This window comes from Phyllostomus hastatus, unplaced genomic scaffold (genome assembly GCF_019186645.2).
Source record: "Phyllostomus hastatus isolate PE091 unplaced genomic scaffold, TTU_PhHast_1.1 phas_scaffold_46, whole genome shotgun sequence".
NCBI classification, from domain to species: Eukaryota; Metazoa; Chordata; class Mammalia; order Chiroptera; family Phyllostomidae; genus Phyllostomus; species Phyllostomus hastatus.
The window spans coordinates 4,632,029-5,043,158 of NW_025334032.1; the positions used below are offsets into that span (position 1 = coordinate 4,632,029).

General features: G+C 38.4%; 1 protein-coding gene across 23 annotated transcripts; it reads right to left on the reverse strand.

The window, feature by feature from the left end:
- Nucleotides 1-4,077: 4,077 nt before the first annotated feature.
- Nucleotides 4,078-341,739, reverse strand: DOCK9 (dedicator of cytokinesis 9). 23 transcript variants are annotated; one of them, XM_045821854.1, is made up of 57 exons: nucleotides 269,279-269,455; nucleotides 207,336-207,452; nucleotides 184,850-184,939; nucleotides 180,913-180,995; nucleotides 179,142-179,211; nucleotides 177,011-177,106; nucleotides 175,941-176,075; nucleotides 170,426-170,600; nucleotides 169,144-169,211; nucleotides 148,957-149,031; nucleotides 147,644-147,784; nucleotides 147,118-147,321; nucleotides 146,344-146,466; nucleotides 142,829-142,911; nucleotides 142,122-142,244; nucleotides 134,243-134,322; nucleotides 133,977-134,164; nucleotides 133,777-133,842; nucleotides 132,506-132,598; nucleotides 130,674-130,797; nucleotides 130,194-130,315; nucleotides 128,772-128,858; nucleotides 128,292-128,381; nucleotides 126,836-126,951; nucleotides 126,500-126,569; nucleotides 125,467-125,592; nucleotides 124,808-124,879; nucleotides 111,558-111,704; nucleotides 111,261-111,344; nucleotides 108,759-108,870; nucleotides 108,381-108,422; nucleotides 102,142-102,320; nucleotides 101,787-101,900; nucleotides 99,687-99,807; nucleotides 88,640-88,773; nucleotides 86,573-86,687; nucleotides 83,063-83,129; nucleotides 81,631-81,678; nucleotides 78,986-79,122; nucleotides 72,586-72,701; nucleotides 66,402-66,539; nucleotides 66,104-66,286; nucleotides 64,424-64,537; nucleotides 64,090-64,305; nucleotides 59,862-59,919; nucleotides 57,314-57,420; nucleotides 25,127-25,249; nucleotides 24,314-24,427; nucleotides 24,107-24,112; nucleotides 23,625-23,660; nucleotides 22,625-22,771; nucleotides 19,180-19,390; nucleotides 11,089-11,279; nucleotides 7,596-7,696; nucleotides 7,328-7,466; nucleotides 6,420-6,427; nucleotides 5,229-5,366 (listed from the first exon to the last, which is right to left on the reverse strand). In XM_045821854.1, coding segments are annotated over exons 1-57 (6,288 nt in total). In that variant the 5' UTR covers nucleotides 269,441-269,455; the 3' UTR covers nucleotides 5,229-5,365. The 23 variants fall into 23 exon arrangements, with proteins under 23 accessions (XP_045677799.1, XP_045677795.1, XP_045677808.1 ...); XM_045821843.1 differs by lacking the exons at nucleotides 6,420-6,427; nucleotides 269,279-269,455 and adding an exon at nucleotides 341,289-341,739 and having other exon boundaries at nucleotides 4,078-5,366; XM_045821839.1 differs by lacking the exon at nucleotides 6,420-6,427 and having other exon boundaries at nucleotides 4,078-5,366; nucleotides 147,644-147,781.
- Between the last annotated feature and the right edge of the window lie 69,391 nt (nucleotides 341,740-411,130).

Genomic DNA, 411,130 nt, shown 5'->3' on the forward strand with positions numbered 1-411,130 from the left:
TCACCACCACCCATCCCTAAATTTTTAACTTACCCAACTGAAACTGTGTACCAGTTAAACACTAACTCCCCAGTTTTCCTCTTTGAAGATCCTGGCAACCACCTTGCTACTGTCTATGAATTTGACTGCTTTAGGTACCTCATATGAGTAGGATCATCCTTTTGTGTCTGGCTTATTTCACTAAGCATAATGTCCTCAAGGTTCATTAGTATTGTAGTGTGCTAGAATTTCCTTCTTTTAAGGCAGAATAATATTGTTGTATTTATTATATGCCACATTTTTCTTATCTTTTCATCCATCAATGAACATTAGGTTGTTTTCATCTTTTGGCTGCTGTGAATAATGCTTCTATGAATATGGGTGTACAATATGATTCACTTCTCACTTTCATTGCTTTTGGGCATAGCACCAAAAGTGGAATTGCTAGATCATATGGTAATTCTATGGGTAATTTTTTAAAAATCATACCATTTTCCACAGGAGCTACACAATCTCATTCCCACAGCAATGCACAGGGGTTCTAATTTCCTCGCTACTTTGTTTTTTTTAGATTCTTAAAATTTATTTTTAGAGGGGAAGGGAGGGGGAAAGAGAAGGAGAGAAACATCAATGTGTGGTTGCCTCTCACATGCCCCCAACTGGGGACCTGGTGGGCAACCAAGGCATGTGCCCTGACGGGGAATCAAATCAGCAACCCTTTGGTTCGTTCTCAGGCTGGCACTTAGTCCACTGAGCCACACCAGCCAGGGCATGTTTCCTTTCCCTTTCCTCCCCTCTCCCTTCCCTCTGCTTTCCTTTTAAGAATAGCCATCATACTGGGTGTGAAGTAGTATTGATCTTTTGGGTCTGTGCCTGTAGGCATTTTCTTGTTGCTGGCTTCTTCAGCTCCAAGTATGGGATATATGAGGCAATAAGAAAAACAGGAACTTCCCCCTGTATCATTCTTTGGATCCCAAGGTCCCTATTTGGTCTACTTTCTTCACTCTGTCAGAATCTTCTTTTTAAATGTATAATGGCCAGGGTTTAAATTGTATTTAGTAAAAGGGATAGGGAAAAGTATATCTGCTTTATGTAGTATATAGATAAGCCATATCAAGAGAATCTTTAATCTTTTATAATGAGGCACATGATGTCTTAGTCTTTCTTGGTAATACTAACTCCTTCATAGTTACCAGTTTTCTTTTTCTGGTAATATCATGAACTCGAGAATTTAATATAATTTCTATCTATTGCTATTATTATTCTTGTTGATCTGCATCCTATGTCTATCTAAAAGGAACTTCTTTAAATTCTTTTGACAGGGTCCCAGGTGTGTTTGCCAGTCCCCTGGATACCTGGTAAAAAAAAGACGCTCCAGGCTAATTTTGGACATGTTTTGCCCTGAATTTAGAATCAGCCTTTCCCCAGGGAGCCCTGGATCCTTTCGGTAGAAAAGGCATTTAGACAACAGGCTTTTGGCATTTAGGGCTGATTACTAGCTACTGGCTTGGTCATTGTTTTTAGGCCTTGTTAGTGAACCAACTTAAGAAATAAGCATGTATGTGCTTAAGAAAAATCTATCATAAGTTCAAATTGGTATTTCCATATCAAATTCAGAACTAACAAGTTTTCATTTAACTTCTTTGGTCTTATAGATGCACCTTTTTTCTTCCATGACAAAAGCTTTATTCCCAATGATTTCAACATTTATTCACTTTCTCTAGCAATAAAGTCTCAGAAAAGCAATACAATCTCATAAAAAATAATACACTGCTTCCACAAGTAAAACAATTACTAAAAATGGTTTTTATTACTAATCATTTATTTATTGCCACTAGTTTTGTTAAGTATATCCCAGTGAAATTTCTATAGTCATTTAAAATAATTCCTGTGTATTTATCACCAACCTGCTATTTCTTTGTTTATTTCATTTGCCTTCAACTTTTAGAAATTAAAAAAATCATTTAAATAATTATATAAATACTCACATGATTCTAAAGCCAAATATATAAAGCAATTTATATTTGCATAGGTTTATTTTCTAATCCCATTCCCTATATATTATTCTCTCTCCCCCTATAGGTAGTAACTTAAAACATTGTTTTTGGTTTCCATATAAAAAAACAAATATGTGTTTATATATTCCTCTTTTCTTAAATAATTGGTACTATACTATTCACACTTTTCTCTATCTTAGGTTTTTCACTTACAGTATCCTGAAGATCATGCTATATGCATGATAGTTTATGTAACACATCCCCTGTTGATGGGAAACAAGTATTTTTTGAATGGAATTTCTATATAGAGTAACTCTGTAACATGGTTAAACAAGTACTCATGGTTATTTCTAAGTTACCTTTCAATTTTCCATCCTTAGTCTCAGTAGCTTTTTCCATGCAAGGGACTGGCCCTGTTTATGTATACTACCTAGAGTTAGTTAGGTCCCAGGTAGCAAATATGCCTGAGAAAGTATTAACTGGAGTTTTAATTTCTAGGTTACTTCAAAAACAATTTTCCCAAAGGGGGAATATGCAATTAATTGGTTAATAAGTACAGAGTTTCTGTTTGGAATATGAAAAAGTTTTGTGTATGGATGATGATGGGTGCACAACAATGAAAATATACTTAATGCCACCAAATTGTATAATCAAAAATAGTTAAAATGGTAAAGTTTGTTATATACTTATTTCAAAAAATAAGATTTATGGGAAACACTAAAAAAATTTACTGAAAAACTATAATAAAGATTCTTTAATGTTAAAAATTTATCCAATAAATTGCTACTTTAATATATAACTTCATATTGAAATTACATTTAGATACAAAAAACTAAATGAGGTTTTTAATTGATATGCATTGTGTCATTGCAGGGTCAATAGCAGCTGTCCTCAACTTAGAGATGGCTCCTTTCTCCACTGTTGTAATAAATGAAGGTGGTCACCTTCCAAGCTGAATCTTATCTGACATTGGCATTGGTACAGGTTACTCTCCAAGTTTAAAGACAAGATAGCAGGTTAGCTCTTTCTAGACTTGTATTTATATTTCTACATGGTGACTTGAATTTTATGGCTTGTAAATGAGACATTTATAAGTAAGAAATCCAGCTCAGTAGCAAAAGAGACAATGCCCATTCCTGCTGATGAGAGTGAAGGGCTGGGGATATCAGACCCTCACCAAACTTACATAGGAAAATTTCTCAAGCCTTAAATCTGGATCCACTAATGAATGGGCTGTGGACTCTGGTAAGTTTCCATAACACTTCACCATCTCTTCATGACCTTGTCTCCCTCTGTAAAAAGATAGCCTTACCACTGATATGGAACATTTCAAAGACATCAAAAGATCCTTGGCATCTGGGTGCTCAAGATGTACACACTATCACATTTTCTTTCCTCAACTGGTTATGTAAAAGGACAACCTTTAAAACCCTTCAGGTAGAAAACCAGCCATTTTATTTCTTGTGGGAAAAGTTCTTCCACCACTGGAACTATATGGGGCTGAGTGACAATGAACGGACACACCTTCTGGGTCACTGGGCACACTAAAGGCAGGACTGGCACCTACAGTTTGAACCATCACTTGACTTGGGTTCAGTGTTTGTGATACCATAGAGCACAGGGAGTGTGTACACACATGGCTACCAATGCATTGCTGGAATAAATAATGACTTTGTCCCAGAGTATTCATCTCAAAGCAAGTAAGAGTGATGAAAAAGTGGAAGCCTTGATACAGTTGAAAAGCAAAAGTGGGAGGTAATACAGTGTCTGCATATACTTGGGGAACAATAGTAGAATTCAGAGCCAGACCATGGTGCAGCAAAGCGTTTATCCAATTTCTCTGGAAGATCTGATCCCTACACCTGCCTGTTGACATTTGTATCATGGAAACTTACAAAAGACAGAAAAACTGATATAACGCTTCCCTTGTACCCTGCTTTAGCTTTAAGAATTACCAACATTTGTCAATCTTGTTTCATCTACCTACCTCTTTTTTTTCAAGTATTTTATATTAAATTTCATATATCATGTTTTTTCATTCTTAAGTATTTCAATATCCTGTCCCTCTCAGGACAATTAAACAATAAATACTCAATATTCATCACCAGAAAATCAGCATATTTTTAATACGGATGTGGTACAGAATATTTAATTACAGCAGGGCAGAGGATCTAGTTAAATAAAATTAAAAACCTTTATTTTCCCCAATATAAAATTGCTAAATTAATGTCTCCAAAGAATATAACATGATGAAAGCTTTAAATCACACCATTTTCACCACAGGATTTATGTTTTACCAGTTACATACTCTACCACTTTGGCAAAAGGATGAACTTTTTAGAAGTTTATAAACCTAACATAGCAAAGATTGTGTACATCTCCATATTGCACTTTTCATTTACAAGAATAAAACAGTAAAGTCAAATGTCTTGCATATGCTAGGAACAGCACAAATTTGTCACAATAAAACTTAATGCAGAAGCTGATGTGAGGAGTATTAAAAATGTAAAAATGTAACACATATATGTACAGAATGCTGAGACTGTATTAACAAACTTTATGTACACAACAATATACTGTATTACTTTAAACTTTCTAACAGTTATGTTATAAAGGCCTATTAACATAGGCCTTTGGTTCTAAACTGCTTGACTAGTTTTAAGCTCACATAGTTTCTTAAGCCTTCCTGTTTTTTAGATAAAGTAAATATGTATAAAAGCACTAAACCTCCTTGATCACTAGTACAAAAATTATGATGGTCAGTTCCCTTAGGTCATCAAAAACTAGTCACAAAAATAGTTCTTGTATTCAACCTGAATGTGCCACAGGAAAAAAAATATTTTCAAGATTTTCCAGCTTAGCCCAGAGGCAAAGGGTTACCCCAGCCTCAGTTTCAGTGCTACTGTCCCTGCTATGTTTATTTCAGAACACTTGTTTTCTCTAGGCCATTTATTTTAATACTACTCTGTATGGAAAATAAAATCTAACTTCAGTTTATTAGTATCCACCACACACACTTCTGTTAAGACAGAATGAAAACTTTGAATATTGACAGTGAGATTTAAAAAAAAAAATGTGTCCTCTTATGACTCCTCTAAAAAAATCTGCTATGACATAACACAGTTCTACATTACTTTTCTCTCCTATTCCCCTGATTTCTCCTTGTGCTTGGTTTCCCAGTGTCTTGCACGAGCCCTGTGATTAGCTCTGAAAATCATCCTGAGTTTGCAAATGACAAAGCAAATCCCCACACGCGGTTCATGAGACGAATCACAGAACTGAGGACGAGCTGGTCATTCCGTGAACCATTGTGCCTGTTGGAGTCCCACTGATGGCATTGAAGATATGAAGGGAATTCGGTAAAACGCTTGTCTTCTCCAGAGGGCAAATCTTGAGGCACAGAAACACAACATTACCCAAGTGTAATGCCCTGAGTAACATTTCTCAAAATGATATGTTTCATTAAACACACACGATTTACCATCCAATGGTAATTGTTACTGCAAATGATGGTCTGCTCAGATAGATAGTTTGGCTTTGGGGACTTGCAGAAGGATTGTGTTGGCTTATCTAGTAAGTGCCATTTTTCAGATCAGGATTATAAGGAGAAAGTCCAGAACATGTTTTGTTTCCTTTACAAACCAGTGAGTAGACTAGCCTTCTAGACTTACCAGATTATAAGTTGTCTTCAAGTCTATGCTACACATACTTTATGGGGACATGACCTAGCTTTGTCCCTTAGAAAACTCTTAAAATGAACCTGGAGCATCTATGTTTCTCTACTGGCTCCTTTCTCAGGGTCTTACAGATTTCCATCCTGGGACAGAGACAGTGGCTGCCCCTTTGACCCTGAACAAGTCTCTTTTTGCATTCAGTAATGCCAGAAAGTATTCTAAGGTAGAAATGGAGAACATACACACTCAGAGGCTCCCCTGGAAAAGCCAAAAGCAAGTCTACTCCAGGTTATGACTCTTTTTCCTTAAGGGTGCAAAGGAATTTAATCTTCATAGTTGCTGAGATAACAGAAAGTTCAAGTTTAGAGCACAGCACTGTACCAAATGTCCATATAATCTGGGAGTTTATTTTAATATTTTCAGTCCATAATTCTTTTTCTTTCACCTTTTCTAGTGCCAAATGCTGGCACCCACTGATCACACACACTCTCCATTCTACAGGAATCTGAAGGTCCTATGGAAAAGACCTTTAGTGTTCTCCAAACACTTGCCCTCCATGAGACTCTCATGTTCTGGTTAAGTATTCACACATTAGTATCTTTAGTTATTTCATTTTTTTTCTACTTCTCTAAGTGCCCAGAAGAGGGATGCATTCTTTTGGACATGCATTTGTCATTATGCCAATGTCTGAAGTTGCCCAAACTCAGGAATAACTTTATGAGTCAGATTATCAAATTTCAGAAAAAATAAAATTAAAAAATGACATTACCATCCCATCTGAATGTGTCAGCATGAAAAAGAAAAAAAGTACGCAAATTAAAGCTTAGGCATTTACTTTCCTACAACAGAAATTTCCTAACTAAATCATCACATGATAGTTAATTGACACAAATGGTCCTGGCTTCCATTTTGCAAGACTGAAAGGCAATATTGTAGGGAACAGAAAAACTAGTTCTGTGTTATCAAGGTACTAACACTAATTATTAAGACTGGCACTATGACTTGGAAGGAGTGACTATGGTTGATGGAGAACAGACCTCTCTGAAATTATGTGGAAGCTGCTATCTGACATTTATTGGGTTCCTTGGGTATCTGTCCCCTCTGATAACTACTGAGCTCACATACGTGATTCCACTGAAAGGAATTCTTACAGGTGATAGCAGCAGTATAATCAGACAACATCCCATAATGACAAGGAATACAGAAGTAGCCAAGAAGAATACACTGGGGTACTCAGGTCAGCTGTAAATAATAAAAAATTGAATAACCCTATTTTTGTAAATAGCAAAAGAAATTTAATAAAACAGATAACTCCTTAAACAGGCTGCTAAACCTGTTCTTTCAAAGGAGTGGGTGAATAAAGAAAATTCTGGGAACAGTATGGGTATTTCTTTTTTATGTTTTCTTTTTAAACTAGATTGGAGTGGGAAGGGGCCACTTCTAAGAGTGTTGAAGAGGAGGTGGAAGCTGCTCTCCTCTGATCAGATTGGATAAACATAGCCAGGCATTTGTTAGTTGTTTTCCAGGTAACCTGTGGTTAGATGGTAGCAGCAGTATAGTGGGCTATATTATTCTCAAAATTCTGGAAGGATGTCAGAAGGTATAGGCTATTATAGAGTATACCTAAGACCCCAACATGCTCCCTAAAAATGGGTAGAACTCCACTGTGGCACTTACCTGCTCATGCATGATTTCAGAAAGCTCTTTTGCCATTTCCCTGTAGTTGGCCTTCATTTCTTCCTGGTACTCTAACTGGTCTTCTTTAATGAGACGTTCATTTACTGCTAAGGCTTGACCACAAGCTTCCACAAATTGCCTGAAATGGTATGGGGGAGGGAAATAAAGGCATGTTGAGAACAAAGAATGAGTCCAAGTGTATCTTCCTTGAGTGAGCACAGAAATTGTTAATACTTGAAGAGAAAAAGACACTTCCCATGTACTTTACCTGAAAACTTCTTTAAGCAACTTCACTTTATTGTCAGGATATCTTTTTGTGTTTGTGTCATCCAAGAAAGCTCGGGCATATGCTAGTGGACCAGCATTGACCTAGAAAAAACACAAAGATTTAAAATTATGTTATTAAGAAAATGATCTTAGCAGTGATTTAGTTTCAGTTGGCAGGTGCTAAAAATGATGTTTGAGTTAGTCACGAACCCTGTCCTCCAGGAACTTACAACCCTAAAGAGGAAACCATGATGAAAGCTTCTACTGTTACATGTCATTTGATTTTACTATTTCAGCCATCCTCAGGGCACTTCTGATGATGGGTTATTTTATGTAGGAAGAACCAAAGCTTGGAAAATGTAAGGACTATTCAAAGTCAAACATCCAATAAGTGAAACACCTTAGATCAAAGCCCAAGTCTTCCAATTGATATTTGTGCCACATTATATTCAACCTGGTGAGTTCAGGGAAAAACTGAAAATAATATAGTATGTATGCCAATTTTTAAAAAACCAACTGTTCATCTCATTGAATTATGTAGACAGCCATGGCAAACTGATCTGTTATCTTCGGATGAAGTAACCATCTGAGGTGTGCGGGAAGGCCAAAGAGCCACAGGGTATGTGAATCAGAACCTTGAATGTCTCAATTAACCAAGAAAAGTTATCTGAAGTTGGTTGGGTAAGTCAGGTAATGTGTGAATAGAGATAAAGAGAAAGTTAGACACACTGAATGGGATGGAGAAAATTCCAGACATCTGAGACAGCCTGGGAAAGGACTTTACCCCATGATCACTGCATATTTTTCCTGGAAGGTCTGGTGGGCTTGGAAGGTAAGTAAGTAGGGAGAGCCATCTGTCTTTTTTTGTTGCTGTTTACTGCTGTGGGCTGTGTTTCTGATCCATGGTGTGCACGACTTACACAGCAATGGCAGGAAATCTGAGGTATGGGAATTCATACCGGAGGAGGGCCCTTGAGACAGGAACTACTAGCTAACTTATTATGATGATTGAATGTGCTAACCTTCCAAACTGGATGTGTGTGTGTGAAACTATGTTAAAAACTATGTTAAGCCCTGGCTGGTGCAGCTCAGTGAATTGAGTGCGGGCTGCGAACCAAAGGGTGGCCAGTTAGATTCTCAGTCAGAGCACATGCGGGCCAGGTCCCGAGTTGGGTGAGTGTAAGAGGCAACCATCATTGATGTTTCTCTCCCTCTCTTTCTCCCTTCCTTCCCCTCTCTCTAAATAAATAAATAAAATCTTTAAAAACAATAATACCAATGTTTAAAAAACAAACAAACAACAAAAAAAACTATGTTAAAAGATGAGCCAAATGACCAATTCTCCTAAATGATACATATGCAGTTGGCTCTGTATCTGAAAGTTCTGCATCTGCAGATTTAACTAACCATGGGCCAAAAATATTTTTTTAAAAAAGTTACATTGTTGCTGACATGTACTATGTAGTTAGACCTAAGATGGGTATTTCTGTTCTGAACATGTGCAGACTTTTTTCTTGCTATTTTATCCTAAATAATACATATAACACCTACTTATACAGTATTAGGCATTATAAGCAGTCTACAGATGATTTAAAGTATGCTGGAGGATGTATGTAGGTTATATGCAAATACTATGTCATTTTATGAAAGGGGCTTGAGTGTCCATGGATTTTGGTATCCCCAGGGGTTCCTGGAGCCAATTCTGCACAGATACCAAGGGATAACTATATTCAATTTTAAGAATATCAAAGGGGAAAGTTGATGAAACTTCATAAATTCTAATATAACAAGATATTGGAGCACAGTCCCATGAAGCCACCCTGATAGTTCTGTCCTATACAATAGCAACCCCAGTGAGGCTCTTGGTGAAAGAACTACAGAAATCACAAATAAAGTGATAAAGCTAATTTCCTCTGGCTGTAACTTTGTGTTGACCTTGGTGGGTACAGACATATAAAATTAATCTAACTTCATTATGCAATTCTTTGCTTTTTAAGGTACTGCATATTTGTAAAAGTCTAAGGTCACAGTCCAATGGCAGGGCACATTTTGCCCTTTAGAAAGCTCAACCTGCCCAGCCCCACATTTTACTGCCACCCACACCCTTCTGCAGGCCTTTTGATAGAGGCTGGATGTTCCTGGGTCATGTTACTGAGTGGTTTTGTTTTTAGTTGAAGAAAATTGTGGCCCCTGGACTGACCTTGCTGAAATAATTATCACATTCACTTGATAACTCATTTAGATACCTAAGTCTCTGGGCCATAAGAAAAGAGGCTGAAAACATCTATAAATACTTTTTCTGGTGAATGACATTTAGAAAAAGGTTATGCAGCAACTCAGCAACATTTAGAAAAAGGTTATGCAGCAACTCAGCATGAATCTGATAAAAAGTTGACAAAAACTGATTTCAGAAAATGAACCAAGGAAACCCTAAAATCTATGTATTACAATCTACATGTAACTTTCATAAACATCCTTCTTGAAAGAGAAAAAAAGTGGAGATACATATAAACACACACAAACATGTGCTAGAATTACTTATAAACATTTAAAAATACAAATAAAGTAAGGCATTCTGGTCACTGGAAGGAGGTGATTTAACATTTACCAATTTCTTAGGAAACCACACAAGAAACCTTTTAAAAATGTATTTTTGAAGTGTAATGTACAAACAGAAAAGTGCACATAATGTACATGCATAGCTGAACTTTCATAAACAGAACATATTTATACAATCATTACCTAGATCAATGGTGACCCTTTCCATAAATGGTACACATCACTTGGATGGCTATATGCAAAAAAATGTGGCTATCTACTACCACATGCAAAAATCAATTCTAGATGGGACTGCAATCTACATAGGAATGTTAAACAAAGAAGGAAAACATACATATGTCTCAAAGATATTCTCTTAAGAACAGACTTTTTTAAAGTGGACTAGAAAAATGTTACCAGCAAAGAAAAAAATTCATCTATTGAGCTATATTAAAAATAAAGAATTATGTTAATCAAAATATACCCTTAAGAGAGTAAAACTTAACGTTCTTTTTCAGATAACAATTTTTTGAGAAACCATAAAACAACAGTTTTATAAAAGAACCTTTTATAAAAGATTCTTTTATATAAAAGAACCACACTTCTTTACATTTAGAAGGGTCTTAATGCACCCAGCTAGGCACCCCAAATCCCCCAAATTACCAACAAAAAAAAAGTCAGGTTAGCATGGAGAGCTGTCTCCTGCCTCTGGCAAACAGTTTAGTGAGAATGACATTTTTGCAGGTGGTGGGGAAGAAGGAGTCCCTAAGGCTACTGCCACTCTGGTATCAGGAGAAACTGCATAGACACTGGGGGTAGGTAAGGGGATCACTGTTAAAGCAAGAGATCTACACCAGATCTTGCTGGTGTGAATGGCCTGAATTTTTCCAACAACTTAAATCAGGAGTCTTTCCCTTCATTGTGCTGTGGTTTGCTTTGATTGGTGCTTGGCTTACCTGAACACTCACGCTGCCCTGGAGTTTCAGCTGTAGTTTGATCATGTCCACTTCAGCTGAGGAGCACAGCTGCCGAAGCTCAGCCACCTTCTTACTCATCTCATCAATGGCCACTTCAATGGGGTTCAGGTCTGTGTGGTGTTGGTACATGACAGGGATCCGCTTCTTCACATAAGGGAAGCAGTGTATTGCTATGGAGGAATGGGTCCCAGAATTATTCCACAGTCTGCATGATCTTTACTCTTATTGAGGTAAAAGTAATTATTATTAACATTTTACAGATAAGGAACCAAAGACATGGGCCAGTATTTCATGGATGCATAATACTGTCTTTTTTTTTAATTTTTATTTTAATTGTTGTTCAAATAGTTTTATGTCTTTTACTTCCATCCCAGCCCAACCCCCCAGCCCTCCCCACTTCCCTCCCATTTCTACTCCCCCCTACTTTTTGTCCATGTGTCCTTTATACTTGTTCCTGCAAACCTTTCCCCTGAAATTCCCTCCCCTCTCCCCTGTGGTCACTGTCAGCCTGTTCTCTATTTCAGTGTCTTTGGTTATATTTTGCTTGTTTCTTTGTTTTGTTGTTTAGGTTCCGGTTAAAGGTGAGATCATATGGTATCATCTTTTTTAATCATTGTGTATGTTTAATAACAGTTTCCTTGTTAACATTTAATGTGAGAAGTGTATCTTTGAAGACATCACTTTATGGTTCCCTCCTAAATTTTCTCATCCATGACTGCTTTGCCTTCCTTTGAGCCTTTGAGATTTGAATGAGCTAGTAGATACAAGATGGCTTTGTAAATGCAAAACAAGTCTAAATAGTTTTAAGGTATCATGTACATATTAAGCCCAGAAAAAATATGAAAAAATCAATTTTATCCACAGAATAACTTTGAATTACATGCTAATGTCTGCACAAATCAGAAAAATTAATGAAAAGAAGTGAGAGTATAATTCCAAGCAAAGTATTCTGTGAACCAGAAATGCCCCACTGTTGAAATCACAATAGAGATATTTTGAAACAAATAATGTAATGAAAAATATTCACTTTTTCTTATAAATTTTTAATTATATTTTATTGATTATGGTATTACAGTTGTCCCAGTTCTTCCCTCTTTGTTCCTCTGTCCACCCAGTAATCCGACCACCTCAGGCAATTCCCACACCATTGTTTATGTCCATGGGTCATGCATGTAAGTTCTTTGGCTACTCCACTTCCTATACTGTACATTCCCATGGCTATTCTGTAACTACTTATTTGTATATCTTATTCCCTCACCTCTTTACCCATTGTCCCTATGCACACCTCCCATCTAGCAACCATCAAAACGTTTCCCATATTCATGATTCTGTCTCTGATCTGGTTTCTTTAATTTGCTTTTTAAGATTCAATTGTTGATAGATTTGTATTTATTGCCATTTTATTGTTCCTACTTTTGATCTTCTTCTTTTTCTTAGATAAGGCCCTTTAACATTTCATGTAATAATGATTTGGTGATGATGAATTCCTTTAGTTTTTCCTTGTCTTTGAAGCTCTTTATCTGCCTTTCAATTCTAAATGGTAGCTTTGCTGGGTATAGCAATCTTGGCTATAGGTCTCTGCTTTTCATCACTTTGAATATTTCTTGGCAATCCCTTCTACCCCTCAAAGTTTCTTTTGAGAAATCAGCCGACAGTCTTATGGGAACTCCCCTGTAGGTAACTAACTTCTTTTCTCTCATTGCTTTTCAGATTCTCTCTTTAGCTTTAATCTTTGGCATTTTAATTATGATGTATCTCGGTGTGGGCCTCTTTGCATCCATCTTGTTTGGGACTCTCTCTACTTCCTGGACTTGCATGTCTATTTCCTTCACCAAATTAGGAAAGTTTTCTTTCATTATTTTTTCAAATAGAGTTCCAATTTCTTGCTTTTTCTCTTCTCCTTATGACACCGCTATGATGTGAATATTGGACCTCTTGAAGTTGTCCTAGAATCTCCTTAAACTATCAATGTTTTGGAGGGAGTGGGGGTTGGATTCCTTTTTCTTCTTGTTGTTCTGATTGGTTGTTTTTTGCTTCCTTATGTTCTGAATCATTGATTTGATTCTTGGCTTCAATCACTGTACTGTTGTTTCCTCATAAATTGTCCTTTATTTCAATTAGTATATTCTTTGTTTCTGACTGAATCTTTTTAATGGTGTTAAGGTACTCACTAATAAGTTCCTTCAGTGTCCTTATAAACAGTGTGCTAAACTCTGCATCTGAGAGATTTCTTATCTCCATTTTGTTTAGCTCTTTTTATGGAGTTTTAATCTGTTCTTTTATTTGGGCCCTGTTTCTGTGTGTTCTTGTTCTGGCAGCCTCCCTGTGTTTGTTTCTATGTATTAGGTAGAACTGCTATGACTTCCTGTCTTGGTAGTGTGGCATAATGTAGTAGGTGTCCTGTAGGGTTCAGTGGCACAGCCTTGACTATTACCCAAGCTGGGTACTCAAGGTGCGCCCTTTGTGTTGGCTGAGTGTACTTTGTAGTTGAGCATTGGCTGCTGTTGGCAGGTCAATGGGAGGGATTTACCATGGCCAGTCAGCTGCAAGGATTGTCTGTGACCACTTATCACCAACCTCTGCCCTCCATGGAGGATTAGCTATACAAGGGCGGGGTGGTGGTGCTCTGACATGGTCTGTAGCTGTCAACTGGGTGCACAGGCCCTGGGGTTTCCTGGGTGGTGCAGGCCAAGGTTGACCACCATTTGTATTCTGCCTGAGCTATAAAGCAATCTAAGATAGCTGCTACTTGTGCTGGGCTTGAAGATTCCCAAAGCCAAGCTGTGAATCTAGGCTGGCTGCTGCTAGTGCTGTGCCTGGGGCCACTTAGCAAGAGGTACAGGGGCTGGGAGTTCACCGAGGCTGGCTCTTGCTTGTTTGAAAGGATTTAGGAAGTTGTGAAGCATGAGCCAAGACCAGCCATTCATATGGAAAATCCACTGTTGTTATAACAGCCATAAGTTGGGTGGGATGGAAACACAGGGGATCTCCAGGGTAGGGCAAATAGTGTTAGCCAGGTTGATGGAGTCTCAGATATAGCACCAACCTGCTGGCTCTATGAGAGAAGGGTTCAGAAAAGAAACAATGGCCTCTGCCCACCTTTCTGTCTGGGAGAAAGTTGTCCACCAGTTTGCACCTTGATGTCAGACATTTCAGTTTCTCCCTGTATGCCACTGGTGCCTTCCAAGCTGCTACTCCAGTGCTGGAGCTCTGAGGGAGTGAATCTGAGGAAGTTCATGTGTGAGTCCTTTAAAGGGATCTGCTTTGTACTCCAGTAGGTTTTTCCACTGACTCAACCCTGCTGGGTTTTGTAGCTAGGAGTTATGGGGACATATCTTCCTGACAATGGAACCCTGGGCTGGGGGACCTGGTGTAGGAATATCTCACTCCTGAGATATTCCTCCTGAATTTGACCCAACACATGTAGATGTGGGACCAGCCCATTCTGCACCTCTGCCCCTCCTACCAGTCTGGATGGACATGGTTTCTTTGAATTCCATAGTTGTCAGACTTCCATTCAACTTGATTTATGATGGTTCTGAGTGATGACTGTTCTATAATTTACTTGTAATTTTTATGTAGTTGTGTAAGAGGCAAGCCATGTTTACCTATGCCGCCATCTTGGCCACAAGTCTCTTATATGTTTTTTACCCCTCCCCCAAAATCAGTATTATTTTATCATAATAAGACACCTTAACATATCAACACCAAAGAGTTAAGTTTAAAAATGAACAGAGAAACAGTTGGTTCTAATTTGGGTCTGTTTCACATTTCTACTTTGTTGCTTTATAGAGTATATAAATACCTGTATTATTTTTATTTAATATCTATTTACTAATTGACTTTTAGGTATATGCTTAAAAGCTATTCTTTAACAAGCAAAAATAAGATGAGAGTGTGAGTTTGAATTTGTTACTACTTAGTAAGTGGCTGGGGTGGGGTGTTACTCAGAAAAGACTTATCACAAGATGAGAAAACAGGCCAGACCCATAGAACAGAGTTCCAACTGGCCACCCAAAGTCTGGACAAAGCTGGAGGAATGTTCAACCTGATGCAGTGTCGTTTGTCATACACTCACTGGCCTGTCTTAGTCTCTAAAAATTTTATCAATGTAAAGTCAGGCTCTGTGTCTCATGTTTCTTTTGTATTCCTTGTGGAATTTTTAAGTGACAACACTGGGATTGATGAATCTTAGTCTCCCTTGAAAATGTAGTAAGACCTGGGCACTGCTGCTTACTAGCCAAGGAAATGGGGAAAGGACCTACAGACCAGAAGGGTACCTGGATGGGAAAGACTGACATGCTTTATGGAGAAAGTACGGGCAGCTTATGGAGACAGCTTATGGAGAAGTATGACAGCTTTTCCATTTATAATAAAAAAGCACCTGTGGAAATGTTCCATGAGGTTGACAGCCAAGTTAAAACACATACAATTAGTTTTATCATAGTATTGAGTGCTATGGTGCAGTCCCACTTCTATTTTGGAGAGAAAAACCAACTCCAAGATGTTTATGAGATGTCCATGGATTATACTGATTTCACTTGGCAAAGAAGTCCTGAGTTATTGCTTCTTGTGATGATAACTGGTGATTTAAAGAGGCAGGGGGGACAGAAGTAGGTTTACAGTTGCAAATATGTGAAATACAGAGTTTATTCTTATACAGCTCCTTCTCCCTCTACATATTTTCCCAACCTACTCCCTCTTTCAAGTCTGAACTCAAATGTCACCTCTTCAATGAGGTCTACCCTAGTCACCCTACTTAGACTACAACCCTCACATTTAACTCCACATTTCCAATCTCCTCTTGCTTTTGTTTAGAATATATATTATCTTCCAACATAGGTATATTTATGCATTATATTTACTGTTTATCATTTATCTCCTCCTTCTAGTATTGAAGGTGCACAAACCAGAGAGTTTTGTTTTGTTAGTATGTTAAGTTGGAACACTGCCTGTGCTCCAGAAATTTTGCTGAATTAATAAATATATTACTGCCCAAATGGCTAAATGAAGAAGCAAAGTGGCTTGGAAGGTGAAAAATTAGGTGATAGACTCAGTGAGCTATCTTATCACCTTATTCATAAATGGCCTGCACTAGTGATCTGCAGCTCTTTAAGGAGGTTGGGGAAGGGATGCCTGAGGAGTGATTATATGGTCTGATTAGACTGAATACAAAGTGAAGGGAAGAGAGTATTTCCAAACTGAGTGGGAGTCTGGGCATGATTTGGAAGACTTTGGGAAAGTGACTAGGAAGAAACTCCAGGCCAGAGGTTCTACATGAAAGAAGAAATGGAGGAAATCATGTTGGGAGGTAGGGTCAGAACTGTCTTGTACACCAAAGTGGTCAGGAGGGTAATTATTAGGTTTTTAAATGATTACAAATTGAAACTGACGGAACTATCCAGAATAGTGAGCACTTGCTAGATTCAGAGGGCTCAGGCTCCCCCACATCTTGGATAGCCAAAGGTCAGGTTTGAAGCAATTCAATGAAAGAAGAACCTGAGATATTAATAACATGAGGAAACTCTCAAGTTCAAAGTTTGTAGAATATCCTGGTCTGTGTATCTTTAACCATAAACGTTGATAATAGTTTTTCGTAGCATTTTTATAACTCCCTCTCTAAATCTTTACACTGCCCAGTAACTTATCCTTTCGATATACACCCTTGTTTTTGTGTTGTACTATAATCTCCTTTTGATTATCATCAACCTCAGGGGCAAGGTGCTCTATGGTAGGTGAGATTTAGCAAAATGATGTATATTCTTTCCCCTCCTGGGTATGATTCACAAAGTTCTTTAATAGGAGATGGAACATAAAACTCTTTTAGATATAAGGAAATTAAGGCACAGTGAGGTTAAGTGACCTGTCTAAGATCACAAAGTGAGTGTGACCCAGGTCTGCAAGACCCAGGCCCAAGCTTTGCACTGCCCACACTTTCTCAGCCTCCCAGCTGTGTAAGGTGGTTATTTTCCAAGCCAACAACACATGTCTATTTTACCTCTCCTGGAGTGGAGTTACTCTTGGTCCTCTATGTTCTTGCAAGTACAGAGCTTTGCTCATGTTGTTTATCTAATCTAAAATATTTCTGTGAGAACATGGTAAACAGTAACCCTGAAGGAAACATGCCTAGGGAAAATACCCTATGGCGGCAATAACAGTTCATGAATCAGTATGGTACCTGAGTAAAATAATCGTAATAAAAAATCCTGGCCCTGACTCATCAGTGAGTGGAGTTTATTTAAAGCAGCAGTTTTCCAACTTGAGTGGCATCAGAATCACTTGAAGGGTGTGTGAACAACTCACTGCCCCTCCTACCCCTAGACTCTGATTCATAGGTCTGGGTTGGGCTGGAGAATTTGCATTTCTAACAAGTTTCCAGATGCTGATGCTGCAGATCCAGGAACAACCTTGGATAAGCACTGACTTAAGGTCATTACTACTATAGTGATGAACACTGTAAGATGACAGTTCTCATTAAATGAACCCATTTGGAAATGTAGCTATCTTGTCTCATTAAAGAAGAATGTGTTACTGTGTCCATTAGAAAAACAATTCATGACATATAGGGGAGAGACAATACTGTTTGTGCTTTACATGTTATTTTATTATTTTAAGAGCAGGAGTAGGAACCATTTCTTTAAGAATTTAAGTTTTTGCCCTGGCCAGGTGGCTCAACTAGTTGGAGCATCATCCAATACACCACAAGGTTGCAGGTTTGATTCCCAGTCAGGGCACATACCTAGGTAGTAGATTTGATCTCAGGTCGGGGTGTGTATGGGAAGCAACTGATTGATGTTTTTCTCTCACAGCAATGTTTCTCTCTCTCTTCCTCTCTCTCTAAAGTCAATGAACATACCTTCAGGTGAGGATTAAAAAAAAGAATGTAGGTTTTTTTAAATACAATTTTTACCTTTTATCCCAGTTCCCTCATGAAAGGGTAAAAATTCTCTGTAATATGCTGTTCTGAGCTATTTTATAATGAGCCATACTTTCTTTGTTAACAGCTTTATTGAGATATAAATTATATCCCACAAAATTCACCCCTTTGAAGTATACAATTGTGAGAGCAGAGCCACACCTGAAATGCTATACCATAGCAGTGCTCTTTTATTTATCATTATAATGTGTCATGTGATCACCCCAATGGAACACCGACAACACTGACTCCTAGACTAGTACTGGTTACCACCTGGTTTAATCGAACTATCGCCACTCTTAGAAAAATGTGTCTAGGTTGTGCATATAGACACACCAGGCCTTCTGAATAGGCTTCTCCACTGATTTTTTTTAAGTCAAAGTGTTTTATTTTAGGTTACCCTTGCCATGTTGCTGACATCCCAAAGAAGGTAAAAATCACTCCTAATGTGGTTGTGCACTTATCAGGAACTGGAAAATAGTATAAAACATATTTTTGACAATGGTTGATTGATGGCTAAACAGTACCAAAAAATAATTAAAACCTTATAACAGCTGTATACGTGGCCTCTGAATGCAGTGAGCTTCCTGGTACTGGATGTATTCAAGCTGAGATTGACCAACCGCTCTCAGAGACCAGGTAGAAGGGATCCAGTATCATGTTCTATTTATTCACTCAGCTTAACATCTCTGAGCATGTTCATGATGGAACCTGAGATCATAAAGGGTCTCTTTCTGTGAGGAAGATACAGTGCTGTGTACCGGGGTTCTTGACCTGATGGCCATGGGTTTAAGAGGGGTCCATGTGGGTTTCAGAAGGAGTCTGTAAATCACCTGAAATTGTGTGCAGAAGCATTATGAGGAGGTAAATGCCGCTGTTTTCATCAGATTTTAAGAACAGTACGTGACCTGACATTGAATATGAACTTCTGGTCTGGTAGAAGAAATGCAAACATAGAACTAGAAAAATGTCATGACTATTCCAAAGCAAGCATTTGATAAATGTTAAACTGAAATGGATTTGTGAGGAAAGTTAACTAAACCTGTAGGAAACTTCCAATTCTAGAAGCTTCTGGATCCCTTCTAGAAAGCTCTATGGTGTCCAGGCTGCCATCTAGATGTGATTCTTAAAGGGAGGAGCCAGGGAAACCATACCTGTCAATATCGTGCGCCGTTTGCACTGCTCCTCGACCCCACCTTGCCTCTTCCCAGTCTGAGTGAAAGGCATCTCAAACATGAAGCGGCGAATGTTGTGAGATCTTTCAAACTCCGTTTTCCTTTCTTGCAATTCTTTTTCATCAAAGAATGGGATAACGTGAGTCACCTGGATATATGCATACTTGGAATCCAGGTCCTTAGGGTTGATCTTTAAATAAATAAATAAATAAATAAATAAGATAGAAGATTGGTGCTAGCTGAAGTACTCCTTCAACATATGCCTAAACTGTGTTTTTCTACTTTTTATTAGCAAAAGTTTTGGACAAATTCAGATAAGTTGAAAAAAAGTACAAAGAACATACCTACCACGTAAAACAATTGCTAATATTTTGCTATATTTGTTTCAAATACATACACACACGAAGTATTTTTAGCTGAACAATTTCAAAGTAAGCAGTATATATCATGACACTTCAGCCAACATCTCCTAAATATGAGGACATTCTTTTCCATAACCAAAATACATTATCATACCTATGAAAATTAACACTGTTTCCCTAATATACCCCAATACCCAGTCTGTATTAAAATTTCTCAAATGTCCCCAGAATGTTATTTATAGCTCTTTGTGTTTGAACCAAAAACTATCAATGATCACATTTTATATTTACTTGTAGTATTCTTAGTCTTGTTTAATCTAGAATTTTAATTCCCCGCTATGTTTTCATAACATTGAAATGTTTATTTCAGTAAAAATGTTCAAAACCAAGGTTCCCAAATTATAATTAATCTATAGGCAGATTAGATGTAAACAGATGTAGATGAATTAATTAAATACAGGTACAACCTAATAATCTAAAACTAATCTAACCATAAATTTAGTTCCTGATTAACTCAGCATATTATGCTTTTAAAAGAACATTTCTGGAATTACTGGTGCTTTAACTTCTGGGACATACTAGAAAATTAAACATAGGCATTTTTCATACAAAACCCAAAGCTAATTTATTAGGGAGATAAATCAATCTTGCACATATGAATTATATTCAAGCTTCTAGAACAATAAAAGGGGACATGAAAGAAATTCAGACAGCTTGGAGAGTAGATTGGCATCAGTGCAGGCAAACAAACATAGCCAAGACAGTTTTACTGGTCTCAAGTTACCATGCACCATTGTTCTCTTAGAGACATTTGTTAAGAAAAATGGAAACAGATGTGAAAATGCCTTAACTTTTTGAAGTTAAGAAAATACATATTCATGAGTTATTTCTATTTTAGAAAGGGCCATCTGGCCAATCACTGTAATTGTATTCAAACCTATTAAACTTAACTTTCTTTAGCAGAAACAATTTAAAGCAGTGGAAATGAACATTCTTCTCTATTATATTAGTGGTATTTCCCTAGTCTTCATTTTCAAAGTTGTACATGTGTCTCAGTAGAAGGGAGGGAGAACTGGTAATTTGGGGAAGAGAAGGTCTAGGAAGTCTTTCAGCTGCTACATCAAGGACTACATATGAAAAGGGGAAGAAGAATACATGAGAGTCTTGAGAATAGGCTATAATTTCCAAGCCACAACTTGACCTAGACAGAGGTTTCAGTTTCAGAGAGAAAGGCAAATTGGACCTGAGTAATTTATCTAGGAAGAAAGCAGGCCTTAATACAGTTGTATTGAGGTTCCTGGTTAAACACAGATGGACGACATGTGTTTATCCCTTTTACTTTCTGTGAATCTGTTAAAATGGTAATATAGAATTTATGTGCAAGGACCAAGAAATGAGGACAGAAGGCAGCTATGGATGAGAGACTTTAATGAATTTCTGAAAGACAGGTGAACGGAGGTGTGTTATTTAATTTGGCAGAGAGAAGAAGTTCTAATCCAAGTTCTGATAGAGAGGGATAACAAGTGAGTCAGAGCATCCCTGAGAAGCCTGCTGCTATAGACTGAATGCCTATGTTCCCCCCAAATTCACAGGTTGAAACATTAACCTCCAATGTGGTAGTATTAGAAGGTGTGAGGTGATTAGGTCATGAGGGTAGAACCCTTAGGATGGAATTAGTACCCTTCAAAAGAGACACCAAAGAGCTCCCTTAGCCCTTCCACCATGTGAGGATACAGAAAGAAGACAGCTACCTATGAATCAGGAAGAAGGACCTCACCACATACTGAATTTTCTAGCACCTTGATCTTGGACTTCCCATCCTCTGAAACTGTAAGAAATAAATCTCCGTTGTTTATAAACCAGCCAGTCTATGGTGTTTGTTAGAGTAGCCTGAATGGACTGTTATCTCTAGACAACCAGCACTAGGATTAGGTTGACCAGGGAGAGGCATGGGGTGGAAACCAGGGCAAATGGCCAAAAGTCTATCTGAAGCAGAACCCCAGGTTCCCTTCCCTAGTCCTTGCCCCATAAAAGAATAGAATGTTCATTGGAGAAACTGGTCTGGAGAAAGTCAAAGTGCGGTCACCAGTGCCAGCGGAAAATAGGAATGAGGTACAGAGTGAAACATAAGGCGAGTAGGTAAAAGGCTGCAGACCAAACATGAGATCTTCAGCCCCTGCCTATCTCCTACATCCAGAATCCAGAATCACTCCTTTCTTTGTCTCTTCCCTACCACTTGGGAAGAAGACTAGAAGATTCTTCTCTAGAGGAAATGAAGGGCTCCAAGGAGCCAGATTTCAGACACTGGGGACTCCAAAGCAGGGCTCACGACAAAAGTGAACCTCTTGAGAGCCTCCTAAAGGGTGGACTTTGAAAGAGGGAGAGGTTATCATTGCTGGAAACTGAGCAGGGGAAGCATTTTTAATGCAAAGAACAGGAGCTCCATTTTGGCCTGAGTTTCAGGAAGCAAAGGGATATCCAACTTTCTGGAGATATCCTAAAGACAGTGGGATGGACACACACTCGTAAATGTACAGGAAAAACAAGGCAGGTTTAGAAATGGTCTTCATGAGAGCAATACACTCTCTCTATATGGAAGGTAGATCTCATTTCTACAAATGTGTGCTGGTTAGATTACTTCCTGATGTGTCCATCTGCTGGTCCATCTGTCCATATATCCAACAATTAGTCAGAGTGTCAGGTAAATATGCCTGTGCTAAGAGCAAGGGAGAAGTGCTGTGAGAAACAGAACCTTGGACACTCTTCTTACAGAGTTTCTAAATATCTGGACCAAAAAAGGTATATTCTTTTAGACATTAATTTGTAAATGAATGCCTTTTTTAAATTATAAAATAAAAATCTGTTTAGTGAAGGACATCTGGAAAGCACAGAAAGAAAAGGTATTAAGAAGAAAAATACACACTTGCCACTCAAGGTCAACCATTCTGATTTTTTTCCTGGGTCTTTGCTTTTTCTATGCATATTTATGAATATATGTGGTCAATCATGAATAATCAAAATGGTATTATATTGCCATAATATGTTTCCAAACATAGTCATACCTTGCCAGAATCTTGTATCATTTTGACATTTTCAGAACCAAATTTATCTGAGTAAAGTTTAAGGAGTCTCTGAGAAATTTCTGACAGAGGTGTGAGCTTGGGTTCTTTGTAAATATACTCCTTTCCATCTTCATCTTCAAAGAATCCCTGTGACATAGAGCACAATTAGAGAACTATCACCAAATACAAGCCCAACGCTACCACCCAGGAAGGGTATTATAAAGGTTAAAAAATGAGAAATGACTCTAACATAAAATCCTAACTAAACAGGCTTTTGAAATAGGAAGGAAAATGATAATAACATGAAATCTGGGTACAAAGATAAAGGAAAAACGCACAATTGCAAACTCACTCAAAAATGCTGTCATTAAGTGTTGAGTGAAATGAAAGACTGGAGATTTAAGACTGTATTCTCTCGGTGAAGTCTGATGATGGGATTCAAGCCTGTTTCACATTCCCAAGAAACAGAACTCGGAAGCCTGCTCACACAGGCCTCAGAAATACACACACATCCCTTCTCCTGAATGTTCCCACTTATGGAGGATTTTATGGCATAAATAGGTCTGGAATAGGTTCAGCAAAAGCTATGTAAAGTTTGTATAAATTCTATTTTGCTATACTGATGAGAAAAATATTCAAGGGCTGTAGCATATCAGAAAATATTTTCATTATTACTAGTCATATCTGGTATCATATCACCAACATTTTCATTATCATCATGCTTTAGTACCAATCATGTCTGAATAAAAACAAGGCTTAGAACTGCATGGGAAGTGAAAAAGGTTGAAAATTTGTAAGTGCAGATTGGGGTTAATATTTGAAATAAATTAAAACAAAACATTTCTCATCTAAAATGAAAGAGGAAAAAGGGTGCCAAAACTACAGTATGTGTTTTAAAAAAGCAGGCTAATATTAAACCAAAAAAACCCACATCAAAATAGGAGTTTAGATGCAGTAATTTCACTACATTATTTGCTTATTAAGCATTTACTGTAATTACCTCCACATCTGTTTCACTGTCTGTAAACTGGTATTGCTATGAAGTTATAAAAGACAATAACAGGATAAATTTAAGGTTACATAATGCTCACAGAAAACCACACATTCTAAATAAATGGATTATAATTTATATCATTTAGTTATGTTAGAGAGTTGGAGGTTAAATGTTCAGTTAAATTTAAATTAACCCATTCATATAGGGTTTCTGAAATATTACAATGGTAAATATACTTGTGGAGATATTATATTACAATTCATAGAAATGCACAGGGATAAAAGAAACAGTCTTAATTTTGGTTTAAAACATGCAGTATAGATGTATGAGCACACAGATGATTTATTTCTATAAATGAAATAAACTGTTAATTATTTTGAAGTCTGTAATGACTGGACAGATATACATACAGACTTGGAAAAGAAACTTGCAAACCACATGAAGTATCAAAGATGCTGCTAAGAAAGTCTTATGGAGGGAGAACTTACCGCTGCCTTAAGAAAGTAATAAAGAAAAGACAGGAAGAAAAACAAGCAGAAAGTTTACTACTGAGGAAGATAAGAGTCATACTAAATATGACAAATTCATCAAATTAGCATTTATTAAGCAGAAGAAAATTTACAAAATACAATTTTATGTAGTTAAAAAAATAAAAAAGGACTTGGGACAGCCTACAGAGCAGAGAGGAGGCTCACCTGTCCAAAGAAGGCCACTCGGAAGTAGGTCCCCAGGAGCCTGCGGCCTGAGTGCATGACCTCAGTTACTTTGCTGTAGGCCTGGTGTAGAGTGTCATACAGATGGGCTAGCCTCTGGAAAGCAGAACAAAACCTGTATCTTACTACTTGTAACTAATAAAATCAATTTAAAAATAACAAATGAGATCATGTGGGTGAAAAATCCTTAAACTTGAGTTTTTTAAAAAATCAAGAATATATTTTGATTGCACAAATGTTAGTGATCATCTCTGAGTTGTAATGTTTCCTATTGAAAGGGCCAGCTTGCATATAAGGACCCATCAAATTTCCACAATGTGGTAAGCAAATTCTGCTTTCAAGTTAACATGAAATGTCAGAGATGATAAAGTCTTACCATGATGTTCTTAGTCCTTTATTTTCCCACTGCATTTAATATGCTAAGAGAAACTGGAATATCTCCCAGCCCAGGAAGACTGGAAGGGACACTATTTTCCCATGCAGGTAGAGCAACAAAGCGTTACAAGAAAAAAAGGCACCTGGTGATTATAAAATTTTTCCTGGCAACCTTTCAAAAGTGGAGTGCCAAAACTACCAATCTTTGTTGTTGGAGATTTTGGGTCTGTGTAGAGGTGGGGCCTGTGTGTACAATGCCTGATTGGCTCTGAGGTTGGTACCGCCATCACCAAGTGGATGGTCAGAGACCACTTGCTTATCTCTGACAGTAGTCTGTCTGCTCTCTTGCACGTAAGAAAGTCTGGGGATATATGTCACTCCACTGTCCTATAAACTGGAAAAAACAAACCACTCAGATACCTCAAAATCTCTTCGCTTCTCATAAATGGGGATGATGAGTTTATAGATGTCAGCAATCAGCTCATAGCGTTCAGCTTTCCAGAGTCCATCTGCACACTGTTCTAGGAGCTCCATGAGCACATCCTGATCAAAGAAGAAGGCCATAAGCCAGAAAAGAGTATTATATAAGGAACATGACATTGTATTACTTGCAGAATGAATAACTAAGATGGCTAGGAGGAAAATTTCAAAATATGAAGTATTTTTTTAAATTAATTTCCACACTTGTTAACAACTCATCACTATGTTCTTTTATTTACATTTAATTTTAATTTTTTATTTTTAGAGATAGGGGAAGGGAGAAAGAGGAGAGAAGCATCAATGTGAGAGAAACATCGATTGACTGCCTTCCTTACGTGCCCCAGTTAGGGACTGAGCCTGCAACCTAAGCATGTGTCCTGGCAAGGAATAGAACTAGCTACATTTTGCTTTGTAGGATGACACCCAACCAACTAAGCCATACCAGCCAGGGCACTATGTTCTTTTTAATGAGCCATTTTCCAAACATGTTTGCAAGCAGAAATGAAGGGTCACATTGTACAAGTCTGTAGTAGTTAACTGCAAGGAAAAAACTGACACTGATAGCCTCATGTAGGCTCTCAATATTTGATCTTAGTTCTCTTTTTATAAATATAATTAAAAAAATTTTTTTTCCTTTCTGAGGACTGATTGCAATGCTGAGACATGGAGAGTTACTAAGCATGGCTAATGCAAATTATAAATCCCAGAATAATTCAGCGATGGTGTGTGGGAGGCATTAGGCCTGCCTCACCAAAATCCTTTTCACCTTCCCTTGGAGATTTCTATTTACTGAAGTTTGGGTAGTCAGCCTGCCTCTATTAAAATCTTTAAACTAGATCTGGCCAAGATGGAGGTGTAGGTAGATAATGCTCCACATCCTTGCACAGCTAAAAGAAAGACAACAACAAATTAAAAAACAAAAAAGAACGAGAACTGCCAGAAAATCAAACTGTATGGAAGTCCGACAACCAAGGAATTAAAGAAGAAATATTCATCCATACTGGTAGAAGAGGTGGAGACAGGCAGCTGGGGTGGAGAGGATGATCAGCAAGAGGTGCTGGTGGACCAGGCAGGCAAGCTGGCAGCTGATGGACTGGGAGGTTCCATATTTTTGTGCAGATAAACTGGGAGGAACCACTGGGAAGAGAGGCAGACTGCACAACCCAGAGTTCCAGCATGGTCAAAATAAAGTCCCAGAACCTCTGGCTGTAGAAACCTGGAGGGTTGTGGTAGTAGAAGAAGCTGCTAGTCTCTTGAAAGCAGGGCAGGAGCCAAGCAAGCAGTCTTGTTCCCTCTATGACCCCACCTCACATACAGTATCACAACCCAGTGATGTGGGTTGCCCCGCTCTGGTGAATACCTAGGTGTCTCCCCTTACAACATAACAGGTGAGCTGAGAGAAAGAAAAATGGCCCAAATGAGAGAACACATCAAAACTCCAGAAAAGAATCTAAGTGACGAGGAGACAACCTATCAGATGCAGAGTTCAAAATAATGGTAATCAGGATGCTCACAGAAATGATTGAGTATAGTTCCAAAAAAAAAAAAAAAGTAGAAGTGAAGGCTATACAAAGTGAAATAAAGGAAAATATGCAGGTAACCAACAGTGAAGGGAAGGAAACCAGGACTCAAATCAACAATTTGGAACAAAAGGAAGAAATAAACATTCAACTGGAACAGAATGAAGAAACCAGAATTCCAAAAAATGAGGAGAGGCTTAGGAACCTCCAGGACAACTTCAAACATTATAACATCTGAATCACAGAGGTGCCAGAAGAAGAAGAATAGCAAGAAATTAAAAACTTATTTGAAAAAATGATGAAAGAAAACCTCCGCAATCTGGCAAAGGAAACTGACATATAAGTCCAGGAAGCTCAGAGAGTCCCAAAGAAGCTGGATCCAAACAGGACCACATAAAGACACATCATAATTAAATTCCCCAAGATTGAAGATAAGGGCAGAATCTTTTTTTTTTTTTTAAGATTTTATTCATCCATTTTTAGGGAGGGAAAGGAGGGGAGAGAGAGAGAGAGAGAGAGAGAGAGAGAGAGAGAGAGAGAGAGAAACATCAGTGTGCGGTTGCTGGGGGTTATGGGGGTTATGGCCTGCAATCCAGGAATGTACCCTGGTGGGGAATCGAACCTGGGACACTTTAGTTCCCAGCCCACACTGAGCTACGCCAGCCAGGGCAGGACAGAATATTAAATGCAGCAAGAGACAAGGAGACAGTTACCTATAAAGGAGTTCACATAAGTCTATCAGTTGATTTCTTTCTCATAAGAAACCTTATAGGCAAGAAGGGCTGGAAAGAAGTATTCAAAGTCATGAAAAGCAAGAACCTAGATTAATCCAAGATTAATCTATCCAGCAAAGTTATCATTTAGAATGGAAGGGCAGATAAAGTGTTTTCCAGACAATGTAAAGTTAAAAGAGTTCATCTTTCCATACACTTCCATACAGTTCCATCACCAAGTCCTTATTATATGAAATGTTAAAGGAACTTATCTAAGAAAAAGAAGATCAAAGCTATGAACAGTAAAATGACAGCAAACTCACAACTATCAACAACTGAACCTAAACCCCCCCAAAACAACCACAAAAACAAACCAAGGGAAAAACTAGAATAGAATAACAGAAATGGAGATCACATGGTGGGTTGTTAGTGGGGAAGGGGAAGGGAGAAAATGGGGGGGAAGTTACAGGGAATAAGATGCATACTTGGTAGGTACAAAATAGACAGAAGGAGGTTACAAATAGTACAGGAGTCCTGGCTGGTGTGGCTCCGTGGATTGAGTGCCAGCCTGTGAACCAAAAAGTCACTGCTTCAATTCCCAGTCAGGGCACATGCCTGGGTTGTGGGCCAGGTCCCCCAGTGCGGGGCATGTGAGAGGTAACCACACATTGATGTTTCTCTCCTTCTCTTTCTCCCTCCCTTCCCCTCTCTCTAAAAATAAATAAATAAAATCTTTTAGTTAAAAGAATAGTACAGGAAGTGGAGAAGCCAAAGAACTTAAATGTATGACCTATGGATATGAACCAAGGTGGGTGAGGAGGATGCAAGGAGCAGGGGGATAAAGGGGAGAAAAATAATGGGACAACTGCCATAGCATAATCAATAAAATATACTTAAAAATAAATAAAATCCGTAAACTTTGGAGGAAAGCTAACATTATCTATGACTCCAGGGTTGGGGCATATGGCTCAGGTTTAAAGTAATCAGCATAAATCTATTTACTGGCCACTGGCATTGTTACATCATGGGCAGACACATGAGCTAAATAGGCCACTCAGGGTAATTTTTGGACCTCAGCTTGGAATTCAGAGACAGAAGTGCTGTTGCTAGATTGGACATAAGAGAGGCAGAATGTAGCTTGACTGGAGCTGGCATCCATCTTATTAATAGCCAGGGCTTGTCTGCCCTTCCTCCCAAAGCAACTGTATCATTAAACGTTTGGACTGACCATTGTCAATCTCTCTGGAATTTTCTAATGAAAACTAACTTATTTGACCTTTCTATTTAAGCCCTTTTGAATGGGGCTTCACTAATGATGCTGAGTCAATTTTCATGTGACTACCTGCCATACGTATAGCTCTGGTGAAGTGTCTATTCAAATCTTTTGCTCACTTCTCTATTGGGTAGTTGATTTTCTTATTATTGGGTTTTGAGAGTTCTTTATATATTTTATATAAAAGTTCTTTACCAGACATGTGAGTTGTAATTTTCTTCCAACTTGTAGCTTGCCTCTGGAGTTTAACATTATTTTTTGAAGAGAGAAGTTTTTGATTTTGATGAAGTTCAATATATCAAGTTTTTATGTTCTGGATTGTGCTTTATAAATTATATCTAAGAAATCTTTATTTAATCCAAGCTCACAGACTTTTTCCTATGTCCTATTCCTTGTCCTTTTTCCTATGTCAGAAATTTTCTGAAATTTCTTCCAGAAATTTCATAGTTTCACATTTTACATTTAAGTCTATAGTTCATTACTTTTAAATATACTATAAAGTATAGGTCAACATCTACTTTTTCCATAGGTATGCCCAATTTTTCCATCAACATTTGATGAAAGACTCTCCTTTTTTCATGGCATTGTCTTTGAATTGTATTAAAAAATCAACTCACCGTATGTGTGCAGGTCTATTTCTGGCTTCTCTATTTTTTCCATCAACATACACCTCGATCCTTGTGCCAATACCACACTGTCTTCATTACTACTGTACATTTATAGAAGGGTTTCTCTGCAGTGATATTTCTAATCTGTTGGGCCAAATAACTCTTTGCTTTGGGAGGCTGTCCTGTGCATTACAGAATGTCTAGCAGCATCCTTGGCCTCCACCAAGTAGATGCCAGTAGCAGGAGCATCCCCAACCCCCCAAATTGTGACAATAAAAATCATTTCCAGATGTTGCAAAATGTTCCCTGGGTGGGAAAATTATCCTCAGTGAGGACAACTGCTTTATAGTAATCTTGTAATCAGGTAGTGTGAGTCTTCCAACTTTTTCAAAATTACTTTGGCTAGTCTAGTTCCTTTGCTTTTCTATTTAGAGTCAGTTTGTCCATTTCTACCAAAAGTCCAGATGGGAGTTTGATTGGGCCTGCTTTGAATCTATAAGTCAATCTAGATAATGGACATCTTAACAATATTGAATCTCTACTCCCTATATTTAGTTCTTTGATTACTTTCATCAGTGTCTTGTATTTTTTACCATAGAGATCTATGCAGATTCATACCTAAGTTTTGCATTTTTTGATGTTATTATGAATAGTATTTATAAATTCTGATAAATTATTTTTTCAAGGAAGTAAGTTTGGGATAACACTGAATGTCATCAAGTGTATTTGTTTGCAAAAATTATACAAAATAAACAAGAATATAATGAAGTTATAGTACAAGGGTCTCTAAAAAGAAAGTTGATTGGTTTTATATATTGATCTTATATCCTGTGATCTTGCCAAACTCACTTATTAGTTTTAGTGGTTTCTTCTGTAAATTCCTCGAGACTTTCGGTCACAAAAGACAACTGCATCTGGTGTTAATACAAACAGTATTATTTCTTTTTCTTGCCTTATAGCATTTGCTGGACCTTCTAGCACACTGTTGAATAGGAATGGTGAAAGCAGATATTCCTGTATTATTCCCAATTTTAGGGTGGAAGTATTCAGTCTTTCACCATTAAGTGTAATATTAGCTGTAGATTTTTTGTATATAATCTTTCTCAGGTTGAGGGAGTTCCTTTCTATTCTTAGTTTTTCAACATGAATAGATGTTGAATTTTTTCAAATGACTTTTCTGCATGTATTGAAATGGTCATATGTTTTTTCTTATTTATTCTGTTAATATGTTGAATTATATTCGTTGGTTTTCCAATGTTGAACCAACAGTACAGTTCCAGGGAAAACCCTACTTGGTCATGCTGCATTTCTCTTTTTCATATACTGTTAGATTCAATTTGCTAATATATTTTTAAGGCTTTTTATAGTTGCCTTTAAACATGTTTGATCCTCTGTCATACTGTAAATGAAGAGTAGGGCCTGTCATAAAGGTAAATACTCTGAATTAAGAGCAGCAAAGATTTATTTATTTAACAGTAGTCAGTGGATCTCTGGGTGAGTGCTGGGAAGGCCAGTGATCAAGTGAAAAAAGCACTTCCTGCTCTCATAGAGCTGAGATTGTGGAGACAGATCCATAAGGGGATTATAAAAGATGGTGGTAAGTGTGATGATGAAGAAATGTACAGGGTATCAGGGATGCAAAGGAGTGGCATCCATCAGTGATGAGGAAAGGTGGGGGGCATAGAAGGCTGAAGAAGGTGATGACTGACTGAGCCTTAAAAATGATCAGGATTTAGGAGGCAAAGGTAAAAGGTAGAAATGGATGCAGAAAGGATGAAAGGGGAGACATTCCAGGGAGGGAGAACAGCATAGGCAGACCTGGGGAAGATGGCAGCATGCTGTGGAGGGGATTTGCAAGTAGTTTGAGGGAATGGATTATAAAATTTGAATCAAAGAGTGGCTAGAGATGAGGTTGGAGATGTGAAAAAGATTAAAAAAGTACTACATCATCCCACTCAAAGTGTTCTATGTGTCAAACATAAATTAGTAATTAAATGTTGATAATTTTATGAGGCATGAAAATGCATAAAGACATACAACTATCACAACAATGAAGTAATATATAATGTAGATGTTAGTTGATTTTAAAATAATGTTCTGAGACTTCCAGTCAAGATGACAGTGTAGGTAGACATGGCTTACCTCTTTGTACAAACATATCAAAATTACAACTAAAATATAGAACAACCATCACTCAGAACTGTCAGAAATCAAGTTGAATGGAAGTCTGACAACTATGAAATAAAGGAAACCATATTCATCCAGACTGGTAGGAAGGATGCAGACATGGAACAGGCTGGTCCCACACTCATGTGTGGTGGATAAAAATTCAGGAAAGATATCTTCAGAGCAAGGGGTCCCAGCCCCACCAGTGTCCCACCAGTATTCCAGTATCAGAAAGATAAGTCCCCACAAAAACCAGCAGAGATTGAGTCGGTAGAAGAAACTGCGGGAACCCTAAGCAATTCCTCTTAAAGAACCCACACATAGACTCACCTACTCAGGCTCCCTCTGAGCTGCAGCAATGGGTTGACAGCTTGAAGTGCACCAGTGGCATACTGGGAGAGACTGAAGTCAGCCTGGCATTGGGGCAAGCAGAGACTAGTGTCCCTTTTCTGAGCCCTCCCTCCACAGAGCCACAGCGCTACAGTGCTGGCAAGCTGGTGCCATATCTGACACTCCATCAACCTGGCTAATACTGTGCGTCCCTCTTTGGAGATCCCAACAGACTCTGCCGCACCCAACTTATGGGCCAGACTCTGACTCACCTGAGCTGCTTTTCTATATGAACAGTTGGTCTTGGCTCATGCTTCACAACTTCCTAAATCCTATCAAATAAACAACAGCTGGCCTCAGTGAGGCCCAGGACCAGCACTAATAGCAACTAGATTAGTTTCACAGCTTGGCTTTACCTGGATATCTCCAAGCCCAGCACAAGTAGCAGCCATCTCAGATTGTTTTATAGCTCAGGCAGGGTGGCCCAGGGCAAAACACAGGTGGGGGTTGACTTTGGCCTACACCACCCAGGAAATCCTAGGGCCAGCAAACCCAGTGGATAGCCACAGACTGTGCAGAGCACCACGACCTGCCCCTGTACAGCTGACAGAAGGCAGAGGTTGGTGGTAAGTGGTCACAGCCAGTCCTTGCAGATAACTGGCTGGGGTAAATCCCTCCCATTGACCTGCCAACAGTAACTACAGCTCAACTACAAGAGGAAGGTATACTCAGCCCACACAAAGGGCACACCTCGAGTACCCAGCTTGGGTGATAAGGGATGCTGTGGCACTGGACCCCTCAGGACACCTACATTAGGCCACACTACCAAGAAATGGACTCAAAGCGGCTCTACCTAATACATAGAAACAAACACAGGGAGGCTGCCAAAACAAGAACACAAAGAAACATGGCCCAAATAAAAGAACAGATTAAAACTCCAGGAAAAGAACTAAAGGAAATGGACAGAGTTTCTAGCAGATGCAGAGTTCAAAACACTGGTTATAAGGATGCTCAAGGAACTTATTAGTGAGAACCTCAACAGCATAAAAAAGATCAGAAACAAAGAATACACTAATTGAAATAAAGAACAATTTATGAGGAAACAACAGTACAGTGATTGAAGCCAAGAATCAAATCAATGATTCAGAACATAAGGAAGCAAAAAACAACCAATCAGAACAACAAGAAGAAAAAAGAATCCAACCCTCACTCCCTCCAAAACATTGATAGTTTAAGGAGATTCTAGGACAACTTCAAGAGGTCCAATATTCACATCATAGCGGTGTCATAAGGAGAAGAGAAAAAGAAATTGGAACTCTATTTGAAAAAATAATGAAAGAAAACTTTCCTAATTTGGTGAAGGAAATAGATATGTAAGTCCAGGAAGTAGAGAGAGTCCCAAACAAGATGGATGCACAGAGGCCCACACCAAGACACATCATAATTAAAATGCCAAAGATTAAAGCTAAAGAGAGAATCTGAAAAGCAATGAGAGAAAAGAAGTTAGTTACCTACAGGGGAGTTCCCATAAGACTGTCGGGTGATTTCTCAAAAGAAACTTTGAGGGGTAGAAGGGATTGCCAAGAAATATTCAAAGTGATGAAAAGCAGAGACCTATAGCCAAGATTGCTCTACCAAGCAAAGCTATCATTTAGAATGGGAGAGCAGCCCTGGCTAGTGTAGCTCAGTGGATTAAGTGTGGGCTGTGAACCAAAGGGTCACCAGTTTGATTCCCAGTCAGGGCACATGCCTGGGTTGCGGGTCAGGTCCCAGTAGGGGCCAAATGGCAGGCAACCACACATTGATGTCTCTCTCTCTCTCGCTCCTTTCCCCTCTCTCTAAAAATAAATAAATAAAACCTTAAAAAAAGAAAGAATTGAACAGCAGATAAAGCGTTTCCCAAACAAGAAAATACTAAAGGAGTTCATCACCACCAAATCATTATTATATGCACTGTTAAAAGAACTTATTTATGAAAAAAAGATAAAAACTATGAACAATAAAATGGCAAAAATAAATATCTATCAACAATTGAATCTAAAAAATAAACTAAGCAAACAAGAAGAACAGAGACAGAATTATGGATACAGAGAGCATTTTGATATTTGCCCGATGGAAGGGGTTGTGGAAAAATAGGTGAAGAGGTGAGAGGATTAGCAAGTACAAATAGGTAGTTACAGAGTAGCCATGGGAATATAAAGTACAGTATAGGACATGGAGTAGCCAAAGAATTTATACACATGACCCATGGTCATGAACACTGGTGGGGGGAATGGTTGCCTGAGGGAGCTGGTGGTGCTGGATGGAGGAGGCAAAGGGGGAAAAATCAAGAAAACTTAATAGCATAATCAATAAAATATAAAAAAAAAGATGTTCTGTCTATCCATGTAAGGCATTTGTATATAGCAGCCTTTCAGGTAAATTTTTAAATGGTCCTGGATTTTACTCACTTAATGAATATATATAAAATAGAGTTTATGAGTAATTTCCTGGGCCAAATGCTCATAAATGGGAGACTAAAATTTGAATATTATTTTTACTCTTGCTTAGTCAAACCAAAACCACATGGAAAGTTAATAAAGTGAAGCCTGAATTCAAGTAGCATGTCAATACTATAGATAATTGAGGTCATGAAAAAAATCTGTTGTATTTGGTACAAAATGATGGACTTCAACCAGAATGGTTGGAAAATGGGAAAATTTGATGAACTGAACTGATTTTTATAAATAATTATGCAATAAATATTATAATTTGGGAGAAGAGAAGATGGCGGCGAGATAGGTGGGAGCAGAGTTCACTTCCCCTGTGCACAGGTGGAGCACCTAGCCGATCTTCTGAGGAACAGTGTGAACAGCCAATGATATCCGAGCATATATGAAGACTGGAGGCCAAAACTGCAGAGGACATCGAAAAATCAGACAGTAAGGAGAGTGCTTTGGGACAAATAAGGTCCCCAGGACCAGTGCAGGGACCAGGGCAGCTGCAGCCACAGGCCTGGCGCCAACTGTGTCTGTTGCAGGATTCTAGGAAAAGTGCCAGGTCAATGGCTCCCTCCCCTGCCAAATAAGGTTTGAGCAGCACCAGGAGGGACCTGGATGCTTGAAGTCACAGCAGGGGAATAAGGATGAAGTGGCAAACACACAGGGGAGATATGCACCCACTGAGACTGTGGATGCTGACTGGGAAGAACTGTGCAGTGACAGACCCTGGACCTGGTCAGTCCCCGGTCTGGTTGGACAATTGGGCTGAGAGGCCAGGCCCTTGTTTAGAGTGGCAGGCTTAAATAGGAGGATTTTTTTCAAAAAGAAAAAGAGAAAAAAAGGCACTCTGCAGCTGTTTGGGGAATTCTCCACAGCAGCCACCCTGTCTCCTATGCCCCCACTCCCTACCCCGTCGTCCGGGCTTACACTTACACCTGAAACCCTACCCGATCCCGAAGCCCAGCAGTTACCCATCCTGTCCCAGCAGCAGAGGCTGAGCACTGACACCTGAAGCCCTGGAAACTGCAAGCACTTGACCCCTCTGCCCAGCGGCACCTCCCACCCTGCCCCTGTGCCAGGGACTTGCAGGGCTGACTGGCTCTCTAAGAGGAAGGTGGAGATGCTCCCGCAGAGGAGAGCTGCAGGGCTCCGGGAGTTAGCAATTCCCAGAAAGACTTAACTCAGTAGGAGGGCTGAACTACCCTGAAGGGACTCTCAGAGTCCCTAGCATCTAGCACAGCAAAGAACAAGGTGGTGTGTGAGCTGCCCCTAACTGTACACCTCAAGGACAGCACAACTGGTGGGCTGAAGGCGTAAGCCGGGTGCAGAAGGGGACTGGGGGCTTGGCAGCGAACTGAGGGACTGGGCTGGAGTCTGGGTAACCGCTAAGAGTGTGGCTCAGGAAGGAAGAAAAGCAAAACCAATCCCTCTTCAGCCTGCTGCAGCCAGGAATACCAGCAGAATTGGCTTGGCCAGTTTAAGGCCAGTAGGCAGCGTTTTGTTTTTTTTTAATAACTTTTAATTCCCTCTTCCTTTCCTTCCTTCTTTCTTTTTTTATTCCTTCTTCCTTCCATTCTTCCTTTCTTTTTTTATTCCTTCTTCCTTTCATCCCTTTTTTAAAATTCCCACAAGTGAATTAAATAATTATTGACAATAAAACATAGAGCTGTGAAAAGAACAGAGTTAGACAAAAGAGGGATCATCCCAACAACTGAGACAGTCAGACAAATTTCACTTTGCTACTCCAGAGAAATTGCAAGTTATTGTATATCTGTATTACTATTTTTTCATTATTCTTACATCTTTTATTTTATTAGTATTTTTTATTTCTCTTCTTTTTCAGTTTAGTCTTCCTCGCTTCATTTGTTAAATTACATGGTTTGACTGGTTTTCCCTGTTCTCTCTTTCACAGTGAATTTTAATTTTAAATTAAAATTTTAATTTTAATTACTTTATTACTGTGGTGCTTAACTCTATTCTCTTGCAAACTACACCTATTTTGTATCCTTTACTCTCACTTTACCTCATAATCTGACCTCCACAAGCTCACTGCTTTCTAGATCCAACTCACAATCATTCCCCACCCCTAATAAGATCTTATCTTTTTTCTGCCCTTTCTAAAAAGTGGCTAGTTGGGTGAAATATCATGGTTAAAACTATACATGTCCAAAGGTCTCCTATCTCTTTGCTATGGGTTGGTATATTAAATACCATAGAATACATTCCCACTGTGTTAAGCCATTTTGCCTTCCCCCTCGAATTGATCACAAAAAAGAATAGGTGGGAGCTATGAACACCAGTATACCTGCTGGAAGAGGAAACCCACCAACAAAGGAACCACCAACAGGTATCAACACAAGAAGATGAAGGAGGGAGTGGAAGCCACACTAACCTCAACCCAGGACCAACTCAGAAACACAACTAAATGGTGGAGAAATTACCCAGAACAAACAACTAAACAACAGTGAGAGAGAAACCTCAAACTACGTACAGAGAGAAGAACCAGCTTCAACAAAACCTGTCCACACCTGCACAATAGAATACAAGATGTGGTGGACAGAGTGACCCTCAGTTAACCAGATGGAAGGGATGACCCACCAAAGAAAGACCCAACAACAATCAAAACACAAAGACATACACAGAGCCAACACAAATAACAGCCCAAGACCTGCAAGCTCAGGAGATCAAGGAGACTGCACCAATGGATCTCACAGGTATTCTACCACAGAAGGTCACACCACAAACCCAGGGAGCCAGAACAGATCAATTTAAGAAGCTGAGGCTAACAAGAAGAGTCTCACAAACGATGGGAAGACAAAGAACCAATCCCCAAATTAAAGGAAAGGAGGAAACTCAGAAAGAATGCTAAATGAAACAGAGGCAGGTCAACTATCAAATATTGAATTCAAAGCAATGGTTATCAGGAAGCTCAGTGATCTCAGAAGATTACCAAAAACTACAGGGAAACTACAATGAAATTACTGCAAACTATATCAACGTGAAAAAGGAAATAGAAACTATAAACAAGGCCAAGAAGAAATGAAGAATACAGTTTCTGAACTGAAGAACACAGCAGAAGGAATCAGAAGCAGGCTTGATGAAGCAGAGGATCATATCAGGAGGCTGGAGGACAAGGCAGGAAAAAAAACACCCAGATAAGGCAAGAAAAGGAAAAGAGGCTCAGAAACAATGAAGAGGAGTTAAAGGAAATGCAGAATAACAGGAAACAAAATAATATCTGTATAACAGGGATACCAGAAGGAGAAGAAGAACAAAGATAGAAAACCTGTATGAAAAGGTAATGATAGAAAATTTCCTTAATTTTATGAGAGAAAAAGTCACAGTAATCCAGGAAACACAGAGAATCCCAATCAAAAGGAACCCAAAGAAGCCCATTTCAAGACACATCAAAATTAAAATGGCAAAATTCCAAGACAAAGAGAGAATCTTAAAGGCAGCAAAGGAGAAACAGGAAGTAACATACAAGGGAGACCTGATAAGGCTAGCAGCTAAATTCTCAAGGGAAATGCTCCAAGCCAGAAGTGAATGGCAAGAGATATTTTTAAGTAATGAGAACAGAGGCCTGCAACCATGGCTACTTTAGCCAGCAAGGCTCTCAATTAAGATGCAAGTCCAAATAAGGAGCTTTCCAGACACAAGAAGTCTAAAAGAATACATCCCCACCAAATCAGCTCTGCAAGAGATGCTAAAGGGACTGCTTTAAGGAAAGGAGGGAAAAGAGTGAGAGGGAGAGGAACATAGGTATGAAAAAATCACAATGAATAAACACCTGTCAATAATAACCTTTAATGTAAACAGTTTAAATGCTCAAATCAAAGACATAGGGTAGCTGAATAGATACGAAAGCATGACCCACACATATGCTGCCTACAAGAGACCCACCTCAGGACAAAAGACCTACACAGAGTAAAAGTGAAGGGCTGCAAACAAATTTTGCAAGCAAACAGACAGGACAAAAAAAAAAGCTGGGGTAGAAATACTCATATCAGACAAAATAGACTTCAAAAAAAAGGGCCATAAAGAGAGACCCAGAAGGTCACTTCATAATATCATAATACTCAAGGGAAGAATCCATCAAGAAGACATAGACATTGTAAATATATATGCACCCAATATAGGAGCACCCAAATACACAAAGAAAATCTTGGAGGGCTTAAAGAAAGATATTAACAGCAAAAGAATTATAGTATGGGATTTTAACACCCCACTGTCAAAAATGGAGAGATCCTCCAAACAAAATATCAACAGTGATACTGTGGCATTGAACAATGCCCTAGATGAAATGCATTTAACTGGTATATATAGAGCCCTTCATCCCAAAGAAGCAAAAATACACATTCTTTTCAAATGTGCATGGAACAATTTCAAAGATAGACCACATGATAGGACACAAAACAAACCAACACATTCAAAAAAATTTAAATCATATCAAACATTTTCTCTGACCACAAAGGTCTAAAACTAAAAACCAACCACAAGTTAAAAACCCCCAAACACTCAAACTCATGGAGATTGAATAGCATGCTATTTAACAATGAATGGGTTAAGAATGAGATTAGGGAAGAAATAAAAGAGTTTCTGGAAACAAATGAAAATGAACTCACAACAACCCAAAACTTATGGGACACAGCCAAGGCAGTCCTGAGAGGGAAGTTCCTAGTGATACAGGACTACCTAAAAAAATAGAAACATTTCAAATAAACAACCTAACACTACGCCTACAAGAACTCGAAGAACAACAACAAAGACAGCCTAGAGTAAGTAGAAGGAAGGAAATAACCAAGATCAAAGCAGAAGTAAATGACATAGAGACTAAAAGCACAATTCTAAGGACCAGTAAATTGAGGAGCTTGTTATTTGAAAGGATAAACAAAATCGACAACCCTTTAAGCAGACTCATCAAGAAAAAAAGAGAGGACCCAAATAAACACAATCAGAAGTGAAAGAGGAGAGATTACAACTGATACCACAGAAATACAAAGGATTGTAAGAAATTACTACAAAGAACTGAATGCCACGGAATCTGAAAACCTATGTGAAATGGGCAGATTTCTGGAAAAATATAATCTCCCAAAATTGAATGAAGAAGCAGAAAGCCTGAACAGACCAATAATGGCTGACAAAACTGAATCAGTAATCAAAAAGCTTCCAACAACCAAAAGCCCTGGACCAGATGGTTTCACATGAAAATCTTCCAAAGCATTTAAAGTAGAGCTAATCCCTATCCTTTACAGATTATTCCAAAAAATCCAAGAAGATGGAAGACTCCCAAACTCTTTTTATGAAGCGAGCATCATCCTAATCCCCAAACCAGATAAAGACATAAGAAAGAAAGAAAACTTTAGGCCAATATTGCTGATGAACATAGATGCTAAAATCCTCAACAAAATATTGGCAAACTGCATCCAACAATACATTAAAAGATCATACAGCATGACCAAGTGGGATTCATCCCAGGGATGCAAGAATGGTACAATACTTGCAAATCAATAAATGTAATACATCACATAAACAAAAGCAAATACAAAAACCAAATGATCATATCAATAGATGTGGAAAAAGCATTTGATAAGGTATAGCACCCATTTATGATCAAAACACTCAGTGAAGTGGGAATAGAGGAAGCATTCCTTAACATAATGAAGGCCATGTATGAGAGACCTACAGCCAATATCAAACTCAATGGACAGAAACTTAGGACTTTCCCACTAAGATCAGGAAGACAAGGATGTCCACTTTCAGCACTCCTACTCAACATAGTATTAGAAGTCCTAGCCACAGCAATCAGACAAGGAAGAGAAATAAAAGGAATCCAAATTGGGAAGGAGAAAGCAAAACTGTAATTATTTGCAGATGACTGAGAGTATACATAGAAAATCCTATAGACTCCAACAAAAAACTGGTCAACCTAATAAGTGAATTTGGCAAAACAGCTGGATACAAAGTCAATATTCAGAAATTAATGGCATTTGTGTATACCAATAATGAAACATCAGAAATAGAAATCAGTGGAAAAAATCTCATTTGATATAGCAACAAGAAAAATAAAATACCTAGAAATTAACCTAACATTGGAGGTAAAGGACCTGTACTCAGAAAACTATACAACCCTGAAGAAAGAAATTAAGGAAGACTGAAACAAGTGGAAACATATACTGTGTTCATGGATTGGATGAATTAACATCATCAAAATATCCGTACTACCAAAAGCAATTTATAGATTCAAAGCAATACCTATTCAAGTACCAAATGCATATTTCAGATATAGAATAAATACTTCAAAAATTTATATGGGCAATCCTAAATAGCTGCAGCAATTTTGAGAAAGAAGAAGAAAGTAGGAGGTATCACAGTACCTGACATCAAATTGTATTACAGGGCCACTGTAATCAAAACAGCCTGGTACTGGCATAAGAACAGACACATGGGTCAATGGAACAGAACAGAGAACCCAGAAATAAACCCAAGTCTCTATGGTCAATTAATATTTGACAAAGGGGGCAGCAACATAAAATGGAGTAAAAATAGCCTTTTCAACAAATGGTGTTGGGAGATCTGGACAGCTACATGCAAAAAGGTGAAACTCGAGCACCAATTTACACCATACACAAAAATTCAAGATGGATAAAAGATTTAAATATAAGTCGTGATACCATTAAAGTCCTAGAGAAGAACATTGGCAGAAAAATCTCAGACATTCCACAGAGCAACATCTTCACTGATATGTCCTCTAAAGCAAGGGACATAAAGGAAAGGATAAGCAAATGGGACCTCATCGAATTAAAAAGCTTCTGCATGGCTAAAGAAAACAGCAATAAAATGAAAAGAGAACCGACTATATGGGAAAACATATTTAGCAATAATACCTTGGACAAGGGTTTGAACTCCAAAATATATGAAGAACTCATATGACTCCACTCTAAGAACACAAAAAAAAACAAGAAAAAATGAGCAAAAGACTTGAATAGATACTTCTCCAAGGAGGACACACGGAGGGCCCAGAGACATATGAAAAGATGCTCAGCATCACTAGCCATCAGAGAGATGCAAATTAAAACCGCAGTGAGATACCACCTCACACCCGTCAGAATGGCCATCATAAACAAAGAAATAAACAAGTGTTGGAGAGGATGTGGAGAAAAAGTAACCCTAGTTCACTGTTGGTGGGGATGCAGACTGGTGCAGCCACTGTGGAAAACAGTATGGAAGTTCCTCAGAAAACTAGAAATGGAACTGCCTTTTGACCCTGCAGTTTCACTGCTAGGATTATACCCTAAGAACCCTGAAACATCAACCCAAAAGCACCTATGCACCCCAATGTTCATAGTAGCAGAATTTATAATAGCCAAGTGCTAGAATGAACCTAAGTGCCCATCAATAAATGAACAGATCAAAAAACTATGGTACATTTACACAATGGAGTAGTATGTAGCAGAGAGAAAGAAGGAGCTTCTACCCTTTGCAACAGCATGGATGGAACTGGAAAACATTATGCTAAGTGAAATAAGCCAGGCAGTGAGGGACAAATACCATATGATCTCACCTTTAACTGGAACCTAGTCAACAAAAGAAAAAAGGAAGCATACTATAACCAGAGAAATTGAAATTAAGAACAATCTGACAGTAGCCAGAGGGGAATGGGGAGGGGATAATGAGGGGAAGGGTTTTCAGGAACCCTAAAAACAGGACACATGGACAAAACCAAGGGGGAGGGTGGAAGCAAGGGAGGGAGGTTGGTTTGGCTGGGGTTGGGGGGACTAGAGGGGGGAAATGTAATTGAACAACAATAAAGTGTTTAAAAGAAAAGAAAAATAAGTAAATATTATAATTTGATCGTAATAAAAACTTAGTAAATAACACATCATCAACTTTTATACTCTACTGGACTTTATCTTTTTTCTAATTCAGGAAACATTTATAGAATCTATAGTTTATCAGTCTAAAATCACTTTTTCATAAAGAAATGGCAATATAATATGAACAGAAGAGTCCATGCAGATTTTAACACACTAAAAATGGCTTTCATGAAAGGTAAATTCTTTTCTCAGAAAAATAGAGTATAGATTACTAAACATCTGAGCTAAATCTGCAAAGGTAAATTATTCAAGATAATGTCAACTCCATACCTAGACCTTTACAGCTGGTACATCAAATAATGATTCTTTGAAAAGAAAAAAACAAAAGCAAAAAACAAAAAGCAAAAAAAAAAAATGGTGACTATTGGTAGTTAAGTTTGAGAGAATATATGTAAAAAACACAAAATTATCTGGTGTCATGAAAACTAAGACATCATAGTAACTAAATATTGGAGCATATAAATCAGTAGAAACTCCATGTATTAATTGACTTAGAATTCCCAGGAAGCATTTCATATCAAAACCAAAACTAATCCAGACAATGGTCAGATAGTAGTGACTTTGAAAGGCAACCATACAGAAAACCTCATGGTTTTACCACTCTGTTTAAAATTTAAATGCCAAGATATCTTTTTCTAAATTGCTGATATACACAAGGAATTGTAAGTAATTACTGGTTGGGGGAAAAACCCTCAGTGAAATGTATGCATCTGAAAAATACACATTTTATGAGTAGTCTTAAAAAGACCTCAGTGCACTAGGCTCATAATCATTGAGGAAGCTGTTTAAATGTAATTAGCCAGTGCTAGTTTTAAGTGTGCCACACTGATACAACGAGGGTACTTCGCAGCTGTCTGTGGAAATAGCACACTGATGCTGTGCTATGCAGGATATTTAAAATGTTTTCATTTAAATGCCATTTGCTCCATTTCAGGATTAGTTTAATTTCACCTTTATAGTATAAAGCTAGATATTGTCTCTATTATCTGCCATTTGGGAATAACTGTGAATGTGCAACGTGGCTTGGGCAAATGCTATACTTCATGGCATAATCCAAATTACCACCAGTGTTTCTCAAGACACATCTGAGAATCCCTGGCATTAAAATAAGCACCTGGGATGCTTGTTAAAATTCAGAATCTTAGGTGCCACACCCACCCAAATGAATCTGGGGATGTGTGTGTTTGTGTGTGTGTGTTGGGGGAGAATGGGCATCTATACTTGTAGTAAGAATACAAGTAATTTCTAAGCACACTGAAGTTTGAGGACTACTGCGCTAAGTGAAACTTTCTGAGGCAGGCACCTCATTTATACATCCCTAAGTTAGCACATGACACACAGCTAGTTCACAGAATGCATCAACTTATATTAATACAGAAATGTCCAGGCCACAAAGAGCTCAGACAACTTGGAATTCATATTCAAAGAGAGAGTGGCTTATGTGTTTCTCCTTGAAAGAAAGAAAGAATCAAAAGCAGTATAGCTTGGTAGGACAGTGACAACATCTTGCACATCCTCGTATTTCTAGCACCTAGCTGAGGGCCAAAGAAGCTTAGCAAATATTTGCAAACTGAAGCAGGGGTATGTCCTGATTTGAGCCAAGGTGGAGCATTACACAAGTTCCATGCATCAAGCTCACTACTCACTACTGCTCTTGTTTTGGGGAATCATTCTAATAGTGAGAATACACTACACAACTCTCAGTCAAGGAAAAGTGGATGGTTAGACAACTTTACTGATTTTATTGATACAAAACTTTATTGATTACAGAGGAATCATCCAATATATTCTGCTACTACATCTATCTCTTGAGATGTTCTGCAGATGTAAACATTTTATGTTTGTTACTGGCAGCTGTTTCTAAATAGAAACGATTTGGCTAATATAAGCGAGACTTGCCTGGTTAACTTCATATGTTTGCTATATGCAATGGTGATAGTTGCTACTCTGCGAAACACCAGCTGAGTGTGTTTGACACAGTTGATTCTCAATCTCATGCTTCATGGTAGTTACATTGTATAAAGACACCATGAACAATAAATTGGTGAATACTGAACCACTCCTTGGGGAAACAGAGGGTAGGTTCCTGAGAGCCTCCTGTTACAAAATTATGGCGGACCAAAGTACATAACTTTGTTTTACATGTGTTTCTGTTAAAAGAAACTTAATTTAGTATATACTGTTGATTCACTAACACTGAACCCATGGCCAAAAGCACTCATGACTAAACAAAGCTTATCTAACACAAGTATTTTCTCTGTAAGGTACATCACAGAGTTCCTGTGCTTAGAAACACTAGATAACACTATACTTGGGGGCCATTTGAAACAGCAAAATCACTAGCTTAAAAGTGCAATGATGTGAAAAACATGGCAGTAAATAGAAAAGGACACCTGTTTACAGCATGAGAGCTGTACCAAGAAAGCAGAATGTTACCCTGTTCCACCTCAGTTAGGAATAGGTGAGCTCATGTTTTTTTGCCATTCTGCGTATGTCCCCAATGACCACAAAAGTACCTTGATGAGTACTGATTTGGGGGGTTACAAAGAAATTTTAGCAAGTAGCCAGATAATGAGGACGGACTGCATTTTCGAATTTCCCCTCTACAGTCCCTCTCAGCCCTCTCAGCCCTGTCGTCCCTCACTCTGTGCTTCAGGAGGTGGATGCTCAGTACTAGTGGCCTGCTCCCTGTCCTCTAGATCCTGGCTGAGTTGGCCAATGGAAGGCCCAGGGGGAGTCTGGGGATCAGGAGGAGAGTGAGGGTAGGATGGTTTCTTGATGGCTCCCTCCCTACAAGGGTTCTAGGATTGCACTCTCCCCTAAACAAAGCCCACAGGTCCTATCAGGCTGTGCCTCTGTGTACTCTCTCTCTCCCCAACCTGAGTCCAGAGGTTGAAGGGTGGTAACCCAGCTGCTGTTAACCTCAAGGAAATTGCAGTATTTCTTGTTGGTTTTCCCAAGCCCTGTCCAAACTTTTAAAAGTAGTCTCTTCTTAGGGATTTGTCACTTTCCCAAGCATGACACCTATTTCCTCCTAGAACCCTGACTGGCATAATGAGGGAGGGATCTCAAACCACTTGGACTGTGTAGAATTTTTATACCACAGCAGACTCAGAGTTGTTCTGTCTGCACAGGATCCAACTTGTGAATTATAAACGAAATTACAAACAGAAATGGAATGTTCCTTTTTTTTTTTTTAAATCCTCACTCTGGGGCTAAGATGGTGTTGGAGTAGGAAGGAGCAGATTCGGCTTCCCTCTGCTCCGGAGAGAAAATCCTGACCGATCTATGGAGTACAGAAGCAAGCAACCAACATACTTCAGCATATGTGAAAATAGGGGACCAAGGATTGTGGCAGAACTGAAAAACCGGACCCTAGGAAGAGTGCTGCAAAAAGGTAGGGTCCCAGGGACCAGTGTGTGGTCCGGGGGCTGCTGCCCCAGGCCCAGTGCTCACTGCTGGGTTTGCCACAGAGTCCTTGGGAGAGAGCCAGGACAACTGCTCCCTCCCCAGCCAAACAAGGTCTGAGCAGCACTGGGAGGAATCCAGGTGCTAGCAAACACACAAGGGCTGTAAGCACCTGTGGAGGCTGTGGACACTGGAGGGGCTAGGTCACGCAGCAGGCCCTGATCCCCACAGTCACTGGTCTGGCTGAAGAGTTGGGCTGTTGGAGAAGCCAGGCCACTGTGTGGAGCAGCAGGCTTGAACAGGAGGAATTTCTCAAGAGGAAGGAGTGAATAGACAGACACTGTTTGGGGAATTCTCCTAAAGTGATCAATCGCTCCAGCCTCCCTGCTACCCAGCCAAGGGCACGCGTGCAGGGAGAGCATACCCGCACCCCAGTCCACAGGAGTAACCCTGGGGAAAGACCTGATTCCCACAACCAGGGCAAAAGGCTGAGGAGCCACATTAGCTTCCCAGACAGTGCGGGAGCCAGTGCGAGCACTGCTGACCAAGGAAGAAAAGCCATACACAATCACCCCTCAGCCTGCCGCAGCCAGCAAGAGCAGAAGAACCAGTTTGGCCACTTTGACACCAAGAGACTTTTTAATTTGATTCTATTTTTTTAACAATTCTTAAATTTTAAATTTTTATTGTTTTTATTTTGATTTTTTCCTTTATTTCATGATTTCTTGTTTTATTCCTTCCTCCTTCCTTTCCTCCAATTTTATCTCTTCTTCCTTCCTGTGTCTGCCTTTTCTATTTTTACTTTTTAAAATTTTTTCTAAATACCTACAAGTGAGAACCTGCAAGTTATTGCAAATTGTATTAGTATTATTTTTCCAGTATCCTTACATCTTTTTTTAATAGTATTTTTGTATCCCTCTTCTTTTTGTATAGTCTGCTTTGCTAGGCTGGATATATTGTATGACCTGAGAGCTTTCCCCTGATATCTCTCTCCATAGTGTATTGCTAATCTACTGTCCTTTGACTCACCTGTATCCCATTAGCACACTACTCGAGGTTCTGTACTCCCTATTCTTGTTACGTAGATCTCATAGATTCTGTTATATGATTGTTGCCCTAATATTATTGTAAATAATTGCTGTTCCATGCAATTGTAATTACTTCACAACACCCCTCCCAGATCTTAGCCCATTTCAAAGTTTCCTGAACTCTATTACTGTAGTGGTTAACTCTATTCTCTCACACACTACACCTATTTACTATCCTTTACTCTCACCTTACCTCAGAATCTGACCTCCCACAACGTCCCTGCTTTATAGATCCAACTCACAATCCTTCCTTGCCCAACAAGAGTCTTATCTTCTTTCCATCCTTTCTAAAAATCAGCTAGCTTGGTGGAAGATCATGGTTAACACTATACATAGTCAAAGGATCTCCTATCTCTTCTCTACTTGCTGCTACTGTAAATATCATAGAATACTCTGTTGTTGTCTTAAACCATTTTGCCTTCCACCTCCAACTGATGACAAAAAAGAATAGGTGGAGGCAGTGAACACCACGATACCCACTAGAAGAGGGAACCCAACAACAAAGGAACCACTAAAGATAACAACAGAAGAAGGTGAAGGAGGGAGTGGTAACCACACAAACCTCAATCCAGGACCTATCTGGAAATACAACTAAACAGTAGAGACAGTACCCAATACGAACAACTGAACAAGAGCAAGAGAGAATTCTTTAAACCTTATACACACTTAAGAAGCAGCTTCAACACAACCTTCCCTCACCAGCACAACAAAATACAAGAGGTGGTGGACAGAGTGACCCTCATTTAACCAGCTGGTGGGAAGGAACCAGCAAAGAAAGACCCAACAACAATCAAAACCTAAAGGGAAACACAAACCCAACTTAAATTACAGCCCAAGACCAGTGAGCTTGGGAGATCAAGGAAACTGCACCACTGAAACTCACTGGTATTCTACTAAAGAAGCTCACACCACAAACCCAGGGAGCCAGAACAGATCAATTTAAGAAGCTGAGGCTAACAAGAAGAGTCTCACAAACAATGGGAAGACAAAGGACCAATCCCCAAATGAAAGGAAAGGAGGAAGCCTCAGAAAGAATGCTAAAGGAAATAGAGGCAATTCAACGATCAGATATTGAGTTCAAAGCAATAATTGTCAGGAAGCTCAATGAGTTCACAATGAGCTACCAGAAACTACAGGGAAGCTACAAGGAACTCACTGAAAACTACATCAACATGAAAAAGGAAATAGAAACTATCACCAAGGGCCAAGAGGAAATGAAGAATACAATTTCTGAACTGAAGAACACAGTAGAAGGAATGAAAAGTTGGATCGATGAAGGAGAAGATCGGATCAGCGAGCTAGAGGACAAAGTACAAGAAAACACCCAGAAAGTGCAAGAAAAAGAAAAGAGGCTCAGAAACAATGAAGAGGGATTAAGAGAAATGCAAAACAATATGAAATGTAATAATATCCGTATAATAGGGCTACAAGAAGGAGAAGAAGAAGAGCAAGGGATAGAAAACCTGTTTGAAAAAATAATGATGGAAAACTTCCCTAATTTGATGAGAGAAAAAGTCACACAAATCCAGGAAACACACAGAGTCCCAATCAAGAGGAACCCAAAGAGGCACACCTCAAGACACATGATAGTTAAAATGGCAAAATTTCAAGACAAAGAGAGAATATTAAAGGCAGCAAGGGGAAAACAGGAAGTAACATACAAGGGAGCCCCAATAAGGCTAACAGCTGACTTCTCAATGGAAACACTTCAAGCCAGAAGAGAATGGCAAGACATATTCCAGGTAATGAGAACCAGAGGTCTGCAACCAAGGCTACTTTATCCAGCAAGGCTCCCATCAAGATAGAAGGCCAAATAAGAAGCTTCCCAGACAAAAGAAGTCTAAAAGAATACACCTCCACCAAACCAACTCTGCAAGAGATGCTAAAGGGACTGCTTTAAGGAAGGGAGAGAAAAGAGAGAGAGAGAGAGAGGAACACACGTACATAAAAGACAATGAATAAGTACCTATCAATAATAACCTTAAACGTAAATGGATTAAATGCTCCCATCAAAAGACATAGAATAGCTGAATGGATAAAAGAAATGACCCACATATCTGCTGTCTACAAGAGACCCACCTCAGGATAAAAGACCTACACAGGCTGAAAGTGAAAGGCTGGAAACAAATCTTCCAAGCAAATGGACAGGAAAAAAAAGCTGGGGGAGCAATACTCTTATCAGACAAAACAGACTTCCAAAAAAGGTCCATAAAGAGAGACCCAGAAGGTCACTTGATAATACTCAAGGGAGGAATCCAGCAAGAAGACATAAAAATTGTAAATATACATACACCCAACATAGGAGCACCCAAATACATAAAGAAAATCTTAGAGGACTTCAAGAAAGATATGGACAGCCACACAATTATAGTGGGAGATTTTAACACTCCACTATCAAAAATGGACAGATCGTCCAAACAAAATATCAACAAAGATATTGTGGCATTGAACAATACCGTAGATGAAATGGACTTTACTGATATATACAGAGCCCTCCATCCAAAAGAAGCTAAATACACATTCTTTTCAAATGTACATGGAACATTTTCAAAGATTCACCACATGATAGGACACAAAACAAGCCTCCAGAGTTTCAAGAAAATTGAAATCATACCATGCATTTTCTTGGACCACAAGGGACTGAAACTAGAAACCAACTCCAAGGAAAAAAAACCCCAAAACACTCAAAATCATGGAGATTAAATAATGAATGGGTCAAAAATGATATTACAGAAGAAATCAAAAGGTTTCTGGAAACAAATGAAAATGAACTCACAACAACCCAAAATTTATGGGACACAGCCAAGGCAATCCTGAGAGGGAAGTTCATAGTGATACAGGCCCACCTAAAAAAGTTAGAAACATTCCAAACAAACAACCTAACCCTACTCTACGAGAACTCGAGGAACAACAACAAAGACAGCCCAGAGCAAGCAGAAGGAAGGAAATAACCAAAATCAGAGCAGAATTAAATGACATAGAGACTAAAAGCACAATTCTAAGGATCAATGAATCCAAGAGCTGTTTCCTTGAAAAGATAAACAAAACTGACAAGCCTTTAAGCAGACTCATCAAGTAAAAAAGAGAGAAAACCCAAATAAACACAATCAGAAATGAAAGAGGAGAGATTACAACAGATACCACAGAAATACAAAGGATTGTAAGAAATTACTACAAAGAACTGTATGCCAAGAAATGTGAAAACCTAGGTGAAATGGACAAATTTCTAGAAAAATATAATCTTCCAAAACTCAATGAAAAAGAAGCAGAAAGCCTGAACAGACCAATAACAGCAAAAGAACTTGAAGCAGCAATCAAAAAACTCCCAACACACAAAAGCCCTGGACCAGATGGTTTCACAGGAGAATTCTACCAAGCATTTAAGGAAGAGATAACCCCTATCCTTCACAGACTATTCCAAAAAATCCAAGAAGATGGAAGACTCCCAAACTCTTTTTATGAGGCCAACATCATCCTAATTCCAAAACCAGATAAAGACACAACAAATAAAGAAAAATTCAGGCCAATATCGCCGATGAACATTGACGCTAAAATCCTCAACAAAATACTGGCAAACTGCATCCAACAGTACATTAAAAAGATCATACAGCATGACCAAGTGGGATTCATTCCAGGGATGCAAGGATGGTACAATATTTACAAATCAGTAAATGTAATACATCACATAAATAAAAGCAAAGACAAAAACCAAATGATCATATCAATAGATGCAGGAAAAGCATTTGATAAGGTACAGCATCCATTTATGATAAAAAACACTCAGGAAAGTGTGAATAGAGGGAGCACTCCTCAACATAATAAAGGCCATAATGAGAGACCTATAGCCCACATCATTTTCAATGGGAAAAACTAAAATCTTTTCCACTAAGATCAGGAACAAGACAAGGCTGTCCACTTTCACCACGTCTATTCATATAGTACTGGAAGTTTTAGCCACAGCGATCAGACAGGAAAAAGAAATAAAAGGCATCCAAATCAGAAAGGAGGAAACAAAACTGTCACTGTTTGCAGACGACATGATAGTATACATGGAAAATCCTATAGACTCCACCAAAAAAACTGCTTGACCTAATAAATGAATTTGGCAAAACAGCAAGATACAAAGTCAATATCCAGAAATCAAGGACATTTCTGTACACCAACAATGAAACAGCAGAAGCAGAAATCAAGAAAAAAAAATCCCATTTGAAATAGCAAAAAGAAAAATAAAATACCAAGGAATAAGCCTAACCAAGTAGGTAAAAGACCAGTATTCAGAAAACTACGTAACACTGAGGAAAAAAAACTAAGGAAGACACAAACAAATGGAAACATATACCGTGTCCATAGATTGGAAGAATTAACATTACCAAAAGGTCCATACTACCCAAAGCAATTTACACATTCAATGCAATACCTATTAAAGTACCAATGACTTAGTTCACAGACATAGAACAAACACTTCAAAAATTTATATGGAACCATAAATGACCCCGAATAGCTGCTGCAATTTTGAGAAAGAAGAGTAAAGTAGGAGGGATCACAGTACCTGACACTAAACTATACTACAAGGCAATTGTAATCAAAACAGCCTGGTACTGGCATGAAAACAGGCACATGGACCAATGGAACAGAACAGAGAGCCCAGAAAGAAACCCAAGTTTCTACAGTCAATTAATATTTGACAATTAATATTTGACAATTAATAATTGGACAAAGGAACATAAAATGGAATAAAAATAGCCTCTTCAAGAAATGGTGTTGGAAGAACTGGACAGCTACGTGCAAAAAAATGAAACTCAAGCACCAACTTACACCATATACAAAAATAAATTCAAGGTGGATAAAAGACTTAAATATAAACCGTGACACCATTAAAGTCATAGAAGAAAATGTAGATAGGGAAACTTCAGATATTTCCCGCAGAAACTTTTTTATTGACATGTCCCCCAGAGCAAGGGACATAAAGAAAAGAATAAACAAATGGGACCTCATCAAAATTAAAAGCTTTTGCACAGCTAAAGAAAATAGTATCAAAATAAAAAGAGAACCAACTCTATGGGAAAACATATTTGCCAATGATACCACAGACAAGGGTTTAATCTCCAAAATATATAAAGAACTTACACAATTCCACTCTAAGAAGACAAGCAACCCAATTAAAAAATGGGCAAAGGACTTGAACAGACACTTCTCCAAGGAGGACATATAGAAAATCCAAAGACACATGAAACGATGTTCAATATCGCTAGCTATCAGGGAGATGCAAATTAAAACCATAATGAGATTCCACTTCATACCAGTCAGCATGGCCATCATAAACAAAGCAACAAACAACAAGTGTTGGAGAGGTTGTGGAGAAAAGAGGACCCTAGTGCACTGTTGGTGGGACTGCAGACTCGTACAACCACTATGGAAAGCAGTATGGAACTTCCTTAGAAAACTAAAAATGGAACTGCCTTTTGACCCAGCAATTCCACTGCTGGGAGTATATCCTAAGAACCATGAAACACCAATCCAAAAGAACCTATGCACCCCAATGTTCATAGCAGCACAATTTACAATAGCTAGGTTCTGGAAGCAACCTAGACGCCCATCAGTAAATGAATGGATCAAAAAACTATGGTACATTTACACAATGGAATTCTATGCAGCAGAAAGAAAGAAGGAGCTCCTACCCTTTGCAACAGCTTGGATGGAGCTGGAAAGCATTATGCTAAGCAAAATAACCCAGGCAGTGAAAGGCAAATACCATATGATCTCACCTTTAATAGGAACCTAAACAACAAAACAAAGAAACAAGCAAAATACAACCAAAGACACTGAAATAGAGGACAGACTGAGAGTCACCAGAGGGGAAGGAAGAGGGAATTTTAGGGGAGAATGGGAAGGGTTTATAGGAACAAATTTAAAGGACACATGGACAAAAACTAGGGGGAGGGTGGTAATGGGAGGGAAGTGGGGAGGTTTGGGTAGGTGGGCTGGAATGGGAGTAAAAGGGAGAAAACTGTACTTGAACAATGATTAAAATAAAAAAAATTAGAAAAAAAAATAAAATCCTCACCATAGTATGTTTTTTAACTGATTCTGGAGGGAGAAGGAGGGAGAAAGAGACAAAAAGAGAGACAGAATGAAACATCAATCAGTTGCCTCCCATATGCACCCTGACCCCAAATCAAACACGCAACCTAGGTACATGCCCTGACTGGGAATTGAACTGAAACCTTTTGGTATATGGGATGATGCTGCAGCCAACTGAGCCACCTGGCCAGGGAGGGATGTTCCTTTTCATCTAATCAAAAGTAGTTGGAGGGAGTCTGTCCTTCAGATTAGAGTTAGGAAAGATAAACTGCAACCAATATGAACTCACTGAAGCCTGCTGAGAGAAGAATTCTGTATTTTTGGGTAGCTTCTCTAAAATCATTTAGGGGAATATTAAAAGCATTTAAATATATCTAATAATCCAAATTAAATGGATAATGATTTTTATTAATATTTGTGTATTCCCTTCTCTGGCAGAGATTTTCAACTTTCTCTTTTTCTTAAGATATCCTGATAGCTAAAGCAAAAACGTACATGACAATTTCTGTTTTCCTGGCTTTTAGAACATGTGTTATTGTTTTCATTCCTGGCTGGTTTCAATCTTGATGTGCAGGGCTTGCTCAGGAGTTTATAACCCTGCTGTGGAACATCCTAATCATTATAGATTGTTATGTACTATGGACCTTGTTAAAGATTTTCCAACTTTATGCTTCAAGGTCAGGGTGGAAAATCCATATTCTGAAAATAACTGATAAAGTTAATCTCTATCACATGTTTAGCTATTGCTCAGAGTGGGTGCCATTCACCAATTTCCCAATAAAATTAGCCTGTGATTTCACAGGCTAAATCTCTAGGCTGTAGTAATTATTCCAGGCTATTATTTAATCAGATGAGCAAACTTGAGCTTCATTTTATGATCCCTGTGGGACAGGTTTCTGAGAACTGTTTACTTTCAAATCTTTAATTCTTAACATCACTGATTTTTTTTCCTTACTGAATTCTAAACAAAGTGCTGTACTCCAAAGGTCTGACTTGGCATGGAGGTCAAAGATGGTTTCTGCAAGAAGATCCATCAAGCCTCTTCTCAAGAAAAAAACCAGTTGCAATTGGCCTTGAAGTGAGGGGTTTAAAGCCAAGAGCACATGTGCTCTGTTGCTTTACCTCAGTGGCAGGTTTCACATTTCACAGTAAAAAATTAAAAAATTACCACCTGTCCAGGTGTTTCAAGGTAAAAATACTTACTTATTAATTTAATTAAAATAACAATAGTAAACTTAATGCATGTTAAGAAAATAACATTTAAAAATTTCATTTCCAAAAAAATTTAGAGAAGAATGGCATTGTTTTATGTTTTTGTGATTCTCTTTAATGTCTGACTTTATCATGGGAGAAACCTGGATTCTCATAGCTGCTTTCTCCATTCAATCTGTTCTATGTGCTGTTTTGAATGACATGTACATACAAAAAAAATCCAGACTCACACAGACACTCAGTTGAAAAAGTAAGGACCTCAAAGACTTCCTTAGCCCAGGGCAGGATGTCTGTGCATAGGCGCTACGTACCTATTGGCAAGAACGTGATTAAAAGTTTTCATATTAATTGTAGGACTCCACACCATAAAAAGAAGTATAACAATAGATAATAACTCCTTTCTCTGTTCTTTCTTACAACATGAAGAAAAAAACAATTTCATTTTCTCTAAAAGAAGGGCAGGACTGAAAAGCTTTCCCGTGGACTTCTGGCCAAGATGGAGGCATAAGTAGACACACTGTGCCTCCTCGCACAACCAAGACAGGGACAACAACAATTTAGAAATAGAATACAACCAGAACTGACAGAAAATTGAACTGTATGGAAGTTGGACAACCAATGAGTTAAAATAGACCTGTTCATCCAGACTGTTAGGAGGGGTGGAGTCAGACAGCTGGGTGGCAGTGTTGGGACTGGGCACGTTGAGCATCCTGGGTGCGCAAGACTACAGCGGGCAGACGCCGACCAAGGGGTGGTGACTGGCAGTCCCAGAGAGGTGGCGATTGTAAAGCAAGACGCTGTACGCAACCGAGGATCCCAGCGCTGGAAATAAGAGCCTTGGGGCACTGATTGAAAACACCTGTGGAGGTTGAGGCACAGGGAGAGACTCCCAGCCTCACCGGAGAGGGCACTGGAAAGACCCATGGAGTGTACAAGCCCACCCACACGGGAATTAGCACCAGCAAGGTCCAGTTTGCTTGGGGAAAGCAGCAGAAGGGACTGAAGTCTGATGGAGATTGGAGCAAACACCATCGTTCCCTCTCAGACCCTGCCCCCACATACAGCGCCACAATCCAGCCACTGGGTTGCCCCACCCTGGTGAACACCTAAGGCTCCACCCCTCATACGTAACAGGCGCACCAGACAAGACAAAAAAAAAAAAAGATGACTCAAATAGAAGAACAAATGAAAGCTCCAGAACCAATAAGTTTAAGTGACCGAGAGATAGCCAACCTATCAGATGCACAATTAAAAACACTGGTGATCAGGAAGCTCACAGAATTGGTTGATTTTGGTTGTGAATTAGATGAAAAAATGAAGGCTACAATAAGTGAAATGAAGAAAATGTGCAGGGAACCAATAGTGATGGAAAGAAAGCTGGGTCTCACATCAATGCAGTGGACCAGAAGGAAGAAAAGAACATACAATCAGAAAAGAATGAACAAATAAGAATTCAAAAAAATGAGAAGAGGCTTAAGAACCTCCAGGGCATCTTTAAACATTCCAAAATCCTAATTACAGGGGCACCTGAAGGAGAAGAAGAAGAGCAACAAGTGGAAAACTTATTTGAACAAATAATAAAGAACTTCCTCAATCTGGCAAAGGAAATAGACTTTCAGGAAGTCCAGGAAGCTCAGAGAATCCCAAAGAAGTTGGACCCAGGGAGGAACATACCAAGGCACATCATAATTACATTAGGCAAGGTAAAAATGAAGGAGAGAATCCTAGAAGCAGCAAGAGATAAGGAGACAGTAATCTACAACGGAGTTCCCATCAGACTGTCAGCTGGTTTCTCAAAAGAGACCTTGCAGGCAAGAAGGGGCTGGAAAAAAGTATTCGAAGTCATGAAAGGCAAGGATCTACATCCCAGATTGCTCTATCCAGCAAAGCTTTCATTTAGAATGGAAGGGCAGATACAGTGCTTCTCACATAAGGTCAAGTTAAAGGAGTTCATCATCACCAAGCCCTTATTATATGAAATGTTAAAGGGACTTATCTAAGAAAAAGATAGAAAACATGTATAGTAAAAAGACAGCAAACTCACAATTATTAACAACCACACCTAAAACAAAAACAAAAACAAAAACAAACTAAGCAAACAACTAGAACAGGAACAGAACCACAGAAATGGAGATCACATGGAGGGTTAGCAACAGGGGAGTGGGAGGAAGAGAGAGGGGGAAAAGATACGGAGAATAAGTAGCACAGATAGTAGGTAGAAAATAGACAGGGGAGGGCAAGAATAGTATGGGAAATGTAGAAGCTAAAGAACTTATGACACATGGACATGAACTAAAGAGGGGGAATGTGGGTGGGAGAGGATATGCAGGGTCAAGGGGAATGAAGGGGGGGTAATGGGACAGCTGTAATAGCATAATCAATAAAATATATTTATAAAAAAAAAAAGAGAAAAAGAAAAGCTTTCCCGTGACTGTCCCATTCTGCCCTGAGTTGAGGAGAGGCAGGCTCACATGAAAAACCCTACTGGCATATATTCAAGGAAGAGGAAATTCAGGGAACATAAGCAGATAACTGGCATTTATTCAAATTTCTAGCTTTATTTCAAAACTCTCTCGTTATAGATAAGTAACTGCAAGGTGGCCTTGTAGTGAGGGGTTCAAAGCCAAGAGCACATGTGCTCTGTTGCTTTACCTCAGTGGCAGGCTTCACATTTCACAGTAAAATATTAAAAAATTACCACCTGTCCAGGTGTTTCAAGGTAAAAATACTTATTTATTAATTTAATTAAAATAACAATAGTAAACAATGCATATTTCTGTTTTGGCAAAACACAGAAATTGCTTCAAAGATCTAATGTCAAACTTTTTGTTCTCTACTGGGGGTGGGACAGGGTGATCTTATTTCTTAGTGTTGCCAGAACCTGGGCTACAGAGCACAAGTGGAGGCACGAACCAGAACCCGATGGGCTGTCCTGTTCCAAGCCGTCTGGCCACCCATGTGTTTGACTGTTTGGGGACACTGGGAATACATCTACTGTCAGACACACTGATTTAAAAGTCAGGTGAAAATAGCAACAAAACCCAAGAACTGGAGAAATAAATTGCTGGAAATCATGAGAAACTTTATGGCCAAAATACTAGGCCTTTCACCACAAGAGTCTGAACCTTCAGCCTCACTTCACTACTAAGTAGCTCCTCAAACTCTCAGAGTATAGGAGGGATTCCTAGAAAGGGAGAAGGGCAGTATCTTTGGCTGCTCTGTTTCAGTTGTCTGGAGCATTATTTTAATTAGAGAAAGTATGTCAACAGCAGATGCAGAGAGAAAAGCCTTTGTTTGATACACTGACAGGGTAAACAGTGGATTCTGAGATATTCAAGTAACTGAAAACCTATAGGGGCTGGAGCACTCACCTCGTTGAAATGGACATCCTGCATTCCGACATCTTCCATCATGGAAGCCTCCTCATCTATGTTTGGGGTAATCATCCTGAAGGCTGTGCATCCTTGTCTAAACATGCCTAGAATCAAAAGAAAAAGGAGGGAGTTATTAACCTGTAAGTGGATCAATCTTGAGGGTTCCTCGTGCCCTGTATGCTTTTGTATTACATGAAATAACTGATTTTGAAATACCCTATTTCTCAGACCAGAATTCCCATGGGAGCCTGGGGCCCACTGTGTGCTTTCATTCATTTGCTTCCTCATATTTAACCTTTGCTTCCTTCAATTTGTTTCTTTTTCTCACCCCTTTTCATTCACCCACCTTTATTAAAATGTATGTAATCTTTACACTGTAAATGAAGTGAAATGGGTACTGAATCAAATTAATTATAAAATAACCAATAAACAATAATTTGATTTGGTCAGATGACATTTGCTCAGACACAAAGAAAAATAAAGAAGCAAAAGCCAATCAAAGCAAAATATAGGACTCAAAAATAACTGTTTCCTTCAAGGTGTCATCTCACCCAGTCTGGTTGTGGTTAATCCAGAACTCAGATTAGAACTTGCCCTTTTCCTTCATGAAGCAGTCTACAAAACCAAGATGTACTCAACAGCCACTGCGATGAACTGAGAGGGCACCTTAGCTGGTTCCAATGGGCTGTCTAAGGTAAAGAGAGACTTCTGTCCTCCCCACAGCTGTTGAGCTGGAGCATAGAAAGCATGAATAGTTTAGGGGCACAAACACTCAGTTCTCTGGGGGGGGAATGGTGTAAGGTTGGAACTGAGACAAATACCTGGGATAAGATGATGACAATAATGGCCAATTTGGGGCCTCTACACATCTTGGAGACAATGGGAAAAGTTTTATGTTAGCTGGATAATTTCAGCTGGGAAAAAATAATCAAATGAAGGACTTGAAATATCTTGTTACTTTATTTTGTGATCATTATTTACAATAATACAAAACAGACATCAAAATTTGAATTGAGACCTCCCACATTTTGGGGAAAAAGGAACACAGTGAATTTTAATACCAGGTCTTAAAGGAGTAGGTCCTAAAGTCAGAGATTTTCCTACTGAATATTGGTCAAGGTTTCCAAGCCTATCATGGGTTGTCTAATGTCTCTGCCACTATCCTAGTTTAGCCTTGTTTTATTTTATGTAGACAAATAAAAAGCATTAATTTAGGAGCTTGACATTAATGAACACAAAGCAAGATTATAAAATCCAACCACTAATTTTAGGCTACAGAGTACATTTAAATATGCAGCTTAACTCTAGTGGAACAACTGCAAGGGTGGCCAAAGTGCTTTTCTCTCATTGCCCATTGAACCAGAGGGACAAGGAAATGAAGGGAGGAAGAAGAGCCAAGGCAAAGGCCAAGGCCAAGGCCATCCATGCAGAGCTGAAAAAGAAAATCCCCACATCTCTGAGTGTCACGTGGATGGGGCAGCCGGGGCCCTTGGGACCAGGTGCCTCCCTGGTGCCTCCTCTGGCAGGTGCTGTGGCTGTAGGGGATGCCTCCTCTGGCAGGTGCTGTGGCTGTAGGGGAAGAGGGCTGGCTCCCTTTGAGGGGCTTTGTCTGCTTCTAAATATGAGGAAATGTATTACCTGATAATATAGGTCTTAATAGGAAATTGTGGTGGTAATGAGAGATTATGGAGCCCTTTCTGAATTTCTTCCTCTTTAAGGCTCTTATGTATGACAAGCCTAGATTCCCTTAAATTTCATTCCAAATAGCCAGCTGTACCAGAATATAGAAATTCCTTGGCCTGGGCACCTGTGACTTTCTATCATTTCTCACTTTGTAAATGTGCTCCTCATTAGCCAGATCTGGTGCTGCCGTGCTCCAGTCCACATGTGCACATGGGCCAGCTTTTCTAAGAACTCCATGTTCCAAAAAGAAAAGCTCTTTTAGCCTGCACTGATTTTAAAATGGAAATGAGCAACTAGTGTCTAACTAAAGGTTCCTGTGAAGAGTTCATGGCCTGCTAATTTGTGAAATGCAAACAGGCACCATTTACTTCCTGCCCTCTCCTTCCACTGAAAGGCAAGGTTTCCAGCCAGCGAGGCTGCCTTCTAACAAAATAAAGCCAGCTGGGCTGCATTCCAGGAAATGCTGTCTGATGATCTGTTACAACTGTCTTTTGATTGATAAACAGTTTTTGTGGGAGCTATCATAAGGGAAAAGTAAAATCTTTTCATCTTAAGATTGGCTGGTCAGAGATACCCAGATGCAAAGCTCATTAACTAATTCTTAGGAGAGGGAGCCATCAGTAAGAGGTTATATGACAACATGTCATCCATTTTTCTTTTTGATATTGACATTTCTGCTGTGCCTACCAAGTCAAGCTAATGTCATGCCAGTGAACAAAACAATGACTACAGTACACAAGTATTTTTGTACACACACACACAAAATCCCCCACCTCCAAATCTTTCTGAATGGCTCTTGCTTGTGTTTGCTGCTTTATACAGTTTTATATTCATTTTTCAAAACACAGGAATCATTCCTCACCTTTACGTGTGAGATATTCTGCCACCAGGGCTGTGACATGGACATAGCACATTGCTGCCTGTAATAAAAGACACATGCCTCAGAATCACCATTTATAAAGCTTGTCAAAACATGACTGAAATCTACTGGTTGTATGTACTTACATTAGATCAAGGAACCAACTAGCATTTCTAATAGCTGACATCATACCTTTTGGAAAAAAGTGGAACAATTCACATAAACTGAAATTTTTAAATAAGCTGTAGACATCTGGTCAAGATGGCAGTGCAGGTAAACATGGCTCATCTCCTTGTACAACCACATCAAAATTACAACTAAACTATAGAATAACCATCATTCAAAACTGTCAGAAATCAAGCTGAACAGAAGTCCAACAACTACAGAATTAAAAAAGAAACCACACTGAGACCGGTAGGAGGGGTGGACATGCAGAATGGGCTAGATCAATACCCACATGTGGCAGATAAAAATCAGGAGAGATATACATGAATGAGAGGTTCCAGCCATACACTAGGCTTTCTAGGCCCAGGGTTCAAGCCAAGAAGAGAAGTCCCTACAACTTTTGGCTATAAAAACCAGCGGGAATTGAGGCTGTGGAAGACAAACTGCTAGAGTCCCAGGCACTTCCTCTTAAAGGGACCATACACAGACTTATTCAGACTCACTCACTCTGAGCTCCAGCACAGGGTCAGTAGACTGAAAGACATCAGAGACATAGGGATGAAAATTGAATTGTCCAGCATCAGGGCAAGAGCTAGGGGACAGCTTTCTTCCAGAAAGAAGCACTGGAAGAGGTCATTCTTCTTTTTCTGAGTCCTCCCCCAACAGAGCCAAAGAACTAGCAGACAGGAACCATATCTGACACTCCAGCCTAGCTCACACTGTTTGCCCCACACCTTGGTTTCCCTGAGGCCCTGCTCACCAAACTTACAGGTGCACCCAAGGTGTTTCCAGTGGCTTTTCCATACAAATGGTCTGTCTTAACCCATGATTCACATTTTTCTAAATTCTCTCAAACAAGCAGCATCTGGTTTCAGTGAGCCCTGTACCTCTCACTAAGAACCCCAAGGCCTGGCACTAGTAGCAACTGGCCTTAGTTCATAGCATGTACTCACCTGGGCACCTCTAAGCCCAGCACAAGTAGCAGCCATTTGCAGATTGCTTTGTAGCTTAGGCTGTGTGATCACAGACAGAACATAGGCAATGCTGACCTTGGATGTGCCAAGAGCAATCAAGGCCCAACTACAACACAGCCTACATGGTGGGTGCACCTTGAGTACCCAGTTTGACTAATAGGGGAGACTGTGCATGGGAGATGTAGTAGCTCTACACAGAAATATACACAAGGAAACTGCCAAAATGAGGAGACAAACAAACATGGTCCAAATGAAAGAACACAATAAAACTCCAGAAAAAGAACTAAATAAAATGGAGACAAGCAATTTATTAGATGCAGAGTTCAAAACACTGGTTATAAGGATGCTCAAGGAACTTAGTGAGGACCTCCAGAGCATAAAAATAATCCAATCAGAAATAAAGGACATGCTTATTGAAATAAGAACAATTTACAGGGAATCAACAGTAGAATGGATGAAGCTGAGAATCAAATCAGTGATTTGAGTGGATGAAGCTGAGAATCAGATCAGTGATTTGGAGTACAGGAAGCAAAAACAACCAATCAGAACAGCAAGAAGAAAAAGGAATCCAAAAAAATGAGGATAGTGTAAGGAGCCTCTGAACAACCACAAGCATACCAACATTTGTATCATGGGGATGTGAGGAGAGAAACAGTGCAAGGAATTAGAAACCTATTTGAAAAACATAATGACAGATAAATTCCCTAACTTGGTGAAGGAAATAGACATAAAAGTCCAAGAAGTACAGAGTCCCAAACAAGATAAACCCAAAAAAGGCCAACACCAAGACACATCATAATTAAAATGCCAAAGGTTAAATACAAAGAGAGAACCTTAAAAGCAGCAGGAGAAAAGGATTTGGCTACCTACAAGGGAGTTCTCATAAAACAGCTGATTTCTCAAAAGAAACTGCAGGCTAGAAGAGATTGGCAAGAAATACTCAAAGTTATGAAAAGCAAGGACCTACAACCAAGATTACTCTACTGAGCAAAGCAATCATTTAGAATTGAAGGACAGATAAAGAGTTTCCCAAACAAGAAAAAGCTAAAGGAGTTCATCAACACCAAACTAGTATTATATAAAATGTTAAAGGGTCTTCTTTAAGAATAAGAATCAGGGGTGGGAGGTGGGGATGGCTGGGGGGCCGGGGAGGTAAGGGAACTGGAGACAACTGCTTAAACAACAATAAAATTTTTTCTTCTTAAAAGAAAAAAATACGAATAATAAAAAGGCAGCACATACATGATATCTATCAACAATTGATTCTAAAAAACAAAATAAACAGAAAGCAGAACAGAATAGGAATCTTAGATAGATAACATTTTGATGGTTGCCAGGTAGGAGGGGGTCAGGGGAATGGGTAAAAAAAGGTGAAGAATTAAGTACAAGTTGGTAGTTACAGAACAGCCATGGGGCTGTAAAGTATAGCACAGGGAATAGAGTAGCCAAAGAACATATACCCATGACCCATGGATATGGACAAGAGTGTGGGAATTGCCTGAGGGATTGGGGAGGGGGCACTGGGTAGAAGGGGGCAAAAGACTGGTACAACTATAATACCATAAAGAATAAAATATAATTTAAAAAAGAAAGAAACTGCACATTGAGACAAATGGCAATAAATTTGCTAAGGCTCATTTCTATTTAGAGTTATTAAATTTTGATGTAAAAGAAAAAAAACATTTTTCTTACTCTTAGATTTCCACATCATAAAGTGGAAAGAAAACCATTTAAAGAAAAGGCATGTACCTTTCTAGATTCTGAGAGAACAACTCAAATTTCAGGGACTAACACAGTTTTCTCTGCATTTAAAAATGAAGTTTTAACTTTTTCCAAACATAAAATTATAAACCAAAATTATAATTCATTTTGAAAGGATAACATTATGAACACCTTAAAATGAAAGAAAAAATAAAGTCACCACAGTCTTATAAAATTCAGATAGCTGTTGGCAATGAACCTACTATAAGTTCTAATGCATGAGTCTCTGGTTCTTGTCAGAATTAGAGAAAAATTACATCTACTAATAATATGTAGTTGATTTTTTTAAAATAGTTTCTTTTTTTTTAAAGATTTTATTTATTTATTTTTTAGAGAGGGAAGGGAGGGAGGAAGAGAGAGAGAGAGAAACATCAATGTGCAGTTGCTGGGGGCCGTGGCCTGCAACCCAGGCATGTGCCCTGACTGGGAATCGAACCTGCGATGCTTTGGTTTGCAGCCTGTGCTCAATTCACTGAGCTATGCCAGCCAGGGCTGTAGTTGATTTCTTATTACAGCTAATTTACAGTGAAAGTTATGGTCAAACAGAATGGACTCCATGAATAATAAATATGTAAAAATAGTTATATAAATTTTTCAATGTAGAGTATAATTTTACTAATTTAAGCAATTATAGAAGTTTAAAAGTAAAAGCATGCCTTTTTGGTAACACTGTTGATCATTCCTAAATGCCTTAGGCACAGACCCTGGAGAGAGTTTTCATGGGAACCCAGAATTGCCTTACAGGCTGCTGTTTCCCTTATTTCCCCCATTTTACAGATAAAAACTAGCTCAGTATCACAAAATTAATAAATGTTGGATCTGGGATTCAGTACATCTCTGGAGCCCACACACCCAACTCTCCTACACTGCCACCTCCTGAAACATGGCAGCTCGGTACACAAATGGCACTCTGACATCTACCACGTTCACAGATGGAGATGGATGACATCAAAAGGAAAAAGCTAGGCCCTATCATTACTTTAATGACAGAAAAATCTAATTGTATCATAAGTAGAGGAATTTTAGAACCAGAGAGGATTTTTGTTGCAGAAACTGAGTGCACCTCAATTAGCAGGCATTTATATGAACATGAATGTTTTCTAAGAGCTTTCAAACAGTGCTCTTAGAAAATATAAATATCCCCTTATAGTTTGATAAATTATTAAAATGATTTGCTGACTATGAAGAAACTCTGAGCCTAACACTGTTTAAAGTATTATATATTTTTAATTGGCTTCTTTTAATAACTGGGAAATTCTTCTCAAAACTGACTTCTAGTGAATGGGGTGTGGTTTTCTCAAAAACCTTGCTGACTAGGCTAGCAGGACTACCTCTGAGAGATCCCCATTTTTGACGTGGATCCTGGCCATGCTGTCCAGCCACGTCTTCCTGAGCTCAGGGGTGCTGGCATAGGACTTGGCCAGACTGTACTGCAGGTCCACCAGCATCTCTGGGTCATTCTCGTGCTCCTTCATCTGGGCGGTGGCCATCAGAACAGTGCGTATCCTTTTGGTCAAGTCCTTCACATCCGAGGAGAATGTGGTGTGCTAAAACAAAGGTGGAAGAAGGACACATTGCTTTCAGCTGTGTTCTGTCTGTCCACAACATAGTAGATATGAGGCAGAGTCTCAGGGATAAAAAAGAAAGTGGGGCTAGGCCACCCACCTTGATGAGCCTGTCACTGTTGGCACAGTTGTTGATGATAGACAAAGACTGCTGGAATCTGGTTCCCCCGATTCCCACAACATCTGCTATCAGCTGGCTGACAGAAATAATGACCTTGGGGAAACACAAATGTGAGCAAATCAGTTAACTTTCAAATGACTTCTCTGGCTCAGCTCCTACCTTCAGTTAGGATGTGCACGAAGGCAAAGGGGAAGTTTTGAGCAGGGATCACTCCAGTATTTGGAAACAACGTACAAGTCATTTTTCTTCCCTTCAAGAACTATTGCACAAGGTAATTACGCTATCTTTTAAGTGTTTTATTCACATAGGAAAATGGTCATCGGAAAGTGTAGAAGAATGAAAATCAGAGTAAGCCGGTGTCACTTGGATTGTTATTTATTGCTTTCTCTAACAAAAAGAGAGACCTTATTATTTACCTCCTCTGTTTTTGGTTTGAACTTTCAATAAGTGGACTGTCCTTTGCATTTTTTGCTAAGATGCATACACATTAACTCTGCAGTGAGGGGACTCTTTCTTTTTAGGGGTCAGTGAACAGCACTGTCTTTACCCAGTTACTCAAGCTAAAATGTATGGATGTTATTCTATTCCCTCTTTTTCCTTCACCAAATCCAAGTGCAACCAGTCACAAAGTACTGTCAACTCAACCTCTTCCTCCTTCTAATCTTACCATGACTGGTCTAGAATGCCATCCTCTCTGGCCTAGATTTGACTGTGGTTTCCCCAAGGTCTCCCTAGATAAGGTCTCGACTCCTCCAATCTATTCTCAGCACTGGAATCTAGGCAATCCCTCCAAATAGGCACTGATGCTTCCTCAACTTGTTTTCACTCATGTTCTCAACTCCATTATAAGTATCTTCTCTGGTTCCCTGGATGGGCCCTTTCCTATGGGTTGCTAAGCCCCATTCAACTGTCACATCCTCTGAGAGGCCTCCTTGGCCCCTCAGCCAGATGCCCCTCCTTGATGCAAAAAAGTTCCTTTATTACAGCCCTGGGCACACTGTGTCACAAGAGCTACAGAGTTTATCTCTTCTCCAGTTGGATACAAACTCCATGGGGGCCAAGAGAAAGTACTGTTTTGTTCATGGTTGGATCCATGGATCCTAGTATGTAGTTTGCAAAAAAAAAAAAAAATACATACTTGTTAAAAAATTACTGGGATGAAAAGGGCACTCTTATACATATTTGCAGAAGAGTCTATAAAAATACATATGACTTTTCAGTATCTTGCATGGTTCCCAGAGCAGAGAGCTTGGGACATTTTAACTCTGGAGAGACAGGTGTGTACCAGTAGATGGAAGAAGGAAAAGAACCACTTTGGACTTTTTGTGTCTCACCTATGATATTTACGATGAAGCAGCCTTACACAGATTCGAATATATCTTGAATCAATGGAATTTTAGTCAGTCCCATATTAAATCAATATGTAAATGTTAATTTACCAACAGAAACATATCCTGAGCCTAAATCTTACAAGGTGGAGGATGAAAAAAACCAAACTAGTCTATGTGACTTTTGAATTTTCCACCTTGATGCCAGATCTTGTAGTACTCACACAGAGGTGAATCAATAGATGTAACACTTAAAGTTTTCCTGAGAGCATTAAACATTTGAGAGCATAATTTCTATGAAATTATGTTTGGAAAGCTGAACTACACTCACTTGCAAATGTGTCCGGACAAAGGACTTTTTTCCAGTGTAGTCGAAGTTGTTCCTCATCAGGAAATAGAGCAGCTGGGAGGCCTCACTTCTGATGGAGCTCAGTTTGGAGTTACAGAACTTCAGAATCTCATAGCACAGTGCAGCGCACATGTCAGCTCTCCCTTCATAGAACGTTGAGGGAAACTAAATAAAACACAAGAAAGGAAATAACCAAATAAAGGTCAGTGCTCCCTTCAATTCCAGGTATAAAGAGGAAACATGACAATCAATGATGACTTTCCCTGATGAAACAACTTACCTTATAAATTAATGACCTTAAGGCAGTGAAGACATTTTTTAAAGCTGTTTCAGACTGATGTTTTTGAAGAAAACAAAGGTAGACGTCAAAAACTTTTTTCATGAGAGGATTATGTCCATGGTCAGTCAGGAGTTGGTTCTTAAAACACACAAGGATGGCTTGATTAGTGAGACACACTGGAGATCTACAATACGTTTCACACAATTTTGAAGCTCAAAAGTTAAATTTCCAGGTACTAAATAAGACAACTTATAACTTAAACAAATTCTGCCATGAATCCTCTAGGAAAGCAACAGAATCCTCTTATATTACAAATAAGCCTAATAATAAATTTTTGATTTGGAGAAAGTACTTTTTCCTATAAAAAGAAGGACTAATTATAAAATCTCCTGGCAAACTGTAAGATGGTTTAAAAGGGCACTGTTCCCTATTACTGATTTGGCTTCTATTTATTTCCTTATTTTTACTGTATACCAGCAACTAATACAAAGGTAATGTTTGTGACACCTTAATTCCAACAAAGGAGTGTCATTACAGGTGTTGGCTAATTTAAGGGCTGGAAAAAACACTGACGTGATGTATATGAAACTCGTCTTCCAAAAGCGAGGTTCCCCCACCCCCACGCTTCTCAGGCACTCTGTTAAGCTATGAATAATCAGTTTGGTAAGGTGGAAAACGTACAGGCTTTGCTCAGGCACCATTTATCATTTGTATGGATTTGGCAAGTAAACCGAGTCTGACCATTCTCACCTGTAAAACAGATGGCCCTAAAAATTGACCTTGCACAGCTGCTGTGAAGACCTGAGGTCAAGTATAGGCAACATCTGACACATACTTTGGTCTAGCTCAGTAAATGGTTGCTAGAAGGATTTTAACATGCCAGGGATTTTTACTTGATAAAAAAATAAAAATAAGAGGATCACAATTAATTATTTCTCTTCATTCTTCAAGACTTCCTCACACCAGCAGCAAATTCACACTTATTAAACACATTGTAAATCTGGTTGGCTAAAATGCCCATTGACTGCTGTTCATACACAGTAGACAGAGGTGTAGTCCAGCTGGAGGCCAGCATACAGCCATCACATTTAAACATGTGTGGCAATAAAGACCTGCATCTTCAAATACAGACAAACCTCTCTGAACAAAGGTGTGTTTGGGAAAGAGAAATTGGTACAAGTAGGCAAAAATGACTATAATAAAAAAATGTCAGGAGGCCAGTATCTCAAACCAATCTTACAATTTAGCCAAATGAACAAAGATAACATATATACAAATAATTTTGTTACACAGCAAGGTACGGCTGGAGTAATAGTAATAAGAGTTACTGCATCTTATTGTTGGGAAAAAATTTACTCAAGGAGTAAGTTTTGTTTTTTTAGTGATTCACAGATGTGTTCACAGCTGGTCAGACACCTGGAATACACAGTAACCTTTATATCATGAAACACTGAGGTACAGTATTGAATTCCACCATGGGTAAGAGAAGGAATTTAATGAGCAGAAAATATGATTAAAATAACTGAATAATTCTCAACCACGAGCAGCTGTTCAGCAACCAAAAAAAAGGGAGGGAGCTGTTTCCAATGTTTTGGGAACTGCCAACATGTTTTATTGTCTGTGAAAATCACTTTCCCAGAAAACACAGTCCTTCCTAATTATGAATGGATTAAGGTTTGGGTGAATCTGGATGTAAGCTTTTATTTTTCTTAGAGCTCTTTGCTGGTGAGATCCAGAAGACACGGTTCACAAAATTTTGAACCCCTCGTCCTGCTATCTGAATTGACCTGTCTCTTAAGTTCTTCCCTCTGGAATTGAATTCTTTTTCCTTCCACCTCTCTGGCAAGGTTTTGCTTCTCATTTTCAGGACTTAGCCTCTTAGGCTCCGATCCCAAAATCTGCTTGCAAGAATGGAGTTAGCACTCACTTACACTGAGATATAAATAAGCTCTCATTTAAAGGGGTAAAGGACCTTTAATACTGGGCGCATCCTAATTTACCAACTGATTTCCTTAATTTTCTAATCAATTTGCTCTCTCCCTGTGTCTGTGTGTGTGTGTGTGTCTCTCTCTCTCTCATTAATTAGAAAGTCATAGACACTAAACATAAAAAAACTTTTAAACATTCACTAAGGCTCACAGGGGGAAAAAAGAAAAACAAAAATCACCCTTCACTTTTGCACTCAGAAATAACCACAGGTAACAATGGAGTGTTCATTATTTCCACTTTTTTTCTTTATAGACTTTTTTTGAAAGGAAGGGATACTTTTTAATTTTTTTATTTATCTTTAGAGAGAGGGGAAAAGAAGAAGACATGGAGAGAAACATCAATGTGAGATATATACATACATCAATTAGTTGCCTCTTGCACTCCCCCAACTGGGGACCTGGCTGACAACCCAGGCACATGCCCTGACTGGGAATTGAACCGGCGACCTTTCAGTTCACAGGCTGGCACTCAACCCTCTGAATCACACCAGCCAGGGCTCTTTATAGACTTTTACTGAGTATGGAAGAATTTCATTCAGGAAATTAAGACAGAATAATATTAAAGGTATGATATTTCAACCAATAAGATAGAGAACAGGTTACATATAACTCTCAGGAATTGTCTGATGTGGATTCAGTTTTGACTGCTGAACATGGCCTCCTCAGGAAATGGGTCTTTCAGAGAAAAGCACACATTATAAGTAATTTTTAAAGATCCAAGAACAAAAGAAAAACTTAAATCTTGGGTGCCAAAGTAAGATATCTGGAACTACACTATTCAAGACAGGTACATGTTTCTTAGGCATATGGCATTTATTTTTATTTAGGCACTAATTTAAAAATAACGCTACAAGTCTAGTTTAAGAAGAGCTCTTTCAGTTGTAGATGCTCACCCATTGCTAAGATGACCCAAACCTCATGTGTCTTTGCAGACAAGGCTCATGGTTGTATAAATCAGATCCCAAGCTCCTTAGGAAGACCCCAAGTATCCGAGTGCTCCTCACTCTGGTCATTCCTAGCTCTTTATCATCATGTCCTGGTTCTCACCACACAGCTCAAATCAAGAAAAGGCACTGCATGGTATTTCTAAAAATACATTTTCAGGTTAAATTTGTGGACACATTAAAAATATTATCAGCTATTTAAAGGCCAGCATTGTTTTGGGGTGATGTTGATAGGCATTAGAAAACAGCCAGAGAAGAACTGTATTTTTCTGAATGTTACTATCTTGGTTAACAAACACAACCTTAATTTATTAAATGAGGTAACATATGTGAAAATGCCTAGCCTGGTACCAGCATCTGCTGAGTACTTGGTAATTTTCTTTTTTTTCTCCTATGAGAGACTGTTCAACTACCTTCACACACACACACACACAAACACACACACACACACACACACACCCTCCTTAACGGAGAACAAGGGCTTTGATAGGCCAGTTATATAGTGATCTTGGGCAAATTTTGTAACCTGTCCCAGTCTCTATCTTCTCGTCGACAACATGAGAGGTAAGGATATCTACTAGGCCAGACTGTCATGAAGATGCATGCTTGAGCCTTGGAAGGTGCTCAATAAATAGTAGGAAGTTACTATAATAATAACAGTCAGAATTCAGGGATTAAGTTTTTTCAAATGTTTTCACTCATTAAGAATGCAATTTCTGATTGCCTTTGGTAACTTCTTATATGTTAAGAAACATATAAGAAAATTAACATATAAAAATTAAGAAACTCAGAAATGATGGGGCAATATCTGTGGAAGATGATTTTTCTGCAAACAATTATGTCAGCTAAATCAATGTTATAATTTAATTTTTCTGATATGCTCCAACTGATGCCTCAGCTGACTAAAAATTTGCAAAGATCCCAGTGGCTGCTGTGCCAGTAAGTGTCATGAACCTGTGAATCCGGGATAGGTGAGCCCACAGCTTTGTGTGACTTCCGTTGATGCCATAACATTTGCCCATCTTCCACTTTTTAATGGGGTAGGGGTGTTAAACTTGAAACAATTTTTGCACACAGGCATATAAACTTTGACACAGAATCAATCCATGACACAGCAGGCATAATTGCCATGTTCTACATAAGGAAATCAGGGCTTAGAGATGTCAGGTTGACCTGCCCAAGGCTTAAAATCTGGCTAATGGTGGAGTTCGAACTTAAACCTATGGTATATCTGTATACATGGCTGTCTCCCATGTGTATTATAGCTGGTGGTAGGCCCTTTCAAGGGTCATTTCACTTAAATGTGAGGCAGATACTATTCTTCCAATCTTACAAATGAGAAATCTTAGGTCTGGAGACATGAAGGAAGTAATCTTCCTAAAGATATTCAGCTAATAAATGTTACAACCAGTTTATCAGATGTTTCTCTCTCAAAAGTCAGAACCTATTTGCTGGCCAGTCATTTGAATATCTAGGAACTCTGACCATTACTCTTCTTTACTATGAAGCAAACAATTTAAAGGGGGGTGGATAAGAACTAGAGGCTGTTTAGTAAGGAAACTATCACTATTCTCATGGTACTGCCAAACCATGCCTGTGCTGCATGTGCCCTTCCCCCATCTGTCAGGCCAGGTCTGCAACTGCCTTGTAGCTCCAGGGCTTCCTGCTCAGTTACACAGTGAGGCCCGCCAGAGAGTAGAGGAAAAGTGTTGTGACTACTGTCCTGAACTTAAGGATTCATGGTTAGCAGTGATGCAGGTGCAACTACTCACATGAAAAACTTGACTGCGAGCCCTGGCTGGCGTAGCTCAGTGGATTGAGCACGGGCTGGGAACCAAAGTGTCCCAGGTTCGATTCCCAGCCAGGGTACATTCCTGGGTTGCAGGCCATAACCCCCAGGAACTGCACATTAATGTTTCTCTCTCTCTCTCTCCCTCCCTTCCCTCCCCAAAAATAAATAAATAAAATCTTAAAAAAAAAAAAAAGAAAGAAAAAAAGAAAAACTTGATTGCCAGGTGGGCTGGAATGGGGGTAAAGAGCAGAAAACTGTACTTGAACAACAATTAAAAACAAACAAACAAACCAAAAACTTGACTGCCTATTTACATAAGCATTTTTAACTAAAAATATCCAAAAGAACACAGAAAGGCGTTCCAAACGCGGTTCCAGTAGAGCAACAGTATTCAGACCTCATCCTGAGTTTGATTTAGTCCGTCTGGGGTAGGTCCTGAGAACTGGTGTTTATAACAAGTTCCCAGGGTCTGCAGTTCTGGGAGCCTGGGAACCACACTCAGTTTCACCAGAACAGTGACTCTTTGCAGTAGGACACTGCTGCCCTCACACTCACTGTATTAGGATCTGTATTTCCTTGTCTCTCAGCAGGTTCCTAGTAATAATAGTTCAGGGCACATGAGTATAGCTTGGCTTCTATGAAGAATAAAGGTATATTATAATAAAGTGACATGAGACCAGGGTAAATATTTTTAGTCTAATAAAGAGATGTGCTTTATTAGTGGAGATTAGTGCTTTATTAGCAGAGAGTGACTTAGGTTATGTTTACTGTTTCAATATTCATAGCATATTAATATTCATTCAATTTCTCTTTCTATGCTAGAAATGGAGGAAATCATTTATCAAGAATAGGAAGTATTAGGTTCCTAAAAACAAGGGAGTGCCTAAAAAGGCCATCTCTACCTACTTGAATATCTCCTAAAAGCTAAATTAGACCAAAACAACTTTTATTTTCTATCCCTAAAATGCTTCTACCATTTAATTTAATAACAGATTTTTAAAAATTTAAGAAGGTGAATGTGTTTGTACTTAATGCTTCTCTATGGATAAATATATATATTTCAATTGCTACCACATTTAGACATGTTTAAAGAGAGTAGAGGCAGAAATACCTGATTATATTTTCATATTTGTCACCCTTGAGGGCATAACAAAGCCTTTTTTTTCCAGTTAAATACTGTCTTCTAGCCAAGAGTTAACCGCCCTGAGAAACTGTTTTCACCACTTACATGCCTGTGGCTCACCCTGACCTGTTAAGCTTTCTTATATTTCAGGGAATGTAAGTTGGTAACTGTTAGGTAATTTCATTAAGGAAATTTAAGGAATAATGGTTTCCTTATGGGGGCAAAAACAATTGCCATAGTAAAAAGAAAACACGAAAAGTTCTTGCTGGCTCAGCTGAAAAAGCAGGATGAATTCAAAAGGTAAAGCTCTAACCATGAACAGATGTTCAATACTAACCTTAAATGCCAATGTAAATAGAGAGAGAGTATCCAGAACCGTGAGGCACACCTCAGTAGCAATGTTGGCTTCAAGTAATGACTGGTGAAGAACATCTGCATCCGAGTGGCCATAGCCTGCATGAATTATAACACCAGGTTACTGCCAAGTGGCTGCAGACAGAGAGGCTGGCAGCGTAGTAGAGTCACAGTCAACTTTTGATTATTAATAGAAGGCTTACTTTTATTGGGGGGGAGGGGTTGGTAGTTAATAAGGTTTCCATTCATATTATGATTATTTTTTAACCTTAGAAGGAAAGTAATTGCAGCAAACATTTATTGTGTGCTAGCTATGTGCCAGCCATAATTCTAAGAACTTTACATGTTTTACTTCATTTAAACCCTCAACAGCCCTATGAAATATGTACATTATTAGACCCTCTTCACAGATGAGGAAATAGAGGCACAGAAAGACTAAACAACTTATCTTAAGTCACACAGTTAGTAAACAGGGAGCTAGGAGGCACCTGGACAGGAGTCACTCAATCTAGCCACTTGGCCAAGCTGTTAGGATGGTGAGAGTGGTGAAGCAGGTTGAGATTTCCAAAGCTTCCCACACAGAAAGAGGCAGCAGCACAGCACAGGGGTTAAGAAGACGAGCCAAGGGTCGCACTGCTGGTCATTGAATCCAGCCTGGCCACCTACTAGCTGTGTGACCGAGGGCAAGTCATTTGACCTCTTTATACCTCAGTTTCCTCATCTGGAGAAAGGGAATAATAATAGTATCTATCTCAGAGGCTGTATTGAGTATTAAATCACTAATATTTGTGAAGCTCCTAAAACAGTGCCTTGTACATGATGCTACATGCCAGGTAAGTCTTAAGTCAATAATGTAGAGCTGTAATATCACCTACAATAATGAATGATAATCAAGAGTTGACTGTACTGCTAATAATATTCTACTTGCTTTAATAAAAGCACAAAAGCCAGTATGTCAAAAGAAATATTTAAGAAAAGGAAAGAACCTGAAGTATCATAATTTAAGTACAAACTGGTATCTTCTTATGTGGCTGTAAAATCAACTTAGTACTAAGAAAAATGTAGCTTGACATACAATTTGAAATGTGAAGTTATGAAACAGTATGCATTAGCAAAATATATATAGGGATGCAAAGATGTTACAGTATTGATCTAGATTACAAAGAAAGATGGCATTATAATAAAACATCATGTAATGTCTTTCTCCAAGGAGCAAAAACAAATCAACACTTACTATGCAGGTAATTTTCATAATACTCCAGAGAGGAGGACATTTTGTACACAGATCATGAAAATGAAGTACAGAAAACACAGAAAATTTTCTTGAGGCCAGAAGTGGGAAAAAAAAGAAACTACGCTCCAAATTTCTTATTTGGGTCACTGCATCATACTACCTATTATTAGGACAAAAGAAAGTAATTAGTATGAATCTGTCTATTTTGACTAATAAATGTCAATTACAGGAGGATTTTTAAAAGGCTACAAAAAAGCTGTTTTTGTCAGTTGCTTTTTAAAATATGATAAGAACCCTATCATGTGTTTTCATATAATTTTGTTTGGCTTTTAAAAGGTGGTTCTGAAGCTCTGTGTTTGTGGACTGTGAGTTTTCAGATTGTGACAGAGTCCATGTACATAGTCCATGTGCATGTGGCAGAGTCCTTGTGACCAAGGGTACATAATGAATGCTACATATTTTAGTGATGCACATAACACATTTGGCATCATGCTAGTTCTACTTCTTTTTATTTCAGCTTTTTTGGTAAAAAAAATCTCTTAGAGGAAAGAAAGATGGATATTTTTGGTACTAATATTCATTGTACTGCCTTTGTAAGTCAAGGCATTTCCTCATTCAGTGAGATTTGTTTGGTAAGATACAGAGACAACGAAAGAGGAAAACAGATTTATGATTATTGTTACAGTGAACACAAAATGGAGCAAAGGGCAAAAAACCATACTTTTTATTAGACCAACGAAAACTATCACACAGGCGGGAGGACCCTTTACTGAGGGTGGCCATTTACACCAAATTTAAAGTTTTAGAGTCTGGGTTAAATTATAACAATGAACTTGCTTTGGTGATTCTTTTAATTTTTTCTCTGCGTGAAATTGCCCTTTCTTTCTCTTTTCTTTAAAGGTGGAGATATAATATTCAAATGATATGTTAATATTTACATTTAGAGTTAAATTCTACAGAAAGTAGTAATCACACTAAAGATAAGTGGCACGTTGTCTCATTGATGTATTCCCCCAAATGCACTAAGTTACAATTATTTTGTAAAAGTTATCATTTTAAATTTAATTTTTATTAACTTTATTGGTGCCCTTTCTATTTCTAGATAACTTACTGGCAAAGTGTACCCAGGTGATTATTATAGATAAGGTGGCTTATACACTGAAAGTCCCCACATAATTTACCTGATTTTGGAAATACTGGCGAATGTGCAAAAGTATTATTTCTAAACAAGGAAACATGTCTGAGAATCAAGGAAACGTGGCTTTACAGCATTTTTAATTACTATTTGAGTACAGACATTTAAAGCTACAAGCCTACTTCACCTATTTTAAAATATATATTGTGCATGCTTAAACTTTTGAAAAATATTAATTTTACTTCAGAGAATACATGCATTCTCTACATTTTTCATATTAATTCAGTAGTATGTACAATAAGGAATTTAATTATCACCTATATTAACTTTCTTACTCTTGATTCATAGTCATGAAAGAATTTCAGAGTGAGATGGGATTGTACAAGCCATCTCTTCCAACTCCTTATACCATGTGTCAGCGAACCAGATAATAGCCCCACTGGGTCCTTGCCCAGTCTCTGTTTTCACAACTCTAGCTGCACGTGCCTTCACTATCTAATGGGCATTTCAGGTAGAAAATGACTCCCCGAGTTGACCTGAAATCTAATTCTCTGCAACTTAATCCAGTGATCTTAAACTCTTATACTGAATTATATGAAATACAGGTTTTCTTCAAGCATATTTACCTCTTGGCTGGTTTTTCTCACACCAGTGGGAAATATGAATTACTATACAAATTAATTTAATATATTCCTAGATAATGCATAACATCAAAATAATACAAAGTGTTATGTTATATTTTTTGGGAATGTATCACTTATTTGCAAACATGTTTCACATAGTTTCCCCCTCATAACTTGGTTTATATAAAATATTCTGCATGTAGCTATTTCTCAATGTGTCACTTGGCACAGATCTCTTCTAATGATACACAGTGAGTGCACTTTACAGTAAATAAGTCATTGTCTTAATGTTTTAAACATTTACTTTTCATATAATTTCTGGGTAATGACCCAAACAACAAGCCTCTACCATGTGAGTGTTTTTGAAATGGATAAAAACTATTGGCCATGGGGAGAATTGTCATTTTCATTATTTCCTATTAAAATCTGAGAGTATAGATAAGTCCCTGCTAGAGTACCCTGTGTAGTGTATATGATGTCTTTTCCCATGTTCTGTTAAAGGGTGATGGAGATGATACAGTTTAGCACATATTGGATTAAGTTCCTTACAGTCCTCTGCTGCTCCCTGCTGGTCAAGATGAGGTCTGACAAAGCCTTTCCTACTGGGACAGAAGAGAAAATAAAAAATGTAGGGGACTCTTCCTATTTTGAGTCTTCTCAAAAATAAATTCATTTTAGAGTCTGGCATCCCAGCAAATATCTCATATATTGGATCTATGTCATATTGGTTTGACCTAACAGAAGGTATTGTATTCATAGTTAAATAGGAATTTTTTTAAAAGAGACATATATGGCTATAAGTCTCCCATAAATGCCTACATACAGATGTAAACAATCATGTGTGTACAAATACATATATATGATCATACACATACATGCATACACACAGTATACACTCCTTTCCCTGTGGTTTTTGGCTGAGTTGACGATTTGAAGCCCAAATGCTAACAAAGGGAAGGGCCGAAGCCACCCAAATACACATAATGAGAATTAGAGCTGTATAATTAGAGCTGTAAGTTCTAGGGGAAGATGCAAGGACTACAAGACATCAAGACCAATGTGGAATGGTCAGGAATTGTAGCAACACAGGAGAAGGCTAAAAGAAACAGCTATGTACTGTTTACAGGGAAGGCAGAAGGAGAAACTTTGATTGAGGATAGTGCCACAGAAAACTTACTAAAGAAAAAAAAAACCTCCAGGATGAAGGAGGAGAAAGGCAAGAAGGATGGGTTCTCTGTGTAGGTAGCAAGAATACAGAATGGAAATCAACCATGTAAACAATATGGTTTTTGGCAGTGGAACACAGCCAGCTGCTTCTCTCTTCCAATTTAAACCACCACCACAAAAATCTATTTGCAGTGGGAGGGGCTGCTGCATATCTTAGTGGATTACAGTTATTAATTTGGCTGTTGATCATTTATTTTATTTTTCTTTGTTTTCTGTGTTTCCTAAATAATTATCTTTGGAGGTGTGGCCTCAGTCTACTTATTTTTTTTAAGTTCTTTAAGTATTTGTGTCAATTGACAGTGAGACAGTTCCTGTGTTACAAATTATCTGGGCTAAGGCAATGTAGCAGGTCCTGCAGCTTAGTGGGACTTTAATTTCTGTTTGTTAATCAGGGAATGAAAACTAAAAATAACAAAACTCCTTGTTTTGTTTGTTTCAACCCCTTGTCTGCAGAACTAGAAAAAGCCCTAATAGAGAAGATGTTGAAAAATCAAGTATATTAGCCTTAGATGTGTCACTAATATACACTTTACAGCTAAGTATACAGCTCAGAACTAGCATTTGCAAGTTACCAATTCAGTATGTGGCAGACATCATACTGATTTAAATTAATCCTGGATTTTATAAAGAGAGACTATGCCCATTACATTTACTGTTGTTGGGGTGGAAGAATGAGCAGCTGTTGTGTTTTGATTCCTCAGCTTTCTTATCCTGAACTACAGGTGACCCTTGAATAATATGGGTTTGAAATGTGTGGGTTCACTTATAGGCAGATTTTTTTTCAATAAGTACTGTAAATGTATTTTTCTTTGCTTATGATTTTAATATGGATAACATTTCCTTTTTCTAGATAACCTACTGCAAGAATACAGTATATAATACACATAACATACAAAAACATTCATTAATCAACTGTTTGTGTTACTGATAAGGCTTCCAGTCAACCATGGGCTATTAGTAGTTAAATTTTGGGGTCAGAAGTTACATGTGAATTTCTTACTGCAAGGGTGGTTGGCGGTCCTAGTGCCTGTGTTGTTCAAGTGTCAACTGTATTACTAACTTAATGTGATGGGAATATTGTCTTTACTCTTGGCCTACATTAAGAAAGAGGTATAGAAATCACAGTGAATGGAGTCCTTATGATTAGAAATGATGAGGAGATATTAATAATCATGTAGTAAAGACATTACTTACAATGAAAACGACTAATTGTCTAGACAAAACAATAACTACTATGTCATGCTTGGAGAAAAGGTGGAACAATTAGAGAACACACCACCAACAGAAATGGTATTTATCATATATGATCACATTAGTTTTCAAAGTGCTGCATGGTTGATATCTTTTAGCTTTTCTGCTTTGAGAAACCCTTAAGAAGATGAAACACTTAGATTTTAGGAACAGCACATGATGCCACATCCCCTCTGGTGACTGAAAAAAGTCTATTAAAAATATGCACCCACATTTTGGCAGAATCTCTACTGTGAAGTTAGAAAGCACCAAAGTTAGGAAGGCAAGATGAACAAAAGGTCTCGATTTGCAAGTGAAGCAGCCTCATAAAGCAGACTTCAACCTGATTAAATCTTACCATTGTCTACAGAAATTCCAAGCACACTTGATATCTTTCTCACACTGAAAACACAGAAAAAGTCACTTTGTTATTGGCTTTTCCACACCCTCACAAATTAATTCATGGGCTTTACGTTTTCACAACAGTTTAACATACATTCTAAGCTTGAATGTCAGAATATGGACTATGGTCAATTACATGCACGGGATCAGGGCGAAGAAGTCTGTCCCAGATGTTCTCAGAAGTAGCAAGGGAAAAATCAATGAGAATTTTGGCACCAGGCAATGAATCCAAATATTACATTAAAAATATCAGAGACTGATTGAACTTGCCAAATTTTGTTTTAAAAATACCAAGCAGAGAAGTTGGGACAAAAGGTCTAACACTTTAGGTCTGGTATTGTAGTTGACTATGGTCCACATTATGTCATTCTCCTCCAAGGAAGGGGAACTGCGCCACGAGCTCTTCATCCTACTTGATGTAAGCTGGAAGAAAAGTCAAGTTGGTGAAGTGGTGTGGTGTGGCTTGGGGCTCTCCCCTCTGAGATGTCACATGAGATGGCTGGCTGTTACGATGGTATGTCATGGGACTTACTGTGGTTAAAAGTGAGAGAGTTATCCAGGCTGCCCAGCTGCTGCAATCTGGCATGCATCATTCCTGTTCTGATATGGGAAACAGGCAATGTCTGAGACTTTCGATCATGAACTATGGGTCCCAACCCTTCCTGGTTCCTGCAACATGAGTGAAATGGAATAGAAGCAAAAGTTAGACTTGTTACACTGCAGAGAAACAGGAAGCATTAGTAAGGAGAGGACAGAGCAGAGAGGAGACTGGCCACATGAGGACCCAGCATAGAAGCCTGTCTGTGAGCCAGAGACATACAGGCAGCAAAGCACTGGCAATGACACAGAAGCAAAGATGAAGCCAAAGCAGAGAACTTTTCAGGTTTAGAAAATACTTTAGAGATGCCACTTAAAAAAGAATTTGAGCATCAGTCCAATGTGGTGCTTAAGTTAGCATTTTGACAACTGCCAAAACACCACACATCTTTTTGAATTATATGTTATTAAAGAGCAAAAAAAAATTTTAATTAAAATAATGCTTTGGAAGAAACAAAACAAACATGCAATGGAAGGGATTATATGAAGTGGTTTTAGCACCTTTATTCTTACCCAAGCAGGAAGGAGAAGAGCCATACACTTTGTTAAACTTGTCAGCAGTCAAGTAAAGAAAATAGAAAAGTGATCTGGGTTAGCAATCAAACAGCTAACTTCCTATCTGTACCACCACCAGAGCAGAGGAAAAACGAGGCCAGTGCTGGAAAAACACCTGTCCCCATCCCTTGGCCAACCACCTCCTCCTTGAGTTATTTATTGTGTGGAGTAGAATAGGGCATGCATGAAATATCATCCGGTAACATGCTGCTGGCTGTTTTTAAAGTGACACAATGAGAAGGCGCAGTATTCATAAAACTGAACCATTATAAATGGTAAACTCTGACAATGTTTGAATTATCATTCAGAATCTTTTTCACATGCAGCAGAGACCATGACAATTTTCTATAAAGTATGGTGTGACTTTCCATAGCGCACATAACAAAGAAACATCACTCTCTACTCCCACTTTCCTATACTCATCTATTTTTAAGATGGTCAAAGGTTGTATAGTTTTGTGTGCAAATACATATAAGGTACTTATAAAGATGGAAGATTTTCTTTAAAAAAATTAAATATGTAGTCATTAAAAAATGAGTTAAGTTTCACAAAACCCAATTTTAAAATATTTTGTTGGAGCAGAGAATTTCAGCCTCCCACATATACCATGTTCAGCTCTGTGGCATTTTATTCTACTTTGCACATTTTCCAAATGCCATCTTGTGATGTAGGTGACAATTACTGTAAGAAGGGTATAAAGTTGCCCAGTTCAGTGTGTTTCTATTACAAACACACTGTTTGCCCATCTTCACAAGACAAAGTCAAAGCAAATATATCCTATAAGGATACCTTGTGTATAGTTGTATTTGGCACTCAAAATCTCAAATGTAAAAATTACTGATGAAAATAAAAAAAATTAAGATCAGAGAACTTTAAGTGCTACCACATTTCAATTAAAAATAGAAAATATTAATAGGAGGAAAGCATAAAACAGTCTTTCTAAATTTGCTCTTTTTAAAAGAAAACATATACTTTTATTTAACATAAAATATAATTCTGACAATTTCTCAAATAGCCCAAGAAAAGAACGATATTAACATAAAAAGCAAAATCTTCACATTCAAACAGAAAGTGTATTAAAAATCTTTCGTATTTCATTACTATAAAACAAAATTATAGAGAAAAATCTCAATTACAACTAAAGTTTTTCTTAAAACCAATGTTTACTTATAATTACACTATTAAAAACAATAGCATTAGAAAAATATATCTAGACCAGGACCCCATAAATACATTATCACGGAATACACAACATGGAAAAAAACAAATACAGACACACTACATGGCTACAGAGCAGGAGTAGGTATGTGGTGAGGACAAGATATGCTCTGGGGAAATACCTCCAAAGAAGGAGCTGCTTGGGTGCCCGTCAGCAATGAGTTTTTAACTCTCCTCAAACTTAATGCAGATGATCAAGAGTATATTGTGGGACAGGGCAGTGTGGATTTATGATACTCCACAAAGAGTTCTGGTTAGATAAAAACAAAGGGCATGGATAGATTACTTAGAAGTGAAGGAGAAAAAGCTAAATTTTAAGAGGTTTTGTGTAAGTCCAAACTTGAGATGGACTAAAAACATCCTTTCATTAAGGAAGAAGAAAAATGGTTAGATAAGAAATTAGTATCTCTGTAGCTGGGAGGTAAAATGGGTAAAAATGAACTTTCAAAGTAAAATAGGGAAAGATAAATAATTGGGAAAGGAGAAAAGAGCCAGAAGACACATCAAGAGGAAAAGAAGAGAAAGAGAAGACAGAAGGAACAGATCATGAGGGAGAATTTAGAAGCAAGGGTAGAAGGGTAGCGAGAGGAAGATCTTTCAACAGATATGCATGAGACAAAAAAGACAGGATTGTAGGCAAAAGATGCTAACAGATTTTATGGTAGCAATCCAAAGACCTGCCAACTGTCTTCATGGCTGTTTATGAGAATTCCAACTGCCAATCACCACAGATGACAATTCCCCCACATTTAGATCCAAGTAATACAGAAAATGACACAACACTTTAAGATAAAATCCCCACAGTACCTGGCTATATAGCGCTTTCCCATGTACTGGAACTGGTGCAAGCAGACTCTGCAGACAGGATGAAGGGTTATTAGAGAAACATGAAGATAAAATTATTTTCAATGTATTATTTTATATAAACCCATGAATAATAAAATGAAACATTCAATAAATTCTTACTAGCCTTTTCTGGTTTTCTGAAATTCTCTGGAAGGCCCCTCTACACCAAGAGAAAATTACTTATGTGCAAAGGAGGCCCCATATTATGTGCTTGTCAGTACTGTGGTGGGCAGTTAAAGCCACACAGAAGAAAGGCCTAGGAACCATAGGACTGTCCATCCACTCAGGGTTTAGACATTGACTCTAGGCAGTTTGCCTTGGAAACCACGATGGAAACCATATGCACTGCTGCATTATTCTGAGTTGCTTATTCAACTTCATTCAAATCTATTTAATAAGGAACTCTCTCTTTTGGCTTAAGTAAAAAGACTGGTCCCAAGTATGTAGTTTTCTGTTTTGTTTTAGAGTATCCATAACATTGATTTCTTTTTTTGGTAAAAAAACAAACAAACCCAGCATATATTTAATAAGAGGCAGTTAAAATAATGTCCAGTAAGTTCTTCTGATGCTGAATCTCACCTTACCGTGTGACAACTCCCACCTTAACTCAGCAGAGAGAACAGTCATGAGACTATGAACTGAACGCACAAAGCTCAGAACACCACAGGTTTTCACCTGAGTTTGTGCAAATACATTTGCAGCAAATGATGACCCCACTAACAAACATAAAGCTACTTATAGTTATGACTTACCCAATGACTGTGAATAATCATAGTACTCCAGAAATAATTTTTTTACTGCAGAAACAATAATGTGTTTGACTATGGGGTGTTGCCTGAGAACCTGCTGGGGTCTTATGGAGTTTACTTAATATGTATATTTTTCAAAAATCCAAAAAATTCTGAATTTGGAAAATCATCTGGCCCCAGCAGTTTTGGGTAATAAATTGTGGATTCCAAAACCAATGAGCTTAAAGGAAATAAGAAAGTTAAACTGAAGGGATAAAATAAGATAATATAGGTAACAGGTAAAATTTTACTTATTATAGCAATTTTTCCATCTCAGTTTCTGCATCTACTTGAGTTAAGTTAGATTTAACTTAGGAATGCAGGATCCACCCAATTCAGCTAATACATTTTCTGTTATTTTATTAAAATGGCTTATATACATAAGTAGTTACCTCTTATAACAACCATATATCTAACAATTTAAGGTTGGTCACTGACTGCTAAGTCACAAGCTCCTGAGAGCAGGTGCTGGCCCAGGAAAAACAACTTAAGAGTAGGTATGGATCTGAATATGCTACCTTCCTGGTTCAACCACATAGTATTCTTCATATCTCTTGACTAGCCAAGAAAAATCAAGAGGCAATTAGCAAAACAAAACTACTCACTCAGATATTGTAAAAAAATCCATAAGTTCAGATGTTGAAGCCTTGTTCCAATATGTAAACAAAGCATCTAGAAAGTAAACATTTATCTGGTTAGAACCATGATGTGTCTTCTGTACATTATAACATGAGATCTTACAGTGTAGTCCTCCAAACCCTGCTCCCTCTTATAGCTAATGAAAGGACAAACTACAGTGACCAATCTACAGTGGATAACAAATACAATGGTCTTATTCAATTTAAAGAAGCTACATTTGAACACTTGAACTTTAATTTTATCATACAATATCTAATGCTATATAATACGTATTTAACATATATAATGTGCTCTTAAGTGGACTAGAATATTCCAAGAATAAAAGTGGGCATAAAATTTAAAGTCAGGTTCTCTCTTTACCTACTACAGAATCCCTCACCAGTAGGAAATCTGTTGAAAAGTCTTGCATGTGCATAATTACTCCCTTCCTGACACACACGCACACACACATGCACATACTCCAAAATGGAAGCATGCATACTATACACACTGTTTTGCACTCTGAGTTTTAATTCAACAATGCAGCTTAGCTCTCTCTCAATCTTTTTCAAGCTACATAATATTCCACTCCATGAAACAAACCATGGATGCACTATTATTTACCGGTAGTCAGTCCCTTACTGATAGATATTTCCTTGTTTTACCCCTAATCTTTTGCTATTATGAATTATGCTTTGATGAACATCCTTTTACATGGGTCTTTGCACACCTATCCAACTACATCTAGAGGATAAATTCTTGAAGTGAAATAGTTGTGTCAAATGGTATGTACATTTAAAATTTTCACAGATAAGGTCAAATAGCTCTCCATATAAGGAGTGTGGGACTGCCTGTTTCCCCACATGATGAAAAATTCACGCTTGCTCTTCATCAAGAGGACATGGCATATTTGTAGTTAAAGCAAATCCTACAAATTTATTTATAGGAAGAATGTTCTGTGTATGACCCTTTACCATTTAGCACACTGCACAACTCTGTTATCACTTCATAAACATTTTTGTATTCATATAATATTTTACATTGAGGTTGAGAAACAGGCAAAGAGATTTCTATCAGAGAAAAAGTCATTGACTTTGGGGGCCTGAGGCTGAGTGAGAAGGTGGCTGCAGAGGTGCTTCTGGCTTGTGAAGATACACAGCTAGAAACTTTTACTCTATGCTGTCAAGAATGGTGACATACGGGGAAGCCAAGGGGTATATAACAAGAATCTGCTATGTGTGGGCACTGTACTAGGTGGTCTCATGATGTCACATACAGCATGCCATTGAATTCTCACCAAAATCAGTAGCAGAGAGTTTCAATTTACAGAGAAGCTACTCAAGGCTCAGGGAAGTTAAGTAATTCTCCAAGTTAACAACCTAAAGAATCATGGTGGAATGGTGATTTAAATGAAGTACACCTGATTTTTAAAGCCACATTTAGCCTAGTAGGCCACTAAAAAGGGTGGTTCAGGGAACTTTCCATTTTTTAGGGACTCAGAGTTTAGATTCCAAATGGACAAACTAGGGTTACTTGAGGCTGGTCATCCAGGTGTGCTGAGATCCCAGGGAGCAAATGAATGCTGGTGGGCCTCTCTGGGTCAATTACAGATGACATCTGTGGTCACCCCAGCCCAGGCCAGATAGATCCAGCCAGCCAGCAGCCATCTGAGAGGCACCAAGTTGGCCTTTCCTTACTTGGAGTTCAGGCTACTTGGCTGTGACAAGGGGAAAAACAGAGCTATTCTCTATGAAGAAGTGAGGCACAGAGGGTAAAGGCCTAGTGTATAGAAAGTGCTCATTAAATATGGGATAAAGGAAAAGGTAGCCACAGAGTTACACAATCAAGTCTGGCATCTGCCCAGTAAACTAGGCTGAAGGCAACTTCTCCGCCCCATTCCATGCACAAAAATCCATTCTAGGTATATAGTAGGATTTAAATGTGAAAATGTAAATAACATAACCTTTAAAGAAAATATAGGAAAATATCTTCATGATCTTGGGGATAGGCAAAGATTTCTTAAACATGACAAACAAAAAATTCTAATTACGAAGGAAAGAAATTAATAAGTTCAGGTAATTTTTTAAAAGTTACAAAACTCTTTTGAAGAGGTTGCTGTAGTCTTAAAATATGGGCACAACCTTCTGAAGGGCTGACTTTAAAGGATAACTTTCACCTGGATGTAAAATTCCTGATATTTGTCTTTAAAAAGCAATTATGTTCTAGTTATAAATCATATTTATTATTAGAAACTTAAAATACTAAAAAAATATTTCAATAAAGTAAACAGGATCATAATGCTGGCTTTAAGTAACTACCATAATGTAGACTTTAGAACTTCTGACTTAATGGAAAGAATTTCAATTTTATAAACCAAATATCAGAAAAAGTGTCCAGTCCTTATGTATTTGGTCATCATCATTCAAAGAAAATCCTGTTTGTTGGTTCGTTTTTGTAAATAAGTATTTTAAAGTAACAGATCGACAGAAGACTAAAATAACCTGGTCCTGAAGCACTTTCAGGATAGGTATGCTGCTCCTAACATCTGAGTCATAAGGTTGGGCTGTTTTGCTGCTAAAATGGAAACTCAATATAAAAGAAACACTATTTGCAGCCAGAAATACCTTCGAGAGTGCTCAATGACCACACCTACTGCCTCCAGACACAGGCAGCACAAGAGGTCTTCAGGTTCTCAAAAAATGGCATTTTGTTTTCAAAGGTGAGTTCATCTTCACTCATTTGACCTTAACAAAGCTCACAGTACACATTCTAATTTTTTGCAGGGAAAATAAGACAAGATTTTTGACCAAAATAGGAAATGAGACAATTGTACCATGGCATAATTTCACATGACTGGTTATATCACAAAACCAGAGTTGGAAGTATCCTGTTATGGATGTTTACAAGCTTTATGTGGTACTGATAAAGCACTAATGATTGTGGTCCTTTCTATTAAAAAATGTGGTTGTCAAACCCTTAATCAGAAACTTGATCTACTATGGTACTACCATTTCCATTAGAAAATAAAAAAAACATTTTGCTTCCAGTTAAAGCCAGGGACGTCACATACTCTACATGCAAGAGATGCTGATGTTCTTCAACACTGTATTTTCTAATTCAAGAGATAGACTAATAAAGTTATGCAAGTTATCAGTAAGTTTGTTTAGAGAAATGAAATTTAAAACAAAATCAAAAGCTACTTTATTTATCTGTGTCTGCCTCCTTTAGTTAACATGGTAGGTCTCAGTTTAATATAAATTTAGAAAATAGGCCCATTCACATTTTAGAACTCATTTTCTAGATTATAGTAATTAATAAAGATACTTTTCCAAATTAAAATTTTTATTTCTACTTCATTTAGAAAATTAACATGTTTTTAAAACAAGGGAGAAAAGCCCCTTTAAATCCTTTTGCCTTTCAACCAATTGCAATTTGAAAACAATAAACCAAATACTGAAATGAGGAAAAGTAAAACAGATATCTTTACTTTTACCTACCATCAGACATGCTTTTTAAGATGTAGAGGAAACACATCAGCAGGCTCTTAATCTCAGATTGGTCAAGTTTGTCACAACGGACCACAGAGTTTCCCAAAGTGCCACTTTGTTGGTGCTAAAAAAGGAAATAGAGGTGGATTTTTCTCCTTCAATAACAGGTAAAAGAAAATTAGTTTCACTTTCTCCCTTGGAAGAAAAACATTCTTAGAATTGAGTCTGGTCATTCAAATTGGAAAGTATAAATAATTTGTAGATAAACTATAAGTACACCTTCACCAAATATACACAAGCTGTTCCACAGAAGCTCTGGCTTGTCTCCTGTGCATACTTTCCTAAGGGACAAGCCAGAAGGCACAAACCTTTCAAACTGGATAACCATTGTTTTAGTTACCAGCTTAGTTCTGAAATGTCAAATAATACCTCATGCAGAAAAGTATGTGTGCTGGGATCAAACACAGAAATGATGATTCAGAAGCACAGCAGAACCAACCATATCCTCAGGAAAACATCACTGGCTGAAACAGCAAATGAAATCTATGGTACTTCTGAGTACCAGTCACAAAAACCTGGAGCTAAATCACTGTTATTCAGTTACATCGTAGGGTGAAAACAATGGGCAGGTGCCCTATAGAGACAACTAGGGACACCTCAGCACAGCATTGCCAAAGACCCTAACTGATGAGATCATTCCATCATCAGCTTAGCTCAACACAGCAAACATCAGAAAGCTCAGGGTGCAGGGTGAGGGCAGTTTTGCCACTACAAAGTAGGTTCACATATTCAAAAGGTTAACTTAAAAAAAACAACAACAACGAGAATCTTATCTCATGATAAAAACACAAAAGATTTAAAAATCTAAAGTTATATTTTCAATTGAGATCAGGGAAAAATTATCTTTCCTTCAAGGTATTAGAGGCCAATTGAAAAAAATATATAATAAACAGGTTTAGTAACATCTGTGAATATTTGTATTTGAGGAACAAATACAGGAGCAATTAGTGGCAAAACTGGTGCAGATGCATCACCGGGCTCACGCACTTCATCAGAGCCACTAGGAGAACTCAGCACTTCCCGCAGCAGGAGGGAAGGTGCAGCATGCAATGTTTCCTCTGGCAAAGTTGGAATTGTTAGAAGGGAAAAATCCACGGTGACCCGGTTTTTCGTGGCTGACTGGCAGCTCTCCTCCTCGTCAGCACTGCGTATGACACAAGCGGAGTGCCTTCTGAGCAGCTTCTCCCTCTATACACGAAGGCATGTCAGGGTCAAGGGAAAAGTTCAACATGTCATGACACACACCCACACTGGGATACATGCAACTCAAAAGAACTGGCAGTTAAGGATAATCATGTCAATGCCAGCCATGGAAAAGCATGATAAGATGACAAACCTGGTACCGAGGAAGAACGTTTTCCATATTTCTGAGTACTAGGAATATATCCCTAAATGGTTCACCTGTTTATTCGTACATGTGCTTGCCTATACCTTGAAATAAATTAGGACAACAGTGGCCAAGGTGAGACCAGCACGTCATGGTTCCAGGTTTAAATCCAAGCCTTATCCATTCCCACAAAGTGCCAAATAATCTGAGCCTTAGTTATTTTAAGACAGAAGGTTAAATATGAGGATTTGTTGGAGTAGGGTTGGAGGCACAGTGAGAACAGAATGATTTCAAATAAAGCTTTATCCCTGAATCATCTGTGTGCTCAATTAATCTTTTCTGGAACTGGCTTTGGACCCTATGCCCATTTGTATGGATAGCTATGTTATAAATGGTGTTTTCCAGCAGACAGAACACAGGGATTTTAAATGAGTGGCATTTTTATTTCCCTAGCTGTTCAACCTGCCACTCAAACTGTAAACCCTGCCCTGATCTGGAATTCTGGAAACAAGAATCAGGGGGTTTCAGGGAATGGGCTCCACCCTTAGTTAATACCCTGACTATCTACCCCAGGTTAGCTGAATTTTTATTTTTAAGGTCACACAATGAACACTAGAACATGAAGCACACTTACTTTTGGCTAAATCTATTCATTAAAAGAAACACAAGTTATGTAAAAAAAAATTTACCTTATCCAGGGAATTGCTTTTCTCACTATTCCTTTCTGGAAGGCTGTTCCCTGAATCTGTGCTTATGAGGGATCCTCTTGAATCAGCATTTCTCACACTGTTGATATTTGGAGTTGAAGTTGTATATGGAGAAGCTACAGGGAAATTAAGCCAAGACCAAAGATTAGGTGAGAGAACAAAATAAAGATAAGCACTGGGCTTAAAAAAAATTACTTTCATGGCACTTATTTTTTCTGTTAGGAATTTGGTTCAAGAGTTGCATTTAATAACCTATAACATAGTTAAAAATAAACTTTAATAAAAAACATTCAGATGTAGCTACCGATTAACTTATAAGAAACCACTCTGCTGAAATTGAAGGAGCACACACTATTTCAGAAAGGGATAGAATGAAGACTTAAAATTACTTTTAAAGATAAAACCACCTACAACTATTAAATAAAAAAATTAAACCATGCAACAAATCTGCAGTATTCAAACTGTATGCTGAGGTGCCCTATAAAACTCAAGAGGGGTATCATGGGATATTTTACATTTTCAAGGAAAACACAATGATGCTTGACATCTGTCAGAAACTGTAGTTTCAATATTAGATTGTGCTACATGCCTTTTGATGGTGTTGTATCTTTGTAAAACTGGGCATTTGATAGTTGCTATGATATAAAGTTGGGCAAAAATCAAAGTGGAACAAAATGAAAAGGGCTTTGAGCAACCTGATTCCAAATTGGAAAAGCCAATACGCACACACATTCTATTACTGAGAGTTATGGTTATTAAAAAATAAAATACAAATGTTTTTCTTTAAATTAACATATTTTTCAATTGCTAGTTGTTAGAATATAAGTACTTAAGTTATTTGGCCCTAAGTACCTAATAAACAGAGCTGATAGGTGTTACTTTTGGCCTGGGGACTCAATGAAAAAACTGCTGGAACAATAATGAGTGATGTGAACCGAGTTTGGGAAGAGCTGCAATAAGCAGTTAAAAGCAGAAAGGAAATCCAACAAAGACAAAATTTGTGACATCTGTGAATAAACAGCATTTGAAGGCAGAAATCAGTACCTACCCTGGTACTGTGGAATTTTTCGATGTAACAGATTTACTTCCTGCTTACATAAGATGTACGTAAATCACATGATTAAAATGACTCTCAGACTCGTACATTTTGTGTTGAACCAAAACACATGCCTCCAATACAAAGGCCTGGCTGGTTGTGCAGATGGCACAGGATGACTTTGGCATGTGCTCTAACAAGCTGTAAGCACAGCCCCCCATGCCTAAGCTGAAGGTGCCTTTACCTGGCACCTCACAACAGAACAGGCTAGCCGTTTTCAGGTTTCAGCATGCAAATCAGCTGCCATGGGCCTAGATACTTCTAAATTAATCCCTCCCCCTACCTAATATTCAGGTTTATGCACCACTATCCCTGAAACCAATTCAGTCTATTAAAACCAAGAAAACAAGAGCCAGAGGAATTTGAAAATATAAGTAAAGGATGGAACATGTAAACTATTGGCCACATGCTGCATTCCCCAGAACAGAAAGTATGTGATAGACTGTCACAAGGACCAGGTGTAAACCCTATGAAAAAACTATGAGCTTTATTCTATACTCAGAAAAGAACATATTATAAGCAAATTATAACTATCTAATTATCTATAATTATCTCTTAATAATCATGGACTTCATATTTAATGTAGAACACAGAGCTCAAGAAAAAGAGGTCTTTTAGTAAAATTTGATCTTAAATTCTCAGGGTTGTAGGCTCAATTCCAAAACTATGGGCCCAATCCAAGGTAAACAGATGGACATGCAATAAATCAAAATCAACACACTTAGTAGAATTATGTTCCTATATATGGTGTGTGTTTATATTTAATATCCTGGCCTACTGTATACCCTTAAAAATATTATACAAGATGTAAGTAAAATATGAAGAAGCATAGTTCACTTCTTTTCCTCTCGTTGGGATGTGTTAGACATCCCAACACAATATACTGTGTAGATGATAAAAGGAACTCTGAGCCTAAGAATGTATGACTTAAAATGAATGTAATCTGTATCCAGCAATAAATCAGTTTCACAAATTTTCATGTGCCCTGTTCCAAAGACACTTAAAATAAACCTGCTCAGGGCACATTCTCAATATGCAGAGAAACAGGATTTCTTCTAAATGGAGACATAAGGAGAAAGTCTGCTCTTAAAAGATAAGCACTGGGACTAAAGTTAACTGAAAACTCCTTGCTGAATAAAACAAGAGTTGCTACCAGAAAACTACTAATAAACTCACTTCCAGGTGGAGCTTCCCTGAAACGCATTCCTAAAAGGGAACAAGGATCTAAGTCTTTAAAGATGAGGGGAAACACAGATAAGCCTGGGTATAAATGTCTGTTGTGGTGAATTCCTATGAAAAGTGTATTCAGGTCTGGAAATGCAAGCAAGTGAAAAGACACTAAGTCAGTCTTAAGCACTTTTCATGACTTCACCATGAACATGGAGTATTGAAGGTCATGCCGTTCAAGTCATGCTGAATGGTTCATCTTTATATTCTTAGTGCATTCCAAACACTAACAAGGTAAAAGGGGAATTGGAGAATAAAGGCAAAACCAAAACATCACCTCATTCTATTGGGTTGACCAAAAAGTTCATTTGGTTTTTTTCCATTAGAATGCTCTAGTAGTACTTAGTTGTGTTTAACTTCATTCAAATAAATTGTTAAATTGTATTGTGACAGCTGTCATATCAGTGTACATTAAAAAAACTTGGTGAATATTCATGTAGCCATTTTAATATTGAAGATGGAAGAAAATAAGCATCATTTCCAACATACTATGTTTTATTATTTCGAGAAAGGTAAAAACGCAACTGAAACGCAAAAAAAAAGATTTCTAGTGTATGGAAAAGGTGCTGTGATTGATGAAACATGTCAAAAGTGGTTTGCGAAGTTTCATCCGGGAAATTTCTTCTGCGACAATGATTCACAGTTGGCTAGACCACTTAAAGTTGATGGCAATCAAATCAAGACATTGGGAACAATCAACATTATACCATATGGGGAATAGCTGATATACTCAAAATATCCAAATCAATAGTTACTCATGAAAATGAAAAATTACTAGCAGAAATAAAAGTTTGTCTTTTATTTTATGGGGAAAAAAAGGACTTTTTATCCAACAGGGTGATCATTTCCACAGTTACTTTTTTTTTATTGTTCAAGTAAAGATTTCTGCCTTTTCCCTTCATCTCTCCCCCTCGCCCCAGCCATCTGCCCTCCCTCCCCTGATCCCACCCTCCCTTGGTTTTGTCTATGCATCCTTTATACTTGTTCCTGAAAACTGTTCCCCTTCTCCTAATTGTCCCCTGGCACCTACCCTCTGGTTACTGTCACATTGTTCTTAATTTCAATGTCTCTGGTTACATTTTGCTTGCTTTTTTTGTTTTGTTGATTAGGTTCCAGTTGAAGGTGAGATCATATGGTATTTGTCCCTCACAGCCTGGCTTCTTTAACTTAGTATAATGCTCTCCAGTTCCATCCATGATGTCATAAAGGGTAGGAGCTTTTTTCACTCCACTGTGTAGTATTCCATTGTGTAAATGTACCATAGTTTCTTGATTCATTCATTTACTGATGGGAACTTAGGTTCATTCTAGCACCTGGCTATTGTAAATTGTGCTGCTATGAACATTGGGGTGCATAGGTTCTTTTGGACTGGTGTTTCAGTGTTCTTCGGGTATAATACTAGCAGTGAAATTGCAGGGTCAAAAGGCAGTTCCATTTTTGGTTTTCTGAGGAAATTCCATACTTTTTTCCATAGTGGCTGCACCAGTCTGTATTCCCACCAACAAAGCACTAGGGTTCCCTTTTCACCATAACCTCTCCAACACGTGTTTGTTGCTTTGTTTATGATGGCCATCCTGACTGGTGTGAAGTGGCATCTCATTGTGGTTTAAATTTGCATCTCTCTGATGGCTAGTGATGCTCAGCATCTTTTCGTATGTCTCGGCCCACTGCACGTCCTCCTTGGAGAAGTGTCTGTTCAAATCCTTTGCCCATTTTTTAATTGGGTTGTTTGTCTTCCTGGAATGGTGTTGTGTGAGTTATTTATATATTTTGGAGATCAAACCATTGTCTGAGGTATCATTGGCAAATATGTTTTCCCATACAGTTGGTTCTCTTTTCATTTTAATGCTGTTTCCTTTAGCCATGCAGAAGATTTTTATTTTGATGGAATCCCATTTCTTTATTCTTTCCTTTACGTCCCTTGCTCTAGGGGACATATCAGTGAAAATGTTGCTATGTGGAATATCTGAGATTTTCCTGCCTATGTTCTTCTCTAGGACTTTAATGGTGTCAGGACTTCATTAAGTCTTATATACACCTTGAATTTATTTTTGAGTATGGTGTAAGTTGGTGATCGAGTTTCATTTTTTTGCATGTAGCTGTCCAGTTCTCCCAACACCATTTGTTGAAGAGGCTAGATTTATTCCATTTTATGTTGCTGCCCTCTTTGTCAAATATTAATTGACCATAGACACTTGGGTTTATTTCTGGGCTCTCTGTTCTGTTCCATTGGTCCATATGTCTGTTCTTATAACAGTATTGGGCAGTTTTGATTATAATGACCTTGTAATACAGTTTGGTATCAGGTATTGTGATCCCTCCTGCTTTGTTCTTCTTTCTCAAAATTGCTGCAGCTATTTGGGGTTGTTTATGGTTCCATAAAAATCTTTGACATGTTTATTCTATATCTGTGAAATATGCCATTGGTACTTGAAAAGTTTTGCACTGAATCTATAAATTGCATTGGGTAATACAGACCTTTTGATGATAATTCTTCCACTCTGTGAACAAAGTACATGCTTCCATTTGTTTGTGTCTTCCTTAGTTTGTTTCTTCAGTGTTGTTTAGTTCTCCAAGCACAGGTCTTATATTTTACCTCCTTGGTTAGGTTTATTCCTAGGTACTTTATTTTTCTTTTTGCTATAACAAATGAAATTTTTTCTTGATTTCTGTTTCTCATATGTCATTGTTAGTATACAAGAATGCCTTTGACTTCTAGATATTGACATTGTATCCTGCTGTTCTGACAAATTCATTTATTAGGTTGACCAGATTTTTGGTGGAGCCTATAGGATTTTCTACATGCACTATCATGTCTGCAACCACTGACAGTTTTGTTTCCTCTTCTCCAATTGGAATGTCTTTCATTTCCTTTCCTTGTCTGATTGCTGTGGCTAAAACTTCCAATACTGTGTTGAACAGAAGTGGTAAAAGTGGATAACCTTGTCTTGTTCCGGATCTTAGTGGGAAAGCTGAAAGTCTTTGCCCATTAAGTATGATGTTGGCTGTAGGTCTCTCATATATGGCCTTTATTCTGTTGAGGAACACTCCCTCTATTCCCAACTTTGCTGAATATTTTGATCATAAATGGGTGCTGTAACTCATCAAATGTTTTTTTCCCACATGTATTGATATGATCATGTGATTTTTGTATTTGCTTTTGTTTATGTGATGTATTATGTTCATTGATTTGTGAATATTGCACCATTCTTGCATCCCTGGGATTAATCCCACTTGATCATGGTTTATGATCTTTTCAGTATGTTGCTGGATGCAGTTTGCTAATATTTTGTTGGAGGATTTAGCATCTATGTTCATCAGCGATACTGGCCTGAAGTTTTCTGTCTTTTTTTGTGTCTTTATCTGGTTTTGAGATTAGGATGGTGCTGCCTTCATAAAAAGAGTTTGGGAGAATTCCGTCTTCTTGAATTTTTTGGAATAATCTGTGAAGAATGGGGGTTAGCTATTCTTTAAATGCTTTGGAAAATTCTCCTGTGAAACTGGTGCAGGGCTTTTGGTTGTCGGAGGTTTTTTGATTACTGCTTCAATTTTGTCAGCTATTATCAGTCTGTTCGAACTTTCTGCTTTTTCTTCATTGAGTTTTGGAAGATTATATTTTTCTAGAAATCTGTCCATTTCACATAGGTTTTCAAATTTTGTGGCATATAGTTCTTCATAGTAATTTCTTACAATCCTTTGTATTTCTGTGGTACCTGTTGTAGTCTCTCCTCTTTCATTTCTGATTGTGTTTATTTGGGTCCTCTCTCTTTTTTTCTTGATAAGCCTGCTTAAAGGCTTGTCGATTTTGTTTATCTTTTCAAAGAACCAGCTCCTGGGTTTACTGGTCCTTAGAATTGTGCTTTTAGTCTCTGTGTCATTTAATTCTGCTGTGGTCTTGGTTATTTCCTTCCTTCTACTTGCTCTGGGCTGTCTTTGTTGTTGTTCCTCAAGTTCTTGTAGGTGTAGGGTTAGGCTGTTTATTTGAAATGTTTCTATCTTTTTTAGGTAGGCCTGTATCACTAGGAACTTCCCTCTCAGGACTGCCTTCACTGTGTCCCTTCAGGTTTGGTTGGACTGTTCTGAGTTCATGTTCATTTGTTTATAAAAACTTTTTGATTTCTTCCTTCATCTCATTCTTGACCCATTCATTGGTTAATAGCATGCTATTCCATCTCCATGACTTTGAGCATTTTGGGTTTTTTCCTTGAGGATAGTTTCTAGTTTCAGATCCTTGTGGTCAGAGAAAATGTTTGATATGATTTTAATTTTCTTGAATTTGTTGAGGCTTGTTTTGTGTCCTATCATGTAGTCTATCTTTAAAAATATCCCATGTGCATTTGAAAAGACTGTGTATTTTGCTTCTTTGGGAAGAAAGGCTCTCTATATGTATCAGTTAAGCTGATTTGATCTAGGGCATTGTTCAATGTCACAATATCTTTGTTGATATTTTGTTTGGAAGATCTATCCATTTTTGACAGTGGGGTGTTAAACACTTCTACTATAATTGTGTTGCTGTCAATATATTTCTTGAAGTCCCCGAAGATTTTCTTTATGTATTTGGGTGTTCCTATGTTGGGTGCATATATATTTAAAATATTTATGTCTTCTTGGTGGATTCTTCCCTTGAGTATTATGAAGTGACCTTCTGGGTCTATTTTTATGGCCCGTTTTTTGAAGTTTGTTTTGCTTGGTATGAGTATTGCTACCATGGCTTTTTTCCCCTGTCCATTTGCTTGGAATATATTATCCAACATTTCACTTCCATTCTGTGTATGGAATGGTGACCCACACATCATGCTGCCTATAAGAGACCCACCTTTTATTCTGAGGTGGGTCTCTTATAGGCAGCATATGTGTGGGTCATGATTTCTTATCCATTCAGCTATTCTATGTCTTTTGATTAGAGCATTTAATCTATTTACGTTAAAGGTTATTATTGATAGGTACTTATGCACTGCCATTGTTTTGTACTCGTGTGCCCCTCTCTCTCACTTTTTCTTTTCCTTTTCTTAAAGCAGACCCTTTAGCATCTGTTGCAGAGGTGGTTTAGAGGAGGTATATTCTTTGAGGCTTCTTTTGTCTGGGAAACTCATCTCACCTTCCATTTTAATTGAGAGCCTTGCTGGTTGGAGTAGTCTCAGTTTCAGGCCCCTGTTTTCATTACTTGGAATATCCCTTGGCATTCTCTTCTGGCTGGGAGTGTTTCCATTGAGAAGTCAGCTGCCAGTCTTATAGGGGCTCCCTTGTATGCCACTTCCTGTTTCTCTCTTGGTGCCCTTAAGATTCTCTCTTTGTCATGGAATTTTGCCATTTCAATTTTGATATGTCTTGAAGTGGGTCTCTCTTAGTTCCTCCTGACTGGGACTCTTTGTGTTTCCTGGATTTGTGTGACTTTTTCTCTCATCAAATTAGGGAAGTTTTCCATCGTTACTTTTTCAAACAGGTATTCTATCCCTTGCTCTTCTTCTTCTCCTTCTGGTATCCCTATTACATGGATATTATTAGGTTTCATGTTGTTCTGCAGTTCTCTTAACACCTCTTTGCTCTTTCTGAGACTCTTTTCCTTTTCTTGCTCTTTTTGGGTGTTTTTTTCTACTTTGTCCTGCAGCTTGCTGATTCGATCCTGTGTTTCATCCAGCCTGCTTCTAATTCCTTCTACTGTGTTCTTCAATTCAGAAATTGTGTTCTTCATTTCTTCCTGGTTTTTGTTTATAGTTTCTATTTCCTTTTTCATACTGTTGTAGTTCTCAGTTCCTTGTAGTTGTCTGTGAGTTCCTTGAGAATCTTTATAACCATTAATTTGAATTCTGTATCTGATAGTTTGCTTACCTCCATTTCATTTAGCTCTTTCAGTCGGGAGTCTTCCCTTCCTTTTGAATGCATGTTCTTTTTTTGTCTCCCCATTTTAGATGAGTCTTTCTGTGTGTTTCTGCACTTCCTGATGTTTTGCTTTGCTAGCTCTCTTTGTAGTGTGAACTTCTATGATAGGAATTTTGTGGGGTTCAGTGGTATGGTCTCTTTGATATCCTTGTCTGAACACTCTAGGTTTGACCTTTCTTCTGTTTGTGTGAGTTCTTTTGATGTACTCGGGTTTTTACCTTTTGGTTATTTCTTTGTTGGTGGATTCTCTCCTCCAGTGGGCATATTGATGTTCACAGCTCCCACCTAATCTTATATGTGATCGGTGGCAGGGGGTAAGGCAAAATGGATTAAGACAGAGGGAAAATATTTTATAGCATTTAAAGTACCAACAGATAAAGAAGAGATAGGAGATCTTTTGGATAAGTATAGCATTAACTGTGTTATTTCACCCAACTAGCCACTTTTTATGGAAAGTGAAAGAAAGAGAAGACTCTTGTTAGAGGGGAGGAAGTCTGTGAGCTGAATCCAGAAAACAGAGAGCTTGTGCAAGGTCAGATGATGACATATAGTGAGAGTTAAGGATAGAAAGTAGGCGTAATGTGCAAAAGAACAGAGTTAACTGCAACAATAATAAAGCTCAGGAATGAAGTGAAGTCGGCTAAGATCAGGGAGGGTTGTTGTCTGGTATGTACAATTGTATGGAAGAACAATTATTTACAATAACACTGGAACAACAATAATATGACAAGAAATATATGATTTGGATAATCAGAATAAAAAGTACATGATCAAGAGTAGTGTATTACGGCCCTGGCTGGTATAGCTCAGTGGATTGAGTGTGGGCTGCGAACCAAAGCGTCGCAGGTTTGATTCCCAGTCAGGGCACATGCCTGGGTTGCAGGCCATGACCCCCAGCAACCACACATTGATGTTTCTCTCCCACATTCTCTCTCTCTCTCTCTCTCTCTCTCTCTCTCTCTCTCTCTCTCTCTCTCTCCCCCCTCTCTAAAAATAAATAAATAAAATCTTAAAAAAAAAGAGTAGTGTATTACTAGAACATGAGTGAAGTGAAAGAAGAAATATTAAAATACAATACAGAGAGAATAAGGAAAACCAGTCAAACAATGCAATTAAATAGAGAAATAAAATGAAGAAAACTAAACATAAGAGAAATAAGAAAAATACTAATAAAATAAAAGCGGTAAAATAATGAAAAAAATAATAATACACATAAAGAATAAAATGCCAGCGCTATGGGACAGCAAAGTGACATTTGTCTCAGTTTCTCAGTTTTTATGGTTAGCCTTGTGCTCTCCCTTTGGATCTGTTTCTAGATCTCTCATAACTCCATGTCCTATTGTCTCACTTGGGCATTTCCACAGTGTTGAATCCTACAGATAACTTGGTCAGGGAGTTAATATTTCAACACATTCCTACGCTCTTGGACTTGTTTAATTGGCAACTGAGAGTATACTACAAACATGAATAATGTTAATTATGCTTTTTATAATACCAGTCAAATATTAACACTGAGTATTTACCAAGCCAAGGACTGCACACATCATATTAGCTCTTTGTCTGTCACTGTGACTTATTTTTGGCAATGCGGACACAGGTTGAAGAGGAGAGAAATTCTGCTTATGCTAGTTAGTAAATGGTGGAGTCTGGTTCTAAAGCCGTAATCTGTCTGACTTAAAACCACTGCTGTGAACCATTACAGACCAGATCCTAGAAGACAGCCCCTCCTCTAATCCCACAGCAGTGGCGGGACACATGGGCAGAGCAAGACAAAGAAGACAGAGCAAATATCCCAGGAGAATGGCTAATGCAAACACTGTATGAGCACTGTGTATGAATTAACTCATTTAGTCTTTATGACACAAAATTCAGTAGGTGTAACTTTGAAAAATATGTATGAACTAAATAAGATTAAGGATTGCTATTGGTATGGTAGGATAAATTCAGGTATTAAAATATGAGATTTCCAGTTTTATATTCTTCCCAGTTTCATCACTTACATGAAATAGCATGTTAACAACAAGAACACAAAAATTAAGGACATAAACTTAGCATGAATAACAGTTCTGTAAACTAATCAGCTAAGAGGGCTGCCCTTTATTCTGTCCTGATTTCATTTATTCCAAGTGTTGTTTAAGAGAAAGGGATAAAGACAGAACAAAAATATTTCTGTGACAATTCTGTGAAAACATTTTTTGTATCATTTTCTTTATGAAGGAGTTGGCACAGGGGCTCAATTACACAGGAAACTAATAAGCATATTTCTCAGGCATTTCATTTTGAAAACCACTCCATTTGGATCTTGATTTATGCCATCTGTTTTCCTCCTCATGGGGGCTGCTCTTGCTTTATTTCAGATACAAAAAAATATTCCAGGAAAGAAGATTTTAGAAAATCAATTTTAGGATTGCATTCTAGCCATAAACCACTACCCCCTTCAGGAATTACTTTGTCACATTTCATCTAAATTGCTAACACTACAAATATATCCTACCATACTCCTTCCATATACCTGCAAAGATATGTATTTTCTAAAAGCATAAGCACTCCAATTTATAGATTTAAAATGATAAATTAACTTATGCATTAACAAAAAGCCAACAGTACAAATATGGGATTAAGCGTGCTATATTCAGAATTCAAGAGAACCTAGGAGTCTTTATTTCAGTGAAGAGCTGAGGGATTTTGGTTGTTAACTATCAAAACCAGGAAAGAAATAGTCCAAGCAGAAACTGAGACTTCAAAATATGAAAGCTACAAACTATCAGATTCAAGACCCTTTCAGAATTAAACTACAGACAAGCAGATAAGGTCCCAAAGCCTTACCAATGCCAGAAATAGCACCAAAGAGATCTTTGTGCAGATTGTTATCCAGCGTGTTTCCAGACTTCTGTGGTGTCACCAATGGATTTACAGCTGGTAAAATAAGTGATTCCTCCTTCACAGTCTGCCAAAGGGGAGAAAAAGAAGAAACAAAGATGATTAAAAAGGCATCAACTGATTTTGGAAGTGTCAAACGTTAGAACAAGACAGAACAGCCTGACAAGTTAAATGTGCCTGAGTAGGAGAAGCAGGCACAGGATATGAGAGAGAGGAAGATGGCAGGTAAATCAGAGGAAGAGTAAAGAGAAGTGAGCATAGATATTTAAAGTAGGGATAGGGTGGGCAGAGAAATCTTGGCCATAAAGTCATTTCTTTCCCCAGAAGATCTGGCACCTCTCCCTTTCCAGAGCTCTAACGTCCAACATTGCTTTAAATTATTTTGGTATGTTTCTTTTCCTTTAGAAAAAGCCTCATGTGTTCTTTCTAACCAGGACACTAGTTTTTCTCTCACATCAGAAACCCTCCTACATGAGCAACAGTGGTTTATAAGAGCAGCAGTGAAAAATCTCTGCAAATTTGGAGCTTCATAAAGAACTCCCAATCAGTGAAGAAACCATGTTAATTTTGAAGTGATATCACAAAAGAGATTTAACTTGGTGTAAGCCAAGGAAAGAACTTTGTTCCTTTTTCTCAGGACTGAAGCAGTACAGAGAGGTTACATTATGCCCTGAATTACCTGTTCTGATTAAAAAAGGTTTAGAGAATACACATGGGAAACACAGTGTTGTACAGGGTGAGATTAGTGTGGCAATTCATTTAAGGGCAGTGAAAGTTTATGCCCTTTGGAACTGAAAAAAAAAACATTCAATAAATATGGCTCATCTCAGTGTATTACTATTTAGACATATTCGGAGGTGGAGAGTAAAAAAAATGGAATAATGCATCTTAATTTCTGGAAAAGGGACAGAAAGATCAAAAGAAACTCCCCAAATGTACGCTAGATGACAAAGTGGCAAGATTAATAGCTGAGCTGGTTCATGGATCCAAAATGAAAGGGAAAAGGAAATTGCTGAGCTGGTAACATCTACCCAAATTAATGGCAGGTGGTTCCTAATTTTAAAGTTTTGAGGATCAAATTTCTGGGAAAATTTTAAATTTCTGGGATCATCCTTTAGTCAACTTAATTTCCAAAATATTTTTAAATGACTGCATGAAGATAATATAAATTAAGGTGCTCAGTTCTTGAAGGTGGGACCTATGTCACTCACCTTGGCTCTCTGACATCCAGCTTGATTTTCTACTTTTAGAGAGAGACTTTAGCCCAAAGAGGTGGTTTTTCCAAGACTGTTGTATGTTACAACCAGAACTGGGTCTAAAGATTTGTAGACGACATAAAGAAGATCCTGATGTTTTACAAGATATTGGGGCATTAGAAAAGCATGATTTTATAATGATTTTTAACAAGAGTTGAAGGTTTACCGATTGACCTCATCTTAGCCAGAAATACAGTTTACTAGTACTGTGCAATATTATTGTTTTAGTGGCAACGCGCACACACACACGTGCGCACGTGCGCGGAGGGAGTAGGGGAGAGAGAGACAGAGAGAGACAGAGACAGAACAGGTATGTACTGTGTTAAATAGTGTCCCCCTCCCCACCGCCCAATTCATATCCATCTAGAACCTCAGAATGTGATCTTTGGAAATAGGGTCTTTGCAGATACAAAGACGTAAGGTGAGATGAGGTCACCCTGGATCCTAAATCCAATCAATTACTGGTGTCTTTATAAGAAAAGGAAGAGTACAACAGACACACAAGGGAGAGAAGGTCATGTGAAGACAAAGGACAAGATCAGAATGATGCAGCCACAAGCCAAAGAATGTGAGGATTTTAGGCAACCACCAGAAGCTAGGATAGAGGCAGGGAATAGACCCAGAGCCTCCAGAAGGAACCAACCCTGTTGACACTTTCATTTTGGAGGTACAACCTCCTGCCTATGAGAGAAGAAATTTCTGTTGTTTTGGCCACCTAGTTTGTGGTACTTTGTTAGGGCAGCCCCAGGAAACAAATACAGGCTGTATATATGTGAATACGCTTACGTACACTGCCAGCATTCACGGGGAAGGGTGATACATCTCTCACATTGATCCGCTGGACATTTTCAATCAGCAGACCAAACAGAGGCAGGTAGAGAGTGGCTATCCTTGCTTGATGGCTCTGAAACAAAGGCACACATTATAAGTTTATCCCAGGCTCTGAGAATTTAATGACAGACTGAGCCAGTATTAGCCATCTCCTGTATTCAGATACTTCCTATAAAGACTATTAGATTTTATTGCATAAACAAAGAAAAGTCTTAGTGCTGTCACCACTAATTTTCTAACTGTTAGTTTCTTTATATTACTTGAAATAAAGGACATTTGTCAAACCCTATTTCCGTGCATTAGGGACCACTCACTCTTGAAGCATATCTGTCATCAAAAGAATGTTTTATCAGCAGATTCTTGAGCATGCTGATGGCGATCAGTCGAACCTCCCTGAACTCCTGGAGGGCAGTTCCCACCTCCCTCAGTAACAGTCCTACCAAGAAGTGGTTTCTGCAGAACTCATCTGTTAATGAGTAGTCAAGCTGGAGATCTGAAATGAGGATAAAAACTACTTTAGTTAAAGAGAATATACCACTCTTTGAATAAAATAAAAACCAAACCCACCCTGGGTGTATCAACAGATGACAAGACTTGGCTTCCAACTGGAAAAGTTTGACTATCTAAAAGAGCTCTGCTTAACACATGGAGCTCTTAATGAAAACAAAATTTAAATACAAATAACTGCAGTGGATTTTAAAGCATATTACGTCCTATATAATTAAGTTAGTGAATAGTTTTAGAACCAATTTTTAGAATATAGAACATATATTACATTACAAATATAATTTTGCTATTGAAATGAAATTTAGACAGTTATCATGCTAATTGATAGTATTATAGAGAGAAGTGGTCTATGGATAACAAACATGTAATAAAAGAAAGAATAAAAATACATGGTCTAGTGAAATGTTCTTTACTAAATGAGTTCATTACCTGGTCATTAATACTTATATATGTCCATTAAAAACAATATGTTTAAAATTAACAAGTTAGCATATAACCTATTTACTTCATTATCGCTGAATAAAAAAACTTAATGTAGATTTTTAAAAAATATAATCTTAATACTTCTGCACCTCTAAAAGCAAATAAAAAAACTAATATAAACTAAAATGAACATGAACAAAACACCAACTCAAACTGGTAAATCATCATCAAACTAAATGACAAAATTAAAGCTCTTCTGGAGAAGATATACTAGTAAATGCAAAATCTACTTAGAGAAGGCAAATAAAAACGTAAAAACATCACTCTGAAGCTGAAATACACATTTTCAGTAAGCTGTAACAAGGATTTTAATTCAAATTAAAAATTTTTTAATATTCTTGGTGGCTGTGAGATTTCAAAACAATTTATTTTTTAAAATGTATTTTATTTATTATGCTATTACATTTGTCCCATTTTTTCCTCCCCTTTATTCCTCTCCGCCCTGTACTCCACCTGCCACCAGCATTCTCCCCCTTTAGTTCATGTCCATGGGTTGTACATATAAGTTCTTTGGCTTCTCCATTTCCTAGTATTATATTTCCTACACTATTTCCTAGTATCTCCATTTCCTATACTATTTTTAACCTCCCACTGTCTATTTTGTACCTACCATTTATGCTTCTTAACCCTGTACCTTTTCCCCCATTCTTCCCCCTCCCCCACCCAATAACCCTCCATGTGATCTCCATTTCTGTGATTCTGTTCCTGTTCTAGTTGTTTGCTTAGTTGTTTTTCGGGGTTTTGTTTTTTTTTTTTTTTTTTTTAGGTTCAGTTGTTGACACTTGTGAGTTTGTTGTCATTTTGCTGCTCATATATTTTATCATCTTCTTTTTCTTAGATAAGTCCCTTTAACATTTCATTTAATAAGGGCTTGGTGATGATGAACTTCTTGAACTTGACCTTATCTGGGAAGCACTTTAGCTGCCCTTCCATTCTAAATGACAGCTTTACTGGATAGAGTCATCTTGGATGTAGGCCCTTGCCTTTCATGATTTTGACTACTTCTCTCCACCCCCTTCTTGCCTACAAGATTTCTTTTCAGAAATCAGTGGATAGTCTTATGGGAACTCCTTTGTAGGTAATCGTCTCCTTTTCTCTTGCTGCTTTTCAGATTCTCTCATATTCAATCTTGGGTAACTTAATTATGTTCCTTGGTGTGTGCTTCCTTGGGTCCAAAGTGGGTCCAACTTCTTTGGGACTCTGAGCTTCCTGGACTTCCTGGAAGTCTATTTTGCTTGCAATGCCTGATTGGGGAAATACTCCCTTATTTTTTCAAATAAGTTTTCAATCTCTTGTTCTTCCTGTTCTCCTTCTGACACTCCTGTGATTTGGATCTTGGAACATTTCAAGTTGTCCCAGAGGTTCCTAAGCCTTTCATCATTGTTTTGAATTCTCGTTTCTTTATTCTGTTCTGGTTGAATGTTTATTTCTTCCTTCTATTCCAAATCATTGTTTTGAGTCCCAGCTTCCTTCCCTTCACTGTTGTTTCCCTGTATGTTTTTCTTCATATCCTTCACTTTTCCCTCTATTTTGCGACCATACTGTCTTTGTCTTAGCACAACTGTTATGGAGTAAGGGTTGGAGCCTTAGGTATTCACCAAGGCAGGGCAAACCACATCCCTGGTTGTGGCACTGTATGTGTGGGAGGGGTCCACAAGGGAACAATGCCACTTGCTGGGTTCTCAGCTGGCTTTTAGTCACTTTCCCCACTACCCACAAGCAAATTGGGCCATTCTGGTCCTGATTCTGGGCGGGTGGGTGAGTTTGTGTATGTACATTTTAGGACCCTGTGGTTCTCTCCTGTGAGGCTGGGTGTTTCTCCCATCGCCACAACCCCCACAGGTTTTTACAGCCAGAGGTTTTGAGGTTCTTTTCCTGCACTGGAACCCTGGGCTGCATGGTGTGTCTCACTCCCCAATTGTTCCTCCTGGTTTATCCACAGGAAAATGTGGGATTACCAGATCCACCAGCCACCACCTTGCTGTGCGTCCTCTCTGTCTGGCTGCCTGTCTCCACTGCTCCTACAAGTCTGAATGAATGTTCCTTTAACTCCTTGGTTGTTGGATTTCTATACAGTTTGAATTTCTGGTAGTTCTGGTTATTTTTTTGTTTCTAAATTTGTTGTTGTCCTTGTTTTGGTTGAGCAAGGAGGCAAAGTATATCTACCTATGTCTCCATCTTGGCCAGAAGTTCAAGGATTTTAATTCTTATACTGAATGCATTATTAGAGGAAAATGTATATGCCCCTCATTTGAGTTTAATCTCCTATTATTACTCCTAAACTTATCGAAAACACTGACTCAAATCTCATGATACTGTTACCGTATTTAGCAAATTATTGATGGGAAAGGAGGAACAAAGGTACTTGGACATTGAGGTTAATAAAATGGGAAACATAAACCTGCTTGCTTATCGACAAAGCTACAGCTTTACACCCAAGGGGATTATACCATTACTCTCCCAAGGAGATTAACACTCCTCCCTTTCCTTGTCTGGAAGTGGATTGTTAAGGGGTCCAGGGGGAGGTGCTTGACTATAGAAGCCTGTCAGTCTAACTGGGGGGCATGGACCTAACCCTGGGGTCCAGCGTGGGGGACGTGCTAAACCCTGGGAAATTGGTCATTTGGTAAAAAGCACCAGGTCAGTCCCAAGCCCAAACTAATATAATTCCAGGGAGACAAAGAAACACCCGCTCTCGCTCTCTCTCTGTCTCACTCTCTGTCTCTCTCTCTCTCTGTTACTTGTGACTCACACTCACCCCATGTACTTGCATGTCCTTTCTCCATAGCCATGTGGCCTTGGCAGCTACATGGCCTATGGCCATGCAGGCTACACACACAGGCTCCAGGAGAGAGCCTGAATACCACAGCCAAGCAATAGACTGCAGCTAGAAACACATGGTAAGCTAGCCAGATGTTGGAGTGGACTGCACACTGATATGGAACAGAAATTCTGGCACTGACTTTCATCGTGGCCCTGCTGAAGACAAGACTGGAACTTTTCATGGCAAGATGGATAGAGATGGAACACTGGAAGCAGGAGGGAAACCCAGTTAATTTTTCATCATTGGTAAAGTTTACCACAGAGCCACATTCTCCTATGTAGTCTTAGGAAATTCTTTTCCATGTGATACCACAAGAACTCATTTTCCATTGATAACAAAACCCTTTAGCAGCAGCAAGAGAAAGATTATTTCCAGAATAATAGTGTCCACTCTTTACATTAAGCCCAGTTTACCCAAACAACAGCTCATAGCTTGAATTCAGATAAACCACTTAGAAGAAAACTGTTGATAGGTTTAACCATGCGTGTGTGCATGTGCAAATGCAGGGCAAAGGAGGGACAGTGAAATGGAGAGAGGAAAAAAATGATTAAAATATTTAAATTATCACTAAGTGACAGACACCCATCTGCCTGGGGCAGTCCCTCTTGTCACCAAATACCTAGCATTCTACTAAGAGTTTGTGTCAGTCTCCTGGACACCTGAAGGATTTCTACTTTGCTCAATAAGCAATTGGGCCTTGCTGGGTCAGAGCGGAAGATGGGCATTAGCACACGTTCACTGCTCAACAAGTAGGTATAAAGAGCTATCCTCAGTACCCTGACAGGTGAAAGGAAAAGACAGTCACAGTTACCAAGTACAAGGGACCTGGTAAGACTGTGAGGTGAGGGTGTGACAAGGTTTTAAGTGCAGGGTGGAGAGCAATTAATTTCAGTTGGGGTACTGGGAGAGGGTGAGGAGGAGACCTGGCAGGGTCCACATAGGAGGTGCTGAGGGTTTGGCTGGGGAGGAAGATGAGAACAACCCAGGAGAGTTTGAGGTTGAGGTGTGTCAGGGGTACGCATGTCATGTTTGAGGAGCTGGGAGTAGCAGGTGTTTCTGAAATGTGCGGGATAGGGGGTAGTGAGACCAGATAGCTGGGCCAGGGTTGGACCAGGGAATGCTGAATAAATGACTATTACCTTGGCCCAGAATGTTCCCCCCCCATGAGTGTTCATGGCTCAATACCTCGCTTTCTTCAGATTACCAATTTCTGGTCACCCTATCTCAAACATCACCTCATTTCATATCTCCTTTCCTTGCTTTGTTTTTCTGTCCTTAGCAATTATCACTCTCTAACATTCTAAAGATTTCCCTTAGGTAAAACAGCCAAGGATTATCATCCTCGTGTGGATGAAAAGGGGTTCTATGGAAAGTAACCTCACAGGTGATCTGATCATAAATTCCTAATTGGGCAGGTCATGGTGGGTAATGATGCCCTATGCCTATAAATTTTTTTGAAGATTTTATTTACTTATTTATTTTTAGAGAGGAAGGCAGAAAGAGGGAGAGAAACATTAATGTGTGGTTGCCTCTCACATGTCCCCTACTGGGCACCTGGCCACAACCCAGGCATGTGCCCTGACTGGGAATTGAACCGGGAACCCTTTGCATCGCAGTACAGAACTCAATCCATCGAGCCACACCAGCCAGAGCCTTATAACTTTCTTTAGTAAAAGATTTTTCTTTGCCTTAAGCAACATCTATCCATTGTTTTTGTGTATCTAGGTTACATTCCTTCAAAGGTTACACTCCTTCTAAATAAGGGTAAATATCCTTAAGAAAGCATATATTCTTGTTAATTATCCTGTAATCTCATCTCTACCTTGCTTTCTTCCACCTTCATGTAATCATAAACGAAGATGCTGACTGCCATTCTAAGAAGTATTTGAGATCTTGCTTTCCTCACAATTGTTATCAGTTTGGCTCAAATAAAATTTTACAAAAATTCTTAACAGGATTGGACATTTTTTATGTGGACACTTGTCCACGACTGTATCCTGTGGCTAAACACAGTTGGTACTGGGTAAATATTTGTTGAATGCATGAATACCCATTCCAGGACACAGTCCCTCTTCTATTCCTTAAAAATCAGTCTGAGTCATATTTTTATGTCTCTGAATGAAGGCCTTTGTATATTTCTCTCTGAACTTCAGAATCAGTTGATTTAGGTGTTATTAATAGTTTGGTGGCATCCTTTCACTTTTTCTCTCCTTTAGCTAAAACAATTCTGAGCACATACAAGGCACTAAAACTAGTAAAGACCACTCAACAGACCTAGCATCCTACCTTGACTGACTCAGTAAAGATAAAGAAATCACTATGAGCTGAATTAAAGAGGATAAAGGAAAGTTAAAAAAGACTCAACATGCAAACATAAAAAGCATGTGAAAAGCCGTGTTGCTAGTGATTTAGGTTACTGCCACCACTATAGACAAGGGCTATGAAAATGGTGGAATAATACATTTTTAGAGTAAGGCAGGAATTTTGTTTGTTTTACTTCTAAAGAAATATCCTAGAGAACCCATGAGCAAAAAGCAAGATGCCTCCCTGAGATGTTAATGCAATCTCTTAGCTACAGAAAGAACACATTCGCTGGTTTATCATGAGTTTAAAAACTGACCAAAGTATATGGGAAATGCCTAGATAAATAGCATACAAAAGCATTTCAGCAATCACTTGCATTCTTTTTCTTTTAAAGGAGGAAAATGCAAGAAAGCAAGCATCATACCCCACACCTACCTATAGGAGTTTCATTTGACTCCACAGTTGGTGAAAGAAAAGCTAATTCATGAGAAAAAAGAAAAAGTGAAACAAATAAAAATAAACCACAGGAAGTAAAATGGATTTCTATTGTTTAAGCAAAGGAATGTTTCAATGAAGAAGAGTCACACTAACATGAAATGTAGTCTGGTAAGTTTGCTGAAAAGTAAGTTCCCATAGAGCATTTAATCAATATTTTTAACATGGAAATTTAACTAGAAAAAAATTAACCCATCTATGAAAAAAACAAACAAAAAAATCTCATGTCATGTTGGAATCAATTCTCTCATCTTATTAAAAGTAAATGACTCTCTTTGTGAAGAGACTAAGTATATATATATATAAAGTTAAGATTACCTTGATATCTTTGAATCCTGCCTTTTCCAAATGGCATTGGTAAATTCAATGGAATATAATGTTCATGATTGCACACCACACGGAGAAATTCAAACTTGTATTCAAAGAGGGTCTGCAGGAAAAAAATGTTTAGTCTTAAGTTAAATACCACACTGGATATTTTATACAGCATCCTAAAAGTGTGTAAGAAATAAGAGACCCAGCCTTTAGCTTCTTGACCTTCTTAGAACTACATGCTCTGGGGAGAGCTACCAGCAGATTGTCCTTGGGCTCAACTAGCAAGATCAGCCCTTTCCTGGGTCTCCAGCCTCCTGCCTGGCCCACCTCTTTTGGACTTGCCAACCTCTAAAAATTTGGTCCTCAGAGGACTACCTGGAATGGTGCGCAGCTGGCACCTTTTGGTAACCTTCAATAGGCCAATTTTCTTTATTTCTTAAAAACATACATGGCATTACCCAGAAGTACTTTCAACTGAGGTTTTAAAAATGGCTGCGGCAGGAGAGCAGACCACGTGCACAGGGCTGCCTGAACGGGAAACTGAGATTCACAATGGACTGTGGACTATTGCAGTTGCCAAGGTGGGAAAAACTCCCAGTCTCACATGAGAGTTAATTGGAAAGGGGGGCTAGAGACGAGTGTGTGAGCTGCACTGTTCCCTCTCTGGCCCCTCCCCCACAGGCAGCACTGTAGTGCAACAAGAAGAGTTGCCCTGCCCTGGGGAATACCTAAGGCCCTGCCCCCTAGCAACGTAATTAATGTGCCAAGATAAAGAAATATGGCCCAAATGAAAGAACAGAGTAAAGCTTCAGAAAGAGCTAAACGATGAGATAGCCAACCTATCTGATGGAGAATTTAAAGCCCTGGTAATCAAAATGATCACAGAACTGATTGAGCTTGGTTGAAAAATGAAAGAGCAAATGAAAGATACCCAAAATAAAATAAAGCAAAATATTCAGGGAACCAACAGTGACAGGAAGGAAACCAGGACTCAAAACAATAATTTGGGACAAAATGAAGAAATAAACATCCAACCAGAACAGAATGAAGAAACAAGAATCCAAAAAAATGAAGAGAGGCTGAGGAATCTCTGAGACAACCCGAAACGTTCCAATATCCAAATTATAGGGGTGCCAGAAGGAGAACAGCAGCAAGAAATTGAAAACTTATTTGAAAAAATAATGAAAGAAAACTAACTTCCCAATCTGGCAAAGGAAATAGGCTTACAGGAAGTCCAAGAAGCTCAGAGACTCCCAAAGAAGGAAGACCCAAGGAAGCACACACCAAGGCACATCATAATTACATCAGCCAAGATTAAAGAGAAGGAGAGAATCTTAAAAGCAGCAAGAGAGAAGGAGTCAGTTACCTACAAAGGAGTGCCCGTTAGACTATTAGCTGATTCCTCAAAAGAAACCTTGCAGTCAAGAAGGGGCTGGAAAGAAGTATTTGAAGTCATGAAAGGCAAAGACCTACATCCAAGATGACTCTATCCAGCAAAGCTATTATTTAGAATGGAAGGGCAGCTAAAGTGCTTTCCAGATAAGGTCAAATTCAAGGAGTTCATCATCAGCAAGCCCTTATTAAATGAAATGTTAAAGGGACTTAGCTAAGAAAAAGACGATGATAAAATATATGAACAGCAAAATGACAACAAAGTCACAACTATCAACAAATGAACCTAAAAGAAAAGACAAACAACGAAACAAAAACTAAGCAAAATACTAGGGCAGGAACAGAATCAGAGAAATGGATATCACATGGAGAGATTTCACTGGGGAGGGGGAAGGGAGGAATAGGGGGGAAAAGGTAGAGGGAAGAAGAAGCATAATTGGTAGGCATAAAATAGTTGGGGAGAGGTAAAAAATGGTATGGGAAACAGAGAACTCAAAGGACTTATTTGTATAATCCATGGACATGAACTAAGGGGGGAATGCTGCAGCGCAGGGGACGGGGGGCAGACAAAGGGGGAGAAATTGAGAAGAAAAAAAAGAAATGCATGTTCTGTGGTATTTTAGATTTTAAAATGGCTGCAGGGATTTGTTTGAAAATTGAGAACACATTTCATTAAACAATATTCTCCACTAACTTTCAGAGCTTTTATTATTTATGCTCCTCTTACTGCAATAAAGGACTTCAGGCAGTTTATAATTATGGACACAGACTGAATACAATAGAAAAATGAGTAAGAGGAAGGGCACAGTTACTTCTATTACCTTGCTAAATAAACTATGACTCCCAACACATATACTTTTAGTTTTGCAGTTGAGAAGTCATTTCAGGTGTTTATAAGAAAATCAAGTAAATGTTTCTTTTACATCCGGGATTCTAGCTTCCCTAACATCGCACATGTTAACACAAGTAAGTACTAGTTAGTATCTTCACGAAAGGGGAGTAAGTAGTGCCTCTGAGACTGAAAGAAAGCTCTGATGTGAACAAAGAGAACTGGGTGGGTTGCTGGTCATGTATCAGTGAGGGAAAAAAAACAGCGTGTAACATACACACTACCTTCGGATCTCCAGGAGCAAAGCAGCTGATGTAGTTGTTGATCTGCTTAAAGACGAAGCCCCGGTCCATGAAGGTGAAACATCTCTGTGGACAACCAGAACCCACAAAGGTAAGTATTTAGGCCCAAACTTTTTAGAAAGTTGGGTTCTAAACAGTCTTTATTGTTAATAAGTTTATCTTTTAGCATACAAACATGTCGTTGACACTGAGCAACTAACTATAAACTACTATATACTACTCTGCTAGAAAGGACACTTCAGTAACTTAGCCAGCACTCTCTGGCCTGGAGATCCTCACCTTGATGAAGACAGCAAGGCTATGATTTGCATTCTTAGATGCCTCTGGGTTATCTCGAAACTTCTGAGTGATGTGTGGCATCAGCATATTCACAACAGTTTCCACTGCATGATGATAGGATGCAGGGAATCTCTGGTTTCTCAATACCTAAAAAAGAATTTAGAGCCAACATTCATTACTTTTTTAAGTTGCATCTTTTTGGGGGAAAATATCTCATCTCTGAATTCATTTTAAAAACTCAACATTCTAAGCTTATTTATCTGAAATCAGAAAAGATAAATGAATTCCATCTCTCAAAGTACATTACAAGTAATCTAATACTTAAATGAGTGCTAAGGATTAGACCTGAAATTTCAAACTTCAGCATGATAAAGGTCACCCTGGAGACGTTTATAAAAGTGTAGACATGAGCCTGTAGTCACAGAGATGCTGACCAAGAGCTGCATTTTTACCGAGTATGTTTGGTGATTCTAGTGCCTGTGCCTATCAGAGATCTCTTTAGAAAACACCACCTTAGGTTTAAGCTTCAAGTATTCAAACTAAAAACATATAGATTGGTGATTGTACATTACCAGTTGAAACTCCTTAGAGCAGTTCTCTTTAAATTAATTTTATATAGTAATTTTTCCTCAATAGGAATACTTAAGAAATTATACTCAGGCCACTAAAAAATTAGCTGGGTTCCACTTACTGTATATATATCTTTTACATGTCAGGAACTGCATGAGATATGTTTATGTGCTTTTTCATTGAATTATTATAAGATATCTTATGAGTTTAACCCTCACTTCACTGAGGGTCAGAGAGCTTAAGCAAATGTGTCCTCAGCCACACCACTATCAACTAACAAAGATTCAAGTCCAGATCTACCATCAGTTCAAGGCCCCTGCTATTTCTATTTTGTGACACCTGTTGCCCCTCCCTGCCTGAAATAAATGGAACCATTTAATAAGGCCTTAAATGTGGTGGAGTCTGAATAAAATGCTCCATGCATTTATCCACTCATGCATGTGATTCTAACAGCCACAACAGGGAGGTATTTTCATTTCCATTTTACAGACAAGGAAACAAGTGTAGAGAGATCCAGTAACCAAGTACTAACTGACCTTTAATATTCCTACTTTCCTTCTCCTTTTTAGCTGTGAAACCCTCAGGTTTTACAGAAGCTCACAGCTGTCCAGCTAAAGACTACATTTCACAGCCTAATTTGTTGCTAGATAAGGGCCATATGACTGAGTTCTGGCCAATGGGTCATAAAAGGGAAGAGACACATGCCTCTTCCAGCCATTCCCATAAAACGAGTGGCTTGTTTTCTGAATTCTCTTCTTTACCATTGCCTGGAATGTGTGGTGGTAGTGAGTCAGTTTCTTAATCATGTGGATAAAGATAACACCTGGGCTGGATAATTGGCTATAAGGAGCCCAAGTCCCTGAATGCCCTTGGGGGACAAGTTCCCCCACTCTCCCAACTGCCTACTGGCTCATAAATTTCCAAAAGTAAGAGATGAACCCTTCATCTTATTTAAGGCACTATTATTTTGGCCTGCTTTGGAGCAACCAAACCAGTATTCCAATATGAAACAAATAGTATTTTGTAAAATGAGAACTGGAACCCAATTGTTTCTGACAGGAAAGCATGCTTTATGTTTATGCATTAAATACCAGAATTTATTTTAAAATTTAGAAACACTAGCTTTATAATAATCTTAATTATCAAACCAGTAACAAAAAAATCTTTGTAAATTTATATAAACTTGGGAGTTCAGTGAGGTAGGGATCAAGTGATAAGAATTTCAAGTTCACCTACTTTCAAAAACAATACAGTAAAATCTGAAAGTACAAAGGGATTTTGTTCAATACATACAACCAATAACTCAATACTCAGGTAAGGCCAACTCTGACCACCAGACATGACAGCCAGCTGCCCAAGATAAAAAATAGGTCTCCCAAGAAATGCTTGTGGCCTTTAGCATGTGTCCAAGTCAATGAATGCTAAAACCATGAAAAGTGGATGGGGAACCCTATAATGAATGGAAGGGGTAGAACACCACATAAATCTATTAGTCCAGCGGCTTTCAAAATTTTCATGTCATAAACTAATACTAAAGTTCAGCAGCACAAAAAAATTTGCATTTTTGACGATCTGACAAAAAATAGGTGTAATTTTGATTCACTCACAATGGAAGGCTATTGTGTTGGCTCTTGTAATTTTTTAATTTAACAATCTGAGGTAAAGAGATCAGTGCCCCTGACCAGTAGTCAGATATTGTACATTTTATTTTTCTTTTTAAAAATATATTTTATTGATTATGCTATTACAGTTGTCCCATTTTTTCCTCCCCTTTGTTTCCCTCCACTCTGTAGCATTCCTCCCACTTAGGTCATGTTTATGGGTCGTACATCTAAGTGCTTTGGCTTCTCCATTTCCTATACTATTCTTAACCTCCCACTGTCTATTTTGTACCTACCAATTATGCTTCTTATTCTCTGCACCCTTTCCCCCATTCTACCTGCTCCTGCTCTCCACTGATAACCCTCCATGTGATCTTCTTTTCTCTGGTTCTGTTCCTGTTCTAGTTATTTGCTTAAGTTTTTTTGTTTTGTTTTGTTTTTTTAGGTTCACTTTTTGATAGTTGTGAGTTTGTTGTCATTTTACTATTTGTATTTTTGGTCATCTTCTTATTCTTAGGTAAGTCCCTTTAACATTACATATAATAAGGGCTTGGTGATGATGAACTCCTTGAACTTGACCTTATCTGGAAAGCACTTTAGCTGTCCTTCCATTCTAAATAATAGTTTTGCTGGATAGAGTCATCTTGGATGTAGGTCCTTGCCTTTCATGACTTCAAATACTTCTTTCCAGCCCCTTCTTGCCTGCAAGGTTTCTTTTGAGAAATCAGCTGATAGTCTAATGGGCACTCCTTTGTAGGTAACTGACTCCTTCTCTCTTGCTGCTTTTAAGATTCTCTCCTCTTTAATCTTGGCTGATGTAATTATGATGTGCCTTGGTGTGTGCTTCCTTGGGTCTGCCTTCTTTGGGACCCTCCGAGTTTCCTGGACTTTCTGGAAGTCTATATCCTTTGACAGATCAGGAAAGTGCTCCTACATTATTTTTTCAAGTAATTTTTCTATTTCTTGCTCTTCCTCTTCTCCTTCTGGGACCCCCATAATTCGAATATTGGAATGTTAAAAGTTGTCCCAGAGGTTCCTAAGCCTCTCCTCATTGTTTTGAATTCTTGTTTCTTCATTCTGTTCTGGTTGAATGTTTATTTCTTCCCTCTGCTCCAGATTGTTGATTTGAGTCCCAGTTTCTTCCTTTCACTGATTCCCTGTACATTTTTCTTTATTTCACCTTGCATAGCCTTCACTTTTTCCTCTACTTTGTGACCATACTCTACCATTTCTGTATGCATCCTGATTACCAGTAATTTGAACTCGGCATCTGATAGGTTGGCTATGTCCTCATTGCTTAGTTCTGTTTTTGGAGCTTTGATCTGCTCTTTCATTTGGACTATATTTTTTGTCTTGGTATGCCTGTTTATATAATGAGGGGAGGAGCCTTAGGTATTTTCCAGCGAGGGCAACACATGTTGCTGCATTATGGCACTGTTTGTAGGGGAGGGGTATAAGAGGGAACAATGCTGCTTGCTTGGATATTGGCCAGCTTTCAGTCATTTCCCTCACTACCCACAAGCAAATTGGGCCATTCTGGTGCCGATTCCTGGGTGGGTGGGCTTGTGGATGTTCTAGGACCCTGTGGGTCTCTGCAGTGAAAACTCATGTGAGGCTGGGAGTTTCTCCCACTGCCACAGCACCTGTAGGTTTTCACAGCCAGAGATTTTGAGTCTTATTTTCCCACACAGGAACCCTGAGTTTCTTGGTCCATCTCATTCCTCAGTTGTTCCTCCTGGTTTATCCGCACGCAAATGTGGGACCACCTGGGCTGGTCTGCCAGCCGCTGCTTTGCCATGTGTCCTCTCCACCCCTGCTGCCCTTCTCCATCCCTACTAACAGTCTGAATAAATGTTTCTTCTGTAATTCCTTGGCTGTTGGACTTCCATACAGTTTGGTTTTCTGGCAGTTCTGTTTGTTTTTTTTTAATTTTTAATTGTTCAATACAGTTTTCTGCCTTTTACTCCTATCCCAGCCCACCCCCCAGCCCTCCTCACCTCCCTCCCATTTCCACCCCCCTTGTTTTTGTCCATGTGCTTTTTATACTTGTTCCTGCAAATGCTTCCTCTTTTCCCCTGAAAGTCCCTCCCCTCTCCCCTCTGAACTCTGTCAGCCTATTCTCTATTTCAGTGTCTTTGGTTATATTTTGCTTGTTTGTTTGTTTTGTTGATTAGGTTCCTGTTAAAGGTGAGATCATATGCTGTTTGTCTTTCACCACCTGGCTTATTTCTCTTAACATAATGCTTTCCAGTTGCACCCATGCTGTTGCAAAGGGTAGAAGCTCCTTCTTTCTTTCTGCTGCATAAAATTCCATTGTGTAAATGTGCCATAGTTTTTTGATCCATTCATTTACTGATGGGCACCTAGGTTGCTTCCAGCACTTGGCTATTGTAAATTGTGCTGCTGTGAACATTGGGGTGCATAGGTTCTTTTGCATTGGTGTTTCAGGGTTCTTAGGATATAATCCTAAGCAGTGGAACTGCTGGGTCAAAAGGCAGATCCATTTTTAGTTTTCTGAGAAAATTCCATAATGTTTTCCATAGTGGTTGTACCAGTCTGCAATCCCATCAACTGTACACCAGAGTCCCCTTTTCTACACAACCTCTCCAACACTGCTGTTTGTTGCTTTGTTTCTGATGGCCATTGTGACTGGTGTGAAGTGGTATCTCATTGTGGTTTTAATTTGCATCGCTCTGATAGCTAGCAGATATTGAGCATCTTTTCATGTGTCTCTGGATCGTCTGTATGTCCACCTTGGAGAAGTGTCTGTTCAAGTCCTTTGCCCATTTTTAAATTGGGTTGCTTGTCTTCTTAGAGTGGAGTTGTGTAAGTTCTTTATGTATTTTGGAGATTAAACCCTCGTCTGGGGTATCACTGACAAATATGTTTTCCCATACAGTTAGTTCTCTTTTTATTTTAATACTATTTTCTTTAGGTACACAGAAGCTTTTTATTTTGATAACATGCTATTTGTTTATTCTTTCCTTTATGTTCCTTGCTCTAGGGTACATATCTGAAAATGTTGCTGAGTGAAATATCTGAGATCTTCCTGCCTATGTTTTCCTCTAGGACTTTAATGGTGTCACGACTTATATTTAAATCTTTTATTCACCTTGAATTTATTTTTGTGTATGGTGTAAATTGGTGCTCAAGTTTCACTTTTTTGCATGTAGCTGTCTAGCTCTCCCAACACCATTTGTTGAAGAGGCTATTTTACTCCATTTTATGTTGCTGCCCTCTTTATCAAATATTAATTGACCGCGGAGATTTAGGTTTATTTCTGAGCTCTCTGTTCTGTTCCACTGGTCTATGTGCCTGTTTTTATGGCAGTAAGTTCTGGTTATTTTTTTGTTTTTAAATTTGTTGTCTTTCTTTTGGTTGTGTGAAGAGGCAAAATTTATCTACCCATGCCTCCATCTTAACCAGAAGTCCTGGAGTGATATTTTACATTTTAAATATTACTGTGGCACACCAGTTGAAAATCACTGTATTAGTCCATATCATCATAACAAAAAATAAGATAACCAGACATTGTATGCCTCCTGATGTGATGCAGTAGTGTTGGATACAAAGCATCCTTTACCAAAAACAAATCAAACCTGAAAGAACTTGAGTTTCTAGATATCGGTATAAGTTTATAGGAAAGACATGGGACACAGAGCCATGTCTGAGAAAACTGTGAAGTTATGACCAGTCAAATCTAGAATGTGGGAAATTCTAAGAGGCAAATGCCCCACTTTCTTCAACAAATACACTGTGTCAAAAAAACCCAAACAAATGGAGAGGGGATTGTTTGAGAATTTTAGAACCTTTGGGAACACATCAACAAAAGACTATGTTACATCCTGATTCAAACAAGCCAATAGTAAAATGACATTTTTGAGACACCTAGGGGAGAAATAGAACACAGACTGGGTGTTAGATGATAATAAAGAAATACTGCTAACTTTGATGAGTGCAACAGTAGTGTAGTAGGTACTTATCTTTATTTTAAAGGCTTTGTCTATTAAAGATGATACACTAAAGTGCTTACCAATGAAATGATAAAACATCTGGGAGTTGCTTTTAAATACTCTAGTAAAAAAATTGTGTGAAGTTGGATATATAAAGTAAGAATGGCAGCATGCTGGTTCACTGTTGACGTTGGGTAAGGACAACAGGACATTGTTAAACTATTCCCTTTCTTTTTATTTTTATTTAAAAATTTCTGTAATAGCCATGGCTGGTGTGGCTTAGTGGCATGAATGCTGGCCTGTGAACAGGAAGGTCACCAGTTTGATTCCTGGTCAGGGCACATTTCTGGGTTGTGGGCTAGCTCCTTGGTTGGGGTATGCAACAGGCAGTCAATTGATGTTTCTCAGTCCATTGATGTTTCTCTCACACATCAATGTTTCTCTCATACATCGATGTTTTTCTCCCTTTCTTTCTCTCTCCCTCCCCCGCTAAAAATACATAATCTTATAAAATACATAAAAACGCTGTGGCCAAAAATATGGCTTTGCATACAAAACTACAAAACTTTCCAGCAGTCTTCAAATGTTCATCTTTTGTTCCATACTGTGTTCTACGCTCTTGTAAGGTTTACTGCTCAGTGATATATAAGAAAGAAGTTCATTAACTAACAAACTTCATTTTTTCTGGCTTAGCAAGCACAAAAGTAATGGTGTAGACAAGAAATTTTCCAGTGACATTTTCCAGAAGTCTGAAGCTACTCCCTATTATTGGAATTCCTAAATTATTTTTTCTGTTTCTTTTTTTCTAAAACATCTTTTCTTTCTCCAAGCTCTTCATTATTTTCATTCACAAAATCAGTCTCTCTACCCTGCTGGTGCCATGAAAATGGTCACTCAGATCTCCAACTGCAGGGAGCATAAGTAACCCATGGCCCAGGTGCTGTGCTCTGAATTCTGCTACTGCATTTACACCATGGCCACATCTTGCATGGGCTGCTCCCTGCCACTGACCAAGGGTGGCAGGAATACCAAGGGAGGTTTGTTCCTGGGGAACACCAGAGTCCTCTGATGGTCAACCTGAGCTCAAGGACTTTCCAGTGGCCTCGCTCAATGCTCTTAGAATTGCACTGCAGTCTTAAGATTTTTCCTTCCTTCTCTCTCTCCTTCTGCCATCTGATGGTTTTCCCACTCTCTCCTGGGCTTCTTTCCCATTTTTTCTCACAGTCATTGCTCCTAATAAATCTTATATAGATAAACTTATCTGATGACTCCACACTAACACGGTGCTTTTCCCAGTGAAAAGCTTAGATGATTTTAGCAGACTGGGGCTCACAGATCTATTTCTCCAGCTGTGTCTATTTTCTTCCTTGCCTACGCCTGAATCCTTCCTTGGGCTGTGCCACTGAACCTTGTGGCAACAACTGCTGGTTGCTTCCCAATATCTGTTCTCTCTTCTCTTTCATGGTAATAGAACCTCAACATTTTAACTGAGGGCATGAACACTCAGAATAAAGACTACATTTACCAGAATCCCTTGCAGGTATGTGACTAACTAGTATGTGACCAAAATTGGTCATTGAGGCAGCAACAGGTCCCATCCAGGAAAATATTTATCTTCTTCCTGCTGGCTCTACATGGGCATGGTGGTGAACCCAGTCAGATCAGAACTATGAGCAGCACTCTAGGTATACAAAGCAGTGAGATGGAAAAAGTCTTGGTCTCAGATAAACTTTGTCGAATAGAACTCCCATACTAGCTTGTACTTTCATGTGAGAAGAAATAACATTTTTTTCTTTAGTTACTGTTATTTTAGATCTCTGTGACAGGAGCTGAACCCATGGCCCTGAAGCTTAAGAGGTATATCTCAAACAAAACTCATCACGTCCTGTCTTGCCTGGTAAACTACATCCTAATTATCTCTCCCAAATGCTCTACTCTTCTATGCTCTCAAACGTAATATCTAACTGGCCTTTTCATCCCCACTAAAAACTAACTTTATTACATTCTGTTTGTTAAGTCAGGTTTATTGATATTTGTTACATATAGCAAAATTCACCCTTTTAAGGCATACAGTTTGGTAAGTCTTGACAATGAATACAGTTGTGTAACCACCACGACAACCACAATATAGTACATTTCTTTCACCATAAAAGTTCCCTCATGTCCCTTTGAATTTCTTCTCCCACCCCCTAGCCTCTGGAGACCACTGCTCTGTTTTCTATCCCTAGAATACTTTCTTTTCCTAGAATGCCATAAAATGAATTCACAGAATATAAAGTCTGCATGGCCACAGTGACTTCCCCCACTTAACACAATGCTTTTGAGGTTTACCCATGTTGTTGAACAAATTAGTAGTTTTTTCCTTTTTATTACTGTATAGTATTCCATTGTATGGAGTTACCACATTTGTCCATTTGTTAGTGGACATTTGGTTGTTTCCAGTTTGGGGCTATTACGAGTAAAGCTGCTATGAACATTCACATGCAAATCTCTCTGTGAATATGTTTTCATTTCTATTCAGTAAATACTTAGAATTGCTGGGTCAAATAATTAGTCGACTTAATATTTTCTCTTATTCATTCATGCTTTCCATTCTCATCCCCAACCCCACCTCTTTCACCCAGTGAGAGAGCTAAAAAACAAACAAACAAACAAACAAATCCAGACATATAAAAAATGACAGGTATGTTAATCTGTTCCACAGGTTAAACTCCAGGGGGAAGATAGATCCATTGATATAAAGTTCGCAAGCCACTCTGCTAACATTTATATGCTCTTCCATCTTGTCATTCCTGCTGAAGAACCTACTCTACCTCTCTATGGTCTTTATCAAATCATAGGCTGCTTGGCCTCAAAGCTCCCAATTATCTCGTTGTTATTTCTATGTTGATCTTGTTTTCTGTTTTTTAAATCTCATGCATTTTTAAAAAGATTTTATTTATTTATTTTTAGAGAGAGGGGAAGGGAGGTATAAAAGAGAGGGAGAGAAACATCACTTGGCTGCCTTTCTCGCATGCCCCCAACTGCGGACCTAGACTGCAACCCAGGCATGTGTCCTGAATGGGAATCAAATCTGTGAGCCTTTGGTTGACAAGCTGGCACTCAGTCCACTGAGCCACACTAGCCAGGGCTGTCGATCTTATTTTTCACTCTTTCCCTCTACTCTCAGCCTGAGGCCCACCACAGAAGCCTTACCTGTGCATGAGTTCTCTCCCGTTCCCAATGCTTCTTCTTTTCTCTCTAAATTTGGCATCTTTCTAGGCCCAGGTAAAGTTCCATCTCTATCTCCTCATTAATCTCCTATCATTTTAGAGCTCACATATACACCTTCCTGCACTATTCTCCAACTGTTGCAAGCTGAATGTCTTCTTTCTCCAAGGACTCTGTCAATTTCAAGGTTGAGGATACATCCTCTACTCCACATGCATTTCTCCTCAATGTTCTGTACATAGCAAACAACTGTTCAAAGCACTTATCCATGGATGAAAGTAAGGATATAAACCTTCTGCCATGACCTATGTACATGGTTTACAAATATAATTTAGGAGAAGTCCAAACAGTCCACTTGGAACATGAATCATATCATCTTCCTTCCACTTTTCAAATAAAAACTTTCTTTGCTCAGTTAAGCCAGAAAATGGTTGTAGGTTAAATAAGTGACTCTTAAGGGTATATATTCATCTTATCTATTCATCTTATGCTATGCCAGGTTTTCCAACTTCCTTGAAGTACACCTGTTTAATGCCAGCAATTTGCTTGATTCAGTGTGGGAGGGCAGGATATTCAAAATAAGTCTGCTGAAATTATAGCTGCTAAATATAAATGATACAGAAGAAACACCTACAATATATTACTTATTGAGGCAGATTGGGGTTGAGGGTTACAAACTTAGCAGGCCTCCATGAGGTCTACTCAAAAACCACTTACTTTAAATTCCAAGCACATGTCACTTATGAAACACTCAAGCCTAGGAAGGAAATGCTTATTTTAGATGTTAGTTCCAAGAGAGGCTCTGATGCACAGCCTTTCTCAGCAAATGTTATACAGTGTAGTTTGACTTGACTGGCTGGGGATAGGAAGGTGGATACATGTGGCCACCTCCATTTTCAGAAGAGTGTAACATCAGAAACAAGCAGAACAGCACGCAAATTTATCCCTTCACATAAATATGCACCAGATGGAATGGCCCCACTAACACAGGGAGTGTGCATGGAAGGCCTCAGCTCAACATACACAATGTCCCCAAATTCTGATCAATGCCAGGAATGTGTTTTGGGAAAAACACATTCAGCAACACCAAAAGCATTATCTGGTCTGATATGAATCCAGGCATGTGCCTGGTCATGACATTTGAAGAAAAACCAGTGAGGAAGGAAATCAGGTCACAATTATAAACACAATGGATAATATTAATAATCTTCAGTCAAAAAATATTAAAACTCTAACAGGATTTGATCATGATTCTGGAAATCACTGATGGTATAGCAATGGTAAACATGAATTTGTTCCTTAAATTCAAAACATCCTTAAGATTTAAGTATAAGATGAACATAAAAATAACTAATTCAAACACAGAAAACTCATTACTCCTAAGATATAAGGCAAACTAAATGAAGGCTTCAAAAAATGTAGGAGAAGTTCCTAGACCAGTAATATGTGATTTAGGGAAACAGTGGCGTGGTTTCTGGCATTACATGGAAATGTGCAGTTCTCCCAGGTGCTAAGTAGGTATTTTGAATGTCTTTTTATAGTAAATTACGTTACAGTTGAGTTTTCTCCTTTTGGATGTCAGTGTTTATTTTTAAACTGGATAACAATTTTAAAATAAGCTACTTCTAAAAACGTGCTGAATATTGTTTTAGGACCAAGACACAATTAATTTCCAGAAAAAGTTGTACACGGTAGCACTTGAATAGTTTTTTTTCCGGAGTTCCAAAAGCAATTCCCAGAGGCTGTAAGAAAATTAGGTTATAAGACTGGAAATGGCAGAGCATCTGAGAGGCTGGTTCTGACTCTAGCAGGAGTTCTTGGCTCTGCTCAGTTGTTTGACCCTGGGCAGGTTACTTCACGGGTCCATAGTTCCATCTCAACCTCTGTGACATAAGAGAAGAGCTGTACCAGAAAGTATCTTTCAGGTCTCTATCATCCCTAAAGGTTTATGGTTTAATTTGGCCTCTGGAGAAAAGAATGCTTGCAATTGAGTTCCTTTATTAATCTTCTATCACAGGTCTCAGAAAGATGTCATTGATCCTTGATTTTATATATACTTCTTGTGGGTGTTTCAGCACTTCCTTCACCTTTGTTTCCATGGTCTAATTGTATACTTTCCCACCTAAATTCCCTGAGGGCAAAAACCACACTACAGTTAACTTTGTAACCCTTGAGCCTGCAATATAATAAGGGCTAATCGAATTCTGTATAAACAAATCAGTTACATTTTAGAATATAAGGGAGTCATTAATCTCTCTGAAGTGATTATATTTATTTAGAACCAAAAATAATTTTAAAAATCCAGTGGGAACTTGTTATGGACTGAATTGGGTCCCCTCAAAATTCTTATGTTAATGTCTTATACCTCAGAATACGATGGTGTTTGGAGACAGAGTCTTTAAAGATGTAATTAAGTTAAAACAAGGTCATTAAATGGGCCTTAATCCAACAGGGCTGGGTGTCCTTACGAGATAAGAGATTAGGACACAGACATGCAAAGAAGGAAGACAATATAATGACACAAGAAGAAGATAGCCATCCACAAGCCAAGGAGAGGCAAATCAACCCTACAAACATCTTGATTTTGAACTTTCAGTCTCCAGAATTGTGAGAAAATAAATTTCTGTTTTCAAGCCATCTAGTTGTTATGGCAGCCTTAACAAACTAATATAGGCCTCAAGTCTAGCCTGCATATGACAACATTCTTAACAGAAATATAATATATCCAAAGAACCTGCATATGTGCGTGTCCGTGCCCTTTGTATGCACACACACACACACGTGTATGCTCATACACTAGCTGCACTGACAGGTAGGAAGTCTGCTATACTTTTTCCTTGGCAGGCTATTCTGGCATGATTTAGATGGTGTATTACTCTGTGAAAGGCAGGGCCCGCCTCCATCTGGCATCTCTGTGTGCTAAAACTGGATTGAAAAGAGAGAAAAAACGGAAACCATCTGGCCAGGCACCAGTGCCCACTCTACTAGAGAAACTATGGCTTTAGGTTCTGAACCACCACCCTTCTGCTTGACAGAATCCATCGGCCTTTCCCAAGCCTTCCTCCCAGAGCCAGATGGCCAACATGCTGAGCCTCCCTGCCTGTGACTCTGCCCTTCTTCCCACATTCACTGAGAGAGGCTGCCAGGCACCACGACTGCTCCCTGCACCAGTGCCTCCAGCTCTCACCCAGGCTCTTTAAGCTCCCACTTCTGTACAACTATAATGTAGTGAGAATTCAGAGTCATAATGGCAACTCCAAGACTGCATTTCAGAAGGAGCTCTGTGATACATCTACCTGTGTTCACTGCCTTGGAATTTTAAAAAAAAATTAAGCTCAGACAGCCAGTAACAACCAGTCATACCTCAATAGGCATCAATCCAGAAATGAGCATGGCACATACCCAGGCACCTCAGAGAGGAGACTAAGTTATCTCAGAGTCAATTCATTGGTTACACAGGACATGATAGCACCAGAAACCCATCTAAGTCCTAGAGAAATGTCTAAGATGTACAAGACACTTAAAAAACACCAGGTAAATGCAATTTAAATGAATGCTTAAACTATTATCCCCATTTCAACAAACTTGAAGATTTCTAAGCTAGTCAAAGGAAAAGACACATTTTTCTTAGCCAGAGGGGTCTCAAAACCTGGCTCCCTCCACTCACTAGCAGCATGGCCTTAGGCAAATAACTCAAGCATCCTGACTTCAGTTTCTTCATCTATAAAATGAGGAGTAAGACTAATACTTCCCCTATAGAGTTGTCATAAAGCTAAAATGCTTTACTGCTGGAAAGCACTTAAAACAATACTTGTAAGTGGAACACAGAAAGTGTTAATAAATGTTAGCTACAAACACAATGAATTATGTTTTCCCCTAAAAACTATCATACAAGCCCTGATATAAGGTGACATACCTTAACTTTGGAGTTCTCTATCAAATGCTGAGCCATGGATTTTATCAAAACATCAAAGAAAAACCATGAATACTGAAAGAAAAAAAAAGATTCCAGTAAGAAAAACAATCAGTTAGATGAGATGTTTATTCTCTTAGGCTGGCAATGTTACTGACATAAGACAGATGTGACCAAAAAACATGGCTGCACCTCTTGGTGAATGATCAGACTGGAGGTATATGGCAGGTGCTCTCATGCTTTCAGGTGTCTGACCGTACATGACTTCATACCTCTAGGATATAGGGCGCATAAGCTCAGCATGGCACAACCCACACAAGTGGCGCTACTCGATTAGATACACAATCTTTCCTCTTGGGTAAGTCTTGCCTGATGACACTTGCTTGTATAATCTGTAACTCACAATCCCCCAGTGATTTAAATATAATGACTTATTAATAGCTGCATGCCACAAAACTTTGAGTATAATAATAATCTGCAGCTTCTGTAGAGTCACTAGTACAAGTAGCAAAATTGGTATTTAAGAACTGACTCTGTTACCACTTTTTAGGAGTTGGTGATTGTCTCCAAAACCACACAAGGTAAACTGATCAAGCTGAGAAGTATGAATTTTTTTAAATCAATTTAAATACTGCAGAGTCACACCAGCTCTCCCAACATACCTTAAGTAATTTGTTGCTGGTGAGAAAGTCAGCAGAAGGCTTGAGAATTGTGGTCATGGATTTGGTCAGTTCTTCATGCACTGTCTTATATTCGGAGGCAATATATGGCTCAGCCTTATAAGCATACTTTGAAGAAAAGGGAAAGATGATTTAATGCACTGGTTCTCCAAGATGAGCTGAATGCTGAAAAGGCTCCAAAGGATAAGATCGGGGACTGAGATACAATTGCATGGGTGGGAGAGGAAGGTGTGGAAACAGAAGGTGAGAAGGGTCGTTGTCATGTGACAGAAAGAGGCAGTTCAGTATGTTTTTGAGGAACTTTATTGAAATATTGTGAATCACCTGACTCAGGTCAATGGTTGTGTAGCCCATAGATCCTCCTCCTAAGGACTTCATTAAATATCTCACACAACACTGGGTAACTGATATTCTAAACAACCGAACTTTATTTTTTAAATGAACACATAGCTATAATTCAGAGTATCAAAGACTAAATGGAATGTGTGTGTGTAACTGTTTAGAACAGTGACTGGCATTATGTTTACTAAATATTGTATAAAAATGGAGAACTTGTTGATATTTGTCCCAACAACATCTCTTGCTGTCCCATGTAGTCATCTACTTAGATGGTGGCCAGAGCTAACCTTACTGTCTTGGGAGAAGCAGTTTTCCTGGGAATTTTGGATGGAGAAAAGAAAAATGAAGACAACAAGCTATACCAGAGGCCTAGCTAAGAGTGAGATAATAGCTTTCTTTAAACTTCCACATCATTTGGGTCACATTATTTGCAAAACCCATTAAAACAAGAAATGCAGTTGACAAATGATATTAAGTAAATAGATGAATAATTGCCCCTCTTTGGACTTCCTCTCGTGTAAGTGCAAGCACTGGCTATGTGATATAGAAGAAAAAGCACAGGTATTAAGTTTTATCCCAACATATATCCAAAAATAACTAGATTAAAAAAAAAAGTTCTAGAAGGAAAATTGGAGAGCCACAGATATAAATGATTGGGACAATTTATTTTACATACCTTAACATATGACCTCAAGTGGCTCTCCAATCCTTCCTCATGGCACTGGGCAACCACATGAATAATGACCCTACACACCATAGGAATGAATAAAGCAATGAATAGTAATGTGAAAATGGAAACATTTCATTATCATCACAGTACTAGAACAATGATGATCCTATTGGCACCACAGGAAATAAGGCATTAGATGGGATCTCTACATATGGGATCAAAAGAAATATCTTAAATATAATGTTCAACACATACTAGCATCCCAGAAATGTATGACTGTGCTGCACATATGGACAGACTGAAGGGAAGAAGAGTATCCACCTTTCCATTCCATGTTCTCACCGTGTCACGTTGACGGCGACTTCCTCATGAGTTGCTCTGGTGAGGACACGAAATAGCTGGTTTAGGATGGTGGGCAAGAAGGCAATCATCACATGGCCTTCCATTGCATGTAGGCTCTACAGACATGGAATACCAAAGTTCAAGTTATCCTTTTTTAAGTAAACCAAGCCTATGCAACTTCCACTCAATTTCAAAGAAGGATGGAAGAAGTCCATCTAAAACAAATGGAAGGCAGTGGCAAGCAAAAAAAGGGACTGAGATGTTCATGTTTTAATCCGCAGAATCTGTGAATATGTTACACAGCAAAGGGAAATTAAGGAAGCTAACCAGGTGGCCTTAAGATGGGGGATGCTCCTGGATTTACCCAGGTGGGCCTGATGTGATCACAGGGTCCTTAAAAGGGGAAGAGGGAGGCAAAAGAGAAGAGTCGGGGGGCACGTGTCTAAGGAAAAATGGCCCGAGGTGAAAATCTGTTGGCTTTGAGATGGACAAAGTGGCTACAAGCCAAGGAAGGAAGGCAGTGTTTAGAAGATGAAAAGAGTAAGAAAAGAGATTCACCCCTAGTTTCCAGAAAGGAAACTTCCTATTAATAACACCTTGATTTTAGCTCAGTGAAGCTCATGCCAGACTTCGGACCTACAGAAGCGTAAGATAATAAATGTGTGTTGTTTTGAGCCACCGAGGCTGTGGTAATTTCTTACAGGAGCAATAGAAAACTAATAGAAGGACTGTTTTTCAAGTCAACATATATAAAAGCTCTTCTTCAAGTCATACAGCTGAAAGGGGATTTGGCACAGCAATAATTCAGGATCCCCATTCCACTTTCCTTGCTTAAATCAAACAAACTTCTATTCCATTTCTCACATTTCTTATATTTTGTCCCCATGCCTAGAATGTCCTTTTAACTACTCTCCTTTTAAAAAGTGTCCCCCTTGAATCGTGTTCTAGGTGAAATTCCCTTAGACAAACCCTCCTTGCTCCCATTGTTCAATGACTCTAAAAGTCTCCCTAACCCTGCACAAAGCTGGGATGGTGAAATATATTATTTGGTGTATTTTTTTAACCCACCTAGTATGTGCTCATGAAGCTTATGTTTTCTCCTACAATGAACTAGAAGTTCCTAAATTGTGGGACTAAAGTCACTGCTCCTGTTGTTTCTGTTCCTGTGCTCTGTGCCTGTGAGAACTCCACATGAGGAGCCTCTGTAAGTGAGTGGTTTTCTGTGCAGGAAACAGTATGTTTTGGGTCTGGCATGAGAAAAGTATACATGGGATGAGGACGAAGCTAGGAGAAGCACTATTTCTGAGTCTCCTTCTTGACACTATCTAAAACCATATAGAAGCTGTTGGTGTGAGAGCTTCTACCAAAAAGCATTCTTACAACACTCACCACCAACAGAAAACCCAATCAACTCCAAACTCCTTAAAAAGGGGTTATTAAGAAAGCCTTCTGATACCTTAAGATATTTTACAAGTTCATTCCCTAAGGCTTGGGCTCCAGATTCAGTTTTCTGACAGTACTGGAAAAAATTATGCAAATGCTGATCCTGGGGGAAGGAATAAAGAAAAGAAAATGAAAGCTCATTAACATATTGGCTGTGAAAATAGTAGCATCCGTTTCTTGCGGTAGGCATGTTTTATTTAGACTATGAAACTAATTCCATAAAAAATGAAAACATCAAAGAGATAAAAATAAATTTTAAAAAAGGTTTCAAAAGATCTTCCAACAAAAGAGGAAGACTGTTAAGAAATGTTACTTGTTACTCTTCATTTATTTCAGTACATGAGTACCTTGTATGTACTTCTTTTCTTCACAAGAGACTTACGGAGTAAAAATATATCCATATAACATATCAATTAGACTTTTGTTTCGCCCAAAACTCATACAAACTCATTCACAGAGCAACCACTGCTAATTTTAATAGAAGAGCGTGTACCTGAGTATACACTGTGGAAACCAGATGAGTTGAAACTTTCAGCAGTGGCTTGCTTCCATCTACCCATTTAATTTCAGGACCACAATGCTGAAAAACATGGAGGGAAGAAACATCCCGACACATGAGTGATCCTGGTTTCAATCCTCATCTTGAATGAGGGCATTGATGAGGTACGGAAGACCCAAACAGCTCTGGGGCCTGACAGTCATGGCTATGCCTGGCTCACAGCAGAAATGCAACAAACCCTAATTTCTGCCCACTTTCTGTCTCCAAGTACAATGCTCTTCTTTTTTTTTTTTAAAGACTTTTTTTTTTTAAGATTTATTTATTTATTTTTAGAGAGGGAAGGGAGGAAGAAAGAGACAGAGAGAAACATGAATGTGCGGTTGCTGGGGACTGTGGCCTGCATCCCTGGCATGTGCCCTGGCTGGGAATTGAACCTGCGGCACTCTGGTTCGCAGCCTGTGCTCAATCCACTGAGCTATGCCAGCCAGGCTACAATGCTCTTCTTATTGGATCTTCTAAGTTATCTTTTCTGTTTAGTTGCAGCTATGAGAATTACTATCCATTTGAGAGGGAAAAAAATCCTATTTCACCAGCAACTTAACCAAACTTGAGTCTGAGATTCTGAAAGTGATGGCACAAGGTGCCAGGTAGAGCCAATAAGACAGTTAGTTTTCCTGACACAAAGGGTCAACATCTGTCTGTACTTAATTTAGTTTCAAAAACTTCCATTTTTCTCATGTTCAGATGAGGAATTATAACTGAATGTTATTTGATTTACCCTTATTTTGGAATATTTTAACTATTTGTCCATAACATGGGTCCACATTTGGCACTATTTAAAATGTAGAGAAACACTAAAAGCCATTTGAAATGAAATGGCTTATCTAAGCATGTCTATAAAATCTAAGATAATTAAAAAGAATGTAAAACCCACAAACCAACTGGAGAAATCTGAGACAATCCAGGCTTTAATGAATCAGAAAGGTATCAGAATGAGATAGCACGTGGATAAGAGATTTGCTTACTTGACTTATTATGTTAAGTTGGAAGACAATTCCTAATCATTTGCATGACACTAAGAACACACCTTTATTTGAGCATGGCTAGTTTACAGAGATTTTCTAGCTGATCCAGCATCTCCAAATTTCTACCGCATCTATTATCTCCAAGTCTCCACCTCTCCGTTGAGGCACTGTTACTTCTGGACTTATACTAAAATTATAACTGTAATTCTAGATCATGATATTGTTAATAGCACTGCCTTCCAATGGTCTAAGTTTACTTGAAAATGAATAGTTAAAACCAAAATGTTGGAACTGGCAAAAAATACTATGTGCTTTTCTGTGTTATTGCTGCTTTAATTGGTCTTTAATGTTTTCTGAAGGAATTGGGATTAACAATCTTAAAGTCTTATACCCTGCCCATCCCAAGCTCCTGGTAGCCAAGGTAGCCAGATGGGAGATTAGCTGAGACAGGAATGTGCTGCTCATTAGTCACCACCCTTCCATCTTTCAGGAGAGGAAGCCAGGAATATCCAACTGTTGAAACAAAGCACAAAAAAATTCACTGTAAATGTACAAAAACTTATGAAAGAAAGCCAATATTACTAAATTGCCTGATCTTTAAAAACTGTCACTATCAACCAGGGTTAAGAAACTGAAAAGACCCTGAATATAGTCTCTGCAGAACACTGTCTACAATGTACTCTGAATGTTTTGGGATTAGAATTCTAAAATTATCTTTTATGGAAATTTACATATACAAGCCAGGCATGCTACCTTCACAAAGGTCATGTAAAAACTCCTTTGCAAAAAGGATGTAAATTCAGATCAAAATAAAATTTAAGAACCTAACATGTAAGTTATAAACAATCAAAGGAATGATGAAATTTCAGACCTTGTGTTTCAACAACATCCTTCTTCTTTGTGCTTCCTTTACTTGAATTATCGCAGCTGACATGGAAAAATGTGAACAACAAGTGGTGCTTTTCATGTAGCTGGGTGGGTAATTCTATTTTAATCTATAAGGAAGGGAGACAACAATTTTTCAAATATTCCAAAACAACAAAATTTCTTTTTTTAAAAGATATTTTCATTTATCTTTAGAAAGATGGGAAGGGAGGAAGATAGGGAGAGAAACATCGATTAGTAGACTTTAGTACACGCCCCAACAACCAGGGACTGAACCTGCCACGCAAGCATGTGCCCTAACTAGGAATCAAACTGACAACCTTCTGGTTTGTGGAATGACTCTCATCCAACTGACCCATACCGGCTAGGGCAAAAAGCAACAAAATTTCTTGGTGAAAGCAGACACACAATGTATCACCCAATGCATACGTGTACATTTGGTCTCTGGTCAAAAGAAATCTGAGATTGTAAATTGTGATAAGGAAGAAAGGGATTCTTTTTTTTTCTTTAAAGATTTTATTTATTTATTTTTAGAGAGGGAAGAGGGGGGAGAGAGAAACATCAGTACATCAATGTGCAGTTGTTGGGGGCCATGGCTTGCAACCTAGGCATGTGCCCTGACTGGGAATCGAACCTGTGATGTGTGGTTCGCAGCCCACGCTCAATCCACTGAGCTACACCAGCCAGGGCTGGAAGAAAGGGATTCTTAATACAATATTATACTATTTTGGTCTGAATGTTTGTGTTTCCCCCTGCAAATTCACCCCCGAGAATTTGTGTTCAAATTCACATGTTGAAATTCTAACATCGAAGGTGATGGTTATTAGGGGCCTTTGGAGGTGATTAGGTTATGAGAGTGGAACCCTCATAAATGGGATTAGTGCTCTTACATAAAAGAGATGCTACAGAGCTCCCTCGCCCTCTCCACCACGTGAAAATACAACTGAGAACTTGCGACCTGAGAGATGGCCCTTGCATGACCATGCTGCCAATCTCATTTCAGACTTCCAGCCTCCAGAACTACAAGAAATAAGTATTTGCTGTTTATAGCCACTCAGTCTGTGGTATTGTGTTATAGCATCATGAACAGACTAAGACATTACTAACCAAAAATAAGAGAGTTGATATTCCAATTCTAGAAGGAACTGGAAAACACATGAGAGACACTACTACATTAACTTAACACAGCCAAGCCATGACAAAAAAACAGGGTAAAACACTTCTAAGTAGAATTCATTTAGTAGTTTTAAAGAACTACATATAATTTTACATAAGGAAACCTAGTAAGAAAGGTCTAATGGCCCTGGCTGACATAGCTCAGTGGATTGAGCGTGGGCTGCAAACCAAAGTGTTGCAAGTTCAATTCCCAGTCAGGGTATGTGCCTGGATTGCAGACCATGACCCCCAGCAACCGCACATTGATGTTTCTCTCTCTCTCTTTCTCCTTCCCTTCCCTCTCTAAAAATAAAAAATAAATGAAATCTTTATAAAAAAAGAAAGGTCTAACAAACATAACTATATAAAATATGAATTTGAAAAAAAAAGTCAAAATTATTAACTGTGGTTGTGATAGAAGAGGGAGTTTAACTTTTTATTTTCTATATTATCTGCATTTTCCAAGTTTTTATTTTTTACAATAAATACATTACTTCTATAATTTAAAAAAATATGTAAAATAAATAATTCAACATTTAGTTCTATCATTGTGTTCTCAGTATAGTATGCAGTTTCTCTTGAATTTTGCTATACTAAGCAAAGAACTTAAGAGTTTTCCTTAAAACTGGTTAAACTGGGTTTAGCCTTGAAAACCTTACTTACTTCATCATAAAATTCTGGGTTTTGGTGATGGTGTAAAACTGCAGCAAGGGCGCTTCTTGTGAACACCGGCCCACCAGGTCTGCCATAAATGCACTAAAGTAAGAATTAGCAATGGGAAACACCAGCATTCAATTATTAGAGTAAGAAATTAAACTCAGAAGTGATGTAAAGAACACTCCTACAGCATAAACTTAACTATCCCTGATGGCTTTCTTCTGCCTGTGAGACTACAGACCTGCAAACCCCCTTACTCCTGGGCCCAACTTACCTTCCAGCTCACCTCTCTGTTCCTCCCACCACTCTCCCTCCCACCCCTCCAAGTTGTCGCTCCGAATCAGACCCTGCTCACTGTGCCCTTTCACACTTCCACGTCTATGCTATGCAAGCCCTCTGTCCCAATGAACTTCCTTTCTATGTGCCCCAAGCAAATTCTCATGCACCCTTCAAGAAAGGATTAATTTCTCCCTCTGTGTCCCTTCAGTATTTTTCCGTTCTAATTTTCCAGTTTTGTAAGTAAACCATTTCAGTACCTTTTGTATGCTCAAAGCTTTTTTCTCCCATAACTGTCTTTCCCAGAAAGCTAATAAATTTCTTGAGGGCAAAAACTACACTGCATTGTTCTTTGCCATTTTGTCTCCTTCCTTCTTGCAAAGTCATTTTCACATAGTTTATCAGTAAAGGATTTGAGCTCTGGAGCCAGACTGCTTGGATTTGAACATCAGTTCCTCTAATGTATGACCCTAATCAATTTATTTAAATTTGGTGCATTAACCTAATCTAAAAAATGCAGGAAAATAATAGTACTTAACTCAAAAGACTGTTATGAAAATTAAAGGAGTTTAATAATTCCTATGAGGCTCTAAAAGCAGAGCCTGGAATATCAACAATCTACTACTACTATTATTGCCATACTATAATAAACATTTGATAGATGCCAATCCATTATTATTATTATTTCTATTATTAATGTTGGTAATATAATTCTTAGCAACCATTCAATGCCTGGCTTACAGTAGATCCATGATTAAGTTTACTGAATAGAACATGCATAAGAAATCTTCATCCCTAAAAAGTATAACAAAACAAACAGTCAATTAGGAGTAAGAGCTCAATTATTCCATATTCTGTAAAGTTCACCATATGTGGTTACATAATATATTACATATTTTTGTGTCTGTGTCAATTAAAATGTGCTAAATTACTTTAGTTGTGTAATATCATGCAATTACATTATTAAAATGGGAAAATGTAAATACATTTAAAAAACAAACCTTCAAAGGCTGAGAGTCTTCCTCATCTGAATCTTTGAATTCAATACAAATAGCAATATTTCTGGCCTGCAACAATATTTAAAGAAAAAAAAAGAAAAGAAAACAAACAGCCAAAATATTTGATATTTATAAAAGAACATGACAAGCCAAAACCTAAATGAGTTTGATACTAAAAATGAAACCTCAATCTTTACACTCACCTTGGCAAAAGACTTTTGACTGTCATATTTCAAGTACTTAGGATAAACATAGAGGTGATTGTTGTAGATGGTGTAAGGCTGAGTGTGTTTTGGTATGCACGGCACAAATTCCTCTACTTCAAATGTGATTGGAGTTTTAGTACAGGTTTCAAATTGCTTTACGGGAATGTATGATGAATTGATATAATCTGAAAAATTAAAAACAAACAAATTGAAGTAAAAACCAAACAAAATTTTGTCCGTTTTTATACAGAACTTACACTTACTAGGAAAGTCTGAGGAAACATTATCAATGGTAATGTCTAGATTGCCCAAAATCACTGGGAGCTTAGCCATCTTCTCAGGTCTACAAAGAGAAAAATCAAACATTTGTAAGTTAGGTTAACTCTAAAATCTAAATTCTAGAGAGCACTTCTCAGAGAAATATAATGCATGACACAAAAGTAGTTTTAAAGTAACAGGTAAAATTAGTTTGAAAAATACATTTATTTAACCCAGTATATGCAAAATATTGTTTTTTCAATATGTGATCAATATAAAAAGTTCATTCTAATCATTCAAAACAAGCTGTATCTTTTACACTCACAGCTCATTTCAGTTGGGACTTGCTATATTTCAGGTGCTAAACAGCTACATGTGGCTAGTGCCTAATGAGTTGGACAGCAACCTCAACATATATTCTTGGCTCACTTAGAACTATGAAAATTCAGAACTAGAAGTCATCTTAGTTTCTAGTGTCTAGCAAAATGCTGGGCACAAAGTAAATACTGAAGTATCTGAGGTTTGTATTTGGTCTGACTCAATCCAATACAGAAATCTCTTCTGTAATATGCCTGACAAACACTACTTACTTAGTGACAAGAAAACTTTCAACATAGCCATTTCAACGCAGCAAGGTAAAATTCACCTCTCTGAAACTTCCACTCCTCAAGGGGCTTAGTTATTATGTTTCCCAATGTAACACCTTTCAATCATCTATAAACAGCTTTCTGAAGTCTTCCATTTTCAGTCCTTTTGCATCTTCCTCCAATGCCATTTTACTCCTAGAAGAACATCCCATTTATATGTGGCACCTAGAACTGCACAAATCAGGCCCAGTATGGCCTGACCAGATGAAGATAGAATATGTGTGTGTGTGTGTGTGTGTGTGTGTGTGTGTGTGTGTGTGTGTTTTAAATTGGTGGGGTGGGGGGAGAAAAAGAGAGTGCAAGATGTTGTTTCACTTATTTATGTGTTCATTGGTTGATTCTTGTATGTGCTCTGACTGGGGATCGAACCCGCAATCTTGTCATATCCTGACAATGCTCTAACCACCCAAGGCCACAGCTGTCTGGTTTTGAACAATACACCCATCAATTAATGCTATTACTTTTAGGTAGCCACAGCTAGTGATGTACATGAAATTTACAACTACCTAAAATCCTTAAATCTTTTTTCATATGCTTTACTCTCATGCTACATTTCTCTAGTCTATATTTTATATAATTATGTTTTTGGAAATCAGAAAAGAATTTGATTTTTATCTTTATGAAATGCCATCTTTGTATACTTGAGCCTTTTCTAGTTGATCAAAACCCTCTTAAATCCAGGTTATAACATCTAATGTATTAAGGTATTCCTAATAGCTTTATGTTGTGAAGACATTTCACCAGCATGTTATATTCTCTTATAAAAGTCATTGATGAAGATAGTGCACAGAATATTGGCATGAACAGGTTTCTTCTCAAATCTCTAGATGCCCATAGCCAGAATGATACTAGCCCATTTATCACCCTCCCTGGTATCTGGTTACTCCAGCAGCTGAACAACTTGTCTACTCAAGTGTACTACACTTCTCTGGCTTGTTCACAGGCCATCTTGGAATATACACTTGTCAAAGGCATGCCTCTGTCATACAAATTTAGCAATCCAATTGAAAAGAGAGAAGCAGAAATGTGATTAGGATGACTAGTTTGACATGACATGACTTACTCTTAAAAAACGGGACAGTCTCATGTTTCTTTGTAAGTCACCAGTTTACTAATGATGTCTTTCAGACACTGCCAAGAATATCAAAGCACACTGGCCTCACTGGCCAATAGATTCAGCATTTGGTTTTGTTCCAATTTTTGAAAAGTTCCTAAATTCTGTTTTTAAGATTCCTCTGATGTTACTGTTATCTATTAAGCAGAGTCACACATAACTTGTCAGCATACCCTGGGGTACTGTTAATCTGAATCAGATTTCCCTAATAGTTCTAAATTCTTGCCTAATAATGACTACAGAGTACCCTGAGCATATTCATCTGTGCCCACCAGCAGCTCCAACCTGCAGAATCACTTTCTCTCAGGGTTCCTTCTCATTTCCACATCTGCATTTAAATGAACAACAATTTGAAATCCTAAGATATAACTGTCCGGAAGGCAAGTCAACAATTTTCACATATTCTACCTTCAGTTAAACGATTTATAGCCCAAAGATTTCCAGGCATGGTACAGCATTACCCCTACATTTTGTGCCCATTCTGTGATTTGCTCACAAACTCAATATCCTTTTCTACTACCAGAAACTTGTGCCTTGAACAATCATTTGCAGAGAGCTACCAATGGCTACTCAAGCACTGTATGCTCCAACCATGATGCACTATTGGAGCTTCTCTCAGCTTTAACAAAGCTCTTTAGGGGCATCAACCCTGTGACCCATGGGTTTCTACACAGGTATAAATTTTCTTGACGTAATGCCTTGCCCCACCTCTTCATTTGAACAATTTAACCCTGCAACATACTACAAAACACTGCATTCCACAAAATCTTATAGACACCTATGAAACTGCATCTGCTCCCCTGAGTCAGAAATACTCTGCTTACTACAAATAATAGTTTTACATGTAACTACCCAAGAGTATAATATTTCACTCCTTCCTAATTATTTTCACCTGTGAATAAATATGTACTTTCTTCACCACTTTTTCAATCACACTGAGATTATCCACCTATAAACTTTTGAGAGTTGGATTTCTAAGCAACAAATTTTAAACATTCTTCACTAGAACTCTTTGTACAAAGTATTATATACTTCTATTTCTAACTTGTTTCTTATACTTGTTTCTTATTCAGGTTCCTCCTTCTGCTGGGAACTTTTACTTCTAGTTGCTACTTCCATAGAGGCATTATAATGTCCAAGTACAACATTTCCAAGCAAGCACAGATCTGATTTTAATTCCATACCACATAGCACCTTGGTTTTGTGGAAGGTATTTCTACCAATTTAAATTATTTTTAAAAATGTAATCTTAAACCTATTATAAAAGTTCAAGGTTTTTTATTGAACCTGGCTTTTTAGACAGCAAAACCTCACACAACAAAAATTCCACTCCCTTTTTTTTATTTGCAAAGAGATGGTGATGATGACAATGACAACATGTTATATAAAATGAATTCTCTCATGACAGGGATTGTTTTTTTAATGCTACAAAGTGCATATGTTCTATGCAAAACTTACAATAGTTGAGAAGGAAAACCCATCCTAAAAATGCATTGATTAAACAAATGTATAATGTAGAAACACATAAAGTGACTGGAATTTGGGCAAAGCTTATGTCTGTGTATAAACCTAAGAATGAGGCTCAAACTCTCTCTCTCTCTCTCAGGAAAGGGAAAGGTGTTCTTTCCCCACTGCCCATACATTCCTACTGACTCAACAATTCCCACAGAGGGAAGAGGGATGGTATCGCAAACTAGTAGTCATCTGATGCCAACAGGTTTGGTGTCCCTACATCTGTGTTTTTGTACCCAGTCCTCTTGATTCTACCTCCTGTGCTGACACATCAATGTGATTAACTAGCAGTGTAGGCATGCTTGGATCTGTTGTTGGTGGTGAGTCTAATCTTCTAAATGCATTTTGTAAAGGGAAATGGTCCCTATTGTAAAGAGAAATATTTCCTATTTTTTGGTGTCACTTAAACAATTTATATGCCATTGAAAGAAATATGAGATATTTTTGTTTAAATAAAATCACTGAATGTATGCGTTAGAGAAATTTCAATTTGCATTTATTAAGTGCGCATGATGTGATACAACATCACATTAAGCACCATGGATAGAAGACAAACAAGGTATGATTCCTAGCCTCAAGAAGCCAAAAATTCAGTAGACACATGATAACTACTCCAAAGAGTCTGCATAAACCTCTACCAGAAGGCAGATGTGTAAGGTACTGAGAGAGAACAGGGGATGAAACTACCATTCACAGTTTGAGAAAATCACCCTTATAATATATTCATTCATATTTATAAATGAATATATTCATTTATTCCCTCCACAGTTCTAGGAGGCAGAGCCATTACAATCCCCCTTAAAAAGAAGAGGAGACTCAAGCAGAGAAGCCAAGTGACCTGGCCCAGGTATCCCAACGTGGAAGTGAGATATGGATGGGGTTTTGAATGATGAGTAAGTTTGCCTTGGAGAGACAAAAAGTAGAAGGGGAATGTGTATGCTGTATGTATTTGTCACTTGTGTGCTACTGCTTGAGGGGGCAGAAAGTGACACAATTCAGGCAGAAGGCAAAACATGATGGAGTGAAAGTTCACAGTGGGTTCACAGAAAGGCAAGTAGCCCCACCTGGCTTGTGTTCAGTGTTAACTAGAGAGAAATTTCAAACTTGGAGACAAAGAACATAAAGGTATAAACACATATATCAGTCTCATGCAAGAGCCCTGACAGTGTTACCCAATGTGGTAGCATTAAAAAGGTCTACATGTAAAGGAAATACTCTATTTTTATTCTTTGCCTTCATGCCTTCAGATTTCTTACAGAAGTGAGAAAAGATATCACCACGAGCAAATCAAAGTGTAAAATACATACCAAGTCTCTTTTCCTAGATAAATACTTGTTAAAGCATATATGCCAGCAATACCATCTGACAGAATTATTTTCTCTCTAAATCTCGGACAGTATCCTCTGGTAATGATTACAAGGGATGGAGGGGGAAGTGGCTTCTGAGCTTTAGCAGCTGTTTTCTAAAGCTGGGGCAGCTTGAGAAAACTTTTCTCATCCATTATTAAATGACATTTTGAGACAATCATGGGAACAGAAACAGTTCCTCTGGATTCCAGCTGGTGCCTAAACCACTGACATGAGATTCTTCTTTGTGAAAAAAACAAAGAGGAGAGAAAAGGTACAATGATAAGGTTTAAAAAAAATGAAAAGGAAACCTTCACTTCGCTAACTCCACTGTGAAGAACACAGGCAGCAGACACTGGCAGTTCTCTGGATTCTTGTTGAGCAGGACCATTGCTCCCCCAGTGCCTTCATACCTTCTGATGCCAGTAGCACTGGATCCTTATTATCATGCTTGTGCATCTCCCACGGCCATCTGGAGCACACTCTACCCACAAAGTCCCTCCTACCGAAGACCTGGTGTGCATGCTGGGGCTGGGGGGACCTGTCCCATGCTCTGAACCAGTGAAGGTCTGTGCTGTTCGCTGCCTGGCTGCAGGCTCTCAGCTCAGATCACTTGTTAACTAAAGGCCCTGTAAAGTCCCACCCTTTGTCCTCCACTGAGGAAGCCAGATCCAAGAGCTACGGCTACTCTCGAAGAGCTGCCACTGCAGGGGAAGCTTTAAGCTCTCAGCTAGGAGGCAACTTCTGAGACATGGCTTCCAGCCTCCATCACATATTAAAAAAACTTCCGTGCTTGCTTTGTAGGAATATAAAAGTAAATGTTAGTTATAAAAACTGTCCACATAAAATCATGAAAATTGCCCTGCCTGGTGTGGCTTGGTAGGGCATTGTTCCGCAAAGCAAAAAGGTTGCTAGTTTGATTCCGGGTCAGGGCATGTACCTGGCCTGCAGGTTCAGTCCCTGTTTGCAGCACACACGAGGGGCAAACAATCAATATATTTCACATTGCTGTTTCTCTCCCTCTCTTTCTCCCTCCCTTCCCCTCTCTATAAAAATAAATAAATATTCTTAAAAGATTGTGAAAAGCTATGAAGTAGAAAGTCATTCATAAACCTATCTCTCAGAGATGACCATGACTCACATTTTGGTGTCCAGCCTATATAACTATTTTTATGCCAGTCTATCTTTCCATCTAACTGGCTATCCATTTCTTTATTTATATATGAAAGTATATATAAAATGTTTTCTTTAAAAACATGAGGTCATACAGATATACTTCTCCTCCTTAACAACATAGTGTGTACACCCTCCTAAGTGAGTACATTCAGACCTACATGATGATTACTGAGAATTGCATGGCAGTACAGTGAGGGAAAACTGGGATCTATTCAACTAAGGGTGAGTGGAGTTTCCAAAGAAACAACTTTTTTTCTACAAAAAAGGCTAAAAGTTTCCTGGAACTCAAATAAAAACATGACACTAATTACTGTGTAACACATTATCTATGATAGTATAGTTCTTGCTATAACTAAGTAAAGGTTTTTAAGAGATGTTAATTAAAGCTGTATTTAGAATTCTGAGAAATCAGAAGAGAGGGAAGCAAGAAAATGGTGCAAATGAAGCAAAAGAAAGCTAACCAGCCATTCTTAAGTTCTAGGCAAACTAATAATTACTTTGATATATATCCCCCCCATCCCCCCGCCAAAATTCCAAAACTGAAAGGTCCCTATGGCTCTTGGCCATTCTTTCATTTCATTGTCTTTTAATACCCTCAATTCTTTCTCACTGTGGGAATTCTCCCAGAAAAATTCTAAAACCTATATCCCTAGGAAAGAAAATCAGTTTTTATAAGTTTAGAAATCAATTCCTTATGATAGAGTGGATAAGAGCAGATTCTCAGCCAGAATGACTTCCACCACTCCTCAGCCTCTTTACCATATTGTATGGGTTGAGTTGTATTCCCAAAAAGATATGTTTAAGTCCTAAGCCTAGTACCTATAAATGTGACCTTATTGGAAATAGGATCTTTGTATGAGTTGACCAAAAAGTTTGTTGGGTTTTTTTTCCTCATAAGATAGCTCTAGTAGTACTTAGCTGTCTTTAACTTCATTTCAAACAATTTTGTTAGATTGTATTGCGACACCTCCACAGTTGCATAGACCAGCTGAAATTGATAGTGATCAAATTGAGACATTAATTGAGAACAATCAACATTATACCATACAGGAGATAGCTGACATACTCAAAATATCTAAGTCAATAAAGTAATAGGTGAAAATGAAAAATGAGTCTTTTTTTATGGGAAAAAACATACTTACTTTTTCACCAACACAATAGATGTAATCAAGGAAACAAGGTTACTAGGGTTGGCCCTAATCCAACATAACGTGTTTTATAAGGAGGAAATGTAGACAGACACAGAGGAAAACAGCCATGTGACGGCAGAGGCAGAGTTTGGGGTTATGCTTCCACAGGCCAAGGAATGCCTAGGGCTACTGGGAGCTGGTAGCTCCCAGAGGCAAGGAAGGATCCTCCCCTAGAAATCTTGGGAGGCAGTGGGCCCTGGCAACACCTTGATTTTGGGCTCTAGCCTCCAGAAATATGAGAAAACAAATTTTCATTGTTTCACACCACCCAGTTTGTGGTCCTTTGTCACGGCAGCCCTAGGAAACTACTATAGTCATTAATATAAATATGTAAAGTATTTAGAACTATGCTTATAAATAGTACTATATAAGTTATCTTCACCATGCCCCCATCACCCATTCAGTTAATAGTACCATAAGTCACTCCACTGTGTAAATCAGAAACCTGGGATTTATTTATCTAACTAAGACTATCACCCATTTCTCTCTCCTCCCACCCTAATACCCAGTCAGGAAACCAGGACCCAGTAACTGAGCCTCTCTGACATAACTTGAATTAGTTTTGTTCTTCCTATTTCCACTTGCAGTGGCTTTGCTGAGTCCCTTTCCACCTCCTGCAAAAGTTTTTCAACTGTCTCCTTCTTCCACAGGTTCTAACTCCAATCCACCCTTCACTGAACCAGCAAAAACATCCTTTATAGAATTCAAATTAACCAGGTTACTCTTCCAATTACAAATACTCTCTTCCTTCCCAAGGACTTGAGGTTAAGCCCCATGCCCATCCAATATGCCCCATGATGTTAAAATGAGCAATTTGAAAGACTGCGCCCACTTCTTCCCTCCCTACCAAACAACTTCTATTTTTCAGATGGGAAAATAAATAAGGCCTTGAGACTCACTTCCGAAAGTCTGCAAGTAACTTGAGCATATCATCATTGGAGAGCTTATTGCTGTCTTGCTTGTAGAGAGCAGAGAATCTGGCATTTCTGTCAAGGTTTCCAGATGTATCCTTAAACAATGTCCTGAAATAGCAAAACAGCACTTCTAAATTGAGTTTCCAACAGACCAAAATAAATCCTCAACTTGAAGACTATTTATTATTCCACTTACTGTAGTCAACAAAAATCTCACCTAAAAACATGGAAAATATTTATGAGGATGAACACAACTAAATCAATTTACATAGAAAACATTTCTAGCAAATGGCCTGTGCTTCAGAAACAACATACACAATCAAATGCTTAAGAAGTAGAGATCACAAAACAAATAAGATCTGCAGACCTTATTGGGCTATCACCCCACTTCAAGCTGAAGATGTGGCTGGAACCTGGAATATCAGCTCTACAGCCAACATTCCTGTTCACCCTGCCAATGCCACACAGCTACCCTCCAACCAGCATCTTTCCTTTCTATGACTCTAATAAATGATTATTCAAATATGGGGCTTATTTATTTTCCAGCTTTACACATTTAAATCCTCTTTGTCTCTGGGCGATAAAGCAGAATAGGTTTGTAGGTTTATAAGTCAGTCTGTCTGTCTCCTCCCTGCTGCCCCCCACATACGTGTCTATATCCATATCAAAGGTATTAAGGATATTCCCCTTACCTTGCTGCCCAAGCAAATGGCATCCTGTACTGTCCTAGTCTTTGGCATGCCTGCTTGGCATTCTTTAGCACCTTCTGAGCAACCTTGAAGACATTAGAACAAAGCCATAAAAGGCTGCTTCCCACTGACAGAAGAATATCATCCTACTGTAGTATTAGATGCAAAAAGCACACTATGTTATAATAAATATGGTTGGATTTATACTCAGCACAGAGTATTCTGTTTAACAAATTCTCTAGCAGCAATTTTCAACAAAATAGAATGAGGACTGTCTTTTCTTACCTAAAATGTTGCTTTTGCAGGTCAACAACCATGCTATATCACAGGCTTTCACAGTTTTTTATGACTAAGGGCTACATATTATAAGTTCACTGGGTTAATAATAATTAGTAATACTTGGTATTCATACCAAGCATTAACAGAGTTTAAGTGAGAACACTAATGAAAATACTAAACTCTAATATGCCTCTAATATGTACTAGTTTATGCAGAATCCCACAATTTGGGGGTAAATTTTCATTATTAGGACATTATAGGTGTTGACTTGTTAGGGCAAGGCTTTCAATTGCTTTATTTTTGCTTTCTAAGTATAAACTCTGCTATTTTCACTTCCAAATGACCATTTTTAACTTTTTGTGGGTTGACCGATTAACCCTATAGTGCACAGTGAAGCATATCTGCTTTGGATTAAGATGTATGCATGGCAGGTCTATTAATCAAGTATGCTCTTATTGCTAAAGCAGATGACATTTATTATCCCAAATTTGCTTGTACTGGGATTTTGCTTTGTTACCAATGCAAAGCTTGATTCAGTCAGAGAGATGGGTTTGAAAGGTCTTTTACATTACTTAAGTACATCAAAGACAAACCAATTTTGGGAAGTAATCTAGCTCCTATGAACCAGTATGTGCTCTGAAGAGCTGCAGTATTAGCAACACCTGGAATCTGTAAGGAATGCAGAGTCTCAGGCCCCACTCCAGAGCTCCTGGGTCTGAACCTGTATCTGACCAGATCCCTGGTGACCTGAGTGCACTGGGTTTGAGACATGTCCATCTAGAAGGCTCAGAAGTAAAATAATAGAATCTCCTTTCTTTAAGTCAAATTGAAATCAGCTGTGTGAACCGATAGGCCATTATAACTCTCTAGGTTCCACTTTCCATACCTTAAAAGCATAGGGTTTGGTTTATATATTTCATTACAAAACATTATGATTCTACCTAATCATGCTGTGGGAATTGCTGCCTTCATGAGTGAATTGGAAAACACATCTTGTTCAAAACATATGTCAGGAGCTCATGTAGTCCCTCCCTTTCTTCTAAGTGGGATCCATTCATGTGGGGACTTGGGGATACACAGGCATAGGGTAAAATGGACTACTTTCCTAGACTGGCAATTTTGGTAGCAACTATTATTTAAAAGTTTAACAATAATGACTATGTTGTTGAGTAAAATGCAATATTTGCATAAAATTTAAAGCTAAAACACAAGGCTTCAAATAAGTTTCACTCTTCGCTGCAGTGAACAAGGAGTGAGCTCTCGAACTTCCCAAGGGTGCAAATGGAACATAATGTATGTGAGAGTCAGGGTGAAAAACTTGTATTTGCCCTTTGGGTTTGTTTATTGCTTTTCTTTCTTTAAAAAAAATCTGTTCATGGTGGTCATCCACAGAGACTTCACAAAAATTTGGTCCAAAACAAAAATTTACTCTAAAAGATGTTCTACACCATCTTGGAAAACATGAAGAGACAATTTTTATATACAGAAAAAAAATAATCTGTCTGTTATACCTCTGTCAAAAATCCCGATGTAAGAGGGCTGAATCTTAATATCTGCTTTAACTTACTATGGTAGAGATGGGAATTAATAGAGCAATGAGCACATGGTTGAGCTTTCCATCACATAAGTGACGAAAAAAGAGCAGACGTCAGCAGATGCTCAATGGGCACTGGGAGGGTGGAGTGTAACGTCTATCGTACAGTGATACATGATTTTTGCACCAACAGAAGCTGCCACGTTTCAAAGCATGCATGTAGCAGGCAGGCAGAAGTAGCAAAGGTGGTACATTGGAAACATGTTGGCATACACAGTCAGAGGAGTAGATCTTATCTTGGGCCTTCACTGATTATCAAAGAAAACATCAAAGAGCTAAAAGAGCTCTCATCCATGGTTTTACAGACTTGATTTAAAAAATAAAACAGCTCTCCAGAGACCAAACTTTACTCAGCTTTTATCAACCAGAAAGGAATACTGTTTGAAACAATGTGCCTAGGTAAATGGGTTTTTACTTGACTGGGGCTGTAATACATGATAACGATGTCCTACATGTGTCAGTGATTTGTGGAGTCTATATCAGCTTGTCTTGTACATTATCTGTTTGATCCTAGCATTGTCCCTGAGAGGAAGGTAGGGGCAGATAGCAATACTATCCTTCAACTACAGATGAAACGTCTGGGCCCAGAGAGTTGACATAATTTATGTAAAGTACTGAGGCTAGTTAGGTGCTCAGCAATATGTGTCTGACTCCTAGAACCTGTTCTTTAAGGAATATCCTGTGTCTTAATGGACACATGATGTATGGGTGGTCACAGAAAGGAAGACAGGAAACTGAGTCAGCTCAGCAAACCTCACTTTAGAGCCTCTGGGCGACCCCTCCTACTGTTGACCAGTCCTTGGCAATGTATTGGGGCAACCTTCAAATTATCACTTATAAATTTCTTTTAAATAAAAGTACTGCAAAACTGGCAGGGACAGCACTGAACAGCTTACTCTAACCAGATAGCTCAATGTGCTAGCAAATGATAGTCAAGCGTACTTTGGCCACTCCATCTGTGGGACACTAAGCAGGTAACTAGACTTTTGTAAACCTCAGTTTCCTGAGTGGAAAGAAGGTGTTAGACTAAATGACTTCTAATATTCAATAATTCTATGTTATGTCCACATCTAGATATGTCCCAGGTAATAAACAGTAAATTGCACATAAACCAAACACACATCTTGTGTATTTTCCTTCCCTCTTCTACCTAAGGTCACACTACCTCTGCCACCATAATCCTGCCCCATCTGACAAAACACAAGTAGACCTGAACCACCAATCCTACTGGCCATACCATCTGAGCTGGATCATCTCCTAGTCTGTCTCATATTTAAGTGTAAATGGACCCAAATATATTTCCAGAACCTGAGAGATATCAACAAGTGAAAAGAACTCTATTTGAATATAATGTATGAACTTTATAATGACAAAAGGTTTACTATTAAGCTGATAATTCCTCTGCAAATTATTTCAAGATATCAGGACACTGCAACTAAATGAAGCATTATATTTACACAAAGGACTACTTTTCATTGAAAATGGGATACATAAGGTTAAATATAAGAGTAAGTCTATGTACAGTAGTCTACATCTGTTGAAATATAAATATGATTTACTTTGATTTCTTTAAGCATTTCTACTTCAACAGGGATCCCTTTCTCCCAATTGCTATTACCATCACAAAGCACAGAAGTCATCTTACCTTAGAAGAGTCTGAACTTTTCATGTATGGCTCAGCACCATGTGTGATGCTCCCCTGAAGGACTTTTTCAATTCTAGCCACAAGAAATATATCTGGATGAGGACATGTGACTGAAAATATTCCCTAAGGAACAAATGATTTTCTTCAGTATGTATAACACACATTCAGTAAGTAGAGCCACATTAAACAATTCCCATGAATATTAAAGGTTCTAAAGCAGCAAAGAGTGGTGAACCTGTTTAGCTATTAAGAAGCACACAGTGCTGTCCTGACTGGTGTGGCTCAGTTAGTTGGGCATCATCCAGCAAAGCAAAAGGTTGCCTGTTTGATTCCTAGTCAGGGCACGTGCCTGGGTTGCAGGTTTGGTCCCAGATAGGGATGTGTATACGAGACAACAGACTGATGTTTCCCCCTCCTTCTTTCTCCCTCCCTTCCCCTCACTCTAAAAATAAATAAATAAAATCTTAAAAAAATATAAAAATAAAAAAGTACCTAGTGCCAAACTGGTTAACTGCTCAGTAGTTTATCATCTACTCAAATAAGCTATTTGATGGGGAAGGGATGGGAAATGGATTTCTCATTTCTTTTTTTAGAAAAAAGAAATGAGAAATCCATACCCACTTCTTCCCTCAGCTTGCTTTTACTGTCTAATTAAATAAGCTGTCAATATAATCAATATCTCACCTCCATTATGCATGACAAAGTTTCTATGTACATACATAGCATGTGTAAGATAAGTCTCAGTAGTATGAGTACTGGGCTCAGGCCCCCCACCTGCTTTGGATATTGTATGGCGGCTTCATGAAGGATGTCCTGAAGGGCAGGTGAGCTCTGCCCGCTGCCATTCAACAAAGCTGGGGACATGGTGGCCAGCATCTGCCTCACTGAGAAATGGTTCAGGTCCACGTGGAAATCAGCAGAAATCTTTCGGTTGCACTTTATGTCAAACAGGGATAGAGTAACGAAGAAAGGCTCTACCTAAACAAAACAAAACAATCCAGACCATTGCTATGGCTCAGACTCTTGGGGAAAAGTAGAATGCTGCTATCAAAGAAGAAATTATTGGACTTATTTATGATTGCTGCTATAAATTACTGCTAAAGAGAAATAAACTTGATCCTTATCCTTTGTCACAAACATCCTGTTCCTACTGGCTAAACAACCCCCCCACATCCTGATCTAAACATTGTACCTTGTTGATACCAGGATTAGAATTTCATGTCCAGACTGCATTGCAATAGGCACATGTGAAATCTCTATTTTTTAAAAAACTTTTTTAAAAACTTTTTTTAAAAATTACATTTGTAGTAGGTCCTTCTTCATTTTCAGCAACACAGCATTGCAAATTGAAAGATAAGTCATTGCACTTGACAAGAATTCTTTTTCCAAACTTCTCTTCAAATGGTTTCGCTTCTGGCTCACCTGATGAGAAGTCAGACTTCTTAAAAAAAAAAGTAAACATATAAGTACATTACGCTAACATTTAAAAAAATCCCATTATCAATGTACAGTATCCTAAGGAAACTGCCATATGGAGAAGCCATATAACACTCATTACTCACAATAGTGTTAGTATTTTATAAATTTATATAGTTTATAAAAATGATCAAAAATGATGATATATCTACTTAATGTGTTATCATACAGAACTTAAAAATTATGCTTATGAGTAACTCAGTATCTATGAACAGATGAATGAATAAACTAAATATGATATATATATATATATGTACACACACACACACACACACACACACACACACACACACAATGGAATATTATTCAGCCACAGTAAAATAAAATTCTTACACACACTAGAACATGGAAGGACTTCAAAAGCATTATAATACGTGGAACAAGCCTAACCCATAAGACAAATATTATATGATTTCACATTATATGAAGTTCCTAAAATAGGCAGATTCACAAAGATAATCAATAAAATATACTTTAAAATGCAAAAAATAAAAAAAGAAAGTAGAATGGAGGCCTCTAGGTTGAGGGGAAAGAAGAATGGGGAAATTACTGTCTAGTAGATAACGAGTTTCTGTTTGGGATGATGAAAAATTCTAGAAATGAATACTGGTGATGGATGCACAACATTGTAAATGTTCTTAACCACTAAATTGCGCACTTAAAAAGGATTAAAATGTAAATTTCATGTTACACACACTTTATCTCAACTAAAACATTGTCAAAAAGCAAAAAGTATATATGGCTATGAATTCTGTGAAGAAACAAAAAACGTTAAGTGGGGGGAAAAGTCAGAACTGCTAGTCAGAAAATAGCACTGTCTGTTGGGCATCTGCAATGCTGCTTGTTATTTTCTGACTATTATTTCATGGGTAAATTGTATGTTCTCTGTGCTCTTGACTATGTCTCTAGATAAATCTGTCTCAATTTTCAACAATCTACTGAAAATTAAATATTCACAATGGTTGTACTATGGGGATAAAATTATAGGCTTTTATTTTTCCTACTCCCCCTGAATTTCCCATCTTGTTGCTATATTGCTTGTAAATCCAAAATAAACAAACAAAGAAACAAATAACCTGTCAAAGGTTTTCTTTCCCAAACTTAGTTTTAAATTTTAAACATTAACATAGTTCCTACCTGGGCATCTGGATCCAAGTAAAAAAGTTTAACTCTGCTTTCACTTTTCAGTTTGATTTCTGCTTCTCGGGTACTCTGATAACAAGATAAACAAAAAATACAAATTATATTAAAGCATGACCCCTTTTCTTACAGGCATGTCTAAGTATGTCTGAAAGCTGCCCAATCCTGAAAAGCCAGGTTGCTAAATGACTCTGCCCTCAGCTTGGGGAGTCAGCTTCATGTCAATGAATAAGGACAGACTGTCAAGTATGGCACACAGTGACACTGCTCGGGGAAGAAACAGAGTTTAGTGATACCTCATACCTGGCCAATGATGTTGACAATCAACTGGAGAGTCAATACCAATACAAAGAAAGTAAAAGAGAAGAATTATTCCTCTCAACAAAGACTTCATAATTAATGGAATAGGGACCAGGCTTGGAAAGAAATGGTGGAATTTAGACAGCAAAAAGGAGGAAAACAAACATTTTATGTTGAATGAATAAGATGCATACCCATAGCATGAACAGATAGACACTGAATATGAATATGAGCCCAGACAGTAGAAAAATTTAGGGTCCACTTAAGACTGAGGGTACAAGTCACAGAAGAGAAAGGAATATGTTTTGAATGTCAGGAGAGAGAAAACCATGGCAGACACTGAAGGACAGCCATAGGTGTCTGGGGCACGGAGCGGGCATTGCTGATTCATTAAATAAACATTTACTGAGCACCTATTATGTGCTGGGCACTAGGGACACAAACATGAATGATATGAAGTTCCTGCTCCCAAGGAACACTGGTTGGGAAGACAATATAAACAGGCAATAACAATGGCAAAAGAAAACATAAGATACAGTGAGTGCTAACCTGGATCAAGAGGGGCAGTCAGGAAAAAGCTCTCAGAGGAAGGCCTACATTGAAGTACCAGAACATTTGGCCAAAAAAGGAGAGAAGGACATTCTAGGAGGAGGTACTGCCGACACAAAGGTGAAAATTACATCTGAGAAATTACTAAATCATTTGCTATGACTGAATGTTTGGGCATAGTGGAAAAAGTAAAGGAAAATGAGTTTGGGATATATGTGAAGGACTAGAACTTCATTTGAAATCCATCCCCTCACCCCCTGCCACCCCCTGCCACCCCCCAAAAAATCCTGCAGTATTTTAAGCAAAAGAATAAAATAACAAGTTATGCACTTGAGAAGCATCACTTGGATAGGGCTGAAGAAATGGATTGGAAGAAAGACTAGGAGGCCCATGGTTTCTCCTGGGTTATCAAAACTGCCTCTCCATTTCATAGCAAGGCCCATAATACATTCCGCATTCCTAGCTTGAGTAGCCTGCTGACTGGTCAATCCATTAACTGAGACAGGTAATTAAGGAGAAGAACAAGTCTATACAGTAGGTGATACATTACAGTCTGGAGATGCCTGTGGGATTTCCAACTAGAAACATCTGGTATACAGCTAGAGAAACAACTTGAGCACAAGGTAGGGATGAAGGCTGGAATCACAGACTTGGAGAAGAGAAGCCTTTGAAGGAAAGAGATATATGGTGGCAAGCAGGAGAATGGAGAAGTGGGATTTGGGAACAGAAAGAAGCAGCTTCTAAGACAGGGGTATCAAACTCATTTTCACCAAGGGCCACATCAACCTTGCAGTTATGTTCAAAGGGACAAAATAATTTTAGGACTGTATAAATGTAACTACTACTTAATTGTTAAGGAGTTGAAATTACACTTGGCCCTTTGAAGGCAACCACGAGGCTGATGTGGCACCCGGTGAAAATGAGTTTGACACCCTTGTTCTAAGATATTCACAAGACAGATGTCATCTCCAACTGCATTATTTCTCACCCCTGGTGCCCCTAATCTATATGCTGTTCTTGTTACTCGCACTCTCAGTGGTTAAATTTATAGAGTCAGAATAGAATGTCCTCTCTCACATGCTTTCTGCAAAGACCACAAGTCACATCTGTCACATCTCAGCATGTGATGGGTCAGCAGAGGGTATTTTGACCTCTCTGCTGGTGGCTGACCTAGGCCTAATATTACAGTTCCAATCATGGCTAATGAGAAACTGAGCGTTGTCTTAATTTTCTCAGGCATGCAGTTATTATAACAAGTTCTTAGCAATGGACCAAATTCTATCATAACTATTTTACCAACTGTCTACAGGTCTAGCAAAATGAAATGACCACCAGGATACTAACAAACTGGATTCTAGTTGTAGTTCAGTCATTGACTAGTGGTGTGAACTTGATCAAGCCACTCTGCCTCCCTGGACTCCATTTTCATTTGAGTAAAAATAGTGAACAAGATGATAGCTCAAGTCTCTTGCCACAACAAAGTTTATCTTGATGCTATCTACGAGATCTTTCAGGCTTCTGGAGGTTAAGGAAGATTCCTACAAATCATCTGTTCATGCTTACAAGGAACATACCCCTATGGCTGAAGCAGGTTCCTATCATCTTTCCTATTTTTTTCACATCAAAATAGCCAGAACAGTCCTGGCCACTATGGCTGAGTTGGTTGGAGCATCATCCTATAACTGAAGAAATTGTGGGTTCAATTCCCTGTGAGGGCACATGTCTAGGCAGCAGTCTAATCCCCTGTCCAGGTACAAATGAACCCCAGCCTGGGCATGTACAGGAGGCAACTAATCGATGTTTCTCTCTCACATTGCTGTTTCTCTCTTTCTTTCTCCCTTCTTCTCTCTCTAAAAGAAATGAAAAAAAAAAATCCCTGGGTGACAATAAAAAAGTAAATAAAAAAGAGCCAGGACATGTGTACATAGAATCTACTTTATTGAAATCAAGGAATTTGTTTTACTTTGTACAGAGCCATAATGTTTCCTGACAAAAACATCAGTATGAAGTGTTGTGAGCCACTACCAACAGTAATGCATTCTACTCATGAATTCTGTTGAGTCCTTCAACAAAGGTGAATACTATGGTCTCAGACACTGAAGCAGAGCAATAGGTTCTTAATGTAGAGGCAATTCCTTGTGCCTTTCTGAAAAATGCTTGTTGTCTCAAGCTGACTGTGCTAGGAGATGAGAAATGAATAAGCAAAAATGACTGCTATGATCTCCCTACAGACAGAAAACAAACAGGGATGCAGACACATAAAAAGAAAAAAAATTCAACAACTAGCCAAAAGAGACTCATCCTGATGTTGCTACTAATATCCACTAATATCCAAGAGATACTGTCTTCCCTGGACAAGCCATTTAAGGGGAAAGAAGGGACAACTTTAGGCTAAAAATAATGGAAACACTTACAATACACCTTACATACACTGACAGCTCTGCTATGAAATAAAAAGCAAGCTCAGCTTCTTAATGTTCCTCCCATCTCTCCAAAAAGCGTAGGCTACATTAAACATAGGGTATGCTCAATAAATAGTGTTTGAAGAAATAACCAAGTAAATCTAAAGTGTAAGAAAATGAGGCTCAGGACCAGCTCCCAGAGCCAGGGAATAATAAACATCTGAAAGCATCATAATGATAAAAATGAATATTGATAACAACCAATATCTCTATTATGCTGGGTATCATTCTAAATGCACATTTACATTTTGTATGAACTTAGGAGGCAAATACTATTATTATCCTTGTTTAGAAGAGAAAACACTGAGGCATGAGTGGTAAACACTTTGGCTAGGAACTCATAACATTAAACAGGAGCCTGGCATCTAAGGCTGTCTGTCTTTAAAACCCAGATTCTTATTAGATAATGAACAGGCCAACCAGAGAGGAAGAAACTCAAATGGCAAATAAATATATAAAAACATGAAAAATATTACTGTTAAGCAGTGAAATATAAATTAAGGCAGTGAAATACCATTTTTCACTTCTCTGGTGAGGATGCAGAAAAATGATAATGTGAACTGTTATAACCTACTGGGAGAGTAACCTGTCACTATTTGAAATATTTTAAAAAAAACAATAACTTCTGACTTAGAAATCCCACTTTGGGGAATTTCTCCTATTGAAATAAAAGCACATGTATTCAAGCTTACAAACATCTTACTATGTTTAGTGTATACTGTTTGAAAGTAACCTAAATGCTCATAAATAGGGAGATGGTGAAATAAAGTCTGCAATACCCACATCTGGAATATTATATAGCTATGAAAATGAGTAAACTAATCCAGGGTCAGCTATGAAATATTTTAACTAACAGAAATGTTGTAGAGGTTGAAGATGGTGGCCGAGCAGGTAGAAGCTGAGTCCACTTGATCTTGCCCCCAACTCAGATGTTTGGCTGATCTTCCAACAGTTAACCCCAACAATAAATGGAATCTTAGCTGACAGGAAGTTTTGAAGCCAAGGAATACAGAAGACACTTCATACTGTTCAATATGGGGATGTCAAAAATTGAAAGGGAAATACCCTATGCATGGTGCCTGGCAGCAGCAGAAAGGCCAGACAGAAATCATAGCTTTGGAGCTCCCTCCTGTCTCAGAGCAGGGGGGCTTAGTCCTGCACACAGATCCCAACCCTAACTGGGAGAGACTCAGGAAGATATATGGGAGACCCAGGCCACACACATACACACACCGTCAGACTGCAGCCAGCTGTGACCATGAGAGACATTTTGCTTTTTGAGGAGGGGATCTGTGCAGAGAACTAGACAGTAACACAGAACTGTGGTATGGGTAGCACATAGAGTCTTTTTAAAAAGGAGCTGAAAAGTGGCTAGGCAAAGACCATGCACACAGCTGTTCTGCCAGCAAAGAGACTAGACTGAGAGCACAGTTTGTTCCCACTGAATACAGCTGGGCAGGGAGCTCAGAAAGTTGCACAACAAGGGGTTTGCTGGGTCCCACCCAGCTCAGCTAGCATTCCAGGGGTTGCAGAGAACAGTTCTGGATTGTGTCTCCTGTGAAGACATTAGCCTGGGAGTTAGACAAGCAAGAGCTGAGCACCAGAGATGCTTTGCAGCCAAGCAGAACCCATCCACCCCCACAGAGTAAAAAAATCTAGGAAGGAAAGGCATGGCTATCCCCCTCCTGCAAAGTAGTGCAGCCAAGCTTAGGAGCCCCCTGCTAGGCACATATCTGCAGGGAAAAGAAAGGGAGACATCAAGGGGGCCCCTTCAGAAATGTTCTCAGCCACAACAAGACACATTGGTTCCTTAGGCCCTATTCCACCAAAACCAGCTATGCAGAAATGGCACAGCAAGGGGAAATCAGGGGCCTGCTCAGCCTTGGCTTATATACAGAGTTGTCATCAGCACCAGGCAGGAAAGAGCTAATCCCTTTACACAAATTGGCCCCTCATGTGAAACTGACAGCTAACTAATCAGAAACTATACATTATTGAAAATAACCCTGGACAGACCAAGACATGTGGTGCAGGGGCCGGGGAAAAACGCCCACCATCTTCCCTGAAGTCTGAACAGTGTTTCCAAGGGGAGATCCAGGGTCCCCATCCTCTCAATAGCACCAGAAGCCCTCTCATAAACAGGTCAGTGATAAGGCTAAGACTAATGGCAAGACTGCAGAAAAATGCAGGTGGAGGTGGTAACTGCAGTGATTTCATATGTTGGATGACCAACTCCTAGGCCTTGTGCTGGTGAAAAGCCAGCAGGGCAGAGCAGCAAGGAACATCCCAGACACAGCCAATCCTGAAGGAGACAGTCACAGACTACTGATCGTTTACAGCCTAGAACAGGCTGCCTAGAGCTAGAGAGGGATGGCGTCTGACACTGCCAGAGCAGGATACCGAAGAAGAGGTCTGCAGCCAAAGACCAATCTCTGCTGAGATGAATTCTACCTTGTTCTTTTTCATTGTTTGAATGTTTTTTTCTTTCATATAGCTTTTTAACATTCTTTTCTTTTTCTTCAATTTTGTTCCCATTAGTTCACTATGTAATTTTTTATTTCAAATTTCATATTCTATTCTTCCCTTTTCTTACTACATTTTGCTTTCTGCCTTCCCATATGTTCTTATTTTTACTCTAAAATTTATATTTTCCCTTTCTTCACCTCATTTCAGTTCTTTACTTACTCCTTACCCTCCCTCTATCTTCTCGAAATCATTTTTCTTTCCTTTAGTCATTTCATATTCTTTTTTACTTTTCTTATAATATTCTTATTCACTTTCCACTTTACTAATCTCTGCTCATTTGTCACTGATATTGCTGTTGTTGCAGGGAGGGGTATTTTTGCTGGTGTGGGTTTTGTATTCTGTGTAGTTTAGTTCTGTCAGCAACTGGTAAAACAGCATAGGAGTTCAAGGAGGCAGCACCACTGAGTCCAACAGGACTCCTACCATAGAAGGCCACCTGGGTAGGAGGTCCAAGAGGATAGGGAGTCAAAGCAGATCAAGCTAATGTGTAGAAATAAACAAGAAGAGTCGCCTAAAACAGAGAGGCAAAGAAACACCCAACTGAAAGAAAAGGAGGAATCCCCAGAAAGAGTGCTAAATGAAATTTAGGCTAGCAATTTATCAGACATAGAGTTCAAGGAAATGGTTATAAGGATGCTAAAGGAACTCAGTGAGAACTATGAGGAACTCAGTGGAACTACATCAGCATGAAAAAGGACATAGAAAATATGTACAAGAACCAGCTGGAAATGAAGAATACAATTTCGGAAATAAAGAATACACTAGAAGGAATTAAAAGCAGGCTATATGAAGCAGAGGATCGAATCAGCAAGTTAGAAGACAAGGTAGAAAAAAAGCAGTAAGTCAGAGCAATAAAATGAAACACACACACACACACACACACACACACACACACACAGAATGAGGATAGTTTAAGGGAGTTTTGGGACAATAAAATGTAACAACAGTCACATCATAAGGATACCAGGAAGAGAAAAAAGTAACAAGAGATAGAAAAACTTGTTTGAAAAAATAATGACAGAAAAGTTCCCTAACTTGGTGAGAGAAAAAGCCACACAAGTTTAGGAAGCAAAGAGGGTCTTCCTAATCAAGATGAACCCCAAGAGGTCCACTCCAATACACATCACAATAAAAATTTAACGATGAGAGAATCTTAAAAGCAACACAGGAGAAATAGCTAGTAACATACAAGGAAGCTCCGGTAAGGCTATCAGCTGATTTCCCAACAGAAACACTGCAAGCCAGAGGGTATGGCAAGAAATAATCCAAGTAATGAAAAGCAAGGGCCTGCAACCAAAACTACTCTAGCCAGTGATGCTCTCCCTCAAAATGGAAGGAGAAATAAAGAACTTTCTAGACAAGACACACACAAAAAAGGCTAAAAGAATACAGCTCCACTAAACCAGGATTACAAGAGATGCTAAAGGGACTGCTTGAAGAAGAAGATGAAAGAGAAAGAGGAACACAGTTACAAAGGAAAAAAATGGCAATGAACAAATACCTATCAATAATAACCTTAAATGTAAATGGATTACATGCCTCAATCAAAAGACATAGGATAGCTGAACTGATATGAAAATAGGACCTGCATATATGCTATCTACAAGACACCCGCCTCAGAACAAAAGATTCACACAGGGTGAAAGTGAAGGGATGGAAAAAACATTCTATGCAAATAGACAAGGAAAAAAAAGCTGGGGTAGCAATTCTCACATCAGGCAAAATAGACTTCAAAACAAAGGCCATAACAAGAAACAAAAAAGGTCACTACAAAATACTTAAGGGAGTAGTCCAGCAAGAAGATGTAATTCTTATAAACATATATGCACACAACAGAGGAGCACCTTAATATATAAGGAAAATCCAGGAGGACTTTTAAGAAAGAGACTGACAGCAGTACAGTGTTGTAGGGGATTTTAACACCACATTGTCAACAATGGACAACTCTTCCAAACAAAGAATCAAGTACATAGTGGCACTGAATGACACTGTAGATCAAATGGACCTAATTCATATTGATAGAATATTTCACCCCAAAGAAGCAAAATATACATACTTCTCAAACACACATGGATCACATTCGAAAACAGACCACATGGTAGGACACAAAACAAGCCTTACAAAATCAAGAAAATTGAAATCACATCAAGCATCCTCTTGGATCACAATGTCTTGAGAGCAGATACCAACTTCAAGGAAAAAATTCAAAAACATTCAAATACATGGAGGCTAAGTAACATGTCATTAAATTACAAATAAGTTAACAAAGAGATCGAGGAAAAAATTAAAAAGTACACAGAAAAAAATGAAAATGAACACACAACAACCCCAAACTTATGGGACACAGCACAGGCAGTACTGGGAGGGAAGTTCATAGCAACAAAGACCTACCTAAAGAAGACAGAACAATCTGAACCAAACAACGTAACCCTACATATAAAAGAACTAGCCCAGGGGTGTCAAACTTATTTTTCCCGGGGGCCACATCAGCCTTGCAGTTGCCTTCAAAGGGCCGAATGTAATTTTAGGACTGTATAAATGTAACTACTCCTTAACTAGGGGAAAGGAGCCTGGTGCTGCTGCCAGGTAGAAACAAGGTACCAAGACAGATAAAACAAGGTGGTAGGCTGGATTCGACCCATGGGCCTTGTGTTTGCCACCTGTAAACTAGAGGAACAACAACAAACAAAGTCCAGAATGAGTAGAAGGGAGGAAATAATCAAAATCAGAGCAGAATTAAATAACAAAGAGACTAAAAAATAATTCAAAAAATTAATGAATCTCAGAACTGGTTCTTAGAAAAGATAAACAAAATTAACAAACCTTTAACGAGACTCATGAAGAAAAAAAGAGAGAACCTAAATAAATAAAATCAGAAATGAAAGAGGAGAAGTAAAAACTGATAGGACAAAGATAAAAAGGATTGTAAACAATTATTATGAACAACTACATGCTAACAAATTGCACAAATAGAGGGAAATTGATACATTTCTAGAAACATACAATCTTCCAGAAACAAATGAAGAAGCAGAAAACCTGAATAAACCTGTAACAACCAGTGAAACTGAAGCAGTAATCAAAAACTCCCAACAAATAAAAGCCCTGGCTCAGATGGCTTCACAGGCAAATTTTAATAAACATTCAAAGAACTAACACCTATCCTTCTCAAACTATTATAAAAAAATTCAAGAAGAAGGAAGACTACCAAACTCTTTTTACAAAGCCAGTATTACCCTAATTCCAAAAGCAGATTAAGCCACAACAAAGAAAGAAAATTACAGGCCAATATCTATGATCAACATAGATGCTAAAATCCTCAACCAAATATTGGCAAACTGGATCAAGCAATACATTAAAAAGACCATAGGCCATGATCAAGTGGGATTTATTCCAGGGATGCAAGGATGGTATAATATTCACAAATCAATAAACATAATACATCACATAAATAAAAGGAAAGACAAAAAACACATGATCTTATCAATAGATGCTAAAAAGCATTTGATAAAATCCAGCATCCATTTATTATTAAAAACACTCAGCGAAGTGGGACTAGAGGGAGAATTCCTCAACATAATAAAGGCCATATACAGGAAATGTACTGCCAACATTATACTCAATGGGAAAAAAACTAAAAACATTTCCCATAAGATCAGGAACAGAGAAGGGTGTCCTCTTTCACCACTCATTCAACATAGTATTGGAATTTCTAGTCACAGCAATCAGACAAGAAGAAATGAAAGGCATCTAAATTGGAAAGAAGTAAAATTGTCATTATTTGCAGATGACATGACAGTGTACACAGACAACCCTATAGATTCTACCAAAAAACTACTCCACCTAATAAAAGTTAATTCAGCAAAGTAGCAAGATACAAAGTCAATATTCAGAAGTTGAAGGCACTTTTGTCCACCAACAATGAACTATCAGAAAGAGAAACTAAGAAAAAAAATGCCATATACCATAGCAACAACAACAAAAAAATTAAGTACCTAGAAATAAATTTAACCAAGAAAGTAAAAAACCTGTACTTGGAAAACTGTAGAACACTATAGAAAGAAATTGAGGAACATACAAATAAATGGAAGCATATATTGTACTGATGAGCTGGAAGAATTAGGACCATTAAAATGTCCATACCACCCAAAGCAACCTATTGAATCAACACTACTCCTATTCAAATATCAATGGCATATTTCACAAATATAGAAAAAATACTAAAAAATATTTATATGGAACCAAAAAAAGACCCTAGATAGCCTCAGCAATCTTAAGAAAGAAGAACAAAGTTGGAGGGATCACAATACCCGATATCAAACTATACTACAAGGCCACTATCACCAAAACAGTCTGGTACTAGTATAAGAACAGACACATAGATCAATGGAAGAGAACACAAGGCCCAGAAATAAACCCATGTGTCTATGGTCAATTAATATTTAACAAAGGGAGCATGAGCATACAATGAAGTAAAAATAGTCTCTATAATAAATCGTTTTGGCAGAACTGGACTGGTAGAGGTGAAAAACTGAAACTAGATTGCCAACTCACATCATATACCAGAATAAACTCAAAATAGATAAAAAACTGTTAAGTTGTGATCCCATAAAAATCCTAGTAGAAAACATAGGCAGTAAAATCTCATATATCTCACATAGCAATATTTTAGCTGACATATCTCCTAGAGCAAGGGAAATAAAGGGAAAAATAAATGAATGGGACTACACCCAAATGAAAGCTTCTGCACAGCTAATGAAACTATCATTAAAATGAAAAGGGAACTGACTGTGTGTGAGAACATATTTGCCAATGATCCATCAAACCAGGGTTTAATCTCCAAAATATATAAAGAACTCATACAATTCAATACCAGGAAGACAAACAATCCAATTAAAAAACAGGCAAAGGACCTGTATAGACCCTTCTCCAAGGGGAACATATAGAGGGCCCATAGATATATAAAAAAATGCTCAACATCACTACTTATCAGAAAGATGCAATTTAAAACCACAATGAGATACCACTTCATATCTATTAAAATGGCTGTCTTTAATAAGTCAACAAAGAATGTGTGCTAGAAATGAATTAGAGAAAAGAGAACACTAGTGTACTATTTGTGGAAATATAGACTAGTGCAGCCACTGTGGAAAACTATATGGCACATTTCCTTAGAAAAACTAAAAATGGAACTACCTTTTGACCGAGCAACTCCGCTGCTGGGAATATACCCCCAAAATCGGAAAACACCAATTCAAAAGAACTTATGCACCTCTATATTCATAGCAGCACTATTTACAATAGCCAATAGCTGGAAACAGCCTATGTGTCCATGAGTAGATGAGTGGATCAAATAACTGTGGCACATTTACACAATAGAATGCTACACAGCAGAAAGAAAGAATTCCTATTTTTTGCAACAGATGGCTGGAAATGGAGACTATCATGCTAAGTAAAAGAAGCTAGTCAGTGAAAGACATATACCATATGATCTCGCTTACAAGAATATAATGAACAATATAATCAGCAAAATAGAACCAAAGGCATAAAATCACAGAATAGACTGACAGCAGAAAGAGTGGAGGAGGGAGGGAGGACACTTGAAAGAAGTTGAAGGGATTGGTCACGGAACATATATGAAGGACCCACAGACATGGACAACAGGGTGGGGACTGAGTACTGAAGTGGGTGGTGGGCTGGGTGGAGGGGGAAATCTGGGAAATAATCAGGACAACTGTAATACATTAAAAAAGAACAAGTTGTAGAGTAATGCATGTATCATGAGCATGTTTTTAAAAAGTAATTAAAAACATTACATGTGCGTGTATACTTCTATGAGTAATTGGTTTGGTGAAAGAGGAATTACAACAGGTTAATAACATCAGTGTTCTCAAGAATGTGGCAATGGAGATAAGATAAAGGACTAACTTTTCTTCATATAACTTGGGATATCTTTACTTACATTTAAAAATAAATGTAGCAAGCACATTTATTTTTATTTAAATTTTTGTAAAGATGAATAAGTTCCTGTAATATACTCTCACAATATAAAGGCCCACAAATCATAGCTGTAAAAAAATATATTATGCCAGACTACGCCATTCAGCACTTCTCAAAGTGACAGAAACTGGCTCTGCTATTAAAACAACCTGTGGTCAGTTCACATTGTGGAGGTATGAAGAACTGGACTGGCATTTCACCACACCCTGTCACTGCCGTCCTTCCCATAGCACATCTAATACTTTGGGTTCACTATAGAATAGGAGAAAAAAGTGAAGAAAATGGACAATGAAAGAACTTTCCTCAGTAAAACTGACACTTGCTTAGAAGTCAAAGAATAATTTGTTTTAAAAAAGGGCTGCTCACCTCACTTCTGTAAACCCCAAGTTAAATTACTAATGACATACCCTGATAATGTTTTCTCCCTTTTCTTAAAGGGCAATTATGAACCAAACATTTCAGAGTTTACAGAAGGACTGCTATAGGCCTGCTTTGTTTGTGTCTTAAGTTTATCTTAAGTAGACAAAACAATCGAAGGTCAACGACTATGGCCTACAACATTTCATTTTGAGAATGAGTTATCAGAATTACACCATTTTGACTATTGGCTGATTTAAACAGAAGGGCTGCAATAGGAAGATTTAGCAAAATACTCTGAGGTCAGAATATATACTTTTTAATATAAAGTGTCATGATTTGTTTCCACTCCCTCCAACATATCTAACTCCCTGGGATGATCATCTAATCCTCTGAGTCACAAAGCCATAATAAGCATTATAGAACAAGGAGGCCTAAGAAACAGAACACCCAATGACCTCACAAACACAACCCTACCAATACCTTTGTATCATAATACATTTGCATAATTTTCTGGATCAGGATATGGGGAAGGAAGCATCTTTTACAGACTTGATTTAAAAAGTTAGCAAAGGGATATAAGTTAAACTTCCAATCAAGCTGCTGGCGTAGGTAAACACGGCTCAACTGCTAGCACAACCACATCAAACAACCATCACTCAGAAATGTCAGAAATTTAATTCAATGGAAGTCTGACAACTACAAATTAAAAGAAACCACATCTCTCCAGACTAGTAGAAGAGGCACAGATGTGGAACAATCTGGTCCCACAACCACATATTGTGGATAAAAATTCGGGAGGGGTATTTTGGGAGTAAGGAGTCCCAGCTCCACACCAGGCTCCCCGCCGCCCGGGCACAGCATTCAGGTGCCAGGAAGATAAATTCAGGTATGTTCTGGCTTCAAAACGCAGCAGAAATCAGTGGAAGAAACTCCTGGAATCCCAAGATATTCCTCTAAAAGAACCCACACACAGACTTACTCAGACTCACTCTCTCTGAGCTGCGGCACGGAGTAGAAGCTTAAAAGTCACCAGTGGCATATAGAAAGGAACTGAAGTGTCTGGCATCAAGGTGAGAGCTGAGGAACAGCACCCCTGACAGAGCCATGGAACTGGCAGGTGGGTGCCATATCTGAGACTCCATCAACATAGCTAACACTGCCCCACCCTGGAGTAAGTACCCTGAGGCTCCATCCCACCCAACTCACAGCTGTTAACAGAGACTTTTCCATATGAAAGGTTGGTCTCAGGCTCCTGCTTCACAACTTCCTAAACCCTTTCAAACAAGCAACAGCTGGCTTCAGTGAGCCCCTAGACCCTATATCTCTTGCTAAGTCGTCATAGGCCTGGCACTAGCAGCAGCCAGCCTAAGTTCAAGCTTGGCTTCATCTGGGAATCTCTAAGCCCAGAACAAGCAACAGTATTCTCAGATTGCTTTATAGTTCAGGCAGAGTTTCCCAGGCAAAACACAGGTGGGGGTTGACCTTGACCTGCACCACCCAGGAAATGCCAAGGCCTGCTAACACAGTGGACAACTACAGACCATGCAGGAGCACCATAACCCTGTTGCTGCATAGCTAAACCTCCACAGGGGGCAGAGGTTGGTGGTAAGTGGTCAAAGCCAGGCCTTGCAGCTGACTGGCCTGGCTAAATCCCTCCCATTGACCAATCAACAGTAACCAGGGCCCAGCTGCAAGAGGAGAAATGTACTCAGTCCAAAAAAAGGGCACATCTCGAGTACTCAGCTTGGGTGACAGGGGCCACTGAACCCTACAGGACACCTACTACATTAGGCCACACTACCAAGACAGGGAGCCATAGCAGCTCTACCTGATACATAGAAACAAACCCAGGGAGGCTGCCAAAATGAGGAGACAAAGAAACATGGTACAAATAAAAGAACAGATTAAAACTGCAGAAAAAGAACTAAACAGAGGAAGATAAGCAATCTATCAGATGCAGAGTTCAAAATGCTGGTATAAGGATGCTAAAGGAACTTAGTGAGGACCTCAACAGCATAAAAAAGATCCAGTCAGAATTGAAGGATAAACTAATAAAAATACAGAACAATTTACAGGGAAACAACAATAGAGCAAATGAGGTCAAGCATCAAATCAATGATTTAGAACATAAGGAAGCAAAAAACAAACAAACAAACAAACAAACACCACACAGAGCAAAAAGAAGAGAATATAAAAAAAATGAGGATAGTTTAAGGAGCCTCTGGACAACTTCAAGAGGTCCAACTTTCACATTATAGGGGTGCCAGAAGGAGAAAATGTGGCAGGAAAAGAAAACTCCAAAGGTTTCTTATGCTCTGTAATTGTAACACTTGCAAAGTTTCACACAGGACTGTAGAAGCTGACAAGTCGTAACCAAAGCAAACGGCCAGTTACTCAAGGTCGTACACAGACTCCCATGATAAGTTCCTGTGCTCTGTAGCTTCTGCAAATTCCTCCTGAGTTTTCTCTTTGTCTCCCATATAAGGTAGCTGGACCTAACTTCTGAATTCGGCTTCTGTAACCTTGCTTCGCCACGTAGGTAGGAAGCCCGAGACTATTTAAACCCCGGGAGAGTGAGGATCGGTGCTCAGAGGATTTGGATGTTAGCCACCCCCTCTGGGCCCCCAGGTAATAAAGTTCGTGCTTCATTATCTCCCCGCGTGTGGGTGGATTTTCCACAATAAAAAGAGCAAGAAATTGGAAATCTATTTGAAAAAATAATGAAAGAAAACTTCCCTAGTTTGGTGAAGGAAATAGACATGCAAGTCCAGGAAGCTCAGAGAGTCCCAAAGAAGTTGGACCCAAGGAGGACTACACCAAGGCACATCATAATTAAGTTACCCAACATTATAGATGAGAGAGTCTTAATAGCAAGAGAAAAGAAGATGGTTACCTACAAAGGAGTTCCCATAAGACTATCAGTTGATTTCTCAAAAGAAAACTTACAGGCAAAGAAGGGGATCCAAGATGACTCTATCCAGCAAAGCTATCATTTAGAATTGAAGGGCAGATAAAGTGCTCCCCAGATAAGGTCAAGTTCAAGGAATTCATCATCACCAAGCCCTTATTATATGAAATGTTTAAGGGACTTATTTAAGAAAAAAAAGGAAGATCAAAACTATGAACATTACAATGACAACAAACTCACAACTATCAGCAGATGAACCTAAAAAACAAAAACTAAGCAAACAGCTAAAACAGGAACGGAATCACCGAAATGGAGATCACATGGAGGGTTATCAGCAGGGAGAGGGAGAATGTGGGGAAAAGGTACAGGGAATAAGAAGCACAATAGGTAGGAAGAAAATAGACAGTGGGAGGTTAAGAATAGTATAGAAAATGGAAAAGCCCAAGAACTTATATGTACAACCCCTGGACATGAACCAAGGATGGGGGAATGCTGGAGTGTGTGTGGGAGGAGGGGGAGAAAAGGGAGAAAAAAAATTGGATCAACAATGTAATAGCATAATCAATAAAACATACTTTAAAAAAGCTCAAAAACTAGAAAAGCTGTGGAGGAGAAAAGTATAAATTGTAAACGTGAGGATTTTCTTAATACTGTCTTTACAGATGGAAATGATATACATCCCAATATTACCTAAGTGCAACCAGAGAAAGAAGTTATTAAATAATAATCGGGTTTATAATCTGATCATATTAACCATAGACTTTGAAGGGTTGACTAATTTTATAGTTTACATAGTCAATGAAAATGTTTATAAGAGTAAGTATTCTGATACTATTAAATGCTGTTAAATTCACAACAAATATATTTAAATTCCATATTAGACAACTGGAAGAAAACAACAAGTTTTAGGGTAAATACAGCATGTTGCTTAATAAAATAATAATGATGTTCAATAGTAAATATACAAACAACATAAGGGCTAAGAATATACAAAATGTTCTGAAAACCGAAGTCCATGTCATCCCTACCGCATATAAAGGGCCTCTCCATTATATTCCAAAATGAGACTTTAGTTATTTTTGTACTAAACAACTTCTTGTCACTTGCATCCTGTTTGATCATATCTCAGTCACAGTGGAAAACAAACACTAGGGTAATGAGATAAATGAAGCAGAAAGAGGAGTTATACCTTTAACAAACTTCTGCCTGTCCCTCATGTTCTGTTCTTTTCTCCAAAATCTTAACTGTGACCTGATCACCTGCTGGACCCTTTCTTATACCCTCCTTCCCTGGTATTGACCTCTTTATTCTTCATCCCTGATTAAACTCCCCTCCTTGCACAGCTTTGTGTCTCTGGACTCTCCCCTCTCCCTTCCATTCTGAATCCATCCTTTGTATAATCAGGATGACCAGTTATCCCTGCTTTCTTAATAGATACAAATAATTACCACCCCAGATACACTGGATAGGGCTGGAAACAGCCAAAATCACAGTCACATTAGAAGCCTTGGATTGTGAAAGACCTGAGAGTCAGACACAGAAAGACCCTGGGCCCCTTAACCGCACACCACAAAGACATCACTGATGGACACCTGCCACCTACAAGCACGATGACTGCACAATGAGTGAACAATAATACATCTTAATTTGCTTTATTCTTTTTTCCTTTGAAAAATGATTTTCTGCCTATTCCTGCCTTCCTAAATCAAATTATCTTTAAAACACCTGAGAGTCAAGGGGAAAAACAGTTTAGTCCCTTACAACACTGCATTTGTCTGGCTTTCACCATGACCCACAGTAAAACATACATTTACATCACATCCCAATGCACACACAATATCTGTATCTATATCTATAACTATAAAGTAATATTCATCATCATTAAGAGTAGTGTACTTTAATATTCTCTACTAAATTCTATCCTTTTAAAAAAATCTGGGTCATGTAATGTTGAACTAAAGAAGTCCGACAGATAGTGCATGCTAAATGATTCCATTTATAGGAAGGTCTAGAATAGCTGAGGTTAATCTACAATGATAGTGGTCAAAAGAATGAGAATATCAGCTTGGAAGGGGTTTCAGGGCAGTCTTCTAAGATGCTGGAAATGTTTTATATATTGAGATCTGAGTGGTGGTTATGTAGGTGCACAAATGTGAAATCCATCAAGCTGTATAATTAGTATTATACTTGAGCATTTTACTCTGTTAGTTCTATTTCAATAAAGAAAGAATAAAAAATTGAAAAGTAAGAAATGGTGGTTGAAATCAATTAAATTGATTTTACCAACTAAAACAGCTTCAGCTAGCATGATGGTTACTCAAAATTTGAAAACAGCTCCAAATATGTTATGCATATAAATTTTTAAAAGAATATATACACACATATACATATATACATTCACATGTGTGTGTGTATTCGTGTCAGGCTTTGTATCAGACTTCTTTAGCTCAACATTATGTGAGCCAGATTTTTTTTAAAAATGTGTACGTGGTTTTTCTTTTTTTATTTTTGAAATCTCCCTAGGTGTCAGAATCAAGGAATTCTGAGTTATGCTGGCTAGATAATAGTAGGCAATGACAAAAGGAAAAAGAGACCACTCCTGGATGTCTTCACAGGGGAAAAAAAAAACCAGATTACTAATTAAACAACATTAGGCTCAAATAATGGGTCTTCTCCTAGGTATCCCTTGTTCACCGAGTAAGCATAGAAAGTTACTTTTTGAATTCTAGATTGCTATTGCATATATTATCTGATTCAAATCTTTTGCTTTGAGAAATTATGAACCCCCAAACATGCAGAAATAAAAAAATCTCAACGTAAACTATGATACACAAAACTTCATAATACAAAAATGCAAACACATACACCAAAACTCTTCCCAGCCTAAAAAGTGGTTACAATGGTAGCACTAAAATTAGCTATAATAGGCAGGTGCTAAAAAGATACTGTGGTAAGAGTCAAGTCCTAAGAAAAACAATATTCTAAAGACCTAGCCTGGGAAGGAGATTTTATATTTTATAAGAACCATGTTATTTAAAGTAAAGGTCAATGCTGAATGCTAGTCTATTTATAATTGTATATAGAGAAACCATGTCTTCTATTACAGTGTTTAAGATGTGGGTGTGTACAGTCTCTATTTCATTGTACTAGGGGAAAAAAAGAATAGAAAGGCAGTAGCAGAGTAAGAATATAAAGATCTAGAGAAGACAAAGATATTTCTCTCATTTGAAAAAGAAATCATTATAGATGCACATAAGGAGACAAGTACAAGAATATTCACTGTGACAATGTAAGAGAAAAAAATTGGAAATAACACAATAGCTAATATAAAATGCTTACACAATGCAATGAAAGGGTTGAACTAGATCTATATACCAACTTGGATAAATCTCAAAAACAATGCTGAATTAAAAATAAAAGCAAGTGCAGAATGATACATTACTATTTATACAACATGTTTAAACATACAAAACACAACCATTATATCAGATATATTGGTAACGATATAAAAATTAAATGGAAGTAATCCCAGAAAACTCTTAATAGTGGTTGTGTCTGATAGAGGTTGCAAGAAAAGAAGGGAATGGAATAAGGATGATGTTTAAAAAGAACTTTAAAACTGGTGATTTTTTTCCTTAAAAAAAAAAAACGCTAACAATATAGTAACAAGTGTTGAATCTGGGTGATAGGAACATGGTTGTTTTGTTCTCTGTGCTTTTCAGTAACTTATAAGTTTCTCAAAATTATACAAAATACCAGATGTAACTTTTTTTCCCATTCCAAATAACCCACAAACAATTTATATAATACAGGCAACCCCTCTTAGGTTTCGTGGCAAGATTCACATGGACCCATCATCTTTTAAATTGTGTTTACTGACTTGAATTAGGGCTGTATATATGTGAACACAGTAAGCATTATGTTACCATGGGAACATTTACCTGTGTATTTTGGTTATTTCTTTAATACTTGTAATATGGTATTAATATTATGGAGGGAAAAACACTTAAAGTGTTTTTCAACTTTTTTATTTCATGGCATAACAAAGGAACTACTAAAATTCTGCAGGTGACAAAAATATATTTTTTGCTGATCTGACACAAAAATACCTATAATTTTGATTCATTCACACCAACTGGCCAGCGTTGTGTTTGCTGTTGCCATTTTTTTTTTATTTTGACAATCTAAGGGAAAAGAGGTCCATGCCCCTGACTAAATAGTAAGGTATTGCATGTTTTAAAAATTCTTGCAGCACATTGGATGAAAATTGCTGACATAAAAAATAACAACAAAACAATACTTTATAAGGCACTTTCTGGGAAACAGACTGAAATTCTATTCTGGTCATTTCACCTCAGCACATATTCAAGTTAGAAAAGAAAGAGCAGTAACTACAATGTTATTTACTGCAAGGTAACTACTGCTAATCATTTCAACAGATGAAACGAGAAATAGGAGAGGGGGGTGCCAAAACACCTGAAATTATCTTCTGAAGCGAGGAGTCCTTGTAGTACAGGCTTCCCCACTAGGTGATTGTTCTAGGAACCCATCTCTATCAGTGTACCAGCTGGTGGTGTTGTGAGAGGCTGCATTCGGCTTCAGTGAATTTTTTTTGAAGACTCTTTCAACATGTTTGTCCATTTCATGATGGGTGATTTACAAGTGCACCTGCCCACTCCTAGCTGAGTATTCAGCTAAGTTTTTGATTAAAAATGACATGACCCCTGTGTCCCACTCTCCCCATTCACCTAATCTCTCTTGGAGCAACTTTTTGTTTTCTGAGATGAAAAAAGTCCTCAAAGGGAAATGTTTCACTACTATGGAAAAGGTGAAACAAAAAAAAAAAAACAGAAGAAGGACTAAAAGGAATCAAAATCAATGAATTCAAAAACTGTTTTGAGCAGTGGAAAAAACTTCTTGATAGGTGTATTGCATCAAATGGAGAATACTTTGAATGTGACTTAAGTTTAAACATGTAAAAATAAATACACAACTTTTTATAAATAAATGAGGGCTTTTGGGGGCCCCTCCTCATATTTCAATATCATTCTATGAAGAGCAGAAGATTTAAAATGATGTTACCTTGACTAGTTCAGGCAGGTAGCTATCTAAACTGGAACCAGAACCTTCCAATTTGCTTTGTTCATCATCTAAAATGGCAAAACAGATCACCTGAGTCACTTATAGTTGAACAAATTTTTTTAAAAACAGGAAGAAGGTCAGTTCTCTTATGTGCCCTTGAACACATTGGATTTCAACTCTGAATGCTCTTTAGAAATACCTTGGAGCTTTAAAAAAATACTCTGATGCCCAGGCCCAATGGTGAGAATTCAACGTTTGATAGCTGGTACAGCATTGATACTGTCTGATTAGAACTGGCACTAGGCATGAACACCATCCCACAGGGCCACATCCATCAGATGTGCTAATAGTCAGGCCTCCCCAGAACAACTCAGTCAGAGTCTTCAGAATCTTTGGTGGGACAAGCAAAGAATATATGTATCTCCTCAGCCAACAACATTTATTCATTGCTTTTAGAGAGAGAGGAAGGGAGACAGGATAGGAAAGAGAGAATCATTGATGTGAGAGAAAAACACCGACTGGTTGCCTCCCATACACGCAAGGACCAGAGACCAAACTTGCTACCTTTTAGTTACAGGACAACACTTCAAACAACTGAGCCACGCAGGCCAGGGCAAGAAAAATATTTTTTTAAAGTTTCTAGGCATTTCTAAGAGACAGAATTGAGAATTCACCTGTCTAGAGAACTAAAATAATAAAATAAAATAAAAAAACCCAAACCCACACATGAATTATCAAGAAAATAGCCAGATTTTCCCACCAATTTCATCTGAGGCTTCTGCCCTCTACCTTTGCTTTGGACATTCCAAAGGATATGATTAATAACAACAGTAATAACTATAATTAGTATTTTAAGCATTGACTCTATGCTAGGTACTAGATATACATTATCATACTTAATCTTTCCATTGACCAGCACATTCCATTTTTTTAATTCCTGTTTTACAGGTGAGTAAACCAACACTCAGAAAATGTAAACATCCTACCTAAGTTCTCACAGCTGAAAGATAATGTTTATTGTTGGGATTCAATATCTCAGGTCTTCCTTTCTGTCTCCAAAGCTATGGTTCTTCCAATTACATGATTTCCATATAAAAATGATGTTAGGGTAATAAATCATAATGTGACAAAATCTTTTTTTGACAGGCTGTCTGTAAAAAGCTCACATCTGTCTCACCTCTCATGTACATATGCAATGTACATCTATTTTCTATACCCTCTGGCAAAAATAATGGACACCTGCAGAGTGTGGCTGCATGTAGGGAAAACTAGACCTACCTACCTTCATGAGAGTCTCCATTTCGCTTTTCTTGCATTGCAGCTTCAAAGTTGAGCTGGAGAATCTTGTTTAGAGTTGTGATCCATTCTTCCATTTCCACTTCACTGTCTGCTGCCAAAAGATAACTACTTTTGTCCTGCATTTTGAGCTCAAAAGCAAAACGCCTGACTTTGTTGTTCTGAAATGGAAAAGGGGTAACAAGACATATTTAAAAGAATTAGAATGGCCGTTAAAGTTTTTCTCTTTATTATTTGCTGATGGGTGCTATCACACTGGCATTTTGGAACAAGTCCCCTTCACATAAAACCCATCACTATCTACCTCCCCTGCTTTATTTTCTCCATAGCTTTGTTTTTCCAACTGACACACTACATATTGTATGTAGTCATCTTATTTGCTGTCCCCTCCAATGGAATGGAAGCTCCTCAGGGCAGAGATTTCTTTTATTCAATGCTACGTCCCCATTTGTAGAACACTGCCTGGCAAATAACAGGCTCTTGAAAAACACTTGAATGAATGAAATTTCATGAAAATTTTCATTTCCCCTAGCTCCTATTTTTTTAATGAACTAGTGTGTGGTATAACATTTTTAAAAGCAAATCATTATCTATCAATATGTTTGACTTCCTTCCTTCAAAATTTTTCATTTATGAGTCCCAAAATATATTAGGACACTGTGTCTACCTTCCCCTTCTCTCATGCCTGTGGTTTTTATGACTGGGGAAGGGTGTCGTCCATGTGCATTAAATGATGAAAGATGAACATGCCCTAGAGCAGGCTTTCTCAACCTCTGCACTACTGATGTTTGGGCTGATAATTTTGTTCTGAGGGGATATCCTGTGCAGTATAGGTGGTTTAGTAGCATCCCTGGCCTTATCCACTAGATACCAGTAGCATTCCCTCCACTTGTGAAGATCAAAGCATGTCTCTAGATATTACCAACTATCTCCTGGGGCTAAAATCACCCCCAGTGACTACATTAGATAGAAGTTAAGCTCAAAAGACCATGGTACAAGATTCTTTGTAGGTACAGGCTAAGGGACATAATATCACCAACTCCTGCCAACCTGCAGATGACAAAGCAGACCCCTTGTCCACTAAAATTCTAGCGGGTTAGCTGTCCCCATGAGGGCTCCTCAATGCAGGTCTCAAGGACAGGGCCACACTTCCAAAGGCATGCATCTCTGTGTACTTCTCAGAAACATGAAGGAATGTGCTGCTCCCGGCAAAGCCACAAAATCTACTGTATACAGACGACCTAGTGTGGGTGCCCTAATTGCAGCCTTGGACCTCACTTAAACTTCACTTTACATCAAGGAAAGAATCAAAGTTTAGAAGTGAAATGAGTTTTCTTTCCCCTACATTCCTCACATACTCACAATTATGAAAGTAAAAGTTAAAGGGGGGAAGGGAAAGAACATTAGGTCTCAATTCTGAATTATTCCTATTTCCTTTTTTACAAAATAAGTATAATCACTTCAATCTCCTAAAATACTTTTAGAGCTTAACATTCTAAACTGGATTCAAGTCAGATCTACTTTAAAATTTTAGTTTAGGTATTTCTTTGAACTCACAGTGTTAATCAACTAAATCTTTAGTAATGTCCAATAGCAATATATTTTTAAAAAATCCCAAAACACTTAAACCACAACTTTTGGATCTTAGCTTACAAATGGACATGGATAAAAACAAATAATTTTAAACTTTTGGTGCCTTAGATACAATTCATTAAATAAAAAATGCCATCAGCAATATCTGCAAAAAAAAAAAAAAGAAGAAGGATGAGGCATCCACTGACGTCAGAACCTTAGATTTTAAAATGTACTCCAGAGACTGAATAATAGACCACCCAGTCTATACTTATAAATTACCTATACCCTGTGTTGACGACTGACAAAAAAGACCTCTTACAAACAAAATAATCACGTCCTACTTTCCAAATGCTAGAAAATTCAACTAAAAGGTAACTTAAAAAGTGTCTCAACTTAAAAATATAAATCAAACTCCTATTTAGGAATCCCACACAAGAAGTTAGTTTGCCATCATTGACAATTCACTCTGGTAGTCCTTACTTCATACTGTGAATAAACATACTTTTCGATATAATTTGGTTTCTATAGCAGCAGCTTTCAAGTGAGGTTGGGTTACCATCTGGGGAGACATCTATGTGCCAATTAGCTGTTGATGCATAATAATTTTCAGTGAATGCTATGTGATGCTATACTCTTGATCCAGGACCCAAGTACACTGAATACACTTTTATGTATTCCACATACACCCCTTTTTTGGATCTGGTACAGTGGTTTTCTTTTAAATCAATTACCAATAATTAAGAACACTAAGATTTAACTACAATTTTCTATTTTTCCCCTTCCTGAAAAACCCAATGATCTGGCAACCCTAAGCTGGTATTTCCACCCAGCAGCATCAGTCCTCTTTAAATGGGACCACCTGTCCTCCAGTTTGTGACACTTCCAAGTATTCCCTATTTGCTTTACAACCAGGCTCCTTCTTTCACTTAATTACCTGTTTGGTCCCTGAAAACATCTAAGTTTGGATGGACCCCCAACTTCTACTGCTGGCCATGATGAAGTAGTAAAGTCTGGACTTAACTCTCCCATAATAACAACTAGAAAACTGGACAAACTAGATGAAACTGTTTTCAGATACTGGACAACAGGGAGGGCAGGCCTGGGATCCCTGATAGAAAGGAAATGAAGTGAGCCCTACTACCATCTTAGCTTTTTGCCTAGAGGCAATAACTGGATCATGGCATGGGGAGGGAAACCCAAACAGAGTCCTGCAGTGTCCCTGAGCTGAAGAGACTGGAGGTCAGGGAGGCCCAGGTGGCTAGAACATGCAGGACAGGTTTCAGAATGAGAACAGAGCTCTCAGCACAAAAGAGATCCAAACAGTAAAAATATAGTCTCACATTCATTACATGTATATTTTCTATTTATATGTTTTGCCTTAGTAAAAAGCTTACCAAAAAAAAACAACAACAAACAAAAGGCACAATAACCTAAATTTCAGTTGAATAGAGATAAAGAGAATATCACAAAGAATGAAGATAAGAATAACATCAGACTCCAAAACAACATGAGCACCTAGAAGACAATAAAATGCCTTCAAATTCTAAGGTAAATTTTATCTTGCATTTCTACATATAGCCAAACTACTAGTCAAGTATAAATGCAAAAATAAAGATATTTGCAGATATACTAACCCTCAAAAAATTAACATCTTACACATGATTTCTCAGGAAGCTACTGTAGGATATGCAAGAAAATAAAACAAGAAGATGACATAAGATCCTCAAAATAGGAATCCAACACAGGAAAGAAGGTAAAAAGGGAATTCTCAGGATGTGTGGCTGTGCAGAGGCTAAGAAAGCAATTGCATCTGATGCTTGAACATGGGTTTGAACTGCCCAACTTCACTTTTATATGGATTTTTTTCAATAAGTATTTTGGAAATTTTTTTGATATTTGTAACTACTTGAAAAAATTTGCAGATGAGCTGCATAGCCTAGAAACATTGAAAATTATGAAAAAGTTAGGTATGTCATAAATGAATAAAATCTATGCAGATAGCAGTCTATTTTATCATTTACTACCATAAAATATTCAGAAATCTATTATAAAAGTTAAAATTTATAAAAATTTATACACACAGTTAGAGACCAGACATGTCATCATTTGTAGGCGAGAATAAAAAAACAAACATATTTATGTGTAACATATAAAATATGTGCTCGACTGTTTTTATCAGTAAGGCTTCTGGTCAACAGCAGGCTATTAATAGTTAAATGTGGGGGCAGTCAAGATTTATACATGGATTTTCGACTCTGTAGGTGGATGGTGCTCCTAATCCCTGGGTTGTTCAAGGGTCAACTGTAGTCCAAATTAGAGCAGAAAGGAGAGTGACAGGAGCTAAAATCCTATCACCAGCACATAACGTTCACAACTGATGAATGAAGAGCACACACACTGCTTATCTAGGAATATGAAGACAAATCCCAGAAAAAATCATGAAAAGGGTTCAAAACCATCATTTCAGGAGAGTGGGGAGTGGGTGAAGTAGGAGTGATGCAGGCAAGAATATACTTTTAGTGTTACCCTTCTGCACTGTTTGTTTAAATCCAATGAACAATCTGATGAACATGTAATTTAATTTTAAGTGAACACGAATAACTAATAAACAAGTATACCTAAGGGTCAAACCAGAGAGCTGTGTGTCTAACATTAACCACACTGGCACAAAACAATCTTTCTTGAAGAATCAAGCTTCAGGCTGATGTCACTGACTAGCATAGAGTCATTTTAAGAGATTCTCTGATAATAGTAATTGTATCTATTGTGAGGAATTGTCAAGGAGACTGTTCATTAATCACACAGTGCTCTCTGTCTGAGTGTCCCCAAGAGAAAAAAATCCCTGATCTTTATTCTAATTAGACTGTATCTGTGTGCTATGTGACTGAATGTGTCTCCAAGCTAGAAAGCATAGAGCCCAGTTTGTTGCCCACCCAAAACTGGTATTAGGTCTTCATAACATATTACTTTTTCCGTACCTTAATTCCACTTTATCTCCTCCCTACCCTAACTCCTTGTTTATGTTTCTGCTTTCCAACACACTTTAGATCTTCCTGAAAAATGGCAGGGGAATGGGTGGATGCCTGGATGGACAGGCAACCTGTTTTCAAAGACAATTCTATAAAGGTATGGAAGGAGAACACCAAATTGGTAAAAGTAGCTCTTTGGGAAAGGGAGCAATTGGAGTCAACAGGGACTTCCACAATCTGTATTGTCTGATATTTATAATATGTATGTATTCATGTCTTATGTATTATAATCAAAAATAATTTTTAAGAATAACTCCACACCTGCAACAGCACTAGGATAAAAATACCTAATATTGGCTGAACATTTACCATGTGCCATCACTGTCATAAGCTGTTACATCTTAAGATTAATTAATTAATCCTCTCAGAAACCATATTTGGTACTATTACTATCCTTACTTAATGAATGAGGAAACTGAGGCTCAGAGAGGTTACACAGTTGGTAAGTGGTTGATTTGAAGTCAGTCTGGTTCTGAAACCCAATCTCTTGATCCATATACTATTCTGTCATTGGTAAAGTTATCAGTAAGATGTTAAGAACTGTTCTAAATATTTCCAAGTTAGCTTATCCAATCCTTTCATTTAGTCTATTTAGGAAACATTATCACTATCCAAATTTTGCAAATGAAAGAACTCCAGGTAATAGTCCATCCAAGGTCACACAGTTAAAAAGTGGCTAGTTAGGTTTTAAACACAAGAGCTCGTGCATAAGAGCACTTGTGCCCACTACAATTCATCTCCATCATTCCTTGACATCTTCCAAAATGATGAAAAACAAGCCTGTTTTAAAGTCAGTCACTATATTTCTACCACAAAATTGCCATTTTTGAAAGTTTATGATTAAATCAGATGGTACTTTACAAATAAGGAAACATGATAGCCTCTTTCGATATTTACCTGAACCACACCCATACAGGAATCCAAAAATATCGATCCTTTCGGTTCTTTAGAGATCTTTTCATCTTTATAAAAATTCAAATTGTAGGATCCATCACCAAGTTGAATTAGGTGGAAAAACCGTCTTTTAAATGACTGAGAGAAAAATACACACAAGCTCAAAATGAAAAGAGTTACAATTCAGTAAGTCACACAATTTGACACATGTGTAAAAACAAGTTTAGTTCTCTAAAACAAATCTAATTCTGGCCAATGCCCTATGTAACTGGGTGAGTTAAGACTCTCTTTCACATCTAATAATTTTACTGCATTTCAATTCTAATGAGGTAGTTCACTTAACGTCTATGAATATTTTTCTCACCCACAGATTTTAGGGTTTTACATAACTATCCAAAAGCAATGCAGTGAGCTCCAATTTGGGATGCAACTCAGAGGGATGGAAACTTTCCAAATCCCCAGTTTTCTGCTCACACAGAATAGAAACTATTCTCTGCCTCAAGACACTGAATGATTTTCCAGATTCAGGATTAAGATAGTAAGCTTTTTCCCTGATTTAATTTTTATCACCCTGTTTACCCTACCACTGTTTTTTCTTTTTATTATTATTCCTCTTTATTCTCTGGCTCAATATTTCTGCTGAGTAGATTTTACACTGGTTTTACTTTCCTCTTTGCCACCTTCTTCCAATGTAACCATTTTCCCTTTAGTCCTTAATTTTTACTTTGCTTGACTTTGTTGCCATAGACCTCTACAAAAGCGCTTAGTTTAGCCTCTCAGTGATGTTTTATGAGGTACCAGGTGTCATTTTCATAGTTAACACAGAGAAGAAAGCCTGTGTTAGCATTCATACTTTCATGCCAGCCCAATGATGATCTCTTCACACTGGTCATGAGAGGGTGGCAAGGGTAAGTGGGTGGAAGGGTCTCTACAAATTGACATCAGTCATATTAATCAAAGGGAAGCATCTTATTAACTAGACAATGTCACTTTTGTCAGGAAAAGCAGCACGCCCACTCATTTTAAGCATTATTCCTAAGACCTACAACAAGCAGGGTGACAGGTCTCCTTACCCTCATGGTCACGCTTATCGCACTGTTCATGTTGCCCTTGTACAGCCACCCATGCTTGGTGATTCCACCCTTCTGAGAGCCAAGGGAGGCAGCATCCTAGGAGAGAAGGAAAACATCTCAATCTCCCATTATTACCTATGTTATTTTATGTGAATCTGGTTAATGGGAAAATCATTCATTTGGTGTCAGGTTGACCCTTGCTCCTTTACATCTGACCCTAACACCTACAAGTCACTTTAGAGTCCACTTAACAGGGAAAGAGAAGGACAAGTCAAATTTCTGAAAACCCTAGTCCATTAAAAAGCAAAGCTAGTTCCGTTTTGTTTTTATTTTTAAGTGTTTAATGAGCCACAGAAAGTACATACCACACTTGACTACTCAAGTTGTAAGGTCTTGCCTGGTTTCATAAAAAATATTTTCAAATTACACTCCCCTATAGTTGAAGAACAAAAGCAAATTCCTGGAAAACTTCCCAGAAGCTTAGTTCAGGGAAAGGTGAATAAAGAAAGGAAGGAAGGAAATGTAAGGCAATAAAGAAAGGAGAGGTAACATGATGGGGCAACAGAAAAGAAGGAAAAGGAGGGAAGAATATAATAGAGAAGAAAAAGGGAGAGTTAGAAAATAAAAAGAAACAAGCTCTTTCAAGATTTTTTCCAAATATTTTAAATAATTTATTCTATTTTTCACAAACTAAATATTTTTAATTGTTATTCAAGTACAGTCTCCATTTTCCCACCACCACTCTCCCCCCACCCCACCCACCCTCACTCCTTCCCCCCTTTGGTTTTATTGGGTCTTTAACACATGTTCTTTGATGATCCTTCCCCTTCCTTCTCATTATTGCCCTCCTCCCTCCCCTCTAGTTACTGTCAGGTTGCTCTTTATCCTTCAAGGTCTAACCCCAAACTCTGAGATCTGGGCTTAAGGGAGTGGTGCTGCCAACTGTTGCCAAAAATATATGTATATATTTGCCCACCTAATAAACAGAGTGATGAAACATATACACACATGAATACACAATCTACAAGTCTTCTACCACACCCTTCCATGCTCCTGAAGAGTACTCCCTTGTGACTGCTTTCCCCCTTTAAGGCTGTGCCCAGTACATAGTTCCATAGGTACCCTGAGAAGAGAAGGCCACACAGCGTCAGGTGACCTAGCTCACACCTCCTAAAGCTAGTCTCTGATTACAATCCTTATTTTTGTAATCAAGCAGATAATGGCAAAAAGACTCATTTTATGCTTGATTTTAGACTATCTCAACATTACTACTGGTGGTTTTATTGTTGTTATTACTGGCAATAATAGAAATAACTTATCTGCCTGGGATTTTACAGTTTTATTTTGTGTGTCCTTACATGCATTATTTTAATTGGTCTTCCTCTTACTATTAATTAGCACCAAGTTTTTGATATTTTGTTTTTCATCTTGAATGACTACCTCCTCTTCCTAGAATCATTTTAAAAGTGGTTTCTAAAATAGTTTGCTACCAAGGACATTGTTAAAGTTCTTGAGTGGCTGGTATTATTGGCTTAGCTGACAATTAAAAAAAAGAAAAGAAAAACTGAACGCATGATGAAGTATCCAATAATGAGTAGAGGAGAAGGAGAAACGCAGAGATGGGTCCCACTAACATTTTATTAGGTTTCCCTTGCTCAGTGGACATAGTCACCTTCACGTCCTGCTCTTTTTGTACACTTCCCTAGCCATAATCATTTCTCCATCATAGCAGGGGTGGGGGGTTGTTTACTACACACTTCACTCAAAGCAATCCCTGAAAAAACAGCCATTTAAAATTTACTGGCTACTAGTTTGTTTTAAAACATCCTGTTAAAAAACAATATAAACTTAAGGTCTAACTAATAACAGTATAACCAAATCTCATCCAGGCCTTTGAAAATGATCTCAGAACAAATAAACAAGACCAGAAGAACATGCTATTCATGCTAAGTAGTTAAGTTGAAACAGAAACCTCATTTCAATCAATCAACCAACACATTTAAAAAAAAAATTCTTCCCCTGTTTCAAGAAACATTCTAATCCCTGTTTTGGCTAAATATTGGTAATTTTCTAATTATTTTCTAAGTCTATAAAATAAATCAATTTTTAAATCTGTGAGTGATCATCCTACCTCATCTTTGTCAACCTCCTCATCCACTTCGTAGACATGAACAGGAAGTTTATCCAACTTGGCCACTTTGCTTTAAAAAAAAAGAAAAAAAACTTGTTTTATAATTACCTAATCCATGAAGAGATGCTGCATTTCTTCTCCCATCAAGAGGAACCAGCATTTAACAAATCCAAAGCTGGCCCACTCATATAAAGAATAAAAACCACCAATGCTATTGTTTTTCATAGTGGAATTAAGATGGCATAGCTTGTTCAGAGTTATATAGATATTTCAAAATGGGAATGTTGTTAATAAATAAAGTCTTGATAGAATAACTTTTAATATGAAGTTTAAGAGAGAGTATAGAAAATGAGGTTACTGCATTTAAATGTATTAGGAACCATAATCTTAGATGATGGCACTCACGACAAAAAACATGACAGTAAGAGTAGCGGCTACCATTTATTAAATAGTTATTATGTAGGTAAGCACTGTGCTGTGTACTGCACATCTCCTCTAGTCCTTTAAAGGGTGGGGACTGGTGTTAAGATCATTTAATAGGTGAAACTGAGGCTTAGAGAGAGCAGAGCAAGTAGATGTCATAAGCAGACATGGAACAGAATCTATGTTCTTATTCACTATTACAATCTTCCCTCTCATTGTTACCATAATCAGAAAATCTTATTAATGCCAAAAAGTGAAATCTACCAGCAATAAAAGTATATCGTATAGTAAGTACGATACATCTCACATTCTATTCTCTTTTAGCCATGAGAATGGTACAAACAAGACTATCAAGTGATCTGATCAAATGGGAGGAATTTTAAAAGTCCCACATGAGTATTGGATAAATATAGAACTAAGAGGCATACCCATCTGGAGAAGATAATGCTGGAAGGGAGTATTCTTGGCTGAGGTTTAAAAAAGGCACTTGGGAAGTTGGCTAAACATTCTTAAGGAGTGGCTGAACCACAAAAATGGAAAAAGCAAATAGCTAGGTTCACTAAGAATAGTGTAAACAAATTAAGCCCATAGATGCGACAAACACAAAGGAAAATATATTAATAGGTTCTCAAGTAAAATTTTCATTGGCAATGTTACTTTTGAAACAATCCATCATTATTTGCTTTCAATTTTCATGATCAACTATACTTAAATTTGTTAACTCCATCATTTAAAGGTATACTCTTTTATATCCTCTCAAGGTGAGACATACCTATCTCTGGTTCACTTTAACCACCACTAATCAATCTAAACACACCTGCTTTTAGTGTATTCTAGAATGAGTTAATACTTTAAAGGAGGTAAAAAAGTTTGTCTGGGAAATGCTTGTTCTATGATATACTTTTTACATAAAATTTATTCAATAAAAATGAAACAAAAATTTTTATTTGCTCAGTACAAAATAAAAAATAAAACTTTTATGTTTCTTAAATATATTCTATTTAAGAGAAAGCACAATGTAGTATTTTCAATATCTTATATTTTTGTTGTTTTCTATTTCTCACTGAAAAAAATTTCACCTGTTTGTGTTTTGTCAGTGGTACCCTGAAAAGAATCACTGGACATAATTATTGCATGCCATCTGTGCCAAGCCCAGAGTACTGGGATTGGGTCCTATTATCAAATGCCCTGTAAACAATAGCTACCTCATATACACACAAACCATCTAGAAGTATTTCTCCAATTACTTTGATTGCATAGCAGTCACATACCTCCTTAAACATTTTCAGTACAAAGAATTTTCCCTATGTGTATAACACCACCTTGTGTGGTCTGACCATTGACTCACTTTGGAAGCTGTCGAAACTCTCCTGAGTAATCTTCATATTTATACTTCACAAGATGCCAGTCGGAGTTATAGGTTTTGATGCACTATTGGGTGGGATAAAAAAAATAGAAAGTTTATGAGAAAAATAAAAAAAAATGTGATGACTTTTAGAGAATGTTTAGGAAGGTTTATGAATGCACATCCATACAAACATCAAAAAAAAATTTCCCCTTAACCCTCTCATGCCTAAAATTACACCATTACCGTTTCCTCTGAAGCTTAAGAACCACTGAAACATTACCCCTGGGACAGGGGTCACTTTAGGTTACCATCATTCATGATTTGAGAATTATTTTCCTTTTTTGAATTGCATTTTTTCCATTACCATTTAGTCTCCTTAGTCTCCATTAGTTACCCTTCTGCCTTGCAATCACCACACTGTTGTCCATGTCATGGGTCCTTTTTCCTCAGTCTCTCCTCCCTCCCTCCCCACTTAGCTGTCATCTGAGAACAGATTTTATAGGAGACAAATTTCACCTCCTCTTGCTACATTTATATAACAACATACAGTTTCTGCCTTAAAAGCACTTGGTTCTTAAGAAGTAGTGGCCTCTACTAGAACATGAAAATGAACAGAAACTGTGAACCATGAGATACTTTCGTTGTATGTACTAATATTACAACTGTTAGTCAATATGATATAAATTTACCTTTGGTTTTTCCTTCTACTTATAAGGAACATAGTAAGGTTATTAGGAGGAAGGATTCCATTTTTTAGTGGCACAGTGACATCTTATGTGTATGTGTGTGTGTGGAATGCACAAATTATGGAGTATTCCATTGCCAAGGAGTCTATCTATGACAGTAACCTACAGAGAATGCATTAAACTACTTTCACATGACAGACTCATGGTGTCTTTCATTCATTTACCTAGGAGGATCCACCAAGTAGTACACAGAGGCTCAAGACTGTAAGGCCACATATGCCAAATCTTCAAATATGGATAAGTCAAAATTAAGAGGTGACATGTTTGATTTAGTTACCATCAGCTTAGTCCAAATAATTTTTCTGTGTAATCAGCTTTTAACTACACACATGCAGACCTCAGTATGGCACACAAAAAAATGAGTAAGTGAAAACATCGGTAGACAAATACACTTGTCTTACTTAGTTGACTTGACTCTAGCTGCTTGCTTCTCTTCATTAACTGCCAACCTTTTTATCTATTTCACAGCCTATGCCCAAACACGTTCTAAGGCAAACTCCCCTCCACCCCAAAGTCATAAAAATAACTACAGCAACAACAGCGGGTGCTTCTCTCGTGCCAGGCTCTATGCTAAGTACTTCATTGGCAAGGTTGTGAAGGAAGATAGTAGAAGTTTTTCCTATCATCAGTCAGACAGGTGTAACAAATAGCAGAGAAGGATCAAGAAAAGAGTAAGATCTGGGAGCTAAAAAACTTTCCAATTTCTTTGCTATGTATTTACAGATGTCTTTAAATACTATTCTTGTAAATGTTTTTTAAAGTTTTTCACAAGCCAGGCAGTGAAAGACAAATACCATATGATCTCACCTTTAACAGGAACCTAAACAACAAAACAAAGAAACAAGCAAAATATAACCAAAGACACTGAAATAGGGGACAGACTGACAGTGACCAGAGGGGAGAGAAGAGGGAATTTCAGGGGAGAATGGGAAGGGTTTACAGGAACAAATTTAAAGGACACATGGTCAAAAGCTAGGGGGAGGGTGGTAATGGGAGGGAAGTGGGGAGGGTTGGGTGGGTGGGCTGGAATGGGAGTAAAAGGGAGAAAACTGTACTTGAACAATGATTAAAATAAAATTTTTTTTAAAAAGTTTTTCAAGCATTTTCACATTTAAAACACCAGATATCTACACTCAAAATTACATTCCAAAATCAGTATGATTTCAGAATTTTCCTTAGGTTTGGAACAACTAAGTCAAGTCTGACTGTGAATGATACAGTCTTGTGGACATGCTGCTATTCTCCTTGTGAGGGAAGCCAAATCCAAGACAGAAGCAGCCCTCAGGGCCACAGTGGTTTTCATCATGCATGGCCACTAACATTGTGCCACCAAAGTCTCTTGCAGGTCATTACAATAATTTTGAAGTATAAATGTACCTGCCCAATTAAAAAATAAATAAGTGCAGACATAATCATGTGCATTTATGAGTGGAACATCTGAGTACCCAGATTTTTAATACCTTAGGCAAAATTAGTACAAAACATAATGTTTAAATATTTTAAATTACAGGGAACTGCAAACAAAACAAAACAAAACAAAACAAAACCCACAGTTAGCCAGGTTAAGTACACAGAGGTTCAGTCATTTAATAAGCCATTGTTGATTGCCCACATAGCAGGTATCTGCTAAATTCCAAGGTAGAAACAAAGAATAAGGCAAGCAACACCCATCTCTCTGGGGATGTAGAAAGTCTAGGAAACAATGGGTTCAATTAGAAATCAGTGCCCAGAGAACTGGTCTGTTACAACACCCTTCTGACTGATTTCATGACTGACCTTTCAAACTTGTGAAATTCAATAATATTTTGAAGTTATACTGAAAGGTTTTTGAAGTTGTTTTTTAAAAACCCATTAGATCAATCTCCTCTGGACTAGAGGATGGAGAGGAAGTGTTGTTTTACTCCACCCTACTGGAAGAGTACCAAGAGGGTTTAGTTATGTTGGCTCCAGCAGCATTGGATGAAGCCGCTATTGCTCAACCTGCAGCAATTAAAGAACTTACTGGAGAGTTACCCTTCAAAAATGGTATTTTTTAAGCAACCGAGAAATCTGAATTAGTAATTAATAATTTCGCTACATGCTTTAAGACAAAAGTCAACAGACTTTTCCTACAAATTGCCAGATAGTAAACATTTTCAGCTTTGAGGGACATACTATCTTTGTTGTAACCACTCAAATCTGATCTGTGATATAAAAGCAGTCATAGGCAATACAAACAATTGGGGGTGGCTGTGCTGCAATAAAGCTTTATTTACAAAAACAGGCTACAGACCAGATTTTGCCTGTAGGTCATAATTAGCCTACATCATGTTTTAAAATAAACATTTCAGAATATATAACATACTTAGCTGCTTGTCTAGAATTTTAGTAGTATAGTAGCAAAGGAAGTAATATAAGTTACCTTTTCAAACGGATGAGAGAACACACTTTAAAATATTTAAATACACATTTAATTTTTCAAAAACTTCCATGGAAACTAAATCTTGTTATTTTAATTGGTCTTCACTTATAAAAGCATAACTTCCTTATAGTGTGCAAATTTACCAATGGATATATTTATCATCTAGAAAACGGGGATAAAAATCCATTATTTTTAAATGAAGGAGCACTTCAAGAAACAAAATCAAAACCTAATTAATTCATCCTACCTAAAAGCAACTGGAGGAAGAAACACTCCAAGGTGGGGGAGAGGCAATCTAAATGCAGTAACTTTCCTTTCTTCCTCATAACAATCGTTTGTTTGTTCAAACAAAAGTAACAGTAATTAAACATTGATCAGAGATCATCAGGCGCAGCTCACTTTCACCTACCACGTCATAAATATTGAACTAGTCTTGAAAATAAGTTCCAAATAGAAACATGAAATTAAGTAAATAAATATAAATGTCTGTGCTGAGTTTCCATTAAAAAATATCAATAACAAACCCTCTGGCATTGCACCCAGTGAGTTCATTTACAAGTTGCCCTTTATTTTATAAATTCTGCAGAATCCATGTTTTGTCTTCTGCTGACATTTCTAAGATTCAGATTCTGAAAACTTCATTCTTCTCTGATTTTAAGTTCTATTATAAAAAATATAATTACCTCTCTGACACTTTCTTGACAACATCATTAAAATTTAAAGAAATGGAGGAGGCATTAGAAAAAAATGATTTAATATGACACAAGTTAATGTAGAAGAAACACATTACCTCTGTAACAAACAAGCTCTGTGCTTCCTCTTGTGCATTTGCAGGAACTGTGGAGCATCTGTATCGACCCTGTCGTCTCAGGATGGCTGTCTGTGAAGGAAAGCACCAGGCAAGGACTTTGTTAAGTGAAGAAAGAAAGGGGCCAGCCTCCAAGTGCAGTAGGGCCTGAAATGGACAGTCACTTCAGCCTCTACCAGCCAGTGAAACCTCCACCTTCCTCCTTAGCTCACATACAAGAGATCCCATTTGACACCCTAAAGTTCAAAAGTCATGCAGGGCAATGGCCCGGGCTTCTTCCAAATGACCTCTCCAGAGAGCCCTTCTGCTCTCCTCAGGCACAGTAAAGGTCTATGCAGAAAGTCCCTAACACCCAGGTTCTTGAGCTAGTCTCATTATACTGCGTTTTAATTTCCTTAACTGTCTATTTTTTAATTGTCATAAAATTTACAATTGTAACCATTTTTAAGTGTATAGTTCAGTGTCATTGCACATTTATACTGCTGTGCAACCATCACCACCATCCATCTCTTAATTGCCTTTTACGTCTGTTGTTTACTGCCACAACTTCAGTGCTGAAGAGCAAGGCAACCAAATAGAAGATCCTTAATCAATATTTGTTGATTGATTCCAGGAGTTGTGAATTCTACCTCCCCTATGAACCTTAGGACTATTCTTGTTTCATGAAGCTTAAATGCTTATTTAAATAATAAAATGCCTTATAACTTTAGGCAGAAGCACATCTACCCCAATTAACACTATTTGTAAGAGACAGTAATGTTGATGGAGAAAACTGGGTGTCAGGCTTCAGAAAGGAACGTTGTAGATTTTTTCTCCCATGGACTATAATCCTCGGAACTATTAACAGATCATAAAATAGCATACATGAAAACGTTTTGCTAACAGAATCTACCCTGTTGGCTCTTTGCGGCTAATTACTAAACTGGTAGCTCCTAGCACTTGTCCCAGCTGTTTCTCTTCTTCCTTTGGTTAGAAGAAGCTTTGGGTCAAATATGTGATCCCTGCCCCGTCCCCTGCCCCCACCTCCAGCACAGGTAGAGAATCCCAAGGCATATATTTTGTGCATAACGTAATTTTACTTCCTGCCCACATTTCTCTGTGTTGTGTCTGCTTCACCTATATTTATTCTTTTCTTGCACTGTATTCATCTTTGAAATTAATTTTATCTCTTATTTATAAAATAAGTCTCCCTTATTCTAAAGAAAGGAAAATAAGGAACTCTATTCTCCACCAAAGTCCTTCACAAGTGAATTATTAATTCATTCTGCCTCCAAGAGGGTTCTTAAGACCCTGGGTGTCTTGATTTCCTTGCAAATATCACAAACAAAGGGTGACTCCTATTACACACCTATTACCATGAAATATCATAGAGATATGTGACAATAAGCACTGCAGAGGCACAATCTATTCAAAAGGCTTCAAAGAAATATATCAATTACAAAAAGATTGTCAAAACTGTTAGGAATCAAGGATAATATTATTAAAGGGAAATTGCTTAAGAAATTGTATATGCTTCTTAATATCCCCACTTATTATGTCCTTATCGTGATTATTTGTGTCTATCAAGATTTTTAAAATTAATGACTATACTTTAAATATGTTAAGGAAATGGTTCAGGTTAAGAATTAGAACTACATGAGTTATTTCAGCCCACTTCCCATCATAAGACTAGGAGGAAATACAATGGATTACAAAATTTTCCCAGTGAATTACAACTCAAGAAAATTTAGTAATGTGACACTTTTCTAAACAAGGGACATTACTAAATTTTAGAAAACAAATAATAGAAAATGAATCTTTTTAATCTTATGGATCAAAGTGTAATTATGCTCTCACTTTCAAAAGAAAGCAAAAACCATTAGAGACTTGACCTTTACAAATAAAAGAGAACTAAACACAATTAAACCAATCACCCCTATGTTTATTACCACCCACCAATACCAGAATACTAGGTTTGACTCCATTTCTGATCAAGTCCTAACTATGATTTTTATAAAGCTTAGTTTACTGAGCCCCTTTATTTCTCCAGAGACTTCATCCAAATAAACTTAGCACATTTCTTCAAAACCAGGCACTTAAATTCAATATGCCCCTTTATTATGCATCTAGCTTAAATGTTATTTTTATGTATATTTTTGTTCATTATCTGTGGTATTTAGATCATCCCTTTTAGATGCTTACTGTCCTTCACTATATGTACATGCTATTCCTCACATCAAAAGGTGAAGTCTATTTCCCCTCCCTTTTAATCTGGATGGCCTTCCACTGATAAAATGAGGTAGACATGATGTCATGCCAGTTCCAAGCCTAGACTTTAGGAGAACTAGCAGCTTCTGATTCTTCCTTTTTGGAAGACAACCAGCACATTAAAAGATCTACTACCTTGAGACTACCATGTTGTAAAAAAGTCCAAGCTACTCATATGGAGAAGTCATATATAGAAAGATGCCCCCCAGCCTCTAACTGGTAGCAGCCATCCTAGTTTAAGTACCTCAATGTAAGTAAGGAAGTCATCGTAAACATCCCAGCCTCTTTAGACACTAAATAAAGTAGAACTACCCAGGTTAGCCTCAACCACATTTCACAATTGTGAGAAACAATAAATTATCAGCTTTGGGGTGATTTGTTATACTAAAATAGATAACAGTAACAAGACTAAAACAAGACTGTAAGAGAATAGGAACATCTCCTAACTGAAGGATTGCAGAATACTGCCATTTTCATGACAATGTCACACAGTATAGCATTAGGAGAGAAGCATTGAGGGGATACACTAAATTGCAATCTAGTTTCTACACTCCTCTTCTATTCAGTGTCCTAAGAGTGGTAAAGTAAGAAAAAGTTTCTGTTAGACCTTCAAAATAACTTTAGTGGCTTCTCTTCCCAAAGAATAGTCTACTGATCACTTAAGGGTTCAGCATAAATATCACTCCATCCATCCAGCCCCCCACTCCAACCTTCAACCCTCTGTTCTTCTACTGAGTCCCTACTTACTACCAACAGATGCTGAACTAGCATTGGAGACAACATGGTAAATAAAATGTAGAGGACTTCTGGCCAAGATGGAGGTGTGAGTAGATACTCTCCCTCCTCACACAACCAAAAGAAGGACAACAAAAAATTTAAAAACAAAAAACAACCAGAGCTGCCAGAAAATAGAACTGTATGAAAGTCCGACAACCAAGGAGTAAAAGAAAAACATTCATTCAGACTGGTAGAAGGGGCAGAGATGGGCAGCTGGGGTAGAGAGGATGAGTGGCAAGGCAGCGGGCTGGAGGGCTAGGTGGGAAGGCAGAGGCTGGTGGCCCCACACTTGTGTGCAGATAAACCAGGAGGAACAAGTGGGAAGCAAGATAGAGTTTGAAACCAGGGTTACAGCGTGCAGAAATAAAGCCTTAAAACCTCTGACCAAAAAAAACTGTGGGGGTTGCAGCAGCGGGAGAAAATTCCAGCCTCACATGAGAGTTCATTGGAGAGACCCACAGGGTCCTAAAATGTACACAAACACACCCACCCTGGAATTAGCACCAGAAGGGCCATATCTGCTTGTGGGTAGCTGGGGAAGTTACTGAAAGCCCACCAAGCACCGAACAAGTGGCACTGTTCCCTCTCAGACCCTTCCCCAACATACGGCACCACAATTCGAAGTATGTTGCCCCACCATGGCAAATACCTATGGTTCTATCCCTTAAAACATAACAGGTGTGCTGAGACAAAGAAATATGGCCCAAATTAAAGAATAAATCAAAACTCCAGATGAAGAACTAAGTGATGAGGAGAGAGACAACCTATTAGATGCAATGTTCAAAGCACTGATAATCAGTATGCACACAGTGATGGTTGATAATGTAGCAAAATAGAGGAAAAAGTGAAGGCTATGCAAAGTGAAATGAAGGAAAATATACAGGGAACCAACAGTGAAGGGAAGGCAACCAGGATTCAAATTAACAATTTGGAGCAGAAGGAAAAAAATAAACATTCAATCAGAACAGAATGAAGAAACAAGAATTCAAAACAATGAGGAGAGGCTTAGGAACCTCCAGGACAACATTAAACATTCCAACATCCGGATCATAGGAGTACCAGAAGAAGAGGAAGAACAAGAAATTGAAAACTTATTTGAAAAAACAGTAAAGAACTTCCCCAATCAGGCAAAGGGAATAGACTTCCAGGAAGTCCAGGAAGCTCAGAGAGTCCTAAAGAAGTTGGACCCACTTTGGACCCAGGGAAGTGCACACCAAGGAACATCATAATTAAGTTACCCAAGATTGAATATGACAGAATCTTAACAGCTACCTACTAGGTAGCTGTAGACAGTTACCTACAAAGGAGTTCCCCTAAGACTGTCATTTGATTTCTCAAAAGAAACCTTACAGGCATATAAGGGGCTGGATACAAGTATTCCAAAGCATGAAAGGCAAGGACCTACATCCAAAATGATTCTATCCAGCAAAGTTATCATTTAGAATGGAAGGGCAGATAGAGTGCTTCCCAGAGAAGGTCAAGTTAAAGGAGTTCATCATCACCACACCCTTATCATATGTAATGTTAAAGGGACTTATCTAAGATAAAGAAGATGATCAAAACTAGGAGCAGCAAAATAACAACAAACTCATAACTATCAACAACTGAACCTAAAAAACAAAAAACTAAGCAAACAGCTAAAACAGGAACAGAATCACAGAAATGGAGATCACATGGAGGTTTGGAAGTGGGGAGAGGAGAATGTGGGGGAAAGGTACAGGGAATAAGAAGCATAAATGGTAGGTACAAAATAGACAGGGAGAGGTTACGAATAGTATAGTAAATAGAGAAGCCAAAGTACTTATATATATGACCCACAGACATGAACTGAGGGGAGGAATGCTGGGGGGGTGAGGGCAGTGCAGGGCAGAGGGGCATAAAAGGGAGAAAAAACATGGCACAACTGTAAAAGCATAATCAATAAAATATACTTTTAAAAAACAAAATGTAGAGTTTACCATCTGATGACAGGAAGGTGAGGAAATAATTTGTTAGAGTGTGATGATTACTACAGTAGGATATAAGAGAATAAAATACACACAGGCTGGTATGAGAGGAAAGAGTAGGGGAATCTAAATCCAACAGGGAGGAGGAGGGGACATCAGAAAGTCATATGCTGAGGCAAAGATGCTTAAACTAAATTGTACTAGATTACTAAAAGTGTGTTCAGTACTTGTACTGAATACACTTGAAACCTGGAGATAAGCATACCCTTGGGAAGTTAAAAGACCAAAATCAAGACTTAATGAATGAGATTAACTCTTGAAAGAAACAAACCTATTAAATGCTATAACTGAAAATATGTTCTATGAGGTCTGCCCAGAAGGTATCCAGCCACGTGCTATCAAAAAAAGAAAACAAAACCTTTATTAAAGAAGATACAAGAAACATTGTACATAGGACAATGACATCTTAGTCCACTTCAAAGTAGGCACCTTGGGACTGCACACAGTTCTCCTAGTCACTATCAGCTGCCTCGCTGTATTTTCCTGAATCTCATTGATGGTCTGAAATCTCTTCTCTTTCAAAGGTGATTTTAGTTTGGGGAAAAGCCAGAAGTCACAGGCCCCCAGATTTCAGCTGTAAGGGGCTGGAGTCATGTGGGTTTCACCAAAACTCTTGTGCAGAGTTTTGGTGTTTCACCAAAAACTCTGCACAAGCTGTGATACTGGAGTGGGAGCGTTGTCATGATGAAGCTGCCAATCACTAGTTGTCCATAGCTGCAGCCTTCTGAATTATCCAAATAGTTTCCACAGAGGAATGTTCAAGCTTAACACAAAATTTGATGCAGATTCATTGCTCTACTCGCTCAGTCATTTTGAATGTGATGGCCACATAGTATACATCTTCACTCAATGGCTTCTAATGACCCCAGTAACTAGTACAGTGAAGTCATCATCATTGTTTACATATGCTCATTCTGACTGGAATTCCACTCTCCTTGGCTGCCAGGTTACACTAATGTCTCACAAATTGTTCTCATTATATTAATAATGGCTGGCCTTTTTTCTGGACAGACCTTACATTCAAAGGGAAAAATTCCTAAAACTCTAATTAAATTTGAATTAAACAACACTAAAACTACACCAACACACAAGCTAATCAGTGGTTTTAATTCATGTGGGGGAAAAATGGGTCCAACAGAAAGAAAAGGGTTTGCATGACCTGAGTACTTTTCTCAGTATCTTTAAAAGGAAAGGCTGGGATCTGTCAGGTTGCGACTCACTGGGGGACTTCTGGACTTAGCACCAATGAGAAGTCACCGTTTAACACCACCAGTTATAGAGGTCTTCCAAATCATTGCCTTGGCTCTGAGTCCAGCCTCAAAAATCCACTTGTTTATAATGTGATTCCCATTTAGACTTTGCTAATTAGAGAGAGAACAGTGAATGTATCCTGATCTGCTTATTCTAGTTTTGAATGAACATTTTTGTTTTTATTTATTTTTTATTTTTGAAATTTCCAACTTTATTGTGTGCACTTTCTTTCCATTTTCTTTTTTTATTATTTTATTGTTGTTCAATTACAGTTGTCTGCCCCACCCCACCCCAGCCATGCCCACCGTCCTCCTTTGCTTCCACCCCACTTTGGTTTTGTCCTTGTGTCCTTTATAGTTGTTCCTGAAAACCCTTCCCTCTATTATCCCCTCCCACTTCCCCTCTGATTATTGTCAGATTGTTCTTAATTTCAATGTCTCTGGTTATATTTTGCTTGCTTTTTTGTTTTGTTGATTAGGTTCCAGTTAAAGGTGAGATCATATGGTATTTGTCCCTCACCGCCTGGCTTATTTCACTTAGCATAATGGTCTCCAGATCCATCCATGCTGTCACAAAGGGTAGGAGCTCCTTCTTTCTTTCTTGAATGCACATTTTTAAACGGTATTCTGGTTTAATCTCTTGTAGGGCTAGCTACTACAAGTCAGCTCCCCTAAGCCCAAATAACTGTGATTATATTGACCAAACCCAGTCTCTGGACTTGGAAAGTGGAGACCTTGATGACCTTATAAACCATGACCCATGAGGCTCTGTCTGATAGCTTGTCAATCCCTGATCCCATTATCCAAAAGTCTCCTGCAGGTATGTCCTTCTTTGCCCTACCAGATTGTGTATGCCTTTGAGGGCAGGATTTTGTACAATATCTCTGTGCCAAGTACTTAATAAATGAATAAATAAAATAGACAATTGAGATAGAAATAGGAACCTACCAATAATCATCCATTACTTGCATTTTTTTTTCTATTACAAAAGTTCTCTAGTCCATTTTGAAAACAGACGGGGAAGGCCACAGTAAAAGTGAATGCTCTATTTTAACTTCTCCATAGATTTTATGTGTTGCAAATCACATTTGGGTAATAGTCAGGTGTATGCCAAATCAATTCTCATTAAATTTCTGTAGTTTTATTTGACTGGCTTATTACAGAGCTCAAATCAATACCAGGAGATATATACTCTGTGAACATTAAAGCCCTTCTAAAAATTAGCATAATTTTTTTTCATGGTTGTAGTATTTTTCCTACTTTTCTATCCATTAAAATCATATTCCTGCTAAAAGATGTGTCTGTGTCCACTTTATATAAATCAATATCAAAGTTGGGCATTCAAAGAATATCAGTCCCATTTTTATGTTTGGAAATAAACTATTTCTGTTCTACTAAGAAAGCTTAGTAGCTTCTGACTAAGTACCTTTCTGTATTTGCAAAGGGAAGAACATTTCACATTATGAAGTGTGAGATAAGATTTGAAAATTAAATCTAATCATAGCTAGCATCTCAGACCACCATTGAGATATAAATCTGACAGCACAAAAAATAGTCTATTTTTAGTCAGTATGATTATTTAGGTTAAACACTGATAGTCTTTGGCACACAGAAATCCTTAATTGCCTTGGCCAAGTGTGGGTAGGAGTTTTATAAGGCGTTCCAAAAAATTACAGGAGTAATTGAAAGGGAAACTGGACTGCTAAAGAAGAAAAAGAAAGGAGTTAAGTCCTCTCCCACAGGGCTTATATAATGACGCGCAAACACCTCAGAGACCCAGGTAAGTCTGTATGGGACTTTTCCCCTGCAATGGAATGGGTTGAAGAAGTACGAAGTTGTCCCCTGGACTGGAATACAAAGAGTAAAATTTACAATGATCTGCAACTCTAGTTTGAAATAAAAAATTTTAAATAGATCCTTTTTCTATTTAAAAAAAAATTTATTTTCTCTTGGTTCAAATGACTGTCTCCAAAAACTGAGATCATTTGATTGGCTATGAGCCACATCTGGATACTTAGCCCAGGGGGGCAGAGTCATGGGCCATCTGAAGGGAAAATACAGAGGTAGCAGGTCTCTTCAACTGAAACCAAGTCTGGGGCTTCCTGGCATTTCCTGCCCCTCTTCTTCATCACTCATTTCTCTTCCCTGATAACCTGCTGCAACCCCGTTTCTTCAGCTTCAACTTGGAATCCCTCTCTACTATCAAAATTCCTGACCCCAACCTGGTCAGGGCTCTGTCTTCCTCCCATCAGTGCTGGCCAACATGCTACTCTGACCCACTGAGGCTGAGATACAGAGAAGCTTGTGTTTCAAACCACAAGCAATGTGAAACACATAATTTAATTAAACTTCCTACAGAAAAATTTAAGTGACAATGGAAAGGGGTTTGAACTGAAAGACCCATCTGAGCTAAGTTTTAATCTGAGCTCAGCCTCTAATTAGCTGTATGATCTTGGGGGAACGTTTTAACTTTCCACATTCATAAAGTAAAGAGTTTTTTTAGGATCTCCAGGTTTCCTTTGTGTTTTAAAAAGTCCACAATTGTGAACATGGAATTCTAATTCTGTCTTTCTCAAATGGTTTATGTGAGTGTTATGAATTGCTTAGTGAGACACTAAAACAAAAAAGACATCCAGAAAAAAAATTGATCCTCTATCTCCTTTGATTTATTGTCCCCTCTGATTTATTTTTTTAAATAAAAAGAATTGTCAGATTAAAAGAAGAGAAGATTCACTACATGGATTTAAATAAATAGAGGCATGAATATTGATAAAGACATGCTTTTGTGTTATCATTCCTTTATTTTTCTAACCCTCTCAACTCGTATGGCATTGAATTTTTTACTAATCATTTTACAATGGGCATGAAACTATAAAAAAACAGCCCTCCTAATTCCTGGTGGGAAGTATGCATATCCACAGGGTATTTAAAATATCTCATTTTATAGGGTTTTAATTAAGAGACTGAAACAATGGCCCACCCTTCTCCTGGGACCACATGGAACAATTAGCTGAAGACAATATTCCAGACAAGTGGATGGGCTGCAACTTGAGCCAGCTGTGTGTATCTACCACAAACTGTCTCCTCATCTGTCCTATCCAAAGGAGCACAGGGCTGGGAATGTCTTGCCTAAGACTGAAAAACAAACATCACAGGGAGTACAGACTTAGAAACAGGAAGAGATAACCCCTAGGGTGTCTGAAACAGAGAACCTAAGTTAGATGAACAAAGAGGGGTCTCTCCTAACAGGTTAGAAGCCACATGGCCACAGAACAAACAGAGCAAACAGAAATTTCCTAGGTACCTGCTGCCTTACCTCTAAGGTACAGGCAGCCTGAAGTCAGAGAAAAAGGCCCAAGAGCCATTCTACTGACATGCTGGACAACGAGGCCCACCAGATCTTAGAGCCTGGTCAACTCCAATCTACTCTTAGGCTAAAACACAGACCATCTTGACTTAGCAGTCAGCCTCTCCTGTTTGTAATTCCATATAAAGCATCTGTAGTTATGTTTGTTTTTGTGTCTTTTCAATTTATTTAATAGAATTATCCCTTCAAATCTTTGAGAGCTTGATGCATCGGTCAGAGACAAAGTCCTTTGATCTGCCAGGAGAAGGGAAACCTTGCAGTAGGGGTAGGAGGGGCCCAGAGCCCAGTGAAGGGAGGGAAGGAAGTGGATGCCACCAGAGATGAAAGGCCAAATGGTCTAAGTAAGACTGGGAGCTCTCTGGTGGGCTTCCCTCAGGTCTGGCCCATCTCCTCACTAAAAATTAAGCCTTGAGTTGAATTTTTACTGTGCTCAACTGGGCCAAGTCGAGACAGTGTTTGCTTCAATGTTTTAAAGTTATCTCAGATTTCAATTACTCCCTCTTAGATTGATGGCTCCTCACACCTCCTTCCTTTCATCTCTAGGTCTGAGCCAAACTGCAGATGCCTCCTGTGTTTGGGAGGTTAGGTCCCTTTGATGTCTGCTGGATATTCCCCTTGGCTGCATTTGTCCGTACATTAAACGTTTTGTATCCAGGGCAGTATTACACATTACTATTATACACTCTGGGAACTTTGTTGTGACTTACTGAGCACAGCAGTAATGAAGCCTTTCCAAATATCTGGCACATGCATTTGTTTCAGAGCAAATGACTGGCTTTTGAGAGGATTCAATCCCAAACTAGGCTGGAAACTGCAATCCTCATAAGGTGTTCCCCATGTCTCATTGAGAGATCATGTCTTGACAGCCCACATGTTCTGTTAAGATCAGACAATTCCATTTTCAATGTTTAATTCACTAATAATTAAGAAAATGGACAAAGCATGGAACAAGACAAGGATCTGAAGAGGGAAGTCCATTCAGGTTTTTGGAGGAATCTAACAAAAAATAACTCCCAAGGAACTAATTAAAATAGTTCAATGGTAGAGCTTTGATTATGCCCAGGGAAATGGACATTTCTCTACCTCTTTCTAACAGCTTCTATTCACTAGGCTCCTGCATGGTCCCTATGCTTCCATCTTTAACTGTTTTTCTCTGTTCCTTCAACAGCATTACCCTGTGAGGTCAATGACTTTCCTTGCTATACATCCCCAAGGTCAGACTGCATGACAACACACAGAATGAGGATGCTCTTGTATGAACCACAGTGCAGCACCCTCCCTAACTGGTATGTCCACCTTCCTTCTACTATGCCTCTTATCCATTCTCTACATAGCTGCCAGCCATCTTTCTGAAACTTTGATCTGATAGCATCATGCCCCAGATTAAAGTCTTTCAATGACTCTTCACTACTACAAGAACAAAGTTCATACTCCTCAGCATGACCTAAGACCTTCCAAGATCAGCCATATTGATATTTTTTGACTCTTCTCCTGTCCTTTTCCAACCCTCCAGCACATGTGGAACTTCTCCCTAATGCACAGACCCCTCTGCCTGGCTGCAGAGCTGCTTATACCAACCTCAGGGCTCCTGCAGCACACTGCCCTCAGTTAGCATATGGCATTCTACTGAAATTACTCAAAAACTTTCCTGTATCTCCTATTAGACTTGAGAACCTCCCATTATACTATTCATCTTTGCTTCTCCAACACCCAGCATGCATAACATCTGGCACAACGTAAATGTCTGCTGAGAGAATGGGCAGTTGGGATTTTAAAATGGAGATTGTTCTATTTAGTTGTGAGATCACTTGAGGTTCCAAATGAGACAGTGTTTCAGCAACTGGTGAGACATCAGGGAGCTTTTGTAACTGCATAATGTTCTATTTCCTAAAATGTCATATACATTTACAAATTTTGCTGATAAAACACTAAGCAGATGGGGAATTTCTGATTCAAAGACTTCTGACATCAGGGGACTTCGCTGAATTTCATTTGTACCCTCTGAATCTCATGTACATACTCAAGATGCTGCTGATACAAGACTGCATACTGCAGGACACTCTTTGCAGTATACAGGCTCTGCCAAGCAACTTTGGTAGAAAAAAAGCAGAGGTATGGACACAGCAGGACCCTGTCAGGTTATAGGACCCATAAAGAGTTTGTGCCTGGTAATATTTTAAATGGCATCTTATAATTCTGAAGCCAAAACCTGAATTTTATTTTTCTTAAGGACTTTTGTTCTCTGTTTTTGCATGTCTACAAATTATATCTCCCTCTCTTCTACTCCCTTATTTGCCACCTTGAGATATGCTCTTACAACCTTAAAAGCAGCTGGTGCCAAGATCCCAAATCTATCCATTTCTTCAATACATGTTAAATGCCTACCACAAATAAAAACTTCTTGTAGGAACTTTGGCAAATACAAAATGAATTTTCAAAAAAACTATGGTTTGCTACTCTTATATAGATTTTCTTTTCTATTTAGGGAGAAATTAAAGTCATAGCTACAAATATGTTATAATAAAGAATGATAATGAATGTTACAGATAGAGTATACAAGGGGTGATGCCCCCCCCAAAATGACTTTATTTAAAAATGTGTGTTTATTCTTACATGTTTAAACTTCAGTCATCTTCAAAGTACTCTCCATTTGGTCCAAAACACCGATCAAGACTTCTTCCCACTGCTCACAAGTTTTTTAATTTGTCAATATTGATGCCTTTTGGTGCTTCTATTTTTTTATGTTTCACCTCTTCCACATCCGCAAAATGTTTCCCTTTGAGGACTTTTTTCATCCAGGGAAACAAACAAAACAAAAAGTGGCTTAGGGTGAGATCAGCTGAATAGGGAGGGTGGGGTATAGGGGTCATGCCATTTCTGGTCAAAAACAGCTGAACACTCAGCATGGTGTGGGCAGGTGCCCTCGTAAATCACCCATCAGGAAATGGGCAAACCCACTGAGTCTTCAAAAAAATTCACTGAAGCCAAACACAGCCTCTCACAACAATACCAGCTACTACGCTGATACAGATGGGTTCCTAGAACACTCACCTAGCAGGGAAGCCTGTTTAGGGGCCCAATCTCCAGCAAATAATTTCATTTTGTGGGGGAGTCCCCCCTCATAAATAAATCTCCACAAGCTTAAGCTATCTCTGTCATAAGATACCATCTTGATTTAATTCTTCCTGTAGCCATATGGAGTTCACATGAATAAACAATAAAGATGTAAGTAAGTATATTTGCAGTAGATGATACAGTGAGAAAAAAATGAAACAAAACAAGGTAAGGAGGGCCAGGAATGCCAAAGGGGGTTGTAGGGTATGGCTGTAGCAAGGGCCTCACTGAGAACCTAAGATCTGGTAAAGGTTTATAGGTGAGGGACAGCTAGGTAAAGAATGTGCCAGGCAGAGGGAACAGGGAGAGAAAAGATCCTAAGGCAGGAGTGATAAAAGGAGTCCCTCCCCCTCCACGAGGCCATTGTGGCTGGAGCAGAGAGAGTGGGGAGACAGAGACGTAGTGGGTAGACAGAATCACAGGGCCCTTCAGGCCATGGTAAGGCCTTCCCTGAGGGGCCCCAAACACAGGAGTGATGTCATCTGACCTTTCAAATTTCTTAAACAACCACTCTGACTACTCTGTTAGAACAGGATACAGAAGGCTTGATAGGAGGCTTTTACATTAACCAAGTCAAGAAAGGGTAAAGGCTGTGGCCACAGCCACAGCAGTGGAATGCTATTTGATAATTCCTACTGTTACCCACTCCCTACTATTCCCCATAGCCTGCTTTCCAAATTTCCCTTACTCTCCCCCAAGCTGTACTTCACCTGGGCTCAACTGAGCCCAATTCACCTCTAAATTTCTTAATATCCAGTCCTCTCTTTGCAGTGTTGAGATAGTCCTGTTTCTTCTTCCTGAATTCTTCCCCCAAAGACCTTTAATTCCATCCCATCAGACCTCTAAAGTTCCTTGCTTCAAAACACATTCCCATAATATCTATTTGCCATGTATAATGCACTCCCATGAATAATGCACTCCCATGTATAATGCACACACACGTTTTTGGTCATAAAAGAATTAAAACATTTATGTAGATATAGAATTAGTACTATGTATAAGGCACATCCTTATTTTCCCTCAAAAATCTAGGCAAAAAAGTGAGCATTACACATGGCAAAATACAGTATCTTACATCTTCAATATCTTCCTTATGCCTGGACTTCCCTCCTTAGCCAATTCTTTCATTTCCCTGATCCTGAGAAAAACCTTTTCTTGTTGCTGAGCCAAATGATTCCTTCTCTCTCCTATTTAATGTGAACCTCTGTGTAATACTTACTCACTTCTTCAGCCCTACCTAGAAAATATCTTAATTGGCAAAGACATCCTAGTTACCTACTCTCACAATTTTTCTCCCCACCTAATAAGCCAAGAGCACACAACTCTGCTGTCTGCCTGCCTTCCTCAAATTGCTCTTGCTGCCTTCCAGGATCCCTGGGCTTCCTGGTTCTTTCTTTACTTTCTATCTCTGCTTCCCCATTCCCTCCTCCATAAATGAAGGTACTTCCCAACATCCTGTCCCCATAAGCACCCTCATACTCTTAACCTCTTTGGCCACTGTCTGACATGAGCCTTGGCTTCTCTCTTACAGTAGACTTCTGCATTTCCAATACTTAAAGAACTCCTAGCAACTGAATGTCCCACTATCTCAAACTTAATAAATTTCCACAGGACTCCATTTCTGCCATGATATTGGTCATATTCTTATTACTAATATTAATTACCTCCTCTCCTAAGTTTTAAGCAACTTGAAAGCAGAAACCCTATCATTTATTTATACTGTTAAGCATCTCACAAGGCTGAGCCCTTTGCACAAGTAGTATAACCACAAACTATAAGCTAAATAAATACACTCTTCAATTCAGCTGCTCAGTGCTATCTGAAAAATAAACTTTTCTTTTTAAGGCAGGTTTGATTATAAAAGAATGATCTGTCACTGTTTCCTGTAAAAGCTATTATACTTGAACTAGAATTAAAATACTCATCTCCTGAAGTTCTGGCCAATGTCGATTCAGAACTATTCTTTACCCGGGTTTTTCAGTAAGGTAAAATCCTAGACACGAGTATCCCAGAACCACAATGTTCACAGAAAGTACATGTTGGCCACTGACTTCTGACTGATAAAAATTTCAAGGAATTTATCAAAAGAACACTTTTCAGTAAAAAGCTCAAAATAAAGTATTGAGATTGTTTTTTGACATCATATTGTAAAAAGTGAGGACAAAACCCTATAAAAAATTTCTTAAAAAAAAAATAGATAGGAAATGAGATCAGAGACTTCCAGATCCTTTATAAATAGCAGGGCCTGGCTTCCTTTTCAGGTCAGTTGTTTGTAGATCATTATCAGTCTTATGTAAGTAGAAGAGGAAAAGAAACAGAAGAAAAATAAAAATCAGGATGTTATTTAAAGGGAAATGGATTAACCACATTTTTCTATACAATACCATGAACACCAGGATTCTCCTGTATCTAAACATTTTCAAAAGTGAAAATTTCTAAAATTGCCAATTATTAATAATCTTTGCTTTGTGCTCCTGTCTTTCCTCAGTTGGTCTGACATCATCCCATAAACCAAAAGGCTGCATGTTCCATACCTTGTCAGGGCACATACCTAGGCTGTGGGTTCAGTTCCTGGCAACCGATTCTCATTTTCTCATTCTCTCTCTCTCTCTCTCTCCCCCCCTCTCTCTCTCCCCCCCCCGCACCCCTACCTCCCTTCCTCCCTCCCCCCAACTCCCCTCCTCTCTCTCTAAAAAGCAATGAAAAAATGTCCTTGAGTGAGGATTTTATATATCAGTAGAAAGAGCACCTGAGAAATCACTCCTTACCCTAACGTCCCATGCAGCTTTAAGGATGACAACAATATCACACCAATGTAGCACAAAATTCCTATAATAAGCTCTTTTTAAAAAATTGTGCTAAAATATTTATACAACAAAATTCACCATCTTAGTCATTTTTAAGTGTATAGGTTCAGTGGCATTATCATTGTTGTGCTACCATTACCACCATCCATCTCCAGAACTCTTTTCATCTTATAAAACTTAAACTCTGAACCCATGAAACAAAAACTCCCCACCACCCCCCAGCAATCACCATTCTACTTTTTCTGTCTATGAATTTGACTACCCTAGTTACCTCTTACAAGTGGAATCATACAATATTTGGGGTTTTTTACTTATTTCATTTAGCATAATGAGATCAAGGTTTATTCATGTTGTGGTATGTATCAGAATTTCTTTCCTTTTTAAGGCTGTACAGTATTACATTGTGAGGATACACCACATCTGGTTATACATTCATGCACCAATAAACACTTGGGTTGTTTTCACATTTTGGCTATTGTGAATAATGCTGCTATGAACACAGGCATATAAATATCTCTTTGAGTCCCTACTTTTAAATCTTTTGAATATATCTCTAGAAGTGGGATACAACATGTTCTTTTACTCCTTCCATACCAACTCTATTCCTTGTAAGTTCATATCACACACCAAATTCTAATATTTGTAAAATATAAATGGTATAAATTGCTTCCCAACATCCTTTTTAAAATATTTGCTACCTTCTTTATATTCCATTACTTTACATAACTACACAAACATTATAAGCTGTATTACAAGTCAGAATATAAAGAGCTCAAAAAGCCAGCTGTAGATTCAGTGAATTGATGGCAACAGTTAAGAATGTCACCAGCAGCAACAGCATCTGGTAAAAGACTTCTCTTAAAGGAGAATGATGATTGAAAATCAATGGCCAGACCCATACCAAATTCTATGGCTCTGATAGGAAAGAGAGGATTCCTGGGCATTACTTTCAGTTATACATAAATTTGTCATTTCTTAAGCAAAAAATCATCTTATAGTTCTAAAACACTTTAATCATAATAGTTATCATTTCTAACTGCCCAGTAACGTTTAACTACAATTTACCCATGAAAAGGTTTGTTCTCAGAATAAATGTTTGTTAGCCACCAGAAAGTGTATGCCTTTTATGACTCTGTTTCTACATCATTCTTTTATTTCAGAAATTACCTAACTTTCACCAAACTAAATCATCTATCAGGCAAAACATTTTATGAATTTAGTCACTGGCACTTCCAAATGTGTTCAATGGTACTCATACTTACTTCCCGCATCAAAGAAAACTACCTAATGGTCACAGCAATTTTACTAATTTTTAATGTATATTTTATTGTTATTACAGTTGTCAAAATTTTTTTCTACCCTTTATCTCCCTCCTCCCTGCAACCCTCCACCCTCAGCATTCTCCCACCCACTTAGTTCATGTCCATGGGCTGTACATATAAATTCTTTGGTTTCTCCATTTCCTATACTATTCTTATCCTCACCCTGTCTATTTTGTACCCATTTATGCTTCTTATTCCCTGTACCTTCCCTCCTCATTCTCCCTGCCCCCGACTGATAATCCTCCATATGATCTCAATTTCTGTGATTCTGTTCCTGTTCTACTTGTTCCCTTAGGTTTTGTTTTTTAGGTTCAGTTGTTGATAGCTGTGAGTTTGTTATCATTTTACTCTTTATATTTTTTACCACCTTCTTTTTCTTAGATAAGCCCCTTTAACAATTTCATATGATAAAGGCTTGGTGATGATGAACTCCTTTACCTTGACCTTCTCTGGGAAGCACTTTATCTGCCCTTCCATTCTAAATGATAGCTTTGCTGGATAGAGTCATCTGGGATGTAGGTCATTGCCTTTCAGGATTTCAAATACTTCTTTCCAGCCTCTTCTTGCCTGTAAGATTTCTTTTGAGAAATCAGCTGATAGCCTTATGGGAACTCCTTTGTAGGTAACTGTCTCCTTTTCTCTTGCTGCTTTCCAGATTCTCTCCTTATCTTTAATATTGGGTAACTTAATTATGATGTATCTTGGTGTGTGCTTCCTTGGGTCCAATTTCTTTGGGACTGTCTGGGCTTCCTGGACTGCCTGGATGTCTATTTCCTTTGCCAGATTGGGGAAGTTCCCCCTTACTTTTTCAAGTAAGTTTTCCATTTCTTGCTCTTCCTCTTCTCCTTCTGGTACCCTATGATTCAGATGTTTGAGCATTTAAGTTGTCCCAGAGGTTCCTAAGCCTTTCCTCATTTTTTTAAAATTCTTGTTTCTTCATTCTGTTCCAGTTGGATGTTTATTTCTTTTTGTTCCAAATCATTTGAGTCCCATTTTCCTCTCTTCATATTCCTGTATATTTTCCTTTATTTCACTTTGTACACTCTCCATTTCTTCCCTCATTTTGCAACTGAATTCAATCATTGCTGTGAGCATCCAGTGTTTTGAGCTCTGCATCAGATAGATTGTCTATCTCCTCATTGCTTAGTTCTTTTTCTGGAGTTTTGATCTGTTCTTTCATTTGGGTCATATTTCTTTGTCTCACCCACATGTTATATTATAAGGGGCAGAGTCTTAGGTATTCACCAGGGTGAGGCAACCCATGTTCCTGTGTTATGGTGCTGTATATAGGGGAGGAGTCAGAGAGGGAACAATGCCACTTGCTGAACTCTCGCCCCACTTTCAGTCACTTCCCTCTCCTTCCACAAGTGGATTGTGTCCTTTCAGGTGATGATTCCCAGGTGGGTAGGTTTGTGTACATTCTAGGACCCTGTGGATCTCTCCAAAGGACTCTCCTGTGAAACTGGGTGTTTCTCCCAGCACCGCAACCCCCAGAGGTTTTACAGCCAGAGGTTTTAAGTCTTTCATTTCCCCACGCTGGAACCCTGGGTTTCATGATCTGCCTCGCTCTCCATTTGTTCCTCCTGGCTTATCCTCGAATGAATGTGGGATGGCCCTGTCAACCAGTCCCCGCCTTCCCACACATCCACTCTGCCCTGCCTGCCCATCTCTGCCCCTCCTGCCAGTCTGGATAAATGTTTCTTTAACTCCTTAGTTATTGAACTTCCATGTAGTTTGATATTCTGGCAGTTCTGGTTTTTTCTTTTTAAATTTGTTGTTATCCTTCTTTTGGTTTTGCAAGGAAATAAAGTGTTTCTACCTACATGTCCATCTTGGCCAGAACTCAGTTTTACTAATTTTAAATGAAGCTAAAAGTACCTAACTCTAGTACTGAGTGTGCAGACATGATGTGGATGTGAAGGTGGATGGGCAGGTAGGAGGCTGCACAGGCACAAACCCTGTGTCTGAGTCTTCTTTGTGACCACAGCACAGTGGAGACACTTGAACACAAAAAGCACAAGAAGCCATTAGTGAAAAGCCCAATGTACTTCGGTATTAATGTATACACAGTGTAAGACCATAAGCATCAGAGGAAATAAGAGAATGGGGATAAAATCATGGTGGGATTAAAGTGGCCTCAGATGGTGAACTGGTTCTAACAGGATGGAAAAGAAGAGAAAAATTTTGTTCACAAAGAGAATCACGAAGCCAAGATGGAGAAAGAACAGAGCAGACCCCGAAGAACCAGGGTCCAATTCTAAAAAAGAGAAGTATAGCAGGCTACTAAGGGCTATGTTAGCCATGGCAGACCCATCTCTGGCCATGGCATATAAAACATTAATCCATAAATATTCTGAGGGCTGAGAATTGTTCTTTTGTTTTTTAAAATCCATATTTACTTCATGTCTCACAGGTTTTATTTTCTTCTCCACCCTTAGGCAAGTACATCCCACAAACAAATCTCGCAATAACACTCATTTTCAGATAACATTTAGACATCCTTAGGAGTTGACCAATGTCAATATATGTCCTACTCAAGAACTGTACAAAAGTATTGTCACTATCCACACATATATTTTAGTAAATTGTCGTTCAGAATCTGTTTGACAGAACTTCACGTAAGGTTCTCTTATTTTAATAGTTAACTAATATTGTTTAACTAGTAATTTCAGTATTGCAAATAAACCCCCAGCATACATTTTGCTCACTATATGACCCATTTGCTAGCCAACTTGCTATCTTTTTTACATCTTAAATAAAATACATTCCCCTAATCTAATTTGTTTCCTCTGCCTCTAATAATACAACAGTAATTCCATTCCTATACTTCCTGAAAAAGCAGGGACAGAAGGAATCTGTGCCACTGCAAAGACATTTTGCTTATTCAACTAACTAGACAGCTATTGAAATCACCAAGACAAACTGGCAAGAAAGCACAGTGTAAATGGCCTTATTTGATTAGAAAGTGTGAGTCTCCAAAATAACAAGAACAACATCCAAACTTAAATGGTGACATCACAATTACTGAGATGGGGATCAAAAATGAAATTCAAGCTCCTTATTCTTTGAAAAAAATTTCTCAAAACAAAAAATAACACTTGCTTGTTCAGTCTTGTCCAGCAAAATGTCAGGGGTTTCTTCGCCTTTCCTAGAAAATTTGTGCCTGGTATCCTCAGAGAGGTAGTATAAGCAAAAACAACAAAGGAGTTTTTCCCAGTTTCAATCATTTGATTTTACAACTGCTTAAACATCTCAATTCCCTGTCTCTGGGATAAAAAAAGAAAAAAACTAAATTAACTATATCTTGTTTCTTTGGTTTGTTTGCTTCTTAAGCAACTTTATGTTAGGGCTAGAAATTCAACTTTGCATTCTATTGCAAAACTTGAAATAACTTTGTTAATCTAATTATCTCAAGAAGAATACTTACTTCATGCTCAGAGAAACTTGACATAACCTTTAGTTTCTCCAAGCACACCACAGGAAAAATATGTCAACATGCATTGAATTTGTAGTTGTCTGATTAACTTCTCATGTTAACTTTTTGCCAAAATCACAGGCAACAGGCATCATTGTGAGGTTTCCATTTATTTATCCATTAGCTGGGTATTCTATTCATGCAATCAAAGCATCGTATTTTGAGGCATGATTTGAAGCCATCAATGGAACGCAATTTGGCAGCAGCAGCACACTTATGGTCAATTTCAATTCCACAGCAACCCTTACTTTTCAGGAAAGAACTACAGAACAAAAATTTTCTACGTATGTACCTCTAATAAGTTAGAAAAAGTAAACATTTGTGAAAATTCTCAGCCTTGTGGTAAACTGAAGTCTCTTAAATTTGGCGAGAAAAGAAAACATTAAGGAACATAATTTAACAATTATAATTAACATGGAAGCTTCTGAAGACAATTCAGTATGCACAGGAATGAATATATAGTAGGTTATGTTCTGGGAGTAGAACAGTAAGAAGGTAGTGGGGGAGGCTTTAATGTCAAGTATTGGGCTGGCCTAAAAGTTCATTTAATTTTTTCCCTATGATGGATCTAATAGTGCTTAGTTGTCTTTAACTTCATTCAAAACAATTTTGTATTGTGACACCTGCCATATCAGCATGCATTTTTTAAAAAACATCAAAAATGATGAACTTTTGTGCAGCCATTTTAAGACTGAAGATGGAAGAAGATAGGCAACATTTTTGGCACATTATGCTTTATTATTTCAAGAAAGGTATAAGTGCAACTGCAATGCAATAAAAGATTTATGCAATGTATGGAGAAGATGCTGTGACTGATTGAACATGTCAAAAGTGGTTTGTAAAATTTCTTGGTATTACTGACATTGTGGTGAAATAATTCTTTGCTGTGGGGTTGTCTTATGCACTGGAAGATTTTTCGCAGCACCCCTGGCCTCTACCCACTAGAAGTCAATAGTGGGAGATAGCCGACCTACTCAAAATATCCAAATCAATAAAATTACTAGTGAAAATTAAAAATGTATCTTTTCTTTTACAGAAAAAACTAAAGGGACCTTTTGGCCATCCCGGTATTTCAATAGTGCCTGTTGTCTTGTTTGTCTACAAGCATATAATACTTTTTAAATTAAAAAACAAAGAATCAATGAAGTTTTTAAAAAATGAGGCAGCTCAATTCACAGAAGACAGGACTTGGACAATGACAACATCAGGTAGAGAAGCACTGAGGTAAACAAGAAAGAAGTGCCAAGATTAGGTTCTAGGAGAGCGAGGGAAATAACCAGAACCTCCAAACTGACCGAGATAACTTTAGATTACCAGGCACACAACACCACTGTATGGAGTTCTGAAAGGAAGGATGTTCATCTCACCCCTCACTAGCCTCAAAGTTCCTGTGAGTCACTCAGCCACAGACCATAATCTGAAAGGCTTTGAGCAACCACCTAGAGTGCCACTTATAGCAGGAGCTATGCTGAGTTTTCTGCTGGCAGTGACTGAGCTCCAAAAAAACAGCACCTGCCATTGCACCAGAAAGGTAGGCATCAGGACACACCTAGTTACCTCCAAACACTTCTTTGTGAGCCCACATACAGTTCAAAGCCTCTCTCATGGCCGTCTCCTAAAAAGATATATGACAAAATCCTCCACTGCTTCCCAGCAAGTCTCAGCCTTAACGCTCTAAGGCACATGGGGAAAAAACCCTACGTTAAACCCTAAATTCCTTTTCAAACAAATCTCACAAGATATAGGAGGCACTTGTGTCCTTAGTTAAATCAGCCCAGAGAATAGCACTTGTATTCAAGATAAAACACACACACACACACTTGGAAAAAAGTTATATAAGCTATATGCCTATTTTTGCATATATACATATACAACATATAATCATATATTCGTATTTGCATATATATGCAAAAATACCATTTTAAAAAAATCAACTCATGAAAGAATGCCTGAAGAATACAATGACATGACTTTTCCATCAACTAATATCATCTTTTCATGTTTTTAAAATACTTAATTAAACAAACAATAAATCAATATACAGGAAATAATTATAAAGATCAGCCACATGGTTCTATTTACAGAAACTTAAAAGTTATCTACCTGAAAGTCATCATAAGGGAAGAGCAGCATCTCCCTTAAACAATCATTCAAGATCTGTGTCTTCTTCTGGACGATGACATTTTCATAGTCAAGTGGCTCAATCAGCTTTGGCTTTGCCTGGAAGGTAAAAGATAAGCATTTGAAACATTCTTATAGATACATGCAAATTCTTAAGATTAGAGAACTTTATATAAATTCTACTCTACATGTGTTAGTATTCTCCAGCTTTTCTACAATATACAATTTAGAGTGTGTTAGTTTTGCTACCAGGAAGAATCAGAAACAAGATATAAAAGTTGTTTTCAAAGCAAAAGAAGATACTTCATGGCATTCTGTCTACATTCAGTCATGCCTGCTCAGTTATTTAAGCACAAAGGAGGTTAGGGATTCTGGTGGAACTTGCAGGTGCAACTTGAGTCACCCCTGGCTAGATCAGTACCCACTTCAAGCCTTAGGCTCTGCCAGAGCTGCCCACTTAGGGCTCCAGCTATGATCTGACAGTGAAGACTGGATGCCCACACTGGTTCCAGCCATGTCCACCCTTTCTCTGCTCAGGGCTTAAAGCATCCACAGGGCTCACTATTTCAGATAAGACTGTGGAACACATCTCTAAGTCTCAAAATATCCCTGCCTATACTGAAATATTTACAACTTAGATTGTAAATATTTCAATAGAAAAGCCAACAAGCAGGGGGAGGAAAAAAGTACTACTTAAACCAGGAATTGTGGGTGCACCTCACAGGGGTTAGTGATGGCCATTCCTACCATACACCAAGAAGAGTAAGGAGGCAACAAGCAAATGGAGAAAGGAAAGAGATAATATGCTTTTTCAAGTTATTCCAGAAATTACTCTTCCCAGTGAAAACCTCTTACTGGGAACAGGTTTTTGCCATGGTGTTACTGATTACGTTCCCCTTCAAGGCACTAGTTGGGCTACATCAGAGATACAGATACACATTCAACTAACTATAGCACAGTATGCCAAGCGTTAAAATAGGTATGCACACGTACAGAGCAAGATTATTTTTTGAAAATATTAATTAAGAAACATCTAATATTCATAATATGAACAAGTTTTATATATATTAAAATGACAATATAAGATAGATATATATATAATACAACATCTACTATGTGGCACCTAAATTGGATGTTGTGACTGAGGCTGTTACATGTTCCCCAAATCTGTCTCTTTTCCTTCCAAATACAGCTGGACTGCATTTCCCAGCCTCCCCATGGTTAGGTGCAGTCATACGACAGTCTTCTGGCCACCGGCATGTAAGTGGAAGATTTGTAGGAATACACCTGCTGTGTCAGTCCTCCCAGTGTAATGACTCTTGACATGAAGGTGCAGCATGAGGGGCTAGCTATATTGCAATACAGAGAAATCCCAAGGTGTGTGGCCCTGGAACTACCTGGGGGCATTTGAGATAAGTTATTGCACAAACTGAGAATGCCCCCAAATCATACAGTTCTTATATGAAAGAAACCTGATTGAAGTTTTTCCAATCCTAAAAATTTATGTGATGTTACCTAATGATCTGAAGCTAGAAAAAAACTTCTAAACTGTGATTAATACAAATTTTAACTAATCATGCTACAGAAAAGATTAAATAATCTATCCTTATGATACAAAATGGCAATACAAAATTATGATCATATGAAGAGGTGATCACAGTATGAATCCAAAAAATGTGGGGAGGAAAGTATTACTGAGTTAAGAGGTTATTGATTGACATGTACTGTTTCTCCTGTATCACTGACATTTATGGTTTGAGTTAACTTTTTAAAATTCGTACTTTGTTGTGATGTCTTCTCAAATTCCAAATATTCATTTGTGTACCTTATTTTCTATTGATAACTTTGAATCATTGTTCTTAAACAAGGCACCCCCCAAAATTCTAAGTTTCATTGCTCACAAAACACAGATCTGCCCAGAAAGGGCCATAGATATCCACATATTGATCAAATTTAATGTAGTAAAGTAAAGTGATGAAAAAAGCTGAGCTGTGCAGTTATGTGCAGCTATTACCGGGCTCCACTGAGTTACTGTGGGTAAAATGCTTGGCAGAGCCTGGCAAACTGGAAACACATAATAAATACTGCTATTATTATTATTAAATGTATTGCTTGCATGACAGTGATCTTAGATTTTATCTTTTTTAGTGTCCACGTACATTAAATTTTATGAATCTGTTCACAAAAACTTTTCTGCACCCTTCAGGAACATATGAAATAAAACAGGCAACAATGGTAGGGGCATTCACAAAGAAGAAAAAACAAAAGGCCAAAGACGGAGGAAACTGTGTAAGAATATATAGAGATGACACTGGAATTCAGGAACTGAGGCCAAAATAAACATAAATAGATGCATACATTATAAACTGAATTGAGGAGTATTGATAAAGTTTGTGTCAGGAAGGACTGGAAAGAACAATAGGGGGACTCCAGGCATACAGAGAAGTACTTTAGACTCACTCCCTTTACGCAAACTCCACAAAAGCAGCAGGATCTAAGATTCTGGAGGAGAGAGGACCAAGCAGTGAACTCCAAGGAATGCTGCTCATAGAGGGTTATGTGGTAGAAGATGGAGACAGACTCAGCTGGGGAGTGTAGGAGGCCCAAGACTCACAGATGGTTTTTTAACAGAATCAAAATCTTGGTTTCCATGGAGGAGACCCACAGGCCAGGGCTGTATGATCAGAATGCTGGGGAGAAGGAGATCAACCTCAATGTACAACATGTGCACAGGTTAGCCAATGACACTGAGGCTGCACTAGTCCCCACCTACTAGAGAAAGCAGCAGGCACCACAGCAAATCTCCAGTGATCATGAGAGTCCCACAGGTGCCTAAGAGCACAATCCACATGCCTTCCCATTAGCCTTCCTTTGAGGATCTCTGAACTCCCTACAGCATTTACTGCTGTGGATCTGGCTGCTAAACAGCCATACAAATTGAAATTCCAGATTCACAGGCAATCAGAAACCAGGAAACCTTCTCTTTGCCAGGAAAATGAGATTCCTCAAGAATCCAACAGAGCTGGAACGTGTCAAATCACAAATGAGTTCAATTTTGGCCAAACACATATGAAGCTGAGAAAACAATGGGAAGGGCTAAGCAAAAAGGCTTACTGATTCTATTGCTCTTCCTTCAGACACAGCGTCCTGTGATCTTTCTAGTCATTTATTGCCTTTTTGTCTCTGATAATTTACTTTTTCCTTTTTTAAGTATATTTTATTGATTATGCTATTACAGTGGTCCCAATTTTTCTCCCCTTTATGCCCCTGCTCCCTGCACACCCCTCCTCCAGCATCCCCTCCCCCCTTAGCTCATGTCCATGGGTTGTACATACAAGTTCTTTGGCTTCTCCATTTCTATGCTGTTCTTAACCTCCCCCTGTCTATTTTGTGCCTACCAATTCTGCTTCTTATTCCTGTACCTTTTCCACCATTCTCCACCCTCTCCTTCCCCACTGATATCCCTCCATTTGATCTCTACCTCTGTGACTCTCTTCCTGTTCTAGCTGTCTGCTCAAATTGTTTTTGTTTTCATGTATTTAGGTTTAGTAGTTGATAGTTGTGAGTTTGTTGTCATTTATTGTTCATAGTTTTGATCATCTTCTTTTTCTTAGATAAGTCTCTTTAGCATTTCATAAAATAAGGGCTTGGTGATGATGAACTACTTTAACGTGACCTTATCTGGGAAGCACTTTAGCTGCCATTCCATTCTAAATAAAGCTTTGCTGGATAGAGTCATCTTGGATGTAGGTCCTTGCCTTTCATGACTTGGAATACTTCTTTCCAGTCCCTTCTTGCCTGTAAGGTTTCTTTTGAGAAGTCAGCTGATAGCCTTATGGGAACTCCTTTGTAGGTAACTGTCTCCTTTTCTCTTGCTGCTTTTAAGATTCTCTCCTCTTTCATCTTGGGTAATGTAATTATGATGTGCCTTGGTGTGTTCCTCCTTGGATCCAACTTCTTTGGGACTCTCTGAGCTTCCGGGACTTGCATGTCTATTTCCTTTGCCAGACTTGGGTAGTTTTCTTTATTATTTGTTCAAATAAGTTTGCAATTTCTTGCTCTTCTTCTTCTCCTGGCACCACTATGATTTGGATAGTGGAATGTTTAAAGTTGTCCCAGAGGTTCCTAAGCCTTTCCTCATTTTTTTTTGAATTCCTGTTTCTTCATTCTGTTCCAGTTGGATGTTTATTTCTTCCTTCTGTTTCAAATCATTGATTTGAGTCCTGGTTTCCTTCCCTTCACTGTTGGTTCCCTATGTATTTTCTTTTATTTTACTTTATATAGCCTTCACTTCTTCCTTCATTTTGTGACTGAGCTCAGTCATTTCTGTGAGCATCCTGATTACCAGTGTTTTGAACTCTGCACCTGATAGGTTAGCTATCTCCTCATCACTTAGTTCCTTTTCTGGGATTTTTATCTGTTCCTTCTTTTGGGCCATATTTCTTTGTCTTGGCACACCTTTTATGTTGTAAGGAACAGCGTGGCACTGTGGTGGGAGATAGGTTAGAGAGAGAGCAATGCTGCTTGCTTGGCTCTTGCTTCACTTTCAGTTACTTCCCCCACTACCCACAAGCAAATTGTGCCCTTTCAGGCACTAATTCCCAGGTGGGTGGGTTTGTGTACATTCTAGGACCCTGTGGTTCCCTCCAACAGAATTTCATGTAAAACTGGGAGTTTCTCCTGCCACCATAACCCCAACAGATTTTTACAGCCAGAGGTTTTGAGGCTGTCTTTTCTTGCGCTGGAACCCTGGGATGCATGGTCTATTTTGCTCCCCAGTTTTTCCTCCCAGTTTATCTGCACTCGAATGTGGGACCTGCTGGTCTGCCAGCCACCACCTTGTCACATGTCCTCTCCACTCCAGCTGCCCATCTCCACCCATGCTATCAATCTTGTTGAATGTTTCTTCTTTAACTCCTTGGTTGTCAGACTTTCAAACAGTTCAATTTTCTGGAAGTTCTGGTTGGTTTTCATTTTTAAATTGGTTGTTGTCATCCTTATTTAGGTTATGTGAGGAAGCAAAGTGTGCCTACCTGTGCCTCCATAATGGACAGAAGTACTATCTCTGATAATTTAATTAAATGTCTACACAAGCTAAAACCCCAGATGCCACTTCTTGAAATAGTATACTAAGGAAATGGCAACTCTTGAAGCATTCTATTATAAGAAATGAGACATTGATCATTTCTGCTTATGAAGAATTTAGGACTTCCTTGATTTGTCTTCAAGGCTATGGAAGCTACTTGATCAGCTAAGATTAAAAACCTTTCATGGAACGTGGTCCATTTTCAAAATGGTACACTTCTCAATGCTGCTAGTACTGTTGCTGAGGAGAAGGACAACGAGTTTGCAATAAGAAGGAAGGGGATTCTGGAGCCAGATAATCAGTGTGACCCCACAAGCCTTTCTGAACTACTCTCTTGTACATACCACATTTTACCATGTATAAGGCACTCCTGTGTACAATGAGCACCCACATTTTTGTGCTCATTATACACGGGATTATTATACCCATGGTATGTGATCATTTTACCTATGTATAACGCACATCATTATTTTTCCCTCAAAAATTTGGGCAAAAAAGTGTGTGTTATACACAGCAAAATATGGTAACTCTCACTACATACTCCTACGAAGAACTTCCTGAAGTTGTCAAATTTGAAGGAAGAATCTTTATTTTCCTATAATTAGAGTGGGCCCAAGAAATTAACAGTTGCCTCCCTTCCTCACATGCAAATGTTATTAGTAATTATGTTTCCTTTTCTTCAGAATTTTACTGAGCCTGTCCATGCAAACTGTACCAGGTCTTTGGGACACCAAGGTGAAAAGGACACAGCCCCCACCCCAGAGAGCTCACAATACAGACTGGAAACAGATGTGTGAACCATTAGAGTAGAATGACTGCGAGCAATAGGACTCCATGAGAGGTACCTGACCCACCAGAATGAACCTGACTTCTCCCAACTGGATTACAAGCTCTACAAAAGCAAAGATTTCTCTATTTTATTCACTACCTTCCAGCACCGAGGAAAGCACCTGGCTTAGGACAGGGACTCAATAAATGTGTTAGATGAGAGGAAAAAACCCAGCACCATGGTGTACTTTATGGAGGTTGTTAGAGTTGAATCTAAGAGATGAATGAGTTAGCCAGGATTCAGAGTGGATTGGAAATTCCTTGCAAAGAAGATGGATATGCCAGGCAGCACACTTACAGATTTTGTGGGGTCTGTGATAGAGGGGAGAGGGTGTTAAAAATATGAAATTATGAATATAAAGTGGCTGGAATCTCTCCCAGGGTCTTGGAAGGGATCCTGAAACTGAAACTGAAGCTTCACTAGCTTCAGGATAAATATTCCTCTGAGCACCATGAGTTCAGAAAGCAGCAAGCAGCTCACAAAAGCTGGGCAGAGTTTCATAAAGGGCGCACGCAGGGTGGTGGCAGGCCAAGAGCTTGGGACACAGTCACTGGGGGTACTACAGCATCACTGGAAATCCAATGCAAGAGAGAAAACCACATTTATGAGAACTCCCATCTGCAAGGATATTCTATGTAACTGCAAAGAATACATGAATAAGCTACCTGAGATGAGCAGCAGGACTCTGAGATGGACATGCTTGACAATGGGTGGTTAACCATAGGGCCTTAGTTTCTCTGAAGCCAGAAAGGAATGGCTCTGTACAAGGGGTTCCACTGAACCTCTGCTCTAAGCAGCTTTTGGTTTCTCATCTAAAATAATAAACAATTTGAGTAGCAGGGAGTTTCAGGGAGTACCAATGTTTAGCTCACCTGGGATGCCACATGTCTCCAAGCCACCCCTGGCCTATAGCCTGTGGTGAAAGATGAGGCCAGAGAGGCAGATGGGCTATGTTAAGAAGGGCCCTAAGGAAGCCAGCAAACTGGTACAGCCAAGAAGGGGACAGAAGATGAAAGTCCTGTACCACCCTCCAGTGATGAAAAATGACTTCCTATCACCATGAAATGGACATATTCTTCTTCTCTCAACCCAACACATTAAAACTTAAGAGATCCTGATAAAATATGATCCCATTCCTTCTCCAGATTGTTCATTAGTGTGTATAGCAACAATGGTCTTGGCAGCTCTTTAGGATCATGCTTATTTAAAAGGAGCTGGAGGTTCAGTAATATTAGAACTACAGTTTTGCAAATATTAGAACCTGAGATTATCTGGTCTAGCCTTCTCATCTCACAGACAGGGAAACTAGGGAGTGTGGGAGTTAAGTGACTGCCTCGGGTTCCAGGAGGAGTTGCTGCAAGGCTGGGCCTGGATCCCAGGTCAGGATCCAGGCCCATGCTCTTCCTCTTGGCCTCTATATTTTAATTCTTGCATTTTCATTGCCAATGTGCATAAGCACATGATATAAAAAAGCTGAAGAGAACCTCGTCTAAGCTTGCACTGAGAAGCAGACTCAAACCTGAGCATTAAACCACAACAGTGAATGAACTGGAGAATGTTTAGAAGAATGCATAAAAACTACCAAACTTCAAACACCTAAATATATTTCTTAAATTGAAATGTGGGATTATGCAAATATGGGGTTAGTCCTCAGACGAGACCAACACCAAGAATAACATACTTGTTAATCTAACAAGTATGTTAGATTAACACCAAGAATAACATACTTGTTAATCTAACAAGTATGTTAGATTAAAAAAATCATACTTTTTTAAATCTTGTAAACATAGATAAGATGTTTTTATACCACATTTAAGCACTCAAATTTGAGAACTTGTCACTGAATGAAGATTTTATTTATTGGCTTGGCAGCATTACCAAAACTTGAACACTCAAAATCAATCAATTTGATAGGAGGAAAAGAGTCTGCAGTTTTGTATTTGTCAGTTTTATAAATAACTGTGGTCTTCCAAAATTATTATCCTATTACTAAATGAACAGAATTAAAAAATGTATGAAAAATTGTCAAATCAATAGCATCTAGAAAATGATGTAAGAGAAACATAATAATGGAACTTAAGGTAATAATAAAGATAATACCAATTACCAAAAACCCACAAAAATGCTTGCATTAAGTCAGTTGTGTTCAATGGGGATGCTGCAGAGAATGTCAATGAAGAAAGAAAGGCATGACAGGGATCTAGGGGACTTTGTCATTGCCCATGGAGCACACGAGCAGAAAGCTGAATGGAATGGTGCAACTGCCTTTGCAAAGACAGTACCTGAAGTGTCATCTATCCTGGCACAGGCAAGGGCTAAGAGAGACAAAGAAGGATATAAGGAGAAGAGAGAGATAACAGATGGAGAAGCTGAGGGGTGGGCTTGGCGTGTGTCTCCCATACATATAACCATCCCAGCTTCCAATTCTGCCTGCCATTTTTTTCACATGAGAAAGCAAAAAAAAAAAAAAAAGATGCACCATAGTAGTTGTATAAATAATTCCATCTTAAATGTATGCTACAGATTCTTTTCCAGCCAATAATCACCCCACCCCTACCACAATTGTAACGTTATGGCCTGAAATTCTTAATTCTTCCTATGCCCATAAAAGTATTTTTGGAACTTTGAAATGAGAAGGTCAAGTAATTAAGCTAAAAAGCTATATAAGCCAGATTTAGTCAGATTTCAATACAATTTACTTAAGCTACTTATTTGAAGATAGTGATGGTGGGGGGTGGAATATTTATAACATATATTCTATATACTTCATGACCAAGAAGACATTTCAGAGACCAGTTATGGGCAGATGTACGGAGTATTTAGTCCTAGTGCCAAAAATGTTTACTATTGTTGGAGATGGTAACAGGTAGATGGAGGTTCATAATACCAGCTCTGTGTTTCTTAAAGTGTGGTCCTAGACCAGCAACATCAGCATCATCTGGAACTTGTTAGAAATGCAAATTTACCCAAGACCTACTGAATCAGAAATTCTGGTGATGAGGCCAAGCAATTTGGGTTTAACAAAGCCACCAGCTGATTCTGGTATTCACTCAAGCTGAGAACCACTCTACTAATCTACTTTTGTGTATGTTTGAGAATTTCATATTAAAAATATTTTCAAAAAATCCTGACTCCACTGATTATTGGCTATGTGGCCTTGGAACAAGTTATTAAATCTCTATATCTGCATCTACAGGTAGGAAGAAGTAATTTCTCTTATCATCAGCATAGGGTTATTAAAGGGTTTCAATATATAGTACCTTTAAAAGGCAGAAACTCAACAAATGGTGGTCATGGGGATCATACATAGTTAGGTCATTCAGACATAAAGAGAATTTTAGCCAGTGTAACATACATATGACTTTGCTGGATCACACACACATTATCTCCTTAAACTTCCCCCAAATTCTACGGTTGTATCATCACCATTTCATAGATGAGAAAACTGAAATTCAGAGGGGTTATGTGGATTATATCAACTCATTAATTAATTAATTAAGGGGTTATATGAATTAATGAAGGGTCCTTGGCTTGGATCTCCTGGTTCCAACTAAGGACCCTTCCCAAAACCTAATGGCAATAAGCATGATGGAATCGCAGAGTTCTTGGACAGGAAATGCCTCCCCAATCCCTCCATTTCCCTTTGTATAAGAACTAAAACCACTCCATGCTATGATGCTTCAGCCAACACACCACAAGGAGACCCTAAGTCTGAGTCTGCTCTCTGCCCAGCTCTGATATCTGTGAATGTAAGCCACATTGAACTGCCCAGGCTCCATGACCTCACCAAGGAAAAGGCAAGGCAGAATCCCTTCCTGAAGGAGACTTATTTTCTGTATCAAGAATATTAAAAATATCGCAAAATACTAAATCTTCCTGAAGAACCAGGTTTGAATGCTGGAATACATATGAATGCCATTAGGTAGTACTTAATTTACTTTACCAGTAAATATTTCAAGGATATGACAATCTTTGCAAGGAAAACCTAGCCTCACACAATAAAGCCACACAATGATGTCTCCAAGTGTACCACAACCACCAAAGGTGATGTTATGGTTTCAAGTGTGGCTGACAAGGAAAAAGTGGTTCTGATAACAGAAGGGATGCTGGCTAAGAGGAAGAGAGAGAAGGCTTCTGACTTTGGTCACTTAAGTTTGCGCTTTTGTACTCAAGTACTCACATAAAATATCAGCTAATATTTTAATTTAGATTAAAAAATAGAAGCACAGTTTGGCGGCACAATACCCACATAATAGTTAGTCAAGTAGGTTCCTTTAGGTGTATTCGTTTTTACTTGTTTTTGGCAATTCATCACATTTAGATATTGGAAGCTAAACGTTTGAAGGCCAAAGAAAGAAGAGTAAAAGAATCATCCTCAGATCCAGTCTTTCCTTGAAGCCCTTTCTGCAACCCATTTTTATCAATATATTCTGCAAAGGTGGTAGAAAAGCAAAAACAAACAAAAAACAGGAAGGGTGCAGTAGCTTTGGCATTTTGTCAGAGATGGAATACAAAGAAAAGGATATAAGTACAACATAGGAAATATAGTCAATAATACTGTAATAACTATGTATGATGCCAGGTAGATACTGGATATATCAGGGGGATCACCTTCTAAGTTATATAAATGTCTAACAACCATGCTTTACACCTGAAACTAATATAAAATATTTAATGTCAACTGTAATTAAAAAAACAAGACCAAAAAACCATGGTTCCTGCTAGGCATATGTACCCCCCTCCAGTTAAGTGAGGCAGAGATACATAATTACTTAACATACTAGAATAACAATGCCATGGTGGGCCACAGGAATACACAGTCTATGGGGAAATGCAGGGACAGGCTCTAAAAAGGCTTCTTGGAGGAGCTGACATGTGAGCTGAGAATCAAAGGATAAAAGGAAATGGTCAGGCAGTGAAGCACATACTAGACAAAGGAGGAGCAGTGCCCAGGTGTGGAAGCATCCCCAATGGAAAAATACAGGGCCCAGGACAGGATGAATTTGGGAAATGGCAGAGATGAGGTCAGCAAATAAGTTCAGGGACAGCCTCTAAGGGCCATACTTTGCCTTCTCTGCACAGAGAAGACATTTAAGCAGGAAAGTTAGTAACTCTACCTGTGTTTTGAAAAAAAAAAAAAAAAAAAACAGCCAGGCAGCATATTGAAGTATAGCTTAGAATAAGGAAAGACTGAATGCAGTAAGTTGACCCAGGCAATCCAGATAACTTTCAGAGATGAGGCATCTAGAGGGCAGACACTACTATTATCTCCATCTTATAGAAACATAATCTTGGCTTAGAAATGTCAAACAGTGTTTAAAATACACAGAATGCAGGTCCCCTTTGCACCACACACTTCTGCTTCTCCCTTGGTTGTGACAACTCTCAAGAGCAAGGAGATCCCAAAACAGAACTACAGAACGGCTCCTCCCCAAGAACCTGGCAAAGCCCTCAAAGACCTGCCAGTAAGTGGCACATACATTTGTCTGGAAATCAAACACTAAAAACTTCTAAAGCTTCAAAACAAAATGTCACTCTAGGAGAAATGTAGGACTAGCTGTATTACCTTACAGGGATATTTCAATCTTCTGGAAAGTTGAGGATAAACTATAATTTCCAAGCTTTTCGGTTCCAAAATTATACTCATAGTGAAATGTTATTTGTAGGCTCAAGCCAGGGCTTCTTGTCTCTCTTGTGTAATATTCCCTCCTAACTTCAAATTTTGCTGCCATTTTTATTTATTTCCAGCTTGGTCAATGTATTTCACCTGTGTTACTCATTTACATTGGATGAAAAGTCAATATCCCGTTTTGCAGCAGCTACAACTCCAAAATTCAAGTGATTTTGGATAAACTAACTTAGAATCTAAAACTAAAATTCCAGAGTCTTGACTTGACTCCATCACAGGTTATTCTGGGATCAACACTAACAACCCTAAAACATTAGCCCCAAAGGAGACCTTAGAGATTATTACTACATGCTTCTCATTTTACGTATTTAACAAGCTTAAAACAGTGTCTGGCACACAGCAAGTCACTATATATTTCTTCCCATTTTATTATTATGCCTCCCCAAAAAAGAAAAACAATTGGCATTACTTTGTTATAAAAAACAATGACCAGACATTCTGCCTCCACATTGATGACATTCATGAGCAAAGAAACACACAGGAGCCAGGTGGGTTTTCGTGTTCTATACAAGCAAGAAACCCAGAAGGCAAGAGCAGCTCAGTGTTGCGATGATGAGATGGTGACATAAGCTATAGAAGCCCCCTTCCCTACGATAGTTTTCCATACTGGCAAAGTTATTAAATTCACCCTGATGCTAGTGAAGCATGCACTCTCCAAAGGTTCCCTCCACCAACCAGTCCACATAATGTGTGTGTAACTCTGGGGACCTCATTCATGCAACCTGTTCATATGAATATTCAGGGGACCCTATGCCTTCTGTAAAGTCAGGGTAGGCTTGTTTTAGGTGCTCAAAAATGAAGGATGTGTCCTTTCTGGAGCTGATGATGATTGGATACTAGGAACAGCATGATCATTGCCCATAAGCTTATACTTCAAGGTTTCTGTCTTAATTCACTTCTGCTATTTCTAAAGTAAAGAGAACTTCAGGGAGAGAAAAGCTTTTCTCAGGCAATGCACTGACTTGTCCAACCGGAGGCCCAGTCTCCTCATCCTATCTGCAACACATTGGCACACATGCTGCCTTCTCATGTAGCCAGTTAACTTATCATCTGTTCATTCAAACATCAAAATAAGAACTCAGATTTGTTTTTTAACACTTGAAGATCCCAGAAAATAACATAAATAGAAAAGGTGTCTCTTAAAAGAAACTTTTCAAACACTACCTAATGAGTACGTCTAACACATGAAAATTCAGTTCTCTTCTATCTTCACATCCTTCAACCTTCAAAATTCCCCACATAAGACCTGTGCTGCAGTGTTTGCCTGCCTTCTAAAAGTAACTCAGTGAAAGGACAACACAAATGATACATCTCCAACCATTTCTACTCTTTGAGGCCACACCCTTTTCTTCTAAACTGTTGGGCAGTAACAATTAGAATAAATTATTTCCAGGAATTACTTTAGAGTTGGGCCGGGGTGGGGGGGGGCGGGGTGAGGCAAAAATAGGGATTCAAATGTAAGCAGGGTAACTAACTTGTAGCCATCAAGAATATCCTGATTGTTCCCCTATTAGTTACTCACGGCCCACAAAGGCATTTTTCAATGGGCTTGGCAGTGAGCCTAGATAGGAACAGGGGAGTTTCACCATGTACTTCCTCCCCCGCTTACAGTCACAATGAAAGAAAAACACCTACTTAGGTGCCTGTAAGTTGAATACTTTAGCCTCTGAAACTTTATAATATCCAAACACATTCTTCTCTTAGAAACGCTCAATGACTTCACCTTGCACAGAACAAGCAGCCACTGCTAAAAGCAACCTTAACCTTTGTCTTAACAGAGAAGAAAGAAACATCATCGCCAATGAGTGCCTGGAGGAGACTTCTAATAGAAGTTTTATAGAACAAGTACTTCTTCTGATTTGTGTAAGTGCTATAAGCTATATTTACTAGTACATTTGCTGTCAGTCATTCACAGCCCACACAGTCATCTTTCAGTGACTGTATATTATAATAATTGTAAAGAATTAGAATCAAATTGAATAACCATTGAATTATGATATAGCCATAAACTGGAGCAATATACAACCATTAAAAAGAATGGCATAAATCTATATATAGTGACAAAGAAAGATGTTATTGATATGTTCTGAGAGAAAATTAATGTGGAAATCTATAGTATTAGCACATTTTCCAAACACACACACACACACACACACACACACACACACACACTGTTGTATTTTTATATGCACAGGAGAAAATCTGGAAGTATATACACCATGTAATTAATAGGGGGCACTTTTGGAGTATAAAGGTAAGGGCACTTTATTTTTCCACCTTTCTATACTACTTATATTTCTTATTATATGCATTAATTACTTTTATGCTTTCTAAAACTATATAATATTTTCCCCCAAGGAGTGATTATGTACATAACTAAAACCAGCAGAACTTAATTTCAAAGTGCTATATCTTGAATAAAGTTAAGTTACATTTAAATGTTATAGCCCTCACCAGGTAGCTCAGTTGATTACAGTGTTGCCCCCATATGACAAAGTTGTGGGTTCCAACCCCCGGGGGAGCACATACAAGAATCAGCCAATGAGTGCATAAATAAGTGGAACAACAAGTCGATATTTCTCTCTTTCTCTCTCTCTCATCAATAAAAATAAAATAAATAAACATTGTAGACTTGGGAATTCTCAGTGAGCATGTGAGCTACTGACATAACGAAAAGCACTACAAAAAATAGATCTCATGGCTGTGTGGGCATACTTTTTGAAAACTATCCTGGAAAAAGGTTTTACTCCAAGCAGTTTCTTGAATTCTCATTTAGCTACAGGCATTGATAATCACAGAAAAGGAGGTCTGCCCTTGGGCAGAGACCCTACTTAAATACCTTTGCTTCTCTTATCTGATGTTAGTTCTTTGTATCTTGCTCATTACCCCACAGAAACAGAGCTTTCCACACTGCCAAAAGCTCCTGAGCCCTGAACGTACAGCTGCAGCCAGCACAGCCTCATCCATTACAGTGGTGAAAAACCTCTCTATGGAAGTGCCTGGAGTGAGATTTGATCTAAACAAATAACTGAGATATGAGGAGCTGGTTTTTGTTGTTGTTTGTTTGTTTGTTTTTGAGCACTAGAAGATAAACTAACAGTCACTTGTGGAATTAAAAAATCACACAGCACCTTTCTATAGTGTAATCATCTGGACAAATATTTCTACACATATGAAGAATCACTGACAAAAGATTTTGAAGAGGATTCACAAAGGAACCCACACCACACAATTTCCTCGAATTAAATCTATTCAGCACATAAGCAGGTCATGCTACTCAATAGATAAATGAACTATTGTGCTACCAGAAAGAATTCCAAGATAATGAATAGCATCTCTAAACAATATTCCAGGATAGAGGCCTAAATCTCTCTAATGAAAGCCTGCAATGCAAAGGCCCATCATACATTACTGACTTTCTCAGTTCATGGTTTACAACATAATGGTGAAGTCAGTACAATACAAAGCAGTCTCACATCAGAGGAAAGCAGTTTAATTCAAATTAAACCATTATGGGGAAGTTTAAGTTCAGATTCTTAAAGATATTAGTTGAAAATTAAGTTAATTAACCAAACACTTTGTAATAATGTCAATTAGACCTCTACTTAAAAAATATCACTATATAAAATCACTAAGTACTAGTTTAAGAATCCCTTTAACAGCTCATTTGAAAGGCTCAACTGTCCCCTTTGCAGTGTCTGTTGGTGATTTTATGTAGTTAATTTTTTTTAAATTATGTGACTTTATTGTACTAAATAAACTCTGAGACAGTACAAACTACTCACTGATCCTAACAATATAACCGTTCTTCACATTCCTCCCTTATGAAGTCTGCTGAAGCACTTAAATGTATCAAACTGCTATGAGTTGAGCTAATGTTAAGAACAGAAATATTTCTATCAATTGGTTCAAAATATAGGTTGTTCTTACTTTGTTCAAGGCAAACGTGTTAAAATGAGTAAGACCACATGTTATGTTCCTAACAGTTATGTTCCTTAAAAGCCCCCAATGTCATCTTCCTCATTTTCACAATAACATAAATGCATAATGTAAAAATATTTTAATTTTGCAAAGGACATCTTTTTCAACCCTATAGAAAGCAATTAAAACATTCTTCCCTGGGTGTACATTTGGCAACACTGCAGCTAAGTGGAACATAATTTTGAACAATATATGGTTGTATTATACAAAGAAGCCTCCTGGAAACCAAGCTTACCCACAAAAAGTTAACATATCTTTCCTCACAAAGAAAATCAAAGTGTAACTGAAGACAATCTACAGGAAAAGAGAGAGAGAGTTCTCAAGAGACAGGCAGGGCAAGTTTTAAAATCCAACAGAGGGCAAGAAGGCACGAAGCACACACACAATTATAAGCACTGTGTGGGGAAGACAAAAGAATTACTGTGGATGTGCCCCTTACCAGCACTGGCTGTGTGCTCTCTGCTTCCACTTCTCCCTGAGATGCATCCTTGCGCTGCATGGGGGACTCGATCACCAGCTCCTTTTTGATACTTCTACTACTTGTCCTGTATTTATCAGCCTGCATTCTTGGCTGAAAATGCAAGTCAGAAAGTCTGCAACTTGGACAGCTGTTGGACCCTGGCTCTGCAAGACACACGCATGCCAGTGGCCAGAGGAAGGAAAGGAAGCTAGCTGGCTTCCAAGGCACAAGTGGTCAGCCCCACTGGCTAGGTCTGCAAGCTTGTCAGGGTGGGAGGGCATGCTGGCCAGGGCCAGCCTTCAGGGGTGTCACTACCGCTCACAAAATGGGTGGGTCCCTCTCACGGGCCAAAGGAAAACAAATCCTGAACTGTACAATACACAGTGTACTGCCTCTCTGATAAAGACGGGCCTCATTGTGTCTGCTCCAGGCAGGGTGGGCCAGATGGGCACAAATCAAAATAGTGCAGTGTTTAAAAGAAAACCAGACACAGTTAAACTCCTTCACAATTATTTGAAGTAATTACTTCAAATCTGAAGCTTGTGGAACTGCAAAGACAGCTGGGTCATCTAGATATTCTAAAATTCTTAGTTTTTGGATGCTTTTCTTTCACCAGTGACTGGCTGATGATCAATGCCAGCAAGAGAAATCAGCAAGGGATTCCAGAGCCTTCACCTCATGGCAGCAGGTGTAAAGAAAGTTTCTACCTACACACAAAACTTAGCTTATGTGTTATTTTATACTGGCAAAACAAAGTCATCAAACAGTTTCATGGGAAACCACATATCATGGTAAATGTTATTAAACAGAATGTTACTTTAAGTCCATTAATAATCAGAGTGTCTGTCTCTCCTTTCAAGCAGTGTCAGGGCTGGTTGGGAAGGCAAGATGAGTAGACAGCATAAGTGACAGATTAGCATAATTAATAGAGATTTACACAAAGCACAGCAAAGTAGCTGAGTCACCATCCCATGGTTCAATGGGGATGGCACCCAAAATGTGTTTTCCCAAAAGCCTATTTTTATTAGTTCCTCGCAATAACAGTTTTTAAATCATTTTAAAATCATCTCTTAGGGAAAACTAAAACAGAAGTGTTAAGGGATTTATTTTAAAATTACACAGAAATGGACATTAAGATGGGGTTAAATATTAATCTGTACTTCCTGGGCTGCTGCAGTGCTTCTCCCAGTTAGTTACTCTGCTCATTTTCTTGAAATCAGGGAGGATTTAGTTATAGTAAGTAATAGAAGTATAGTAGTAAACAAACAATGGAAATGGGTATGATTTAGCAACAACAGGTGCCATAAGGTACACTACCCAGGGAAATCTGTAAACTATCATATAGTACAAGTCTACCACTTTCCAGGCAAAGTAACGGGCTGGGAGGGCTGGGGAGGCAAGGGGGGGGGGGATGGGGAATGAGGGAGCTGAGATGGCACCCAATGTCCGCCTATTCTCCTTTCTACCAGGACCTCTATCACTCCAATACCAGCAATTCTCAGTGTGGATATCAATTGTGTAATGAGTCACAAGCGTTGAACAAGTCTCTAATTAAAAAAATTAGTAGTTTCGCCCTGGCTGGCGTAGCTCAGTGGATTGAGTGCGGGCTGCGAACCAAAGTGTCACAGGTTCGATTCCCAGCCAGGGTACATGCCTGGGTTGCACGCCATGACCCCCAGCAACCGCACATTGATGTTTCTCTCTGTCTCTCTATTTCCCTCCCTTCCCTCTCTAAAAATAAATAAATAAAATCTTTTAAAAAAAATTAGTAGTTTCTATAATAATTTTTTTACACTACGTAATTATCCTTGGGTAATCTTCCAAGGTAAATATAAACTCACCAAATTTGTGTTTCAATAATATGATCTATGAATTTAAAACTCTATCTTTGTAAGTTAAAAGAGGGTAGGAAAAAAAACAAAAAGCCTCAGTTACATAAGTAAATATTTGAAAGACAGTTAAATCAACACTTAGAAATGTTCTATAAATCAGAAGAGGCAAGAAAGGGTTAAGCCACAGGCACTAAACAGACAAACTAAGCCTTAGGGAAAATACAGTATAACCAACAACTCAAAAACCTTTTTGAAATGGCTTGAGAAGTTCTGAATAGTCCAATTCTTCCTCATATCCCCATCATCATTAAAGCCACCAGAAGTTCTGGACTTGGAGAGAATGCTATCCTATTTGTTGGATCAAAGAAGTACCCTGATATTCTCTAGATAATAAGAAGGAACGTGGGTTGTGTATTTTATGAAACTACAGTGCCCACTGTGTTCCAAGCCCTGAAGAGATAACTTTTTTAATCTTCAAAACAACCCTATAAAGTGGGTAACACGGTTATTCCCATTTCACAGACGAGAAAACAGATGCACAGAGATTTTATGTATGTGAAGAAGGTCACACTGCAAGCAGTGGCAATATGGATCCAGTGTACATATATTTAACCCATGATACTGTGCTGAACCAGCTGTCTATTCCATCTATGCCAACTGCTAAAAATCACAAATATGTAAAAGCTACTGATCAACAACTAAAAATAAAGGAAGCATCTGGGTTTAATCCCATCAAGATAATTTAGTGAAAAGAGTAAAAACGTAAAAATGGCATAGCATAGTGCCTGGTTCATTTAATGGTAATTGCTGTTATTGTTGATGTTATCACAGTCTGAAGAAGTTTATCTTAGTCCTGAATTCAGGACTTTAGATGTTGTGTTCTAAAATAACAATTCCACCAACTGCTATTTCAAAGGTGATTTTGTAATATGTTCTAGCAACACACTACAAAGTGCTTTGGCTATTTAAAATCAACTGCTTTTCCCTCTTTGCAGTTCAACTATGACAACTGCCTTCAGTCATCTTGAAACCCCTGTGCTCATGCCATGAGCCAGTCATCTTCTTCAAGTTGTTCTATATTTTTCAAAATTTTAGCAGTGAATTTATATTTCCTTTGTAATCAAGGAAAAAACTTTGATTTGTCTTTGAGCTTCCAGATAGCCAGGAGAGAAAGGCAAACATGATCAGTTCCATAATTCATGTCATCAAACATATCAAGCTGTAAGGCAAGTAAAATTTTTAGAGTTTCTGACACAGAGACTTATACGAAAGGAGAACTGATTAATGTACTAGACAAAGTTCTCAACATATTTATAGGAAATGCAACAGCCAAATTCACACAGCTTTCTCATCACCAACTCAGAGCATTATACTTAAATTCAGCAGACAGGAGAGCAATTCTGACAGCACCTTCAAATGGGTCCAACTTATGGAGGAAGGAAATTCTCACAACCTAGATGAATGGAGGTACTATTGTGAGCTTTCCCACTACATAACTTCTCAGGCAATGTAAGATGTCCTTGTTATAGTATGCTCACGTAGAAAAGACCAACACTTTAGAAACCTGACCAGCAAGGAAAATCACATTGGATAGCATTTAACTCTAGAACCTAAACCTCTGAGAAGGATGTGTGGTTTCTCTAGGGAGTTTATGAGATCAGTGTCTGAGGACAAGAAAAGTGATATCTTGTGTCACAGCAGCCACAAGGAGAAATACAATCGTAGGACAGGAAACAGGTGGCCAAGGTTTCCACCATTTCAAAGAATAACATATATGCATATGCTAGACCTATGGACTCAAATCCACTAACATCTACTGAGCTCCTACGACATAGCAACCTCAAGTTCTTTCACACATTAACTTATTTAATTCTTACAATAACAAACATATCTATGAACACATATTAAGGGTATAGAGTTTCACTGTCAAAACAGAGTGGAGTAAACTCTGTGGGGAAATAGGAATACTTCAGGATGGAATGAATGCTTCTGTATACAGGTTTCAGTTCTCAGATTTTAATATGCATGCACATTATTTTAGAGGTTAGGTACACAAAACTATAAAAACATTATGAGAAACTTAGAGGATTTTCTAAGGGAAATTTTTTTTTACTATAAGGAAGGCAAACTTTAGGCTCAAAAGCCCCCATTATCACTGCCCTCCCACTGTACAATGAAATTCCATCACATTCTGAAAAGCAAGAAGTTGAAGGACCCTCTCACCCAGAGGACACCCTATGTGTGACTCAAAGTCCAGTTTCAATAGCATCCTGCTCTATGAAATCCCTTGATCCTCCTAGCCAGAATCAATTAGCTCCTCCTCAGTTAAACTTTTATTTACCTCTCTTTTGGAGCTTTTCACAATCCGTCTTTTATTAAGTTTGTACATGTCACATTCTTTGGTGAGATTGTAAATTCATAAAAGGGCAGGGACTATATTTTCACCACATTTGAGTATCCAGTGTCTTTAGTACTCCAAGTGTTCCAAACATATTTCCTGAACTTAATGCTTATGCCCATTTCATGTCACTGGTTGGTTATCTTTAGCTTGTAAGTTAATTTAGTAGCTGTAAAAATATACAAATATTTTCATTTGTTAATGGCCCAAATTAAGGCAGAAGCATTAAACTGTTTGTAAACTGAAACCCAAAGGATCATTTACTATTAATTAAAATGTTCCTTTCTCCCAGCCAAGAAAATATTAAACTGAATAACTTGCTAGTCATTTTTTGAGACAAACGTATTCTTGGAAACAATACAACTGAAGAAATACAAATAAACTTGTTTTCAGCAATGAATTACACAAAATTTGAAACTGCATTTTGCTGTAGCTAATAATTATACAAGAAATAACCACACAGAGAATAAATATCTCAACATAATGGAATTTTTTTACCCACCTATTAGGGATTCTTGGTATATCAGAAGCATATTTAAAATATATATATATCAATTACACATGGCTGGTGTGGCTCAGCGGATTGAGTGCCAGCCTGCAAACCAAAGGATTACTGGTTCGATTCCTAGTCAGGGCACGTGCCTGGGTTGCAGGCGTGGTCTCCCATTGGGGATGTGCAAGAGGCAGCCACACATCAACGTTTCTCTCCCTCTCTTTCTCCCTCCCTTCCCCTCTCTCTAAAAATAAATACATAAATCTTTAAAAAATATGAAATATATCAATTAACTTTAAAGGCATACACATATATGTAAGGGAGTTTAAGGTACATATATAAGGTCTGTCCAGAAAGCATTCAGTCATGTGACATGAAAAACAGACACATTTACTGAAGAAGACACAAGATAAAAGAAACATTGTACACAGGTCAATGATGCCTCAGTCCCCTTCAAAGTAGGCACCTTGTGACCTAACACAGTTCTCCCAATCACCATTAGCTATCCCATCAGATTTTCCAGAATTTCATCAACAGTCTGAAATCTCTTCCCTTTCAAAGGGGATTTTAGTTTTTTGGAAAAACCAGAAGTTTCAGGGCACCATATCTGGGCTGTATGGGGGCAGATTCACCTGGGTGATTTGATGTTTTGTCAAAAACTGTACAAGATGTGATGCTTGAGTGGGCACACTGTCATGATGAAGCTGCCAAACACCAGTTGTCCATAGCTGCAGCCTTCTGAATCACCCAAATAGTTTCAGCAATATGCAAGCTTTCAGGAATATTTAAGCTTAACACAAAATTTGATGCACATTCATTGTTCTACTAGCTCAGTCATTTTGAATGCAACAGCCACACAGTACACACATTTATTCAATGGCATCTACCATCCCCACTGACCAGTACAAGGAAGTGACCATTGTTCACGCATGCACATTCCAGCATACTCTCCTTGGCTGCCAGATTACATCGATGTCACACAAACCATTTTTTTTATATTAACAATGGTTGGACTTTTTCCAGACAGGCCTCATAAATGCCTTTATAGTACATACAAAGTATATTTAAATATATAAAGCATACAGACATATATCACACATATTTTGGAATACAGCCTTAAATATATATTTAAATATTATATATATGGCTCTAATCTAAATCATTCCTTTTCTCTTGTTTTGGGAAAATTTAAAACTATAGGTAAAAATTATTATGCAAAACTGCAAAAAGGTCATGACTAAATTTTTTCCACAGTATATTATTACAGGCCAGCTTGCTGACCAAAGAAAAGGTATCAGGAAAATGATTTTCCCTTCTGAGAAAAACAAAAACATTGTACCTAAGAGACAGGAGAGGCAGAAAACAGAACGGGACAGGATTAGAGTCAACACTTATAAGGAGTGAAGTGATAAATATTATAGTTATGGCAGAGACAGGGTAAAACAATGAATAGAGAATAGATGTAGGGACAGGTGGAGGTGAGAGAGGAGAAAGGGTCTCTACATCAGACCCCTGGGGTCTCTTGGAAGAAGTAATATCAAAAAATACATTTTGATATAAAGTGTAATGCTTACCTCAAATAATCACAGAAATGGAAAACATACTGTCATCTGGTCTAGTGTTTCTTAGACTGGAATCCAAGGCTGAACTTGGGGTCCATGAGCCCTCTAAAATGACATTCAAATGTTTGTATGCCTGTGATTTTCTTGAGAGGCCTCTGGAATCATCTAGTTTTTAGAGAAGGAACCAAGTGAAGATCTGACTCAATTCACATAATAAGGAAACTGAGATCCAGAGAGATAGGTTGGAGAACCACCCAAAGTTATGGGATACAAAACTCTTCACTTTTGCAGATTCAATTATATCCAAGTAAAGATAATAGCAATTTAAACGCCAAACCCCGGTTAAATAAATAACCATTAGATGGCAATCAGCAGTGTCAACACCTGTAGTCTACTTTCTTGTTGATGGATGGTCAGATCAGCAAATGGGTATTACATGAAGCCCAATGCCCAGTGGACAACCCAAGGCCAATAACATATAACCCCAAAACAGGATAAATAACATAACCAATACAAAGTATATGTCTTGAGAACTTTTAATGACAATGAGAAAACACCCATAATTAAACACACATATAAGACAAAAAAAATGCAACTTCTGATTACCTCTGGTATGTAAGACTATTAGTAATTTTCTTCTCTAAACTCTTGTTTTCTAAAAGTTTTCTTCAAAAGTACTTATCACTCCTACAGTAAGAAATAAATGAAAACACTGGATTACCAGACAGTGGCATAGAAAAAGCTCACACTGAAGTTTTAGCCTCCACACCATGCCACTCAACAACTTTGTGATACTTTAAAAGTCACTTCGCCTAAGTCCTACCTTTCTGGGTCCTGTAAAATGAAGGACTTAGACTGTAAGGTCTTTCCAGCACTATATGTCTATAACATTAACTATTAAAACTTCCCTTATTGATGACAATTGGGGAAAAAGAAATCACCTCAATGGCATGATAAACATTTCCAAATCATATTGCCCCACTACACACAAAAGAAAAATACAAAGACTAAAAGTGGAAATATTTCTAAATGTGTCACATCCTCATTTCCAAAAGAGCAGAGGAAGAGCTGAGAGGCTGGCAGACAAAAAAAACTAAAGGATGCTCTATTGGTAAAGAAGAGTGTCCAGAGGAGGCCCATTTTACACAGCTCTAGTGCTGGGACAGCAGTGGAAAAGCCCTAAAGAAGGCTCTGTTTTCAGATGAAGAAACTAAGATGAGGAGAGTCCTTTTACTTCTAGAGATGGCTCTCTGGTACTGGCTGTGTGAATTTAGGACAGTGGATTTACCATTCAGGGAGCCCCAGTTCCCACATCCAGAAAACACAAATTATAATATCCACCATTATAATCCTAGCTAGATTCTGTTCAACCCCAAAGCCCAAGTAAATAATGGCTATGTCCCACTCTGTGGAGGAACACTGTCTGCAGCCACATTCAAAAAGCTTCTCGGTAAAGACAGCCCATGGCCACCTGAGACAGCCCCTTTCCCACTTCCATTTTTCCATAGCCTCTATCACCATTAGGCATTCTCTATGCTATTTTTCTTATTTGTTTAATGTCTGTCTAACCACAACTTAAAAAAAAAAAACCCAAGAAGTTCTGTGAGGACAAGGGTTTTTGTCTATTTGCTCACTGCTCTGTTCCCAGGTCCTAAAATAGGATAGGTACTCAAAAAACATGTCTTATGTGAATTTACTGAAGTGTCAGGACCCCCTCAAGCTGAATGTAGAGCTTTTACACTGCAGACACCAAGAGTTTTTCTGTAAACTGTAAATTTATTTTAATCACAATAATGATAATTCAGCCAGAAGTGTTACTTATTTGTTTTAGAGATGGAAATTTACAAAGCCAAGGAAAACATAATGTGCCTGGGATTTTTCTCAGGAAACAAAACTCCCAGACTGAGTCACCAAAGCCTGGCCTGCCTCACCGCTTCAACCTTAACTGGAGCAATCTCAGCATGCTTTATCACCCCTCCACACACACAGTACTGTGTGTGCATGTGTGTGCAGGTGTCTGCCAGCAGGCACTTTGTGTACTTTATGTACTGTGTCCACAGTAGGCAATCCATAAAGATTTGTTTATAGAAAAAATAATGAAACTGCCTTATATTGGTTTGATTTATCAGAGACCTAGCCCTCAAAGGAACTCATATGGAGTAAAGTTTTCTACCTTTCCTCAGTACATGACAGATGCTAAGGTTAAGATCCAGAGAATACATGCTTGGTGAGAAAAACAATCAAAACCTTTGTAAAAGCACTAAAATGCTTCTTTCCACATAAAAATGCTTTGTTCAATTACAACTGGAAGACAAATAATGTCCATTTTCCACTTCTTCCCATATCCACCCCCCAAAGAAACCTAATTAAAAATGCAAATAACCACCCTCCAAATTTATGGCTTTTGTAATCTCTTTGTGTATGTGAAATTCACTTATAGCAAATCCCATCAGTGTTTATAAAGCACAACACCAGTGAACCATCTAGATTTATAAATGATAGAGATGGGACAAGCTGGCAGAGGTCACACAACTCTGACTACTCCCATGTATCAGTGTTAATGGCCATTAGCTACCTAACACAGGGAAAGAGAGAGGACAGGCCTGCAGGAAAATACTGGATACCTACTTCTGCAAAAAGGAAAACACCCCCAGGCTACAAGGGGAAAGTTGGCAAAGGGGGTTGTGGACTCTCCACTAAGCACCTCTGAATTAATTTAGCTTGTACTTAAAAGACAAAGATCATTTACAATAATACCAGGTTTTCTAACAATAACTGGGAAGTCCCCTCTTTTAAAAAGCATTAGATCATATCCCTTCCATAAGATGAACATCAGCAGCAAAAGATGATGTATCACTTCTCATCCTCCTGCCTAAATGATGGCCTTCCACTTCTTCCCAGATCATTGTGACTGATTTCCTGTGTGAAATTAAGAGACTGCCAAGGAATAGAAAAAAAGCCAGAGTTTGAGGGGACTCAAATGTTATTCCTAAGCAACACATCCTGACAGGTCACACTTTCCCCCTGAGTGCCTGTAAAACTATGTAACTAAACTAAATAACCTTCTTCATAAATATGATACAACAAAGGTAACCAGAGCTGGAGATACAAACAGGGTAGACGGAGAGGGCAAATGTCGAAATAAGCCATCAAAGCTTCCCTTCTCTTTCCTACCAAATCAAACCACACACATCATGTAACTTAGAAACAAACAAAGCTGGTGACAGAGATGGTGAAGGAATTGCAGCCACCTTCAGTCCTTTACTAAAGGTTGTTGAACACTCCAATGTGACTTCTGTTACATTTCTACAGTATTATACATGTGACACAATGGGCTTCTGCTTTTCCCTCTCAAACAAGGGGAAAAAAATCTTCCAGAAAACATTAAAAGAGAGGGTGATGTTTAATCAAGCTCTGAAAACTGGACCACCAGTGGCTAGGAATATTCCACAGGCCTATTCACAAAGAGGTGCCAGGTCTTACAGTCCTCTGTTGATTCAAAAATAGGTCAAAAAATTACAAAATAAAAGACATTTCCAATGTTACATAAAATTAGCATTTAGGAACTCCCCAGGCACATACTTCCATTTACTCTTTGCCAAATCTAGAAATCAATATGTATGTATATATTTTTTTATTGTAATGGTCATAGAGGAATTTCAACACAGAAGGGGAGAGGAAAAGGAAGAGAATGAATGACTTAAGGTATGGCACTTGAAAACATTTCCGAAGCCCCTACTATGTGTTAGGCACTTGACATGCACATTTAACATAGATCAATTGAACCATTATAATCAAATATATAATAAAACTATAATTAGGCATTTTTGCTTCTAAAAATTGGTATTCTTATAAATTAAATAGCTTACCCTAAGTTCACACAGTTACTATACTTTGGAGCTATGTTCCAAAATTAATCTTAAACCTGGTAATTAAATCAATCAGAATATCTTAAGTTTTAGTTCAAACAATTTTACCTCCCTTTTGAATGTGTATCTCTTTAGGGGAGCCACAAAAAATACTGGAGAGTTTTCTAAGGGCTGAAAACATTAAAATGAAAGGTAATAGGAAATAAAAAACAGAAGTTATTAATAGTGGTTGTGTTTGAAATAAGGAACATAGACTTTATTGTCCCTGCTTCCACTTATCTATATATTTTAAATTTTTCTTAATAAGCACAAACTACTTTAAAGAAAACTTTCTCTTTTTTAACTTTCAAAGCCATTTATCACTATCTGGGAAATTTTTAAAAATAATGTCCACAAAATAGCTCATGCACATACAGCACAGGCACTGCTTCCTCCAGGGCTAGGACTGGTGGGGAGTTAGTGAGGTGCTCAATTTCAGAACAGAATTTAAGAGAGTACTAAAAAGTCAGCAATCAAGATAAATAAACTTTAATGAAATACTCAAATCAAAATTAATAACAAAAAAGCTATGATAAATCAAAACTTGAAATAAAGATAGAATTATTATTATTGGTTTAGAAAAATTATTATTACTGGGTGTTTTCTTTTTTCACTTCACACTACAATTTGGCTCTGCTCAGCATGGACTTAATCTGTACCAGGCACTGTGATATGCAGTATATTTATTTCTGCACATGACGGAGGGAGGGGGGGCTCAAGAGTTAAAAAAATTCAGTTTAAGTAACACCTAATAAGCTTAGTAATCAATGCCTGTAAAAAGCTATTGTTCCAGGAACTGAAGGTATGACCCGCCCTGACTCTAGACCATAAACAGTTCACAAGCAACCAAGATGGTATCGGAGCCAATAAGCTCCAGGGCTAGATGTCCACTGTCCAGGGCACAGATAAAGACCACAGCCCAGGACCACCTCCCCCAGGACACAAATGAAGGAATGCTGCAGCTTTTATCTGATTAACTTTTCCCCTGAATTTCAAACCCCTTACCTACACTTTTCTTCTTATAAAAAGAGTCTGTTTAAAATATAATTTAAGACAGGCTGTTAGGGTACATAACCCCACCTTATCAGATTGCGGGCCATCTGAATAAAATGCCCATAAAATTCAATCCCTGTCTCTGCTTACTGGGTCTGGTAGTATGTCAAACAGCATGAACATGGGCTTTACTGGTTTCACACCAACCTTGAGGTAAGTACTCTTATTTTACAGATGAGAAAACTGAGGCATGGAAGTTACAGTCCAAGGTCAAAAGAGCAGTTATGTGAATAAACACCTTTAAACAGATGAATAAGAAGTCACTTTTGTTTGCCTTGACCATAAAGATAAAATCTACATCATTTTTTTAAAACTGGTCTACAAATGACCAGATCTCCAGATATCATCCACAACTTGAAAGATTTAAAACTCAAGCTCAACATAATTTCTTCTTCTTCAGAAAATTAAGTAATACAGGGTCAGCCCTGGCTGGTGTAGCTCAGTGGATTGAGGGCGGGCTGCGAACCAAAGCATTACAGGTTCGATTCCCAGTCAGGGCACATGCCTGGGTTGCAGGCCACGGCCCCCAGCAACTGCACATTGATGTTTCTCTCTCTCTCTCCCTCCCTTCCCTCTCTAAAATTAAATAAATAAAATCTTTAAAAAAAGAATACAGGGTCAATTTGGGCAAAAACCCCAAACCTCACTATATTGAAACCTTTTTTACTTTATTATTCACACATGGGTGAAACCTGATAATTCAAAGAATGGAACAGAGTGAGGGAAAGAGGAAATGCAGAAGTGAAGGCAAAGCCTTTCCTCTCATTTTAATTCCCCAAAGGAAGGAAGAAACAAAGAGTAAGACCTGGAGATCTGGCTCCCAGAGCAAGGTAGTCCCTCCATGTGCCAAACTGTGATTACTCCCCTGTGACAACCCCTCATCCCATGGTCCTCAGGGTAATGAGGCACACAGATGCCCCACGGTCTCCCCTGGCTTCCTCACCACCGCTGGTCCTGAGCTTTAAGCAAAGAGCACTGACTGTATTGCTTCCTCAAGCGTTACCTTCATGCCTCCAGAAATGCTGTCCATCAACCTGAAATGTTCCCACCTCCTGGCAGATTAAGATCTATCAAATGCATGCTCACCTCTGTATTATACAAACTCCTGGAGCCCCCCAAAACTTCTGAGTTGGAATCCTGAGCTGAGACCCAGGCACCTGTATTTTTCACTGCTCCCCAGGTGATACCTATGCTGTAGTCTTTTATCCATCTATATCTGAGAATCACCAATCTTGATTTAATAATTTAAAAGATACAGGAAAAACACTCACAATGTTTAAACCCAGATCCAATACAAGAAAACATGGATGGGTTCCCAGGTATGTCTCTGCAGAGGTATGACAGGACTGTATCTGGCTGAAAGTTGAGGGTGGGCTAAGAATGAGACCAAAATGTTTACTGTCCTCCACAGGATCTAGGCCTTATTGAAAATGCCATGGCAGATTTTAACTCACTGATGACCAGTCATTTCTATTTAGCTGGATTTTTTGGAACACCATAACTTTGTGGGTGGGTTCTTCCACTAGAATTATCCCTTCCCCCACCTTCCTCATTTCCACTCTACCTCTGCCAAAATAAAATGCCTTTTAAGTCAATAAGACAGGACTTACAAAACAGTCCAAGCTCCACACATCTCTCATATTGTTAATGGTGTGATCATGTAATTAAATGCTTGCTTAGCAGGATACTTTCCTAAAGATAATAAAGAACAAAACCCACCCTAGGGTTTTGTTACTTAGAATCCCTTCACAAACATCTCACTTGTTTGCCAGCTGAGTTACGTGATCTCATTCAAGTTCACATGTGTGATCCATGTCCCTAACTAAAAGCAATGAAACAATCTGTTTAGAGGAAGGCAACATGCATTTCTAAGGATTTCCTTTCGCCCTGCCATAAGAGAAATGACATGTCAAATTTACATCCGCCATATGCATCCTCCACAATTCACTGCCATTAGGCCAGTAATGAAAAACAAAACAAAACAAAAAAACCACTATCCCAATATTACAGGCTTAATGTACTATTATTTTCTTTTAAATAGAATCTCTTACTCAGAAATACACATTGGATTAATATAGCTTTTATGAGCTTTCCAAGTCCCTGATTTAGGACTTGAAGAAAAGCCAATAAAGAAAAAAATCTTAAATAAGTTTTGTTGGCAACATTTTAAAACTGAGACTATGTTCACAATTTTGACATCTCGTTTTGAAATACCTGGACTATCGTACAATATATGTTTGTTCATTTAGAAAAAATACAGGATTCTAGATTTATTGCAATAGAGTTAAATCAACCAAAAGTTTCAACCCAGCCAGCTTCCCAGAGCTGATGTGCCACCTCCAAGTTTCCACTTGTGTGGGGGACACAGGTCCATTAAATGAGAACATTAAACTATCTGATGATCAAGTTCTTTTCGGCTCAAACTTTCTGAAATTCAGTGATACGTATTAGTTCCACAGTTAATTGGGTTTGCTTTATCCTTTGTTTTTTCGATTTTTTATTGTATTCTTCCATTACCATCTAGTCCCCTTATACACTTATACCCCCTCCCTCCAGCAATCACCACACTGTTGTCCATGTCTACGAGTTCTTTTTCTTTTTTGCCCAATCCCTCTACCTCCTAACCTTCCCCCTACCATAGCTGTCATCCTGCTGTCTATCAGATTCATAAATCTGTCTCTATTTTGCTTGTATGTTCAGTTTGTTCATTAGATTCCACATATGTGTGAAATCACAAGGTATTTGTCTTTCTCTGACTGGATTATTTCACTTAGCATAGTGTTTTTCAGGTCCATCCTACTGTCACAAAGGGTAAAATTTCCTTGTTTTCTACAACCAAGTAGTATTCCATTGTGTAAATGTCCCACAGTTGTTTTGTCCACTCACCTACTAATGGATACTTGGGTTGCTTCCATGTCTTGGTGATTATAAATAATGCTGCAAATGAAAAAATGGGCAAAGAACCTAAATAGACACCTCTCCAAGGAGGACATACAGATGACCAATGGACGTATGAAAAGATGCTCAAGGTCACTAATCAGAGAAATGCAAATTAAAATCACAATGAGGTATCATCTCACACTTGTCAGAACGGCTATTACCAATAAATCAACAAACAAGTGCTGGTGAGGATGTGGAGAAAAGGGAACCTTTTTGCACTGTTGATGGGAATGCAGACTGGTACAACCACTGTGGAAAACAGTAAGGAGATACCTCAAAATATTAAAAATAGATCTGCCTTTTGACCCAGAGATCCCACTTCTGGGGATATATCCAAAGGTACCCAAAATACTTATTTGAAAAAACATAAGCACCCCTATGTTCATGGCAGCATTATTTATAATTGCTTTATCCTTCTACTGTGACACTAATTTTGTCATACTCTGCAACTATATTTATTACAAAAGAAAACATTTTAGAAACTTTCACTATGTAATCAAAAGAGCCAAGAGGAATGTTCTGTATTTATGCATTAACTCCCTACCTGCCCAATCTCTCCACAAATATTTCTTAACCACAGGGCACTGTGCAAGGACTGGGATGTAAGTAACACAGAGAATGAGATATAAGAAATGCACAGCACAGGGTGGGGAGCAAGATGGAAAGATGTAAAGAAGTGATTTCAATACCAACTGTGGCAGGGACCTGCTAGACCTGTGTTGTCCAATATAATACCCACTAGTCACATGGGGCTACTGAACATTTGACATTTGTCTAGTTTGAGACATGCTCTAAGTGAAAAATACACCCTGGATGTCAAAGGGGTTGTATGGAATAAAAAGAATGTAAAATACATTATTCATAATTTTTTATTGTTTACATGTTGAATAATACTTTGAATGCCAGATTAAATAAAATATGTTATTAAAGTTAATTTCATCTTTTACTTTTTTTATTTTTCTTCATGAAGCTACTAGAAAATATAAAATTACATATGTGGATGACATTGTTTTCTTTTCTTTTGTTTTTGGACAGTGTTGGGCTTGACTCTCCCTAACACCGTTTCATCTTCCTGTGCAGACAGAAAGACCACATTACCCAAACTCCTTGACAGTTGTGTTGAAATTATGTGATCACATTCTGGCCAGAAGAATACAAGAAAAATGAGGCAGCAAACTGCAAATGCAGTTAGAAGAGAAGGTACAAAATCATCCCCATGTGCGCTCACTCTCTCTTTTTCAGTCCCTATGGCCAAGCTGAAGGCAGACATTCCACAAGAGGCTTCTAAAGAGGTCCTGGGCAAGAGAGAAGCCATGAATGTAAGGAAGCTAACTTCCTAAATCACGACCGCCTGATGTACAGACAATGAGATGGTGTAACAAGTGAAAAATAAATGGTTACAGTGTTAAACTATTGTCATTTTGTTAAAGCAATTAACATACTTTACAAATTAATACACTCAGAATGAGTGCTTTAACAGGAGAGATGACTACCTGCTCAAGAGTTGTCAGACTAAGCCTCAAAGATAAGGTGCCATGTAAGAGATGTCTAAACATGGTGCTTCTCAAACTCCATTGCTCAGAATCACTCAGAGGAATTTGTAAAAGCACAGACTGCTGGACCCTCTTCTAGTCCTCTAGGATGACCCAGCTGGGGAAGGAAGTCTTTATAAGAGTGCTGGCCCTCTAAGAGTACCAGGTCTCCCATCCCGCACCTGCCCCCACCCAACTTCAACTCATGTCCCTCCTCTGAGCTCCATCAGTCTCCTTTCCCCCAACCCCTCAAATGCAGTAATCGGGAGCACAGCTGAGGATCTGCATCTCTAACAAGCTTTCTAGGTGCAGCTGGTGATGTTGCTAGGCCAGGGAGTAACACCTTGTTGAAGGATTAGCAATATTTTGTCAAGCAGTGAAGAGAGTAAAAGGCATTCCAGGAAAAAGGAAATCTCATATATAGAAAAGTTTGAAAGGTTGGAAGAGCATGGTGTACCTGGGGAATAGCGAGACTTTTGGTAAAGAAGCACCTCAGGGGCTGGAAAAGGAGTTTGGGAAGAAAAGGACAAAGGTAGGCTTATATTCAGTAATCAAAAATCTGAATTCTGACTCTTCAATGAAAACTTTGAAGCAGTTTTCATTTCCATAACACATGGAATTCATATTTACTATAAAGTAAATATGAATACTTATTAATTCATATACGAATATTTCAATTACCCACAAAATTCCTGGAAAATGATAGGGGTACCGTATGGTAATTTGATCATTATGGACCAAGTGTGAGACTCCAAAATCACAATTCTTGGATCAACCACCAATTTATTTTAATCTTGTTATGTGACTTGTAAAACAATTTAACTGCTACATTTGTGCAGAGTAATATTTACCTTCAATCTACTTCTCAGAAACCTTGGGAGATTAAAAGTGGAAACAGAAATGTGTTCCTAGGAAAAGTATGCAATTTACATTCAAAGAGTTTTTGTTAGTTACTCTTCAACCTCATAAGATACAAATGGCTAATTGCTTTGAAGAGACACAACCAGAACTGATAAACACGATGATGGAAGAGAGATGGGCTTGTGGTGTGTAAGAAAGGCAGGGACTATGAGGAACACCATGACTTTCACTAGGAATCCTTTCCAGTAGAATTCTAAGTGCCCTCTTTCCACTTTTCAGGATAGACCAAAATAAAGAAGCAGTTCCCAACTCATTCAGCTAAATTAAAAGCCATGTGTTAGTGTCTTCTGAATAGTCGTGAACAATATTCTATGAAATCATAGCCTAGTTTATGACCACACCAAATTTTCATCCCTACCACTATATTTATACGAGGTCTGTCTAGAAAAAGTCCAGCTATTGTTAACATACTGAGAACAGTTTGCATGACATCAATGTAACCTGGCAGTCAAGGAGAGTGGACTGCAATGTGCGTGCATGAACAATGATGACTTCACTGTACTAGTCAGTGGGGGTGACAGAAGCCATTGAGTGAGCAAGTATACTATGTGGCAGTCACATTCAAAATGACTTGAGTAGAGCAACAAATCTGCATCAAATTTTGCAATAAATCTGAATATTCCTCCACAGAAACTATTCAGATGATTCAGAAGGCCGCAGCTGTGGGCAACTGGTGATTAGCAGCTTCATCACGACAACGCCCCCCTGTTAATGAACAACGTCCATGAAGAGTTTTTAGCAAAACATCAAATCACCCAGGTGACTCAGTCCACCTATAACCCATATTTGGCATCCTGTGACTTCTGGCTTTTCCTAAAACTAAAATCACCTTTGAAAGGAAAGAGATTTCAGAACATCAGTGATATTCAGGAAAATCTGTCTGGGCAGCTGATGGCAACTGGGAAAACTGTGTGAGGTCCAAGGGGCCTACTTTGAAGGGGACTGAGGCGCCACTGTCCTATGTACAATGTTTCTTCTATCTTCTTCAATAAATGTGTCTATTTTTCATATTACATGGCAGGATACCTTCTGGATGGACCTCATATACAGGCACCATAACAAGGAAATGGTGAAAATATGTTGCTGAGTAGGTGCAAGACACTGAAACAGTCATGCTAATTGTACTGCATTCAAATGAATGCTGGGGGGAAAAGGTTAGTGTTTTTCTTTTTAATGACACAAGGAGGAAGAGTTCTGTTTGAGCCAATACATTCTTTGCCCTATATGGAAGTCTAATGGTCCCTTTATGATCATTTAGAGGGAAAAGAAAGTGATCAAAATAGTTTGCTTTAAAACAACTTACTAAATATGTTCTATTGCTGTAGTTAGAATTAGATGAATAATACATGGAATTTGCTTATGTCAAAAAATCAAGGATGTAAACTGGTTTTCCTCAAAGAGAAAAAAATTTATGCTATTACTTTCAACAACATACTTTGTTGATAGGCTTCACTCACATACAACTTTGTAAAACAAGTGCCACATATATGATCGACTTATTCTTATCAGGGCATTTATTTTGCCAAGTAGTAATACTAAACTACAAAATCCAAACAAACAAAATCAAATAATATTACGCACTACTACTGTTTTGTGAAGAAAGACTATTAAAACACATACACACATACAGACTTGAAACTAGGAATGACAATCTCAGAATTGTTTTTAAAAGCTCTTAAATCTTTAAAAGTTCACCACATTTTCCTTATTTTTCTCATTGTCACACAGATCAAAAACAGGAATCAATGGGTGACCACCTCGCTATTTACCAAGGTGGGTTTGAGTTAGATCTTAAAAATAATTAACAGTTGAATTAGTGCTTCAAGTATTTTTGGTTTTGTTTTTTTTTTTTATCAGTAAAATAGACTTCATTTACTTCAGAGAAGTCCAAAATGAGATGTGTACTGTAGGAGGAAGGCTGTTGGCATGAGTCCCAACTGTAGCTGGGGCAAGCACACCATCTTCTACTATGGGAATTCTGATGTAGATGGGCACCCTCTTCTGGCTTTGTTGTGTTTGTTTTGAGCGCTCATTTTTCAGACTACAGACTTAACCTGAAGCACCAAATACTCTAATCCAGTAGTTTCAACTTGGGATTATTTGCCACAGGACATTTGGAAATAACGGGAAAAATTTTTGGTTGTCATGACTTGTGAATTCTGCTATCTTACAATGCACGAGAAAGCTTCCTACAACAAAGAATTATCCAGCCCAAAATGCTACCAGTGCTAAGACTGAGAAACTCTGTACCAGTCCTATCAGAAGAGATTATCAACCCTATCCCTCAAATGTATATATCTTGTGCAACAACAAAATTTATGTCCAAACAATGCAGTGTATTCATCCTATAATTTTACTTATATATTATACGTTATTTATAGCTATTCATATGTGAATATTTATAATTGTTACTAATCAAGATCAATTAATTCATTGTCTTTGTTCCTTTCTCTCAATTATGGTTTTAATTTGATGTCTTTTCATCTTGTATACAAAGTGGTAGTTCCTCTTCCCTTTTATTTCCATAAATTATTTTGTATAATTTATGAAAAAGATTAGAAACATGCTTAGCAAAAGTCTAGGCCTTATATACGGTAACTAATTTTTTGTGTCCAAGTTATATATTACATTTTAGAACAGTACATTATAGAAGCCCAACAACATTAAACACTGTTTACTTTAAATTGTAAACAAGTAAAAAAAAAACTGTAACAAGTTAGTGGGCTACAATTACTAACATTTGACAAATAGGAAATTGTGTAAATGACCCAGGTGTTCTAAAGAAATATTCACATAGGGAAAAATCACTAAGATCTAAATCATGCTCTTGGAAGTCCATCTGCTTGATGGTCAGTGATTCTTAACTGTTTGGGCCTATTTGTAGGTCATCAGGCCATTAGGACACTGAGTCTCACCAGTATAAGAAACAAAAAGGACATTCTAATAATATTGTTCACTCATATAAAGCTAATGTCAGGGTACTTCTTTTACACCAGCAAGTGGGCTGGGAGAAAGAAGCAAAGGGAGACATGTTAACTGTCCAGGGTTTCTACAAACATAAACAGAAGTCAGTAAGCAACTGACTCATTCAGTAAGCAACTAGCAATATAAGCACTAGTTTATTTATAATTGTGATAAGTGCAGTAAAAAAAAAGTGGAAGATGCTTATCTGCAGTCAAATAAGCCTCTGAGGAATACTCTTGAGTTGTGCCTAGAAGAGTGAAAGTCAAAAGGGCTGAGTGGGTATGAGTTAAGGGCAGGGAGGACTGCATGTGCAGAGGCTCTGAGGTACAAAAGAACTTGTTCCTTTTAGGGAGCTGGAAGGTGGCCCAGTGGTTGAGTGCAGTGGCCCAGGGAAGAAAGCTCACAATGAGCCTGGTGTGATCAACAGAGTGCAGATCATGCTGATAGGCATATTAGGGGTTGCTTATTTTAGCCTCAGCTAAGTGGGAAGATATAAAAGGGTTTTAAGAAGAAAATGACACATGGCCATACATGCATGAGGATGAGAAGAGAGCTTCAGATGCAGACATAGTGGAAAACTGCACACAGGCAGGTGGTGGCTAAAACAATAAAAGTGAATAATATCACCTAAGAAGAGAATGCTGGCCAAAGAGGAGCCCTCGGTAATACAGGTGCTACTACTAATAACCATAAACCATCCTTCTTACCCACACTGCATCCATAGTACAAACCAACAAAGCTATGACAACAGGCACACACCTTATTCCAGATCCTGAGTACTAACAGCAATTCAGCATTAGCTGACTTAGTTTATACCTCCTGGAATTGATAGGAGACTCAAGAGTTGGACAATTTTAGCTTAAGGTAAAAAGTTATAAGCCTAGCAAGTATGTGTATGTTAAAGCTTTTATTTCAGAAACTACAGATAAGGCCTGTCTGTCCTGGCTCCTGTGAAAACAGCTGACCTGGGCACTGCTGAAGATTACCGCCTGGGGACAACTGGAGGCATCCAGGCCATTGTGTTTTAGGTAAAGACAGAGGACCACCCACCCCTAAAAACAGCTAACTGCCCAGGACAGGAATGTTGCAGCTTCTATCACCAAATTCTCCCTGAATCTCAAAGCCCTCATTGCACGTGGTTTATTCCCTGTTGTAAAAAGTCTGGCCTGGAAAGAAAAGACAAGATGGTCTGTTAGGGTGTGAACCTACCATCTTCTCAGATCGATGGCCATCTGAATAAAGCACCCATAAAGATTCAATTGCTGTCATTGTTTATTGGGTTTGGTAGTGGCAGGCAGCCCGAAGGCCAGTGTCTTTTCTGGTTACAGAATCATTCTAAGCTAACATCAAGATTAACATTATATATTTAACCTTCCATTTATACCTCATACTCCAACTGGACAGTGCTTTATAGTGCCCTGATTGGGGGGGTGGGTGTGTGTGTGTGTGTGTGTGTGTGTGTGTGTGTGTGTGTGTGTATTTGATACTTAATTTAAAATTCAAAGAACTTCTGACCTGGATGAGATAATCTAATTTAAACTTCCCTTTATGCATGAGAAAATGGTAGCTCAGGAAAATTAGCAACCTGGCCAAGATTTGTCCACACTGGTCATGGGCTATTGACTTTACAGAAGAATGACCATGAATACAATGCATAATTTCCCATGTAAATTTGTTTACATTTTATTATCATAATACTTTGGAATTAAATTGCTCTACCAATGGGAAAGCAAACAGCACTAGCATTCCAATAAAAAATAAGTTTGGGTGTTCTCAAACTCAAAAAAACTCCATTTGTGCTAGGCCCATTCTGTACTAATTTCTCAGCTGGTTTAACATGAAGAGAGGCCTGCACAGGGCACTCACTCTGGAGCATACCTGCTGAACAAGGGCACTTGTCGGTGATGTGCCTGCCCCAAGAGCTACACATCTCGGTAATTTCAGGGAACAGACAGCAGAATGGCCTCACTTAGGCTCTCCATAGATAACTTCGCACTTTCCACTTGTTAATTAAGCATGGTTACCCACCCCCATCTCCAAACAGGAGCCATCTAAATTTGGGATAAAAAAAATTTACCGATTTACCTCAAATTTCTTTTTTTTATTTTTAGAGAGGGAAGGGAGAAACATCAATGTGCAGTTGCTGGGGGTTATGGCCTGCAACCCAGGCATGTACCCTGGCTGGGAATCGAACCTGCGACACTTTGGTTCGCAGCCCGTGCTCTATCCACTGAGCTACGCCAGCCAGGGCTACCTCAAATTTCTAACTAAAGCCTTCTCTGTCTCGCTGAGCAAGATTTAGAGTTGCTTTGCCTAAAAACTCTGTAAAGAGAACCTCCCTGAAGGGCTTTGATAACACATCTCCCGGTTGACCACTAGATTACTATTTGCTACACCTGAAGTAAAAGTAGGCCAGTAACAACATGAAATAAGGTTTGTCTTTAAAACTACCCACTTCTCTAACACCCTTCAGCATTCTCTCAACACTTCCCTGCCTCACTCCATCCACAGCACCCACCTCTCTGTCATTAGACTATTTTCCAGGGTTTGCCATGCTCAGTTTTCACTGTTTCTTCCTAGAAATTCACTTTGCCCCTCTTTGTGCATTGATTCATTCACAGCTGATCAGTACTAGATGTTAACTCCTGGGTTCACAGGAATACTCCCAAGACCCCTGATTTAGTGCATCTTTGTTACAGAATAGAAAACACTTCCACTTGTCAGCATGGTAAGAACACTGCTTTCCAACCTCATGGTTATGGGAGGAAGGGTTTTGCTCTGTGTACGTGTGGTACTGGCTCAGTCTACTCTCTGCCAACTGGACAAGTTCCTGCTAAATCCCCAAAATCCTCTGGTAAAGCCCTGAAAACTTCCCCAGGCTGTGAGGCAGAGGCCAATATGCTTTTCTAAGATGTGCTGCAGATCCCAGAAACATCCTAGATGGTGGTAAAGTTACAACACAGTACCCATCCTGACACCCTTCTCTGCTTTTCCTTTACATGTAGTTGGCCTTTCATGGGTGAGTCACAGCCAACAACAGCTAACTCTGGAACTGGGTGCATGGGGGAGCCACAGGGTATGCTGACGAGACACATCACAGAGAAAATCCACACAGAGTGTAGCAAAGTAAATGTTGGAGCACCCTCTCATCTCTGCATACAGATCTCACTAAATGAAACAGAAGCCCCCAGAGGTAGGAACCACCTAACTTTCAAGGTTGAAGTTGTGCTTTCTCCCTGGGTATCAACTAAGGGCTGATCATTTGTCCAGGAAGACTGACAAATGGAAAAGGCCTGTCACCAATTATGTGATGAGCCCTTTTTAAGCTACAGTGCACTTACAGCACTCCTGGCCTTGGTCTCCTTCTGAGTCATGCCGGTAGAGTCCCAAAGCTGCCAAAGTATTTATGAGTTTCTGACCTAAGAGACTTTGTAAAATCCATAAAGGAAGAAGATGTGGTTTAGGAAGCATGGTCTTGGTCAGCACCTCTTCCTTCTATACCAACCTCCCTAACTCCCCACCCAACTGAGCTCCTCCCAACCTATCTCCTCCCAGTAGAATAAGAGTAGAGTAACCCTCTACCAGGAGGTTACAGGGCTGCTAACACTGCAACTTAAATTCTGGTAATATATAGTCCCCTCAATCATTCAGATTACTCTCCACTACTTCCAAAATTAGTGATGGAGAGACTTACAGGAGCAGGCTGTCCATCCTGGTGGACAATTCAAAACAATCTATATTTGCCTATGGATCTCAGCAACCAGATTTATGTTCCTAATTTTTCATTTAAGGCTATTGTCAAATTAGTTTGCAATTCCAAACACACAGCGCATGGGTGATGGGGAAAGTATCCCTGTGGGTGGAGGGAGATGAGAAGGGGGTAAAAAGGGAGGTAAGCTGAGAATCCCTGTGGCCTGGAACAAGGTTCACAGGAGCAGCTTATACCCCACCCCCCCAAAACACATGCACACACAAGAAAAGTGATTAAGGAGAGGATAACAAAACAACTCTTTTTCAATAAGAAAAGTAAAAGTTTTAAGTTTTGTTGTTGTTGTTTTAATTCATTTTCCAATAAAAGGAATTCTTAAACAATTAACTCTCTTGCTTATTTCAAGATCATCTGGCCTTCTGAATTCTCTAATTGCCTGCTTACAGTCAAGTCCTTCATGCCTGGGACTGCAAGACAGACAACATAAGGAGTCCTAAATCCTATCTTCAATATTTCCTTTTTTTTAATGTTCTTTTTTAACAGAGGGTGATGAGAAATAAAAATGAAAAGTTTTAAGGTCCTGGAGTAGCTAGAGGTTGTTTTTTAAATTAAGAGTGTAACTGCCCACTTGCCCTTTGGACAGTGCCCAGCTGTTTTTCAGATAAACCCACATCTGCAGAGACTATCAGAGTTTCCACTTGTTTTACAACACCAGTCACAAGACCATTATGATTTGGACTGTGGCCTGCATCCTTCTATAACAAAACAGCCCAATCTAAAAGGGGGCTGAATTACAAAAATGAAAAGTGAAAACAGAAATTCAGCACTGACTCTCTTGCATTCAGGTTTCCAGAAACCATCAATACACCCGCACTTGTTAACCTAGCAAAGAAAAACTGATGAACTCTTTTTAGTAGAAAAGGGAAACCAAAAATAAGACAATGGTGTCTATTTTTGGGAGTGGCTAAAATGTTCAGGGCTCTGTCTGACTCAATACCCTATCCCAACCAAACCCCAACACCAGGTTTTTAAAAGCAGGATGGCCTGGTCTGACTTAAGGGTCTGGAAAAGAACATAGAAAAGGCTTCTACCTACCAACTATAGGTTATACATATGTACCGGTCAATTTAGTAGGCCTTCTCTGGATATTCCCCTGCCCTATTATGTTCCCCTGCCCTACTCAGTTCTAAACACAAACTGAAGAACACCAGCAGATCACAGATTCAAACAAGAAAGCAACATCTTACTGTCCTTTCTTTATAAGGTCCCAGGATTTTAGGCCCACTGATACAATCTGCAGATATTTTCAGTTCACAAGAGCAGGATCCAGCCTTTCCAAAGAAAGGTGATAGATTCCCAAGTTCAAATCTCTGGGGCCTTGGTAGAAGAACTGGGGTGGCTTGAAGGAGGCAAGAGGTAGCAGAGAATGCCAATAAAAACCTCATACTCTCCCCAATTAAACATGTACACTTGCTCTAGAAAACTATATAGAGACAAGTGTGGAAGAAAGATCCAAAATGGTGGAAGAATAAGTAGAAGCTACACTAACCTCCTCCTAGGACCAATCTGGAATTACAACTAAATTGTAGAGAAGTATCCTGAATAACCAACTGAACACTAGCTGAAGAGAAGCATTATAATCACAGACAGACAGAAGAAACCACTTCACCACAACATGACTGGTAGGGAGTAGAGAAACACGAGAGGGCTGGCTGGGCTCCCAAGGACAGCAGCTGAAGATCTGGAGGGATATTTCAGCAGCTGTGGGGTTCCCCTGAGAAATGTGTGTTCTAAACCCCAAGCTGGGCTCCCCAGCCTAAAGCACCAGAACCTGGAAAAGAACCCAAATAACATGTGGCTATACAAAGGAGCAGGGTTTCTGTCTGCCATGGCAAGATGGCTGAAGACTCAGAGAGCCTCTTCAAGAAAGGACAAGAAAAAGCTAAAAGAGTTTGTTAACATCAAACCAGTACTGCAACAAATGTTAAAGGGCTTGCTTTCAGACGAAGAAGAGAAAGATAAAAAAGAGGAAAGCAGTCTAATGATAAAAATGGTACTATATACATATCACCTTAAATGTAAATAGCTTAAATACTTCAACCAAAAGATAAAGGATAGCTGAATGGATAAGAAAACAAGGCCCATATATATGCTACCTCCAAGAGACACATCTCAGATCCAAAGATACACACAGACTAATAATAAAAGGATAGAAATAGACATTTCATGCAAATTAAAAAAAGCTGGGGTAGCTGTACTTATGTCTGACAAAACAGAGTTTAAAACCAAGGCTATAGTAAGAGACAAAGAAGGACACTACATGATGATAAAAGGAACAATCCAACAAGAGGATATAATTCTACTAAACATTTATGCACCCAACATAGGGGCACCTAAATATGTAAACCAAATCTTGATGGACATAAAGGGAGAGATCAACAGAAATACAGTCATAGTCTGGGATTTTAACTCCCCATTGACTTCAATGGATAGATCTTCCAGGCAGAAAATCAACAAGGAGACAGCGGGCTTAAAGGACACACTAGATCAAATGGATTTAATTGAATCTTTAGAGCATTTCATCCCAAAGCAGCAGAATTTATGTACTTTTCAGATGCACATGGAATGTTTTCTAGGAAAGACCACATGCTAGGACACAAAACAAGTCTCAATAAATTTAATAAGACTGAAATCCTGACCACAAGCTTCTTCTCTGACCACAATGCTATGAAACTAGAAATCAATCACAAGAACACTGAAAAATATGCAAAGACATGGAAGCTAAATAACATGTTATTGAACAATGAATGGGTCAACAAGATAAAAGAAGAAATAAAGTATACCTTGAAACAAATGAAAGTGAGAACACAATGATCCAAAATCTGTGGGACACTGGTGAAGCAATCCTAAGAGAAATTCATAGCATTAAGAGCCTATCTCAAAAAACAAGAAAAAGCTTATATAAACAATCTAACTTGACACTTAAAGGAACTTCAAAAAGAATAACAAACAAATCCCAAAGTAAGTAGAAGGAAGGAAATAATAAAGATCAGAGAGAAATACACAAAACAGAGTCTAAAAAAATAATACAAAAGATCAATTAATCCAAGAGCTGGTTCTCTGAAAAGATAAAGAAGATCAAAAACCTTTAATCAGACTCATCAAGAAAAAAAGAGAAAGGACCCAAATAAATAAAATCAGAAATGAAAGAGGAGCAAGAACAACTGACACCAAAGAAACACAAAGGATTGTATGAAAATATTATGAACAACTATATGCCAATAAACTGGACAACCTGGAAAAAAATGGATAAATTCCTAGAAACATACAATCTTCCAAAACTAAATCAGGAAGAATCATAGAATCTGAATAAACAGATTACACCTAGTGAAATTGAAGCAGTAATCAAAAAACTCCCAACAAACAAAAGCCCTGGACCAGATGGCTTCACAGGAGAATTTTACCAAACATTCCGAAAAGAACTAACACCTCTGCTTCTCAAACTATTTCATAAAATTCAAGAGGGGAGAAGGCTCCCAAACTCCTTTTTTAAGACCAACATTATCCTAATTCCAAAACCAGATAAAAATACTTTAAAGAAAGAAAATTATAGGCCAGTATCTCTAATGAACACAGTTACTAAGATCCTCAACAAAATATTAACAAACTGAATACAGTAATGCATCAAAAAGATCATATACCATGATCCATGAGATTTATTCCATGAGTACAACATTCACAAATCAATAAATGTTATTCACCACATAAACAAAATGAAGGATAAAAACCACATGACCATATCAACAGATGCAGAAAAAGCATCTGATAAAATTCAGCAAAATGGGAATACAGGGAACACACCTAAACATAATAAAGGCCATATATGACAAACCCACTGCCAGCATCATACTCAATGGGCAAAAACCACAAGTGTTCCCCTTAAGATCTGGACCAAGAAAGAGATGTCCACTTTCACCTCTCTTATTCAACATAGTACAGGAATCAGACAAGAAGAAATAAAAGACATCGACATTGGAAGGGAAGTAGTAAAACTGTCTTTATTCACAGATGACATGATTCTGTACATAGAAATGCCCAAAGATTCCACCAAGAAACTGCTAGAACTGATAAATGAATTCAGCAAAGTAGCAGAATACAAAGTTAATATTCAGAAATCAGTTGCATTTTCATACACCAATAACAAAAAGGGAAATTAAGAAAACAATTCCACTCACAATTGCTTTAAAAAGAAAAAAAATACCTAGGAATAAATCTAACCAAGGATGTAAAAGACCTCTACTCAGAAAATTTTAAGACACTGAAGAAAGAAATTGAAGAAGGTACAAATAAGTGGAAGCACATACCATGTTCATGGATAGGAAGAATTAACATCATTAAAATATCCATACTACCCAAAGCAATCTATAGATTCAACACAATTCCTATCAAGATTCCAATGATGTGTTTCACAGAACTAGAACGAGTATTTCAAAACTTTACGTGGAACCACAGAAGGCCTCATATAGATAGCAACAGTGATACTGAGAAAGAAAAACAAAGTTGGAGGAATCACGCTACCCAATATCAATCTGCACTATAAAGCCATAGTAATCAAAACAGCATAGTACCCTCATGAAGACAGACACATAGATCAATGGAATCAAATCGAGAGCCCAGACATAAACCCATGACTCTGTGATCAGTTAATATTGACAAAGGAAGCAAGCACATACAATGGGCTAAAGACAGTTTAGTCAATAAATGGTGTTGGAAAACCAGAATGATATGTGCAAAAAATGAAACCAGACCATCTTCTTACACCACACACAAGAATAAATTCAAAATGGATCAAAGACTTAAATGTTAGACCAGAAACCACAAAAATCCTAGAAGAAAACATAGACATCAAAATCTCAGACACTGCTCATAGAAATTTTTTATCGGATATATCTCCTCTGACAAGGGAAACAAAGGAAAATAAACAAATGGGACTTCATCAAATGAAAACATTTCTGTACAGCAAAGGAAATCATCAACAAAATAAAAAGACAACCCACAGAATGGGAGAATGTGTTCAACCAACACATCTGATAAGGTGTTAATATCCAAAATTTATAAAGTACTTACAAAACTCAACACAAAATAAAACAAAACAAAAAAACCCAACCCATTAAAAAATGGGCAAAGAGCCTGAATAGAGACTTCTCCAAAGAGGACATACAGATGGCCAAAACACATATGAAAAGATGCTCAGTTTCACTAATCATCAGAGATATGCAAATTAAGACCACAGTGAGATACTATCTCACACCTGTCAGAATGGCAGTGTCATCATTAAATCAACAAACAAGTGCTGGTGAACATATAGAGAAAGGAGAACTCTTTTGCACTGTTGGTGGGAATGCAGACTGGCATAGCCACTGTGAAAAGCAGTATGGAGATACCTCAAATATTAAAAATGGATCTGCCTTTTGATCCAGCGATCCCACTAATGGTAATATATCCAAAGGAGCCCAAAACACAAATTTGAAAGAACATAAGCACCCCTATGTTCACTGCAATGTTATTTACAATAGTCAAGATATGGAAGCAGCCCAAGTGTCTATCAATAGAGTGGATAAGCCCTGTCTGGTGTAGCTCAGTGGATTGAGCGCCAAAGTGTTGCAGGTTCGATTCCCAGTCAGAGTACATGACTGAGTTACAGGCTGTGACCCTAAGCAACCTCACATTGATGTTTCTCTCTCTCTTTCTCCCTCCCTCCCCTCTCTAAAAAATAAATAAATAAAATCATTTAAAAAAATAGAGTGGATAAGACAACAATGGTACATTTAAACAACGGAATGCTACACGGCCATAAAAAAAGAAGAAAATTTTACCCTTTGCAACAGTATGGATGAACCTGGAGTACATTATGCTAAGTGAAATAAGCCAGTCACAGAAAGAAAAGCACCATATGATTTCACGCATATGTGGTATCTAATGAATAAACTAAATTAACAAAGAAAATGGGGACAGACTCATAAATGGAGAGCAGGATGACAGCTAGTGGGAAGTGGGGTTAGGAGGTAGAGGGACTGAGCAAAAAGGAAAAAAGACTCATAGACATGGACAATAGTGTGGTGATTGCTAGGGGGAGGGGGGTATAAGAGAACTGAAAGGTAATATAAAAACATACAATAAAGACTGAATTAAAAATGAAAAAGGAAAACTGTGGCCTACTTAGAAAAGAAAGAAGAAAAATTAGGTTAAAAAATAATTATTCTCCTGCAATCAAAACAAAGACCCAAACTCCCATATAGAGACTCCCTGGCATACAAACTCCATTCATTCTGCAGTTTGGAAATGAACTACAATAAGGTGCAACTGGGGGGAGGGCCAAGTAGGGATCTGTAATGGGGTCCAGAACTCAGGGTATCCAGGAAATATGAGAAAAATATATATACAGGATGTCCTCACCCCCACAAGCCTGAGTTGGGGGAAGGGACACATGGAGCAGGGCCATTGAAAGCTGTTTCACATAGCAAAAGTTTTGCAGCTAACCTCTGGCATAGTCATTTAACATATCTATAACTTTTAACTGGTTTCATGGATATGTTAAATAGCTGTGGCCTTGCTTTGAGCCAGGGAGATGGGACTGACTTGAACCCATGATGTAACTGGGAGGCAACTCCTTCTGGTTACAGTGCCTGCATGAGAGCTTGGAGATGACTGGCTCCACACCATGGGGCTACACCTTCCCGGACTTACTATGGCAGCCCAGAAAAGCTGGAAAAATATGGGAATGCTGGAAAGTGTAGCCGATTGTGGGAGGAGTTGGAAATGGGGCTGCAGAGGCAGATGGGCGCTAGGATTTAAACCCATGCATGGTAGCCATGCCGGTTTTTGTTTTGGGGGACCACATGGCTTTGGCAAAAGTTGGGACCATGCAGCTTTGGGGTGCTCCCTTTTGCCATGTGGCTTAGGAAACAGGAGAGACCTTGCTGGGAAGAAAAGGGGTAAAAGGACTCTTGCTGGTGGGCAATGAGAAGGTTCCACATAGTTTTGGATTAACTGGAGATCATGTCAGTGAAACAGCTGATAGTGCAGGGAACCAAGGGGTTGCCTGAACCATGGACTTCTACTTCTTTTCCAGAGATCCCGTACCCTGGACTGGGCAGAGGGAGAAGGAAGAACTGTGCATTTGTAGGTATTCTAAAGAACTTAAGTATTTTAATGAAGACATTAAGTCACTATTCTAAGTCTATAGAACTCTTAGAATAAATAATTCCTTTCCTTTTCACCAATCTCTGGCATTGAAAGATGTCTTTCCCTGGTGGCAGGCAAGGCAAACCTAGTATAGGGTGGGATGGGAGGACCCCAGGAGCAGAAAGCGGGGGTCCATTTGGTAATTGCATATTGTTCACACACACACACACACACACACACACACACACATCTGTTCTGTAACAGAATGACAATCTGCCCCAACATCTTGCACCTTTAGTTAGAAAACTCCCCTCTAAAATGCAGGCACACACCTTGAGAGACATAATTCTGTTAGCTATTTATACCATAGTGTGAATGTTTCAATCTGATAAAAGTCTCCCATCTAGCTGATATCATTCACAGGAAGAGACTGATAGTGAAAAGGGAGTAGGGGTGGAATTCTGGAGCTCTGAGGGAGGATGGGTGGACGGCTACCCAGAGGGCCAGCCCCCGGTGGAAGTTCCAAAAGCCAAGCCACAGCAGCAGGACAGAGGACATTTAACCTAAATATAATCTTGTCCTTGGCTATATAAGCAATTATCTCCCTGCAAGGGAAGGTTTTTCAACAGGAGCTATCAAAGACAGACTAAACAAGTCTAAGTGTTCTCCATTCCTGTTTTACTGCTACAGAACTCATTTTGTAAGTATTACTGGGATACCTATCTAAATGTGCTGTTTTACATTTACTATTATGAAACCACTTTTAATCTCTATTTGGAAACCATTTAAATTTGGTTTAAAAGGTTTTGTTCAAAATGAAAGATTTTATATAAAATAGTTCGTCCAAAACTCATAACAGGAAAAGCTGGAAGTGCTTCAGTTCAATGTATGCATGGTTACTAATGTCTACTGGTAATCTAAATAGAGAGGGTATACTTCATAGCACTATCCTCTTTTGGTCATGGGTAGTGATAATACAATAAATCCTTCATTCCATACAAGCCCTGAGTGGTGTTTTCTTTCAGTTTCTCTTTGTTAGACTGTGGAAGCAGAGTACCTTTTCTACAATAAAGTCAGAAGGCACAGCAGGGGTCCTCCTGAGGCAGGAGATAGTCAGAGTGAGGAAACTCTGAAGGCGCCCCCAGACTAAGACAAAGGACATAGATACAGGACAGAGACCCTGTTGTAAGGCCAGCTGTCCCTGCTTTCTGAAAAAGCGCTGAATCACGGTGAATCATGAATGCACATCTGCAGATGCTACATGACCCTGCTTCATTATAATAGCATTATAATAAATTAGTATTGGGGGACCCCTCTCCCCCAGGGGATAATCAAGGAAAATCGTGGAAGGCTGCATGTCCAGTAGCTTAAAAGTAATATAACTACTTGTACATGCACAATAAAATCCCATCAAAACTAGCCAGGAAATAATCTCCTATAAGAATATAATCCCACCCTGGCTGGTGTAGCTCAGTGGACTGAGCGCTGGCCTATGAACCAAAGGGTTGCCGGTTCGATTCCCAGTCAGGGCACCTGCCTGGGTTGTAGGTCAGGTGCCTATGCCTAGTAGGGGCATATGAAAGGTAACCACACACTGATATTTCTCTCCCTCTCTTTCTCCTTCCCTTCTCCTCTCTCTAAAAATAAATAAATAAAATCTAAAAAAAAAATAGAATCCCTCCAGCTACTCTGCTTGGAGTTGACCCACTCCCATGTTCTGTAAAGTGTACTATCACTTAATAAATCTGCCCTCTCTCTGTTATAAACTCTCTATGTGTTTGGTTCAATTCAACTGTTCACGACCACCAAGAACCTGGTTACCTGTGCCCACCTGTGACACTTCCTCTGCTCTCATACACTTAATCCTGCCCTCCCCTTCTGTGCAGGCATTTGATTAATAGCATCACCACCTCCCAAGTCAGGAGACTGGGTGTAGTTATTCCTTACTCCCTCATCCACTTCCAGCATGCAACAGATGAGTAAATTCTATCTCCATTAAAGAAAAACACAAAACATCCCTCCAGCCTGATCCTTTCCCTCTATCCCCTCAATAGAGAGTTTGTTTGGGGGCTCAGAGTTTTTACCCTTATCCCTCTGCCTCCAGTCTCATGCTTTTTATTCTGACCCCACTCTCATATAAAAAGAGTGGTCTAAAACACCCCACAGACCTGCAGGCTTTCAGACAGAAACAGCTGATGTAGCTCTACTCATGTGCTACTCATGGCCAGTCTATGCAGAGCATATGATGTAACTCCGCACAGACTGGCCAGCTCATCTCACACCAGTTCTGAACTTCTCACATTTACTTGCATACCTGTAAAGATGCTATTCTCTTCAACTACAGGTTCTCCTTGCCACACTCATACCCTAACCCCACAAAACCCAATTTAAATGCCACCTTCCCTTCAATCCTTCCCCCATTGCCCCTGCTCAGCTAGTTCACACTACCCTTTCAGTTGTCCCCAACTGAAATTCTCTCCATTTCAACTTCCTCAGACTCATTCCTTCCAAATTGTTCCCTAGCTCCATAAATGGCACCCTGGAGGTGCTTTAGGTAAATATTTGAACACTCTTGACTCCTCTCATTTAACTGTTTGTTTGTTTGTTTGTTTTTAACATATTTGGTGTCATTTTGTTGTTGTTGTTCTTATTCCTTGTCATTTAACTATCTCTTAAATCCAGATGCATCTCTCCATATCCACTACCATCAGCTTTAATCAGGCCAACATCACCTGTCCACCCTGAAGTTCTTCCTCACTAGTGTTCCTATATTCAGAATCCACTTTTCTTCAATCCCTCAATTCACTCTGCAGTCTGAGAGGTTTTTCTAAAAACATCAGTCTGATCACATCTTTCCTTGTTAAAAAAATCTCCAGTAAATGGCTCCCCTCCAATATTAGAATAAAGTTCCAAAAGACCCACCATAACCTGGTCTATGATCACCTCTTTAACCTTACTGCTCACCACTGTACCCTGTGTATCCCCATCCTTTCTCTCAGCCAACAGACGGTGGCTTATTCGCCATTTCATCAGCAGGCACCCAATGGAGATTGGGTGTAATATAATAAGAAATACATATTTGGCCTCTGCTCTGATTCCTGGCGCAGAGCTTCTAAAACTCTTGGAATTCCTTGAGTAACAGGGGTTAGAGGAGTATCTTTTGTTACACATAATAAGCCCCTTTCAACCATATCTGAGTTCATGCTATGAGGTGACTGGAAGGAAGGCAGGAAGCTGGTTACCACAGGAATCAATCCTGTGACTGGAGGATTGTATCCACTCTGCTCCCTGACTTCTGTGGAGGGGAGAGAATCTGGAGATTGAGTTTAATAACCAAGGGCCAATAACTTATAATCATGCCTACATAATGGTACCTCCATAAAAAATTAAATGAAGGAGTTTGAAGAGCTTCCAGGCCGATGAACACGTACAGATGCTAGGATGGTGGCACACCTAAAGAGGGCATGGAAGCTACACACTCCTTCCCCACACTTGCACTGAGCATCTCCTTAATTTGGCTGTTCCTGAGTTGTATCCTTTATAACAAACCAAGAGTAAGTAAAGTGTTTTCCTGAGTTCTGTGAACCATTCTAGTAAATTATCAAACCCAAGAAGAAGGTCGTGGGAACCCCTGATTTATAGCTGATCAGTCAGAAGCACAGGTGACAACCTGGGACTCATAACTGGCATCAGAAGTCAGGGCAGGCTTGTATAACTGAGCCCTTAACCAGTGGGATGTGCATTAATTCTGGGTAGTTAGTGTGAGAATCATTTAGGGTGAGGGAAAGAACCCACACATTTGGTGTCAGAAGTGTTGTAAGAACAGGAAACAGTTTTTTCTAGCAGAGGGGTAAAAAACAAGGAAGCAGTTTTAGGGTTCTCTTCTGATTGCGCTTCAACAATAAAGAAAACAGAGAAAGAAGAGTAACTTGTAAGACTGATTTCTTTGATGATGCTGTTGCCTATGTCATAAGCCTGGAAAAATATACAGGAAATATCAAACATGCAGAAGGGTTAAATCTTTAGTATACAGGACTGCCACCAAACCCACATCTTAGAATTCTATAAGCGAACTCTCATCATATAGACTCTAAATGCAAAACCTCCTTCAGAAAACCTATCAGTATGCAACAAGCTCCATGTCCCTCAGCTTAGGTTCACAAGTCAATCTACTCCCTTTTTCTTAGATAAGGGTTTTTCCTTGGCAAGGAAACAAATGTTTATTGAAACACACCCTAGAATAAAGCCTTGGGCTGTTCATTGACATGTGAAAGAAAGTAAAGTGCCTCTTCATCCAATATTCCAGTACTGAGGTGACAACAAAAAATACACACACAGTCACACACGCGTTCACAGACATACACATATCCTTCACATACCCACAAACTGTAGATAAGGAGGAAAATAAATTATCTTTGAAATTCATATAATGTATAAGAGGAAAACTAGAATTTAATCTTCATCTATTAAGATATATGTATGTTTCCTGCAGACAAATGCACTTCATTTGAAAATCCTGGTAGCACTTCTACTTATATTTTGCTGCAACTCCTTTTGATTGCAATGACCAAATATAGAAAAAATGTAGATTCAAATCAAGGTTACTTAAGGATGCAGCTGGAGTTTTTCTTTCATCAAGATGCACCACAGAGTCTTTATAAAGACAAGCTTAATCAATCTACTTATGAACAGGCAAGGAAACTAATTTTCAAATATAGTGTATCTATACTCAAACCTTAACCCTTAGGTCCTGAATCTTTACCAATAAGCACTTTTTAGACTACTTGATTCAGTGACTTACCCAATATATAGCCTGTACAATTAATGTTTTTCTCTCCAAATTTCCTGTTTCCATTTTTACTAAACTGCATTACTAAATTGCAGTTGAAATGACAGCTGGATAAGAACTTTGCTTCTATAATGGACATAGAGTAGTACCATAACAAATCCTAGTATACGACAGAATATAAAATACAATAAAGGAAGGATCACAAATCAATGACAAAGGAATGGATTATTCAACCAACAGGATTAGAAAAAAAGTGTTGGGACTAAGGAGGAAATCAAGTTAGGGCCTCCACTAAACTATATATACAAATAAATTCTAGATTGACTAAAGCATGCGTCAGCAAACTTTCTGTAAAGGGCCAAGTAATAAATGTTTTAAGCCAACTAGTAAATACTATAGATCTCTGTTGCTAACACTCAACTGGGCCACAATGAAAACAATCACAGACAACACGTAAACAAATAAGCGTGGCTATATGCCAATGAAACTTTAGTCATAAAAGCACTTGGCAAGCAGGCTCCAGGGACAAAAAAGCCAAATAGTAAGTAAGTAAATAGGTGAATAAATAATTAAATAAGCAAACAAGTAAGTTCCAAAAGAAAATACTGGTGAATATATGATCTGAGATAGGCAAGGATTTCTAAGCATAAAAGTAATGAAAGAAATCCCCAAAGAAAGGACAATTATGCTTATTAACTACATTTAAACTTGTTAGTAAAATAACAAAATTAAACAATATTAAATGCAAATTATAAAATGGAAAAATATTTGAAATTAATACAACAGAGAACTGAGTTTCAAATTTTTATCTTTTGTCTCTCAAACTGGCAAAAATGGTGCTGGCAATGATCATTTATAAGACAAGATTAATATTAATTGGTCCTGGGAATGTAAGCTGGGTCAATCATCAAGCATTTAAAACGTGCCTTGAAAGGCCTTTAAAAAATTCATCCTTGCCTTACCAAGTTCATGTTTATGAATTCAGCCTATGAAAATAACTACAGATCCATAGAAAGATTTTTGGGTGAAGATGTCCTCTATAATCTTAATTTATAACAACCTACATACCTAACAAGAGAGAAACATTCAAATAAATTCTACTACATACATTACAATGGAATATTATGCATATATTAAATCATCTTTTAGCAAAACATTACAGGGATAAAAATGGTCCTAAGAAAATGATGTTAAAAAGGCATCATCAAGAATTATTTATGGAATATAGTTGGGAACTGCCCTGCCTGGTTTCAGAAGCTGTAATCCCCCATGGATAAGGCTAAGGAAAGGACCTTGGGACCATAAGCCACTTAGGAGACAAAGCTTATCTTCCTTGTAGGGTCACCACCTCTGCCCTCTTCCTCTTCACCCTGCTTGGCCTCAGGCGGATGACTGGTTAGCCAATGACAGGTAAGATTCCTCTAAAGAGGGACTACCTAAGGCAGGCATGGTCGTGAATGGGGTCCTCAGGGAAGGACTTGGGGGGCTATAGAAGAAGGGAGTGATAGACCATGCCCCTTGACTTTGACATAGCCTGAGTCCTCATTCTGTTTGTAAGAAGTCTCCTAATCTCTTGGCTGCCTTAATTCCCCTGCCTGTCTTAAACCTGAAACAATGCCTTATGCACAATACTGGAGGTGGGTGCAGCCCTGTGCTGGAAAGGGCTGGTTCCCTAGGGCAATCAGGCCTAAGAAAGAATGCATAAAATCCTATGAAACCTACTTTGCTAATACCCTCAATTTAAATGATAAGGGTCCAAGCAGGAAGTGAGTTTGTTCCCCAAAGTATTATGGCCCTTTAACTATCTGACCCTTACTCAGAATAAGCCCTCAGAGTTCTTTGAATGTTATCTACTGTTTAATCATTTCTGCCTGACAATGATTGATGAGCTTTGCATATACACCCTGTATTCCTTTGCAAACTGAACTCAACAAAAGCCTGCCAAGGCAAGGGTCCACGTGCTCTCCTCTTGAGAGAGTGGCCAAGGCGCTCCAAGGCTTTTTCTCCTCTTGAGAGAGAAGCTGCGCCATCCCTTTTCCTCCACAGGACTCCGTAGTCCTTGTGAATTTGTCTCATCTCATCCATAACACCACAGACCCCAGGAGCCAGGATCCATGTCAGAATATCATACCATTTTTCAATATTTGCATAAGCAGGGAAAATTATTAGAAAATACACAGCACATGTTAAACAATAATTATTTCTGGGCTGTGGGATTATGGCTGATTTTTGTTTTCCTCTTTATTCTTCTCTATAGTCTCTAAATTGGTGTGGCTCAGTGGATTAAGCACAGGCCTGTGAATCAAAGGGTTGCTGGTTCAATTCTCAGTCAGGGCACATGCCTAGGTTGTAGGCCAGGTTCCCTGTGGGGGGAGCTTGAGAGGCAACCACACATTGATGTTTCTCTCCCTCTCTTTCTCCTGCCCTTCCTCTCTATAAATAAATAAATAAATGACTAAATAAATAATTTTCTGTGGTGATTATATATTTTAAATATGAAAGGATAAATGTTATTTTTAAAAAGCAAAAAAGTTGTTCTCACTAAATATGTGGAAGAAGCATAAATCAACTACTTTGGATGTCTAAGAAGTAAGATTTGAGCAAAGCAGTGACAGCTTTACTCATCTGTTTCTACTCAATATTTCTGGAGCTCTTTCCTACTTTCATCTCTTTGAAGTAGCTATTCCAACTCTAAAAGGGTAAAGACCTCCCAAAACAAACACATTCCAGCCCCCATGATAGGACATTTCTGAATTCTCTTGGGATGCTGAAGAATGCTAGTGATCATGCTTCCACAAGTTGAGGCAAAATTAGTGCTAATTTGAACTTCAGTCTAACTATGTTTCCTGCCTAAATATATAGCATCTAAGTCAATAACTGTTATCCTGTCCAACAAATAACTATCAATAGCTTATTATAGGCAAACCGCTTGAAGTCACAAAGCAGAGAAAAACTTTTCTTAGAGTCTTTAATTTTTTTAAATCTCAAAATAATCTTTCTGGAGGGCAATCTGAATATATATATCTCTCAAATATCTCATATATCTCAAATAAATATCATATATATCATATATCTCAAAAGTCTTTACAAAGTAAATACAATTCTACCCATTAATCCCAGTCTAGAAATCTGTGCTAAGAAAATTTGACAAGTGTTTAAAGTATATGTTCAAAGATGTTAACCACAGCATTCACAATTGTAAAATAAATGGAATAGTGGATATAGCTTAAATAAAATTTCACTTCAATGTACTGAAAGTCTATGTCCCCTCAAAATTCATATGTTGAGCCCTGACTGGTATAGCTTAGTAGGTTGGGTGTCATTCCATAAACTAAAAGGCTGCCAGTTCAATTCCCTATCAGGGCACATGCCTGGGTTGCGGGCCAGGTCTTGGTTGGGGGCACCTGAGAGGCAAGAAATCAATGTTTCTCTCGCACATCAATGTTCCTCTCCCTCTCTCCCTCCCTTCCCCTCTCTAAAAATAAACAAAAAAATTTTTTAAATCATGTGTTAAAAATTAATGAAACAATGTGATGCTATTTTCTTTTTCTTTTTCTCTCCCTCCCTCTCTCTCTCTCTCTCTCTTTATTTTTAGAGAGAGGGGAAGGGAGGAAGAGAGGGAGAGAAATATCAATGTGTGGTTGCCTCTGGCATGCCCCCCACTGGGGACTTGGCCCACAACCCAGGCATATACCCTGACTAGGAATCGAACTAGTGACCTTTTGGTACACAGGCTGGCACTCAATCTACTGAGCCACACCAGCCAGGGCACAACGTGATGCTATTAAAAAGTGAGGCCTTTGGGAGATGATTGGCTCATGGGAGTGAGTCCCTCATGAAGGGGATTAATACTCTTATAAAATATATCCCACAGATTCCCTGTTCCCTCCACCATATGAGGATACAGTGAGAAAACGGCCATCTATGAACCAAGAAGTGGGCCTTCAACATACATCAAATCTTCAGATGTCTTGATCTTGGACTTCTCAGGCTCCAGAATGGTGAGACATAAATGTCTATTGTATATGAGCCATCCAGTCTATGGTATTTTGTTATAGTAGCCCAAAATGAACTAAGACATATCTATATAATGAAATGATGGTATTAAAAATGAGACATAAATGTATACTTACTGACTTGAAAAGATGTCCGTGATATATTATGGAGTCTCTTTCAAGCAAGTTACAAGACTATAAAATAAAATAACATATACTATGTAGTCAGCTAGGGCTACCATAACAAAATACCATAGACCGGGTTACTTAAACAACAGAAATTTATTTTCTCACAATTCTGGAAACTGGAAGTCCACAGTTAGTGTACCATCCTGGTCAGTTCCTGGTGAGAGCTTGCCTTCTTACAGTGTCCTCACTTGGAGGGGAGAGAGAGAGAGGGAGGGAGAGACGGGATGGGGAGAGGAGGGAAAAAGAGATCTTCCCATTCTTATAAAGCCAGAGTCCTATCAGATTGGGGCTCCACCCTTATGACCTCATTTAACTTTAATCACTTCCTAAAGACCCTATCTCTAGGTGCAGTCACATTGGTGGTTAGGGCTTCAACATACGAATTTTGAGGGAGACACACAATTCAGTCCAACAGTAACCTGTTTTAACTGTGCTATACATGGATGAAATTCTGAAAGATTTGTCTCAAAATGTTTAAATCAGTGATTACCCCTGTGTAGTGAACACAGCATGCTTTGTTTCTACCATAATTACTTATAACTTAATAAATATTAAAATAAATTAATCTCATGACAAATAAAATGGTAAATTTTAGTAAAGCATTGGGGAAAGATGCAGTATGCTCTCAGTCTAACTAGTTCACATGGCCAATACCTCACAAAACACATCAGTCAAGCAGGGTGGTTTCAGGAGACAGGAAATGGATTTAGAATGACAGCAGACTGTTCCTTGAAAATATCAGCCCAAATTACTGTTGTGATCAAAATAAACAAAAAAACCCTGGACATCATTAAGGATATTAGAAATAAAATGTAAAACACAGCCAGCCAAAGCCGCTGTCCCGTGACCAAACTTGGAACTGAAATAGTGTTCCAGAATGTAGCCAAGCACGTCCCTGCTTTCTAACTTTTTTCAAGACAATTATAACAATTCAAGAAACAGGAAAAAACACCTTAAAATAATCAAGACCCAGCCTTCACTTTCCCGACTGTCTTAAGCTGATACATATTATACCTCTTATCACTGATTAAACTGCCATCTCCCCCTGAAATCATCCACTCCACACCCCCCACCCCACTCACCCCTACCTCCAGACACACAGACACACACAAGCAGGATGGCAGGCTCTTATGACCAGAGATCATACTACCTTCAACTCCTATTCTCTTTGCACAGTACATATATTCAATAAAGGATTTTTGAATAAGCATGTGATAAATCAAAGGATTATCATAACCAATAAGTTTTTAAAATTACTGTTTGGCCTGGGGAGTCTAGGTGAGCTAATAAAATCCTACACAGCAATAAAGGCTGAGGACGTGTTTAAGATGTAATAAGGAGAACCATGGAAAATTTTAAAGCTTTAAAGAGGTAAGAAAACAATTAAATTTTAATTTAAAATGGGTAAAACTGCCCTGACTAGTATGACTTAGTTGGTTGGTCATCACCCTACAAAGCAAAAGGTCACGGGTTCAATTTCTGCTCCAGGTACATACCTGGATGTGGGTTTGGTCCCCAGTCAGGGCATGTATAAGAAGCAACCAACCGTTGTTTCTCTCTCACATCTATGTTTCTTTCCATCTCTTTCTCCCTCTCTTCCCCTCTCTCTAAAAATAAATAAAATCTTTTTAAAAATAAAATAAAATGGGTAAAATTATCACTATAGTATCCTGACATGTTACAAAAGAAATTGAAGACAAGAGAGTTTATTTTCTCCGTTTGTGACTTCCAACAGTTCACCTTCATTATTGTCCTTTATGAAGCTGCTGACACAGTCCTAGATGCTGTCAAAGTCATAAATGAGTGATTTCCACTTCAGTTACAATTGGTAAAAAAAGAACATGGTAACGAATAATCCCACAGCTCCTCAATTCTCCCACAGACACAATAAGAAAAGGGAATATCATTTTACTAGCTAAGAGTAAAACAGGTCAAGTCCTAGCCAATAAAGCTAGGCCCATCATGAACCTTAAAGGACAAGAGAAAATGGGATTTACAAGCATTTCACCTCAGCTCAAGCTGCCCTTCCTCCTGGAAAATGCCTGGGCTGGTACCTTCACACCTTCCAACAGTGCCCTGTGGGACCTGCATATCAGCCTTCCCTCAACGGGGAGCTCCCTCATCACTTCTGTATACTCAGGTAGTTTCCTGAATGGGGTAAACTAATACATTCAATTAAGAAATGGGAGACTTTCAGCAAAATCTATACTCAGGAATAAAATTTATCCCAACTTAGCCTTGCCCTTCCACTGCAGAATTACTAGTCAAAATTTAAGTGTAATACACTTGAAATTCAGTCAATCCACAATTGTCAGATAAGCTCATATCCCAGAGAACTACCTACCATAGGGCTGATTCATGCCACTCAGATATAAAAAGAACCTTCCTGTACAAGATGGCACAGATGTAGCCTTACAATCTTAAAGTTTGCACTCAGGACATCTGATTTTTGCCTCAGAGCCACTGTAAAACAGCGTTTTTCTTTACTATATAGTTCTCTGTTGGCTTATTAATTTATACTTTGTCCTTAAATCCCAAGGGATTTAATGCTATTTACATAACACATACAAAATAAGATTAAAAATATTGTAATAATAAGAAGAGAAAAAGCAAACTGTGATAAAATAGTAATGCAGAAAAATAAGAAACAAAGTTGAAGGATAATATAAAAATAAGCCAAAGAACTTATATGTAAAACCCATGGACATGAACTAAGGGTGGGGGGAAGGCTGGAGGGCTGGGGGTTACAGGGTGGAGGGGGGATAAAGGGGAGAAAAAAAAATGGGAAAACTGTAATAGCATAATCAATAAAATGTACTTTAAAAAATCATTTGAAAGAGCCTATGTATCACTTAGAATTGGGCCATATGTTTAGAACTAAGCTTTCTTTAGATAGTCAACTGAATTATAATGTATATAAAATGAAAACAAAACAGTTCCCCAGGATAAGTACAACCATTCAGAGTATGGAGAGAAAAAATTTCTTCCAAGTTTCCTCATAAAGAAAACTCTAAAAAATACACTATGTTATCTATAAGACACTGTTCTAAGAACTTTAGACATAGTTACTTATTTAATAACCCTGTGAAGTACTGTTACTGATCTGTAGTGGGTAATGAAACTGAGGAAGAGAGCAGTTAAGCAAACTGCCCAAAGTCACACAGCTAGCAGGTGTGGATTTGGGATTCAAACCCTATGAGCTGGCTTCAGAGTTGTACTCTTAACCACTACACTCCAGTGCCTTCTCTCACTGTTTCGAAAGCAAATGAATAATGTTCTCAAAAATACCCTCATAGTAGACATCACTTTCATAGGATGTTTCTTATGATGCACTTCAGTGTAGACCGAGAGAAAAACACAAAGTTTACATAGATCAGGAGCAGCAATTCCACTAGGGCCAAAATGAGGCAGTCTACATGTGTGGGTTTCTGAACAAATGGACAGATATTTGGGATATTCAGAGTCTCTAGAAAAATGGTGGCCTGAAGCCCTTTCAGCTATTCTTCATGAATATTACTGTATTTTGCTGTGTATAATATGCAGTTTTTTTGCCTAAATTTTTAAGGGAAAATAAAAGATATGCATTATACATGGGTAATATTAATCCCGTATCTATTTAAATGTTTTTAATTCTTTTATTTATGCTCATGCATTAAAAGTATAACTCTAGAATTATTTGTTACATACAATTTCTTGTAGCATATGTTAAAAAAATGCTAAAATTCCTTTATAATGCCAAAAACAAGTATCTAAATATAAATAAATTAAAAATTGAATTAAAAAATTTAAATAAAAGATCTTTTTCCTGAAAGTTTGAGCCAAAAATATGGGTGCACATTATACATGAAAGCACATTATATACAGCAAAATACAGTAATTTTCCTCCACAAGGTTTGGTACACGCTGAGTGGCCAAGGTGAGGATTTTACTCTGAGGAGCAGGTGAAGTACAGCTTTAACCTGATGACCAGCTAAGGTAGAATCACAGGCTGTAATGGCCACCTGAGCTAGAGGAAGAACAGACACACTCCCAACCAAGGCTAAGGAGCCTGACAAGGACCCACATCTGCCTGAAGGTCAGCCTACCTTTGCATCCAGGTGACCCAAGAGAGTGCCAATGGGCAGAGCTCCATTAAGAAAAGGTTTTTGGATGCTTCAAACCAAAGGATGAAAATGTTCCCAAATGCTAACACCATAGAATAGGTATAACAGACCTAGTCCAGATAAAATCCAAAGGTAGCATCATCGTTTGTCATTCATGTCTATATCAAACCCATGAACATTCAGCCTTGAACCACATAACCTGGTATAGCTCCAGGGCAAAGAGTTGGAAAGTATAATTCTAGGAAGCAGAAAGATCAACACGATAGGAGGGATTATAAAAGATGAGCAAGTAATTGTTCAGGGTTAACTACATTAATTTTTTTTCAAGACTTTGGTTTTACAATAAATGATTATAACATCTCTTCTCAGCAGCTTCTCCAAGTTCAGGTTCAAGATAATAAAACCATGTCATCAGAATGCACTCCTTAACTGAGTACTTACTATGAATCAGGCCATTGTTCTAGCTGTTGGGGCAGAGCAGTAAATAAAATAGAGAAATTCCTGCCATCATAAATCTTATTCTTGTACTTACTGTTATTAAGTAACACCACTAACTACCATTACTATACTTATACTTGTACTCTTGACTAACTATATGCCAGGGAGAGATAAATACAAAAAACTATGGCAGGGAATCAGAGAAGGATGTGCTGAAGTGTTACAAGATGACACTGGTGGACAAGGAAACCTCAATGAGAAAGAAATCTGTGCACTACCCTGGAGGAGGTCAAGAGTGAACCAGGTAAATACCTGGGTAGAGGTGTTCTGGGAGGAGAGAACAGCAAGGTAGCCTCAGAGACCAGAACTGAGTGAGGAATGAGGAGAGAGTGAGAAGTAAATGAAGGTGGATATATCACCTCAGCCACATGCACTCAAGCTCATAACAGCTTTCTTGATCTGCTGGTGTGGGCAAGGATGGTGGGCAGAGAGCATTCAGCTCAATACATATGAACAGTGTCTCCAAATCCAGTACAGAGCACCAACAAAGCCTCTGGGAAGTTATTATTCCCTCATGCAATAAAACAAAAAGAAAAACAAGCAGTTTTGCAAAGGCGGGTTAACCAAAGACAAGTCAGTATGGCCTGAGGAAGCAAATGCTAGTAGCATGGGAGCGGCATTGCCATCACTGGCTAAGTAGTCCCAGGGCTATCAGGGTTATGGATTATACTGCTAATGCAACAAACACTATAATGAGCTAGTCCCTCTAATTTCTGATACTAGTTATTCTCAAAAGCCCATTCCAAAATACATTAGGGTTTAAAATATTTAATAGTTAATACAGTACCACTTAAACTCCACACCCACACGTAACACTATTTTCCAAAATGCATCTGATGCTCAAGTGAAGCTCTCTATTTCTTCCTCCCAAGTATTTGGAGAACAAACATCACATTAGCCACTGCACAAAATGCACCATCTCTTGTGGCCCTGCAATGCTGGGGTGTCCCGACCTGATCCTGAGATTCATGTGGCAGAGAAGGTTTTGGGATTTGGGCACACCTTACCCTCACCATACCAAGTGGCTGCTGGCCAGACTCACACACAGGAACTCTCATGTGTCCTATTCTCATTTGTTTTGACAAAAACTGTGATAAGAACAGAAGAAAAAATGGCAAGGCATCCTGAGGGAGGAGAAGAGCAATGTGTAGCTTCCTCAGGAGCCTGGAATTTGTCGGAAGGCCGTGGAGAGGCACACCCATATGTGACTTGACACATCCTCAAGTATTGTAAAGGGAGGAAAACACTTACAATAAGTAAAACATTACATCTAAAACATTATATACAGTTGCATTGAAAATACTAAAACTAAATTTTCCTTATACCTATTACAGTTTCTTTTGTGTTCCCTTTAAATTTCTCCCCCTGAACCAAAGGACTGACCACAAGCCAGCAGTAAGAAAAATTTAGCCAAGAAAAAGATGTAAAGAGACTGAATAATTTTCTCACCAGGTTCAATATCTAATACCCTTAATACACACTTTACCCAGCATTATGTCTGGGATAATACCAAGATAATATAAGCTCATAAAGCTAACTTAGAAAACTATTCTAAAATCAAATACCTACTCCAGCTTTTCTCTGTCTATATTTAGTTTTGATTAATCCATCACATTCTCACACATACAAATGGGCACCTCATAATTTAAACCTAAGGCCACTGATTACCCATTTATATGTTTATATTACCCACATGTATATGCTGTATATAAGCATAATGAAATACATATATTTGTTTTACAAGTAAATACTAGTTTATTTTAACACCACCAAACTAACTATTTGTTAATTAAGCAAAACGGCATTTACCAGACAGAAGGAGATCAATAGTTCTGAATCTTCTTTAGTCCAATTGTATGCTGTATATTCGAGGGCATTATTCTCTCCTTGCTGTTTGCACATATAAGCACAGTTTCTTTCAAAAACAGTGCGGATGCCTTTAAACAGAATCACACTAGTAGTGCAACCCATCCCCAAGGAATGGATGTTCAGATTTCTAGCAATCTCTACGGCATTTCCACATCATCTTCTTTGGCTCTTCAGAGCAGGCTCCCACTGTACCACCTTCATGACAGGCAGCTGCCGGCACCAGAACAGAAGGGAAGCTCTGAGCTGTCGCACTAGAATCCACTCCTGCTCAACAGCCTGACCAAAAAAAAAAAAAAAAATCCAGGCTCCAAGTGTTAAATAGGAGGGGTGGTGCAAACGCAAAATGACACACCTCAGATGCACCAAAACCTTTGAAGTGTTGTTTTTTCCAGCAGATTGCTTCACTGTTAATACCAAGGAACAAATAAGCAGATTTACATGTGATTACTGGGAAACTACTGGCTCCTATGATTCGCTTGGGATTGTTCTGAATCTCAGAACCTGCCTCCCAAAAGGAAAAAGATGGTACCAGACAGCCACCCTGCTGCAGATACTGCTGGAAGGCACAAAGAATGATCTGCTGCAAGAAATCACTCTCCCAGAATGCTTAGCCTAGCATCTATATTAGCAAACATTTCTTTCCCTGACCTATATATGCTGTTTGTTTAATCCTGCATCAGCAAGGAAGAGAAAAGCAAAAGAAAAATGTCCAAAAACGAGTGAAATCACTAAGATGACTGCTGCTATGGAAACGTGTAAGCCGTTTCAAACAACCATTGCATATGTGGGTGATAGCTTGCTGACAGCAAATCAAAAAGGACACAAAATTGCTGTGTGGATCTTGACTTCTGTCCACTTCTACTCTTTGCTAGAGAGGGCTAGCAAGTTTACACTGCTTAAAAGGATTCTCCCTTCTCTGGTACCCAAAGACGCAAATGAGAATATGAATAAAGGGTTACCTGGTCCTCCTGAAGCAGCACCTCAGTACGCAATGGTAATACACATTGAAGTCCCACAGCCAACAAGGTTATAATTTTTGGTGCATAAGTAATCCAGATCCTTCCACTGCAGAATGAACTCATTGACACTATACTACTTTATGTGTATCTTTGGGGATGGCTAATAGAGAAGCCTGTTGTTGATATAATAGTAAATTGACTCTTGACATTTTCCTTCTAAAAAATGACAGTAGAATTATGTAAAAAGACATAGGCAAATCCTTTCCACCTATATAACATGCATTTGGAAAAAAGTGACTGCTCTTTTAAGATCTGTTCTGATATTCTTCCTTATTTTACAAGGTAACAGAGGGTTTTCATTTCGAAATTACAATGGATTGGAATGATTGCGTACTTATGGTTAGTAACAGAAACCTGTGTAATGTAGCAAAGGCAGATCTTTAGAGAACACCATGCAGTCACATAACCCCAAATTTCTGTTTTCTATGGCTGGTTTATATATTAGACCCCGTAGATAAGGAAAAATCTAGGCTTTGTCTATTTCTTGAATTTTTATGCAATAATCTAATAGCCACAGGAGATCAAGCGAGTAGAGATACTGGCTACATGCAAAAAGCACAGGACTTATATGCTCTAGAGTGTTTTGTGTCAGAATGGTAATTCTGTTAAAACAGAACTATAGTGTCCAAGATCACATTCTAGACCTAACATTAAGACCCAAATCTTCATGTGACATAACAATGCTGGCGTATAAATAAATGGAAACATATCTACACAGAAACTGAATACTGGAGACTATAAAACACTAGACACACAGGTTAAATTAAATTGTCTGTTTTAAGAATTCAGAAAATTTATAATTGCATGACAAGGGAAACAATTTACAAAGTAACAGTTCATTGAATACAAATAAAAATGTAACTAGAAATTAAAAACAACTTATTATTATTACCTATTTTAGACATTCTGGGTATAGAAGCCAGGGAATATTATCTGAGATGCAAAATATTATGTACGAACTTTACAAAGCACTATAAACAATAACTAAGAAAACTGAAAGTATATATCTGATTTACTTTAAAAGCTCCAAGTTAATATTTGAAACAATGGGAGAGAATGGAACAATTTTCTAACAATCATTCAGAGGAAAAAGAAATATTTTTCTAGATATACATTAATAAGCATTTCAGCAACTGTATCACTTTTAAATATTAATCATTTTTCAACCAACAAAATTCATGGACAAGAAAAACATCAGAAAATATTTACATCAAAGGATTCAACAAGGCCAAAAAATGGGTTTCATGCTAACAAAAACATGACAAAAAGAATAATTCAAAATGTGTACTTGGTTTCACTGATTTTTCTGCATCAGAATTATCTTGGATTGGTCTAAGGTGATAATTAGCATAAATTCCATCAGAGAACAGGGACAGATGAATGGTATCTACTGGCAACCAGTTCAGCCACCTACAAGTATATACAGGGTATAGCACAAAAAATTACCCTTTTTATTACAAATCTTTTATTACAAAATCATAAGCATGTAATTCTGTAACATAACAATTTCACACTCAAGTACACCAGATGACATTTAGGGGAAATGTTCAAATTAAAACCATAAATTATTACACCCATATTATTACCCTACCAACCACACTCAAGTAGGCCTTACTTCAGCCAGACCCCAGAATTTCAATTAGAAGATCACATTTACTCTCACATCTTTAAATGTCACCTCTAAGTTATACAACTCTCAAGACTGGATGTCTATCTTGATTCCTTTTTGAGATTCAAGCCCATGTCTTCCTCTCCTGATGCTCCCATCACTGTCTCAACCTCAGATTGTCCATATCGATCATCTTTTAATATAATAAACTAGGATAGTATACCCCACACAATTGAATATTATTCAGCCATTAAAAGGAATAAAGTACTGATACATGCTACCATATAGATGAATCTGAAAAATGTCATGCTTAGTGAAATAAGCCAGTCACGAATGACCTCATATTATATGCTTCTATTTAAATAAATATCCACAACCAGCAAATCCACAGAGATAGCAAGTATTTAGATTAGTGGTTATCAAGAGCAGAGGGAGGAGGGAATGGGGGTTGACTGCAAATGGATACAGAACTTCTTTCAGGAGTAATGAAAATATTCAGAAATTAGACAGTGTTTCTAACATCTACACTGTCTATACACAATACGTAGTCTATGAATATACTAAAATCCACTGGACTGAACACTTTTTATTATAGGTAAATTTTTATTATAGGTAAATGTAATAAAAAACCTGACTCCATTTTTTGATGTTTTAATGCTAAAAGCTTACCCCTCTTTCTTCTCCTCTGTCCCATATCTGGGCAAACTGAAAGGAAGTTCCAGGTGGTTCCCTCTTTTGGTGCCAGCAGGAAAGTCAAACTACTCACTCAGCTTCACCCCTCACCACCACAAAAAACCCAAACCTGTCTCCTTTCCTGGCTCTTTTAAGTCATTTTAGGATCTGCTTGGGAACATACTTGCTTTCCCTAGGGAGATTCATTATATGAGTAATAAAATTTTACACACCCTCATGGGGGGTGTGTGTCTGTGTGGTGTCATTAGTCCCAACACTCAAAGAAAATGTTAGGGATTGAGCCATCCCTTTTCTGTGGAGTGGCCCCAGCAGTGAATAAAGCTGTTATTAAAACTGGGAGAGAGAAGGAGAAAAACATCTACTCTGTTCATACCATAAGGATGCCAAGTTGAAATAAAATAATAGGAAAGAATTCAACCAAGAAATTGCTAGAAACATATATGTAGCTATTGTTTTCTGCTTCACAAAGGATTTTACTGAATAACTCAAAACAGACTCCTTGCTTAATGAATTTAACAACTTCTGAATGTTGCTTTGGCCCCACTTCTCAGGCATACACTCAGCAAGAAGGAAGGTACCTGCCTGCGGGTGTGCATTTTAGATGAAGAAAAATAGTTCCATGCTGTACAAACCACCAGAAAGCCTGTATAAAAAGCTCAGGGTAAGATTTGCTGGCCCACTGGGTGGACACAACAAACCTCAGGCATTCAGCCACAGAGACCATGTCATAGAGGTCTCAAGCTTTGAGTCCCCACAAGGAATACCCACCTGGAGATGCTCCCATTTGCAGCGTTCTCCTTGCCAAAGTCTTTGTCTTAAGAGTCAAGATTTTTTTGATTGTTAGATATTTTTAATACTCTTTCAGGACAATGTGGGTAAAAAAGAATCTGATGTGACACCTAAACATCTAGAACTACAAACTAGAGATAACATTGTATCTCAAACAGACATTAAGTCTTTTACTTAGGTTAGACATTGGGTCCTACCTTAGGAGGCTAGGAAAGAAGTGAAGTCTGTTCTACAGTGGCTGAAATGAAGACCTCACATTACAACAGTACATCACACATGATATAGCTGTATTTCACAAAACCTAATAATAGGAGTATGGATAGAAGTCAATCTAACATGTCATTTATTCTATTTAAGTATCATGATGATGGCCAGTCCATATGAAAAACTTGCTTCCATCCCTCAGAGTACATATTTCATATATTAATGTAGTGAATTCTGCTGAACAAAGAAATCTTATATAAGTTGGCCTGACAACAGCCTATCCATTTGATATTCAATCAGTATTGTCAAAGGTAAGTAGAGTGTCTCACATAAGGCCTAATGCATATCACATACTCAATAAATGTTGGCTTCCCTTCCTCCTTTTACCCCAAATTAAGTATTCTTCTTCCTTAATATTATGAGTAAAGAGTACTGTATCCTTGTGTAGTACAAGGATATGAGAATTTCAGCTCTAATAAAGTCAAACTACAAATTACTTCTGTCGAGAAAAATGGTTAAAACAGGGAAATGCAGGTTTGGCAGGGGAAAAAGGGAGTTAAGATGGTGAAGATGATCATTTCATCAATGATCATTAGAAAGTTTTTTTAAAATAAGAGAAATTACATAAGTGTTATTAAGTAAGGACCTTTTAAAAATAAGGAAAAAAGTCCTGGCCAGGTTGCTCAGTTGGTTGGAATGTTGGAATGACATCCCATACACCAAAAGGTTGCAGGTTCGATTCCCAGTCAGGGTACATGCCTAGGTTGCAGGTTCCATCTCCAGTCAGAGACCCTATGAGAAGCAAATAATTGATATTTCTCTCTCACATTGAGGTTTCTCCCTCCTTCCCTCCCTCTCTCTCTTCTCCCTCCCTGTCCCTCTCCCTCCTACCTTTTCTTCCTCTCTCTTTCTCTAAAAGCAATGAAAAATTGTCCTCGAGTGAGGATTTTAAAAAAAGGAGAGAAAGGAAAGTTACAAAGGTGTCTCCATGTTGATGCTAGAATATTAGGGAAGCAAACAGTTCCTGTGGGCTGCTGTGAACACCTGGCATACTCACTGGGTGACCAAGTAAAAGGAGTGGAAGCAACAAAGTGGGCTCCATGGAACTGAGGGTGGTAGTTTCCCCAGAGATGATCAGTCTCTCAGAAGAAAGGAGAACCCTTTATTTTTTTGGCAGGAGACCAAGTTTAAAAGCTTTTAAAATAAAACGTATCTCCTATGGGAAGAAAGGTTTGGGGTAAGAAAACTAACTTACTTACTGGTAGGAATATAAATGGGATAGGCCCTGTGAAGCAAAGTATGGTAATTCCTCATAAAATTAAACAGAGAATTAACACATGATCCATTAAGTCACTTCTGTGTTAGGTACCCAAGAGAACTGAAAGTGGAGTTTCGAAAAGTATTTGTACTCCCATGATCACAGCAGCATCATTCGCAACAGCCAAAAGGTGGAAGTAACATAATTGTCCAATAAAAGATGAATAAATAAACAGAATGTGTTATCTACATACAATGGGTTATTATTCAGCCTTGCAAAGAAAGGAAATTTTGACACATGCTACAACATGGATAAACTTTTAGGACATTATGCTAAGTGAAATAAGCTAGTCACAAAAGAACAAATACTATATGAGGTACCTAGAATTGACAAATTCATAGATAAAGCAGATCTGGGGGGGGCAGGGGGAACCAAAAAAATAGGGAGTTGTTATGTAATGGATACAGAGTTTGAGATGATGAAAAAGTTCTGAAGATAGATGGCTGCATGCAATGTGAATTCACTTAATGCCAATGAATGATACAAATGGTGAATTTTACATTATGTAAATCTTAACACAACAAGCAGAAAGGAAGGAAGGAAACCAACTTACTAGGCACAGCTTTCCTATGACTTCTAGGAACAAGTGATATAAAATAATGGAAAACCAGGAGAGCAACTAGTCTTTTCTTCTTTCTCTTCCCCACACCCCTTATAAAGAGTAGACATGCCCAAGGAATAGATTTCATAATGTTTATTTTCCTCATAACTATTTCTAATAGTTTATATTGGATTAATTTATACACTATAGTTTATATAATTATAACTAATAATTTATCATTCTACTATGTAATGCACTTGTTATAAAAACCCTTCGAACTATGTACCAACACAGAAAAAAAAGGCTACAAAATGAACAAACCAACAGTATTTATACAGGTTCTGATTATCCCTCAGCTCAGGAAGCTGCAGGGGATGTCAGAACTTCTATTACTGTTGTAAGAGGTCAGGGAACAAAATCATGGTGTCACAAGAAGCTCAGTTCTTTGAAGAAAAACCAATAAATCCATTAAGTGTCAAATAGGAGAGGCTGCTAAAAGAGCTCACTTATCTGTAAAGCTTCACATCCTCTGCAAACATCTGCAGGGAAGGGGCAGAGTGAAGGGAGATTGATGGCACAGAATGGAATTGAATACTATAAGCACCAATGTCCAACTGTAAATAGACACTAAGTAAAAAGCAGGGAAGCTGAGCAAACTCACAATGAAATCAGGGCGCACAGTGACCTTTTCTTGGACTCCAGCAGCCTGTTCAAGGAAATTCTATTTTAGGCAGACACATCTGAAAAGATCAGTTAGCAGCAAGGGATACTGACTATAAATTATAGAAGAGATACACAGCATAATTCATGTGCAAATGCATCCATGAAACAGTTTGTGTGCTTCAAAAATGGAGTTTAGGCTGTGGAAAAGATGTTCTTTCATGTGAAGAGAGACTGAAATTCAGATTCTATGAACCTCAAGTATTTGTATATTGCCTTTCAGTATTTTAATTTTTTTACTGTCATTGTGTCAGTAGAGAAATATTGTCTCCATGTGAAGAAGGAAATAAAAAAAACATAAACATGAAATTTAGTTTGCCATTTTAAAAAACTATTGCCAGTATATTCAGATTTTCAATTAGATTAATCAAAAGGTAATAAAAAGTAAAGATAGTACAATGGTTACCTCCCCAAAATATAGGAGAAAATGCAATTTCTCAAAATATTCCTATGGTTTTGAAAAATCAGAATGAAAAGACAACATAAAATACATACTCCTCTGTGCAGGCTTCCAGCCAGGTCAGAAGGAACTAGATATATTATATGTCCCTGCTTATAGAGGCTCACAATGCTCCATTCTCTACCTAATTTCTTCTTCCAAAGACACAAAATTCAGAACATTCATAAGATTCTCTTTTATACACAGCCTATGGATGAGTTACGGCTTAACTATAACTGTGTTTTTAAAGAATGTTACTTCAACCAAACATTCCTTGATGCATAAGTAGATTTCAGTAGGTCAGAGAAGTGGGAAATGTTTGGGGGAAACCATCTTCCACATAAGAATTGGAGAGATTACAGATGCTGCCACCCCTCCATGCCAACAAAAAACAGACAGGACCTGAAGAAGATATACAAACAGCCAACAAGTAAATGAAAAGTCACTGGAGAAATGCAAATCAAAACCATGAGTTAGTATTTCATAACTACTAGGATGGCTAAGATAGAAAATACAGACAGTAAGTGGTAGTGCAGCTCTTGATGTGAGTGTAAAATAGGACAGCTGCTTTGAAGAACAGTCTTTACTGATGTTCCCCAGATGGTTAAACATAGAGTTACTATATGATCCAGCAATTCCACTCCTAGCTATCTATATACCCAAGAAAGTTACAATTTTTGTTCACACAAAAATCTGTATGTGAATGTTCTTAACATTATCATTCACAATGGTCAAAAAATAAAAATAGCACAAATGTCTATTAACTGATGAATAAGAAAAATGTAGTATATCCACACAATGGAATATTATTCAACAGTAAAATAAAATGAAGTACTGGTACATGCTACAATATGGATGGACCTTGAAAACATATTAAGTGAAAGAAGCCACTCACAAATGATCACATATTGTATGCTTTTGTTGGTATAAAATGCCCATACTAGGCAAATCTTCACAAACACAAAATGGATTAGTGGTTGCCTATGGCTAGAGGGGTAAGTAGGGTAAAGTTGGGCGGTGCTAGCTAAGGAGTACAGGGTTATTTTGTGGATAATATTGTTCTAAAATTGATTATAGTGATCAATGCACAACTGTGAAATACCGAAAAACCACTGGATTGCACACTTTAAATAGGTAAATTACATAACATGTGAATCATATCTTGATAAAGCTGTTTTAAAAAGATAGGACATATCAGGGTGCAGCTATAAAAAGCTGAATTTCTCCTGAAGGCACTTTGTGTATCCTCAACAGAACTATCTCTCCATAACATTATCACTACCTCCAAAACAGCAAATTTCCAAAAGCATTCCTGGCACTGTACATAAGAAAGAGATTACAGAAGACAATGTTAGATGATTCTTCAAAAAGGGCCAGTTATTCTGCTTTAAACTTACAGAGCACTTAAGGGAAACCTTGTGTCTGGTCAATAATTTTGGCTCATTCATTTTTTAAGGCAAGATCTGGGCCTGAGAACTAAGTCATCTATCCCAATTCATTCTAAGAAATTTATTTTGCAGATCTTTTCCCATAAAATTTCCATCTCTGCTTTAACCACAAGGCTCCCAGGAATCAAGAGAAAGAAAAAAAAACTATCTGGAGAAAAAGTCAGAGGAGGGTGGGAACAATTATTAACATGGGGTCTGAAATTTTATTCAAATCACAGAATTGGCTCTATTTAGGTCATTCTAGGAGATTTATATTTTAAATGTAAATTTTATTGTACAGTATTTAAAAAAATATTATTTAAATACAGAGTGGTTACATGGACCTAATTTCTGCTACATGCCAGACAATGAACAAAGAATTGAATCACATGGTCTCATTTAATCTTCAAACAAATCTACAAGTTAAGTTTGTAGACTTCATTTTTGCCCTTCTTTGACCTTGTTTAAGGTATACAAGATTTCCACAGAAAACCATCCTTGTGTGTGGGCCCACTAAAGGATTATAACCGGCACTAAGGTCAGGGGAGTGGGACTGATAAGCCTTGGGGGATTTGAGATAAGAAACCCACAAATACAAATATCTCCTTTAGACCAGTAGCTTTCAAAGTACTGTCACCACAAATTCTATGTAGAAATTAATTTTAAATCATGATGCAATAAATCTGTAGAAGAATATTTCCCCCCAAAATATGTACCCTCACAACAAGCTATCCTATTTTATTTTCTCTTCCAGTCTCTCACATCTACTCTAGTTCACTGAAAGGAAAGAAGGGAAGGAGAAATAGAACTGGTCATAGCCCACTGAACTGTTTCCAGGAACCCTATGGTTCATGGACTACAGTGTAAGAACAACATATGGGCCAGTTACTAAGTAGTCTGTCAGCACCTGGAATTCACTAGTATCACCACATCTCATTACCTACAAGCAGCTGGCCCAACAGAAGAATGGAATAGCCTACTAAAGACAACAGCTGTAAGACAACATCCTGAAAGGATGGAGTTCTGTCTCATACAGTAACTATACTGGTTTGAATCGGCTGTCTTCTCTCCCAAAGTCAGAATACGCTGATCGAGAAATCAAGGGGTAAAAGAGGAACGGCTCCTCTCATTATTACCCCACTAACACATTCAAAGAAATTTCACTTCCTGTCCTTGCTGGTTTAAAAGGGCAGAATGCTCCCATTAAAGAGAAACAACATTGCACAGTGAATCAGAAGGTAAGATTGCCACCATGTCATTTTCAGTTCCTCAAACACTGAACCAAGAGACAAATGAGGAGGATACTCTACCAGCTGGAATAAGAGGAAACAGGTTTGCTGTTTCCAAATGGGTCAGGAAGGACTACAACAAGAACCCAGGGTAGATTCTTCTGGGCATCAATTAATGCTTCTATCTCAAATAGCAAAAGTTCATGGAAAACCACAGCATTCCATAGAAAGGTAGGATCACTGAAAAATCAGACCTTCCAGTGAATTACTGTAATCAGTTGAGGTCCTGCCTGGGGATAAAGGAAATATGTTATGAGTAATAAGAGAATAAAGATATAAACATCAACTGCCAAATGACCAGTTAGAGAATTGAGCACTGCAGCATATTTCCTTCCCCCTTTCCTGCTTGGAGGGGGGTTGTGCAGGTGTGTGTGTTTGTGTGTGTGTGTACCAATTTCATCTCTCCTCCTCCTTCTTGTGACACTTCATGCAAACACTATTGTTGAAATTTAACTCTGAAATTTGGACTTTGGATAGCACATATCCATACAAGACTGCAACTGAATTTAAGGACTAATTAACAAAGCCCAGAGATGAAAAATGTGTGTCTCTTTCAAGATGGATACAATGACTAACAAGACTGTGACTCCTTGTTTTGGGGAGCTAGTGAGAATCTTCATTTGTATGAGGAGTATTTGTCTTCTGTTAGGCTGAAACATACTCATTTTTGCTGTAAGTTCAAATATGTGTGGAAGCGTAGATCTGCATGCTGAGTAGTCAGAGGGGTGGGCTATGCCAGTGTTAAGTTATTGTCTCCCAGCTCCAACCCCATTCTTCCACACTCAGTTCTGTGATGCTATATAGGTCTGGCACTCTGAAAACCACACTGTGTTACCAGTTGGCTCCCTGTTAGGCTTGCCACCATGAGTACCAAAGGGAGACTACAAACCTGGGGCAGGAGAAGGAGCTTGCTCTTTGGTGCCTGCTTCCCTCTTGCTTTGGATCCTTATTTCACCCAGCAACACTTCTTCACCATGGCAGTAGCAGTTCCTTCCTGTGCAGCAGCTAAAATGGGTTTGCAGCTTTTCCATCACTTACAGAACCATCCTCACTGCATCCTCTCAGAAATACCATCACCAGGCACCCAGTACCCCTCCTCAGAGGTCTTGGTTTCAGCTCTATAGGTTCTCCTCTGAACCTATAGGTTCTCAGCTCCTCTAAGCTTCTAAGATTCAGTAACACAATCTTATCTTTCGATCCCCCCAGACCCAGAGCTGATGGCTGCTTCCTGCAGCCACTACTTCTATAACATGTTAATGTCCTCTTTTTAATTTTTCAGTTCCCTACTTAACTTCATACCTAATAACAATTCCTTTTTTCTTTTTAAGACTTTATTTATTTATTTTCAGACAGGGAAAGGTAAGGAGAAAAGAGGAGAGAAACATTGATGTGCAAGAAATATCCTTTACCTCTGGCATGCCCCTAACTGGGGACCCAGCCTGCAGCCCAGACATGTGCCCTGACCGGGAATCCAACCAGTGACCTTTCAGTTCGCAGGCCTGTCACTCAATCCACTAAGCCACACTAGCCAGGGCCCTAATAAAAATATTTATTATATTGTTAAAACATAACCAGCATGATTTCTGTTTACTGGCTGGACTCTTGACTGCTATACTATACTAGGTTCTAAACAGTTTTAAAAGATTAGGATCACCAAAGCATAAGAATAGCAAATAAGCACATAAAAAGCTGCTCAGCAAGATTAGGAAAATGCAAATTAAAACTACAATGACATCCACTACACACCTATTAGGATGGCTAAAATTTTAAGACTGGCCATTATGAGTATTAGCAAAGATGTGGAGTAGCTGGAACCCTTATACATTGCTGGCAAAGCCACTTTGATAAACAGTTTAACAGTACCTAAAAATATTAAACAAAAAGTTACTATATAATCTAGCAACTCCACTTCTCGGTATCCACCCAAGAAAAATAAAGGCACAGCCCTGGTCAGTGTGGCTCAGTTGGTTGGAATGTAATGTGTAGACCAAAAGGTCGTGGGTTTGATTCCTAGTCAGGGCACAAACCTAGGCTATGGCTTCAATTCCTGATGTGGACACATACAAAAAGGCAACTAATCAATGTTTCTCTTTCATATCAGTATTACTCTCTCTCTATCTCCCTCTCTCCCTTTCTCTTTCTCTAAAAGCAATGAGAAGAATATCCTTGGAAAAGGATTAAAAATGAAAGGAAGAAAAATGAAAGCACACGTTCACACAGAGACTTGTATAAAAATATTCATAGCAACATTATTTATAACCAAAAAATTGATGAAAAGTACATCACCTGGTGAAAAGATAAACAGAATGTACTTTACCTAGGCAATGGAGTGGAATGTTATTTGGCAATAAAAAGGATCAAGTACTGATACATGCTATACAGCATTAATAAATCTTAAAAATATTGAACTAAGTGAAAGGAGATAGACACAAAGCCACACTCTGACTTATTTCATTTAAACAAAATGTTCAAAAAAGAAAAATCTATAGATACAGAAAGTAAATTAGTGGTTATGTGTGGGAACTGAGAGTAAATGAAAATAGGAATGATTATTTTGAAGGCGACTGAAATGTTCTAAAATTAGATCACAGTGATAATTGCACAAGTCTGCAAATTTATGTAAACTCACTGAACTGTACATTTAAATTTTAAAGTCAATTTTATGGTAATGTTAATTATACCTTGATGAAGCTAGGAAACAAAAGAATAGGAAAAACAGGGCTTCCAACCAAGATGGAGGTGTAGGTAGATACACTCTGCCTCCTTACACAACCAAAAGAAGATAACAACAAATTTAAAAAAATAACCAAAATTGCCAGAAAATCAAACTGTATGAAAGTCTGACAACTAAGGAGTTAAAAAAGAAACATTCATTCAGACTGGTAGGAGGAGCAGAGATGAGCAGCCAGGGTAAAAGGACTACTAGCAAGGCAGCAGCTGGAGGACTAGAATGGGCAAGAAAGTGGCTGGCAGAGCCAGCAATCCCACATTTGCATGTGGATAACCACCAAGAAAAGCTGGGGAGTGAGCCAGACCATGCAACCCCAGGTTCTAGCTCCCAGAAATAAACCCTCAAAACCTCTGGCTGTAAAAATCTCTGGGGGGTGCAGTGGTGGGAGAAACTCCCTGCCTCACAGGAGACTTTGTTGGAGACTCACATGGGCCTAGAACGTACACAAGCCAACCCACGTAGGAATCAGCACCAGAAGGTCCCAATTTGCTTGTGGGTAGCAGAGGAAATGACGGAAAGTGGCCAAGAGCTGAGCAGGGGAAATTGTTCCCCTTCAGATCCCTCCCCCACATGAAGCGCAACCACACAGTGATATGGGTTGCCCCACCCTGGTAAATACCTAAGGCTCTGCCCCTTACTACATAAGAGGTACACGGAGACAAAAAAAATGACCTTAATAAAGAACAGATCAAAGCTCCAAAAATAGAACTAAGCAATGAAGAGATAGCCTATCTATCAGATGCACAGTTCAAAACACTGGTAATCAGAATGCTCACAGAAATGGTTAAATATGGTCGCAAAACGGAGGAAAAAGTGAAGGGTATGCAAAGTGAAATGAAAGAAAACATACAGGGAACCAGCAGTGAAGGGAAGGCAACCAGGACTCGTCAACAATTTAGAGCAGAAGGAAGAAATAAACATTCAACCAGAACAGAATGAAGAAACAAGAATTCAAAAAAATGAGGAGAGGTTTAGAAACCTCCAGCACAACATTAAATGTTCTAACATCTGAATCATAGGGGTGCCAGAAGGAGAAGAGGAAGAGCAAGAAATTGAAAACTGATTTGAAAACTTAATGAAGGAGAACTTCCCCAATCTGGGGAAGGAAATAGACTTCCAGGAAGTCCAGGCAGCCCAGACAGTCCCAAAGAAATTGGACCCAAGGAAGCACACACCAAGATGCATCATAATTACATTACCCAAGATTAGATAAGGAGAGAATCTGAAAAGCAACAAAAGAAAAGGAGATAGTTACCTACAAAGTGCCTATAAGACTATCAGCTGATTTCTCAAAAGAAACTTTACAGGCAAGAAGGGACTGGAAAGAAGTATTCAACCTCTTGAAAGGCAAGCACCTACATCCAAGATTATTCTATCCAGCAAAGCTATCATTTAGAATGGAAGGGCAGATAAAGTGCTTCTCAGATAAGATCAAGTTAAAGGAGTTCATCATCACCCAGTCCTTATTATATGAAATGTTAAAGGGACTTATCTAAGAAAAAGAAGATGATAAAATACATGAACAATAAAATGACAACGAACTCACAACTATCAACAACTGAACCTAAAAAAACAAAAACAAACTAAGCAAACAACAAGAACAGTAACAGAATCACAGAAATAGAGATCACATGGAGGGTTATCACCAAGGGCAGAATGGGGGAAAAGGTACAGGGAATAAGAATCATAAATGGTAGGTACAATACAGACAAGGGGAGGTTAAGAATAGTATAGGAAATGGAGAAGCCAAAGAACTTATATGTATGACCTATGGACATGAACTAAGGGGCAGGGCGGGGGGGAATGTGTGTTGGAGGGAAGGTGCAGGACAGAGGAGAATGAAGGGGGAAAATATGGAACTGTAATAGTGTAATCAATAAAATATATTTTAATAAATAAATAAATAAATCCAGGCAAAAAAAAGAATAGGAAAAACATTTTGAAGAATATCTAGTGTCACAGGCAAATGAAATAAATCATGATAAGAAATCACAATGCACTGATAAGTAAAATGAAACATTTGTACCTATACATATAATTACATATGATAAATACAGCATGCCTAAGAACCAAATAATTTTAGCAAATGAAATATCTTTCAAGTGCTTAAGAATAGGTCTGGAGTGAGGCATTTAAAAAATGCTCAACTTAGCCCTGGCTGGCGTAGCTCAGTGGATTGAGCATGGGCTGGGAACCAAAGTGTCCCAGGTTCGATTCCCAGCCAGGGTACATGCCTGGATTGCAGGCCATAACCCCCAGCAACCGCACATTGATCTCTCTCTCTCTCTCTCTCTCTCTCTCTCTCTCTCTCTCTCTCTCCCCCTTCCTTCTCTAAAAATAAGTAAATAAAATCTTTAAAAATTAATTAATTAATTAATTAAATTAAATAAAAAATGCTCAACTTGAGTGAAACTGGTTTGGTTGCTTCAAAACTAAACAAACAAGATGGAACCCGCAATCAGATCTAGCCAATGTCATTCAAAAGGAAGATGCTGTTTTAAAGTTCAGACAATTCTCTTGTGTGAGGGGACAGGCTCCCCACCCCGCCCGTAGGAATGCCTTTTACCAATGACAGTGACATTGACAAAACAGATTGATAATGTCTCATTACAAAACAGCAAAGACCAACTATCCCTAGGCATCAAATACTGTACAACTAAATATATCATATATATCACTGAAATTTTGCTTGACCTTGAAAACAAACCTGAACTGAGATATCATTATAATGTAAAGGCAACGGACCTCTAAAGATAGACCTCTAAAGATACATTCCCTCCATTAAACAAACCATTAAATGAATGGCTCACATTTTCAACTCATTTGTTGATTCCTCGATAATGAAAATGCCTATGCTTGCTACAGAGAAAAAAGTATTCTTTAGGTCAAAGTTCATATTTTGTTCATATTTTACATTCATATTTTAAGACTTCCTCCAAAATCCATGTAAAATATCTCAAAAAGGAATATATTGATAACATGGACTTTATAATAAATATCTTGTTTTTCATAATTAGTGTTTTAAAAAGCAGGTATTATTGTAATGTTTTTATAATTTTTAATCATATTTGTTGCTTTTATGTTATAGAATGATTTTCTGCAATAAAACCCAAATTTGTAACATTCTGCCTAAGGTACAGTAAATACAAGCTGAATTTAAAAGAGATCTCTCTAAATGTTATCCAGGAACTAATAATTAGGCCATGAGATACAGGTTACCTACTTAATCCCATTACGCATGATAAAATCAAGGCTCAGAGTTTAACAAACTAACTCACCGAAGTCACAGAGCCGGTAGGTGCAACATGAGCCAGGTCTCCCTCACTCCTAAATCCCTACTCTTTCTGGCATGTCACAAATGCCATTAACAATAATGATAATTTAGTTCTATTAGTTCATTAAAACACAGGTGGTCCTCTATTTGAGAAACCTAAGGTCAGGGCTATGTCCTTTTCATCAACTGAAAGGGGAGGTACACTCCCCAAAGTCAAACAGCATGAAAGAAGATCCTCAGTAAGTAGCCAGATGTCATTAGTATTATCCCAGACCTCCCAATTCATGTAAAGCCAAGGTAAAGTCTCTGTTTGAAGACTCCCTCAATTTCTACTTAGAACAAAAATTCCTCACTTCCACAGAAGGTGAGGAATCATTTTTACTGTTCTTGATGAGAACCACAGGGAATTCAGGGACTGATGTCACAGGTACCTGCTTAGGACACTCCAACACATCTGTGATAGGGGGAAGAGATTAGAATCTTCCAAGATCCATAAATGAACAAACTCAACGTCACTCTAAGAAGACATGTTTCTTAATTTCATAATAGCCAATAGCTTGATTGCACCTATTAGCTGACCAAAGAAATATCTTGATAATTCAAATTTTTCTAGAAAAAATTTGTGAAGAAAAAAATTCTCCTTTTAATGTGTCAGAGTCCCCAATGTAAAGTCACTGGCTGGAAGTCACTAGGAAGATCAAAGTTCATCCTTACACTAAGTGGCCTCAGTCCAAGAAACTTTCTCAGTTTTTATTTTTCACCCAATGCATGGGAAAATGGCCATATATTAATATATTTAATGTTACTTCAGTGCCAATTGAAGATTCAGTAGAGGTTATACACTGATGTTAAAACTGATTCCAAAATCCATTCAAATAGATAAAACCCTAAGACCCCTCTACTTGGGAAAGAAAAGACTAAGGCCAGGTCCTTTCCACCAACCAAAAGGAAGGTACTAGAAATGTATTAATTAATATGCTATAAATTAAAGTGGGCTTGTTGTTTTGTTGCTTTTTCACTGAAGATACCAAATCTGCATAATTTTAAAACAATTCTGAAGAATCCCTTCCAAATATCACATTCTTTTGTACTTGGCAATCAGTAAGAACATCAACCTATGTGAAAGTCTATATTAGCAGATGTCTATTTAATGAAAAACTATGAACAGAAATTATAAATGGTGAAATTACCCATTTCCATAGAAGTTCAAAGCTGCCTAAAAATGAAAGTTTTAATTTCACCTCATTAAACATTAATAGCAGATTTCAGTGGTCTAAGATAGCATTGCCTTTTAGTAACAAATCTATCAACAATTGTTAAAGAATAGTTCCTTGCTATGAAATCTAAAAATCTTAAGACATGTGATGTTTTAACATAGCTGAGCACATATAACACATTTAAATATAAATGGCTCCTTTCCCAGCCATCAGGTGTGAACTAAAAACTGAGAAAGATCTTGATGCTACTTTTTATTTCTTAGAGATCATTTCATTTAGCCAAGCCCTGTAGTAGAGAAGGTAAAGACAAGTGCTCCCTCTGAGCTCTAAAACAGAAAATCTGAATGTGGAAGACAGATTAGATGTACAAGATCTGGACTATTCTAGAAAGATCAATATGTAAAAATTCTCTAATCACTTGTGTTGCCCTAAAATAGAATGGACTGTTTGGGAGGAAAGGAAAGTGCTGCCCCAATGTGTGTTCTCCAGGTAAGTGACATTGCAATAAGAAAGATCTAAATTACCTCAAAGATCATTTCAGGTCCTGCAATTTGATGGGTTCTCCACCCTATAGACATTGACTGTGAGTGCAATTTCAGTAAGACAAAAAGGCAGCTAGGGCATCTTTGGTTACATGGGTGAACTGAAGGGAGCTATTGGGTCTTCAGGAAGGCCCAATATACTTAACATGTCTGAGGTACATCTTATATATTGCCTAGTTCCAAGTACGGATACTGAGGCTCAAAGATGTTTAAAGATGACATGATCAAATAGTGTGTTGAGTATCTGAACTAGAACAGCTACATTGCCCACCCCCAGACTTGCAGATTCAAACTCTTTCTACTTCTACTATGATGCTTTTCTGTCAGGCTCCCAAAGAACCTCACATATTCCTTACATACAGAAGTAGTAAGTAAAAGAAAAATTTATAGAGGGAAAAAAAAACACAGATCAAAATGCCTGATCAACTTCGGGGGGGGCTGCAATATGACTGTGATGTGAAGAACAGATCTTTTCTTCCAACTTCTAATCATGAAATATATTCAAAGCATGTGCTCCATCTAGTGGATTAAAGTAAGATCCTCAGTATGAGGGAAATGCACATTTTCAATACTGCTCAGTTCACATTAATTCTAAAGCATTCATTATCCCATACTTCGACCCCAAAGAGCAACACTAAAAAGAGATTATAAAGATCAGAAGCTTTCAAGAGTCAAGGATGAATTAACTCAACTAATTAAAATTGTACTCTAAATTTGCTTCCTCTCCCCGTTCTCATTTTCCCCCAGCATATGTAAGGATTCAGCAAGTTGGCTCCCCTCATAAGTAATCAAAGAAGGAGTTCTCAAGTGACACACACCCAGCAGGTCTAACTCAGACCTGACTTAGAAGCTCATGTATTCTATAGCTCCTTGATATTACTGCAGTTACTAATCTTCATCTTAAATCCAAGAATAAACCCTCCTCTTAAAGAAAAAAAACAAACAAGAGGTGCTAAGAAAAACCGAGGCTCAGAAGTCAGTTGACTCAGAAGTCAACATACCTGGTCTTGCCAAGTTTCTTAATGTAGTAACCTTCAGTAAGTCATTTATTTAACTTCTGCCTCAGTTCCTCCTTTGTCTAACATGGATGGTGGTATACACCAACAGGGTTCTGTGAGAATGAAGAGGGATGACTGATGAGAAGCACCACACATGCTTTCTGGAGGACCAGCACTCAATAAATTGGCAAAACCTAAGGAAGCTCACTCCTCCTGTTTATGAGCCCCTTCTCTCCTTTTCTTCACCTCCAAATTTCTATTTTAAAAAGGTAATACAAATGGCAAGCTGAGTTGCTGGAAGATAGGGAGATACATAATAATAAGGAATTGTCCTTTATTCAGTGACTAAAACATAGGTAATAAAAGTAGATGTCTTGAGTTGAGGTGAAACAAGAAGGTGGGTCCTTGTAGACTGTATTAATGTGTTCGGATTTCATCCAACAATCAGTGGGGAGCCCCCAGATTAACTTTCCATGTCCCCAATCTGTCACAGTCCCACAATGCTCCAAAACTTTATCAACCCATTTCCTAAAGAATGAGGTACAATACTCTTAACGAGATGGGTTTCTGTCTTCTGCCTAAGCTTTACAAGTTGTATGTCAACTTTCACATACCTGTTCACCCAAGACTTATGTTTTAAGTGCTAAAAAAAAGATCAAATTCAATAATACCAATTATGAACTATTTGTTGGGTCATAACTCTCAACTTTTCAGTTTTCAATGGGCATATTTAATATTATCAGTAAACACCCTCAACTACAATTAAACTGTTAACTGTAATGTAACACAAAATATGAATGAACGCAGTCAGAAATTATTAGTTGCCTCCAAAATCTATCCTCTTCTTTTAATATAATACAAGTATCCATGGGCTTATGACCACCCAGCCAAAGGTACTGTTTCAAAGCCTCACCTACTGTAAGATGTAGCTACACAACTAGGTTCTGGCTAATGGGATGTAGGCAGAAGTGATGTGTTCAACTTTAAAGTCATGCACTTAATGAGAGAATACCATCCTCTTATCATCTCCTCTTCCCGCTAACCAGAATATAGACAAGTCAGCAGAAGCTGGAGTACCAATTACCTAAAACTAGAAAGAAGAAAGATATTATGTAAGATGAAAGAACAACAAGATAGAAGGAACCTGGGCTCCAAAATGGCAGAATCATTAATTAAGCCCAGGCTGTATAGATTTGAACTATTAGGTAAAAGAAAACTTAACTTCCATCCTTTATAAGCCACTTTGGTCTTTGTAAAAGTTAAATCCTAACTAATACTGAAACAACTACAAACCTGAAAACAAACATTTTGCCCACTTAACAAATATTTATTGAGAACCTACTATGTGCCGAGCATAGTACAAACTCTAGAAATACAATTGAGAATAAGATTCAGTTCTTACACTCTAAGAGCTCACACTCTGATGGGCTTTTTAAAACTTTGGACTACAGTATTAAAAAGAGAATATAATGTGAATGTACCTAATGTCACTGAACTATACACTGAAACAGTGTTTAAAAAGTTAACTTTATGTTATATATAGTTTATAATAAAAAAAGCAAAAGGAAAAATTCAGAAAAAGCATTAGAGTTCCTTTGCTCCACATCCCTGTCAGCACTTGCTATGGTTGATCTTTAATTTTAGCTATTTTAGTAAGTGTGTAGTGGTAGCTTGTTGAATTTTAAAATAAAATTTGCTGATTACTACTGACATCGAACATATATTTTTTTAAGGTTGTATTTTTTATTCTTCGAGAGAGGGGAAGAGAGGGGCAGAGAGAGGGTTAGAGAAACCTTGATGTGAGAGAATATCACACAGTGATATTCTCAGTGATTTAAGGTTTTTAAAACATATGCCTAATAAAGGCTTGTGTCTAGATATATAAAGAACTTTTGAAACTCAATGATAATAAAAAACAATAAACAATAGATAAACAATTTAAAACACACTTCACAAAAAAAGATACACAGAAGGTAGTACATGGAAAGATGTTCAGCCCTGACTGGTGTGGCTCAGTTAGTTGGCTGCTGTCCCTGAAAGTGACAGGCTGTCAACTCAATTCTCTCTCAGTCAGGGCACATGTCTAGGTTGCAGGCCCAGTCCCCAGTCAGGGCCAGGGTACGTGCAAAAGGCAAACAATCAATGTTTCTCTCACATCAAGGTTTCTCTAACCCTCTCTCTCCCCCTCTCTCTAAGAATAAAAAATAAAACCTTAAAAAAATATATGTTCGATGTCAGTAGTAATCAGCAAATTTTATTTTAAAATTCAACAAGCTACCACTACACACTTACTAAAATAGCTAAAATTAAAGACCAACCATAGCAAGTGCTGACAGGGATGTGGAGCAAAGGAACTCTAATATTCTCTGATATGCTGTTGGTAAAAATATAAAATGGTACAATCACCTTGGAAAATAGTATAGAAGTTCCTTAAAAAGCAAAACTTTCACCAGCCATATGACCCAACCATTCTACTGTTAGATACTTATCCAAAAGAAATTAAAATATGCACCCACACAAAAACTTACACAAAGATATCCATGACAAATTTATCCATAGTAACCAAAAGCTGGAAACAACCCAAATGCCCAAGTGAATTGACAGACTGATTGATTGACAGATAAATTATAGTATATCTATCTAAGCAAATGTTACTCATCAATAAAAAGGAATATTGAAATATGAAACAACATAAATCTCAAAATAATTATGCCACATGAAGCAAGTGACATCAAAAAAAAGCATGCAACTGTGGGGTTTTTATGAACACTAATTTATAGAAACAGAAAGCAGATCTGTGATTACCTGGGAATGAGGAAGGAACAAAAAGGCATGAGGAGACTTTGGGGATGATGGGTATGTTTACTATCTTGTGTGGTGATGGTTTTATAGATGTCAAAACTTATCATACTTGCCCTGGCTGGTGTGGCTCAGTGAATTGAGTGTCGACCTCCATACCAAAAGGTTGCCAGTCCAATTCCCAGTCAGGGCACATGCCTGGGTTGTAGGCCAGGTCCCCAGCTGAGGGGTATGCAAGAGGCTACCACACATTGATGTTTTTCTCTCCCTCTCTTTCTCCCTCCCTTCCCCTCTCTCTAAAGATAAATGAATAAAATCTTTAAAACAAATAAATAAATAAAAACAAGTAGTCCATTATGTAATAAACATAAACAACTTAAAAAATTTATATTTTTAATTTTACATGTATGTTGTCTAATGTATGTCAGTTATCCTCAAAGCTATTTAAGGAAAAAATCTTTATGATAGTAGTTTCACACAAAGACTCAAAAGTATATTCATCTATCTTAGTTTGAACCAATCTAATTCAGATTATACTCTAAAGTTACCAAAATACCCTAATTAGTAAGCTGAAAAGCTGACATTGTGCCATTTTTAATTCAAAACAAAACTGACTTCAAAAAGAGGGGAGAAGAACATGCATTTCACACTGTCCTTAGACTAAAAAGAATTTCAGTTGTCTCCCATGCCATTTTTGGCTTCTCCCATGGGAAAGTACATTTATATTCGGTGTGTGCACACATGTATTCTTCAAAGGGGGTTAAGAAAGAAAATATAAGTGGTACCTAGAAGTTATGAAGAATTAGTGGATGAACCAAAGTTCTAATTGCACCATGAGAATTTCTCAAAACACAATGAAAAACTCGTAAGTATATAATATCTATTTGATATCTTGGAAGCTATACACACATTTGGTGCTTGACAATTATTGTTCCACATCATCCTCTGAATAATTGTAAAACATAAAAAGGGCAATTTAACTTTATAACCTACTTGATTCATATTTACTTACTTCATTAGAGAATTTCTAAATAAAAATCTGTGCTATTACATTTGCTATGCTACACCCAGCGTGAAGTATCAAAACCTTTCTGAAAACATCTTGTATAGGTTAATTTTTAATGCATTATTTTAAAAACAACATCTGTTTGGACAATAGATCCACTAACTAAAATATTTCTTTCTGAAGTTAGAAAAAATATTGTTTTGTACACATAATAATGTTAATAAGTGCCCATAAATAAGACAGGATCTTAAAAGTCTTAACATTCCAGCTCACAAAATATACCCTATAATTTATGGGTGTTAAAATGGCTCTACAACCCAACTTTTAAATTACATTATTGTCAACCATGACTCATGGGAAGAAAGAATGCTTTTTATTTTTTAACACTTGGGAATTGTTTTATTTTTAACTACCAAATAGACTAAAACCCCATTCTCAAATGAAACTGTGGGAAAATGTTCCAAAGAAGAAAGCTTGGTAGAAAAACATGCATGTAATACTTTAATTGAGTATTACTAATAATAAAGAATAATGGCTATTGTCTACAAAATTATGCCACTCTTTCAACAAGCATTATACTTGGTAGAGGAATATTGCGAAGAATTCAATCCCATAAAGGTCTCTGTCTAGCAAAGAACTTTTCTACACAAGAAGGGAAGACTAGCCCATTCTTGGTAACAGACTCTTGCTCCTTTTCCATATTTGCTCAGTTATCAGTACAGCAACACCATCAAGGAGGCCAAGTACCATTCTATTACTTTAATTATAAATATCTGTATGGACTGCTCTATGGGAGTTTTATTTGGGGGGGGGGATAATATTGAGTGGGTGCTCAAAATCCAAAAGGGACCTGGAGTCAGACAGTCCTGATTTGAGGAGTTCTAGCTCCACTGCTTACTAAACAAGTTACTTAACTTCTCTACTCAGTTTTCCCATCTGTTAAAGGGGGACAGTAATAGTACCTACCTCTAACATAGTAAGTATTCCATAAATGCCAACTATCACAGTACAGTTCTTTTTATATCACACTCAACAGGAAGGACATCTACAAGTATTGCTGAGACCTGAGTGGAAACAGAAAAAAACTGACACTGACTCTCTGAGAAGCCAAAGATATCATCATCAGAAATACATACATTTCAGGCAAATATATACAGTGATTGTGTAAACAGAGCATTCTACTTCAAAATTCAACCCAAATATTGAACCAGAGAGTTGGTGGCAGCATAAATTATTCATGTATCCCCAGAATTCAAGTACCCATTCACCAAACATTTATGGACAGCTCTTATTCTGCTCCAGACTGGAGACACAGAGGGAAGATCTGTGCCTCTACTAAAGGAGCCCATGACAACAGGAGGTGAGGAGGTTAGGGATGGGGAGGAAAGGAGGAGGGACACAACTCATAATATTTAGAATATACTGACCAACCCTTTCTTGCCTCGCTACTCCAAATCATCCCTGCATGAGATGATCTTCCCTAAGTCAGTGATGTAACAAAAGATGGTTTTATTACTTTAAAAGAAACTAGAATGAAAACAAGCAAGCAAAATACAACCAGAGACATTCAAATAAAGAACAATCTGACAGTAACCAGAGAGGAGAGGGGAGAGGGATAATAGGGGATAATGGGGGGGGGGGGCATCAAGTAACATGTATGAAGGACACATGGACAAAGCCAAAGAGGGTGGGCTCGAGGGTGGGAGGTGGGGATGGGTGGGGTGAAAATGGAGACAACTGTACTTGAACGACAATTAAAAAAAAAGTCGTTTCACAGCCCACACAAAAGTTTGAAGAGTTGGTTTTCCTGTTCCTAGGCATTCTACTCACAATCAAGGTGGGCCCTGCAGAACCCTTTGTCCCAAGGAGTCTAAGAGCTATCAAGTAGCTTTGGGGTTACTGGGTGTGGGGGATATATTAGTCTGCTCAGGCTGCCAATAACAAAGTACCACAGACTGAGTGGCTTATACAACAGAAATATATTGTCTCACAATTCTAGAGATCAAGGTGTTGGCAGGGATGGTTTCTTCTGAGACCTCTCTCCTCAGCATACAGATGGCCATCTTCTCCCTGTGTTTCCACATGGTCTTTCCTCTGTGTGTGTCTGAGATCTGATCTCTTCTTATAAAGATATCAGTCATATTAGATTAGGGCCCACTCCAATGATCTCATTTTAACTTAGTTACTTTTTTTAAGACCCAGTCTCTGACTACCGTCACAACCTGAGGTACTGGTTAAGATTTCAAAATATGAATGGAGGGGATACAGTTCAGCCTATAACAGGAAGGACTGAGCATCTATGGCTAGCAGGTGTCCAACCTGCAGCCCAATACAAAATTATACATTTTCTGAAAACATTATGTGATTTTTTTGTGATTACATGTTGCAATGTGTTTTATGTTTGGCCCAAGACAACTCTTCTTCCAGTGTGGCCCAGAGACGCCAAAAGGTTGGACACCCCTGGCTAGAGCATCCTTGAAAGGAGTACAAGGAGGCATGAAGATGTTTAAGCAGGACAGAAGGAGAAAATAAGCTACTCTCTCCTATTCTGCTAGAGAGGATATGTACTGGTAGGCAGATACATTTTTTTCCTGGTTTCTTGATACTCTTCTCAACATTTTAAATGATCTACAATAAGATAAGAATGTATTTTGATATAGTTCAAATAAAAGCATCATTTGAGTTGGACACCTAATGCACACCATGGGGTGACTCTGCTATACTTTCTTGTCATCAAGATACAGATGGAATATAGTGAGTTCAATGGTATCCCCTCAAATGACATTGAATATGTTCATGTCCCAACCTCCAAAACCTGTGAGAAAAGGTCTCTGCATATGTAATGAAGTATCTAGCAATCAAATCATCCTGGATTACTGAGATGGACCCTAAGTCCAATGACAAGTGATCTTAGAAGAGGTAGAAGAAGAGAAGACACAGACCCAGAGAAGAAAATCATGTGAAAACAGAGGCAGAGATTGGAGTGATACATGCCAAGGACACCTAGAGCTACCAGAAGTTGGAGGTGCCTTCAGAAGAAGCAGAGCCCTGCCACATTTTAGACTCTGGCTTCCATAACTATGAAAGAACAAGGTATTTTAAGCCACTCAGTTTGGAATAATTTGTTATAGCAGCCCTGGGAAACAAATACAGAGAACAATATTAATACAAGAGAGTTTACAAGATTTTCTGGTGGCCTTTTATTGGCAGCCTACAGTCAGGCACATTTATTTCAGTTGTAGCCAATAATCCTAACAAACTACAAGGTAGGTATTAGCTCTGTTCTACAAACAGGCTCTGATGCACCAAAAGTTAACTTGCTTGAGATCATGCACCAAGGTACGGTGGAGCAGCATGTCACACCCCTGAATCCACTAAATGAGGTCTTTTTCCTATTCCTCCATGTCTTCCATCCAAAAAATGTGTTTAAGTTTTTACTGGGCTGTCCAGTCTCTTCCTTCTGTCCAATAGCCACCTCTCTTCACCACCCAGCCCTGTCCTACTGGGCAGAGTGACGCTTGCCAGACTTCTAGATTCCCTGTCAAACAAGGAAGCAACCTGGAAACATGTTTAAATTTGGGCTGAAATATGTTAACACCAATGACTTACTACTCCCCAAGTGTGTACATTGTTAGACATTTCATTCTCTGTGGAATTAAAGATTTGTCATTGTTATATAAAGATGGCCTCTATGTACTGGCCCCTAGATAGTTTATCTCTTCCCTGCAGGCTGAGACTGGTTAACTCAAAAGTTCACCAGCACCAAACACACATTTTACACATCCAATTATTTTTAAAATAGCACAAGCAAGCAGATTTTTAGCCATTAAGCGTGCTTTTCATACCCCATGAACCTCACCTTACATTGATAAGATAGGGTCTTATAGGGTTAGGAAGGGAAGCTGAGGACACCCCAGAGGGAACTAGGGGCTTCAGGTAGGCAGTAGTAATAATGGAGAACTGACTTTTTTACAAGAAACATCTTGTCCATAGCCCCACACTCAGCTCAGCTCTTCTCTTAAGCCCTCCAAGGTCACACACATATCAAACTCCGGTGTTTGCTCACTCCCAGTCCCCCACCAGCCTCTGTGTATTGGCTATTATAGCTGGGACAACACTGGTGTGACTACCCCTCCACACCACCTGGCACCAGAGGCCTCTAGTAAATGTTTGTTGAATGAACATGAGCACTTATCATTTACATGTAATTACTGTGCGACCCAAATGTAGTTCTTATTTATATGACACATTAACTTTGCTATAAAGTGATCTGCTAACAATAGCTCAGGGAGGTTCAGTCATGGTTTGTTGGTCACAAAGCATGTTCAACTGCTCCAGCAACATTGCTGAACATTCATCCACAAGTAGAAAATCAGGGCCAACTCTTGACTGTTCACTGCCCTGGGTTTTAAAGATCAAGTTGATCTTAAACACAGATACTAAGAGAAACAACTGGCCATCCCTCTTGCAATTATTTCTGGTGGAATGACTGACTCAACAAACAAGAACCCTGCAAGTGACTCAGCCACAGGCAGTGGATAGTTATGTTTGTTTCCTTAGCAGTATACAGGATGTCTGGTATACAGTAGGGCATCAATAAATGCTTACTTATCCTGAGGTTTTCTGCAGAAGCAGATGCTTCCTATAGCTGAGGTGTTTCAGCCTCTGGAGACAACAAATGTCCCCTCACCTGGCTAAGGGCCCCAGCCAAACCCACAGCACTCAGGATGGCAATCTGGTGGCAACTGCAAAGAAATGATAGGCCATTATTTCTGAAAACCAGAATTGATTCCTACTTCTTTATTTTAAAGTAATACAGAATAACTACTCACTGATGCTTTATAAAAGTGCACGTTTTGCCACAAAACAAAAAAAACAAAAAACAAACAGAATTTGGAAATCCAAAAGCTTAGAACAAGGAACAACTGAGTTACCTTAAAAGACACATATTTTGACTCCCTTAGTAATCATTTCCATACTGACAATGGATTGAAGACAAGAGCAATCATTTTCCCCACTACAATACAGTTTTTAAAACCAAAGAGTAGAAGTAAATAAGAGAACTATCACCTGATTATACATGCAGCTGCTTACATCACACAGGTATGTGTTACTTCATTTCTCTATATGTTTTTCAGGGACAGAATGGGATTTTTATCACACTGAGAAAAAAAGAGGGTAAATTTCCACCCTAATTCTAGGCCCACCCCCCCACCCACCCACCCACCAAAATATCCACCAAGGCAGACAGACCTTCTGCAAGAGACATCTTACTTTACTAATCAGCATTTTTTTAAGTGTCTGTCACTAACAAGACAATCAGGAAATATCTAAAGCAAAAACAGAAAAGGCAGAAGCTCCTGGTCCAACACCAGCCACCCCAGACTCAGCAGAACCAAGCTGAATGACAGCTCCCACCTTGTGTTTCTGTATGGAAAATGGGAGGTGGAATATTCACCAACAGGTTTGCTGGAGTGACGCCCACTGGATCTGAGTAGGAGGATCCTGACCTTGGGGCCACACACATTACATAACTAAAGGCTCCACAATGGAGGTTAAGAGAGGAAGTAGTATGTTGGTTTTGAGGTTTTCAAAAGAAGGAAGGATTTTACATTCAAAGTGCTAACTCCCTTAGCTCTATTCTGGAAAACAGCAATTAAAGAGCTGCCCAACTTTCGGGACCTGTCTTAGCAGCAAACACCTTACAGAACTTGCCTGGTTACTGAGAGAGACATACCTGACAAGAAAGTCAAAAGCCCAAGAAGGGGGTAGTCCTAAAGAGCCACTGTGAATCACTACTGCGTTAAATACGTTGAGTGTAGGCCCTGGCTGGTGTGGCTCAGTGGATTGAGTGTAGGCCTGAGAACCAAAGGGTGTCAGGTTGGATTTCCAGCCAGGGCACATGCCTGGGTTGCAGGCCAGATTCCCAGCTGGGGGCACATGAGAGGCAGCCACACATTGATGTTTCTCTCACTCTCTTTCTGCCACCCTTTCTCTAAAAATAAATAAATAAAACCTCAGATATTCCACGCAGCAATATTTTCACCAATATATCCCCTAGAGCAAGGGACATAAAGGAAAGAATAAACAAATGGGATCTCATCAAAATAAAAAGTTTCTGCACAGCTGAAGAAAACAGTATTAAAATTAAAAGAAAACTAACTATATGGGAAAACATATTTGCTAATGATACCTCAGACAAGAGATTTTAATCTCCAAAATACACAAAGAACTCACATAATTCCACCCCAGGAAAACAAACCACCCAATTAAAAAATGGGCAAAAGACCTGAACAGTCACTTCTCCAAGGACATACAGATGGCCCAGAGACATATGAAGGATGCTCAGCATCACTAGCTATCAGAGAGATGCAAATTAAAACCACAATGAGATACCACTTCACACCAGTAAGAATGGCCATCAGAAACAAAGCAACAAACAACAAGTGGTGGAGAGGATGTGGAGAAAAGACAACCCTAGTGCCCTGCTGGTGGGAATGTAGACTGGTCCAACCACTGTGGAAAACAGTATGGAATTTCCTCAAAAAAACTAGAAATGGAACTGCTTTTTGATCTGACAATTGCACTGCTAGGATTATGCCCTAAGAACCCTGAAACACCAATCCATAAGAACCTATGCATCCTAATGTTCATAGCAGCAAATTTACAATAGCCAAGTGCTGGAAGCAACCTATCTAAATGTCCATCAATAAATGAATGGATCAAAAAACTAAGGTACAGTTACACATTGGAATTCTATACAACAGAAAGAAAGAGCTCCAACCCTTTGTGACAGCATGGATGGAAATGGAGAGCATTATGCTAAGTGAATAAACCAGGCGGTGAAAGGCAAATACCATATGATCTCAACTTTAAGTAGAACCTAATCAACAAAACAAACAAGCAAGCAAAATATAACCATAGACATTGAAATTAAGAACAATTTGACAGTAACCACAGGGATGCTGGGAAGGGATAATGAAGGGAAGGGGAGAAGGGTTTTCAGGAACAACTATAAAGGACACATGGACAAAACCAAGGGGGGTGGGATCAGGAGAGGGAAGTGATGATGGCTAGGGTAGGGGAGGAGTGGTAGGGGGGAAATGCAGAGAACTGCACTTGAACAACAATAAAATAAAAATAAATAAATAAATAAATTTTTATCTTAAAAAATAAATAAATACATTGAGTATATTTCATAAACACTCTGAAAATCAGTTTTATTCAGAGTATAAACTTCGATACCAATATCTGTCTCTGTCTAAATCCACAATTTACTTCATTTTTATTCTTATATCCAACTCCTGACCTCCTGCTCTCCTAAAAATATGCCCAGAAATATATCACACTTAGCTTCACACCTGTTGATGCTACAAAATGTAGCTCCGAATGCTTCTTAAAGGCTCCTATTTAGGTTTCACCTCAAGTGAAAATCCACCTGAAATTTTCTCTCCCGTATGCTGAATGTGAAGAGAGAGCAAATGTTGGATGAATCAAAGTTTAATCTCTTGTGTTCCTAATAATTAATAGGTAAAATATTTATTTAAAACAATGCCAAAGAGCGACTGAAATCTGTGCAATTTTTGGACTCACATGAACCAAGCCTATCACTTAACTTTTCTCAATGCTAAAATTTCACAAGATAGTAAGTTACAACAAAATAAATTCCAGTTGACTCTGGAAGTAAAGCATGGCTTATTTACACAAAATTATTGTATATTTTTTATTTCCTCAGAAAACAGTCTTCCCAGTGGGACCACCTTAAGATGAATGACTACACAGATCCCAGATCTCCCTAGTCGGGAGAGACACTGCACTTCAGTGCGGGCTGGACAGTGGCCCAGCCACACAACCACTCAGGTTTCCAACGAGCATTTCTATCACTATCAAGGCTCTAAAATTACACAAGAATTAGGGACTCTTTTTGCAGTTTTTAAACTTATTTGGCCTAAGAATATCTTCTTTGTTGCACTGTCTTTCACTCCTGGGGTGTTTACAAGTAAACACAAAATTAAACATGAACTCCACAGTCAAACTTGTCGTCGTAAGAAGCACCAACCTTAAGCAACAGCCTTTCGTGAAGTGTCCCTGGACACAAACTCAGCATTTTGCTGTCCCCTCCTTTTCCTTGCCCAGCTCATTTCTTGCTTTCCCTATAATGTTCCTCAATAGCAGAGCTCCTACTAGTCAAATAATTGGCTCTGATATAAATATCAGCCTGGCAAGGTCCTAGTCAGCGGGCGCACCAGGAACCACAATGGCGGCAAAAGCCTCAATCCCACACTGGTGTTCAGTGTCAGTACCCACTGATAATAAATTCCATTGTGCTCCAAGGTTCTGGAAAGTGTTCACATGGGATTAAAAATGATTCACCATTGTGCCATTTCTTGGTTTATTGTTTTGTTTCTGTGTGTGTTTGCTTGTTTCGTTTCAAAGCTCTGGCAAGATTTTCACCAAAGTAGGTTTAGAGAAAAGCAAACCTGAAGACAGCCTATGGATGACCAGGACTCTAGGCTTCCCCTAATTCAGTCCTCACTCCCATTGCTTAAAAGTTCACCACTCTGCTACTATCTGGTACCTACTATGGAAGAGAAGACAAGGAGGAATTTTTAATATTGAGTATTTTGTGGTTATCAAAGTAACATATGTACACATCTAAAAATATAAATATAAACAGAGCACTTATAATGAAAAGCAAGTATAATCTGGCTCACCCCACTCTGAAACACAGTTTCTGATAACCTCCCACTTTGTAAAGATATCAATACTAAAAAGTGAAATCTGGAATCACTGGAATTTAGTTTTGCTACAGATATCAGCTGATAAATTATGTGGTTCAGAATGGAATGAAATGGAATAGTTAATGTTTTGGCATTATATGAACTTCAGTAAAACACTGTTCCCTGGTTTCAACTGGCAATGTAATCAATGGTTATTCTTATTCAATTTACTTATTACTTAAGAATCTTAAGTGTAGCCAAAGTGTAAAGCAAAACTTCATAAACAGTAACACTGAGTTCATCTGAACATGTTTACAATATCTCCAAACTCACACACCATACCTGCCTCATCACCTTCCAACCTCAGAATATCTGGCTAAGAGAAGGTAACAAGTGATGTTGAAAGCTTCTCATCGGAGCCCCTGCTCATCAGAGCGGCTTGGCCAACTCAGAACTCCAGAAGCTTGCTGTAGCCGTGGAGCAAGCACATACTAGAAAAAGAGAGATCTGATTCGAGGGGGTCAGTTAAAGGCTACTGATGTAACAGATAAATGTTTGATGGCATGACACATACTATATGGCCAGATAATGATTTCTAACACATAAAACTTCATTTCATTAAGAAAGTATTAATCTTTCAAGGTCATCAATGTTGTAGGCACTCTCTTAGGCCAACAACTTCATCATACCTAAAAATACAAGCAACAATTATGGTATAGACCAAAAAAAATTTTAGTCCAATATATAAATATATTTAAAATAACTTATGAAGCTTTCAAAGTTTATAGAAGATATGTAGGTTTCAGAATGTAAGATGACACCTGATTACATGTTGGATCATGTCTAAAATTTCAAACAGGAGACAGCAAGTAAAAACATCAAAAGTTGGAACACACATGGAATGGGTAGTTTATGTGTATCAAAAAGCAGAAGACAAACTTTAGTAATGCTTTAATTATAATCCAGTACCTACAGCTCATCCTGTATTTCAAGACCACAGGAGAAGAGTAAACAAAACAGTTCCCTTCAGGATAATACGCCAGTAGAAACATATGAAAGCAAGAACATGAATCAACAACAAACAGTCCAACCTTTAATGACTCACTTATTCTCTTGTCCATTCAATAAACATTTCATAAGCACTATGTTCCAGACACTCTGACAAACAAGTCCCATAAACTGTTCACCTATAACCTGGAGCAGCCGCAACTCACTTAAAGTGCCTTTGGTTCTAAATTAGATTCCACTTCCTAGACATGACCGCCCCAAATGTCAGTTCCCCCTTGATACAAGTGTCTGACTCTCAAAAGCAAAGGTCAAAATTTTTCAGACACAGTTATCAGCAGGTAAAGCCAAGCACAATAAGCTCATTCTCCAAAGTGGATGTAAGAAGAATGGAAAAGCAGACTTCTTTCTCCACCACCCACCCTCACAGTAGGCCCCCTTGCCCATGTATGCCAGGATTCCTCCATCCAGCAAGAGTGGGTATGAGGGCTACTGCCCTCTGTGTGACTTATAGCCTCCTCTACTGTCACCTGAAGCACCAGGGGAAAGAATGAACTTGAAAGACTGAAGGGAAACCTGACCCAGATTCTCTTTGCTTATTAGCCAGATCAACACTTCACTAACAGGGAGCTGGTGATTAAAATTGTAGACTCTTCCAGGCTAACCTTTCCCCCTAACTCCCTGGGGTCCAAAGTTCAATTATTGCTTTTTAATTCACTGATTTCCATACAAGCTCACTATGCATGCACACCACATCTGCAACCTTCTCAAAATCCCTGAAGACAGAGCCTAAGGACATACATCTTATCCAGGGTTTGGGGCCCAGGGCCTACAGACTTTTCATCCTCCCCCTTCACTTCTACCTCCTAACAGGAACCTGAAGCCTGCAGCTTTCGTGCCCAAGAAAATACCACCCAAACAAGAAAAATGTGGGGGGGTTTTAATACCCAGGCCTTAGAGTTATCAGAATGGCACACAAGTCATTCACTAATAGATGTGGAGCAAATCAAAAAAAGCACAATGTGAATGATGAAGACAATCTATAGTGGACCTGATCTAACTACAGAACTGTGTCTTTCACCATCATCACATTCATCATTTTTAGCTGCAAGTTTCTCAGTCCACAGACAAAAAAAAAGGAGTCCTACTTACTAAACACGATCCACAAAGTACATAAACCCTCTCAAAAATCATCAAATAAAAATTATGTTTCAGTCTAGAGATAAAGAACATGTTTCACCCTCTAGTGGCTAAAAAGAAGTTGTAACTCACAATCTGCTAAACTTCCCTCATAATAAATTTGCCCACAAAAACACAAGAACCACAGGAAATACCTCATAGGAAAAGATACAAGTTGGCTTTCTGAAAATAGAGAAGAAACTCAAGGAGCAACAAAAGCCAAACTGATATTCAGCCAAGGTATCATTCCTGTTTAAAGATTCAAAACATCCTTAATAATCTTAATAATCGTAAATCATTAGTTCTTGGCATCCTTGCATGAGCATTTTCTCCATGGAAATGCTTGGACACCAGCAGAACTAAGGTGACAGGCATAAATCCACCACTTCACAGCTCATAAGTGAACACTGAGGGACCTGCCTGGTGTAGTTTACCCAACAAAGCAGTGTGCCAGAATCCCCTCCTCAGGGACCTCCTTCCCTTACCTACCATTTACTACCTGGGCATGAAGTAGGATGGAAAATTCTCATGTTAATCAGGGGCCAGTACACAGCTTACTCTCCATCTCCCCAGATTCCTTGAAAGAGTAATAATCAACAAAATGTTCTACTCTCCTAAAATATTTCCAAGTATCAATTTCTCTAGTCACCCCCTTACACAATTGCCAAGGAAGAAAGACAACAGGTTCTGTTGCAATATTTTTACACAAGAGAACTTTGCCTTTCATTCTAAAGCCTTTTGAGAGAGCAAAAGTATATTATTAGTTATTGATAACCACTAATATTATGTTATTTTAAAGAGGCTTCATAAATTCAATGCCTACCATGTGCCAAAGCTTAAGCCAGTTATATTATCCGCATCATCTTTCATCATGTCGGGTTAGAGTACAAAATCAGTGATAAAAAAGAGGTGTTCTGGATCATTGCTGGTCTATTCTGGCCAGAAGCAGCTGCCCTGATAGTGAAGTTCCCAATCATACTGCCAACCTGGCCATCAACCAAGGCCAAACTAGAAAGCTTATGAAGTTGCTCTCCAACTTTGTGTTCTTTGTGCCCCTCTATTTTTCATCTTATCTCAGAGGTCAGTTATCTAATAGAAAATTTAATTATAAAATCTCACACAAAAACTAATTTGTACTAAGATATCAGTAAGTTAAGACATTATTGCTCCCAGTAATATATACTTAATAAAAGGAGACCACAGGAAGACAGCTTTGCTTAATACAAATGAATGAATTACTAATGGTAAATTTTTCAGGTCTCACTAAGGATTATATGATGGGATGAAGTCTTTCCCATTACCCCTTCAATAAGACTATTTCCAAGCACCCTGTTTCTCAGTTGTCACAGGAAGCCCTGTTGCTAAATAGCCCTAAAAATACCACCTCTGAGCAATGACCTCTCCCCACAGTGAATTACTACTGACATCACCACTAATGCCTCTCCCAGCTTCCACTGTTGCCTTTTCTACTATCCTTGTCTATTGAAATCAGGCAAGAAATATGTTGATTATAACTTAAACTACATAGATAAGTAGGACTTTGTTAAACGAGAAAAGTGAAAATTAACAATCTTATTAAATTTGCAGAACTAAGAAGATAAATTTTGTCATTCATACGTTCAAAACTGCAGCAATGAGTAGTATAATTCCCACACAAATCACATATGTCAAAAAGAGGGAAAAACCTTAGCAACTCTGATACATGTTTCCAAAATACCACACATGCTTTTAAGAAAAAACCAAGAATACAAATGTAATTATTCAAATTTAATGTAATTACATTAAATTAAATTGTTTTCAAAGATATTCTTTCTATAAGAAACTTACATCAAGAAGGACACCTAGTTTTATTTAAGGTCTATGGTAAGAATTTACTGAGACAAACAAAAGCCTTTGTAAGTAAGATAGCTGTACAAAGGAATAAAGAAATAAAAACATGGTCTCAGTTTCAGTAAGCACTGGAGGATTCTGCTTCCTTCCACTGCCTGGAGTCAGGCTCAGTTACTATAACTGAGGCTGTTACCTGCTCCCCAGTGACAAATGTACAACATGTGGCCTGGGCCCGTCACATAGCACAGACTCAGAGGGTTATTAGCAAAGGGAACAAAGCACCCTATAGCCTCCATTTCCACTCACCCTCCTTCCTACACCCAAGAAAACAGCAGGCGGTTTTGGGAACAAGGTTAATTCCACATTGGAAACACACAACCGATAGGGCTGAGATAGTTTAAACACCTCTCAAAGATTATCTGCCCAAACACATTAAACAAAAAAACGGAAATCATGGAGAAACCTAAGTGAAAATCTGGGGTTAATTTCTTCTCCACCCCACCCTAACTATGAGGATACATTTATTAAAGCTGGGGACAGTGAAACAAGGAAAGGTCTAGCAGAGAAGCAGCAGCAGAAGAGCCTAGGCTGGGCTGCCTTAGCTCACTAGGAAGTCAGGGAAAAGGGGGCTTTGGCGACAGGTTCAAGGGATTTCTATAACTCATTTTCACCTTTCTCCTTTTCTACCATAAAAGATGTTGTGATGCTTTGCCATATGTCTAAGGATGCAACTCTTCTTGTGGCTTGCTCTGAAATGTAGTTCATAGGGGTTATCCAGGTCTATTTATATACCCCAATAGATACAAAAATTATAAATATAACTGCCCTCACCTAGAAAAAAGCAGCCTCCATTCTGTAGTAATTGTAACATAGAAATGTGACTCTCCATTCTGTGAAATTCTAATGTGATGTTCTTCTGTCCTAGCTGAAAATTTGAGAGAAGGCAGGCCCACATAGCCCACTATTACCTAGAGATCTAGGCCAAGATAGCTTAGCCATTAAGTGTAGCTCAGTTGACTGCACATTGTCCCACAAAGGAAAAGGTCACCAATTCGATTCTTGATCAGGGCACATGCTTGAGTTGTGTGTGTGCTCCCCAGTCGAAGCACGTATGAAAGGCAATCAATTAATGTTTCTCCCTCACATCGATATTTCTCTCCCTCTCTCTCTCCTTCCCTTTCCCTCTCTCTAAAAATAAATACATAGAATCTCTTTTAAAAACAAGACACAGACACTTAGCTCACAATAGCATAAATAATATAAATCATAAAGAAACTGGTTTTATAGAATAACTAGAGGAAACTACACAAGCCTACACAATACAGTGAAGTTCCTAACTGTGACAAACCTAAAAACTGGGCTTTTCTTGTTTACTGGTTTGTTGAACAGGGTTTGAAGACAAGTGCAAAAGAAACACAGGCACAAAATAACATCAACTTTCTCTTATTACTATTGTTTTGCCCCAGGCATAAAGCACCAGAGGTTTGATGAAACCTGCTCCTCTTTTCACCCTTGCTACTTAGGTTCTCTCTTCTCTGCTAGGAGATTCCTAATTACACCAATATTACCCATAGAGTAAGTGCAATCAAAGACACCACCATCCTGAAGTTAAAGGATGAGGCTAAATGCTAAAGGAGAAACACTCAAACTACCTTTCATCTGAGATTGCCTTTAATATGAGCCATTTTTAAAACCAATATCCCACAAAGAAAATATAAAAGATGGTATCTCAGAATTATGTGGTGCCCTCTCCCCTTTTACCTTTCCAACTCAGAAAATAAGTTTCCATATACCCATTTTAGAGACCGAGAAACTACAACAGTTGCAACTTGCTGTTAGTAGATATGAAGTAGGGAGAGAATGTTTCCCATCTGTTTTTTATACAGAAAGCCTCTATTACGAAAAGCTCTTGCATAAACATAAGAATGAATGGCCTATGACTCCACTACTTGAGAGTGCAGTGGCTTAACTGATTCTGTTACTTACACAGAGAATGTATCAAGAGAGAGGAGGAACAATTCTCCTTCTAGGTATATACCCAAAGGAACTGAAAGCCAGAACACAAATAGATATTTGTATATCAGTATTCATTAAAGCATTATTCACAAAAGCCAAAAGGTAAAACAACCCAAGTTTCCATTGACAGATAAGTGGATTTTTTTAAAGCCACATATAAATACAATGAATTCTAATTCAGCCATAAAAAAATTCCCCAACCATGTGCCACCATATGAATGAAACTTGAAAACCTCAAGCTAAGTGATAAAAGCCAGAAATGAAAGGATGAACATGTATGTCTGATTCCACTTTCAAGGAGCTACCTAGAATAGACAAATTCATAAAAGGAGAAAGTAGAAGAGAGGTTATCAGGGGCAAGAGAGGAGGAATGGGGAGTTATTATTTAATGGGTACATGGTTTGTGTTTGGAGTGTAAAAAAAGATCTGGATAAAAATAAAGTGATGGTTGCACAACACTGTGAATGTAATCAATGCTACTGAATTATATAATCAACATCATTTAAATATCCTCAAAAAATTAAAAACATTATTACCACATGATGCAGCAATTCTACTTGTGGGTATATACCCAAAAGAACCGAAAGCAGAGACTTGATATATCTGTACACCAATGTCCACAGCAGCATTTTTCATAGTAGCTAAAAGGTGGAAACAATCCAAGTGTCCAACAGATAAATGGATAAATGACAGGTGAAATGAAATATTATTCAGCCTTAAAAAAGAAGGAAGAAAATTGTGACACAGGCTACAACATAGATCAACCTTAAAGACATTATGCTGAATGAAATAAGCCAGTCACAAAAGGACAAATACTGTATTATTTCAGCTATATGAGGTACTAAAAAAAGTCAAATTCATAGAGACAGAAAGTAGAACAGGAGTTACCAGGGGCTGGGGTGAGTGGTGAGTTATTGTTTAATAGGTAGAGAGTTTCAGTTTTGCAGGACAAAAAGAGTTCCATGAATAAATGGTAGTGATGGTAGCACAACAATGTGAGTGTACTTCATGCCACTGAACTGTACACTTAAAAATGGCTAAAATAGTAAATTTATATTTTATGTATTTTACAATTTTAAAAAATAAAAAATGTCGAGGAGATCTAAGATGGTGGTGGAGTAGGTACAAGTTACATTCACCCCTACCCAGGTCCAATCTGGAATTACAACTAAATCGTAAGATGATCAACCTGCATAACCAACTGAACACTAGCTGAATGAAAGTCTTAGAACTAAGGATTTACAGAAGGAGCCATATTGAGACTGGTAGGAAGGGTGAAGATGTAAAAAGGGATGACCCATGTATGGAAACTGGGAAAACTGGGAGGGATATCTCAGCTGTGGGGATCCAACCTGAGGAGCATGGGGCTCAACCCCAGCTGGACTCTCTAGCCTAGAGCATGACAACTGGGAAGAGGAGCCCATATAACACCTGGCTGTGAAAAGCAACAGGAATTCTGATCATGAATGAGAATCAGGAGTCTGCTAGAAACCCAGGGACCCTCTTAAAAAGCCAAGGCACAAAATCTCATTTGCAGCCACTCACAGTGGCCTCCTGAAGAGGGAGGGTGAATCAGAGTCGACTACAATCCAAGGACAGACTGGGTTGTATGGCTACCAGGAGATGGCTGAAGGGGCAGCAGCCAGAGTCCCTGTGCTGAGACCCTCTCCCACACCACCCACAGATGCCATCTTTCCTAGGTTGATCACTCTATTCTATACCACATCAGCTTTCACAAGCCCTACTTTCCCCACTCACTGTTGCCCTGCTGACACAGCGGAGTTAGTTTTCTGGGCCCAAGGTGTAGACTTCCTTGGTAGCCTCTTGACGGCAAACTCAGGAGGAGCCAGAGACTGAGTTGTGTGGTTCTGGGGCAGGGCCATTCCACATACTGCCTCACCCACCTCCTCAGGTGCCACACACAACCCCACAGGAGACCCACTAGCCCCATCCTCCTAATGCCCTGTAGCTCTGCCCTGCAGAGCTCATGCTCTGCAGGGAGGTCAGCTGATAGGGGCCCTCAGTGCACTTTCTTGGAAGGTTCTTTAGAAGGTCCAGATAGAATCCAGGAGTGATTGAGTTGTATGGCTCTAGGATGGGACCATGTCTCCCTCACTGCCCTACAAGCATACCATTCCTGCACAGAGCCCTCCCTTCACATGGCCAAACCATGGTCTGTTTGGGCCTAATGAATTTTAGTGGCCTCACCCTGATGACTCCCTGAGACTCTACCCCACCAAAAAGGTCCACATGGCACCTGGGAGGTGGCAGCTGTCCTTGGTGTACCTGAGACTTTTCTGAGTGGACTCAGACCCAGTACTGGTGCCTAGTTTAAATCTGTTATCAATCAGGTGAACACCACTCGTTCCTATAGGGGGACCCACTAAGAATCAACCTCACACAACTCATGTACCACCAGAGGCTATTTCAGTAACTGAGCCTAACATGAAGTTGCCAGGCAGAGCTGGGATGTCATAGCCATTTGCTGACCTATGCATGAAATAGGTGCTGGTGAAAGTCAGCCTTGGTGTGCAGCTTGGTCCCTCCTATGCACACCCAGGACAATGAGAGGCAGCGACAAACTCCGGATCACTGTGTAGCTACAAAAAGGTAGCCCAGGGCTGGTCACAAGCAGTGTCTGACAGTGACCTGCACCAGAGTACATCCAAGAGGCCCCAGAATCAGCACACCCTGTGCCAAGATTCAGACCATACCAGAGAACAACCCAATTAGCTCCACAAGTGGCACACCCCAAGGGAGATCTCAGCAGGCACCAGACCCTACTAAAGCAAATTCCTCTTCGTGAAGTCAGCCCCCACAGAGTAGCATATACACAGTAGCTGGGGTCCATCCTAATAGTCAGCCAGTCTGAGAATCAACCCCACCCATGGATGGGCCAACAGTAATGAAGACTCAACTACTACAAAAGAGATCACAAAACACACTCAAGAGATATTCCTGGAATATCTACCTCAGGTGATAAGGGAGAATGTGCCACTGAGACCCACAAGACACTCTATAAGGTCACCATACCAAGACTGGAAGCCATAGCAGATCTACCTATACACATAGACGAATACAGAGAGGCAGCCAAATGGGGAGATAAAAAAACGTGTCCCAAATGAAAGAACAGGAGAAATACTCCCCAAAAGAACTGAAATGAAATAAAGGCAAGCAAATTATAAGATACAGAGTTCAAAGCAATGGTTATAAGGATTCTCAATGGTATTTAGGGGAAGAAAGGGTGAACTCAGTGAGAACATGAACAGGACAGTAAACATAAAACAGGACAAAGAAACCATAAGAAAGAACCAGTCAGAAATGAAGAATAAAATACCTGAAATGAAAAATATACTAGGAGGAATCAGTAGCAGGTTGAACGAAGCAGAGGATCAAATCAGTGATTTAGAACACAAGGTAGCAGAAAACACCCAAACAAAGCAGGAAAAAAGAAAAATGTATTTAAAAAATGAGAACAATTTAAAGGACCTCTGGGACAACATCAAGCCTAATAATATCTGTACCATAGGGATACCAGAAGAAGAGACCAAGCAAAGGACTGAGAATTTATTTGAAAAAATAATTACTGTAAAATTTCTTAACTTGGTGAAAAAAAATAGTCACACAAGACCAGGAAACACAGAGATCCCAAACAAGATAAAACCAAAGAGGCCCACATCAAGACCTATCATGACTGAAATGCCAAAATTAAAGACAAAAAATCTTAAAAGCAGCAATACAGACAGCTACCTACAAGGGAGCTCCCATAAGACTGTCACTATATTTCTCATAACAAAGCAAAACAAACATTCCAGGCCAGGAGAAACTGGCACAAAATATTTAAAGTGATGGAAACCAAGGACCTAAAATCCAGACTATTTTACCTAGGCAGACTATCATTTAAAATTGAAGGATAAATAAAAGGCTTTCTACACACACACACACACACACACACACACACAAATTTTTAAAAAAGCAAAAGGAGTTTGTTACCACCAAACCAGTATTACAAGAAATGTTGAAGGGATGTCTTTAAGAAAGAAAGAAAGACAAAGAGAAGCATAGTTATAAAGAATAAAATGGCAATAAATATGTACCAATCATAATGTAAATCTAAATGATTTAAATGCTCCAATCAAAAGATATAGGATAGCTGAATGAAAAAAAAACAGGACCCATATATATGCTGTCTACAAGAGATCCACCTCAGAATAAAAGATATACACAGACAGTAAAGGGATGGAAAAGATACTTCATGCAAATGGAACAAAAAAAATGGGCCAGCAATACTTTGACAAAAAAAGACTAAAACAAAAGTTACAATAATGAAGGACATTACATAATAATAAAAAAGTCAACAAGAATATGTAACACTTGTAAACATTTATGCACCCAACACAGAGCATATATATATATGCGTATATATGTGTGTGTGTATATATATATATATATATATATATATATATATATACACACATCAAATCTGGATGGGCACAAAGGGAGAGATTGAGAGCAATACACTCACAGTAGGGAATTTTAACACCCCATTGACATCAAGGGATAGATCTTCTAGACAAAAAATCAACAAAGAAAGAGTTGCCTTAAATGACACACCAGACCAGATAGATTTAAGTGATATTTTCAGAGCAATTCACCCCAAAGCAGCAGAATACATACTCTTTTCAAGTTCACATGGAATGTTATCCAGGATAAACTACATGTTAGAAAACAAAAAAAGTCTCAATACATTTTAGAAGACTGAAATCATATGAGCATCTTCTCTGACCGGAGAGGTATAAAATTAGAAATCAATTACAAGGAAAAAAAAACACATGAATAGGGTTAACAACAAGATCAAGGTAGAAAAAATAGATACCATGAGACAAATGAAATGAAAACACAGCAACCCAAAATCTTTGGAACTCAGCATAAACAGTCTCAAGATGTTCTTAAGAAATTCACAGCATTACAGGCCCATCTCAAGAAACAAAAAAAATATTAAATAAGCAATCTAACCATATACATATAAGACTAGAAAAAGTACAATAAACAAAGCCCAAAACATAGAAAGAAAGAAATAATAAATATCAGAGTGGATAATAACAAAATAGAATCTATAAAAGTAATACAAAAGATCAATGAAACAAAGAACTGCTTTTTCAAAAGATAAACAAGACAGATAAATCTTTAACCAGGCTCATCAAGAAGAAAAGAGAAAGGACCCAAATATAAATAAAATAAAACAACTGACACCATAGAAATACAAAAGAGCTATAAGAAAATATTGTGAACAACTATATGCTAACAAATTGGACCATCTGGAAGAAATGGATAAATTCCTAGAAACATACGATCTTCCAAAACTCAATCAAGAGGAAACAGAAAGTCAGAACAGAGTGATTACAACTAACAAAATTGAAGCAGTAATCAAAAGACTCCCAACAAACAAAAGCCCTGGACCAGATGGCTTCACAGGTGAATTTTACCAAACTATTCAAACAAGAATTAACACCTATCCTTCCCAAACTATTCCAAAAAATTCAAGAGCAGAGAAGACTCCCAAGATCATTTACAAGATCAGCATTATCCTGATTTCAACACCACAAAGAAAAAAAAAGATAGAGGCCAATATCCCAGATGAACATACATGCTTTAAAATCCTCAACAAAATATTAGCAAACTGAATTCGGCAATACATTAAAAAGATCATATACCATGACCAAGTTGGATTTATTTCTGGCATGAAAAGTTGGTACAATATCCACGAATCAATTAATGTGATACATCACATAAACAAAATGAAGAATAAAAACCACATGATCAGTCCTGGCTGGGTAGCTCCAATGGTCAGAATGTTGTCCCATACACCAAAAGGTTATGGGTTTGATTCCCGGTCAGGGCACATACCTAGGTTGCGAGATCTGTCCCAGTCTAGGCACGTACAGGAGGCAACTGATTGATGGTTCTCTCGCACATCAATATTTCTCTCTCTACCTCCCTCTCTCTCTCTCTCTCAAATCAATAAACATATCCTCGTGTGAGGATAAAAAAAAACACGATTGTATCAATAGAAACAGAAAAGCATTTGACAAATGGAGCACCCATTTATGATAAAAACTCTCAGCAAAGTGGGAATACAGAGAACATACCTCAACATAATAAAGGCCATGTATGACAAGCCCACTGCCAGCATCATGCTCAACAGGAAACACAAAGTGTATTTCCCTTAACATCAGGAACAAGATAGGATGTCCACTTTCACCACCCTTATTCAACATATTACTGGAAGTTCTAGCCACAGCAATCAGACAAGAACAGAAATAAAAGGCATCTACATTGAAAAGGAAGAAGTAAAACTGTCATTATTTACAGATGACATGATATTGTATATAGAGAACCTTAAAGATTCCACAAAAAAACAGAAACTGATAAGTAAATTCAGTAAAGTTGCAGGATACAAAAGAAATATTCAGAAATTAGTTGCATTTTTATATACCAATAATGAACTATCAGAAGAAAAACTAAGATAACAATCCCATTTACAATTTCATCATAGAAAAATACCTAGAAATAAATTTAACTAAGGAGGTAAAAGACCTGTACTCAGAAAATTGTAAGACAGCAAAGAAAGAAACTAAAGAAGATACAAATAAATGGAAGAATACGGGGGGGGGGGGGAGCAAAAAAACAAATTTATTTATAAAAAATTGTATATTTATTCTTACACGTTTAAAATTCAGTCAGCTTCAAAGAACTCCCCACTTGATGCAATATACCTATTGAGACATTTTTTCACTGCTCAAAACAGTTTTTGAACTCATCGATTTTGATGCCTTTTAGTGCTTCTGGCATTTTTTGTTTCACCTCTTCCACTTGGCAACACATTTCCCTTTGAGGATTTTTTCATCCGGGGAAACAAGAAAGCGTCGCTCAGGGTAAGATCAGGAACATATTGAGGGTAAGGCATGGGGATCATGCCACTTTTCATCAAAAACTGCTGAACATTCAGCTAGGTGTGGGCAGGTGTACTCGTAAATCACCCATCATGAAATGGGCAAATACATTGAAAGAGTCTTCAAAAAAAATATCACTGAAGCCAAATATAGCCTCTCACAATAACGCCAGCTGATACGTTGATACAGATGGGTTCCTAGAACACTTACCTAGCAGAGAAAGCTTATACCAGAAGGAGCCCACCCTCCAGAAGAGAATTCTGGGTTTTGGGGGTCCTTCCTGGAAGAATTAACATCATTAAAACTGTCCACACTACCCTAAGCAATCTAAAAACTTAATGCATTTCCTATCAAAATACCAATGGTGTATATCAGAGAACTAGAACAAATAATCCAAAAATTTATATGGAACCACAAAAGACGTGATAACAGCCACAGCAATCTGGAGAAAGAACAAAGTTGGATGTATTATGCTACCTGATATCAAACTATACTACAAGGCTGCAGTAATCAAAACAGAATATTATTGCAGAAAAGCAGACATATAAAACAATGGAATAGAAGAGAGAGCCCAGAAATAAACATACATCTCTATGGGTAATATTCGACAAAGGAAGCAAGAACATACAATGGGGTAAAGACAGTCCATTCAATAAATGCTGTTGGAAAAATTGGGACAGATAATGAAAACAAGGAAACTGGACCACTTTCCTACACCACATACAACAAAAAAACTCAAAATGGAATAAGGACTTAAATGTAAGACTGGAAACCATAAAACTTCAAGAAGAAAATATAGGCAACAAAATCTCTGACATTTCTCTTAGCAATATTTTTTCTGATATTTTTCTTTTGTTTCTTGGGCCAGGGAAACAAAAGAAAAAAATAAACAGCCATGGCCAGTGTGGCCCAGTTGGTTAGGCATCCACCCATATCCAAAGGGTTGCTAGTTCATTCCCTGTCCAGGCACATGCGTAGGTTGTGAGTTTGGATGCCAGTCCCAACACATGCAAATCTCAGTCCGGGTACATATGGGAGGCAACTGATCAATGCTTCTCTCTCACATTGATGTTTCTCTCTCTCCCTTCCTCTCTCTCTAAAAGCAGTGAAAAAAAAAATTTCCTTAGCCTAGGATAAAAAGTTTAAGAAAATAAACAAATGGAACTACATCAAACTAAAAAGTTTTGATAGCAAAGGAAACCATCAATAAAATGAAAATACAACCTACTTAATGGAAGAAGATATCTGCCCATTACATATTCAATAAAAATTAATATCCTAAATTAATAAAAAACTCATACAATGAAGCACCCAAAAAACAATCCAATTTAAAAATAGACAGAGGACCTGAATAAACTCTTTTCCAAAGAGCACATACAGATGGCCAACAGACATATAAAAAGATATTCAATGTCATTAATCATCAGAGAAATATAAATTAAAACCACAATGAAACATCACTCACACCTGTGAGAATGGCTATTGTCAATAAATCTACAAACATCAAGTGCTGAAGAAGTTGTGGAGAAAAGGAAACCCTAGTGCACTATTAGTGGGAATGCAGACTGGTGCAGCCACTGTGGAAAACAGTATAGGACTTCCTCAAAAAATTAAAAATGGAACTACCTTTTGACCCACAATTCCTCTGCTGGGAATACACCCTAAGAATCCCAAAATACCATTTCAAAAGAATTTATACACCTACATGTTCACAGCAACGCTATTCACAATAGCCAAGATTTAGAAACAGCCTAGGTGCCTATTGGTGAATGAGTGGATCAAAAAACTGTGGTACATTTATACAACGGAATACTACACAGCAGTAAGAAAGAATGAATTCTTACCTTTTGTGACAGCATAATTGGAACTGGAGACTATCATGCTAAGTGAAATAAGCCAGCCAGTGAAAGACAAATATCATATGAGCTCAGTTATAAGTGGAATCTAATTAGCAAAATAGAACCAGAGGCATAGAAACATGGAATAGATTGACAGCTGTAAGAGGGGAGGGGAGAGTTGGGGACTAATTGAAAGAAGGTGAAGAGACTAGTCAAAGAACATACATGAAGGACCCATGGACATGGACAATGGTGTGAGGACTATGGGAGTGGAGGGCAAGCTGGGTGGAGGGGGTCAAAGGGGGAAAATCTGGGACAATTGTACCAACATAAACAATAATATTTTTAAAAAGCATGCCTCTGGGAGATATTTTTAAAAACGTATAACAAAGTAAATAAATAAATGTTAAAGTAGTAATTTTTTGATGTTTGAAATACCTTATTCTGATTCTATATGGAAAGGAATGAAAATGACAGTAACAAAGTTTTGCCACTGAATATTATGATGTGGCCGTGGCAGTCTTACATTTGAAACTCAAGGAAACAACCCCATTCCAAATCAGCAAAATATGCAGGTCCAAAAAATGAAGGCATTTTTTTAACTGCCACAGTCACTCCAAAGTCTATTCATTTCCCACAGCATCCCAAAGATCAAGCACACATTCTGCTTAGCTTAAAATAGTAAATTTTATGTCATATATATTTTACCACAATTTTTAAAAATTAATAAGTACATCGAAAGCCATTGTGCTGTACAATTTCAATGGGTGAATTTATATGGTAAGGGAACTGTATCTTAATAAAGCTGTTTTTTAAAACACTGACAAAGTAAAGGACAGTGCTCCTAGCTATCTGCAGGTTATCACCCCAGCTGCCACAAAGAACATGGGAAGAAAGTAGCACCAATGACCCTTTCCTCTGCACACTTATTTTTGCAGCCTGGCACACAGGGACACATGAGAAATGGCTAATTGGGAGAAACTCGACTAAGTAAGAAAAATCTTCATAAGAAAATCGCATTTGACCACTGGTTAAGGTTCTCACTATAGCACTGCACTAGATGTTTCAATGGATACAATATTAAATACTGCTTCATCATGAGAAGGCAGGGTTCTTTGAAAAAGACAATAATGCTTCGAAAAACAGAAGGAAGCAGGAGAAGATGAAGACCAAATATGAGATGGATTGACTCCATAAAAGAAGCCATATGCAGGAGCCTAGAGGAGCTGAGCAGAGCTGTTGAGGACAGGACACTGTAGACATCACTCATTCATGGGGTCTCCAGGAGTCACAGCTGACTACATAAGTACAAAAATACAAGACAAAATTTTAAAGTCTGAAAAGTGCAGAGAAGTCATGGGATTTCAGCGTAGAGAAGAAATCATACCCCGTTAGTGCTTTTTCTGTGTGCTTTCAGGAATATGATCAATAACAACCTACCCTAATGTAAACAGCTGGGGTATCTAGCTCAAGGGTATGAGAGACTTCCTGGTTCTATTGCCTTTTCGTGTAAGTTTGAAATTCAATAAAAGTTCCAAAAAACAGAATAGGAAAAAACACATTTATTTGCTTTCTGTGTAGGGTTCCTTCCATTGAAGACCAACATCAAAGGAGCTTTCAATAGCAAAATCTGTGTCCCCATGCAGAAAGAAGCAGGAATCCCAAAGGAAAGAAGGAGAACCTGTGGGACTAGGAGATGGGTATTTGTTTGGGCTGGGGATGTTCTAGTGAATAAAACAAGACAATTACAGGACAATGCTGCACCTGGTACAATAAAGCTAGCTGGGACTTTGTCTAGAGAAATGAATGGGAGGGATTAGGAGACAAGGGCAGTCTGGCAAGCACTCTTATCAACTGTGGTCATTCAAAAACACAGGGCAGAGCAGAAAAAGAGGCACAAGAAATCTGAATTTAGATTTTATTGAAAAAATACATGCAATTAGATGAGGCAAACTATGTAACTAATTAAATTAATTACTACTGTGCACAGGGACAACTTTTTTCCAGGCTTCTAACAGGACTAAGCCTAAGCACCCTCTCTCTAGCCTTAAATACAGAGAGCAAAAAGGGGAAGACAGCTCAAAACACATCCTAAAAGTTTGCAGCAACTATACCCTGTCATAATCCTAGCCCAAGGCGTCTGAGCTTTACCTGAAACAAGCCAAGATTCCCAAAAGCACTGTCAGAACCAAGTTTTAGCTATAGTAGCATCACAGGGACATGGAACTTTAACAAAAGTGCCTTTGTAGCTGAGTGAAGCAGACCTTAGTCTGGTTATTGTATTTCACACCAAATGCTTTAAAAACGACAAATACTAATTCCTAAGGTGTTCTTCCAGTTTAGTGAGCACAGTGTCTCCAGGGAATTTTTTTTTCTGATAAAAAAAAAGCAATAAATATATGCTGTGGTCATTTTTAGAACATACATGCAAAATAAACTTCTGAAAATATATTTGTGACATGTTTTGCCACACAAACTAATGGCAGGCAATTCAGCTTCCCTGGGCATTCAATTACATTCTTTTTTTGACATTTTTGGCACGTTAAATAGTGCTGATGAAGCTGTTTTTGAGCTTCTCTTAAAGCAACAAATCTTAATGGAAAATATCATCAAAGAGAGATTTAAATACTAAATACTCAAAAGTATTATAAAGATGTTAATATCCTTACGAAGGATAACGAATATTATTTTATACATTAACTTTGCGGGGGGGGGGGGGGCGGATGTTACATCTGAATGATTCAACTAGGTGTGGCACAGGCTTCATGAAGAGTAAAACCAGCTCCTAACCATGCAGAACAAAGAAATGAGCAATCCAAAAGTCATTTCTGAATGAATTCATGTTTTGGAGTGACAAACATCCCTCCCCAATTCTGTCTTTCTAAGTGAAAAATACATTTCATAGAGTATCTGCTGGAGTGGCTACCCAGCACCTTCTTTTCCCCCTTAGACACTTTTTTCCTGAGATGTCTCCTTCACCCTGTCCCCTTTCCCTCTATGGCAGTGGGGGTCCTCTCATGCCAGAAGAGGCTGAAAGGTCACCCAGGCCAGTTCTTCTCTGAGACTGAGAAGCAGTCCCTTGCTCTGACAAAAGGAAGTGACCCTGTGAAGCCACAGGTATAGAAGTTGGGCTCCCAGAAGCCACATTCCTACAATGAACCATGACCCCAATCACAGTGGAGAGCTCTACAGGTGAAAATCAGAACCAATCCAGACCCCTTCCCTGGGGGCTTAGAACTGGGTCTGAAAGAAGGACCGACCAGTCTCTTGCCAGATAGCTGGACTGTCACAGAGCCATTTCCCACCATGTAGACTGGGAGCAAAGAAACAAAATATCCAGGTGGAAAAGCAGCCAAAAACTTAATGACAACAGCAGAGATCAGGCAGATTTTTGGAGGCTGGGAAATCCCTTAATACATCTAGTTGCATTTCTGCTCTTCGGCCCTGGGAGATAACCTGTGTCCTTATAATGCAGTCCCCCTTTTTACCTAAATTACTTGGATTTAGTTTCTGATACTTGTAGCAGAAGTCACAAGTAAGGGTCTAAATAACTAGAACACACACCAAAGAACTGGTCTCAAAATATTAGGAGTTAATACATTGGGCCTGAAATCTTACAGCACAAATAAGCATGGAACACAAATGAAAAATGATATTTTTAAGTCTTTATTTTTAAACAATTACCTTGACCCTTAGGAAGGGTTAGTCCTAAATGAGCTAGATGACCACCTGGGTTTTCATTTCACCTCTGATTTCTTTACTAATCAATGACTCAGGATCAATTTTTCAGGTAGGGTACTTCCATATCCCTGGCTGGTGAGGCAGTATCACACTGGGCAGTGTGGATAACCAGGAAAAACAACTGAAGAGCAAGACAGACCATGCAATCCAGGGTTCCAGCTCAAGGAAATAAAGCCTCAAAACCTCTGGCTGTAAAAACCTATGGGGGATGCAGTGGCAGGAGAAATTCCCAACCTCACAGGAGAGTTCACTGGAGAGACCCACAGGGTTCTAGAATGTACACAAACCCACTCACCCAGGAATCAGCACCAGAAGGGCCCAATTTGCGTGTGGGTAGTGGCAGAAGTGACTGAAAACCAGCAGAGAGCAGAGCAAGGGGCATTTTCCCTTCTCGGACCTCTCCCCCACATACAGAGCCACAACACAGCCATGTGGGTTGCCCCACCCTCGTGTATACATAAGGCTCTGCCCCTTATAACATAACATAACACCCCTATTTGGTAGGTACAAAATAGACACGGGGAGGTTAAGAACTGTATAGGAAATGGAAAAGCCAAAGAATTTATATGTATGACCCATGGACATGAACTAAGGAGGAGATTGCTGGTGGAAGGATGGATGCAGGGCGGAGGGGAATAAAGGGGAGAAAAAAATGGGACAATTGTAATTGCATAATCAATAAAATATATTTGAGAGAAAGAAAGAGTGAAAGAAAGAGAGAAAGAGAGAAAGAGAGAAAGAGAGAAAGAGAGAAAGAGAGAAAGAAAGAAAGAAAGAAAGAAAGAAAGAAAGAAAGAAAGAAAGAAAGAAAGAAAGAAAAGAAAAGAAAGAAAGAGAGGAAGGAAGGAAGGAAGGAAGGAAGGAAGGAAGGAAGGAAGGGAGGGAGGGAGGGAGGGAGGGAGGGAGGGAGGGGAGGGAGGGAAGGAAGGGAAGGAAGGAAAGACAGAAAAGGAAGGAAGGGAGGGAGGGAGGGAACAGCAGTTTTGAAAACACAAATAGGCAGACCTCTAGAATCCCAGGCTGGCTCACAACAGACCAAAGACTAGCAGGCACTCTGCTTATCCGTGTTTTTGAAGATACTGTCATTCAGATTGATATTTCTTATACAGAAAATACACTGTAACTTTGTTATGCTGAAAACTGATGAGATATAGATTTACAATTCTAAGAGAACTGAGTAACTTTTACTAGGCAATATTTCAAAAAGAAAAAGAATGTGCCAAACTCGGGGGGGGGCAGGGGGGGTAGGAAGTGGCTATTATTTCCAAGCATTTGTACAGTATTGCTCTCAAAGTTGTGCATGACCAACAAACCAAGAAAAATATGTAATGCCCTAACTTCAAAAACCCCAGACCTCAGTGATTCAGTCCCACAGCACAGCAGTATATATCTTGACACAGTGTGAAGGTGACAGAGCCAAGCGCTGGACTCTTACCAGGCCAAGTGAAAAACAGACAGGACATCTGCTCTGCCACAATGTGGCATCTCACTTCCCCCACCCAGCTCTATGTGCCCCATATGCCTGGGCCACTCACCAAGGGTTGCCCCCTAGGACACTGGTGATAGAGTCAGGGTCAATTCCACAGCATTGGCTATGGAAACACATATGGTGCTATGAGGCCACGCCACGGAATGGAGCACAGCCAAGGAAAACATGCTGAGAGTTGCAGACCATCAGCACAAGAACTCCACCCTTGGAGAACCCAAAGCCACATGCAGCAGTCCCACACTAGCCCGGCTCTGGGGATACATCTGCATCACTCACAGTCCTCACCAAAGTCACCATTTTGTTGGTAAATAAATCTAATGCACATTTTGCATCTCTTATCTTGAAGCTTATGATACCCCTGGACACTTTCTCACTTTGAAACACTATTCCTTTAGTTTCCCTGACACCCACCCTCCTAGACACCTCTTATGTCTCCGGTCTCAGGCCTCTGTGAGGTCACCTCTTTCACTACTGGACCTGTAAATGTTGATATAGCCACTTGTCTCCTCTAAGTCCTCTCCATAGGAAATCCCATCCACTCCTAGGGCTTTAAGGCACACCCACAGGAGGCCTTACATTTTAGGTAGAGTCACCATGATCAGGGATTCTGATTCATATTAGGTCTGGAGTGAAGCCCAAGATTTGCATTTTTAACAAGGCCCCTGAGGTTTTGGATTTCTGAGCCCTGTATCATCTACCTACTGGATACCTCTATGTGCCTGGCTTAAGGACATCTCACCACTGAGGACGTTGGGGACATGCTCAGATCACCTCTTCTTTCAAACCTGCTCATTCCTCCACCCATGGCTTAACCTGGGCAACACAGGCATCATCCTTGATTCCTCCCTCCTACATCTAATCAACCACCAAACCCTACTGAGTTTTGTATTTTGAACATGTCTACTTCCTGTCATTCCCACTGCCATTTCCCTAGTTTAAACCTCCATTTCTCACTTGTATTAGTCTAATAACCTCTTAATGGGATCCCTGCCTCTAGTCTTGCCCCTTCTAAGCTGCTCTCATCACTTCATCCAGAATAATCTCCCAAACACACAAATCCAATCATGTCACAGTGCTCCTTAAAACCCTTCAACCAACTCAGGATAAAGTTCATAAGCCTCTGTTAAAATGTTTTATTGAGATATAATTCATATACCACAAAATTCACACATTTAAAGTGTACAATTCAGTGATTTTATATATCCACAGGCTTGTGCAACCACCACAACCACCTAATTTTCATTGCTAAAAGAAAACAAACAAACAAACAAAAAGCTTGTACCCATTAGCAATCATTCTCCATACCCCCTCTCCCCAATCCCTGGCAACCATTAATCTACTTTCTGCTTCTGTGGATTTGCCTATTCTGCACATTTCAAATAAATAGAGTCAAACAATATGTGCCCCTTTATGTCTAGCTTCTTACAAGGCATGTTTTCAGATTCATCCATGTTGTGAATTGTATCAGAACTTCATTCCTTTTTATGGCTATATAACATTTCATTTATAGATATACTACATTTTGTTTATCCATCCATCAGTATTTGAATTATTAACCTTGTGTATTTTCTTTAAAAATATGTTTTTTAAATTCTTTGCCCATTTTGTTATTAATAGTTTTAACAGTTCTTTATACATTCTGGACACAAGTCCTTTATCAGATACATGATTTGCAAATCTCTCCTTTCATTCTGTAGGTTGTCTTTTCACTTTCCTCACTGTCCTTTGATACACAAAACTTTACACTGTTGCTTGGACTTCTGGTATCATATCTAAGAAGCCATGGCCTAATCCAAGGTCATGAGAATTCAAACCCACATACTTTATTAAAGATTTTTATACTTTTAGGTCTCACATTTAGGTCTATGATCAATTTTGAGTTGTTTTTACATACAGTGTGACATAAGGATCCAACTTCATTAATTTGCATATGGATATACAGTTGTCCCAGCACTATTTATTGAAAAGACTATTCTATACCCATTGAATGATCTTGGTTGGCACTCTTATTGAAAATCTATTGACTCTAAATGTATGAGTTTATTTCTGGATTCTCAATTCTAGTCCAGTGAGATTATATATGTGTGTGTGTGTGTGTGTGTGTGTGTATACATATATATATATACATATATATATGTATCTCCATCCATCCTTATGCCAGTATCACATTACTTTATAACTATAGCTCTGTAGTAAGTTTTGAAATCAGGAAATATAAGTCCTACAACTTTGTTCTTTTTTCAATATTGTTTTCACTCTTCTGAGTTCCCTGTATGTTCATATGAATTTTAGGATCAGCTTGTCAATACAAGCAAAAAAGGAAACTAGGATTTTGACAGAAATTGTTAAATCTATAGATAGATTTGGGAGTACTGCCATCTTAATATTAAGTCCTCCAACCAATGAACACTGGAGATTTTATTTAATATTCTTTAATTTCTTTTAATAATTTTTAGTATACCAGTATTATGCTTCTTTTGTTAAATTTAGTCCTAAGTATTACATTCTTTTTGATGGTACTATACATGGAATTGTACTTTTGTTTGTTGATTGCTAGTGTATAGAAAAAACAATTGATTTTTGCATTTTGATCTTATGTCCTATATCTTTACTGAACTTCTAAGTTCACACATCTTAACATGATCCAGATGCCCCTTCATGATGAGCCCCAGGTTACCTGTTCAGAGCTCTCTCCCATCATTCCCACCTGGAGCTACAGGCTTTGGCCATATTGACCAGCTTTTAGTTCCTGGATGACTCATGCTTCTTCCTGCCTACAGGCTTTTGTGCATGGTGTTTCCTATGGCTAGAAGAGGATATCCCCCTTTATCTGCCTCATTTCTTCTTATTCTCTAGTTCACAGCTGAGATGTCACTCCCTCTACTCCAGAGTAGATGCCTCTCCCACATTATCACAGAACACCCCACAGGACTGATTTCCTTTCCATCTCCTCATTTTCCTTAAAGACATCTCTTTTTGGAGCTCTTATCCCACTATATTAAAATTGATTATCTATCTTCTCATGTTCTGATCAGACATGTTCTGAGATCTGATGAGGTAAAGGGCTGTGTCTATCCAATTTATGGTTCTATTGCCAGGTTCTGACCCAGTGGTGGCATGTAATAATACTCAATGGATATTTATTAATTAGTAAGTAAACAAAATCAACAGATTATTCAGTTCAAGCCTCTACACTTTCCATTTGACATGTTAATCCCTATCTTACCCATAACAAGATGGCTAGTTGACTTGATGATAAATGTTTTCACACATTAAAAAAAAAAAAAGACAATTTAATCCCACACCATGTAAGGGTTTTTCTCACTGTATGATCAAATTGACTGAATTTTAACATAAAGTGAGAACTCTAAGAGCTGCTCAGTGATATTTACTGACATAAAACAGTGGAATGAGCTTCTTCATTCCATGGAACATTCTTCATTCCATAGCACATCTAAGCATTTGTCAACTGGCAAGATGTGGAGGGAATGACAAAGTCAAGAAACCAATGAAAGATGACAAAAGTCATTTGCACATTTCCTCCTCCACCCACAATTATTCAATTATTTTACCCTTCAACATCTTCTCTTTTATATTTGCTTTATCTCCCTTAAAGTCAAATTTCTCAAAGACTCCATCTCTCTCTCACACACACAGACACAAACACACACAACACTCACGCACTGATGCAAATCTGTCTCTTAAGAATCTCATTTAGCACTCCTTCTTCTTAATTGACAATATGTAAAATGCATTGGGTTAACTAAACTTTCAATTTGTCATTACACAGTTTTCTAGCTCTAAACCAACTTGGAATGGTCTGCTCTGGACCTGTGAGAGACTGGGAGGCCAGCCTTAAAAGATAGGAAGTCACAGTTGAAGGTGTGGCATTCAGGCAAGACAGCCTCCTCCCTGGGGATTCAGGGAAACCTTCCCTGGGCCTATCCCTATCCCCACTGCTCCCAGAAGACACTCCTTCACCACTGGCTCTAATTTCCATTTCCATATCTTTCCAGCCCACTACTATACTGTTCAGTTGCCTGTATGTATTTTCTAATTTTCCTAGAATAAACATGTATTGCTCTCATAATAAGAGAGGAAAAAGTTCTTTTTTAAAACTACCAAGGAAGGGTCCCCTAAGAGTATATAACAAGCTATCTTCTTATAAATCTAATTCTGCAAGAATTTGCCATTTTAAGTAACTTTTAAACTTAATAATAAATAAAACTTGGATAAAGTTTATGCTGACTTTTAGAGTTCACTGCCCGATCCCAGGAAAACTTAGAATGAACTCATGGGAAACAAAAACACTGTTTTGTTTTTCTAATTTGTCATCTGCTATACATCTTTGAATCTGACAAGTTTTTAAATCACAAAGCATACATTTATAACCTTCTTATTAAGCACCATAAATAAAAGGAAACCCATTCTGACTTGGCCTCCAGAGTGACTGATTTCCTTTCCATCTCCTCATCTTCCTTAAAGACACAGAAAGAATGAGATGCATTTGCCTGAATTTACTCCCCCCAGCCTTCTACAACAGGATATCTCCATCCGCTGCCTGCTTTTTGTTCACAACTTGTAACAGGAAAACTCGCTTTCCTGCTTTCTCAATACTAAATGGGTAAGTGCTGCAAGGAAAAACATCCCCTCAGAATCTACCCCAAGTCTACAGAGAAAGCAAGAGAAACAAAAGCTGATCCATTCCTCCCCAAATATTCCTTTGGCAAGCAGCCGAGGACTGGACCAGATCAGTGGTTTAATATCCGGTTGCTTTGGGGGAAAAGACAGAATGATGAAGTTGCCAGTACAGGATCAGAATCTGCTCTGTTGGTGTTAATGTTTGCTGGGCGTTCATGATATCACCTTTCACAGAAAGAAAAACCAGTCACCATTATACAAGTGATGGAATTAAGAAAAGGCCAATGGAAAGGTATATGGCTTAGAATCCTAGAGGTCCAGGATAACTATCAACAGAGGGAATCATTCTTCATTTTGGAAGAATTTTAAGGGCTTAGGGGGAGAAAAAGAAAAGAATCGCCATTAAGGCTTATGCAATATGACTAGGCAGAGTCGAAGTAGGAAAGAACAGGGACAAATAAAATATGAAAAGCAAGGTTAGGGCACACAAAGATATGATCCCATATTCAAGTCTAGTGAGCCAAAAACAACACTGCTGGTAATGATCCACAAACCCCTACTCCAACCGCAGGGAATCTCTTCCAGCTCAGAAGGCCATGCCAGCAGGACACTACAATTCCTCCTTTATCCACGGCTTTGCTGTCTTTCTGCAGTTTCAGTTACCCACTGAGGTCCAAAAATACTAAATGGAAAATTCCAGAAATAAACAATTCCTAAGTTTTAAATTAGACACCATTCTGAGTAAAGTGATAAAATCTCGTTGCTGTCCCACTCCATCCTGCCTGGGACATGAATCATCCCTTTGTCCAGTGTATCCACACTGTATACACTCCCCAACCATTAGTTACTTAGCAGCCATCTCTTTTATCAGATCAACTGTCATAGTATCACTGTGCTTATGTTCAAGTAACCCTTACTTTATTTTATAATGATACCAAAGCATAAGAGTAGTGATGCTGGCGATTTAGATATGCCAAAGAGAAGCCATTAAGTGCTAACTTGAAGTGAAAAGTATCTAAGTCTAAGGAAAAACAATAGGGTTTGGTACTATCCACAGTTTCAAGCATCCACTGGAGGTTTTGGAATGTATTCCCTATGGATAAGAGGGAACTACAATACACACATTCCTACCAAATGCTGGGGCTGGGCCTCACGTGGGTGTGGGTGCCATGTGTCTAAACACTGACCTCCACCCACAACTCCCTCGAGTCACCAGACTCCTTCTCACTAGGGCCTCCTTTCCCTCAGGTATCCCTAGTTCTGGCTTCCCAAACCAACCACTTCAGATCTCCACAAACCTGTAACAGACCTTTTCAAACTACTTGTGGTGAAGGTCTACTTCCTCCTCCATTCCACTGAGGACTAATAGCTGTATAAAATACCAAATAAGAACAACTAATAAATAAAACAAAGACATGTAAAAATGTCCCAAATTTTTATTAGATTCAACAGACTTAAAGTTGCCCCTTCAAATTGTTAAAGGTTTCTAAACACTTATTCTCCATTTCTATATGTATCGTATCATAGATCAGTTATAAACCCTGTTCATGGCTTTCAAATTGTATAGCACTGCCTTAAAACAAGATATGGAGGTTCAACACCTTCACATCTTCACTTTCCACTATGCTTCTCTATTCTGAAGGCTTCCATTAGGACCTGCAGAGCCTCCATTGGGGGAAACTCTAATTTATCCTCCTCCCTTTTTACTCATCACATCCCTTCACCAACTGGCTTTCTCCTGACCCTCACAAATATCTTAGTCAAGGCTGGCTATAAAGGAGTCAATGAAATAAAGGCAATAGCTCTGTAAGGTGGAAGACAGATAGCATCGGGTCCTCGTTCTTCTGGGGGAATGGCTAGAGTAGGAAGCTGAATGGGAAGACAGTGAAAGAGAAAGACATGAAAAAAATGTTATCGTTATTACCACTCTCACCATACTGATTAGTAACCAGGTAATAATAATAGCATTTGGATATCAAAAGAAGATAGAATTTCAAAGAAGAGAGATCTGTGGGTTACAGGAAGTAAAGAAACCCAAGAGGAAGAAAACTGAGAACACTTTTCTATCTATAATTTATCAATCCATGTAGTGACTTAATTTGTATTTGAAAATGTTCAAGAAGTCCACATCCAAAAATGAACTGGGACCCCTGTTTGTAACAAAGCAGTCACATTTATTTTCTCTTACCTAAAACAAGTACACTATGGAAATGTGCACTAAAAAAAAGTAACAATATTAATTACCTATCTTGTCTCTAAATAATTGTTTATGAACCAACATTTGTAAAGGCTTCTTTAATTTTTCCCTTAAAAAGGAGAGAGAAGAAAGGTCATCCTAGAAAATCATTATAAAGTCAGCATGTCAGTAAGTCTTGAAGGCACAGTGGCGGAAAAAGTAGCTGACTGGAATCTCTTGGTTAAAGAGCACACCGATTATGATTCTTTTAAAGAGGACTACTAGCTAGATGGTTTTTTAAAGCTCCCTGCTCTACCTTAAACACTCTCTAAACAAAAATGAAGGTCCCTAGCAGCTCACTGCTAATCTCTGTCTCTGGTGGTAGTTTATACTGGGAGATGAGATTCTAAGCTATCTGCAACAGTTTATCTGAAAGCCAACCTGGAGACCAGGTAAGTTTACACTCCCCTCAAGGCCTGGTAACAAGGGTGGATGTTCTCAGATTTCTGCCTCACCCCCTTCCAGGTTTCCCAGGGATGAAACCTAAGGCTTTACAATCTCACCTAGCCAGGAAACACAAACCTCACCTAGGTGTGGGGGGATGGAGAATTATTGGTAAATATTTATCAAATAAATAAATAAATAAATAAATCCCCTAATCTAATCAGGCTTCAAATACCCATCCACTTTATCCCAAACTACTTCTTATAATTTCCTTCCTCCAGGCCTTTAATCACACACATTCCTCTATCTAGAACAACTGTTATCTCTCAAGTATGTTTTCAGCTCAAAATGCCATCTCCTTCATTAAGTGTTTTCTGATTCCCTGGACTAAAGGTACTCTGTCTCCTTAGCACCCTTTAACACTTTACTTAAAACTCTCCAATGACACAGTCTTCTACTTAAATGTATATTATGCATGTATAGATGTGTAATACAGATGCTCCCACATGTATACAATACATGTGTCTGCATATTTGTCAAATATTTACTTGTTTCTTTTCCCATGGAACTAACATGATCTACACGTGCGCTTAATGGCAGGAAGTTAAAAATAAAAAGATAAAACTAAACAAAAATCAAGCCTAAATCAAGTGCATGAACCTTTACATGAGAACCAATTTCGGTATTTACAAATAAAGATGTTTCTTGGCACTTGAAATGTGGTGCCTTTCTAGAAGCAATGACCAGTACCTTAGTTATGCTATCATTAGCCTAACTGCAATCAGCAGGATGTCATCTTGCTTCCAAAAACCATGATCTTAAGTATTCAGTGCCTTTTACACTCACTTAAAAACCCAGGCAATAGCGCTGCCATGCAAATCTGTGTTCCATGGAACTTACAGTCACTGACAATTTTACATAAAACTCACTTAATTTTGTTTTCTCGCACAATTCTCACAATCAATTCAGATTGTTTTTAATCAGCAGCTCCACAAAAATTGGTTTCATTTTCAGGTCTAAAGAAAGCAGAGGTTTTACAGTTCTTGCACCCTCAAATATAGTATACAAAGAACTACAATAACATACTACCACATTACTTGATATAAGTTTAAAATGCTAACACAATACTATGCTATTTAACATAAATGTCATATGTTACTTCTAGAATTAATTAAGGACAAAATTGAGATCCAAATCCGTGCTAATTTGAGGGTCTTTGCACCAGGGGACATATTCTAGATGCCAAAAGAAATAAATCATCTGAAGACCCAGTTTTCCCTAATTAGCTTGAAAGTAAGTTACATGTGTATAGTTAAAAACCTTTTGTTTTTAAAGATTTTTGTTTGTTTATTTTCAGAGAGAGGGGAAGGGAGGGAGAAACAGAGGGAGAGAAACATTGGTCCACAACCCAGGCATGTTTCCCAACTGGGAACCAAACACACAACCTTTCAGTTTGCATGCAGGCCAGTGCTCAATGCACTGAGCCACACCAGCCAGCACTAAAAATCTTAATTTTAGGACTCTTTAGGATGTTATTAGCCTTTTCTCCTATCTTTCCCTCCCACCTAGACTATTTCTTTGATCCCTGACCCACAATTCTCAATGTACTCTTGTTAATGATGTGAGTTTCTTTTACCCCTACCCAATATCTTCATCAGAGAAACATTCTATTCCAAATGTCACTACTCTAAACATCACTACACCTGCAATGAACATGCACATGGTATCCTGGATCTCATGAAAGCAGAGTAATAGATGGGAAATCCATGTATGTTTCTACTTCCCAGGAAGCTGACTTGAGTCTCAGCTCTGACTTGAGTTTTCTATGAACTTGATCTGAACTGGTTCCTTCTTCCTTCAAGGATGTGAAAGAGCCAAGATGTAGAGGACTCTCAAAGGAGTACACACCCATATGCTCCTTGAGTTCTATCTAAGCTCTTTTTTTCCCTCTAAATTACATGCTCCTTGAGGGCAAGGTCATGTCTTAACCATTAAAAACTTGGTATATTAGTTGGGTTTTTCACAAAAATCACCTCCAAAAGAGTCAGTAAAAAAGCACACACAGTCTTCACTTTAAAGGGAGAAAATGTAACAGCAGTTACTTCTGATCTTCTACAAATAAATAATTAGCTTTCTCTCAGAAGGTTTCCTTAAAGGAATAAAATAAAAAATGAACAACTGAACATATTAAAAAGCCTGGGAAGAAAGAAAGCTCACATAAGAGATCAAATATCTGTAAATTCTAAGTAGTTTAATAGTTTAAAATGAATCTAATATACTATAAATATTATGACACCTCTGCTATCACCATAGGAACTCAGCTTTCTACTTAAGAAAACAGCAATATGTTAAAATGACAGATTAAATAAATCCTCTAAACAATCTTAGAAATGCAACTCTTTCTATAATATACAATTTGAACCAAATTGCCTTTTATAGCTGAATATTTATTTTAGCCAAGTCAAAGGAGCTTGCAAGGTAAAATGACCCAAATTAACAGAGTTTTTTCTACATTAAAGAATTTTAGGTTAATAGGCCTGAGAAGGTTTTTTTCTCAAGCCACATAGTTATTTTAACCACAGTATATATAAAACCATGATTTTCCATTCCTTGATAACTTATGTGACTATTAAATTAATTCTTCCTTCTTCAATAAGTTTCTATAGAGACTTTCTTTACATTAATTCTGTAATTCTTACTTTTTTTTCACTCCTTTGTCCTAATACTCCTTAAACAGAAATATAGAAAAAAATGTATGTCAATTTCACCTACAAACTGGCCTAGGACTGATGAAATACATAAGCAGGGAGGAGATCTATGGTGCAAATAGATGTTTCATATTCTGATATCTGATTACCATAGTCTGTAAAAATATTTAATGAAAAATGCAAGTGTAAACAAAGTAAATTCAATTACTTTCCATGGTCAGTGGAAAATACACTGACCAGTAGTTAGTAAACTAGATTTTGTTCTTTTCCATAACACTAACTAGCTGTATGACCACAGACAAATCCAAGACTTTTTATTCCTCATCTTTAAAAATTAAGAAATTGAATTAAATGACCTCTAAAAATACCTTTCACTTCCAAACACATAACTTCATTTCCACATCACAAATATCTAGCAACTCGGAGAATTTGTGGTACTTTCCAGAAAAGTGCCAAGTGATTCAAGTTAACAGTTTAAAAGTTTCCAAGAAATTCAAATTTTAAATTATCTTTCAGACAATCCCTGCCATCTGATTGAGGGGAAAAATGTTAACTGTTAGCCAAGTGACCTTAAGCAAATTGAAAATCAGAATTAAAAAAAAAATTATCCCTGCCTCACTAGATTTTCCAGAGGCTCAAGCAAGAAGTTTTTTGAAAGAATTTTATAAAACTGTCAAATGCAGAGTTTCATTATTTCACATGGGCCCTCTCCCTCTTTAAGCATTTAATGAGCAGGGCTCCTTGCTAGCCAATAATACTTTTGCTATCAAGATGCATGTGTACATCTCACTTCAGGGACACATTTACATTAAGATGCACACCTGAACACGCACTGACATGTACAAATGGAATGTCCAAAGAGTACTAATCTGAATGTCTTATATGCCAAAATTTCCCTCCTATATTCACTGTTTTCTTTTTCTTGATAGATTATTATCCAGACTTTTATTGTAAAAGTAAAACAGTCAGAAAATATTGGAATATATAAGGAAAAACCATATGCCTATGTTTTCATTTATTTCCTTCCAACATATTTCTTAACATACAAGTTATTTTTTTACACAACTGTGATCACACTATTTCCAAATACTGTGTCTTTTTCACCCAATATTATAATTTTTCCATATATAAATTTTCCAGAAGGGTTATATGATATTCCTTTACGTTGCCTTCATAAATAACAAAAGCTGGCACTTATCTGGTATTTACTATGGGCCAGGCCCTATTCTAAGTGATTTATATGCATCTGCTCACTTAATCATCACAAAGATCTATGGGGTAAATGCTATTATAATTTTCATTCTCAGGGTGAAGCCCTTTCTCAGAAGAGCAAGGTTTAGAACCCTCTGAGATGAAGTCCTTATCCACTATACCCTACTGCCATCCCTAGCAAGAAAAAAAAAAAAACCTTATTATCACAAATGTGGTTATACTACCATATTTTCTATGTTCTAGAAATCAGAAACTAAATATCTGATATTTAACTCATTCTTCAAACAAAAGAGAATAGTTTATTATAGCACCTGTAAGATCATAAAACATTTTTCATGAACAAAAATATTGCTTATGCTTTTTTAAAAGTGAATAATTTTGTATATACTGTTCATACATTTTTAACTTAGCATAGTAAACATATCTCCTTAAAATATTACTATAACCACATGATAGAATATGTATTTCTGTTAAAACAAAATGTATGAAAATCGAGTATGTGAAATCTCAAACTATGTACACATAAGAGTTTGAGAATAAATTTCAAGTGGCCAATGGAGACCCTCAGCAATTCAGACATCTGCTTTCACATTCATTTCCAGGTTAATATTCAATAAATGTTCATCTATAATAAATAAATGGGCATGTCTCTAACAAAGGCACTGACCCAGCCAACCTCCCAAAGTAGACACACCCAAGCACTATCTTAATTGAATTATCCCTGCCAACTTCAAAGAAATGAAGGACAAGGAGATTCAAACAAACTATTTTGCATTACAGAACTGTGATCAGATTAGGAACTTGCTACCAATTCACTGATAAGGACCCAAGAAGTCCATGAGAGAAAAAGTGACAAAAAATGTAAGAAAAACAGAAACTTCAACATCCAAGTAAGCGCTCCTTTGATGGTTTGAAAACTCGTGATTTAACTGAATAAAAAGCCATTTCAATGGTTTTTAGTATCTGTATATTTGTTTTATTTTGTTGTTGTTTTTTTCAAGTAAATGTGTTACTAAATCCTAACAGAAGAATTTAGATAAGTGTTATTTTACACACTGGATCTACAGAGTTGGTGGAAACAAATGGTCCTAAAAAAGAAATTAATATTACTTGAATCAAAATGTGCAGCTGTTTTCAAACATTATGCAAAGATGATGCAGATTTACTGACAACCTGACCAGCTTTTTCTAAGCTAACACAAACACAGGACTAGCCCCCAAAGCGATACATGCAAAAATACCAGCAATTTATCAGATGGCAATGAAAAATTAATGATAATAATGGAACCTGTGCTTTAGGAAAATTAATCTGGCAGAGGAAAGTAGGATTGAATGAAGTAAATAGAAACAGGTGTAGAAGAGAGAAATTAAAGACAATGCAGAATCAAAAAAGAATGAAAAGCTGAAACATGTAAGGTGTTTCATACACAAAATATTTACTGAGCCAGACACTGAAGAAACCATAATGAACAAACAGTCCAGTGAGGGAAATACACACTGAGAAACGTATACACAAATAAATACATAAATGTGCCCAGTGATACAAAGGAAAAGAACAGGCAAGGCCTGTTTCAGTTTGGGTGGATAGGCAAAGCTGTGCAAGTACAGTTCCAAAGACCAAGGGGAGTGGCCTGGCAGATGAGAAGGCAGGCAAGGATGTGATTATTACCCCAGGCAAAGGTAAGAGTTTCTGCCAAGGTCCTGGAGTATGGGAGTCTGGAATCTGGAAAATATTAAAGCCAGGCTGGAGAGCAACGGCATGGTGGTGCCTGATAATGAGAGTACCCTACTGTCAAAGGGAAGATGCTTCTACTCCAAGGACAGTGGAGTAGAAGGAAACACTGGAGAATTAAGGATTCAAAATTGAAACCTTAAGGATAGAGTAAGAATCGCAGCAGAGACCAGGTGGGAGGACCCTACTCCTACTACTACACGGAACAAGATAAAGGGTAGGAGACAGAGGGGTGCGAGTTACAAGTTGCAACAGTCATGAGTGCTACTCACCAAACAATTCATCTCTTCTTCCAGGCAAACAGATGGGACTGTACCTCCCTGCCCTTTGGAGCTAGCTAGGTATGGCCATTAGACTTGCTTAGCCAAGGCAACATAAGAAAAAGTGCTAAGTGGAAGTTAAGAGCTTGTGAGGGAGTCCCAACACTTTCCCTCAACACGTACCCACTACGTTTAAGATGGTGGCAGTCCCATCAAGCCAGGTTCCAGGACATGGACAACACGGTCCCCAGCCATCCTCAATGAAGAGGAAGAGTGAGAGGACAAAAATAAACTCTTCTGTTTTCAGCCACTGAGATTTAGGAGTGATCAGCCCACTGAGATTTAGGAGTGACTGATGCAGAAATAGAACATAATGGATGTAATGATGATGGAATGAGGAAGACCAAAGGAAATGAACAGAAGAGACAAAAGAGGAATTAGAGATTTCAAAGTCGATGACCATGAAAATGATGCAAGCATGCAAAAAGGAAGGCTGATTTGGGATAAAAAGTGACAATTATGCTTCACAGATGCTAAAGGTAAAGGACTGGAAGGACAATCAAGCACACATCAGGCAGGTTAACAAAAAAACAGATCAGAGCTGGGAGAAAAATCAAAACTGAGATAAAGATGTAGAAATTGCAATAAAGGTGTACAGCTCCCTTCAGAATAAAAGGAGGAGACTGAATCCTATGAACCAGTGGTGGAGAAGAGACCCTTTAGGGAAGCCATTGGATAGTGAGTGTGGAAAGCAGACAGAGTAAACACAGCAAAGGAGGAAGAAGAACCACAGAAGGGGACGGAAGGGTACTGAATGATATCCAATGCTGTAGACAACTGAAGACAAATTAAAAGAGTGAGAAGCCACCCCACACAAAGGACAGACATCAGACTGCAAGGTTACAACTAAAGGTCCCACTCAGGACACCAGGTCCAAGCCCCTGAACTCAACCACAAGCCCTACTGCTTTCCAGTACTGCAATGGAAGAATTTCCTCAAGTTATTATTCTTCTAAAACAAAACTTAATGGCAACACAAAAATAGTCCATGTTGCACAGTTTTTTAGACTATGTTAAGACCTTTAGATAGTTTGTAGTTGGTAAGCATTCTACATGTTCTACTCTGAAGAGTCAGCACTGTGACTTCAGGTACTTCACACATTTCAGATTAGTCCTTAGGAGAAGTTCCCACAAATGTTAGTACTGGACCAAAGAATAGGAGTTTGTTAAAGTTCTTGATACATATACACCAACCACAAAAAGGTTATATCATTCACCATGTTATAAAATATAGAAGACAGAAGTCTTATAAAATACTACATGAATGGGGCCGCTGGGGTTGTGCAATGGTGTACTCTACAAATAAGAGTGCCCAGGTTGCCCAGGCTTGCAAATACCTTTTCTATCTTTGTAAATTTGCAAATTTATCAGAAAGAATGGAATTTTATTTAAGTTAATGTTTCTCTAATTATAAGCAAGGCTGAACATCTTTTCCTGCTCTTTATTGGCTAATTGTATTCCTTTCTTTGAGGAATTGCCTATTAATGCCCTTTCTCACTTTTCTACTGGAGTGTTTCTTTTTAATTTGTAAGAACTCCTAATACTTAAAAAAAACTTAATACTATAACTGAGATACAGAAACAGATAAATACTGTTTCTAAGCTTATGTTTAACTTTTACATTTATGGTAGCTGTGACATACAGAACAGAGGTTTGTTTATATGGGAAAGCAGCCGGCACAGTGAGTAAGAACACATGATCTGCAAAATAACTATGTGACATGTACACAATGAACACTATTAGGCTGTAAAAAAGAAAATTTCATCCTTTGAGACAGTATGGATGGGCCTGAAGAACATTACACTAAGTGAAATAAGCCGGTGAGAGGAAGACAAATACCATATGATTTCACTCATATGTGGAATCTAAGGAACAAACTGAACTAACAAGCAAAACAGAGACAGACACATAGATGGTGAGCAGGATGACAGCTATGGTGAGGGGAGAGGGTAGGGGGTGGAGGGATGGAGCAAAAAGGAAAAAGGACTCAAGGACATGGACAACACTGTGGTGGTTGCTGTGTGGGCATATGGGGGAGAAATGATAATGAAAAAATACAATACATAAAATATTGTGATTAAAAAAACATGGTCTTAAGCCACAGTGCCCAGTTTCAAGACTCAGACCCTCCACTTACAGCTGTATATTCTAGGACAGAGTAAGTGCTCAATAAACACTAGCTCCAGATATATTTAGTCAAGATAATAAGCATTTTCCTTTATTAACATAATACAAGCTTACATTCATTAAGCACTTACTGTTAAGTACTTCATATATATTACCTTATTTAATATTTTTTTAATTCTCTAAAATAATAATACCTAACAATCCCAAGTCTCAAATGAGCAAACTGAGGCTTAGGTAAAGTGACTTGCTCAAAGGCCTGGGCTCATCAGTGACAAAGCCATGGCTCACCTCCCAAGCCCAGGCCAAACTGGTTTTCCTTTTTCATTTCATGCTCTAAAAATTCTTCTTCACCCCTACATGATTATTCACCCATGATTAATGCTGTTTCTATCATTCATTTTATAGGTAACTCTCACATTTTGTTACACTTATTTGATGGGGTTCCAACATTGTTTTATGCAGTATCATTTATTTAATAGTGCACTCACCATATCTGACTCTTCACATGATACCCTAAATGTTTACACACACACAGAGGTTTCAGAGTTTTCTCCTCCACAGCACAGACCTCTATCCTGTCCTTAGGCCTACATGACACAAAACTATCATATTTACCCCACAACTGCACTGAGGGGAAAATCTCCTTAAGAAGCATATGTTAATAGGCTGGTTTGAACTTCTTTCCTAAAACAGGTTTCACAAAGACAAGAAAAAAATCTTTTATGATGTGTTCTCAGCTAATCACTGACTTTTTTTTCCAAAACTGGCAACTGTATTTCTCAAAACTTCTCTCCCCTCCTCCCAAAACATGCCCCTCTTTGCCCAAGCTGCTCTGCTCACTTTTGGCCTACCTGGGCATCCTAAGCATTTGCTCAATCTCTTATTCTTTTCTGGGGTGGAGGGGGAGCCCCCCTTATGCAAGATACTTCCAGGTCCAGTTCAATTCTTCATAAATCCTTTCCTAGTATACCAGTTCAGTCATTTCATCTTCTTCAATTCTCTGCAGCAGGCATTTGACCCTTTAAATTTGCTCTTTTGTACTGTTATCCATCTTTTTACAGATGACTGACCTCTCTACGTGTTTAGATCATAAACCCTTCAGGACAAGGGCCTGCTCTAACAAAACAGCGTATCTTCGGCACCCAGCAAAAAGTACTAGCACAGAGCAGGCCCTCAATAAATGTGGATAAAAATTTCACAATTCCTTCCTTCCCTTTGCAAATTCAAGGCCCTCCCATCTCCTAATATTCAAACAAACTAGAAGCCAAAGAAATAGAACCTGTTGTTGATTATCTAGTTGGAGATGGGCCTTCACCGTGTTTCCTGTATTTTAGAATTATTTCTGTTAGGACTCCACCAGAGGGTGGAGAAAGACAGTGAGGTAAAGCTCAGGCCAGTTTAGTTGCTGATTTACTAACATATCTGATTTAAAATTACAGCCAAAATGAGATTTTATGTTACCAGAACACTTCAAAGAACACCACTTGGGTCTCACATTACCTACGATAATACTAGAATCCTGAGCTGACTGAACTGGGAGGGTGAGGAACGACCAAGCACATACGCTGGGAGATGATCAGTCCACATTTTCTGTTCATCCTCCAGCAACGCAAAGGAAATTTAGTAAGGACCTGACCTGGTTTCATTTCATTTCATTTTGTATTGCTAGGTCTCCAAGAGGCACAGAATGATATTGCTGGCAGGGGCTTCACATAGTAGAAGAGTTTGAAACTGAACATAACGAGATAAGATCAGTACAGAAGCCAGCAGCCAGATGACTTGGGCATATAAATCAGCAAACCCATACAAAGAGCTGTGTCACAATACTTAAACAAATCTTTCAGAGAAAGGATATTTTTAGGCCTTGAGTGATATACTATCAGATCTAGGCCATTATGATGCTATCTTTAATACACTGAGAGACCCAAGGTAAAATAAATACCTTCAGGAGTTCCAAAAGCAATCACAACTCGACTCTGCTCAGGGAATTATTTCTAGTCTTTCTTCTGAGCTTGCATATATTTTGAGCATGCTGCCCTCCTGATGATTCTAAATCATGGAAAGCTAATTCTAGAATCATGAGGACTGTTCTTTCATTACCCAAAGTCATAAATTATTTTTCCTACTGTATATATTACTGGAATATTACTAGTAGCACATCTGTTACTCTAAAACAAGCAACTTAAAATCAAAGCCTGTTGGTGGGGAAAGGAACTCTAGAAACAATCCAGTAAAGCCCCGTTTAATAGAACAAGAGTCCTGAAGTAAGCAACAGTACAAAGTGACTTAGTAGCTGAAAGAATATATGCCAAGCACTAAGAGTTTTACCTGTATTGCTCATTTCCTCACAACAGCCCTATAATTCAAGCACAATTATTATCTCCACTCTATAGATGAAGAAACTGAGGGACAACAAAGTTGTTATATGCCTAACATTGTATAGCTGATAAGAGGACCATTTTTAAAGGTCCACAAACCTAAACATTAAAAAAATAAAGGTATGAAAAATTTATGAGCACATCTCACTTTTACATTTTAAAGTTTGTTTGTTAAATGGAAGTCTTTACAACCCACTGAACTATTTGGTTGTTTCTGAACCCAGTACTGGCCACCCATTAATACTAGAGGCATGGGAAGAGGTAGTTAAATGGATAATCTATGCATTTTTTCTTTTAGTCCATCTGCAGAACTGCTTTATTAATCAGCTACTTAAGAATATTTAATAAGCATTTATTATGCTAGAGGCACTGTATTAGCTCTGACCCAAGTCATCAAAGATAGAGCAAAGTAATACTTCCATCCAAGCATAGATCAGTGGACCACAGGATTCCAAAGCCTGGCTTGGTTGTGGCTCTGCCTCCTGCACGGATCAGAGTTACTTTCTTAGATGCTCCTAGAACAAAGCTGAGCCAGAACCTGTGTGGGAGATTCACCTGCTGTGACTTCCTGGCAGACACAGGAGAGCAGCAAGAGGAAGGAAACAGTGGCAGAATACCTGGCAGGAAGTGAGAGAATTGAAATTTCTGGGTAATTTTATTATCTGTAACCTATCCCAAATTCCTCCGTCTGCAATGCAGAACCACTGCAATACATTTCCCATTCAGGGGGAGCCTTTCACTCAACAGAATAGGCTCATCTGCTTTCCTACAGTTTGTATTTGTTTCATAACAGGTTTCATCGAACAAGTGACCACAGATAAACAGCACTACAAATTGAGACACCAGCCCAGTGTTCATGCTTAAGGGTATTCAGGAAAAAAGACACTATTAAAAATGTCATAAGGTAACACAGTAGAAGAATGTCACACACAGGAATGAACAGTAAGTCACTACCAGTAGGCCATTCTCCAAAAGGAAAAGCAGATATTCAAGGACTGTTGCATATCAATAATAAGCAGAGTTGTGTCTATGTTGGCACTTCTGTGCTCAACAGAATGGCTTATTAAGCTAATACCTCCTCTTCAGTACAGGTCTGCCAGCACTTTGGAAATCATGGCAAAGTTATATTTTATTCACTCTTCTTTTTGCCACAAATCCCTATGAGAATAGTAGCCCCCAGTTTAAAGAACTAAGTTTCCTGTGAAACAGAGAGGATGCAGTCTGATACTTAACATACACATATTGGCTCAAGTTGGGAAGATGCAGATGTCCTACTAAAGCCAAATCAACAGAAATTAGTTGGGGTTAGCCCTGGCTGCCGTAGCTCAGTGGATTGAGCACAGGCTGGGAACCAAAGTGTCCCAGGTTCGATCTACATGCCTGGGTTGCAGGCCATAACCCCCAGCAACCGCACATTGAAGTTTCTCTGTCTCTCTCTATCTCCCTCCTTTCCCTCTCTAAAAATAAATAAATAAAATCTTAAAAAAAAAAAAAGAAATTAGTTGGGGTTATGGACGAGATGCCAGGTTCTGGTATTTTGCCAACTCCACCTCTACTCCATACCATCAATGGATCAACTTCAGTAAAACATAAAAATAGAATCCCTGTTTATTATGGAACAAATTAGAGTTTGTGGAATCTGGAGTGAGTGGGCAATTGAGAGAAAAATCAAACTGAGCAAGCTGAATTTGGAAATCAGCGAAACTTCATCTCCAATCTCCACAAACACCACTCATGCTATCCTGTGTTTGCCCAGGAAGGGCATCTATCTGCCACCAAAAAGATGCCCAGCCCCTGTTTTAAGGGACCTGGCACTCCACCCTGGTAATACCCCACAAACACTGCCACAAAGCCCAGTGAGTGAATCACTTCCAAGGCCCATCTTGTTGCATCATTCCAACAAACACCGTGAGTTACCCACCCACAAACAAGCCCCTTTCAAGAAAGCAAATGTCAGCGACAAGGCAAGTTGCTACTAAAAGTTTCCAGCTGCCGGGAAAAACACACTGCTGCTCAAACGTCACTCCTCTCCTGGACCATCCAATTGATCAGGCACACTGAGTTTCCCAATTTAGCAGGGCCAGCCCTGGCTGTGGAAAAGTTGATTTAAAACTTCATCTCCCTCACATCCAGGTGTCTATTCTCTAAAGATCTTAAACTACAACCAGATTAATCTCGGAGAAGCTTGCTTCATTTGCTTCAAATCCCCAAACTTCATAGTAATTTGCACTAAACTGAAGTTACCAACGGCTCCTGTCATTCCCCCTAACCCTTTATAAGAGGAGGCGAACCCTCAGGATGCCGGCTAGAAGAAGGGAGATGAAGAAGAGGATGAAGAGGCCCTTCCCTCTTGGAGCTTAGCCCATCCAAAGGGTCCGCAGGGCCATCTCCCAACCCTACGTTGCAGACTGGGAAAGGAAACCCCCATCTCCTTGCCCCTGCGCCCCTTCAAGCTACAGGTGTCCAGCCTCTCCACAAACCCCAGGAAAACAGGGCTGTGGGAGGGGCTAAGGGGGGGGGGGGTAATTTCCCATTTGGCAGAGAGAGGTGAATTGGCTGGGGGATGGGAAGCGGAGGTAGCGATCTCACTCCCAAGTAAGGGGCAGCAGTGGGGCGAAGACCTCCGGATGCAGGGTAGGATCTGGAAGTTGCTACCCCTCCAGTACCGTCGTTTTCTCCCCGTCCAACACCCCCGCCCATCTTTCCCACCACCTCTTAATATTTAAGACCCAGCAGGGTGGACTATTCCATCTCCGCCCAGCCCACTTAAAAGAGCATGGAGGAGGTGGCCGCCCGTCCACCTCCCTCCGTCCCTATCCCTCACTCACCAGGACCACCGAGCCCCGCACTACTTCCGACACGCTCTGCCGCAGCTCGGCCGCTGTGCCCGGCTTACTCAGCGCCCGGGTGAACTTCCGAGTCTCCGCCGAGGCGGGGAGCAGCGATAGCTGCGACATCCTCGCAGCTGCCGCCGCCGCCGCCGCCGCAGCGCCTGCTCCCGGAGTCTGGCCCGGCGGTGAGGCTGCCAGGTGCGTCCTCTGCGCCCCGCCCGCCGGAGGCTCCCAGCGCCTCCGCCTGTTTCCCTCTCAGCTAGTCCCGGGGACGCAGCCCAGGCCGCGCCCTCCGAGTAGTGTCACGCTGTAAGGCGACCCTATCCACGTCTGCAGTTCCGGGAGTTAGGAGCAGCACCTGGGCTCGCTAGAGGTTACGGTGGTTGTGGAGGCGGCGGCAACTCCCCCATGCCACCAGCCTCCCACCGCAGGCGCTGGCCCGGCCGCCTCTTCCGGGCGGGGTGTCGGGCTCGGCGTGAGGCGGGGCGGACGGAGGAGGGGGTGGTGCAGCAGGACCGCAGACTCAGCAGGGGTGTCCGGCCAGCACCGTGCTGCGCAGTGCGGGAGATGCACGCCGTGTGCCGCGCGGTGCTCCCAGCGAGGCTGGTGGGGACTCCAAGGAGCCCCTCCACACGGGTTAGATCCTCCCCGGGTCGCAGGCCCGATGGGCTAAGATGAGGGTGGTGCACGGCAGGAGGGCGCTTAAGCTCAGGGGAAGACCCTGGAACTGGTGCCTATTCCCAGGGACCCTGGGTTCCCTGACCGTGGAGCACCTCCAGAGCCCTGGGGACTCCGCGGTCACCCTCTCGGTCCGGGCGTGATGGCATCTTGTACCCCTGTAGGCCTGGGGCCTGTGGGGACGGAAGTTTCAAGAAAGTGGACTTTATAGGGCACTGAAAGAACACAGGGACGTTCAGAAGCCGCGTCGGTGCGGCCAGACGGAGCGCCCCAGAGGCTTCTAGAGAAATGTGTGAAGCTTCTGGGACCCTAAGAGCATCCAGCGATAAAGGACACTGTAGGCCGGAATCACTCGCTAATCATGCAGACACCCAGCTCGCAAGGGCGACCTGCTGCGTCACCTTGAACAGGATCAAAACTTCTGAGTTTTCTATATATCTCCTTTAAAGACAATCTGCAAGAGGCTGAAATGACAGAATATGCCTACCCAAAAGCTGGCGGCTGCGAGCAACCACCACTCGGAGGAATTTCTTCATATAGCCTTTCCTGCTTTCCCATCGCAAAGGACACTCATTACTTTTTTCTCTTTTCCCCTATTTTTTAAGGATAACCTGAGCAGCCTAACACTGACCCCGCGGGGAAACGTGCTGGGAAGGCGATTTTGCGTAGGGGCCTTAGCGCATGCTCAGTGGTTTGGATTTGGGCGGATTCTCGAAGGAGGGGGCTGGTTGGCCGGTTTGCGCAAGGCACGCCCCATACCCTGCTGATGGACAGCTCTTTACCTGCCAGCTTGGCTTCCGCAGTGTGAGCGTTCATCTCGCCACCCTTCAAGGGAATCCCAGTGGCTCCTACCGCCCTAGTGTCAGGGCCATTACTGCGGGGAAGGAGGCCGCTCATTGTGTCCCACCCTGGCAGAAAACCAAACACTGGCTTAACGCAGAGTCTTAAAGTTGTAGAGAAAACTACCAATCCAGTGCTAGAAGCAAAACACTGCGGTTCATGACTTAATGGGCAGGTCTGCCACATAAGACTGGAGGTTAGGCATGCAATCAGCACTCAGTAAATGCTTGTTGGTTTTCATTGTTTTCCTAGTCTTATGTTTTCCTAGTCTTAATCAATTGGAACCTAGGATGTGGCACTGAGTGAGCCTGACAGCCTGGAAGAGAAACAAAACAAGTAATGTGTGCATAGTAAAAACAATCTCACACAAATCTACTTCCTCTACGAAATCAGGGAATGGCGTAGACATTTTCCAGGCCTTTTCCGTTCCAAGAGTAGACTGGGTAATCCCAATAGGATAGGGAGATACAGGGCAGCCTCTCGAGCTGTTTTATAAGACCATCCACACCCCAAATTTACACTTCTGAGCTACACTGGTATATGTTAGCTCAGTTCTTTTTGTTTGTTTGTTTGTTTTTTATTCTCATCTGGAGGACTTTTGTTTTTTACACTGCTTTTAGTGAGAGAGAGAGGAACTTCAATGTGAGAGAGAAACATGATTGGTTGCCTTGTACATGACCATGACTGGCTGGGAATGGAACTGGAAACCTGGATATATGCCCTAATGGAAAATTGAACCCTGAATCTTTCAGTCTACCAGACAACACTCCAACCAAATGAGCCACACCAGCAAGTACTGTAAGCTCAGTTCTTACCTGAACTGTCAGATGCTAGCCTGAGAATTCTAAATTAAGATGGCCCTTTCCAGTTTCTGACTCCTGAATAAGTCCCAAACAGCACAAACCTTTACCCACCATATTAACTTTAGTTGCTAAACAATATCTACTTCCATAGAAGGGAAATAGATTATAAATATTAAAAACAACAACAGAAGCACACAAAATTGTGGGGCTTTTTTCTTTTTTTCTTTTTTCCTTTTTTGTTTCGTTTCATTTAATGAATACATGAGTGAAAAAAAGAGCACATATATCTGGATAGTGAAGAGTTCCTCACCCTTCTAATTTCATTCTGATCTCTACCAGCCCTAAATTCTGTGCTGGCTTGCTGACTCATTAGATTCTAGAATTCAGATTTTCATTTGGGAAGCAGGGGGTGAAGTGTAAGGTGCTGACAGTAGTCACTGACAGTATCTAACCAAGTGCAAGTTCTTATAGTCAAGAAAGAAGCATGGAAATGTGAACTAAGCCCAGGAAGACTGATTTTCCAAGCAACCTAGAGCTGAGACCTTTCTATCTGGTAAAGTGTGTTGTTAACAAATAGAACATTGCTCATGTTTAAGTTTCAGCAGAAACTTGGTTCTACTGTTATGGGTTGAATTGTATCCCTCCAAAATAAATATTGGAAGTGCTAATTCTGGTGCCTATGAATGTGACCTTATTTGCAAATAAGGTTTTTACAGATGCCAAGTTAAAATGAGGTCATACTGGACCAGCATGATTGACATCCTTATGAGAAGAGAAGAGACACAGATGCAGATATACAAGGAGAATGTCATCTGGCAACAAAAGCAGAGGTTGGAATGATGCATCTTGACATCAAGAACACAAAAGATTGCTGGCAACCACCAGAAGCTGCACAAGACAAAGGATTATTCCCTTGAGCCTTTGGAGCGAGTATAGCCTTATTTAAACCTTGATTTTGGAATTCTAGCTTTCAGGATTCTAAGAAAGTAAATTCTGCTGTTCTAAGACATCTTGTTTGTGGTACTTTATTAAATAAAGAACCTTTGATAGCTAATATATTTACTAAAGCCTTTTTTTTTAAATCCCCACCTAGAATTGTGTGAGTTTTTAGTGCATCAACTCCTGGAGAGAGGCAGTCACACCTTTACAAAAGGAGCATCAGCTCCAAATGAAGGCACTTTGTAGAATGGGAATGGATGGTGTTTTAAGTGTGGTGGAAGATACAGCCATCTGCTTGAGGAGTGACTCTGTCTTGGTTGTCCCAAAGCTGTAGAAAGAAAATTTTCCTTTAGTTGAAGATGAGATTAATAGACAATGGAGATATAATTGTAGCCAGTTTTGAAAAATTGCATATAAATGACTGTACTATGCTCAAATATTTCTAATGTTTAAATAACTTCTTACTGTGTAATTTCCTGGTTAGGTTTGCTATAGGATTTGTATATGTCTTAATGACACATAATTCACTTAAAATTTTTTTCCAGGTATATCCTGAAAGAGCACATCTGTTATTAGCATAAATAAAAATTAAACTCTAAAGGGTAGTCAGACCTGTGGACTATAGCATCCATGGAAGTGTAGAGGAGGATTTCGTTCTTTATTTTATCCTTGCATTAAGCACATTTTTAAAATAAGCATATATTAATTTTATACTTCTTTTTTCCTATGAAAGTTGAAACTTTTATTAAAAATATGAACCCTGTTGTATACAAGGCATTATTACTAGAGATCAAAATTTATAATAATGAAATTTTGAAGTTTCTTACAATCTAATGCTGCATAGGCTTTGAATTTTTTATGTTGGTAAAATACATGTAATATAAAGTTTACTATTTTAACCATTTTTAAGTGTACAGTTCAGCGGCATTAAGTATATTTGCAATGGTGTGCAACCATTGTTAACATCCATCTCCAGAACTTTTTTCATCATGCCAAACTGAAACTCTATAGCCATTACACAGTAATTCCCCCTTCCCTCAGTTTCTGGCAACCACCATTCTATTTTTCTGTCTCTAGGAATTTGACTACTCTAGGTACCTCATATAAATAGGATCATATGATATAATTATTTTTGTGTCTAGCTTATTTCACATAGCACGTGTCAGAACTTCCTCCTTTTAAGCCTGAACAATATTCCATTGTGTGTGCGTGTCATATTTTTTTTAAATCAATTCATCCATCAATGTACACTTACTTGGGTTGTTTCCCCTTTTGGCTAGTGTGAATAATGCTGTTGTAAACATGGTTATACAAATGCTTCTTTGGGCCTCTACTTTCAAATATTTGGGCATACACCCAGAAGTGGAATTGCTGTATCATATGGTAATTTTACATTTAATTTTTTGACAAACCATTATACTGTACTGTATTTTCTAAATGTTTCTTATAATGCTTGTTTTCTAAGAACACAGGTTGATTAATTTTAGAAAAGCTTTTTAAAATTTTGCTAACACATGTAGAAGACACAACCTTTCCTTCAAGATAGATCATCTGGGGAAAGGTATGCAATTAATATAACACATGAGTTCACAAACACCAGTTAGAGTTAATGGTACTGGAGGAATACAATCCCCACTTCCACTTCTATTTTATTTTTTAAGACTTTATTTATTTATTTTTAGAGGGAGGGAGGGAGGGAGAGGGAGGGAGGAGGGAGAGAGAAAGAGGGAGAGAAACATCAATATGTGGTTGTCTCATGCATCCCTACTGGGGACCTGGCCTGCAACCCAGGCACGTGCCCTAGACTGAGTGAACCAGCAAACCTTTGGTTCACTAGCTCGTGCTCAATCCACTGAGCCACACCAGACAGGGCATCTTTCACTTCTATTTTAGTCAGGAGAGGTTCCTAGAGGAGATGCAATGTAAGATCTTTAAGAGATCATTGAGACCAGGGTTTCTCAAACTTTATTAGGCATAGAAATCAACTGGGGATCTTGTTAAAATGCAGGTTCTGATTCAGAATGTCAGGTCTGGTGCCCCTAATTTTATAGTTCTAACAAGCTCCCCAGTGATATCAAACTCTTCACTGATGGAGATGGTGATCATCCACAGACCACATTTTGTGAGTGGCAAGCATTTAGACTTCCGTTTCCAACAGTGTGCCAAACCACAGACCCTTAAAAATGCTCTAACTGACCTTTAAATTTTAAGGGGAAAGACCAAACATCCAATGGGAAAATGGACAAAACTCATAACCAAACGATTCATAGAAAAGATATAAAATGACTGGTAAATACCCTCCTGTCAAACACTATCCTGCTTAATATTTGGGGTTGCGTTAAGCCCCGCAAATAAGGCATTACTGTTTTTGTTTGATATAGTCAATATTTGATTAGATATGCTCACATATTTATTAGTTGATCTGTTCACCATTCTTTCCAACAGTTCATTCCATTCATTCCAGATCTTTCATTAGGGATCACTTTTCTCTTACCCAACAGTAAACCCAATGACAGTTTTAGTATCTATGTAGTTTCTCTCATAAAATTCTAAACACACAAATTCTTCCACCATTATGATGTATCTTGAGAGTTACCGGTGTCATAACCGAACTTTCTTGTCCTTACCTGTTCTCTCTGCAAAACTTCAGGCAAAGGGAAGCATTAACCAGTACCTCTTCCTCACTTAGCTTGACACCCCAGTTTCAATGGTTCGGCCATCCAACAAGCAGAGAAAAAAAAATCCAGCTGCATCAACATCCCCTCTAAATAAATGAAGGTTTACCATTAAAGTGAAGGAATAGTTAACCTGTAATATACAAACAAAATGTAAGGAATTGTTAGTAAAATGATCCTACTAACTTATAAAGACTGCTTTTTATTTTTTTAATTTTTAAAGATTTATTTACTTTTCTGTGCTTATGGAGTTCTTTTTCTTTTATAAAATTTGTTATTTTTTATTTTTTTGCATTAACATTTAGTGCCCTTATACCCTCCCACCCTGCAATTATCACCCTATTGTCTATGTCCTTGAGTTCTTTTCCCTTTTTGCTTGATCCCTCCACCCCCTAACCCCACCCCACCCCACCATAGTTGTCAGCCTGCTCTCTATCTGTGAGCCTGTCTCTATTTTGCATGCTAGTTCAGTTTGTTCATTAGATTCCACATATGAGTGAAATCATAGGGTATTTGTCTTTTTCTGACTAGCTTATTTCACTTAGCATAACATTCTCCATATCCATTTATGCTCTCATGAAGGGTAAAATTTTCTTTCTTTTTTTTTTACTGCCCAAGAGTATTCCATTGTGTAAATGTTCCATAGCTGTTTATTCATTCATCTACTGATGGACACTTAGGGAAGGGAGGAAGAAAGAAGGGGAGAGAAACATCACTGTGTGAGGCAACAATGATCAGCTGCCTCTTGCATACACCCCAACAAGGACAACCCACAACCCAGACAAGTGCCCTGACCAGGAATCAAATCAGTGACTTTTTGCTTTATACAACACTCAACCAACCGAGCCACACTAGTCAAGCAAGAGTAAGGTTTTTTTATTATTTTCAATTAAATATGTTATTGTTCTATTACAGTTGTCCCAATTTTTCCCCCTTTGCTCTCCTCCACCCAGCCTGCGACCCACTCCCTCAGTCAATCCCTACCCTATTGTATATGTCCATGAGTCATTCATACATGTTCCTTGATTAGTCCCTTCCTCTTCTTTTCACCTTATCCCCTTCCCTCTACACCTCCAGTCACTGTCAGTCTCTTCTTTCTTTCCATGCATCTCACTCTACTTTGCTCATTTGTTTTGTTCATTGGGCTCCTCTTATAGGTGAGATCATGTGGTATTTCTCTTTCACCACCTGGCTTATTTCACTTAGATTGATAGTGTCCAGTTCCATCCATGCTGTTGCCAAGGGTAAGAATTCCTTCTTCCTTTCTGCTGCTTAGTATTCCACTGTGTAAATGTACCACAGTTTTTGATCCACTTGTTTACTGATGGTCACTTAGTCTGTTTCCAGCACCTGGCTGTTGTAAATAATACTGCTATGAACATAGGGGTGCATAGGTTCTTTCGAATTTGTGTTTCAGGGACTTAGGATATAATCCAGCAGTGGAATCACTGCGTCCAAAGGCAGTTACATTTTAATTTTTTGAGGAAATTCCATACTGTTTTCCACCTGGCTGCACCAGTCTGTATTCTCACCAACAGTGTATTAGGGCTCCTTTTTCTCCACATCCTCACCAGCACTTATTGTTTGTTGATTTATTAATGATGGCCATTCTGAGATGGTGAGATGGTATCTCATTATGGTTTGCATCTTTCTGATGGCTACTGATGTTGAGCATCCTTCCATATGTCTATGAGCCATCTCTATGTCCTCCTTGGAGAAGTGTCTTTTCAGGTCCTTGTCCCATTTTTTTAACTGTATTGTTTGTCTTCCTGATGTTGAGTTGTATGGTTTCTTTTTATATTTTGGAGATCAAACCCTTGTCTGAGGTATCATTGCCAAACATATTTTTTCATATGGTCAGTTCCCTTTTCATTTTGATGATTCTTTCTTTAGCCATGCAGAAGTTTTTTAATTGAGTAGTCCCATTTGTTTATTTTTCCTTCATTTCCCTTGCCCTAGGAGATATATTGACAAAATATTGCTACATGAGATATCTGAAATTTTAGTGAGTATGTTTTCCTCTAGGATTTTTATGGTATTGAAACTTATATTTAAGTCTTTTTATCTATTTTGAGTTTATTCTAGTGTATAGTGTATTGAGTTTATTCTAGTGTAGAATAAACTATAGTGTATAGTTTATACTATAGTGTATAGTTTATTCTAGTGTCTAGTGTCTAGTGTCTAGTGTTGATGGTCTAGTTTCATGTTTTTGCATGTACCTGTACAGATCTCCCAACACCATTTATTGAAGGGGCTATTTTTAACTTCATTCTGTGCTCTTGTCCGCTTTGTCAAGAGTTAATTGACCATAGAGACATGGGTGTATTCCTGAGCTCTCTATTCTGTTTCATTGATCTATGTGTCTGTTCTTATGCCAGTACCAGACTGTTTTGATTACAGTGGCCTTGTAGAATAGTTTGCTGTCAGATATTGTTACCCCTGCAACTTTGTTCTTCTTTCTAGAGATTGCTGATTATATTCAGGGTTGTTTTTGGATCCATATATATTTTTCAAATACTTATTGTACATTTGTGAAATATGCCATTGCTATTTTAATAGGGATTGCAGTGAATCTATAGATTGCTTTGGATAGTATGCACATTTTAATGATGTTAATTCTTCCAATCTGTGAACATAATATATGCTTCCACTTATTGGTGTCTTTCTTAAATTTTTCAGTGCTTTGCAGTTTACCAAGTACAGATCTTTACTTCTGTTAAATTTATTCCTAGGTACTTTATTTTTCTTGTTGCTATAGTAAATGGGATTTTTTCCTAGTTTATAGTTCTGATATTTCATTGTTGGTGTACAAAAATGCCTTTGATTTCTGAATATTGACTTTGTATCCTGCTATTTCACCAATTTCATTTATTAGGTTGAATAGTTTTTGGTGGAGACTATAGGATTTTCTATGTACACTATCATGGTATCTGCAAATAATGACAGTTTTATTTCTTCCTTTCCAATTTGGATGCCTTTTATTTCTTTTTCTTGTCTGATTGCTGTGGCTAGGACTTCCAATACTATGTTGAATAGGAGTAGTGAAAGTGGACATCCTTGTCTTGTTCCTGATCTTAGGGTGCCCATTGAGTATGATGTTAGCTGTAGGTTTCTTACATATGGTCTTCATTATGTTGAGGTGTACTCCCTCTATTCACACTTTCCTGAGTGTTTTTGTCCTAAATGGGTGCTGGACTTTATCAAGTGCTTTTTCAACATCTATTGATATGGTGCGGTTTTTGTCTTTATTTGATTTATGTGTTGTATTATGTTTATTGATTTACGAATATTGTACCATCCTTGCATCCCTGGAATAAATAGCACTTGATCATTGTGTATGATCTTTTTAACGCATTGCTAGATCCAGATTGCCAATGTTTTTTTGAAGATTTTAGCATGTATGTTCACCAGAGATATTGGCCTGTAGTTTTCATTCTTTGCTGTGTCATTAACTGGTTTTGGAATCAGGATAACACTGGCCTCATAAAAAGGGTCTCGGTCTTCCCTCTTCTTGAATTTTTTTTGGAATAGTTTCAGAAGCATAGGAGTTAGTTCTTTGAATGTTTGGTATAAAATTTGCCCATGAAGCCATCCAGTCCAGGTTTGTTGTTTTTTGTGTGTGTACTGGGAGTCTTTTGATCACTGCTTCAATTTCACTAGTTGTCATCGGTCTATTCAAGATTTCTGCTTCTTCTTCATTCATTTTTGGAAGATTGTATGTTTCTAGAAATTTGTCCATTTCACTAAGGTTGTCCAATTTCTTGGCATATAGTTGTTCATAGTAATTTCTTACAATCCTTTGTATTTCTGTGGTGCTGGCAGTAACGTCTCTTTTGTTTCTGACTTTATTTATATGGGACCCCTCTTTTTTTTTTCTTGATGAGTCTGGTTAAAGGATTCTCGGTTTGTTTATCTTTTCAAAGAACCAGCTCCTGGGTGTATTGATCCTTTGAATTATTCTTTTAGTCTCTATATCATGTGATTCTGCTCTAATTTTGATTATTTCCTTTCTTCTACTTGCTCTGGACTTTGTTTGTTTTTCTACTAGTTCTTGTAGGTGTATGGTTAGGTTTTTTTTTTTTTTTTTTAGATTTTTCTATCTCTTTTTAAGTAGCCTTGTATTGCTATGAACTTCCCTCTCAGGACTGCCTTGACAGTGTCCCATAGATTTGGGCTGTTGTGTGTTCATTTTCATTTGTTTCCAGGTACTTTTTTATTTCCTCCTTGATCTCATTGTAAACTTATTCATTATTTAATAGTATGTTAGTCAGTCTCCATGTATTTGAATATTTTAGAGTTTTTTTCCTTTAGGTTGGTTTCTAGTTTTAAGTCATTGTGATCCAAGAAGATGTTTGATGTGATTTCAGTTTCCTTGAGTTTGCTGAGGTTTATTTTGTGTCCTACCATGGGGTCTGTCTGTGAATATGATCTATGTGTGTTTGAGAAAAATGTGTATTTTGATTATTTGGTGTGGTAGGTTCTGTAAATATCAATTAAATCCACTTGATCTAGAGTGTTGTTCAATGCCACAAAATCCTTGTTGATTCTCTGCTTGGAAGATCTGTCTATTGTTGACAATGAGGTATTAAAATCCCCTATACTCAGTGCATTTCTGTCGCTATCTTTCTTGAAATCCTCCATGATTTTTCTTATAGATTTAGGTGCTCCTATATTGGATGCATGTATGCTTACCAGAGTTATATCTTCTTGATGGGCTATTCCCTTAAGTGTAGTGACCTTCTTTGTCTCTTTTATGGCTTTTGTTTTGAAGACTATTTTTCTGATATAAGTATTGTTGTCCCAGTTTTTTTTCTTTTTTCCTTGTACATATCTTATTTTTTATTTATTGTAACCACACTTCTTTTTTAAATATATTTTATTGATTATGCTACTACAATTGTCTCATTTTCCCCACTTTATTCCCCTCTTCCCAGCACACTCCCTCCCACCTGCATTCCCCTCACTTTAGTTAATGTCCATGGTTTGTAAGTATACGTTCTTTGGCTTCTACATTTTCTACATGATTAACACCCGTCCCCTGTCTATTTTCTACTGACCATGTATGCTTCTTATTCCCTGTACCATTTTCTCCTATATCCCCCTCTCCCTCCCCTCACTGCTAACCTTCCATGTGATCTCCATTTCCATGATTCTGTTCCTGTTCTAGTTGTTTGCTTAGTTTGCTTTTGTTTTTGTTTTTAGGTTCAGTTGTTGATAGTTGTAAGTTTTTTGTCATTTTACTGTACATAGTTTTGATCATCTTCTTTTTCTTAGATAAGTTCCTTTAACATTTCATATAATAAGGGCTTGGTGATGATGAACTCCTTGAACTTTACCTTATTTGAGAAGGACTTTAGGTGCTCTTCCATTCTAAATGATAGCTTTGCCAGATAGATAATTTTGGATACAGGTCCTTGCTTTTCATGACTTTGAATACTCCTTTCCAGCCCCTTCTTGCCTATAAGGTTTCTTTTGAGAAATCAGCTGATAGTCTTATGGGAACTCCTTTGTAGGTAACTATCTCTTTTTCTCCTGCTGCTCTCCTTCTCTTTAATCTTGGGTAATGTAATTATGATGTACCTTGATGTATGCTTCCTTGGGTCCAACTCCTTTGGGACTCTCTGAGCTTCCTGGACTTCCTGGATGTCTATGTCCTTTGCCAGATTGGGGAAGTTCTCCTTCATTGTTTTTTTCAAATAAGCTTTCAATTTCTTGCTCTTTCTCTTCTCCTTCTGGCACCCCTCTGATTCAGATGTTGGAATGTTTAAAGTTGTCCTGGAGGTTCCTAAGCCTCTCCTCATTTTTTTGAATTTTGTTTGTCCATTCTGTTCCAGTTGGATGTTTATTTCTTCCTTCTGGTCCAAACCGTTGATTTGAGTTCCAGTTTCCTTTCCTTCATTGTTGGTTCTCTGTACATTTTCCTTTATTTCACTTTGCATAGACTTCACTTTTTCCTCTATTTTCTGACCATACTCAGCCATTTCTGTGAGCATCCTGATTGCCAGTGTTTTAAACTGTGCATAAGTTGGCTATCTGTTTATCGCTTAGTTGTATGTTTTCTGGAGTTTTTATCTATTCTTTCATGTGGGACATTTTTTTTTTTTTTTTGGTCTCAGCACACCTGTTACACAGCAAGGAGTAGAGCCTTAGGTATTCACCAGGGCTGGGCAACCCATGTTGCTGCATTGTGGCTCTGTATGTTGGGGAGGGGTCTGAGAGGGAACAATGCTGCTTGTGTGGCTCTCTGCGGGCTTTTAGTCACTTCCACCACTACTCACAAACAAATTAGGCCTTTCTGTTGCTAATTCCCAGATGGGTGGTTTTATGTACATTCTTGCACCCTGTGGGTCTCTCCAAGGAACTCTCCTGTGAGGCTGGGAGTTTCTCTCAATGCCTCAACTAACACAGGTTTTTAGTCAGAATCTTTGAGGTTTTATTTCCCTAAGCTGGAACCCTGGGTTGGGTGGTCTGTCTCACTCACCAGTTGTTCCTCCCTGTTTATCTGCATGCAAATATGCAACTGCCCTCTCCACCAGCTGCCACCTTGCCTGCCATGGTCCCCCATCCACTGTCTTGCCACTAGTCCTCTCTGCCTGGCTGCCTGGCTCTGCCTCTCCTACCAGTCTGTATGAATGTTTCTTCTTTACCTCCTTGGTTATCCTACTTCTACACTGTTCAATTTTCTGGCAGTTCTGGGGCTTTTTTGTTTTAAAATTTGTTGTTGTCCTTTTTTTGACTGTGCAAGGAGGCACAGTGTGTCTACCTATGCCTCCACCTTGCCTGGAAGACTCCCAGCTTTTTTTATTTTCATGTCCATTTGCATGGAATATTTTTTTCCATGCCTTTAATTTCAGTCTGTGTAGATGTTCTGTTCTGAAGTTTGTCTCTTGTATACAGCATATATCCAGGTCATGTTTTCTTGTCCATTCAGCTACCCTATGTCTTTTGATTGGAGCATTTAATCCATTTACATTTAAGGGTATTATTGCTAGGTATTTATTCATTGCCATTTTTTTCTTTTGTACATGTGCTTCTTTCTCCTTCCTTTTCTCATTCCTCCACTTTTTCTTCATCATCTTAAAGCAGTTTCTTTAGCATCTCTTGCAATACTGGTTTGGTGGAGATGTATTCTTTTAGCTATTTTCATCTGAAAAACTCCTTATTTCACCTTCCATTTTAAATGAGAGCCTTGCCAGTTAGAGTAGTCTTGGTTGCAGGCCTTTGACTCTCATCATTTGGAATACTTCTTACCATTCCCTTCTGGCTTATAGTGTTTCTGTTGAGAAATCAGCAAAGAGCCTTATTGGAGTTCCCTCATATGTTACTAGCTGTTTCTCCCTTGCTGCATTTTAGATTCTTTCTTGGTCTTTTAATTATGCCATTTTAATTATGATGTGTGTTGGAGTGGGCCTCTTTGGATTAATCTTGATTGAGATCCACTGTGCTTCCTGCACTTGCATGACTTTTTTTCTCATCGAGTTAGGTAAGTATTCTGTTATTACTTTTTCAAACAAGTTTTCTATCCCTTGCTCCTCTTCTTCTCCTTCTGGAATTCCTCTTATATTGTTATTATTATGTTTCATGTTGTCCTGTATCTCCCTTAAGCCCTCTTCACTCTTTTTGAGTTTTTTTTGTTTTGTTGCTGTCTGGTAGTTTTTCTTCTACATTGTCCTGCAGCTCACTGATTCAATCCTCTGTTTTATCTAGCCTGCTTTAATTCCTTCCAGTGTAGTCTTCATTTCAGATATTTTATTCCTCATTTCCTCCTGGATCTTATTGGTAGTTTCTATTCCTTTGTCATGTCAATGTAGTTCCCAGTAAGTTCCTTGTAACTTCTATAGAGTTCCTTATAGTTCTCAATGAGCTCCTTAAGTATCTTTATAACCATTATTTTGAACTCAATGTCTGATAGATTGCTTGCCTCAATTTTATTTAGCCCTGTTTCTTGGTATTCATCCTTTAGTTTTGAGTGGGATTGTTTGTTTGTCTTCCCATTTTAGGTGACTTCTAGTTTGTTCTAAGTTTTTTTTTTTAAGTAAGTGATCTGGGGATAGAGAACAAGGAAACCATGTGGTATTTTTTGGTTCAGATTTTTTTCTTTTATTTGATTTTATCTCTACTCATTTCTGTCATTGAAATATTACTTAGATAATTTAGAATGATCTGTCATTTCCTAACATCAAAATATAAATTGAAAACTTTCTCTTTCACATCTGGAATGTTCTTAAAAATGATATTCAGAGATAGCATTAGGAAATACTATTTCTGTAAAACACTAACATTTATTTTCATCTTTGTTTAATTGACAAAAATTTATTCAGCCAACAAATATTTACTGAGCATCCACTATACACTAGATACAATTCAAAATACAAAAATATAGCATGATTTTTTAAAAATAAAATTTTCTGCTCTTGTGAGCTTACCTTCTAGTGCAAAACACAACCCATACAAAGTTAAATGAGCAAATTGTAGAGTACTTTGACAAAGGCAAGTGCTAAGATAACAGAGCAAGTGAGTCACTATGATTTATTGGGAATGAGATGGATTGAAATGTAAGTAGTGTAGCCAGGGAAGTTCTCAATGAGAAGGGAACAGTTGAGTAAAGATCTGAAGGCAGCTAAGGAGTGAGCCAGCCAAACCATGCTGAGAAGAACATCCCAAGCAAATGAAATAGAAGTGCAAAGGCATAGTCAGGCACTAAAGCCAGTGTTGCTACAGTAGAGTGAGGAAATTTGTAGAGGATGTGAAGCTAGAGCCAGAAGGCCAAGAAGGGGAGCAGATTAGGTGGTACTTTGCAAACCACTATAAGGACTTTGGGCTTCAAATCTGTGTCAGCTGGGAAGCCACTGGGGTAATGTCATTACATGTGAACTAGTCTAGTTTTTTCAGGCACACTGGATAACTACATTTCCCAATTTACTGGGGTTCTGTAACGGGGTTCTGTAACTGGGTTCTAGTCAATGGGAGTAGATCAAAGTGATGTATAACATTTCTAGTCCTAGCCATAAAACCCTCTGCATGATCTTTTACACTCTGTTCTCTCTCCTACAGCTACCATGAAAACTACATATTGAAGATGGAGAGAACCTGGATTCCTAAGTGATTGCTTAGAGGAGAACTCCTGAAGACTGCATCCTCATTGTATAACTCTTCTTTTTGTATAGTCTGCTTTGCTAGGCTGCTTATATTGTATCACCTGACAGGTTTCCCCTGATATCTCTTTCATAGTGTATTGCTAATTTACTGTCCTTTAACTCATCTGTGTCCCATTAGCACACTACTCAAGGTTCTATACTCCCTATTCTTGTTACCTACATCTCATAGATTCTGTCATGTGATTGTTGCTCTAATATTATTGTAAATAATTGATGTTACATGCTATTGTAAATACTTCACAACACCCCTCCCAGATCTTAGCCCATTTCAAAGTTTCCTGAACTCTATTACTGTAGTGGTTAACTCTAGTCTCACACACACTACACCTATTTACTATCCTTTACTCTCACCTTACCTCAGAATCTGAACTCCCACAAGCTCACTGCTTCCTAGATCCAACTCACAATCCTTCCTTCCCCAACAAGAGTCTTATCTTCTTTCCATCCTTTCTAAAAATCAGCTAGCTGGATGGAAGATCACAGTTAACACTATACATAGACAAAGAATGTCCTATCTCTCTCTACTGGCTGCTACTGTAAATATCATAGAATACTCTCCTGCTGTCTTAAACCATTTTGCCTTCCCCCTCCAACTGATCACAAAAAAGAGTGGGGGGGAAGCTGTTAACACCATAACACCAGGATACCCGCTGGAAGAGGAAACCCAACAACAAAGGAACCACTAACAGATAACAACAGAAGAAGGTGAAGGAGGGAGTGGAAACCACATAAACCTCAATCCAGGACCTATCTGGAAATGCAACTAGACAACAGAGACAGTACCCAGTACAAACAACTGAACAAGAGCAAGAGAGAATCCTCAAAACCTTGTACACATGGAAGAACCAGCTTCACAAAACCTGCCCACACCAGCACAACAAAATACAAGAGGCGGTGGACAGACTGACCCTCATTTAACCAGCTGGTGGGAAGGACCCACCAAAGAAAGACCCAACAACAATCAAAACCTAAAGGCAAACACGGAGCCAACTTAAATGACAGCCCAAGACCAGTGAGCTCAGGAGATCAAGGAAACTGCACCACTGAAACTCACTGGTATTCTACCACAGAAGTTAACACCACAAACCTAGGAAGCCAGAACAGATCAACTTAAGAACCTGAGGCTAACACGAAGAGGCTCATAAACAATGGGAAGACAAAGAAACAATCCCCAAATGAAAGGAAAGGAGGAAGCCTCAGAAAGAATGCTAAATGAAATAGAGGCAACTCAACTATCAGATATTGAGTTCAAAGCAATGATTGTCAGAAAGCTCAATGAGCTCACAATGAGCTACTAGAAACTACAGGGAAGCTACAAAGAACAAACTGCTAACTATATCAACACAAAAAAGGAAATGGAAACTATCAACGAGGGCCAAGAGGAAATGAAGAATACAATTTCTGAACTACAAAACACAGCAGAAGGAATGAAAAGCAGGATCGATGAAGCAGAAAACCGGATCAGCAAATTGGAGGACAAAGTAGAAAAAAACACTCAGAAAGAGCAAGAAAAGGAAAAGAGGCTCAGAAAGAATGAAGAGGGATTAAGAGAAATGCAAGACAATATAAAACATAATAATATCATTATAATATGGATACCAGAAGGAGAAGAAGAGCAAGGGATAGAAAACCTGTTTGAAAAAGTAATAATGGAAAAGTTCCCTAATTTGATGAGAGAAAAAGTCACACAAATCCAGGAAACACAGAGAGGTCCAATCAAGAGGAACCCAAAGAGGGTCACTTCAAGACACATCATAATTAAAATGGCAAAATTCCAAGACAAATAGAGAATCTTAAAAGCAGCAAGGGAGAAACAGGAAGTAACATACAAGGGAGTCCCAGTAAGGTTAGCAGCTGACTTCTCAATGGAAACACTACAAGCCAGAAGAGAATGGCAAGAAACATTCCAAGTAATGAGAACCAGAGGTCTGCAACCAAGGGTACTTTACCCAGCAAGGCTCTCAATCAACATAGAAGGCCAAATAGGAGCTTCCCAGTCAAAAGAAGTCTAAAAAAATACACCTCCACCAAACCAGCTCTGCAAGACATGCTAAAGGGCCTGCTTTAAGGAAAAGAAGGAAGAGAAAGAGAAAGAGAGAGAGAGAGAGAAACACAGGTGTGAAAATGGCAATGAATAAGTACCTATTAGTAATAACCTTAAATGTAAATGGATTAAATGCTCCAATCAAAAGGCATAGAGTAGCAGAATGGAAACAAAAGTATGAACCACACATATGCTGCCTACAAGAGACCCAACTCAGAACAAAAGACATACACAGACTGAAAGTGAAGGACTGGAAACAAATTTTCCAAGCAAATGTACAGGAGAAAAAAAAAAGCCGGCGTAGCAATACTCATATCAGACAAAATAGACTTCCAAAAAAGGGCCATAAAAGAGACCCAGAAGGTCACTTCATAATGCTTAAGGGAAGAATCCACCAAGAAGACATAAACATTGTAAATATATATGCACCCAACATAGGAGCACCCAAATACATAAAGAAAATCTTAGAGGACTTTAAGAAAGATATTGACAACAACACAATTATAGTAGGGGATTTTAACACCCCACTGTCAAAAATGGACAGATCTTCCAAACAAAATATCAACAGAGATATTGTGGCATTGAACAATGCCCTAGAGGAAATGGATTTAACTGATATATATAGAGCCCTTCATCCCAAAGAAGCAAAATATACATTCTTTTAAAACGCACATGGAACATTCTCAAAGATAGACCACATGATAGGACACAAAGCAAGGCTCAACAAATTTAAGGAAACTGAAACTATACCAAGCATTTTCTCTGAAACTAGAAACCAACCCCAAGGGAAGAAACCCAAAACACTCAAAATCATGTAGCTTGAATAGCATTCTCTTAAACAATGAATGGGTCAAGAATGAAATAAGGGAAGAAATCAAAAAGTTTCTGGAAACAAATGAAAATGAACTCACAAGAAGCCAAAATTTGTGGGGCACAGCCAAGGCAGTCCTGAGAGGGAATTTCATAGAGATACAGGCTTGCCTAAAAAAGATAGAAACATTTCAGACAAACAACCTAACCCTACGTCTATAAAAACTCAAGGAAAAACAACAAAGAGAGCCCAGAGCAAGCAGAAGGTAGGAACTAACCAAGATCAGAGCAGAATTAAATGAAATACAGACTAAAAGGAAAATTCTAAGGATCAATGAATCCAGGAGCTGGTTCTTTGAAAACATAAACAAAATCAACAAGCCTTTAAGCAGACTCATCAAGAAAAAAAAAGAGAAGACCCAAATGAACACAATCAGAAGTGAAAGAGGAGAGATTACAACAGATACCACAGAAATACGAAGGATTGTAAGAAATTACTACAAAGAACTGTATGCCAAGACATTTGAAAACCTAGGTGAAATGGACAAATTTCTAGAAAAATATAATCTTCCAAAACTCAATAAAAAAGAAGCAGAAAGCCTGAACAGACCAATAACAGCACATGGAATTGAAGCAGTAATAAAAAAAAAAAAAAAAAAACCTCCTGACACACAAAAAAGTCCGGGTCCAGATGGTTTCACAGGAGAATTCTACAAAGCATTTAAGGAAGAGCTAACCCCTATCTCTCACAGACTATTTAAAAAAAAAAATCCAGAATGATGGAAGACTCCCAAACTCTTTTTATGATGCCATCATCATCCGAATCCCAAAACCAGATAAAGACACAAGAAAGAAAGAAAACTTCAGGCCAATATCGCTGATGAACATAGAGGCTAAAATCCTGAACAAAATATTGGCAAACTGCATCCAACAATACATTAAAAAGATCATACACCATGACCAAGTGGGATTCATCCCAGGGATGCAAGGATGGTTCAATATTCACAAATCAGTAAGTGTAATACATCACATAAACAAAAGCAAAGACAAAAATCATATGATTATATCAATAGATGCGTAAAAAGCATTTGGTAACGTACAGCACCCATTTTTGATAAAAACACTCAGCAAAGCGGGAATAGATGGAGCATTCCTCAACATAATAAAGGCCATATATGAGAGACCTACAGCCAACATCATACTCAATGGGCAAAGACTAAAATCTTTTCCACTAAGATCAGGAACAAGACAAGGTTGTCCACTTTCACCACTTCTATTCAATATAGTATTGGAAGTCCTAGCCACAGAAATCAGACAAGAAAAGGAAATAAAAGGCATCCAAATTGGAAAAGAGGAAGCAAAACTGTCACTGTTTGCAGATGACATGATAGTGTACATAGAAAATCCTATAGATGCCACCAAAAAACTGCTTGACCTAATAAACGAATTTGGCAAAACTGCAGGATACAAAGTTAATATCCAGAAATCAAAGGCATTTTGTATACCAACAATGAAACAGCAGAAACAGAAATCAGGAAAAAAAAATCCCATTTGATATAGCAAAAAGAAAAATAAAATACCTAGGAATAAATCTAACCAAGGAAGTATACAGAAAACTACACAACACTGAAGAAAGAAATTAAGTAAGACACAAACAAATAGAAACATATACCATGTTCATGGATCAGAAGAATAAACATCATCAAAATGTTCATACTACCCAAAGCAATTTACACATTCAATGCAGTACCTATTAAAGTAGTAATGGCATATTTCACAGACATAGAATAAACACTTCAAAATTTTATATGGAACCATAAGTGACCCCAAATAGTTGCTGCAATTTTGAGAAAGAAGAGCAAAGTAGGAGGGATTACAATACCTGATATCAAACTGTATTACAAGGCCACTGTAATGAAAACAGCCTAGTGCTGGCTGTTTTTATGGAACAGAACAGAGTGCCCAGAAATAAGCCCAAGTCTCTACAGTCAACTAATATTTGACAAAGGGTGCAGCAACATAAAATGGAGTAAAAACAGTCTCTTGAACAAATGGTGTTGGGAAAACTGGACAGCTATGTGCAAAAAAAATGAAACTCAAGCACCAACTTACATCTTACACAAAAATAAATTCAAGGTGGATAAAAGACTTAAATATAAGCCAAGTCACCATTAATGTGCTAGAGGAAAACATAGGCAGGAAAATCTCAGATATTTCATGCACCAACATTTTTACTGATATGTCCCCCAGAGCAAGGGACATAAAGGAAAGAATAAACAAATGGGGTCTCATCAAAATAGAAAGCTTCTGCACGGCTAAAGAAAACAGTATTAAAATAAAAAGAGAACCAACCATATGGGAAAACATATTTGCTAATGATACCTCAGGCAAGGGTTTAATCTCCAAAATATATAAAGAACTTACACGACTCCACTCTAAGACAAGCAACCCAATTAAAAAATGGGCAAAGGACTTGAACAGACACTTCTCCAAGGAGAACATACGGAGGATCCAGAGAAACATGAAAAGATGCTCAGTATCACTAACTATCAAAGAGATGCAAATTAAAACCACAATGGGATACCACTTTACACCAGTCAGAATGGCCATCATAAACAAAGCGACAAGCAAGTGTTGGAGAGGGTGAGGAGAAAAGGGGACTCTAGTGTACTGTTGGTGGGATTGCAGACTGGTACAACCAATATGAAAAACAGTATGGAATTTTCTCAGAAAACTAAAAATGGATCTGCCTTTTGACCTAGCAATTCCACTTCTAGGATTATATCCTAAGAACCCTGAAACACCAGTCTAAAAGAACCTATGCACCCCAATGTTCATAGCACAATTTACAATAACCAAGTGCTAGAAGCAACCTAGATGCCCATCAGTAAATGAATGGATCAAAAAACTATGTATGGTCCATTTACACAATGGAATTCAATGCAGCGGAAAGAAAGAATGAGCTCCTACCCTTTGCAACAACATGGATGCAAGTGGAAAGCATTATACTAAGTGAATAAGCCAGGTGGTGAAAGACAAATACCATATGATCTCACCTTTAACATGAACCTAAACAACAAAACAAAGAAACAAGCAAAATATAACCAAAGACACTGAAATAGAGAACAGACTGACAGAGTTCAGAGGGGAGAAGAGAGGGAATTTCAGGGGAAAATGGGAAGGGTTTAGAAGAAAAAGTAGAAAGGAGACATGGATAAAAACTAGGGGTGGATGGAAATGGGAGGGAGGAGGGAAGGGCTGGGTGGTTGGGTTGGGATGGGAGTAAAAGATAGAAAATTGTACTGTAACAACAATTAAAATAAAATTTTTTAAAAAGATTGCTTCCTCACCAGAAATATACATATTGGACTTTGTGTGATCAAGAAAGAAACTTTAATTTTGTTAAATTACTCATGTTTGGGGTTGTTGGGTATAGCTACATTGACTGGGGTTGGGAAAGGAGAGTGAAGACAGGTAAATCATGAAGATGGTATCATTCCAACCAAGAGAGAACTGTGACTATGTCTATTAATTTATTCATAAAGATAACATTCCACACTTCTGAAAAGATATTCACAATCTAAAGGAAAAGACTGCTTCATAAGTATGGCTGTGAAGTATGTGTAGGGAAAGTGGAACTATGATGGAGGAAGAACTAACTTTCTATGAGTTAGGCCCAGGCAGGTTCATAGAGAAGATAAAGTTCAAGTGGATGCTTTCACTGAGTGCTGCCTTGTGACCAGTGCCTAGAACAGCTAGAGGACCTGGGGCACAATAGGTTTGTATGATAATATTTATAAAACATCAACATAAGGTCTGTCCCATAATAAATTATTCATAATTATTATCTATTAAATAATTATAAAGTGTTTCAAGAAATTGTTTTCAGAGCTGTTTGCTATACACACTGTAAGTGTCTAAATAGCAAGATGAAATACTCCAAAGCTACTTCTCTCTTTTTTCCTTGATTTAGCCTCAAATATTCACTGTCTTTTAACCACTTGTTACCAGCAGTTTTGTTCTTCTTTGTGAACATTGTTCATATTTCACAAAGATTGAGTGGCATCAAAAGAGCAAATGGTATTCATTCATTTTATTTTTTGGTCTGTAACATGTAGTCCAGAATACCATTAATACTCTTTGTAGCAAGTTGTGTTGCAAAATCTAAGCTTGTCACATCATCATTTAATAAAAGAGAGTTGGCAACTGATGTTGAATGAAGATTATCTTTACTGTCATTATTGCTATACTAGATATAGTCAAATAATGATCATATGTAATAATGTGAATGCATTATTATAATGGTTTGGTTTAAAATTGCCATTTTTCAAATCATTCTGACCTTAACAAATGAATTTCCACATTTCTGCATGATAAGTTAAAGTTCATGTCACAGATGAAGTGTATAACACAAATAAAAATATGTTTCTGATAACTTAGTAGCTTCCAAACAGGCTAAAAAGGGACTTGTGAATCAAGGCCATATCTGAGGAAGTAACTAGAACTTTCTTCTCATTTATTCACATTGCAGGTAAGCCTTTTCAATGACCTAATATAGCAGAAATTAGGTAGAAATTCTGCATGATTTTTAAATGTCTACCTGAATTTACTTATTGAAATAAGCTGCCAAAACAAGTTTTTTTGGAAAGATTTATTTAGCAAAATTTAGGCAATTTTTCTAAAGAAATATAGTAATAATACTGACATAGTTTAAATAGATGGGTGGGTATCTCCAATAATGAAGTGAGAATCAGGGAGGGGAAAAAACTTTTAAAAGGGTCATGTCTCTTAAAAATATACCATTTCTCATAGCAGAATAATGTTTATCTCTAAAAGCCTTTTTCAAGGCTTGGGTCCCAGGAGAATGTTGGCCAGTATAAATGGAGGAGGAGCAAGGCCAAGAGGAATCTGTGGTTAGCACAAAGAAGCCTGGTGTGGCATTCATTCCTACATTGCACCCTGGAGGAAACCTTACGGCAGAATCCCTTTCCCACTTGTGAAAAAGCTCCAATATCTGAAGGGGTAATGATTCTGTTGAGGACTGAAGATATAATTTACCATATTCTACATAATCTGTTCAGAACTGGCTACATGATTTGCAGAGCCCAGTGGAAAATGAAAATGTGGGCCCCTTGTTTAGAATTTCAAGATCCCAGGTGCACTTCTAAACACAGGCCTAGAGGCCTCTTCTCCATCAGCAATTAATCCTTTATACAACTCCAAGATGGTAGGGAAGTGCTCACAGTTACAAGATATTGATTATTTATCAGCCAGTAAGGACACAGATCAGTCTTTCATCAACAGGTCCTCCAGTACCAGTTATATCAGCTATCACATCAGCCAGACATAGAAAGGGGGTTACCATTGAGTATATATGGAAATCATCCTTATAGACTGACCTTAAAATTTTATGATGACAAATGATAGGATGAATAAATATGCAGAATGAATCCTCTTGTCCAATGGAATAGAAATGTATGTACATATGGTAAACTCTAAAATGAACAAGCAAGAAACCCATAAAGCTGAGATCAGTGATATCACCCAAAAGCAAGTTTGAATAGATTTATACCAAGGACTTCAAGAGACACCAAAGGAGAAACCAAACTATACAGAAGCACTGAGCAGCGATACTGAAAGGCTTTACTGAGTTTTATTCTAACCATGACCATGGAAGTAGCCATGAAGAGAATTGATTCAGTGATGCTGTGTAAATGCTTGCCCAGCAAAACCAAACCCCCAGACACCTATTAAAATATATATTAAGAGTTTTACACCCATTAAAATGGCTACTATTATTTAAAAACAAAAACTACAAAACAACAAATGTTAGCAAGAATGTGGAGAAATTGGAACTCTTGTGTACTGTTGGTGAGAGTGGTGCAGTTACTATGAAAAAATAGAGTGATGGGCCCTCAAAAAATTAAAATTGGAGCCACCACATAATCTAGCATTTCGGCAATTGGGTATGTATACAAAAGAATTGGAAGCAGAATTTCAAAGAGATATTTGTATATCCACGTTTGCAGCAATATTATTCACAATAGCCAAGAGGTAGAAAAAACTGAAGTGTCTAATGATAGATGAATGGATAAACAGAATGTATTCTATATATGCTATGAAATATTATGCAACCTTAAAAAGGAGGGAAATTCTGACACATGAAACAACAAGGATGCACTTTGAGGACATTATGTTAAGTAAAATAAGCCAATCATGAAAAGACTAATACCATATGATTCCGTTTTATGAGACATGTAGAGTAGTCATAGAGACAGAACGATGATTGCTAGGAGTTGGGTGAAGGAAAGAATGGGGAGTTAGAGGTTAATGGGTACAGAGCTTCAGTTTGAAATTATGAAAATAGTTCTGGAGTGGATAGTGGTAATGGTTATACAACAATGTGAATTCACTTAAAGCCACTGATCTGTACATTTAAAAATAGTTAAGACAGCAAATTGTTATGCATATCTCACCACAATTTAAAAATATTTATGTAACTTTTACACTTTCAAGGGCCCTTTTTAGAAAAAGAATACAAAAGTATGAATTTCAAATTGGATACAAAAATATTTAGAATAATAAATATTACACAAGTTACAATTTATTTAATACCACAAACACCACAAAATTTAGAAAATCAAGCATTTCTAATTAACTTCTTTATGCATCTCTAAAATTCTTTGTTTTCTACAATGTTTGTCTGCATACACTCTGATAGTCTCTTCATTGATTTTGTAATATTTTTAACAGCAGTAACAGAAAGACAACTCAGTCTTTCCTTAAACATCCTTAATTGAAATGTTTATTATTGATAACTTAAAAGTTTTTTTAACTTTGCAAATAATTGTCTTGTAACTTCTTAGGTTTTGTTAAATTTGAAGGAAGTAACAAATTTCTTTTATGCAAGAGCTGTAAGTAATAGTTCAGTGGATTTTAAGGGTTGTTTTTATTTTTTTGTCAATGTCTTCAAGCTGAGGATTCAATAGCCAGTTTGTCATCTGTTTTCTTTGTACTGCAGTATTAAGAGTTTTATATTCTTATCAATGTCAATATTTCATGTTTAATTCATAAGAATTTAAAACTATTTTCCCGGGAGTTATTATTATAATTCACAATTCTTCATTAATTAGATTTCAAACAATTCAAATACCATCTATTTCTCCTGATAAAATGTTCCTCATAATGAATGGTTGGTTTTGGTACAATTTAAAGGTATTGTGTTTCATTTTTTTCTTGATGTCAGAAAACTTCTATTGACTTAATCATTCCTCTTAATGTTTTTATTTCATACTCCATTAATTTTAAGAAATGGAAAATGAGCTATTTTTATGTACATTTAAATAGTTTATAGTTTCTTAATTAATTATTGAAATGCTCCAACCCATTTTTCAAAATTGTAGTTACTATGGTATACTACTAACTCAATTTTCTTTTGGTAAATCCCAAAACCATCCATGAAGGAAATCAAGATGGAAAGACACAGTGGGCTTAACAGACTGCAGTTAAAATACCTCAATTCTATACATTAAAAAAAAACTCAAGATCATATGAGTACATTTCCAGGGCCCCTCCCAAGGCCTTTGAAAGGGCAGTGCACGGAGGGGCCCTCAAGCTTAGGCAAACCTGTTTCTGTCACCAACCCCAATACCTAAAGGTAATGTCCAGATGAAAAGTCAGCAGTTTGCTAATTGTTGAACCATACTTTAATATATTTTGTTTTATGACTACCTCCTGTCAAACTCCTCTTACTCCTGCTATATTTGAGTGTAATGAAGAATTATTTGTTTCTTCCCATCTCCTCCTGCTCCTCTTGTTGGCTGCCTTTCCACTCCTCTGGAGTTCTGGGAGATCATGCACTGCACTCCTGAAGCTGCTGACAGATTTCATTAACCTGATAGAAATGTTTCTCCTTCTCACAGTCTCCTTTCGCAGCTACCAAATTTCTCTCAGCCTCCCAGTCTCAGCTGAGGCCTATGCTGATGCAGAGCTGCAGTGGCCAATGTTACCTATGTGAGCAGGTGAGTGGGTGAAGATCAGTAGAAATCCAGCAATGGACCACCCTGTCTCCCCTCCCAACACTGCTTTAGGTCATACAAAGAAAGAATCCATTTTGATCAATGAAAATAACAATACAACTTAGAATGCCCCAATATGATCTCTATTTTGAACCCTATTTGACCTTCCATGTGCCTTTGATACCATACAAGTGAACTGAATATTCAGGACCATGAGGATTTAAAAAGAGGCAACATTCTGTCAGTTGCATTATGAACACATCATAATTATAGTTCTTAGCATATGTAAAACAGAATTATATTCTCAATGCTACAAAGTGACAGTTTCAAAAATCAGCATACTCATGGAACACAAAATTTAGAAAATTTTTGCACATTTATTTATTTATCTTAATTTTTTATCAGCATGATTTATTGAAAATGATTAGCCTTTTAGTTTTTCTTTTTATTTTTAAAATATACTTTATTGATTATACAATTACAGTTGTCCCATTTCCCCCATTTATTCCCTCTGCCCTGCAATCCCCTCACAACTGCATCTCCCCCTCCCATTAGTTCATGTCCATGGTTTGCACATATAAGTTCTTTGGCTTCTCTATTTCCTATACTATAATTAACCTTCCCCTATTTGTACCTACCATTTATGCTTATTCCCTGTACCTTTTTGCCATTCTACCCTTTCTCCCTCCCCAATTATAACTCTCACTGTGATGTAAATTTCTAGGATTCTGTTCCTGTTCTAGTTGTTTCCTTATTTTGTTTTTGTTTTTTTAGGCTCAGTTGTTGATAGCTGTGAAATTGTTGTCATTTTACTGTTCATAGTTGATCATTTTCTTTTTCTTAGATAAGTTCCTTTAACATTTCATATAATAAGGGCTTGGTGATGATGAACTTATTTAACTTGACCTTGTCTGGGAAACACTTTATCTGCCCTTCCATTCTAAATGATAGCTTTGCTGGATAGAGTCATCTTGGATGTAGGTCCTTGCCTTTCATGACTTAGAATACTTCTTTCCAACCCCTTCTTGCTTGAAAGGTTTCTTTTGAGAAATCAGCTGATAGTCTTATGGGAACTCCTTTGTAGGTACTCTTTCCTTTTCTCTTGCCGCTTTTAAGATTCTCTCCCTCTCTTTAATCTTGGGTAATGTAATTATGATGTACCTTGGTGTATGCTTCCTTGGCTCCATTTCTTTGGGACTCTCTGAGCTTCCTGGACTTCCTGGAAGCTTATTTCTTTGGCCAGATTGGGGAAATTTTTCTTTATTATTTGTTCAAATAAGTTTTCCATTTCTTGCTCTTTCTCTTCTCCTTTTGGCACCCCTATCATTCAGATATTGGAACACTTCAAGTTGTCCCAGAAGTTCCTAAGCCTCTTCTCATTGTTTTGCATTCTTATCTCTTCATTCTGTTCCAGTTGAATGTTTATTTCTTCTTTCTGCTCCAAGTTGTTGATTTGAGTCCTGGTTTCCTGCCCTTCACTCCTAGTTCCCTGTACATTTCTCTTCATTTCACTTTACATAGCCTTCGCTTTTTCCTACATTTTTGCAACCACACCCAACCATTTCTGTGACCATCTTGATTACCAGTGTTTTAAACTGTGCGTCTGATAGGTTAGCTATCTCTCTTCATTGCTTAGTTCTATTTTTGAAGTTTTGATCTGTTCTTTCATTTGGACCATATTTCTTTCTCTCAGTGCACCTGTTATATTGTAAGGGGAAGAGACTTAGATATTTACCAGGGTGGGGCAACCCACTTAGCTGTGTTGTAGTGCTATATGTGAGGGGGGGGTCCAAGAAGGAACAGTGCTTCTTGGTCAACTCTCTGCTGGCTTTCAGTCACTTCTGCCACTACCCACAAGCAAATTGGGACCTTCTTGTGCTGATTCCTGGTTGGATGGGTTTGTGGACATTTTAGAACCCTAAAATGGGTCTCTCCAACAAACTCTCTTGTGAGGCTGGGAATTTCTCCTGCTGATGCAACCCCCATAGGTTTTTATGGTCAGAGGTTTTGAGGCTTTATTTCCCTGAGTGGGAATCCCGAGTTGCATAGTCTCTCTCACTCCCCAGTTGTTCTTCCTGGTTATCCACATGCAAATGTGAGACCACCCAGTTTGCCACCTCACCTCTAGCGACCACCTTTCTGCACAACCTTTCCACCCAATTGCCTGTCTCTGCCCCTCCTACCTGTCTGAATGAATGTTCCTTCTTTAACTCCTTGGATGTTGGACTTCCATACAGATTGATTTTCTGGAAATTCTGGTGTTTTTTTGTTTGTTTTTAAATTTGTTGTTCTCCTTCTTTTGGTTGCGCAAGGAGGCAAAGTGTATCTATCTACTCCATCTTGGCCAGCTAGTCAGCCTTTTAAAACACCACACCAGTAGGTACCCTCTAGTGAGCAACAGAATTTTTAAAATAAAAGGGAGAGATCCAATATGGCAGAGGAGTAAGTGGAAGCCACACTAATCTCATCTCGGGACCAATCCAGAATTACAACTAAATTATAGAGAAATTATCCTGAGTAACCAACTGAACACTAGCCGGAGGAAGCCTTATAACCAAAGACAGACAAAAGAAACCACTTCACCAGAGCAAGTCTGGTAGAGAGTGTGGAGGAGGTTCAGAAGGGCTGGCTGGGCTCCTACAAGTAGTAACTGAAATTCTAGAGGGATTTCAGCACCTGAGGGGTTATCCTGAGAAGTGTGGGGTCTAAACCCTAAGCTAGGCTGCCTAGCCTATAGCACCAGAGCCAGGAAGAAATCCAAATAACATCTGGCTGTGAAAAGCAGCAGTATTTATCTCTGCCAGGGAGAGACACAGAGAGCCTCTTAAGGGTCAATATACAAACTTCTGTTTCCAGCTACTTACCCTGAGTTCCAGCAGAGGGAGGGCAGAGTGGATGCTTGAGGAGAGTTGGTGGCTCTAGAGAGACAACTGAAGGAACAGCCAACAGGATCCCCATGCTGAGTCATCCCACATACTGTAGAAACATCTTTCTCAGGCAGAGCACTCCTCTCCAGGTGGCATCAGACTGAAGGGAAGTAATTGCCCAACCACAGTAATTACTCTGTCCTACCCTATGGAGATTAAACTGGGCTGCTGCTGATTATAGCTTGACTAGTTTAACAGCTAAGGCTGAAAACACAAAAAAGCAGCCAATATGGGAAGACAAAGAAATAGACCCCAAAATGAAAGGACAAGAGAATTTTTCAGAAGAAGAACTAGATGAAATGGAAGCAAGCAATTTATCATATAGAGAGTTTAGAGTAATGATTATAAGGATACTCAACAGCATGAAAGAAGATATAGAAGCCATTAAAAAAAGGATCAGAAATAAAGAATGCAATATCTGAAATAAATAATACACTGGAAGGAATAAACAGTAGATTAAATGAAGCAGAGGATTGCACCAATAATTTGGGAGGCAAGATAGAAAAAAATACCTGAGAAGAGCAGCAAAAAGAAAAAGAAAATTAAATGAGATCTTAAGAAACATTTTTGACAACATGAAGCAGAACAACTACTGCATCATGGGAATACTGAAAGGAGAAGAGAGCAAGCAAGGGATCAAGAACTTACTTAAAGAAATAATGACAAAAATTGTCCCTAATTTGGTAAAGGACAAAGACACACAAGTCCAGGAAGCTCAGAGAATCCCACACAGGTTGGACCCGTGCAGACCAACAAAGAGACACATCGTAATTAAAATGACAAGGCTTAAAGATTAGGACAGAATCCTAAGAGCTGCAAAAGAAAAGCAGGTAGTTACCTACAAGGGATCACCATTTAGACTGGTATTTCATTACTCATCAGAAACATTTTAGGCCAGAAGGGAGTGGTGTGAAATATTCAATGTGATGACATGCAAGGACCTCTATCAACCAAGGCTACTCTATCCAGCAAGAATTCAAAGAAGAAATAAGGAGCTTCCCAGACAAGAAAAACCTAAAAGAGTTTGTTAACATCAAACCAGTACTGCAACAAATGTTAAAGGGCTTGCTTTCAGAAGAAGAGAAAGATGAAAAAGAGGAAAGCAGTCTAATGATAAAAATGGTACTATATACGTATCTATCAATAATCACCTTAAATGCAAATGACTTAAATACTTCAACCAAAAGATATAGGATAGCTAAATGGATAAGAAAACAAGACTCAGATATATGCTGCCTCCAAGAGACACATCTCAGATCAAAAGAAACACACAGACTAATAATAAAATGATAGAAGTAGATATTTCATGCAAATCAAAAAGAAAAAAAAGCTGGGGTAGCTGTACTTATATCTGACAAAACAGACTTTAAAACCAAGGCTATAGTAAGAGACAAAGAAGGACACTACATGATGATAAAGGGAACAATCCAACAAGAGGATATAATTCTACTAAACATTTATGCACCCAACATAGGGGCACCTAAATATGAAAACCAAATCTTGATGGACATAAAGGGAGAGATCAACAGAAATACAGTCATAGTCTGGGATTTTAACTCCCCATTGACTTCAATGATAGATCTTCTAGGCAGAAAATCAACAAGGAGACAGCGGGCTTAAAGGACACACTAGATCAAATGGATTTAATTGAATCTTTAGAGCATTTCATCTCAAAGAGCAGAATTTATGTACTTTTCAAGTGCACATGGAATGTTTTCTAGGAAAGACCACATGCTAGAACACAAAACAAGTCTCAATAAATTTAATAAGACTGAATACCTATCAAGCTTCTTCTCTGACCACAATGCTATGAAACTAGAAATCAATCACAAAAACAACACTGATAAATACACAAAGAAATGAAAGTTAAATAACATGTTATTCAACAATGAATTATTCAACAAGATCAAGGAAGAAATCAAAACATACCTTAAAACTAATGAAAATGAGGACTTAATTCAAAATCTATGGGACACTTGGAAAGCAATCCTAGGGAGAAAATTCATAGCATTATAGGCCTATCTCAAAAAGACAAGAAAAAGCTCAAATAAACAATTTAACTTTACACTTAATGGAACTGGAAAAGAACAACAAAGCCCAAAGTGCGTAGAAATGAAACAATGAAGATCAGGGCAGAAATAAATGAAATAGAATCTTAAAAAATAATACAAAAGGTCAATGAATCCAGGAACCAGTTCTTTGCAAAGACAAACAAGAATGAAAAACCTTTAACCAGACTCATAAAAAACAAAGAGAAAGGACCCAAAAATTAAAAACAGAAATTGAAGAAAAATACCTGACACCAAAGAAATGCAAAGGATTGTAAGAAAATATTATGAGCAACTATATGCCAACAAACTGGCCAAACTGGATGAATTAGATAAATTCCTAGAAACATAGTCTTCCAAAACTAAATCAGGGAAAATCAGGGCAACTGAATAGACATATCATACCTAGTGAAATTGAAGCAGTAACCAAATAAACTCCTAATAAACCAAAGCCCTGGACCAATGGCTTCACAGGTAAATTTTACCAAACATTCCAAGATGTTCCTCTTAAAGAACACACATATGGGTACACCTATTCAGACTAACACCCTCTGAGCTCTGGCCCCAGGGTATTAAATTGAAATGTACCAGTGGCATACTGGGAGAAACTGAAGTGTCTGGTATCAAGGTGACCAGAGGCCATTGTCTTTTCTGAACCCTCACCCCACAGAGCCACTGAGCCAGCAAGCTGGTGCCATATCTGAGATTCCCTCAGCCTGGCTAACACTCTGACCCACCTTGGAGATTCCCAGAAACTCCTTCCTACCAACTTACAGGCCCACCCAAGCTGCATTTCCATATGAATGACTGGTTTTGGCTCATGCTTCACAACTTTTTATATCCTGTCAAACAACCAACAGTGATCCCAGTGAGCCTCATTGAGCCCCAGGCCTGGCACTAGCAGTAGCCAACCTAGATTCACAGCTTGGCTTCATCTAGGAATCTCCAAGCCCAGCACAAGTACCAGCCATCTCAGATTGCTTTATAGCTCAGGCAAGGTGGCCCAGGGTAAAATATAGGTAGGGACTGACCTTGGCGTGCACTATCTGGGAAACCCTAGGGTCAGTGCACACAGTGGACAGCTACAGACCATGTCAGAGAACCACCACCCTGTCCCTGTGCAGCTGATCTTCCATGGAGGGTGAAAGTTGGTGGTAAGTGGTCAAAGCCATTCCTTGCAGCTGACTGGCCTGGGTAAATCCCTCCCATTGATCTTCCAACAGCAACAAGGCTCAACCACAAGAGGAGGTTGTACTCAGCCCACATTAAGGGTGTACCTCATGTACCTAGCTTTGGTGATAGAGGAGGCTGTGCCACTGGATCCGACAACACACCTACTACATTAGGCCACACTACCAATATACGGCGTGAGCAGTTCTACCAAATACATAGAAACAGACACAGGTAGGCTACCAAAATGAGGACACAAAGAAACATGGCCCAATGAAAGAACAGATCAAAACTCCATAAAGAGAGTTAAACAAACTACACATAAGCAAACTGTCAGATTCAGAGTTCAAAACACTGATTATAATGAGACTCAAGGAACTTAGTGGGGATCTCAACAGCATAAAAAAATCTAGTCAGAAACAAAGGTTACACTAGTTGAAATAAAGAACAATTTACAGGGAAAAAATAACAGAGTGGATGAAACAGAATCAAATCAATGATTTGGAACATAAGGAAGCAAAAACCAAAACAACCAATCAGAACAACAAGAAGAAAAAAGAATAAAAAAAAAACGAGGCTAGTATAAGCAGCCTGTGGGACAACTTTAAGCACTTCAACATTCACTTTATAGGGGTGCCAGAAGGATAAGGGTAAAAGCAAGATATTAGAAATCTATTTGAAAAAATAATGACAGAAAATTTCCCTAATTTGGTGAAGCAAATACACATGCAAGTTCAGGAAGCACAGAGAGTCCCAAACAAGATGGATATAAAGAGGCACACTCCAAGACATATTATAATTAAAATTCCAAAGTTTAAAATTAAGAGAGAATCTTAAAAGCATCAAGAGAACAATAAGTTAGTTACCTACAGAGGAGTTCCCATAAGACTGTCAGCTGATTTCTCAAAAGAAACTTTGCAGGCTAGAAGAGATTGGCAAGAAATATTCAGTCATAAAAAGCAGGGACCTACAGCCAAGGTTCCTCTACCCAGCAAACCAATAATTTAGAATTCAAAGGCAGATAAAGAGCTTTCAAGACAAGAAAAATCTAAAGGAGTTCATCATCACCAAACCATTATTGCATGGAATATTAAAGGGACTTACTAAAAAAAAAAAAGAAGATCAAAACTAGGAACAATAAAATGGCAATAATGCATATCTATCAACAATTGAATAAAAAAACAAACTAAGCAAACAAGAAGAACAAAGACAGAATCAGGGATATGGAGAGTGTTTTGATGGTTGCCAGATGGGAGGGGATTGTGAGAGAATGGTCGATGAGGTGAGAGGATTAAGAGGTACAAATAGGTAGTTACAGAATAGCCATGGGGATGTAAAATACAGTATAGGAAATGGAGTAATCAAAGAACTTATACACATGACCTATGGGCATAAACAATAATGGGAGGACTGCCTGAGGAAGTGGCGGTGCTGGGTGAACGGGGCAAAGGGGGAAAAATCAGGACAACTGTAATAGCATAATCACTAAAATATAATTTAAAAAATTAATTAATTTTAAAAATGTTTCAGAGATGATGGAATCACAATTAAAGAGCAGCCCCTTGACATGAAGAATGAAGTAATTAATTTTTTCTGTATTATTTTTAAATAATTTTTCATACCATATATAATTTTCCATAAATGCATATTATATACGCTTTTATCACTTTAGTTAATAATTTTATACTTCATAGAAATCTCTCCAAGTCAATTGGTTTAGATTTGATTCAGCCTTTTTTATTCATGGTGCTGCTATGCCATAAACTATTCAGCCATGGGCTTTCTTTCAAGCTCTTTGTTACAATAAATAATGCTGCAATAGCATCCACGTGAAAAAAATAAAATTAAATTAAAAGATAAGGTTGAACAATATTAGGGTCCAAAGAGAGTGCTTTACCAAATCAACCAGCTCCTGCAGTAACTGACTGTGGATCACATGGTGTCTTCTCAGTATTAGCCTGATGATGGTAATAATAATAATAGCAGCTAAGAATTTCACATGCATTTACTCCTCACAAAAATTTTACCATTTTCAAACAAATAAGCCAAGGCTTATATACTTCAATTAACTTCTTTTTGTAATATTTTTTATTGATTATGCTATAACAGTTTTCCCAATTTTTCCCTCTCTATCCCCCCTTCACCCTACCTCTCAAGTCCTCCAGCATGCCCCGCTCCTTAATCCACATCCATGGGTTGCACATATAAGTTCTGTGAGTCCTCTGTTTCTCATGCCATTTTCTTATCTCTCCCCATCTACGTTTTGCCTACAAATTATGCTTCTTCTTCCCAGTACCTTTCCCTCCCTATTCCTCCCTTCCCCCTCCCCACTGAAATCCCTACACGTGATGCACATTTCTCTGATTCTGTTCCTGTTCTAGTTGTTTGCTTAGTTTTTGTTTTCATTGTTTTTCTTTTCTTTTAGGTTCATTTGTTGATAGTTGTGAGCTTGTTATCATTTTACTGTTCACATTTTTTATCATCTTCTTTTTCTTATGTAAGTCCCTTTAACATTTCATATAATAAGTAAGGGCTTGGTGATGATGAACTCCTTTAACGTGACCTTATCTGAGAAGCACTTTATCTGCCCTTCCATTTTAAATGATAGCTTTGCTGGATAGAGTAATCTTGGATGTAGGTCCTTGCCTTTCATGACTTTGAATTTTTTTTTTCCAAACCCTTCTTGCCTGAAAGGCTTCTTTTGAGAAATCAGCTGATAATCCTTTGTAGGTAACTTTCCTTATCCCTTGCAGCTTTTAAGATTCTCTCCTTATCTTTAATCTTAGGTAATGTAATTATGATATGCTTTGGTGTGTTCCTCTTTGGGTCCAACTTCCTTGGGACTCTCTAGGGTTCCTGGACTTCCTGGAGGTCTGTTTCCTTCACCAGATTGGGGAAGTTTTCCTTCATTATTTGTTAAAATAAGCTTTCCATTTCTTGCTCTTCCTCTTCTTCTGGCACCCCTATAATTTGGATATTGGAATGTTTCAGGTTGTCCCAGAGGTTTGTAAGAGTCTCTTCACTTTTTCAAATTCTTGTTTCTTCATTTTGATCTGGATGGATGTTTATTTTTTCCTTTTGTTCCAAATTGTTGCTTTGAGTCCTGGTTTCCTTCCTGTCATTGTTGGTTCCCTGAACATTCTGCTTTATTTCACTTTGGGTATCCTTCATTTGTGTTTTCATTTTTCAACCAAGCTCAATCAGGTCTGTGAGCATTTTGATTACCAGGGCTTTAAATTCAACCATCAGATAGGTTGGTGATCTCCTCCTCACTTAGCTCTCTTTCTGAGGCTTTACTCTATTCTTTCATTTGGGCCATATTTCTTTGTCTTGGCACAACTGAAAGGTTGTAAGGGGGTGGGGCCTTAGGTAATCACCCAGGCAGGGCAATTCTCCTTGCTGTGCTGAGGTGCTGCCTGTGGAGGAGGGGCCAGAGAGGGAATGGTGTGGCTCACCTGCTTGTCTCTAGTGCACTTTTCAAGGGACTCTCGTGTGATCTGGGAGCTTCTCCTACCATGGCAACCCCAGCTATAGCCCACAGCCATCTCTGAGTCTGTTTTCCACTGAAGTCAGCCCCTCCGCACAGCCCACTGAGATTAGCAGCCAGCCCTGCCCCCAAGGCACAGTTTTCCTGAGTCGGCCAGCATGGTCCGCCTTACTGGTTTGGTTGTTCTGGTTGACTTTTTTCTTTAATTCCTTTGTTGTCGGAGTTCCACGCAGTTTGATTTTCTGTCACTTTTGGTTGTTCATTGATTTCAGATTGGTTGTTATCCTCTTTTTGGTTGTGGGAGGAAGCGAAGGGTCTCTACCTATGCCTTGGTCTTGGCTGGAACTCCTTCAATTAACTTCTTGAAGTTTTCAAATAAGTGGTGGAGCTTTGGTCATTTGTGTCTAAGTTATCAAATTTACGGGCATACATTTTTTTATGATATTTATCTGCCTTTTAACTTTTCTCACTCCTGTTATTAGTGATTTGTATTTTCTCTCTTTTTTTTCCTGATAAGTCTAGCTAGATGATTATCAATTTTATTGATCTCAAAGAACCAGCAGCATTTGAATTCATTGACTTTTCCTCTATTGTTTTTGTTGTTATTGTTTTTGACTCAAATTTAATTTTTGTCTGCTCTGCTCTTTATTATTTCCTCCTCTGCTTCTGTTAAGTTCAATTTGCTCTTATTTTTATAGTTTCTTAAGATGGAAGCTGAAATCATTGACTTGAAATCATTCCCTTTTGTAACATAGGCATTTGGTACTATAAATTTTCCCAAGCATGCTTTAGTAGCATCCCACAAATTCTGGTATGCTGTTTTCATTTTTTTTTATTTTATTTCAATTATAGTTTACATTTAACATTATTTTGTATTAGTTTTAGGTATACAGAATAGTAGTTAAATAATCATCTACTTTATAAAGTGTTTCTCCCCAATATTTTTAGTACCCACTTGACACCATACATAGTTATCACAATATTATTTATTTATTTTAATAGAATTTATTGGTGTGACATTGGTTAATAAAATTATATAGGTTTCAGGTGTACAATTCTATAATATATCATTTGTATATTGTATTGTGATTTTACCATCCCAAGTGAAGTCTCCTTCTATTACTATGTATCCCACCTTTACCCTCTTCTACTTACCCCCACCTCCTTCCTTCTGATACAGTATTATTGACTATATTCACTAAGCTTTACTTTACATCTTCATGACTATTCTGCAACTATCAATTTGTACTACTTAATCTTTTCACCTTTTCACCCAGGGCCCCAACCCAACTCTCCTCTGGTAACCATCATTCTATTCTCTGTGTCTATGATTCTATTTCAATTTTGTTTATTTTGATAAGTAAAATCATATGTTATTTGTCTTTCTCTGACAGACTTATTTCACTCAAAATAATGCCCTCTAGGTCCATCCATGCTGTCTTGTTAAGCTTCAACATCAAGCCTGTTGAGTTGAGGCCATGAATAGTTTCTGGAGAGAGATGAACAAACTGATTTTTACTAATGTGAATGAATTCTAGAAAGTGATAGAGTAATATCCATTAGAGTATGACTGTGTATTTTTATATAACTGTATTAAGATAAGCAAGGTAGTCAAAAGACACTATGTAATTTGGAAAAAGTCTTCCTGAGTCACATTGTCCTCAACTGAAAAAATGAGAGAATTGCTAAGGTCCCTCTAATTCCTATATTTGAATTCTGCATTGTTCTATTAATGTCCACAGTGTTCACCTTTCATCTCTTCACCTTTCTTCCCCCCACCTTTATATAGTCTTAGCCTCTCTCTTTCTATTTTTACATACTACAGTAGGAAAAAAAATTTTAAGGCCAAGTTCCATCAGGTCTATACATAGCTCAAGAAATCCCCTTGGAATAGGAATGGAAAATTATATTCCTTGGTCAAAGTATTCAGGCACAGTGTTCAGTCTTTTCTGTAGTATAAAGAAGAGGTCCCCAAACTTTTTTTGTAAAGGGCCAGGTTTTAAATATTTTAGGCTTTGTGGGACATACAGTCTGTTTCAAGTCTCACTGTATTGCTAAAACAGCCTTAGACAATAAGTTAATTAATGAGCATGACTCTGTTCCAATAAAACTTTATACAATTGGAAATTTAAGATTTATATAATTTTCACTTGATAGGAAATATTTTTCTTTTAATAGATTTTCAAAAATTTCAAAATCTAAAAGTCATTAGGAGTTTATGAGCCATACAAAAACAGGTAGCGGTAGAGATTCACCACAACACCTATTATAGGAAACCAGTCTGCGCGGCAGTGGCAAATGTAGCCCAGCCCTGGTTCAGAAAACTGACATGCATGAGGTGGTACACAGGAGCCAGGCCCACAGATCAGCTTTCCCATGGGAGACCAGACCTGCATTATATCTAGGCTGATTTGAGGCTTGCTTTTGCGAAGACTCCCTCACCCTGAGTTAAGACAGCAGATGTTTAATGTATATCTTTGAAGTAACTTCTAAAGTCTGTAGTAAGCCATTCCAAGGACGAAATGTAACCAGATCAATCACTCTTATTGTTCCCTTGCATTTGCAACATACTTTTCTTTGTTATCTATAAGAAAAAATCACTTAAAGCAAACCTGAACATAATGAATGAGGACCTTCCTTGATGTAATGCTCTCAGAAAGTAATTAAAAAAAAAAAAGCCTGTCCAGGCAAGGGTCAGGGTGCTCTCTCACTCAGAGAGTGGCCATGCTGTCCCGTTTCTCCACAGGGCTTCTGCAGTCCATGTGATTTTGTTCATTGCATCCACAACACCACGGACACCGCTAGCCAGAGTCTGCATCAACTTACCCAAATTCCATTTACTGTTTTTGAAGTTGAAAATCTTATCCTAACTTCATATGAAAATCCAAGTGTCTCAAAATATCTAAAATAATCTTCAAAGCAAGAGTTGAAGGTCTCACATTTTCCAATTTGAACACTTACTAGAAAGTTGCAAGACTTTTTTTTTGTAATTGGTTTGTCTGTCCTTATGCCAAACAAGACTGTGCGGTATTGTCATAAGGACAAACACATTACAAAAAAGAAAACTGAAGACCACTCTCTCATGAATATAGATGTGAGAAAATTTCAAGAATATAAACAAAGATAATTAAACATTGTATGAAAAGAATTAGACACCATGACCAAGTCAGGTTTATTCTAAGGGTACAAGACTGGTTCAATATTTGAAAAATGATCAATGTAATGTGTAAAATTGACACAATAAAAACCCAAATGGTAGTATAAACTGATGCAAAAAAGTGACAAAATTCACCACCCGTCAATGATAAAAATTTTAAAACTCTCAGAAAAATAGAAATAGAAGGGAATTTCCTCAACTTGTAAAGAAATGTACTAAGTACCTTCAGCTAACATTATGCTTAGTGGTAGAAGGCTGAATGCTTTTGCTTAGTGGTACAATGCTTTTACCATAAAATTGGGAACAAGACAAAGATAGTCACTCTCAGCACTCTCAAATTCAACATAGTGCTGGTTGTTCTGGACAGTGCAATAAGGCAAGAAAAGGAAATAAAAATCATATAAATAAGAAAGGAAGACGCAAAATCATCCCTACTGCATATTTTTTAGTTGTCTTCATAAAAAAATCTTAAGGAATCTATAAAAATACTATTAGGAGTAGGGTTCCTGGGTCATATGGCAGATGTATGTTTAACTATGTAAGAAACTGCCAACTTTTGGGAAGATGGTGGCAAGATAAGAGGGCGTGTAGTCCACTTCCCCTGCATACAGGTGGAACACCTAGTTGATCTTCTGAAGAACAGAGTGAACAGCCAACAGTATCCCAGCACATGTGAAGGTTGGAGGCCAAAACTGTAGAGGACATTGAAAGACAAGATGGTAATGAGACTGCTTTGGGATGGTAAGGTTCCTGGGACCAGTGCAAGAATCATGGCGGCTGCTGCAGGATTCTTGGAAGAGAGACAGGTTAATGGCTCCCTCCCCTGCCAAACAGGGAGGTTTGAGCAGCATCAAGATAGACCTGGATGTTTGAAGTCGCTGGGGGAAATAAGAGTAAATTGGCAAATGCCTGAGACTGTAGATGCCAGCTGGGGAGAGTTGTGCAGTGATGGACCCTGACCCGGTCAGTCCCTGGTCTGGCTGAGAGTTGGGCTGTGTGAGAGGCCAGGTCCTTGTTTGGAGCAGCAGGAATGAGTAGGAAGAATTTTTTTTTAAAGGCACTAGGTGGCTGTTTAGGGAATTCTCCTGCAGCAGCTGCCCCCTACTCCTGCCCGCTGAACCCTTGCAGTCTCTGCAGCCTCGGCCATGGGCTGGCCTCTGCCACCAGGACTGAGACTGTGCCCCTACTCCACCCCCAGCCGCAAGGTCAGAGGGTGCCTAACTATGCCCATGACCACAGTGGTGCATGACCAACCCAGCTGCTGTACCCCCCAGCCCCACTGATGCAACAGCAGAGGCCATCATATGACAGACAATGCCACCCCAAGTCTGTGCTCCCATCACAGCAGCTGGGGCCTCACAATCATGCTGGTAGCCCCAGGGTGGAGAGCACCTGACCCTGCTGCCCGGTGGCTGCATTTTTGTCACAGCATCAGAAGTAGAGCATGCACACCCTCAGCCACAGCCTCTGTGGTGCCCAACTGGCTCCCTAAGAGGAAGGCAGAGGCACTCCCCAGAAAGGAGAGCAGTAGGACTCAGGGAGTCAGCAGTCCCCAGAAAGACTTAACTCAGTGTGGGCATTGAACTACCCTGAAGAGACTCTGAGAGTCCCTAGCATGCAGGACAGCAAAGAGCAAGAAGGTGGTATGTGAATGGCCCGTAATTGGTGCACCTCAAAGACAGCATGACTGGTGGACCGAAGGTGTAGGTCTGCTGCAGACAGGAAGACCAGCAGAACTGGCTTGGCTGATTTAAAGACAGCAAGAGACTTTTTTTCCCCCTTCATCCTTTATTATCTTCTCCCACCCGCCTCTACCCCCACAAGTGAGTCAATAAAACCTGGAGTTGTGAAAGGACCAGAGTCAGAACCAAAGAGGGGTCATCCTAACAACTGAGACAGCGAGACAAATTTCACTTTGCTATTCTACAGAACTTGCAAGTTATTGTTTATTTGAATTATTATTATTATATTATTATTTTTACTTTTTATTTTATTAGCATTTTTTATTTCTCTTCTTTCTGTTCATTTTTCTTCATTTTGTTTGTTTAATTACATTGTTTGACTGGTTTTCCCTGTTATCTCTTTTATAGTGTATTTTTAATTTTCCTTCTTTCACTTCATTTGTGTACCAATAGCACACTACTCTAGGTTCTGTACTTCCTATTCTTGTTATTCAGATCACATAGATTCTGTCATATAATTGTTCCTCCATTACTATTGTAAATAACTGTTGTTCCATACAATTGTAAATACTACACAGCACCCCTCCTAGATCTTAGCTCACTTCACTTTTCCTGAAACTTTATTACTGTTGTGGTTAACTCTATTCTCTTGAACACTACACCTATTTTCTATCCTTTACTCTCACTATGTCTCATAATCTGACCTCCCACAAACTCACTATTTTCTGGATCCAATTCACAATCCTTCCCTGCCTAACAAGGGTCTTATCTTTTTTCCACCCTGTCTTAAAAGTGCCTACTTGTAGGAAATATCACGGTTAACACTATACTTTTCTAAAGGATCTCCTAATTCTTGTCATTGGAATCTTCCTGCAATCTTAATCCATTTTTCCTTCCCCCTCCAACTGATCACATAGAAGAGCAGGTGGGAGCTGTGAACACCAGTATACCTGCTGGAAGAAAAAAGCCACCAACAAGGGAACCACCAACAGATAATAACAGAAGAAGGTGAAAGAGTGACTGAAAGCCACACTAACCTCAATCCAGGACCAATCTGGATTTACAACTAAATGGTGGAGAAATTGCCCAGAACAAACAACTGAACAATAGCAAGAGAGAAGCCTCAAAACCTCACAGACAGAAAGACCAACTTCAACACAGCCTATCCACACCTGCACAGCAGAATACAAGACGTGGTGGGTGGAGTGACCCTCAGTTAACCAGCTGGAGAGAAAGATGCACCAAAGAAGGACCCAAAAACCATCAAAGCCCAAAGACATCCAGAGAGCCAACATAAACAACAGTCCAAGACCAGCAAGTTCAGGAGATCAAGGAGACTTCACTATTGAATCTCATAGGTCTCCTACCATGGAAGTCCACACCATAAACCCAGGGGCTCAGAACAGATCAATTTAAGAAGCAGATGCTAACAAGAAGAGTTTCACAAACAATGGGAAGACAAAGAAACAATATCCAAATGAAAGGAAAGGAGGAAGCCTCAGAAATACTAAATGAAACAGAGGCAAATCAACTATCAGATATTGAGTTTAAAGCAATGGTAATAAGGAAGCTCAATAAGCCCACTGAGAATTACCAAAAACTATATGGAAACTACAGTGAACTCACTACAACCTATATCATAATAAAAAAGGAAATAGAAATGATAAACAAGGACCAAGAGGAAATGAAGAATACAACTTCGGAATTGAAGAACACTGTAGAAGGAATCAAAATCAGGCTAGACAAAGCAGAGGATCAAATCAGCGAGCTAAGGGACAAGGTAGAAAAAAACACCCAGAAAGAGCAAGAAAAGGAAAAAAGACTAAGAAAGAAAAAAGAAGTGTTAAGGGAACTGCAAGACAACATGAAATGTAATAATATCCATATCATAGGGATACCAGAAGGAGAAGAAGAGCAAGGAATAGAAAACCCACTTGAAAAAGTAATGATGGAAAACTTCCCTAATTTGATGAGAGAAAGTCACACAAATCCAGAAAACACAAAGAGTCCCAATCAGGAGGAACTCAAAGAGACCCACTTCAAGACATATCAAAATTAAAATGGCAAAATTCCAAGACAAAAAAGAGGATCCTCTTTTAATGTTATTTTTATTACAAATTTTATTGTTTTTCAAGAACACTTTTCTGCCTTCCCACCCCTCCTCACCACCCCAGCACTACCCGCCTCCCTCCCCCATTTCCACTCCACCCTTGTTGTTGTACATATGTCCTCCATAACTGTTCCTATAAACCCTTCACCCATTTCCCCCTTTATCTCCTCCCCGCTCCCTTCTGATCACTGAGAGCCTGTTCTCAGTTTCAATGACTTTGTGTCTATTCTTATGCCAGTACTAGGCTGTTTTGATTATAGGAGCCTTGTAATACATTTTGATATCAGGTATTGTGATTCCTCCAACTTTCCTCTTCTTTCTCAGACTTGCTGCGGCTATTTGGGGTTGTTTAGGGTTCCATAGAAATTTCTGAAGTATTTGTTCTATATCTATCTGTGAACTATGCCATTGGTATGTTAATAGGTATTGCATTGAATCTATAAATTGCTTTGGGTAATATGGACATTTTGATGATGTTAATTCTTCCGATCTATGAACACAGTATATGTTTCCATTTGTTTGTGTCTTCCTCAATTTCTTTCTTCAGTGTTGTGTAGTTTTCTGAGAACAGGTCTTTTACCTCGTTGGTCAGGTTTATTCCTAGGTATTTTATTTTTCTCATTGCTATATCAAAAGGGATTTTTTTCTTGATTCCTGCTTCTGCTGTTTCATTGTTGGTGTACAAAAATGCCTTTGATTTCTGGATATTGACTTTGTATCTGGCTGTTCAGCCCAATTCATTTATTAGGTTGAGCAGTTTCTTTGTGGAGTTTATAGGGTTTTCTATGCACACTATCATGTCATCTGCAAACAATAACAGTTTTGCTTCCTCTTTTCCAACTTGGTTACCCTTTGTTTCTTTTTCTTGTCTGATTGCTGTGGCTAAGACTTCCAGTACTATGTCGAATAGAAGTGCTGAAAGTGGACAACCTTGCCTTGCTCCTGATCTTAGTGGGAAAACTGTAAGTTTTTATCCATTGAGTATGATGTTGGCTGTAGGTCTCTCATACATGGCCTTAATTTATTGAGGAATGCTCCCTCTATTCCTACTTTGCTGACTATTTTTATTATAAATGGGTTCTGTACCTTATCAAATGCTTTTTCTGCATCTATGGATATGATCATGTGGTTTGTATCTTTGCTTTTCTTTATGTTATGTATTACATTTATTAATTTATGAATGTTGTAACATCCTTGCATCCCTGGGATGAATGACCCCTGGTTGTGGTGTATGATCTTATTAATGTATTGCTGAGTGCATATTGCCAATATTTTGTTGAGGATTTTAGCATTTTTGTTCAGCAGCAATATTGGCCTGAGCTTTCTTTCTTTGTTGCGTCTTTATCTGGTTTAGGGACTAGGATGATGCTGTGTAGGGAAGTGCTTCATATGGCATGGGAATGTAGCTCAGCACTCAGGTGGAAAACCAGTGGGGAGCAAGTGGCATGCAGGACCATGCCCATGGAGAGGTTTTCCCATGGGGAATCAGGCCTGTATTGTACCAAGACTGCTATGAGACTTACTTTTGCTAAAACTTCCTCACCCTGAATTGAGGCAGCAAGGGCTTACTGCAACTCCCTAAAATCTGAGCTAAAACTCCCAAGTATGGAGTGTGACCGGTTCAACCACTTTTCAGACTTTTTGGTTTTAAACATCCTTCTCTTTGAAGTAATTAGCAACATTCTTTTCTTTGTAATCTGTAAAAGGTAATCCCCTGCAGTGAACCTGTGCATAGTAAATGAGTACTACACTCCATGTAATGTACACAAAGAAGCAATAAATGCCTGTCCAGCCAGGGACTGGACTGTCTGGCCCGCTCACCCTCTCTCTCTCAGAGAATGGTGATGCCATCCCTTTTTCTTCACAAAACTTGTGTTGTCCATGTGTATTTATTCACCAGTAGCCATAACATACACAGAACCTGCCGGCCAGGATCCGCCACAATGCTGGCCTCATAAAAAGAGTTTGGGAGTATTCCATCTTCTTGAATTTTATGGAATAGTCTGTGAAGGATAGGGGTTAGCTCTTCCTTAAATGATTTGTAGAATTCTCCTGTGAAACCAACTGGTCCAGGGCTTCTTTGTGTTGGGAGTTTTTTTTTTTTTATTGCTGCTTCACTTTCATCAGCTGTTATTGGTCTGTTCAGGCTTTCTGCCTCTTTTTTCATTGAGTTTGGGAAGATTATATTTTTCTAGAAATGAATCAATCTCTGGCGCAGGGCCTGGGACAAGAGGGACACCCGGTTCCCCCTACTACTGTCTTTGTGCACGCAGTGACAGAGCTGTGGGGCACATGTGTTCCCTCCTCCACTCACTCTGGGTGCACTCAGGGTGAGACAGGCAGGATGCACGGTTCAGCTCATCTACTGGTTTTGGGCACACTGTGTGCAATTAGTGGGGTGCACAGTTCCCCTCCACTGCTCACTCTGGGCAAGTGAAGCTGAAATCTCCCTAGGGGTGCACCAGCTACTGGTATAGAGTTCCTTACAAAGCAGCTGCCCGTCATTCTTAACAAGCACACCACATAGTCCCACTTTTTCTACCTGTCTGGAAACTATCCAAGTCAGGGTCTGATATGGCCCAACTCCTCCCTTCTCCAGGTGTCGCTGGTACCCCAATTTCTCTGGTGCCAGTGTCCACAGTCCCAGTGGGTGTGTACTGCCTCTGTGTGTCTCCACTTCATCTCTACTTCCCCCAGCAACATTCAGCACCTAGGTCCCTCCTAGTTTCAGGGTGCCCTCACTGCTCTGGTAGGGGAGAAAGCTGGTGTTCTAAATCTCCTGCCTGTATCCTGCAGCAGGTGATGGGCCAGGGACCACAGCATCCTTGGTCCCGGCACAGATCCCATAGAACTTACCATCCCAGTGCACTCTCCTCACTGCCTGTTTTTCAATGTCCTCTGCAATTTTTGCCCCCAAACTTCATGTAAGCTGGAATTCCACTGGTTGTTCACTCTGTTCCTCAAGAGATCAGCTAGGTGTTCCAGCTGGACACAAGGAGAACTGGGTTCCACTCACACCTACTTCACTGCCATCTTCTGAGCATCTCTCACAAAGAGAACCTTGAAGGCAGCAAAGGAGAAACAGAAAGTAACGTACAAGGGAGCTCCAATAAGACTAGAAGCTGACTTCTCAATGGAAATGCTCCAAGCCCCAAGACAATGGCAAGAAATATTCCCAGTAATGAAAGCCTGCAACCAAGACTATGTTATCCACAAGGCTATCAACTAAAATGGAAGGATTAATAAGGAGCTTGCCAGACAAAAGATGTCTGAAAGGATACACCTCCACCAAGCCATCTCTGCAAGAGATGCTAAAGGGCCTCCTTTAAGGAAAGGGAAAAAAGAAGAGTGAGAGAGAGTGGAGCACAGGTACAAAAAAATGGCAATGAATAAGTACCTGTCAATAATAACCTTTAATCTAAATAGATTAAATGCTCCAATCAAAAGGCATAGAGTAGCTGAATGGAAACAAAAGCATGAACCACACATATGCTGCCTACAAGAGACCCAACTCAGAACAAAAGACCTACACAGACTGAAAGTGAAGGGTTGGATAATACATTCCAAGAAAATAGACAGGGAAAAATGGTTGGGGTGGCAATTCTCATATCAGACAAAATAGATTTCAAAACAAGGGCTATAAAAAGAGACCCAAAAGGTCACTTCATAATACTCAAGGGAAGAATCCATCAAGAAGACATCAACATTATAAATATATATGCACCCAACATAGGAGCACCCAAATACATAAAAAAAATCTTGGAGGACTTCAAGAAAGATATTGACAGCAACACAATAATAGTAGGGGCTTTTAAAACCCCACTGTCAAAAATGGACAGATCTTCCAAACAAATCGTCAACAAAGCTATTGTGGCATTGAATAATGCCTTAGATGAAATGAACTGAAGTGATATAGAGAGAGAGCGCCTTTCATCCAAATGAAGCAAAATATACATTCTTTTCAAGTGCACATGGAACATTTTCAAAGATAGACCATAACACAGGACACAAAACAAGCATCAGCAAATTCAAGAAAATTGAAATCATAGAAAAACATTTTCTCTGCCCACAAGGGACTGAAACTAGAAGCCAGTCTCAAGGAAAAAACTCAAAAACACTCAAACCCATGGAGATTGAATAGCATACTATTAAACAATGAATGGGTCAAGAATGAGATCAAGATGGAAATCAAAAGGTTTCTGTAAACAAATGAAAATGAACTCACAACAACCCAAAGCTTATGGGACACAGCGAAGGTAGTCCTGAGAGGGAAGTTCATAGCAATACAGGCTTACCTAAAAAGAATAGAAACATTTCAAGTAAATGACCTAATCCTACACCTACAAGAACTTGAGGAATAACAACAAAAACACCCCATAGCAAGTAGAAGAAAGGAAATAACCAAGATCACAGCAGAATTAAATGACATAGAGACTAAAAGCACAATTCTAAGGATCAATGAATCCAGGAACAGGTTCTTTGAAGACATAAACAAAATCAACAAGCCTTTAAGCAGGCTCGTCAAGGAAAAAAAGAGAGAGGACCCAAATAAACACAATCAGAAATGAAAGAGGAGAGATTACAACTGATACCACAGAAATACAAAGGATTGTAAGAAATTACTGCAAAGAACTATATGCCAAGATATTTGAAAACCTAAGTGAAATGGACAAATTTCTAGAAAAATACAATCTTCCCAAACTGAATGAATAAGAAGCAGAAAGACTGAACAGACCAATAACAGCAGATGAAAATGAAACAATAATTAATAGCTTCTGACACAGAAAAGCCCTGGACCAGTTGGTTTCACAGGAGAATTGTACAAAGCATTTAAGGGATAGCTAACCCACAACTTCCAGAGATTATTTCAAAAAGTCTAAGAAGATGGAAGACTCCTGAGCTCCTTTTATGAAGCCAACATCATCCTAATCCCAAAACCAGGTAACAAAAAAAGAAAAATTCTGGCCAATATTACTGATGAACATAAATGCTAAAACCCTCAACAAAATATTGGCAGACCACATCTAGCCTTGATCATGCACCATGATCAAGTGGGATTCATCCCAGGGATGCAAAGATGGTACAATAATCACAAATCAATAAACATAATACACCACGTAAACAAAATGAAAGACAAAAAATCAGATGATCATATCCATAGATGTGGAAAAAGCATTTGATAAGGTACAGCACCTATTTATGATAAAAGCAATGAGCAAAGTGGGAGTACAAAGAGTATTCCTCAACATAGTAAAGGCCATATGTGAGAGACCTACAGCAAACATCATAGTCAATGGACAAAAACTTACAGCTTTCCCAATAAGATCAGGAACAAGGCAAGGTTGTCCACTTTCAGCACTTCTGTTCAACATAGTACTGGAAGTCCTAGCCACAGCAATCAGACAAGAAAAAGAAATAAATGGCATCCAAATTGGAAAGGAGGAAGAAAAACTGTCATTGTTTGCAGATGACATAATATTGTACATAAAAAACCCTATAAACTCCATCATAAAACTACTTGACCTAATAAATGAATTGGGCCGAACAGCCAGATGCAAAGTCAATATCCAGAAATCAAAGGCATGCTTGTATACCAACAATGAAATATCAGAAACAGAAATCAGAAGATGTGACCCCTGGCTCGTGGGGTCTGTCACATTGTGGATGAGACACAAGACATTCACACAAACTACCAAGTCTTATGGAGGAAAAGGGCAAGCATGGCTTTTTCTCTCAAGGGTAGAAAAAGCCGCAGCCTCAGCCAAGACAGGACTTTATTTCTTTTCTTGGCACATTACATGATAGTCCTCATTTACTATGCACAGGTTTGCTTTAGGTGGTTACCTTTTACAGAAAACAAAGGAGCCAATGCCACTAATCACATCACAGGAGAAGGATATTTGCAAATGAAAAGGGAAAAGTGGTTGAACTGGTCACACTCCATACTGGGGAGTTTTAGCATTCCCCATGGGAGAACCTATCCATAGGTGGGGTGCATTTCTGAGTAGGGGCTGGGCCCATGCTACGCAGAATGGTCTCTTACAATCAGGAAAAAAAAATCCCATTTGATATAGTAACAAGAAAAATGAAGTACCTAGACTTACCATAACCAAGGAGGTAAAAGACCTGTACTCAGAAAACTACACAAAAGAAATTAAGGGAGACACAAACAAATGGAAGCATGTACCATGCTCATGGATTGGAAGAATTACCATCATCCAAATGTCCATACTACCCAATGCAATTTCTAGATTCAATGTAATCCCTATTAAAGTACCAATGACATGTTTCACAGATATAGAACAAACATTTCAGAAGTTTATATAGAGCCATAAATAACCCCAAATAGCTACAGCAATTTTGAGAAACAAGAGCAAAGTAGGAGGGATCACAATACCTGATACCAACCTGTATTACAAGGCCACTATAATCAAAACAGCCTGGTACTGGCATAAGAACAGACACATGGACCTGTGGAACAGAATGGAGAGCCCAGAAATAAACCCAAGTCTCTATGGTCAATTAATATTTAACAAAAGGGGGCAGCAGCATAAAATGGAGCAAAAACAGCCCCTTCAACAAATGGTACTGGGAGATCTGGACAACTACATGCAGAAAATGAGACTTGATTGCCAACTTACACCATACATAAAAATAAATTCAAGATAAATAAAAGACAAATATAAGTCGTGACACCATAAAAGTCCTAAAGGAGAACAAAGCAGGAAAATCTCAGATATTCCACACTGCAATATTTTCACAGATATGTCCCCTAAAGCAAGAGACATAAAGGAAAGAATAAAAAAATAGCATCTCATCAAAATGAAAAGCTTCTTCATGGCTAAAAAAACAGCATTAAAATGAAAAGAGAACTAACTATATGGGGAAACATATTTGCCAGTGATACCTTGAACAAGGGTTTGATCTCCAATATATTTAAAGAAGTCACACGGCTCTACTCCAGGAAGACAAAAAACCAAATTAAAAAAATGGGCAAGACTTGAACAGACACATCTCCAATGAGAACATACAGAGGGCCTAGAGACATATGAGAAGATGCTTTGCATCACTAGCCATCAGAGAGATGCAAATTAAAACCACAATGAGATACCACTTCACACTTGTAAGAATGTACATCATAAACAAAGCAACAAACAAATGTTGGAGAAGGTGTGGAGAAAAGGGAACCCTGGTGCACTGTTGGTGGGAATGCAGACTGGTGCAGCCGCTGTGGAAAACAGTATGGAATTTCCTCAGAAAGCTAAAAATGGAACTGGTTTTTGATCTGGCAATTCCACTGCTGGGATCATACCCTAAGAGCCCTGAAACAGCAATCCAAAAGAACCTACGCATCCCAATATTCATAGCACAATTTACAATAGGCAAGTGCTGGAAGCAACCTAAGTGCCCATCAGTAAATGAATGGATCAAAAAAACATGGTACATTTACACAATGGAATACTGTGAAGCAGAAAGAAAGAAGGAGCTTATACCCTTTGGGGCAGCATGGATGGAACTGGAAAGCATTATGGTAAGTAAAATAAGCCAGGTGGTAAGGGACAAATACCATATGATCTTACCTTTAACTGGAACCTAATAAACAAAAGAAAAAAGCAAGCAAAATATAACCAGAGCCATTGAAATTAAGAACAATCTGACAGTAATGAGAGAGGAGGTGGGGGGGATAATGGGGGAAAGAGGAGAAGTACTATTACTAACAAATATAAAGGACACATGGACAATACCAAGGCTGGGGGATGGAAGCAAGGGATGGAGGAGGGTTTGACTGGGGTTTGGGAGTAGTGGTGGGAAGTAAATACAGACAACTGTACTTGAACAACAATAAAATAATTAAAAAAAAATTAGAAAAAAAATGCCAGACTGCTTTCCAGAGTGACTGTAGCATTTTGTATTTTTGCCAACGATGTGTGAGAATTCTAACTGTTCCACATCTTTGCCAACACTCACTATTTTATATTTTAACCATCTTAATACATGTGTAGTGGTATGTCACCATTATTTTAATTTACATTACTCTAATGGCTAATGATTTCAAGCATCTTTTTATATATTTATTTGCCATCTGAGTATACCATTTTAATTTTTATCTTTATTATTTTTAATATATTTTATTGATTATGCTATTACAGCTGTCCCATTTTCCCACTTCCCTCCCCTCCACCCTGTGCCACCCCCTCCCACCCACATTCCTTCCCTTTAGTTCATGTCCATGTGTCATGAGTTCTTTAGCTTCTACATTTCCCATACTATTCTTGCCCTTCTTCTGTCTATTTTCTACCTACCATCTATGCTACTTATTCTCTGTATGTTTTTATCCTCTCTCCTCCTCCCACTCCCCTGTTTATAACTTTCCATGTGATCTCCACTTCTGTGGTTTTGTTCCTGTTCTAGTTGTTTGCTGATGTTTTTGTTTTAGGTGTGGTTGTTAATAATTGTAATTTTGCTGTCATTTTACTGTTCATATTTTTTATCTTCTTTTTCTTAGATAAGTCCCTTTAACATTTCAGACAATAAGGGCTTGGTGACAATGAACTCCTTTAACTTGGCCTTACCTGAGAAGCACTTTATCTGCCCTTCCATTCCAAATGAAAGCTTTGTTGCATAGAGGAATCTTGGATGTAGGTCTTTCCCTTTCACGATTTGGAATACTTCTTTCTAGCCCCCTCTTGCCTGTAAGGTCTCTTTTGAGAAATCAGCTGACAGCCTTATGGGAACTCCTTTGTAGGTAACAACTCTCCTTTTCTCTTGCTGCTCCTACGAATATCTCCTTAATTTTAATCTTGGGTAATGTAATTATGATGTGCCATGGTGCATTCCTCCTTGGGTCCAAGTTCTTTGGGACTCTCTGAGCTTCCTGGACTTCCTAGAAATCTATTTCCTTTGCCGTATGGGGGAAGTTCTCCTTTATTATTTGTTCAAATATCTTTGCCACTTGTTGCTCTTCCTCTTCTTCTTCTGGTATCCCTATAACTCTGATGTTGGGACATTTAAAGATGTCCTGGAGGTTTCTAAGCCTCTCCTCATTTTTTTGAATTCTTGTTTCTTCTTCTTTTTTTTTTTTCTGATTGGATGTTTCCTTCTTCCTTCTGTTCCACACTGTTGATTTGAGTCCCAGTTTCCTTCCCATCATTATTGATTCCCTGTACATTTTCCTTTATTTCACTTAGCATAGCCTTCATTTATTCATTTAATTTGAGACCAAATTCAGCCAATTCTGTGAGCATCCTGATTACCAGTGTTTTGAACTGTGCATCTGATAAGTTGGCTATCTCTTCGTCGTTTAGTTGTATTTCTTCTGGAGCTTTGATCTGTTCTTTCATTTGGGCCATTTTATTTGTCTTGACATGCCTGTTATGTAGTTAGGGGCTGAGCCTTAGGTTTTCACCAGGATGGGGCAATCCAGTTGCTTGGTTGTGATGCTGTATGTGGGGAAGTGGTCAGAGAGGGAACAATGGCACTTGCTCCGCTCTGCTGGATTTCAGTCACTTTCCCCACTTCCCAAAAGCAAATTGGGCCCTTGTGGTGCTGATTTCTATGTGGGTAGATTTGTGTAAATTCTAGGACCTGTGCGTCTCTCCAAGGAACTCTCCTTTAATAAGTCTGGGAGTTTCTCTTGCTGCCACCTCAACCCCCACAGGTGTTTTCAGTCAGAGGTTTGAGGCTTCATTTCCTTTCGCTAGGCTCCTGGGTCGTGCAGTCCTTCTGGCTTCTCAGTTGTTTCTCCTGGTTTATCTGCAGACGAATGTGTGAACACCTGCTCCACCAGCTGCCACCTTGCCGGCCAGATGCAGCCTAGTGTGCCCCACTCCACAATCCACTGCATCGCTGGGTCCTCTAGCCACCACCTTGCCATGAGTCCTCTCCATCAGGTTGCCTATCTCTGCCCCTCCTACTAGTCTATATGAATATTTCTTCTTTAACTCCTTGGTTGTCGGACTTCCATACAGTTCGATTTTCTGTCAGTTCTGGTTGTTTTTTTGTTTTTAAATCGTTGTCCTTCTTTTGGTTATGTGAAGAGGCATCATGTGTCTACCTATGCCTCCATCTTAGCTGGAAGTCCTATTTTTTATTTATTTTTTAGAGAGAGGGAGAAAAATATCTACTGGTTGCCTCTTGTAGGCACCCTGATCAAACCTGCAACCCAGGCATGTGCCCTGACTGAGAATCAAACCAGCAATCCTTTGCTTTGTAGAACACTACCCAGCCAACTAAGCCACATAGTTAGGGACTATATATACCATTTTTTTGTGAAGTGTTTGAGTCTCTTGCACATTTTTAAGCTAGGTTGTTTTCTTCTTGTTGTGTTTTGAAAGTTCTTTATATATTCTGGATATAAATTCTTTGTTGAATATACAATTTAAAAAAATCTTTGCTCCGCGTCTACAGTTTATCTTTCTGTTCTTTTAATGGTATCTTTTGCAAAATTTTGATGAAGTCTAATTTACTAATTTTAAAAAAATTGGTTGTTTTGATGCCATGGAAAAGAACTCTTTACCTAACTTCAAATCACAATGATTTCTCCCCTTCTGAGACTTACAAAGTTTTGTGTTTTACATTTAGATATGCAATTCATTTTAAGTTAATTTTTACATAAGTTTGAGGTTTAGGCTAAGCTTTTTTGGTGGGGATTTTTATTTATTTATTTTTGCATATGAATGACCAATTTTCCCAATACCACTTGCTTAAAAGACTATTTTTTCTCCATTAATTTGTCTTTGAACCTTTGTTGAAAATCAAATGACCATATCTGTAAGTCTTTTTTGTTCCATTATCCTTTCTGTATGTTGTTTTTTCAATGTCAGTGCCATTTACAGTATCTTTGCTATACTATTAGGATCTGTCCTGTGTCTGCATCACCCCAACAGCCAGTCTGGGACTGGGTGGTGTCTACCCATAGCTCAGTTCTCAAAGTTTGTGGTATGATCTTTAGGGTCAGATTTTTGCTGCTTGGAGGTAAGCCCAGAAGTTCATGAATTTTCCTGAGGATTTTCCTCTTTCTACCATGTCCCTAGTATTTTCTAGTTTCCTGTGGTTCCATTTTTGGTCCTTCATGTGGAAAGCTGGAATATTAGTTTTTCCACTGAGTGCCCATGTCCAGGAAAAGAGATGTGAGGACAGAGAGAGAAAAACACTTTGGAAGTTTGTTCCCCATCTGGTGATCACAGTTCCTTTCATTAAAAAGGAAGTCTTCCCACCTGAGTTTTAGATATCTGCAAACTCATACTGCTGCTGCAAAGGCTGTGATTGCCTAGGGGCTAGGGCATAAGAAAATGGAGAAAAAACAGAAATGCAAGGGACCTCCTGGAAAACTCTGATGATTAGGAGTCTCCTTTTCAGTTACTTCTACCAGCAGAGCTCTTTCTGTCCGTGACTGGCGACCCTCTTCCAGGTTTCAGACTACGTCGAGTCCAGGTATGGAAGATATGGGAAAGGGCAAAAACAGGAAATTCACTTCCAGTTCATTGGTAGTACAAATTCTGGTCTTCTTTCCCAATTCATCTGCCCCCATTTACTCTTCAGAGTCCTCAAATAACTGTTCCATGATGATTCATAGCTGCAATCAGAGAGAGAGGATAAATACGCTTTTTCCATCTTACCAAGGATCAGAATTCCTAAATACAAGGTATTTTTATACTGTTTTAAATATATACTAAATTTTTTAGAAATGTAATTAATGTGTAAAATCAGGACATATTATATTTGATTTTGTTTAGAACTATATAAAATGTGTTCATCATCTTTAGTTGTCACCAAAGGCAACATTACCCATGGCATTGGGTTGTTCTTTTGGCCAGCACAACACACCCATTTGAGCCTGCGTCATTAGTTTTGTATTCTCCAGTAATCTATAGACACACACATTCTTTTTCCTGCTTACTTCTTTTTGCTTTACCTGAGGCATTAAAATATTGCAATACACTGTGACTGATGTGGCTCAGTTGGTTGGGAGTCATCCTGCAAAGCAAAAAGTTTATCAGTTTTATTTCTGGTCAGGACACATGCCTGGGTTGTGGGTTTTTTCCTGGTTGGGCCTGTGCCCTGGTTGGGGTCCATACATGAGGCAGCCAATAGATGTTTCTCCCTCACAATGATGTTTCTCTCCCTCTTTTTCTCCCTCCCATCCCCTCTCTCTGAAAATAAATGAATAAAATCTCTTTAAAAATAAAATAAAATATTGCATATTAATACATATAATAAAATATGTATTATTTTATTATATATTACTTAACTTTATTTTTCTTTATACTACTGACAGGAAATCATAGTGATATTTTTTTAAATGACATGCTTTGCTAGATTAAGGAGACCTTTAAATCTTTTGACAATCCTCTTGTCTAGAAGTGCTTCGGGGGATGGCCAGGCATCTCACTCTTTATGTAATTTCAGGCACTCTACATTTATTGTCTGGAGCATGTTGGTCTCAGGGTGGTTGGACTTCTTACATGGCAGCTCAGGGCTCCATGAATAATGCAAGAGCTCCAGAACTCTTATTCGTATAAGAGTTTCAGAATTCTTATAGTTGCAAAAATTCCTATAGCCTAACATTGGAAGTCCCCAAAGGCCACATCCTATTGATCAAGCAAGTCACTAAGCACCAGCCTGGATTCAGGGGAGGCCAAGGCAGGAGCTTCCCAGAAAAAACTGGGGTCAGGAATGGCTCCCCAGACTCCAATCAATAAATAAACTGTTTAGCATTGAATGAGTCTTCATAATTTATGAAACAAGTAGAGAGGAAAGTCCCTTTCATTGGGTGAATTTGCATGTAGTTTGCATGGTGTATTTCTTGTCCTTGAGCAGAGGTACCAAGGATATCCTTTGAATGTCTATATGCACAAAGCAATATCTATTTACTCAAAACCACAATGCTAAATAGGTGGGTGATAACAGTTAATACATCTCTGCCCTTTAAGACTACAGTGTTGTTGTAAAAAACATGTATAAAATATTAATAAATCAGTATGCAAAAATTGCCAATAACAGGATTGTTGAAGATCTTTAGGAATTCAGAAGACAGAAGTTCTATTTTTATCTCTAACTATCTATGTGCTATTTCAATCCTGACTTCCCAAAGGAATTGCCTAGAGAATTTTTTAAACATAATAATCTCCCCTCTCAGATTATGATTTAATTGAGGGTTAGAGCCCAGGCATCGGTATTTACAAAGAGCTCACCACATCATTCTAATGGAAAGCCTGAGCTGTGGCCAATACCTGGCCTCTCTCAATTTTCCTGATGATCAGATTCCATGCTGGGTTCTTTTGTGAACAGTACTTCTTTCTCTGGGAGATGGGTATTCAGCAGGTCTGAGTGGGACCAAGAATTTATATTTCCAACAAGCGCCTACAGGAGTCTTGTCATCAAGGAAGTTTAATTAACATGGCTGTGTTCAAATCCTCTCCCAGTATTTAATGCAAATTCCACTCTGAATCTAAACTCTCTTTCAATCTCAAATAAAGAGGCCAACCCTACCTCATAACTCTTGATAAAATCCTGACTCTAATGACTGCACCATACTGAAACCTAACTTAATGATTTACCTCAATTGTCACTCTATCACCTACTTCAAATTTGAACTCCCCTATCCATTTACTAACATCTCTGAGGAAAAGCTCCACTTTTAACTCTATTTTCACATCCTTTTCTCCACATATCAGCTTGTTTAACCCTAAATGGGCTTCATTTGCTACTTAGCTCTTGAGACAGGCTGAATCCTAGTTCTTCTGCCTGAATTCCAGTTCTTCTTTCAACAAGTAGCTTAATCTCTCACCTTTCTTCATCTGTAAAATGGGGACGATATCTGTTTTTATAGGATTGTTTGGAAGAATTAAGTAAATGATGTCTGGGAGGCACTTAGGGTTAATAGAGGGATTAACATTCTTCCTACCTCTATGATGACTCCATTCAAGGCCTCAACCCCAGAAACCTCAGCATAAACTCCTGCTTTAGAAAATCTGAACATACATTTCACAGTGTTGTGAATGTCAAAGAAAATCTTACCTTACTCAGAAAGAATCAGAAAAATTATGAGATAAGAATGGTTTGCTAAGAATCTTTTCCCTTTCCACCTATCAGTGAAAGTTCAGAAAGTAAGTTTTAAAAATTTATATCAATTTAATTTGGAAATTTTTACTATATTCACTAAAAGCATATTAGGAACAGATGTTTCATACTTTTTCTCTTTTGACCTCATTTATAAATCTACCATCATTTGCTCTGTTTATTTTTTGAAAAATTTGTTTTTCCTTTTAAATAGCCATTACATTTTCACTAGGATTTATGTTTCGTCATAAACCCACATTACTCTAGAGAGAGCAAAACCATGTACAGGAATAATTTCAGCTTTGATATTTTCAGTATCTTAGAAAACAGAGAAAGACAAATGACTTTTTTTTCACTCCCTTTCATGTATTCCTCATCATGCATGTGCTCTCTCCTAGAACTAGGACATAACCTACTTTTATGTCAGTTATTAAGAAGAATCAAAAGGAAAGAAATATTTTTAACCTTTAAAAATAGTTTCTTTTTTGATAGATTGGAAATTAATGGAAATAGAGTTCCCAATGAAAATAGGGAAAGAAGACAATTTATGAAGGAAATATATTAACTTTAAACACATATACAGTCAGATTAAGGGTAAATAATATTAAGGTAAAGAAAGTGCTTCTTTATTTATCTATCTATACTTAAACTTGGAAAATATGTGAGTTTATGTAAATTCTTCAGGTTTAATTTTTTTAATTTCTCAGAAATTCATAAATATGCAACTAAAATGAAATAGAAAATACTTAGCTTAAAAGACACAAGCTCTTTTAAAAGCCAAACTTTTTAATTCCCTTCAATAACTCCTAGGTTAATCTAATTATCTCTTCTCTGTAAGTGGGTGTTGCTAAAGCAAAATGAACAATGAAGTCTTGGCTTAGTTTTAAAAAGAGAAATGTTTCAGATCCTGATTAGGATGAGTATCATTTATGCAAATTTGTGGAAGTAGCCATAGGCAGACTTACCAATATGTATGCATCATTGTTATTCATTCTTAAATCTTGCACTTTAAGTTTCAGATAACACAACATGAATTAAAACCCTTCTTGATCCATATGGCAGGTTGATAGGGTGGCAAAGTGGGTTTCTTTCAGTAAGAGAGAAACTGAACAAATATTGAGTACACTTAAAATTCTGTAAGAGGGCTTATAATGGCAAACCAAAGGAAAAGGAGAAAAATGCATTGCTGTTTGAGATGGTGCCTTGAACTGTGAGCCTGAAATGGCAAATAGAATAAAAACAAGGAGCAGGGCAGTAAAACCTTACATGTGTCCATGGCAGAGTTGCTTTCCTCAGAAATATCTAGAGTAAGCAGTCTAACCAAAACTAGGGGAAGGGATATGAGCCACAACATTTTTGCAATAACCTTCCTAATATCTCATAAAACACAAACTCCTACCCAAATGGGATTTGTATTGGTTGCCATGGGCCAGGCAGTACATTGACAAAAAAACTTCCTTGGGGCTGATTAAAGAATTTCAAATGGAAGCATTAGGACCAAGAAAAAGTTCAAAGAAGGTTAATTTCAGTCCAATCCAGAAAAAAAAATCCTAAAAACTGGAATGCTTCACTCCAAGCTGCCTTATCTTGGAAAGTCACCCCCACGCACCCCTCTCTTACTGATTTCTGAGTTTGAGTAGCCTCAGCTCTCACTCCTCTCTAACCCAAACAACCTACAGCCCAGCAAGGTATTGGTCACTACTCCCTGCAAGCAGGTGGGCTTTGGCTGGTCTTGGCATCCCTTCCATTGTCCTAAGTAACTAGTGTTAAATAGTGTCAGGTCCAGTGAAAACATTGCAGTCTGGGCCTTGCATCTTCTGTGCCCCTGATTAGCCTGCCCTGCTAGCCTTTCGGCTTGGCTCCTTTACACATATTTTCAGCTAGCTTTCTCCAAAGGAGGAGGAGCTGGAAGCCCTGCCCAGCTCACACATGCATATTTCCTTCCAACCCCTTTACCCAAGGCTTGACTCTGTGTCAGGTTTGTCTCCCTAAGGTAACATCCATGTACTTCAGCCAGACAGATATAGGAAGGCTAGCATTTCTATGTCACTCCTGACAATTTTATTATTTGCATTACTGGCAACTAGTCAAGGACTGAAGTCATCTGGAGCTGTTGTTCTTCTCACTATCATCTTTACCCCAGTTTGACACAGGTTTTGCACATACTCCCCCAGACTTCATACCTCCATGGCTGCTGCAGTGTTTTCTCCCTGTTCAGTTGTATCCCTCCCCACTTTGGACTCTACTGGATTTAAGGAATGAATATCATGTTCCCTCTTTCAGGGAAAAGAGGAGGGGGAATCTTAATTCTTTCTGACTTCCTACCATAGCTGGTACTGTTAGTTCCCCTTACCCCAACCCCCTTTTGGATTCACTTCCAAAATCAAAGCCTACTTACAGGTAACCCCTGAAAATCTCCACTTGAAGGCTTTTTCTGGCCTTTGGAACATACTGTGCCCAGGCATGGGAAAACCAAAAATGCCAAACAGCTAATTCCCCTGAAGTTACCCCGAACCAATGGTGAATTGGTGGATAAATACCTCAGCCCTCCAGCCCCTTGATTGGATTAATTCTGAGCCAAGGTTTTGAGACTTTCCTTCTGCAATTGAACTCTCTTTGCCCACAGTGGTAACTTGCTTGATAATAAACCCTCTGTTGCCTTCCATCCCTTCCCTGTCTCAAGTCCATCATGACCGGTGTTTCCTAGGACTCTCTCTCAAATAAACTACTTACACTTGAATTTTATCTCAGGGTCTGCCAATATGTGAGGCCTGGTACAATATCAAAGCACACAGTAGGCACTCAATAAATAAATAATTAATCCTTGGCAGGTCATCTGTCAATTTTTAGAAGGTATTTCTGCATTGGGAGAGAGGCTACACTATATGACTATGAAGGATTCTTCCAGAAGCAATAAGCTGCCTGTGTAGATATAAATGTCTTTCCAACTAGGAGCTGTAAGAAGAAAACATGAAAAAACAAGAGACTTTTCTCCTCTCTGTGTCAATGTGCTTTCAGATTTGAAGGAGGATGGCGGGGGGATGAGAATCACAAGTTAGGTATGATATCATTTACTTTCTTAAGCCAGCACACTGCCTTTTATGGACACTGCAGTCCGGAGTGATGTGCAGGGAGTGATTTTCCATCATTGTCCACCTAGTTCACAGCTTCTAGTCAAAGAAAGCAAAGCCAAAAGTAATATTATATGTTCAAACCCAAAAGTATTATGAGTATATAAGATTAAAATTATATATAAAATAAAATTTTAATTACTCTATGATGAGATTTTTCATAACACCCTTTCATGGTTGGTTGGCACTGCATTAGTTATTCAGTGCTGCAAATGAGGAAATGAGTCACAAAACTGTTAAAATAATGTGCTAAAGACTCTACAGCTGCTGTCTTAGGAGAACTGGAAGAAAATGTTCCTGATCACTCTCTTCATATGCTCAAGCTAACATGGGGTTTTCATCCAGTTTCACACTATCAAATCTTTCTGATATATTTTTATAAGAAAATAAAATTTTGTGGTTATTAGTTACATAGAAGCCATTTGTGAGGGAAAATTTGATGAAATTATATATTTTTAAGGTAAAATGAGAATGTGAAAATCAGATTTTTTTCTAAAACTGGTAAGACTTTAATTATGGTTGAACAAAATCAGGTTACTTTTCCATAACAACTAAATGTTCAATATAGTTCAGTGCATGCAAAATGAGGTCCCAAACTCCATGGAGCTGCCCTGCTGGGGAGTCTCTGAACTCCACATCCTTTCTATCAAAACAAGAGCTTAAGGGTAGAGTGAAGGGATCAAGACTTCCCAGAAGGGTTCTGCACCTGGAGTCTAGACATGCTCATAGGGTAAAGACCAATACTTGGAGAAAGAACCCACATGTAGGCAATGTATCACCTGGTGAGAGGACCATGTATGGCAATAGACTAGGCAGTGCTCAGCACTTCTGAAGTTCAGAAAGAAAGTAGTATGTTGGTGTTTACAGACCACTGAGGCATGGCGGCAGGGAGAAAGTAATATGTGGTGAACCAAACAGATAAGTAGTGATATCTAAAAGCAGCAGTCACTTGTTGGGCTACAAAAATAACCTCAGAAGTCAAGAGACACTGGGACTGAAAACTAAGTGTGGGGGAGATGATGGGTTACAAGGTGTAAGAAAACCTGTGACAGGGCATACTTCATCAGGACTTACTTATCTACTGATCTATACTTTTGAATTCCCTGAAGCTAAGGCCACAGTTTGCTCCAAAACTCGGGGAGTGGGGCTTGTTCACTAAGGTCGTATGTGGGATAGGGGAAAAGATGTTAATACATTAGAACATGGAGGGCAGGTAGAGAGGCATGGGATCTGGCAGGTCATACTATAAGTAATCCCCAAGAATGAAAACTTTGACTTCTGAAAAGTAAAGGGAGAGAGGTACCCTCTTTTTAAAATTGAGACCCACAATGAAAAGGTCACCAAGTTCCCCAAAAGATGATAGAACAAAAATAAATTTAGTATTTAAAAATAGGGACTTAGAAAAAGGAGGGACTAAATGAAAAAAAAAAATGGATCTTAAAGAGATGGTTTCTGGGATGTATCTTAGGCTTTCGTTTATTTTATATTTTTATCAATGTCTTGGGTAAAGATATAAGATGCATTGTTATCAAATTAAAGAAAGGTAAAATTCTGGGAAGCTAGCAAAACTCTGGATTATAAAGTCAGGTTAAAAAATTCCTGACAAAATTTTCAGAAACAGTTGTCTTAAGTGTCCCCATGTTTTACTTCCCTCCCAATTCCAGTTAACTCCAGGGAACCTAGAAAGTGAGTGGAAGGACTTGGGCTCTGCCACCATTCTCTTAGTTGACTCAGGACTTTCTCCCACACTGGATCAGATTGGTGCTGTGCAACCAGTGACCAAATTCTGGAGAAAAATCAGAGAAGCCTTCTTGGAGAAGGTTTGACCTGTTGAGGAGATCTATGGATCTGTAACAGTAGGATTCATCACAGAAATGGAACCAATAAGATGTGTATATTAAGAAACATATTGAGAGAGAGGGACAGACAGATAGAATGATTTTTAAAGGATTGGTCTTGTGCAAATATGGAGGGGAGGCTGGCAAGTTCAAAATCTATGGGGCAGGCCAGCAAACTAGAAAGCCCAGAAGAGTTGATGTTGTAGCTTAAGTATGAAGGCAGTCTGGAAGCAGAAGTCCTTTCTTGGAAAATCTGAGGGTTTTTTTCTCTTAAGACCTTCAACTGATTAGATGAGACCCGCTCACATTATGGAGGTTAATCTGCTTTATTCAAAGTCTACTGATTAAAATGTTAATCTCACTGAAAAAATAACCTCAAAGCAATAAACACATTGGTGTTTAACCAAACATCTGAAAACTGCAGCCTAGGTAATTTGACACAAAATTAATCATCACAGACCCCTGAGAGAAAGGGTAATTCTGGATCCTTATGGTATCTTCAGAAAAACCCACTGGCCTTTCTGAATTCCAAGAAGCTGAAGAGAGAGGGAAGGAGACAAAGTGTCTTTACTGTAAAGCTCAGAACACATAAACACCTGTAGCTGACAACATGAGAGGTCAAGGGGCCTTTCTCCCAATGTCACAATAGAGAACTGATGACATGTTAACCACCACACAACTGGCCCACAGAGGCAAGCACTGTCTTGCTTCTGTCATTCAAGGAATGACTTGTATTTAAGGAACGTGATAGAATAATAACCTTCCCCCAAAGATGCCCACATCCTAATCCTTGAAACTGGGAATATGTTATCTTACACAGCAAAAGGACTATTAAGATATGATTAAGTGATGAATCTTGAGATGAGAGATCATCTTGGATTTTCCATATGGGGCCAATGAAATTACAAAAGTTCTTATCAGAGGGAGTCAAGAAAGTCAGGCAGAAAAGTAGAGGTTGCTGTGAGTGTTTTGAAGATGGAGGATTCCATGAGTTGAGAAATACAGTATCTACAAGCTGGAGATAAGATGGAAATGGATTCTTTCCTAGAATCACCAGACAGAAACAACCATCAGAGTACTTATAATATAGGCTCAAGGGAGGTACAATTATTGGAGGAGACAGGCAAAAACTTGAAGTAAAATATGAAAAGAACACATAAGATTTAATCACAGAACACATACTCACAGAATTTCTGGAACTAAAACATTTTGAGAAAAAACACAGAGAAGGATCAAAGATAGCTGCAGAGTATATGGAAGTTACATTTACCTCCTCCTGGTCCAAACTGGAATTACCACTAAATTTAGAGCAATCAACCTGAATAACCAACTGAAGACTAGCTGAACAAAGTCTTATAACAAAGGATTTACAAAAGAAGCTACATCCAGACTAGTAAGAAAGGTGGAGACCCAAAAAGCACTGATTCCACACCCATGTATGGCAGTGAGAAACCAGAGGGATATCTCAGCTGCAAAGGTCCCCTCTGAGGACTGTGGGGCCTCAACACCATGATGGGCTCCTTAGTCCGGAGTGCCAGAGCTAGAGTGAAAATCATCTGGGATTCTGTCAGCCAGAGAGAGATAGGAGTCTGATAGAAACCCAGGTTCCCTCTTAAAAAGCCAACACACAAAATCTCATTTGTGGCCATTTACCATAGGCTCCAGCAGTGGGGAGAGAAGTGAAGCAGACTGGAGGTGTGGGAGAAAACTGGGTTGTGTGCCTTCAGGGAGAGAGCTAAAGGAGCAGCTCTCAGAGTCCCTACACTGAGTCCCTGTCATGCAACACCCACAGATGCTACCTTTTCTGAGTTGAACACTCCACTCTATACTGCACCAGCCTGGAGGACTGCATTAGCCCACACTCCCAATTACCTGTTGCCCTACCCTGTCAACTCATACTTTGAGCAGGAGTCAGTTGCCTAGGCCAGTGGTATAGACTTTCTTGGAGGGCTCTTGAAGTCAAACCCAGGGTGTCAGAGACTGAGCTGTGTTGCTCTGGGGCTGTGGGAATTTCTCCTCCCCACTGCAAACCTGATCAGAGTTGCACCTCTATGGGGAGATCCACTAGCTTTACTAAGGGAGATCCACTAACCCCACCCTTCTGACTCCTGGTGGCCCCATCCTGTACAATATTGAGCTCTACAATATTGTCAGCTGACTGTGGCAGGCCTGGGACAGTGATGCAGCTCTTTTGGAAGGCTCATGAGGAGGTCTGGGCAAACTTACGAAGAGATTGAGTTGTGTGGTTCTAGGATAGGAGCCACTTTTGCCTTACATGCTCAAGAGGTGCCACCATTCCTGTACCAATCCCTCTTTTCACACAGCCAAATCTTGGTCTGGTATAGGTCTGATGACTCTGTGGGACTCACCCTGATGACCCCCTGAGACTCCTCCCACCACAGATGTCTGCAGGCACCTGGAAGGTGATGGCTGGCCTCAGTTTACCCTGAGACTTTTGTTGAATGGCTTCAGACCCAGCACTGACACCAAATTTGAATGTGTATAAATATGGTGAACACCACTCACCCCTACCTGGTCACTCACTGAGAACCTAGTTCACAGAACTCAAAACTCACAAACCACCAAAGGCTCTTTCAGTGACTGAGCCTAACAGGCAGCTGGTAGTCAGAGGCAGATCTTGGGGTGCCTTAGGCCTTTTGGTGACCTGCACCAGGGCTCAATGATGGTAGAAGTCAGCTTTGGTATATAACTTCACCCCTCCAATGTGCTTCCAGGCCCAGCAGAGGCAGCCACAAATGGTGGGTCACTGTGTAATCCACAGGTAGCCCAGGGCCTGTCATAGGCAGTGACTGACAATGACCTGTACCACAGTCCCTGCCAAAAGGTCCTTGAACCAACACAGCTGGTGACAGAATTCAGACCACACCAGAGCACAAACCAATTAGCTTCAAAGTGGCACACCCCAAGGCAGCACTATGCAGGCACCATACCCTGCTGGGGCAAATTCTTTGTGGAGTCAGTCCCCAGCAGCATGTACACTGTGGTCGAGATTGATCCTCATAGTCAGCTAACTTGAGAATCAACCCCACCCATGGATGGGCCAACAGTAATCAAGACTCAACTACAACAAAAGAGATTACAAAACACACACAAGAAACAATTCTGGAACACTTACCTCAGGTGATCAGGGAGACTGCCATATAGCCCCACAAGACAGTTACTCCATAAGGTCACCATAACAAAACTGGGAGGCATAGCAGACCTACCTAATACTTAGAAACAAATACAGGAAGGCAGCCAAATGGGGAGAAAAAGAAACCCATCCCAAATGAAAAAACAAAACAAAACAAAAGAAATAACCCCCCAAAAGAACAAAATGAAATAAAGGCAAGCAAACTACCAGATCCAGAGTTCAAAACAATGGCTATGAAGATGCTCAAGAAATTTAGGGGAAGAATGGATAAACTTAGTGAGAACATAAACAAAGAGATAGTTAACATAAACCATGACAAAGAAACCATTAAAAAAGTCAGGAATAAAGAATAAAATATCTGAAATGAAAAATACACTAGAAGGGATCAGCAGTAGGTTAGATGAAGTAGAGGATCAAATCACTGATTTGGAAGACAAGGTGGCAGAAAACACCTAATCAGAGCAGAAAAAGAAAAGTAAATTTTTAAAAATGAGGATAGTTTAAGTGACTGCTGGAACAACATTGAGTGTAATATCTGCACCAAAGGGGTACCAGAAGAAGAAGAGAGAGAGCAAGGGATTGAAAACATATTTGAAAAAATGATGACTGAAAAATTCCATATCCTGGTGAAGGAAATAGATACACAAGATGACAAAGTGCAGAGCATCCCAAACAACATAAAACCAAAGAGGCCCACATCAAGACATATCATTATTGAAATGCCAAAGATTAAAGACAAAGGGAGAATCTTAAAAGCAGCAAGAAAAAAGGCAGTTAGTTACCTATGCAGGAGAAGTAACAATTGATACCACAGAAATACAAAGAGCTATAAGAAAATATTATGAATAACTATATGCCAACAAATTGGACAATTTGGAAGAAATGGATAAATTCCTAGAAACACACAATCTTCCAAAACTAAATCAAGAAGAATTAAAAAATCTGAACAGACTGATTACAACTAAAAAAAAAATTGAAGCAGTAAAAAAAAAAAAAGAAAAAAACCTCCCACAAACAAAAGTCCTGTACTAGATGGCTTCACAGGTGAATTTTACCAAATGTTCAAACAAGAATTAACACCTATCCTCTTAAAACTATTCCAAAAAAATGTAAGAGGAGGGAAAGCTCCCAAGATCATTTTAGTAGGCCAGCATAACCCTGACAAAACCAGACAAAGATGCTACAAAAAAAAATTATAGGCCTATATCACTGATGAACATAGATGCTAAAATCTCCAATAAAATATTAGCAAACTGAATTCAGCAATACATTAAAAAGATCATACACCATGATCAAGTTGGATTTACTTCTGGGAGGCCAGGTTGGTACAACATTCCCAAGTCAATTAATGTGATACCTCACATAAACAAAATAAAGAATAAAAACCACATGATCAGCCCTGGCCAGGTCACTCAGTCAGTTGGACTGTTGTCCCATATACCAAAATAGTATGGGTTTGATTCTTGGTCAGGGCACTTCCTTAGGTTGCAAGTTTAATCCCCAGTCTGGACATGTACAGGAGGCAATTGACTGGTGTTTCCCTCCCACGTCAATATTCCTCCTCTTTCTCCTTCCCTCTCTCTAAAAATTGAATAAACACATCCTTGAGTGAGGATTAAAAAACATTACCATATCAAAAGAAGCAGAAAAGCATTTGACAAAATTGAGTAGCCATTTATGACAAAAATTCTTAGCAAAGGGGAAATAGAAGGAACATGCCTAAACATAACAAGGGACATATATGACAAACCCACAGCTAACATCACATTCAACAGGGAAACACTAAGAACATTTCCCTTAAGATCAGAAACAAAGCAGGGTGTCAGTTGTCATCTCTCTTATTCAATATATTGCTGGCAATCCTAACCACAACAATCAGACAAAAAGAAAAAATAAAAGGCATCCAAATTGGAAAAGAAGAAGTAAAACTGTTATTATTTAGAAATGACATGATACTGTATATATAGAGAACCTTAAATATTCCACAAAAAACTACTAGAACTAATCAATGAATTCAGTAAAGTAGCAGCATACAAAATAAATATTTAGAAAGCAGTTGCGTTTTATATATCAATAACGAACTATCAGAAAAAAAAAACTAAGAATCTGATTTACAATTATATTTTTTAAAATGCCTAGGAATAAATTCAACCAAAAATGTAAAAGACCTGTATTTGGAAAATTACAAAATCCTGAAGGAAGACACTGAAGCAGATAGAAATAAATGGGAGCATATATGGTGTTCATGCATAGTAAGAATTAACATCATTAAGATGTCCATATTACCCAAAGCAATCTATAAATTCAATGTAATTCCTATCAAAATACCAATGGCATATTTCACAGAACTAGAACAAATAAAGAAGAAATCATATGGAACCATAAAAGACCCTGAATAGCCACAGCAATCTGGAGAAAGAAGAATAAAGTTGAAGGTATTATACCTGGGAAAGTTCTGGCCAAGATGGAGGTGTAGATAGATACGCTTTACCCCCTTGCACAGCCAAAAGAAGGAAACAACCAATTTAAAAACAAAAAAATACCAGAAATTCCAGAAAATCAGACTGTGTGGGAGTCTGTCAACCAAGGAGTTAAAGAAGAAACATTCATCCAGATTGGTAGGAGGGACAGAGACAGGCAGCTGGGTCAGAAAGTATGCACGGAAAGGTGGCAGCTGGCAGACTGGGCATTCCCACATTCATGTGCAGATAAACCAGGAGGAACATCTGGGGAGTGGGACAGACCACACCACCCAGAGTTCCATTGCAGAGAAATAAAGCCTCAAAACCTCTGACTGAAAAAAACCTGTGGAGGCTGAGGCAGCAGGAGAAACTTCCTGTCTCTTAAAAGCGAGGCAAGACAAGGAAGCAGCATTGTTCCCTTCCTGACTCCTCCCCCACATACAGTGCTACAACACAGCAAAGTGGGTTGCCAAGTCCAGGAGAATACCTACGGATCTGCCCCTTACAATGTAACAGATGCACTGAGACAAAGAAATATGGCCCAAATGAAAGAACAGATCAAAATTCCAGAAAAAGAGCTAAGTGACATGGAGATAGACAACTTATCTGATGCAGAGTTCAAAACACTGATAATCAGGATGCTCACAGAACTGATTGAAATCAGGTGCAAAATGTAGGCTGCACAAAGCGAAATAAAGGAAAATATACAGGGAACCAACAGTGAAGATAAGGAAACCAGGACTCAAGTCAATGGGTTGAAACAGAAGGAAGAAATAAATTCAAATGGAACAGAATGAAAAGACAAGAATTCAAAAAAAAAATGAGAGGCTTAGGAACCTATGGGACAACTTGAAGCATTTTGACATCCTAATCATATGGATGCCAGAAGGAGAAGGACAAGAGCAAGAAATTGAGAACTTATTTGAATAATAAAGGAAAACCTCCCCAATCTGGCAAAGGAAATAGACTTCTAGGAAGTCCAGGAAGCTCAGAGAATCCCAAAGAAATTGGACCCAAGGAGGAACACACCAAGGCACATCATAATTAAGTTACCCATGATTAAAGATAAAGAGAGAATCTTAAAAGTGACAAGAGAAAAGGAGACAGTAACCTACAAAGGAGCTCCCATAAAACTATCAACTGATTTCTCAAAAGAAACCTTATAGGCAAGAAGGGGCTAGGAAGAAGTTTTCAAAGTCATGAAAGGCAAGGACCTACATCCAAGATTACTCCATTCAGCAAAGCTATCATTCAGAATGGCAGAGTAGCTAAAGTCCTTTCCAAATAAGGTAAAGTTAAAGGAGTTCATCATCACCAAGCCCTTATTATATGAAATGTTAAAAGGACTTATCTATTATCTAAGTAATAGAAGATCAAGAACTATGAACAGTCAAATGACAACAAACTCATAACTATCCACAACTGAGCATAAAAAACAAAAACACAAACTAAGCAAACAACTAGAACAGGAACAGAACCAAAGAAAAGGAAATCATATGGAGAGTTTTCAGCAGGGATGGGGAGGGGAAGAATCAGGGTGGGGGGAAGGATCAGGGAATAAGAAGCATAATTGGTAGGTATAAAGTAGACAGGAAAGGTTAAGAATAGGAAACAGAGAAGCCAAAGAACTTATATGTACAACCCATGAACATCAACTAAGCAGGAGTGGGGAATGCTGGAGGGCAGAGGGTGCAGAGTAGAAGTGGGAAAGTGGAGAAAAAAATTGGGAAAACTGTAATAGCATAATCAATAAAATATACTTAAAAATTAAAAATATATCGTTGTAAATAAAAGCTTTTATAAACCAATAAAAAGAATAACACTTCAATAATTTAAAGTTCTTTAAAAAATAAACACATTTTAAACTAAATTGTTAAAAGATAAAATAGTCACTGTTAGGATCAACATTGTAGCATGAAAGGCAAGTATGAAAAAAGCTTATAAGACAGGATAAATATATAAAGAAATGGAAATCATGGGAGGTAAAAACCTTGAAAGGCATAACTATAAGAAAAATAACCATAAAGGATTACAGGAAGGTAGAAAGATGGGTTTGCTAGAAAATACAATAGAATTTTCTGTGCTAACATGTTTGTGGGGAGTGCAAGCTCCCAAAAGCAGCAGGAAAGAAAATGTGAATGAGGCAGAGAAGGAGAGAGAGTGGTTACAAAAGGGTATAAGTGGAGCTTGCTACGACTTCATAAAAAGCACTGCTGAAAGGTTGGCCCTGTGCAGATGGGTGGTATAAGCTACTGTACCTCATAAAGCCTTCTCAAAACAGTAGAAATAACTCTCCAGCTCTCATTGGTGCCCTCTCTCACTGATACAGGTTGGGAACTCCAATAACATGAATGTTAGAGCATTAGTTATTGTCCCACATGTCCCTGAGGCTCTCTTCACTTTATTTTCAGTCTATTTCCTCTCTTTATTGCTATCTGATCTTTGAATGCATATTTAATGGCTAATACAAACTGTGACTTATCAAATTATCATTTGATTATATAACTGTCCTTGTTTGTGCTTCAGCATTTCAAAAATATTGAGAGCTGGAGAGATGAGTTACAAACAAAATACACAAATGGCCAAAACAGCCAATGTCTAAGCTGACCACTAGGAAACTGACAATAAAATATCCATCATTAAAAAA

Excerpts from the sequence above, each read along its gene's own strand:
- DOCK9 (XM_045821838.1), bottom strand. The coding sequence starts at position 269,440 with ATGGGTTGCACTACTAGTGTGATTCTGTTTAAAGGCATCCGCACTGTT. Across the intron at positions 88,774-99,686 it reads TGGTGCTATTTCTGGCATTG|CTTCTCCATATACAACTTCA; the intron begins GTAAGGCTTTGG and ends ATTTCCCTGTAG. Across the intron at positions 59,920-64,089 it reads AAAATGGGGATCTCTCAGAG|GCAGCAATGTGCTATGTCCA; the intron begins GTAGTCCTGCTA and ends CTTTTATTACAG.